Source organism: Notamacropus eugenii, chromosome 5, assembly GCF_028372415.1.
Source record: "Notamacropus eugenii isolate mMacEug1 chromosome 5, mMacEug1.pri_v2, whole genome shotgun sequence".
NCBI lineage: Eukaryota > Metazoa > Chordata > Mammalia > Diprotodontia > Macropodidae > Notamacropus > Notamacropus eugenii.
Genome location: NC_092876.1, coordinates 347,067,670 through 347,644,385, shown reverse-complemented (window position 1 = coordinate 347,644,385; position 576,716 = coordinate 347,067,670). Strand labels below are relative to the sequence as shown.

The following is a 576,716-nucleotide window of genomic DNA, read 5'->3' as shown; positions in this document are numbered from 1 at the left end:
GGTGACACATCACTCCAATGTTTCTCTTAAGTCCCCTAGGATCTTATGAAGTCCCATAGAAGACTGAATGATTATTCAGATCACCCTAGGTCCAACCATACCTAAGTGGAAGGGGATACATAGCAGGACACATCATTTTTGGGAAGTTGGAGATAAGAGAAGGAACGTATCTCATACTGGAAATACTTTTCCAGCCTTCTTATCTCTTACTCTTATACTTACATCTTCTTCAATTCACTGACCCCAGCCTCCTTTATATTCCACAAACTAACCAGTCCTCTCTCCTCCTGGCATTTTCTCTGGCTGGCCTCCATACCTGGAATACTCTCCCTTCTCCACTCCACCTGTAGATTTCCCTGGCTTCTTTTTAAGTTCCAACTAAAATTCCATATTTTACAAGAACTTTTTCCTAACCCCTCTTTATTCTACTCTCTCCTCTCTTTTAATTATTTCCTGTTTTCCTCACATACATATATATGTATATGTGTATATTCCCTGCTTTTTATATATGTGTTGGCACAATCCCTCCTTTCCTAGAGTGTAAACTTCTTGAGGGCAAGGACTGGGGGATTTTTTGCCTCTTTTGAACTCCCAGTGCTTAGCACGGTGCCTGGCATATGCTTAATAAATGTTTATTGGTTGATTATAATATTTATACTACCTGTTTCATGGAGTTCCTGTAGTTGTCAAGTGAGAATTTAATATAATGCTTTGGAAATATAAAGCACTATATGAATGAAAACCATTAAGAAGGTACATTATAAACCATGCAGCATTGACCGTAATAATAAATACCATCTATATTATTAATAATATAGAATTCTTAATACTATATCCTAAGTTTTATTAATAATAAGTATTGATAGTTAATAATGGCATATTAATAACAATAATATTTTATCTAGATAAGTGATTTCATTAGTATGAGGAATTCCTCGTGAAAAAATTCCCTCTATCAATACAAATTGTCATCTTCTTTGCAGCTTATTTTCTTAGAGAGAGTTGTGTAGGGCACTGAGAGGTCACAACTTCTCTGGAATCACACAGCCATTGTGTGTCAAATGTCACACTTTAACCTAGATCTTCCTGAAGCTACAGTCTGCTGTCTATGCCCTATGCTGCCACATTATTGATATTTGGGATTTATACCCTAGCTAGTTCCATTCATAATTGGAGGTTATTGATTAGAATGAAAGGAAAAAAAGACAAAGAGCTAGGGCCAAGGGCAGTAGGGTAAAAATAGGGAAGATAATGTAGGAAAGAGTTAAAAATCAATGAAGAGTCAAGGGAAAATGATATTGCAAGTAATCAAAAGAGCCATCTGTCACTATTCCTTATAGTGTCACTTATCCATACTTCCAGATTTACCCATCCACCATTGCTGCCTCTCAGAGTAAGGTTAGCAGGCAAAAGTCATCTGAGCCTGATGCTCCCAGCATGTAGAGAGGAGAATGTAGTACATATGAGTTTGGAATATACCTCTGTTACTTAATACTGTGTAACCCTGGGCAAGTCACTTAGCCTCCTTGGACCGCAGTTTTGTCATCTATAAAAAAGAAAACTAGAGTCCTAGAACAGAAAAATCTTTAAATTCTCTTCCAGCTCTAAATCACTTTTCCCATGACCCATTTGTGCACTATGGTCTCATTACCCCACCACCATAGATGTGATTTACTCTCCATGGCCCCATAGCCCAGACTGCCTGTCAGATCTAAAGCAATTTCATCAGCCTAATCTTCTATCCCACAACCCTCAGATTCCATGACCTTGTTGCTATTTCTCACCCCATAAGTGTTACAGCCCACACAGTGAGAATGACTACCATATGTTAACAGCCCTAACATTCCCTGCAAAATTCTTTTTCTGCAACATCATCCCATTCTCCAGAACATCTCCCCCTGGGATGGGAAGAGCTAACAGCTTCTGACGGCATGCCCTACGTAGGTTTCAAAAAGAAGAAAAGACAGAACAGTGAAGGCCCCATGATTGGAAGAGAGAAACCCACAGCTAAATAATATCAGCGCATGATGTCTCTGGAGGTTTGGCCCCACTAATCCCTCTGGAAATTTCATCTGTGTACATTGTCTTCACCTCATTAGCACTTCAGTTCACTTATTAAATATTGAAGACATCAAATGGTTCCCTTTGGTGATGAGGGGCTGGGTTCTTATTCTTGGACTGTGATGCTCTGTATCCTCCTGAGAAAGTCCGGCTAGCCATGCTAATTGCTAAAAGATTCTTCACACGTTGTCCTTTCTTCATCAACTCAGGAAAGCAGCCTTTTTGATGGTGTCAGTGGGACGGAGGTTGGTTGCTAGGAGTCTCAATGATAATGGCAATTAATTGTTCACACCATAAAAAGGACATTTAATGAGAGTCCCAGGAATACAACCCATTCCATTGACCTACTGCACAGTCTATAGAGTTGAAATAGTTGGGGAGGAAATATGAGAATCACAGAACTTTAACTGGTTACCTAGTACACCATTTTGTCTTTAGGAAAGACCAAGTCCCAATTCATAGTAGTATAGAACTGGAAATTATTTTGTCTACGGGTGCCAACCCATGACCCATGGCCCACAATAATGGACTACAAAGGTGTTGACTAATGGAGATATACTCTCAACAGAAAACTATGGCAATTATCTACACACTTTTTAGGAGTACATAGATATTTGAAAAATATTGACAGATTATCTGCAATATTGCTGAAAGAAGGGGCACATCTTTACAGTATGATGGCTTCTTTTTCCATGCTGGTTCTGCAGAACTGTTGCCCAAGGTTGCTTTTCTATGTCTTTATGTCTCAGACTTTTGCTGCTGTGAAATCCACATCAAATGATCCTATTGACATAGCCACAAAAATCATATTGTATATATATAATATACATACATGCGATTACTATATATATATTGTATAGTATACATATATAATATAGAGAAACAGATAGTAGATAGATAAATACATACTGGATATTAGTTGTTTATGGCATATTAATTTATATTAATGCTAAGGCTTGAAGATTTTAAAAATATTCATAGATTCTACTCTTTCTCCTTCCTGTTAGGTTTTAGAATAATTAATTGAGTTTAAGACACTAGAAGTTATATTTTTGGTTCCATGTTGGCATTTCCCATACAACATGTAAAACTGGAAATTTTGCACAAACTAAAATCTAATCTTTAGAGTCATTAGAATAGTGACCTACCAACACTTTTTCTGATTTTCACTAGGCTGCTCCAAAGTTGTAATTAATGAGCCTTGTTCAAGAACAGGAAGCACACAACCCCTCTCACACAATGAGTAGGGCAAATTTAGTTGAGATTTGAAATGGGAAAGCTCAGGGAGAGACCTCAAGATTTGAGACAAAGACTCTGGACTCCTATACTCCAGGGAAAAGATGGAGATCCTAATATATACAGGCTAGTCTCTTATGAAGAGACTAGCCAACTCAAGAAGCAAGGGGAGAGGGCATAACAGGCTATAGAGGAGCCTACATGGAATGTGGTTGCACACTTTGGCAGTACATGAGGTAGGAGGAAGGAAGAAAGTGCTTCTATCTAGTAGCTACCTATTTTAACTAATTATTTTTGCCAACTAAGTGGTAATCTGAGTTGTACTTATCTACTGAGGAAATACAAATAGCATTAGTACACTCTACATTTTCACCCTCATGCTGGGTACAGCTCCAGTACCATATTACAAAAAAAAATGATAACCAGCTCTAAGAAGCATTTGTCTACCTTGGGAAAGATCTGAAAATTGTATCTACTTGTTCCCTAAGTATGTCACCATCTACTGGAGGTTTGACCTTTCCCTCTAACAAATGCAATTTAATTTTTCACTAAATAAATATTTCTATTTCAAGGAGTAAAAAAAAGAAAAAAGAAATTGGTGTTACAGATATAAAAGTAGGGGAAAGAAGCTGGATTTAGATGCAAACAACCAGGGTTGAAATCCTCTCTCTACCACATCTTATCTGTGGGACTCAAAGCAAGAATGCTATAACATCTTAGTCTGAAATGGGTAGGGTCTCCCATTGCATCCTGGGCAGTCTCCAGTCATTCTGATGAATGTCTGGTCACTTTACCCAGATGACTCAGCAGAAGAAAGTGAGGTTGGTGACCTTGCACAGCCTTTTCTCACTCAAATCAAAGTCAACTGCAAGTCATGTCATCATCTTGATGTCATGGTCCTCTTCAAGAACAAAGGACAAATACAAAAACAACAGCAACCTGTGGGACTACAGCCAGGTCACTTAATCTGCTTGGGTCTCGGGTTCTTCACCTCCTGCATGATGGTTGTACCCTAAAGTCCTTTCTAGCTCTGTATCTGTGATATACAATTTTATGCATCCTCAAAAGTATAAATCTTTGGCCTCCCTTGCCAATCCCTGATATAACTCTGACTTTATATCTAATTCATCACCCTCTCTTTATACATGAAAAATGGAAACCCAGAGAATTTAAGGAACTTACCTTAGGTTACACAAATAGTTCGTAGAAGAACTGAAATTAGAATCAGGCATCCCAGTTCCCAGGTCAGTGTATTTTTTTCTATACTTATTAAAATACTAATTACAACAACAACTCATATGTATAAACCTAAACCTTCTCAAACAAATGTGAAATGGAAATACCAGACTTTCTTACCCTTCTCTTCCAAAACTATGCATCCCAAATGGTTTACCCCAATTTAGCTTTTAGGCCAATTTGACTTTCTATAAAGGGTGCCTCCTCTTGTGGTCAGAAAGTCAGGAAGATCTGTATGATAGAAAAGGCATAAATGTCCCCAGGTCTGGAATCCTCACCACGAAATAACTCCAGAACTATTCATCACCCTCTTCAAACTGGGCAGCAAAGTTGCTTCCCTAAACTGTGGAGATGCAGATGTCATTAGGTGAGAAACCATGAAATTGTGACTATAGAGTGTCATTCTGTAGGAAAGAAAGTTAGATGAGCAGAAGAGGGAACTGATGATCCTGTGGTCCTGTGCTGTGCTTTCCTCTGATCACATCTGGCATATTGAATCTAGTTCTGGGAGCCCATAGTGGAAAGCTGTAGAGAAACTGGAACCTGGAGTGGAGATTGGGATCAAGGGGACCAGCAAACAGAATGGCAAGGAGGCTTGAAACTATGTCATATGAAAACTTGCATAGGCATATGATCACTGCATTCAAATATCTGAAAGGTGGTCATATGCAAGGACACGTTCCTTGCAACACAGATAATCTGTTTCCAGGACGGCCTAGGAAGAATAGTGTAATAGACTTAGACCCAGAAGAAACATTAATGGCCATTAACTCCAGTTCCTTATTTTAAAAGATGAGTAAGGTGATACTGTCAAAAGTTAAGTGACTTGTCAAGGGTTACATCGCTAGTGTTTGAAGCAGGATTTGAATTCAGAGCTTTCTGACACCAAGTTCATCCCTCTAAACCTTTATCTCTTCTACTCAAAACCTTTCCAAAATGGTAAGAACTCTCAGAGGGCAGAACAAAGGTTAGTAGGTGGAGATTCAAGTAACTATTTTTTCTATTGTTGTTGTTAATAATAATAATAACTAGTAATTGATAATTTTTTAAGTTCTATGATGAATTTTACAAATATTATCTGATTTTATACTCACAACCCTGGGAGGTAACTACTACTGTTGTCCCCATTTTACAGATGAACAAACTGAGTCTGACAGAGAAACAGCTAGTAAGCGTCTGAGTCCAGATTTGAACTCAGGGCTTCCTGACTCCAGGTCCAATGTTCCTTCCACTGTACCACCATAAGTGAAATTGCACTTCAATCACTGGAGGTGTTCAAGCACAGCCTGGGTGGCTATTTAGGGCTATTATAGAGTGAATTCATGTTTCAGATAGGGGATAACCTTGACAACTTCTGAGGATGTCTGGGAATCAATTGTTCCAGTGATTCCAAATCAATGGAACTAGCCCTGGAGATAATGACAGTTAGAAAGAGGAGGTTTAAGATTTTGCCAGAGCAGGAAGAAAAGAGATCCTGTAATCACAGGACTATAGACTTGGAGCTATAAAGGACATTAGAGGTCATTTAGTCCAACCCTCTCCTTGTATAGATAAAGAATCTGAGGAACAAAAAGTTTAAATGTTTTATTCATGGTCATACAGGTAGTAAATGACAAAGGCAAGATTTGAACCCATGTCATTTGATTCCATAACCATTCCTTCCATTATACCTATCTAGAGTTAGAATCTAAAGAAGTTTGTGAGTTTGGAAGGCAAGAAAGGATAGCAGAGTGGTCCAATGATAACGGACTTGGCACTCTCCAGTAGAAGAAACCTTTGTCACAGAACTAAAAAGTTTAAGGAGTATAATTAAGTTGTACCTCACATTCCTATGGACATGCACACATGCATGTGTGCATGCATATGTTTGTATGTGTGCATGTGGGTATGTGTGTGTGTACACATGTGCATGTGCACCAATCTGCAGCATCTGGAGCTGTACAGAAGATCTATTGTTAGAGGAAAAGGGAAAGAGAAAAGGGAAGAGAAGGAGAAAATAGGAAGAGCAAAAGGAAAGAAGAAGAAGAGGGGGAAAGGAAAAAAGAAGAGGGGAGAAGGGGATGGGGGAAGGAATAGAGAAGGTGACAGGAAAGAGCAAAGAAAGAAGAAGGGATCAGGGAAGGTGAAATCCAGGTCCCAAATATATATACCTTGAAAAAAACTTCTTTCTTCCTTTCGTCCTAACAAATTTGTAGCAATGGTTTATACAGAAATGAGACTTTCCAGGAATGGGATGAGAGTCCTTCTTATCCTTCCTATTCACTAAATCACAGTTTTAAATCTTATTATGGCATGAAGGTGATTCTGGGTTATTAAAGGCTATACTAGTGACCAATGGAATGTAAACTCTGAGAGTTCCTACCATGTTGGAAAGGTTTTGAATAGAGGAGGCAAAAGTGTAGAGGGATGAAATCTGTGTCAGAAAGCTCTGAATTCAAATTCTATTTCAAACATTAGTGACACAACCCTGGACAAATCACTTAACCTTTGACAGTATCACTTTACTCATCTCCAAAATTAAAGAGTTGAAGGTAATTGCCCTTAATGTTCCTTCTGGCACTATGTCTATGATACTATGGTCCTACACAGTCCTGGAAACAGGTTGTCTGCTTTCCAACAACCTGTTTGAATATAAAAAAGCCCATTACCACTAGGTTGACCATTAGTCAATTAATTATTTGTCCATGGTAACTTATTAAATGAAGAAAAATATAAAAGAACTCTCAGCCCTGTGGGGTCCCTCTATAGCAACAGTAGCAGATGACAGTAAAGGAGGCAGGGAGTACTTATGATCACAACATTTTTATGCCATCTATATACTTTAACTTAACTCTTGCAGTAAACATGCAATCCTTGTCCAGTGACCAGTAAGTGGTCATACCATTAGAGAAAGTGAATTATATCATTCTGGATATCTTTGTTTTACATAAAAATAAAACACCAAAAAAACAGTTACAGGATAATGGATGGTTGAGCTCTTCTTGGAAAGGGAAAGAAAGAGGTTGACATGGTTAGTTTTGTCATGTGTCCAAAGACAAAAAAAACCCATCATTTTCTGGGTCATCTCATAGTAGTATTCTTATGATTAATGACTTAGTATTTCACATGTTTGATGATAGTTTTTCATCTCTTCTTCTGAAAGCTGTCCTCATCCTCTGAAAACTATTAGGAAGTGACTTTTAGTCATATATTTGCTTTAATTTCCTATATATCTTGACTAACAGAAACTTAGCACAGACATGTGATTAAAACTAATTTCTTAGCACAATGCCTGGTATTAGTAGGCACTTAATAAATGTGTTTTGATTGATTGATTCATGACAAGTATTTGCAAAACAACCATCTTGAAGATAATTTCAGCTTATGTGCTAAACTTTGTTGCAAGGAAGAAAAATTCTATGAAGTACTTTCTGAGAATTTTCAAATTAATTAAACATATGTAAATACTTGGTAACTTCAGTGCAAATGTAAACATATTGAAGGGATAGTGAAAAAAATGTGTTGGGAAACCTAGTTCAAGAGCAAAAAAAAAAAAAGAAGTCAAAGACTAGTAGGCTGTGTAAAAATCTCCCCCCATACATCATAAATATTTTCTTCAGGAAAAGGGTCAGGACCTAGAAACAATTAAGGAAAGAATCCCAGTGCTTGGTAAATACAACAGCACAAGCTCACATAGGGGGAAGAAATCGCTGTTCAATAAAAAATTGCTGGAAAAACAAGATAGCAACTCAGACAAAAAGACATAAACCATCAACTTAAAGCATATACCGCAATAAGTTCCAAATAATCAACTTTAATACAAAATGGAGCATCATTTACAAAAAAAAAAAAGAGAGAGAAGAGAAAAAAGAAAAAATCCAAATGGAAATAAGGAACATTTCACAAAAATGGCTAAGGAGAATTTTTTTTTACTAGATAAAGCATAAATGTGATTACAAAGGATAAAATCAATCAGCTATATAAAATTTAAAAGTTCTTGCATGAACAAAATCAATGCAGCTAGAATAATTGGAGAAACTGTCAAGGATGAAAGCACTATAGACTATCTACAAACATTAACTTAGCTCTTAGTGCTTAAAATGTGAAATCCTTGTCCAATGACCAAGAGATCATACTATTAAAGATACTGAATTCTATCAATCATGACATTCTTGTTATAAATAAAACCAAAATACCAAGGGAAGTTGCTGGCAAAGCAATTCTAAGCACTCTACTTTCTAAGGTTGTTGTAAAGAAATCTAAATAAAAGCAAGATATTACCACTTCTGAAGGCTCCTCAAAAGCAAAAAAATAGCATATGTAACAATCTTTAGTTCATCCTCAGAAAAATTTTAAAAAAGGACTCACAGGAACCCATAGACTGTCAAAAAAATCTCCGTTCTCTCTCTGTGGAGTCCTATTTTCCCCCCAAGGTTCTATTACCATTCTTAGGATTACTACAGTCAAACCATCTGACCTACATGGTCTTATTACCTCATAATAATGGAGGATAAAATTCAGTTTTGCTCCTCTACATCACATCTCCATTCTTATTGCTTCTTCAGCTCTGTAGGTCACATGATTACTCCTCTTCTCTCTAGGAAAGATTGGATCTAAGAACTCCACTACTGTCCAGTTGCTGCCACCTCAAGGATCATATGATTGCCCTCATTTACTGAGATAAAGTGGTTTTCCTTTGGTGAATTCTACATCTTTAAGCCAAGAGCTTCTACCATTGCTTCTTCACAGTTGATATATCTGGGACTGAGAGCTTTCCTGAGGAAGGTTTTTAGATAAATAGACTTCCCCTCCACCTGGGATTCAAGTCTTCTCTTAAGCTGTAGTTCCTGTCTCAGACTTGGCCTCTGTCCTTTCTTAGATTTGCTCTGTGCTCAGCTCTCCTTGTATGTGATCACAATTCTCATTCTGTTTCTCTGTTCTCTGGACTCACTTTTACAGACCAAATCCAAGGCTGAGGCATTCCCATTTGGTGTCAATGAGTAATCATTGTTATTCATCCTTCATACTTGAAGAGGACCAGTGACATCACAATGTTCGGGTCAAGGTATAATGTGTTTGTGGCTTAGTAAAATAATAAAATAGTGGTTGATGGGTGATAGATGACTTATGTATGGATTGGATTTAAGTGAGGCAGAGTTTTACAAAGTCATCATTCCCACTTTCTTCCAAAGTCATCAGAGTCCAGTGGCAGGACAAAAGTCAAGATGACTAGTGATAGTCCAAGATGCAGTGAATGTCTAAATACACTCTAAGCTCTCCACAGCACCTGCTCCCACCACCATCATGGCCTATCTGAACAAATTGCTCTCTTCCACCCATTCTGCTAGGGGAAGTCTTTGCATGCTTGGGCTAGATATCCCCCCAATTCACCGGTGGTTTGTGAGGTCTGTCAATTAACCTCAATCTGGTTTAGTTTGTTTGCTGAGACAGTTTTATTGGGGTGTGACTCCTATGCATGCTACAGCTTCTTGGAGTCACAGGTGAGAGCTGGGTGACAGATGGACATCAAAAGTGAATGAGCAGTCCTACACAGACCAATGATCTCCCCCACCCCACCCCACAACAGATATGACAACTGTCATTGATCTCAGTGCTATCAATAGAGACGTCTACATCAACCAGGACATATCTCCAAAATCCCAAACATGATATCAATGGAACTGTCCACTCCAGTGACGTAGGGCTCCTCACAGACACCTCACACTCCATGCTCATTCTTACTTCTCTGCATGGGCTCACACTCCCCAAGGGGTCTTCACAAGTCTTTTCTGTTATTAATACTAATAATAAACATTTTATAGCCCCTCGTAGTTTGGAAAGCACTGCACATATACTGTCTCACTTGAGCATCATAACAATACTGTGAGGCAAATAGTATTATTCTCTCTCCCCCCACATCATTTGATAGATAAGAAAACTGAGGCTGAGAATTTAAGTGACTTTTCCAAGATCAGGGTTTGAATTCAGGTCTTCCTGGGTCCAACACAAATATTTTATCTGCTACACCACGTAACTGTCTTATATTTATCCAAATCCTATCCATTCTACAGGATCCAGTTCCCAGACTACTTCCTTTATGAAACTCTTCAGGGAACATTTCAGTCTGTAGGGTTCTCTCCCACAGGACTTGGTTGTTTTGAGTTTTTTTTTTTTATTTTGTACATTTTAGTGCTTAGTCAAACAGTACCTCATAACTATTTCACATCTCAGACATTATTTACTCCTCAACAAAACTGAAGGATGTCTAAGGGCCAGGGCAGGGTCTGATACTTCTTCTTTGTCTCCCACAGCATTTCGAGTAGTGCCACGCACATAGTAAGGACTCACTAGATACCTGCTCTTGTCCTTGAGTCCTGGGAGAAAAGTCAGAAGATGAAATAACAGAGAATTAGTGAAGATCTTTTTAGTGCTCAGAATATTGGTTTTCATTTAGCTTGTTGTATATTGCAGTTCTTTGTTCAATAAAAAAGAAAAACAGAGATTATGAGTATAGTGGCAGCACATCCCTCACTGGAAGACATGAAATTTACCATACCCAGGACAGTGCTGGGCACTGAGTGAGTACAATAAATACTTTCTAAGTTAATTTGAGAGTGAGACTAAATCCCTGGTTCTAACTCTATGAATCCCTTAATAGCATTACAAATCTGGCACTGGATAGGACTTTAGAGGTCATCTTGTTGAAATCCCTCAATGTACACATGAGAACACAGAGGTGGAAAGAAGTTAAGTGACTTACCAAAGGTCATATAGGTAGTAAATTGTAGAGCTCTGATTTGAACCCAAATCCTCGAATATCAAATCCAGCCCTTCTCCTTAGTAATATGCTACTTTAGGTTTCTAGTATTGATGGAGTTATTCATTTGTTTTAGTTGTGTCTGACTCTTTGTGATCCCATTTAGGGTTTTCTTGGCAAAGATACTGGAGTGATTTCCTTCTCCAATTCATTTTGCAGATGAGGAAACTGAGGCAAACATAGTGACTTATGAAGTGACTTACCCAGAGTCACATAGTTAGTAAGTATCTGAGGCCAGATTGGAACTCAGGTCTTCCTAACTTCAGGCCCAGCATTCTATCCACTGAGCCACCTCACTGTCCTCAGTTTCCAATAGCAATATCTTTAAAGATGATGATTATCAACAATCTTCCATAGACTTAGTCCTTCTCAGCAATGCAAGGACCTAAAACATTCCCAAAGGACTCATGATGCAAAATGCCATCCACATCCAGAGAAAGAGCTATGGAGTCAGAACACAAAATGAAGTAGACTATTTTCTTTTGTTATGCTTTGCTTTGTTTTTCTCATGGTTTCTCCCATTCATTATAATTCTTCTATGCAAGATGACTAATGTGAAAATGTATTTAATAGGAATGCATGTGTTGAGCCTATATAAGATTACATGCCATGGTGGGGAAGGAGGGGGGAAAGAAGGAGAGAAAATTTAAAATTATGGAAGTGAATGCTCAAAACTGAAAACAAATAAATTAATAAATTTGGGGAAAAGAACACACATAAAAATAATAAAATATATTTTTTATTTGTTATATTTAAGGTTTTTTTGTTTTTTCAAACCCCATCTAGAGTTTTCTTGGCAAAGATAGTAGAGTGGTTTGCCATTTCCTTCTCCAGTTAATTTTACAGTTCACAGGAAACTGAGGCAAACAGGGTGACTTGCCCAGGGTCATACAGCTACTAAGTGTATGAGGCCAAATTTGAACTCATAAAGATGTCTTCCTGATTCCCAGCCCAGTGTTCTATCCAATGTGCCACCTAGTTGTCAGTAAAAAAAAAAGGAGGGGGGGGTGGGGCAGAGCCAAGATGGCTGAGCAGAAAGACATAGATACAGAGGCTCTCCCCACACAGCCCATAAAAAAACCTGTAGAGAGGGACTCTCAACAAATTCTGGAGCAGCAGAAGTGGAGAACAACAGAATGGAGGAGATTTCCAGCCCAGGGTGACCTGGGAGGCCCATGGGAAACGTCTGTTGCACTGGAGGTGGAGTGGAGCCCAGCCCAGCATTGGCTGGCTGGGTTGTGAACAGCCCTCTGGGACGGAATCTCCAGTCACAGAATCCCCAGTCCCAGTAGCAGCGGTTCCTAGATTCCTCAACCCACAGATGCCAAAGGTCAGTGACAGGGTTTTTTCAGCTGTCTGAGAAGGGAGAAGGGCCTTCCCATAGCTCTGGCAGCAGGCAGCTACCTCAGAGGCCACATTGCAGGTGCAGCAGCCAATCCATTGTTGGAAAGTAAAAACCCTGGGGGCACTGAGGAGCTCTAGCCTCCACCCTGTGTGGAGGGCCTGGGGGAGTTGGTCTTTGTCTCACAATGAATAGCGGCCCTGCCCATCCAGCTTATCTGAAAATCAGTCCCCAGTGCTGACTTGGCGGAACTGGAGGCCAGGTAGCTGTGGAGAGGAAACTCTGCTAAGATTCTGGGCACAAAAATTCCTCTCTGTGCCCAGACCAGTACACACTTGATTGTGCCACCTTGGAGGAACTGAAATCTTACAGATTCCCAGAGTACTCTTGACAAAGGACCCAAAAGTCAAGTAACTGGTTGGGGAAAATGCCCAAAAAAGGGAAAAAAAATAAGACTATAGAAGGTTACTTTCTTGGTGAACAGATATCTTCTCCCATCCTTTCAGATGAGAAAGAACAATGCTTACCATCAGGGAAAGACATAAAAGTCAAGGCTTCTGTATCCCAAACATCCAAAATAAATATTCAATAGGCTCAGGCCATGGAAGAGCTCAAAAAGGATTTTGAAAATCAAGTTAGAGAGGTGGAGGAAAAACTGGGAAGAGAAATGAGAGAGATGCAAGAAAACCATGAAAAGCAGGTCAACACCTTGCTAAAGGAGACCCAAAAAAATGCTGAAGAAAATAACACCTTGAAAAATAAGCTAACTCAATTGGCAAAAGAGGTTCAAAAAGCCAATGAGGAGAAAAATGCTTTAAAAGCAGAATTAGCCAAATGGAAAAGGAGGTTCAAAAGCTCACTGAAGAAAAATAGTTCTTTAAAAATTAGAATGGAACAGATGGAGGCTAATGACTTTATGAGAAACCAAGAAATCACAAAACAAAACCAAAAGAATGAAAAATGGAAGATAATGTGAAATATCTCACTGGAAAAACAACTGACCTGGAAAATAGATCCAGGAGAGACAATTTAAAAATTATTTAAAAATTATACCTGAAAGCCTTGATCAAAAAAAGAGCCTAGACATCATCTTTCATGAAATTATCAAGGAAAACTGCCCTGAGATTCTAGAACCAGGAGGCAAAATAAACATTGAAAGAGTCCACTGATCACCTCCTGAAAGAGATCCAGAAAGAGAAACTCCTAGGAACACTGTGGTCAAATTCCAGAGTTCCCTGGTCAAGGAGAAAATATTGCAAGCAGCTAGAAAGAAACAATTCAAGTATTGTGGAAATACAATCAGGATAACATAAGATCTAGCAGCTTCTACATTAAGGGATCAAAGGACGTGGAATAGGATATTCCAGAAGCCAAAGGCACTAGGACTAAAGCCAAGAATCACCTACCCAGCAAAACTGAGTATAATACTTCAGGGGAAAAAATAGTCTTTCAATGAAATCCAGGACTTTCAAGCATTCTTGATGAAAAGACCAGAACTGAAAAGAAAATTTGACTTTCAACCACAAGAATCAAGAGAAGCATGAAAAGGTAAACAGCAAAGAGAAGTCATAAGGGACTTACTAAAGTTGAACTATTTACATTCCTACAGGGAAGGACAATATTTGTAACTCTTGAAACTTTTTTCAGTATTTGGGTAGTTGATGGGATTACACAGAGAGAGAGAGAGAGAGAGCGCACAAGGTGAATTGAATAGGGTGGGATCATATCTTTAAATAATGAAATTAAGCAGTGAGAGAGAAATATATTGGGAGGAGAAAGGGAGAAATGGAATGCAGCAAATTATCTCTCATAAAAGAGGCAAGTAAAAGACTTTTCAGTGGAGGGAAAAAGGGTGGAGGTAAGAGAGAAAACATGAAGCTTATTCTCATCACATTTGACTAAAAGAAGGAATAAAATGCATACTCATTTTGGTATGAAAACCTATCTTATGATACAGGATAGTGGGCGAGAAAGGGATAAGCAGGGTGGGGGGGATAATGGAAGGGAGGACAGTGGGAGGAGGGAGCACTCTTGGGGAGGAATAGGATCAAAAGAGAGAATAGAAGAAACGTGGGGCAGGATAGGATGGAGGGAAATATAGTTAGTCTTAACACAACACGACTATTATGGAAGTCATTTGCAAAACTACACAGATATGGCCTGTATTGAATTACTTGCCTCCCCAAAGGGAATGGATGGGGAGGGAGCGATGAAGAGAAGTTCGAACTCGAAAGTTTTAGGAACAACTGTTGAGTATTGTTCTTGCAACTAGGAAATAAGAAATATATGTAATAGGGTATAAAAATTTATCTTATCCTACAGGACAAAAGAGAAGATGGGGATAAGGGAAGGGAGGGATGTTAGAAGAGAGGGCAGATTGTGATAGGGGTAATCAGAATGTTTGGCATTTAGGGGTGGGGGGAGGGGAGAAATGGGGAGAAAATTTGGAATCCAAAATTTTGTGGAAATGAATGTTGCAAACTTAAATAAATAAATTTAAATTTTGAAAACAAAAGAGCCAGAGAGGGATAAATGTAAATGAATTGATACAATAAACATGTTAGATGGGACTCAAAATAATACAGTGACCAAAAAAGTGACAATTTGATGCGGGGGAGGGGCAGCAAGAAAAAAGATGGATGGTGTTTCAGAAAAGAAAATGCTTTTTTCACAGACCTAAATATGACTTCAGTATGAGGAACACCCATTGTGGGAACCACTCTACCAATGCAGATAAATAATAAATCTATGACTTAACAGTTAAGTCCTAGGCAGTGACTGAGGCACACAGAGGTTAAAGGGTAGATTTGAACACAGGTCTCCCTAACCCCAAACCCAATATTCCATCTGCCAGACCACAGTACCTCTTATAAATATATAAAGGAATGGAAAATGTTCTAAAAATAGCAACAAAAATAACATTCAAATAATGAGGAAAAGAAAATTGTTAAGAGTCATTCAGTTATTTCATTAGGGATTAGAAACTAAAGGATCAATAAGTCAAAAATTTATTAAGTTCCTACTATATAATTAGATTGGCATCTAGGTGGCACAGACTGCCAGACCTGATGCCAGGAAGACTCATCTTTCTGAATTCAAATTTGACTCAAACAATCACTAACTATGTAACTTTGGGCAAGTCACTTAACCTTATTTGCCTCAGTTCCTCATCTGTAAAATGAGCTGAAGAAGGAAATGGCAAACCACTCCAATATCTTTGCCAAGGATGGGGTCACAAGGCTTGGATGCAACTAAAATAATTGAACAAAATATAATTAGATACCTGAAGACAAAAATCAGACAGTCTCTGCCTTCCAATAGTTTACACTGTATTGGGGAGACAATGTATATCTAGATAAATGTTAAACATGTACCAAGCAAAAAACCTGAAACCTTGTGAAGGGGGTGGACCCAAAAAAGCCTCACATGGAATTAGACACTTGAACAGTTTTCAAGGAAGACAGGAATTCCAAGAGGCAGCCACAAGGAGAGCAGTCTGAGACTAGCAGACAGACAGCGAAAAGGCAAGGAGACAGAAGGCTTATCATACACTCAGTGGGCCAATGTGGCTGGACCTTGGAATACATAGATGGGTGTACTCGGTAAGAACAGTAGAAAAGTAGGATGGGATCAAATTCTGAAGAGCTTTAAAAGTTAAACAGAAAAGAACCCCAATTACATTGTACTTACTTGTAGAAGTTGTTAACCTCAAAAAAAAAAAACCCAAAGAAACAAAAGCCATATGTTTATATGTAGCTTTTGTAGAAGTTATTAGCCTCAAAAATAAACCCAAAGAAACAAAAGCTGCATGCACATATATAAACAGATATACACATATATGGATAGTTTTTATTTTTATTTTCAAATCCAAATTCTCTCCCTTCCTTCTCCCTCCCTCATCAACAGAAGTGGCAAGAAATACAATCCCCATTATATATATGAAGTCATGCAAAACATACTCATATTTTTTTAATCACCAGAGTTATCTAACTCATTAGTGCTAGCACACAAACCTCCTGAAATGCCTTTGCCAAGAGGTCTCAAACATACATCCGGAGAGCTTAGGAAGCAAGCCCCCTTACTGTTGGAATAAGAAGTATGGCATATTTGGAAGGCTGCCTAGCAGCTATCACCCGTCATTTTGTTCTTGTTAGAATTCGTTATTTCATATCAAACTACTGATCCATCAGGGCTGATACTCTGCCTCCTGTGCCTGAATGCATTGGGGGGCAGGGTGGTTGGAAGAAGGGAGAAAGGGAGAAGGAACGACTTCAGTATGTTTCTGACCAAACACACAATGTCGTTTTTAAATAAAAATTTCGTGCTGGCTTTTCACTGCTCTACAAAGTATGACATTTGATCCCTTCACAACTGCTCTCACTCACCTATGACTACAAAAGAGTTGGTCAAAACAAACAGAATGAAATTTCACATGGATAAGGGCAGAGGAGTACATCTGTCAGGGAAAACACAATTGCACAGATACAATGTGATGAAGAATCAGTTTGGTGCAAAAATAGCCAAGAAAAGTAGTCAAGGAATCAGCCTGAGTAATAACAGGCTGGCTTTGAGACAGCAAGGTCCTTCTCTATAGTTTTAAAAGCCAGAAGAATATCTAGATGCAAATACAGAATCAAAAGGGAGAATAATCAACGCTGACATTCATATAATGCTTTGGACTTACAAAATTTGTTACATACATTCTCATTGGATCCTTGCAGCATCTTTGTGAGATGGGGAGTATAAATTTTATTAGTCTCATTTTTCATATGAGTAAATAAGGCTCAGAAAGATTAAGTATTACATGCCCCAAATCTCACAGCAAATAAGTGTCTCCAGGTAGGACTCAAATCCAGATGTTCTAACTCTACAGATGTAGATCCACCATACCATGTTACTCCTAGTGGAACCTCCCCAGTACACAGGCACACCTCATTTTTTGTGCTTTGCAGGAATTGTGTTTTTTGCACATTGAAGATTTGTAGCAAACCTGCATCAACCAAGTCTCTTGGGGTCATTTTTCCAACAGCATGTGCTCACTAGTAATTCTCACCATATTTCAGACTTTTTCGTTATTATTTTATCGGTTATGGTGATCTGGGATGTTACTATTGCGATTCATTTGGGGGGGCCACAAACTGCCCCCATATAAGATGGCAAAATTAATCGATAAATATTGTGTGTGTTCTGACTGTTCCACTGACTGGCCATTCCCCTACCTCTCTCCCTCTCACTGGGTCTCCATATTCCCTGAGACACCACAGTATTGAAATTAAGTCAGTTAATAACCCTACCATGGCCTCTAAATGTTCAAGTGAAAAGAAGAGTCAATTGTTGTGCAAACTTCACAGTTGTCTTATTTTACGAAATTGCCACAGTCACCCCAACATTCAGCAACCACCACCCTGATCAGTCAGCAGTTATCAGCATTGACATAAGACCCTCTACCAGCAAGAAGACAGACTATGATTCATGACAGGCTCAGATGGTGTTAGCATTTTTTAGCAAAAAAAGTATTTTTAATTATAATATGTACATTTTTAAGACAATACTATTGCAAACTTAATAGACTATAGTATATTATAAATATTATTTTTATATGCCCTGGGAAAGCAAAAAATTCATGTGATTGCTTTATTACAATATTCACTTTATTGTAGTAGTCTAAAACTGAATCTGCACTGTCTCCCAGGGATGCCTGTACTCATGTTAAGTAGGCGTACCTACCCCCAAGGTTTGGGGGGAACTATATCTCTCAGAGGTCTGTATGTTAGCTGGGTAGCTTTCAGTATTCCCTCCACCAGCTTCTTAAGAAGATACGAATCTTAATTTGGGTAGGATGAGGCTAAAAACCAAAGTAATAGAGATGGGACAAACAAAAGAAAATGGGGAGCTATCTCATCTATGCAAGTGCTAGTAGCAGGAGTCAACAGAAACGACCTCAGGATGCTTTCACCATCCTTGGCAGAAGATTAATGATATGGAGAGATACAGTTAGAAACTAAGAAAAAGACAAAGGACCTAGGAACAGGGGTGGGGAACCTGTGGCCTCAAGGCCAAGTGTGGGCCATCCATTTGGATTGAGTCAAAGGGTCACACTTGAGGACCTAGAGGGCCACACATGACCCCAAGGCCACACATTCCCCACCCCAGAGGTATTTGGAGCTCCATTGCCAGAGGGAAAATACATGTGCCCTTCTGCTGCTTCAAGACTGAGGGAATAGAGAAGTTTTGCTGATGCCACACCTTCTTACATACCAAAGCCCAAGGAGTGTCTGAAATTGTCAGAATCCTTCTCCCACTCTATTGAAGTCGTGGAGGAATGGGAAGGAGAATGGACTTGCAGTCTCCATCTTCTGGTGTCATAGAAACTGATAGCCTTGAGCAATGGGTGGTAAGAATGCTTGCTGCTCGGTTCCATTCCTTGCTCTTTTCCTCTCTATTTTTTTAATTAAGATTTTAATTAAACAATTTTAATTTTTTGCTTTACCCAGATGTCATATGTCTTATTCTGGCGAGGTCAGGGGAGATTCAGTGGAAACAGGGGCTCAGGACCTGTAGTTTGAGATAGCTAATCATCCCCTGACAGACATGGACCTGGGAGCAATTTTCAGCAGACCATGGAAAGAGGTCCAAGGGTCATACTCAGCTTGGGTCAGAAGTTTACTAAAAGACTAGATCTCACTGTAACCTGCATAAGGAGAACTTGGAGAGGGTTCCAAATGATTAAATAGTTGGAAGATCATAGAAATAGAGCTGGAACGAATTTTGGATGTCTTTGAGTCCTAATCCCTAACTTTATAGATAAGGAAACTGAAGCTGTGAGAAGTTGTATCAGTAAGCACCCCGACATACACGGGGGGCCTGTTATTACAGGCTCTTTGATCTGCTTTTCTAAAAGGAAAGGCAACTTTTGAGGGGTCAACAATCACTGTAATCAAGCACATACATCATTCACGTGGTTCAGGGGGAAAAAGTCAACATCCTGAACTTCAGAAAAAATACGGAGAATTCAAAATCAACAGACAAGCTTCCAACTATCTGACAGTAAGCAATACATACATCACACATCAACATACAGATAACTGTCTGACCATACATACATAGTCACCAGAGAAGGAAGCACCAACATCTGAGTTTTCAAAGCCAGGGGGCTTCTTAGCACTTCCCAGACTCTTGGCTGGCCAAACCAACACTTCCAATAAGTAAGCTCCAAAGTAAAATCTCACCTCAGAGTATTTATACATTTTTTAGAGCAGGAGGGCATAACAACCCTTGAGAACCAGTGCCTCATTAGAAACTTAACAAAAGGTATGGACTTTGCTACAAATCTTCCATAGTCAAACTCTCCTTGATAGGCAGGCCCATTAATGGATAGGGAAGATCTTTAATCACATTAAAATAATTAACAATACAAATACATATACTGTTTCTAGTTAGAGAAACTCTTGTTTCTGTACTTTACTCCTAGTAAAGATTCTTGGTTGACAAAGACAAGATTCAATCAGAGGTACTTGATTATACTAAAACAAAAACAACAAAAGATCCTACTTTGCTTGCCATCACAGAAGTAAGCTGACTTATCCAAGTCAGGCTGCAAGAGGTACAGTTGATGTCAGAATCTAGGGCCTGTAACTCCAATTCTTTTTTATTTTTTTTTATTTTCTTTTTTTTCTTCATTTTTTTTTTATTTAACTTTTAACATTCATTTTCACAAAATTTTGGGTTCCAAATTTTCTCCCCTTTTGTCTCCTCCCCCCACCCCAAACACCGAGCATTCTAATTGCCCCTGTCTGCCAATCTGCCCTCTCTCCCTCCCCACCCCTTCCCTTTGGAAGGCAAGCAATTCAACATAGGCCAAATCTGTGTAGTTTTGCAAATGACTTCCCTAATAGTAGTGTTGTGTGAGAACTAATTATATTTCCCTCCATCCTATCCTGTCCCCCATTACTTCTGTTCTCTCTTTTGATCTTGTCCCTCCCCATGAGTGTTGACTTCAAATTGCTCCCTCCTCCCCATGCTCTCCCTTCCATCATCCCCCCCCACCCTGCTTATCCCCTTATCCCCCACTTTCCTGTATTGTAAGATAGTTTTCATACCAAAATGAGTGTGCATTTTATTCCTTCCTTTAGTGGAGTGTGATGAGAGTAAACTTCATGTTTTTCTCTCACCTCCCCTCTTTATCCCTCCACTAATAAGTCTTTTGCTTGCCTCTTTTATGAGAGATAATTTGCCCCATTCCATTTCTCCCTTTCTCCTCCCAATATATTTCTCTCTCACTGCTTGATTTCATTTTTTTAAGATATGATCCCATCCCCTTCAATTCACTCTGTGCACTCTGTCTCTATGTGTGTGTGCGTGTGCGTGTGCATGTGTGTGTGTGTGTGTGTGTGTGTGTGTGTGTAATCCCACCCACTACCCAGATACTGAATAGTTTCAAGAGTTACAAATATTGTCTTTCCATGTAGGAATGTAAACAGTTCAACTTTAGTAAAGTCCCTTATGACTTCTCTTTGCTATTTACTTTTTCATGCTTCTCTTCATTCTTGTGTTTGAAAGTCAAATTTTCTTTTCAGCTCTGGTCTTTTCATTAAGAATGCTTGAAAGTCCTCTATTTCATTGAAAGACCAATTTTTCCCCTGAAATATTATACTCAGTTTTGCTGGGTAGGTGATTCTTGGTTTTAGTCCTAGTTCCTTTGACTTCTGGAATATCCTATTCCACGCCCTTTGATCCCTTAATGTGGAAGCTGCTAGATCTTGTGTTATCCTGATTGTATTTCCACAATACTTGAATTGTTTCTTTCTAGCTGCTTGCAATATTTTCTCCTTGACCTGGGAACTCTGGAATTTGGCCACAATGTTCCTAGGAGTTTCTCTTTTTGGATCTCTTTCAGGCGGTGATCTGTGGATTCCTTGAATACTTATTTTGCCCTCTGGTTCTAGAATCTCAGGGCAGTTTTCCTTGATAATTTCATGAAAGATGATGTCTAGGCTCTTTTTTTGATCATGGCTTTCAGGTAGGCCCATAATTTTCAAATTGTCTCTCCTGGATCTATTTTCCAGGTCAGTTGTTTTTCCAATGAGATATTTCACATTATCTTCCATTTTTTCATTCTTTTGGTTTTGTTTTGTGATTTCTTGGTTTCTCATAAAGTCATTAGACTCCATCTGTTCCATTCTAATTTTGAAAGAACTATTTTCTTCAGTGAGCTTTTGAATCTCCTTTTCCATTTGGCTAATTCTGCTTTTGAAAGCATTCTTCTCCTCATTGGCTTTTTGAACCTCTTTTGCCAATTGAGTTAGCCTATTTTTCAAGGTGTTATTTTCTTCAGCATTTTTTTGGGTCTCCTTTAGCAGGGTGTTTACTTGTTTTTCATGCTTTGCTTGCATGTCACTCAATTCTCTTCCCAGTTTTTCCTTCACCTCTCTAACCTGATTTTCAAAATCCTTTTTGAGCTCTTCCATGGCCTGAGCCCATTGGGTGGGCTGGGATACAGAAGCCTTCACTTCTGCATTTTTCCCTGATTGTAAGCATTGTTCTTCCTCATCAGAAAGGAAGGGAGGAAATGCCTGTTCACCAAGAAAGTAACCTTCTGTAGTCTTATTTTTTTTCCCTTTTCTGGGCATTTTCCCAGCCAGTGACTTGACTTCTGAGTGTCCTCTCCACCCCCACCTCGCCTCCAGATCCACCCAGCCAGCACTTGGGGTCTGAGATTCAACTGCTGCTTCCCAGCCTCAGGGCTTTGGGCGGGGGCAGGGCTGCTGTTCAGTGTGAGATTAAGTTCAGCTGCCCAGGTGGGGGTAGGGCCGCCTCACGGGCTCAGTTCCCTAAGGGGGTTTATGCAGAGACCTTCAACAATGGATCTGGGGTCCTGCCTGCTTGGGGAGCCCTGGTCTGCTCCAGCCTCCACTGCTGCCTCCCGAGGGGGCCTGAGTTATGGGGGCACCCCACTCCCCTCTCGACCACCAAAGAGACCCTCTCACCGACCCTTGTCACCTGTGGGTGGAGGGACCCGGCGGCTGCTGGAGATTCCGTCCCTGAAGCCTGCTCGGCGCTGAGGCAGGGTTGGGCTCTGCTCCAGGTCCAGGGTGTGAGGGACCCCCCACGAGAGGTTTTCAGGCTCTCTGGAGCAGAAATCTCGTCCTCTCCGCTCTGTGGCTTCTGCTCCTCCAGAATTCACCGGGGGTTCCTTTTTTTGTACAGGTATTTTATGGGCAGTGGGTTCGGAGGTAGCGTACATGCATCTTTCTACTCCGCCATCTTGGCTCCGCCTCTGTAACTCCAATTCTAAGGCTCATTCTACTACGTCATAATTTCTCTCAATAATATTGGGAAATAAATGTGAGGAAAGAATTAAGAGAGTGCGGCTATTTGGCACGAAATTAAAAATCCCATACGAGAATAGTGTTGGGGAATTTGATTACATATGGAATACATTTTTATTCATTTGAAACTCCTTCAATATTTTGTTTGGGGCAGCCAAACAAGAGTCGATATCCACATTGACTTCAGTAACATTGCCTCCTCTGTTTAAACAGGCTATTTCGGCTGAATTGTTGCCAGTTAAAGATGGCCTTGTTCCTGCTTACACATTTTCTGTGATTGCAGGAAAAAAGAAATTGGCATTTTCCTCTTCTCTTTTGCTTCTTTATGCATCAATACCTGGCCTTGAAAGCCCAGGATGCTTCTTCTCAGAAGCCCTTCCTAATTGATCAACACATATTTATTGCACTCCTACTAGGTGCCAAGCACTTTGCTAGTTGCCTCAAGGGATTAAAAAAAATAATAATAGAAGACCAAGAACCACAGGGCCTCCAGAGTAAGAAAGTACTTTCCTTTCTTTCTTCAGGCTATTCTCATTTTTTTCTGAAAATCTGTCACCCACTCAGATCTAACCCAGACCCAAGTGGGGGTGGGCGTGGTCAGTTATTATGAAGCTTGGACAGCATTAATAAGTATAGGAGAAAGGAATATTCCCTCAGGAAAAGAATCTCCTCTAGCTCAAGCCCTTCCTATAGAACACCAGAGCATTCAGGCCCGGCCAACTAACTCTCTCCAGGCCTCAGCTTTCCCTGTTGCAGCTTCTGCCACATACTCTCCTATACCTCTTTTATCATAGCTTTTCTAGTGCACTCCTGCTACATCCACTCTGGCTCCAGAAATATCCCACCCACTCAGAGCTGTCCCCTCCTGACCACCTTTAGAATGAGGTGAGGATGGGGGTGGGTGACAAAACTCTAAAGATTTCACCCCTTTGGCGTAAATCTGACTGGGGAATGTTCCAAAGCTTGATGTGATCTAATAACAAAAGCATTTGCCTTTTTTTAAGGGGAAATGGACAACTAAATCTGCATATTACCTCATAGGACTTTACCAGGGGCCTTAGAGTTCTTCTAATCCACTCTCTGCATTTTACAAATAAGGAAACAGGCCCACAGAGATTAAGTAGTGACTTTCCCAAGGTCACACAAGAGGTAAAGATCATGCCCAGATTTCAAATCCAGATCCTTTGACTGTATATATAAGATGCTTTACAATATATTTTTCTTCAGTCAATCCTTTTTGAAGCAGTAGGGGGATACCAAGAACATCTGGGAGTTTATGATTTCTCAGAGGAAATATCAATAAACCTGCAATGGTCTTAGATACCCTTGGCTACCCATTCACCTGGGTACCCCAGCTAGTGTAATCCCTGTGTCACCATGACACATCTATACCTTTTATTTCATGTAATGTGTAACAGTGCTACAGTATCTGCCCTCCTCGAGTTCCCAAGGTGCCACCTTGCAACACCAAACCAGCAGCCAGCAAAATAATTCACCAACCACTTATCTCCAAGAGCAAACCTGAAAGAATATACACTCAAACCCCAGTCCCAAGCCACTTTCTAAATGCATTACCCTCCATGAAAGTTGTCTCAATGGATAACAAAAGAGAAATGTTCTCATTGGATCATCAATCAACAAACATGTATTGAGCACTTCTGTGTGCCATACAGGTACTTTGATGGCATATAGTAGGTGGTAGCTCACCAAAGTCTTTTCCCTTCCCCACCCTCAAACACAGGTCTTCTATCTGAATCAGTCCTCAAATTGGGTCCAGAGATTTAGAAGGGTACCCCATTGTCTCTCTAGTTGCCAGTTCTCTTTAGGGAAGTTGAATGGGTTACTTAACCCCACTGTTTCCCAGAGTGTTTCTCAAAATACCTAGGAGAAGGGACCACACACCACTCTCTACAATCCTTACCAGCCCTTAAGGAGGTAACAGTTTTATTCCTTTCTACAAAGAGAAAAAATATTATTGCTTTGTCTTCTAGTAAGTCCCTTAAATTGAATTACATTTGAGAATGTTTGAATTTATAAAACATTACCAGTTTAACTATGAGCATTGCCACACCCAAAAAGGTATTAATTGTCTCTACAAAAAGCAATACACTGAGTGAAACAACATTACAGGGAGAGCTTAGCTCCACAGGAACGATATTATAAATGCAAAATATATTCCTAGGTCGTCAAAATTCAGACTATAAAAGTTTAAATTGGATTTTTACAGAGAACTGGGTCTGTATAAACTTAAGGTAATAGGTATTCCCTTGGCCACAAGGACCTGGCTCTACCCCTCCCCATCTCAGAGGCAAGAGAATCACATTGAGCAGGCAAGGTAGGTAGAGTTACCCTCTTTCTAACCCATGTACCCAATAGACAGGCTTCAGGCTTGGAGACTTATCAGTAATAGACATATTAGACATATCAGTGATATGTCCCCATATGCCAAGCCTACTTTCCTGAAATTTCTGAGTTCAACTCATTTCCAAGATCAACTCTATATTCTCAGTTATCCTTGCAAACACCACAAAAACAAGGTATGCAATATATTACAATGAATGTATAAAGGACTTGTAAATTTGAGACCATAAGCCATTAAAAAATCCATCCCTATGGTGAACTCCACCTTCACCATGGGCCAGACTTATGGCATCACACTTAGATTGACTCCCCTCAAATGGAGAAAGAACTCAGAGATGATGGAGAGTTAACAGCCCGTTCTACACCTGTGAAATTTTCATACCCCACAGAAACAAAAGGCAAGCTGGGATTTGCTCCTCTGTCAAATAGACAACTAGATGGTGCAGTGGATAGAATGCCAGGCCTGAAGTCAGGAAGACTCACCTTCTTGATGTCAAATCTGGCTTCAGACACTTACTAGATATGTAGCCCTGAAGAATTTACTTCACCCTGTTTGCCTCAGTTTCCTCATCTGTAAAAAGAGCTGGAGAAGGAAATGGCAAACCACTTCAGTGTCTTCACCAAGAAAACCCTAAATAGAGTTACAGAGAGTTGGACACAACTGAATAACAACAACATGGCTCTGTGATTCAGTGTGATCCAGGAACTCATTCACTTGGCCCCAGAACTCCATTTCTCTACCACTGTCACTGTACTATCGCCAGATTGAATTACCCCATTAGCCCAGGAACTTCTCACCTTGGCCCATGAACTCCTCACCTTGGCCCAGGAATCCCTTGCATCTCTGTCCAGCATCCACTGCCTCTTTAGCTATCATCTACTTCCTGATGGCCACTTCTGTTGCCACCTCTATCTCCATTCCCCATACACTCTCAAAACCTCCAAGCTTTACAGCTACTGCTATCACTTCATTGTTTAGTCATTTCAGTCAAGTCTGACTCTTTATGGTCCATTTGGGGTTTTCTTGACAAAGATACTGCAGTGATTTACCATTTCCTTCTACAGCTCCTGTTACAGATGAGGAAACTGAGGCAAACTGGATTAAGCGATTTGGTCAGGGTCACACAGTTAGTGTCTGAGGCAGGATTTAAACTCAAGCCTTCTTTGACTCCAGAAGCAACACTCTATCCACTGCTCCAACTAGCTTCTATAACTACTGTTATCATCACTACCCCCAAAAAATATCCTAGCTCTTTTAGAATCTTAAAGACAACTCATGTCAACATGCTTAAAGACTAGTCTCCACATTCTAGTGCCCTGGTTGCTCTGTCCTACAGCCCTGTGCACATGGTAAATAAAAAGGCCATGAAGGCAGTTGTGTAGACCTCCAAAGATCTGCTGGCTCACATTTCTCAATCAGAATTCCCCAGCCTTTTCTGCCAAGTACATTAGGTAGCTGAATTCCATTCACTTCTTCCTAGCATTGGGGTACATTGTTTGTACCCCAGGTGTGTGCTAATACCAGTTCAAATAGCCTTGCTGCAGTCATCTGTTAAATTTCAGTGTGACCATTTATGACTGAGAAATTGGCAATTGCTACAGATTAGGGCTTGATTTATTATTTTGTTTATTATAAAGACTTAAGAGAGAAATGGAGAAAATGTTAATGAAGACTAAGCTTTAACTCAAAGAGTCAGTTATGAAATTTTATCAGCACACCCCTGTCATGCCCCTTCTAAGGTCCTGCTGATTCTTTTTGAGGTTAGAAGAAAAAAGACTTCTACTCATCTTTATTTGATTTTTCCCCCTCGATTCTATCTCCAGTGATGAATACCAGATCAGGCAAATTGTCCTGAGTCTCAGATATGCTTCAAGATGATGTTAATGGCACTGAAGTGGGTAGGACAGAGATTACATCCACTGATAGTAATCCTGACACAATGGCAAATGCTCATGCTCCCATTACATTCTATCCTCATTTTTAAAAGAAAGTATAGTTCCTGAAAATTATACTAGATGCATATTGTACATACAAGTATACCAGCGTACCCAGGCTTCCTTGTGTTCCTCTGTACCTGCATTTCTCTGCATCAGGGCCCTACCCACCACTTGCCCAATATTTTTCACTGCATGTCCCAGACAGGTATCAAAGTCTTTCTCTCTAGATAAATAAACTTTCCTCGCTAAAGAGTAACCATAATTATCCATAGTTTCCCTCCTCTGGCTCTATTGCTTCATTGATGATTTGCCCCTCAGCCAAAGTCCATGATTCCCAGTGGTGATAGAGCTATCTTCCAGTGGAAAGGTGCTGGATTTGGAGTCAGAGGACCTGGGGTTTAATTTTAGCTCTGCCACTTACTACCTGTCTGACTTAATTCAGGTCATTTAACCTCCCTGGGCCCCAGTTTCTTCATCTATAAAATTAGGAGATTGAGTATCTAAGGTCCCTTCTATATCTACATATGATCATATGATCTTATGACCAATTCACAAAGAAAAGGACTTCTCACCCTCAGTAATCACACCAAACCTTCTACAAACTATCTTCCTTTCTCTATGAAGGGTTTCAACTCATTTAGCAAGCTCTGGTCAAATATAAGCTTATTAGGTAATTTACAAATACTCCTTTTTCCAAAGATCTCTCTATGGATTGAGAAAGCTCACAAAGTATCTTTCATCGTCTTCCTTCTTTGATATGGACCCAGTACTTTACATCTCTCCAAAGAGTCCACAAGAGAGTATAAATCTGGCACACACATTATAGTCCATGGGCATCCCCCAAACTGATGTTGCAATGATGGGTACTGATTTACCCCCAAAACAGAATTTATTTAAAGTACATGATAAAACCTTTGTTGTACTGACAGCCAATCTCCAGAGATACAAACTCCCTCTGTCCTCTGACTTCTGGTCTATTCAGGAAGTTTTACTGCTTCAGCCAGTCAGAAAATAGCAGCAGAGCAGATCCATGAGGATACATATCATCTATGCCTCTACAGTCATCCCTGCCTTGTTTTTTGCAGGTTTCTGCTTCCAATTAGTGCCATGTCAGTGCTACCAGGTTAATAGCACAATTCTGCAATTTTTGTGTTGTGGCTTAAATCAACAAGACATCCATCATGGGTCCTAGATCATCTATCCCCATCTAGTCTGTCCCCATCTCCCACAACCCAAAGAACAGCAATGCAACCTAGACCCCAAAAAATCAACATAACTTACTCATGCAAGGCTATGAATATAGATAGCCTTATATGTCCATACAATAAAAAGATCAAAACACCGACCAAAATGTAGTTGATTTATCAAATGAGAATGAATGGGCTGAGTTTGGTCTTGGGGTTATCAATAATTTTATATTCAAGGTGCTCCCATTTAGTCCTCAACCAGGTAATCAATCAGACTTAAACTCATTTCCAGAGTATTCAAGTCAATTCATCTACTAGCAACCAAGGCAAGCAATGGGGATTTTGGACATGAATATATTTGTTATAAAAGCAACTAAGGACATAAATTAGACTCAGTGCTAATAGCAAAGAACAAATATGCAACATCAATGGAGAAGTCCCTACAAAGTTGGAGCAACTGGAACTTCTTCTTCATGTCTAATCTTTTCCCAAAAGCCCCCGTGTATACAGACAACCCAACCAGGATACTATGGCTCCCATAGATCTTTGTCTAATTCAAGGATCCTCAGATACTAAGCTTCTGCTACTGCAGATATAATCATTCCAGCTTCTTCCTTGAAGATTCCAGCTCAGCTTCTGCCCTAGACACAGCTATCACCATTCTTCTGAAAATTCCTCTTTACCTTTCTCCTGCATTTCTTTATACTTCCAGTCACCCCTGTTAAGTGCTTTTTCCCGTGTACGTTAGATCCAAGAAATCTAGGTCTTTTATTTACCATCAAGAATCACATTCATGTCTGTGTCTACATGGTCCCAGGGTGTGGGACAAGATGGTTCTAGCCACATTTCATTACCAATGCCAGATACAACATCAAGTGTTTCCCCAAATACATACCATATCTTCATGGATAGAAGAAAAAGAAAGGGAGAAAAGGATAACAAAGGGGGATTAATAAGGCCTTCCTGTAGATGATAGAATTTTGTCTCCACTGAGACTTGCATGAAGACAAGGAAACCAAGAAGCACAGATAAGGGAGAGCATTCCAGGCATAGAAGACAGTCGCTATAAATGCCGGGAGTTGTAAGAAAGAGTCTCTTGTTCAAGGAATAATGAGGACAGTGTCACTGGATCACAGAGTACATAGTGGGAGGCAGGGATGGTGGGGGGGAGGGGAACCAGAGGGAGGTTAAGGCATAAGACACTTTCAAGGTCTCTCTCAAGAACTTTGGATTTGACTGTGCAACATGGGAGACACTGGCACAGGGCCACTCAGCATGGTGTGCCCACATAAGAAAAGGTGCTGTGCTCTTTGAGCAAAGCAGAATTGAGACAGCACATAGTAAATGCAGGTTGCACAAATTTGGGATATCCACCCCAAATATTCATAAGGACTATCTGTGCCCAACCTGTGGTAGAGCATTCCGAGCTCATATTGGTCTGATCAACCACAGTCAGACACACTGAATTTTCACTTTACAATGGTGATGGCATTTTGGTCCTCTTTGAAGACAAAGGACAACGACAAAGGCATAAGAAGATTAGAAAGGTGGGGGGGAAAGGAGGGGTAGATTATGAAGGACTTTGAACAGGGATTTATATCTGTTCCTCGAGGTGATAGGGAGCCACTGGAGTTTACTGAGTGCAGAGAATTCAATTTACTTGGCTCCAGGGAGCACAACCAAGACTGCAAAGGAATGGATTTTGGCTTTTCTGGAAAAACTTTCCTATTACAACTGTGCAAAAAAGGAATGAGCTGCCTCTGAGAGTAGTTATTTTTCCCTCCTTGGAGATCCTCAAGCAGAGGCTGGATAAGCACTTGTCAGGTCTGTGGAGTACTGGGGATTGCTTTCCAGCATAAATTGGATTACTCAGGGGTGCCCTTGAGGCTGCCCTTGAGGACCTAGAGGGCCACATGTGGCCTCAAGGTCACAGGTTCCCTACCCCTGGTAGTCTGTGAGGTCATTTCCTACTCTCCAAATTTTCTGATTCTGAAAATGGAATGGACTTTTGCTTTGGGAAATAGCCTGCATGAGAGAGAAAGGCTGCATGGCCCCATCACAACAGTCATATTGAGGGAAAACCTGTTCCAACCTGGAACAGATGAATTCTACTGTTCCCTCCAATTTTGAGGTTAGTATTCTGTCAAGATCTAGATATCCTTAACCAGAGCTAAGCAGATTCAAAAAGCCTGTAAATTCTACAGTTCAGCTCAAGGGAATCCATGAACTAACCCACCCACTTAACTTAGAGGGAACTGAGCTGGCTCATTCTGAGAACAAGACAGGTACCTGGCCAAAAGAAAAAGGGGAAAATACAACTAAGGAAAAACAAGGCTAATTTCTGACAAATGGGAAAGGTCAGGATTAAATGATAACCTTCATAATCTTTGTAATTTCCCTCACTTTTTAACTAGTTATTAGGAACCATATTTTCCAATTCCACCTCACAGTTCCCTGTGATTTCCTGCATTTTTCACCTGGGAAAAAGTTTCTTTCTCCATCTTTTACCCATTTACCCCAATTCTTTCATTTCACCAAAGCAATAGATTCTGATCCCCTTGAGGGACTTCCTAATGTATCGGTTTCTTTTATCTGGAAACTAGCAATCTCACCAAAGTGGAAGTCATTTTCCTTGCAAGACTCAGAAATAAATGGCTTTGAAGAGACTCTCCAAAGCAAGAGGGAATTAACTGTACAATTGTCAAGTCACATGACTCCTAAGAGTGATAATCTGCTCTCAGAACAGATTGGTGGAGAGGGTCTCTTGAGTCCCAGAATTTTCCATCCTCTCTTAACCCAACACACTCTTGCCATTCCAGCAAGTGAATGCATTTTCCTTGCCCTCCCCTTTCTGCACCCAGAACTGGTCAACCAACTGAATATACTTGATAAATGTTACTACTAACCAAAACATTTACTACTAAGAATCTTCGTCTGTTTTGTGACATGAATCCCTTTGGTGGTCAGACAAAGCCTAGGGGCCCCTTCTCTAAATAATGTTTTTAAATGGATAAAATAAAATACATAGAATTACAAAGGAAACCAACTATATTCAAACAGTTATCAAATATGTATGCATATATTGTGTATACATATACGTGCACATATGTATGTATACACATATATATTTACATTTGCCTTCATTGACCCCAGATTAAAAACCCCTGTAACTACAAATATGTTAACAGAATCAGCATGGTGTGGTGGAATGAGCTATTATCTTGGAGTCCCAGGAGCTGAGTTCAAATTCTGGTTCTACCACTTAGGCCCTGTGTGACCCTGTGTTAACCTCTCTGGGCCAAAGCTTTCTTATTTGAACAATAAGAGGGTTGGATTAGATGATCTCTGAGGCATCTTCCAGTTCTATAATCCCATGATTTTCTGTGTTCCCTGAAAGACCTCCTGGTTCCTTCATGGTTAAATATAAGAAACAAAACAAAAACCCTGGCTGGGCAAGTAGACTCTCTTGGCTGTAAAACCACTGAGTCATTTGTCATGCAGCTTAATTCTGCCATAAAATGCTAATCAGCCTTTCAGTCACGTTGCTCTTGCACCATATCTTTTTATGAGAACATTAACATGACTGTTAGGGAGAGGAGACCCTTATGGACACTCACACTTAGTGTGTGTGTGTGTGTGTGTGTGTGTGTGTGTGTGTGTGTGACAGAGATAGAAAGACAGAGAAAGGTGCGAGAAAGGCAGGCAGACAGAGACTTTTGCCACAAAATGAGTTCTTCAAGGGTCCCAGGCTTGCCTTTACCTAAGCCTTTGTGTTTTCCTCAGTAGCTGTATTGGCTTCCTCACATGAAGGATGACATCATGCTCATCAGGACAGTGGCATTACTCTTGGCTAGGCTGCTGTGGTGGGATGGGTTATACATCTTTCCTTCCTTTCTCTGCATGGGCTAGGCAAAGTTTCCTGTGTTGAGTCACATGAAACCACAGGCTCCACTTCTGTCAGCACTCTTTTATCAATCCCATTAAGTTTCAGTTTTCTAAAGGTCTACCCGTCGGAAGGCATTAGTTTCCCCAGGCCAATGTGATGCCCACACATGGGTGTCATGGCTGTATGTGGAAGCCTAATAACATTAACTGGGCCCTCATCCTCAGGATACAACATCAGCAGACTTCACAGATCAGGGCATTTGGCTTGTTGAGGTGGGGACAATGGTTTCATAAAAGCAACATCAGCCTCCCACATTCACAAGCAACACAGCATCCATCATCCCATTATTCACTTTGCTCTGATGATTCATGAGCCCAGCAGTCTTCAGTCCTTGCTGCCTATATCCAGAAACAAAAGTGTTACAATTGAGAATGATCAGTTTTCCATCTGGGATTGTATGATCAGAATCCAGTTGGAAAAGAGGCCAACCCATACCTATACAGAAGTACCTTGCCCAAACATGCCCAACCAGTGGGCATCCCGTTTATGCTTGAATACCTCCAGGGTGGAGAGAAGGAAAGAACAGTCTACTGTCTCCAGAGACAGCACATTTGGACAGCTTTAATTATTAGGAAGTTTTTTCTTATCGTCAGGCAATAGAGGCTTCTCTGGAACTTGCATTCATCACCCTTACCTCTATCCTCTAGGGCAGGCAGAATGAGCCTCATCTCTCTTCCATATGGCATCCCTTTAAAAACTCAAAACTTGCTCTTATATCTCAGCCTTCTCCAATTGCTCCACCCCCTCAGTCATATTCTTCATGCTAAACAGGTAACTGTGAAAGGGGAAGCAGGAAGTTGGCATATACCTAATGCTTATGATGTTTGTGATAATACCTTTCCTTCCTTCTTGATTCTGGCAAGGCAAGATCAGGTAAAACAGTCCAGACACATCTTCCTATCTCTCTAGCCAATCATTGTGCCCCTTAATATCAATATAGAAAGCTCTCAGCCCTACTTATATGACCCCCTGAAATTCTTCACTTTTCACACCTATGTTTAGCATCATACAGCGTTCCTAGGATCACGGATCATGGAAGGGAGCTTAGAAGCCATCAAGTCCAACTATCTCATTTTATAGATGAGGGAACTGAGACCTAGAGAGACTTCCTCTCAGTATTGATAGAAATTGAGAAAGATAGTTGATAGAAAGTCAACACTGATAGAAAGTGAGAGAGACAAGACTTGAACCCACATTGCCTGATCTCAGATCCAGTGCTCTTTACCAAACTGTCACTTTCAAAGGGCTAAGGTGGATAGAGGGCTGAATTTGGAGTGAAGAAGACCAGGAAGACTTGACTATGAATGTTTTTTTATGATCACTAGCTTTGTGATCCTGGGCAAGTTACTGAATCTCTCTTTTTCATTTCCTCATTTGTAAAATGCAAATAATAATATAGATAATACACTCATAAGTGAGTTTGCAAAAGATTCTCCTCACTAGTGGAGACTGATTACTCAATGCATGTGCACAAGAGACAGAGTTGGCCAGAGCTAGGGAGAAGAGGGATTCTGGTCCTCTGGCGTCAAGCTTTGAGAGAGAAGAAATGAGTTCCAAATTCTCTTTAAGAAGAGTGAGAGAAAAGACTCTGAGAAGAAGCCAATATGTAGAGGAGCCAGCATCTCAATTGATCATCTTGGCTTCTTCCCAGAGGCTTTCTCTCCTTTCAGGGAACTCTTCTTAAAAAGAACCTGGAATCCATGTGTTTTCTCTCAAAGCTCAAAGCCAGAAGACGAATTTTCTGTTCTCCCAAGTTCTGGCCAACCCTGCCCCTCATGCACATGGAACATTGTGATTGAGCCCCTAGTTATGAAGATAAAATATCCAAATGATTGGCTGAATGTTTGTATTCCTCATTTGGAAGCCCAGAGGTACTACAAACTCCACTAAAAAGTCAGTTCCTTTTAGAAACATCATGATCTTTACAAAGCAGAGATTCCCAACCAGTCAGCTACATTCCAGTGGTTGGTTACCAAGTTGTGAAGGTCAGGTTCTAATCTCTTTGACACATGATCCATTTCTCAATACAATTCCTCCTATGTCATGGTTCAGGGACAATTCCAAAGGAGAGGGAAAGAAGGGCACAGCTCTCCCACAAATAACTGGTAGCGACATGGATTTCTTTCCATTTAATGAACAATATCTCAGATCCCCTGCCTTAACTCATCAGGAATTATAGAATTTCATAGAAATCAGAATTAGCACTTTATCGAGAAATGATTGGCAACATCTGTCACAGAAAACACTCATCAAGAATCACCTAAAATGTACCATTTAGAAGGAACCTCCCTCATCAATAACATCATAAATTATAACAGTAAGGGAAAAGTTTCTTTCCATACACACACACACACACACACACACACACACACACACACACATACACACACCAGCAAATAGAAGAGCTATTATCCTTGTACAGAAAGTAAAAAAAAAAAAAAAAAAAGCATAATCCCACCCCTTCACTCTATCCTCCTACTCCAAAGCTCTTTACTTAGAGCAAGCTGGAATAGAAAATATTTCACTTATAATGTTTGAATGAATTTTTAAAATTCCTTTTTTATAAGCAATTCTCTTCTATTTCCTATTCACCATCTTTCTCTCTGTATGCAAACCCGAATTCTCCTTTTCTTCTCTCTGCTTCCCTTTTGTGAACACTCATTAACTCCTCACAAAGGGTGACACCTTGCAGATCGGGAGCTGGCATTATCTCCTGGTCTGACCTGTGTTCAGCAGAGGGCGATTAGCATCAGTAATAATAATGGCACGTGGATGCAGCAGACAGCTAGCACAGAGGGTCTAATAAGTACAGGTATGGAGAGCCAGTCTAGCAGGAAGGGACTCCTCCATTCCTCGAGGTTCTGCTTCAGAAAATGGGAGGCTTCTGTGGTAGGTCAGTATCTCCAGAACTAAACTCATCAAACAACCATTCATCCTTTTTATTGTTTCCTTGTGACAGAGCCACTATCTGTGTGAACTCTTAGAAATCTCAAAGTAAAATTTCTAGTATTTCCTTTTAGACAAGGGAGAAATACAATCCCAGATGGAAACTCTTCTTATTCTATTGCGGCAATTGTGTTTCTGGATACAGCAGTAACAAATAAAAGGAAATGATGAAACATTAACTAAATTTCAAGTTGAAAAAAATTCAATACAAGTTTGACCTAGCTCTGATTATATTTACTATGGTACAAGTAATATAATAACTAAACCAAATAAAAATGTTCAGGTGCACATGTACAAAAGTGAATTTTTAATTACAACATTTTTCATATCCAGGATGAGTGGAGGTTCATCTATCCATTCCTCGCAAAGGATACATCTCCCCCCAAAAATGTGGAGTTTTAGAATTCAGCTCAGGACAGCATACACTGAGTGTATGAGTGAAGAGGACAGATAGAAGAACGTAATAATGTGGAGTAGACAATAAAAAATTAACATAGCAATCAAGGATTGTAGGGTTGTGATCAGGTGGCTACTACAAACTAAATTGGACCTGCTCAAAGTATTAGGTATACTAGAAAAGGGTATGGGATTTAGAGTTATAGAATCTGAGTTCAAATTCCATCCCTGTCATTCAGCACTTCTTTGACCTGAGAAACCACTAAACCTCATTGGACCTCAGGTTCTTAATCTATAAATGAAGGAATTGAGTTATATGGCCTTGAACATCTCTCCTAGCCATAAATTTGCCATTCTATATTACATTGAAAATGTTATCATGTCACAAAGACCAGAGAGATCATCCCGCTCAAAGAGAGAAAAGAAATAAGTAGAAGTTGTTTAAATTGAAATCTCTCAAACTGTAGGAGGCTCAACACCAGTTCTCTTCATGGATAGCCTATCCAACCCCCTTCCTTTATTTGCATCTCCCCTTTACTCCTACCAGCCCAAGGTGTCTCAATGGATTGAATGCCAGACCTGGAATGAGAAAGACCTGAGTTCAAATCCAGTATCAGATACTACTGGTTGTGTGACCCTGGGCAAGTCACTTAAGCTGTGCCTACCTCAGTTGATCCTTCAATAGTAAAATGGGGAAAATAGCACCTCCCTCCTAGGGTTGTTGTGAGGAACTATTATTATCATTATTATCTATTATCTGATGGGAAGTGAAAATAATAGAGAAATGGGGAGAGGATTGTTATACAGGGTGAGTTGTCATGTACAACCTAATAGCCAATGGTGTGTTTTACTAAGATGATAAAACAGTGTGGCAGGTAGAGATTAATAACACAGTTATGCAGATAATTACATAATGGAATATTAAGAAAGTAATTGTAATTAAGTAATTAAGAGAGTAATAGACAAGCAGCCCAGTGACTTGGTGAAGAAAACACCAGATAAGGAGTCAGAAAACATGGATTCAGCTATCAGTCCCAATTCTTCTGTCCTCAGGAACCGCCCAAAGATGGACAAATGCCCTTTAGTGCTGGATTCAAGAGAGTCACTTAATTTCTCCGAGCCCCAGTTGTGTCATCTGTAAAATGTTATGATTATGTTCTTAGGACCTACCTCACAAGAGAAGAAATCACTCTGTAAACTTTAAAGTGATCTATAAATATGAATGTGTTTTAATTATACTTCAACATTTTCCAGAGCAGTGTTTTCATTCAGGAGGGTATTATTTCCCAAGGTGGATTTTAATCTACTCAGTGGTAAAACAATAATTAAATTTATTGTGTTTACTATGTGCCTAGCACTGTGCTAAATGCTTTACAAATATCATATCACCTGATCTTCACAACAACCCTATGAGTCTGGGGTTATTATTATCCTCATTTTTATAGTCAAGAAAACTGAGGCAGAGATTACATGACTAATGTCTAAAGTCACATTTGAACTCAGTTCCTTCTGATTCCAGTGTCTAGCATTCTATCTACTACATCATCTCTTTGCTTTTGTGAATTGCTTTACCCCCAGGGTTATTCATTACCTTACAGGCAGGTCATGAAGCTTTCTGATCCTAGTACAGGTGGTCTTCTCAGATGACCAAAATATGGTCTGTCATTGGATCAATCCTTCAAATCTTTCCAGATTGGCTGGATTTACCATAGATTATGCCCCACCTAATTTTATGCCTTAGAGAACCCAGAGACACCTCATACCAAGTTGAGGCATCAGAGCAGTCCTTCCATGGGTGACCATTATTCTTATTACAACAGGAGCTTAAGAAGTGCTTGCGGACTTGAATTGTTGGCATGTGGGTACAGAATCACTGGTGCCATATGCCCCCATCTGAAGGACTTAATCAACCTGTGTTAAGAAAGCCAGGCTGCTCAAAATGAAAGCTGCAAAGGTAGAATGATCAAGTTTGCCACCAAAGAAAAAATATGAGTGTCTTTGCCAAGGTGGGGACTATGGATCTAGAACACTATATATGTCAGACTATTTCTATATGTTGGTTAGTTTTATTGAATTATTGATGGTCTTTTCTCCTTTTGCATTTTTTTTATAAGGAATGACTCTAAGAGAGGGGGCCAAAAGAGAAATACACCAAGCAATGAAAGTAATTTTTTTTAAATGCTTTTTAAAAGGGTGCTAGGCTGGGTAAAAGGGGATAGCTACCAGTGAAGTCCAACTATATAGGCAGGAGTAAGCAGTCCAGGTTCAAACTAGACACTATGGAATAGGTGAAGAAAAGTTCAGGACAAGGAATCCTGGGACTTTCATTGTTCAATCCCCATTCCAGGTGTGTGGGTCAATACAGCATAGTAGCACAACTGGGGTGTGACCACTGATCTCAGAGGAGTTACTGTCTGCCCTTTGGACTGACAGGCATATACTACTACTCCCCAGAGCAAATTCTGTGCCCAGTGAATGCATCATGGGTAAAGAGCTAATGTCCCTGGGGTGTCCTCACAGTGTTAACTCATGTGAACAAGCTGCCTACAAGACTGACATTGCAAATTGACAGCGGTGACCCTGAGCTTCCAATCATGTGGATCAAGTCAACACTGGTGGAAGACCAGATAAGCCTGCTAATTGCCTGGAACAAAACTGCCCTTCCTTCATTACTCTTGGCATAAAGAGGATTTCCAAAATGCCACACAGTTCTTTCCTTTGGTACATCTCCTGGTTCATACAAAATTAGGTGATGCCCTTCCACGCTCTTCTCTCCACCTACCACCCTTCCCCCCAAAAAATAGGGGGTTTTTCCCTGTAATTTCTTTTATATGGTGCAGTAGAAAGGAGGATGAATATAGGATTAAAACGTGGGATTGAATCCAAGTTCTCAAACCACTTGTGTGACATTAAATATATAACCTAACCTTTCAAAGTCTTAGTTTCTTCACCTGTAAAATGAGGATAATATTTTCTTTCAGTGGGCACTAGGATAGAGTGTCCAGCCTGGAGTCAGGAAAACTCATCTTCCTGAGTTCAAATCTAGCCTCAGATACTTATTAGCTGTGTGGCCTGGGTAAACCACTTAACCCTGCTTGCCTCAGTTTCCTCATCTGTAAAATGAGCTGGAGAAGGAAATGGCAAATCACTTTGTCAAGAAAACCCCAAATGGGGTCATGGAGAGTCAGACGTGACTGAACATGTATTTTCAATGCCTACCTCACAAGTTGTAAGGAATTTAAAATTTTTATATATCACTGTAAACTATTATTATTTCATTTTTCTCATCTTTTTAATAGGGTTCAGATAGAAACAGTCCTGGGGCAGGTCACTATCCTGCCACCATTCTTTTATAGTTAGTGTTCTATGAACTACTGCACAGAGAGATGACAACTGATTTCTGTAGTTAATGTTATTATTGTTGTTCATAATAATAATAATAATAGAACTTACATAGCACTTTGAGGTTTTGTAAGGCACTTCACAAACATCTTATCTGATCCTCACTACAACCCTATGAGTTAGGTGCAATGAATATCCTCATTTTACAGATGAGGAATGTGAGCCTGAGAGAAATTCAATGACAAGTCACACAGCTAGCTAGTAAGTGTCAGAGGCAGAATTACAAGCAAAAGTCTTCAGACTCCAGCTCCAGTCTTTTATCCACTGTGCCACCTAGCTGCCACTATTATTAGTATTGGGATATAAGTCCAGTCTCTGTAAATTTAACAACAATAGCATTTCTGTAGCGCCTACTGTGCACTTTACAAATATCTTAGTTGATCTTCACAACAATCTTGGGTAGTCGGTGTTTTATTATCCCCATTTTACAACTGAGAAAACTAAGGCCAACAGAGGCTAAGTGACTTGCCCAGGGTCATACGGTCAGTCTCTGAGGTCAGATTTGACTCCAGATTCAGCACTCTTTCCACCGAGCCACGAAACTTACTGAAAATATCCTTGGCACGACAATAAGGATGACATGCACACCATTCTTTCCCAATGATTCTTTTTTTTTTTTTTTAGCTTCTGTTAGATCTCTAGATTTTGCATTCCATTTAACATAGAGATAATGTGTATTTTCTACAACGTTATCTATTAAAAAACATTGTTCTCAAGTTTTTAATGGATCAATGTCATGTTTGGGTAATTGTGGGCAACAGTTTGGTCTGTGATAATGGTCTAGTTACAGGACAGGTTGTTGGATGAGTTTTCTAGGATATTTTGAGATCTGTATCTATAGTATGGGGATTTTGTGGTCTGTTTATGAAATATTGTGAGCTTCTGATGTGTAATTCTAGCCAGCAGATCATATCTTCTTAGGTATTGGGGAGGTACTAAATGTTTACAGCCTGCAGTGATAGGATGCACAATTTCTAACAGTTTCTTGCATGATTTGCATTGATCACTAAGTCTTGGTTCCATTAAAGAACTTATTTCTTTAATTGAACTTGCATAAATTTAGGTGCCAGTGACATGATCCTGAATCACTATTATCCACTCTTCCATTTTTACTAACAAATCCTTATGACTCATCCTCTGTTCAGTTCTTTGTCAATTTATTCTTTTCTCTGTTCATAGGACTGTCACCCCCATCAAAAGGAAGGCCTTTTCATTTCTTCCCTATTTCGTTGATACCATTCAAAAGTAAATCACTGTCAGTTACATACAACAAATCCAAAGGCAAGTGAGGATGATCAGCTTTAGTGAAGTGATGCCTGTTTGTTCCAAAAGCATTTCTCTAAGTTGATGATCTGAAGGTAGATCAACTGTCTTCCATCTTTTTTTTTTTGACAGTGTTAATCTTTTTAGAAATTTCTTAGGATTGTGGGCCCTGTGTTTCTTTAATATTTCATGGGTTTTTGTTAGGATACTTTCCCAATCTGTTATGGTCCATTTTATAATCCTGAGAGTTTGCCTGTCTTATCATCAGTGTACTAATACTGCTAACATTTGCATAGTACTTTAAGATACGCAGAGTGCTTCACATATATTATCTCATTTGATCCTCACAACAACCCTGGGAGGAAGATGGCATTATTATGATTATCCCCATTTTACAGATGAGAAAACTGAGGCTGGCTATGACTTTCCCAGAGTCCTAGTTATTAATCTTTGCTTCTGTAGAATTTACAGAGGTGCACTTCGAGTAACTAAGTGCTGGAGAAAAGGTTGAAGCACAGATCTTCTGACTCTCAAGTCCAAAATTCTTTTTCTTGTTGAAGAATTCATTTTTTTCTTTCTCCTCATTTAATGTTTTTTAGTTACAGTCACTTTCCTACATATTTTACAATGACCTCATTGAACCTTCCCCTGTAACAAAGAACAGCCGTTAAAACAAAACAGATCAAAATAGTAGTAGAGTTGGATAGCTTTAGGAGCAGGAAGTCCCCATCCCTCTACAGAGAGAAGGGGTTTGTATTTCATGTTTTGTCTTCCTAAACTAGGATGATTCATTGCATTTACTCTGTGTTTAGCTGTCTTGTTGTGTTTTCATTTATATTATGGTAGCCATTCAATGCTTTTTCCATTATAATTCTTATTTGTTTTTCTGTGGAGGTCCTGATACGTACCAGATTTGTTAGAGTGCCACGCAACTCAGAGTTCCTAGAGAAGTACAACCTTACAACCCCGGATGTACCATTTCCTTTGCAAACTCCCACTTTCCTCATAGGACGTGGCAAAGATTAATTAACAACTACATTAGCAACAACATTAATAACCAGGTCAAAGTGCCCCCATCATCCATGAAGGATGAGAAGGGGGAGGACGATGCGTAAGGGAAGGACATCCAAAGTGCAGCTGGGAGTTTGTGTACCCCAAAATTCTGTTCTTGTTGGGAGGTTTTTCATTTTTTTAAACTTAAATACACAATAAGAAAAGAAAAATAAATATATTATAAGCTTAAGTACTAAAACTTAAATAAGTAAAAAAAAAAAGGCATTGCCATATATAAGAGACAATCCAAAATATACAGCAATAAATTGCCATTTCAAGAAAGCCCATGTAATAAGTACTAGACATTGAATTTAGAGCTGTACATTTTTTTTGCTTCCATCTAAATTTTCTTTTGTTATTTGCTGTGCACTTTTTACTTTGTTCTTTTCTCCCCCTTCCTTCTCTCTCCCCAGAAGGCTATAATTAAGCATGGATACACACACACACACACACACACACACATACACACACACACACATACAGACACATATGCATACATATGTCTTTATATAAGTATGTATATGTGGGTATATGCAAACATACATATATCATATAGGTATACATATACATTCATATACACATATATGTATACACAAGCATATGTGCATATATATGTACATACATATACAAACATATACTTAGATAGCTATAATCATAATCATATATAAACATACATTCATATGCATCCATGTAAGACCATACTATACTTGTTTGTCCTCTGTTTGGACAATATCTTCCTTCACAGATCCAAGACCCTCCACACTTCTCTAAGTCCACCAACTCATTGGTTCCCACATCACCAGAATACTCTAACCCTAGAGTCTAGTTATCAGCAATATTGATTAATATGACTGACACATAGTGCAGTTTCCTCACTCCTCTCCTTCTAATAAAATCTGTTTTAACTTTAACTTTGTCTGAGATCATGATTCCTACCTTTTTTCCCTAATAAATTCTACTCCTGATTTTTATTTTATGTTTGTATGTATCTCTTATTTCCTATCCCTCCTGACTCCCCTACTTTACTTTTGCCCACTACCTTGCCCTCCTATTACTTAACCTCCTCCTCCACCAGAGGTCCCTCCCTTATCTTCTCCCCGCTCCCTATTCCCTATGCCTTTTATTTCTTTCTCAATTTAGAAGACTTTTACACCCTTCTAGGTAAGAGTAGGGTTCCAGAACTACCAGCCCTCTTCCCCCATCTAATTCCTCTGTCTTGGTTCTTCCTCTCTTACCTCATTTGTATAAGGTAATTACTCTTTTTACCTTTTCCTAAATGGTTTACTTTTCAATATCACATCATACTCAACTCTACCCCAATCATTCTTTGAAACTACCCAATTACTAATAACAACCTTACACATACAGTTTACATTCCCTCATATTAAAAAGTACATGGTCTGTCCTTGCTGAATCCCTTGCAATTAGTCTTTGATGTTTACCTTATATTTCTCTTGGCTCTTACATGTCAAATTTTCTATTTATTTCAAGTCTTTTTGCAATCCTGAAAGTCTGGCAATTCATTGAATATCCATGCTTTTCTTCATTCAGGATTATGCTTAACTTTTCAAGGTATGATATTTTCAGTCACAACCTCACTTCTTTTGCTCTTCCGTATATAATGTTCCAAGATGTCTATCCTTTTAGTGTAACCACTGCTAGGTCTTACGCGATTCTAAAGGTGGCTCCATCATATTTGAATTGGTTTTTTCTTGTTGCTTGTAATATTTTCTCCTTCAGTCATTTTATTCCTTAAGATTCTAGATATCCTTTTTAAGTTGGTTGACTTTCTTTTCGCAGTCTTCTTGTTTTTCTTGAATCGTTCTTAATTTTTAAAAATTTTTTCCTCAATCTATCTCATTTGATTTTTAAAGTCTTTTTAAAGTTCTTCTATGAGTTCTTTTGGGCAGATGACCATTTGATGTTACTATTTTTTTTTTTTTGCTTCAATATTCTCCTCTGAAGTTGAACCCTGGTCTTCTCTATTCCCATAGTAACTTTCTACTGTCGGGTTCTTTCTCCTTTGCCTGATCTTTTTATTATTATTATTATTTATAGCAGTTTGTTATTGTAATCACCTCTAGTCCTTGAGGTATGGGGGAGAGCGTCTCTGACCTCAAATCCTCCTTCAGTTGTCTCCTCTGACCTGGAACAGAAACCAAGAACTCTATACCCTCCTGTATGTGCCCACAGCCTTTCCATCCCACCCCCACTGCTTCTGAACTCACCAGGCAGGTTCCTTTTCACCCAGGGCCATGTCTCAGCAGCATAGCTCCAGCTGGCATCCCTCCTAAGAAGAAGTTCCCTCAATCTTCCACAGCTCAGATGCTCAAATTCCCATACTCTCTGGGAAAATTCCTGTGCCTGGGGTTAAGGCTACCTCCCAATCCAACTAGCCCCAGGGCTCACCATTTGCTATTTCAGTGGAACTAGCCTAGAGGAGACTAAACCTGAGTCCTAGAATTTTTCTTCTGATTGTCCCAGAAGGACTACTGTTTTGCCCCTACTCTTGTTTGTTTTTGCCCCTCTTTGCTTGCCCTGAAGTGCTGTTTTTTCTTGTTTGTGGAGCAAATCTGGAGAGCTTGGAATTTTCTGACCTATTTTGCCATTTTATCAGAATCCTCTGTACCTTGAGATTGTTCATGGAAGCTGTGAGGACCTGGCCAGAAACCTTAAAGATTGGCAAATTGGGTTCTAGTAACCCCATTGATTGGGTCACTCCATTCAGTGTGAGAGAGGGCAGATAGGTGGCACAATGGGTACATCACCAGACCTGGAGTCAGGAAGACCTGAATCTGGCCTCAGACACTTAACAAGTTATGTTACCCTGGGCAATCACTTAGCCCTCCTGTTTGCCTCAGTTTCCTCATGTGTAAAATGAGCTGGGGAAGGAAAGGACAAACCACTCTAGTACCTTTGCCAAGAAAATGCCAAATGTAGTCACAAAGAGTCAAACAGAACATAAACAACTGAACAACAATATCAATGTGATATAACTGCTCTGAAGAGTCAAAGAAATAGGGCAGTGAGGTGGTGCAGTAGATAGAGCACCAACCCTGGAGTCAAGAGTTCAAATCCAACCTCAGACACTTATTAGCTGTGATCCTTGGGGAGTTACTTAACCCCAAATGCCTCAAAAAAGAAAAAAGAAAGGCAAAGAAATAGTCTCACAAAATTGTAGATTGGCCCTACCCAAAGCCATCCTGATGACGATCACATAGAGATCAGTAGAACACAGAGAGTGACAGAAAGAGTGACACTCTTTGGTTGTGGTGTCAGAAGACATATCAGAACAAATCAGAAATGCCCAGTATAATGCCTCCTGTCCTGGAAATGCTTTTAGGGCAGATGACCCTAAGACATTTAGGTAACTTAGTATATAGGAAGCTAGATATGTAATCAGAAAGATCTGAATTCAAATCCTGCCTCACATACTTACTAGAACCTATAAGCCTAAGCATATGTAAAATAGGTATCTATTTAGTGGCATCATAGTGAGAGTTAAATGAGATAATGGGTGTGAAAGGCTTTGTAACCATAAAGTGCCACATAAGTGTGGATTCTTATCATTATCGCTATTATCATCATTTTCTGTTGAAGATTATGTCAAGGAGGTGCTTAAATGATTTTTTTTTTAAAAAGCATGCGTTTACACTGAGGTACCACATCACATCTATCAGACTGGTTAACATGACAAAACAGGAAAATGACAAATGTTGGAGAAGATGTGAGAGAGTTAGAACACTAATTCATTTTTGAAAGAGCTGATCCAACCATCCTGAGAGCAATTAGAATTATGCCAAAGGGCTATCAAAATGTGCATGCCCTTTGACCCAGCAATACCTCTTTTAGGGCTGTATCCCAAAGAGATCATAAAAATGGGAAATGGACCCACATGTACAAAAATATTTATAGCAGCTCTCTTTGTGGTGGCCAAGAACTGGAAATCCAGGAGATACCCATCATTTGGGGAATGGCTAAACCAGTTGTGGTATATGAATGTAATGAAATACTATTGTGCTGTAAGAAATGACAAACAGGCAGACTTCAGAAAAACTTGGAAATACTTACATGAACTGATGCTCAGTGAAGTGAGCAAAACCAGAACATTGTACGCAGTAATAGCCACAGTGTGCCTTGACTGTTTTTGATAGACTTAGCCCTTCATAGCAACATAAGGACCTAAAACATTTCCAAATTCTTGATTCAAAATGCCATCCACATCCAGAAGTCAGGGTCGGAACACAGAATGAAGTTATGTTTTGTTTTGTTTTTCTCAAGGTTTCTCCCATTCATTTTAATACTCCTATGCAATATGACTAATGTGAAAATGTGTTTAATAGGAATGTATTTGCATGTCATCTTGGGGAGACAAGAGGGAGGGAGGGGGAGAAAATTTGGAATTCATAGAAGTGATTGTTGAAAATTGAAAACAAATAAATTAATAAATCTGGAGAAAAAGGAAAAAAAGCCTGTGTTCTATAGACCTTAAAGGACTCATACAAATGCCAACTATTATGATCAAAGTGTATCTCTGCAAATATAGCAGCAGTAGACATTAATTTCCAAGAAATGATTCTTGAGTTTAAAGAGTTAAAAAGAAAAAAAATATATCCTTAGTAAAATGACATGACTGACATATTCCCAGCCTTATAAGGTAGAGGAAGGAGACAAGTGAATACTGAGGATAATGATTAAGAGATGCGAGTCTGAGACTAACTTAAGGAGAAAGGGACAGCATTTCAAAGTAATGTGAGAAGGGAGACCATGAAGCTAAGGAAATGTCTTTAAAGACCAGGCTAGAGGCTACTGAAAAGTGTAAGAGGGATCAAATGAACCATCTTTGTCAACATGTCCAGGACCGTCAGGATAGTGTTACACTCCTGGGATGGGGCTGAATTCATTATGAAATTCAGCATTCCTGCCACTCAGAAACAAAAAGGAGTCAGTTAGGGTTGCAACAAATTTGACAGTCTCCCCACAGGTCCCTGCCCTGAGTTTGGAAGGCCTAAACATACTGGTAGACATCAACTCCCAGAAGACAGCATGGAAGATTTTAATAGCCCCGCACAGCCAATAACCAGAAACACTATCCATCAGGGAACGTGGGGCAGATTGTAAGTATGTAAGCACAGACAAAGAAGTCAAAGGCTCACCTTGTCTGAGCTTAGAACACATCAGATCAGCAACATTAAGCCCAGTTAAGTAGCTGTGAATTTTTCTACTGCCATCCTAATTTGGTGTGTGTGTGTGTGGGTGTGTGTGTGGGTGTGGGTGTGGGGGGGTGTGTGGGTGGGTGTGGGTGTGGGTGGGTGTGTGGGTGTGTGTGTGTGGGTGTGTGTGAAACATAGAGACAGAGACAGACATGGAAACAGAGATATGGAGAGAATCTCTTTCTTTTGCATTTCTGAGCAGAACAAGTGGTCCAGTTGCCTGGCCATGAGGTGAGAGCCAGCACAGCGCCACCATCACTCAAATGAGTGCAAGTGCCCTAGCTCTACCTAGGGGCTGAATCTGAAGGCCCTAGAACCAATTGCCATGTATAAATATACACTCTTTCCCCATCATGCTTCACAAAATGATTTGAGATATGCAACAGTGCCAAGTCCCTAGTCTTTAGGCTTCTTGATGCTAGGACACCCATCTGGCTCCTCTCCTAGATATTAGATTGTTGTTGTCATTTCAGCCTCTTTGTCACTCCATTTGGGTTTTTCTTAGCAGAAATGGAGTGGTTTGCCATTTGCTTCTCCAACGCATTTGACAGATGAGGAAACTTGAGGAAAACAAGCTGAAGTGACTTGTTCAGGGTCATATAGCTAGTAAGTGTTTGAGGTCAAATTTGAACTCAGGTCTTACTGACTTGAGGTTCAGCACTCTTTCCCTTCACCACCTAGCTGTCCTAGACATTAAATTGATTACATGTCAAATGCATACTCCATGAGAAAGGTATCTTCTAGGTAGGCATCATCTCCCATCATTTTGTAATCAGGCAAAAGAATTGGTGTTAACTATAAGTGGTTAGGCCCTTGGGGACCCAAATGCTAAATCCTGAATCTTCACTGTTTCAACCCTTTTTCTATATGGTGTGAGAGAGTACACTATGACACCACCATTCATCGTCACCATTCCTTGGAGGCTAATATCTCCAGTTAATTGGAACTTCCCCCATCCTACAATTAGCATTGCATGGTCACCTCCTCCTCCTCTGATCACCGTGAACTGAAATAGAACTTCCTTCTATGATTTATCTCTACCCACTTAAGTCTTACCCCTCTCTAGTCCTTATTCTCCTCTGGTCTCACCATTCATCATCCATTGCCCCAGTGGAACCCCTTTTTATTGCTAAAATACTGTCATTTATCTTGGTTTACATTCATTCCATCTTCTTGGTTATGGGGGGTGGGGGGGGAGGTATTTTGTTTTGGTTAGATTTTTTTTGCCCGAACTTGTGAGTGAACTCCACAGTGAGAAAGTCATCCTACTGATTTAAATCAGTACATCCTCCACAACTTACACACTTTGAGTTGTGTGGGGAACCAAGATCTTAAGTTATTTGACCAAGGTCACATGTATGTGTTACAGATAGGATTTGAACCTAGGTCTTTTTGACTCCAAGGCAAGCTCTCTATCCATTGTGCCGACTACTTTCCTTCTTCTACTCATGGAAATGTAACTATCTTGAAAAGACAGTAAGACAGTGCATATGTGACTAACCTCTCTTTTATTCTTTTTGCCCTCCACCCAATACCCAAAAATAAATGGGCTTATCCTTTGGTGGCATCAGGACTTAGCACAGTGTCTGGCACATAGTAGATAATACTTAATAAATTATCATTGACTGAATGGTTGAATGACCTATTCTAGATCAGTCCATTGCTATGATTTCTTGGTAGCCTCTCCTTTGAAATTCACTCCATCTTTATCACTCAGTCTATAGTCATCCATCAGTCTCCAGGCCATTTTTCCTGTCCCTTTAATCAGATCTATGACTGGATGACAGTCTTCCTCTCTACCCCAACCCAAGCTATCCTATACATGTTAATATCCCTTCAAACAGCCTGGAGGCCAAATTCTTCAGTCTTCTCCACTCACATAATCTGCATCTCCTCTTCACACACTCTACCTTCCAGCCTAACCAGCTACTTGTTCTCCATAGATAAGACACTTCCAGTTCTTGTTTCCATCTCTTTGTAAAATGTTTCTCAAGAACATGTCTGAAAGTATCTCCTTCCTCAACTCCATCTACTTACTCTTTAGCTTCCTTCAAGACCCAGTTAAGATGCCAGCTCCTATATGAATTCCTTTTACTGCTCTACTCTTAGTTGTTAAGGCTCTTCTTAATGATGTTAGAGTTATGAGTTACGTACTCATCTCTCTACATGTTGCATTCCCCTCATAGAACATAATCTCCTTGAAGAAAAAGATTATTTTATTTTTGTCTTTATATTTCCAATGCCAGCCATGTATAACTGGTGCTTAGTAAAGGCTTATCAATTTTAATTGAACTGAATCTTCACCCCACTTCAGCCAGCCACAGGAGGAGTTATGTCTTAGATGACAAAGTGGATGGAGGACTTGGCCTGCCACGTAGACCCTTCCGAGCTTGTATTGGTCTGATGAGCCATGGTCAGACACACTGCAATTTGACTCCTGTTTAGTGATGTCATTTCAGTCCTTTTCGAGAACAAAAGACAACCACCAACCAACCAGCAGGCACTCAACAAATGTTTTGCTTACTTGATTACACCACACATTTAATGTTTCAGAGAAAAGTTCCTGATATTTCCTATGTCAATGAAACTTTTCATGGGCCTTTACTTTTAATAACTTTGAACAGACCAGGCCAAGGGAACAATTGTGTTTTCATAGAGTGAACTGCCCTGTGGAGATCGTTTCCATTGTTTTCATGGAGAAACGTCCCCACCTTCGAGGAACTAATAATCTCTGAGGAAAAAAATATGTACATAGAAAAGTACAGATATAGATATAAGTATAGATATGTAAATATAAATAGATCTGTAATTTTATTGGGGGCAATTAGGTGGTACAGTGGATAGAGCACCAGGTCTGCAGTCAGGAAGACTCATCTTCTTGAGTTCAGCTCTGGCTTCAAATGCTTATTAGTTGTGTGACCTTGGGCAAGTTACTTAATCCTGTTTGCCTCAGTTTCCTCTGTAAAATGAGCTGGAGAAGGAAATGGCAAACCACTTCAGTATCTTTGCCAAGAAAACTCTAAATGGGGTCACAAAGATTGAACATGACTGAACACGACTGAAAAAAAATGACTAAAGCAGGGATTTTTAACCCTTTTTGCATCATGGACCCCCAGTTAGCAGTCTGGTAAATCCTAAGAACTCTTTCTCAGGGTTTTATAGTGCATAAAATACATAGGATTACAAAGAAAACAAATTATTGAAATATAGTCATTTTTTTTTAAGTTCACAGACTCCAGATTAAGAACTCATGATCTAAGGAACTCCTGGGTGAGGGCACTTCTACCAATTCATGTCATGCTTTCTCTGATACTTATACATTTATATAGTGCATATGTATGGGTGTATATATAATTATATGTATATACATGTCATGTGTACACATGCTCATGTATGTACATGTAGAGTCATCTGTTTATGTATACATATATGTGTACACATATATGATCCTATGTGTATATAACTGTGTGTGTGCTCACATAAATACATACATATAGATGTTTCTTCCACGACTTGGAGAGACTTTTGGTCATCCTTGGCAGTCCAAAAGAGCCATTGACCATATTTATTCTCTCAGAAGGGCAAGAGACCAGGGAATATGTTGAGTCTTCACCTTCAGGAATATGAACCAGGATTAACTTTGAAATGGATCTTCCTTGGTAGAAGTTCTAGTTTTGTCACAAATTGGGTTGTGTGAGAATAGCCACAGACAAGTAAATGTATACCTGTATGTATCTACATGTATGTATGTATGTGTATACACATGCTTACACACAAAAAATTAACAAATATAAGATAATGGGGGGAGGAAACTAGCAACTGAGTCAGATCAGGAAAGTCTCTCGTAGAAGGTGACAGGAGAGCTGAGCTTTGAAGAAAAAGGAGGATTCTGGGAGACAGAGTTGAAGAGAGAGTGCATTCCACTCCATAGATACAGCCAGGGCTAACCTGAGGATGATGGCGAAAGAGTCATCATCATATGGGAGTCAGAAGAGCTAGCTCCATATCTCATCTTAGTCCCTTCCTGTATGTCTTTGGACAAGTCATATTATTTCTATTATCCTCATGATGCTCCTCTGTGAAATGGAGGTTGGACAAGACGACCTCTGTGACTCTTCCTAGACATCCTCTAGCCCTCACTCAGTTCAGAAGACTATTGGGTAGACCTACTAGACTCCCTCTTCTTTACTTTCTGCAAGACCTTGAAACTGAACGTCTTGAAGATTTTTGTTGTTGTTGTTGTTCAGTTGTCTTTAATTGTTCCTGATTCTTGGTAATTCCACTTGGAGTTTTCATGGAAAAGACAGCAGAGTGGTTTGCCATTTCCTTCTCCAGTTCATTTTACAGATGAGGAAACTGAGGCAAGACTTGCCAAGAGTCACCCAGCTAGTAAGTGCCTGAGGCCAGATTTGAACTCCTGAAAAGGAGTCTTCCTCGTACCAGATCTGGAACTCTATCCACCGTACCACCTACTTGCCTGTTCTGAGAGGATAGCATTATCTTTTTTGATGACCAATAGAAATTGTTCTGAGCCTTAGCTCTGTGGCCTACTGCAGCAATGCAGGGCAAATTCTGCTAAAGATGGAGCAATTAGGGGTCTGTGTATCGTCAGTGTGTGTGTGTGTGTGTGTGTGTGTGTGTTTGTGTGTGTGCGTGTTCAAAGTGTGAAGCAAACTCTTTGTGTTCAATAGGCCTCTCCTCGGATGTAGAAAAGATAGACAAGTCTGAACTAAGGGATGACAAATAGGTAAGAATTTCAGTCCTAGGGGTCAGCAAGTCTGGAGGAAATTAGGAATATGGGTTGAAACAATAAAGCTGCTGGTAAGACAGTCCAAAATATAAAAGCCCAAATCCACCAATCAGCAAGAGTTAAGATTCTGGGCTAACCAGAAAGATGTGATGTGAGTTCAGAAGCAAGGTTTAAAAGTCAAACAGAGCAGAGGGAGTGAGAAGGGGCTAGACGGATAATAGCTACTTAGAAGATGGTTAGAAGAAAAACAAAGAGGTAAATAATGTACTTTGAATAATGAAGACCTGCTTCATACCAAGAATCAGTGGAAGGCTCCATCGTATTATGTCCACACCCCCTCCTTCCGGTCCCTTCCCTCCCACACCCTCCCAACACACTCCAGGTACCTAGAAGCTGCACAGTTGTAGGCCCAGACTGTTCCTTCTCCCTGTCTTTGGAAGCTACCATGCTGGGGGAAAAAAAGACAAACAGCAGAGTCCTGCTCCTTGCCATTTATTTCAATTCCTGTATATTTGACATTTTTCACAACAGCTATTGCCAGAGAACCTAGATTTATTCCAAATTGTCATTTCTACCTAGTACAACATAAGTCAGCCTCTAGATCAAATGGTTCGACGTGACACCTCTAAAGAATGGATCACAAGAGCAGCAGCTCTGTATGACCCTCTGCTTTGCTCCCAATAATGGGCACCCAGTGAAGAGCAGGCATTATGTTTGAACAGTCACTAAGCAGCTCACCCCCTTTGACCCAGCAATACCACTACTGAGCAGAAACCCCAACAAGGCCAATGACAAAAAGAAAGGTCATTTATATGACAAAATAGTTATAGCATCTCTTTGTGGTAGCCAAAAAAAAAAGTGGAAATAAAATGGACACCCATTGATTGGAAAATGACTCAACAAATTATGATACACATATGAATGTGTAACCAGGCTTCTAGCTAAGCTTGGGGCATTTTGTGTGCAGCTGTGTGTACTGAAGGGGACATGACTCTGACTTGGCTCAACACTAAATATCTGCGTAAGGGATGGAGTTGGTTCAGAACTTCTTGGGAGAAAGATATGAATAAAGGATATTCCCAAGGAGTAGAAAGGAAAAAATTCTGGAAGTTGCAGACATGTAGAGGACACCAACTCCTCAATTTTTTCCTTTATTTCCATCTTGCCTCCCTAAAGACTTTGGAGACAGAACTGTTTGACTGAGATTGGGTCTCCTTGTTTGGTTTATGTTAAAAATTTTTCTTTTCTCACTCTCATCTAGATAACTCATTCACACTAGCACATTCTCCTTTTTCTGATTTCTGTTTGCTTGGATGAATGACTTATTCTTATTTGCTGTTTGGGATGGTCTTTTGTGTATCAAGAGTTTAATGAGAAGGAACCAAGCTGGTGAATATAAGTGAAGCACTAACCTTCTTCACAAGAATGACCTATGAAGTTACTTTTCTTCTGAATCCCTAGACCAGCAATCTTAGAGGGATCAGATAGATATAATACTAGTTCAGTATTCCTCTTGGATACAGGGATGAGGAAGAACAAATACCCAACTATAGCCCTTTTCCTGAGTCCCTCAAGCAGAAATTGCCATCTCTCTTGGAGGGATCAGACAGATTCCATCTCATGCTCTCCACAAGACATGTCTATGCATTTAGACAATTTGGGGTTATTGAAATGTATAGAAATGTATTAAATTTATTAAAATTGCATAATCACTCTACACACAGACACATATATATATTTGTGCATATATATATATACATATATATGCATATATATGGGTATATACCTTATATACATACATATATATATATATATATATATATATATATATATATATATATATACATACACACATATAGCAATCAAAGAAACACAAACTGTGGGAGTGATGGCAAGGGCTCACATTCTCCCCTCAATTGGTGCAATGTCATCAGTGTAAGGATGTGAAAAAAAATTGCAAATGGGCAAACACAATGATTTACTTCCTGTAATTTATTTATAAAATATAAATCTCTTTGAGTAAAGAAATAAAGAAATCTATTTGGCTGAAGAGATCCATCATGATCTTTGACCTCATGTATAAAATAGCAGTCAATCCATTGCTAAGCTCAGTCCAGCAATGGAAGATTTCAGTTCTAGAACTGAGAATTCTAGTTCAAGTGAAATCCCTAAGAAGGAACCAATGTGGGACTGAGAGAAAAGGTTTTTCCCCCATCCTCACCCCATATTGATCATGTCAACAGAGAGACTGGACTGAGAGAGGAAAAACACATCCAACTGGAAACAGTGAAAAAAAATCAGGTACACTATAGAAAAGTAGCTTCAGGACTCGAGTCAAGCAGAAGAACATCTAAGGGGAACTTCATGAAGACTCTGTAAGGAAGAAAAGGCTTTCCAGGAACCAGGAGCTACAAGGTTCCCATTTGGTCATATGAACTCCCTAAGTATGAATGCACTCTTTTCAAGGACAAAGTGTATATAGAAGAGCATGGCTGCGAGAGGTGCAGGTAATGGTATTTATGCAACAATAGTCCTCGCTATACCTGCTTAGTAATTCTTGTTGTTGTTCAGTAGTTTCAGTTGGGTTCCACTCTTCATGGCCCCATTTGGGTTTTCTTGGCAAAGATACTGGAGTGGTTTTCCATTTCCTTCTCCAGCTCATTTTAAATGACTTATCCACAACCACAAAGGCTGATTAATGTGAGGCTGGGGTCCAAACACATGTCCACTAACTCCAAATCCAGCATTCTTTCTACCATATCACACTAAAGCAAAATTAACCTCAAGCAAGATGCTTAGTAGGTGATATGGATGGAGCACAGAACCTGTGGTAAGCCAGACCCAAGTTCAAATTCTGCTCTTGGTAATTTGATCCTGAGAAGTCGCCCAGCTTCCACCTGCCTCAATTTTTCTCATTCATAAAATCAGGATAATAATAGCACATAGTTCTTAGGATCAAATTCATTTGAATGCTAAATAATGATGATAATAATAAATAACAATAACCATAGTATGACATTGGAAACTACACTAAAATAACTTCTCTTCCTCTGATATTTTTGTTCCTTAATGAAAAGGGAAGATAATTATTCAGACATCCATATTGGGCTTAGAATGAGAAAAAGTCTTTAAGTATTTGTTCATACCCAGGTGGTGGACTGCCAGGTATGTGGGAGAGAGGAATGGAGGGAGCGATGATGGAGGCTGTGGTTGAGAAGTACTATTTACACTGAGAGATTCCCTTCGATTCAATCCGAACATCTATTAAAGGCTTTCTATGTGCTCAGCCTGACACTAGTTATTGCAGATTGAGCAGGAGAAATGAAAGCTAAATTCTTCAAGGTGCTTTAAGTCTAATAGGAAGGAGATGTGGCATGTGTACACATATGCAGGGTACAAGGTAGAAAGGTAAAGGGCAAAGGAGACACAAGCGAAGAACTATGAGGAAAATGAAGGATTTGGGGAGGAAAAGATCAAGTACTTCTACTAAGGTAGAAAAAGGCAGCATTGAAGTTGGACTTGAATAGATGTGGACAGCAGAGCAGTTTGTCCCATGTATAGAGAAAAGCAGAGCGGTTTGTCTCAGGCACAGAAGAAAGAAACACAAGAACAGGGCCCAAAGAAATACACGATTTAACATGTTTACATGGAATATATAAAGGGGATCAATGTGAAACAAATGGGTAGATGGGTAGATCAGAGGCAGATCACGGAAGGCCCTGCATGATGGCCTGTAAAGTTTTGTCTCAGTTTTCGAGATGGATCAAACAACTTGAAAAAACAAAAATTCAGATCACAACTTCAGGACAACACGGCAGATTTGGAGGTATCTTGCTCCCTGGCTAAGTTGGTGGCAATTACCACAGATCACTTGCAGACAAGTTAATCAACAAGGCCCAGGGGAGTTAAATAGAAAAAACATAAAGAGAAGAAACAAGGGATTAAGGGATAAGAAAACTTATTGACTACTAACTTGCTTTTCGCTTCCTCCAATAGTCAGCAGCTGAGTGCCTCTTGCTGTTTCTTTAATTTAATCGTTACGTGGAGCAGTGGGCAGCTAGGGGATGAAGTGGATGAGTGCCCAGCCTGGAGTCAGGAACACTCATCTTCCTCAGTTCAAATCTGGCCTCAGACACTTACTATTTGACTCTGGGCAAGTCACAGTTTTCTCATCTGTAGAATGAGTTGGAGAAGGAAATGGCAAATCATTTCCATATCTTTGCCAAGAAAATCCCAACTGGGATCATGAAGAGTCAGATGTAACTAAAAAACAACTAAACAACCACAACAAAGGTGGAGTGGTGGCTAGCAAGCTGGCTCTGGAGTCAGGAAGAGAGGGGTTCGAATCCAGACTCAGACACTTGCTTAGCTGTGTGACCCTGGACAAGGCACTTAAACTCTGTTTGCCTCAATTTCCTTCTCTGTATAATGGGGATAGAGATAGTTCCTATATACCAGGTCTGTTGTAAGGATCAAAAGAAATAATAAGTGTAAACGGTGCCTGACACATAGTAAAAACTATAAAAATGTTAGCTATTATCATTAATCCTTTATCTGACTCACAAAGAACAAATTACATTCAACTTTACTGTAAATATTCCCTTAAGAAATAAGGGAAGTTTGATTTTCTTATTGTCTTGGTTTCCGATTTGCAAAACAAACAGAAAATGGTCATGGTTGAAAGTGATGCAGTAAAAAAATATTTTTCTTCTTTCTTTTCTCAGAATTCTGTATGGACTGCAGATAGTAGAAAGGAAGGAAATGTGAGGGATGAGTATATGAGGATAAATATAGTTGCTGAGAGAAAATTCATTTTTTAATGAAATCACCATGAGATTTGTAGACATGGCTCAGAAATCGATGTCTCAGATCAGATGACAGACCTGAAGATGTACCTTATGGGAACCATCAGAGAAACTTAAATGAACCTTTTCTGAAGAATAAACACTGAAAAGCCAAGGAATTTCAAATATATCCTCATTTTGACTACGTAAAGATGAAGATGAAATAACTGACTCTAAAAATTACCATTGTAATTTTGCAGCTTTCCCTTTCCTAGCAAGATCTAGGAGTATGATCTTTTCCCAGCTAATATTAACAAGCGGGTGCTGCTCATAGCCCATCCTATATTCAGGCCACGGTGGGGGAAAAGTGGCAGCAATAATGCTTTGTGCTCACTCCCCAGCTGTCCTTAACTCCATTTATTACTTGAAGTTCTAAAAAAGCATTTAAGTGTTTAAAAAGCCATAAAAATGAGGTTTAAAGGAAATCAGAAAGCAGAACTAAAAAAGCCTAGCATTAGGTCTAAATGCTAGAAAAAAGGCAGAAATCCATCACCACTCTTCTTGCTTTAATTTTTGTTGTTTTATTAGATTCTATTTCTTAATGGAGTTGGTATCCCAGGTGTCAAAATGGATCCCCAGCAGGAAGCGAGAACAGAGTGGTGTTCTGTAGCCTGTCCCACATGAGGTTTTCTTACCCTTCTCTCCTTAACCTGTACCACTTACATCATTCGTGAGAATAGACTCCAAAGCCTGAAATAATTTTAGTAATATTTTATTTTCCCCTAACTACATGTAAAAACAAGTTTTAAAATATCCATTGTTTTTTTAAAGTTTTGAGTTCCAAATTCTATCCCTCCCTTTCTCCTTATCTGAGACAGTAAGCAATCTGATATAGATTAAACATGCTCAATCATGTAAAACATTGCCATATTGCCTGAAATAATCTCTAAAAGAAGTTTATTTGGTCATTTGACAGAGGAGAACAATCTGGAAAGAATGAATGACTCCCTTTCCCCAAGTTCTGGAAGGTTTGCATTATATAGGATTTCGACAAAGGTATCCACACACAGATTACACATGAATCACATTTAATTCAGCTAAGCAATTTCACCGAAAGGGTAACTTAAAAACAAGGTAGAGATATAAAAATAAAATTTGGCAAATACACAAAGGGAATCCAAAACACAGGTTTAGGTGGACTCAAAGCAAGTCCTGGGTGTAAAACAATATTCTGGGTGGATTCAGGACCCATGAAAATTAAAGTCCTTGCTGGAGTTCCTAGAGAATCAAGCAACATTTTGGGAGCAAATAACCTCTAATCACATAAAGTTAAATTTAAACAGTATAATAATTATTATGTTTTATAAACAATAAAGTCTTTTTCCCACACTTGAAAACCCAAAATTGCTGAGGGATGAGGAGGGTGACAGCTCATTTGTTACCATCTACCACTGTCACCAATTCCCTGCCTGTTCTCAACACAGATAATTCCTTTGTTTCCCTTAGTACACCCAAAACAGAAGGTGGGTTTTGTTTTATTTTTCCAAAGACCTTTACTCATAAATAAAGGAAATACTTAGACCTTCATAGAGATGCCTATCGCATCAGTCCCTGCCCATCCATCCCGTATCACTCTTGTCCATGTTTTCCCAAATGTTCACCACAAGGAGTCCATCTAGTCTCACAGAGGACATCTTCACTTTCTCCCAACGCTGAAAGGATTCCAATGGAACATTTGCTGTCCAAGTTTCATGCCTTTCCCTTGTCACATGACCAGCCCATGTTCTTTTCTTGTCACACAATTCTGTGATTATCACTTTTACTCCTTTACACCTTCAGAGTTTGTCATATGTTGCAGCCAGCTCACATTCACCACCATGTATTTCTCCATTGCCTTCTGAGTGGTATTCATCTTCATTTCCTCAGAGGCCATGGGCTTTCTGCCTTATAGTAACACCAGTAAAATGTCAATGTTGAAAAAATGGGCCTTTACTTACATGGGAAGCTTAGGGGTGAGGATGGAGTGTAAAAAGAATTTTGCTCTTTTCAAAAAGGAAAGCATCCCACTTTCTTTCCCCCATTCAACCCTGGGCTCATCTCACAGTTCATCTCTACTGTGTGTCTTAAATAAACATATCGCTGGATAAGCTCTAAATGTGTGTTGGCAATCAACATGCATGAATAAATGAATGAATGAATGAATGATATATAAAATGGGGATAATCCCAGCTGTCATGAGAATAAAATGAGAGAATATTTGTAAAGTACTTTGCAAACTTCAAAGCTCTATCTTTATTATTAGTATTTATTATTAGTATTTCCTCCATCAGGACTTTCCTGTGTGACCGGACAGCCTAAATTCATTTCCGTTATCAGAGATCTCTTCCTGAAAGCACTACACCCTGCAGCTTGATGCAATCCCCATGATGTCATTCCCAAATGGGAGTATCCAAAGGACCCACCCTATCTACCCACAAACCCTCTTCAATATCAGCTCTGCTCTGGATCTCCTCCGTAGTCACAGAAAATATTTTTGACAAGTATATTTCTCTGTTTCATGCTTCGCTGGACATTTGTTTTTGAATCATTGAATGGGGTTATTTCTGTTTACACTTTCTAAGGAATCCTGGGTGACATGTATAGATGGGAGACACCAATTATAAAGGACTCTGTAAGGTGATATTTGGTTTTCAGTATGTTTGACCTGCCAAAATTTGTACCCTGAAGTGTACCCAAGGTCATATCATCTTACAATGATGAGTTATCAAAGCTAGACTCTAATAGAAGTAGAAATTTCTCAACTAGCTACAAATGGCCAACAAATTCCCGGCTCATACATTCTTGTTACTGTTATTGGTAGTCCGTCATTTCAGTTGTGTTCAATTCTTCGTGACCCCATTTAGGGTTTTCCTGGCAAAAATACTCAAGTGATTTGGCATTTCCTTCTCCAACTCATTTTACAGATGAGGTAAGAGAAGCAGGGTTAAGTAACTTAACCTGGGGTCATTCAGATAGTAAATGTCTAAGGCTGGATTTGAACTCAGGTCCTCCTGACTCCATGGCCAGTACTTTATCCTCTTCACTACCTAGCCAGTGTTCTAAACCCTCCCCCCCCCCCCCCCCCCATTTAACAGCCAAATGACTTCCTGCCAACATACTCCCCACACCTCCATGTGATCATTTTAGCTAAGGAGAAGCTTTTCTACATGCCTCCATAAGAAAACCACTGTGTCAGAATGTTCTACGATTTTTATCCTAACTGCTCAGTATTTGTTTGGATTGTTTGGAAGGAGAAATAGTTAACTCTTTGACTATTCATCTGAGAAAGGAACAACTCTATCCACTGCAGTGAGAAACTTACTGCTTGTTAAAGGTCCATCTATCATAAAGAGAGCTAAGAACTAAAGAACAAATGACTGGCAGGATGATTGTTAACCAAGGTAAACATTGATCCTGCTTGGAGAAATATAGTCCTTCAATACACAAGGCCATCATGTTTTTCTTCAGGAAGGATGAGTAACATATAATGGAAAGAACAAAAAATAGGAAACATGGGTTTGAATCCCACGTCTACCACTTAATAGTTTCAGCAAGTTATTCATTCTCAAAGCTTCTGTTTCCTCAAGATAATATAGTAATATTACTACCTCCTGGAGTTGTTGTAAAGAAAACTCTTTGAAAATTACCCCGGACTACAAAGTGCGAGCTATTATTACTATTACTTACACCATTTTCAACTATGAGGATTAAGGGGAGAATGAATAAAATAGCTAAGATCAGAATCATAGCAATTACTAGCCTACCCAAAAAGGGAATAGAGATGCACTTGAGGGAAAACTAAACTCTGTGACTCATTGGCCTGCTCTGCTAAGGAAAAGCAGCTAAATAATACTAAATAATAAATAAAGTTATGCTTTTCTGCAAAGATTTTTGTTGTACAAATCTCAGAAGTACCCCCACCCACCGTGAACATAGCCTTCAAAAGCCTCTGACTTTAAGGAAAAACTCAAAAAGAATTTGTAATTGAATTATTAAGTTATTTAGCAACTGGAAAAAAATTAGAATGAGTAGTAGTCATTAATGATAATGATACAAAAAAGAAAAAAGATTTAATGAAACATTTAAAAATATACAGGAAGAAAACAAAAAAGTTCAGAAAGAGATACATATAGGGAGATTTTGCGACTACCATATACACTTAAAAAGAACTTTATGAAAGTTAGAAAATCACAAAACCACGCTAACTGGGTCCACTACAAATTTATGTTGCATAGTCTCAACAGAGCCCTCACTGAGGCAAGATAATCTTTTTACTTCTCCCTAATTCTTTTTCCTAGAGGTCACTAGGTGGCACAATGGATAGAGTGCTGGGCCTGGAGTCAGGAAGACTAATTTTCCTGGGTTCAAATCTGGCCTCAGACACTTAATACCTGTGTAACCTTGAGCAAGTCACTTAATCCTGTTTGTCTGAGTTTCCTTATCTGTAAAATGAAGCTGGAGAAGGAAACAGCAAATCATCCTGGGATCTTTGCCAAGAAAACCCCACATGGGGTCACAAAGAGTCAGACTTGACTGAAAAATGGCTAAGCAGCAACAATTGCCTCACTATTCCACTTACCACAACACCTTTTACAAACTTTGTCACTTGCCCCTAACCTCCCTGGGATCCAGGAAATTGCCTTCTCTATCATCCACAATCTCATATATCTTCAGTCTCCCCCTATCTTCTGACTTCTTCCCTATTGCCTACTAACATACCTTTGTCTCCTCCATATTCAAAAAACCTTCGCTTGATCCCAACTAACTTTCATCCTATGTCTCTCCTCAAAGCTAAAGATGAGGCCGTCTACAATGGATGCTTCTGCTGACTTTTGTCTCATTTTCTCCTTCACTGTCTACAGTCTGTCTTTTGACCTCACAATTCAGTTGAAACTGCCATCTCCAAAGGCATCACTGATCCCTTAACTGCCCAATCCAAAGGCCTTTTCTCAGTCCTCATCCTTGACCTCTCTGTAGCCTTTGACACTGTTATCTAACTTCCCTTTGTACTCTCCTCTCTAGGTTTTTGGGACATTCTCCTCTATTGATTCTTTCTCCTCCTAACCTGTCAGACTACTTCTCAGCCTCTTTTGTCCTGGTCTTGCCCACTAAATATAGGTTTCACCAAAAGATGAGGTATTACCAAAGCTATCTGTTCCTCTCCAACAGGATCTCAAGGGGAAGGAAATAAGCATTTACATAGTACCTACTATGTGCCAGGTCCTGTGCCAAGTTCTTTTTACAAATACTATCTCATTTCATCCTCACAACAATCCTTTGAGGTAAATACTATTATCATCCCCATTTCCTAGTTGGGGGAGACCGAGGCAAACAGAGATTAAGTGACTCACCCAGGATCACACAGCTAGTTGGTGTCTAAGGTCTTCTAGACTCACCCTAGACCACTACCCATTGCCCTACCAGCTGACCTCAGGACTTGCAGCTGCCAATCTCCCCTTAACTGCACAGACTTCGAAGGGGCTGTTTCTTTTTTCTGTATACTGGTTTATTTGTATCTCTACCAATCAAAGCACTGAGTTCATTGCCCCCACCTGCTTAGGCACTGTTGTATCTTCACATTTTCCACTGAATCACCTCTATCAATGTTGTTATTTTAGGAAGGCATTGAATCAAAGTGGAAAAGTAATCATGAACATAATATCGAAGCAATAGTCACATCTACCACATGCTTTTAATTCCCACTACAAGCCCAGGAATCAAAGGAATAAAACTGAAAATACAGAGGAGAAAATGAAGAGAAGACACTCATGTGTATAAGGTTTGAGGAGCAAAAGAAAGACGAAAAGGAAATTCAGGTTATGACTTCAGTATTTTCAGTGAAGATTGTGGGTCAACTGCCCTGGATGTGGGAGTTGGAGGTAAGATTAGTGGAAGAAGAGGAAGGGATATTTACCATGGAGAAGGAAGTAATTAGGATAAAGGAGGATTCTTGAGAAGCAATGATCCAGTGAGGTTATATACTGTAAATGTACAGCAGATGATGGACATGGGGAGTGTGGGGTTAGATTTGGGGCAGTGGATGGAAGTTGGAATGAATCTGATTTTCAGCATCAGGTAATTTCCCAACCGTTGGACCTGTCTAAAAATAGGATGGAATGCTCCACAAGATAAGTTCCCATCAGAGCTATTCAAGCATAAACAAGTGATCATTAGATGGGAAGGTCGTAGAGGAAGAGGGCTCTTCAAGTAGACACTGGCCTTAATGACTCCGAGGTCACTTAAAACTCAGAGTTTCTGTGATACTGAGAAAACAACAGGAACACAGAACAAGGTGCACTGCACAGACCAGAAGGACAAGCCTGAAGAAAATTTGTGTTACTTCACTACTTGGAAACTGCATTGAGCCTTGTTGCCCAAAGTCAATGCTATTCCTATGGAAGCCCTGACTTCTGTAAGACCCTTCTTATGGCCCAGTGCTTAATTTCATGGCTGAGCAAACCAACTGAGCTCACCAGTGTGATCTGAGAGGAGGATCCCAGAGAGCTAATCAGAAAGGACTCTTGGCAAGGGACCATATGAAAGCGCCAGGAAAATTCACATTCACTGCGTTCTTGAGAAACTGAATACCCTGGTGAGAATTTATTGACTTTCCCTTAAGAATTTCTAATGGAATAAATTTTGCCTTCTTGATGCTTGCTAATTAGACAATTATTTAACTCTGTTGCTTTTTTTTTAACGACTCTCTGCTGTTGTTTGAAGACTTCTGTCTATTATTTGTAATAAAAACCTCTGTCACATTTTTGCCTCATTATCCTTAACAAATAGTGTATTTTCTCACCCCTCTCCCTTATTCCCTTCCTTCCCCCTCCCAAAGCCCCCTTCCCGTTTGGAGCTCCCAGAGTTTCAAAGACCAGCTGTTATCATTTTGTTGACTGAGAGCTTTTTAGAAACTTCTATCATAGGCCCAGGCCCAGCAGGGGGCTGTTGAATTAAATATCAGCTCTTCTAAAGGGAATTAGCACAGAGAACAAAAGCTGCAGGAAGGGAAGAGCTCGGAGTAGCATGGCAGTCCTCCCACTCAGCCACTGGAGAAAGTGCCCCCAGGAACGCCCAGGCTTTAGCAGGCAAACTTCCTTGGCTAGAACTGGGTGATGTGGCCCTCCTGCTCTGATGCCCCATTGGTGACTCTGGGCTACCCTGACCTTTGCACTCTGCCAGCACTATACAGTATCTTATCAGGTTGGCAAGGCTTCAAGCTTTGGCCCAATGACACCCGAGGTCCAGGGGAACTAAGCTTGGATAAGCTCATCACCCAAAATGTTGGCCCATGGACTCCATAAAAAAGAAGCTCATTAGTAGGGGATGAAGGAGTGTGATCTCCATCCTGGAAAGGCATGCCCACACACGTGAAATCATGTATCTTCTGAAACAGTCAAAGAAGTGACTCTCTCACACAGTTGGACACTTAATCAGATGCATCCTGTCCATCTGGCTTCTGTTGTGGAATAAGTATAGACAGAAAGAAGTATTGCTTCTTCCAGGCCCTACTCTAATAAACATAATGATAGCTGATGTCCATGTATCATTCTGATGTGTGCAAGGGAATTTACATATATTATGGAAACTGGTTCCCTGTTACCTCTAGGATCAGACTCAGACTCCTCTATTTGGCATTTAAAGACCTTTACAGCCTGGTTCCAACCTTCCTTTTCAAATTCATTATATATAACTCCCCTTCAGGAATTTGATCATCTAGACTCACTGTTCATCTTTTCTTCTTCACACTTGACATTCTCTCCCCTCTCTCTTTGCCTTTATACCGTCTGTCTCCCGTGCTTGGACTGCATTCCCATCTCACCTTCCCCTCTGAGTAGCCTGAATTTGCTTCAAAGCCCAGCAGAGGCATCATGTTCTCCAACAGGACTTCCTGGAATACCCCAGATATCCTCTAACAAAAAGAGAAAGAAAAAGCTCACGTGTGGTTTTTTTTGTACATACTCTACTTACATGTGTACATGTTTCCTCCCAAATACAATGTAAGCCTATTCAGGATAGGGATTTTGATCTCGTTTCCGTATCCACAGCACAGTACCTGGCACAAACACAGTTTTTTGCTTAATAAACTATGACTGTCAATGGCTGATTTATATTTCATTCACTCTTCACAGCAACCCTGTGAAGGGGGTCCTATTGTTGCCCCTATTTTAGGTCAGAACAGAGCTGGAAACAGGCTGAAAGATACTGTGACTTGTCTAGGGTGATACAACTAGAAGTGTCTCAGACAGGATTCAAACCCAGGTCTTCCTGGCACCAAGCCTACTCCCCCATGCTGCCTCTGTTCACTGCTACCACAAAGGCCTGACACAGTTGTTGATCTTCGATGCAGGTGAACTATTAATTAACCTGATTACAGCAGCTAAGGAGAGTTTTTATGATGAATAATTAACACCTCCACCTTCCATTTCCCATGGTAAGGGACAGTGGAATATCTAAGCACTTTAGGGAGGCTTTCAGAGCTGCCCTGGGTGCTCATTGCTATTAGGGAAAAGAGAATAACAAACGCAGAAAAATGTGTCCTTCAGGGAATACCAATTTCTGTTCCAGTGTCTAACTAATCAGCTATCTCCCCAATGTTCAGAAATGCAATTAGTGCCAAGGATCACTATTAGGCATTTTGTTATTATAACTCCAAGGCTTATTAAAGAAGCATTAACTGAAAGCTGGGAACTCTGCACAAAAGTCTTTTTTTCCTTTCAAAATGAATATTTGGGTCTGAATGAATAATGATGAAAAATAGCCAATATAAAGTAACACAGAGTCCTTTCCACTTGCTCACAGTAACAGGAGACAAACAGGGACTTCAGAACTGCACAGGCATGACATGCATGGGTGTAATGGGATAGACGTTGCACCAGCACAGTCCTTTGGGTACAAAAGGAGCATGATGTAGGAGACAGAGTGCTGGACCAGAAATCAGACACGTAGAAGCTCTGTGATGATGGGCAGGTTGTTATATAATTTGAGGCTTAGTTTTTCCATCTGTAAAATGGGGATAATGTAGTACCCACCTCTTGACAGGAATGAAATAGTATATGTAAATACATACATACATTATATATATTTGCGTGTGTCTGTGTATTTACAAATAATACAAATGAAATAGTATATGTAAAACACTTTGAAAGTCACTTCTGTATCTAAATCACTCTATATTAGGAGGGATGGTGGTAACATTTTTAAAAATTCTGAACTTAAAAAGCATGAAACACAATGAGCATTTCACAGTAGAAGAGAAAAAGAGTATCATGTATAAAACTTGCACAATTATTTTGCCAGCTTGCTTGTCTTTATAAATATGTAATAAATTTAATCTGCAATCTTCAGAACTATCCTGTTTATCTGTGATCTTTCTGTCTTGCTTTCTGTTCTTTTCTATGCATTTTTTGAATAGTTCCATGACTCTCTTCTGTTTATTATCTTTTTCTTTTTCTTTGTCTGCTGTATCCCTAACCTCCATCTTCTTCCTATTTCATCCCTAAAATTGGGTGTGAGCAGAAGAAAAGAAAAGCATACCCCTTATAACAAATATACATATTTAAGCAAAACAAATTCCCATGCTGGCTTCTCCCAAATGACCACACCAGAGAATGTATGCCTCATTCTGCATCGAGTCCATAATCTCTGTCCAAAGGTGGGTAGCGTGCTTCATCAGTCCACTGGAATCATGGTTGATCATTTTAAAACACCATGTACATGTCAATTATTGTAACTATTATTGTTGTTTATCTTTCATTTTCAGAGGACCAATGACATTGTGGGATGATGTCTTGACTCATGCCTGAATTGAATTTAAGTGATGCAGAGCTGTACAAAGTCATCAGCCTCACTATCTCTTCCAGGGGTCATCAAAGTCCAGTGGCAGGACAAAAGTCTGGACAACTGATGCTGTCCCAATATGCAATGAATAGTCTTGGCATCCTTGATGACTGACCAGATTCTAAGTGCTCCTCAGGGCCGGTATCAACCACTTTCATGGCTGCTGGAACAAACTATTCTTATCTGCCCATTCTACTGGGGGAAGTCTTCACAAGCTTGGGGTAGACATCCCCCTAACTCACTGATAGGTTGGAGGCCTGTCAGTCACCCTCAGCCTGGGTTAGCCTTTCTGCTGAGATGGCTACAGCTTATCATAATTATATAATTGATGGAGAGAAGTCAGGAATCCTGTTGCTATGTGACAAGGGAAAATGGAGAAGGATGTTCTAGGCATAGACTAAATTCCATATCATCACACAGTCACCCCCTGGTGGAATTCATTATCAACTGATACCTGAACTATTGAAATAGCCTTCTCCCTGCCCCAAGTCTCTCCCCATTTCAATCCATCCTCTAGTCAGCTATCAAAATGATGTCCTAAAGTTGAGGCCTAATCATGTCACCACCACCCTCATTCAATTAAGTCCAATGGCTCCCTATTACCTTTAGAATCAAGTATAAAATCTTGTTTGGCTTTAAAAGACCTTCCTAACCTGATTCCTTCCTATATTTCCAACTTCTTACATCTGATTCCCCTCCACAAGATCTTCCATACAGAGGCACTGGCCTCCTTATGCACAAGTGTAATGGCAAGTAAAGTAGGATCTTTTGGTGTTTTTGTTTTAGTATAATCAAATGCCTCTGATTGAATAACATGATTAAAGAAGATCTTCCTTCCCCTCCTCCCCCCATTAATAAGGCCTGGGAAAATTTGTAGGAAGACCCACACCTTTTGTTAATGAGGCAATAGTTCTCAAGGGTGTAATGCCCTCTGGCCTTGAAAAATGTATAAGTACTCTGAGGTGAGGTTTTACTTTAGGGCTTACTGACAAGTAACTTACTTAGTAACAGCCAGACAAGACTTTGGGCAGCCCCTAAGTTGCCCTGCCCCGGCTTTGAAAACCCTGATGTTGGTGCTTCTCTCTTTGGTAACTATGTATGTAAAGGTCAGACAGTTGTATCCGTCTGTTGATCTATGATGTCTATATTGCTTATGTCAGGCAGCTGCAAGCACTGCGTATTGATCTGTATTTCCTCTGTATTTTCTCTGAAGTTCAGGGTGCTGACATTTTCCCCTGAACTAAGTGAATGATACATGTGCTTGATTAAAGTGATTGTTGACTCCTCGAAAGTACCTTTCCATTTAGAAAAGCAGATCAAAGAACCTGTGATAGCAAGCCTTCTTATGTAGGTCCTTGCTTTTACAACGACACTCCATCTCTCAACCCCTTGCATTTTCACTGGCTTTCTCCCATGGCTGGACTGTTTTTCTTTCTCATCTCTTCCTCCTGGATTCCCTGATTTTCTTCAGGTCCCAGCAAAAATCTCATCTCCCATAAGAAATCTCTTCTAATCCCACTTAATGTTCTAAAATCATCTACAAATTTTTCTTTATATCTCGTTTGTACATAGTTGTTTGCATCTAGTCTCCTTCATCAGACAGTGAGTTCCTTGAGAACAGGAACCATTTTGTTTGCCTTTCTTTGTATCCCCAGAATTTAGCACAGTTCCTAGCCCATAAGAGATGTTATTAAATATTTACAGTACTAAGACAAACATTAGTAAGTGCTTGTTGACATTGATTTCTACTGTTGTCATTGAGTCATGTCAGTATGTCCAGCTCTCCATGACCTTATTTGAGTTTTCTTAGCAAACGTGTTCAAATGGTTGGCCATTTCCTTCTCTGGTTCCTTTTACAGATGAGGAAACTGAAGCAAATACGGTTAAGTGACTTGCCCAGGGTGACACAACTAGTATGTGTCTAAGGCTGGATTTGAACTCATAGATGAGCTTTCCTGATTCCAAGGGCAATACTCCATCCATTGCACCACCTAGCTGCCTATTGACTTCTAGCTTTAGTCATCTAATAATATAAATAACAGATAGGGAAAAGGACACAAAAGCCAAAATACATAAATATTTCTATGCCAACACTTTTTGTGTCTGTCATATCTGACTCTTTGTGACCCCATGAACCATGCTGTCTATGGGATATTCTTGGCAAAGATACTGGAGTGGTTTGCCATTTTCTTCTCCCATGGATTAAGGGAAATAGAGGTTAAGTGACTTACCCAGGGTCACAAGCTAGTAAATGTCTGAAGCTGGATTTGAACTCAGGTCTTCCTAACTTCAGCCCCAGCATTCTGCCCATGGAGGCACCTAGCTGCCTCCTATGCCAGTGCTCATAGCTTCTTGCTCTTGTCAACTGAATGAACAAGCAAATGCCAGTCATTTTCAATCAATCAGTGAAAAAAGCATTTATTGAATGCTTACTTGTGTCAGGCACTGTGCAGAGCACTTGAAATATAAATATAGTATATAGAAACAGTGATACCATCCCTGCCCTCAAGAAGCTTATATTCTAAAAGAGGGAGAACAATAGTATTGCATAACATTCATATATCACAACTTGTCTAACCATTCCCCAATTGATGGGCATCCCCTCAAATTCCAATTCTTGGCCACCACAAAAAGAGCTGCTATAAATATTCTTATGCATATTAGTCCTTTTCTCTTTTCATGATCTTTTTGGGATAGAGACCTAGTACTAGTATTGATGGATCAAAGGGTACGCAGTTTTATAGTCCTTTGGGCATAGTTCCAAATCGTTCTCCAGAATGGCTGGATCAGGTCACAACTCCACCAGCAGTGACTTAATGTTACAATTTTCCACATCTTCTCCAACATTTATCATTTTCCCTTTTTTGTCATATTAGCCAATCTGATAGTTTGAGGTGGTACCTCAGAATCATTTTAATTTGCATTTCTCTAATCAATAGTGATTTAGAACATCTCTTATATGACCATAATAGCTTTAATTTCTTCATCTGAAAACTGCCTGTTCATCTCCTTTGACCATTTATCAAATGGGAATAGCTTAAGAGGACTGGTGGTGAGTAAAGTCAGTAGGACCAAGAAAACATAGTAACAGAAACACTGTGCAATGACCAGTTTTGACAGACTTACCTCTTCTCAGCAATATAATGATCTGAGACAATTTCAAAAGACTCATCCACATCCAGAGAAAGAACTATAGAGTCTAAATGCAGATCAAAGCATACTATTTTCTTTTTTTTCTCTCGTGATTTTTCTCTTTTGTTCTGATTCTTCCTTCACAACATGACCAATGACTATCCATTCAATAGTAGTTACCTCCTTCAAGTGAGTACATGAAAAGGCCAAGTCTAAAAAGACCAAAGTCTCCCAGTGCATCCTGGGTCATCTCCAGTCATCCTGATGAATATCTGGTCACTGGATCCAAATGGCTCAGGAGGAGAAAGTGAGGCTGGTGACGTGCACAGCCCTCCCTCATTCAAAACAAAGTTAAGTGCAAGTCATGTCATCATTTCTCTGATGTCATGGTCTTCTTCGAAAATGAAGGATGAACACAATGTGGAAATATATCTAATAGGATTGTACATGTAGATCCTATATCAGATTGCATGGTGTCTTGGGGTTGGGGGAGGGAAGAGAAAAAATTTGGAACTCAAAATCTTATAAAAGTGAATATTGGAAACTATCTTTACATGTAATTGGAAAAACTAAAAATACCATTAAGTAGAAAAAATAAAATGAAATAAAATAATAACTTAACCATGCCCAGCTATTTGGGTAATATAGTGTTGTAATGGAAAACTTTCAATTGCATAAATAAAGCAGGCTAATGAATAAATGGGAAAAAATAAAAGAAGGAGACCATATATATAAGAAAGTGGTATCTGGGAAAGAGAATTTTAGTGTAGGGAGAAGGAAGGATGCCTAATTGATCCATAGGGTAATCATTTGCCAGGCTCATTCCAAACCTAAAAACAATGACATGCTGATTCAATCACAGTGCTCAGAGCAGGACTTGAAAAGTTTTGAGGAAGGGAGTAGGATTTGAATGGTGAGGATTTGCAAGCCACAGATAACAAGATGGCCTGAGTGGATGGCTAAATGGGATGTGAAGCATAGTCTAGTCTGACCTGGAACCTGCTAAAGACATCTGTAGTTGGTCAAGAAAGTTTACAATCACTTAACATGGTTAAGCGTAGAAAATAAGTTCCAAAGATGAGAAGATTAACTTCCCCAGGAACTGAAAGGTTTTGGTTTTTGCATGTCCAGTGAGCAAAGCACTGGTCTAAGTAGAGAAAAATTGGATTATGAATGAATGAAAAACATTTAAGTTCTGTTGCATTTGAGATTGTAACAAAAGGATAAATTGAGGTAGATCTATGAGCAAGACTAGCATTTATTAGTGAGGGCGTACTAATTGTCAATAAATGAGCCCATGGCTTACCTCCATTAATGCCAAAGACCCCAAGTAAGAGGACAGTTTCCCTTATATAGGTTTTGGGGAGTAAAGAACAGAATAGAATAGATGAAATTTTAGGATTAAAGCAACATAATCTGTTACAGACCAGAGGCACAGGGAATAACATGATTGGCTGGAAGTTTGATACCGGGGGTCTAGCAATGACACCGTCTCTTATTTTTTCATGAGACTAAGAAGTCCTCTTTGTTTGAGTCCAGGTGCAAGATAGTGGCCCAGACTTGTGGACAGCAAACCAGACACCCTTGAAGGGTAGCATGGTGGAATAAAGATGTCACTCCCAAACTCCTTTGTTTTCTTACACATTCTGCAAGGTCAGTTCAATTCCTTGAGGCAGAAAAGCTGAACGTTTACGTTTAAACCGTTCCTGACTTAAGCAGTTACAACACAAAATCAATTTCTGGTAAATAGGATTAATAAGAAAATTATACAAGATCAATTTTATTCTTCTTGGTTCTTATTATATACTCAGCACAGCAGATACAAAAACAAAAGCATGACAGTTCTTGTCCTCAAGAGTTTACATTCTAATAAGGGGAGACAAGACCTAGGGGAGTGGTGGGCAGCAGTATTTATCAGAGATGAAAGGAGAACTTAGAAGTCTAGATCTAGTTCCACGGTGCTGAAGCTCATAAGGATCCCTGCAGGTAGCTTGTTGACTTAGAAAACCACACGTTAACATTTTCTATGTTCTATTGTATTTTTGTTTGTTTCGTTAAGTATTTTTCAGGTACATTTTAATCTGGTTCAAGCTGCACTCAGTGTTGCTGGCCACTGATGCTAGGTTGACTTTATGTTTTGATATTTGTAATCTAGTTCACCCCCTTCACTTTACAGTTGAGGAAATCAAGTCTTAAAGAAGTTAAGAGATTTATGAAAGGTCACACAAATAATGAGTATGATAGGTAACAAGTGAGCCCAGCTCCCTTGACCCCAGAGTCACTGCTCTTTCCATGATGCCCTCCATACTATATCTAGTCTACCTCTGTTTTGAACATCTCCAGGGACACGTAGCTCACTATCTATCCAACAAGGGTCCATCAGAATATTGTTCACCAGTCACCTAAAATAAAATCATCGTATATAAAATTACCTTGGAAATGAGCTAGTCCAGCATCTGACCTAAAACAGGAATCACAGATCCAGAGTTAGAAGGGACCTGAGGGGACAACTACAACTCCCTTATTCCATAGATGAGGAAACTGAGGCCCAGAGAAGTTAAGTAACTTGCCCAAAGTTACAGAGATGGAAATGAAATAAGAGTTCAATTTAAACTCAGATCCTCTGAATCAATCCAGAGCTGACAGTATTTTTACTGCATTCCTGATAACCTCTGGTGTGACCAGCTAGCTCCAGGGTACTCACTAATGAACAAGGAAACCTGTTTCATGGACAAACAGTTAGGCAGCACAGTGGAGAGAGCACTGGACTGGAGTCAGAAAGACTCATCTTCCTAAATTCAAATCTGGCCTCAGATACTAGCTATGTGACCCTGGGCAAGTTACTTAAACCTGCTGTAAAATGAGCTGGAGAAGGAAATGGCAAGCCACTACTGCATCTTTCACAAGAAAGCATCAAATGGGGTCATGAAAACTCAAACATACCACCATCACCACCACCACCACCACAACAACAAAATTTTAGATAGTTGCCTCCCATATATTAAGCCAAAATTTGTCTCCCTATCATTTTCTTCCCATTGGCCTTAGTTCTAACCTCTGGATGTCCATTTGAATGGAAGATCTTTCAGGGAAGGGACTATGTTCATCATTGTATCCCCTGACACTTAGCACAATAAGCATTTAATAAATGACTGTTAATTGATAAATGTCTATATTCCCTTCCAAGTGAAAGACCTTCAAATTGTGTTTAAAAACAGCTTTAATTTCCCCTTTCCCTCCCAACGTATTCTCTTCACCAGCTTAATCATCTCTAGTTCCCTCAGGTAGTTTTCAAATCACATGCTCACCAGAACCTTCACAAGCTTTGCCGACTTCCTATGGACAATCAGTTTGTCAGTATCCTACATACAGCATGGCACCCAAAATGGAGCCCAGCTCCATCTCCTCAATTTAACAAGCTTGGTTCCTGAGCTTGGTCTCAGAGGGCACAGATCCTGCACCTTTTCTTTACAGTCACCACAGAAATAGGGTGTTTGGTCTGAAGCCCCATAAGGTGACTCTATCTAATTAAACTTGTGGCAACTGACCTGCACTGTTCCTCTTCATTTCCCCACCCCAAGGCTAATAAATTCACGACTTGTGAAGGATTATTACCTAAATCTACTGACGCTGCATTTTATTTCTGTTTATTCTATTTGCTTAAAGGCTTCATTTTGTTTGTGCGTGTGTGTTAAAGAAATTTCACTCCCCACAGGTATTGGCTGTGCTACCCCTCAGCATGGCTGAAGACTCAAGTAGAATCATACAGCCACCACCCCCTCCGCCGTTCTTACTCCCCTAAAAACAGAGCACACAGAAACTGTTTGGATCGGAGCTGTGCAGTTTTAGAGTCTGCATTATTTAACACTGGCTTTAGTTATCTGGAATGGAGAATAAACAGCGCTATAATAAAACCCATAAAATACACCAAATTGGATTTTTTTTCAGGGACAGCTCCAAGTACAGGGAGGTAATCAAAAGGGTTTTGGAAAGCCTGGTTAGCTAAGCTGAATTTACCCTGAATCTTAAGAATACCTTACCAACGCCCCACTAGCACATACTTTCCTGATCTTAGGCCTCTTTCACCTTATCAGAATGCTATAGATGGGGTAAAAGGTATTCTATCCTTATTGTTGGCTTTGTTGGTTTTTCCAAAGAAGTGACACTATGTACTGTAATTACAAAGAAGTGACACCACGTACCATAATTGCTCATGGACTTTGATGGAGGGGGGCACAGCATCATATGTCTCTTGCACAGTAGAGCCTTTCCTAACCTCAGCAACCATCTCCTCTTCTTTAGAGGACAGTCATCTTGTATCTTAAACATGTTTGTGGTTATTCAGTTGTTTTCAATCATGTCTGACTCTTCATGAACCCCTATTTGTGATTTTCTTGGCAGAGATACTAGAGTGGTTCGCCATTTCCTCCTCCAGCACATTTGACAGATGAGGAAACTCAGGCAAGCAGGGTTAAATGACTTGTCCAAGGTCACACAGTTTCTGTCTGAGGCCAGATTTGACCCTTAGGTCTTCCTGACTTCAGACCTAGTGCTCTATCCACTGCACCACCTAGCTGCCTACCTTAAACATGAACTATATCCAAAATCTTCAGTCCTGACCTTGCTGCTGTTCTTATCTGTTATATGAAACTAATATGACCTCTAAGCCTCTTTCCATTTCTGAGATATCATCATCATTATGGTTATCATATTCAGGGCTAGCCATGGTTCTGTTCTGGCACCCACTCCCCCTTGATTCACTGAAGAGCTGCAGCCCAGTGACTGAATATTACGGAATATAATAATGATATGGCCTCCATCTCCTCTAGCATCTCAGTCATGGTAGCACCAGTGCTGAAAGAGCCAAAGATGGTGAAGATGACCTTAGATAGTCTCTCTCACACACACACACACACACACACACACGCGAGCGCACATGCACATACACACACACTCACACTCACACTCTCACATGTATTCATGAATGCACACCCACATACCTCTCCTTAAACCTAAGGTCATCTCTAAAGCTACTTTCCTTATGAACTTGATATGGTTTCAGAGCCAATAGAACTTTCTCCTTTCTGTCTTTTTTCTTCTCCTCCAATTTCAATTTCCTCTTTGACCTCTTTCCCTCTCTGACTCTAACTCCTCTTTCCCTCTCTGACTCTAACTCCTATCATCCCCAATTTTTGCCTTTGTCTCATTTTCCCTGCCTCATTTTCCCTGCCTCAGGTTCCTCAAGGTGGGCTCTACTTTTTCTTTTTCCTATTCTTCCACTCCCTTTCTTCCCCCTCTATTTCTCTTTAGCTCCATGGGCTTCTTCTCCCTCTGTCTCCCTATAATTTTCTTCCCCATGGCCTTAGTTCTGCCCTCTGGATGTCCATTTGAATGGAAGCTCTTTCAGGGAAGGGACTATGTTTATCATTGTATCCCCTGACATTTAGCACAATAAACATTTAATAAATGATTGTTAATTGATTCATATCTATATTCCATTTCAATTGAAGGACCTTCAAATTATGTTTAGAAACAGCTTTAATTTCCCCTTTCCCTCCCAATGAATTCTCCCTCTGCCTCTCATGCTGTACACTTTTCCATCATCACTTCATTCCATCTTCATCCTTTCTCTACTATCCCTTACCCTACCACTCCTGTGGCCTTACATGGCCACTAATGGATATATCTTTTATTTTTCCTGTCTATGTATTAAGGTTTCATGTTTTCTGTTCTTAATTAACTTTTTATGCATCTGACTACTCTATTTGCTGTTGCCACATGCTTTAAACAATACATATACTTTGAAAGAGCTATGTGTAAATCAAATTTTTGTAAATGGAATCATACTTAAAGTGTACTAATAGAATTTACTATTTAAAGGAACTTTATGACAAATCTTTGACTAAAAATGAATTATTGCCCCACTCTATTGTATGGATCCAGGTTTTCATTGACTGAGTTGCTCAAATTGGGGTACACCAGTATGTAGAAAAAAAATGAATAAGTATTTCCAAAGACTACTAAGATTATGCTACTGGTGAATCATGTTGAAGAAACCCAAAGAATGCATAACATGGAAAAGGCCCCAAATCCGTCAACTAAACGTCTTACCCATATTGGTGGAAGAATTTCCATACGAGAAAAGATTCAAAAATTTAAGTCTTGGGTATAGCAAGATGAAGGATTGAGGTAAAAATGTCTGAAATTTGCAAAATCACAAAAGGTATAAAAAGAATGTTAGACCTGTTCTCCCTATCTTTGTATATTAGAATTGCTAAGGGACAGGCTTTGAAGCTTATAAAAGATAGTTTTAGGACAAATTTAAGGAAGTCTTATTTTATACATTAGCTAGTAAATTTATGGGCCACAGGAGTGATACAGGGTGATAACAAGAACTTGTATTTATATTATAGGGTTTGCAAAGCATTTTAGCTGCCCAGGGTCACACAGATAGTTAAGCATCCATAATAGGTTAGAAACTTGTCTTTACCTAACTCCAAGTCCAGGCTTCTATCAGAACAGGAGGTAGGCCTTAGGAGCAGAAAAACTAGAAGGGCATCAAGGTTTATCTTCCACACCTTTCTATGTCCCTCTTCTGCTCAGTGTAGTTCTCTACTTAGACATACCCTCCATGGACGTGTTCAATGCTCCAAAATGATCCTTCCTCTCTTTCTCAAGTCAGAACTTTCATTTTCTCTCCCTCAACCAGCTAATCTGATTAATTAATTTGCACCAAGGTATTAGTGGCTGTTGATGGCTTGATTTTTTACATTTTCCAAGGTAACACCAGCTAACTTCTTGGTTTCAGCTCTATCTTTATCATTCCCACCTCTCCTTATAAGAAAAGCTCATCACCATGGAGATTGCTTTAGCTTTGGTCTTCACACTTCATCAGTACCCACAGTTACCTCTGACCCTGACTGGAGACTTGAAAGGCAAAGCAAAAACCTCCTGAAGCCTCCCTTTAATGAGGTCCCAGAAACTCAGCCAATTCATTTCCCACCAGCTGACTGCTTGCTTTCAACACCACCCCCACCACCACCACTATCATCATCATCGTTCCTTGACCCCTGATACTCTCTACCCCATTCCTCACTTTTAAGCTTCCTCTGTTTGTGTGTTGCCTTCCTTCCCTCATTTGATTATAAGCACTTTGAAAACTGAGACCATCTTTTTAAATTTATGTATGTAAGGTATTCCTAGACTTTACACAGTGCCTCACACATAGTAGGTACCTAAAAAGTGTTTATTGTATGGTGCTGCGCTGTATTGTATTGTACTGTATTGTGCCACGTAAGATTCAATAAGTGTTTAGTTTGATGAAGGGAGTCTAGGTACACAGCAGAACTTATTAGAGGAAATTAGAGATTTGGGGAGTATGACCCTAAGCTGTACCAACTCTCTGTGTAGAAGAGCTTTGGCCTAAAACACCTTCCCTCTCATTCAATCTCCTTTCCTGCTATTTTCCCAAATTTTCCATATGGAAATGGAATACAAAAGATACTTGAGTTTCCCTCCTACTACCTATTAAGAACCAAATCAGTTTTTTTGATCACCTAAGGCATGATAAAGGACTGTATGATTGCATCCCTCATTCTCCAAGAACTAAAAATCCATATTAGGTTTGTGTTTCTGTATAAATTATTCATTGACATGTATAATGTGCAGATATTGAATTACCAAAATAATGCTGTTGCCTTAAAAGTTGTCATTACTTTTTTTCTTTCCTACAACACACATGCATGCTGGGAAACAGCAAGGAGGGGGAGGTGCACAGAGAGGAGAGACAAATAAAAGAAAATTATGTTCCGGTGACAGAAGGAAAGAAGGAAGGAAGGAAGAAAGAAAGAAAGGAAGGAAGGAAGGAAGGAAGGAAGGAAGGAAGGAAGGAAGGAAGGAAGGAAGGAAGGAAGGAAGGAAGGAAGGAAGGAAGGAAGGAAGGAAGGAAGGAAGGAAGGAAGGAAAGAAGGAAAGAAGGAAGGGAGGGAGGGAGGGAGGGAGGGAGGGAGGAAGGAAGGAAGGAAGGAAGGAAGGAAGGAAGGAAGGAAGGAAGGAAGGAAGGAAGGAAGGAAGGAAGGAAGGAAGGAAGGAAGGAAGGAAGGAAGGAAGGAAGGAAGGAAGGGAGAGAAAGAGGAAGAAACCCTCCATGTCGGGAATATTCTGTACAGGAAACTCCCACCAGCATGTTGTATTCAGCCAAGTCTTGACAGCTAATCTCTAGCACCTCTTTGTGATATCAGAAGTAGAAAAAAAGCAGATACAACTGCTGGAGGTCCTGCCCTTGACCCACACTGCTGGGTAGTAATAAATCGTGTAAGACAGAACCTAGACTAAAATGTCTAATTATGAGAAGATTCTAGAGTTCAGCCTAATCTGGATCTTACCCTTTAGACTTAGTATAACCTAGGAACACCAAATCCAGAGGGCAAAATCCTCTTAAATTATCATTAATGCCCTTCTTTCTCCTATCATGGAGGATAATCAAAGATTATTATACTCAAGATCCAGCTGATCCTTTTGTAAGAGACCAAATTGTATCCTTGTTTCTCCAACGATTAAAACCCAGATCAGTCCTTTGCCCTCTTTCTATCTCTTGTCTCAGATTAGGTCTCTAGCCTTTTCTTTTATGAAAAAAAGAATATGCCCATAAGATAGGGCTGTAAAGTCTCACTGGACTGCAATAAAGCTTATCTTATTTGAATTTAGATTAATGCTTACGTAGTAATATGAAATTTGATAATCAAGACTTTAGTTGAGATTTTACTCATTTTTTCTATTATAACATGACCAGAGATATACAGGATAGATATTCTATAGCTTATCTTCCCTAGAACAACATCAAAAAACCCAAAACTTTATGGAACAATTTGGATAGAACTCACAACAACAATAACAATGGTTTAAAGTGGTTGTTGTGTTTTTTAACCCATACCTTTCATTTTGGGGGTAATGGAGTAACTTCTCATGTTCCTGTTGTCTGGGGTCTTTGCAAAACAAACAATCTCTTTACATCTTTTTTTTTTTCATTGAATTCTTCAAATATCTCTCTTTTGTTGGATGTCCACCTTTTTTCATCGATGATTAGGTACAGGTTTGCAGAGTACATCACCCTGGATTGCATCTTGAGGTTTTTTGTTTTTTGGAATATATTGTTCCATACTTTTCTATAGTCTCTGGTAGTGCAGTATAGTTCTGTGTTGTTTTAATTTCTTTTCTTTTATATTTGAAGGTTGTTTTCTTCAATCAGTTATGCAATTTATTGTTCATCACTGACATTGTAAAATCTAAACACTACACTCATTGGAATTTGTAGCATAGTTTATTCTTGTGGCTGGTGGGATTTTCTGGAGGTGACCTGGAAACTCTTTCAGTTTGTACTACGTTTTCTGTATTCAAAAGTCCTGGGTAGTTTTCTTGTAATTTTTCTTGCATTCCATTGTTGAGGGGTTTTTATTTTTATTTTTTTATTTGTTTTGTTCTTCTGAAAGACCGATGACCCATAAGTTGTCTCTATACATCTTATCTTTGAGATCGATGTTTTACTTGTATAGATATCATTTCATTTTAATCCTACTACTTTTAAATATCCTCTACTTCTATATATTTTTATTTCCAATTAGTTGTTCTGTCTTCCACTTCATGAGACAGACTTAGACTCAAGTTTTCCTATGATATCAATTAGTTCTACTGTAGGAGCCATAAATTCTGCCTTCATTATTTTTATTTCTCTCTTGAACCATTCAGGAACATCCTGCTGTCATTCTGTGCTCTCTTGGGAATTCGTAGAGTCTTCTGACTCATCAGGTGTTATTTCAATGTCCTTTGACTTAAAATATTTATTTAGAAATGTTTGGAGTTATTTAGATGTCTCCATGATCACCTTCCCTTGTGTTTTAAGATCTTCCTTCTTGATTTACCTGCTTGTGCTCAAGATATTTAACTGAAGTTTCTTCCTCTTGAGACCTTTGGAAATTTCAATCTTTTTTCTCTATGTTCCCCTATTGCTCATTTTCTGACTCCTTCCACTTTGATGGTGACTCCTTCTAGAGTTATACAGCAAAACTGTCTCAGCGTCCCCCTACCTTAGGGAATTCCCTTTTTGTCAGCCTCAGTTCCTGCCCCATGGGAATTCTGGTCTGGTAGAACTGGCTCCAGCTGGATATCACTCCCTTCATAAAATATATGTGTGTGTGTATGTGTGTGTGTGTGTATGTGTGTGTGTGTGTGTGTGTGTCACACCTGAAGCATGTAGCACCATAAGCAGCATTCATTTCTCCTTTCTTATACCTCTCCTTCCCTTCATGGGGGCAGAAGGGGTGAGGAGAGTTGAAGTATGCTGCTTCTTGACACAGAATGGTGGAGTAAGGGCAGGAATAGGGTGTGCTAATAGAAATTGTAGCAGCAGCAAGGAAGTTGTTGAGTGAATCCCACCGCCCAAGTATTAGATAAATCATGCTGCTATGACAGAGTTTGGGGGCTACTGGGAGTTCTGAATGAGAACATTAGGAATTAACATTCTCTGTTGTTACTTTTGCTAGTTTACAAGACTTCTTTGTATTTTCGTCTCCAGAAGCAGCTGAGATTACTTTACAAATAATTCTTATTTGAAAGAATTTTAAGAGCTGGAGATAACTGGAGAAGATGTCTAGTCCTCCATCTTGTTGATAATATGATACAAAATGAATAATATATAAGGTATAAGGATTCAGGATTTTAAGTATTGGATATAATAGGAATTCAGTCAAGAATACTGATTAAAATATAATCAAATTAAGGTTACATGAAAGGCAACCAGAGAATAAACTCTAATATTAGAAGAATACTAAGATGTTATCTGTATGGATAAGATGGCCAGATAAAGTAATTTGTCTCTGAGTTTGTATGTATGCATATATATGTGGAGGGGGGGAGAATATATATAAATATATGTATATATGTGCATATGTGTGTGTATAAAAACTTCAAAGGAATTAATTGGCAAGAAATTATCTCAAGAAGTTGGCTGGTTATTCCTAGGTTATTATGTTTAAGATTCAGGTAGCTGCCACTAGGTAGATAATAGAATAAATTCAATGTTGTTGTTTGTCCTTCATTTTTGTAAAGGACCATGACATCAAGGAAATGATGACATGACTTGCACTTGACTTTGTTTTGAGTGAAGGAGTACTGTGCAAGGTCATCAGCCTAAACATCCAAAGAATGAACGCTTCAAATATGGCTAACAGACTGCTCAAAGCTTTAGCATAAACTTGCCATTTGTGTTTTTCTACAAAAATATTTAACTTTATTAAAATAGTGTAAGTATTGGTTAAACCCTATCCTAAGAGTAAACAAAAATATGATTTGAAGTAAGTTTTAAAGAAATGTAACACCTGGGCACTGATCAGTTGCTTCTCTCTTTAATCACACTTTTAATTACCACCTACCTCAATCCTACTTTTATTTTCTACTTCTCACATTGTGTATTGGATCAATTCAGAATTCCCTTCCTTGCTTCTAATATTGCTTTAACATCTAAGATATGGATCTAATATTGTCTTCCATATCCTTGCTTTAGTCACTTTTGACTATAAGATGACTTAGCAAAGCATCAAAACTTACCATTTGAGTATGGTGCACTCCAAGTAGAATGTTCCAACCTGCTTCAAATGCAAACACTTCAGATAACACCAAAAATTCTATTTGATTATCAGAGAGTAGGCCCCTCATAGCTAGCTCTAATTATCCAGCCTGGGAAGGGAAAACCTGCCTATGGCTTCTGACTTCCCAGTTGGCATTCCAAAAATGTTCTTTCAGCCTTGATCTTTCTGCTCCTATTAGAAGTCAAAATAAAAAAAATTTTTTAGGGGAAAAAAAATACCCAATCACTTTCTCTCCAGTCTTTGCAAGATGGTCCTTCAGTCCCAAGATTGTTCTCTCCAATTAGCATATGATTACCTGTAAGGCCAGGCTGTCAGTCACCCACCTACTCACTCTCATTCCTTTAAAGCTTACTTTCAGTGTGAGAACTCTTTTCATAGAATACTAATGATTAGTAATTAACTCAACTCTACATTACTGGGTGTGGTTTTTTTTTTTCCAAATCTAAGTTCTAAAAAAAATTTTGGCCTCTTTTCTGTGCATTTAAATACATTTTTAACAGAATTGTTTTTAAATACAACTATACCACAAAAATATAATGTCTTCATTATCTGAGTTACAGACAAAATAAATATCATATTGACACAGAGTGAACCCAGAGTTCACCCAAATACACTCTCAGGAAAAAAACAACAGGTAAAATATGACCAAAGCTTCAGGCCTAAAGCCACAAGTCTTGCTATGTCTGGATTGTAATATACCAGTCAAGAACTGTGGGTTTGCCTGTTTCCACAGGCTAGAAAAATATAAAGTTACTTGGGATTTCTCACACAAAATATAAAAGTGATACGATAGAATAAAATTTGAGATCCTTTACCTTGCCTGACTATCTTAGATATATAGTGATGCTAATAATTTGTAGGCATAATAGTCAGGAAGATTTGGGTTCAAGTATGTCTCTAATACATACTAGCTGTGTGGCTGTTGGTAAGTTTTTCATACCCTCAGGATTCCTAGGCAACTTATTGAAACTATAGTGTAAAGTAAAGATCAGTTGCCACTTTGTAATGGTGGAAGACATGGAATTCACAGTTCCCAACCAATAGTAGCTAACATTTCTATAACACTTTTTGGTTTTCAAAGTGTTTATAAATATCTCATTTCATCATCCAAACAGCCTTCTGAGGTAGATAGTATAGTCATTATTTCCATCCATTTTATGGATCAAAAAGCTGACAATCAGAGAAGATAGGGCATGGTCAAAGTTAAAAAACTCATAAGAGTTAGAGGCAGAATTCTCTAGACTACAAGTCCAAAACTTTCTCATGTTCCTTCTCAGGCTCATATACCAAAAGTCATATTAAAATCCGTTGAGGAGGATGTGAGGAAGCAGGGAGGGACAGTTCAATGGAAAATGTGTCAACACAAGAACTGTGAACTATTAGCAACGATATGAAAGGATGATCCAAATTGCCAATAATAAGAAAAAATGTATTTCAAAGCAATTCTGAGATTTCATGTGACATAATTGATAATAATAACAAAAGAATGAAAAACATTGGAGAAGTCATATATGTAGAGAGACAAACATACTAATATACTAATGGTAGAGTTGTTTTTTGGTTCAACCATGTAGGAAGGCAAATTGTAATTATGCTAAGAAAGTGAATAAAATATCTGTATTTTTTGGCTCGGAGATTCTTCTGCTAGGCATATACCCCCAAGATAGAGATAGAAAGAAGGGTTCACATACACCAAAATATTCGTGGTAGCAAAGAATTGGAAACCAAGTAAGTGTCCATCAATTGGAAAATGGCCAAACAAATGATAGAACAAGATATAATGGAATGCTACTACTCTGAAGAAAAACAAAACAATAAATCTAAAGAATCCAGAGAGGCATGAGAAGACATATGAACTGATGCAGAGAGAAGAAAGCAAAACCAAGACAACAATATTCATATCAACTATGACATTGTCCATGGGAAGAAAAAAAATGAACTTGAAAATGTATCTTAGACATACACACACACACACACACACACACACACACACACACATACACACACACACACTGCTGTCAGATAGTTGATGTAGCACTTATTGGTTTTACTATACTATATTTTCTTCCCTCTTTCCTTTTAATTATATATTACAATGGATATTTTGATAGGTAAGGGAGAAGGAGATTATATTCAGGGGTAAATCTGATATAAAATTAAAATATAAAAACATTTTTTTTTGCTTTTCCAAGAAAAGAAAATCAATGATATAGAAATTATGGAAATATACAGACAGGCCCAGGTCCCCTGCTAAGGAATTTAGTATATTCTCTTATCATTAAATGGTAAACCACTCATCATTCAATCTAATAAGTATCTCTTGTACTGAAGAAAAACATTAGAAAGGATAAAAAGTATATTGAGCAAAGAATGAAAAAATCCTTACTCTTAGAGGGAATATAACCTATGGTTGTCCAACTTTTGGCCAGATTCTGTCTTGGACCCAAAGCCAATTACATGCTTCCTAATGGCTAAGGTGACCCTGTCTGCAGAAGGATCTCCAGAATTTTAAAAGAGCCAAGAGGAAGCAACAACCAGAAATGGGTCAATTAAAAAGGAATTAGAAATCAAGCAAATTCAAGGACCTTGGACTGTGGGGAAATATCATAGGAAAAGGCATATGGCTTCTGTTCTAATGACAGTTACTCAAATTTCTGGGGAAGTGGCCAAAACTAAAGAATTGGCCTTAAAGACCATGAAATAGCTGCTTGAGCTTCTGTCATAGCTGAATAATATCATTCATTGGCAACCTAAATGGCTGTGCCATAAGGTGATTAGAAGTAGCTACAAATAAGGGTAAAAACCTATTAACAGATTCAAATAATATGATATTATACATGTGTTATATTTTTACTTATGCACTTTAAGTCTATTGTTTCCATGAATAAAATATGTAGGTTTAAATAAAAGGAACACATAGTACTGCTTAAAAAATTTGTGCACCAGGCCCCTTGCACATTACTTTGGACTTTCCCCCATTCTGAAAACCCTGACTATAATGTTGCACGGGAAGACAGGGAGCTGAGGACTGGCAGGGGTTTTCTTGTGAAGGTTATCTGAAGGCTAAGACTAGGACATTATTCTATCACCAAGAATTAAAGAATAGACATGTTGCATAAGATCACCCAGAGAGGATGCTGGCAATCACAAGGTAGGCTCTCTATTCAGAGATCACTGTGAACAGGATATAAGTAGGGTGTGCCCAGTTATGCTAGCACATCCTGGGTCAAGCAATCAGTCAGTAAACAGAGGAGGAACTTTCCCTTTGACCTCAGGCCTTCCATGTCATGCTGCCCTGTCCCATGAGGAAAGAAGAAAAGGTCAAGGAAAAGAAAGACTTCACTTCCCATCATCCTTCTTCTAGCTGTTTCTGAAACCTGGCTCCCCTGAGGAAACAGCCTTCCTAGCCACCCTTTTTAATGCCAGATGTACCACCACTCATTCTCCCTGACTCCTTGGTCAAGGCAAATGAGTTGGATTACCTCTTGCTCCCTATTGCCATTTCTCCCAATAGCCATCATCCAGTAAACTCTTCTTCTTTGAGATTCATGCGATTTATACCATCAAAATAAATCCTGGTATCTGTTGTCTATAGACCTCCTGGCCATTCTTCATCTTTCCCAAGAAGACTGTTACATGGCTCAAATTTTTCTCACCTCCCCAACACTTCATACTAAGAAACTTCAACATACATGATGACTCTCCCTAAAACACCCCATCCAGGTGTAACTTCCTTATCAACTCCCTATCTGACTCTCCATAATGGCTTTTCCAAAACCTTTTAACACTCTTCAAACTTTCCAAGACTCCCCCTCCCCTCATCCTCTCAGGTGAGAACCTTAACTCATACATTACAGAAAAAAATTAAGGCCATTGGATATGAGGTCCCTCTTACCCCTCTTCCTCTTTTCATATCCTCCTTTACCTCTTTCTCACATGATAAAATGATCTTACTTCTTACCAAGGCTAACTCCTCTACCTGCTCACTCAAGCCCATTCCATCCCATCTCCTCCAACAGATTGCCCCTTCTGTCATCCCCACTCTAGCACTTACTTTCAATCTCTCCCTGTCTACTGGCTTCTTCACTACTGCCTACAAATAAGCCTATAAGCCTCAAAAAATCCTCACCTGATCTTCACATCCCACTATGAAGCTCCAGCTCTTTCTGCACCTTATGGCTAAACTGTTTGAAAAGGTCATCTACAACAGGTGCCTCCACTTTCTCTCCCCTCACTCTCTTTTTAACACCTTACAATCCAATTTCTAATCTCATCATTCCACTAAAATTACTCTCTCCAAAATTACCAATGATTTGTTAATTGTTCAAATCCCTTTCTCAGTCCTCATTCTCTTCCACTTCTCTTCAGTCTTTGATACTGTTGATCACCCTTTCCTCCTTGATACTCTCTTTCCTCTAGGTTTTTAGGAAATGTTTCTCTCCTGGTTCTTCTCCTGCCTTTCTGACCACTCTGTCTTAGTCTACTTTGTTGGATCTTTGTCCAGGTCATGCCCACTAATGGTGAGTATCCCACAAGGTTCTGTCTTGGGTCCTTTTCTCTTCTTTCTCTATTCTGCTTCACTTGGTGATCTCATCAGTTCCCATTGATTTAGTTACCATCTCTATGTTTGTGATTCTCAGATCTGACGTAACTTCTCTGCTGACAACTAGACTCACAATTCCAACTACCTTTCAGATGTCTTAAACTGGATTCCAGTAGACATTTTAAACCCAACATATCTAAAACTGAACCCATTATCTTTCCCCCTAAATCCTCTCCCACTTTTCATCCTAAAAAAACCATCTTCTCAGTCCCTCATTCTCAAAACCTAGATCTCATCCTTGACTCCTCACCATCCTTCATCCCCTTTATCCAATCTTTTTCCAAGACCTGTTGATTTTACCTTTGCATTATCTCTCAAATGCATCCCCTTCTCTCCTCTGACACTCCCACTACTCTGGTGCAGGCCCTCATGGCCTCATACTTAGACTATTACAATAGCAAGCTGGTGGAGCTGCTTGCCCCAAGTCTCCATTCTTCATTCAGACACCAAAGTGATTTTCTTGAAGCACAGTTCCTAAAGGGACCTTCCCTAAAGAAAGAGCCATCCATGTTACTCCCCTACTCATAAACTCTGGTAGTTCCCTATTGCCAATGGAATAAGATATAAAGTCCTCAGTTCGACATTCAAAGCCCTTTATAAATAGTCTCTACTACCACCACCCTTCCAGTCTTCTTATACCCTATTCCCCACCATGTACTTTTTGATCTAGTGACACTGGCCTCCTCATTGTTCCATGAACAAAATGTTCCATCTCTCAGTTCCAGGCATCTTTACTGCCTGTTCCACTTACCTGAAATGTTCTTCCTTATCATCACTGATTCCTGGTTTTCCTGGCCTCCTTTAAGTCCTAACATTAGAGGAGAATGTAGAAGCAGCTGAAGGGGACCATGAAAGAAGGAGGTGCTTGAGTTGACTCTCAAAGAAAGCTAGACATTGCAAAATTTGGAGAAGAAGAGAGAGCAGTCTATACATGGAAGGGAAGTAGCCAGTGCAAAGTCACACAAATGGGAGATGGAGTTTCATGTGTGTGGAATAGCAAGTAAGCCAGTACAACTGGACCATACAGTTCAAGAAGAGAAATAATATGTTTAAAAAAATGAGAAATGTAGGAAGGAGATAGGCTGTAAAGATCTGTGAATGCCACAAAGACAAGTTTATATTTTATTCTAAAGGTAGTAAGGAACTATTGGGGTTTTTTTGAGTGGGACAGTGACATAGTCATTCCTGTCTTCTAAGAAAATCACTTTGGTAGCTGTGTAGAGAGTGAATTAAAGCAAAAAGAGTTTCGAGGCAAGGAGATCAAATAGAAAACTACTACAGTGGTTCAGGTGGGAACTGAGGAAGGCCTGAATTAGAGTAGAAGCTATGGGAGTAGAGAGAAGGCAACATGGATGAGAGATGTTGAAATAGAAATGACAAGATTTAGCAAGTCATTAGCCAGGTGAGATGAGTGAAAGTCAGCAACGAAGATGGGAAAGATGGTGGTTCCCTTAAAAGCAATGGGGAAGTTTCAGAAAAGTAGTGGGTTTAGGAGGAAATGTAGTAACTTCTGTTTTGAACATGTTGAATTTGAGATGCCTACCACTGGACATTCAGTTCAAAGTATAAAATAGGCAGTTCCTGATGTGGTCCTGAAGCTCAAGGTCTGGGTATATACATATATACATATGTGTGTATATGTGCATACATATATATGTGTATATGATCATTTGCAGAGAGGTGGCAATTCAACCAGGAGAAAGAGAGAGAGACAGAGACAGAGACAGAGAGACAGAGAGAGACAGAGAGAGAGAGAGAGCACATTTGTTAGGTGCTTATCCTGATAAGGTTCCAGGCACTGGGCTTAATGCTAAGGTTTTAGATACAGGTTAACAAGACTAGCCTTAATCTCAAAGATCCATTTCAATGAGGGAAGATCCCACACATAAAAAAGGAGCTGGAAACATGGAGGAAAGGAGAAAGGTTCCCATTGAGGAACAAGGTGGTTGGCAAGGGAGAGAAGTTCAGAGAGTAAATCAAGGCATAAGTGAGTCAAGGCATGGCCAGGGGCCCTCCTGAAATAGTGGTCCCAGTGAGAGAGCAGGACAACTGATAAAATCATTAACCAAGAAAATATTTAAAAGAAAGAGAAGTCCCAAGGCAGAGCTTTGGGGTAAACCCCCATTTAGTGGATGTGATATGGATGAAGATGCAGTAAAGGAGGAGTAAAGTAAGATATAAAATGCTGAGTGGAGGCAATACCCAGGAGGTAAAGGTGGTCAAGATTGTCAGATTCTACAGAAGGTTGAGAAGGATGAGAATGGAGAAAAAGTCATTAGATCTGGAAACCCAGAGATTATTGGAAACTTTGGAGAGGGTAGTTGGAGAGGGCAGTTTCAGCTGAAGGAAAAGGTCAGAACAAGCATTTAAGAGGATTTAGATATGAGAAGAAAGTAAAGGAAATAAGGTACTGGCAGCTTTTCTGAGTATGAGAAGGGGGACAGGAAGTGAACAAGCATTTATTAAGCACCTACTTTGTCAGGCACTGTGCTAAATGCTTTACCAATGTCATTTTATTTCACCCTTACATTAAGGAAGCAGATAGGGGAGAGATGTCACTTCTATCCCCATTTTACAGTGGAGGAAACCAAGGCACACAGAGATTAAGTGACTCACCCAAGGTCACACAGCTAAATAAAGAAAATGACAAAGTTAAGAAAATCTGTTCTGGATTCAGTTTGGGCAAGTGAGACCTCAAGTTTGTTTTGTACCTTCCCTGGGCTGAACGTGAGGAAATAAACCTGGAGTGAACTCTTGTTCTGGCAAGAGTCAAAGAATCCTTGTTTAATCTCTGCCTGATGAGAATTCTCTACGAAGTAGAAGTTGTTGACAATACTTATGGTCTGGGCATGTTTGGGAATGCTCTCCCAACAGGCTATGAATCCAAATCAAGAACTGATGCTGGGGAAAAATCGAGGTGAGAGACAAAAGAAAAGGAAGGACATTCAGTCAGCCAAAAAATTGAGGATTTTTTCAACTATTTACTGTATGCGGATTACAAGAGAGATTCTGAGATAGGCTTTGTGGTGGATATAATGAGTAAAACCCAATCGCTGGCAAATCAGCGTGTAAGGAACAGGGATCAGAAATACACATAACCAGCCATAATTCAAGGCAAAACAATGTGAGATAGAAAGTCACAAAATTTTAAAGATTCAGAGGAAGCCATCCCAAATTTTCAAAGGGATGCTACAAGGAAATAAACAAAGGGAGTTAGACATATGTCAACACAATTTTTGCCAAATACAGGAGTGGTCAGATATATCCTCATTAATACCAAAGACATCTGAACATAGCACCAGGAAGAAAGATGTATGAGGAGTTCTATTTTTATTGATTTTTAATCTCCTTTCTTGGTCTCTCTTATTCTACACTGGAGGTGGAAGCCACTCATTCCCTGTCCTCCTCAAGGCCCTATATAACGCGCGCGCACACACACACACACACACACACACACACACACACATCCACACATCCACACACACACACACACACACACACACACACACACAATGCTTTCCTTCTCTTATCTTATAAAATTCTTCTATGGTCCTCTCCAATTAAGTGTTATAAAGGTAAGCTCCAATTTCACAATTTTAGGCAAAGCAGATACATTTCTTTCCACATGCTCTGGCTTACTGTCCAGTGGCCAATATACTAACTGCAGGTGAAATTAAAGGAAATTTTTTAAGACCAGTAATTTTAAGGATGGATACCACAGAACATTAAAATTAATGCAACTGTATTTGGATGATAAGCAGATTTTGCCACCTGCATTTTTTGTTGCTGTTTGTCTGTTTCTGGCAATCCACTCCCGCCTAGAGTTTAGTATTTCAGATCAGGAATCTTGTTTTGCTTTTAGAGATTTTTGGACATTATTGAATATATCAGCTGGTTTTTTTCTGCAGGGACTGGGGGGGAGTAATTCAGAGAACAGAGTGTTGTACCGAGAGTCCAGAAGACCTAATTTCAAATATGGTCTCAGAGACTTACTAGCTACGTGACCCTGGGCAAGTCACTGAACCACTGTCTGATTCAGTTTCCTCATCTCTAAAATGGGGATGATAACAGCATCTCTCAGGGCTGTTGTGAGGATAAAATGGGATATTTGTAAAGTGCTTTGCCAATTATTTCATAAATGCTAGTTATTATTTATTATCATTTATCTTTTTTTGAACATGCTATGATCTCATTAGCATAAGGAAGCACCTACTGTGGAAACTCCCTTCACCAATGCAGATGAGCAGGTGCTCTACAACTCACAAGCTGAGGCAGTTGCCTAGGACACTGAAAGGTTAAGTAATTTTCCTAGAGACATACAGCCAGCATGTGTAAGAGGTGAACCTTGAACCTAGGACATTTCCATTCCAAAACTTGCTCTCCATCCATTGTGGCACATTATCTCACTGGTAGAACTATGTAACAAAGAAAGTGACCAAAATAATGTGTTCCTATGTACACATCTATACACAGAGACAGAGAGACACGCTAAATCTATTTCTCATCTTTGCCTTTTTTAGACCCGTTGGTTTCTGTGCTTTTCTTCTTAGGCAGGTAGGAAGATAATAATTTTTTGCTCTGCTAGTCACATTAGAAGCATTAAGATAGATGCATCACATCCATGCTTATTAAGAATTTTTTTTCTTTTATCTAAGGACTAAAAAGAACCTAATCTAATTGGAAGATACATAAAATAGGAATGCATTCTGAAACAGACTCCCTTCCTGCCACTGCTCTATCAAACACCTCATCTTTGTCCACACAGGGCTTAGATTATTCTGTATTTCCGAAAATACTTTCCATTGCCTTAGGAAGCCAAACTGTGCTCATCTTTAGTCTGCATGTTCCATTTACAGGTGCCTGTACTTACAGAAATTGTATCAGACACCCCCAGATAGAGAAAAAAGACACAAAATTGAAATTCTCAAAGTCAAATAATGATATGTATAGAATATGTTGTTTTGCAGAGAATTCAGGGAGGGAAGAGAACAGAACAAGGATTACAGATCGTAGAATCATAGGCAGAGAGTTGGAAGGACCTTTAAGGCAATCAATTTCAATCCTTCCAACCACTTCATTTTTAACAAATGAGAAAACCAAGACACAGAGAGGTTAAATAACTTACCTAGGATCACATAACATCATGTTTCCTCAGTACCTTCTCTCTCTCTCTCTCTCTCTCTCTCTCTCTCTCTCTCTCTCTCTCTCTCTCTCTCTCTCCCTCTCTCTCTGTCTTTCTCTCTCTCTCTCTCTCTCTCTCTCTCTCTCTCTCTCTCTCTCTCTCACACACACACACACACACACACACACACACACACACACACACACACACATTGATTGGATTTCTTAGAAACTATGTTAGGTTCAAGATAATCTATGGACTTGAATTCCTTCAACTATTATTAAAAGCCCCCCACCTTAGTCTAATCAGTCAGAGAACACAATTAGCTCAAGAAAAAAAGTATTTATTGAATTGGCATAGAAAGAACTGTAGTGTAAAAGTAGGAGACAGTTTAGATAATCACTCAACCCCACTTAAAGTAACTTACAAGTTTCTTAAAGTAACTACAAGCCTAAAATCTTTGTAAAGTCAGAACACAACTCGACAAAATCAATCAGCAGTATGAAATATGTTTGATGAAGGCCAGAATATTAACCAATTAATCAAAAAACATTTCAACTAGGTACCTGAGAAATTCTATTCAGATTGGTTGAGGAACTTGGTCATTCTCGATAGGTTTTCTGTAAAATAACAAACCAGTTCAGAACCCAAAAGATCTGAGAATGGGATGTGTGTGTTGGGGGGGGGGGGTGTTAGGTGGGCATATGAGTATGTGGAGAGAAAAAAACAAAGGAAAGAAGGAAGGAAGGAAGGAAGGAAGGAAGGAAGGAAGGAAGGAAGGAAGGAAGGAAGGAAGGAAGGAAGGAAGGAAGGAAGGAAAAAGAGAGACAGATGAGAGAGAGACAGAACTATCCCTGAGAAAGATCACTTGAGGGCAAGGAGAGTGCCTCACCCTCAGTCTTGCCTTTGATCTCCCTCTCCACCCCTTGCATGGAGGAGTAGCTAGTAGAACTCAATGAACCAAAGGATTTGTACTTTTTCATTTCCATCTGAGCAGGATCCCCAGGACAAGAACATCTAGCAACAATGACTGCATCAGGAAAGGAATGACAAGAAATTATGAGGAGAGGAAGATTCAAGGCTCTAAAAGGGGTCCAGCAGTAAAATTATTCTAGATCTATGAGGGACTTAAGGAATCCAGAAAAAAGAAAAACTTTCCTGTGAGTTATCCACGTGTGCTCTTCAAGCTTGAGCCCACTTTTTCCTGACCTCTGTATGATTTGTAGGAAAATATGTTACAGACTTTAGGATGGGAGGATAGAGAAGAGTTGTTTTGTATGAAACATATCACCATAGTATATTACTCCTTTCTAACAGCAAATTAAATCTGACTGCCTAACTGATGTTCAACTCATAATCATTCAGGGAAGCACACAAGTAGGGCTTATGCACTATATTACTTTATTTTTTTAAGTAGTTTATTTTCTTCCAATTACATGTAAAAGAAAAACTTTTAACCTTCATTTTTTTTAATTTTGAGTTCCAAATTCACTCCCTCCTTTCCTTCCTCATTGAGAAGGCAAGCAATTTGATAGAGATTATACATATGGAGCCATGTAAAACATTTCCTTATTAGTTATATTGTGAAAGAAAACATAGACTCCCCCCCAAAAAAACAACAAGAAAAATAAAGTTTCTTAAAGTGTGCTTTGATTGACTACCTCAATTCTTTCTCTGGAGCTGAACAGCATTTTTCATCATAATCCTTTGGAATTGTCTTAGACCATTTTATTGCTGAGAATAACTAAATTATTCACAGTTGATCATCATACAATATTGCTGAAATTGTGTAAAATGCTCTCCTGGTTCTGTTCACTTCACTTTGCATCAACTCATATAAGTCTTTCCTGGTTTTTCTGAGACAATCCTGCTCATCATTTCTTATAGCACAGGAGTATTCCATCACAATCATATACAACAGCTTGTTCATCCATTCCCCAACTTATTGGCATCCCTTCAATTTCCAGTTCTTTGCCACCACAAAAGAAGTGCTATAAATATTTTTGTACATTTGTACAAAATCTTTTTTAATCTCTTTAGAATGTAGACCTAGTGTACTACATTATTCTAAATGCTCCTTTTTTTCCTGAGAAAGCGCTGTAGGCACAAGATTTCTGGGGACCTACCCTATCAATGAGACCCTACCAATGGTTGGGAGAGCAGCTCCAAAGGATGAACTATGGTAGCAATAAAATATGTTCCCCCCCCCCCATAAAACTAGAACATACTCTCTCATCAATGCACACATCATAGTAGGAAGAATGGATGTGCATAAAGTTAACAAGTGGAGAGGCAAAAACATAAGAACAACATTGAAAAGATCAAGAATGAATGAATACAGAAAACATATTTCCTATGCACCACCCTCCATTCCTTGGTTAGGTAAGTGATTCCTGGTTCAGAATGTCACATATCCTGTCAGTTGTGATTGCTGCATCAGTTGGATTTGCTAAATTGTTTGCTTAAAAAGAAAGCTCACTGGGAAATGAAGAGTTTATCTGGAAATTACTGGAAGTTAGAGAAAAAAGAAAATACATTTCCTTTTTGTTCCCAGCAAAGCTGGGGTCATGTTCTATGGATGAGAGTATACAAGTGTGTTAAGGGGCAGCTAGTTGGTGCAGTGGATAAAGCACCAGTGCAGGATTCAGGAGGACCTGAGCTCAAATCTCACCTCAGACACTTGACACTCACTAGCTGTGTGACCTTAGGCAAGTCAATTAACCCCAATTGCCTCATCCTGGGTCATCTCCAGTCATCCTGATGAATATCAGGTCACTGGATTCGGATGGCTCTGGAGGAGAAGTGAGGCTGGTGACCTGCACAGCCCTCCCTCACTCAAAACAAAGTCAAGTGCAAGTCATGTCATCATTTCTCTGATGGCATGGTCTTCTTTGACAACAAAGGACGAACACACACAGAGACAAGTAAGTGACCACACAGAGCTGAGATGGGGGTTTGGGTAGCAGAAGGACAGAGGATCAGGCTCCCAGAGAGATAACCTTATGCCTCATGTAATAAAGTCCTGGATTTGGGATGTTACAGTAGAAGGGACAGAGAGGGCAGTGTTGTGATGGAGGAATGGACATGATTTGTAGATTTGTAGATTGATGGGATGTAAGAGGGTTAAGTCAAAAATGAATCTGAGGTTTCAAACCTGAGTGACTGAGAGAGTTATAGTGTCATTTCCACTTGATGAAAACCAACCAAGGGACTTGATTTATGGGGATGACAACACTTGAACTACCTTTTTTGACATCTTGGATGTCAAAGCACTTTCACTAAATTTCTACACAAAGGGTGGGGAACTTGCAGCCTTGAGGCCACCTGTGGCCCTCTAGGTCCTCAAGTATGGCCCTAAAGTAAGTGTTTGAGGCCAAATTTAAACCCAAGCTTCCTGACTCCAAGCCTAGCATCCTATCCACTGCACTACCTGGCTGCCCCCTATCACCTTAGGAAGGTTTTGAGTATAGGCCCAGTTATGTCTTCCTGTTGTTGTTGAACAAATCCAGCTAAATTAAGAGGTGCTTATCTCTGGGTTGGCCAAAGGGTGATAAATGTTCTGGCTACAGATCATCCTACTAAGTCATAGAAAAGTTGCATGATTGAAACTGTACAAACTTTGGACACCCAAGCAAAGATGTGATGGTGTGGAAGAAGTCAGAGGATCTGAGTTCAAATCCCACCTGACATATATTACTTCTGTGGCCTAGGACAAATTACTTAACATCTCTGGATTTCAGTTTACTCATCTGTAAAAATGATGAGGTCAGATTAGGTGGCCTCTGAACTAAGTCACTTTTAGCTCTAAATAGATGATCCTCTAATCCTAAGTGGGTAGCTAGGTGGTGCAGTGGATAGCACATGGGGCTGGAGTCAGGAAGACACCTTCCTGAGTTCAAATCCAGCCTTAGACACTTATTAGCGGTGTGACTTTGACCAAATCACTTAATCCTGTTTGCCTCAGTTTCCTCATCTATAAAATTAGGTGGAAAAGGAAATGGCAAACCATTCCAGTATCTTTGCCAAAAAAAAAAATCACAAAGAGTCAGAAGCAACTGAAATGACTGAACAACAACAAATCCTAAGTGTTCAGCAAACAGGAGAAGGTATGATTCAGGAGAGAATTAAAGCCTAGAGAGAGATTTGGATGTCATCTGCATAAAAATGAGAGAATTCAAGCAAAGTGATCTCCAAAGGAAAAAGTGTAAAGGGAGAAGAGCTGAGGACCAAATCCTGACTTTGGATGAAGCGATGGGACATGAGGAGAAAAGAGTCAATGAAATATAAAGGAACTTAGTCAAAGAAGTAAGAGAGAAACTGTGATGATAGAATGCCATAGAATCCAGGAAAGAAATGAATGTCAAGGAAGGTCAACATTGAAAAATGCTACAGAAATTCAGAGGAATAAATATGAAGAAAGATCAGTATATTTGGCATGAAGAACATGGCAACCTTCAAGACAGTAATTTCTGTTAAATGATGGCAAATTGCAGAATTTTAGGGAGAAATGGATGATAAGTTGGAGAAAATGTATTTACTATTCATTTGAGAAGTATGACAATGAAAGGAGAAAAACAGGCTAGAAAGAGTAATATTGGCAAATATAATCTTTTTCTTGGGACTGAGACCTCTAAGTATTTGAAGTCAGAGTGAGATACCATGAATTCATAGTGGCTAACGAGATCCTGCTGACTTTCTCCAGAAATGATTTTTTGAGGGGGGGGGGAAGAGGAGGAGAATGCTGCAAGCAGCAGCAATAGAAAATAAAAAATGAGAGTATTACAGGGACAGCTGGTATATTATATGTGATGAAAGGTCAAGAGGAAGGGACATCTAAAGTAGCTTGTCACAGAGCTCAGACTGGGTAGAGTCAAATATCACCAAAAAGAATTAGTTGTTATGAACACCTAGAGTAGGCAATAAGGTTGAAGAACAGGTTTAATAGTTATGACAGATGCAAAAAACAGGGAGATATGGTTGTTTAGGAGGAGCATTGAATAGGGAAAATCTTGTTTCTTAACCTAGGGAATTGAAGGGTGAAGGGCCAAGAATTCTGGAATTGCATGGGAGAAGAAGATGTAGACAGGAAGACAGGTGCTTGTACTCTAAGGGAGCTCGACTTAAGTCTTCTCAGTGGTATAGTAGGTAGGACCTTAAATAAGCATCTTCTGTGCTGCCTCTAGAATTCCTCACAACAATGGCTTCCTGATGGGTCCCCTTGGCCCAGCTAACGAAAAAAGAGACTATGTAGTTGATAAAAGGTACTGGAAGAACACAACTTCTCTGTCTATACTTTAACTCACTGCTCCATGTCTCCCACCCAGATGCTGGGTACCCATTTTACTCTGATTTGATATGATTCAATTCAATTTAATTCAAATTTATTAATTGGCTATGACAAGAAAGACACTATGCTAGGTGCTAGGGGTACAAAAATAGATGCTACTCCAACACTACCTTCAAGGAGCTCGCAGTGCAGTGGAAGGTTGGCATGTACACAAAAAACTATGGTCAAGAGGAGAGTGAAATAAGTGTGGAGAGTTTCAAGCAAAATGTTTGGAGAAAAATGATGAAGAAGAAACTATTTTCACTTAATAGCGCCAGGAAAGGATCTATGGTTGTGGTGACACCTGAGCAGAAGTCTGGAAGATAGAAAGGCCTTCAATTGATAGAGAAGAATGGCAAGTCTATTCCAGTAATGAGAAATGACATGAGAAAACCATGGAGGCAGGAGAGGGCAGGACAAGACAGAGGCTTGGAACATGAAGTACATGAAAGGGATTAGTGTGAAATGCAAGTGGCAAGATAGTCTGGCATTTGATTATGGAGGGTCCTGAATGTCAGGATCAGGACATTTTATAGAAGTTGAACTGAATTTTATGGATTTATTTATTGATCTATTACTTAGCATAATCTCCTGCTTGTATTTATAACTCAATGAATCCATGATCTCTCCTTTTACCATCTTTTTCAGCATTATGAATTTTGGTGAACATCAGTATAAGCATTTCCTTACAAAAAGAACAGAAAACAGGAGTGTACATGATAGTGTGATTATCTATTAAATAAAAATTTCAGGTTTACGTAAAGATGTACCCTTTTTTACTTTGGCAAGCTTGTAAGTAGAAAGGGGGAAAAACAAGGGACAAAGTGTCTGTCAACAGACATGACTCAGGACACAGACTGCCTCAATGCCTTTTCTTCCAGGTTTATTTGCATCAGACTAACAAGGGAACAGTAGAGTTAAAAAGATGAAAAACCAGAATTGATTGGTGATTGCTCTCACTAAATGACTCTAGGCTGATGAGTGCGAAGTGTACAGGATCATTACCACAGGTTGCATGGATGGAGAATCTGCATCCTCAAGGCCACATGTGGCCCTCAAGATGCTCAGGTGCAGCCTTTTGACTGAATCCAGACTTCACAGAACAAATCTCCTTTATAAAAGGATTTGTTCTATATTGTTCCATAGTTTGGATTCAGTCAAAAGGTCACACCCCAAGATCTAGAAGGCCACATGTGGCCTCAAGGCCACAGGTTCCCCATACCTGAAATTTCAGAGTGTTATCACTCTCACTGTGGGCATCAAGCCCTAAATCAGAACAGGTTGTCCATGAAAATCATAGACTACCTCTGCACTGTCACCTGCTACCTGATGGAGAAAAATAAAAGAAGAAGAGGTTGTATCTCTCTTCATTGCCACCAGTTGCCTGGGAGGTGAATAAAAAAGAAAGAGAGAGGCTATCCTTCACAGTACAGTCACCTACTACCCAGGAAATCCCCCCCAAAAACCCTCAAAGTCCAGCCCAGGTAGCAACTGATTCTTCTGACAATCCTAGGTTTAAAAGGATCTCTTCCCTTAATGAAAACAAAAAAAAACAACTCTATCTCAGCTGAGGGCATCCACTGAGATTGAAGTGGAAGATGGGACATGAGAAGACTATAGTTACCATCAAGGAACAAGCCCAGTGGAATGGAAGAACAGCCCAACCTAACCGAATAGTAGCCCAGCCAAGAGAGCCCAGCAAATCCATCAATGCATCTGAAACAATGTGCTCTCTGTGGAATTAGCCAAGACCAGCAGTAGAACAGCCAAGTCTAATAGCGGAACCACTTTCTCTCACAGATATCACCCCTAACTATTCAAAGGGGAAAAAATACATTGGGGAGGGGGGCAGGGAAAAGACATTGAAATTATGTACTTCCTGATTTGTGAATTGTCATACCAACAAGTGATTTCCACATTTATGCTGCATTATCATTTTTCTCAAGTTTGAGCCCACTCGTCCCCAAAGATACCATTTTGATGGAAAAGTGCCCCTCAGGTGTACGGAAGGAATGTTTTGTAACTATTGCTCTTCTTTAACTATTTGAGTAAAATGCTTTTGTTAAGAGAGTCTACTGGCTGAATATAAATGGGAGGAGTCACCTTGATGTAGCATTCAACTGTCTGGGGGGGGGGGGAGTCTAATCTGCAAATTATAAAGGGAAAGTGGACCAATAGAGAGTACCGCATAAATATTAAATGTAACTTGGTACTTGCCTTCCTTGTTCATACTCCCTTCCGAAATTCTTTCTGTTTCTTCTGTGTATTTTTAAAAATTTCTTAAGTGGAACTCTTTTTTTTCTTTACTTCCTTTTGTGTTATCCCTATCAATGGCCTCCCCACTATCTCTCATAACGTCTTCCCCAAATAAAAGCTCTCTCTTAAAAAAAAAAAAAAAAGGACAGTTAAGCTAAACAATTGGCCATGTCTGAAAATATATTTCTCATTCCATAATTCATATATATGATACATGCATGTATATACATACATATATGTGTGCGTATATAGTGTATACATGTATATATGTGCTTATACTTCGTGTGTATATATATTATTATATGTATCATATATTGTGTATATACCCACAGCTAACTTTGCATGGATGCACAAAAGATAACAACCTGTCCTTACTAAAGAAATATCTCAAAAGGTGTGTCTGCACTAGGGAAGGAGCAATCGAGAAAGACTAACCTATACTGTTATGAGATATAGAGTATTATAGATAGAAGGGACATAAGATAAAATCCAGGCGAACCTCCAATTTTTACAGAGGAAAAATTCAAGCTCAAGATAGGTGGAATGACTTGCCCAGGATCACCATTGCTAGTAAAAGCAGAGTCAGGAACAGAGCCAAGTATTCTGCCTCCTTGTCCGGTGCTCTTTCCATTGATCCAAGACTAGCACACTGTACATCTTCATTGAATATGTATTGATTCTGATTACGTTTATGGTCTTTGACTATTCTTCAAATATGTCTTTTTTTCATTCAAGCTGAGCAAAATCAATTTGCTGATAAATTTTCATAGAACATTTCATTAAGCACAAATATTGAAATACATATATATCAATAGCACTTTTTTTGTTTTCCTTTTTTTTTCTCAATGGTTCTTTTTGTTAGATTCCATTTAGGTGGATATTGTGGAGAAAGAAGACTCTCTCTCTCTCTCTCTCTCTCTCTCTCTCTCTCTCTCTCTCTCTCTCTATGTACATATATATACACACACACACACACACACACACACACACACACACACACACATATATACAATGGCTCCTATAGACCCAAATACAAAAGACAACAAGCCTCTAGAAGAAAGCCAGAACTAAGTAGAGAAAGAAGGGAATAAGCACTTATTAAGCACCTACTATATGCCGGGCACTGTGCTAAGCACTTAAAAAATTAATCTAACAAAAGTCAAAGAAGAAATAGATTTTGGAATTAACATAAAACTATAAGATAATAGAAATGACATTAGATGCTAACATAATCACCCCACCCAGCATAGAACTTCTTAGACAAAGCGTCATTGGAGAAGAAAATTTTCCCAGGGTATCCACCCCTAAGAAAAAAGTCTTCTCACTTGAGTGACCATATGATTGCTAGACTACAGAAAAAAATGAAAAAACTATGTCCTCTCCGTCTGTCCTTTGACTTGGTCTTCACTGCCTCCTCAGATGCTTCAGTGTCTGTGCTATTTCAATTCAATTCAACAAACTTTTAAGTGCCAACTATAAAAAGCATCGGACTATGAATTAATAGTGTAAACTGTGACCTCTCCTACCATCCCCCACCAGGCTCTGGGCCTTCATAGATTAAGTTCAAGTTTGGGAAAAACACTGACACCAACACTACCCCTCCCACTTCCAAATCCTAACTCTGGCTTCTTTTGCCTCCACTTAGAAATCCCTCCAGGAAATCTCAGGATGTAGCTCAGATAGAACTCTTGTCTAGGTCTCCACAGAAATATGTAGAAGAGACCCTAGTTCTCATGTGAGTACTTAAGGTAACAATGCATATATCAAGCAAGGATAGATTTTCATTTATTCCCACAGAAAATGCACAAAGTACTAACAGTTGCCTTCAAACAATTAATACAATTTTTCTCCCTCTCCAGTGAACCCTATCTTCTCTCCTGACACACACCCCTTCCCAGGGCCCTAAGTCACCTAGACTTACAGAAACACCCTCTGGTCTGGATTCTTAGAAAAGCAACCACTTACTACTGTAAAAAAATATTTCAGAGTCTGACTTTTGCTCTAGGGATGCATACAGTGCTCTAGCTTTATGATATTACACAATGAACCTGGATTCCTCTCCCCTCCCCCCCAAAAAAGGAAATAAATGAGTGCCACAGAGACTACTCCCTTCACATAAAACCTGCACAATCAAAATAACTCATGGGCATAGCAATAGACAAAATCTGGGTCTTTCGTTTTTATATAATGACATTTCCTTTGCTATTCTTCCAGATCTAGGAAACACATGGATGATCAACCTCTCTCTCTCTCTGTCTCTCCCTCCCTCCCTCTCTCCCTCCCCCTTCCAGGAGACCGGAAATATAGAGGAATCTCTCCCCTTCTTCCTAGAAAGAAAATCTTCAAATTTGGAGTTTTTGGAAGGGGCAACTCAAGATTAACACTGCCCACAAATTCTTCTTTCTCTTTCTACAAATCTAGTTCTAAGATTCTTTTCTTTCCTACAGTCTAGGGCTACCCAGGACCTCTTCCTTGTCTCCATTGAAGACTTAATTCTCAGTCTTTCCAGGAAACTCAGTTTTGCCTGATGAATTGCCTCTCCTCCATCCAGGAATTTAGTGTTCAAGAACTCTGGCCACTCAGTCATTTTTTGAGAGATTGGTTATAGTACTTCCTCTCTATAGCTAGAGCCAAGAAGTCAGAGTCCCTATGGTGAGAACACATGCACCTGCAGCTACTACATGGAAGGATATACCTGTGCAAGTTTTCACTTCAGTCTCTCAAAACCCAGGTTACTTCTCAGCTCAGCTCTCTGGTCTGTATTCAGCTTGTTCAGGATCTCCTCTAGAGCCAGCTTTGTAACTGATGTCTTTTCTCCCCCATAGGTCCAGCAGAAAATGGTTCTGATTCCCAACCAATTGGTCTGAGCCAACCAATCCATCTTCTCTCCATTCAATACAACTCAAGATAATCAATTAATCTCTAATAAATGTGATTTAAGGAAATATCCTCTTCTTCATGAAGTATTGCTTCATATGCTGATAGTAATAATCCAAAGCGCTTTTATGATTCCCTGAAAACTATTTATGGACCAAAAACCTATGGTGCATCACAACTACTCAGTGCTGATGGAGCCACATTGATTAGTGATAGGGACACGAACCTAGAGAGATGGGCTGAACACTTCCATAATGTTCTCAACAGACCGTCATCAATCAATGCTGAGGCCATTGACTATTTATCTCAGGTTGAAGTCAATCCCTCCTTAGCTGAAGTTCCAACTGAAGAAGAGGTTTTGAGGGCTATTAGGCTCCTTTCATGTGGCAAAGCACCTGGTGCTGATTCTATTCCAGCTGAGATTTATAAGGTAAGGGGACCATTACTCATACAAAAGCTGACTGAAATTTTCCAGGTTATATGGCAAGAGGAGGTTATCCCTCAGGAGTTCAAGGATGCCTCCATTGTCCATCCTTATAAAAGTAAAGGGAATAGATTGTCCAGCGACAGTCACAGGGGGGTCTCTCTCTTAGTCATTGCTGGCAAAATTCTTGCTAGAGTCCTCCCTAATAGGCTGCTCCTTCACCTGGAAGATGGTCATCTACCTGAGAGCCAGCCTGGCTTCAGAAAGGGCCAAGGAATAGTTGATATGGTGTTTGCTGCCCAACAACTCCAGGAGAAATGCCAGGAGCAGAACATAGGTCTGTACACAATGTTTGTACATCTGACCAAGGCCTTTGACACTGTTAGTCATGAGGAAAACTATGTCAAAATTTGACTTCCCAGAGAAGTTCATCAGTATTGTATGTCAATTTCATAAAGGCATGTTTGCCTGGGCTTCCTAGTCGCCAATGGAGTGAAACAGGGGTGTGTGCTCGCTCCCATGCTTTTTAACATGGTGTTTTCAGCCATGTTGTCAAATGCTTTCAATCAAGATGAACATGGCATCAAGGTCAGCTACTATACTGATGGTAAGTTCTTCAATTTCAAAAGGCTACAAGCCAAGACCAGAGTGGAGGGAGTGTTGGAGTGTGATTTTCTGTTTGCAGATGATTGTGCACTCAATGCAGCCTCTGAAGCTGAGATGCAACAAAGTATGGATCAATTCTCTGCTGCCTGTGCTAATTTTGACCTAATAATTAACACCAAGAAAACATAGGTGCTCCATCAGTCACCACCACACCATCCATATGTGGAACCATCAGTAACAAGTGGAGAAGTTTTGAATGCTGTGGATAAGTTCACTTACCTTGGTAGTGTACTTTCCAGGGATGTACACATTGACAATGAAGTTGATGCACAAATTGCCAGAGCTAGTTGAGTGTTTGGGAGGCTCTGAAGAAAAGTTTGGGAGAGAAGAGCTATTAGACTGAGTACCAGACTGAAGGTCTACAGAGTCATTGTGCTGACCTCATTGTTTTATGCCTGTGAAACATGGACAGTTTACCAGAACCACGCCAGGAAACTGAATCACTTCTACTTGAACTGTCTTAGGAAGATTCTGAGGTTCGTCGAGCTGAATTGCCAAGCATTTGAACTATACTTCAGAGAGCGCAATTCTAATGGACTGGCCACCTTGTTCGAATGCAAAATATACACTTGCCAAAAAAGACTGTTTTACGGAGAACTTAAACTGGGCAGGCCATCACATGGTGGTCAGAAGAAGCAATACAAGGACACTCTCTAGGTCTCTCTGAAGAACTTTGGATATGACTGTGCAACATGGGAGACACTGGCACAGGACCACTCAGCATGGTGTGCCCACATCAGAAAGGGTGCTGTGCTCTATGAGCAAAGCAGAATTGAGACAGCACAAAGTAAACATAGGATGCACAAATTTGGAGTATCCACCCAAAAAATTCATACGGACTATCTGTGCCCAACCTGTGGTAGAGCATTCCGAGCTTGTATTGGTCTGATCAGCCACAGTCAGACACACTGAAAATTCACTTTATCATGGTGATGTCATTTTGGTCCTCTTCATAAACGAAGGACAACGATCAATACCAATTTCTTGATTTAACCCAAAAGTGCTCCCTAATCTTCTCAAGTATGTTCACACCCTCCATCAGAAGATACAATTAAATTTCCAAATATTTTTCTTCAAGCTTATCAAATGGAACAAGGAACTTTCCTGATCAACTCCTTAAATGAAAAAAGGCATGATAAGGTTTTACTATCACCTTTATAGAATATCTCTTATCACCATTTTTCTTTTCTCTCTGATTTTATACATGCTATTTTTAAAAAGAAATAACTTTTTATTGATATGTTTTGTTTTTCTATTATCTACATTTCCCAATGTATCCCTCCCTCTATCCTCTCTCAGCAAGTCATCCCTTATAACAAAGAAATAAAAATGAGGGACGTGATTTGGAGAACGATTCAGAAAAATTAACTAATCAATACATCAAAAATGTCTGCCATTATACCTAGTGTTCCACACTCATAGACCCCCACCTTGGTAAATAAGAAGAAGGGATAGATGCTTCCTCATATCTCTTCTTTGGGGCCAAGTTTGGTCATCATGATTTCAAAGAATATAGCTTTCATTGTTTTGTTTTCCTTCTTTCTATTTACATTATTTTAGGCACTTTGTATGATTGTTTGCTTCCCTTTGCTTCACTTGGTTTATACATCTTCCCAAGCCTCTCTATATACATCGCATTTATTACCTCTAAGCACATAGTAATGTTCCATTAAATTCAAACACCTGAATTTGTTTGACCATTCCCCAGTTGATGGGCATCTTTGTTTCCTCTATTATTGCTGGGGGGGAGGGGAGAAATATACTACTATTTTGGTGTATATGGTGCCTTTCTTTTTATCATTGATGATTTCAAATACTTTAAAACAACTTTCTTAAAGCTAATTTAGTTTCCCTGGTACATTGATATGGGAATAGGGAGCCTGAAATGAATGACCGGAACCAATTACATGATCTGTTTTCCATTATAAAATAATGAATTTTTGTTCTGATTTAAAAATTGGTTTCCTTTGAGTTTGGTTAACATGAGACAGTTGTCCTAGGATTTGGATTTGATCATCCCTGAATGAATCAGTAATTGAGTTTCTGGACCAGCAAAGCTGAGTTACTAGACTCTGGAACAGAGATAGCCAATTTCTCACCTTTCCTAATAATTAATGTCATTAAATCATTCTGAATTAACAACAAAAAAAAAACTTGAATCCCAAGTATTAGAATATTCTCTCACTTAATTTAAGGACATTAAAAGGGAGACAAAAATTCCTTAGCAGTAAAGAATATGTATATATTTACCAAACAGAATCTGAAACTGGGAAGTTTCTTTTACTAACACTTTATAGATTTTTTTTGTCTTCTGAGAATGGATTTCTCTGTGTCACACCTGTGTGGGGAAATACAGCAGCCATTCACCAGACATTGTGACCCCAGTGCTGATCAACATGGAAGTTTTAACAGGTTCCATTTTTTTTCACTTGTGCTTGTCATCCTTAGGCAACATGTTGGCCCTCCACTCCAGAGGTTCACCATAATAAGTGCCCAATTTAGTGCTTAATTTCTACTGCAGCTAACAACTCCCAAATTCAGACTAAGAGACTCAACCTCTCCTAATAACAGGGATTGCAGATGTGAGTCCCCATGCCCAGCTTGGGTTTAAATTCTCCAGCACATAGAAGAAATGATGAGCAGGCAGACTTCAGAAAAACATGCAAAGACTTATATGAATTTATGCTGAGTGAAATGAGCAGAACCAAGAAAACATTGTACACAGTAAGAACCACACTGTGTGACTGACTTTGATAGACTTAGCTCTTCCAGCAGTGAAAGGATTGAAGACAACTCCAAAAGACTCATAGTGGAAAATGCTATCCATTCCGGTTCTTTCCAGAGAAAGAACTTTGGAGTCTGAACGTGGATGGAAGCACACTATTTGCTCTCTTTTTCTTTTATTGTTTTGTTTTGTTTCTTCCATCATGACTAATGTGAAAGTATGTTTAATATGAATGCATAAACAGAGCCAATATCAGATTGCATGCCATCTTGAGGAGTAGGGAGGAGTAAGAGGGGAAGAAAATTTGAAACTCAAAATTTTATGGAAGTGAATGTTGAAAGCCTAAAATAAGTTAATTTTTAAAAATATATAAATAAATGAACTTTCCAGCACAGAACTCAGGCAATAGCTTATTTCTTCTAAGGCAAAAGTGGTTAAAGTATAGTTAGTGGAACCCTTCAGGAAGTCATGAAGATAAAACTATTTAGATAATAATACTAATCTATTTTTACCTATTAAAATACTTCTCCCTCTTACTATTATGTATCTGGAAGAAGCCAGATTTTCTTTACATACTTCGATCAATGCAACACACTGCAACAGAATAAATGCAGAGTAGATTTGAGAATCCAGCTGTTTTCCATTGCCAAACATTAAAGAAATTTGCAAAAATACATAGAACAATATCACTCCTCACTTTTTTTGGTTTCAGAAAATATAGTTATTGTTCATAAAAATTATGTTATTAATGTTAACATCAATAGGTTTATTAAATTTTTAAATAAACTAATAAATATTTTGACATTTTATCAATGTCAGCTTTTAATATTGATAGACATAACCCAGGTAAACAAAAGCTCTTTGGAGTGTAATGAGGTCCTAAAACCAAAAAGTTTGAGAACTGCTGCTTTCAAGTATTTTGTCCATAATTAGGATATGCTGCCACCAGGTGGAGGGTGAACTTCAGGTATGATTTTATGGTATGAAAAACATGCCATCTATGGACATGGTACCTACAAAAATGTAGCACACACTTGCATGAAATTATGGATTTTGCTTTGATTGGGAGGGGGGATGAGGTGAGGGTTTTAATTTTTAAACAAAAATTTGGATTCTATTTTTAAATTGAGAGCAAGATTTAAAGAAATATTACTTAACTAAACAATGGTTTTATTTTGGTTTGAGAATACTGTTTTCAACTCACCCTTAATTCTTTTTCTTTCATTCCAGTCTTCTCATACAAAATGACTAATATGAAAATATGTTACGTGATTGTATATGTATAACCTATATCTGATTGCTCACCATCTCAAAGAACAGAGGAAGGGAGAGAGGGATAAAATTTGGAACTCAAAACTTTTTTTAAAAAACTTTTTAAAACTGTTTTAACATGTAATTGGGGGAAATTTATATATATATATATATATATATATACACACACATACATACGTGTGTGTATGTGTGTGTATATACATATATACTGAGAAAATCTAATTCAAAGTTTTAGAACTTTTAAAACTTTGGTGTCTGTGACACCATGACCAAGTTAATTTGAGAAAAGAAGAAGAGGAAGAAGAAGGAGAAGAAGAAAAGAAGAAGAAGAAGAAGAAGAAGGAGAAGAAGAAGAAGAAGACTAGGCAAAGTCCTCCAACATGTTGAAAAGACTGTCAATGGAGGATTAGTGAAAAGACAGACAAAAGTAGCACAGGATGAGAAAATGTGAATGAGCTACAATTTGCATCATTGGAGGGATCATCTACCTAGATGAGATCACAGATCCATGGAAGTAGCATGAATGAGCAAGGCACAGCAAGGGAACAAGCGGTAACATGTGCCTGACATGTCAAACCACCACTACCTTGACCACAATCTCCACTCAGATTCCAATAAAGACATGCCAGGACCTGAAACCCAAGAGTCTTGGGAATAGTTATGCTTCCAGTATGGTGCCCTCAGCCATCAATCACCCTGAAAAGCAAACCCTTTTCAAACTGCCTAAGAGACTCAGCCTCTCCTAATAACAGGGATTACAGATGTGAATCCCCATGTCCAGTTTGAATTTAAACTGTCCAGCAAATATAAGAAATGATGAGCAAGTGGACTTCAGAAAAACATGGAAAGTGGAGGTGTAGCCTGGCAACTGCTGCGGCAGGTGCTATAGCCACAGGTATCCAAGACCCAGAAAAGAAAGTTCTTGCCACCAAAGTCTTTGGCACAATCAAATAGTTCCACATCAGAAGTTGATAACGATTTTTATCAGTGTAAATTACATTAATGAAGAGACATTATTATCTATTTTGCCTCTATATCTTAAAGACCATAGAACCTTTCCATCGAATTTGTAGCTGAAACCTGCCTAAATCGTCTCCCCCATTATGTGTGTGCTCATGGACAGCAGAAACTGGCTTAATTTTCTATTTGATTCTCCAGTCTTTAGCAGAGTGCTTTGTACGTAGTAAGTACTCAAATGTCTTTTTAATTCATTCAAATATGGGCCAAAGTAGGATAAACTGATCATAGCAATATATACCCTATTTTTATCATTGTTAAGATACATGATTTTCCTTTCAAATTAAAAGAAATCCTTCTGGCTAATTTGTTCCAGGTTTCTCCCTCTTACAAGATACCTAGTCATTAGGCTTTACTGATTAATTTCCATTGTACTTATATAAAAATGGACAACAGTTTTGGAGGTATGAGATGGGAAGAAAGGAAAGGGGCAAAAGTGGAAGCTCCTTGAAGGTTCAGCATCATTATCAAAATAGTCTTTTGGGTTTACTGATAAAGTCATTACTATTTTGCTTGTTTGTTTTATTTCATAAATTTTATTCAAAAGAGGAAACATGTAAAGCAATGTTACACATTGAAGTTCAGGAGATTGAAAAAGAGAGAAAAAGGGGAAAAGGACAGTGCTCACAATTAGAGCAAAAATCTTCACTTGGAATTTGTAACTCCAAAAACTTTGGACTTTCTTCCTAACAAAAAGTGAAAAAAAAAAATATTGGCTACACAAACAGACTTGATAAAAGAGGAAGGAAAGGACTGCCTATAACAGAATATTACATAAAAATCAAGCAGTTGGAGCATGAGTAGGATGGATTTAACCACAAACTTTTGTGCCTTCTCAGATCTCAGGATGTCATTGCAGACCCTTCAACCCTGAGAACTGAAAATATCACAATCAACTGCGTAAGTACATATGGTGATTAGAATTCAAGTAGGTGACAATTGGAGAATTGCATATGTTACTTTTTAATCTTCTCCTATTTTAGTAAAAATCTGCTGAATGGTGTGGTGTGTTCATGCTTCAAGTGGGTTTTCAATGTCTCCTACTCAAGATTTGTTTAGTGAAATTTCATCTTTTAAAAAAAAGAGTTGCTTTTTTTCCCTTGATTCATGTTGGCCTTGAGTTGAGACTAGAACGAAGGAGATGCTCAGTGAAAGGGGAAGTGGAGAACAATCAACCAGTATTTATTAAATGCCTTAATATGTGTCAGGCACTGTACTAAGTAATGGAAATACAAATACAAGCAGAAAGAAAGAAAAAGATAGTCCCTGCCCTCAAGGAACCTATACTCTAATGATGGAAGGCATCACATAAATGGGGAGCTGAACAGCAGAGGAGCAAGTATGGGAAAAGGCACCCACTCCAGGGCTTGGTAGCAAAATTCAGAGGACGAGGGATGGTCTGCACCCCCCTTCAAAACGGAGATTTCCAGAACTAATCAGTGGAAGGAGTCCCACAGTGAAGAAGAAGGCCACTGAGTCATAATGATAAAGTCCAGAGAATAAGAAATAGTTTGTCTGGGCCATTCTTTAGAATGGAAGGGGTGCCAAGAGAGAGCTGGTCAGGAGATGGTGGGAGCTAGCACTGGACAAAATTAAAAGAAATCCCTCAGAACATAAAAACAGCAGGGAAAAGCTCTTTCCAGTTCTCCTTTCCCCACTCAACATTTCCTGTTTACTTTGAGGGACTAAAAGACATTCTCAGTGCTTAATGAAGGTGTCATTGTATTGGTGTACTCCCTCTGTTGACACACATCACTGGATCTCTATGACTTAGTATACAATCTTCACAAGTTGTAGACCAAAAATTAATCATCTGGAGGCCAAGCCTCTGTTAATAAGCCACTCAACATTAGGAAAAACTGGCCCTCAGATTATGTAAATATATATATGTTCTATATATAATATAGTAACATGTAAATATATACACATACATATATATGTGTGTGTATGTGTATGTATATTATATATTAATAAATATATATGTGTGTATGCACATATATGTGTGTGTATATGTATATGTGTATGTGTATATACATGTGTGTGTATACATGTAATCCATTGCCAGGCCCATACCCAAAACCTCTACAGCTTGCCATGACCTGCCAAACCTTCAGAGACATGATTAGATGGTAGTTGTCATGAAAGAGACCTGAGAGCTTTACAGGACTGTATGTTTTTCTTTATCTGTAAAGTGAGAGTAACAGTATTTGCACTACATACCCCAAAGGTTTGTTATGAGGAAAGTATTTTATAAACTTTGGAGTATTATGTAAACGTGTATCGTCAGGTTGGGTTTGCGGTTTTACTTTTGGTTTGGTTTTTTGGGATTTTTGCTTGTTCTGTAGGTTTGCTTTTGTCTAGATCTGTGATGTCACTGAAATAGAAAATTCTCGATTGGGAAAACTCACTCTACCAATGCAGATAAATAACTATACTGCAATTTATAGTTCTGGAACGCTGACTAAGGCATTAAGAGACTGACTTGCCCAGGGTCACACAACCAGTGGTGTGTCAAGAGCAGAACTTAAATCCATCTTTCCCATTCCAAGGACAGCTCTTTATTCACTCTAGGCTCTGCTGTCTCTCTGGTTATTATTGTTTCTCCTGTTATACACATTTTATTTTATTTAAAACTTTTTAATTTTGGTAGAGTTACAAGTGTTTATAGAAATCACTTCTAAATTTTTCTGAAGTAGTTTGTATCTGATTAGATACTCTACGTGTGTGTGTGTGTGTGTGTGTGTGTGTGTGTGTGTGTGTGTGTGTAGCATGCTTGGGTACACTTATGTGCACATTTGTGTGAACTGGTTGCTAGGGACAACCTCAACTAAAGAGAAAAAGTTATTGTCTGCCAATCGAGAGTAGCCCATAGAAGCTGGCAATGCTTGTCGGGTAGAAGAAAAGTGGGAAGGGCACTTTCTTTTTTTAAGAAGAAAGTAGAAAAATGTTTGTCTTCTAACTAGAAGAGATTATTCTCACTAGAAGGAAGTCTGGCAGATGAGGAAAACTACCTGAAAGGGCATTTGATGCCAAGTTGGTCTGAAGTAGAAAACAATGAAGGTTTTTGATTCTGAGTTTAGAAAATGAGTCAGTCCAGTGGTGACTCAGAGACAAATTCCAATTCCACTCTATATTTGCTATGTGATCCCAGGCCTGTCACTTAAGCTTTCTAAGCTTTGGTTTTCTCATCTTCAAAATGGGGACAATAATAATTACAGCACTTATATCACAGAGCTATTGTGAGGATAACATGAGATATTGAATGTAAATATACATTAAAAGTAAAAGAATCTGTCCACGAGGAACCCCTTCCTTGAGGAGCTGATATGGGGATCTTGGTGGAACAGGAATAATGGAATATAGCCATTACTAAGAATTCCCCAATTTTCATAGCTTTTGAAGAACTTTGGAAAGCTTTGGAAAGAACTTACACTGAGAAGTCACATGGAAAATGGAGGACTAGGAGGATTGTGAGCCATGCCAAGTCAGCAGGGAACTGTGGAATTGTATTTCTGTAACGGAAAGTAAGTGGATCTTAGAATTCATAATTCCTGGAGAAAGCAGAAAGATGGGAAAAGATGAGATCACATGGGCCAGTTCCAGCAGAGCAAGTCTGGTTAGATAGATGAAATTCAGTACAGTATGTATCTTTCTCCTGATTCCCTAGATGATTTCCTGATTCCCCTCTGATTTCCTGATTCCCCACTTCCTAGGGGAAGCTCCAGTTTCTCTTAATCCATCCAGTCATTCCATTTTCCATTTTACCTCTGATTAGTGGGAGGAGTTCTAGGAAGAGGAAATATTCAATTTCCTCATCTGTATCCATTATAACTTACACATGGAAGCCTGTTTCATTAAATGTATATTTTCATTCTATATTATTTGTAATTGCTAGTAAAGTGTATGTCACTTACAATGACTTTAGTTCATGGCAATAAATACACTGTTTAAGATTAAGAGAGAAGATGTTAACACAAAAAGAAAAGAGGATTTTCTTCAGCTGAAGTTGATGTGGGGGTGAACAAATTACAAAAGGTCTTTCAGTAATCCCTGACATACCCACACACCAGACTATCTGTGCACCTACAGAAAAACTTAATGAGAAAATAAGCCAGTAGTCTTGAAACACAGAAGTTAATGTGTTCGGTTTATCACACACGCTGCACACATTATCCAGTCAAAGTTCTATCTGGCTATAAACATAAGTTGGTATTATTTAAAAATTCAGTTATCTAGGTAAATCTTTTTTCTAAAGTTTTCAAGTAAGCATAATCACATAATAGTTGTGTCTTACCTACACCCCTACCTCTGGACTCTGAACCTTTTTACTGGCTCTTCCCCATTGCTGGAATGTTTCCTTTCTCCATCACTGCCTCCTAGCTTTCCTGGCTTGCTTCAGGTCTCAGTCAACATTTCACCTTCTCCAAGAAGCATTTCCCAGTCTCCCTTAATCTTTAGTGCCTTTCCTCTGAGATTACCCCCAATTTGTGCTGTATGTATATGTATATGGATATATGTATAAATATATGTGTGTGTGTGTGTGTGTATATATATATATGTATATATATATCTTGTTGGTGCATTTTACATAGCTATTTATATGTTGCATCCCCTATTAGACTATGACTTCCTTGAGAGTAAGGACTCTACTTGAGAAGAGGGTTTCTCCCCCTTTCTTTGTAATTGCCAGTCCTTAGCCCAGTGCCTTAACTACATGAGGCATTTGATAAATGCTAGTTAATTGACTGGCTGCTAGCTAGTGAACCAAGTACTGTCACCAACAACCACCACTGTTGGGATTGGAAGCTCAATTCCGTGTGGACAGTCTCAGGCGGGTGAAGGTGGGAGCTTCTGGATCTTGGAGCTCTCGAGAGACCCTCCCAGGAAACGGCAGGGAATAGAGGTGAACCGAGCTATCTCGAGTAATTCCGCCTCTTCCCGTGAGAAGCGTGATGGGACAGAGATCTCCCCGCCCTCGAGATGGTCCTGGATCTGGGCACACTATTGTTATCTAACAGCATGGTATTGAGATGCAAACTGTGTGGCTGAAGGTTAAGTAGGATTGAGGAAGCCTGAAAGCTCTCTTAGCACGTGAGGAGCCAAGAGGACAGTAGGCTCCACTTTTCTTCTTTCCTCTCTCCCCTCCCCCTCTCTCCCCGCTTGTACTTCTACTTCCAATCCCTTAAGATCTTAGCCTCCTTAGGAAATCTCCCCCTCTTCCTCCTAAGGAAGACCTCCGAGCACTTGTAACCGTGACCCTGAAATAAAGCTCAACCCTTGTTCGACTCTGGAACCTCCTTTCTCTCATATGTGCATCCGGCGTGGCCAGCTGAAGACCTCGGAGGTGAGGTAAGAAGACTCGGGTAGCCCACACAGGCCTCTAGGCCTGGCACACCACTATTGAGAAAAACAGAGGAGGCTGACTTTTTCCATGGAGCAGCAGAGAAAGGCCAATGGGGCTTCTCAGTGAAATGTCACTCTCTCATGGACACAGTTTGAAGGGGGTACTCACAGAGACTGAGTGGTAGTGGTCAAAGCAAAAATGAGATTAGAAGAAAGCTAAGAGTAATGGGAAGTAGCATCATGGCAGGGCTGAAGCCCTAGCCCTGGTGAGAGAGGTGAAGGAAAGAAGGAGAAGTGTTCATGAGACTGGATATCTACGCATTCTGTTACATTGAAATCAATCTTCCAAGTCAAATGGGGGAAATGTAACTAATAAGAAGGCAGGATAGTTTCATGAATGAGTACTGGACTTGGCACACTGAGTGTGAATCAGGGCTATCACTCCCTAGCAATATGACCTTAGGCAAACTATAAATGAATAAATTTGCTTTCTGGAATAAATTATTCCCTCATGAGTTTGGGTGACATGACCCAGTTTCCTCAGAGTTTTATCCCCTTGAGATGAGGAGATCATCAAAGTTTCCAGCCTACTGAATTAGGCTAGAACCTAATCCTCCATTAACCCTACAAGGTATGATGTGGTGTCTTCTAAAGTCAGTCACAGAGTAGGAGAAAGAGTACTAGATTTCTCTTTGGAGGAGCTGAGTCCAAATTCCATTCTGTTATTTATTTCCTGCCCAAGTCCCTGAGTCTCAGTTTCCTTATCAGAAGGAAAGATTGGATTTAACATCCTCTAAGTTTCTTTCCTGTTCTAAATCCTATAAATAAATTTATCTTCCCCCTCTCTCATAACTGTGAATGCTGTCCTCAGAGAACAAATGGGTTTGTCCATCTGGTCATGCATTGAAGCTAGCTGGTCTCATGCAGAATGGCCTCCGCTTGGCTAATCTTGGACAAACAGTGCTTATCCTTTCCTCTTTTGGTAAAAATGACTGGGCTTGTATAAGCTATCTTTGACAGCTAACTTGCCTTCTAAACCCCAACTTGCAATACCCCTATTCAGTTTGACAAACTCAAAAGTGGCAGACGGGGATTTCTGCTTCAACCATTTGCCTAAACTGTGATACCCATCCACATGCAAAATGCCTCAGGCTTCCACTCAATCAAGAAATTGCAGTTAATGCCCTTAGGGGGGAAATGGTCTTTGATGAGTCTCCGTGTTAGCAGCCAATCCAAATCCATTACCTTCCACATCTGGAAATAAGGTGAGCAGTAAAAATGAGTCTGATGGCCTCAATCTATTTCTCATTTATCAGCATCACAATAACCTGGCTCAAACACACACAATTCAGAATGATTGGCTGAATTTGCCAAAAGACTGCAACAGTATGTGGAAGGTTGAAGGACAAGGCTTAGAGGCATTGGCAGAATTATTTCAAAGGGTCACCTCTGGAGTTGGGGAGGTCAAAATGAAAGTAAGTACATTGGAGGAACACTTTAGAAACTGAAATTCGGAAGAAATATGAAGGCATTTTGTAGAGCAGGATAAATGACAGCGCTACTGTGCAGGATTTAAACCCCAAACTGTCAATGGCATGTCTCCCTTACTTAAAATAATGGTTATAATAGTAATTCTTGTTATCCTAATACCTTACATAAGTCACTTTACATATAATATCCTGAGGCAAGCAGGTGGTACAGAGGACAGGGAGCTGCAGCTGGAATAAGGAAAACTGGAGGGAGTTATACCACGCCTCAAACACAAGGTTATTGTGGGACTCACATGAGATAATACATGTAAAGCATTTTGTAAAATCTAAAGTGCTATCTAAATGTTAATTATCATTGTTACCATTTGACCCTTATGAAAATCCCTGGAGGCAGATAGGCCAGGTATAGTTATTCCCATTTTGCAAATGAGGAAACTGAGATGGAGAAAAGTTGACATACGTTTAGGGAAGGATTTCAATAGCTGAGCTTTAACTGTAACACTGTTACCGTAAATGAAATCACAACAATCAGCGGGATCCTCGGCTTTTTCCATCTTTTTTATAGCAACATGAGAAACAAAGGAATAGATTTTAAAGAATTATCTAGTAATCTCAGACATTTTATTTTTTATTTTATCTTGTTTTTTCAATGAACAAAAATCTATTTTCTCTCTTTCACACCCCCCCTCCCCATTGGAAAAGAAAAAAAATTTTTGTAACAGATAAGTAATTAAGCAAAATGAATTTCACATTGCCCATGTTCAAAAAATGTGTCTCAATCCACACCCTGAGCTTGGCCTCATACTCTGCCAAGAGGTGAATAGTCTATTTCACAAGTCTTTTGGAATCGAGGTTGGTCATTTCTTTTCATCAGAGTTCTTAAGTCTTTCAAAGTTGTCTGTCTTTAAAATTTTGCTGTTATGATGTCAGCTGACCTCCTGATTCTATTCATGTCACTCTGCACCAGTTTACACAAGTCTTCCCAAGTTTCTCTAAAACCACCCCCTCCATTTTTATAGTACAATAATTTCCCATTATAATCACATTCTATCATTCGTTCAGCCATTGCCCAATTGATGAACATCCTTTAGTTTACAGTTCTTTGCCACTATAAGAGTATAAGTATTTCTTAAGTATGAGTTCTTTTCCTCTTTCTCTGATGTCTCAGTCTCTTTAATGAGAGAGAGGCTAAGATAACAGATAGACACTATAGCCAGGTCATCTTTAGAAGGACTTAAACTATAGGTACAAGTATTTGGTTTTTTAATACCCAAAATATATAAATAAGAAAAAAGAATGGATTACTATAAATAGGAAATGAAGTTAAAGAGTCTCCCTTTAAAGCCATAAGAAAGGGAAATGTTAAGATTCACAACAGTCAAAAGGGAATGAGCATGTTACCTAACTGCATATCAGTGGTCTTATTTCTTTAAATTTTCCTCCAACTGTGGGTAATTTTTATAAATATAATGAAGAGTAACTTTTATAAATATAATGATGGACAAATATGTATTTATATCTAGTTAAAATATGTACCGGTAAAGTAATTGCATTTAACAAGCGCATATTAAGTGCCTCCTATGGGCCAGGCACTATGCTGGGGTAAGGGGAGCAAAGGGGGAAGGAATGCGGACAAAAATGAGAAATCATTGCACTCAAGAGTTTATATTCTACTGGTAAAATGTAAAGGCATAATTGAGTGAGAAAACACACTGTATTCTTTCAAACACAATTCAGTATATCTGTGAGAAGTCTATGTGTAATAGCATAGGTACCACTGTACCATGATCCCACGTCTACCAGGTAACATAAATAAATTTCTTGCAAATCCAGAGAAGGCAAATAAAAGCAAACATTTCAGAGAGCCATGGATAGGAAAAGCCATTTAACTGAGCTGTGCAACTCCATCACTTGTTTAGGACAAAGTAAAGAGGCAGAAAAAGATTAAAAATTAAAAGGCACCATTTAGTAAAAACAATTCCCTTTTAACTACTGAAAGCTTGCCAATGCTGAAGGCCCTTCTTCCTTTAAGGAAATAAAGGACTCCACATTAGCTTCTCTCCTTTCAAAAAGTTGGAGGGGGTGAAGGGAAGGAGGAGAAGTATTAATGAAACTCCCCCTCCTCCACCTCTAAACTTCAATGTTTTCCCTTCGTCTTCCTGCTCTCAATTCCTCTCACCATCCATGGAGAGAGAGCCCATGCTGAGAACTCTGCATGAAACCATCAACAGCAGCTGTTAATGGGAAGCCTAATGGCCCTTTAATGGGACTAGTAAAGCTAATAGATTTGTAAAGATAATATTTATTATAATAAAAGGAACTATGTTCCTGAGGAGAGGGCCAAACTAGCCTGGTTGGACCTCACTGAACATAGTAAAGTGAAGGGCTAGTCCACTTAGAGGAATCAATTTTCCAAATAGATCCATCATTCTTCTGAAAAGTTCCATAACACCCATTACAAGTGACCAACACCAGGAATAATGATCGACCATCGCATCACAGTGTTATGTCTTAAAGGTGGATTTCTATCAGAACACCTGTTCTAAATAACGAACAGTGGCCAGAGGCGTCAGATTTCCCTTTCTTGTACGCTTATGGAGTATGAAATGAGGTTCCTCTATTTAGAGTTGGCAGGGACCTCCCCTCAGAACTCATCAAGTCCAACTTTTTCATTTTACAGATGAGAAATAACCTGGCTGGGACTCAAAACATGCAATTAGTTCAACTCACAGGCAGCCATCCCTTCACAGTGAGAGAATGGCAAGACTGGTATTTTCTCAGGTCCTCCACTGTGAATCAGACAAACAGTAGATTTCCAGCCCATTAAGTATGGTTGCCCCTAGAAAGATGTGGTCTGTCTTAGACTGAATTCCCTACCCCCACCTCATCTTCCAACCTGAAAAGTCTAGAATGTACAAGTTGGTGCCACATTATATGCATCCAGAAAAGAGCAACTAAAAGAGTAAAGGGCATTAAGTCTGTGCCTTTTGAGGATAGGTTAAAAGAATTTGGAATATTTAGCCCAGAGAAGAAAAGACTCGGGAGATATGATAGTCAGCTAATGGAATTGGGCATATGGAATAGAGCAATGGACGTTATTTCTGAAAGATATGATTTTTGAATATCCTTCCTCAGATGTTTATCTGTGTGACCCTGAGCAAGTCACAGCATCTCTCAGAATTCAGTTTTCTCATCTGTATAATAAAGATAATAATAATATCTACCTCACAAGTCTGTTGAGGGGGTCAAATAAGATAACATGTAAGCCTTTTGCAAACCTTGAAGCATTAGATAACAGCTAGCTGTAATTATTAGTGTGAGAGCTGACTTTAAGTATTTGAAAGGATGTCACATGGAGAAGGGATGAATTTTTGTTTATCCCCTAAAGGCAGAGAGCTAAAAGCATGGGAGAGAAGCTCCAAAGAGACAAATTTAGGCTTGATATCAGGAAAAATTCCCTAACAATCAGGGCTGTATAAAAATAAAATGGGCTGCCTTGAGCAGTGATCAATTCTCCTCACTGGAGGTCTTCAGTCAGTCGACCAACTTGGTTACGGTTCAGGCATGTACAAATCTTTGTGACCCCTTTTGAAGTTCTCTAAAGATACTGGTTTGCCATTTCCTTCTGCAGCTCATTTTACAGATGAGAAAACTGAGGCAAACAAAGTTAAGTGACTTGTTCAGAGCCACATAGCTAGTCAGTGTCTAAGGCCAGATTTGAACCCAGGTCTTCCTAATTCCAGGTACTGTACTCTATCCTACGCCACCAAGCTGCCCCTAGTCAACCAACTAACATTTATTAAATGTCTACCATGTGTCAGGTGCTGTTCCAAATCTTGTGGATAAAAAAGAAAGACAAAAGACAATCCCTACTCTTGAGAAGCTCTCAGTCTAACAGGCAATTCAAATAGAGGCTGGACAGCCATGTGTAATGTATGTCACAGTAGAGATTTCTTTCCAGTATGAGTTGAACTGAGATCCTTTCCACATCAGAAATTCTGTGATTCTGTAATATTTGCTTGCTAAGGAAAGTGAAAGGCCACTGACAAAATCCCAAGGCATGCAGTAACAACAGAAGCAGAGCTATCTAGTCCAGGGGTGGGGAACCTGTGGCCTCTAAGATACATGTGGCCCTCTAGGTCTTCTAGCTAGGCCCTTTGACTGATTCTAAACTTCACTGAACAAATTCCCATCATAAAAGGATTTGTTCTATAAAACTTGATTTCAGTTAAATAGCCACACCTAAGGACTAGAGGGCGGCACACTGGTTCCCCACCCCTGATAGTCCTTCCTATGGATAGCTCCCTTGCTTACTTTTACTTTGAATGTATCTCAGCACAAGAAGAAAATGGACATGAAACATTAGGAACTTGAGTTTGATGTAATACTATAGGGGGGGAAACTTAGAATCAACTTTGAACTTAGAATTAAGAGATCTGGCCTCATCGACCAGCTTGAACATTTACTAGCTGTATAACCACAGACAAATCATGGGATCTATCTGAACCTAAGTTTCCTCATCTGCATTCAAATAACATTTTGCTCTACCAACTATTCTTGCCCTTAAATACGTTTTCAGTTGTGCATGACTTTCATGAGTTCTTTTGGGGTTTTCTTGGCAAAGATATTACAGTGGTTTGCCATTTCCATCTCCGACTCATTTTACAGATGAAGAAACTGAGGCAACCTGGGTTAAGTAATGCCCAAGGTCACATATCCAGTAAGTGCCCAAGGCCAGATTTGAACTCAGGAAGATGTCTTTATGATTTGCTGTCCAGGGGTTTATCCACTGCTCCACCTAGCTGCCCATCTAACTACTACTATACAAAGGGTATTGTTGTAAAGAAAACATTACTGAAATGGGAATCATTATCTTTTCTGAGAGTGTTGTTAAGCGGTAGAATAGATATCTGGGGGAAGCCAGCATACAGGGATAACACAGATTGTTAGATGACTCTTTGAGATCTCTTCGGTCCTCTATCCTTCATGTTACTATATAAAAAGAAATATGATATTTCCACTGCCAAGTATTCTTCTGCCTCTCTCTATTTCTTTATATGGTATGATTTAATTTAAGATAAAAGTGTTGCAGTTAAAAATATGGCAGAGAGAAGAAAAGAGAAACAAAGAGAGGAAACAGAGGGGGAAAAAAGGAGCCAGACCTTCTGACCTCCAGCTTTCCACTTCTTGCTGTCCCCTGAAAGAAGGTGACAAGTCAGGTAGACTTCCCTCTGCTCCTACCTCTTGTTGCACCCACCTGATCTCCAGCCTCAGGTGAAGAACCAGAACTTCCTCTGACCCCCAGCCTTCCTATTTGACTTCCTCCTATCTGACTGCTCCTCAGTCCCTTTTATTAACATTCGATCCTCATTCAGATCCTTTCCTCTGACCACAGTGTCCCACAGGTTTCTGGGGTCCTGGGCCCTTCTCTTCTCCCTCTATCCTCCCTCCCTAGGTGATCTCTTTTGCTCCCATGGATTTCACTGCCATCTCTATGCTAATGATTTTTAGATTCACCTATCCTGCCCTAACCTCTCTGCTGACCTCTGCTTTACATCTCCATATTTTTCTTGGAGGTTTTGGATGTAGGAGCTTTGAATTTGTTTCTTCTTCTGGTTGTATGTTTTGATCTTTGTCACCAAACTGAGATTCTGTAGTCTGAGTTTTTTGACACTGTCTGCTCTTTTCAAACATTTGACTTTCTAACTTTTTGTCAATGTAGGACTTTGCTTCCAGTGGGGAAGGGGCAGTGAACTGTCCCAAACTTCAGGGGCTTTGTGCAGCCATTTTCAGAGCCACTTCTAGAGGCCTGTAAATTTTCAGTTCTTCCAAGGTGGTATGATCAAAGGAGAGGTGTTTGCTCCTTTCCTGACCTGTGCTCTGGTCTGTGAGTGATCACAAGCACTCTTTTCTGCCTTGGGACTGTGAGGAGGATTTCCTCTCCATCGCACCACCAGATCCATTACCCTAGAACTGCTACCTAGGACTTGGTCCCCAATCCAAGCAAGGCAAAGCTAGAGAATACTGCCTCAGTGCTAGCAAAGGGATCCTGGTAATCTCCCTTTAGCTCAATCCCCACATAGTCTGTCAGCTGGGAGCTCTGGAAGCAGCTGCTGCTGCCTGGGGCCAGACAGAGTCCCTCCCCCACTCATGCCTGACAGAGTTTTCCCACTGACCTTCTATGTGGCCTTTGGCTTTTGTGGAGAAACCCCCACACCTACCAGTGATTCGGTCCCCTGAAGCCTGCTCCAGCCCTGTCTATGCTGCCTCAGCCCACACTGGACTGCATCCCACTCCCAGCCCAGTGTGATAGAACCTTCCTGTCAACCTTCCAGGCCATCTTGGGCTGGAGACTTGATTCAGTCTGTCATTTTGTGGGTTCTGCAGCTCTAGAATTTGTTTGAAGTCATTTTACGGGTATTTGGAGAGGTTTGGGGGAAAGCTTAAGCAAGTCTCTGCTTTTACTCTGCCATATTGGCCCCACCTCTCTAGTTTTACATCATCAATTGCCTTTCAGACATCTCAAACTAGATGTCCATTGGATATCTTAAACACAACATGTTCAAAACAGGATTCATTATATTTTCTTCTAAACTCTACCCCCACCCCCACTCCACCACCTTTCCTATTACTATCAAGGACCACACCACCCTCCTAGTCCTTCAGATTTGCAAGCTATGTATAATATTCAACACCTAACAATTTCTCACCTCCATATCCAATCTGTTGTCACAGTCTATTTCACCTTTGCAATAACTCTCATATATGTCCCCTTCTCTCCTCAGACACTGCCCCCACTCTGGTGTGAACCATCATGACCTCACAACTGGATTATTGCAAAAACCTTCCTTAAGTCTCTTTCTACTTCAATACATTCTCCATTCAACTCCTAAAGTGATTTTCCTAACATGACCATATCACTCTCCCACTCCTATCCAATAACCATCACTGGTTTCTTTTTTTCTCTAGGATCAAAAACAAAATCATTTGTTTGGTGTGTAAAATCTTTCAAAACCTAGCCCCACTCCATCCACCAACTTTCCAGTATTCCTTATTCTCCACTCTATACTCTTTGATCCAATGACACTGGTTTCCTTGTTGTCTTTCTAACAAGACACTCTGTCTGCCCCAGTATTTTCTCTAGGCTATTCCCCATGCCTGGAATATTCTCCTTCCCTAACCATGCCTACTGACTTACTTGGCTTCCTTTAACTACAGCTTAAATCTCCTCTTTTACAGGAAGTCTGTCCCAGTTCCTCCTAACTCTAAGTGCCTTTTTTAGGTTAATTATTTCCTATTCATCCTGTATATAGCTTAGATGTACATTATTATCTGCTTGCTGTACCTCTCACTAGATGAGGAGCTCCTTGAAGGCAGGGCTCAGGACCTCTCTTTGACCTCTTTTTATATTCCAAATGTCTAACATGGTGCTTGGCACATAGCAGGTGCTTAATAAATATTTAGTGACTTACAGAGAGAGAGAGAGAGAGAGAGCAGTTCTGTGTCCAGGCTAAACCCTTCTGGGGTCATCTGAGTTCCAGGGCTATTGCTCAGGATTGTAGGCTTTGTAGGAATTCAGTAATGTTGAGTATTTACCTTCTGAAAGTGGCAAAGGCTATAAATGAGGTCTTTCATGTATTGTCTTATTAATTGCCTAGATTTAAGAAAGTGAGGGAGAAAATGTTAATAATTCATATTAAACTTAAAAGTCTAGCCCCACTAGAGTTGCTAAGAGCCTAAGGGACTGAGTCTCATAAAACTGATGAATGAACCAGAATGCCAATTCATTAATTTACAACGGGAACCAGAACTACTGAGTGGACTTTGATCTTTCTATCAGCCAATCAGTAGAACACTTACCCTTTCTGGTAAAAGAATCTAGTTAACCAACTTGTTTGATAATTGGAAGAGGGATGGTGATCTGGAATCAAAGGAAAGAGAATTGGGTGATCTGATTGGATATTGTCATCAATTCATGAAGAATGCTGGTGTCGGAGCACATGGTTCAAATCTTGCGTCTGCCCCTTACTACTTATAGGGTTGGCAACCTGATCTGCAGAAAGATGTTGGATTTGTAGTTAGAAAATCTAGGTTTAACTCTTTAGTCTGTTAACTTACTATATTTGTGATCTTGGACGAGTTATGTCTCTAGACCTATGTTTCCTCATTTATAAATGAGGGAGTTGGACTTAATGACCTCTGAGTTCCTGACCAAATCTAGATCTACGATTCCATGACCCTATGATGACACAGAAATCTCCATCACATGAATTTATCTACCAAATAGAATGCTCACATTGATCGGTCACAGGACCCCCTCCTCTGAATCAAACTGGAGATATGCTGACAAATGCTCATATTGGCACCTTCCTTTATCTAGAATACAAGCACACCACCAACTGAACATGCTACAATTAATGAGGAGGCAAATCTTTTTAAATTAGTTACAATTAGATTGGTGTTTTCTTCTTGAAGTTTTAAGGAATACCTCTGCTCTTGTCACCAACCATCTGGTGTAGGAGAAAGATTGATGTACTAGAAGTCAGAGGTCCTGCATTCAATTCCTATGATTATAAGGTATAAAAATGGCCAAGTCACTTAACTTCTCTGTCTCATTTCCTTACCTATTAAAGAGTAAACTCCATAGTCTCTATATTGCAACTTCCTGGTCTAAATCTAGGATCTTCTACCAACCCACTTCTACCACACAGAATTTCAATTTCATAGATTTGGAGAGTTGGAAAAAAACCTCAGGGACATCTATCAGTAATGTGCTGGTAAATGTTCAACAACCAACTCTTCGAAAACCCACAGCACACTTTTAAGCTTAATATACATTGTTAACATTTGCTCCATCACTTTCTTAAGTCTAGGAGATCAACAAAACAACAAATCAAGACCTGATTTGTACTTTACTATTTTCAGAAGCAAAATTCTCAAAATGAACATTTAAACAATTGACTCTCATTGGTCAATTAGAGGTGATTCCTGTACACCTCTGCACCTGGTCCAACCTATACATGACAAGAACCCCTACAGAGTTTTAGGCATATTAATCAGTGAGGACTGAGTATAGGCAGGTTATCATCATCCCCAGGAGGCCAAGCAGCTGGCATGGAAGCAGGACAGGACAGAAGGTAAGACAGTAGTGAGAATGAGCACTGAGGCTAGTCTCATGATATGGAAATCCCATGCAGTCTCAAGGTGGTGTCATCTCAGGGCTCATAGTACAGTTTAGCAGGGAAGGAGGAAAAAAGGGTGGAAAGAAAAGCTAGCAGAGAGGAAATGTAGCATGTTGTGGGAAGGCTGATGAAATGGCTAATTTCTGTATGGTTCTCCAATCAGGGCGAGTATCAAGTAGAGTAATGTGGAGAAAGTGCTTCACAAAACTCTGAAGCACTACATATATGTGAGCCCTTATTATCATTAAGTATAGTAGAGGTATTTAAATTATTTATTACCAAAGAAAACACTTATTACAAAGTGGGTGAAGGGTACACAAACAAAACAAATGTAGCCAAAATTAGAAGGAAAGCATGAAATTGGGAGAAAAATTGTAGCAATTTTCTCTGATAAAGGCTTCATTACTTAAATACAACACAGGAAACTAAACCAAAATTATAAATATAAGAGCCATTCCCCAAGTGATAAATAGTCAAAGGATACGAACAGACAGTTTTCAGAAGAAGAAATCAAAGCTATGTCTAGTCGTGAAAAAATGCTCTATATCACTAATAGCTAGAGAAATTCCCATTAACACAACTCAAGGTAACACCACACCTATCAGACTGGTTAACATGACAGAAAGGGAAAATAACAAATGCTGGAGGGAATGTGGAAAAATAGTACATCAATACACTCTTGGTGGAGCTGTGAACTGATCCAACCATTCTGGAGAACAATGTGAAACTATGCCCAAATGGCTATGAAACTGTTCATACCCTTTGATTCAGCAGTACTGCTGCTAGATCTGTATTCCAAAGAGGTCAAACAAAAAATATTGATATTTACAAAAAATATTTGTAGAAGCTCTTTCAGGAGTGGTAAAGAACTGAAAATTGTGAAGGGATGCCCATAAACTGAGGAATGACTAGTCAAGCTGTGGCATATGTTTGTGATGGAATACTATTGTGCTGTAAGAATGAGGAAGGGGATGGCTTCTGAAAAATCTCAGAAAATGTGTGTGAGCTGATATCAGCAAATGAAATAAAAAGAACTAGTTGTACACAGTAACAGTAATATTGTGACAATGATCAACTGTGAAAGACTTAGCGACTCTGATCAATACACAATGATCCCTGACAATTCCAAAGGATTCATGATGAAAACTGTTATCCACCTCCAGAAGGAGAAATGATGAACTCTGCATGCAGAGTAAAGAATATTTTTTTTACTTTCTTTACCTTTCTCACTTATTTTTTTACATCATGTGTAATATTAAAATGCTTTGCATGATTTCATATATATAATGGGTATCATATTTCTTGCCTTCTCAATGGGTGGGAGAAGAGTGGAGGAAGAAAGGATTTAGAGCTCAAAACAATTTTTTAAAATAAAAAATAGGCTATCACTTGTATTGACATACATATAATTTACATTTCAGTTGACCCTCCAAGGAAAGGCAATACTAAAACAGATATATTTGGCTCATATTCTAAATAGTCTAAGATGTGCCAATTACCTGAAATCACCTGACCAGACTGAGGGGACAGGGGCAACCAGAGAAAGAGAAAGCAAAATTAATTGTAGGTGTCCATCCACACATCCCTAGGAAATCAATTGCATCTAGTTGGTATAGTATACAGTGTTGGACTGGGTGTCAGGAAAACCTAAATTCAAATCCTGCCTCAAACGCTTCCTAGCTCTACGACCTTGTACAAGTTCCCGAACCTTTCTCTACCTCAGTTTCCTCATCTATACCTACCTTGTGGTGACAAAATGAGATAACATATGTAAAGTGCTTTGCAAACATTAAATCTTTATATAAATTGAGCCATTATTATTATTGATTATATTATTAGTATATTATTTTATTCCTCCATCAAAACACCTTGATCCCCCCAAATTGTCATGTAGTCATAATAATAATTCCCATGTATATAACAATTTAAAGTTTAAAAGTTATATTCTTCACAAGCATTATCATCCCCATTTTATAGTTACTTTCCCAGAGTTACACAACAAAGTGTAGGAGTGAGAATAAGAGAACCCAGGTCTTGCCGTTGTAGCATCAGTGCACTTTCCTTTCCCCACATAGATGGCCAGACTTTCCATATTTTCAGAAACATTACTCAGTCCTCATCTACTTGCCCTGGTGGAAAACCTTTCCAGTTTTAGCCACTGACCTCATCTCCTCCTGGTTCTTGTTGGGATGATGATGATGATGATGATGATGATGATGATGATGATGATGATATATTTATATATGGTGTATTATATATATATGTATTATATATGCATACATATTATATAGCTTTTATATAGTGTTTTAAAGTTTACAAAGCACTTTCACAAATGCTATCTTACTGGCTCATCACAACAGCTCTGTGAAGAAGAAGAAGAAGAAGAATATTCCCATTTATAAGTGAGGAAACTGAGCCTGAGAGTGGTTAAATGACTTGCCCAGAGTCACAGAGCTAAGGGTCTAGAATGTGATTTGAACTTAGATCTATCTATGATATCACCTAGAAATCACTGAACATGATATTCTTGGTGATCATCAGTAGATTTAGAGTTGAAAGTTTATAGATGAGGAAATTGAAACTCAGATGTAAAGTTACTTGCCCAGGGACATGTGGAAAAATCATGTTAGAGCCAAGGCTGGAAATCATGCCTCCTGACTTCCTGTCTAGGATGTTATGGTTGTGGTGGTTTTCCTGACATGTCATGTTGCCTTCATTAAGTTCCCTATTAGTTCAAATGTCCAAGGTGAGCCCGGATGACCAACTGCCAGGGATGTTGTAAAAGAAGGATTCATGCTTCAGATAAGGGTTAGTCCTACCTGGAACAAGGCATTCTTATGCCCCGGGCAAGATTTGAAAACTATGTCCCTCATGGGGTACTACTCACCAGAGACTTTAATCCCTTACTGTAACATGTGCAATTTAATGTACAAAATTAGAATCTGTTGGAGAGAGCAAATATTTTTAGCATGAAAATATTTGCATTAGTAAAAAGTCATATTTTAAAATGTCCCTTGTTACATTTTCTTGGGGCTTCCTCCTTAAGCAGCTGTCTACCATGTCAAAGCCATTGTCCTGGCTCTAGTTTTGACAGAGGGACTTTTAAAGTCCCTTCTGAATCTTGGACTCTATTAGTGTACATCTATTCTAGCACTACCGTAAATTAGCCACTTTATAGTAAGTACAGTAATCAGATCAGAGAGTGTCTTTGTTTTTTCTGTTCAGTAAGAGGGAGGGAGGGAGGGAGGGAGGAAGGAGGGAAGGAAGGAAGGAAGGAAGGAAGGAAGGAAGGAAGGAAGGAAGGAAGGAAGGAAGGAAGGAAGGAAGGAAGGAAGGAAGGAAGGAAGGAAGGAAGGAAAAGAAAGGAGTAAAGAAGGAAGGGAAGAAGAGAGGGAGAGTGGAAGAAAAGGAGGGAGGAAAGGGAGAGAAAAAAGAAAAAAGAGAGGGAGATAGGAAAGGAGGGAGGAGGGAAGGGAGATGGGATGGAAGGAAGGGAAGAAGGGAGAGAAAAAGAGAGGGAAGGAGGAAAAGAGGAAGTGGAAAGGAAGGGAAGTGTTTTCATTCATTCATTTATTCATTCATTCTCCCCTACTGGAGAAAATTATCAATTTTTTTATTCAGGACTCCTCTCCCTAGACTCTATCTGCTCCTGAGCATGTACTTCCTATTCTTGTCTATTATTCCCATTGCAGAATATTTTCATATCAGATTGTAATTTCCACATTATCCAATTTTTTAAAAACAGTTACACAGTGGACTGGCTGCTTCCTGGCCGTATAAGCTGAGGCAAGTGTCAAAAATCTCATCAAATCATAGATTTACAGCTAGGAGGGACCTCAGAACCATTAAGTTCAACTCCCTTATTTTATAGATGAGGAGACAGCCCCAGAGAGAATAAGTAGCTTGGCTATATCATGCAAGATGTCTGAGGCAGGATTTGGGCCCAGGCCTTCTTGACTCCAATTCCAGTGTTATCCTTTATACTGTATTGCCAACTACACACCACTCTTTTTGCAAAATGGGGCAAGGGATTTATATTATTAAATGCACTACAGACAGGAAGACCATTTCAGTTCAATTCAATAAGCATTTCTTAAGCTGTGTATTAGTTGCTGCAGAGGCCCCATGATGTATTGGATAGATCACTGGTCTCTGAGCCAGGAAGATTTGAGTTCAAGTCTTGCCTTTGGCAAATACCTGGTTTGTCATCCTGCGCAAGTCTCTTAACCTATAATTAATCTAAGCACTAAGGGAACAAGCTGCAAGAAAGGTCCTGTCCCAAACTGGTAAAGGAAAGTTTATAATCTGGGTATTCCCCAGGTGAATTAGAAACACCAGTCCAATTTCGATCCCTTTTTCATTTGCTAGACACTTTGCTAGGAGCTGGAGATACAAAGACCAAGATCCAAAGCCCAATCCCTGCCCTCCAAGGAAACTGGGAGAAGGTGTAAAGACCACAAGTGTGAAGAGCCCTCTCCTCTAGGGAATTTCTTCCAACTATTCACTCTGAGTATCTAACTGTATCACCCCTTGACCTGGCCCCAGTGAATCAGTTAACAGCTATCACTTAATCACTTGTAAGTTACTTAGCTATTCCCCAAATAGGTCAGATTGATCCTGCACAATCTGGCCTTGTTATCTGGACATTTCTTATACATAATAGTGAAGCTAATTTGGGGGTGAATAGACATTAAGGCCAAACAAGGGACTACAAGTTTCCCCAAGAGCAGATTGTTAAACTCAGTGGCATCCAGAAGCCTGTAACCTTCCAAAAAAGTTCCAGGAAGGGACTGACAACCCCATCTGTTCTCTGTGAAAAAGAGCTCAGAAATGACACCATTTAACAGAAGCCTCTTCTCACTTCCATTCTTGCATCCAAACAGAAAAGTTCTAAAGAATGGTCTTTCTGCTGAAGCCCACACAGACCTTGCCCCGTTCTGTCAGATTTTATGGAGATAAGGAAAGAAGAAGGGAAGGAAGGGGGGATAGATAGATAGATAAATAGATAGACAGACAGACAGATATAGGTAGATAAGAAGGGGGTTGGGAGGGAGGGAGGAAGGAAGGAAGGAAAGAAGAGAGGGAGAAAGGAAGGAAAGGAGAAAGGAAGGAAGGGAGAAAGAAAGAGAGAGAAAGAAAGAGAGAGAAGGAAGGAAAGAAACACAGAAAGACAGAAAGAAAAAAGAAAGACAGAAAGACAGACAGATAGAAAGAAAGAAAGAAAAACAGAAAGACTGAAAAACAAAGACAGAAAGAAAGAAAAACAGACAGAAAGAAAGACAGAAAGGAAAACAGAAAGAAAGAAAGAAAGAAAGAAAGAAAGAAAGAAAGAAAGGAAGGAAGGAAGGAAGGAAGGAAGGAAGGAAGGAAGGAAGGAAGGAAGGAAGGAAGGAAGGAAGAAAGAAAGAAAGAAAGAAAGAGAGAGAGAGAGAAAGAAAGAAAGAAAGAAAAAACCAAGTGCCTAGTAGGTTTCAGGTACTGTGCTAGGAACGGGATGAATAGATTAACTCACTCATGGAGGCAAGAATGATTTCTGGAACTCTGGTCCAGACAGTGCCATTTTAGTTCTAGAGAGTGCTTGGTGATAATAGAAAGATAGATGACAGGATATGGGGGTAAAGGGAGCTGTCAAGGAGGAAAACTCATAACTTCAGAGCAGGGAAGTATTTAGTTCTGGTAAGACTTGACTTTCTCTTCCTTCACAATGGTATGAAACTCCTGCCTGTGAAGGATGGAGAGAGAGAGACAGAGAGAGCGAGAGAGAGAAGGAAGGAGGGAGGGAGGGAAGGAGAGAGAGAGAGAGAAGGAAGGAGGGAGGGAGGGAAGGAGAGAGGGAGAGACAGACAGACAGAGACAGAGACAGAGGGAGAGAAAGAGATGGATAGATGGATAGAGAATGCACTTATTAAGTACTTGCTACATTCCAGGCACTAAATTCTGAGGATAAAAATATGAAAAATTAGAAAAAGACAACCGTGGCCCTTAAAGAGTTTACATTCTTATGGACTGGAAGAAAACAAATAAAAAATAGCTGGAAAGTTGACAGCATCCTCCTGAAACAACCACCTGGGTTAGGGAGGCACAAATCAGGAAAGGCAGGGCCTTATGACCTTCATCTTCAATTACATGTGTATTGTAATTGTACTCTAGTATTTTTACCTGTAAATAAGAACTGTGATAAATACATACATACAAAAATGCATATATATATACATGTATATCCACACATATAATGCATTTTCAATTTTGTGGTTAAAGGATTGGCTGGCAGATTAGAATTTAATTGGATTGATAAGGACTGACTAAGATAAGTAGCACCACAGCAAACTTCACCTCTGGCGGTTCTCTATTGCTGACCAAAAGAAACATAAATTCCTCATCCTGGCCTTATACATATGCCACAGTCTGCCTCTAATGTTCATCCTTGTCCCACAGATCCCTCTTCACATAACAGGTTTCTTCCAAACTGTACTACTATTACTCTGTCCCTAGTTCTCTCATTCAGCCATGTCCCATTTCTCCACCTTTCTTCACACTCTGCATCTTGCCTGCAATGACCTTTTCTCAATTTTTCAATTAAAAAATGTTATTAAATTTCTACTGTGTGCTAAGTACTGAGAATACCAAAACAAAGAATGAAACAATCTACCCTCTTAATAAGTTTACATTCAAAATTCTTTCCTCCATCAATCAACAAGCATTTTTAAACTCTTGCTGCGTGTCACAACTGATCTATCCCATAATCCTCAAGGAGCTCACATTTTAATGGCAGACATAACATGCTAAGTCCTAGGGACACACACACAAAAACGCAAAAACATTGTCCCTGACCTTAAGGAGTTCACTCTGATGGAGAAGACAACCTACAAACAACTATGTAGAAAAAAAGATATACAAAGGAGGGGGTGGATGGCAGTCTCAGAAGAAAGACACTGACATTAAGGGAGGAACCCAGAAAGACTCCCTACAAAAGGTGGGATTTTAGCTGAGACTTGAAGAAAACCAGAAGGCAGAGGTGAGGAGGGAGAGCTTTCTTGATCTCCCCTCACCAATCCGTTGAATTTATTTATTTCAACGTCCAACGTGGATACCATTCCTTCCATGAAGCTTTCCCTGACACCAATATCTCTTTACCAGTGTGACCTGCATACATATGCCCAGAGATTTCTGAGAGTAGTGTATAGTAGTATACAATAGTTTTTGCTCTGATAGCTGTGGGAAGTTTTAAAGTATGAGTCGATGTAAAAGCATAGATTTACATGTGACTTTTCAGAAACTCATTTCTTGTGTATCATACAGTGTACCTCTACGGAAATAGAAACAAGTCATTCCCACAAACAACTCCCACCCCCAAGCTGGAAAACTGAAGAAAAGCTAAATAGAACATAAGGCAGCCAAGATGAAGAAAGAGAGACGAGAGAGAGAGAGAGGGAGGGAGGGAGGGGGAGAGAGAGAGAGAGAGAGAGAGAGAGAGAGAGAGAGAGAGAGAGAGAGAGAGAGAGAGAGAGAGGGAGGGAGGGGGAGACAGAGCAATGATGCCTGCGGTATGATGAGAAATCTAGTAGTAAGTATTACAGTTGATCCTCGGCAGTGATGGGAATGGCCCATTAAGGATTTCTAGGAGGTAGGAAAGAAAGTCTGTCACTCCCAAACAGAAAGAGAAATGCATTTGGAAAGGAGCCAAGAAACAGGTTAACCATGCTTTCTAATGTCTGACCACATGACCAAGTAGATGCTGAAGCCTTTTCTGTTCCCCTTAAAGATCATTCCCAAATGCATAACTCTTTATTCGTTTAAAAAATTGTTTGCATCTAAGTGGAAGTGGATAGAGCACCAGGTCTGGAATCAGGAGGACCTTGAATTCAAATCTTGCCTCTTGCACTTACTAGCTTTGTGACCCAAAGTGAGCCACTTAACCCTGTTTTCCTCAGTTTCCTCATCTGTAAAATCAACTAGAGAAGAAAATGGCAAACCACTCCAAGAAAATCTCAAATGTCCAATGAAGAGTTGGACGCAAATGAAAAAACTGAACCGTGCTGACCTGCCTATCGATCAGTGTCCACATTCCTGACTGTCTGACCCTGCACAGTTTAGTCTCCACTTGGCATTAAGAATCCTGTCCATACTTGTTCAAAAACAATCCTTTTTGGAGCTCAGACTTTAATAGTAATAATGATGATGATGGCAATAGCTCATACTTGTCAGAAGCGGGGTAGCACAATGGAAAGAATGATGGGTTTTTAGTAAGAGAACCTGGGTTCATATCTCAGCTCTGCTACCTATGACCTAATGTGACCTTAGGAAAATTCCTCAACTTCTCTGTACTTCAGATTCCTCATCTATAAAATGAGAGAGCTGAACTCAATGACTTCTCAGGTCCCTTCCACATCTAAAGGAATGAATTGAGTGCTTCAGGGGTTACACAGTGTTTTTTCTCACAACAACCCTATGGAGTATACTGCCAAGTATTAATTTTCCCGTTTGAGGCTCAGAGATATAAGTGATTTGCCCACAGAGGCACTAAGAATGTCAAGTGTGGTCATACCCCACCCTACTTACCTCCTTATGAAGAACAATTCCTCCATCTGAATGTTCAAAACTTAGGAATTTTTTCCACTTCTTATGTGCAGTTCAAATGAATGAAATCTTGGCCATTCATTCATTAAACAAATATTTACTGATGACTCACTATCCCATTTCAATGTGATATGCATTTTTTCTAATTTAATATTTGATTTTTCCCCAATTACATGTAAATCATAATTCTTAACATTCATTTAAAAAAACTAGTTCCAAATTCTCTCTCTCCTTCCCTTCCTCCACCTTTATTGAGAAGGCCAGCTATTTGATATAGATTATACATGTGTAGTCATGCAAAACACATTTCCATGTTAGTTCTGTTGTAGAAGAAAACACAGACAAAAAACTAGAAAAAAATAAAGGAAGTAACAAAACAAAATATGCTTCAATCTGCATTTTCAGATGCCATCAGTTCATTCTCTAGAGATGGGGAGCATTTCTCATCATAAGTCTTTTAGAGTTGTGTTGTATCATTGTGTTGCTTAGAAAAGCTAAGTCATTTACAGTTGATCATAACACAATATTGATGCTACTACATACAATGTTCTCCTGGTTTTACTCATCTAACTTTGCATCAGTTCATGTAAGTCCTTCTGAGTTTTTTCTGAGAGCATCCTGCTCATCATTTCTTACAGCATAATAGTATGCCATCACAATCATATACAACAATTTGTTCAGTCATTCCCCAATTGATGGGCATCCCCTCAATGTTTTTGTACATATATAGGTCCTTTTCCTCTGTCTTTTTTTTCTTTGAGATACAGACCTAGTAGTGGTATTGCTTGGTCAAAGGGTAGACATGATTTTATAGTCCTTTGGGCACAGATCGGCATGCTGTACAGAATGGCTGAACAATTTCACAACTTCGCCAACAGTGCATTAGTGTGTCAATTTTCCCACTTTCCCTCCAACATTTGTCATTTTCCTTTTTTGTCATATTAGCCTATCTGTTAGGTGTGGGGTGTGTGATATGCATTTATTAAGTACAAGCTAGGTATTAGGCACTGTGCTAAGTTCTGGGAGCAAAAAGACAAATTTTTAAAACATTCCCTGACTTCACAAAGGTTAAATCCTCCTGGGGAAATACAAAGTGAAAAAAAAGTATGTGTATGCTTATTTAAGGAGGGCTAGGTAAGGTACTGTGCAGTCATAAAGTTACATGGAAAAATGTCTAGGCTAGAGAATTTCTTCTTGTAATTCAAACTATAAATTCTCTACACAACAGGGTATAAATTTCAAACCATGTGATCAATCAGATGGTGGAGTGATAACATTCTACAGATCTCTTCAACCAAAGGATTTGTGTATCAGATGCAGAATAATTACAGCTAAATTCACAAGAGAAGAAGACAGAAACTACTAGGTAGGTAAGAATTTAGGAATTCACATTGGAACACTTTTATACCTTGAGGTCTCCCTCAGCACATCTTGCTCACCTACCACCATATGCCAGAGGCAGTGAGAAGAAGTAAATAAATGTAAAGGCTTTTGCCTAGAAGTTTGACTCAAGGACAGACAGACAGAAAGACACACACACACACACACACACACACACACACACACACACACACACACACACACACACCACCACCACCACCACCACCACCACCACCACCACCACCACCAATGGAATGAGTGACTCTGTCCAAACATCCCCTCATATACTTCTCCCCTCTAAGAAACTCCAGATCTGATCCTGCACATTTATGGAAAGGAAAGGAAAACTAAAAACATGCCAATCCAGGCAGCTCCCTTAGGCTTGATAGAAAAAGAAGTGGAATCCCCTCTTGGATCAATCTTATCCTCCAAGGCTGGTATACCATTTAGTGATCCCCTTATCACTCAACTCAAGGAGGTTGAGGCAGTCCCACAATTCTGCCTTGGAGTATCTATGCACTTGTGAAAAGGGAAGGAAGAGAAAGTAGATATCAAGGAAAACAAGAAAAAAAGGCTGAATAACCATAACATGCAGAGAAAAAAACCAAGTAAAATACCAAGCAGATGAATCAAGAGAGAAGGGGAGAAAATCAGTAAAACTTCAAAGAAAAACCAAAGTTGGCTTGAAGTGAACTAGTGGTACCTGATAAAAGGCAGAGTTCTCTGCACTTTCCACAGATGGATGAAACAAAGGGGAAGTATCCAGGTGTGTCAGCATTTCAGTGGTGTTAATCATTCATATTTTTCTTTCTTTATTATAGCTTTGGAGTTTTTAAAAATAATTTTTTATCTCATTCATCAGAAAGATAAGCTACAACTTTCTTAAGGCCAATCTTGCTCATCAAATGTCTTTAACCTTTCTGAACCGTGACTTCTTCATCTGCTAAATGAAGGGGTCAAAATAAAGACCTCTAAGATCACAGAACTCAGAGTGGGCTGTTTTGTCCATCCCCTTCCTGAACAAGAGCCCCCTCTACATCATGCCTGATAAATATTCTTTAGCCTTTGTTCGAAGGCCTCCAGTAAGAGGAAAGTCGCTGAATCTTCCCCTCCCACTTTGGGATAGTCCTTCCTTATCCTGCCATCACACTTAAATTGCCCTTTTACAACTTCCATATATAGTTTTACTATCTGGGACCAAGAAGAACAAGTTTAATCTTTCTTTCTCTTAACAGCCCAACAGATACTAAAAGAAAGGTCTAATGTTGCTCAGAGTTTTCTCTTTTCCAGGCAAAACATCCCCAGTTCCTTCAATAGAACCTCATATAGCATAGACCCAAGACCATTCATCCATCTGATTGCCCTCCTATACGCACTCTTTAATTTATCAGTGTCCTTCCTAAAATACACCCCTTGGAACTGAGTTCAGTACTACTACAGATGTGGTCTGATGAGGGAAGAGTATAGAAGAATGGTCATTCCTTATCCATAGATTCATTCTCATTCTTTCTCTCTCTCTGTCTCTCTCCTCTCTCTCCTTCTCTCTCTTTTTCTCTCTCTTTCTTTCTCTCTCCTTCTCTCCTCTCTGTCACTCTCCTTCTCTCTCTCTCCTTCTCACCGTCTCTTTCTCCTCTCTCCTTCTCTCTCCTTCTCTCTCTCTCTCTCTCTCTCTCTCTCTCTCTCTCTCTCTCTCTCTCTCTCTCTCAGAATGAATGAGCTTCTCAGCTGCCATAACATTTCTATTCAACTTTCAAACCTCTAAAGCTGTTATTTCTTTTTCAAATGAATTGCACTCTAACAATTTTCATAACTGACATCTTATAGCACTTAGAAGTTTACAGAGCTACTTTATACATGTTATATCATTTGACACTCAGAAAAGCCCTATGAGGTAACTATTATAAGGTTCTGTAGTCCCATTTTGCAGCTGAAAAAATTAAACTATAAAAGAGTTAAGTGACTGCCCTCCATCTTGCACTTGTGAAATTCATTTTTTGAACCCTAATGTAAAACTTTACATTTAGCCTCCTTACACTTAATTTCATGCTGTTCTGCTCAATAGTCTAGCATGTCAAAATCCTGATTCCGCCCTCCAGTGTATGCCTATAGCTCCAATTTTTATGTCATCTGCTAATTTGAAAAGCATGTCCTCTTAGTCTTTATCCAAACCATTGACAAAAATGTTAAATAGCTAAGGGCAGCATGTTAGTGCAGTGAGCAGAATATTGGAGCTGGAGTTAGAAAGACCTGAATTCAAATCTAGCCTTGGTTATCTACTAGCTGTGTGATCCTGGGCAAGCCTCTTAACTTCTGTTCTCCTTGATTTTCTCAATATAAAGTGAGGATAAAAATAGAACCTACCTCCCAAGATTTATTGTGAAGATCAAATGAGATGATATTTGTAAAGGTCCTTGGCACATAATAATAAATCACCAACATATAATAAAAGCCCACAATTACATATATGATAAATACTTGTTTCCTTCCTTCCAAACAGAGCTCTGTGGGGCACATTCAACTCTAAGGGCCAGTACAGTTCCAATAAACAAGTCAAATATAAGCCTATAAGACCTAAGACAAGTGAACTAGCATACATAGAATCAGAAAAAGAGGGCCATGGCCTCCATGATCCAGCTGCTCTATGTCCTCACCTTATGTTGTCTACTTTACATGAACACTCACACTCATGGGTTTATAGGTGTGTATGTGAGGCCAAGGAGAGGCGGAATTCTAAACATCCAGGGTACTTGATTCCATAAGAGTCAGAGTCAGAAGAGTGTTTTTACACATAATCCTTAGGGTTGAAGGGGAAAAAATGATGAGTCTGCCAGATACGGTTCTTAATAAACACCTTCCAGTTAGCAATTAACCTCAGGACCCCACATAATCCTTCACTAAGCAATGAACTTTCTCACCCCTGGGTAGACCAAATTCTGGTAATGGTCTAAACTTAGATATTCTTCCCTTGAAAGGCTTTAAGCCTCTGCCACTTCTCCTGCATTCCCTTTGGACTGGTTCGGATCAGGGCCAGAGCCCTCAAACATAGAAGAACAAAGGAGGAAGTTTTGTCAGCATCATGAGGTCAGTGAAAATCAAGAATAAAGCAGCAGAGCTTTCCACATCTAGCAAACTGAGAGACATGACAGTACTTAGGAAAAATGTTAAATAGTCATTTTAAAGAATTGCTTAAATTTGGTTTTCTTTTTGTACTTAGAAATAAATCTGCCTGCAATTCACAGGAATTTATCTAAAATGCAAACAGAAGGTGTATTAGGCAGAGTGACAGGTTCTAACAGCTGCCTGATCTGGATACAAAATATTAAGGAAAGAAAAATACTCATTATTCTGGAGGCTCGACAGCATTTTCAGTTCATTCCAGCACTAACAGGTCCCCCTGTGGCCTTGTAAAAGTCACTGAATTGGAATAAAGGTAGGTAAGCAACAGTTTCATCTTCACAAGTGCCATGTAAAATATACACATTAACAAGCAGTTTGGTGTGATTTTTCTTTCTTTTGTCTGTTCTCGTGGTTCCTTTTGCTCTGGTTCCTGGCCTTGGCCTCTGCCATGTCTTTGATAGAAAGATAACTAGGATTGCCCGGTGTCCATTTGCCATCCCTAGAGATCCACTGGAATAAGGTCATGGTGCTTGTGAGGGATAGAGCTGGCTCAAAGTGTAGTTTCCTGGTCTCCAGGGGGCTGGAGGTCTAGCTATAAAACACCCATAATCCAAAGGACAGAAAAACAAGCAAGGAAGGGGGAGGATGCTGGGCTTCAGGGTCATTTTCCAATGGGCACAAAACCAAAGTGAGCCTCCCAGACTAATACAGTGTCATAAAAAGAGCATTGGATTTGGAATCAGGAAGCTTGGGTTGGTCTCAGCCATGATATTTACTAGCTGTGTTATATTACACAAGCCATTCAATAGCTATAGGCCTCAGTTTCCTCTTCTGTAAGAGGAGAAACCAAGAAATAGATTTCTGTCTATTCCAGCTGAATATGTCTATGATTCTATGCTGCTACCACAAAGGTGAGACTGAGCCCTTCAGTCTTCCACAGGCATTATTAGCTCCCCTAGGATGGTACTTACCATTTTTTCATAAATTCCCAAGACTTCTGATTTCCTATATTCTTAGAACTATGATAACTCATCTTCTCCCTTCCCTTTCTTTCTCCCTTTTCTGTCTTCCCTCTTGTTCTTCCCCCTCCTGTCTTTCCTTCCCTTCTTTATCCTCCCCTCCTTCTTCCTTATGAAGGGAACTCCAGTGAAGAGTCTCCTTTTATCAAAGCAGATCAGCACTTAGTCTATAACTTAAAGTCTTAAGAAGTTCAATGGGCTTTGAGAGGTTAAGTGATGTGCCCAGGGCCACATAGCTTGCGTATATCAGACAAAACTTGAGTCTATCCACCTATTTCTGACTCAGAGCCCAGTTATCTAGATATAGTAACAGACTGCCTCTCTTTCTGCTCACATGAGCACTAAAATCTACCAGGTTTGACTTAATGGTGCCTAAGCCAACTATCTGCTTAAGTCACAGTCAGAAAATGGGCTGACCTGGGACATTCTAGGCATTTTCATCTTAGCACCTGAATCTGAAAATAATCACCAAATGGCTGATTCCTGGGCAAGATAGGTTTTAATGAAAGGATGAAGGTCTTTAGCTGTGCAAGACTTCAGAGGTTTGTGGTTATTATTTTTTTTAACTGCTATCCGTCCCCATAATACAGAATTCAAGCTGATCACCAGCCGAGGTCAAGATGAATGCTTTCCCTAGGAACAGCAGTGCACAATTGGGTAGGTGCATTTGGCAGCAGAATAGAATGAACAACATGCTGAAAGGGAATCAAGAGGCCAACATTCACTGTCACCTTGGCCAAGACATTTGCCATTTTCACCTTTGATTTGAAATAGTAGCCCCTCCTACATCTGACCTCAAAGAGCTTTTTATTTCCCCTACACACACACACACACACACACACACACACACTTATTGTATTCTGCTTTCTATTCTAGTTATTTCTCTCTTCTCCTCCACTCCCATTTAGATTGTAAGCTACTTGAAGGCAGGGACCCACATTGCACAGGACATCCAAAAAATCTTAGTGTAGTTTTAAGAGACACTAAGTTTTAAAATGCACTAAGACTCTTGGGATGCCCTGAATATCTATGTATTTCCTCCAGCACCATTTACAGTAAATTATACATAGTAGGGCTTAATAAGAATTTATTAACACTTCCCAGTGCAAAAAATTACAACCAATGAACAACTGGCTGATGAAGAAGGAATGATAAGGCCTTAGCAGAAAGTGTTCATTTCACCTTAAAGTTTATAATAGCAAAGAAAAGAATGTTGAAGCATTATCAGACAAGTATGTTAGACTTTAGGAATTCAGCAGGTAGATTTGATCCCTTGGCCAGAGATGTTGAAAGAGGATATGGCTCTAGAGGGATCAGAAGTTCTCAAAATGGATCATCACAATTTTAGTGAGAAGGATAGCCACATCTTAGAATATTAATGTGGTGACATGGAAAGCTCTTCTGAGCTCAGATTTTAAAAGGACGTAGATGAAAGATGGAAGGAGAGGCACATAACTAAAGAAGGATAACAGATTACACTGATATTCTAAAATAGCAAGATGCTTTAAAGCCGAGGATGAGCCAAGTCTTATGAAAAGTGCTAAATACAACAAAAAGGGGCTTTAAGTCCATCGCTTGAGACAGATGGAATAATATTAACAACTGACAAAAAAAAGACAAAATTCAGCTCTTGTTTTGTTTTTGTCTTTTTCTTCAAAGATAAAGTCCTTCTAAGTGGAACAAGCCAAGGAAAGTTCAGAATCCTCTTTACATTTTAATCCCAAGGAATGTGAGAAGATAATAAGCTTTTTGCATCTGTCTTAACATGAGTTCAAGTCTTGGACCCAGAAATATTATACCCCAGAAGGCTAAAAGCAAAACAGAAGTGAGAGATTCTAGAAGGTAGGCAAATGCTGCCCATTTTTTAAGATGGATTTTTTTTCAAAAGGTTTTTTTTTTTTTCCAAAAGATTTCATGTCAACTCCTAACAAAATTCTGGAATTGGTTGTTCTTTATTTTTTTGTGTTTTTTTAATTAATTTATTTACTTTTAGATTCCAACTTTCATTTCCACAAAATTTTGAGCTCCAATTTTTCTCCCTATCTCTCCCTTCCCACCACCCCATAATACTTTGGATTCTGATTACCCCTTCCCTTAATGTACCCTCCCTTCTATCACACCTCACCCTTCCCTTATCCCCATCTTCTCCTTTCTTGTGGGGCAAGATAAATTTCTATACCCCATTACCTGTGTTTTTTATTTCCCAGTTTTATGCAATAATAATTCTCAACATTTGTTTCTAATATTTTTAATTCCAATTTCTCTCCCTCCCTACCCATCCCCACTGAGAATGCAAGCAATTCATTACTGGCTATATATGTATTGTTTTGCAAAACACTTCCATAATAATCATGTTGTGTAATACTAACTATATTGCCCTCTATCCTACCCTGTCCCCCTCCACTTTTTTTATTCTCTCATTTGACCTTGTCTCTTCCCAAAAGTGTTTATTTCTAGTTACTCCCTTCTCCCATTTGCCCCCCCTTCTATTATCCCCCTCACCCCACTTGTCCCCTCCTCCCCTACTTTCCTGTAGGGTGAGATAGATTTTCATACCAAATTTAGTGAGCATGTTATTCCCTCCTTAAGCCATATGTGAAGAGAGTAAGCTTCACTTTTCCCCTCTCATCTTCTCCCTTTTTTTATCTCTTTTATGAGTTATAGTCTGCCCATTCCATTTCTCCCTTTCTCCTCTCAGTATTTTCCTCCCTCACCCCTTAATTTTTATTTTATTATTTTTTTATAGATATCATCTCTTCTGATTCAACTCAACCTGTACTCTCTGTCTATGTGTGTGTGTATGTGTGCGTGTGCGCACATGTGTGTGTAATCCCTCCACCTACCCAAATACTGAGAAAAATCTCAAAAGTTACAAATATTATCTTTCCATGTAGGAATGTAAACAGTTCAGTTTTAGAAAGTCTTTTATGATCTCTCTTTCCTGTTTATTTTCATGCTTCTCTTGATTCTTGGGTTTGAAAGTCATATTTTCTATTCAGTTCTGGTCTTTTCATCATGAATGCTTGAAAGTCCTCTATATCATCGAATGACCATTTATTCCCTTGAAGTATTATACTCAGTTTTTCTGGGTAGGTGATTCTTGGTTTTAATCCCAGTTCCTTTGACTTCTGGAATATCCTATTCCAAGCCCTTTGCTTCCTTAATGTAGAAGCTGCCAGATCCTGTGTAATCGTGATTGTATTTCCACAATACTCAAATTGTTTCTTTCTAGCTGCTTGCAGTATTTTCTCCTTGACCTGGCAACTCTGAAATTTGGCCACAATATTTCTAGGGGTTTCTCTTTTTGAGTCTCTTTCAGGAGGTGATTGGTGGATTCTTTCAATATTTATTTTGTCCTCTGGTTCTAGAATATCAGGGCAGTTTTCCTTGATAATTTCATGGAAGATAATGTCTAGTCTCTTTTTTTGATCATGGCTTTCAGGTACTCCCATAATTTTTAAATTGTCTCTCCTGGATCTATTTTCCAGGTCAGTTGTTTTTCCAGTTAGATGTTTCACATTATCTTCTATTTTTTAAAACTTTTGGTTTTGTTTTCTAACTGCTTGGTTTATCTCATAGTCATTAGCTTCTATGAACTTGATTCTGTCTTTTAAAGAACTATTTTGTTCAGTGAGCTTTTGAACATTGTTTTCCATCTGGCTAGTTCTGCTTTTTAAGGCCTCCTTCTCCTCATTGGCTCTTTGGACTTCTTTTTCCAATTGAGTTAGCCTCTTTTTAAAGGTGTTATTTTCCTCAGCATTTTTTGATTCTCCTTTAGCAGGCTGCTGACACATTTTTCAAGATCTTCTGTGGCCTGAGCCCATTCCATATTCATTTTGGGGGTATTGGAGGCAGAGGCCTTGATTTCCTCTGACAGTATGCCTTGTTCTTCCTCCTCTGAAAGGATAAAAGAAGACACCTGTTCACCAAGAAAGTAACATTCTATATTTTCCCAGCAAGTTATTTGACTTCTGAATCCTTTGTCAAGAGGAGGGTCCTAGTGCTTCTCCTCTCCCAGTACAAGACTGAGATTCAAATCAGCTGCTCAATTTCCCCAGGCTTTAGGTGGGGGTGAGGCCTCCACTGAGGGCTAAGGTTCAAATCAGCTGTTCAATTCTGCCAGAGGCTTTAAGTTGAGCTGCCTGGACAATGGACCAAGGCTGCTTCCTCAGCCACCGTAGCTGCCCACCATAGCTGCCTGCTGCTGCCACTGCCTGGAGCTAGTTCTGGGGGAACCTTGTTCCCCTCTCTCCCAACTGGGAAAGCTCTCCTTTGAATCTGACCTTTGAAACTTCCTTTGTCGCTTGTGGGTGGAGGGATCTGGATCCCCCCTGCTGGGAATTCTGCCCCAGAGGTCTGTTCAGGTCCTGTTCCTCCCAGTGCCACATGGCCAGGGCTGGGTTCCATTCCACTCAGTATCCTGTGAGATAGACCTTTCTGTTGGCCTTCCTTCCAGGTTACCCTTGGCTGGAAACCTCTTTCACTCTATTGTTCTGTGGCTTCTGCTGCTCTAGAATTTGTTGAGAGTCATTTTTCACAGGTGTTTTGTGGGCTGTGGGGGAATTGCTAAAGTATATGAGTCTTTCTACTCCGCCATCTTGGCTCCCTAGAATTGGTTGTTAAATAGACAGTATACCAGTATTTAGAATAAGAATTATAATCACTAAAAGCCAAGATGAAATCATGACAAACTGCTCAGGGGAATATACAAATATAGAGGTACATGAATTAGGTGGGACACCATAAAATATCAAATTAATTTATATATAATAAACTTTATACACTTTTGGAAAAGTTTAAATATGCAGCATGTCCCTTTGCTGCAGTTATTTGTTGTACTTGATTTGGCATTGAATTCATCATATTTTGGCACATATCCTTTAATACTTCATTATAAAACTATACTTTATCACATTGGATGAACAGTCCTTTTTTTCCCCAATCTAGCTTGTTAGTTTTCTTTTTTTTTAACACAAGAGAAAATATTCTGCTTCATTCTGTGTTCCAATTCCATATTTCTTTCTCTGGATGTGGATGACATTTTGCCTCAAGAGTCCTCTGGGAATGCTTTAGGTCCTTGCATTGCTGTGAAGGGCTAAGTCTACCAGAAAAAATGCCTCACACACTGTGGTTGTTACTGTGTCCAGTGATCTCCTGGTTCTGCTCCTTTCACTCAACATCAGTTCATATAAGTCCTTCCAGGCTTCTCTGAAGACTTTCTATCTATCATTTCTTATAGCACAATAGTATTCCATTACATTCATTTACCACAACTTGTTCAGTCATTCCCCAATTGATGGGCATTCCCTCAATTTCCAGTTCTTGACCACCACAAAGAGAAATGCTATAAATATTTTTGTACACATGAGACCCTTTCCCATTTTTATGATTTCTTTGGGATACAGTCCTAGAAGCAGTGTGTGTGTGTGTGTGTGTGTGTATGTGTGTGTGTGTGTGTTCGTCCTTTGTTGTCGAAGAAGACCATGCCATCAGAGAAATGATGACATGACTTGCACTTGACTTTGTTTTGAGTGAGGGAGAGCTGTGCAGGTCACCAGCCTCGTTTCTCCTCCAGAGCCATCTGAACCCAGTGACCAGATATTCATCAGAATGACTGGAGATGACCCAGGATGAGTAATTGGGATTAAGTGACTTGCCCAAGGTCACACAGCTAGTGAGTGTCAAGTGTCTGAGGTGAGATTGGAACTCAGGTCCTCCTGACTCCTGGTGCTCCATCCACTGCACCACCTAGCTGCCCCTAAGGGAGTAACCTATGGATCATTTAAGGTAGATAAAACCAGTTTTCCTGGTTCTCTTCCTTTCACTCAGCATCAGATCATACAAGTCTTTCCAGGCCTCTCTGAAGTCTTCCTGTTCATCATTTCTTATAACACAATAGTATTCCATTACATTCATATTCCATAATTCATTCAGCCATTCCTCAATTGATAGGCATCCCCTTGATTTCCAGTTTTTGGCCACCACAAAGAGAGCTGCTATAAATATTTTTGTACATGTGGGACCCTTTCCCATTTTTATGATCTCTTGAGGATACAGTCCTAGAAGCAATATTGCTGGATCAAAAGGTATGCACTTTTTTGTAGCCCTTTGGGCATAGTTACAAATTGCTCTCCAGAATGGTTGGATTGCCAGAGCTTGTTGGTTTTCAATGAGGTTTAAATCAGACAGTTGGTCAAGCCATTGAAGCATGTTTGTTTTTATCTCTCAGATACATTTTTTAACCTTTAAGGATTCATGGCATGGTCCCAGGTCATGCTGTAGTGCTTCATCTCCATTTGGGAATTTCTATAAACGAGAAGCAATTCTGATTTTAGTACATTAATATATTTGCCGAAGTTCATCATTCCATCAATGTGTACAATACATTCAAGTCTGCCCTAGCCTTCCTGAGTTAAGAAATCTACACTACAGAGTAGAGGGATCAATAACAACTTCTCCAGCTGCCAGGTCCATCTGAAAGTCTGTACTTATTTTCCGGAGACTAATTGGACTGGTTTATGTGAATGCTTGGTGCTCTTTTCCACTTTCAATTACATTTTCCTTTGAGCTTCAGTGAGACTGATCTTGTGTGAGCTTGATGGATCCCTCAAAGACTTCTCTACGTAAACCAACAGACACTGCAATATCTCTAACAGTCCTTGAAGTGTGGTAAGAAACACAACTTTTGAAGATTTCTTTGGAGGAATAGTTACAGAATTAAAAACACAACAAAAAGGAACAATGAGCCAGATGTGTGTACAGCACGAAATCCAGGACTCAAATGACAGGCCACTAACTAAAGATGGGAAAACCAGCTTAACATGGCTTCATCTAGTCCAAGTCAGGCAACCTGAGTCAGCCTAATGTCAGGAGAAGTTCTCACACACATGAGCATTGCAGTCACAAAGTGAAACTACATCAAAATTATTGCTTTTCCAAAAAAATTTGCACACTACTGTAGACATAGTCTGTCTTGATTTCAGCAAGGCATTTGACAAAGTCTCACATAGTACCCTTAAAGTTAAGATGGTGAAATATAAGCTGGGCAATAATATCCCCAGGTAGATTCAAAGCTATTTCAACAGCCCTACCAAAAAAGTGTTGATTAATGGTTCAGTGTCAATGTGTAAGAAGATCTCTAGTGAAATATCCTTGGCCCTGTCTGGTCTAATACTTTTATCAATGATTCACATGAAGATATAGAAGGCATGCTTATCAGATTTTTCGATAACACAGAGCGAGGAGGGTCAGCTAATACTGTAGTTGATAGAATTGGGATTCAAAATGATCTTGACAGGCTAGAACACTAGGCCAAAACCAACAAAATTAAATTTAACAGAGAGAAGTGTTAAGTTCCTATACTGATGTTCAGAAAAAGCAGAGACATTGCTGCAGTTTGGAGAAGAACTGATCTGACAGAAGTTCACATGGGAAATACCTAAGGGTTTTAGGTGACCATGGGGCAGCTAGGTGGCACAGTGGATACAGTGCCAGGCCTGGCACTTTATCCTGAGATGAAGACTCAACTTCATGAGTTCATATTTGGCCTCAGACACTTACTAGCTATATGACTCTGGGAAAGTCACAGAACTCTGTTTGCTTCAGTTTCCTTATTTGTAAAATGAGCTGGAAAAGGAAATGGCAAACCACTCCAGTATCTTGGCAAAGAATACCCCAGAGAAGGTCATGAAGAGTCAGACATGACTGAAACAAATGAACAACAACAGCCAAGCTTAATGTGAGATGTGATAAAGTTACTCAAAAAGGTAGCCGAATCTTAAGCTATGTCAACAGATGTGTGGAATCCAGATAGAGGAAAATTATCTTCCAGATATGTCCTGTAGCATTACATTCAATTCAGAAGTGCCACATTTTAAAGAGAGGTCTTAACACCACAACACTTCTAGAAAAGGGCTTCCAAAAGGGTGACGGGTCTGAGAGATCTGCACAATACAATGACTGTTTAAAGAATTGAAGGTTTTCTCCTGGTTATCAGATAGTCAATAAGAAAAATCAATTCTCAGTGGTGGAAGGGATCTCAAATCATCTGGTCCAACCTCTACCTGTTCAGGAATACCTTCCAAAACATTTCTGGGCAAGCGGTCATCTCACCTTCTGTTGAATACCTCCAGTGATGAAAAACTTATTTCCCACCTGGATTTTCCATTCTACTTTTTGATTGCTCTAAATTTGGGGAAGGTTTTCCTCATATGAAGATGAAAGTTGTCTCTCTTTGATCTCCACCCAATCCATGGGATTATAAATTTATAGCTGAAAGGCTCCATAGGAGCCATGGAGTCCCACCTCATCATTCTATAGATATTGAAATTGAGGCACAGAGAGGTTAAGGAACTTTATCCCATCTATATCTTATTTGTACATCGTTACTTACATGTTTTTTCTCCCATTAGATTGTGAGCTCCTTGAGGACAAGGAATATCTTTTTTTCTTTTTTTTTCCTCTTTCGAATTAATTCATTTAATTTTAGTTTTCAGCATTCACTTCCATAAGCTTTTGAATTTTAAATTTTCTCCTCCTCCCCTCCCCCATACTCAAGATGGCATGCAATCTGATAAAAGCTGTATATATACATTCTTATTAAATATATTTTCACATTAGTCATGTTGTAAAGAAAAATTAGAATGAAAGGAAGAAATAAACAAAACAACAAAAAACAGAGAAAGAACAAATCATCTGCTTCGATCTGCACTCAGACTCCATAATTCTTTCTCTGGAGGTGGGTGGCATTTTCCATCATGAGTCTGTGGGAGTTGTCTTAGACCTTTGCATTGTTGAGCACAGCTAAGTCTATCAAAGACAGTCATCACACAATGTGGCTACTACACTGTTCTCTTGCTTCTTCTCATTTCACTCAGCATCAGTTCACAGAAGAATTTCCAGATTTTTCTGAAGTCCGCCTGCCCATCATTTCTTACAGCACAACAATATTCCATTATATTCATATGTGATGACTTGTTCAGCCATTGTCCTATTGAGTAGCATCAGGGAATATTTTCTGCCCTATTTTTGTATCCCCATCACTTAGGATAGTGCTAACTTATGTATCTATTAATGTATTACTATATCTAGCCATTTATTCAAGTGCCCAGGCACAGTAAGCACTTAATAATGATTATGGATTGATGGTTGGTTGCCTAGAATCCCAAGACTAATAGTGTCTGAGGCAAGATTCAAACTCAGGTCTTCCTGTCTCCAGGTGTGTCACGCGTCCACTGTGCCACCAATATGGCTTAGGTGAAATTCTTCTTAAACTGTGGGTTACAATCCATATTGGGTCATGAAAAATTTGGCAACAGTAAAAAGTTTCTGAATGCACAATGAAAAGAATTAATTCAAAAGCAAATGCATAATGAATCGGAGGTGTTTCTGGAAGCACTTGCCTGCCTTCACTGCAGCCTTGATTCTGAACACAAAGCATGCACACTTTGCACTGAGCATGCCCTCAGGCCATGCAACACCAACCAATGCTGGGGAACTGTGAAAAGAGGCCATGAGAAGAAAAGGTTTAAGAAGCCCTGGCCAGAAGACTGAGAATTCAAATGACTTTCCCAAAGACAAACAGCCAGGATGTGTCATAGGCTAGACCTGAACCTAGTCTGAAAGAAAGAACCCTAATCAGCTCCATAATGGAACCTTGCTGTCTTCAGGGATGCTGAGGACGTCACTGGATGTGTTCAAGTAGAGACTGTATAATTCTCTGTCACAGTTATTGCAGAGAAGTTCCAGCACCCAGCAGGAGCTTGTACAACACAGCCTCCTAGGTCCTTCTGACTCAAAGATTCTCCTGTCCCATAGTCCTGAAAAGCCCAGTGGGACCAGGACAGGAGCAGCACCTACCTGGCTAGCTGCTTGGCCAACCACTTGTGTTATTCTTTGTTTCCTTCTTGTGTGCTGCTATTCAATTCAATTTTATCATGCCCATATGTAAGCTTTTTCTATGTATATCATTCAAACTCCTCAGTCTCGTTGAAAATCTCCTAAGCTCAGTGTCGGAGTGACCTGATTTGTAAAGTGGGAAAATGGAGCATATTGCTATTCCAGGAGACTCTTTGAGACACCAAGGGGAAAAGAGTGTTAAAGAGGAAAAAAATGCCTTCAGAAATACAGGTATTTAGTCATCTATTCCCAATTCTAAGTGGTACCACCCAAAGGGGGCAATTAAAAACTGGCTGAGCTGTCAACAGTGAACTGAGCCTATGCAAAGTTAGGGATGGGCACTGGAGAGGGCCTGGGCTTTCACTGGTATTGGTAGTAAGTTTCCTCACCTGCTATTCCCAGATGAGGAAACTCCCCTTACCCACCCTGACTATTCCCTTCCCTACAACCAACAGACTTAGAAAATTCCTAGAAGGGGAGGGAAGGAGATGAACATTAAGTGCCTACTATGTGCAGGGCACTATGCTTTACAATATTATCTCATTTGATTCCTAGAGCTAGGAGAAACTAAGGTGACTTGTTCAGGATCCCAGAGCCAGTACACTTATCCCTGCCACATCATGCCTTTCCTCATAATAGTTTTGATATATCATGGGTGGGCATAAGAAATGAAATCGGAATTTGGGGGGCATTCTGCAGAAGCCCCAGATGGCACATGAAAACCAGCAGAGACACAGAGCTTATGACCAAATATTTAAGCCAAATTTTACAATAAGGTACTATAAACAATCCCATAAAAGGAAAAGAAAATATTCAGATTTCTTCCCTGGTACAAAGCGAGGGCCAAAATTTTTTCAGATTACTGAGAAGGGGAGCCCAACATCCTTAATCCCTGCAATGGGAAAGGGATAACTGTACATGTCACAGGCACACCTTGAATCTAAGTTCCTGACTTGGAAGGCAGATCCCTTCCCTATGTCAGGTTACCTCTTGTAATTATTAATTACTAATATCAGTACATTATATTTTGTGCAACATGCACTTTCAAATCTGTTATCTCATTTAATTATCACAGTACTAGTGCCTGACATCTGAGATGATCGCCAACTTATCATATATATCTCTCGTTTATACATAGCTGTTTGTTGTCTCTCCCATTAGAAAATGTGCTGCTAAGAACAAGAACCATGTTTTTTGCCTTTTTTTGTAACACCAGTGCTTAACACAGTGCCTGGTACACAAGATGCAATAATTAATGCTTACCAACCTGACTTACAAAATCATCTAGGTAGAAAGGCAGCTATTATCAGAACCGTTGTGTAGATGAGGAAACTGAGGTTCATAGAGGTTAAATGTTCATACAGTTAGTAAGAGACATAGCCAGATTTGAACCTAACTAGGGCTCCTGACTTTCTACTCTTATTTTCACAAAATGCATTCCTGAAACAAGCAAAATCAAATAAAATTCAAATGTAATCTTTGAACTACAGGGCTAAATCAACAAAGATGAATCCACCAATTTTGTATAATTTTTGCCCTCCCCAAAAAAATTGAGAATGAGGAGAGAAATGTTTAGTGTATGAAGTTTTAGCAGCCATGGAATCACCAATAATGCTGTTTTTGTTAGGTAGTAGATTGTTGTTTTTTTCTCCATTTGAAAGTCATTTGTGTGTTGCTATATAGACACAGCCTTAAAAAAGCTTCAGAACTGTTCCTACCTAACTGAATTTTAGGGGGATGTATGTGTGTGTCTGTGTAAAATAGTGGGTATTGACAATACTCATTTGTTACTCCTCATAAATTATTGTACATCTCCAAGAAAAAAACATTTTTTTTAGTGGTAAATCAGTGGAATAGATTAGATACACAATGCATTGTAGTAAATGACCGTAGTAATTTAGAGTTTGATAAATGCAAAGATCCAAGCTTTTGGAACAAAAATTCATTACTTGACAAAAACTGCTGGAAATATACTAGAAAACAGTATGGCGGAAACTAGGTAGAGAACATCTCACACTGTATACCAAGACAAGGTCAAAATGGGTACATAATTTAGATATTTAGATACCACAAGCAAATTAAAAGATCATAGACTGCCTTATCTGTCAGGTTTATGTCTAAGGGAAGAATTTAGGACCAAACAAGAAACAGAGAGCATTACAAAATGAAAAATGGATAATTTTGATTATATTAAACTAAAAAGTATTTCTACAAATAAGGACAAATGCAACTAAAATTAGAAGGAAAGGAGAAAATAGTTGGGAGAGGATTTTTTTTACAGCAAGTGTCTTGAATAAAGACCTCATTTCTCTGATATATAGAGAACTGAGTCAAATTTATAAGAATACAAGTCATTCCCAATTGATAAATGGTCAAAGAATATGAACAGGCAGTTTTTAGACAGAGAAATCAAAGCTATCTATAGTCAAAGAAAAAATGCTCTAAATCACTATCGATTAGAGAAATGCAAATTAAAAACAACTATGAGGTACCAACTCATAGCTATTAGATTGGTTAATATGACAGAAAAGGGAAATGATAAATGTTGGAGGGAATGTGGGGAAACTGTGACACTAAGTCACTACTAGTGGAGTTGTGAACTGACCAACTATCCCAGAGAGTAAATTAGAACTATGTCCAAAGGGATATAAAACTGTACATACCCTTTGACCCAGTAATACCACCACTAAGATCTGTATCTCAAAGAGATTTTTAAAAAGGGAAAAGAACCTACATGTACAAAAAAATATTTGTAGCAGCTCTTTGGTTGTATGGTGGCTAAAAATTGGAAATTGAGGAGATGCCCATCAACTGGGGAATTGCTGAGCAAGTTGTGGTACATAATTGTAATGGAATATTACAGTGTTATAAGAAATGACAAACAGAATGGTTTCAGAAAAATCTAGAAAGATTTATATTAACTGATGAAGAATGAATTGGGGAGAACTAGGAGAACACTGTACACAGTAACAGCATTATAGGATGAACAACTGTGAATGGCTTAGCTATTCTCCACAATACAGTGACCAAAGGCAGTCGCAAAGGACTCACTATGAAAAAGGCTATCTACCTCCAGAGAAAGAACTGATGACACTTGAATAAGAACGAAACATACTGTTTTCCACTTTCTTCCTTTCTTTCCTTTCCTTCCTTCCTTCTTCTTCTTCTTCTTCCTCTTCTTCTTCTTCCTCTTCCTCTTCTTCTTCCTCTTCTTCTTCTTCTTCCTCTTCTTCTTCTTCCTCTTCCTCTTCTTCTTCCTCTTCTTCTTCTTCCTCTTCCTCTTCCTCTTCCTCTTCTTCCTCTTCCTCTTCTTCTTCTTCTTCCTCTTCTTCTTCTTCTTCTTCTTCTTCTTCTCCTCCTTCTCCTTCTCCTTCTTCTTCTTCTTCCCCCCCTCTCTTTTTCCTTCTTTTTGAGTTTTCTTACACAAAATGACTGATATGGAAATGTTTACATTGCACAGTATAACATATATCAGATTATTTACCATCTGAGGAAGGGGGGAAGGGAGAGAAGCAGGTATAGAATTTGGAACTAACAACTTTAAAAAAAAATGAGTGTTAAAAATTGTAAGTAATTGGGGGGAAAATAAAATACTATTTTAAAAAAGAAAAGAAAAAGCATTTTTATAATTTTTTCATCTCACAAGCCCTTTTTCTCAGTGTCAGCCCTCAAAAGACACAGTAGAAAAGCACACAATTCATCTTCCAGTGACCTCATATTCTCATCTTTCATTCACTATTCAGAGGTAGCTCTCCTACAGAAGGAAATTGAATGCAAAGAAAATAAAGAGTAACTCACCCCATTGATATATGTTGAAATTTTTTGGTTCACCAGCCAACAGCTGTTTAGATGGCTATGGTTTTGGTCTGGAGTCTCTTCAAACAGCAGAGCTTCTCTAGAAATTCTGACTCCTGGACTGAGACAGAATAGTAGAGAAACTTAATTGTAGTCAACATAGGTTTTTGTATGGAGATTCACAAATTTCTATTCAGGGATAAGTTGAATTAATTGACTTTTGATGCCCTTTCTAGCACTAGAATTCTGTGATTCTTTGCCATTTATGTATATGGGAATAACCTATATTTCACTACCCTTACTAGAGGTATGCTTTAAATACCTCTGGAAGCAAAGCACACACACCAAAATTTCCTGGTTTTTTTTTTTAATGTATACACAATTTAAAGTTGAAACTGCATTATTAACATTGTTCTCTATAGCTTTCTTAAATCTAGACAATCAACAAAACAATAAATCAGTCCCTGATTTGTAGCATTAGCTGACTTTCAAGGTGTAAAAGTTCACACTGAAAATTTAATCTGCTCTCTGAGCAAGTCCAGGCTGACTCCAGCACACCCCGCCCTTCATCCCATTTTGTTTCAAACATCATCAAGGACATAAAGGTAGAAAGGTGCAAGAGAAAGAACACTGAGGTACTACAGAAGATATTGGGACTGGATCTATAATTTCATTGCTATAGCGAACTTCCAGGTGAGGAAAGCCATTCTTCCAATGCAAGTCACACCTTCCCTGCAACTTAGTCTTAGAAGGTATCTAGAGGTTCCTTAGAGGTGGCCTATAGGTTACTTAGAAAGTTGTCTAGAGACAAGGGGATGTTAAGGGAATTGCTAAGGGTCAAACAGCCAGCATATGTCAGAAACAAGACTTCTACCCGTGTCTTTTTGGCTTCAGAGTCAACTCTTTCTATTTACTAAGTCACAGTGCCTCATGTCCTGCCATAAATATGGAAATAATCCATATTTCACTGCATTGTCCCATTTTAATTCATGAGTTGCATAAGAAAAAGAACACTGAGTCACCATAGTGTCACAGAAAAAGCATTGGATAGGAAGTCAGAGATTGTGTTGTTATTCAGTCATTTCAGAGGCATCCAACTCTTCTTGACCCCATTTGGGCTTTTCTTGGCAATGATACTGAAATGGTTTGCCATTTCTTTCTCTTGCTCATTTTATAGATGAGGAAACTGAAGTAAACAGGAATAAGTGATTTGCCCAGGATCACACAGCTAATAAATGTCTGAGGCTGGATTTGAACTCAGGTCTTCCTGACTCCAGGTCTGACACTCTCTCCATTGCACCACCTACCTGCCCAGGGGAAGTCAGAGGCACTGACTGTGTGTCCTCAGGCAAGTCTATTAATTTACAAAGGTCTCATCGTCTTCATCTGCAAATGAGAGAACTGGACTAGATGACCCCTGAGGTTCCTTCTAGCTTAAATTCTAGGCTCTTATGATCCTGTATAGATGATAAGAAAAGGTGATGGGGCCAGACACAGGCCAAGTGAGCAATAAGCTTCAGTCTTCTGACCAAAAGAAACATGAGAAGGATAGTTTCTCCTGGTTGGATAGCTCCTCTGCGGAGGATTTCTGAAAAGGCATAGACAAGAATCCCAGAGGAAGGAAAAACATGGATGAACTGGGAATCTACCCCAGTGGAGCGGTACCTCCATTAATGAGATGATAGAGTCATTGAAACACAGGAGCTCAAGTAGGGACATGTGAGCTGATGTGCACACACACACACACACACACACACACACACACACCATCATGTCATGTATTCTTAGGACTTACCTCTGCTAACCCCAATAATAATGCTACCATACGACATTTGTGACATCATGAGTAAGCATGACATAGTAGATAGAGCCAGGAGGATCTGGGTTTAAGTCCTACATCTGCCACAGATGAGCCTTGGCAAAGACCCTTGGCAATCATTTAACCTCTAAGCCCTCCAGGCAACTCACCAGGATTATAAGTTTCAGAGAAGGTGCCAGTGTCAATTGGTTCATGATATTGACTCAGCTCCCTATATCCGAGTTCTCTATATCCATATATATGAAATCACAGGTCTCATTGGTACCCCTACCCATTTATCATTTATCTGGAACTTTAAAGTTTTTGATCAAATGCTTTCCCGTGCATCATTGTATCTGCATCCTCTCAATAGTGGAAGCAAGAAGACCAGACCTTGTTTGTTGCAGTCACGTCCAACTCTTCATGACTCCCTTTTAGGCTTTTCTTGACAAAGATAATGGAGTGGTTTGCCATTTCCTTTTTCAGATTATTTTACAGACAAAGAAACTGAAGCAAACAGAGTTAAATGATTTGCCCAGGGTCACACAGCCAGTAAGTGTCTCAGACCGGATTTGAATTCATGAAGTAGAATCTTCCTGACTTCAGGCCTGCCACTCTATCCACTACACCACCTAGCTGACTCCAAGATGAGTCATTCCCATTCCCATATTATAAATGAATAAACTAAGACAAAGGAGAGCTATGATATAGAATAACAGTATGTTAGAACTTAAGGGACTTTAGAGATCTAGTGTTAGTTTAAGTCCAAATCCTCCTTTAATAGTCACGGAAACTGAGGCCCACATAAAATGACTTATCCAAGATCACACACCTTGTTTGTGTCCTAGGCAGGAGTGATACCCAGGTCTTGTGTCTACCTGTCCAAATGTCTTTTGGAATCATCCCAGAGACTCCTTGGCATCTGAATTTTAAAATAAAATACAATAAAACTTCCATCTTGGACACTGTGACCCCAGAATATATTGTAGCTGACAGTAAATCTTAATCATAAATTAATAATGAATTAACTTTGAAATTAATACAATTTTTGATGCAGAAGGGTGAAGATCTTTTCATGGGTACATTACCACCACCTTGTGGTGAAGCAAAGAAAGAAACTGTCAAATACTACACATGTACAGAGGATAAGCAATTCCATCTGTAACAATAGATTGGAAGGGGAAAGACATGAAGGGGAACTAGCACAGACCCCTCAGTTTCTTCATCTGCGAAATGACTTTCCCAAAGTCACATAGGCAAGAGTCTTAAAATGAAGGGTCATGATACAGAATTATCAAGTGAGCTTACCTATTGTAACTTGATAGCTATTTGGAGGCTTCCTATAGGACTCACTTTATCCCAGGTGTGGGATCAGCGTGTCCTAACTCACAAAAACCAATTGTTAAATTTTCAGCATGAGCATTTACACCACAGAAATGGGCAAATGCAGCAAATTAAATCTCAAGTTGCTGTTTTGTTAATTGTCTACAGCTAAGAAGATAATGGAGACAATGTTAATAATGCAAATTAAACTTAAAATTGCATCCTGTGTACATTTTTTTCCAGAGAGCCAGTAGTTAAACATTTACCAGCATACCAGAGTTGAGATGTTCTGTCCAGATTCTGATTCTTCTTATATCTCTCAAGACTAAGAAATCCTAAAGCAAAAGTAGTATTATTTGAAATATGAAGCTTCCCAAGATGGCCAGAAAGGAGTTAACAGGTCTGAAAAGCTTACCTGATACTATTGTAAAAAAAGATAAGAGGGCCAGAAAAATCAAAAAGCCAGGAGCAAGATCCAGGCAAGAAATACTTTCAGATGTCAGTCTAGGTAGTTCACCTTGAAATTTACTATAAAAAGGTTGAGAGTCACAGGGAACTCACCTTTCTTTTAGGATCAGAAAACAAAATGTACAAGACCTTGGCACTGCCTGACCTCACAGATAGGTCTTTGAGGAAATTATCAGTAGAATATGATGCCTGCATTGGCGCCCACCACCAAATGTCCATGTGATGCCAATAGTGTCACAAGAGCTGGACAAAATGCCTCTGTGGTCACTTGAACTTGCTTTAGTGATTCTAATGTGATGTCAGCCCCTTTAAACTGTGAACTCTGAGAGCAGGGCAGCTAGCTGGTGCAGTGGATAGAGCACCAGTACAGGAGTCAGGAGGACCCGAGTTCAAATCTCACCTCAGACACCTGCCACTCACTAGCTGTGTGACCTTGGGCAAGTCACTTAACCCCAATTGCCTCATCCTGGGTCATCTCCAGCCATCCTGATGAATATCTTGTCACTGCATTCAGATGGCTCTGGAGGAGAAGTGAGACTGGTGATCTGCATAGCCCTCCCTTCCTCAAAACAAAGTCAAGCGCAAGTCATGTCACCATTTCTCTGATGGCATGGCCTTCTTCGGCAACGAAGGACGAATGCACACTTTGAGAGCAAGGACTTGTCTTCCTTTGTATTCTCAGAAGTTAATAATGTCAGTGCTTAATAAATGCTTGTTGATTGATTGACAGCAAGCTCAGAAAAGACTGCAAGGATTCCTTGGGGCCACCAAGCAGCAATCTGTCCCAGTACAGATGAAAGACAAGTTTAATGTCTATCAGGAGAAAAATTTACCCACAAGGAACTAAAAGGGCCTCCATTAGCAGGGAGTATAGATTTAAAACTAAAAAGGACCTTAAATGCTGTCTAACCCAAATTCTTCATTTTACAGGTAAAGAAGCTAAGACCAAAAAGTTAAGTGACTTGCCCAAGGTCACATAATTGGTAAGTGGCAAAAGTCTGGATTTGAACTCAAGTATTCTGATTCTGAATTTAGCATACTTTCCATGCCACATCTCAAGTGTAACACCAGGTCCATCTTCCCACTGGTCACAGAGTGTCATGAACCAGTATGCATTTATTCCTTTTCTGTTCCTTTTTCCTTTTTAGCTTTTCCCTTTATGCCAGCTTCCTCAGGACTGGAATGATCCAATGTCTCATGTTCAAAGGGTTGGCACTCCTTTCCCATGTCCTGAGAAGTCTTCCAAGGCACTGTCTTCTCTTTAATCATTTTGCAAACTTGCTTACCTCTCAGAGCTGACAAATGGTGATCTCATTGATCCCCAAACTCTCTTCATGTCCATTAAGTGAGGTGCACTCCAATAAATCTATCAGTTCCAAAAAGCCGTGAAAAGCCTCAGAAGCACATCAGAGCCTAGCATTGGACAGTTTATCGTAACTGACAATGTTCAGGAAACAAAAGAGAACAGACATCTGGATGGAGTTGTTGGGAAGCCCCCGGTATGCACAGCTTCTGATGACCTTGAATTTCAGAGATAGGCCAGTGGCTGGCAATCAGGGGCAGGTTCTGCCAGCATCCTCCCATAAAGAGTTATGCACAGGTCCTGAATATGGACAAATGCATGCAATACCTTACATTTTAAAGGACTTTACAATTTGCCAAAAACCTTTACTACATTATTTCACTCTATTCTCACAAGCCTGTGAGATAGGCAGGCAGGCAGGCATTACTTCAACTTAATGGAGCCTCAGACAAGTGAATTACCCTGTAAAGATGAGCAAGGAGGTGGGGGGAGGGGCTTGGACTAGAAGGTCAGTCCAGCGTTCTTTCCAGTATCCTGCCATCATACTTTCAGATTCAGTGAAATGTCGTTTCATAATTAGCTTGTAATAAAGTTTAGAATTTCCTAGCTTAAACAACAGATCTGTTAGAGTGCTTTACTGTAAATGGCTTTCTTCTAAGGATACCCACGTGCTTTTTATTATTAAAAACCATTCCAATAAAAGATATGGTGAAAATTCATTGTAATTTCTACTAATTAAAAACTAATTAAGTCATTTGCTGAATAATGCATGTACTTTACTTGTATTATCTATGAGCATTCTCCTCACTTACAAATATTTGTCTCCATTTTATTAAGGTAATTAAACTCTTCTAAGGATGGTTATTTTCATAAGCACTTTATAGCCAACTCTCAGTTTTCCATAAGAAATGGTGAGAGAGTCTAGCTGAAATGTTGAAAACTGAATTTCAAGTACTTCAGAACCTCCTTTTGGTTTTTAGCATTGGACTTCTCCAACCAAATGTTACTAAACAGAAACACAACAAATTTAACTTTCATCTTCTCTCTCTTCCTTCACCTCATTCGCTGGTGGAGGTACAGTTTGTCCTACACATAAAATTTAGATCCATTGACAGTATCCGTTGTCATTACATCCTCCTTTCCCTCTAGCCCCCTGTGCTTGAAACTTGCATTCTGTTGCTCACCTGGAACTGGGTTTAGGGGAGGCAAAGATGGAGAGAAAGGAAAATTAATTGTGTGAGCATCTGCATCCTTGTCTGCTGACATCCTAAATACTCTTCCATAATCTTAGACTCTTAGCCCCTCAAAGCTGGTAAAGACTCTATCTAGTTTGACTTTTACCAGTGGGACACAATCCTGTCCACAATATTCCCAACAAGTCAAGTAACTTCAAAGACCTCCACTAATGCCAATCTCACCAGTTCCCAAAGTAACCCATTACACTTTGGAATAACTGTTTTTTAACATTGTTTTCTTTTTACATTTTGAGTTCCAGATTCTCTCGCTCCCTCTCACCCCACCTCCACCAACTGAGAAAATAAGCAATAGCACATCAATTATACATGTGAAATCATGCAAAACATATTTCCGTATTAGCCAGATCACCAAGGAGGGGGGAAATAAATAAATAATAAATGAAGTGAGAAGAGTATACTCCAGTTTTCACTCAATTTATCAGTTCTTTCTCTGGAGGTAGACAGCATTTTTTCAACATGAATACTTCAGAATTGTCTTGGATCACCGCACTCATCAGAATAGCCAAGGCTTTCACAGTTGATCATCATTACAACATGGCTGTTACAGTGTACAATAATTTCCCAGTTCTTCTTACTTCCCTTTGCATCAGTTTATATAGTTCTCGCTGTTTTTTTCTGAAACAAATTCCTCATCATTTCGTACACCACAATAGTATTCTCTTACAATCATATGCCACAACTTGTTCAGCTCTTCCCCAACTAATTCCCTCAATTTCCAATTCTTTGCTACCACAAAAAGAGTTGCTATAAATATTTTTGTACGTATAGGTACCTTTCCTTTTTCTTTGATTTTCTTAGAGTATGGACTCAGTAGTCGTATTGCTGGATCAAAGAGTATGCACAGTTTTATAGCCCTTGAGGTACAGTTCTAGATTTTATTCCAGAATGATTGGATCAGTTCACTACACCATCATTGATGTACCCATTTTCCCTCATTCCCTCAAGCATTTGTCATTTCTGATAGGTGTAAGGTGATACCTCAGAGTTGTGTTAATTTGCCTTTCTCTAATAGAGTATTTTTCATATGACTGTAAGGTAGCTTTAATTTCTTCTTCAGAAAACTGCATGTTCATATCCTTTGACCATTTGTCAACTAGGGAATAGCTTTTAATTATTTTTTACAAATTTGACTCAGTTCTCTATATATTTAAGAAATAAGCCCTTTAAAAAAGAAGCTTACAATAAAAAAATTTTTATATTAAATGTAGTTTCCCTGATTATCTCTTTCAATTAGGTCTAATTTTGCTTTTGTATTGTCTGAGGTCATGATGACCACACCTATGCTCTTCACTTCAGTTGAAGCATAAGAGACCTTGACCTACCCCATCATTTCAAATCTGTATCTTTCTGTCCCGAGTTTGTCTCTGGTACACAATATATTATTGGATTCTGGTTTCCAATCCATTATGGTATCCACTTCTAATCTATTGATTAGCTCATCTCCTTCACATTCAGTTATGATCACTCACTGTACTTTTCCCTCCATCCCATTTTTCTCTGTTTATATTTCTCTCTCTTTATCATGACCCTCTTCAAAAGTCTGTCTTCTGAACATTTCCTCCCCCAATCTACCCTTCCCCTTATGATCTCACACACACACACACACACACACACACACACACACACACACACACCTCTTATCCTCTTCCTCTCCTTTCTCCCTATTGGGCAAGATAGATTTCTATAACCAAGTGAGTGTATACATATATATACATTATATATATATATATATGTATATTCTTCCTTCTTTGAACTAATTCCATTAAGACTGTTTCCAGCATTGCCCACCACCTCCTCATTCCCTCATCCACTATAAAATTCTTCCTTGCACACCTCCTATATGTGAGAAAATTTGCCCCATTCTACTTTTCCCATTCCCTTTCCCCCAGTGCATCCCTCTTTCTCATTCCACATCTCATCTCAACATAATTGACTTACATCCATGCCCTCTGTCTATCCAGGTTCCTTCTAACTGCCATAATAACATAAAGTTCTTAGGAGTTACATATGTCCTCCTCTGATAGAGGAATATGAACTGTTTAACTCCATTGAATCCCTTATGATTACTCTTTGATGTTCACCTTTTTATGTTTATCTTAAATCTTCTGTTTGAATGTCAAATTTTCCATTCCACTCTTGTCTTTTCATCAGGAATGCTTGAAAGTCCTCCATTTCATTAAATGTCCATTTTCCCCACACACACCCCAAAGGATTATAATCAATTATGCTGGGTAAGTGATTCTTGGTTATAATTCTAGTTCCCTTGCCCTTCTGAGTATCATCTTCCAATCCTTTCACTTCTTTAAAGTGGAAGCTGCTATATCTTCTGTAATCATGACTGTTGCTTCATGATATTTGAAATGTTTCTTTTTGACTATTTGCAATATTTTCTCCAGAGAGCTCTGGGATTTGGATTTTAGACTCTCTTACAGGACATGTCCAGTGGATTCTTTCAATTTCTAGCTGACCCTCAGAATCTACGATAATGGGAATTTTCTTTTATAATGTCTTGAAATAGGATGCATAGACTCTTTTTTATTGGATCTTTCTTACAATTTTGTAAGAATTACTTACAATTACTATTGTGTCTTTCTTCAATAATTCTTAAATTATCTTTCTTCAATCTATTTTCCAGATCAGTTATTTTTTAATAAGCTATTTCATGTTTTCTTCTATTTTTTCATTGTTTTGATTTTATTTTATTGTTTTGTGAAGTCTCATGGAGGAATTGGCTTCCACTGGCCCAATTTTAGTTTTTAAGGAATTATCTTCTTCAATGAACTTTTGTGCCTCTTTTTTAATTTGGTCAATTCCATTTTTTAAGGTGATATTTTCTTCAGTATTTTTTGTGCCTCTTTTACCAAGCCATCCTCTTTTTATAATTGCATCACTCTCTTTTCTTTTACCAATTTTTCCTCTATTACTCTTAGCTCTTTCTTTAACTCTTTCAGGAATTCTTTTGGATCTTCATTCTAATTAACATTTTTCTCTGAGGCTTTGTAGTTATTTTCACATTGTTGTCTCCTTCAAAGTTTATGTCATGGTCTTCCCTGCTACTATAATAACTTTATATCATCAAATTCTTTTTGTTGTTGTTGTTTGCCCATTTTTCAAGCCTATTTCTTCACTTTGAACTTTATGTTAAAGGTGGGCTTTGCTCACAATGGAGGCACTGTGCCAAGCTTCATGCTTTTTTCCATGCTGATGTTTTCAGAGCTAGTTCTGGGAGTCTATAAATTTCTGTTGTTTCTAAGATGGTGTTATCCTGGGAGAGGTGTGGTCACTGCTCCCCTGGTCTACACTCTGGTCTTTTCTCAGGAAGGGTCCCTGCTCCCCTGAAGTCTCAAGTATCAGTGCTCCTCTTAGCCCTGGAATGTCATATGACCAGGTCCTGCTCCCTAGTGACTGATCACAAGCATTCCATGCCATCATGGAACTGTGACCCAGAACTGCTTATGGGCAATAGAACTCCCAATCAGCACCTGCTACACCCAGTGCTAGCAAAGGGTCCCCTAGAATCTCTTTCTGAACAGCTGTCTAATCTCCTCACTGTCTCTAGGCTGAGAGCTCCTAAAGCTACTGCTGCTCCACTGCGATGGCAATGGCATTGGCACCCTCTAAGCCCACTGTTCGTGCTAATGTTGCCCTCCTGCCATGCTCTGGGATGGTGCCTAACCTGGTTTTACAGATCTCTCCTGCAGACCTTCTAAGTTATCTCAACCTCGAAAAATACCTCCTTCTGACCCTTTATTGACTCTGCTGCTCTAAAATTTGACTTGAAGCATTATTTTAAAGTTGTTTCAAGAAGAATGTTGAGAAATTCATCTGGGTTCTAGCCTGTACTTTGCCCTTTTCTAGGTCTTTTTTATTAGGAAGGGTTTTTGGGGGGTTTTTGTTACTTATATTGAACTGAAATCTGCGTTCCTGCAAATGCTACCTATCTAACTCCTTGTTTTTTGGTTTTTGGTTTTTTCCTCTCTTCTCCAGATTAAAAATCCCTAGTTTCTTCAATTAATGGTTTTTGAGACCCTTCCTCATGCTGGAACTCAAAAGTCATCTGCTGCCTCCTAAGGTAATCATTCACTAGTTGGTCAATGTCCTTCCAAAAATGTGTACAAAGAAAGAAAGTGGTAACAAAAAATTAGAAATGAACTTGATGCCCATTGGTGAGGGAACAGTCAAACAAAATGGGACACATTAATGTGGTATATTAACTTTAACTGTGAGGCAGCTAGGAGGCACAGTGAGACAGCAAGACCTGAGTTCAAATCCAGACTCAGACAAATACTAGCTGTGTGACCCTGGACAAGTCACTGGACACTCAGACTCTATCTGACCAAGTCTCTTCAACTATACAATGGGGATGATAATAGTATCTATCTTCCAAGGTTGTTATGAGGATCAAATGAGATAATGTTTGAAAAGCACTTAACATAGTACCTGGCACATGAATACATGTTTATTAATGGAATTGCTCTTGAATATGGGGAATATAGAGAAACATGGGAGGCTTGTATGAACTGACACATAGTGAAACAAGTAGACCTGAGACAATAATATACACAATGACTATGACAGAAAGGTAAACAACCCTAGTGGCTTGCTAAAATCAGCTTAATTACAATGACCAATCTTGCAATAATCTTGAAAAGAGATGATGAAATATAGTTCTCTTCTCCAAAATTCTTTGGAGACCTTAAATCCACTTGACAGAGGAGCAGGGACTCACTTAATATTGCACGGTAGGCAATGCCATTGTTAATCCAAATATGGATCACCAAATACTTCTTTCCTTTCTCCCCAACAATTACAATCCCTTGGGTCCCTGGGGGGATAAAACCTGCTGCTTAGAACCAAAATGCTTTATGCCAGAAAGGAAAACAGACTGTGTGAAGGCACCCATGTATCTGCTTCACAGCTCAAGTCGCCGTTTCTCCCCCAAAAAAAAATTACAAGAAAGAATTATGTAGGGAAAAGCTTTTTTTTTTAAATTTTCTTCTCAAAATCAAGTGGTAGTTATTTGAGGGACAAAAAGACACCATGAAGATATTATATATGTTGAGTTTTTCCATTTGCATGTGCTAAATAGGAGAATGAAATATATTAAAAACTAGTTTTCAAGCCAAAATCTTACTATCTATTTAAATATTTTAAGATCACAGATTTCGAATTTGAGAAGCTTAGAGATTATATCATCAAAACTATCTGCCTCATTTTACAGATGATAAAAATGAGGCCTAAAGAGGTAAAAAAGTGGCCCACCCTATGGTCCACAGGTAGTTAGTGAAAGATGTGAATCCACCTTTCTGGGGCATGTTGCTGTATAAAATATTTATTTTGTCAGAGGACAACAAAAGAGAGTTCCCTTCCTTCCAACTTCTTAACATCAGCTTTTGCCCTGAATGCGTGGAATAATGGATCTTGGCAAATATTAGAGAGATACGGGAGGAGATGGAGGGAAGAAAAGAGAATTGAAGCAACTGGACTGGGAGCAGGGTGCTTAAAAGAAAGAGCATTTTACTCACTCAAATTATTGAGCCTATAGCCAGAGGTGCATTGAGTAGGTTTTAGAAAGAGCCTCTGGCAGCTGATAGACAATGGACAAGCAACATCAGCTTCAGGGGAGCCACAAACAAAAAACATCCAGATATGTTGGCAAGTCTTTGGAAAAATATTGTTAGTGTCAACAAGCAATAACAACTGCACAAAACTTCCCTGAAAACTAGGTTTATTACAAAAGAAATGAACATGCATGTGAAACCCAAAAAGTTCACAATTCAAACAGAAGTTTACATATTTAGGACAACAGGACAAGGAAGGAGAAGATATCAGAATCTCCACCTAAAGGGCGTGGCATGGCAGGGAAAAGAGAAGTAAAGATAGGAAAAGGACAAAATCCCACCCAAAGGGGAGGAGCAAGATGATTTCAAAAACCACTTTCTTTTCCCTTGGGAACTATTAGACCATGAAAATAGGATGGTCTTCTTATCTATAAAGGTCCCAGCAGCACAAGTCTAGTATGGACTGGCTGGAGCCTATCTTGACTCCTAAGGAAATCCAGCTTGGACTGCAGACAATAAATTATGTCAACTGGGGGCCAAGGGGGATCCTCCATCCTTGACACACTCAGGACCTCCTGCAAGCTCTGGGCCTGGTGTTTCTGGAAAAAGACAAGTTCAGGGGACCCCTTAGTAGCTCATAACATCAATCAATCAGTCAGCCAACAAATCTGTTTATATTCCAAGCACTGTGCTAAGTTGAAGAGACACTAAGTACTGGGGACACCAAAACAAGAAGAGCTAAAACATGATTTCCGTCCTTGAGGAGATCATATCGTAATGAGGGAGAGAGCATGCAAATAACTATGTATATACAAGACATATACAATAAGCTAACACAGGAAGAGAAGAACTGGTAAACACTCCAGTATCTTTGCAAAGAAAACCCCAGATGGGGTCACAGAGAATCAGACATGATTGAAACCACTCAACAATATAGATGGGTGTGGGAAGGTAGGCTTAAATTGAATCTCGAAGGATGACCAGGAAACTAGAAGAAAGAGCTGAGAAGGAAGCACATATATAGGCGAAGGGAAGGGAAGGGAAGGGAAGGGAAGGGAAGGGAAGGGAAGGGAAGGGAAGGGAAGGGAAGGGAAGGGAAAGGGAAAGGGAAGGGAAGGGAAGGGAAAGGGAAGGGAAGGGAAAGGGAAGGGAAGGGAAGGGAAGGGAAGGGAAGGGAAAGGGAAGGGAAGGGAAGGGAAGGGAAGGGAAGGGAAGGGAAGGGAAGGGAAGGGAAGGGAAGGGAAGGGAAGGGAAGGGAAGGGAAGGGAAGGGAAAGGGAAAGGAAGGGAAGGGAAGGGAAGGGAAGGGAAGGGAAGGGAAGGGAAGGGAAGGGAAGGGAAGGGAAGGGAAGGGAAGGGGAAGGGAAGGGAAGGGAAGGGAAAGGGAAGGGAAGGGAAGGGAAGGGAAAGGGAAAGGGAGAAGGAGAGGGAGAAGGTGAGGGAAAGGGAGAAGAAGAGGGAAACAGAAAGGGGAAAGGAAAGCAGATTAGCCCTAATTAACTTCATAGGTGTAACCCTCAGGCACAGTCCCCAAAATGTGCAAGAGTTTCAGAACAGAATTGCCTTTAGGCCTCCACCTGTTATAGGACACTTCTTTCATTCTATCCTCTCCCCCTTCTTTTAGTTTTATTGAATTTTAATCAGAGATATGTAAAGAAGCATGCCGGCCCTTAGCTGAGAACAGAACATGGAACTCAACTAAGTGAGAAGGGAGGCCACAAAGATACCTAATTGAACATAAAACAGAATTTAAAAGTAATAAAATGGCCAGTAGCTGTATTCACTCTCTCCCAGACAGAGGAGTGTCTCGAGGAGAAGGAAGGGATCAGAGACTGAGAATTTCATTCAGCATGGCTTTGACAAATGTAGGGCTTGCTGGGAGGAGCAGGAAAGGAGAAGCAAGATAAGCACAGAATAAAGTCAGAACCAGACCTGACAAGAGCTCCAAAAGCTTAGTAGCATGGACACAGCTACAATCTAACATGGCAGCTAGGTGTCCCAGTGAATGTAAAGAGATAGGAAGACCTAAGTTCAAATGGCCTCAGATACTTCCTAGTGGTGTCATCTTGGGAAAGTCACTTAACCCTGTCTGCCTCAGTTTCCTCATCTGTAAAATGAATTGGAGAAGGAAATGGCAAACCACTCCAGTGCCTCCACTGAGAAAATTCTAAATGAGGTCACAGGCAGTCAGAAATGATTGAATTGAACCCAATATGTGTGTATACATACACGTATGTTCATTTATTTGTCCATTTATTTATTTGTTTGCTTGCTTATAAGAGATAGGGACTGCACCTATGATTTCACTGATGTAGGTAACTTAAGGAGGAGGAAATTGCCTCTAGCAATACAGGTTGTTAGTAATTTCTCTGTGACTTATGGTCTAAGAGAGTTACCTAGAGCAGAGGTGCCAAACTGCAGCTGGTTGTCCCCAAAACTCCAGAGCATGGCCCTCACCAGGTTAAAAGGTAATTGGGAAATGTTTAACAAAAATAAATAAAAAATACAATTAAACATAGACAACGTTAATTTGTGGTTTTCTAAGTCAGTGTGAAGCCCACGGAGATCTGTTTCTATTTGAGTTTGACATTCCTAGAGAACTGTAAATGTAAGTCCCTTGCCCAGGGTCACATAACCAGTATGTGGGTAGGACTTGAACTCAGGTCTTCCTGGTTCCAGGACCAACTCTCCATCACTGCTAAGCAGTTTGTTGAATTGCATGAGGGTGTATATGTGTATATATGTGTGAATGTATATGCACACATACATTCATGTTGTATATATGCGTGTTCATACATATGTGCATGTCTTTGTGTGCATGGTACACATATGTGTTATATATGTGTTGCATATGCTCATACATATATGTTCATGTGTATGTGTGTCTGCACAATATATGTGTGCATTATATACATGTGTGTTGTGTGTATATGCACTCATATGTATGTATTGTATATGTGTGTGCTTATACATGTGTGGTATGTCATGTATGTATATGTGGGTGCATACATGTATGTCATTTATTTATATGCTTGTGTATGTGTGCATCCATATATGCGTAATGGTTACATAAGTCAGTATTATATCTATATACACTATATTACAGTCAGTACACTTTCCATCCCATGTATATTCAATTCTAAAATTCAGTGACTGTAATATGAATACTCACTCATAATTTAGTTGCTTTGTAAACTCCGATTTCTGGTCCCCAGAAGATTCCCATTCTAACATCTAGCTCAGTACAATCAGGACCTTCTCATATCCCACCAAGAGCCTCATCCTGACACAGTGGACGTGGACACAAAAATCCTATCTGAAAGATAAATCCTGTATGACTTTCACAAGGTAAATTTTAATTGGGGGCAAAGGGGTCAAGAACAGATCAGAGCATGGGGCACGGAGGGGAGGGGGATGAGGAGAGCGCAGAGGACAAAATTCCCACTTCACAAATGTGCTGAGTTATCAGCCCTCGCTGTGTCCCACAGAAAACATGAAGAGCAGAAATGAACCCTGATCTGGACAGCTGGAAAAACAGGGATGGATTAAGTAATCTAAATTTTAACGCCTTCTCCCCTAGAGTTTATATCCTCAGAGAAGTGCTATTTGTCTTTGCTGGCTGTTGGCCTAAATATCATCTTTAAATCTTTACTGTGGGTTTTAGATAATTTGGCTTCTAATGACAATAATAGCTAACATTTCTAGAGCACCTACTATGAGTCAGGCACTGAGGTTTACAAATATTATCTCACTCCTCACAACAATCCTTGGAAGTAAATGCTTTTGTCATTATTTTCCTATTTTTATAGATGAGATAATGAAGCCAAAGAGCAGTTAAGTGACTTGCCCAAGGTCACACAGTTAACACGTATCTGAGAACAGAGTAGAACTCTGAGCCCCACATTCCATCCACCACACACCAGCTACCCCAAATCAGTATTTCCTAAGCACCCACCCAGAGTTAGACACTATGCTAGGTGCTGGAAACAATCCTTCCTCAAAATTCCATTTTAAAATTGTAATTTGAAAACATTTGAAAGCACCAAGTGCATGTGACTCTTCATAGAAAAAAATCTCACTTTAGGAATCCCTATATCCTTCACCATTTCCATAATAGTGGGCCTCCTAAAGTGTGCTGCCCTTAAATGCACTAGACATCAAGGTAGAAGACATCTGCCCCATGTCTTGGAGGTATTGAGGTCCCTCCTCCTCTCCCCTTCTGATCCTCTGGACTTGAATGCCATGCTCTCCAGCAGCAACAATCAGAACCTTTTCAACTCCAATCTGGACATTGTCTTCCTCTGTTAGGATGTATGTAAGCTCCTCTAGGTAAGGACTACCTTTCCTCTTTGTTTGCATTTATATCTCCAGCACTTATCCCAAAGTGTGGCCTACAATAAGCTTATAATAAATATAATAACATTTATAAATATTAATAAATTAATCTAGTAAGCCTATAATAAGTGTTTATTGTCTCCTGGTGTACTGAGAAAGTGAATTCCCCTTACATGGATGGGTAATGGAATAATCACTTATAAGAGTATAACCCAGGTATGAAATTCCATGTTACCAGCTTGCTCCAGGTATAACTGACCTAGATATCGGACACATTTGGGATAGAAAGGCCAGGAAGAACTGATGAGTCAGAGTGAATACACACTTGCTCAGGAACTGTGCTAAGCACTAGGGATACAAAAAGAGGCAAAGACAGTCCCTGCTCTCAAGGAGCTCGCAATCTAATTGAGGAGACAACAAGCAAATACATATTTAACAGAAAAGGAATTAGGAGAACCTATGAAGAGTTAGGATTCACAATGTGGTCTCTGGATTGAATTGGCGTGTACGTGAGCATTGAACACACATTGGTTTTACACAAAGATGAAAAGATACAATCACAAAAACACTTTATTGGTAGTTTTATGCAATGCTCCAGGAGATTGTAAGTATTTTTGTTCGTATTAATATATTGATACATGAATAAATAACAATCGTGCCTGAAAATAGGAAACTGGATGTTTTTATGGGAATTGTTTAAAATATTTAATAAAGTGCCAATTAAAATAACCAAAAGTGACTTAAGAACAAATAGGATAAATCATTCATTATTCCCCAGTTCTTATGTAACATTTCATATTTCCGTGGTAATTATATTTATACACATCAATAGTAGTGAACATGTCTGGGGCAAGGAAAGAATTCCTGGTCCTGAAAAGAAGCCGAACAGGACCTCATTTCAAGTTCAGCAAACATTACTGAGTGCCCACTGTGCATGGAGTGAAAGAGAGCGGTTAGAGGACCTGCAAGGAGACAAGAAGATCCAGTTTAAGCTCTGCCTCTGATGTTATACTACATCTGGAACCCTGAGTCAAGTCATTTAATCTTTCCATGACCGGGCATCTGTCTAACAGTTGTTGTTCAGTCTTGTTTGACTCTTTGTGACCCCATCTGGGGTTTTCTTGGCAAAGATACTGCAGTGGTTTTACAAACAAGGAACTGAGGCAAACAGGGTTAAGTGACTTGCCCAGGGTCACACAGCTAATAAATGTCTGAGACCAGATTTGAACTCAGGAAGATGAGTCTTCCTGACTCCAGGCCTGGTGCCCTGTGTGCTATGGCACTGCCTAGAAGCCCAGGTCTGTCTAACACACTAAGTTGCAAATCTGGTTGCTGGTCTGCAACAGATACAGGGAGTTTCCATAACGATGGTTCCCCACATCTATAAAATTACAGATAGGAATCCCTTCACCTACCTACCTCCCACCAAAGAAATTTACTGAACATTCTGTAAGGTGATGGGAAAGATACAATAATAAGTTATTGTAAAATAACAGCAATATTTTAGAACTTATTATTTCATTGGTTGAGTACTGTCTTCAATAATGAGTTGACTATATGGTTCAGTAGGTAAGAGCATTCATTGGAGTCAGGAAGACCTGAGTTCAAATCCTGCTTCAGACACTTACTACTACTGCCTCAGACTACTACTACTACTACTTGTGTGATCCTGGGCCAGTCACTTAACAGAGCTCTTCTTGCCTATTTTACCATCTGTAAAACAGGGTTAATAATAGCACCGATTCTCACCAGGTTATCATGAGGATTAAATAAGATAACATGTAAAGTGCTTCCTAAACTTTAAATCTCTATTGATATCAACCAGAAGAACAGGACAAGACAACTTATTGGGACAGATAGGATGGTGTAGCTATGGCAAAACTACTCAACTTCTGTTTTCTCTAATAAGGACAGCTATCAGAGAAAGTAACCATTTGGCTTATTTTATAAGCTTCTCTGGACTAAAAATGGTTACTAGAAAATCAAAACCCAAGATAACAAATGGATAAAATCCTAGTTGTACTCATTACTGTATTGCAGAGGGCTAATATATCTGGCAAATATGATTCACCGAGGCGGATAGGTCATACAGTAGGTAAAGTCAAAAGCAGTTGAGTTCAAATTCTACCTTAGACACTTTCTCATCTGTGATTGATAACCCTGGCCTTCTTGCAACCTCTCTAACCACTTCACCAGGCCATATTATACATGTTGTTGTTCAGTTGTTTCAGTAAGGTCTGATTCTTCATGACCCCATTAGGGGTTTTCTTGACACTGATACTAGAATGGTTTGCCATTTTCTTCTCCAATTCATTTTACAGATAAGGAAATTGAGACAAGCAAGGTTAAGTGACTTGCTCATAAGTGACTGAGGCTAGATTTGAACTCATGTAGATGAGTCTCCCTGATTCCAGACCCGACAATCTATCACTGTGCCACCCAGCTGCCCACTCTGTACATAGTGGACACAATAATATTTGCTGAACTTGAGTATGAATTACTGTTAAACTCATTTTCAGTACCAAGTCACCTAGCCAGACCTTTCTGGCCTTCCCAACTCCCACATGCTCAACATCTCAGCCAGACATACCCGCAGCAAATGGATAGCATGTAATCTCCATACCTAGACTATATTCTCATGAGACATCACAAGATATTCATCTATACATTATGAATTCACTTTCCCAGTGCACCAGGGGCAGACAGGTTAAGTCACTTAACCTCTCTTATTGTCTTAATTTCTTCATTGGTAAAACGGTGATAATAACAACAGCTACTTCAAAGATCAGTAATAATGAGATTTTATATATACATATATAACTACATATATATATGTATGTATGTATGTATGTATAAAGTACTTTGCAAACCGCGAAGCATTACATAAATGCTAGTTATTAGCTAGTTCTGAGTTGTTTGTGACCTTCAAAAAAATCAGATAGAATTGGTGAAAAGTTACAGAACTAAAAACTGGACAAAAGATAGTGTAAGGCTTTGACGAGGACTTTGCTGACATACATCTGTGCAGCATTTCCCTGATCTACCATTCTAGCAACCTAATGAAAAAAGGAAATGAGGTTAATCTGGTCTGACCTATTCTTGATGAAGCTATGGTCTCTTTTTCAAAGCTCCTCATAGAGCTCATCATCATGGCCATTTCCCTTTCTAAATGTTCACAAATCACTCCTTTATGTTCCAGTGCTCCAGTTTTCAAAGAATGGAAATGGGACAAGTGTTTAAACTATAGGCCAGTGAGCTTGACTTCATTTCCTGGAAGAAATTCTCAACCACATTACCAAAGGCATAACTTGCTGGGTTTTAGATTACTAATAATTATTATCAATAATGATTATTATTAAAGGTTGTTGATAATAAATTAGTAATAAAAACTCAAAATAAATAAAGCTTAATCACTACTTACTATAACTTATTCGCTATTAAAGTGACTTAAAAATCACAACAGATGCTATGCAGAGCTATGGGCAAAAAACAATAGCTCCGTCAGGAAGAGGTCATGCCAAACAAATCGAATTTCCTTTTCTGACACGGTCGCTAGGCTGCTTGATCAAGAAAAAGAAGCAGATGAGATTATGTATATTTCTGCAAAGTGTTCGACAAGGTATCTCATAGTCTCTTTGTAGAAATGAAGAACCCTCTGCTCAAAGACAAAAATGGGGTTGGTGAACTCAGAATCGGTTGAATGACAAGATTAAAAGGGTCCTTAACCTCTTTGAACCCAAGTTTTCTCATCACTAAAATCAGGATTAAAGACAAAAACTAAACTATGTCCAGTCTTCTTCACAACACCGTCATTTATTAGCAAATACAAATGTAAATGGTGATCTCTAGTGGGCTACCCCATGGATCTATGCTGTTTGATAGTTTTGACACTTAGATAGAGCATAGGTGACTTGCTTATCAAACTTTCACATGACACAAAACCTGGAGGGGTAACTAAAGCATTGGATGACAGCATCAGGGGACTCAAGGAACTTGGAAGGCTCGTAAAAAGGTGGTATAAACAGGAGAAGTTTACATTTAATAAAGTCCCACCCTTGGCCTGAGAAAAATCAACTTTATTATAAGTATAGAATTGGAGAGATAAGACCAAATGATAGGCAAAATGATCTTTACCTCAGATTTCACATTGAATTTTGCTTGTATATCTCATTCATCATGTATTATTTTGCATAATAGTTTTGTGTGTATGTGTCTTGTCCTCTACTAGACTGTAAGTTCCTTGAGGTATATGGGGTGTTCAGGGAGGGCTAGCACCTCTGGTGTGAGAGCTTGCTGAGCCCTTTTGAGGGATGCTCATCCACCTTGGGTGTCCACCTTTACCCAGCTCTCATCTATGGTTCCAAGAGATTGTAGCATGTGCAGCAGCCATACCTGTGTAAAGCTGTCTCAGCAGATGGGCTAAACCAAGTTGAGGGTAACCAATGGGCCTCAGACCTATCAGTGAGTTAGGAAGATGTCTGCCCCAAGCATGTGAAGATTTCTCCTGGAAGAAAGGGCAGATGAGAATAATTTGTTCCAATGACTATAAAGGCAGCTGAAGCAGGCAAGGTGGAGTGGTTAGAGCCTGGTCAGACATTGAAGACACCAAGGTCATGTATTGCAACCCAGGCCATCACTGGTCATCTTTCCACTGGACTTTGATGACTCTTGGAGATAGAGTGAGGCTAATGACTGTGTAACTCTGCCTCACTTAAAACCATTTCATGTGCAAGTCAAAACATCCCTCCATGACATCACTGGTCTTCTTCAAAAATGAAGGATGCACAACAAAACATTCCATGAGGGCAGGGACCACTTTTTAATCTAAAATTTGTATTTCAGTCAGGGACTACTCGGTGCATAGTAGGCACTTATTAAGTGCAGCATTTACTGAATTTGAATAGTATAAATTATTTGCATAAACTTTATGTGTACATATAGATACATGCCATGTGTGTATATGCACACATATATGTATGTGTATATATAGATATGTGCATTTGTATGGGAGAGAAAGAAAGGAAGAAGGGAAGGAAAGTAAGAAGGAAGGAAGGAAGGAAGGAAGGAAGGAAGGAAGGAAGGAAGGAAGGAAGGAAGGAAGGAAGGAAGGAAGGAAGGAAGGGAGGGAGGGAGGAAGAAAGGAAGGAAGGAAGGAAAGAAGGAAGGAAGGAAGGAAGGAAGGAAGGAAGGAAGGAAGGAAGGAAGGAAGGAAGGAAGGAAGGAAGGAAGGATGAATCTGGTGTTCCAAAAGTCTTAGGGCAGTTTTATGTTATTAAAAACTTAAAAATGTGCTAAGAATTTGGGGATTCTCTGTACATTAGATAATTAATTCAGATTCACTCTTGTTTGGCTTGAGAAAAGGAAGGCAGAAAGATAGATACACATACTCATAAAATTTTAGATCATGAAGGGACTTTAGATAACATCTACCCCAACCCTTATTTCACAGATGAGCAAATTTAAGTATGAGAAGGATTAAGAGATTCGCCCAACCAACATCACACTACCAGGTTGCCAGGTATTTCTGAGTGGTGTGCCAGCGTTCTCACCTCTATACCACACTGCTTCCCCAATACATTCAACACATTAAAACGATACAAGCAATTTCTACCCACCAAAAGAGAAAGGCAATTTCATCCAAATAGGTATTTAGTAAATATTGGTTGTATAAAAGGATGAATAAATGAATGACAGAATTGTAGAATGGAAAAGAAACTCAGTGGCTATTGGGTCCAAACCAATGAAATAGTGATTTGCCTCTGGGTGATCAAATCCAATGAATGAAGGCTCTAGCTCCAAAGTATAATGGAATTTCTATAATTTTAAGTATATTTCCAGGTGAAAAAAAATCCAAATATTTGAATCCCTCCAAATGTTTGCATTCAAAACCAATGAATCTGGTTTCCAGGCATGTAGAGAATAGGTTCAGATTTTTCCTTCAGGGATTTGGACTAAATATCTAAACCCACCAGACCTTTTGATAAGCACCACCCTTGTTCTGGTCATTGAATGAAAGTAAGGGAGGCAGGATTGAATTTTTACCAACTCAGAGAAGGAAACATCAAAAAGAAAGGAGAACACTTTTGGAAGAAGGAAGGAAAAGTTATATGAAGGTCAGAAACTGGATGAGGAAACTTTCTTCCGGAGTTTGGAACATACTTTAGTATATCTCTATGTGTAAGAGAATAATTTCTTTGTGTTGCTTAGGATTTGAGTCCAATCCATTGTTTTAAAAAGTCGCCTGATTTTCAGGGAACTCTATACTTCACTATGCAGCTTTAAATCTCATTATGAAGAAAGAGAAAGCTTGAAATTAAACATAAATGATAAAACTAAAATTTTCAAGTCAAATTTCATTAACTGATAAAAGTCCACCCAGAGCCCAGGGCAAGGGCAGTGAGAGAAATTCGGTTAATTTGTAAGATTAAAGGCATTTTGAATTATTGAGGCTGAATTAGAGTGAGAATCTGTAGATTGAATGTCATTCCAAGGTCAGAAGACTAAACAGCTAAGTTTTCTTATTCAAATAACCAAGTTAAACTAAGGAAAATGCATTAAACCAATCATAGCCTTGCACCTCAATGACTGATAAACAAGCAACAGACAACATTCCACTGGGTAATCTTACCTACGCAAATTTATCTTTCTTTGATTAAGGAACCTGACCAGTCAAATCTTGAATATTTTAAGCTATTATGGATAAGGTAATATGTTATCTTGACAGTTTATTAGCAATAAAGTCAAGAAGGTTAAACTTGGAGAATCTTCTACCATAGAGTGTCCTTGGCTCCTCAGCAGAACCCCAAACCCTTCTGCATTCTACCATGGGAATACAAGGTCCTTCTGGAACAGGACTGTTTTTGTCCTTTTAGCCCCAGCACCCTTTTAGCCCCAGCCACAACACTTTCTATAAAATGAGTGCCTTATGAATGTTCGTTGTACTGAATTAGCAGTTATAGAAAAAGTGTCGTCAGGTTGAGTTAAAGAAAAGATACCTGGGGTAGTGTCAATCTGAATCCCAAGGATTAGCACAATGCTGATATACAAGTTTAAGAGATGCCATTATCCTGTCATTCTCCTTCTAACTAAGGGTGGACCTTAGATATTGATAAAAAATAAAAACATGAACCAATTACAAAAAGTTGTAGAATACCCTATCTTCAAGATTTGTGATTTTTACAAGAATGCAAAATTCATAATAAAAATACCAAATTCAACATGTAAACAAAAGTGTTTTCCTTTTAAAGAATAACATATTAACAGAAAAAAACTTATATTAATAGAAAAAAATCTAGGAATCTAATTTGAAAAGAGATAGTATGTAGAGTAGAAAAACAAAGCTATAACTAAGATGGGGCAACCATGATTTTACATATGCACTAACATTGGAGGAAGCACTTCCCTTTTGCAATGGTCTAGAGAATGCTATACCTATGCTTTAAAGTATTGCACTAGCCTGCGTCCTCAAAGCAGGTGAGTAAGAAGGTAAGTTCCAGAAGAAGGCAAGATCACAGGTCACTGAAGGTTGTGGGGAGGGTAAAGTACTCCTTCCCGTAACAAATTACACTCCTGGTCAGATCATCTCTACTAAAGCCTGCTTGAATCATTAACCCCACCTCCCCAACTGAATTTGCTTCAGGTAACAGGATTTCTAGTTACATCTTTGGGAAAGAGCTCTTGATTTAAAGGCAAAAGACCCATATTCCAATCTTGACTCTGCTACTTATTAACTACATGACCCTGGGTATATTACTTCACCTTTCTGGGCTTAAGTTTACCCATATGTAAAATGAGGGGTCAAAATAGAAGACTTCCACGTGCCCTTTCGATCTAACATTCCATGAAACTGGCTTTTGTTCAAGCTAGCAAATTTCATTCTATTAGTTTTTAATAGAATATAAGAGTGACCTGAAGATCTCTCCCTTTTGCAAGGTGTGGACATCCCCATTGAGAAGACTGATGACATATCCTTGATGAGTGTGACCAAGTGTACCTTGAAAACCATTCCCAATACAATAATAAAAAGATATAGGCATGCTGGTCAAAAATTATTATAAACCTGAAAGTAATTGATATTGCTTTGCAAGGCCAAGAAATATATTTATTCCAAACATAGTATATCAGAAACAGATGCTTCCAGGCTAGTCATTTAATCAATGGCAGTTATTGAATGGCTTGATATTGTAGACCAGACACTGTGGGAAGTCAGGCATGGTTTCTACTCTCAGGGAGTTTAAAATATAATAGGGAATATAGAATATGGTGGTTCCTTTGGGTCAGTGCTCCCTTCTCCCATCTCTTAAATTTTTGCTGCCTTCTGTGTATTTGTGTAGGTATGTTAAGTAGGCACATAAGGGATACCTCTCTCCAGTTTTCCCAGGGGAGGCAAGGGGGCTTGGTTTTAATGAGAAATAACAAGCATGCAGGCTATAGGGATAGAGAAGGATAGTTAGAAGGGGAAAAAAGAGGGAACAAGCAGGCTAGCATGGCAGGCAGCATACGGTAGAAGAAAGAGTGGGTTTACATCCCAGCTTTACCTAAATCACTTCACTTGACTGTGCCCCAGGTACCTCCTTTGTAAAATGTGAGTGTTGGCCAAGGAACATAGATATAGAGCTGTAAAGGAACTTAGAGGTCATCCAGTACAAACTTCCTATTTTCAAATGAAGAAACTAAGGCCCAGTAAGGGTAAAGGATTTGCCTAAGGTAACATCAGTGGTAAATGGCAGAGCTGAGATTCTAACTCAAATCTTACAACTGCAAATCTAGAACTCTTTCCATTCTCCCATGGTTTCTAGATATAACATTCTATGAATCTATGATTCTGGTTGGTTGCTGTCCTTCATTCTCGAAGAGGACCAAAATGACATCACTATGCTAGAGTCAAGTTTCAGTGTCTCCGACTGCGGCTGATCAGACCAACAGGAGCTCAGAATGCTCTATCACAGGTCAGGCACAAATAGTCCACATGAACATTTGGGGCAGATATTCCAAATTTGCACTTCCTGCATTTCCTTTGAACTGTTTCAATTCTGGTTTGTGCATAGAGCATAGCACCCTTTCTGATAATGGGCATGCCATACTGAGTGGTCCTGTGCCAGTGTCTCCTATGCCACACAATCAATTCCAAAGTTCTTAGGAGACACCTTGAGAGTGTCATTATATTGCTTCTTTTGACCACCATTCTTGCCCTGTGTGTGTTCTCCATAAAACAGTCTTTTAGGCAAGCATATGTTTTGCGTTCGAACAATGTGGCCAGCCCATCGGAGTTGTGCTCTCTGAAGCATAGTTTGAATGCTTGGTAGTTCAGCTCGAGCAAGGACTTTAGTGTCTGGTACCTTATCCTGCTAGGTGATCTTCAGAATCTTCCTAAGACAGTTCAAATGGAAACAACTCAGTTTCCTGGCATGGTGCTGGTAGACTGTCCAGGTTTCACAGACAGACAGTAATGAAGTCAGCACAATGGCTCGGTAGACCTTCAGTGGGGTAGTCAGTCTGATTGCTCTTTTCTCCCATGCTTTACTTTGGAGCCTCCAAAAAACAGAACTAACTTTGGCAATGCATGTGTCAACCTCATTATCAATGTGTACATCCCTAGAAAGTACACTACTAAGGTACGTGAACTTATCCAGAGCATTCAAAACTTCTTCATTTACTGTAATGGATAGTTCCACATATGGATGGTGTGCTGGTGGCTGATGAAGCACCTGTATTTTCTTGGTGTTAATTATTAGGCCAAAATTAGCACAAGCATAAGAGAATCAATCCATACTTTGTTGAATCTCAGCTTCAGAGGCTGCATTGAGTGCACAATCATCTGCAAACAGAAAATCATATACTAACATTCCCTCCACTTTGATTCTGAGTGTAGATGGCTCAAGGGATCAAGCAAAATGGATAGCTATTATTAATAAAAGTTTCCAGCTTAGTTGGAAAGGACTAAACTACATCAAGATGTTGTGACTCAGTAATAACTGTCTCTAAAGTGTCTCCAATTGGTCCATGTCCTTACTGCCCTCGACGGTCATTTCTGCCACATTTGGGAAGACTGATCCAACGCTCTCTGGCTCAGGATAACCTACCATGAAAATGGGTACAAGAATAAAGGGAAGGTTACCTGCCTGAGTCTTCAGTCTGGTGATGGAAAGGCAAAGAGCTATACCGGACAGCCAGGGGGTAATGTCTGCAGGGCAATGGATAGAATGCCAGGCCTGGAGTTAGGAAAATTCCTCTTCTTGAGTTCATATTTAACCTCAGACACTTACTAGATATGTAACCCTGGGCAGTTGACTTAACCCTGTTTGCCACAGTTTCCTTATCTGTAAAATGAATTAGAGAAGAAAATGGCAAACCACTCTAGTATATTTGCCAAGAAAACTCTAAATGAGGCCACAAAGAATCAGCATGACTGAAAAATGACTGATCAACAAATCTTTGAGCATCTTTATAAACAAGGGGAAGGTTTTGGGTGGGGAGAATACAAGGTGAGGAAATGCCCTTACATGATAATGTAGGGAAAAGAAAAGAGAGAGTAGAGTATATCTAGTAGGTCTGAATAAGCATGGGAAACAATGCCAAAAATGGTGGCACCCGCCTATATTCCCAGCTATCAGGGAACTGAGACTAGTAGATCTCTTGAATTGGAAGTTCTGAGTTGCAGTGGTGCTAAGATAACTGAAAGTCCACATGCTAATAGACATGAAGGTAATGCAGAGATAGAGAGAGAGAAGGAAGCTGCAGCTCACACCAGTGAGGGCCTATGAAGAGGGAGCCAGCCTTAGCGGAAGCATCCCCAGCAATGGAAAGGAGTCAAGAAGCTGATTCAGTGCCTGATCTCCCTGTACCATCAAGCCTCCTCCTAGGGAATTAAAAGGAAGAACCCAATGGTTTTGAATGACAACAACTCAGCACATTCTAAGCTCAAGCACAGCCATCAGTGTTCCCCAGGGCATGTCCACAGCTCCTCCATACACAACTTCTTCCCTGGTCTAATTGGAAAACGTCAGGCTCTAAAGAACAAGGTGGCTATTTGTAGGGGGGAAGCAAGGGAAGAGAAGAAATTGATGCTTACTGATCTGTACTCATGAATGAAGGCATCCATCAATCACAGTTAAGCTCAAAACTTGTTTATTAATATTAATAAATCCTCTGGAATATATATATATACATACACACACACGCACACACACATACACACACACACACACACACACACGCACACACACACACATATTTAAGAAGTATCTTAGCATAGTGTTTAAAGAGCCACTTTATAGTCAGAAAGACCTGGATTCAAGACCCACTTCTGACATATACTTGGTAAGTTATTAAAACTTCCAGCATTCTAGGCAACTCTTCAAGGCCACAGAGAAGGGCCAGCCTGCAGAGAGAGTGTCTCCACTGGGACTTCTTTGTATTCATGAACTCCCCTCTAAATGGGGGGACTGGGAGGAAGGAAAGAAGGAAGAAAGAAGGGAGGAAGGGAGAAAAGAGGGAGGAGGGAAGAAAGGAAGGAAGGAAGAAAAAGAAGGGGAAGGAGAGAGGAAGGAAGGAGGATAAGAAGACAGATAAATAGACAAAATAAAATAAAAGACATTATCAAGGATGCATATGACAAGAAAAGAACGATCATAAAACAAGAGACAACAGATAAACAGCCCATATGGTAGCCCCTACCTTATTAAAAGTATCTCAAAGAACTGAAGGATTGCTTCTAATATATTCAGTAGATCCTATAAAGAGAATTTATGGAAAAACATGGAAAAGACCTCACAGACTAAGGTATAAAATTATAAGAATAAGCATGTACTCAAAGATGAATTGGGAAAAGTTACCTCTTCCACTCCTTTGTAGAGGTGGGAGGTCCAAGGGTGTGAAACATTGCACACATTTTCAAACTTTCTCAATGTATTGATCAGTTTTGCTGATCTTTTTTTCTATTCTTTCTCTTTTTTATTTTCTTTTTTTACTTTAAAATATTCTTTGTTAGGTGGGATGGCCCCCTAGGAGGGAGAAAAGGAGAAATGCTAAGATAAAGGTGAAATTTTATTTTAAAATATAAATAAATTTTTTAAAACCTTTTTAAAAAAAAATCTCAGACTATGAAGGCATGAAGGGAATACAGTTCAAATTACTGGAGAGAATTTCACACAGACAAAAATCAAGAATCCATTGAAGTACCAAAGGATGCACACAGAAACTGGGACCCAGCATAGATTACCGAAACAGAAAATGATAGGATCTAAGCAACTCTTGGGAAAAACTGATTCTATTTCTGTAATCAGAATTGATTGAAGACAGAGAAACTAACAGGCACACTGATGGAGCCTCTATTACCTCCTACCTCTCTGACCACTTCTTCTCTGGATCCTTCATTGGCTGCTCAACCCTTCTCCAGCCATAAATGTTGATGTTCCAAAAGGTTTAATGCTAAATTTTGTATATTTTTCTCTATACAGTCTCTCTCTTAGATATTTCTGCCTATTACCTCAGTGCCAACCAACTGCCTCTCTATAGATGGTCCCCAAATTTAAATTTGTAGCTCTAACTTCTCTGTTTCCACATCTCCTCCACTTCCTAATCATTTCTACTTAAAATTCTACCTATCACTTCAAACTCATGATGTCTAAAACAGAATTCATCTTCTTCCCAAATGCCTACATATCCTCATGACTTCCCTGTCTCTGTCAATGGTACCACCATTCCTTTCACAGTGTGACCTGAATCTGCCCTGATTATTAAAGGAGTATGGAGTGAGAATTGTTTGTTATTCTGAATTATATATGACAGGTATTCTTGTCTTATTATGAAACTTGAAGTCTTGAAAACAGCCTTCTGGTTGAAGTCTCTGAACCCTGGGGATCAGAGGTGGGTGAACCAAGAAGAAAAGCTAGCAGAAATCATCTGTTATTAACTTCATCTCCCATGTCCAGGTCTTTCCACTGCCCATTTCTGATGACTGAAATTCACTCCCTCCTCACCTGTCCCTCATAGAATATCTAATTTCCTTCGAGCTTCAGCTCAAGCATCACTTTCTATGTGAAGATGCTCCTGACCCATTACCCAGCTGCTAGCACCCTCCCCATGTGCTACTTTGAATTTAACTGTCTCATAATTGTTCCATTTTATATCTTTTCTCTATATGCTTAGATATGTACATATGTCTCCCCTAATAGATATAATCTCCTTGAAAGCAGGAACTGTACCAATTTTCGTCTTTATATTCCCAGCATTTCCAGAAAAGTTACACTCCCTGAAGACTTCAAGCAGAGACTGCATGACCACTTGTTAGGGATGCTAAAGAGGGAAATAAGGCTTTGGAAGACAAGGAGGCTAAAGGACCTCCAAGGCCCCTCCAGCTTTAAGACTGATGATTCTATGATCCTAGAATCAAAGTTCAGAAAACACAGGACAATCTGTGAGTAATCTGAAATCCTGAACTCAAAGATCTCAAACTCTAATGTGTATGCTCATTTTTTGTCAGTTTATCTAGTCTTGATCAGACAAGACCTACTAAGCACCAGTCCTGAGCCTGATTATAATACAGAAACCTCAGAAAAGATTTGCCTGAGGGTACAATAGCAACAAACCAATCAATATATGGAATAACTACTTTGATAAAGGGTCTAGAGTTCAAAGGTTAGGTCTGTTAGGATCCTTATGAGCAGCGTCCCCAATCAATCCTTGAGGATGAGAAGTATAACAAGGAAGATTGCCATTCTTTGAGCCCACAAAGGCTCCAGATACCCTAAACTATTGGAGAAACGGGAATGTAATAGAGGGGAAATCCTAATGAGACACACAAAGGTTAGAAAGCACTTGGGAATGGCTGACCAAGCTGTGCTACATGAATGTAACGGAATACTATTGTGCTATAAGAAATGATGAGCAGGCGGATTTCAGAAAAACTTGGAAAGACTCACATGAACTGATGCTGAATAAAGTGAGGAGAACCAAGAGAACACTGGACACAGTAACAGCAGCATTGTGCGATGATCATCTTTGATGGACTTAGCTCTTCTCAGCAATGCGATGATCCAAGACAATTCCCAAAGATTGGTGATGGAAAACGCTGACTACGTCCAGAGAAAGAACTAGGAAGTCTGAATGTAGATCTTTTTTGTTTTTCTTTCTCATGGTTATTCCCTTTGGTTCGGATTCTTCTTTCACAACATGACTAATGTGGAAATATGTCTAATATGATTGTACATATACAACCTATATCAGATTGCTTTTTGTCTTAGAGAGAGGGAAAGGGGGGTAGGGGGAAAAAACTGGAATTCAAATTCTTATAAAAGTAAATGTTGACAACTATCTTTACATGTAATTGGAAAATACTATTGCATGGGGAGTAAAGTGCGACCATCAATAAACAAGGAAGAAAAAAAGAGATAGAAAGAAAGAAAGAAAGAAAGAAAGAAAGAAAGAAAGAAAGAAAGAAAGAAAGAAAGAAAGAAAGAAAGAAAGAAAGAAAAAAGGAAGAAGAAAGAAAAAAGAAAGAAAAGAAAGAAAGAAAGAAGGAAAGAAAAAAGGAAAAAAGAAGAAGGAAAGAAAGAAGGAAAGAAGGAAAAAAGAAGGAAAGAAAAAAGAAAGAAAGAAAGAAAGAAAGAGAGAGAAAGAAAGCCCTCCTTTTTCTAGCTTCAGGGTTTAGAAGACAAGAATCCTATCTAATCTAAAACTACAATTCTCCTAACACTTAGATATAGAGCTCTGTACGTGGTGTTTAAAACATATTTATTCTGTCTGTCTGTCTGTGTTCGGCCTTCATTTTTGAAGGAGACCATGACATCAGAGAAATGATGACATGACTTGAACTTGACTTTGTTTTGAGGGAGGGAGGGCTGTGCAGGTCACCAGACTCACTTTCTCCTGAGTCATCCGAGTCCACATTAAATTGAACTGAAGCTCTGGAACAAAACTATTTTAAATAGTAGGAATGATTCTCTGCGCATGAAAGAGAAGATCAGGAACTATCTCTCTTGCATTTCTTTGTTCTTTCATTCAGGGAATGATTCTTGGAAACAGAAGGAGCAACGAGGGACCTTCCCAGGCCCAGGCCATCATGCACTGAGTCATGCACTGAGTTCAGCTTCATCAACTTTGAGAGGAGAGGATAAAGGAACAAGGAATAGGAGGGTCTCCCAACAAGTCACACCTTAGAAAAAGGGACCATAATCTTTCCCCTCAACCCCCTCCTGAAATTCCCTTTCTTTCAAAGGCAACACCAACCTTCCAGTCATCTGATTTTACAACTTGGCATCATTCTCAACTCTTCACTCTCTCACATCCCATGTCCCTAATCAGTCACCAAATTTTGTCTTTTTTACATGCACATTTCCCCTTCTCTCAATTCACAGTGATCACACTGGTTCAAACCCTCATCCCTTCTTGCTGGGCCATTTGCAATGGCCTCCCAATGGGTCTCCTGACTTCTCTCTATTCTGTCCTCCGCACAGCTGCCAATGTGATTTTCAGTGCAGAGCTAATCATGTGACTCTTTTCAATAAATTCCCTATTACCTCTAGGAGTATACATAAATTCCTCTGTTTACTTTCAATGCCTTTCATAACTTGGTCTCCAATCTACCTATATTATACCTTAATTACTTTAATTAATCTCTTTTATTTATTATACCTTACTTTATTAATGACTTTATTATACCTTACTCCCCTTCCCCTACTCTAATGTCCAGCTCAACTAATCTTCTTGATGTTCCCATATACAATATGCCATCTCCTCTCTCCATATCTTTGCAATGGCTGTACCAGATGCCTGGAAATTCATTCCCACCTCCTCCTTACCTGCTGGAATCCTTTGCTTCCTTCAAAATTCTGGTGAAATGATAACTTTTACACAAATCTTTTCTTGAACTCCTCTGCTGTTAGTGTATATACACACACACACACACACACACACACACACACACACACACACCCCTTATATGTATTTATATGCCTGTTGTCTCTCTGACAGTATGCAAACTCCTTGAGGGTACAGACTGTTTCATTTTTGTCTTTCATCTCCAGGCCTAGCACAAAGAATAGCACAGAGTATTCATTTAATTAATGCTTTTTAATTCATTGATTGGCTGAAAGATAGGGCTATAGGTGAGAACAATTTGAGAAAAAGGCACTTGACCAAAATCAGCTGGTAAAGAAGCTTTAATGCCCATCCATCCCACTATTCCTTCAGCCTTCACAGATTTAGCACCCCAATAAGGAAGAAAAATTTTATCTGTGTCTTTATAAGGTCATGACTGGCTTGGAAAAGGAAAGACATGGGAAAGTTCCCCATCACTAGCCTCATTCAAAAGGCATCTGTGGCAGTATAGAAACAGTTCTGGATTTAGCATCAAAGGACCTGGTTCTGATACTTACTCTGTGTGATCCTGCTCAACCTTCTTTATGTCTCTAGGCTATCTATAACATGAGTGATCTCTAAGGTAATCTTGGTGACCTTTAAGGTTCCTTCCACCTGCAATTATTAGGACTCTGATTCTGACTCTGAACTACAGTTATCACACAAGTGGAAAGTTTGTGGTTGGAGATGGGGCAGAGGGTCGCTGTGGAACCATGGTAGTAAGACATGTAAATGATTCTCAACCATCCCTTACCAGGCCTTAGTACTCTGTGATTCCTTCCTCCTGCAACAGAGGCTAATTCAGTAGCAGTCATTTTCACTATAGTGAGAGTAAAAGGTAGAGCTGCAGGTGGCTTTAAAACAAATGAGTCTCAACTTGAAATTCCAGAGGCTACATAGTCCCAGGAGTTCCAGTTGGAAAAATAACATCTATATTTGAAATATATATATTTGTAACTTTATGTCATGTACAACCCCCATTAGAATAATTAGTTCATTTTAAGCCTAACGGTTAGTACAATGTCCCCTAAGATTCACTTGGCTCCACCTTTTTTATCTTTAAAGAATTTATTTTAGATTAAAAGTTCTGAACTGAGTCACAGTTGCCCCAAACCCCAAGTTAGGAAAATTACTAACACCTAGGCAGAAGCTGACCTCTTTGCCTAGATAGATAGATAGACAGATAGATAGATAGACAGATAGATAGATAGATAGATAGATAGATAGATAGATAGATAGACAGATAGATAGACAGATAGATAGATAGACAGATAGATAGATAGATTGATTCACACCCATATATACATATATGCATATACATATATGTATTTGCATACATATATGTATACATACGTGTGTGTTTTCCTCCTCCCTGGCCTTTTCACGATTGAAGCAAAATTCAGTTGAGGGAAACATTTGTGTAATAGAACAGGAGATCATATTATAGCATCTGTGCATAAACAGGCATCAGAAGAGAAGCTGGAGAAAGAGACAACCCTTTCTTGGGACTTCCCTCAGCGTGGGAAGTTCCTCTCCAGATGTCTGTAGAGGCAAAACCTCCTCACAACCTCCCTTCCCTCCTACAGTTCAGTCCTCCCTTTGCTTTACGCCTGCTCCAATCCCTTGAATCCAGACGCCCAGATTTTCTTCCCTCCCCCTATTCTGAGAGATCATCACCCTTACATACAGATGACTTAAAAGTCTCTCCTACAAGGCTTTGCTTGATTAAAGGAGGTTGTGTAAGTCCTGTTCACACTCTGTTCTGATTTTATATTTAATCAAAGTGTTCTCACCTAGTCAAGGCACCAGAGGCAAAAGGGATGACTTCAGTGCCACCCTCACACTTGTTTTCTACTTTATAAAAATATTTTTTTAATGTGCATTATTTCAGATACATTGATTTAAATGAGTTTTTTGAGATTCTTCTGGGAACTGTATCCCATTTGACCACAGCCTCTCTGAATAATGGAGAGAGAAAAGAATGATAATAGAGTCCAGTGATTTTCAAACTTTGATTATAACCCTGCCAAGGGGAATCACGGCACAGTGAACGTTTAAGGTGGAGAGTCAGAACCCCTGCACACTTCACCTTCACAGACTCCCTTCAACAAGAGTAGCCATTTTATTGCTTTTTCATACATTTAAGGTCTGACATCATGAGGCTAGTGCCTCTGTGTAAAAGACAAGTTATAGGCAGTACAGTGGATAGAGCGCCGGTCTGGGAGTCAGGAAGACCTGAGATGAAATCTGGCCTCAGACACTTACCAGGTGTGTGACCCTGGGCAAGTCACTTAATCCCTGTTTGCCTCAGTTTCCTCATCTGTAAAGTGAGCTGGAGAAGGAAACAGCAAACCACTGCAGTACCTTGGCCAAGAAAACTCCAGGTGGAGTAATAAAGAGTTGGGCATGACTGAACAAGAAGTTATTTTGTAAATTCTCAATTTACCTTCCACATAGTCTGAGTGAGCAAATTTATATTAAACAATATTATTTATAATTTTTATCTGCAACTTAATTTTACTTCTAAAATTTTATAGCATGTCTAGTAAGCCTTTGAGAAACATTTGTCTAACCCAACCTCATCATTTAAAAAAAAATTATTTATTTTTAGTTTTCAACATTCACTTCCTCAAGATTTTGAGTTCGAAATTTTCTCCCCATCTCTCCCCTCCACCCACCCCAAGACAGTGTGTATTCTGATTACCCCTTCCCCCAATCTGCCCTCCCTTCTATCATTCCCTCCTCTCCTCCCCCCTCAATTCCTGTCAAATAAGATAGGTTTCCATACCCAATTGAATGTGTGTGTTATTCCTTCCTTAAGCCAAATTCAGTGAGACTAAGGTTCACTCACTCCCTCTCTCTTCCCCCCTCTTCCCCTCCACTGTAAGAGCTTTTTTTTGCCTGTTATGTAAGATAATTTATCCCATTCTGCCTGTCCCTTTCTCTTTCTCCCACTACACTCCTCTCTAACCCCTTAATTTTATTTTTTTAGATATCATCCTTCAATGTCCCTGTGATCTGCTGCTTGATCCCTCCTCCCCCCCAACCTGCCCCCATCTGTGAGCTGAGAGTTCCAGAAGCAGCTGACACTGCCACTGCTGCCACTACCTCCACTACCACCCCAGGGGCTGGACTGGACCATGCTCCTCTTTCATGCAGGTTGAACAAACCTTTCCTACTGACTTTCTCGGTTGTCTTTATGGGTCGAGAATTCTGGAAACCACCACAGTTGCTAATGATTCAGTTCCCTGAGGCCTGCTCCAGGTTCTCTGAGGCCAGTCTGTGCTAGTACATTTTGCACTGGACTGCTGCATGGGCTCTTCTCCCAGCCCAGTGCAACAGACCTTTCCTGTCAATTTCCAAGATGCCTTGGGCTGGACATTTGTTTTACTCTGTCATTTTGTGGGTTCTGCTGCTCTAGAATTTGAGTCATTTTTACAGGTATTTGGAGGGGTTTGGGGGAGAGCTCAAGCAAGTCCCTGCTTTTACTCCACCATCATGGCTACACTCCACCCCACAACCTCATCATTTCTGAGATGAAGTAACTGAGTTTTGGAACAGTCAGCTGACATTCTTAAAGACACATGACTAGTTGTAATATTGTTTCTTTAGGAAACTAAGTTTTTTTTAAAAACTGGCTTAAAATTGAATTTCTTAGATACATTTTGTTTATAACTTGGGTACTGCCTCCATGGGCAAATAGAGAGAGATATTTAGGAAGAGATCTAGGAAGCTAGGGACATACATAGAAATGGAAAAATTTATTACAACTTGTTACTAACTTGCAAGTAACAAAGGGGAAAAGTCCCTCAGATAGGAGTACTTAAATATTTGATGACTAATAAATTAAATGTTAATTAAATACTACAGTGATTTTCTTCCCCAGACAGCATACAATTAACATTTAATTTGTTATAAAATATTTAAAATTATGAAATATCCTATGGCAACTAAAATGTCTCTACTGCCAAACTGTCTTGGGACAATGCGTCAAGGGGACAAAAGGTTAGACTGGTATTTAAAACTTAGGGGGTGATACTTATAAAATTCCTTTTGGGATGTTTGAATAGTAAGAAATTGGTAATGAGATCCAGGGGTCTCATTCACTAGCTGAATTCAGCCCAGTTATTTATAACCAAATGTTGCTGAGGAGCAAAAGATGAGAATAGAGTAGAAATAGGAATAAATTGGTGTCATTAAAGTCCCTGAAAAATGTAATGCCACCAGATTGGGTGGGAAATAAGGAGACTGACTTTGACTGCTTTAATGATATTAGGCAGTGAAATATTCACTTAGTATGGCTCAATTAGCCTTCAAACTTTGTCTGGGCAGAGTAGATGGTTCCCTGGATGTGACTGATTTCAGGAGTATTGCCATAAAGCCATCTTTCCCACAGGTTTACCTGAAATTCCCACCATGAGAAATTTTGCAAAGGGAAGTTTTAACTGCAAGGTAGACAAGCAGAATAGTCTATGTCAAGAACTTCTCTTCCTTGTCTCCCACATCCTCCATTGCCTGCTACTCTCACGTACTAGCCCAGGTAAACGACATTCAGGGACTGAGTTGCTTAATGGAAAGTACGAGAGTTCCTTGGCTGAGGTAAAGGTCAATCAAGATCATCTTACTACTGGTGTCTTGAATTTGTTAACCTCCTTGTTTTGTCCTGCCCTTTCAAGCCCTACGAACGTCACTTGACGTCAAGGATGACAGGACCTTGAACCAAATAGGTACCGCATAAATATTTTTTGGATAGATGGGTGGATGAATTTTGCCCAGCCTTTAGCTCTCTTGGCTTATTCTATCTAATTCTGACTAATCAGCTTGGTTCCTGGTGGTCTGCTTATCCTGTCCTTAACTGTTCATACATAGTATGACTTTAAATTGCCTTCCTAAACCTGTGCCATTATTTTGTTAAAACATCAGACACCTTCAGGATCTCGTATGCCTTGCTTTAGTCACTTTTCAGTCATGCCTGACTCTTTGTGACCCCATTTGGAGTTTTCTTGGCAAAGATATTGGAGTGGTTTTCCATTTCCTTCTCCAGCTCATTTTACAGAAGAGGAAAAGGCAAAACAGGGGTAAGTGACTAGCCTAGGGTCACACAGCTCTTATAACTCAAGCTCACTCAAAATTCGTGACCATCTATTACCCAAGCCCTAATGTGATAGCCTGAATGCTCTTAGAAATATACCCAGCAAAACAGAGAATAAAACCCAATATTATAGAATGAGCCAGTCTATAAATGACAGCTGATAAAGACAAAAGGCAGATTCTCAATGGAGACACCAAAGTAGTTACCAAATGGTATTAGAGGAAAACAGTGTTATGGATCATCTCAGGATGTGTACAGATGTGCTTGAGAAGCATAAAGTGCTCTAAAGATGTAAGATATATGATATATTTAAGAACCTCAACTCAGACAGAAAAAAAATGGTGAATAGTTGCCAAGATGGTTGAAAAAGGGAGGAGAGAGACAGAAAGACAGATAGAGACAGAGCTAGAGAGGTACAGAGAATATAGCCTGAGAAGTCCTTTAGATTTAAATACCTGAGCTTAGCCTAATCATTTGAGACCCTGCAGACAGGAATGTGGGTCCAGGGAAAGTGCCATAACTAGCTCATCCTTAAATTTACTTAGCTATTATTCTAAAAATCAAATCAGTGCTTACCAGCTGTCACCTTGGAGAAGTCATTTTAATTTACTGAGTCAATGGTCTCCTCTGTAAAATGACTGGATTAGATTAGATGATCCTCAGTTCCTTAGAGCCCAAAAATTCACTGAGCTGGTAAAAAAGGACAAAATCAAAACATCTAGATTACATAAAAGATATCAAGATATTATTCCTAGCTCAGCCATTAACCAGTAGTGTGGTACAGTTGAAAGAGGCTGAATTTGGAGGTAGAATCCCAGTTTTGCCTAGGACAGGTTGCAAACTTTCTGGATCCCAGTTTCCTCATCTTTAAATAACATGGGGAGTGGGGTAGACAGAATGACCTCTAAGGTCTCTTCCAGCTCTAAATCTAGAATCCTAAATCATGTTAAGTTCTCCAGGCCTCAGTTTCCTTATCTATAAATGGAGGAAGCTAGAATAATCAATGTCTATGGTCCCTTCCAATGGTGACATTTTATGACTGGTCTCTTAAGAACCTTGTTGGAGATGAGCTGACAGCAGGCCGAACAGTCAGTCACACCCAGTTGGCTTCGGACTTCATTTCTCATGATGCTTTCATGCCACATCAGCTTTGCTGGGGGCTGGAGTTTTTTGACAGCATAAGAAGGGCCTCTCTGGATTGAAGAAATTTCAGCCATGCCATTTACCTCTCTGGTGGGTCCAGGACAGTGGTGAGGCTTTTTGGATTCCCAGAATGGCATGGTACATCAGTGTCACACCTAATTACCCTCCTGGAGTAGTGAGCCCATTAACAACCTGAGCTGGAACCAGACTGGCATGCTAATTACAGAGTTGCCTGCTAGGATATTAATTAGGGGTGACACTTTCAGGGCAAGTTCTGTTTTTCCTCCTCAGATCCCATTTGAGGCATAGGTTGAATGCGAGAAAAATACAGATTGGAATGAGAAAGGAATAAGGACAGTAAAAGATAGAGTGGAAGAATAGGGAAACAGAGCCAAGACTATGAAGAAAAATCAAGAGGACTACCAATCTCTTCAGAACCAATCAATCAATAAACGTTATTAGGAGCCTACTATGTGTCAGGCACTGTGCTAAGTGTTATTAACCATGCTAAGCATAGGGAACACAGGAAAAAAAATACTCAGTAATTTATAGTTAAGGGATTCAGGTATAGCTTCTAATATCAAAACCCAGAAAATCCAAAGATCAAGCATTAATCACCGAATTTCAACATCCTTATGCCACAGCACCTTTAACCAGAACCGTTCACAAACAATAAGGTCTGCCCTCAGAATAAGAAGCGATTAGCTGGTTCTCATATTCCTGCTTCCTAGGTGGTATAGTGGGTAGAGCTCTGAACCTAAAGGCAGGAACACCTAAGCCCAAACCCTGCCTCAGAAATGCACCAGCTCTGTGTAACAGCAAGGACCCCAGCATATACAGGAGGGTCTGCAAGACAGGTTCTTTGATCTGTTTTTCTAAAAGGAAAGCAACTTTTGAGGGGCCAGTAATCACTTTAATCAAACACATATATCATTCACTTAGTTCTGGGGGGAAACTCAGCACCCTGAACTAGAGAAAATACAGAGAAATAGAGATCAACAGGGCTCCCAACTGTCTGACCATACATGCATAGTTACATACACAGAGCAAGATCGTTTGCATTCAGGGGTATGCTGATTATTAAACTTTCAGTGTGAGTGTTTAGAGCACAGATATCAGCCAATGCTATAAACTGGGGCTTGATTTACTATTTTGTTGATTGTGTACTCTTAAGAAAGTGATGGAGAAAATAATAAGAGTGCAAATTAAATAAATTTCGAATTAAATTATTAAGTACAATATATCATGATAAATTTTTTTTCTGGAGAGATAGTTTTTAAACATTTGCCAGCATATCCTTGATTGCATATCATCATGGCAGTTTATCAGAGATGATTAGGACTGTCCCACCAAACATGGAGAGAAATTTCCAGAGTCTTGTGGTGTAGCTGTAGAGCCCAAGCATGGTAGTTATCAGTTGCAGGTCTTTCTTCTGTGATGCAGTTATTCTGGAATCTCCAGCAGAATGCAACCCCATCTGGTTGAGTGACCACAACTCACACAGCGATGCATCCTCCAGAGGGACTATAAAGTCTAGTGAGATGTGCTGCCAGAGGTGAGCTGCCAGTCCAGTCATATCCTATATCGCAAGGTTACATTGCCCAGCTATCTCAGGGGTGATACACATATGGCATTCTCTTTCACCTAAGGCCATATGGCCTTCCTTATTTAGAGCCAGTAGGTACAGCATGATCAGAATCTTTGTGCTCCTTAATCAAGGTCTGAAACGAACATCCCCTGTATATTACTATCCAAGTATGAGCTTTATTATGAATGAAGTTATCACCATATAAATGCACATGTGCCACAAATGGTAGAACACCCTAGCAGTAATAATAAGTGCAGAGGCAGCTTGGTGTAAGGATTAGACTAGACCACAAGGACAGAAAGACTTGGTTCAAGGTTCTTCTATGCTAGATACTGGCCATAAGAGTGGTGAGGCATTTAACCTCTCTTGGTACTTATCTAAGACTACAGAGAAGATGCTGACCTGTGTTGCTAGAAGTTTAATAAGATCAGTGGCTATCCCTATCCCTATCTAATAATGGACGTACTTACAGGAAAATAGGAAGAGTCACTTGCTGTGATGTTGAATTCACTATCCACTCCCCCCTGGTCTTTTCTCTAATCCCAAGATAGTTTTTTTTGTTCATGTGAGTATGTTAGGTTTGGGATTTCAAGGAACAGAGACACAGCCACATCCACCTCAACAGAACTACAAGGTTTATTGAATAATATATAAACCACAGGACTAAAGTGCTAGACGTGGAGTCTGGAAAGTCTGTGTTAAAACCCCACTTCTGAGATTTACTAGTTGTCTGGCCCATGTGGTCATATGTAAATTGATAGGGCTGGACTCAATGACATCTTACATCCTTTTTGGTTCAAAATCCATCATCCTCTGTGATTTCTGAGATGAGGATAATGAGATCTGCATTTGTAGTACCTCCCACAAGAAGGAATGACCATCAGATCATAGATCTAGAATTGGAAGGAAGGAAGGAAGCTGATTTCTATCCCCATCTTACTGGTGAGGAAACTGAGGCCCAGGAAGGTAAGTGACTGGAGCAAGGTCATATAAGAGAGTAAGCCTTAGGAATGGGATTTGAACCAAGGATCTCTGAATCCATAGCCAGTGTTCTTTTCACTGCATATCCCAGGTTCAAATGAGTTGAGTATGTACGGTGCTTTAGAAACATTAAAGTGATGCATAAATGTTAGTTCTTATTATTATTTGGGGCAGCTGGGTGGCACAGTGGATAGAGCAGTGGACTTGTAATTGAGAAGACTCATCTTCGTGAGCTCAAATCCAGTCTCAGACATTTAATAGTTGTGTGGTCTGGGCAAGTCATTTAACTTTATTTGCCTCGGTTTCCACACCTGTAAAATGAGCTGGAGAAGGAAATGGCAAACCACCTCAGTATCTTTGCCATGAAAACTCCAGATGGGGTCATGAAGAATCAGATACAACTCAAACAATTGAACAATAACAAATTATCATCATTATCATTAACTTTACAAGTACAAGAATGGGGAGGCATAGCTAGACAACTGATTTTATGGAAAAAGTCCTTGGAGCCTTAGCAGACAAAGAACCCTAAAAATCTAATGCCATCTTAGCCCATCTTAATAGTATAAAATACTGTACACAGAGAGGATCATGCCATGCCATAGACAAACTACATATGGCATGTTTCATCTGGCTCTGGGCATCATATTTTAGAAGGGAATTTGACAATTCTGTTTGTTCAGAAGAGTAAAATTAGGATAGCAAGTAGCCTTGAGGGCATGTCATATATGGATAAGTTGAACGATCTAGGGATAGAAAGCCTGGAACAGAGAATGATGACTATCCTCAACTATCTGAAGAATGGTCATGTGGAAGAGGAATTATTTTACTTGGCCCTAGAAGGCAGAACTAATACCAGTGGGGGTGTATCATAGGGAGAATAATTTCATCTCAGAATAAGGAAAACTTCCTAATAAGTAGAACTGACCAAAAGACAGCATAGGATGCTTTTAAGAATGATGAATCTGCAGGGCAGCTAGGTGGTGCAGTGGATAGTGCACTGCTCCTGAAGTCAAAAGGACCTGAGTTCAACTCTAGCCTCAGACACTTACTAGGTATGTGACCCTGGGCAAGCCACTTAACCCTGATTGCTTCCCACAAAAAGGAAGGGGAGAAAAGTACAATGAATTCCCTATTATTGGAAATCTTCAAGTGGATATTGTAGGGGATGCAGTAGATAATGCTTATGCTTAAAGTGTGGTTAAAACTAGATGGTCCCTTAGATCTTTTCTAAATACACATTTCTTTAGTTCTATACTCACTCATACAAGTACACAAGAAAACACCTGTGCAGCTGTTTCACTCTCACCTACTGGCTCATGATCTTTAACCCAGAGGAAATCTCACAGCAAACATAAGTGCTCCTTGGAAGTCAGTTCCTTTTTTTTTATTTTTTTAATTAATTTTATTTATTTTCAGTGTTCTACAATCACTATCATATAACTTAGATTTTTCTTTCACCTCCCTTTCCCCTACCTCCCCCCTCCCTCCCTGAGACAGCATACAACTTTATATAGGTTCCTATTAAATACATACATTCCTATTAAATACATTTTCACAATAGTCATGCTGTGTAGAAGAATTAAAATGAATGGAAGAAATCATATAACAAACCAAAACGTAATACAAAAGAAAATAATCTGCCACATTCTGCGATTGAATTCCAAAGTTCTTTCTCTGGGTATGGAAGGCATTTTGCCTTAAAAGACCACTGGGAATTTTTTTAAGTCCTTGTATTGTAATGAAGTTCCAAGTCTACCAGAAAAAAAAACTCTCCTGCGCTGTGGTGGTTGCTGTGTGCAAAGTTCTCCTGGTTTTGCTCCTTTCACTGAGCATCAGATCATATAAGTCCTTCCAGGCCTCTCTGAAGTCTTCTTGTTCATCATTCTTATAGCACAATAGTATTCCATTACATTCATATACCATAATTTATTCAGCCATTCCCCAATTGATGGGCATCCCTTTAATTCCAGTTTTTGGCCACCACAAAGAGTGCTGCTATAAATATTTTTGTACATGTGGGACCCTTTGCCATTTTTATGATTTCTTGGGAATACAGTCCTAGAAGTAATATTGCTAGGTCAAAGGGTATGCACATTTTTGTAGCCCCTTGGGCATAGTTCCAAATTGCTCTCCAGAATGGTTGGATCAGCTGACAACTCCACCAATAATGACTTAGTGTTCCAACTCTCCCATATCCTTGCCAACATTCATCATCTTCCTGTTCTGTCATGTTAGCCATGATAGGTGTGAGGAAGTCAGTTCTATCCATACCGTAGCCTGGCCATCAGACAACCTACACATTTTTAGGGGCTATACATTTTATACGAAGATTAACAAAAGAATCTGGATATTTCTATCTAGAACCCCTCTATCCTGTAAGCAGAGAGCTTTGGAGTCAGCATACCCATGAGGACAGCTGTCTATTTGTGTGCCTTGCCTTCTATCAGCAAAAGTACCTGATCTCAAAACATTGCAACAGTAACGTATGTAAGGGAGCTGAGGAACAGCGGAAAGAAGATGGAAAAGAAACAGTTGGGCATAGTGGCTAGAGAACTGATCTAAGAGTCAGAAAATAAATTCAGATCCTGCCTCTGACACATATTGGCTGGGTGACTCCGGGCAAGTCACTTAGCCTCTCCTAGCCTGTTTCCTCATCTGTAAAATGGGATGATGACAGCACCTACTTCCCAGGGTTGTTGTGGGAATCAACTGAGATAATAATAGTGAAACCTTTAATATAATGCCTGGCATATAATAAGGGCTATGTAAATGTTAGTTACTATTATTAGCTATTACACTGATTAGTCACAGAAGTTTCATATATATACGTGTCTATACTCACATACGTATTCCCCTAATTATATTTTAAAATAATTAAAATTAAAAATAAATAAAAATAAATTTTAAAAACCATTTTTAACATTTTTTTAAAGTTTTATGTTCCAGATTCAATCCCTCCTTCCCCCTCCCTGAGACAGTAAGCAATCAGATATAGGTTATACACGTGCAGTCATGTAAAACATTTCCATATTAGTAATTTTGTACAAAAAGACTCAAAAGAAAAAGAATGAAATAAAGTGAAAAATAGCATTCTTCCACCTGTATTCAAACAATATCAGTTCTTTTTCTGGAGGCAGATAGTATGCTTCATCATTAGTCCTTTGGGATTGCCTTGGATCATTGTATCGCTGAGAACAGCCAAGTCATTCACAGCTCTTTATCCAACAGGATTGCTATTACTGTGTCTAACGTTCTGTTCACTTCACTTTGTGTCAGTTCATGTAAGTCTTTCCAGGTTTTTCTAAAATCATTCCACTTTGTCATTTCTCTAACACAATAATATTCCATCACATCATATACCACAGCTTGTTTAGCCATTCCCTAATGGATGGGCATCCCTCCAATTTCCAGTTCTTAGCCAACACAAAAAGAACTGCTGTAAATATTTTTGTACAAAGAGGTCTTTTTTCCTTTTTTTGGATGTCTTTGGAATATAGACCTAGCACTGACATTGCTGGATCGAAGGATAATGCACAGTTTTATGGCCCTTTGAGCATAATTCCAAATTGCCCTCAAAAATGGTCACGTCCATTCACTCCACCAATAGTGCATGAGTATCCCAGTTTTACCACATCCCCTCCAATATCCATAATTTTCCTTTTTTGTCATTTTAGCCAATACAGGTATGTTTTTAAATGAAGAAGAAAGAAAAAGAAAAGAACATGGAGCTGGAAGTTATATACCACAGGTCTAAGTGCTGCCAACTCTGTCACTAACCAGCTATGTAACTTTTAGCAATTCCTGTACCTTCTCTAGCCTTCTCCAATCTTCTCTAGTGAAGCTTCCCAAAAGAATTCCACAGAACAGGAAGAATGAAAAAACAAATAATGTTTGTATAACACTTTAAGATTTGGAAAGTACTTTATATATATCTCATTCTATATATATCTCATTCGATCTTCCCAACAAGACTGTGAGATTAGTGCTAGCTACTATGATTCCCATTTTACAGATGAGAAAACAGACTGTTAGAACTCAAGTCTTTTTGCTTAAAATGCAACACTCTCCCTGTTCTCCAATGTAGCTGACTCCAAGGGAAACAGATAAATACAAATATAAGTTTCTATCCTAACACGGGTTTAACCTAAAACACTTCATTACGATGTAGTAAAATGGTATCTATACTCTAGATGTTCTCTGTATGCCTTTAGGTGCTCAGCTACAGTGCCCTACCCAGCCTAGCCAATCTCTCTCACCATCAAAACTTACCTCTGCCATTCCCTCAGAGTTTTAGAAGTGATGATTTGACCACTGATTAATTAAAAAATTAATTAATGTTAACAGGTTGGTACTATGCTAGACCATGATAGCAGCCAGGAATCTTCTTCTGATCAGTACCTGACTGTTCAGAACCACAAAAGGATCACTGGGATGCTTTTCCCATTATCCTCTGTGAAAAGAACTACTGTCTTAAAGGGGTATGTCCTTCATTCCTAAAGATCAGAATTTGCATGCTCAACATCCATCTTATGACTGGCTACAAAAGATTGACATCATTCTCTAGACTTCAGTACCATGATTCACCTGCCTCCTTTCTCCCATCAGTTCCCCTCTCCTGACACTTTCCCCATTGAGGAGCTCTTCCTGAAACCTCCTTTGTGAACAATGGCCCCGACTATCCATCCTTCATTCTCAGGACTGCCCCACCATACCTTAGTGCATATTCGTCCCTCATTTCAGCTCCCCTTTAAGTGCTGTCTCCTTCATTAAAACTTAAGCTACTTGAGGTCAGAATCTGTTTTTCTTTTTCCTTATATTTTTATTCCCAGCACTTTGAACAGTGTCTGGCACATAGTAAGTGCTTAATAAATGCTTCTTGACTGACTAACATAAGCAATCATGCCCTAAATGTTAACCAGTGGTTGAATACAACATAATAATCATGTTGTATTATGGATCACACAAGCCATTTGATTGGCTAGTAAATGCTAATCATTATAATTTCTTTATCATTTTAAAATATTGTTCTGTTTAAAAATGACTTATTGAGATTGTTCTTTGTAATACTCTTTCCTCTTTATTTTTGATCTATATAGCAACCTAAACTGAGCTCACCTCCCTCATCAGCTTTTCCCCAAATATTTTACCTTCCACTCACATATTCAAGCCAATAATTTTGATTTGTGATCCCACCTGCTTTGTGTCTATGTCTCATCCCAGCTTTCCTTTTGCCCTCATCTTACAGGTCAGATTTACTTTAATTCCAGGTACTATTTCCATCTTGTTCGTATCTTTACTTCTCTATACAATACCATTCAGGCATAACTATTTCCCAAGAGGTGCATGCAGGGGGATGTCCCGGAGCTGTTCACACCTGAAGTTCTTTACAAGAGCAAGAAGGCAGGCTTAGAACCAAACATTCAGCTTTAAAAGCACTCAGCTATGCTCACCTTGCTGAACATGACAAATTGTGCATGAGCTCTCTCTGCTCAAGCTCAGACCTCAATGGGCGTTAGTTTCTTTGAACTCTAGCCTGACCTCCTGTCTGTCAGGAGATCTTGCTGAAGCTTCAGTGCCAGTCCTTGAAACACACCTCGAGCCCCTCAGGCTCTGTTTGCCTTGCATTTTGTTCTCCATATGCTGAAAAGGCTAAACTATGATGTCCAACAAAGTCTGGATTTGAGCAAAGAGAGTTTGTGTAGCACTTTAATGGTACGAATTACAACTCCAAGAATCCAGCTTTTGCTTTGGGAATCTTAGAAACTGCCATGTCACTTGGGTCAACTTTCTCACACAGCAGAATGTGACCACACTGGCCTCACGTCGTGCAAGACCTCAGCTAATACCATGGAGGACTGCTGGTTACTTGCCCTGCCCCAGGGCTCGCTCTGGGTAAGAGCCTAGAAGAAGACAGCATTTGCATTTACCTGTCCATAAGCCATCCTGGATCTGCCACTAGCTAGTTACATGAAAAAGAATTCATCTGGGCTTTGAGTGCATGGTGGTACAAGTGCATCTAGGTTCAGACAGCCCCTTCTGCCTGCCCCAGAGTATTCTGGAGGTGTGAGAATGGAGAGCTCTCCTGGTTTTTTGCCTTTGAATGTTTTTAGAAAGTAGCATGATATACACACACACACACACACATGCATCCATATACTTATATATACACATATATACATATATGTGTATATATATGCATATATGGATGCATGTGTGTGTGTGTGTGTGTGTGTGTGTGTGTGTGTGTGTGTATGAAGAGCACTGGCTCTGCAGGAAAGCCTCCTTCTTATGAATAACACTAGCGCAACTTAAGTGTACCAGTGTTCAGGGAGTCCTAACCTCTCTGGTGGGATGGCTTGCTGAGCTCTTTTCAGGGCTGCTCATCCACCTTGGGTGTCCACCTTCATCTAACACTCACCTGTGGCTCCAAGAAGCTGTAGTCTTGGAAGTGGCCATATCCTGGTATAAACCATCTTGGCAGGTGAGCTAAACTCGATTGAGGATAACCAATGGGCCTCATACCTGTCAGTGAGTTAGGGTGATGCCTTCTCCAAACATGTGAAGATGTCCCCAGCAAGGTCAATGAGAATAATTTCTTCCAATAGCCATGAAGGTGGTTGAAACAGGTACCGTGGAGTACTTAGATTTTGGTCAGACCTTGAAGATGCTAAGGTAGTACACTGCATCCCGGGCCCTCACTAGTCATGTTAGCTTTTGTCCTGCCCTGGATTTTGATGACTCAGGAAGAGAGAATGAGGCTGATGATTTTGTGCAACCCTGCCTTATTTAAGTCCAATTCACACTCAAGCCAAGACATCATCCTCTTCAAAACTGAAAACCAAACGATGGCAGCACAACCTTAGGTAAGTCATCTGAACCTCTCTGAGCCTCAGTCTCTCCGTCTATAAATTCAAGAGATAGTACTAGATGGCCTCGAGTCCCTTCCAGTTCAATTGTCTTATGTGTAATTTAGCCTTTGTGAGCCTTAGATTTCTTCTTTTACATTATTTATACCTTACTCCTTTCTACATAGTCTGCTATCCAGTGTCACTAGCCTTCTTGGTGTTCCTCACACATATCCTTCCATCTCCCAACTCCAGACATTTTCAAAGGTTATCCCAAATTCATGGAATCCCTCTCCCCATTTCCATCTCTTTGCTTAATTGAATTCCTTTAGGTCCTACCTAAAATTCTGTCTTCTGCAAGAAACCTTTCCAGAGCCCCTCAATGCTAGCATCTTCCCTCTGTTGAGTATCTCCAATTTAAACTGTATAAATCCCGTTTGTACATGTTCATATATTGCCTCCCCCATTAAACTGTGAGCTTCTTGAGACCAGGATTGGTTTTGGTTTGGGTGGGTTTGGTTTGGGGGGTGGGTGTGGGGATTGCCTTTCTTTGTATTCCCAGTGCTTGATAGTGCCTGACATACGGTATGCATTTAATAAATGTTTGTTGATTTAACTCATTTGTCAAATTAAGGGGTTAAACTAAATATTGTCTAAGATCCCATCAACACCAGAATTCTCTGACTAGGCTATACTTGAGTCAGTATACTGTTTGATTGACTAACCAACCTTCTGGAAAGGTTAGATCATCAGTAGTATCAGTAGTGGGACTTGTGACTGCAAGTATCACATAGCTGTCATTGGGTGGCAATATAGCCTGGTTAGAAATAAAAACTAATATCCTTTGAATGTTGAAATATTTTTGTTTTGAGGATTATTAAATTTACAATAAAAATTGTATATTATCAAAAAGAAGATTTTTTAAAATTCAACATTGTGATAATTTTTTTTGGAAAATCTTGGAATTGGAAGGGACTGCCAAAGTCAATCTATAGAAGACCAAGAATTTCCTTTACCTCAACCTATAGAAGACCAAGAATATCTTTTTTCATGCCCAACAATAGCTCATCCAGTCTGGACTTGAAGACTTCTAATAAGGAGGAACCAGTTAACTCCTGCTGCATCTAATTCTACTTTGGGATAGCTCCAGTTATCAGGAAGTTCTCCCTCATCACGCTGAAATCTGATTTTGCAAAAAATATATATATATATGTGTGTGTGTGTGTGTGTGTGTGTGTGTGTGTGTGTGTGTGTGCGCGTATATGTATATACACACACATATACATATATATATACACATATTCATATTTTCTCCTTCACAGAAAACCTCCTGGAAAAAAGCCAACTATACCCATTGCCTCCATCTACTCACTTTCTACGCATTTCTCAACCTTTTGTAAATGAAGTACAGTTCTGCATTGGCAAGGGAAATCCTTTCCTTGGATCGCCCTACACCAATGAAAACATAGACCAACACAAAAATCAAGACAGCAAAAGTATGAGAAGATGTTTAGGGCAAAGAGAAGCTTGCTAATGATGGAGCATAGCAGTCCATGGCACATGTGGAAGGTGAAGCCAGAATTGAGACTGGAAGGGCTAGGGTTAAGGTGAAAGGAAATTCAAGAACAGGTGATACTAGTAGAGGAAGAAGATTTTGATTCAAAATTATAGCAACTCTGAATCACAAGACTTAGGAGAAATAGAAGTGAGTTTTTTCAAGTCACAGGATTATTGCTACCAATTGGCTGACATTCCAACCTTCTGGGAATTTGTGATGATGGAAAATGCAGAATTAGAAAGTAAGAAGAGAACTCAACCTTCATATAGATTAATGAATCCCCATTATATGTGAAAAGTGTTCACTCAGCCTCTGTCTTAAGACCTCTGAGGAGAGAAAATTCATCATTTCATTTTTGAACAATTCTAATTATTAGGATTTTTTTCCTGACATCAGTCCTAAACCAGCCTCTTTGCAATTTCTACCCATTGTTCCAGGTTCTGCCCTGGAGGTCCTAACAGAAGAATCTTAAACATTCTCCACATGATGGCCCTTTAAATACTTGAAGTCAGCCATCATGTCCACCCCATCTCCATCTTTCTTTTTCCCAGGATAAACATGTTCATTTCCTTCCACCAGTCTTCCCGTGCTGTAGACTCAAGGCCCTTCACCGTTCTGATTGTTCTCCTCTAAACATTTTCCAGGACATCAATATGTTTCCATAACTATTGTTCCCAGAACCACACACAATGCTTCAGATGACTTCTGATGAGAGCAGAATACAATGGGACTCTCATCTCTCTATTCCTGGAGTCTATGTCTTTTTTGAAGCAGCCCCAAATCACATTAGCTTTTTTGGCTACCACATCACACTGGTGACTCATATTCAGCTTGCTGTCCACTAACGCCACCTCTCGATTTTTTTTCCAGAACTTCTAACTATGCATCTTGTATTTGTGAAGTTGTTTTTTTTTTGTACCCAAGTGCAAGACTTTACATTTATTCCATTTCATTTCATATCATTAAATTCAGCATAAAGCTCTAGCTCGTCTAAAGTCTCTTCTATCCTGATTCATCCAGTGTTTAGCTATTCCGGCCAGTTTGTTTTAGCTATCTCTCCCATTTGTGCAGTTATCTAAGTCACTGATAAAAATGTTAAAAGAACAGCCAAACCCAGATCTCTGGAATTCTTCCCTGGAGACCTCCAGCCAGATGGACATTGAACTATTAACAACTACTCTTTCAATTCCCACCACCCATATGGTTTTGGATCCATCTGATTGGATTAATATCTAATCAATATGCCTCCATCTTCTCACCAAAAATTTTGCTAAAATCTAGATAATGTATATCCAAAACATATTTCCTTATTGCTAGTTTAGTAATCCTGTCTAAAATCAAAATGAGGTTGGTGAGGCATGGTCTGTTCTTGATGAAGCCATGCTGACTCTTCGTAGTCACTGTGTCCCTATATAGAAATTCACCAATTATCTCTTTAATGATCCATTCTAGAAACTTCCCAGGAGTCAAAGTCAAGCTCACTAGCCTACAGTTTGTATATTAGAAACCAGGACATTTGCTCTTCTCCAGTCCTGTGGTACTTCTCCCATTTTCTTTCCATATGATCTTTCAAATATCCCTGAAAAGAGCTCAGGAATCATATCTGCCAGTTCCTTCAGGATCCAAGGATATAATTTATCAGGGACAAATGTCTAGGATTCACCAAGAGTAGCCAGATGCTCTCTTACTATATCCTTCTTAACTTAAATATCAACTCCCTGGTAGTGATTTTTCTCCCAGTTATTTCCAGAATAAAGGTCATTCTTCTTTGCAGAAAAAGCAGAAATGGAATAAAAATTGAGCAACTCGGGCTTCTTTAGTTAGTTGTCACTGTCTCATATTCCCCAGGCAAAGGCCCTAACCCTTCCTGGATTCTCCTTTTTCTCACAGAATAGTAAAAAAAGTTTTTGTCAACTTCAGCTTCTTCCTCAGCCTCAACTCATTCTGAGCTTTGGTTTTCTTGACACTATATTTATAGAAGTGCCACACATATATTCATCCTCTGCTACCTGGCTTTACTTATCTTCTGTACATTTTTTTTTTAATCTGTGTTATTTGAGAAGTTTCTGGTGCAGCCACATTACTCTTTTGAAGACAAATTCCATTGCTCCTCTTCGGTGGAATTGTCTCCCTTTATTATCTCTAGAATTTTTTTCTTGAGCATCTCCCATCATAACTAGATATCTTCAATCTGCACCCTCTGAAACACCAAAGAAGATGGAGGCAGACTGGGTGTCTGGATCCAAATGGGATGATTGACTCTCCAGGGGCCTGACTAAACTCCTCCTCAAAACCAGTTCCTTTCCTTTACATGAAGATAAAGAGTAATGATGTATATACAGCATTCAGGCTCCTGCCCCCAGAGTCCCAAAGCTCTTGCAGAGGATTTCATGTCTGAGGCTCTTGTCCTGGATGGAATCCTAGCAGCACTGAGTTCTCAGAAAGAGAAAGGAAAGGAGGGAGAGCAGAGGAATAGATGAGTTTTTTGTGAAGTCTTTCCTGACCATTTTTCTAGTGATTTGGTTAATTACTAACTGTTAATTCAGCCCTGACCCAGACACTGTTCTAAAAAGTAAGAACATAGAGAAAGGTAAAAACTGTCCCTGCCCTCAAAGAACTCACATTCCAATGGAGACAACATACAAATAACTATGTGCATAAAGACAAATATAGCATCATGGGACCTTATAAGGTCAACTATTTAATGTCATTATTCCCATTTTATACGGAGGAAACTGAGGCTCAGGCATGGGAAGTAGTTTTTCCAGGGTCACACAGTTAGGAAAGCATCCAAGCTACGATCTGAGTCAAGGCCTTCTTCCTGTGAGGTCAGTGCTTTTTCCATTACACTGCTGAGCTCCTCTTTGAATAGCCAACACGCACCCGTGTGTTCAGATCCCTGACCAATGTGCAAGCCTGGGGGACTTCCTGCACATCATGGCCTGATCAAGGTTGTCAGAACCCCAGTTCTGCCCAATTCAGCCCTCTGAGCTCTCTCCCCATTGAACTCCTAAGCAATTATTATCTACATAGCTCACTTGGTATTTTAACAACAATATTAGATAGTGTTTATCTTTTTCATAGCTATAAGCTCCTCAAGGGCAGCAGCTATATCTCTCAGAGTAGTCAACATTTTATTGTGCAGTTACGGGTATATGAGCTGTTCAAGGAGAACTAGCACTGCTATCTAGTATGAGGGCTAGCCAAGCCCTTTCCAGGGCTGCTCCTCCACCTCTGGAGTCTATCTCCACCCAATTCTTACTGGTGGCTCCTAGAAGCTATAGTGTGGGCAGCAGCCACATCCAGTTGTAATGTTAATATAAGGTTAATGGTAGGTGGGTGGAAGAGTTAAAGATCTTCCCCATCCATTAATTGGCCTTAATACTTTTTGCTAATTTCTAACATATACAACAGGTAAGGTTTTACTTTGAGGCTTATTTTTTGGAAGAGGGTTGATGTCCCAGATGAGACTATGGAAAATCGCTAAGGAACTCCCCTGGCTTTGAAAACCCAGATGTTGGTGCTTCTGTCTTTGGTAACGATGGAGGTATTGTCTGTGGTCAGACAGTTGGAAGCCCTATCTGTTGGTCCTTCTGTTTGTAATTTCTGCTTGTAGTTTCTGTTTGTATTTTCTCTGAAGTTCAGGGTGCTGACTTTTTCCCCTGAACTAAGTGAATGATATATGTGTTTGATTAAAATGGATTGTTGATCCCTCAAAAGTTACTTTCCTTCTAGAAAAGCAGATCTAAGAACCTGCACATCGGGTTCTCTTGTGTTTGCTGGTACACCAGTACATTTTCTCAGTGCATGGGCTAAACCAAGATGTGCATAAAAGACAGGTTTCAAGCCTATCAGTGAGTTAGGGGGATGTCTGGCCCAAGCACGTGAAGATTTTCCCTGAAGGAGAACAATTTTTCTCTGCAGCCACAAAGGCGGCTGTTTAGTGTGGAGTGTTTAGATCTTGGTCAGACATCAAAGATGCCAAAGTCATGCACTGCATTTGAGGCCATCATCAGTCTTAACTTTTGTCCTGCCACTGGACTTTGATGACTCAGGAAGAGACAACGAGGCTGATGATTTTGCACAACTGTCTCAATTAAAACCATGCAAGTCATATGCAAGTCAAGACATCATCCATACCCCAACAGCATGATATCATTGGTTCTTTTTGAAAATGAAGGACAAACAATATTGTACACTTACGTAGGCATTAAATATATGTTTATTAAATTGTTCAACTTTCAGAAGCATATCTATTGAATAGGGGAAAAAAAAGTTTGTGGCCATAAAGTCATAACACTGAACTACTTGTGACAGAATTACACTAAATTACACCAAAAATACCCACTTTTAATACAGAAACGTAGCTGATACAATTCTTAATGTTTGCAGCAGGTGTCACCCTAGAGCTACTGAAGAGACAAGAAATGTGATTTAAATCTTTTCAGGAGAATCAGCATGTAATCTAACATAAAATTGGTCAGATACACACACATATTAGCCTAGATAACACAACTTATTAGCAACTGGCTTTTTAAAAATATTTATTTGCATCTTTAGTTTTAATATCAATTTCATTTTCAAATATATCCTTTTTCCTACCTCTCCCCAGAGGACCATCTTTTGAAACAGAGAGGGAGAGAAAGAGAAAAAAAGAGAGAGAGAGAGAGAGAGAGAGAGTGAGAGAGAGAGAGTGAGAGAGAGAGAGAGAGAGAGAGAGAGAGAGAGAATCAGTTCAGCAAAACTAGCCAACATATTGACTGAGTCTGACAGTATATATAATGTCATACACCCATAGTCCTCTACTTTTGCAAAGAAGGGAAGAAATATTTCTATTCTCTTCTTCAGGTCCAAGCTTGAACATTATAAATACAAAATGTCAGTTTCTTTTTTAGTCATTTTGTATATTTTTTTTCCTGACTTGGATTATATCACTGCGTATCAGTTCATGGAATTCTTCCATGCTTCTCTTCATTCTTCATATTCATCATTTTGTACAGCATGATAATTATTCCATTACATTCATATTCTATAGTTTGTCTATAAGCGATGGACATCTACTTTGTCTGCAGCTCTTTGTTACAACAAAAAGTGCCATTATAAATATTTTGGTCTATATGTATGCTTTCTTTCAGTCTTTAATCTCCCTCAAGTATATGCCAGTAGGGAAATCTCTGTGTCAAAGGGTAAGGACATTTTGGTCACTTTCTTAACATGAGTCCAAATTGCATTCTAGAGTAGTTCATAGCTCCACCAACAGGACATTACTATTTTGTCTTTCCACTACCCCTTCAACATGGACTATTCCCATATTTTGTCATCTTTGCCAGTTTGCTGGGCATGAAGGGAAGCAGTTGTTTTCATTTGAATATCTCTCATGATTCATGATTTGAAGCTATCTTTTTTATGACTGTTTTCACCTTGCGATTCTTCTTTTGAAAACTGTTCATACCTTTTGACCACTTATCCTTTGAGGAATAGTTCTTGATCTTATGCACAGGGTGTTCCAAAAGTCTTAGTGCAGCTTTAAGGTACTGGAGTTTAAAGCTGCAATAAGACTTTTATTCATTCCAGATCATCATCATTCTCAATTTCCATCAGCAGCTCTGCTTGGTTTCCACTCCATGGAAAATCATACCTCTTCAGTGATAAGCTGATCATCTGAAATCTCATCACTATGCTGATTAACTCAGTTTTTGAGACACAGTCCTTTATCTCCCTTAACTGCCTCTCCCCTCTGGTTGAAAGACTGAAGTGTGGAGCAGTAAGATCCTCCCAAAGACTTGCTCTATAGAGGGCTCAGAACTTTGCAGGTAATTCCCCATTTCTTATCAGCAGTTCTACTTGGTTTCCACTCTATGGTACATCATGCCCCTCCCCCAGGCTGGGTACCCTCTGTGGGCCCCCTTCCTCAAACCCTCTCCCCCTTTTCAGCTTGTTTTTCTATGCTATCTTCCCCAATCAGACTGTAAACTCCTTGAAAATAGAGATTATGCTTCTTTTTCTTATTTGTATGTTTAATGTTCAGCACAGTGCCTGGCACTTAGTAGATTCTTAATAGTGGTTTATTGAGTTGACTTGATGAACTTCCAGGAGGGTTGTTTTGACTGTCTATGGGCTCAGGTGTGAGCCTTTTGCATTAAGCATATATTTTTTTTGGTAGGATGAAATTAAACCTGTTCTGTATTTAATTATCAACCTGTATAGTTGGAATAGAACTCTTGGCCCTAGGTGTTCCTGACTCTAAGACCAGATCTCTATGCACTATGCCATAGTATGAATGAATGAATGAATGAATGAATGAATGAATGAATGAATATGAATGAAGAATTTATTAGGCACTTACATTGCACAAAGAACTATGCTAAGTGCTGGGGTTATAAATAGAAAAGTAAGATAGTCTCTGCTGTCAAGGAGCTCACATTTGAATGGTCTAGACAATACATACCAGTATACACTATGTGCTCTTTAGACATGTAAAACAAACTGCTAAGAGAGGTTGAGGGGAAGAGAGGGGCAGTATTCGTTACTGGGAATGAGGAACATGAAAGCTGAGGAACCTGTTGTTTGGAGCTTGCCTTAGGACTTTCACTTATTTATTTATTTTATTAAGAGATTAACAATTTAGTATTGAATATCAATACAACTAATCAAACTTCCCTAGCAACTATTTACATTTAAATTAATTTACAATGTCATGGCAACTTTTCAGTAACTCCATTTAAGCCCCCATCAGCACTGTTAATCTATTCCTTTTCATTCATTTGCCCTCTTATATTCCGCCCTCCATTCTTCTGAGTGTGGTTTTTGTACTTCATCTTATTTCCAAAAATATTCCAAATATTTTATATTCCTCATATTTTCTGGTCTTAATTGTATTATGATATTCCATTATACTAATGTATATTTAAGTAGGGGAAGTAATAGATCAGCTCAGTGACTCCTACCCACCCTTACACTTAATCTCAGAGCCTACGCTACATACATAATTTAACCATTCCCTAATTTAGGGTATGTAGGTTTTTCTAGTTCGGGCTGTGCTGTGTTTTTTTTAAGTGCACGGAATCTTGCTTTGAAAAACTGTTTGGATGGCTATATTTTATTTTTTAAGAATACTTTTAGTATGCACATGTGCACATGCACGCACACACACACACACACACACACACACACACACTCCTAATAATTAGAACTGTCCAAACATAGAATGGATTTCCTCAAAAGTTAGTTCTTCTTTCTTGGCAGAGTTAAGCGAAAGTTTTAAAATAATCTTACCTCTTGACCAAATAATTCCATTGTTGGACACACATATGCACATACATATACACTATAGAAGATGTATGAGATATATGTATATCTACATATATGTGTGTCTGATATATATGTACATAAATATACAAATATGTGTGTATGAAATATCCCAACAGTGGAATTATTTGGACAAGAGGTATGATTATTTTTAAACTTTTACTTTATTCTGCCAAGGTGGAGGAACTCACTCTTGAGGAAACCCATCCCAACTTTCGACAGCTCTAATTATTAGGAAGTTTTTCATGACATCAAGAACAAATCGATCTCTTTCTAAGTTCCACCCATTGCTTCTGGTTTTCCCCCTAGAAGTAAACAACAAATCAAATCACTCTTCAATATGACAGACTTTCAAATACTTGATGACAGATATCATGTATGCATCTTCAGGCTGTGTGCCCAATTCCTTTAACAGGTTGTCTTTATGTCATGGACTCAGGGTCTTTCACCATCCAGATTGCCTTCCTCTGGGCACTCTCTAGCTTCTTAAATGGTAAGGCACAGAACTGAACATACTACTCCAGGGGAAATATTAATAATGGAAGGGAATAGTGGGCCTAAAACCTCTGCACATATATGGTAACTACCTACTATGTGCCAGGAACTATGCATGCTTGGTGTTGGAATCGTGGAAGCTATGCCAATTTTAATGCAACCCAAAATTTCATTAGATTTTTTGCAGATGCCACATCACATTGCATATATACATGCATACATACATATATGCATGCAAAAGGATTTTGAAAATCAAGTAAGAGAGATGGAGGAAAAATTGGGAAGAAAAATGAGAGCAATGCAAGAAAATCATGAAAAGTGAGTTAGCAGCCTGCTAAAGCAGACCCAAAAAAAATGCTTAATAAAATAACACCTTGAAAAATAGGCTAACTCAATTGGCAAAAGAGGTCCAAAAAGCCAATGAGGAGAAGAATGCTTTCAAAAGCAGAACTAGCCAAATGGAAAAGGAAGTTCAAAAGTTCATTGAAGAAAATAGCTCTTTAAAAATTAGAATGGAGCAAATGCAAGCTAAAGACTTTATGAAAAACCAAGAAATTACAAAACAAAACCAAAAGAATGAAAAAATAGAAGATAATGTGAAATATCACACTGGAAAAACAATTGACCTGGAAAATAAATCCAGGAGAGACAATTTAAAAATTATGGGACTACCTGAAAGCCATGATCAAAAAAAGAGCCCAGATATCATCTTTCATGAAATTATCAAGGAATTGCCCTGATAGTCTAGAACCAGAAGGCAAAATAAATATTGAAAGAATTCACCAATCACCTCCTGAAAGAGATCCAAAAAGAGAAACTCCTAGGAATATTGTAGCCAAATTCCAGAGTTCTCAGGTCAAGAAGAAAATATTGTGAGCAGCTAAAAAGAAACAATTTGATTGTGGAAATATAATCAGGATAACACAAGATCTAGCAGCTTCCACGTTAAGGGATCGAAGGGCTTGGAATATGATATTCCAGAGATCAAAGGAACTGGGATCAAAACCAAGAATCACTTACCCAGCAAAACTGAGTATAATACTTCAGGGGGAAAAATGGTCATTCAATGAAATAGAGGACTTTCAAGCACTCTTGATGAAAAGACTAGAACTGAATAGAAAATTTACTTTCAAACATAAGAATCAAGAGAAGCATGAAAAGGTAAACAGGAAAGAAAAATCATAAGGGACTTACTAAAGTTGAACTGTTTATACTCCTGCATGGAAAGATAATATTTACAGAAAACACAAGATGAGTTGAATAGGAAGGGATGAAATCTACAAAAATAAAATAAAGGGGTGAGAGAGGAATATATTGGGAGGAGAAAGGGAGAAATGGAATGGGGCAAATTATCTCTCATAAAAGAGTCAAGGAAAAGCTTTTTCAACAGAGGGTAAAAAGGAGGAGATGAGAGGGGAAAAGTGAAGCTTACTCTCATCACATTTAGCTTAAGGAAGGAATAACATGAACACTAAATTTGGTATGAAAATCTATCTTACACTACAGGAAAGTGGGGGAGAAGGGGATAAGTGGGTGGTGGAGGGATAATAGAAGGGAAAGCAAATGGGAGGAGGGAGCAACTAGCGTAAACACTTTTGGGGAAGGACAAGGTCAAAAGAGAGAATAGAATAAATGGGGGGCAGGATAGGATGGAGGAAAATACAGTTAGTCTTACACAACATGATTATTAAGGAAGTTGTTTGCAAAACTACACATGTATGGCCTGTGTTGAATTGCTTACCTTCTCAGTGGGGATGAGTGGGGAGGGAGGAGGGGAGAGAAGTTGGAACTCAAAGTTTTAGGAATGAATGTTGAGAATTGTTTTTGCAACTGGGAAATATGAAATACAGGTAATGGGGTATAGAAATTTATCTTGCTGTACAAGACAAGAGAGAAGATGGGGATAAGGGAAGGGAGGGGTGTGATAGAAGGGAGGGCATAGTGAGGGAAGGGGTAATCAGAATGCATGGCATTTTGGGGTGGGCAGAGGGGAGAGATGGGGAGAAAATTTGGAACTCAAAATTTTGTGGAAATGAATGTTGAAATCTAAAAATAAATAAACATTTTTTAAAAAATTAATCTCCCTCAGTCTCAGTTTCTTTATCTGTAATTCAATTAGACTAAATGGCCTCTGGGGTCCCTTATATCTGTATATCTATGATCCTATGAACCTTTTCATTTTACATATGATAAAACTAAAGTTCAATAAAATAAGGTAACTTCCCCAAGGGTATATAGCCAAAAAGGAAAGATATTTGGAAACATACTTTCCAAAACACTCCACTCCAAAATCTCAATTACCTGCAGAATAAAGCTCAATTAAAGAATGGCATTTAAAGACTTCACCATCTCCACCCAATCTATATTTTTTACCTGGGATAACTCTCTCACATGGCTTAACTGAAGGAGGATAACTCACTCCAAATGGCTCAAATGAGCTAAAAAGAGACCTTCCCACTAAGTTCCCAGCACCAGGACAAAATGACTCTCAAAAAGGCAGCTATAATCAACAGGCAGGGGGCTAGCTTGTAGAGTCAGAAAACACAAGGATCCTCTGGAAGCTGTGCCCTAAAGATGGTATCATGAGTTTTTCTCCAGGGAACATCAGAGAACTAATTTCAAGAAACTAAAATGAAAACAGCCTTTACTGCTTATAGATGTTTGAATTCTTTGAATACAGGACTGAAAAATATTTGTTATTCCATTTGTCAAGAGCTGGTTACAAAGATCCAGGCTTTGTTAATAAAGAGCTTGATCTGGCTCAGAGAATTCGAGTCTGTCTTTTGAAGTCCTCTCACAAGCTACTTCTAAAGGGATCAAAGACTATTCAGCTGCAGCACTGCACAGGCACCATCTCGTGGCCAGTCATCCATATTGCAGCCACAATACTAGGAAGGCAAGAGAAATAGCAGAGATACAGGTGAGCTGGGTACCAAATAGCCTCGATGCCATCCCACCCCCCACCCTCCAACCCAAGCACACTCAGATCCTTCCTACTCACACTGCCTCCTTTGCTTAGGATGCTCTCCCTCCTTCCTTCTGCCTACTCAAGGCAGCTTTTGAAAATCCAGCTCAAGAAATCCAAATCATGATGATGAAGATGGCGATAATAATAACTAGCATTTATATAGCACTTAAAGGTTTGCAAATCAATTAACATATAGTATCTCATTTGATCCTTACATCAACACTGTGATTTACTCTAAACTGCCAACAGAGTCCCTGATATACACACATGAATTTAAGAACTCTTCTCAAATGTAGGTTTTATTATTATCCTCATTTTACAGGTGAGGAAACTGAGGCAAAGAGAGGTTAAGTGACTTACCCAGGCTCACACAGCTAAGTGTCAAAATTTGAATTTAGGCAAGGATTAGGTGATAGTCTTCCTGACTCCACCACTCTATGCCCTGCACCACCCACCTGACAGATAGGACTTTTTGAAATTGAAGAAAGCAAAAGCAAATTGCAACCCTGTGTATCCCAGTTTTCTTGAGTACAATTTAATTAATTCAGATTCAATATTCCACCATGACCACATGAAGTAGAAAGAGCTCTCGGACGGATGTCAGGAGACTTGTGCCATGCCATTATCTAGCTGTGGAAGCTTGGACAAATGGTGATCTCTTTGGGTCCATTTTTCCAAATGTAAATTGAGGAAATTGGACTTTCTCTAAGTTACCTTGCATCTCTAAACTTATATAACTGTAAAAAATTGTAACAACTTTGTTTTCTAAGGCAGGGGTTCTTAACTTCAGGACACATACACACACACACAATTAAGAACCCTACTGTAACGCATTCTTATAAGCCCATTGCTTCATTCACTGTCACATCAGGAATATTCATCTTTGACTTGAATAGATGTTTCAGCCTCCTGGCCTTGTGAGTAAAGGAAATCATCTTATCATAAGTGGGTGGGGTCTACCTTAGGGTTGTCTTCTGTTTTCTCTGCAAGAATACCCTGGTCTTATCCTCCAGGGGTCTCTCACTTTCAAACTTTTCCTCACACCTTCCTGGAAAGAGGGAAAGGTTGTCAAGTATGGGGGTGAAAGGAAGAATAAAGAAGAAGACTCTACTGTGGCATTGGAGTCAGAGGATCTGGGTTTGAATCCTGGCTCTGTCACCTGCTGCCTCTGTGACCTTAGGCAAGTCATTTAACCTCTATGAGCCCTCTGCATCTGTAAAAGGAAGTTATACCCTAGGACCTCTAAGAACCCTCTCTGTCCCCAAACTCAGAACTCTAAATCAAAGATCCTACAATCCTACGGACCAGCTTCCAGACTGTTCCCCCAGTCCTCCTCTCTCTGCACCAATATAATGTTCCTTCACTCAAGCTAGTAAAGAGCAGAAAAGTTCTAGAGAGTTTTCTGAGGCATAAAAAGGTTAAGTGACTTAGCCAAGGTCATAGAACTAATAAATGTAACAAACTGAACTTGAATATGGATTAGACCTTCCTGATTCCAAGCCAGGTACAGTAAGATGCCTCCACTCAGAGGCCACTGGTGGCCCTTAGAAAAAATTGAATATTATGAGATTTAGCCCTTCTTTGGTGCAAGCGGTAGGGGAAAGGTCTGTATTTGGAATCAGAGAACCTGGAATGTAAACTAGCTGCTTGCCACCTGTGAGGCCTCTAGTAAGGTATTTCACCTCTATGAGACACAGTTTCCTCCCCCTAAAAATGTTAGTATTGAATCAAATGTTTTCAGAGTCCATTAGAGGTCTAAATCTATAACCCTCTGATCCTTGAGAGGAGAGTAAGGCCAAGTCCTTCCCCATCCTTCCAAGCAAAATATCTCCAGTAAACTGTTCATCTCTTTGCTTGGTATATCATTATTGTTTTCCCAGTGTAAGACTAAACTGACAAATTAGTTCATTTTTTTTCAGTCACGATGAGGGATTTTTCTTTTTCAGGCATGTAGAATAAAGTAATCAGAGCTGTAGCAATGTGAAAGAGTTACCCTCTCCCATGCTCTATCAACTGAGAAGAAACTCTTTACTTCCTGATCATTCTTCATCCTGAAATTTAACATTTCCCTGAGTGTGAGGATGAAAACAAAGTATTAGTAATAACACATCCTAAATATCTGAATATGCCTTGTACCAACCTAAATGTTCATTACTTCTCAGTGCTTGGCATTCTAACTGGCATTCTAACCAAAAGAAATCTTTCCCTGAATAAATAACTTTTTAAAAAAAGAAAGAAAAGTGAAGGATGTAAAAGAAAAAGCTGCAAGCATTAGTAATGCTGTTCTTCTTTGGTGAAAGTGCCATCACAAATCCAAGCATTGTTAATGAAGAATTCTCCTCTCCTAGCCTGCAGAGTTATGTGTAGACTTACTTACTCATTATAGTTGTCAGGGGCAAAATTTCTTACAATGAGAACTTTCATACCCAGTCACTTCAAAAGTTCTCTGGAAAAAGAGCCTTGTGAGAAAACCAAGTTCCCAACCCCACCCCCAAACCCCAGGCTTCCAAAAATAAATCTGATTCCTGTAAACTGATGGGGTGAGGGGGTGGAAGCAATACTGACCCAGGCTTTTCAGATCTCCCTCTGAATTTCAAAACTTTCAGTGGGATTTTAACTCTTTTCCTTACTGCAGAAGCATGAGCATTAGGGCAACCTATCTGGTCATGCTGAGTAAGTTATTCAGCTCATTAAGAAGTCCATCAGTCAATCAACAAGCATTTATTAAGCTCTTACTATGTGCTAAGCAGTGACCTGGGACTCAAGATATAAATACAAGCAAAAAAAGTCCCTGTCTTCAATGACCTGACATTCTAATAGGGGAAGGCAGCAAATAAAAGCGTATGGAAAAGCTCACTGGGGGAAGCTAGGGGATGCATGGGGAGGAAAGGAATTTGCCCCCCATGGGGACATGGTGATAAAATCCAGAGTCAGAAGCAGAGCTGGGAGGAGGCAGAGTAGCATGCCTCAGAAAGAAGATTCTGTGAGGAACTCACTAATGGGAGAAAGAAATTAGCCTCAGGATGGAGGGATTTTCCAGGGTGAGAAAGCACAGAGAATGAAGGGACTTCCAAGGCACTATTTATATACTATTTAAGATTGCTGTAGTCATTGCTGTCCTTGGATGGGGGCTAGGATGGAACTGGGACGGGATAAGACACTGCCTCTGATCCTTATTACCTATGTGACCTTGGGACAAGTCACTTAACCACCCTGAGCCTCAGGTTTCTCATCTGTAATAAGAGGAGAGATTAGACTAGATGGTCTCTGACGTCCCTAAAAGCTTCCGATCTATGTTCCTATGACATTTGCAAAGCAGAGGTAAAGGGTTTGGATGAGGGGGTAGGGGCCAGAATGGAAATGGCCTGATCAAAAGAGGAATGTTCAAAGAAAAGTGATTCTCTTAAAGGTAGAAGCTAAAGGTGGACTTTCAGGGACAGAAACACAAGGACTCTCAAAAAGCTAGGACCTACGGAGGCTAGTACTGAAAATTACAATCCAACTCTGAGGGAGTCTCAAAAACTAGTTTCCTTAGAAAGGAAATGCACTGAATGTGCACAGAACCTTTTGAATGTTTCTGAAAATATTTATGAAGTATTCATTATTAAGTTACAGCTCTTGTCACTGCCAAGTTACAGTCGGGCTAGGGTAGAGTGTTCACATAGGAGAGTGGTGAGAAGTAAGAAAAGGAAGGTAATTTAGGACCAAAATTTTAAAAACCTCAAAGGCCAGGCTGGTGATTGAGGCCCACAACCAGCACCACACAGTATCTAGAGCAAACAACTGGGGACTGGAGAGGCTGGGAACAAGTCAAGAAGAGACTTAAGAGACAGACCTCTCATGAGCAGAATACTCCAGGTCCATTGCTACTACTGATGAGAGTTCAAGTACTGTCAGCTACTGAGCCCTGAGCCCTGCCCTAGTTACCACTCTGGTGTCTAGACTTTACTGTTTAAGTGCTGGAAAGCCATTCAAGGTTTCCAAGCAGGAACATAATGAAATGAAAATAATATTTCAGTAAGAGTTATCTGGGGCTAGCAAAGCCAACCCTATGGGACTAATAAATCTAGAGATTATTACAGGTAACTCAAAGAGCCCAGGACAAATGACACAGTGCAGCTACTTCTTACACTTCCCCCACCCCCAAGCCCCCCCAAATAAAACCTTTCATAAAAGTTACATCAGATTAAAATGAACAAGTATGAAAGGGGAAGGTGAGTCACAAAAGGATAACATGTGTCTTGCCTTGGTGAAAGTATGTATAAAGGTTAATTGTATATTCACGGATGATATAGGCTTACATTAAAACTACCCTTACACTTTCATCTTCAGTCTGTCTTTCTTTCCAGTGCTATGGTGTTAGGCTCCAAACTGCTGAAGTCTGCTTAGACCTTAACTGCCAGCTTGATCACAGTCCTTCAGGAGCAAAGAGCTGCTGAGTGCACCAACCTAGAAGCACCAGAACTATAGGATTTGAACTGCTGGTACTGAGGGAGAACAGGCTCTGGGCTGCCTATGGTGGTCCAGAGAACTGAGGAACAGAGGAAATCAAACAGGTCACCAGGACATTACACCATGCATGTGGGGGACTGTGCAGCACTCTGTACCGGTAGTGATAACCAGCAGCTGCTGTGAAGGTGTGAGGCCAATAACACCAGCACAGAGAAGGGCTGCTAACACAGGTTCTTGATCTGCTTTTCTAAAGGAAACACAGTGTCAAATCTTACCTTAATTAAACAACGAAGAAAGATAAAGATATATAAGTAGAGAGAAACGAGTATCCAAGAAAGAATCCGATAGACAGGGCTCCAACTGTCAAAGCGAAGCAAAGGTACATACATCACCAGACCAGGGAGCACCAATATCTGGGTTTACATTTACTTTTATAGCTGGGAGGGGAGCGGGGCGGGGGGGGAGGGAGGGGGGCAGCTTACAATGGCTACCCAGAATCTCTCCTGGAAATCACAAAGTCCTCAAGTGAAACATTTTGCTGATGAGTGAACCCCAAAACAAAATAGCAACCTCCCAGAATATATAACAAAGACTCGGCCCTTGATTAGCTGAAAAGCTTGAAAGCCTCAGCACCTGATGAGCTCTGTGCCAGGGCTCTATGTGACTCAGAATCTATCACAGCTGTGAAACGGACCAGAGTTCAAAGCAGCGAGACATCTGTGATTGAAATGCCTATGTGCCTTTAGACTGGGAACACAACCCCTGTTCCAAGTTAAAAAGGGAACACATGTGGTCACAAAGGCCTATAAATGGACAGGGATGATCTTATATTCCCTTAACCCTTCATACTCCACCAAACCTGAAAGAAAAACAGCATCTAGTTGGGGCCAATTTGATCACCCAAAAGTCAGATGGTACAGAAAACAAGGCTGGAGAACCATGAATTTCCCAGTATGAGGGGAAGTTCAAATGCTTTGAGAGCCAGCATCTAAGGAAACCAAAATTAGAGGGAAATTGGTCAGGAAATGAGTGATAAGGAAAATAAGGAGGGAAAGAAAGAATTGAAATACCAAAGATTTTAGGAAGAACTCTCAAAAGTCCTTGAACGTGAACAGATAAATAAACAGAAAAAAAAACTGTAACAACAAAAGAAAAACATGGTCTCCAGATTTAGTAAATGAGTTCAGGCATCTAATGCATGAATTATTATGCAAAATAAAGGAAAATGACCAAGCAGACAAAGGACCCTAAGGAATCTGAAGAGAATGTGGAACCACAATATGCTGTTTCTGAATGATTTAAAAGAGAAATAAGAATCATGAAAGCAGAATTTATGTTCTACACAGCAAAAATAATGAACAAAATTGAAAAACTTGAGTCTGCAATGACAAGCCTCAGCAAAGAAATAAAAGAGAAAATAACAGACCAGGAATGCAAATATACAGAAGTGAAGGACAATCTAGAAGAAGAGAAGGAATAAACAATGACATTAAAAGAAAATATCCTCCCCATTTAAGCATACTGAACTCAAAGAGAAGATGTACAAAAACAACCTAAGGATTATAGGTCTCCCAGAAGAATATGACAGAACAAAACATCTCAACAGCATCATAAAGAAACTAATAGAAGAGAATTGACCAGAACTTCAAACACAAAAAATGAAATTCCAATTGAAAGAACTCTCAGATTGTCTCCAAAAACAAAAATAAAAACCCAAGGCTGCAAATTTCAAGACACATAGTAGTTAAATTTAACAATTCAAGTTCTGCAAGTCATCAGGGGAAAGACCAACAAATACACAGGAAAGGATATTGGAATAACAGAAGACTATTCTATACCCACTAGAAAAATGAGGGAATGGAATAATGTGTTCTGGATAGCAATGGAGTTCAGGATGCAGTCTAGATTAGGACAGTCTACAAAAAGTCTATAGTATTAACTATAAAGGACAAAAGATAGATGTTCAATAATAAAGAAGAGTTTGAAATATTTCAGAAAGAAGACCAGAAATGAAGAGATTATTTACTTCTCAAACATTCCAAACAACAGAAATGTAGGAGGAGTGAATAAATGTAGCAAGATGGGACTGTAAAGGGAACAGAGTGACAACAGAGAACAGTAAGAAACTTCTTTCTAAATGTACACAAGGAGAAAGGTGAAGGCAGAAATATAGTAGAGATGACAGTGAGGAAGGAGACAGGGATGTTATGCATAGATCCCAGATACCCTGCCTTCAGGTGAACCAATGCTTTTTTTTTGTAGGACTACAGTACAGAGAGACAGTCAGTGAAGGGAGATGAGCATCTTACCTTGGATGAGGTCTGGGGGATTTAGTGCTTGAAAAATCAACTTATCTTGGGAGATGAAGAGTTGGAACCTCTAAGGGTAAATGACATTTGGAGGAGTGGGACAGCATGGACACAAGGAGACTTCCAGGCAAATGTAGGAAAAAAATAAAGATCAATAAGAAAGGGTATAGTTCAGTGGTAGGCAGTATAATCAAGAATTCAGGAGGGGAAAAGGGAAAAGATCCCTACCATGGGGGCAGTGTCCTCTCTGACACCTACAGTAATTGGCACTGTCCTGGAAGTGTAATGATGGAAAAGGGAAATCAATGGGGCAAGCTCTAGGAAGTGGCAGAAAGTGTCCAGAGAGGAGAGCCAAGAATGGATACCTTAGAAGTTTTGACTGCATGAAGAATACAGAGAAAAGAGATCAGATAATTTTAGGAGTCATGAATCAGAGACTGAAAGTCTATTGTAAACAGACAGAAAAGATGGATAATGAAAGAGTGAGAAAACTCCTTTTTCGAAAAGGGGCACAAAAATGAAATTTGAAAACTAAGGAAGAGAATTAGCTGAAGGGGAGAAGAGGAAGGGGAAATATATCAAACAAGAAGAGGAAAGCAGAATTGAGATGAAGAGAGCCAGTGGGAGCAGGGCCATCTAAAAAAAGGGAAAAAAAGATTAAAGTAACTGAAGGAACATAATACTGTGTTTACCACAGAAGAGGTAACTTGAAAATGAAAAGCTTCTGCAAAGACAATATTAATGCAGAAAGGGAAATGGTCAAATAGGGGGAAAAAATCTGTGCTATCAAATTTCTCTGACAAAGGTTTGGTATCTAAGATACAAAAACAATTAATAATTATACATATGGCTAATAGCCACTCCCCAATAAATAAATGGTCAAAGGATATGTACAGACAGTTCTTAAAGAATTGCAAAGTATTTACAGTCACATAAAAAAAATGCCCCAAATCACTAATAATAGGAGAAATGCACATGGAAATGAACCTGAGGAGAAAGGCACACTAATACATTATTGGTGGAACTGTGAAATAGTCCAACCACTTTGGAAAGCAATTTGGAATTATGTAAAGTTACTAAAATGTCTATACCCACTGGGTCAGAGATTCCATTACTGGACTTGTACCTCAAGAAATCCATGGAAAAAAAGTCCCTACATACTCCAAACTGCACTTTTTGTAATAACTAAGAATTAGAAACAAAGCACGTGCCTATCAGTTGGGGAATGGCTAAAAAAAAAAATGTAGCACATGAGTATGATAGAATATCACTGTGCTCTAAGAAATGATGTATGTGATGAATATAAGAAGCATGAAAAAATATGGTGAGTGAAGTAAGCAGAGCCAAGAAAACAATATGCACATAACTATAACAATGTAAACGGAAAAAATAACAACACACAAAAAATCAAAAGTAAATGAAACAAAATTATAAAGATTAAGTGGGACTCAAATGAAGACATATGAGAAGATATCTCCAGCCTGCCCCTTTGTGGAAGTGGATTATAAATTGCACAAATGTTACAAATTGCATATATTTTTTAACTTTTTCAATGTATCAGTCAGTTGTGCTTTTTTCCTTTTTCCTTTTCTTGTCCAAAAAATATGCTATTTGTCATAGGAAACAGTTCTCTGGGAAAAGAAGAGGGAAGGACTCATAGAATACTATAGGAATGTAAGAAACAGAAAACATCAATAAAAACTTATTTTTTAAAAAAAGAAATGATGAAGGGAACAGTTTCAGAGAAACCTGCAGAATGACATGAAGAAAATCAGGAGAAGTTAGTTAAACAACTTTGAACGAATTAGTAACCGTAGAGAACATTATGAATTGCAAAATAGATAAGTCTGATTACATTAAATTGAAAAGTTTTTGCACAAACATAGCCAATGCAACCAAGATTAGACAGGAAGCAGAACAGAATTTTTACAAAAAAAAAGTAGGGAAAGGATTTTTACAAGTATCTGTGATAAAGGCCTCATTTCTATAATATGTGGAGAACTGAGTCAAATGTACAAGAATACAAGTCATTCCCCAATTGAAAAATGGTCAAAGGAAATGAAGGCAGTTTTCAGAGGAAGAAAATAAAGTTATCTATAGTCATAGGAAAAAATGCTCTAAGTCACTATTGATTAGAGAGACACATATCAAAACAACTCTGAGGTACCACATCACACTTGTCAGACTGGCTAACATGACAAAACAGAAAAAATGATAAATGTTAGAGAAGATGTGGGGAAGTTGAAACACTAATTCATTGTTGGTGTAGCTGTGAGCTAATCCAACCATTCTGGAGAGCAATTTGGAAAATTGCCCAAAGGGCTGCAAAAATATGCATACTCTTTGACCCAGCAATATTGCTTCTAAGATCATAAAAATGGGAAAGGGTCCTACATGTACAAAAATATTTATAACAGGTCTTTGTGATAGCCAAGAACTGGAAATCAAGGGGATACCCATCAATTGGGGAATGGCTGAATAAGTTATGGTATATGAATGTAATGGAATACTACTGTGCTATAAGAAATGATGAACAGGAGGACTTCAGAAAAACCTGGAAAGACTTATATGAACTGATGCTGAGTGAAGTGAGCAGAACCAGGAGATCACTGTACATAGTAAGAGCCACAGTGCATGATGACTGCTCAGCAATGCAAGGATCTAAAACAATTCCAAAGGACTCATGATCGAAAATGCCATCCACATTCAGATAAAGAACTATGGAGTCTGAATGCAGAGCTAAGCAATTTTCTTTTTTGTTTTGTTTTGTTTCTCGTGGTTTCTCTCATTCCTTATAATTCTTCCATGCAACATGACTAATGTGAAAATGTGTTTAATAGGAATTTATGTATAGAGCTCATATCAGATTGTATGCCATCTTGTGGAGGGGGGGGGAGAGAGAGAAAATTTAAAACTTATGGAAGTGAATGTTGAAAACTAAAACTTAATAAATGAACTCAAAAAAAAGAATTAGGGACTGATAATTATAATGACCAATCATCCTGATTCTAGAGGACTAATGATTAAACATGATATCTATCTATTTCCTGGTAGAGAGATGAAGGACTTAAAGTACAAAATGAGACACTTTTTGTACATGGCCAAAGTGCAAATTTGTTTTGCTCAACTTTTCATGTTTATAACTGAGGTTTTGTTTGTCTTTCATTTTCAATTGATTGGAGTAGGGGTAAAGGAAAAATTGAATTTTTGTGATTAAAAATTTTTTTTGATATTTTGATAACTGCATTTCATTATCTAAAAATGATTATTTGGGTCTGATATAATATTATCTAACAAAACTTATGTCAGAACTTACCAGAAATGTAGTGCTTACAAAGTCAAAAAGACTAGAATTGTAGCTGTAGTGCTAAAGATGGCCCTGCCGGCGGTTGGGAAGTCAGTACAGAATCATAAACATACTAAGTTATTGATTCAATTCAATATATTAATTCACTTACAATGTCAAAGACCCCATGCTAGATGTTGAAAATAAAAAAGACAAAAAATTAAACAGGTCTTATGTATATAGGTCTTATATCCTCTCAAGTGGCTTGTATTACACTGAAGGATACAATATGTACACTGATGAGTACAATACATAATGAGAAAAAAATAAGGCAAGGAAAAACTCAAAATATTCTATGAAGAATTTGAGGAGGGGGTATACTAACAACTAGGGGAATCAAGGACTGATAGGAAAGGATTTAAAATTTTATATTTGGAAAGATTATAGGCTCATCGATTTAGAGCTGAAAGAGCCAACAGTAATCATCTAGTCCAACCCCTTCATTTTATACATGAGGAAACCAAGTCCCAGAAAGACTTATCGCAAGTCACTGAGCTAGTCTTTAGAAGACCTGGAACTAAAACCAAAGTGTCCTGACTTCCAGTGCTCCTTCTGGCACCAGGCTGCCTCATTCCGAGACAGAGACCTCTTTATAAATGTGTGGCTAAAGGGACAATGGTTTGGGGTAAGAACAGGAGGTGCAAGATGAGCCCACAATCCTGGAAAAGAGTAGACTATAATTTTTCCAGTGATGAGAAGAACCAAAATATATTTAGGCAGTTGAATGTTTGGCCCTAAGTATATGACTTTACATTTATCCCAATTAAATTCCATTTTTTGAAAATATTTTGGAGGAGAAAAGAAATAAACAAAGAATGACTATTAGGAAACCTAAGATGCTTTGCCTTTGTCACAGTGAATCTGAGGTAGCTGCACAAGACAACAATGCTTTAAAGCAATTAAAATCTGATGATCACAAAAAGTAAATGTTGAATTTTTTAATATGCTGGAAACAGAAAAAACAAATAGGGCCACAGTCTGTCAGTCATTCTACAAACATTTATTAAGCACCAGGTACTGTGCAAAAGACCCAGAGATAGGATATATTTTCTCTATATTTACTCTTTAATAGTCTTTTGCCCCTAAAATGCTGCTGTACATGAATCCTGCATTCAACAAACTTCATTTTATTAAAGAATTTAGTCATAGTACTTAGTTACAGTTGAGATACTGATAAGTGTATAAAACTGAAAACATGACCTAAAGTAAATTAGGGTTAGCAACAGTCTGATAAATTTGAGCAGTTAAGGTGGAAAGTACAGAAAATTCAAAGTGAACTATTTTCCCTTAACAATCCAATTTGGTACTTTAGACTGCCCTCCACCCCCAATTCATTACTCTTCACTTAGAGATAGCATGGGATAGTATGAATAAATGAACGAAAAATCATTCATTAAACACTATGTGCCAACGGGAGACGAACAGCAAAGGAAGACAATCTCTGCTTTCAAGGCCTTCACATTCTAAGTTGGAGAGGTAACACTGCAAGGTGGGTGGAAGGGCCTCATGGTCTTAAGAAAGCATATAAAGACTCAAGGGTCTTTATTGACAAAAGCAGATTATATGACTGTGATTGAGAGTCTAGAGGGCATAATAGCAGGGCAGATGGTAAGGAATTTCCATCCTCCTTGCTGGACACTGACCCTGACTCCCTGTCCCTAAAATGGCAGGAAAGCAGGGAGTAAGGGGAAGGACAGCCTCTTAACTAGCTCTGCTGGGTATAGAAAGAGGACTGGTTTGGGGAATTGGCAAAAAATAACTTTTACCAACAGTGTGAAGAGTAGGCAAGTGAATTCACTTTTCTTAAATCACAGTTTCTTCACTTGTAAAATGGGGCTAATAACAATGACACTACCCGCCTCGCAGTGCAATGCCATAAGGAAAGAAAATAAACATTTACATAGTGCTAATATGTGCCAGGCACTATACTAAGCTCTTTTCACAAATATTATCTTATTTATAAACACACTGTCAACCTTAAAACATCAGCAAAATTACTTAAATATTTCATTTACATAGCATACATATGGAAATATATGTATATAGTTACCTATAAATAAAATGATACAGAAGTTTTTATTATTAGCTCAACGCCTGAGGACACAACAGCCCCCTAATACTTATTGATTTAAGACTGAACCTAACCTTGTTCCTTCGAATAAGAAGTTATATTCGCCACACCATAGCTTTCTCATCTGCAAAATAAGGGAAATCATACCTATTTCACAGAAGAGTTGTGAGGAATAGTTATAAATAGCCACATTGTTGAATTTACAAGGCACCTTTTTCCTCTGAAGGTTGTATTTATCATCTCAGACTTTTTGTGAAATAGGAAGAGGCAGGTATTTAGTTCACTTAACACAGGCTAAGTGACTTGTCCAATGTGATGCTGTTGGAAAGCCCTACATCTCCCACCTCCCATTTCAGGAGTCTCTCTCTGGAGTGATTACTTATAATAGCATCTGTGGTTGCACAAAATATTCCTTGTCAGCTGTGACTTCCAAAGAACTGATGTTTTGGAAGAATGTGTCCCACTCCTGGTAATGGGTGGGAGACAGCAGTTGCTGAACAAGGTAAATGCTTTCCAACGTGCCCAATGTGCTAAATTAATTTTGTTTCACTATACTTAGTTGTTACAAGGGACAATTATATTGTGGGGGGAGGGAGGTCATTGGAAAATTCAAGTGATGTAAAAAAATAAGCAGGAATAGTATGGGGCAGCTAGGTGGCACAGTGGGGAGAGAGAGTCAGGCCTAGAGTCGGGAATCCATCGTAAGTTCAAATTCAGCTTGAGATACTTATTGGCTGTGCGATGGTGGACAAGTCACTTAACCTCTGTTTTGTCATCTGTAAAATGGGGATAATAATTACACCTACCTTCCAGGGTTGTTATGAGGATCAAATGAGATTATAATTGTAAAAGTGCCTGGCACGTAGCAAGCACTACTTAAGTAACTATTATTCTTATTCTTATTATGGACAGCTGGATTTGGGATCAGAGGAAATGGGTTCAAATTCTATTTTTGTCACATAGTAGCTATTAATTATTAGGCCACAATCATGCTGAACCTCAGTTCCTCATCTGTAAAATAAGGGACTCAGACTGAACTTCCTCTAAGGTCCTTTCTAGCTCTAAGTCTGTGATCTGTACACTGAGATCCTGTGAAAAGAACATCAATAAAACACATTTTTGAAAGAAATAAAACATGCTTCATAAATAATGCAGCATTCACATTCAGAACACCACCTCTAGGGTACAGCATATCTAAGGACCAGGTTCTGTATTCCTTGGTATTATGCTGGGGCCAAACCTCAAAATCCCCAAACACCCCAACAAGCCATCCAAGTAATCCAGCCTGACGTTGCTTGTGCCTTCAGGAGTGCCTGGGCTCACTCTCTCTTTCTTCCTTTCTGTCTCTCTCTCTCACTCCAATGTTCAAAGCTATTTTGACCAAACTGATTTTGTTTAATTCAACAAGTATTTATCGGGAGCCTATTATTTTCAAGGCAGTTGGCTAGCTGATGTGGGGTCTGGTTTCTAGGTGTTTACAATCCAGTAAAGATCTATGTGTACATGAATACCATGACTAATAGGGACAGTAAGTGTAATTAGAATTCAGATCCCAAAAGGTCACTTCTAGCTATATTTATCAGGGAAGGCATCATAAAATTAAGCCTTTAATGACAGCTAGGTGGGCCAGTGGATAGAGTTCTGGGCCTGGAGTCAGAAAGACCACAGTTCAAATTTGGTCTCAAACACTTACTAGCTGTGTGACCCTGGGCAAGTCACTTAACCCTGTTTGCCTCAGTATCATCTGTAAATGAGTTGGAGAAGGAAACAGCAAAGCACTCCAGTATCTGCCAAGAAAACACCTCAGACATAACTAAAGATGACTAAACCACAGACAACAGAAAAATGAGCTGGGGGGAGGGAGGTAGAGAGTGAAGGATTTTCAATCAAAACAGCTCCCATCCATGGGCCCTTGATAATTCTACCACACTGAATACTTTACTCTCCCTTCTCTGAACTTTTGCACTGATTTCTCTCTACCTAGAATGCTCTTCCTCCTCATTCTCTGCCTCTCAGCATCTCCGGCTTCCTTCAAGGCTCAACTCAGACATTACCTTCGGCACAAGGCTTTGCCTGGTACACTTAGCTGGTGAGTCTTCCTTTCTAAGGTCACATACCTCTTTATTTACATACTCTCTCTCTTTCACATTAGAATCTAACTAACTCCTTGAGAGAAAGCACTGTTTTTGCCCAAGTTTTTTATTCCTTGAATTTAGTGTGGTACCCAACAGACAGAAAGTGCTTAATAAATGTTTCTTGACTATCTATTCATCCAATTTGATTGGTGTGTAAAGTTATTACAGGAGAAAAGGGCTAAAAGGTTGGAATATGGAGGGCCTTGGCAAAGGAAGGTACATTTTATTGTGTGGTCAATGGGTAGTCTGAAAAACATTTTTGAGTTGTGAAGAGGCAAGAGAATAAGTTTCTTAACAGTGAAGATAGCTTTTAAAAAATAATGACAATAACATTACTAGGTCTGTATCACAAAGTGATAAGAAAAACAAAGAGGAAAAGAACCTTACAGGCATAAAAATATTTATAGTGGTGGCAAAGAATTGGAAACTGAAGGGATGTCCATCAATTTGGGAATGGCAGAACAAATTGTTGTATATGATTTTGATGTAACGTTGTGCTACAAGAAATAAGTAGGATGCTGAAATGAGCGGAACTTTAACAATAATACCGTATGGTGATCTATGGTGATTGACTTAGCTATTCTCTGCAATACAATGGTCCAGGACAATTCTGAAAGGACTTAAGATGAAAGGTGGTTTCTATCTCCAGAGAAAGAGCTCGTGGAGACTGAATGCAGATCCAAGATACTTTTTCTTTATTTTTCTTGGGGTTGCTTTTTGTTTTTATTTTCTTTCACAGCATGACTTACAGGGAAATGTGTTTTGCATGACTCCACATATGTAAGCTATGACAAAGTGCTTGCTTTCCCATGCGGGGTGGGGAAAGAAGGGAGAGAGAGAGAATGTGAAACTCAAAATTTGAAAAAAGTACTTTAAAATTGTTTTGGCATGGAATTGGGAAAAATAAAACATTAATTTTTTTAAGTAATGACACTTGTTGTATATGAATAAAACTTTTATTGAATTTTAGACAATTAGAAAGAATAAAGAAATACAAGAGAAGATTCTCTCTACAGAATGACCGATACAGCTTCCTGAATAACAACTGACAGTGCCTCCTTTACAACGTCAGAATTTTCCATTTACTTTATAAAAGTATAAGTATTCATTTCTTTAATTTAGATTTTTACAAAGCCAAGAGCAGTCAAATGGAATAATAAGTAGTACACAAAAGCAAATCCAAGTCCATATTGATACTGGAATATCTGAGAGGATGAGGTTTGGAGTCTGGCCTTCTTAAAAATTATCTGGTGAAGAGAGGAATTTTTTTCTTCTTTTTGTGCAAGGAAGGCACAACATCATGTCAAATCATGGCCCAGAAGACCATATCCAAAGATGACTATGCTGATCAAAAAAGATGGGTGTGGTAGGGAGGGCAGGAAAGGTTAGTGGAAAGGGAGGGAAAGAGACATCCTGGAAGAACTTGCTTTAAAATGAATTATGGGTCCAGTATTCTGGATAAGCTACATAGTAAGTATCATATGCCAAAACCAGCTGCTTGTGCTTTTAGCAGTCTGGTTTGATTAAGGCTCTACAGTTACCAAACATGTTACCTGTGGGCAGGTCTACACAGCACAAAATGATGTGGAAAGTTGGCAATTTTCTCAGTGAATCTGGACTGTGTAGAGACCCAAGCTGGTTCATTCTGGAGAAAAGGAATATTTTTACAGAAGTGTGAGATGCCTTTGGGTAAACCCCTGTGCAAAATGGCAACCCTGAGCTGTCACAGAGATTGGGCAGGCCTTACTTACTGTGAGCAGGAGCATATCACAACCTGGAAAAACATCACAACCACTCCATCTTCCCATTTGTCTCTGTCTTTTCTCTTTGCCAAAAAATATATTTTTTTCTTTAAAAAACAAATTAACTTCACCCTCTCTTTCCAATTGTCTAGTAACATCTATCTGTCAAATGAGAATTAAGTTATGTGCCTCAATGCAAGAGGTATTGTGCGCTGCTCTCCTAGTGTGATAACAAGGGAGACCCACAGACAGCCCTATACAGAGAAAGTGCCCTATAATGCTACAGCCCTGGAAGGTTGCCTTCCCTGAATTGTATGAACCACAAAATAAAACATAAAACAGCTCTTGGGTGATAAAAATGTTACCTAACTCACTAAGCATAAACATTGATTCTCAAGTCTCTATTTCTTCTTGCTCAGCCTCACACCCTCCTATCCCAAAATAGTCGTCTTTCCAAAATATTGTCTTCCCCGGGAAATAATGAATAAACAAACAGCTGTGGTGGCCATGGGCATAAAGCCGATCCTAGAAAGAAAAAGCAGTCATTGATCGTAACTATTACAGAAATGGTCTAAATGTGAGATGGTTCAAGAGAAAAGATAAATAAATAGGAAGGGAAATCTTGACGGAGCTACCTTCTTTTCTCTCTGCTTCTCAGTAAGTGTTGCTCTTTGTGTGTGCTTTTGTCACTGAGACTTTGGAGGGGAGAGGGTCAATATGAACCATTTCTGCCCCACCCCCTTCCCATAGGGATGGTTGGAACATCACTTCTCCATAGGAACCTTTCTTCCAAAGTGGTTTTCAATTTCCAAATACTACCTGGCACTTTAGTCCTTTTTTAAAAGAAAGAAAAAAGTAAGTTAGGTATAGATTAGAAAATAAGTCCCTCTGGACTGGAATTTGGGTTTTACCTGACTTCTTTACTCTCTCCCTGGGCTTGGCACATCTATGAGATTCGACTTTGTAGTAAGAACCCAATGGATTCACAGGGTAGAGTGGAATCGTCATACTGGAGGGTCTTGCAAATCTCAAGATGGAGCGATGCAGAGCTCTGCCCACTGCATTGTTTTTAAACTGATGTGAGGATGAGGAAAACAATCTCCTTTCCAGCATTCTACCCCTTCTATAGTGAGATCTTCTTCTCCTGGACTATCTCAGCTCTATACGAGTGAACCTGCTCTACTCTGGGCTGGCACCATGACGGGCACTGCACCAATTCGCTCTAGAGTGGTCTGGCTCACGGCATAGGAGCGTGTGTGCTGTGACCGAGGTTTCCGGCTGATGGAGCCATTGCTCCTGGACGTGACCTGTGGTGATGGTGCTTTGTTGGCAGTGACAACCAGAGTTTTCACTGAAGGTGGAACCAGATGGCTTCCATTGGCATAGATAGATGGTATATTGGCACTGCCTGAATGGAGAGAGAAGGACTGATGCAAGTCTCCCAGGTGGCCATAAGACTCCATGGTATGATGAACTTTGGGGTTGTTATTCCAGTAGCGACTATTGTAAGTATTAGAAGAGGTCAGTGTGTTATTCTCTGAAGATGAGACCTCGGCATGGAAAGCTTTGGCAGATGAAGTACATTTTGGTGGAAGGTCATCTTCCCTGGAAAGAAACAAGGATATGATTTAGAATTTAATCAAGACTTATTTTCTATCATTACCCACAGGCTCAGCTTACTCATGACAAGGCTAAAACCATCTGTGTAACACAAATCCTCTTCCTCTAGCTTCCACAGTTTAATAAGGACATTGAAATGCTAGGGAGTGACCAGAGTAGAGTAAGTAGGATGGTAAAAGGTTTGAAGAATCTATGTCATATGAGGACTAGTTAAAGAAAACTGAGTATGAATAGCATAGAGAAATAAAAACTCAGAAAGGTCACACGTAGCATTCATTCATTCATTCGTTCATGACAGCCATCTTCAAGTATTTGCAGCATTAAATGGTAACTATTACTTGAAGGATTGTCATGTGGAAAAGGGTTTAGATTTATTCCTCTCAGCCCTAGAGGGAAGAAAGAAGAGCAACAAGTAAAATTTACAAAGTGATAAATTTAGGCTTGATGTCAGAAAAAACCTCCAATCCATCTGAGCTTTCCCAAAGTGGAATGGGCTAACTGAGAGAGGTGGTGAGTTCCCCCTCCTTGGAGGTTTTCATCCACACATAATTTATGTTATATTGATGAATTCCTTTCATACAGAGTTGGGACTAGATGGTTGCCACAGTTCCTTCAAACTCTCAAATTCTGTGAATCTGGTTCAGTCTTCTATGACATTTTAAACTCAAAACAGAATGCTCGACAAGGAGTCAGAAGATCTGGGTCCTACAAAGAGATCAAATCAGAAGAAAAGGACCCCCATATGTACAAAAATATAGCAGCTCTTTTTGTGGTGTCAAAGAACTGGAAACTGGGAGGATGCTCATCAAGTGGAGGATGGCTGAACAAGTTATGGTATATGAATGTTATCGAATAATACTGTGTTATAAGATAAAATGAGAGAGTTTCAGAAAGATCTGGGAAGATCTGTATGAACTGAAGCAAAGTGAAGAGAGCAGAAACAGGAGAACAATTGTCAATATCAACAGTACTATAAAGGCAATCAACATGGAAGGCTTAGGAACTCTAACCTTCACAATGACCAGCCACAATACCAGAGCATTCATCATGAAACCAACTATTTATCTCCTGACAGACGTGATGGACTTCAGACTGCAAACTGAACAATGCAGTTTTTTGCAGTGGAATAGTCTGCCTGAGAGGTGGTGGATTCTCCCTTCTTGGCAATTTTTTTAATTACTCATTATTTGTTACAGTGGGGATTTCTTTCATGTAGGAGTTAAACTTAAGTGGCTGTCACACATCAAAAAATTAATGACCAATGCAAAAAAATTGGTTTTGCTTGACATATATGAGTGTAATGGAAGTTTTGTTTTTCTTGCTTTCTCAACTGAAAGGAAGTAGGAGAGGGAAAGGAGATAGGGAGGAGAGAAAGCTAATCTCCATCTGAAAAAAAAAATTTAAAAAAAATACCTGGGTTCCAGACTCAGTTGTAATACTTACTCATGCCCTCTATCTTCCAGCTTGAGTGGCCTAGATTCCATTTTCCACCTTGGTGCTTCTTCAGACACTATTGCCCCTATACCTGGAATGCACTTCTCACCAGTGCCTTTTAGAATACTTGGTTTCCCCCAAGGTTTATTAACACATGACACCTCCTACGGGAAGCTTTTCCACTACCTCCTAGGTACTGTCTCCTTCCTCACTTAGTCATGTTTTATTCTGTTTACATACTCTAACTCCCAGTAGGATATAAGTTCGTTAAGGGCAAAGGTTGTTCCTGTTTTGTTTTATTTTATCTTTGTCTCTCCAGAACCTAACACGGTGCCCTGAACATAGTAGGTACTTAATAAATACTTGTTAGATCGAGTTGGATTGGACTTAAAGAAATAACCTAAATAATACTTTAACTTGTGATCACAGACTTAGAGCTGGAAGAGACCCTAGAGGTCTGTAAAAGTCAAGAGTGATCTTTTATTAAGCAAGTACAAACATGACCATGTGGAGAAGTCAGTTTAATGCCAACGTAGCTCAATGCGGGGAAAGCAAGGAGGACATTTATATAATTTTCAGTCAATGGAAGATGGGCTGATCCAGGGAGGGAAGTAGGTACCTTACATATATAAACTGAGGCACAAGGGGTTGGAGAGTTACAGGAACAGGGGAACTGAGTTCTCAGTACACTGAGATAAGCATGATGACTCAGACAGTCCAAGGTTCGAGTACAGACAACAGGAAAAGCAGGATGTTTAGAAAGTCATTTTACAGGGGAAAAAATGTGGTTCATTGTAGTAAAGTGACATGCCTAAGGTCACACAAGTAGTAAGATGATAAGTCATTCAAGTCCAAGACCCAGCACTCCAAATCTACCATCACCAATGTCAACACGACCCTGGGCAAATGACTTCATCTTTCTAAGCCCAGCTTCCTCATTTGGGGATGGACTAGATGATCTAGAAAGTCCCTTCTCAGTTTAAACCCCATGTTCTTCTTTTCCCCTGTAAAGGAGGTATATGAATTTCCAGAGTTGTCCAGGATCTCTCCCAACATCTCCAATATTTCAATGTACCTTGTGTAAGAATAGAAGAAAGGAATCTGTTGGACATCCCCTATTCCAGGAGCACCAGCTAAGAAGTGATTAACTTATTCTCTGGCTATGGTCAAGTGGACCTGCGGGTGGTTAATTAGATCAGGTGGGGTATGAGGATTTATCAAGGGAAAGAACTCTGGATTAAAAGTCATAGGACTTGGGCTTCAATTCTGACCATTCTTCTTACTATCTGTGTGACCTTGAGCGAGTTAGTAACTTCTCTGGGCTTGGGTTTCCTGATTTTTAAAAGAAGGGGCTGTTCCAGAAAACATCTAGATCCCTTCCACATTTAAATCTCTAATCCTCTGTGTCATACAAGGAAGTAACCAGACCTGAGAACAATAAGAAGAGCACGTTAAGGTCTGCAAAGCATTTTACATATAAAGGTCTGCAAAGTATTTTACACGTGTCATCTTGTTTGATCAAGAACCTAACTGGTCTTACTAACCTATTCTGATTCTTCATTGCAAACTGTCTTGCCAACTAAATAGAACCACAGTTCTCCCAGAACAATGACCTCAGCGTAGGACCCACTCCTGGAGCACTAAAGGGATAATCAAATCATTTCAATTTGCCAGTGATAATAATTATTGTAATACCTTCCATCTGTACAGCACTTTATAGATGCAAATTACTTCCACACCCATACTCTAATTTGCCATTTATATTCCGCTAAATTTAAAAAAACATTCATTAAGTGGCCACTCTGTGCAAAGCCCCATGCTAGGTGCTGGGGATACAAAGATAAAAATTAACAACAGATCCTGCCCTCAAGGAGCATGCATTCAGGTGGGACATAAAATGTGCCAAAATATAAACAGATTCAAAATGATTTGAGGCAGGAAAGAGCACTAACATCCAGGGAGGTTCCATGAGATAATGATATGAAGGCACTCTGGAAAGTAAAAAGTCTTTTTAAAAGGTAGTTGTTATGATAATGAAGATGATGATGATGATGAAGATGAAGATGATGATGATGATAACTAATCTCCCAGAACCACAACATCTGTGGTATATGCAGAGCAGATATTTTACAAATAAGGAAAGTGGGGTTTTAAACTACAAAGTCACTGATCTTGAGCTACATGGCTAATAAGTACCGGAAAGGCTGTTCAGTTCAAAGTCCCGTGTGCTCTTCACTCTAATTCATTAAAAACTTTTTACACTTTCCTCAGTGTGCTGTCTTTCACTCCTGACTTAGGCTGGTGGCTTTGGCACAGCTCTGCAAGATCTAAGACAGTCCTTGAGCATTCTGTTTAGACCTTTTTTGGCTCCTATGAGCACAGTGACCTGAGTGCTCGGGTGTTGGACAGGGGCCACTTTATTGCCATTAGAATAAGCAAACATTTATATAATAAAGCTTAAAGGTCAGCACAGCATGGTAGCTAACTCCGTATTATCTTATTTGGTACTCACAACAACCCTATAAGGTAGGAACTATTATTATCCTCACTTCAAAGATAAGGAAACAGGATAAGACAAAGTAACTTTTTTAGGATTATAAAACTAGCAAGTGTCTGCGGCAGGATTCAAACTTGGGTCTTTTTGGCAGCTAGGTGGACCTTGGAATCAGGAAGACCTCAGTTCAAATCCTGCCTCAGATAACTGTGTGACCCTAGACGTGTCCTTATACCTCCCTCAGCCTCCGTTACCTCATCTGTATAAAGGAGATAACAACAGCACACACCTCACAAGGCGATAGTGTGAATCAAATGAGATAACACCTACTAACTAGAGCCCAGAGATGTGAACAACTTGCCTAAGGTCATACAGGTAGTAAGAAGAATGATCACAATTAAAGCCCAAGTCCAGTGACTTCTCATCTAGGGATTTTTCCATTGAACAATATGACAAATAAGTCATCCAATCTCTGATTAAAGACCTCTTGCAAGTGGAACATTTATTGGATGTTGTGAAATCATCCCATTTCACTCTTTTCCAATTCTAGGATTCTAAGTCCATAGACTTCTTTTGATTAAAACTGAAATAATTTAGCATAGTGAATCAGCTAAGTTTGGGGCACTGAGTTTTTAAAGCCGTGCATATCTGCTGTAAGAAATGATGAGCTGGGTGATTTTAGAAAAACATGGAAAGACTTGAATGGAAAAATGAAAAGTGAAATGAGCAGAGCCAAGAGAATATCTCAGAATAATTACAAAGGACCTATAAAAGAAAATGCTATCCACCTCCAGATGAAAGAACTGATAAACAGAAGCATGCATAGTATGGTTTACATAGATTTATAAATCTATATCAAATGGTAGACTTCTCTAGTCTGGAGTGGGGAGGGAGGAAGGGAAGCAGTTTGGAACTTAAAATGTAACAAAAATTAATTAAATTAAATTAAAATATGTGCATTGTTACAGGGAAATCCATCAAGAAATTAGCAAACTAAACCTTTGCTGATACTTCTGTCCTCAACATAATGGTATAGTTATTTGACAAATTATTGCTGTCCTCATTAAAGCCCCTTACTATATCAAAAGAGTACAAAAATAACTAGTCTTAGGAACAAAAGAGTAAACACAAACAGAATTTCACCTTTTACCAGGCTCCATCTTTGTAGGGGCTAAATCAGAGGAACAATCATCAGTTAAATGAAAAACTGAAAAGAGAGAGGTGAATGTAGGCCCCACTTGCTAAATGTATGATCACTGAGGGCCTCCAGTTTTAACATCTTCACAGGTGAAATGCATAGTTAAATGTGAGCTATCCCACTAACACAAATATTCAAAACACCATTACTGAAGAAATAATATGTGGCCTACACTGTCAAGATTTGTTAACTATAGATTGAACTTCAATTTACCTGTGAAATAAATATGCTCCTGGAAAATCATCTGCAAGTGAAGATTTGTTATTATAAAATAAGATTTTCCCCATTAACTTTCAACATAATGAGTTTCCAAAAGATAAGGGGAATGGGGGAGGGAGAGGAATGACTCCAGAGTATAATAAGAATTATACTTAAGAAATCTAACATTCACTCTGAGAAAGATACTGTCATTATTGGGTTATGGTCTATATTGCACTTAATTGTTCTACACAACCCCAGTAAGAAATTTCATTCAAATGGACAATTAATTCATTTGACCTCAACACATTCATTAAACACACAAGGTTTAAAATATGCCACTTGCTTAATTTCCATTTCCCTGTGAGTTCTCAAGGATAATAATATGACATTTTTCTTTCTTTCACCATACTGCATCTGACTTAAAATTTGTAGAGCCCAGTATTCTGTCTCCCATTGTATCATTGAGGAATAATTTGTTGGACAGATGATATAAACCTCAAAAATTGAAGAATATATCCCCAAATCACATCTTGTTTCCCTTAACTTATGACTCTACTATCCACAAATCTGTACAGATCTTCCCTGAGTCCAATTATGTTTTCAATCTAAACTACCTGATAGGGAACATGAATATTAATATTAATCCCACCTGGGAAGACCATCACGTGAAAGATCTAGATATTATTCTTCATCTCATACATAAATTTATTTCATCACATATGAAACTTCCTTTGAATAGTGATTACTGTTCTCTCCAATGTCTCATCTGTGGAATGCACCACACTCCATGGCAAGCCCTACAACACTGCCCCTACTAGCATGAAGACTAAGAGTCTGGCCAAGAGCTACCATGTATAAATTCTTCCTCTTCCCACACAAGCATCTCTGAAGCTACTGACACAACAATAATCGTAACAACTCAGTTATATTTGGCGTTTTAAGGTCTACAAAGTTCCTTACAAATTGACAGTGCATAATATCTTCTGGGCTCTTCCTGCTGTTTAACTGTCCTACCAGCTACTTCCAGTGACTCTCTAGTTCATTCTCCACACCAACTATTCTAAACTTTTTCTTCTTTTCTCAAGTCCCCAAATTTCCAGCTGGGTGAAAGAACATCACTTACCTTACCACCCATTCCCTGACACTTACAGTAAATGATTTAGCCTTCTATTTCACTGAGAAAGCTGAGATCATTCAAAGGGACACCCCAATTTCCCCTCCTCCAAAAGTCTCTACTCCTTCCATCTGGACACAGACATATTTTTAAGGCTAATTTCTTTACCTCAGGAGAATCTAGTTTGTTTTTTTTTTTATGTTATGGACCCCTTTGGTTGGTGAAATCTGTGGCTCCACTTCTAAGAATAATAGTCTTAAATGTACAAACTAAAACACATAGGATTACAGAGTAAATCAATTGTGCTAAAATATAGTTATCAAAATGCTAAAAAAAAAAATTACAAGTTCAAGAACCCTAGGTTAAGAACCTGTGTTCCACCCACACCCAGGACCTCTTCCCTTCTGCCTTCTTCACAAGCTCACTCCAGCAATTATTCTTTTTCTCCTACTTATCTTCAATTTCTCTCTCTCTATTGGCTCCTTCCCATCTCTCCTGAATCCTTAAAAAAGCCCTCCCTTGACCCTTCTACCCACCCTAGACATAGCCCTATATCTCTCCTCTTTAAATACCAATTTTTTAAGTTATGCAAATATGATGTAAACATCCACTTTCTCAATACATACAATCCCTTAACAATCTGGCTCCCCCTTCTCCCCCACCTCCATCATGTGTTGAAAATTTCTCTCATAGTTTCAAGAATTGCTCACAACCTGAGAAATGGTAGGTGGGTATTAGTCACTGTTGTAATCTTAAAAACCATGGTTGAAAAACCAGTGAGGAAATTTTCATTACTAAGGTGAACAAATACAAACGGAGATAGCCAACAAACCTTATCTCATTAGGGATCTCTTCCTCCTCTTCCTCTTTATTTCTGTTCCTCCAGTAAAAGAACGCCACGAGCATCAAGATAAGACAGAGGATGACGACCACTGCGGCACTGCTAACAACCCCCGCAATGACACCGATGCTCCTGGGCTGGGCTGTGATATTCATTGAAAAAAAGAAAGAACAAGAGCATTGGCTCAACGCTGAGTAAGCCCAAGAGATGCTACCAAGGAAGCATCTAATACTCAGCATGTACAACTGTCCAGTCTGGTTCACTCATAAACAATAAAGCTTCAATTGACTGGAATGTCCATTAACAAACTGTCTAGGATTTCCATTCCACCTTTATAAAAGACATAAATGATAACACAGATTATATCACAGTTTACCCCTCAAAAAAACCAATTTCTAGGATTCATAATATGAGTAGCTACATGGTGCAGTGAATAGAGTGTTAGGCCTGAAGTCAAAAAGATTCATCTTCATGAGATCAAATCTGGCCTCTGTTTCCCAATCTATAAAGTAGAGGAGTTGGACTAGATAACCACTGAGGTCCCTCCTAGCTCAAAAATCTATGACTCCTTTAAGCTTCAGTTTCCTCATCTGTAAAATGAGAGAACTGAACTAAAATAACCTCTAAGATCCTTTAAAATTCTAAAGCTATGAGTCTACAGTGCTATATCCATACCAATGAAACCATCTGGTGTTGTTCACTTGTTTTCAGTCATGACCAACTCTCTGTGACCCCATTTGGGGTTTTCCTGGCAAAGATAATGAAGTGATTTGCCCTCTCCTTGTCCAGCTCATTATACAGATGAGGAAACTGAGGCAAACCGAGTTAAGTGACTTGCTCAGATTCCTGACTCCAGGCTCAGCATTCTAGTCACTGTTCCATCTAGCTGCCCATATGATGAATCCTAGAAACTGTTTTTCTGAGAGGTCTGAGGTCAGATTTGAACTCAGGAAAGAACTGAACTGATGACTCCTATCTCATCAATACCTCTGGAGATAACTACAGGCCTGGCTCTTTATTCATTCTACCATGCAGACTTTTAATGACCCATGGACCATACGGTCCTTGAGTTTTTTTGTCAAAGATACCGGACTGGTTTGCTATTTCCTTCTCCAGCAGATTAAAGCAAATAGAGGCTAAGTAACTTGGCCAGGGTCACACTGTTAGTGTGTGTCTGAGGCCAGATATGAATTCAGGTACTCCTAACTCCAAACCCAGCATTCTATCCACTGAGTCACATAGCTGCCTAATGAAATCATGTATCAGAAGAATTTTCAAGGACAATTGGCAGAAAGAAGGGTTAAGTAATCATCAATTAATTAGTTCCACTAGATTATGAGCTCCTTGAAGGCAGGGACTCTCTTGTCTCTTTTTGTTTCCTCCAGAGCTTAGTATTGCTATGTATGCTGCCTAGTACATCCTAGATAACTAATAAATGTTTACTGACTGACTAATCAGAATACCCCATTCCTCAAGATATCTGCTTGAATCCATGCTTTTTTGTTCTAGAACCAGGAAGCACTAACATTGGCCTTGGATAGACTCACGTGAAATGACCTGAAGATCCAAGAGACAAGTACTGGTCCCAATGGCGTTAGAAGCCACACACTGGTATAAGCCAGAAGAGACAGAGCTGATATTACGGAGGGTAACTGTTCCCTGGATTTGGTCTGTAAGGATAGTAACAAAAAGAGTATTTAGAGGTGGAAAAGAAAAAAAGAATTTTTTTTAAAAATTAGCTTTGATAAGAATTTCTAGTCAAAAGAAATCTAGCTGAATAAGGCAAACATCTATTAAGTACATGCTATGTGCAAAGGCACTGTGGTGAGAGCTGGGGATACAAAGATGAAAAAAATTAAACAGGCCCTCTCCTCATGGAGTTCACACTCTACAGGAGAGATGCAACATGTACACAAGTTAGTAAATGGTAATACACATACAGAACTGATACAAAGTTATTTCAAAACTTCACATCAGGAAAGGTTTCATGTAGGAGGATTCTACTACACGAAAAATGAAGTAGAATTTGGCACAAGAAACCAGCTGTGGCATGTCACATACTTCTGCCTCATCTTTCACATCCATCCCTTTCAATCTACTTACATGGCTCCTATGGCTCCTACCCTAGTTCAGGTCCTCATCACCTCTCCCCTGGACTATTTATTGCAATAATTGCCCAACAGCTCTCTTTGGCTTCTCTGCCTCAAGCCTATCCCCACCCCCATCCATCCCCTACACACCTAAATATTCCTGAAGTATAGGTCTGACCATGTCATTCACACAATTAACAAATTCTAGTAGTTTCTGGTCACCTTTTGGCTTAATTATAAACTCCTGAGTTTGTCATTTTAACCTCTTCACACCTGCTCCCAGCCAACTTTTCCAGCCTCCTTATACACACTCCGTTATCTAGCCATACCGTCCTCCTTGCTGTTCATGGCATCCAACCTCTTTGCCTGTCTGTCTCTTTGCCTTTGCTGTGGTTGTCCCTTCGACGTCTAGAAGGTTCTCCCTCCTCACTACCATCTCCAGGAAGCCTTGGTTTCCTTTAAGATTCACCTGAAGTACCATTTTCTGTATCAAATTTTTCTCAGTTCTCCCCAGTTGCTAGTGTCTCCCCATCCAAGATTATCTCACATCTACTTTAAAATAAAATGTAGACTCTATCCCTCTGATTGGCTTTTAGAGTCCATCACAACTTGATTACAACGTTTTTCTACCTGACTATATATTACTCTCCTTGGAATCTATTCTTGCCAAACTGTACTTTCTGTTCCTAACTCACAGAACTCTATCCCTTATCTCCATGTCTTTGCACTGGCTGGGATGTACTCTTTTTTTCCTCCCTCTCCCAGTATCTCTCCCTTCCTTCAAGACTCAGCTCAAACATCACCTTCTACATAATGGCTTTTCTAATCCTCCAACTGCTACTTACTTCACATTCACATAAGTGCATGCTGTTTCTCCTGACTAAAAGAAAGTTCCTTAAGAGAGCAAGACTTGCTTCAATTTTGTCTTCATATCTCCCGGTACCAAGCACAGTACCTAACACGTCACATGCTCTTAAACAGATTCTTCTCGATGGATTTGACTGAAATGCTAATTATATGAGAAGTAACATGAAATAAGACTAGAGAGGTAAGCAGGCAACAGGTTGTGAAGGGTTTTAAATGCCAGTTTGAGATAATGTTTTAAAGGAGCATGTGAGTTACACTTTCCTTCTTTTTCAGTTGAACTTTTGGAAAATGAAAGCCAAGGACTAATACAAATACTATCACGAAACACCCATACTGAAGTTCTGAAAAGCACGATGGCACAAACAAACAAATAAATGATCTTAAGATCTGTACCTAATAAGGAAACCCCTTGAGAACAACCAGTTTCTGCCTGAGAACTTTCATACCTCCTTGCTACCTTTCTTAAGGAAGCTCATTCCACTCTTTAACTGCTTCAAATGTTAGGAATTTCAGTACCTCAAGCCAAAATCTGCCCACCATCTACACTCACTGCTCCTCGTTTTGCCCTCCAAGGGCAAGCAAAGTAAGTGAACCTCTGCTCCCCAAAGAGCCTAGCCATATCTCAATCCACCATTATGTATATCAACTTGGTACTTTCCTCTTCATTTCCATCCTATCCTTTCCTTCCCCAGTTTTTACAAGGTTAGTATAAACACTTCTGTGATTGATGTTCTTAAGCTATAATATAGAGCTTTACGCTTATTCCTATCAAATCTCGTATCATTAGATTTGAGCCATCATTACAGTCAATTTAAATCTTTTATGGTCCCTATTCTGTGATCTGGCATATCAGACATCCCTCCCGGTTTCACGTCACTCACAAATTTTGTAAGCACACCACCTCTGACTTCATCCATAGATTTAAAAAAAAAAAATGTTGAACTGGACAGAACGAAGGATAGCATCCTGGGACTTTCCACTAGACCCCTCTCTCCAAAATGTCTCTGGATCAAGTCATTCAACTATATCTAAATCTATATGAAATTCTCTTTCACATGTAGAAAAACAGCATTGAGTCAGAGGGATGTATTCAAATACCACTTCTGACACTTATCACCTGTGAAAACTTGAGTTAGTCACTTAAGCTAAATGGTCTCAGATTCCTCATTTGTTAAAATAAATAAAAAGATGGAACAGGACTACATGGCTTCTGAGGTCCCATCCTCTTCTTTTTCTATGGTTCTATGACCTGCTGAAACCAAGATGTACTACATCCACAATATATACATAATTAGTCAGTATTGTAAGATTATAAACAAGGGAGGAGGGAAGAAGAGGTTAAGTCCAAAAGTAACATATATGATGAGAAAAAAATGGCATTTCATGAATAAGGCACTGTTGGTCTCCGACTAAAAAAATACAGTAATGGCAAATTTCATTTATTAGCTAAGTAGGGAATAAGTAGAATCAATTATAACAAGCTTCACCTGAGACATCACTGCACAAACTGGTGTTCTAGAATTCAGGATGTTACTGTGTACTTCCATACTACTATTACAGTACAAATGCTTCAGTGATGCAACATTTCTGCAAATCATCACTATTTGCATAGTTATTAAGTCTCCCCAGTGACTGTAATGGAAATAATTTCTTATCCACAGGTCAGAGCTTCAATTAATTCAGTTATCTGAAGTCACCACAAACCTGGAAGCTAATTAAAAAAAAAAACAAACCTCAAGAATGAGCATTCATGAAAACAGAAGACACAAAGCCCAAGCATTTTATAAAATGCCTAAGAAAGAAGTGAGGTAATGTTCTTATATTTCAATGGATCTGAAATCTTATCCATGTTGCTATCCCATAGATCTAGTTAAGTCAAGTGATCGATAAGCATTTACTAAGTGCCTAAGCCGTAAAAATAGAAATAAAAGCAAAAAGACAGTTCCTGCCCTCAACGAGCTTACATTCTAATGGGGGAACACAACATATAAAAGGGAGCTGAAAAGTACATGCAACATGTCAAAGTCCAAAGAGTTGGAAGTAAGGAATGAAGGACAACTGGCCACTTCTTCCACAAGGGGCCCACACACTGGCAGGAGCCTTCCTTTAGAAATCTTACCATCTTGTGGATATCAGTAGATGGAAACAAAGGACATTGATCAGTTTTCCCTCATTTTCATCACATAACCAACCCATCTCCTTTTTCAGTCATAAAGCTTCTTGATAACATCCTTTACACTTTATTCTCTTACACAATTTGTGACTGGCAATGTCTTACAGATTATCCATGTCCCTCTCTACTGCTCCTTGAGTGAGCCACAACTTTAATCCTTTGGAGATCATGGTATTCAATGATTTGAAACTATACAGTATCAGTAGGAAAATGCTCTGATGGAGTTCACTAGTAATCCAGTTTCTACCCAACAGCTATTTATGATTCATGAAACAATCTTCTCCCTTAGTTAAAAGTAATTTTACATACAAAACTAAGGCTTGATTATCAGGCTTCCCCTGGCAACCTTCGGTTCTCTTTTTAAAAAAAATCTTATTTATTTTATTTTTAATTCATGAAATAAAGCAAGTATTTCAATTACATGCAATAATAAAAAAGATGATTGCACATGAAATTGTAAATATTATGTACAACTTGATATTCCTCTTAAATATATAATAGTTATTGTGTAAATTTCTTTTTTTCTTCCCCTTCCACCTTAGAGATGGCTACCATCAGATACAAATATGTATACACACATATAAAATCATTCTATACATATTTTGATTTATCAGTTTTTTTCTCTGGATGCAGATAACATAGATGGGTATTTAGAATAATCAAAATGACTTATTCACTCAAAGTTGTTCTTAAAACTATTACTGTTACTGTATACAACATTCTCTTCTTTCTGCTCTTTTTGCTTTTCATTATTCATGCAAGTCCCGTGTTTTTCTAAGATCATCAAGCTCATCATTTCTTGTAGCACAATAATATTCCATCACAATCATATATCACAGCTTGTTTAGACATTCCCCATTTGAGGGGCATCCCCACAATTCCCAATTCTTCACCACTACAAAGAGAGTTGCTTTAAATATTTTACAACATATAGGTTTCTTTCCTTTTTCCCTAATCATCTTTGGAAACAGATATAGTAGTGGTATTGCTGGGTCAAAGGGTATAAGCAGTTTAATATTATTCTTTAGGCATAATTCCAGATTGCTTTCCAAAATGGCTGAATCGGTCCACAATTCCACCAACAATTAATTAGTGTCCCAATTTTTCTACATCTCCTCTAACACTTGTCCCTTTTCCCTTCAATCATTTTAGCCAATCTGATGGATATAAAATGATTATCTCAAGGTTGTTTTAATTTGCATTTCTCTCATCATAATGATTTAGACTATTTTTTCATATCTTTAACCTTCAGTTCCCTCCTGAGCTATAAATAGGAAGTGGGAGACAAAAAGTAGAGGCTAGAGACAGCAGACTGGAAGGTAAGGGGTCAGTGAAAAATAGATTATTGAATCTAACAAACAGAGGTAGATATGGGGAAAGAAACTAAATAAACACCAAGTTGGAAAGTAGAGTAGTGAGGGAATTCAAGGAAAGGGCAAAGTGAGTACTAAATAACTCCAAAGACCCTTGAGGATATCTATAATGATGACCCAGAGTCATCAAGAAAAGGTTAAATTGTGCTTACTAAAGCAAGGGAAAAGTTAAAGTTTGGACATGTAAAAAGTTAGGTTTTGATTAGATTGCAAATTCATTTACCCAGAATACCCCATTCTCCAAGAATGCCTGACAAATAAAGCCTTGCTCTACGTTGGAAACATTGGCTAGATGATGCATTTTTTTGCTCTTGATTAGACAATGTTTTTGCTTTTTTTTTTGTTTAAGGTAGGGTCCAAATGATATCCTGTTCCTGAGACTGAGGGCCCTCCCTTTCCCAAGAAGGAACTGAAGCAATGGCTGTCTTTACTGGACTATTACAATGGCCTCCTGACTGGTATCCCTGTCTGAAGCCTCTTCCCACTCTAATCTATCCTCCACAAAGATGACAAAGTAGTTTTCCTAAAATAAAGATCTGACCACCTTACTCTCTTATTCAATAAACTCAGGTGATTTCCTAATATTTCAAGGATTAATTATAAACTCTATAGTTTATAACTATATGTTAATTATAATTATATATTAATTATAAACTCTATCGTTTCCCAATCAAACATCAGCCTACCTTTCCAGCCTTATTACATTTTTTTCCCTTCACCTACACTATAGTCTACTCAAATTGGACTGATATACAACACTCAATCTCTCATCTCTACAACTTTGCACAAGCTATCCAGTCCTACCCCTACCCCCACATCTCCACCTCCACCTTCTCACGCCAAGAGTTCAACATTCCTCCAAAGTCACTAGTTTTCACTAAGGCTCAGTTCAAGTGCCAACCTTTACTTGAAGCCTTTCCTGATTCTCCCAGCTACTGTGCCTATTTCCCACTCCAGCCACATACCTATGTATGAAAAGCATATATTGCCTCCCCTAGATAGACTGTGAGCTCCTCATCAGCAGTAATTATTTCCCTTGTCTTTGTATCCCACGAATAAACTCTACCGGACCCTCTTCCTCCATGCCATTGCAGCAAGTACCCTTCTCTCTCCCTCCCTTCCCCCTATTTGTTGTCTTCTCTCATGAGAATGTAAGCTCCCAGAGGGTTGGGGCTGTCCTTGTTGATGTCTATATCCCCAGTGCTTAGTACAGTGCCTGATACATAGCTCTTGTTCTCCTTCTCTCATTCTCTCATTCTCTCTCTCTCTCTCTCTCTCTCTCTCTCTCTCTCTCTCTCTCTCTCTCTCTCTCTCTCCTTTCCTTCCCCTCTTCCTTTCTCTGCCCACCCTCCCAATACCTAGCACCATAGTACCTGCCACAGAAACAAATGTTTATTAATTGACTAAATAAGAAATTCCCCAGAGCCTTAAGTAGCCTTCTCAATTCCATTTCCCACGATTAATCATCTCATGGAAAGGAGACAGACCTAGGGAGTCTCTACCAGATGACATGTCATTGTCTCCTGAACCAGAAGAGATCCTTTAAGACCAGTCCAGCAGAGCTATGCCCAACAACCCTTCAAAAAGCCTCAGCTGACAACAAGTCACTGCTGGTAGACTTGTGAACACAGATGTTATCAACCCACTGCCTCATCTTCCTCCTTTTCCTCTTCCTTCTCCTCCTCTTCTTCCTCATTATCAACATGTATTCATTAAGCACTTAGTAAGGATCAGGCTTGGGATAAAAAGAAAGACAAAAGCAGTATCTACTGAGTTTGAATTCATATAGCGGAGACAGCATGCAAACAACTACACACATACCAGATATACACAGAATATAAATGAGAGGTGATGTCAGAGGGAAGCATTAGCACTGAGGGGCACTAGAAAAGGCCTCTTGGAGAAAGTAGAATTTGATTTGAGTCTTGAAGGAAAACCAGGAGGTGGAAGCAAGGAGAGAGAACATTCCAAACGTAGGGTACGGCCAGTGAAAATGCACTCAGGAAACAGTGTCAGGTTTGAGGAAGGGCATGAAGGCCAGGCTGCTGTATTATAAGAGTATGCAGGTGGTGTAAGAGGACTAGGTAGGTATCAAGGGCTGGACTACGAAGGGATTTAAAAGCTGAACAGGGATTTTAGATTTAATCCCAGAGGTAACGGGGTTTGAGTAGAGTTGGCTGAGTGGGGTGAGGGAGGGGATCTGTGTGACATGGTCGGACCTATGGTTTAGGAAGTGGCAGACAGAACAGCAGGGAAAGAAAAGAAGCAGAGAGACCAATCAGGATGCTACTGCAATAGTCCAGGTGGGAAAAGGCAGGAGACACGTAGCAGGGTGGTACCTGCTTGAGTAGTATGAAGAGGATATATTTAACGGATGCTGTGAAGGCAGAGATAAGACAGCTACAAAATGGATATATTGGGTGATTCTGATCGATATGGGATGACTGTTAGATTGTGCCTCCTCTGGCACCAAAGATGGTGGCATTCTTAACAGGGTCAGCAAAGTTCAGAAGAGAGTAGGGTTTGGGAAGTAAGATGATGAGTGAGTTCAGTTTGAGTTTGAGATGTCTACAGAACATCCAGTTCAGGGTATCCAACTAGAGAGCAGGAGAGAGGTTAGGGCTGGAAAAGAAAAATCTGACAATCATCTGTATAGAGAAGATCACTGAATGCATGGGATCTGATCAGCACCTTCTCAAGTCCCTCAGCTTCTTCTCCCCTCTGACTGGAGGGCCAGAGGATAGAGCACTAAGGTTTCCTATCTTATACCAGGCTGGGAAAGGAACTTTTCAGCTGACTGTCCACTTTCTATCAGTAGCTATGCTTGGTTTGGAATTCATGAAGCATGATGTTTCCCTCACCTGGTTCTGTTCTCTCCCTTTCCTGCCCCGTCCCCCCCACCCCCCAGGTAACTCTCCTTTCTCCACCCCACTGCCTGCTGCTTTCCAGCTTCCTTTTGTCTGCTGTCTTCACCCATTAGATTATAAGCTCCCTGGGGTCAGGGAATGCCTTTAATTTCTTATTTATATCCCCAATGCTCAGTATGGTGCCTGGCACATAGGAGATTTTTAATAAATGTTTACTGAATTTATTGAATTGAACTGGAATTTGATGACAACATCAAGTTTGTAAGGTTATTCCTCCCTCAATATCTTTGACATTTCCATTGTTAGAGTCTGTCACACTATGAATGAATAAATTAAAAATTTACAATGTACCAGGAATTGTGATAAGAACTGGTGATACAACTACAAGCAAGCAAGACACGCTTACCTTTGAGGAACTTACATTCTAATGGGAGAATACAACCCATAAGTTTGAAGGGTGAAGGGGGGTGGCCAGGAAGTGACTATAGAGGCCTGGTACCAGGCAAGATGACGTGAAAGCTCCATCTATAAAAGCCCAGCATTCAAGGGATAGGGTCTGAGATTCTTGCGGAAGGGAGATGACAATCGCCTGTTTTAAGTCTGAGTGCTTCCAAATCTAACGCCTAACTTTAACCCCTGGGACAACGTTTGGTTCCACAAACTAAATAAAACTTCAAAGGCTAGGGAAATATTAGTCATTACTACAATTGTTTTTAACACTATCACCAACCATGTAAAACAGTGTAGCTCCATGCCATCCACGTTCTCAATTCTTAGTCCTAAATACTGCTAAGCAAAATCATGCTATGATGCTACTATAAATTTATGCTACTTAACTTCAATTTGGCCCTTACTGCTGCTTAACAATCCCTCTATTCATTTCTGATAGACTCACAGAACTATAAAATGTTTGGGCCAAAATGTGCCTCAGAGACTGTCTAGACCAAGGTGTCCTAACCTGGTGGTTATGAATTTACTTTTGATAAATTTTTCTGATGACTGCATTTCAATCTAACTAGTTTCCTTTGTAAGCCTATGCATTGTATTTTTTGCATTTTAAAATATTATTCTGAATAGTCTACAGGTTTCGCCAAACTTCCAAAGAGATCCCAAGCACCAAAGGAAGAAAAAAAGGGTAAAAACCTCTGGTCCAGTCCAACACACTCATGTTACAGGTACAGAACTGGGGCCCAGAAAAGTAAGGTGACTTATCCTAGGTCATGTGGTTAGTTAGTGAGAATCAAGACATGAATCCAGGTATTCTAATTCCATTACAACATACTTCCTCCCGATAGCAGCTGGTTCAAATTTTCTCCTTTAAGATCCAAAGCCCACCCCCAACTCCTTCCCTCTGCAAATGATAGCTTTATTCTTCCCTAAGAGTGAAGCCATCTTTCTCTCCCTCCTCCTTGACAAGTTGAACCCCATCAGTGATCCAGTGATCCTCAGCCTTCTCATGTCCTTCCTGGACCACAGATGGCCCATAATCTTTCCCTCATCTTAGATCTCTCTACAGGTCTTCTCTTCTCTCTAAACACTCTCTCCCTTGGAGATCTGATCACCTCCCACACCTTGAATTACTATTACTATGCATATGATTCCCAAATGGGAATCTATAAGCCCAACACACACCCCAGCACAATCACCGAGGCTGAGCAGCTGATCTTTGGAGATAGGAAGCAGCAGTGTGGCTGACCATGGCATTCATTGACCTTCCCCTCTGAGGCTTCCTTTAGCCATCAGACAAGATCTCTGAGTTAGTGTTTTGTTGTATAGTCTGGGACACTAACTGCAAAGGCTATTACTAAAAGGAGGGAAGGAAAAGAAGAAAGCTAAGACAAATTTCTTCCAAAGCAGCAAATATCTGGATTTCCTGGATGGTTTTCCCTATGTCTGGGTCTATGCTCCAGATATCTTTGAGGAAATTTTGTATGTCAAAATTTGCTGCAAGTTGCCTAAGGTTTTATTTGTAGAGAACACTGAAATGTCAGGCAATGTTGATTCTGTTTCAGGTTCAGTGACAAATGCATCCTTGAGCATTTTGAGCCCTTACCTACTCTCTTGGGTGTTATCTAGTCAGAGGCTCAGGACCCTGACACTGATTTGAGAGTAAGAATGAAGTACGTTTCCCACATTTCCAATAGTTTGTGGGATATCTATTCCTAGATGCCCAGCAGCACTTCAAACTGCATCAATCCAAACTGAACTCATCATGTTTCCCCAGACAGCTTGCTTCTCTTGCTTCCTGATTTGTACTGACAACATTACTATCCCCTACATCACTTGAGAAGATTTCTACAACATTTTCTATTATTCTCTCTCCCCTATCACTCATTTAAAATAAAATACCAAGTATTTTTTTACTCTCTGGACTTCTCCAACATCCAACCAGCCTTCTCACCTAATAAATTTCCTCTACCTCTATGGTCTTCTTGAAATGGAATTTCATTCCACTCCTGTAGCTCTATCCTCTCATGAATTCTTTCTGGAACATTTTGAGGAAGTTCCCAGGCCAGTATTATAATCACTTCTTGACTCCTCTCAATCAATCAACACTTATTAAGTGCCTACTGTGTGTCAAGCTTCTCCTCCATGTCCTCACACTTCCCTCTTGTGGGAAAAATACTTTACTACAATTTATTAATATTGTTTGAACTTAGCTTTAAGTGGCAAGATAATTTTTAATCCCAGAATGTCACACTGACCTCAGAGATCCTCCAGGGAAGCTGAAAACTGCTGCAAGAAATATTTAGATGCCACCCAGGTTTTATCTTGGGTCCAACCAAGATGCTTGTGTTTTACGTTTACCCAACAGTTTTTGGCTTGGCCCAAATTTTATTGAATGTTTATATTCATCAGGCAATAAACATCTCAGCAATCTTTTCTACATTCCGGCCACCTAGCTGCTTGTCCTTACACCCCTGTTTGAACTCTATATTCTGTAAATTTCACAGAAACTCAAGAGAAATCACACTTTTTTCTGGTTCTGTCCTCTGCTGAACTGTATTGTTAATGTATTTTTGCTTAATTTGAAGGGGAAGTAGTGAGAGAAGTTAGGGCTGAACGAGGAGAGGACACAGGCAAGCAGGCACAGTTAGGCTTGTGAGTGTTTGCTTGTAGGAAGGCTTGGGAATGGCTATGTCCCCTGCAATGCTAATGTGTATTGACTTCTTGGCTACTATGACAGAATTTGCTTTCTGGTGTTGGGATTTGGGTTTCTGGTGTGTGAATAAATGTTTTACTTCTATCTTCTATATGGAGAGCCTGTTATATTTTGTGATTCAGAACTACACTGGCATATTCAAAGTCACCCTTGGTGCTCTGAATACTGCCTTGGCAATACATGAACTAATTTAATAATGTTATTTCTAAAACTCTTTTAGGTTCTGGGATTTGTTCTCAACCAACAATTTAGTGTCAAAAGTGGGATTCCTGATGGAATACTTGAGTAAATGTGAAGGTTCTCTGAGACCATGGTAGCTGGGTAAGTCTCTATTACACTCTGGATAAAGTAAGGGCAGACCAAACAATATGGAATCAAATTGGGCACAGGAAGAATTTGATGGACACCCAGACAAGCACGTGGGTGGTTTGTAAACTAGAATGACTGCCCTTATCCTCAAATTAATAGTTCTCTGTGAGAACCTTGAAGTTCAGGCCAAAACACAGTCAAGAAAAGCTAAGGGGTTATGTTTAGACTTGGCCCAGGGACTGGTGCAGGTTTGAAGTAGCCAAGCTGCCCTGATGCACAACTTAGTAATCCCCTTGGTTGGATCATTCAAGGGCTAGATGCGCAGTGCTACAATTGGTTAAAAATTTGGCTAGTCCTTGAAAAAATCCTCTAAATCACTATTGATTAGAGAAATGCAAATCAAAACAACTCTGAGGTACCATATCACAGCTGCCAGATTGGCTAACATGACAAAACAGGAAGATGATAAATGCTGGAGAAGATGTGGGAGAGTTGGAATAGTGTTCATTCATTGTTGGTGGAGCTGTGAGTTAATCCAACCTTTCTGGAGAGCAATTTGGAACTATGCCCAAATGACAACAAAAATGTGCATACTCTTTGACCCAGCAATATCGCTTCTAGGACTGTATCGCCAAAGAAATCATAAAAATGGGAAAAGGTCACACATGTACAAAAATATTTATAGCAGTTCTCTTTGTGGTGGCCAAGAACTGGAAATCGAGAGGATGCCCATCAATTGGGGAATGGCTGAATAAGTTGTGGTACACGAATGTAATGGAATATTAATGTGTTATAAGAAATGATGACCAGGAAGACTTCAGAGTGACCTGGAAAGACTTATATGAACTGATGCTGAGTGAAAGGAGCAGAACCGGGAGAATTTTGTACACAGTAACACCCATAGTGCGCAAGGAATTTTTTCTGGTAGACTTAGCTATTCACATCAATGCAAGGACCTAAAACATTCCCAAAAGACTCTTCAGGCAAAATGCCCTCCTCATCCAGAGAAGAACTATGGAACTGGCATGCAGAATGAAGAAGAATATTTTCTCTCGTGTTTTGTTTTGTTTTTTCTCATGATTTCCCCCATTCATTCTAGCCCTTCTGTGCAACATGACTAATATGAAAATGCTTAATAAGAACATATGTATAGAAACCATATAAAATTGCATGACGTCTTGGGGAGAGAGAAGGAAAAATGTAAGACTTATGGACGTGACTGTAGAAAACTGAAAACAAATTAATTTTAAAAAATTGGCCAGTCCTTCAAAAGAGCTTTCTCTCTTTTTGTCTTCTTGTATTTCTCCCCTCAACCCTCCCATGATATCTAGTCAGAGACTGGTCAGTAGTCAGCCCAATATCCTGGTGAACAAGGTGCTGTGATCTAGGACTCAAAAGTAAGGACCACCAGTGGTTAAACCTCATGACCTGTTGGGAAGCAACCATATTTATCAGACATCTGTGTAGCTGACTGAGCAACTTTGATGAACTGGTCAAACTGGTGACCGACACACTACTTCAGACTTTCCAGCTCTCTTTTATGCATTTTCTTCCCCAATTGGAATGTAATCTCCTTGAGAGAAGAAACTGTCTTTTTTTGGGGGGGGGGGGGGCCTATATTTGTATTCCTGGTGGTTAGTGCAGTGTTTGGCATATGGGAAGCCCTTAATAAATGCTTGTTGATGCTTGTTGACCATCTCCACTTTCTTCCCTCCCTTTCTACTCCTATGAGTGCCACCCTGGCCCTTATTTCAACTGCCCCTACTATTGTAATAGATTCCTAAATGATCTCTGATTCTAAACCTTCAGGTAATACATAGGTCTTATTATCTCACTCCCTTTTTGAAAGATCTTGAAAGGTCTCCTGCTTATCAAATAAAAAGAAATTTAGGATCATGAAATGAAATTTAATTATATTCCCAGAATTTTAGAGAAAATCTGTCATTTTATGATTCAGGAGCTCTGAACACATTATTTTCTCTATTACATAACTAGAATCAGGCCCAAGGAAATAGTAAAGAGAAGGTGTAGGGAGAGTCAATCATAGAACAGGATGATAGATCACAGATCTAGGGTTGGAAGAGTCCTCAAAGGTCATCAAATCCAACCCCTTCATTTTACAGATGAGGAAAGGGAGGACTTAAGCAAAGACACAGGGGTATTAAGCATCAGAGTCATAATTTATAGCCATGCCCTTTGACTCCGGAGTCAATGCTCTTTCCACTGTGGCATATCATAACCCACATAACTCAAGCCTCTATGACTCCTACCAGAATGGGCAGAGATTGGAGATAGGTAGGCGTTTGCCATACTTATGCTGGCATCCCAACTCACAAATAAGTAGTGTTATAAAAGTTTCTTTCTAAAACAATTGTATAGAACTTGGAAAGCATTTTCAAAGAGTAATATAACAAATGTCCAATGATTAGCAAAAAGCTCAACAGACTGTGGTACTTGAACATAACTGTAAAGCTATTGAGCTTTAAGGATTGGTAGGTGTGAAAACAGTGAGAGAGAGGAAGACAGAAGCTAATGCAAAGTGAAGTTAGCAGAATCAAGAAAACAATAAAAATAATAACCATAATAATATAAATTGGAAATGCAGCGCCAACAAAAAACCATGAAACTGAATGCTGTACAATTATAATGACTATGAAGGAGAAATGAGAAAATGCACCTCTCTCACTTCTTCACAGAGGTGGAAAACTGGGTTTGAAACACAATGTACTGTTAGACTCATGTAATTGATTTTGCTGAACTACTTTTCCTTTTCTCTTTCTTTTTGATTTTTGTAACAAAGGACTGATCTCTGGGTGGTTGAGGGGCAGAAAAGTATTAGAAAATAAAAGTGAAATCAAAATTTAGAAATTGTAGAAAAAAATAATATTAGTTTGGGCTGTCTCTAGAATTACCTTCAAAGTTTAGTGAATATGCAATTCTACTGAAAATACTGAAAATGTGCAACTAAAAACAGCAGGAAACAATAACATTTTAGTGCAATACATCTAAGAAATAGAATAAGTATTCTGAACAAGATTTTTTTTAATGCTGAGGCTTAAAGAAAACAAATTTAGAAAAGGAGAAAAAGGAAGTAAAACATAATAGACTGAACATATTCTGAAGGAAACTTCTGAGTATCTTTTAGGGTTTAGACATTGCCTTATTGGTTCTAGACGTCTAATTTCATAATACACTTAGTGCTTCGCATTTTACTGAAGCAGGCATATCCCTAGCACTGCTTTTATACTTATTGGCCACGTTAAGGTTTTCTTTCTGACTCAGAAATGAAATGAAGGGAGCTTCCCAAGGTAACATGGCAAAAATCTTAAAATGGAGGAAGGATAAAGGAGATTTAAAAGGATGGGTTAATGTACTCATAAGAAAGTCTATGCAGGGTACAATTTTTTAAGTTATGAGCATTAAAAGAGGACTATAAGCAGAAAAGATTTTCTTAGAGAGGAAGAAAGGAGGTGGTAAGGGAAGAGAAATTGAGAAAGTTTTCTCAAGCCACCAGGTGGCACCATTGGCCCAGGACAACTTGTCTGCTACATGAAGCAGCTTTAGAGGTGGTTGGGCTAATGTGAAAAGCAGGCTAAGTAAGTTTAATTCAGAGAGTGCTTGAAAATATTTTATGAAACATATAATTATGACAGTGAAACAGCACAGAAAATTAAATGGAAGACAGGCTCCTAATAAACATTTTGGTTTTATTTCACTCTAAAGTATCTTTGATATATTCTAGATAAAATGAATTTAATTATCAATATTAAATTTCACTTTGTCTTCACCTATCTCTCTGCCTTGTCGTAAACTAAAGAGATCTCCCTTCCGTCTCTTCCACTTATCCATCTCCATCTGCTGCATCCTTCAAGGTTTGGCTCAGGTTCTGCCTTATCTATGAACCACCCCACCCATCCCCAGTTAAAAGTGATTTACTCCTCCCTCAAATCTCTCATAGCATATATTTATACTTCTTTTCACTTGAGTATATTACAAATTATTTTTTTCATTATCTCTGCCCACATCTTAGTTTGCCATGAGCATCTTCACTCCTTGGGACAGATACTGTTTTATTTCATCTTTATAACTCCTCCTTCGATTAGATGCATCTTTCACATGGTAGGCATGTAATATTTGTTTGAATTTAAACATTACAATGGGTAATTTAGGGCAAACTCTTACCTAAACCTAATCCTCAAGTACTCTAAATTATTGGCAATGGCTAACTCAACAATTCATCTTCCCTAGGTGAGTCACCAACCTCCACTTCCTTTTATGCTGTATCTGCCTGACCTGAGTTTCATACACTAAACATTCTATGTACTGGGGAAGATACAAGCAGGACTGCTAAATCTTCTCTTCCCAAAGTGACAGATTCCATCCATAATTCTGGTAAATTTTCTTTTATTTCCATTTCGTTAATGAAATGTAATTTTTTTCTAAAATATCAAATTAAAGTTTCTAGTTTTAGCAGAAGAATCGCATCTACCCTATTCATTCCTACCCATTTTCATTTCAGTAAATACCTGAGCCTCCACTTTCAACATTCGACAGACCCTTTCTTATTGTTAAACTTTCTCTTTCTGGATTATAAGCCTTATGAGGGCAAGAACCGGTATCTCATCTGAATGTTATATCACCCCCAGAGCCCAAAACAATGCAGGGTCTGATCACTGTCTTCTGAATTCCATATACTTGTCCTTCGTGTAATAAAAATTTGTGCCGAGAGATTCAACCCCTTGCCACGCTCCTCAAACAACATAATGAAGGTCAGCTGTAAATTTTCACTTCCACTGAAAGGAGAAAATAGGATAGTATTATAGTTGTCATCCTCATGCCTCTAGAAGGCAAATCTTTGGGCAAATCTTCATTGTAATTATGGGTCTTAAGACAACTCTGAATGCTGTCTTAATGTTGTCACCAATGAATATACATGATCATTTCCTAAGTAAGGCATATGTAGAGACACAAAGAATGCAGTTCTGTTAATATAAAAGGTCAAGCATATAGAGAACAATAATAAAGTCAGCATCTCTGTGAACTCAACACAGTATTATTTTTCAAAAACTACATAGCAAAACCCGTAACAACTGAACATTATTATGATAAACTTGGTAACATTTGTGCTTATAGCAACAACACAGGCTGTGTCTACAAATACCTTGTGTAGCAGTTGGAGGTAGCCTGGGGATATTATCCAGTTTTTCCCAGAGATAGGTTGGCCGGGGAATGCCTTCTTCTGAACTACAGATCAGTATGACATCACTACCTATGTCCTGGGATCCTTGGATGCGACAGAGTGGGACAGAAGGGGGAACTGCAAAAGGAAAAATATATGTATTACATATATTAAGTATCCTCTAACTCACAGCAAAGTGATTACCATGAAATATCTTCTAATTAAGGCTATGCACAGGAACTTCATGGTAACATTCCTTGTCCCCATACTATAGAAATGATCAGCTTCCAGATAAGACTGCCTTACAACAATGAGCAGGAAGGAACCTCAGACGCCAAGTAGTCCCACCCCTCATCTGACAGACCTCCATCTGTAACAGAAATCCAAGGAAGTTTAATTGGGCAGCTAGAGCTACGTAGAGGTACGTAGAACACTGGGCCTAGAGTCAAGAAGACCTGAGTTCAAATCCAGCCTCAGACATATTTAGTAGTTGTGTGACCCTGGGCAAGTCAATTAACTGCTGTTTGCCTCAGTTTGCCATCAGTAAAACGGGGGTAATAATCTACCTCTCAGGTTTGCTGTGAGGATCCAATGAGATCATATATATTTATGAAGCACTTAGCACAACGCATGGCACACAGTAAGTGTTATGAAAATGTTAGCTATCATCATCATCATTAGACTTGCTCAAAGTCACACAGGCAGTGGGCATCAGAGGTGGTTTATGAATCCATTTCCTCCGACTTTAGAATTACTTAGTGCTCCTTTCCAAAGTACTGAAACGCCTCCTTGTGGTACTTTCAAAATTAAACCCTCCTGCATGGGGGTATAAAGTGCCTTATAATTAATTCTTCCCAGACTAGTTAACAGTATTATAATCAGAACCTAGTATATTAGTTTGCTACCAACAATATGCTAGGTATATTTTATGAACATCAAGACAAAAATTTTAAGCTAAAGGTTTTCAATCTAACTTAATTAACACAGTACAGGTGACACAAAGAAAAACAAAAGAAAACATTATAGAGAGGCAAGAAATGACAACCATGGAATAGGGATATCAGATTTATTTCCAAAGTCACAGAGAGCAGGGTAATACTGTTCCAAGTCCAATTAATGATTACATAGCTCAGGGCAACTAGGTGGCACAGTGAATAGAGCCTTGGCCCTGGAGTTAGGAGGACCTGAGTTCAAATCCAGCCTCAGACATCTCACACTTACTAGCTGTGTGACCTTGGCCAGGTTTCACTTAACCCTGATTGCCTCTCCTCTCCCCTCCAAAAAAAAAAATGATCACATAGCTCCATTGGCTTTTCAACAATTCTTGTTGCCTCTTTTTTCAAGCATCAAGTGTTCTCCTATTCTTCATCTGCCAAGTTTGTGTTCCTGGTCTTATGGAAGACTAAGGAAGTGTGTAACTAACTGGGCACAACTCAACACCATTAATAGAAAAACAACCCCAAGCACAAATGTACTGCCTATGTCACCTTAATAGATGGAGGATGACATGTAACAATAATAGTTCACATGAGAGCTGCCATATTTCATTTATTTCCCCATGTCTTAGAGGTAAGGGAAAAGAGGACGTTGGGAGGTTGGGTTGAAGAGGGAGAGAGTTAGATAAATTCTAGTTCAGAGATGGGGTCAGTGACATGACTTTAAAGCATGTAATAATTTTGAATTTCATAAGTATTTGGTTAATTTGGGCAGAGCCCCCATAATTCTACTTAAGGATTGAGGGGGAAGCAGAATAGGGTAGAGGAAGGAACACTGGATTTTGAAGTCAGAGAACCTTGGGTAAAGTCACTTAATCTCCTGAAACTCTAACTTCCTCATTTGTAAAAGGAGAGACAGGATTGAACCAAATGATCTCTCAAACACCTTCCAACTCAAGATCCTACAATCCTAAATGATATTCCCACTCCAAAGAGGGAAGACAGGACATGGCCTAAGTACTGGGGAAAGGGCACAGCAATGGAAAAGTACCTGACTTAAAGAAACAGTAAGTATCCAAATTCTGGTTTAGTAGCATCACTCAAGAGTAGAAGAAAAAGGAGAGTTGAGAAGAGTATAGATTACAGGGAGAAGGATGTGAATAGTCAACAAATATCTAGCTTAATCAAGTTAAGAGAGCAGAGAATCTGTTAGAAGCTCTCTACTCTTATATTTGCTATCCCTTACTTTGAAGGGCTTTAAAGTTTACTGAGCACTTTCACCTATGTGATCTTAATTGACCTCATTTGAAACTCACGGGGATAGGTATCACCACCTTCAGTCTCTACAATTAGAGAATATCCTACAGGAATCCCCCCAATCTCACCAAGACTCAGAGGGCTCTCCCTCCTCAGCCCCACTATCACCTTGAGTCAACCAGTGAGATGGAAACCTCTTCCATAATAACCAGCTTGGGGCAATGTTTTATGTTGAATGCAGGGAAAACAAAAGACTGAAGTACAACTTCAGGGAAATCACCCTAGTGATGCTAGTGATGGCTGCAATCCCAGAAAAAGACTTGTCCTTTGTTGGTGATATTTAATCAAATATCCTTCCTATCCTTCTCTTTATCCCCTAACCAGGGAACTTACTTTCCTTATCAGAAAAGTCAACTTTGGTCTAGGAAGAACACAACTAAGTGATAAGTTTCAGAGAGGCACTTGGGAAATAACATGGCAGAGAATACAGGTGTATGGAAACACATGGGAAATGCCTTAGAGATGATAATGAGAAAAGAAGAGACATGGGGTAACCAAGGGAAGCAACAGTCAGGAACAATAACTAGACTTATATGTAAAGACAAAAACCACCTTAATCTGTTTTTAAAACCCACCTAAAACGGTAAGCCCAGTGACCCCAATGTTCCTGCCACCTCTGTCTGGGAGGTTATTGACTAAGCACTGGTATGTGCCTGTGTCCATCAACTGGGTGTTATTGATGAAGATTGAGACATTAGTGGCTGGCATCGTGCCTGTAAATCCTACCCTACCATGGAACCGTGGGGCACCATCAAACATCTGTCCACCCTGATACAAAATGACCTGCAATAAAAAAAGAGAGAGAGAGAAAGAAATTAAATTACCAATTGAACCTTCTTCTGTACTATGACAGAAGTTGCTTGGGTGACTGTAGGTATTAGTACATGTTAGAGACTTAATTCCTTAGTCTGATCACAAATTCTGTTATTTAGTTCCTTTAGGCCAATGATTCTCATCAACTTTTTGATCTCATGACTCCTTTACACTTTTAAAAATTATTGAATGTGGACATGGCCAATGTGGAAATTTATTTTGCTTGACTATCTATCCTTGCTTATAAGGAGGGTTTCATTATTCTTTCTTTTTCAATAGAGAGGGAAGGAAGGAGGAAAGATATTTCCTCCTAACTGAAAAACTAAAATTAAATCTTAAAAAATATTGAAGAATGCAAAAAGCTTTTATGTGGAATATACATGTACAGATCTTTGTTGTATTAGAAATGAAAACTAAATTTTAAAGAAGTATTAATTCATTTAAGAATAAAATAGTAAACTATTTTGTTAACATAAATGTTAACATGTTAACATAAATCACATATTTTTACAAAAATAAATTCATTTTCTAAAACAAAAAAAAAAGAGTGGCCCTATTTTACATAGTTTTATAAAACTCTATTTTTGTCTGATTTAATGTGTTTGTCCTTCATTCTCAAAAAGGACCATGACGTCAAGATTACGACATGACTTGCAGTTGACTTCGATTTGAGTGAAGGGGGTTGTGCAAGTTCACCAACCTCACTTTCTTCTCCTGAGCCATCTGGGTCCAGTGGCCTGATATTTATCAGGATGACTGGAGATGGCCCAGGATGCAATGTGAGACCCTGGGCCTTTCAGGCTAAGTCTTATCACCTCACTTTGAGTGAGAAACACTCATTCAATAAAAAGGCAATAGAGGACAGCTGGAGTCTCATATCTGCTTCTGCATTCAATCTTGTTTCGATTTTTTTTTTTGTTTCAAGTATATGAAGACCTCAAACCAATATAGAGTTGAAAAAGGAAGGGCATTTTAATAGACAAATAATATCTTAGACTGTTATGAGAAGGGTTTTGACCTCAAGGAACACCTGAAAGGGTTTTGAGGATTCCTCAAGTCCTTAGAACACACTTTTGGTGATCACTGCTCTAAGTGCTAAACACTCATCTATCAAATGGAGATAACTTTTTCTGCAGCTTCCACAAGGAGAAAGATAGTATTCATATGTTAACCTTGAGTATAGTTTCTAGAAATGTTTTTAACAGTTCAGAAAATCCACACTATCCTTCCCTTGATTATTGTACCACAGTATCATGACTGTAGTTAAGAGACTGAATGCAGACTAATAGCCATAGCAAGGAAGAACAATTAATAAATTTATGACTTCTGTCTAGTTCTAATTTTGTCACCAAAAAAACCTGTTCCAGTAATGTCTTTAACAAATGATAATCATTTGTACTTCATAAGCATGTCTGAATTTAATAGCACAGACAGGTTCATCAAATACTTTAATGTTATAACGTGTCTGAGTGAGATAAAAGATCTTACTAAAAGCAATAATTATCTGTAAGTACAGAATTGTATACAAAAGCACAATTCATTAATTTGCTACTTTTTTTTTACTGTGACAAACATTAAACACTGTGGAGCTTTAGCTAAGAATAGATACATCTAGCAGTAATGAGCATTAGTAACTTCAGCAAGTAAAATATTAATTTAGTGAGTCATAGTTTCAATTTTTACTTGCATATACCTTTTTTAAAGACCCTGTCATTTCTCTCAGACCATAATTCTAGCTAATTTTCTTGAGTGCTCTCATGATCTTTTGAGAACTTTAGAAGAAATCTGTTCAGTAAATTTAAGTGGTATTATTATTACATCATTCCTTTATTAGTACTGATATGACTAGCAATCTTGCACTAAAATCTGACTCTGATACCACATTCTGGTTTGGGAATAATACTGTTTTCTTGAAGGTCCATACCCATGGAGAACCAGTTCTGGCAAGATCTCACAAAACTGGACAAGCTTTGACTACAAGGCAAATGACTGTAGTTCTATTGACCAAAAACCAGATAAGCCAGAATGACTTATCACCATAGGGTTGGAAAACAAAACTTTTCAGCAACAGTAACTCACAAATAACATGACAGAATTTCAGTCCCCATCAGTGGATAGTATGACCCACAGCAATGAAATCATAGTTCCTTATGTATCACAGTTATAACTTGTCTAGCTTCATTAACAGACTCCTTGAAAACAAAATGTTGAAGTGACATAACATAGGTCAAGGTTGAGGGGGGCAGGTGGAGAGAGTAGGGAGGGCGGCAGTTCAGGGAAGGAGGCAACCAGCTCCAAAGCAGCAATGTTATAAATGTTACAAATAGAAAACCAGTCAAAAAGCATTACAGTGATGGTACCATAAGGTAAAGTTTGGTTATAATGTATTAGCAACATATTGAGGAAGGACATTAGTTGAGGGCTACATCATTTAGAGCACACTTGTATTAAAATACAAAGGTTTCTTATTCATCCGTGCTTACTGGCACTATCATTACTAAATACTTTACTTTTCTTCAGTGCTCATGGTTGTTACCGATTCAAAGGGGATATGAGCATTAAAAACTACAGAACGGATACTTTTACCCTAGGGTAATTTCAAAGTTGATATCCAGAAGAATGGGTCTAACAAAGATGAGGTGACTCAGGTCACACACAAATATATTATTACACTTAACAACAGTACCTGTTCAGGTTGGTTGGCGTTGGAGAGTGGGATGACCATCCAAATGACATTGAGGTTAATGAGGGCAGCACTAGTGGTGAATGTACAAGGCAGCACTGCTGTCTGGCCCCGAGCTACTTGGATACTTCCTGGACTCTCTGAAACATCTAGAGATGATGCTATCCCTACAAAACAAGAAACACAAGAGTCAGCTGCTTGTTTCAGTTCCACCAACTTCAAAATGAATTTTATTAATGATGCAATGGAGACAACAACAAAAGAAAGAGAAGATAATTTCAATTACATGAAAATGAAAAAGTTTTTGCACAAAATTAACATACCTGTAGGGAAGCAATCAATAGGGGGAAAAGTATTTGTATTACATTTGTTACATACAAATATTGGTTTGATATCCAAGATATATAGACAACTAACAGAAAGCTATAAGACTAAATACCATTCCCCAATAGATTAGTGGTCAAAGGAAATGAATAAGCAATTCCCAAAAGAAGTATCACAAGCTATTAGCAGCCATATGCTCCAAATCACCAGTAGTAGGAGAAATATCAATCAAAACTACTCTGAGATTTCACCTCCTACTCTCAGCTAACTGACAAAGATAACAAAAGACAAGAATGGTCACTGTTGGAAGGGTTATGGGAAGACAGACACACTAATGGTATTGCAATGGTGGAACTGCAGGTTGCTACAACCCTTCTGGAAAGCAATTTGGAATTATACAAAGTAATTAAAATGCCCACACCCTTTGACCCAGAGATCACTGCTAGGTATATACTTGAAGGAGGTTTCTGACAAAAAGAAAGTCTCCATATACACAAATAAATATTTATAGCAAAGCTTTTCATGGTAGAAAAATCTGAAAACAAAAGGGATGCCATTGATTAGGGAACAGCTAAACTAACTGTGGTATGTGAATGTGCTGAGAAATAACAAACATGATGACTTCAGAGAAGTATGGAAAAAGTCTTATATGAACTGACACAGAGTGAAGTAAGCAGATCCAGGAAAATAACACACACAGAGTAACTACAATGACCATAAAACAAGTAAAACTAAATGTTGTACAATTATATAAAGTATAAGGTTGGCCCCAAGGAAAAGCTATGAGAAGACACTGTCCTTTTGCAGAGGTGAGATCCATGCATGCGTCTATAACAAGTATGGGGGGAGGGGGAGTCAAATACAGGGAGAAATATAGGCAATGTAAAAACTAAAGACATAGGAAAATAAAAAATGTGAATAGTCTGAATGACAGTCCTACTAAGTCACTGAAGACTCAAAGCATAAAATAATAATGAAAACTTTGAAAGGTTATTAAATCTATCCTATCATCTTCTAGAAAAAAAAAGCCATCTCTATCTGTCTGTAAGGACTGAATTTGGCCTTTACTCTTAACATAAAATCTTCTATTTCAGAAGTTAGTTAAGTTGCCTTACTGCTTCATCAAGTAAAACATTAAGTGCTTTTATGAATAGTCAAATTGGGAGGAAAGAATAGGATAACATTAAGTGCAAGATTAAAACAAAACAAAATGTTAAAATATCTAAGACCATGAAGTTACAGCATACCCAGTTCACCCTCTTCATTTCTCCCTCATTTGTTGAGATAGAATATACAGACATTTATTAAGCACCTACTCTATGTCAGGTACTGTCCTAAGTGCTGTGAAAAAGAAAGACAATCCTTGCCTTCAAGAAGCTTATTTTCTAATAGGGGAAGATAACACCCAAAAGGAAACTGAGAAGGAAGGGGTGGGATGGAGAGAAGAGACAGTATGACAGAGAAGTCCAAGGAGTGCAGTCAGGTGGAAAAGCTCCCATGGATTCAATTATCTCTATATAAATGACTCTAAGACTCATTTTTCTAGCCCTAACCTCTCTCTCCTGTTATCTATGATATCATAGATAACAAACTTCCTATTATATACATATATGTTCCTACACATCTATATAACTGGATATATTTCTTAAACTCAACATGTCCAAAAAACAATTATATCCCCCCCTCCCCATACTGTAAACACTCCCCTCTTTTGGACTTACTTATTACTTTCCAGGGTACCACCATCATCCCAGTCACCCAGGCTTGTAACCTAGGTGTCATCCTCAGCCCTGCTAGTGCACTCTCCTCACATACCTAACTAATCTATTGCTAAGTCCTGTTATTCCTACCTTTACAACACCTCTCACATACATCCACTTCTCCCCTCTGACAATGACACTACCCCAGTGCAGGATCTCATCATGTCATACCCAGACTGTTGAAATGTCCTAGACTTCCCCACTGTAGTCCATCCTCCATTCAGCTGCCAAAGCAATCTTCCTAAAGTTCAGGTTTGACTACATCATACATCCCTACCCTTATTAAATAACTCCAGTGGCTCTCTATTACGTCCAGGATCAAATATTAAAATCTTGTTTGGCTTTTAAAATCCTTCACAATCTGGCTGCTTCTTATCTTTCCAGTTTTCTTACGACTGACTCTCTTTTACCTACTCTATCATCCAGCCACACCAGTCTTCTTACTGTTTCTCAAATAGGACACTCCATTTCTTAACTCTTTGCCTTTCCATTGACTGTCCTCAAAGCCCAGAATGCTCTCTCTCTCTCTCTCCCCTCACATCTACCTCCTGGCTTCCCTGATTTCTTTCAAGCTCAGATTAAAATCCCATGTGCCCCAAGAAGCCTTCTCTATTCTCTCCTCCCCCTGTTATCCATACCTTCTCTCTCAGATAACCTCCAGTTTTATCCTGTATATTTCTTGTTATGTACACATTTGTTTGCATGTTGCCTCCCCCATGAGAATGTTAGTTCTTTGAAGGAAGGAAGGTACTGATTTTGCCTGTCTTTTTATTCCCAGCACTTAGCACCATACCTGGAACATGTTAAGAGTAAGTCATTTTTAAGCTACATCCAACTCTCTGTGACTCTATTCAGTGCTTTCTTGGCAGAGATACTGGAGGAGCTAGCCATGTCCTTCTCCAGCTCATTTTACAGATGAGGAACTGAGGTATACAGGGTTAAATGACTTGCCCAGGGTCATACAGCAAGGGTCTGAGGCCAGATTTAAATTCAGGGAAATAAACGAGCCTTCCTGACTCCAGGACTGGTACTCTTTAGATTAGATTATCTCTAAGGTCCTTCCAAGTCTAAATATATGATTCTAGGACTCCACTCTGAAGCCTCTCTAGCACTCATCTGTAAGTTTCCCAACACTCATTCTAATGAGATAAGGGGCTCCAACTGCGGCTGCCACCACCACAACACTTAGCAAAGACAGGATAGCAACCTCCCTCTCTCCATGGTTACATCCTCCTGAACAAATTCCACCTCTCCTGAGTTCCAGAGACAGATGAATTAATTTTAGTAAAAATTTGAAAAAGAGATTAAAGTAACAGAAGGGGGAAAAATTCCCCAAAGGAAGTCTAGCTTTCTGAATTTCTATGGATGCAAAACAAATGTAATCTAAACTGTATATTTAGGTAAATTTGGTCTCTGTTTTCAGATCTGGCAGACTCATCAATCTATCCAAGAAATTACCTAAAAGGTTCTTGACTGATGAAGGAAAATGAACTGAGGTGTAAATATAAAATCATCTATGCTTTTTATGTTTGTAGATGTGGGAGGCAGGGTGGATTGGAAACGGTCCTCTGTGTTTTATTTCTTTGGACAGACATAAAGAGAGTGCACTGAACTCACGTGCATTTTAAACTAAGTAAAGAAAATGTAAAATATTATGTTCAATATACTTTTATCTAAGAAATAATATATGTAGGTTCCACATTACAGTCAGTTACCAGAGAGGAAGTGAAAGGAAAGGATTAAAAAAAAGTAGAAATAGGAGAAGAGAATGAAAAACGTTTAGAGAAGCTTGTGGAAGTTGGGAATATGATAAAGGCAGAGAGAATAAAAAAGGGTTTATTTTCAAGGCAACAGTACAGTGACTAAAGCAATGTCTCCTACGATACATCTATAAACAAGCTGGTTCCTACATCTGAGAGGCAATCTTTTTAACCTCTGTTCTTCTTAAGAATCTCTAGTTCCAAAAAAAATTTAAAAAAAAATCTCTAGTTCCCTTAAAGGCTATACTCAGATGTTCCCTCCTTCTGGAAGCTTTCTCTGCTCTTGTCAGTTATTGGTGCTTTTAACTTCCTGAAATGACACTTTGCTATGTATATCTCTAAAAGAATATAAACTCTAGAAGAGAGAATTCTCTTCATTTTTTTTTACATCTCTACTACCTAAGATAGTGCTGCTATACACAAAATAAAGACTTGATAAATGACAATTTATTCAAAATTATCAGAGTTGGGGGCAGAGCCAAGATGGCAAAGTGAAGCAAGCATTTTTGCTGAGCTCTCCCAACACACCCCTCTAAACTTAAAAAAGCATGGCAAATTAAACTCTGAGTGGGATAATCAATAACAAGTTGAGAGCAGTGATCAAAACTATCTTCAGATCAAACCATTTTGGAAACTCCAAACTCCAAAACTAGCTGTGAAAGCAGTAGGACACAAAAGTCAGACAATCAGGCTAGATATCAACCCCCCACCCCCAGGGATGAGGGGAATGCTACTCTAACATAAAGTCCAAAGTAAAAAAAAAAAAGGCTGGAAAAATAAGCAAACAACAATAACAAACAAACCTTGATTATAAAAAGTTACTATGGTGAAAGGAAAGCTTTACACACAATTCAGATGAAGACGACAATTTAAAAATATCTACAAACAAAGCCTCAAAGTAAAATGAAGATTAGAAGTGAGCCAACAAGAATTCCTAGAAGTTAAAGAAAGTAATTTTTAAAAGAACAAAAATTAAAATTTAAAAATCAATAAGACTAATAGTAGGAAAAGGGGGAAAGAAACAACCTAAGAAAATTATGAAACGAGGATTAACAGCTTGGTAAAAGAGGAACAGAAGCACAAAAGTAAGAGGCAAAAAAAAGTAGAAATAAGAAAAGAGAATGAAAGGACGTTTATAAAAGCTTGTGGAAGCTGAGGGCAGGCGATAAATATGGGTCACAGGAGAGGGCTAGAGAAAGGAAAAAGGGTTTATTCTCTGGGCAGCAGTACTGTAATTGGAGTAGTATCTCTAGCCACATAGGAGAAAATAATTATTTATAATATTTAAGAATTGACCAAATGTTTTCTTTTTTGAAAAAGGTATAAAACTTCACTGAAGAAAGTAACTCTTTAAAAATTGGAATTGGTCAAGTGGAAGCTAATAACTCCATGAAGTATCAAAATACAATAAAAGAAAATCAAAAGACTGAAAAAATAGAAGAAAATGTGAAATATCTCAGAGGGAAAAAATTATCTGCAAAACAGATAAAGGGGAGAAGATTTGAGAATTGTTGAACTATCTGAAAGCCATATTTTAAAAAGAGCCTAAACATCATATTTCAAGAGTAATCAAGGAAGACTGCCCAGATACCACAGAATCAGAGGGCTAAATAGAAACTATTTTAAAGACCTCTCTGTAGAATTCACTTTAATTGTTCTGATTATTTTCTATATATCAAACTAAAATATGACTTTCTGCCACCTCCACAATGTCGAATGTACAACTGGGTAGGGTGTGGAAAAAAAACATGCCTTGTACCAGGAAACAATGTGTGTTATTTTGCAAAAGATTTTTAAAAAGACACTGAATAGCTTTTAAAGCATACAAAACTTCAAAATTTTCCATTATATATTTCAAAACAATTCACTTAAAAGAATAATACTCAATAACGTTCCCAGATGTTTTTGCAATAAACCCAAACACAAGGAAATAGAGAGCTAGACTCTGAGCCAGGTAGCCAAGAATTCAAATCTAACCTCAGTCACTAAGCAGTTGTATGATCCTGGGCAAATCACTTAACCATTGCCTGTCTCAGTTTCCTTATCTGTAAAATGGGGATAATATTAGCACCTACCTTCTAGGTTTGTCAGGATAAAATGAGAAAATATTTGTAAAGTATTAATAAATACTAGCTATTATAATACTTCATGTAAATTTGCACATTAGTGTCAAAAGGCCTTAATTTTCAGTGTGGAAAATAAAATTAGTTTGGTTCACTGTTATTTTTTCTCATTTAATTTTTTTATTTTTTTTCTCCATTACATGTATACAAAATTTTTAACACTTGGTTTTTAAAATTTTGAGTTCTAAATTCTCTCCTTGCTTTCCCTTCTCCCTCCACCTCAGGCAAGCAATTTCAATAGATTACACATGTGAAGTCATAGCATATACTATTACAGAGAAAAAGTGGAAACAAAGGAGCTCCTCTTGGGGAATAGTTAAACAAACTGTGGTGTATGAATGCAATGGAATATTATTGTAACAAAAGAAATGATGAAATGGACACTTTCAGAGGAAACATGGAAAGTGTCTATGAAGTGATGCAGAATGAAGAAAGAAGAGGTAGGAGAACAATTTAAATAATGACAGCAGCTTAAAAGTAACAACCTTGAAAGAACTCTGATCTAGGTAATGACCAATGACATTTTCAAAAACCTCATAATGAAACATGTCGCTAGCATCCTGCCAGAGAACCACTGGAATTAAAATGCAGAATGAGGCACTCATCTTTGATTATGTCCAATACAGGAATTTGTTTTGATGCATTACACATATTTCTGTGATTTTCTTTTTAAAAATTTATTTATGCAGGGGCAGTGGGAGGAAGACATAATAAATACTTATAAAATAAATCAGGAAATAAGTTTTTAAAATAAACGATGTTTTTCAAGTAAAAAAAATATAACTGTTTTAAACGTAGCTCTTCTTTCCCCTGCTTTGCTAGAATAGTGGTGCCAAATTCAAACAGAAATAGGAAGCCACTAAACCACAGGACCCCCATGAGCCACATATTGACATAATTTTAAGATGTAATACTATGTTTCATTATATTTTTATTTATTTTGTTAAATACTTTCCTGTTACATTTTGCTCTTTTTCAGTCCACATTTTTCAGGAGTGTTGTGGGCTGCATGTCTGACACCTCTCTTCTAGAGCATAGAGGTCACTCTGGCTATAAGGTCATAATCAACCCAGATGTAACATTCAATTATTTTGTATTCTGTTACTATGTTCACACAACAAGGATCACAAACTTGGAGTTGAAAGGAACATTAAGGGTCTTCTATTCCAACCCTCCCATTTTACAGATGAGGAAACTGAGGTCCAAAAAGGCTAAGTGGCTTGACTAGCTTTACACAAGTAGTAAGCGGCTGAAATGGGAATTGATTTCCTACCTTTGAATTCACCACTTTTTCCACTATGATACACACACACACACACACACACACACACATAATAGAGGGAGCTAGATAGTACGGTGCTAGGCCTGGGGTCAAGAAGACATAAATTCAAATCCTACCCCACATCAGATACTTACTAGCTGTATGACCTTAGAAAAGTCACTTAACCTCTGTTTGCCTCCACTTCCTCATCTGTAAAATAGGGATAAAATAGCACCTATCTCTCAAAGTTGTTGAGTGGATCAAATAAGAGAATATTTATAAAGCACTTAGCCCAGTGCCTGGAATATAGCAGGTGCTTAATAATTTTTCCCTCCTATCCTTCCTTCCTCTCTAAAGCAATATTCTAGCAATGTCAAATATAAAATACCTAAGTATTCTGTTAAGTAATTTGAATAAGCACTAGATCAAGGAAAGGGAAATGCAGATGCCCAGCATTAGGAACCATGAGAGAAATGTAGTCAGAAACATAAAAAGGGATGACTATAGGAAAACACACAGATGAGGCAGGTAGATGAAAGCTGAAGGCCAGAATTTAAATTCTGTCCCTGTACTTTACCCCTGTGTGACAAGCAAGTAACCAAACTCTGTTGTGCCTCAGTTTTTAACCCTACAAAATGAGATGGGCATCAGGATTCCTTCCTAACCTAAATCCAATGACAAGGAACTTTCTTTTATCCCCAGCTCCTATTTTCTACATATACCTTCACCTTACAGTTACCTCTCTATAAGGATCCAAACAGGCCACAAATTCAATAACCATCCCCTGAGTAACTTATCAGTTTGGTCTACTTTTTAATCTCTTTTTCAAAAATAATATTTTATTTTTCTCCAATTACATGTTAAAATGATTTTTAACATTTGCATTGTTAAGCTTTGAGTTCCACATTCTATCTCTTCCTCCCCTTAAATGCTAAGCAATCTAAATAGGTTACCATATAAAACATTTCCATATTAGTCATTTTGTATAAAAAGACTCAGACAACAGAGAGAGAGAGAGAGAGAGAGAGAGAGAGAGAGAGAGAGAGAGAGAGAGAGAGAGAGAGAGAGAGAGGAGGAAGGGAGGGAAAAATGGCATGCTTTAGTCTGTATTCAGACAATATCAGCTATTTCTACTTTTTAATCTCTAATCCTCTCCATTCAATAAACATTTATTGAGCACCTACTATGTGCCAGGCTCATGATAAGTGATAGTAGAACAGAATAAAACTTAGAATCACTGACAATTAGAGTTGGAATGGACCTTAGTGCTCAAAAGGGTGCTAGGTTTGGAGTCAAAAGGATGTGGATTCCACTTCCACCTCTACTGCTTTCTACCTATAAGACACTGAACAAATTCCCATAATGTCTCTGGACTCCACTTTCCTGATCTCTAATGTCCTTTCCACTTCTGAATGTGTGATCCTGTAAACTAGACTATTCCTTCATCTTGCAGATAATTAAACTGAGGTCCTGGGATGTCATATGACCTGTCCAAAGTTACCCAGCTAATTCATAGTATTAGAGATTTAGAGATGAAATGGAATTTTATTCCAACCCTCCTCATTTTATAGATGAGGAAACTGAAGGCTCCTCCCTACCTCCTGAAATCATAAGTACATCCATAGCTGGAAAAACTTCAAAGGCCGTCTGCCTGGTCTGGCCTATACAGTGATTTGCCCAGAGTCAAACACAGCTAACAAGTGAAAGAAGCAGAATCTGAACTCAAGCTATTCCTACTGTGCCACCCCTTCCCCCACCCCAAAAGCTCATATTCTTTCTCCTGTGCCAGGAGAACTAGAAAGCAGCTCTCAGAATTGTGAATGCAATGCTCTTTCTAGTGCCTCTACAGGTTGTTAAAAAAAAACAAACTTAAAACCAAAACAAACAAAATATAAAAACAACCACCTATGCTTAAAAGTGCACTAAGAATTTTGGGACACCCTGTATAAAGCAGCATTTCAGAGGTACACAAAGTAATCCCTGTGACTTGCTGCTCATTAAAAAAAAAAAAATAGGATCTTTAAGGAGGAAATAAAAGGACCTTAAAGCAAGGGTCCTTAAAATGTGGCCCATAGATCCTCAATGGGCCCATGGACAGATTTGAGATCATCTATAAACTCGGGCAGGAAAACAAATTACCTCTTTATATCAACATAATTGGTTTCCTTTGTAATAGGCTTCACCAGACTGCCAGAGGGGGTCCATAACACAAAAAAGTTAAGAGCCATTACTCTGTAGAAAAGTATAAGGAGCTAACAAAACCCTAAAGACAAGTATTCTAAGAAAAGCTGGTATTCCAACTGATAGCAGAATTGGTGTTTGATACTTTCTTTTAGAGCAGAAAAATGAACAAGAAGAGATCTTCAAAAGAATATCAGCAAAAAGGTGCCTCTTTGCAAACCAGTGCCAAGTGAGGGTTAGCTGTATGTAAACAGTACAGAGTCTCCTGCCGAGATGGACAGAATAACTCTTCACCCACAAGACAGTGCCTCTGAAGTTAATCTCAGCAGTTATTTCTGCTAGAGGAGCCAGCCCCTGGGACTATGTAACAGTATCAGAGACACTAGGGATTGTCTATTGGAAGTCAGGGAGTTCTTACAAAGGCACTCATGAAAAATACATTTAGTAAAAAGCAGAAGCACAGTTCGTTTTACTGTAAAGTAACATCTCCATTTTTAAGAACAAGTGATACAATAATAAGCCATTCATCTGGATTATGACTTGTAAGAGTGTTTGAGAAATGTCAACATGAATGTCAAAGTCCCCTGGGATAAGGGCAAGAGTTGGGATAGTGGGGAACAGAACTTACTGAGAAATGACGGAGAGTGACCTGCAATTGTTGTAGATAACAACAACAAAGGAACAGGGGCTGTTGAGGATCAGAAGTCCTGTTCTAGAACTGGGGAATTCTCCCTGATAAATGTATGAACATACTCTTTGTTGGCACAACACCACCACATTCTGGCTGACTGAGTCATGAAAGAATTGACTAAGTCAAGGCCAGCCATATACCTGTACCCAACCCTAAGACACCAAATAGGTTCTCAAATTGTGGTCCTAGGACCCCCCTGAGGTCTACAAGACCCTTTTAAGGAGTCCTTAAGGTCAAAACTATTTCCATAATAATAAGTGATACTTTTTGCCTAGTAAAATACATCTCCCTTTTCCAAATGCGTATCTGTGTGATACCATATTTTCTTAACATACTTTGATCAAAATAACAACACATTGAACACAGAAGCAGATTCAAGACTACCTGTTTTCTTTTAAAGCAGACATTAATAAAGAGATTTGCAAAAAGCATGCCAAAAAAATCCTACTTTTCTATTTTTTGTTTTGGAAAATGATTTATTGTTTTACAGATTGTCTAGATTTCAGAAAGTAATGGAAAAAAACGTAAATACAGATTAAACTTAAAAGTGCGTCCTGTGTACATTTTGGAGGGAAAGTGAATTATTATACATTTGCCAGCATAGTTCTGGATATAACTCCCACAAATGAAAGTTCTTTGGGGTTCACAATAATTTTTAAGAGTATAAGACATCCTGAAACCAAATAGTTTGAGAAATATTGCCCTAAGTTATGACTTCAATAAGGGAAAGCTGACACAGAAGAGAGGAATGGAGAGGACCAAATCTAAGAGATTACAGAAAGAAGGACTACAAATACCCTGAGCTCACATTGTACTTTTCTTGCAAAGAATTCAAAATTCTTCACATTAAGTCAACAGTTATCAAGTGCCCCCTATGTGCTAGCACTGGGACTACAAAAGTATAAAGGGAACAGTCCCTCCCAAAGAGTACACATTCTGCTGGGGAATGTGACGTGTGTATGTAAGTAAAAGAGACTATTTGAGAGGAGAAAGAAAGTACTATAGCTGGGCAGGATCAAAGAAACTTTCAGAAAGGACTGACCCCTGGCTAGGCCCTGAAGTAAAACCAGTCATTCTAAGAAGCAAGGATAAGGAGGAAACACATTTCAGGCACATGGGGCAGCCAATAAAAAAGAACAGAATTGGGAGGGGGTGCGGGGGGGCACAGAGAGTTCACGGAACAATTAAAGGAAAAATTTGGCTAGAACATAGAATTCATGAGGGAGTGTACTATGTACTATGAGGTGGGCATGGTAACACACACACATCTGTACTCCCTACTCCAGGGGAGGCTGAGGCTAATGAATTGCTTGATTTTTTTCTTAAGTCCAGAACTAATAGGGTGAACTTCTAGGCAGGGGATTAGCAGATTGTCAAAGGAGGGACAAAGTAGGTCAGGTGGGAGAAACGGAGCAAAGGCTGAAGCTTCTAAGCTGAGAGAGAAAGGAGGCGGGGGAGGCAGAGGAACAGGGAGGGGGTAAGCTGAGAGGAAAGGAGGGGAAAGAGAGGGGAGAGGGAGGGGGAGAGAGAGAGAGAGAGAGAGAGAGAGAGAGAGAGAGAGAGAGAGAGAGAGAGAGAGAGAGAGAGAGAGAGAGAGAGAGAGAGAGAGAGAGAGAGAGAGGGAGAGAGAGAAAGAGACAGAGAGAGAGAGGGAGAGAAAGAGACAGAGACAGAGAAAGACAGAGAGAGACAGAGAGAGAGAGAGAAATGTCATTGTCAAACCTGAGCCACTGAAAGATTCTTCTGGCAGCTACATAGAGGACAGCTTAGAGAAAGAAGAGACTGGAAAGCAGGGAGACCAATTAGAAGACTATTACAGCAGATCAGAGACGTGATAATGAGGGCCTGAATGCAGGCCCAGTGAGTGGAGTATTATTACTTCAATTGCTTTGAACAACATCCTTGGGAATTAGAATTTTTAAAATAAAATTTCAGACAACAGAAAATTAATGAAATGGAAAGTTCTTTAAACTGTATATAAATCGTCAAGAGTTCAGCCAGCATCTCTCAGATGCCATCTCATTTGGTCCTAACAACCAATCTATGGGTAGTTAGTTCAGGTGTTATTATTTCCATTTTTATGCAAGGAAAATGAAGTTCATCAGTAAACTATTTGCCCAGGGTCACATACCTAGTAAGAGGAGGAAGAGAGACCTAAGTCCAGTTCTCTTTCAAATGAGATAATATTTGGAAAGGGATGAGCCCTGTGCGTAGTACACAGGAGGTGCCATAGAAAAGTTTATTCCTTTACCTTTTCTTCCCCTTCTTTCCACTCTGCTTTGCTGCAGTTCACAGGATCACAGAATATGGAGCTGGAAGGAAAGCTTAGATAACATGTAGACCAATACTCCCATTTTATAGATGAGGAAACAGGCCTTATGAGAGGGAGGTGACTTGCCCAAGGTTAAAAGCTGCCATGTTAAAGGAATTGGCATACTATCAGAGAGAAGAGAAACGGAAGAGAAGATGGAGTCAAATCAAATTAGGGCACGTAAGAAGTTGGTGTTGAAACCTTTCAAGCAATGATTATGATGAAAATGGCATTGTGGGTGTGTGTAAGAGCAGATCTGAGGGCAAAATTACCAACAATAAGATCTTCAGCTGAATACCTAGCCCCTATTAATGACTAGTGACAAAAAATTCCCTGTAGCATTAAAAAAAATACACAACATGAACCAAAATAAGGTAGGATCTAAAAATAAATTATCTGAAAATTATTATTATTATTAAAATTATTATTATAAATTATCACAAATGGAAAGATAAGATATGGAAAACAGACCTCACCATCTTTCCAAGGTCAAATCCAATCTTGTCTCAAGAAACAAAGTATCCCTGAAAAGTTGTTGTCAAAATCTGGAAACATTCATAGGGGAAACTGCCATGACTCAGAAAAACAACAAAGGTGATCATTTCTTAGAAGACTGGTGGAGGAAGACGGGAGGAGAGAACATTTTTTAGTAAGAAAGCAAGCGCATAGTGGCATGAATCTAGAATGAACATGGCTCTTCTTCACAAAGAAATGTCATACAGCAGCTGCCTTGCCTCCAACACCTCATTTAGATAGAAGCATTTTATATGAAAAATTGGGGAAAATCCTCAAGTATAAACCAAATTTCCTTGGGGATAGAGGAAGAGAAATAGATGCTTTTGTATTTCATATGCTTGAGGAAAAAAAGGCCAAAAACCAAAACAAAACACCAGCTTACCGAAGACAACTAAAAACTCTGTTCCTTTTAGAATAAAATTCACTCCCTAAAATTCAAGGCAAGAGTTTAAACTTTAATGCTAAATAGTGGATAAAAAATTCATTGAAAATATCTTACAATTTGCAATATTTACATGTAAAATGAATAATTTAAGACCTCAGACTGGTGGCATTCTGCAGGCTTGAATATTTTCTTAGTACTTTCTTCCCTAGAAAATTAAGTCAGCTCATGAACACTGAATGACCCTTGGCATTAAATGAAAAAGACAGAAAAAAGTAAACTGCCATATTCTCTCTAAAGAGTTAGAACTATAACAAGCATTATACTGTTCTCATTTCTTCTATCAATTGTTCCCAAGGCTTAAAGCAGGGAGAAATTTATAGAATCTCAGATCAAGAGACCCATGTTGGAGGGTAAGAAATGGAAATGATCAAATGAATGAATAAGCACTTATTTTTTATTTGTAAAGCAAACTTTATTTTGTTTTTATTTTTTAATGTTTTTATTTTAAGTCTTGAGTTCCAAATTCTATTCCTCCCTCTCTCCCCTCCCCTCCTGAGAGGGTAAACAAAAGATACAGGTTATACATGTATAATCATGTAAAACATTTCTATATTACTCATTTTGTATAAGAAGATTTGAATAAAAGAAAAAATGAAAGAAAATAAATAGCATGCTTCAGTCTGTATTCAAACAACATCAATGTGGTGGAGAGAAGAAAATCTATTCAGTTTTAGATATGCTGAGTTCGATATACTTATATGGTATCCACTTCAATGTCTCTTAAGCAGTTAGTGGTGTGGGACTAGGTTTAGAAAAGAGTGAGAGAAGAGAAGCAAAGAAAATGAGCATGGACAGCTTTTTTCAAAAAATTTGGCAGAAAAAGATTGGGAAAATGTAGGACTAAAGCTTTTGAGGACAGTAAGGTATAATGAAAATTTAGGATGGGTGAGGATTATTTGCAGGCATCAAGGCATCAGTGGAGAAAGAGAGAGACTGAAGATGAGAGAGATTCAGAGACAAAGAGAAACAGATGATAATAAAGACACTAAAGATACCCTGCTAGAGATTTATGTGGGTGAGATCAAGGGCACATGTACTGGGGTTGGTCTTGACAAGAAACGATACTTCTTTATCAAAGACTGAAGTAAAAGAAAAGAGAATAAGGAATGATGTCAAGGAATTGTGAGATGAGGAGAAGGGGAGGAGGAAGTTCATGGAATGACTTCTGTTTTCAATAAAGAAGCAAAGTCTTCAGGTTGTGATGGTTGGGGAAGGGAGTAGTATGGGAATTTTCAGGATACAAGAGAAAGTTTGAAACAGCTGATATGGGAAGTGGAACAGAATCAATTAGGAAGAAGTAATAGGATTTCTTTGCTGCAATTATGACACAGCTGAGATAACAAAAATTTATATTGGACTCAATTAGCAGAGTTTTCAGACTTTTTGCAATCCATTCTGCAACATTTTAGGATTAACATGATTAGGAGTATAAGAACCTGGATGGTGATAATAATCAGGGTTAGGGTTTGGCAAGGTATGAGCAGAGATAGGACAAGGAAGCAAGAAATTCAAGAACAGAGAGGAGTATAGAGTTGATCTGGTCAACGAAAGGATTGAGAATGGGAGAAGAGTAATGTAAAGCCAGAGCAGGGGTGATGGCCTAGGAAAGGACTGAGAAGTGGCAGGACTGGAATTTTACAAAGAATAAGGCATAAGGAAAGGCAGAATGATATAATGTGATGACTGGATGAAGGAATGTCAGAGTTCTTGATCATAGAAGTGGAACTCTTGTGGTTAATGGCAAGGTCAAGGATATGACCACCTCCGTATAAGTGAAGTGGAGAGTTAAGTCATAAGAGTTAAGCAGAATGAAGAACTGGGCATAAAAGTGTTTGAGGGAATTTTAACAAGTCCCCTAGTATAAAGGCATGAATTTAGGTGGTGAGGAACTGTATACCCTTTGAGAAAGGAGAGAAAATTACCTGAGGATCAGTAAATAACTCAGATCTGGACTGGATAATAAATTTAGACAGAATGAACTTCAAAAGAAGAAAGTGATGAGAAATTAGAGGCACTGTGCTAGAACTGAGGAATTCTTCTTGATGGGAGTGAGAAGTCCCTTGTTGGAGCAATACCACCAAATTTAAGCTGAGTCATGGAATAATTAAGTTAGCCATGCTCCCATGCCAAACATTATGATACAGCCTTAACAAAGAGAAAGCAAACACAGAACAGAGAGATGAAGAGTAACAAATCTGAGAGACCATAAGGAGGAGAAAGATAACAAAGATTCCGATTTGATTCCCAGGAAGGGAAGTCTGAATATCGGCAAAGTCCTTTCAGGGAACCATATAGCCACAGAGATGTCAGTGACTGTAGACAAAGTTGGAGTAATATGTAGAGTTACTGGACAATCTAAAATTCCTGGACCAAGCCTCCTGGAGAAAAGAGAAATTCTTCTTGTATAACACTGAGTTATAGAACCAAGCAAGAACTGGGACTGAGTGAGGAAAGGAGCTACAATGTGGGGAGTAAATTTGTGTTTTTCCCTTTATAGATACTATGATTTATGTCAACTGTGCAGGTCCAGAAAAAAGGATTGGCTCTAGTCAAGTATTTTTCCCTTTTGGAGGAACTCAACTCTAGGGTGGCATCCTAAATCTGAAGCACTAAGTCCCTGGTAGAGGTGGGACTTGATGAAAAGGGGGTAAAATTGTCTCATTTGCTTATGGACTCAGGTGTAAGCCCTTTACATTTGATTTTACATGGGGGGAAAAGTCTTGATTTTTCTTTGTTGTACTCTAAGTCCTGGTGTTTCATAGAACTGAAGGCCCTTTTTACCTTTTCTGTTGAGCTCCAGATACTAATTTGCAGTGATCCACTGCTGGAACAGAGACTTCAAGGAAAAATCGAACGGATTTATGATGCAAGCCAACAGGCTCTTTATCTGTATCATTTAATTCATGAGGCAAAGTATGTGGCTTGCCTGGAGGTACCTAAATCCCAAGTTCCCTCTGAAAGGCATTAGGTGAAGGAGAGGGATGGAGAGAGAGGGAAATGACCAGCAACTGGGAGAAGAGAGGGTAGAGAAGGGCTGGTTACAGCCCAAGGCAAGAGTATACAACAGACAGAGTCTGGATTGGGATTTGGGGACTGGCACAGAAGGGAGGAGACCACAATGGTGACACAAGAGGCTCTCCTTGGAACTTATCTTACTGTTACACCAAGCTCTTGTTACCACTCCACTTGACACTACTCTGTGCATGGAAGAGCAACATAATGCTAAAGATGATCAGGTGTTTTAGAAGAAGGAAAAGGGACATCTGATTGTTTTTTCATCTGCCATAAGCAGGGTGCCAATTCACAAGAGGGATTACTTGGAAGATAGAAATTTATAATATGGAAAGGTCTTAGCAAATGCCTGAAAAGGTATCAAGGAGAAGTAGTCTGTCCATCTATCTATCTATGTATCTGGCAAAAAAAGCCTCATGAAGAAAAGACTAGGCCTGAAAAAACAAAGGATTTTCCACACTACAATAGAACTACATTTTGATGTTCTCCAGGAAGACTGTCAGTTGGGGCACAGAACAATGTCATTGACTCACACAATCCTCCAAACTTAAACTCAGTCTGTGTAAACTCAGAGCTGCAGTCATGGCCTATGCATAGCAACTTAGTGTCTTGTGCATGATGCTTGTGGACAAGAGGTCAGAGGAAAAGGATCGCTAGATTTTCAGGGAAGTTTAAAATATTTTTTCATCTTATTTTTGCTGGTGGTATTTTTCTACTTTATTTTAATTAGTTATTTGTGTTTTTAATTTTTCTTTCTGTTCTGTCGCTGTGGTTTAGGGGCCTGAAAGCTTTCAGCATCAGCAATCCCTGAGTGTAGACAGCAGCCTTGCAAACACCAAGATAAACCTGAGTCTGGCTGAGCACAGCATGCCTGGGCTGTGGACATTAGCAGCCAGTCATATGGAAGGTCTAGACCTTTACGATGGATTGTAGATGTTAGGAATGCCCATGAACTGTGACAAGGATGCCATTAAAAATATGTTGGGCTGCTATGGACTCTTTAAGAAGGGTGTAAGATGCTGGGGAAACTATTCAGGAAAGAAGACAATGCACCTACTATAAAGAGCCATTTACTCTGGAGCCTTCCCAAGTCCCCAGGGAGATAGGGATAAAGGCCAATGTAACCAAAAGATACCTTGATATAGTTTTCTGGGAGTCACCAGACTTTTCCCAGGCTACATCCTCTTAACTTAAAAACCTATAAACTTTAAAAACAGGAGCTTGACAAACAAGATAACTACACCCTAACTCAAACAGATCTATGAGAGGTCCCAACACAAATTCTTATGTGGAAAGTAACGCCAACTACATATACATCTGGGTAGTGGGGATTACTTGTCATGTCTGTTCAAAACACAGCCTTCACTTCTCTTTACAGTTAGTCATCAACCAACAGGCGGTGAGAGCTTTTTCTACAGTGTCACATTAATACTGTCATTTAAAATTTTATTTAGTGTATTCTTTTGATCACATAAATACTAACAGAATTTAAAAGTGATTTTTTTTTTAACATGTAGGGAAAAAACACAAGAAGACACACTTGGCTTTGTACTTCTCCCTTGCAAATTTAAATTATTCAGATTTACCTTCTCCGACAAATAAGATAAAATGGAATTTGGTTCATCTGCTTGAAAAGAAGATAAGACTTAAGGTTTTCTCAGGAGATATGATACCAATTATTTTCAAATTTGGTTTGGTATCTGGCCCTGGACAGATGACAGTTTGCCAAGAAAGCAATGTTTCCTTGGTGGAGAGGTTTTGTTGAATGAAAGCAAGAAGCCAGTAAAGAGTCTTCAACACTCAAAGACAAAACATTCAAGTTAGAAAAAAATTAATTGATTTTTTGAAAAAGAAAATCTTTTGCAATGAAATATCAAAGGAGTCCCCCTTTAAAAAATAAGTGCTTATTAGTTAAAAGTTCACTTGTGAAGGCTCTTATTTAATTGCTTTTCAAACTGGGGCTGGCAAGAAACTGTTCTAACAATAATAAAATCAAAGTTAAGAAATCAGTCAATATCTGGCCTTGTTCCATATCTTATAGTCATACTGTTATGGACAAAAAAAAAATGGTGATTAAGGAGGGCAGTAATCATGCTAATGATCTTCAATTTTAACAATATTTATTATTATACATATATTGCATAACATACACAAACATGTTTATGTATATTACATATCCCTACAATTTTAACTGTCAAAGGTACAGAATGTAGGTATTCCAGAGGTCTACAGCCCAGTCTGGATTAATAAACAATAATGGAAAACACTGGTAACAAGAAGAGAGGAAGAGAAGTGTCCAAAAGGCACTCTCTACCTACTTCTTGATTCTTTGGTTGAGATTTCAAAATTATGGGATATAATGGGGAGGAAGGCAGGAGAGTGGTAGGATCAACTCAAGGTTCAGTTTGACTGCCAGAGGATTTCCTTTACAGCAGAGGTATCAAATACACAGCCTGGCGATAACATTCCCAAGTGCGCCTGAACCAGATTAAAATGTAATTGGGAAATACTCAACAAAATTAATAAAAATACAACAAAAACATATGTGATATTAATATGTGGTTTTCTAAGTCAATATTCAGCCTACAGAGATCACTATGTATGGTTTGGTGACCCCCATTTCTATTTGAGTTTGACATCACTGCCTTAGAGAATTCAACCAGTTCTAGGCATTTAAAAGACCCCATGGTACCTCAGGAACTATATCTTTCCTTTATTCTAATAGAGAGGTTACTAAGATGCTTGCTGGTTAACAGCGTTCCTTTATTATCATTATTTCAAGTTAAGAGACTTGGACTACTTCCCTGAATATGAAGAATGTTATTTAAAATGAAACTAACCTATGTGAAATCTGTCTTATCCTCAAACACCTGACTACGATGGGTTTCAAATGACAGAACTTCATAATCCATCCCCTATTTGCTGGCAGACCTTCATATGAGAATGGAAAGAGATAATATTCTAATGTATAAAATTTCAAAACAAACCACTTTTCTATTTCTACTCATTTTTAAAAGGTAAAAATCACTAACCATAAACTCTAACATTATCTGACTTTAAAAAAAACTTGAACATTATCTTAGGAAGGAATTAAAATGATGACTATTCAATTACATATTAAAGAGGATTTTGCCTGGGTTTAAAGAACACAAGAAGATGAAGTGAAGATATAGCAATTACCTGGTTAATTTGAGTAATGTATCACTGGGAAATGATTATCATGTCCATGAATCAGATTAGCAGACATACGCCAAAGTTCTATTTCACTTAGTGTATATAGACAATTGTGTGTGTGTATGTGTGTGTGTGTATATATATATATATATGCATGTATGTGTGTATATATATATATATATACATACAGATATAGAAAGATATATATGCACATATATAAATACTCACACACAGTTGGCAAATATATTCAGACCATCATAAAATTAAACTCTCCTGTCTGTAGTGCCAAACTAGCTCTTCATTATACATCTGACCTTTGATTTCCGTTCACTGTCTTATTCTGATTGTTCATCGATTTTTGTAAAGGTTGCATCAGGACCTTTTGTGGTAGATAACTTTTCCCCAATTAACTATGAATACATTCTACAAGAGGGATTTCTGTTGCTTTCATAAAACAGGGGCAAATATGAACTACAATGACATAAAAACAACACAGTAACAGTATTTTACAAACTAAAGGTAAAATGACGAAGGAGAGACTCCATGACTCCAAGGTCCCTTCCAACTCTAAATCTATGATCCAAGGATTCAGAATGGTCATGTAACTAAGGGACATTATACTGTTCTGCTTTCTTTTTAACTGAACATAAAATTCTTGGAAATGGAGGGCTTTTCTTTTTCTTTTTTTGTCTTTGTATCTCCAAGATGTAGCAGTTCTTGATGAGTAAAAGGCGCTTAATTGATATATTGATTTCTTCCCCTTTTTACTACCTAAATCTGTGAGCATCAAATGACATGAAAAATAATATTTTTTCTTTACCATTCATTGGTCAATTAATCTTATTCTTCCACATTAATCCTCTTATATGGCTACCTTATGATGTTACTCAAATTTTCATATGTTTATGTCTCCTTATCCTCCTAACTAAAATGTAATTTCCTTGGAGGCAGGGGCTGTGTCTTATGTTTACTCGTATCTGACAGTGAAGTCTTGAATTAAGATAACCATGATATGTATGGAAATAAGGACACAAGTGTGAGAAATGTTGGGGAGGTAGAGTCTCAGCAGAGAGGTGAAGTCTGGATAAGGTAAACATCTCTATCTGCATAGAGATGCTAGTTGAACTCATGAGAACTGATGAGCTCACTGAAGGAAAATACATAGAGACAGAGCTTTAGTCATCCCACAAAGCAAGCAGGACATGGATGAAGATCCTGCAAAAAAGTCTAAGAAAGCTTGTCAGAGAAATAGTAGGAAAACCATAACAGAAAAATTTCACACATCTGTCCCAATGTAGCAAAATCCAATTCCTAGTCCTCTACAGGGGCCAATAAGGGAAGGGAGGCAGGTTTCCAGGGTCTCCCTTTTTATCCTGTACCAATATGAATACCTACCCTGCTAGTCAGCAGCCATATCAGCTAGTACTCTTATTAAATAAATAAATCTCACTCACCCCAAATGCCTTCTCCCTGAGTAATCCTTACCCTACTACTTCCAGTCTTCCCTCTCTCACAATCAAGTCACAGAAGAGGTTTAATAAAGGCTCATTCATCCCAGTGCAAAGGATAAAATCTGCAAGTGATATCGAGAGTTGAGAGTGCAAAAGATTATCAAAAATCAAGCCTGCCTCTGCATGAAACAGAGATAGCCAAGATTTCTAACCATAATCTATGAGTAGGTAGCTGACTTCATATTTACTGACAATGCTAAACTAATCCAGCCCTTTCTTGATATGAAAAGGATTCTAGCTGTGTGGAGGGGAGAGTAGGTCAAATAGATAAGCAGTCAAAAAAAAAAAGGAAAAGTCAGAAAAATATGCTGACTATAGCTCATGGGTTGGATCCTCTACCAAGCATGGCACAGAATGGGTCAGTCCTATGGCATTTTCTTCACACACCCATATCAGATATCATAAGACATTGCCCAAGAATATTTGACAAATATCTAATTATCTGATTTATAACATCATAAAGTCTTAACACTACCTGTAATTTTATCCACTAAAAAATACATTATTTTGTCCTAATCCCCTCTGTACAAAACCCCTACCTACTATCTGAAAGAGCCCTGAGATCTCAGTAGGACATCCAGCATATACCCAACTGTCAGATGTCTTTGCCTCACCGCTAGATGGGCATACACTAAATGGCTGGAAACAACACAAAGGATAATTAGTGAGCATTTCTCAGGGCCCCAGGCCTTGTCACATAGGAGTGCTCAAGTGGAAATGTTAAAATTTTGCACAGTGAGTTGTTCTGGGTTTGAAATGGCAGGAAGACCCCTAGGGTGCACTGTACTCTGATTGGTTGGTGAACACAAACAAGACAGATCAATCAGCTAAATCTGCACAGTTCAGCTGAAAAGTATTTAAAACAAGTATGTAATGTCAACTTTAGATTCCTTTGGAGAAAAGAGAATCCTAGAATAGAGTTGTATGGGACACAGCATAAAGACAGAATTCCAATGACACAAGAGATTTACTTTATAATAAATCACTTTTTTACCCAGCCTTACATTACAGATTCTTGCTGTTTAAGCAAGCCTGTTTAAAAAAAAAAAGGTCGATTTCCTACACACCTTTCATTCTTTTTTTTTCTATACTTACTATACATAGCAATGTTGCTTTGGAGGGCAATGAACTTTGAAGAAATGCTGGGGGAGGTAAATGTCTGAGGCAAATGTGCAGCTACCAGTTCAATATTCCCTCTAAGGTCTGGGGCTACAAAGGACCAACCCTGAAGTCCCAAGCGTGAGGCTCTGGAGGTTCAATTTAATAAAATGTTATTAGGGGTCCCTGAGGTACTATGAGGGTCCCCCTAAAGTGCTGCATTTGCAGTTATGTTTACTTTGGATAAGTCCTGTAAACTTATAATAGTTCTAAAGATCACAGTTATTCAAACCTGTTGAGTATTCATTTCTCCATGGCTCTGTGAAAGGAGAAAATGCAAGAGGCAATGGAAAAGAAATCTTTCTCAACTTCTCTCAGTGTCTGACACTAGCGAACAACTCCCTCCTTCTAGATCCTGTCTCTCCTCCCTGGGTTTTTGTGGCCCTGGTCTATTATGCTTCTGCTATCTATCTATCTGACAGCATAATGAGGCAAAAGTTTAATACATTTATCAAGGCTAAAAGTGAGAAAATAGAATCTCCAATATGCCCTCTCATACTACATTTCCCCTCGTCACTAAAGGAGCTTTGGGAATTTTCTGAAGGCTCCCCCACTGACTCTCAGAACTTCCACCTCGTCCCTTGTAGCCTTACCCCATCTCCCCTTTGCTGCCCAGTTTCCCTGTAGGTTCTGTCTTCCCCTGGTGGAATACAAACTCCAGTTTAAGAACAAGTAAAACCTATCCTTTGCTGCTTGTATATGTATTCTCACTGTTTAGTGCAGAGCCCATAGCACTTAATAAATGCTTTATCTCTCTATCAAAAGAGAAGATGGAAGAAGCAACATGGAATTAAAGTGTACACAGAGAAGATCCTTGCAAGGAGAAAACACATTTTTGAGGAGTATTAAAAGTATCTGAATTCACAAGGTATCTGAAGGAAAACAACAAATGTCAGACCACAATTAAAACACACACACACACGTGCGCGTGTGTGCACACACACAAAAGGGTGAGCAAGAGAATATTACCAGCTACTTATATGCCTACATTCTCATCTATACACAGTTTTATGAGAATAACATGGACACATATTGATGGTATCTTCAAAGAGGGCACAGTAGAGACCAGGAAGTCTTTTGCAAGCAATATTCCATAGACTATGTTTTCACTATCAGCAAAATGAATGAAAGAAGAAAAGAAGTGCTATGTAAAGGTAGCATTTCAGGAAACAGACCCAGTATATTCAGCATAAGGATCTAAATCTGGAAAAGACCCTAGGGATTATCTAGTCGAAGCCTAAACACAACGGATAGAGAGCTGGGGCTGGAGTCAGAAAGACCAGTTTTAAAAGATTGATATCTAGCCTCTGACGTTTACTAGCTGTGTGGTCTTGGCCAACTCACTCACTCATCCTTCGTGTACCTCAGTTTCCTCAATTATAAAATGAAGATAATAACAGTACCTTCCTCCCAGAGTTGTTGTGAGGATCAAATGATGTAATATTTATAAAATGCTTAGCACAGCATCTGATACACAGTAGGCACTTTAATAAATGCTCGTCTTCTTCCTTTTCCTCTCTGTGTATGGTATGAGAGGTTGGTACGCAGGAGAGCTAAAATTTGAACCTAGTTCTTACACCAAATCTGGTGACCTTTCCACCAAATCACAAGGCCTGTTGTGATTTTTTAAAGAGAGTTCTGACCACATTTACTTGAAATCTTTTTTTTAAATTTTCCAATGTGTCATCTTTTAAACGTATAATTTACTTTGCTCAATGTAAAAAAAAGTCCATCTTTTGGCATGCGTTTTACTATAAATACATATGGATTGGCACAGCACCAAAAAGCAAATGGGCTAAATTTTTCAGCAGGAAAAAATGTGACAAGGGAGGCAGGAAATGGTACAAATGAACTGTGAGGGAGACACCTGAAGAAGGATGAATAAACAATACATTGTTAAGAAATTGAAACAGAGCTCAAAATGAAAGAGATAGAAGATAGTACAGTAGGAAATGGCAAGTAAAAATGAGGGGAGATTTGGGGAGAAGCAAAAGGAGAGAAGAAGGGACAGTATTGTTGACAACATCTGATCTACCGATTAATGTATTTCTAAGCAGATTAACCAAATCCCAACTGTTCTATGTCAGGTCCTTCCACTAAGCTTCTCCTCCTTCATATCAGCAAATAAAAAATAAATACAATTTGTAAACACACACATGAAACTGATAAAAGGAAAAAAAAACACCCACACAATACAGAATTAATTTCCTGGGCTGACTGTTCACCCAAATATGCTTTATTCTTCTCGTCCAATCTGTGCCTATGCTCTAGTCATCAAATGTATGAGGGAGAAAGAAGGAAACTTGATCCTCCATGTAATTTTTCTTAAACCTAGCATCAAGCTCTCCTCCCCTCAGCAGCATGCATTAGGTTATTGAAGATCATATATCAGCATGAGGGTGAGGGGCGTAAAAATGAGTTGGCGAGGGAAGGGTGGTTATTTCTGTCCCAGATGCAGAACTTTTTCAACCTTGTTATGCTTTTCTTATCATAACCTTCTCCATAGCAACACAGACAATACAGTGCCCAGGACAGAGAAAAGGAATATCTCTCTCTCTCTCTCTCTCTCTCTCTCTCTCTCTCTCTCTCTCTCTCTCTCTCTCTCTCACACACACACACACACACACACACATACATACACACACACACACACACACACTTACTTTTTTACTTCAAATGAGTCATGATTTCATTAGTGTGAGTCTTCCTTCTACTCATATAGACTATTTTGTCTCTGTTTCTCTCTATCTCTGTCTCTCTCTCTCCTTCCTTTCCTTCCTCTGTCTCTCTCCTCTTTGTCTCTCTCTCTTTTCCTTTTTCTCTCTCACTCACACACACTCTTACAACCCTCTAACACTCACTCTCTCACACATACATACCCTCTCTCAAACACACAAACTCTCACCATCCCCGCCCACCCCTCTCACACACATTCTCTCTTTCTCATTTTAAATGAGCTACGGAGAGAATAGGTTTAGAGGAAAGACCCTAGGCCTGAATTGTAGCTCTACAGTGGGCAATCCCTTCCCTGTTGTGAGGTTCACTTTCTTCATCTGTAAAATGCAAAGGTTGCATTACATCCTATCTAAGGTCTCTTCCAGGTATAGACACCAAAATCTTGTCCTCATGCCCAAATTTTACAAAAAATCTTCCACAAAACATGCAACACTTGCATTTATGATACAGGGATTTTTTTTTATCTTAAAAAGAAAAAAACATGTATTTGAAAAATTTAGAGACAAGCAGCAAGGCAACCAGAATTAATTCACTGTCTCAAAAGTTCAGACAATTAGTTGGATTTAAGGAAGTCACAAGACTTCTATGGGATCTTAAAAGGTCAATTTCTATATTGTCCTGTCAACAGGCAATGCCACATTTATATAATCCCAGACAGCAAAGAGGGCATTCTGACATTAATGACCCCCCTCCCCAAAAGAAAAACTGCAAAGTAATTGAAACTACTGCTACAACAAATGAATTCAACAACTGAACATGTAATCAATTAGCAAGGCACTGCAATAGGCCAGGTGATGCAAAAAACACCATACCTACCCTCAATAAATTTACAATGTGATAAAAGAAATGACAAGTTTAATTCTGGTAAGCAAACATTCACTAAGTGCCTGCTGTATGCAAGGCACTATACTATGCATTCCCCCAAGGCTCCTACCATCTACTAGAAAAGATATGACCCGTACACAAATAAATGCAAAAGTAGAACATGGCACACAGAGACAAAGTCCTGTCATAAACCTGAGGAAAGTTGGGGGAAAGCACGGAAGGCTTCTGAGAGGAGTTAGCACACCTAGAGAATACATTCTGGGCAAGGGATATGGTATGAGGAGGCTATGGCTTTTCACCAACAGAGAACTGCATAGAAGAAATAGTGTAAAGGACTTTTCACAAATTTGTTACTATAAAAAGAAGTAGATTAACCATGCATTGAGAACAAGGGATAACAAGGAGTAGGCTGTGTGTTTAGCTGGAATCCATGCAACATCAAGAGATCTGGAGAAGGACGCTCCCCCACATAGGCTGGATCGTTGGCAGAGGATTTATGGAAAGACATGGGCAAGGACTGCACAAGATGGGAAGCTAGAGATGAGTTAGAATCTGTCTTGTTAGAAAGAGTATCCACATTGGAGAGATCAGAAATTCATCAAAGGATCAGATTGAGATATGAATTGTGTGAGAGAGGAGATTGGAAGACATAATATGGATCAATTAGGCTTCAAACGTTGTAGTGTTAAGAGCAATGGATTTTAGGACCAAGAGGAACTGGGTCAGAATCTCAGCTTGACAACATATGACCTTTATGACCAGGGTGAGTTATTCAGTCAACCAGCATTTACTTAGCACCTGATATGTACCAGATACTCTACTACACACTGAGAATAAGACAGGAAGGAAGGTCAAAAAAGGAGAGGGGGGAGAAAGTCCTTGCTCTCTAGGAGTTCATGGTCTAATAGAAGGGACAACAAACAAACAACAAGACAAGCAAAACTGGAAAAACTAGAGAAAATCAGCTGGGGAAGGTGCTAGTATTAAGTGGGATTAGAAAAGGCCCTTAGGTTCAGTTTTCTCAATTGCAAGGAAAAACTGATTTCTAGGGTCACTTCCAGCCCTAGATTCTATCATCTTTTCTGACCTATGATGGGAGGTAGGCACATTGTTATCCCCATTTTACAAATGAGAAAACTGAGGCTGGTTTGCCCAGAGTCACCAGCTGAGAAGTATCTGAGGCAGTATTTGAACTCTGGTCTTCCTGACTCCAAGTCCAGGATTCTTACCAATTATGCCACCTAGTTTCCTCTTCCAAATGCATATGGTGGATGGACAGTGAGGGCCATCCAAAGTTGGGTATTACCATGGAACCAATAATTAATACTGAAAAGGAAAAAAAAGAAAGAAGGAAAGAAGGACTAGCACTAAAGGGTTTCTCATAATTTAATTCCATGGAACATGCCCCACTATGTGCCAGGTTATATTCTACGTGCTGAGATATAAAAACAAAAACTAAACAATTTCAGTCATTGAGGAGCTTAAATTTTATCGTATGGACATATACAGATAATTAACTCTAAGAAATATATAAATAAATACAAAATTATTTCAGTAGAGAGAGCTTTAACAACTGGAGAATATCAGGAAAGGTCTTTCATGGGAAGTAATCCTTCCCAACTAGAGCCTTGAAGGCAGCAAGGGCCCTCCAATTTTCTAATGTACTGGTTACCTACCTCATAAAATTATGTAATTTTTAAAGCTAGAAGGAGCATTAGAGATTATAATCCATTCCCCTCATATTAGAAATAAGGAAACTGAGGCAAAGACTGGCAAACTGACTTACCCAAAGTCACAAAGATAAATGATGAGCTAGAATTGAAACCCAGGTTCTCTGACTCCAAAAATGCCATTATCATACACCATTCATACACCTAGAGCTGAAAGCACCCCCTGAGGTCATCTAGTCAATCTCCGTGATTTTCCATACAAAGAAACTGAGACTCAAGGCTTACCCAAAGCCACAGAAGTAATAAGTATCAGAGACCAGCTTTAGTCCCTTGACTCTAGGGTCAGTGATTTCTCCATTGTACTCTGTATGGTGCAGCTTTCATAATCAATACCCTGAATGTCTTAACTATAAACAACAGAATACGAGCTTTCTGTCAGTAAGGGCTGTTTCATTCTTTGTGCTTATATCCCTGGCCAAACACAGTGCCAGGGACAGAGGAGGCAGTACATGCTGACTGACTGGTTGGTCTTTGTTGCTTCTTCTGTTAAAACATGAGGTATGTATTTCTTTTTTTTTTTTTTTTTTTTGGAGGGGGGAAAGCAAGGCAATTAGGGTTAAGTGACTTGCCCAAGATCACACAGCTAGTAAGTGTGTCAAGTGTCTGAATGAACTCAGGTCCTCCTGACTCCAGGGCCAGTGCTCTACTCACTGCACCACCTAGCTGCCCCTAATTATCTCTACAAATTGAGGTACAATAGAGGACTGTCCAGATTGTCCAACAACGGGTAAAAACGGGTAAAAACACCCTGAATCATTGATATAGCAAGGGCCAACAGCTAGGGGACAGAAGGGAGAGGAGAAAGGCAACTGTAACATCCATACTCCTGATGTTTTCATCAGTCTCTCCTTTCTTTCTCTTCCTCCCCACCTCTACCTCCTAAACTATAAAATGAGAGAACTGACCTAAACAATACATAGGGTTCCTTCCAGTTCAGAGTCTTCTGACCCTAAGAAAAAAAGTCACTAAAATGCAAGGGTCTAGTATTCGTAAATCTGGCCCCCTTAATGAATAACAACCTTTTCTGACCTACTTAGGTTCATGACAACAGATTTGTTCAGTTATAGTGGGCACTTTCCTTAATTAGAAAAGCAGGGAGAAACTGAACATTAAGGTTAATTCACAGAGACTGTTCACAGAGACAGTGAGGTTGCTGCTAGAGCTGCCTTCAGAGTGGAACAACTCAACTCTTCCAGAAAATGTCAAGCTTTTGAAGCTAGAGAAAATCCATCAGGAAGCCAGGCTGGTTTATGTATGCCTATAATAATTCCTGCTATCTGGGAATCTCAGGATGGTGAATCTCTTGAGCTCGGAAGTTCTGAGCTAAGTAGGCTAAGTCAACTGGTTTCCCAAACTAAATGCAGCATTAATATGGTGAGCCCCAAGAAACAAGGGACTATCAGGGTCCCTAAGGGGACAACTCAAGTAGGAAAACAGAGCAGATCAAATCTCCTGTGCTGACCAAACGTGAGACCAGGCCCATGAGTGGCCCCTTTAGCTCCAGCCTGCACAAAGTACTGAAACCCAGTCTTTAAAAAAAAAAATCAATAGGGAGTCAATGATAGGAAAGAAATTAGTGAACTGAGCATTGGATATGGACTCAGAAAATCCCAATGTGAATTCTGACAATGTCATTTGTTACTCATATGAACATGTACAAGTTACTTCTCTCTAGGCACTGACAAAATCATAATGTTGGAGTAGGATTCAGCTCTGAATCCTATTATCCTGGGAGCCTATCCCCTAAAATTAGCTAGTAACCCCTTTCTTCATTATCAGAAGAAATATCTATATCTGCATTTCAGATAATTTGTGCCATTTCCAATCTTCCAAAGGGGTACGTACTACCCCAACGAAGACACTGGGCAGGTTAGACTATGGTCTTTTCTTATACTTAAGCGTCCAGAGGCAACAGGGAGATCTCTTTTCCTCAACAAAAAGACAGTGTTACATACTACCCATACACACCCTACCCTGGATCCAATGTATGAGGGAATTTAAAGTCTAAGACTCGAGAAAAACGTACACATCCTGGTAAGACCATCAGAGTATTTTGGAGCTCATAGATTATAAGTTTCTTTAGAGTGGGGGCAACTCCATTTGTTGAACCTCTGCAACTCACTAACTGACCACTGAATGGCTTTGAGTCCAGCATATACTGCTCTCCTTCTCCCTTTACCTGGTATGACAACGGGCTAGAGACAGTCCCCAGAGGCAGCACATCAGGAAGCTTCAAGGACAGGACTGGAGACTGTATCCCAAAGAGATCATAAAAATGGGAAAGGGTCCCACATGTACAAAAATATTTATAGCAGCTTTCTGTATGGTGGCCAAAAACTTGAAATCAAGTGGATGTCCATCAATTGGGGAATGGTTGAACAAGTTGTGGTATATGAATGTAATGAAATACTATTGTGCTATAAGAAATGATGAACAGGAAGACTTGAGTAAGGCTTGGAAAGACTTATATAAACTGATGCTGGTTGAAAGAAGCAGAACCAGGAGAACTTTGTACACAGCAATAATCATAGCATGCAAGGAATTTTTCTGGTAGACTTAGTGCTTCACAGCAATGCAAGGACCTAAAAAATTCCCAATGGACTTGAGGCAAAACGCCTTCCACATCCAGAGAAAGAACTATGGAACTGAAATGCAGAATGAAGCAGACCATTTTCTCTTGTGTTATGTTTTGTTTTGTTTTATGGTTTCTCCCATTCATTTTAATTCTTCTATACAACGACTAAGTTGAAAATGTATTTAGTAGGAATGTATGTGTAGAATCTATACAAGATTGTATGTCATCTTGGGGAGGGAGGGGGAGGGAGGGGAAAAAAATCTAAAATATATGGAAGTGACTGTAGAAAACTGAAAACAAATAAAATAATTTATTTAAAAGATGACAGTAAAAGGCCCAAAAACTTAAAAAAATAGGCCTGGAGAGGAGTGCAGACATCTCAGTAACTTAGAATTTTAGAGTTAGTAGAAGATAAGCTTTTCTCTATAGCATAGGCTGTTTGATTTTGTGTATATTTGTCTTTTCATCAACAGATGTATAATGAATGTTCTTTTTAAGGTGCATTGAATCCTTCTGTCTCTACTAGACACCAAAGGGTCAAGGTAAGGAGGAGCCAAGTGGATGAGCAAGGGGAGGTAATATTTTCCTCATGTCTTGGAGACAGTGGCATCAGCTGAGTGCCAAGACAGTAGGAGCCTGGTCCTGTATTATTGTCCAGTTTCTCTACCCCTGCCTGAGTTTTCCAACTTTTGTTAGAGTATAGAATTTATCAATCTAGTAAGAGGAGCGAGGCAGGTGGACATTTATCTTGTCCTTAGTGGGGTGTGAACGGATATTTTCTTTGGCATCAGCAATACTGGCCTGGGAAAACTGCAGACCCTCTATGGAACAACCAGCATTGCTGTGGTTTTTCTAAAATAGCTCAATTACTCCCTATGCGTGCTGGCTGACAGCCTGGGAATAGGGCTGGTATTCAGTAGCCTTCCTCCTTCTCATAAAAAGATTATGTATTACCAGAAGATATCTAAGGTTCAGCATCCCTTCAATTTTGCAAATACTTCACTGGAATCCTCCTCACCTCTGATTCCGTACCACCTTGCTAGCTAGAAGCAGTGACAGTTGTGGTTACCAGAAGCAACTTCTTTGCAGAAAGAGAGAGGGAGGGAGGGAGAGAGAGAGAGAGAGATTTATGCTTTCAGGACTGGACTGAGTCCAGAGCATACCACTGTCCTATTCCCTTCCCCCATGCCCATGTCTGCCCCTGTGCCTATGGGCCAGGGCTAGTCCCAGTCCAAATTCTCAGGGAGAAGTTATAGATACAACAAGGCATCAGTGAATGGTTTTAAAGAAGAGACTCAACATTTTTTGTGTCAAAGACCCCTTCTCAGTATAATGTTTTGAAATGCATAAAATATAACATATAAGACTGCAAAGGAAACCAATTATATTGAAATACAATGATCAAAATTTTAAAAATTCAAATTCGCAGACCCCAGGTTAAGAATCTCTGTTTTGGAGTGATGTCTGGCCTGTACCCACACTCACCCAGCGATGACTAGGTGAGGAAGAAGCCAGGTAAATTCAGTTTACAACGTTAGAAATAAGGGAAAGATGTAATCAACACAATATGATGAACCTACTGAAAGGAAAGTGTTCCTATTTGGAAAAGAAGAGAATATGAAAGAAGAATGCTTCCAGAAAGGGAGAGGAGTGAAGTTTGAGCTGAAGTTTAGTGAGGGAAGAGACACCACCAGGGAGTGATTCTGTTTTTACTCAAAGGATAATGTATATATTTTACTGTGTATCTGGGGAATTCAGGTGAGTTTTTTAGGTAGGGATGAATAGATGTTATATGCTCATAGGCATACACACAACCCTTTTTGCTGGTTTCCTCATCTGCTGAATGGAGTTTCCTCCTCATCAGAAGAAGTTCTGTTGGCTCACCAGAGAGGCTCCTTCCACTCCTAACCCATAAGGAACACTTCTTGGAAGCCTCTCCAATTCCAAAATGCACTATCATTATTACTTCTCTCACGGGTCAAGGGCAGTGCAGTGAACAGGTAAAGAGGACTAGTCCAGACTCTGAGGCATACAAGTTGCATAACCCAGAGCAAAGTTCTTAAATCTAAGTCTCAATTCCTTTATCTGTAAACTGGAGATAATAATTCAGTACTTAACTTCACACAGTTATTGTGAGGGAAACACTTTGTAAATCTTGTAAGTGCTACATAAATGAAAGCCAACACTTATGATCCTGGGCTGCTATTCACCTAACCGGCTCACACTGAGCTTCTGGTAGAGACACAGAGAGAAAGAAGGGGGAAGATAATGATCCAAGGGCCTAGGAAATCCATAAACTGGATAATCAGCTTCTGAATAATTAAATTATAATTATAGTCACTCTATAAACGTAACAATGATGAACATTCTTTAGGCTCTGGGAATTTTTCCGAGAAGCATAAATTTGATGGAAACAATTGAACTCTTAAAGTCCCAAAAAGATCAACTGTAGGAGACAAACAACTGAGTTTAAAATTAAATAGAATTTTTTTTTCACTTTTCCCCTCTCTGCCCTCAAGTCAGGAATTGAATATGTACTAATTAGGTTCTTTATCTTTCCGCTTTCCCTGAAGGCATGACATTAAGGTCCTTGAACCATGAGCCCCAAATCCCCTACCATCTGAGCAGGCTTTGTAATAGATGTGGGAGATTGGGGGAGAAGGCAGAAAAAGGCTCAGTCCACAGCACTGGCAGTGATGAAAACAAAAGCGACCCACCCCCAGCCCAACTCCAGTGGTAAAGAAATGTTCTGAAGGGGATATTTCCAGCATGCAGACCATCCAAAAAAATAAAAAAGCTAGCAACTAAATTAATTATTCAATTCACTATCCAAAATACTGCAGACAAAGATTTGCAAATCTAACCTGATCTTTACCGTTCATTTACAAAGTGCATGGTACTTCCTATTCATAAGAGTATCAATTATCCTCCTCTGTTCAGAAAACCAGCCCAGTGACCAAATGGCACATGGTCTCAAGGCTCTTTCTGTCTGCTTTCATTAACTGGGGACACATCAATTTGCTCCTAAAACACATTTATTTTGGATGTTTCTTCAAACCACTTCTAGATTTAAACAACTTTCCCTGACTTAGCAAGAACTCCACAAAGGTCTTAGCAATTTAAGGCCCCTAGGACTGAACTTGGTCTCAACAGTTTTGTTCTTTTTTTTATCCTTCCATTAGCTGCCTGATACACAACCCGATATGTTCTTAAATAAACAGTGCTTAACCTCAGGGGATGATTATTTTGGGTGCGAATTATTCAGTCCTTTTCCTTCTTCCCCCTTCCAATCTGTTCCCTATTTCATTTCATTGCTCATTTACACATCCACCAAAAGGGAAAGGAGAAAATGAAAGGAAAGTCAGTAAATTTTGTTTCTTGTTAGCAAATCCAGTAAAATAAAGATACAGGAAAGAGGTTAGAATTCTAGGGGAGAAACTACATCAAGCAATTATTTGTGGATTTCACTTACCCATACCATTTATCTTAGTGCTGGAGTTTTAAAGATAAAAAGCTGCATCCTGATGATATGGTCTTATGCTTAAGAAGTTGTGGAGCACGATATGACATAAACATAAATAAATCTAAGGTACATGATAATGTGGGAAAAGAAGAAATCCAGGAGAGCAATCTAGGAAAATCTGAGGTAGAAGAGAATATTTTTATCCAGGGGGGATGGCAAAGGGCACAAAAATCAAGGAAGGTTTCATGAAGGTCACACTTAAGCTTAGAATTTAAGCAAGAAAAACATTCACATCAGGAGGATAAGAAATAAAATTCAATTATATGCAGGGATGGCCTGTGCAAATGTAATCAGGTGGAAGATGTCCTGCTGCATTTGAAAAACAGGAAGTAGTTCCTTTTGGCTGGATGTGAGGCTGGAAAAGAATCACACTGTCGAGGCCCCTTAATGCCAGGCTGGAGATGCCTTCTTTTATCCTTGAGGCAATCAGGACTCACAAGAAGGCTCATGGGCAGGGTACTTTTTCTCTTTTCCATTTTCCATCCTCACTAGTGTAATATGCACCTCATGGTGACATAAACATTCACCAAATTGAACAAATGAACATTGTCATTAATGTTGCAGCATCTGTTCACTTGTATTGACGAGTGCTTTCAAACTGAACTTTGTCACATGAAGTTTAGCTTTTGAGACTGAAACAGTCTGGGTGTCTTTTGGGAACTCTGACTGACTATAGATTTGCTTCCACTTAAAGAAAACCTCATTACACTATGTGAAAAAAAACCCAGATTTGCCAAATGTAAGGTAAGGCAGTTATTCAAGATAAGTGGTCATTCTTCATTGTACAGCAGCGTTTTCAACTAGTGGTCCCTTTAAATAGTTACCTCCCCATATCATCTAAAATCCATTGACTTACAAAAGTCAAATTTATACTCAATTTTTCAAGACTATAGCTCTTACAGCAAACAAAATGTCTAAAATACAACTCAAGTGTTATCTCCTTCAGGACATCCTCTCTGAATCAACCATCAGAAATTATCTTTCCCACCAAAGAATTCTCACGATACATTGCACATCTTTTCACCAGTGGAGAAAGTTCTAGAGTTACATGCAAATCCTGCCCCAGACACTTCCTGGCTAGAAGACTGTGGCAAATCTCGTAATCTCTCAGAGCCCTAGTTTCCTTGTCTATAAAATGGAGATCATATTTGCACTGACTAAAAACATACACACACACACTCACACACTCACACTCACATTCACCGACTACCTGGCACAGTTGTTGAGAAAGAAGTGTTGTATAAAGTTCCAAGCACTAAATAAATGCGAATTATTATTATTAATGTGCTTGATATGTACTCCATTTTACACTACAGCTACCCATGCCTGTGTGAAATCTCCATGATAGCAAGTTCCCATTCTTATTCCTCTTCATGTTATCCAGTGCTTAGTCAGAGATATGTCCTGAACATGTATAAAAAATATATTTATTTAATTAAAGGTGGGTTTGTATTTGCTTCCTAGATAATCCTACCTGGAAAATACACATTTATTAAGCACATATTGTGTACGAGACATCATGGTAAGAAGAGTAGATATGCATACAGCATACATATAAATACAGTTCAAGGATCTGTGGTTTTACTAATGTAGATAACTCTTTCCACTGTGCAGAACACAACCCCACTTGTGTTTGTCCCTCATTGCCAAAGAAGAGCATGTCATTGGAGAAATGATGAGATAACTTGCATTTGACTTTGTTTTGAGTGAGGGAAGGGCTGCGCAAGGTCACCAGCCTCACTTCTCCTCTGGGGGCATCTGGATCCAGTGACCAGATATTCATTAGGATGACTGGAGATGGCCAAGGATGCAATGGGAGATCTTGGCCCTTTAGGCCAAGACCAATTCAGGTACACCCTTCAGGTGAGGTAACACCCATTCAGTGAATAGGCCTGTTTAAGAAGTAGTCAGAGGAGGGGGAGGAGCCAAGATGGCAGAGTAGAAAGATACACATATGCTAGCTCCCAACCCACAGCCTATAAAATATCTGTAAAGAAAAATTCCCAACAAATTCTGGAGCAGCGGAAGTTACAGAACAATGGAGTGGAGGAGATTTCTGTTCCAGAGAGCCCTGAAAAACAGACACCAAAGGTCCATCGCGCACCGGACCCAGAGCAGAGTCCAGCCCTGCCTTGGCTGCACTGCACCGAGAGGAGCAGATCCGAGCAGGCTTCAGAGACAGAATCTCCAGTGGCCACACAGGTCCCTCCACCCACAGGCGCCAGGTGTGAGTGAGACAGTCTTTTTGGCTCGCCGGGAAGGGAGCAGGGTGTCTCCATGGCTCGGGCCCCCTCAGGAGGCGACAGTGGAGGCAGCAGTGGACAAGGGCTCCCCAAGCAGGCAAGAGCCCAGATCCACTGTTGAAGGTCTCCACATAAACCCCCTGAGGGAACTGACCCCATGTGGCAGCCCTGCCCCCACCCAAGCACCTGAACTTAATCTCACACTGAATACCAGCCCTGCCCCTGCCAAAAGCCCTGAGGCTGGAAAGCAGCATTTGGCTGGGCAGATCTGGAGGTGAGGTGGGTGTGGAGAGGACACTCAGAAGTCAAGTCACTGGCTGGGAAAATGCCCAGAAAAGGGAAAAAAATAAGACCATAGAAGGTTACTTTCTTGGTGAACAGATATCTCCTCCCTTCCTTTCTGATGAGGAAGAACAAGGCTTACCATCAGGGAAAGACACAGAAGTCAAGGCTTCTGTATCCCACACATCCAGAATAAATATTCAATGGGCTCAGGCCATGGAAGAGTTCAAAAAGGATTTTGAAAATCAAGTTAGAGAGGTGGAGGAAAAACTGGGAAGAGAAATGAGAGAGATGCAAAAAAAAGCATGAAAAGCAGGTCAACACCTTCCTAAAGGAGGCCCAAAAAAATGCTGAAGAAAATAACACCTTGAAAAATAGGCTAACTCAATTGGCAAAAGAGGTTCAAAAAGCCAATGAGGAGAAGAATGCTTTCAAAAGCAGAATTAGCCAAATGGAAAAGGAGGTTCAAAAGCTCACTGAAGAAAATAGTTCTTTCAAAATTAGAATGGAACAGATGGAGGCTAACGACTTTAGGAGAAACCAAGAAATCACAAAACAAAACCAAAACAATCAAAAAACGGAAGATAATGTGAAATATCTCATTGGAAAAACAACTGACCTGGAAAATAGATCCAGGAGAGACAATTTAAAAATTATGGGCCTACCTGAAAGCCAAGATCAAAAAAAGAGCCTAGACATCATCTTTCATGAAATTATCAAGGAAAACTGCCCTGACATTCTAGAACCAGAGGGCAAAATAAGTATTCAAGGAATCCATCGATCACCGCCTGAAAGAGATCCAAAAAGAGAAACTCCTAGGAAAATTGTGGCCAAATTCCAGAGTTCCCAGGTCAAGGAGAAAATATTGCAAGCAGCTAGAAAGAAACAATTCAAGTATTGTGGAAATACAATCAGGATAACACAAGATCTAGCAGCTTCTACATTAAGGGATCGAAGGGCATGGAATATCATATTCCAGAAGTCAAAGAAACTAGGACTAAAACCAAGAATCACCTACCCAGCAAAACTGAGTATAATACTTCAGGGGAAAAATGGTATTTAAATGAAATAGAGGACTTTCAAGCATTCTTCATGAAAAGAAAATTTGAGCTTCAAACACAAGAATGAAGAGAAGCATGAAAAGGCAAACAGCAAAGAGAAGTCATAAGGGACTTACTAAAGTTGAACTCTTTACATTCCTACATGGAAAGACAATATTTGTAACTCTTGAAACTTTTCAGTGTCTGGATAGTTGGTGGGATTACCCACACACACGCACGCACACACGCACACAGGCACGCACACACAGAGATAAAGAACACAGAGTGAATTGAATAGGATGGGATCATATCTTAAAAAAATGAAATTAAGGGGTGAGAGAGAAATATATTGGGAGAAGAAAGGGAGAAATGGAATGGGGCAAATTATCTCATAAAAGAGGCAAGTGAAAGACTTTTCAGTGGAGGGAAAAAGGGGGGAGGTGAGAGAAAAACATGAAGTTTACTTTCATCACATTTGATTAAAGAAGGAATAAAATGCGCACTCATTTTGGTATAAAAACCTATCTTACAATACAGGAAAGTGGGGGATAAGGGGATAAGCAGGGTGGGGGGGGTGATGGAAGGGAGGGCATGGGGAGGATGGAGCAATTTGAGGTTGACACTCATGGGGAGGGACAGGATCAAAAGAGAGAATAGAAGTAATGGGGGACAGGATAGGATGGAGGGAAATATAGTTAGTCTTATACAACATGACTATTATGGAAGTCATTTGCAAAACTACACAGATATGGCCTATGTTGAATTGCTTGCCTTCCCAAAGGGAATGGGTGGGGAGGGAGGGAGGAAAAGATGTTGGAACTCAAAGTTGTAGGAACAAGTGTCAAGTACTGTTCTTGCTAGGAAATAAGAAATACAGGCAATGGGGTATAGAAAGTTATCTGACCCTACAGAAAAAAAAAAGAGAAGATAGGGACAAGGGAAGGGAGGGATGATAGAAGAGAGGGCAGATTGGTGATAGTGGCAATTAGAATGCTTGGTGTTTTGGGGTGGGGGGAGGGGACAAATGGGGAGAAAATTCAGAACCCAAAATTTTGTGAAAATGAATGTTAAATGTTAAATAAATAAATTTTAAAAAAAAAGTAGTCAGGGGATATCCCTTTTAATGAGGCAAAGAAAAATAACTAAGTCAGGCTGGGAGGGAAACAGTAACAGTTATTATTGATAATCACCCTTAAGCCATGAGGATCCAGAAAACAGCCCTTAAGTGGAGCTTGGGCAGAGGCCTAGTGTGGTACAATCTATGGGCTTCAGAGTGCAGTAGGTTTAAGGTTTTGGAAAAGGAAACCCTCACTATAACTTAGAGAATAATCTGATGGGTAGCTATGACCAAAAAAAATTTCTTTTTAATCATTATTCTGAAGCCAATCTAAGAATAGGCCTGTCTTGGACATCAGAGAGATAGCTCAACATTAGGCCCAAACTCAAAGTCCTTCCAGCTTAGTAGGAGGACCTCTCATGACTTGTGATCCATTGAAATGGCCTTTGAAAAGTCATGTGAGCCAGAGCACATGCAGCACAGCCTAGGAAGCAAAGAGCTCACTCAGCACAGCCCAGGAATTATGGAACGCAGCCTGATGTGGCAGGGACAGGACCCTGAACAGACTTCAGGAAGCCACCAGCAGCACCAGCTCCCAGATCGCTCAACCCACATACAGCTTTAAGGGTCAGTGGGAGGGCCCCTTAACCCAGGAGAGGGGAGCTTGGTCTGGACCGCTAGCAGCAGCAGCTTCCATTTTTGGAGCCCTCCACCTTGCCCATACTGGAATTGAACAGCTGATCTGAATCTCAAGTCTGAGTGGCAGTCCTGGGAGACCTCCACCTAAAGCCCCTGGGGGAATTGTGCCACTGATCTGAATCTTAGCCCTGAACTCAGCCCTGACAAAGAACTCAAAAGTCAAGGAACTGGCTGGGGAAATGCCCAAAAAAGGGAAAAAGAATAAAACAACAGAAGGTTACTTTCTTGCTGAACAGGTATTTCCTTCCATCCTTTCAGATGAGGAGGAACAATTTAGATCTTCAGAGGAAGACCTAAAAGTCAAGGCTTCTGCAGGTAAAACCTGCAAAATAAATATGCAATGGTCTCAGGCCATGGAAGACCTCAAAAAGGATTTTGAGAATCAAGTAAGGGAGGTAGAGGAAAAATTGGGAAGAGAAATGAGAGCACTGCAAGAAAACAGTGAAAAACAAGTCAACAGCTTGCTAAAGGAGACCCAAAAAAATGCTGAAGAAATTAACATCTTAAAAAATAGACTAACTCAATTGGCAAAAGAGGTTCAAAAAGCCAATGAGGAAAAGAATTCTTTAAAGAGAAGAATTCGTCAAATGGAAAAGAAGGTTCAAAAGCTCACTGAAGAAAATAGTTCTTTCAAAATTAGAATGGAACAGACAGAAGCTAACGACTACATGAGAAACCAAGAAATTACAAAACCAAATTAAAAGAATGAAAAAATGGAAGATAATTTGAAATATCTCATTGGAAAAACAACTGACCTAGAAAATAGATCCAGGAGAGACAATTTAAAAATTATGGGACTACCTGAAAGCAAGGATCAAAAAAAAGAGCCTAGACATCATCTTTCATGAAATTATTAAGGAAAATTGCCCTGATATTCTAGAGCTAGAGGGTAAAATAAATACTGAAAGAATCCACCAATCACTTCCTGAAAGAGATCCAAAAAGAGAAACTCCTAGGAATATTGTAGCCAAATTCCAGAGTTCCCAGGTCAAGGAGAAAATATTGCAAGCAGCTAGAAATAAACAATTCAAGTACTGTGGAAATACAATCAGGATAAGACAGGATCTGGCAGCTTCTACATTAAGGGATTGAAAGGCTTGGAATGTGACATTCCAGAAGTCAAAGGAACTAGGATTAAAATCAAGAATCACCTACTCAGCAAAACTGAGTATAATACTTCAGGGGGAAAAATAGTTATTGAATAAAATAGAGGACTTTTAAGCATTCTTGATGAAAAGACCAGAACTGAAAAGAAAGTTTGATTTTCAAACACAAGAATCAAGAGAAGCATGAAAAGGCAAACAGGAAACAGAAATCATAAAGGACTTTCTAAAAGTTGAACTGTTTACATTCCTACATGGAAAGATAATATTTGTAACTCTTGAGACTTTTCTCAGTATTTGGGTAGGTGGAGGGGTTACACACACACACACACACACAGAGTACAAATTGAGTTGAATCAGAAGAGATGATATCCATAAAAAATAAAATTAAGGGGTAAGAGAGGAATATATTGGGAGGAGAAAGGGAGAAATGGAATGGGGAAAATTATCTCTCATAAAAGAGGCAATAATAATAAGCTTATTCAATGGAGGAGAAAAGGGAGGAGGTGAAAGGGAAAAAGTGAAGCTTACTCTCTTCACATTTAGTTTAAAGAGGGAATAACTCAATTTGGTATGAAAATCTATCTTATCTATCTTATACTACAGGAAAGTAGGAGAGAAGGAGACAAGTGGGGTGAGGAGGATGATAGAAGGGAGGGCAAATGGGAGAAGAGAGTAATTAGAAGCAAACACTTATGGGGAGGGACAAGGTCAAAAGAGAGAACAAAATAAATGGGGGGCAGGATAGGATGGAGAGAAATATAGTTAGTCTTGCACAACATGACTGTTATGGAAGTCATTTGCAAGACTACACATATATAGCCTATACTGAATTGCTTGCCTTCTCAGGGGGGATGGGTGGGGAGGGAGGAAGGGAGAAAAGTTGGAGTTCAAAGTATTAGGAACAAATGTTGAGAAAAATTTTTGCATACAACTGGAAAATAAGAAATACATGTAATGGGGTATAGAAATCTATCTTGCTGTACAAGATAAGAGAGAAGATGGGGATAAGGGAAGAAAGGGGTGTGATACTTCTAGGGCATATTGAGGGAATGGATAATCAGAACGGGGGTGAGAAGGGAGAGATGGAGAAAAATTTGGAACTCAAAATTTTGTGGAAATGAATGCTGAAAACTAAAAATTAATAAATAAACATTTAAAATTTTAAAAAAAGAATGCCTTTTCCCCTTCTCGGCCTTCTGCCTCCAGCAAACCCTCTGAGCCTCAGGGATGAGAGGCCTAGTGAAAACCAAGAGCTTGGGTCCAGGGTCAAACATGTCTGTTTCTGCATTTCTAAGTAAAATCAGTTTGGTGTTAAAAAAAAAAAAAAGCCATGTGAGCATCTCTATGCCACAAAAAGAAAGAGGTAAAGAGGAAATATTGAGTTAGATCCTCTACTTCAGTTTTCACATTAGTTCAAATCCTAACTCTGTGTCACACTACCTGTGGGATAATGGGCAAATCACCCTCTCTTGGGCTCAGTTTCCTCATTTGTAAAATGAAAGGGTTACACTAAATCAGAGGTTGGGAACCTGTGGCCCTGAGGTCACATGTGGCTTTCTAGGTCCTCAAGTGCAGCCCTCTGTCTGAATCCAAACTTCACAGAACAAATCCCCTTAATAAAAGGATTTGTTCCATAAAACTTGGACTCAGTCAAAAGGCTACACCCAAGGACCTAGAAGACTACATGTGGCCTCAAGGTCACAGGTTGCCCACCCCTTGACTAAATGATTTCCAAGAACATTAAACTCTGGCAAGAGTACACTTGCCAAAAACACTATTTTATGGAGAACTCACATGGGGCAGGCGATCACATGGCGGTCAGAAGAAGCAATACAAGGACACTCTCAAGGTCTCTCTCAAGAACTTTGTATTTGACTGTGCAACATGGGAGACACTGGCACAGGACTGCTCAGCATGGGGTGCCCACATCAGAAAGAGTGCTGTGCTCTAGGAGCAAAGCAGAATTGAGACTGCACAAGTAAATGTTGGATGCACAAATTTGGAGTATCCACCCCAAATATTCACACGGACTATATTTGCCCAACCTGTGGTAGAGCATTCTGAGTTTGTATTGGTCTGATCAGCCACAGTTGGACAACTGAAATTTCACTTTATCATGATGATGTCATATGATTTGGTCCTCTTTGAGAATGAAGAACAACAACCAAGCAACTATGATTCAATGACTTTAGTAAGATACATTACATGAAAACATATCTAAGGAGAGCTTTTCTGGATGTCTGCTCATTCCCATAAAACTTAAGTCCAGAGCCGATCTTTCTATCTTGGGCATGGGTTCACGAACACATAGTACAGAAATACCTCAGAGGCAAGAGTTTTAAAAGGAGACTTGAGGAAGCCAACGGAAAAAAAGGAAAGAAAGGGGCAGGAAATAGCTGCTGAACTCAGGGGTTTCCTTTTGGCCATGGTTGTTAACCACTAAGGTGTTGCCTTCCCCGTGCTTGAGGACATCAGACTTTGGAACTGGATAAAGTCTTATACTGTTGACCATTAGCTTAGAAACAGTGTCTGCTCTCATCAGAAGTATTCTTTTTGTAAATACTATTTGTAAATATTATTTGCAAACTCTTGGGGCAAGGAGCAGAAATCATGGTCATTGTGGGGCAATTAATTAATTTACTATGTTCCATTCAACTAGGGGAGGCAACAGGCTGATAACAATGGTAAAACTGAATTTCAATCAATCAAAAAGAATTTATTAAGTACATATTATATGTCAGGCACTGAGAATACAAATATCAAGATGAAACAATCCCTACTTCCAAGGAGCTTACACTCTAATAACTTATAACCTTCCCATCCTAGTGGGAGGTGGTTTGATTTGGGGACCAAGGGTGTTGAGAACATTTGCTGTCATCCCTTCTACTTATTTACTGCTACAGAATAATGTTCCTGTCTTTTGCCTCTTTTTGTTCCCCTAGCTTTTAGCCCAGTACCAGGCATATAGTAGTTGCTTATCCTGGGCCATCTCCAGTCATCCTGATGAATATCTGGTCACTGGATCCAGATGGCTCAGGAGGAGAAAGTGAGGCTGGTGACCTTGCACAGCCCTCCCTCACTCAAAACAAAGTCAACTGCAAGTCATGTCATCATTTCTCTGATGTCATGGTCTTCTTCTAAAACAAAGGACAAATACAACAACAATTAAATGATTACTGACTAACTGATATTAAACAGCAGCCAGCACCAGGGAAAAATTCTGAGGGAATCTAGGTTCAAAGCATTAATTCAAGTACATATGAACTCAAAACCAGGTTCTGGGACTTAGATATTATAAATTTATGTCATTCTTGACATGAGCAACTCCATTTTGAATTTGCAATGAATATGCATATGCTAGTTAGTCAGCATAACTTACACAGGAAGATTATGAAAACACATAGACATCCTGTTTGTATAGTTATGGTAAATATGTGTTGTTTATGCTGATCAAGACAACTTAGCTGGTTTGATATTACTTGTCTGCTGAATACATGATGGTCACCTTGAGGTTGTGATGCCAATGTAGTAATATTGGCATAAACCAATCTTCTCCAATGATTAGACAATAGTTACATCAGTCAAAAGCTGAATGGCTGCATCCACTATAAAATCAGGCCAGGCTGAGTCAAAGCCACCACTTCAGATCACAACCACCTATCCTGGTACCACAGTACAGACTGAGGACTCACACCTGATGCACCTCATGAAGCCTTCAAACATCACTGCTCACAGCCCAGACCTCTCTCACTGGTCACTTACTACTTTGTGCCTTGTATTATAGCTATCTGTTTACAGGTCTGATCTTTCTTACCATATTTGTAACTTCCTTAAGGTTAGGGATCAGGTATTATAGTTTTTATGTGTTGCACTGTGCATTGTTTGGTGCCTTACATTCAATGGATGTCCAATAAATGTTTGTTAGATATAATCATTCAAAAACTGAAACAGAAGTACTGCTCCTACTTCACTCCTTAATTTCCAATTTGTTATGTTACTTACATGTCAAGCTTGTGATAGTAAAAATGACCTGTGGACTAGGAGAATAAAGAACAGTATAAGAAAACAGAAGATCTGTTACCCAGTTCTGCTTCTATCAGTAACTAGCTACTTAATCAAGTTATAAGCACTCCCTGTACCTCAGTTTCCCTTCACTGTAAAACAATAACATCAGGATTACCATGAGGATCAGATAGCACAGACGACATAAAAGCATTTTAAAAGGTACAAAGCTTCATACAAACACATATTATCAGTAGTATGATCATCATGACAGACACAGGGTAGCAGGATGGATAGGAAACTGGATTCTGAGTCATAAAGACCTTAATTCAGCCTCTGTCTTTGATATGTACTAGTTGTGTGACTCTGGGCAAATCATTTAACCTCTCAATGACCCAGATAATTCTCTAAAAGTCTTTAATTCTCCATAAATCCCAGAACAGTCTCTAATGAGCATTAGTAGAAAGCATCCTCAACTGAAAGTTCCTTCTACCATTGAAATCAAAGACTCTCTCAAAAGAAAAAAATAATCAAGTAGCTATGGTACTAGATGACTAAAAAATTAGGAAGGGCATGTCTACACTTAGCAGAAAACGTACAAGAAGCTCAGTATCCAATTAAAACACAGAAATTTCTGACAGTATCTATCAACATCAGTTTCACCCAAGATTTTGTATATAAAACACTAACACTGCTAAAGCAAACATCTTATTGGATGAGGTTGAGATGTTGCTATGGTGATTCAGAATGGGGAAATCACTCCTAAATAGTATCACAAGCATATAATAATGGGAAATCTAGTTAATTATAGGTGGAAAATACACGTTATGAGTAATGAAGCCACCACATGTGCAACTAGAGGATGGACCACCTTGGCTGTTGTAGATATTAGGAAATAGAATAGAACCTCAATTGTCACTAAAAAAATGAACAAACAAAAACCACACTGCCATGGTTCCTTCCTTAAGCAACCTGGAATATTTCCTAAACAGGCAGTAAATCATCATCATCATCATCATCATCATCATCATCATCATCACCATCATCATCATCATCATCATCATCATCACTATCTCAATTGATGACAAATCAACAGCCACTGGATCTACTAGCAACAAGGCAAATAGCAGAGAAAAGCCCAAGACCAGAAAATTACTGTGCTACTTTGTGACTGGCCAGTTCACGAATTACAGGGAAAAGAGAATTCAGACTGGTGAACAGTGCCTGCAAATAACAAGCCTTTCCCCCACAAAAGACAGGAAGCACAAGTAAAGCCACAGGAAGAGATAAGAGATAAGAATGAGAAGAGAGAACAAGGCAAAAAGAAGTGGAAGGGAAAGAGTGAGGGAGATTAGAAGCAACTAAGATTAGAAGTGTTGACAAGGGAGCAGGCAACAGGCATTCTTTGACAGTAGAGAAGACAGTCAGTCTTGAGACAAAGACCAGAAGATAGGGGGTATCAGACAACTACATCTACCTCAAATGTGCCTGAAGGTACAAATGGGCAAAAGCTGAAATTACTCTAACCCAGACCTGCACAACTTTTGGGCCCTTGCATCACATCAAAGAATTTGCTGTACCTACAAAGGAAGTTCTCCTCTCCATTTTTTGCAAGCCACCTGAAAACCTTTGGTGGGCAGTAAGCAGCCCTTGTGGCCTTCAAGTTGTGCAGGCCTCCTCTGACCAGTAGAGGACAACAGGCATACCCTACCAAGCTCTTTAGTAGAACCTGTATAACCGAATATACAAGGGATACAACAGAGCAACAACTGCACCACAGAAGTGATCCTACACCCTGGTTTCTAAACTTCTGATGAAAGAGCAAAAGCAGTGGTGTAAGAAAATCATACTAATATTTAAAAGAGAGTAGACATCTTTAGAAGATTTGAAAAGGGCAAGCACAGGAGAAGGTGAACCTGTGGTTCATTTACTATGACATCAAAGCTCATAACAGTGATTTGTTCAAATTCTTTAAAGATTATAAGTCACCTAAATCTATTTAGCAGCACTGTCATTCATGATCACTTAATTAAGGCATCCAGGACAAGTTTTGCATGCATGACTTTCAGTTAAAAAAAATCTGGGAAATCTCTGGCTCAATACTAACTGGAAAGGCAAAAAGGTTCTTTATTTTCATAAGTAAATGCAGTTTATTGGGCAATACACAGTTTTGAAATGATGGCCTTAGGATCTCAAAAAATACATGGTGTGATCTGACTATACTGTAATGGAAAAGTTTAAAAAACCAACTCATGATACCCCATCAAAGTTTTATTCCAATACCTATCAATGCAGAGATGAATCCCGGGTTCTAAAATACCAGTGGAGCACAGGTTCTATTAATGCTAGAAAAATTCCCAATATGACCCCAAAAACAAGACAATCTATTTTCCAAGGTCCAGCTGAACTAATCATGGAGAGGCATGTCACTCATAGGATAGCTACTTATTGATGGAACTTTTGGCCATGGAAACCCATGAAACAGAAAAAAAAATTATGACCCTCAGTTCTCTGTGTTTCTGTAGTGATGGTGGCAGAGCATACTAGGGTTATAGTTTCTACGTCATCAAAAAATTTAAATTTGACTGTTGGCATTATAAATATGAGCTCTTCACAGAATGATCAAGAAGTCATGTTGCCAGAAGGGATGAATCACATCAATCCACAGAAGAAAGAAGGCAACTGTAGTTAAATAGAAGATAGCTCACCATTTCTTCTGAGAGAAGTAAAGAAAAGACTTAGGGGAATGTGTTTTATCATATGCCTAAAAGCTACATGAAATTGTGCGATCTAGTCATCACATATTGATGTTCTAATAAGAAGCAGTATAAAAAGTCCACCATGAAAATAGTTGCATTAAGCACCAACTTTGCCTAAGACAAAGTGGTAGAGAAATCCTACAAAGAATTTTATATGATCCTCAAAATAAAATAACATACAATTTGATAACTTCATGACAATTGTCCAAGCACAGTAAAATCATCAACTTGTCAGAGTTAAGATCAAATTTTACAATAAAATAGTGATGAGAAAAAATACAGTTTGTAATTAAGAAGATTTAATCCTGAATTATTTAAACAAGCTATTGAAAAATCAAAAATGGAAAACAGAAAACAGAAATAACTTTAACACTGACTAAAATAATTTCATCCAAAGTCAAACCAGTCTTCCCTAGCTCTAATAGGTGAGCTTTTGTCTCATCTTTTCCTGGAACCATGTTTTCCATATCACTTCAAGAATATCTCCAAACTATATCTAATCAAGAGTAAAAACAGAGAGAGCACTATGAACAAAAAATGGAAAAGATTTGCAAAAGTTATTACAACAAACTATTTTCCCCATCAAGGATAGAGGAACAAGTACATTTAGATCCTAACATCACAGTCCTTGAGGTGCTTACAGATTAATAGTAGTAAACAAAAATGGCACTTAAGAAAATAGCAGCTAAACTAGCTCAAATTTATATAGAGGAAATCTGTATTCAAGGTGATACGATTGTGAGAGCACGAAAGGATTTTACAATTTATAAAGAAAATAATAAAAGTGCAGAAAAAAATCTTGGACTATACTGACCCTAAATAAAGGTGACTGAGCAAACTACTGGCCTATATATCTATGCTTCCATATAAACATCACTATGGAATTAATAAGCATATCAATTAACAACACCCTCAATGAGATGACTGATAAGAAATAAGCAACCTTTCACAAATAATATGCAAAAACAGATCACATTTATACAAGCTCCCATAAATCCCAGTGTGGTAATTGTTAGTTGGTTACCAAAAAAAGCATTAAACCCTGTAGGAAAAGATGCCACATTATAGTCTCTTTCATAAGAAGTTCTCTCCCATCTATATGTTAAGATAATTCCATAGAATTACTCCACAGGCGATCTCACTACAGAAAGCAAGCCTGTTCAGTGACTCACCAATAAAAAGCATCAGGCAAGACATAAAACAAGGGGATATATTCCAGCCAGGAGTATTCACCACTGCGTTGGAGAAGTTTCAACACAGAGTTCATACTGATGGATTCTCTTTGGATGGTAAAGTCCTTCGGATTCTCCTGTTTGGTGAATGATTTTATGTTAACAGCATCAAGCTCTAAGACATTGTGGAGTCTCCTGTAAGAGATCTGTGATCATTCAAAGGAGTTTTGACATCAACATAGAAAAAAGACCAAATAGATTTTTAAAATGCCTAATGCCTAGATTTCAGAATGTATCCAAATCAAGGATTCTTTACTTGGAATCCATGAATGTGGATATTTCAATTATTCCAAATATTCCATTCATTGTATTTAAATATAACTGGTTTTCTTTGTAATGTACTTTATTTTATGCATTTGAATACTTAATTCTAAGACAGGGTCCAGAGGCTCCAAGGGGTCTATGAAACAAGAAACATTATGAATCCCTACTCTAGAAGGACTCCTGTAGAGCTTGTCCAGCACTAAGCATATCTAGGACACTTAATACACATAGATACAGAGCTGAAAAGGAAAGAGGGGGTGGGGAAGAGAGAGAGGAGGGAGATGGGAGAAGAGAGAGCACTGGATTGTTTTCAGGAAACTAAAAAGCATCTTTACTGACCTCAAGTTTCCTACAATAGCAAAAGTCCATTATTTCAATACAAAGATTTTACCAATTTTGCTATATTGCTACATAGCAATGAGACCTGGAATACCACTGCCTTCAAAGAAATAAAGAATGGGCATTACACAGAGGGCAATGGAAAGGCACGTGGTTGGAGGTGAGCAGGTTGCAATATACAACCAAGAAAGAACCTTTAAGAATAGTAGTAAAGGATGTCATCAAAAAAATTGTATGACAGAAAAAAGAAGATGGGGGGAGGGAAGGAAACACATGGTGAGAGGGAGAAAGGAATTCAAGATGAACAACCAGTGCTCCACTGGTGATGTTAGGAGAAAGCAAGGAAAGTCTCCAGCACCTTGGGTGAACTCTTAGTACGAGGACCTTATGTGAGGACATTGAGAAGAATTATAAAGGATGGGCAGGCATGCCTGGGTTTCAGCCTCCATTTTTAGAGGAAACACCTGAATTAAAATCACAGGTCCATTTGAGTATCTGAGATGGCACAAAATAATTCTGTGGCTTTTTCAGAGAACTCACTTTTTAGCACTCTGAACAGTTTTGCAGGGCTGATGAAATGGGACAGGTGCAGGTGAATCCAGGGTCCCCAAATTTAATCAGACAAGGAATAGCCTGACTGGATTCCATGTCTTCATGCTGCTACAGCAATCTTATAAAATAGAATCCAGGCTTTTAGTTGCATTGTAGGTGTATTTGTTGCTTACAGGAGCAGCACAAGTCAATTTTTTTTATCAACTTTTGTACCTTCAATGAAAACAGATAGCAAAACAATCCTACTGAAAGACAGATGTAAAGAAACAGCATTAGTCTACTGACATTTTTATTATTTTTCTACCTGCTAATATAACAAATGCCTTAACTGTGACAGGAAATATTATTATAGAAAAAAACACAGCTGACACCATATAGGACTCTCAACCCTGTTGTAACACTGAAGATGCAACATTTGATATTTCTTGTCTCTGGAATTTAGTTAAAATTCAGAGAACAGGGAAAAACTGAAGAAAACAGTGGCCCAGCACCCAATCTACATGGATGCCACCTTTTCTGAATGAAGAAATCTGCACGTGGTATGAGACACTCTTCCTTGGTACTCCACGAAAAAAAAATTAAGGCAGCATATCATAAAGCATCTATGAAGCATTGTGCTGTATGTGACAGGAAGGGGACCACAGGTATTTCTGAATGCATATTATTCACATAGTACTGGGAATACAAAGAAAGGCAAAAACATGGTACTTTCTCTCAACAAGGAGCTTACATTCTAAAAGGAGAAACAATATGCGGATAACTATCTACACACAAGATATATACATTATAAATAGAAGGTAATCCCCTACTGGGGGAGTGGGAGGAGGATGAGATGGAGAAAGGCCACTTGCAGAAAATAATATTTCAACTGACTCTTCAAACAGACCAAAGAAGCCATGAGGTATAAGTGAGAGAGAGATCAAACATCGACCGTGCCTGATGGCTCTTTCTATCCCCTCCTTCCAAGGACGTATAATTAGCCAAGTGATGATATCATAATCTAGGAATCAATCTCTTCCAAGTTCAAAGGTAATTTAGAAGCAGTGGTATGAGGCTTCCAACTTGAATGGAGTCCATGGGTAAGGTCTTTGGAACCTTTGATTAAAGACTGATCAGAAAGTTTGGCCACCATCCAGTCTGGGTCAGTTCATATACACTTCTAATGACTAGACAGAGCATACAGTGATGATGGCAGTGACAACAAAAGAAGAAAAAAGCTCAGGTGGGGAAGATCTCTAAACTCAAGACGCCAAACAGACTTATGGATCAAAAAAGGGTCAGGAGACTTGGTACCTCAAGCTGATGGTTCAGTGAATAGAAAAGGTTTAGAAATTTGTGAAATGTGAAAGTCCAAGGGTCAAAAAACAAGTGACACCTGAATTAATTCTAAGAGGGAGCTGGGATCCCCAACCAGTGGATTCAGGTCATCCCAGAGAAGGATTTCTCAAAGGATAAGCAAGAAGCATAGGTATGAGCTGTTGAATACAAAGGTGTTTGTGAGTTCCCTGAATTAGAGATGTACATATAATGTTTTGAATACTACTTATAAATCAGTGAGTAGTCTGAGGATTCTCTTCCAGAGGACAACACAAACGATTGGGGAAAAGTTTCTTTTGTTGTTGTTTTTTAATTCATTAATTAATTTACAGAAAAACAGCCATGCTATACTGCCCAGGCAATTTTATAGCTGCACATCCTTCCTGAGAAAGAGGCAAAGAACCAAAAAAGCAAGCAGCAACAAGGTTTTTTTCCCCAGAAACCAAGGTCCAGGACTGCATGAGTTAATACCCATTGCACTTTATGTCCTACACCAGATCTAGTACCCTATATGCAGTGGAGATGAGATAAATACTTGTTGAATCAAATCCATCTGTATCTACATAGTATCTCCACAGCATGGTAATTAAAGAGGCATTGTTTCGCTGAGGGTAGGGTAATGGGCATGGAAGCAAGAAGACCTGAGTTCATATTCTGCTTCTGAAACTTCCTAATTGTGTGACCCTAGACAAGTCATTTCATTTCTCTGTGCCCTAGACAACTCCACAGGACTTATCTCCTAGTCATAGCACAGTTGGGTATAATTTGTTCCCCTATGACGATAAATCACAGATCTTTCAAGTACTTCAAAATAGCTCATGCTTATGCCATTGACCAATGACCTTGAATCATCATGAAAATGTTAGACAGTGTCTTGTGGACATAAAGGTTGGCAAATACACAATACATTTATTAAAGATATCCTTCAAAAGAAGTAACATTAAAATTCTAGACAATTTCATACTCAATACATGAAGAATTTTCCATTTCTCCCCTAAAGAAAGGCAAAAATCAGAACTCTAAGAAAATCATGCTAACATTAAAAGAGAGAAAAAGCATCTGGAGTTACACTTAGCACAGTGCCTGGTGCTGTGAAATTAATTATTGATCACTGATTGATTGGTAGTTAAGAGTTTTATCAATCACAGTAATAACCACTGTGACCACTTTCTAAATGCTTATATTTAGAACTATTTTGTATAGGCCTTGGTAGTATGAAACTTGATAGAAAACTATGCATATCACTTTGAGAAAACCTGCCTCTTAAAGGAGATAAAGAGGACAAATGAAAAATGATTCAACCTGGTCATGGGATGTTTTCCCCAGCATTGGGTTTCCTTTAGTACAGGAGACTATGGGGAGGGGGACTTCCCAAGAATGTTGAATAATTCTGTGTCCCTCTTACCATGGGCTATGGAAGATCCCTTTTGCAAATCAGTGTAACTACGGACCAATCACAGTTTTAGTTTAGCTGACACAAGGTGACATTATATAATGAATTTATATAACTAGACTATGTAAAAGGGTGCTCTGACTGTAAGGGTGGGTCTTTGATTACAGAGGGGTCACTGATCTCTGCTGGTAAATGCTAACCTTACTAATAGATTATGGTTAGTCTTTTGTGCCTCAGCTTCCCTTAACTGCAGATTTACTGAGACAGAATATAGTAGGTGCTAAACAAATGTTTACTGATTGACTGATTGACCTGTAAAACAGTAAGCATAGGAAAATGTGATGGAATCCTTTAACACTGGTTCCCTTGTCATTATATCAAGGCTCAGAATAACCAAGTATTTGAATTCTACAGTCTCAGTGGACTGTAAGTTATCTAAAGTTGTTTAAGAGTAACATCATTTACAATAGCTTTACGAAGACATTTTGTATGATGTATGGCCATAATCAAGGCAGTTTCAATCCCTCTACACTCTCTGGAGTTGCTGTAGCCAAAATACATTAATTACTTACAATCAGGGCGGAGCCAAGATGGCGGAGTAGAAAGACATACACAAGCTCTTTCCACTATACCATACTGATATGGCTAAAAGATGGGTAGACATTCAATCTGTTAATTTAATAAGGAAGTGTGCTCATTAATCTCGTTATCAACTAGGTGGCACAGCAAACAGAGCCCTGGACCTGAAGTCAGGAAGACCTGAGTTCCAATCCATCCTCAGATACTTGCTAGCTGTGTGACCTTAGGCCAGTCACTTCCCCTCTCTCAGCCTCAGTTTCTTCATCTGTAACATGGGGATGACAGTAGCATCTATCTCACAGGGTTGTAGTAAGGATAAAATGAGATAATGTTTATAAAAAGAATCTGTACAAACCTTAATAAACTACATAAATGCTAGTCATTATTGCTATTATTATTCCACTTGGTAGAAATATTGCAAAATCTCTGTGAAGGTGCTCCCATTCCTCCAGTAGTACAATTCTCAGGCACTAAGAAAAATCTTTGGGGTAGAATATTATAATAAGGATAGAGTTTTCTGGTACAGCTGCTATATAGCCCACATGGGTCAGGGTCAGGACCATCCTTAAACAAAAATATCAAAGAGGTAAAGGTTATCTTTGGCTACATCTTGCCTTCCCATTTTATGTTATATTCAAGTCATGTTCTTCCTAATTAGACCCACTACCTTCACTAGTGTACCTCCATCTTGTGCAATGATCTACTCCTTGATCTAATCTCTCTTTTTCTACCTTCACTAATGTAGAGTTAATGGAATATAAAATCTTCATCATCCATTAATAGGCCTACGTGACCATATGTGTCCCTGTTTCCCCAGAACAAGAGCCATATTCCCAAGTCTAAAGATATATAGGCATTTTAATCACAAATGTCTTGCTGCTTTGAACTTCAGCTCAGTTCACAGCTGTTATACATTCTGAGTCACATAGAGCTCTGGCAGGTAGTGAATCAATTAGGCAGTAAACATATGGGCTTTCAAGTTTTTTGGCCAATCGGGGCCGAGTCTTTGTTACATATTCTGGGAGGTTGGCATTTTGCTTTGGGGACCACTCATGGGAAGAATGGTCTTTATGATTTCCAGACAAGACTTTGGGAAGTCGTTGTTAAGATCGATATAAATGTAAATATGGACCCAGATGTTGGTGCCTCCTGGTTTAGAGATTATGTATCTATTCCTTTGTTGAGACAATTGGAGCCCTGTCTATTGGATTCTCACTTCTCTCTATTTATATCTCTTTATCTTTCTGCATTGCTTAATTAAAGGAAGATTATTAACACCTTTGAAACTGTCTTTCCTCTAGAAAAGCAGATCAAGAACCTGTGTTAGCAGCCCTCCTGTATGCTGGTGTTATTGGTCTTATATACTTCCACAACAGCCACTAGTATCATCACCAATACGACTAATAAGTTACCTGGCTTTTACATTACGTCACTTAGAAATATGTAGAGCTGCCAGCTGGCTAATCTTTGATAAATTCATCCACTGGAAATATGCTGATGGATAATAACGGCTAGATGCATCACCATTTCAAGGACTGTTTTAAAAAATTACTAGAAACAATACAGTTTATAGTTTAAAAGAATATTGCTAGAAACAATACCTTTACCAAAATGTCTGATTTCCATTTGTTGGATATATTATGGTGGGGATTCCTTTCCAATATGGGTTGAACTACATCACTAATAGGTTCTCTTCCAAATCTAAAATTCTTTCACTCTGAGAAATTTTAATTACCGGAGCAGGGGTCTGGGAAAGAGGTTTGAGAGCAAATGAACATTGGCCCCTCAAGTCAATGAGCAATTCTTCACCTAAGATCAGCCATACTTAGGGCCACAACTTCATCCTTTGTCAAGGAAAGCAATATTACAGCCCCAAATGGCTTTTCAATGACAAATTGGCAAGAAGTAAAGTCAATAGAGTTCATGGTGACCTTTGAGATCTTCCAGTCCCACTCCACCATTTTAGGGATGAGTGATTGAGACTAGGCCCAAAGAGATGAAGTTATCTGCCCAACATCAAGTGAGATCTAGTTAGTACTTAAAATAATACCAAAAACCCTGTGTCCTGACCCACAGAACCAATGAATGCTCTTTTCATTATGCCAGTTTCTGGGGAAGTACAATAACCTGCAACATGAATTGCCATCTTACAATCAGGAACAAACATTATAAAAAAACAACAAAGGCAACTTGGGTAGGATATTTTCTATAAATTAAGTACAAATAAAAAACTGTTCTAAACTAGATCAGATTTTCTCATTGTTGTGCTTTCTTCACACTTTAAAAAAAATTTTTGTTTACTCCTTTTTAAAGACAGACACTAGTTAAAAAGCACATATAAAAACTAAGCCTTAAATCTGATAGAACTACTCATATATTCTTGTTGGGTCATTTTCTATTTCTTGCCAGCATCAAGGAAATCCCCAAGCTTGGAAAGATGTGCTCAAAGGTGCGCTGAAATCAGCTAAGATGGGCTCTCCAGCCAATTATTAAATTTTCAGTGTGAGTATTTATACCTCAGAACTGGTAAATGCTACATATCAGAGCTTGATTGATTGTTTGGTTCATTTGTCTAGATTTACAAAAGTGATGGGAAAAATCCTAATTAGTTGTCTAATTCTTCCTGACCTTTTTTCTTGGCAAAGACAGTGGAGTGCTTTGCCATTTCCTTCTCCATCTCACTTTACACATCAAGAAACTAAGGTGCTCCTCCTCTTCCTTCTTGTGTTTCTTCCTTCTCCTTGTCTTCCTCCTCCTTCTCCTGTTCCTCCTTCTTCTCCTCCTCTTCCTCACCATCATCACCATCATCTTTCTCCTTCTCCTCCTCTTCCTCCTCCTCCTCCTGACACTGCTGCTTCTCTCCTCCATTCCCTTGGAACGGACCATCCTGGTGCCTCCTTTGTGAAGTAGCAGCTGAGGACCCTCCCCACCAGACTCACCGACAAAAAGCCAAAGGAGTCAAGACTGAAAACTACAACCACATTAATTTGAAGGTGGCAGGGCAACATGGTTCGATGGTGCAATTTGAGATTAAGAGGCACACCACATAGTAAACTAATGAAAGTCTATTGTGAATGACAGAGATTGTCAATGAGGCAGATCAGATTCCAATTTGATGGGCAACCAATCAATGAAACAGACACACCTACATAGTTGGAAATGGAGGATGAAGATATAATTGATTATTCCAGCAGCAGGCAGGAGGCACTTACTAAAAAGAATATCTACAACTCCACACCAGAGCTGTGCTCTCACAGAAAACAACACATTCACAATCAGAAATACCAAGATTTGGTTCATCTACATCCTGACTACTGCAGTATAGTTTTCTCTCTTCTTTGATTCCTTTCCCCATTCCTTTATTATACATAAAGTAACTGGTGTATGTGCACAGGCATAATGCATTGCTTTTTGTTTTTTAGACTAAATAGCCTATGGTATGTTTTGATCAACATCAAGTAGAGATAGGGAGAGGAAAAAACTGATTCTATGAAAATATCCTTTTCCTCCACTAGTGGCATGCTCATTCAACTTTTATCTTTATGTTCCAATAAGTATTTGCTCCCACTGTTTAACAACAACAAAAACCAAAAAATACTTTCTTACCTTGTTTGATTAGATAATTTCAATGTTTTTTAATCATTATGAAACCAAGGATGATTTAGAACTTTTTTATACATAGTTGTTACATGTAGGGCAATATCGGTCTCTCAGTAGGGATAAATTTCTATAAAGAAATTAATCCTAGACAGTTTTCCCTTCAAGTCAAATACCTTATTGTTTAAATGATCTTCTTGTTTAAAATTTAAAAAAAAGAAACTAAGGCAAACAGGGTCAAGTGACTTATCACACAGATAAATCAGTATGTGAGGTCATATTTGACCACATTTGACTTTAGGAAGATGGATCTTCCTGATTTCAGACCCAGTGATCTATCCACTGTGCTATCTAGCTGCCTCCAAAATACTAATAATACAGATTAAATTTAAAAGTGTGTCGTGGACTTTTTTTTTCAGAGAACAGATTGTTTAAACATTTACCATAATATTCCTGGATGCACCTATAAACAAAAACTGGGTAAGAGAGAGAAGACAACTCTACTGTTTGTCTTCTGTCATTTGTTTATTAATAAGCCACCATGTATGTAGTGAAAAGAGCAATAAACTAACCTGTTTTAGTTCTGGTCCTGCCACTAACTACTTTGAGACCTTAAGCAAGTCACTTAACTCTGTGAACTTCCTCCTAAATATACTCCTTTGTAAATTAAGAGGTTTGGGCTAAATGATCTCTAGAGTAATTTATAGTTCTCAATTTGATAATTTCTTCCAGTTCCAATATTTTCTGAATCTAAGGCACATACTGAAGTATGAATACTAACATAAGTATTAAATTAAATGTGTTCAGGATAAAGATCTGACTTAGAAAGAAGTAATCTAGGATGAATGGAGATCTACAGCAAAGATTAATGCTTAAACCCATGACTACATCAAGCTACAAGAGAGATTTGTGTCTCAATCTGAGATTGTCAAGCCACTTTTTCTTGTGACAATATCCTCAAGTTGTCTCCCTACAAAGATAGCTCACTTCTTCCTATCTCTTTAATCCTTATCCACATCACTCCAGTTCTAGTTCATGATTTTATCCTAAGATGGTTTCCCCTCCTACGGAAGACTTGGGACAGCAGTGGCTTTTTTGTCCAAATCTGCTGCTCCAGGGACTGGCTCATCTTGGTAACTCTCCATCATGCTCCACTGCCAATCTTTTGCTTAATGAGCCATCCCACAAAGGTGATGCTGTTCCTCCCGGGAATACTAAGCTCCAACAGGCAACATATTTTCTATGTCAAGGGTGCAACACATGGATTTCAAAACAATTTGTACTAATTCCTAACCACTGTTTTAACAGTAAAGACCCTTATACAAATGGTATTTCCAGGCATGAATAAGGGCATTGCTCAAGAGGAGCATACAAAGCAGATTGGGACACAGTAGATTTTGACACAGTAGTATCAGATGTCAGTTACAACAGTTGCTTGCCTCAGCAATTCCAAATTTTCATAAAGGCATTACTAATGATCCTACAACTTACCCTAGACGAAAGTGGTTCTCCATGACTCGCTGATCCTACCACAAGCATGCATGACTGCAAACCTCTGCAAGAGATTTTCTCCAGTCCTTTTCATTTGCTAGATATAGCCTTCCCTCTGAGATGATGTTCCATCTACTCTGTAATATCTTGTATGCACAATTATTTACGTTTCCTACGTTAGAATGTGAGCTAAAGGCAGAGAATGCATTTTGGACTTTCCTTATATTCCCAATGCCTAGCACTGTGTAGGAGTTTAATAAATGCTTGTTGAATAGATGACCTAAGAAAATAGAAAGATCATGCAAAGACCTGGACAGACTTGTCACAGTACCAACATAGAACAAGCTAGATGTCATACGAAATCTTGCAACATAAGCAGAGAAAGCCCATATAATGAAGTTGAGTGTTACTCCACTATACCATTCCAAACACTTTCACAAGTATTTTCTCTTTTGTATTTCTTCCAAGTAACCAAGTATAGGTATCATTAGAGCTTCCCTTTTATATAAGGAGAAAGTTAGGAATAGATGTTGGGCAGTTTTCCTACAGGCAGATTTTACCTATTCCCTTTAATTAGTTCCACAAAAATAACAATGTTGGATGAAAAAACTTCACTGGAAGCAGTTAATTAGACCATCTGATTGGCAGCTTGTGAAGTCAGCTGAATTAAGTTACATTGAGCATTTTACAAGGGTGGCTTTGATTATAATGCGATAATGATGATTCTTACACTTCGTAGCTGTGTGGCCCCTGAGCAAGTCATTCTTATTCTATGAACTACAGTTTCTTCATCTATAAAATGAGGACAATAAGACACAATACATGGAAAATTCTCTTTAAACTTGAAGCACTATGTAAATATCATGTGTTATAAAATGATATTGGCTGGTTCAACGTCACTCAAGGTAAGAAGACTACAGTATAGGACTAACAAACCCCCATCACATGATATTCAATGATCTTTCTACCAAAACACATGACTATAAGGGATCTTCAAAAACAGGATCAAATAAAATGAATTCATCCATAAACCAAAACGTCTATGGATACTTCACTTTTAGAAAAGTAATGCCTTTTTTTTAATCTGTGTCAAATAACTGAAATTTAGTTCAATCATAGAAACTGGACTCAGTTCCCCAGGCCAAGACTTAGAATTAATTAGCTGATGCCTAAGAAAAAAAGTCATTCTGTAGCCAACTTTAAATTTTAACTAAAAAAATTGAAAGTATAACCCACAGCAGTGACATAATATTCATCCATTCCAATGATGAAAATAAAAGTTTTTCTAGGGCAAATGGACCACCACCAGCACCAGCACCACCACCACCTATCCTGAAGGCACAAATATTTAACTGAAGGATAAGCAATATAATTATAGTACTTGATGGGACCACGACTGCTCTTCTCTGCCATCTGCTGCTAGCTTCATATATGGAAAGTAAGTTTGTCTCATCTCTATCTCTGTCTCTCTCTCTCTGTCTCTTTCTCTCCTCTCTCTCTCACACACACACACTTGGCAGCCTTCTTTTCTCCTATAATCAGAGAACATAAGTGTGAACTATGTCAGGAACAGCCAGAGTTGCAAGTCTGTCTATTCATCACCCAGGTGGCCTTATGTGACCTAATCTGTGTCCTCACTCCTTCTAGTCAATCAAGCTCCTAGGTAGACTTTAGCAATGAAGTCCAACCAGCATCCTCCTCTGGTCACCACTATTCACTACCTCCAGATGCAATTTAGATGCATGCAGACACCAGTAACACACAGTTCTAAAGGTACTGCCTTTAGAGGGAGGAAATCGCAATAAGGTTTTCCAAAAGTGGGGCTAGTGTGTTTTTCCTTATGAGTACAGCAATTTTGTTCTATAGTGTCTTTTCCAATTTATATTGGATAAAAAAGAAAGAGATTCACAAGCTAGCCTAAATGTCTCCTTCTTGGCCAAATCAAGAAATCAGCCAATCATCAGAGTCATAACTAGGGCAAGGTGAACAGGGCTCTGTCAGAGCTGGCACTCTGATAGCAGCTCCTACTCCTACCACTGTGGAGAAACAACTGAGCTTAGCACCTAGTTAGCAAAAATAATTGGTTAAAATAGGAAGCTACCAAATGTCTCCCCTATGCCCCAGTCATCTTTCCCCAACAGCAGCCTTAGTTTTAAAGTATCAAGTTCTATACCCACAGAGGCCAGTGTTTGGCTCCCAAAATGAGGTAGTGTCATGGGCCCCAAATAAATCTGCCTCTTAAAGTTGTTTTAAGAGAATGTTTTGTAATAATTTTCTCCAAGCTTCAAAATTGCCAGTTATAGCAACGTCAGTAACATCAGAGGTCTCAACTATGTCAAAGGCTTAGAGGAAAACAGAAACCCTCTGTCAAAACCTCTGTTTAATTATTCCCTGAAACCAACATAACCCTGGTGCCAGGGAGTTAGGAAGCTGCTCCCAGGGAGTGGAACAGCAATATGGCACTATTAGAAGTCTGTGGTCTCTGAAAGTGAGAGGTTAAGCAGAGTAAATCTCAGCCCCCATCTGTTGGCACACACTAGTCACATCAAGGCATGCTTATAGGACTGGGCCATTCCCTGACCCTATATTACAACTCGTTGTGTATGGCAACATATCAGACTGACAGGTAGCAAGCGCTTCAAAGAATGAATATTCTCACTGAAGTGGGGATTCCCTCCAACATTGCAGATTGTAATCCATACGTGCCTTCCTATGCAATTGAAAGCACAGTGCAGTAGGAAAAAAAAAAAAAAACCACTGGCTCTGGAGTCAAGAGGACTCAAGCTCAAAGCCAACTCTGTCACTACTTATATGCCTTGCACAAATCACCCTCACAGGCTGGTCTAGATTACCTATGATCCAACGATCATTTCATAAGACATTAGGGATCTTCCCAATATGCATCCTTTGACTTCATAAATATTTTGTAGACAGTGGTACATCCATCCCTCATTCTCAGCAAAAGACTGGTCCAGAGAGCCAACACAACGTAGGGGATAGGGCATTGGACTAGGAGTCAGGAGAACATGAATTCAAATTCTGCCTTATACACTTACCATCTGGGTGACTTTAGGCAGGTCACCTGGCATCTCTCTGACTCAGAAGGTTCTTTGCATCTCTGAATCTATGATCTTATGATCTCCTCTTCCAGCTACACATCCCTGATGATGTCTTCTCCAAAAAGGATTTTCTGCATACAAATCATTCATAATATGCTATTGCCTATTATACCCATCATGTATCTTCCTGTAATTTTTATTCTCCTGAGAACATGATGTTTCATGAATTGCGGCCCTGTAACATCTCTGGGAAAACAATGTTGTTGTTATTGTTGTTACCAAAATAGGCTTGGGTGGTAAGATCACTGAAAGAAATACACAATTTCCTAAATATTATCCAGGCCAATCTCATTCTTCCATTCAACTCTGGGTCAACTTTACACCATCTAGTAAAAACAGCTAATCAAAACATATACAGTTAAAGACTAATTCAATGGGCTGCCAATTAACACCAATGAAAATTTTAGAGACCTTGTGATTTTTTTACCTATTTCCAAACTAAATTATTTATTACCAATTTACCCCACTTTGTAGCTCCTCATTTACTGATGTCAGCGGAGCGGGCAACCAGTCCACGGAGTGTGCATAGTATACTAAAACTGGGCACTCATTAGACAGTCCCCTTTTACACATACAAAATATGAAAAGACTTTTTTTCTTAAGATTCTCCTTATAAATCCTTCATACTGGCAAAAACAACACATTCACATATTTTAAAACCTGTCTCTTTTTTGCATATTATGTCTATTACAGTATGTCCATTCTTCAAGACATTACAAACATGCATAAACATATTTAATCATTTTTTAATGTTTTCTCCACATGGTGACCATATCTCACTCTAGTCCCATGTCTTTGTTTGTTTGTTTCTTTCTTTCTTTTTCTTCTCTAAATCAGGAACAGCTTTACATGGCAAAGCTTTATCTTTACCAGGACAGACAAATGGTTAAATGCACAAGTACCAGATGGAGGAAATTTGTATAACAGAATCTTAACACTGGTAGGAACCTCAGAGGTTCATCTAGTTCAACCCTTACCTCTACAACATACCTGACCAACAGTCATCTCACCTTGTCATGTGAAAGAGATGGAGGGGTTTAATCAACTGGAACCTCAATGTGAGTCAAGAACAAAAAATATCTATATAAAAAGTCAATGGAATCTTAGGCTGCATTAAAATAAGCCCATAACAACAGAGATGAAAGCTCCATTCTGGAGCATATTTTGCTCAATACTACATGCCAAACTTTGAGGGACACTGGCATCCAGAAGCCTGCCCTAGATAACTAGGATGGTTAAGGGTCTCAAAGACATATCATATGAAAAATTGTTAAAGGAACTGGACAAGTTAATCTGGTAGAAAAAAAAGATTTCAGGGATACCAGCTGTCTCCAAATATCTGAAGCTTTGTCATGTGGAAAAGAGATCAGACTGTTTTGGGCTACAATAGAAAGAGCCAAGTAATTAAGCCTAAAACTTAAGTTCAAGTTCAAATTCCACCATTTACTAATTATTTAACTTTGGGCAAATGATTTTTTGATTTTCTCTGTTTCAATTTTCTTATCTATAAAATAACATTATTATCTTACCTAACAGGGTTCTAAAATAAACTAAAATATTATATGCAATCAGGTGCTTTGTAAACAATAATATATGATCTATCTATTTCTTTACTGAAAGACTTGTAATTTTGTTGGCTAGGAAACTCCTAATGAAGAAACTCATTCTTATCAATGCAGAGTGACAAGTCTTAGCACTTGAGGGTATTTAACTGGATTCTTTATGTGGATCTTTGGACCCCTCAGAGGGATTTCAGGAGGTCCAGGAACTTGGATGGGAAAAAAAATTACATCTTTATTTTCACTAGCTTCAAACTAAAATGCAGTATTTCTTCCAATTATTTAAAAACATTACTCTGAGGGGCAGCTAGGTGGTGCAGTGGTTAGAGCATCAGCCCTGGAGTCAGGAGGACCTGAGTTCAAAATCTGACTTCAGATACTTATTAGCTGTTTGACTTTGGGCAAGTCACTTAATCCTGAATGCCTCAAAAAAAACTACTCTGTTTTCTGGTAGACTGAGCCCTTCACAGCAATACAAGGACCTAAAAAATTTCCAGTGAACTCCTGAGGCACAATGGCTTCCACATTCAGAGAAAGAACTATGGAACTGAATCACAGAATGAAGCAGACTGTTTTCTCTTGTGTTTTGGTTTGGTTTGGTTTGGTTTTTCTCATGGCTTCTTCCATTCATTTTAATTCTTCTCTGCAACATGACTAAAGTGAAAATGTATTTAGTAAGAATGTAGGTGTAGAACACATATAAGATTGTATGCCGTCTCGAGGAGGGAGGGAGAAGGGAAGGAGAATGAAGGGGGAGGGAGATAGAGAAAATCTAAGATTTATGGAAGTGATTGTAGAAAACTGAAAACAAATAATTAATTTAAAAAATTACTCTGAGAAGTTCACAGACTTAATAACTGCTAAGAGTCCAAGACACAAAAAGATTAAAAACACTCGTCTTAGTGATCTAGGGCACTGAGATGTCAAAGTCAGACTGCATCAGAGATGGACTTAAACCTGTTTTTTTCTGACTCTAAGGCTAGCGTTGTCTCCACTCTCCCATGCTGCCTTATAACATATTACACACATGTAAACAATGTTATCATTATCACTATCATTATCTGTGTAGCACTAGAAAACAGAACAGGGACCAAAGAATGGGAGTTCAAGAGAAGCAGATTTGTGCTCAAAAATAATAATAATAATTTGAAATAATGTACCATAACATGGTGGCTCCATAAAGCTGTGAGTTCCCTGCCACTTGCAGTATTCAACTGGAAACTGAAAAAGCAGAGGTCAAGGATTTTGTAAAAGAGATTCCTAAACTGGGTGAAAACTCAAACTCTAAGGTCACTTTTATGATTCTACAACTCTAAAGCAGCAACTCTCTACTGGCCATTGTCTATAAAAGAAGAAAATAAGTCAGCTCCCCTAGCCCTGACCTAGTTCTACTTACTTCATTTTTCCTACATGCCTTGAGCTAGAATATTGGTCCCTCTTAATTCTCCAATACACCTCCCACCCTAAAGGGGAGATCAGTGTAGTACCTCCTAGGAGATGCATAAGAGTAGAAGATGCCTCCATCAGGTATCTCTCCACCAAGGAGGTATTTATTCCAGTAATGGGGGGGAGAGGTTAGGGCTGTGGCCATCTCTCAGATCTCCTATCTCCTTCTTTGCCCTTAGCTTCCTTCAAAAACACCTCTTCTTCCCAAACTGTAAACCTAAAAGGGAAAAAATAAATCTGACACAAACACTTCTCTTCAATCATTCACAAATCATCTTTCTGAAGCTCTCTTTAGTCTTTTCCCTCTATGTAGTTTCCTTTTTTCAGGAACAGCTGAAGCAAGAAAGAAGTGTTAAGAGAGCCAGACATCAAGTATCTGTATATGCAAGAATGACAACCCCAAAAATTCACAAGGAAGGTTTCCAAGGGTGGCAACAGACCTTGCCCAGATAGATAATTCCCTAGTACATTCCTAACTATTTTTAAGAGTAAAAATGAGGGAGAAGAGAAAAGGGGAATGAGAAGGGGAAGAGGGGAAGGCAAGGAGACAGGAGAAGAGAGGAAGAGGGAGAAGTGAAGGAGTGAGGAAAGGGGAGAAGGAATGAACAGAAGGAGAAGAGAAATTTAGTAGTGAGCAAACATTGAGAGATGAATGACATATACCCATGAAGTAACCTCCATGAGTATAAACATTCTATAGTTAATACTATATCCTTGACTTTTGAATTGGAAAAAAAAATCTCAAATTGTACTGAGCAAAAAATGAAGATAATCACAAGGCTAGTAGGAAGCACAAAGAATAAGAAGTGTATTTTATACTTGGTGCTCCTCAACATTTGATCAGAATGTATGACTGCAATAATATAATGAAAAAGATGCAAAGACATTCATTCCATCAAGGACCATTTACTATATCAAGGGCTGTTCTATTCTTAGCACTGCAGTGAATGGGCACTGAGAGGGATATAAAAAGGGTACCGATTTTCTACACTGAAGGACTCATCATTCCTTATTTCAAATATTTCCTTTGCCAAGTCATGATATCTACCCTAGTGATATCTACCCTAGCAATAGCTTCATTTTTTTCTGAGCCTCCATGGGGTACAGTGCCACTTGCAAAGGTAATTCATGGGGGGAAGGGAGAGCAGTTCACTTGCAATGATGAAATAATGCTAATTCTATATACTTAAGTCCCTAGAAGATGAGAGGAGGAGAAGGGGAAAAAGGAAGGCAGAGGAGGCTGCTTAATGACTGCTATAAAAGTGATACTTTTTTCTTCCTTTTTCTTTAAAAAAAAAAAAACAACAACAAAACTAGGTCTTCCTACTCACCAGGGAGAGAATTGCAGTGGACCCCTACAAATATGATCCCATACTAAATGGTATAAAACCTTTAACCTGTTCCATTTTCCAACCCCACTCTTAGGTAGTTAGGTGGTCATGTTGATAGAGCACCAAGCCTAGAGTCATAAAGACCTGAGTCCAAATTCAGCCTCAGACATTTACTAGCTGTGTGACCCCAGGAAAGTCCCTTAACCTGTGTTTGATTCACTTTCCTCGACTGTAAAATGAGGATAGTAATAGCACCTATCTCTCAAGGTTGTTTTGAAGATCAAACGACATAATATCTATAACGCCTGGCACATAGTAGGTGCTTATTAAATGTCTGCTCCCTTCCCATCCCCACCCCTCCTTGGGTAGCCTGGTAACCCTCTGCTCCAGTGGGCTCTCCATATTAATACTGGACTTAATGCAAACACCAATCAGCTTCAGCCAACTTGCAGCTCTAAATTCAAGTGATCTATCTATCACAGCCTACCCCAGCAGCAAGGGTTATAGACATTTACTGACAATCCCAGGTCTCCCAAGTGATATTCTTAAAGCACAGACGTGATCCTATCATTCTACTACTCACGAAATTCCAGTGGCTTCCTAATGTGTCTAGGATCAAATATCAAATCTTGTTTGGCATTTAATAAGCCCTGAACAAACTGCTTCCCATCTATCTTTGCAGCTTTGTTAATAAATTAGTCTCCTTCACACACTCTGCATTCCAGGCAGATCTGCCTTTCCCCAAAAGCAATATTCCATGTCCCTGTTCTACATAACTGTTCCCTATTCATGTTTTCTCAGCATCCTCACCTCTTACATGAGGCCTTTTGTTGGTGTTCTCTACCCCAAAAAATTATCTTGTATTAATTTCACACATATTTGGAATATACAAAGAGATAGTATGGAACAGTGGATAGAGAGCTATAGTCAGAAAGAGGTACATTGAAGTTCCACCTCTGACACACAGAGACTCTGCAAATGATCCTTCTGGGGCTTCTTCAACTCACTCACACTGGGATGCTAAATCTCTCAAGGATAGCTAATTACTTCTCTCAGGCTTCTAAGGACGGTTCTAAGTGTTCAGGATTTCTCGTACTGTGGTTCACAAGCCCTCACCAGTGTCTTTCTCCATTAATTATCACTGAACTGAATTAGCTTTATCAAGGATATTTACTAAAATGATAGGACAAGGAAAATCGGTACAAGAACAACACAGACAACCACCTTACCCCCCCAAACCAGGGACACATTCCTCCCCTGGCACATACAAAATTCCTTAGGAGAATGGGCTCAAACTTAGAAAGCACATGTAGCCAAAAAGCAAAGCCACAATCCACAGCTACAGTGTCCATGAAGTTTCTTGTAAATGTGGCCTTCTATTGGGCTGAAAGGGTTCATGCTCTTTTAGAGTCATGAAGGTACCTTTTCTCAGTGTGTCCAATACGATTTCAGTGTAAAGCAGATGCTGTCTCCGTTACTACTATTCTAGAAACACTGCTACTAGGCTGGGCCTGGAGTCAGGAAGATGTGAATTCAAATCTGACCTCAGCTGCTTACTTGCTGTGTTATCCTGGGCAAGTCACTTTTCTTTGTCTATTTCCTGGACAGTAAACTGAAGATTATAACAGCACCTACTTCACAGGGTTGTGGTGAAGATCAAATGAGGTAATATTTGTAAAAAAGACTTGGTCCAAGTGCCAAGCACAGAGTAGGTACTACATAAATACTTATTCCCTTCTTCCCCACCCCCCCACCTTGTTTCAGTTTTCTAGCGGACACTGTTACCAAAGTAGCCCTAGGAAATCGAGATCTTCTAACTTTTTAAAGTTCACAAGGTGAACTAGTCAATAGAGAGGGAAGTAGGAGAGAAAACAGGCCCTCTTCTTTACCCCTCCACCAGGGCATTCCTCCTGAGGACTCCTTCACCACTGGATTCAACTACTACTCTACTGTGTGGCATGACTTGTATTTAACCAATGATCAAAGCATGTTATTCCCACAAATTAAGGAACTCTTCACCTCTAGTTTGTAATTTGATTTACTGATCCAATCTAGGGTCTGCCCCTCTATGATTACATTAATTGTAGAGAGGGTAGAAGTACCCACACTTACATTTGTATATTCACCCATGCTGTGTACCACAACAAAAAGGAAAGGAACTGCTTCCTTTATTTGTATCCCTAGTCCTAACACAAATCAAGAGCTTAATTAATTCATAATTGTTAAATACCAGAAGGCTTTCTACTTAAACTTTCCATGGGATATGAGTGAATAAGTTCCTCTTTGGGGATTCAAATGCCCCCTGGAAGCATGAGGCCCATCCTCATTTGTACTACATTCTTTATTAGAAATTGTATTTGATCACTGTTTCTCCAGAGCACAGTTCTAATGAACACCAAAATTTCCCATCCAACAAAAGCAGGTCACTCAACAGCCACCTGACAGCCTCAGAGACTGGGGCTTTGATTGGGATAGTAGGAGATATAGGAGAAGGAGGGAGTAACTTTAGAACACAGAATCAAGTATAATCTTTGTGAAATGTAGCAAGAAGTTCAGCCTGAAAAGTGTGGGGATTCATGTTTTACAGTAGTTTCCCATTTACAATGGGAAATTAAGTGATAACAGCAAAGACGTCAGATTCAGAGGGAGAAGTAATGGATTTGAAGTCCTGGGTGATTCCCAGATCGGCCACTTACCAACTATATGACCCTGGACAAATCAGTTCTCCTCCCGGGGCCTAAGTTTCTATAAAATGAAATTACCTGAGGTGTTCTCTATGGCAATGGTATCAAAGTCAAAAAGAACCGTACCACCAAGTTGTACATAAGGATCACTGCAGGTTGCAAACTGACTTACAAAACCACATACTAATATTTTTTTTATTTTGTTAAATATTTCTCAATAGTTCTAGCTGTACTCAGGAGCTTTGAGAATGTTTGTTATCTCTAACCCCTCCCCAATATATCTGCCATACCTCTATTCCAAGGCACCTTGCAGTTCTAATACTCTCTGATTCCTGATATTTGTGGTACAGGCAAAAGAATACTGAACTAGGAGCCAGAAAACGGGTTCTAGGCCTCCAACACATGCTTCACAGATCAATGTGGTAAAAGCTATATGTAATGGAGCAGTAATTGGAAAATTCATTTTGGGGTCAGATTCCCTATGGGCAAAACGCTGCAGAGCATAAATCAGGCTCATTTTAAGAGTGTAGCTGCTCCTACCCTTCAATGTCCCTGCCGACAACATATAGAACTGAAGGGTTTTTCAATGTGCTTTCAATAGACGACAAGAAGAAAGTTATAGAATCCTGAGAGAAGCTGTATTGGTAGACATAATATAAAGATCCTTCAGGGCAGGAATTGTTTCATTCTTTACTTTGTACCTCCACTCGGTAGCACAGTGCTAGGCCCTTAGACAGTACTGAATAAACGCTTGTTAAATGATTAATTGATGACCTATTTAAAAAGTAGGAATAGAAAATACCCTTTGCCAGATCTTGTGATTTCAGCCCCTGCTTAAAGTTCAGTCTATTCCTGCTTGAATGTAAACTTTCCACATTTTTTATCGTCTTCACAAGCTGCAAATTTCTGATGGCACATTTTAAAAGAGGTAGAACCAGATATAGATCAGGAAAATGTTTTAAAAGGGGAGATCTCTCTCAGCTCATTCTCTTTGCAAAGTCCTAGAAATGACCCAAAGGCTAATATATACGTAAAATGGCTGTCAGACTCCCCTTGGTTTATGTAATCTTAGAAGCCACAAAGAGCTTCAGGGCTCTCTGTAAGAGATATCAGGGTAAGAAATATCAGCGTAACCTTGGTGGGGAGTACTGAATATGTAACAACCGAGAATGAAACCAAAGCCTAAAAAAAGTCCAGCAGATGGACTGGTACAAATCTCAAGCAGAGCTTCTGGGCTTCAATCAATTCTGGTTTGGTTTTGTTTGGTTTTCCCCCTGCTTTGAACAAAGAGGCCAGTCAAGGAACAATTTTTAAAACACTGCTCTGCATATTCATTATGGACCTGTATGAGTGTAACAGCTATCAAGGTTTGGACTAGATGCCAGGGGAAGGAGCCTAAATGGCTAAAGAACATGGATTCCTTCCCGGCTGAGGAAGAAAGGCAGCCATTGCAAGAAAGAGAGACAGAGACAGTGATAGAGCAACAGAGATAGGGAGAGAATGTCAGTGAAAAACACAGAAAGATAGACAAAAAAAGAAACCGAGAGATGGAAACAGAAAAAGACAAAAACAGAGACAGAGAGACAGGGACACACAGAAAGAGACAGAGACAAGTACAGAGAGAAAGAGAATGGGAAGGGGAAGAGATAGTCCTGGGGGTAGAAGAGGGAGTAGCTACAGATGGAGGGGACACTTTCCAGGGGACTGACACTAAGACTACAGTGGTTTTTTCTTTCCTTGAAATCCCCTAAAGAGTGACTGAATTCTGCCTTCTCAAAGAAATTACTGGAACAATGTCCAGTAGACCATGAGCTTCTTGAAAGCAAGAACTGTTTTTTTTGCCTTTCATTGCATCCCCAAAGCTTAGCAAGCACCTGGTACACAGTAGGTATTTAATTAAACATTAGTCGACTGACTTCTAGTTGACTGACAACTATGAATTTCCTCTGCTTTCTGTTTTTCCCTTTTACTGATGCACCCAATGGGAAGCTAGATTCATTACTGAGCATTTCTTTGCTATTTTAAATTCTGCTCACTAAGTTATTTACTTTTCACATCATTTACTAGATAAAGATAATTGTAATTGCTCCTTATTTTATGCAAAAAATAGGTTCATATAAAAGTTTACAAAGTAATATTTTGTACATTAAACAATATCTTAGATATATTAGAGGGACTCTCTAATGAAATTCTAAAATGAATCCTTTTGTGAACCAAATTCAGGCAATCTCTCTCTAATTTATCTGCTCTATAAATGTGAATTTTCATATATCAGGTCCAAGGCATAGTTCTATTATCTCCAAGTGCTACATAATTAAATGTACTCTCATACTTTATCTTTGGACCTTAACACATATTAAACTTTCAACTGCCTTTTGGTAGCTGTTATAAAAAGAAAAAAAAGAAAAATCATTTAAACAAAATAATTTTATTTTTTAAAATGTAATCTGTTCATAAGATTTTTTTTTTGTTTTAATAAAATCTTTGACTAATCTATCTTGAAACTCACCAGGTTGTAACCTTCCTCTGGATCCATCTTTTTTTACATTATTGTACAAGAAATCTCACTATTTTAAGCAAAATTGACATGAAAAGCCAATGTGAATTATGGAAGATTTTTACCAAAAAAAAAGTTCAATTGCATTCAAGTACATACAGTAATAACACAAAGTAAGGTAACATACTTCATATTTTTTATCCAAATATTACCTAGCAGTGGTCCTTGGGGATTTACTTTAATAAACAGAAAAAAAATACTTTTTAACTAGCATAAGTTTAAAATATCATAAGAATAAGAAGAGAAGCTGATGAATGTCCCCTGAACTTGTCATTTTGAGTTGCCATATTCTATGACCATAGTTTTTAAGACAACAAAACGATAAATATGTAAATGGATTCTGAGAGAATAAACTCTTTTATTTTATATTAGATTATTATTTTACTAACCAAAACAAAAACATTTCTTATTCAAGGGTTTTATGTGTGGCTCCAAGAATTAGAAGGGAAAATTTTAAAAATAGAAAATTTAGTCTCATAATCAGAAAGACCTAAAAAGTCCTGCCTCTGACAGATACCGGCATGGCATATAACCCTTGGCCAGTCACATAACATCTTGGGACTTCTTCAGGAAACAGTCTAAAACTCTAAACTGCAGTGCATATACCAATCTGCGATGATAGAGGGAGTTTCCATACTGAAATCATAGATCCAACACCCTCCATCCTCCAAACTGGAGAAAATGATACTGTATTTTGAAAATCTGCTTATCAGTATTTTTAGTGTTATTAAATTTAATAACAATTTTTAAAATCACAAGAAATAATTTATTCTCTTAGGGGATATAACTAGTATTTCTGCAGTCTTCAAACTGTGAATGAGTTTTATGAAGAAAGGGCTATGTAAAGGTTAAGCCTCAGCCAAATAACTGTTGCAAATTCCAAATCAATGGAATTCAAATCAGCTTTTCCTTCGTTCAAGGCTATATTCAGTACACATACACTGACTTGTAACAGAAATAGGTTTACCTCATATAAGCCTTGAGATTGTTTAAATTTTTAATTTACTGACATTTAATTAACTCCCATCCTCTATATTTGAATAACACTTCTGAGTAAGATCAAATTTTCAAGACTTTAACTCCAAAAGTATTACAGTTTAGTGTCTCAAATGAACAACATTAAAAATAAGAACTAATATTCCTGAATAACTCCCAAGTTACCCATAATACTATGTAAACACCTGTGCTTGCAACTTCATAGTAGAAATCTAAGTACTGTGCACAACAAATTCTGGTGATGTTTTCTGATATTTGTCATCCAGAGAGTTATTTGGAAACATAAACTTGATCAATTAAAAATGTGATCTTTGCTTGGCACTCAAGGGCCATGTCAATCACTAAGATGGCAATTATACAACTATAGGCATTAGGTGTTATTTTGTGCGAATCACCTGGTACAATTTGCATTAAATTAAATGGTACATTTTTAGTGTTCTCTAAAATTACTTTGAGACTGAATTATTATAGGACACAAAATGGGGGAGAGGTGTCTTGTCTTGAACTGTTTCAGTTTAAAGTTTCTAGTAGAAAAGAGATTTAATTCAAGGATGGTCAGTTTGCGGGCCTTTCCTGATGCCTAGTTCCTGAAATCACTTAGCATTTTTATAGTTTGTATACATTTCTGTACATGCTCATCTATGTATATGTGCTATCTTCCCAGTAAAATGAACCTCCTTTGTGTAAGGGCTGTCTTTTTGTCTTTGTCTCCTTACTACCCATCTTCTACCAACAACCATTGCTGACCAACTGGCAAATAAACACAAAAAACCCTGGGAAGTAGCAGCACTCCCCCCCAAACCACTTATGAAGACAGTTCTGACAGGGAAAAGGGGTAGGAAATAAGCATTTATTAAGTACCTACTATGTGTCCAGCACTTTACAAATATTATTTCATTTGATCCTCACAACCCTATGATGTAAGTGCTATTATAATCCTCATTTTACAGATGAGGAAGTTGAGGCAGACAGAGGTTAAATGATTTTCCCAGGACCATGTAGCTAGTGAGTATCTGATGCCAGATTTGACCTGAGGTCTTCCTGACTCCAGGCTCAGAACTCTATCTATTGTACCACTTAGCTGCCATCATCACAGTCATGTTCCAGGGAAGCAACTTAGAGAGAAAGGACCAGTCATCCCCACCAACTGCCCACTGACTGCCACTCAGTGTAGGCAAGCCAGCCCAGCTGAAATAGTAAGCTACCCTGAGGAAAAGACAAAAGTCAGCATGTGCCTGGCAAGTCAGACCACTACTATTACCCTTGACCATCACCTTCCTTTAGACAGCCCCCAAAAGAAAGTTCTTGCCACCAAAGTCCTTAGCACTGTCGAATGGTTCAACATCAGAAGCTGAAGGGATTGTCCGTATGTGTCACATTTCCCTAACAGATTACAACCCTAACTTTGTATCTCCCCTAGTATTTGGCATAGTGCTATGCACAGAAATAGGTATATAATAAATATGTAATGAAATTACTGAATTGAACCTGGATAAAACTAGGTCAGGGTCCAACAAGAATGCTTAGAATATCAGATTAATGGAATTCCCCAGGAAGGGCAAAGAAGGTTATTTCAAGGGCAGTGCCTCATTCATCTAGTGAGTCAAGAGAGCTGGGGGTAAAATTTCTAAGAAGCCAGAGCCAAAGAAATTTGAAAAGGGAGAAGAAACTGCATACAAAATCAATCAAGATGAGCCGCAAGAAAGAACTGGAGTAGAGCCAAATAGAGAAAAGCATAAAGGTTCCAAAGGGAGTCCTATCCCTAGAGATAAATCTCACAAGTAGACGCTAAAAGGGCTGTTGTTGTTGCTATTGTTGTCCAGTCATTTTTCAGGCACATCTGACTCTCTATGAGCCCATTTGGGATTTTCTTGGCAAAAACACTAGCGTGGTTTGCCACTCCCTTCTCCAGCTCATTTTACAGATGAGAAAACTGAGGCAAACAGGATTAAGTGGCTTGCCCAGGGTCACGAAGATATTAAGCCTCTGAGGCTAGATTTGAATGCAGGAAGATGAGTCTTTCTAACTTCGGGTCCAGCATTCTACCCACTGAACAACCTAGCTGCAACATCTCTGTTGCCTCAGATCAATATTGGGGAAAGAGCTCCAACCCACATAGAATTGGTGGCAGGCCAGCTCTAGGGACAAAAAAAAGAGTAAGTCAATAAAATTCCTGGCACTGTCAATAGGTAAATGATCTTATACAACTTCACTTTTGAGTCTCAGTTTTCTCATCTGTAAAATCAAAGGACTGTACTAGATGATCTCTAAGGGATGTTCTGACTTTTTCATGAGACTGACAATTAGACCTACTAAACTCCAAAAATTATTACAATGTCATTTAGCAATTTGTAGTAACTGCCATTTTTTTCTATTGCTTACCATTTAAATGCCTGCTACTAGTAGTAAAATCCTTAAATTTACAAGGATCCTTGACAGTTTTTTTATGTCATAGATCCCTTTGTCTGGTAAAGCCTAGAGACCCCTTTGTTGAATAATGTTTTTAAATGCACAAATTAAAATATACAAAATTACAAAGGAAAGCAATCATAATGTAATACAATTATCAAACTACTTTAAAAAAAAAAAAAGAATTCAGGGACTTCTGGTTAAGAATTGCAGTCCAAGGAGAAACTGAAGAATGGGCATGTGCTTATTTCAGAGATAGTCGGGTGGGAAGATATTAGAACAATGAAGATCAATGTTCCCCTAGGGGCGGGGGGGGGGGGGGGGGGGGGGGGGGGAGGGAAAGAGGAGAAGGGAAATTCAAAGGGCCACACTCCTCCCCCTCCCTACCTCAGGAGGAAAAATAGCCAGGTAAATAGCTGGGTAAAACCAGATGAGTGACCCTATGTTCTAAACAGAAAAAACTGAGTACTTACCATGCCTGAATCTGCAAAAAGTCAATAAGGAACTTGGAAATCACTTAGCTCAGCTCCTTTACTTTACAAATGTGGGAATCGAGACTCTAACAGGGGAAGTGATTTGCCCAAGATCCAATCACAACCAACTAAGTGGTAGAACTAGGACATGAACCTTCTGAGACTAAGTAAAGAGCTCTTTGTACCAGTCCAGGTTCCTTAGCACTGATCTCGTTGAGATTCATGCAGACATTAGGAGCCCTCAATGGGACATGGAATAATAAGGAATACTGAGGCCAGACTTGTCATGATCTACTTTTACTTATTCTCCCCAGGAGTAACAGCATTAGGACAAGTTCCAATGAGCAACAGAGTTCTTGCATTTAAAAGGGACCTGGTCAGCTGACAAAACTAAATTTCTACCAGTTGTGTAGCTTTCACTGACATTTATTAAAAGGATACACCAAAATCCTTAAAAAGAGAACAACAGAAGTATAAAGGGGGGCACCTCCAAACTAAGTTGTCAGCACCCCAGCACTGTCCTCATTTCCATCCCACAGGAACTCTGGTCTTTGCCTCTAGAATGCTGGGCTCTGATTGCATGGGGCTGGAGGAGCACGCAGCACACAGCGCACAGGCTGTACCAGCACATCCCTGCCACAGCAGGGCCAAGCAGGAAGACGCTGTCAGTCTGAGGCAGCAGCCATACTGTGGAATCCCAGATATATCAGCCCAGGATGGGAGTCCAGCAGAACCAAGCAAGTGAGAGCTATGGAGCCCTAGGTATCTGAAGTGGCAGGTCCTAAGACTATCAGGTCACAGATTAAATGTCTGTAAGTCACCTACTTGAACTTCTGGAAGCCAAGATGACAGAGTGATCGGTAAATGCTCTCCCCCTCCCCTGTTGACCTTGAAAGACTCATAAAATATTTTCCCAGAAAAATCTGGAACAATGGGATCAGCTGAAGGGGCAAACTGTCTCTTAGTACGTGAGGCTAGAAAAATCTCTAATGAGGGTCCCTCTTGCTGTGATTGAAAGGGACCAGTACAGGACCAGAGCTGTCCCAGACAGCCCCACCTCAGTGAACTGGGAGGAGATCCTGAGCCCCAGGAGGGTGGAGCCCACAACTGCCAACACCAGGACCCAAGGCATGCCTCAGAATCCCAGGGAAATCGCAAAGACGGGATCACCAACCACTGAGTTTGCCTATGCTCTAGTTCAGCAGAGGAGACCTACTGTAGTCAGATCACCCCTCCCCCACACTTAACACAACTAGCTCCAGGACAACTCCCAGGGAAACCCAGAAAGACTTTACCTGGCCTCTGCTTTCTCACACCGGCCAGCTCAACATCAGCTTCTAGCTGAAAAAACCAGAGGCCACAACACACAAAACCTCAAGTTCTAGGCACAAGAACTGTGGGACAGAGCCCCTTGTGCCTTAGAAGCACTTTAAAAAGTATTTTAAAAGCCAGGAAAAGGGTGATCATCATGAATAAGAAGCAAAGCAGAAAAGAAAAGACCATAGAATCTTTCTATGGGGACAAGGACCAAAACACGAATACCAGAGGTCAGCATTGAGACTGTACTCCCATCTGAAACTTCAAAGGGGAATATGAACTGGTCACAAGCACAAAGAGCACTCTTGGAGGAGCTGAAGAAGGATTTTAAAAGCCAAATTAGAGAAATAAAAGAAAAACTGGCCAATGATTTTAAAAATATGAAAAAAGAATTCACTGAAGAGAATAGTTCCTTAAGAAGGAAAATTGGACAAATGGAAAAGGAAGAACAAAACCTAACTGGGAAAACTGGACAAATGGAAAAGGAAGCACAAAAACTAACTGGAGAAAATAACTCCTTAAAAGGAACAACTGGACAGATGAAAAACAAGATGCAAAAGTTAACTGAAGAAAACAATTTGATAAAAATTAGAATTGGTCAAGTAGAAGCTAATGATTCTATGAGACATCAAGAATCAGTCAAACAGAATCTAAAGAATGAAAAGACAGAAGAAAATGTAAAATATCTAAACTGACCATCTGATGAACAACTGACCCTGGAAAATACATCCAGGAGAGAAAAATCTAAGAATTATTGGTCTGCCAGAAAGCCATGATGAAAAAAAAAGCCTGGACATTATCTTCCAAGAAATCATCAAGGAAAACTGGCCAGAAGTCCTAGATCCAGAGAGCGAAATAGTCATTGAAAGAATCCACCATTCACCTCCTGTAAGGGATCCCAAGGTAAAAACACTAAGGAATATCATTGCCAAATTCCATAACTATCAAGTGAAGGAGAAAATACTACAGGCAGCTAGAAAGAAACCATTCAAATGTCATGGAGCTACAGTCAGGATCACACAAGACCCTCAACTTCTACATTAAAAGATGGAAAGAACTGGAATATGATATTCCATAAGGCAAAGGAGCTGGGATTACAACCAAGGATCAATTACGCAGCAAAGTTAAGCATAATATTTCAGGCAAGGAGATGGAAATTCAATAAAATAAGGGTTTTCCAGACCTTCCTGATGAAAAGGCCAGAGCTCAATAGAAAATTTGATCTTCAAATACAAGTCTCAAGAGAATCATAAAAAGGTAAACAATGGGAAAAAACTTGTCATTCAATATGGGCATACTGTTTACATCCCTATAAGTGAAGATGATACTTGTTAATCTTCAGAATTATATATTTATCATGATATATAAAAAGGATACATATAGCTAGAGGGAGCAGGTATAAAGTAAATGATGTGATGATAAAAATGTGATTTAAGGGTGCAAAGGGACTGTAACAGATGTGAAAAGGAGGAGGCAGAAAATAGTAAATTACATCACAGGAAGAGGCACAAAATTATATTACAGTAGAAGGAAAGAGGGGAGGGAGAGGAGCATTGTTTGACATTTACTCTCATCTGATTTGGTTCAATGAGGGAACAACAAACTCTGTTAAGTATAGAAATCCAACTTGCTCTATAGGCAGTAGGAGGGGAAGGGGAAAAGAAAAGGGAGGGGAGGCTAAAAGGGAAGGAAGAAGTAATAAGAGTAAAGGGGAGTAAAAGGGAAGGGGGCTGAAAGAAGGAAGGAAAGACTGAGGGAGGCAGTGGTCAAAAAAAATACAATGCTGAGCTCCCATAAGTGACCCCCGCAATCACTTCTTGTCTATAAGAATATCATTCTCCCCACCTCATAACTTCCCTTTATGTATAGCTTTCCCCATTCAAAGGTAAACTCCTCCAAGGGAGTGATAGTCTTGATTACTTGTATCTGTAGACCAAAGCGTAGCACAGTATCTGGCACATATAAATACTTAATAAATGTTTTATCATTCATTCATTCATTAAGTGGGGGGAAGTTGTTTCTGGGTTTTAATGGAAGTAATAACTGTTAAATTCAAAAACCTTCAGAACCTCACATTTATTTCTTCTAAATACACTTGGTAAACAACTAGGATTGAGTTGGTTGTGAGTTCTCCATGAAGAAGAATATATTTCAGTTAAGTCACATGCTTTTCTTTGGGGAAGCTGTTGTTTTAATTAATATTCCAGTAATTGATATTGACTTTAATTGACTGATGATGGTCTTATGATAAGTCATTCCCTGCCAAATTCTGTTTATCTGGATGCCTGAAGGCTACGAGCACCAAATCCTATTAAATGAACTCTCTTCTTGTTTTTTTTCTGCCCTCTTCCCTGTACCACCCATTTTGATTTCATAGTATTCTGAAACCAGAGAGGTCCTTGAGAGGTCATTGAATTCAGCCTTGTAAATCATTTTCTAAGACTCTTGGGTCATAAACCCATAATTATCCTGCTCAATTTGCCTTAGCCTTCCACACATTTAGTTTCTCCTTTTAGTTTTTTTTCACTTTATTTTTCTAATTCATAGGCCACTCCTTCTCAACCAGAACAAAACACTGTGGGGAAATTGTGAAATTCTTTACCCATTTTTGACTAAGGTGAGAAGATCACCACCATAGAGAATGAAGCTGAAAGATAGAGGCTAAGACATATACATATATATATATATATATATATATATGAAGGTATCTATATCAATATAAACCTATGTCCTGAGGGTCCAGTTCTCCTGAGTGGGGAATACCTGCTGGAAATGATTTCCTGCAGATGTCAAGCAATGCTCCATCCCACTTCTGACTCCGCCACATTTTACAATTCAGGAAAATAGTTTTCAAGAAGCTGTGACTTGTCAAGAGATACATAACTAGTATGTGTATGAGACAGAATGTGGACCCAGGTCTTCTGACCCCCAAACCCCCACTCTTTTTCTTATACCACATCTTCACTGTGGTGAACACTAATAGTGCAATATAAATCATTCCTTCTCAAAAGCAAAATCACCACCAAAGTGCTTATTTGGGAAAAATCACCATTATTTCCAGTATTATATAATTTGGAGTTATAATGAGTGGAATAATCCTATTTCCTTCTCCACATTTTGATATGCCTAAGGCAATCATAGAAAGGAATAAAGGGAATGTGAGGAAACAGATAAAAGAGAGAGCACCATGGAACACCTAAAGATGTTACCAGGGCAGGAAAACAGGTAGGAAAAGAAATAATCAGAAGGGAGAACAGAGACTAGAGAGAGTGCTGGAAGGTAACAGTCAATTGCTTATGACTAATAGACTCAAGTTATATTAATTCATCTTTCAGGCTTTATTACAGGAAAAGGAGGGTCTTCACCCAAAGGCTGAATGCACTCTTAGATATTTATCTGACCAGAGGAGTGATGTTGCTCTGGTTACCTCCAGAGGCCTAGAGAATGATCTCTCCCCTGGGGGCTGTAGAGTTGACCCTTTAGAACAAGAAGAGCAGAAGAGCTTCTAACAGTAGTTAATCATCTAATTAGCATTTCAAAGAGAAATGATAAGAGGTGTTAACCCTGGGAAACTCAAAGCCCAAGCGAACTGGCAGAAGCCCAAAGATCCTTCCAGCTGGTCGGCAGCCCAAGAAGTCCAGAGGGAGGGCCAATTCCCAGAGCATCCAAGGGGATAACACTACATATATTCTTGCATTCTTCTCCATCCTGCCCTATCTCAGCATTTTAAAATAGTCAACCAAGCTTAAATATCATTTATTCATTCAACATTCATTTATTGTTTTTGATATTTCTTAAGTTTCTAATAAAAGAATTTAAAAACAAGCATTTATTCAGCACCTACTGTCTGCCAGGCATTGTGCCAAGGTACTTAAAAAATAGCAAAAAAGCAAATTTTGCCCTCAAGCATCCTAAGGGGAGAGTGAGAGGGGTAGTAGTTTCAAGGACTATATGAACTTAGCTATCTGAATGCAGAATATGAGCAAAGGAAGTGTAAAAGGAAGAAAGAACTAAAAGTTAGTAGGATCATGAAAGGGCTCTGCCTGGAATAAAGGTAAAGATTCTAAGAAGTAAGAAAAGGAGGGAGTGCATTCCAGGCTTTATCACCCAAAATCATCAGGATCAAAGATTTAGAGTTGGAAGAGACCTTAGGGGTCATTTAATCCAAACCCTTCTCTCATAAAGAAACTGAGGCCCAGAGACTTGCCCAAGGTCACATAGGTAATCAGTGGCAAGGATGAGACTTGAAAATTGGGAGTTAAAGAGCTAGATTCCCAAGGCTCTTTGCCTGGCTACTGCAGTAGCCGACTGGTCTACCTACCTCAAGTCTTTCCCCCATACCAACATATTTTACATACAATTGTCAGGTCAATCTTCTTAAAGCATAGGCCTGACCATGTCACATAGATACCCCCCATTCAATAAACTTAAGTGGGTTACCTACAGGTATTAGCTCTAGATACTAACTCTAGGATCAAATATAAAATGCTCTGGCATTCAAAGTCCTTCACAACCTAATCCCATCCTACTTTGTACTCTTTTACTTTATACCATGACCCCTTTCCCACCATGTACTCTGCAATCCAGTGACACTAGCCTTTTTACTAATTCTTGAACAACACTACATATCCCCACTCCTAGAAGCATTTTCACTGGTTATCCCCCATATGTGGAATTTTCTCCCTCCTCAGCTGTCCGCTGACTACGCTAAAATCTCACTTAATGCAAAAAGTCCTTCCCAATCCTCCTTAATCTTAGTGTCTTCTCTCTAAGACTACCTCCAATTATCCTGTATATAGCTTGTTGGTACATAGTTGTATGCAGGTTTTCTTCCCCATCAGATCGAGAATACCTTGAAAGCAAGTACCAGTTTTACCTTTCTTTGTAACCCCAGTGCTTAGCACAGTGTCTAGTATAAATGCCCGTTGACTGATGGATTGTTCTTTGGATCCAGGATTTGGGACAATTTTGAAAGAAAAAAGGAATCACAAAAAGGCAACTGGTGACTTAAGGAGGAAGTAAGAATAAGAGACCGTCCTACCTTAGCAATGGAGGAGTGCTGGAGCTGAAGTGCATATATGAACTTCTGGAGCTGTTTGTTCTGTTTTTAAACTCTGGTCTACTTTTGGCGGGGGAGTATCTTTGATAGTCTGATAGGGACTATGGAACCCTTCTCAAAATGTTTTTAAATGTACAAAATAACCTACAAAGTATTACAAAAGAAACCCATTATACTGAAATACAATATCAACTAAATTAAAGGTTACACATTTTTTAAAAATTTATTTGACCCAAGGTTAAGATCCCTGAGACGGATAGTGAAGTTCTCTAAACATTCCCATTTAATATTGAGCTCATGACACAAAACTCCTAAATATCTTACAATGGTAGTTCTTAATCTGGGGGTACAGAGATGTATTTCAGGGGACCCATAAACCAGAATGGCAAACCCCACCAAAATTGCATCTTTATTTTCACTAACTTCTAAATGAAATTTAGCATTTCTTTCCATTATGAATTGTTTAGAGAAACATCTCTGAAAAAAGGTCCACAGACTTCACCAGATTGCCAAAAGGGTCCATGAAGGTAAAGAAGGTAAAGAAACACTTCTGTGGAGCATCCTAATGAGATATACATGGGTCACCAGTTTAAGAAACACTGAAGGTGTCACTAGTGGAAAAAGTTTTAGAAGTTTAGAGTATGACACCCAGCTGGACTGACAGCCCACTGAGTTATTCCACCAGTATCTCTATCTTAACCAGGCACAGCAAGACGAGTGAGGTCTAGAAATGACTAGGACAACATGTTGGGAAACTGTGTAGTGGTCAGACAACTCGGCATGCTTGCTGGTGTCAAAATATAAATTACAGACAAGAGTCTCCCAGTGAAGCTATGTGACTACAAATCATGGACTTCCATGATTTTGGAATTTTGTGGGGGATTAAAAGGCTAATCAAATGACATACCATGAGTAACAGCAGACAACCTATTACAAATGATGATTTGAATGTAAGAAGTGATATAAAATGCATAGCACTGAATCAGGCTCATGGAGCTGGAAGGAACCTCAGAATTCTCAATGGTGGAGAAACCTCTCTACAAGATTCCCAACATATGGGGATCTAACAGAGGCCTCCAAGTGAGAGGGAACACACTGGCTATCTTCTGCAGTGGCCCATTTTATACTTGGCCTGGTCTAATTGGCACTGACTACTTTTCGCAGGATAAAAATTCTTTCCTTCTTTGACAATGAGAGCATTTGCTCTTCTCCAGTCCTCTCTCTCATTCTCCATGGTCTTTAGCAGTTCAGTAGTTCAGGAATCCTGTCTTTCAGTATCTTAGGATACTGGGTCTGGTGGCCTAAACTCAGCAAGCCAGTCAGTTGTTTTCTCAATATCTCCCCTACTTATTTTGGGTATCTACTCTTTGCTATTTTTCCAATCAAAAAATTATTCTTCTTGGCAAAGAAAACAGAAGCAAAGTAAAAACTAAGCAGCTCTATGACACGCCGTCTCAGATCAGTTCTCATCACGCCATCCTCCCCAAACATCCTTTCCTTCTTTGACTCTTCTTTTCATCAATATGCATTTTAAAAAGCAGCCATTAACTATGACTTTTTTGTTGTCCATAACTTTTCTCACAAAATGAGCTCTACTCTCACATTGTTTTTTATTGTAGCTATGCTTCTGTATTCATCATCCATTATGTACATTTTGGTTTGTCTCCTATAAATGTCTCTTCTAAAATCTAATTTGATAATGAGTCCCCTGTGCGTGGTTATCAGTCTTCCTTTTCTTCTTCATCATAATTATTTCTCTTTGTGTCCTCAAAATATACCCCTGCCTAATTTCAGTACATGGAATTCCACCTATCCATTCTCTGAACATTTTTAAATCTTCTCATCAAAAATCTTAGATTTATGTCAAATTATACCTGGCTTTCCTGCTGTTCTCTATCATGAATTCAGAGATGAAGTGGTCACTTCCCTCACAAGGTTTCCATAATTACTAAGTCAGCAACCAGTCTCTCTTTATCAGTGACAATCAGATTCAAAAGAAAAGCATATTCTAATCTATCTTAGCTCCTCCAACTCTCAAAGGATGAAATTATCATTAGAATAAATTAATAACTCTTTGAAACAAAGAGTTCCTGCAGATATTCTAATAAATGGTGATCCTCCTCCCAGATCACTATTATATGATGCCTCCACTGATTTTCACCCAAATGTTCTCTGCCATGATTCCCTCTTTTTGTTCCTGGTTTGTCTCATCCAAGTACACAGTCTTAATATATAATGTTATTTGCTCTCTCTCCTGCCCCCTCCACTTCTCTCTCTCTCTCTCTCTCTCCCTTCCTCCCTCCCTCCCTCTCTCTCTCTTTTTTAATAAGGCACAGCACATGCTATTTCAGAGTTATATTCTGATCATGGGTTTCATTCCACCAAGTTTCAGTGATACTTATAAAGTTTCATCTGATTTGCTGAATTATGACCTATAGCTCACTATGCATATTATCCATACTTTCTGCATTTGTTCATAGACATCTGAAGCAATGGGTTTTATCGCTGAAACCTTTCTTGGATTTTCTGTCCTGTAAGTTACCAAGTGTCATCACTGCCATTCTTAGTCCTAAATTGTAGCAACTTCCACTGATCTAATCTGTTAGTTGTAGTTTTCTCCATCTCCATCTCTTTTCAGTTGAAAACTGAAGCCCTCATTAGATGTACTCTATCCCTAGACAAGAGATCACCACCCCTATATTTTAAGCCATGGTCCAGAAATCCAAATTCCTTTCTCCTATGCCATCTTAACTAGTTGATCACTTTCTGAATTAATCTCTCTTCAAAAGCCTCTGTCTTCAGTATGCACCAAGAATGAAAATGTCATCTGTATTCTTAAAGACTTTCTTTCCTTGTCCCAAATTTTGCACTCTCTAGCAATGACTACTTAGAGCTAAACCACTCAGCTCCATCTCCCCGTATCATCATCTCCCTATATATATTTTTGCCTTTCTGCATGACACCTCTCCACTAGTCAAACCTGGATGACCAGAGACCATGCCAGGCAGGAGTTAAGCTACTTGGCTGTGCATATCTTGGAACCACTCATCTTCATCTGGCCCATTTTATACCACTTCTTTTCACATCTTGCTCTGAGAAGTGTGATGGGTGAAATCTGAAATAACTGAGGAAACAAAGGTTTGAGCTTCTGAGCAAAGTGATTTATTAAGTAATGCATGCCAACTGCATAATAAATTGGGATCAGGTCCCCTCAGTTTGGCACTGGACCCCAAATACAGGGGGAGACAGAATTTTATGCATTAAAAGAAAACAATTAACAGGATATACACTAGGATACAAGATTAGGTGATATGATTTCTAACTGAAGAAAAGATTAAAGGCTTTATGAGTTGAGAAAGGGATAAGTAAGTTTTGAGAGTTGGAAGGAAGGGAGAATGAGCAGGTAGACCTTTCTGATGTTAAACAGGATGTCATTCAATTCCCATGAATACCAGGCAGGTAGAATTTACAGGAAAATGAAACTTGGGTCTCAAAGTGGAGTCAGTTTTACAAGATAGAGTCAGTTTGGTTCATACAATTCTCATAATTCTCTCTCAGAATTGTAATCAAGTCAACATTCTGAAAATGGTGTTAGCTGACTACCCTACTGTTGGACTAATCATCTTTGTGACTTCAAAGACCTTAACTCCCTTCCTAGCCACATTCCCCTATCTGCACAGCCTCCCCCGTTAGAACTTGAGCTTTTTGAGTGCAGATTTTCATTTGTATTTGTACCCCCAAGTACTTAGCAAACTGTCATACAGTAAGTGTTTAATGAATTATTTTCATTCTTTTTCACTCAATAGCAACATTATTTGTGCTCACACAAATCACCAAAAGTGGGTAGTAGACTCAATGATCACTGAGTCTGAAAAGCTCATCCACCCATTATTGTTATCCATTACAGTATCCGTAATTCTGTGACTCTATGAAGTGCTTATGATGTGTCAGGTACTGTGCTGACAGTTGGGAATACAAAGGCAACACCCTCCCTTAAAGAACGTACACTCTAACAAGGGAAACAATATGAATATAGGAGTATACATGCTATGTAAGTATATGCACAACATGTACAAAATCAATATGATGTAGATTTGAGAGAAACAGCACTAGCACTTGTGTGGATCAGGAAAAGCTTCATGTAGAAGTTAATGTTTGAGCTGAGTCCTGGGGAAATCTGGGATTCCAAGACAAATGGGAGAGCACATGCATTCTAGGCATGCAAAAGCATAGAAGTGGGAGATGGGAGGCTCACCAAGAAAAGAGTGGGCAGAACAGTATGGCTGGATTGTTGAGTTGGGAGGAGGCGAGGAAAGACAGAGAGGCCTGGTTGTAAAAAGACATCAGTGTCAAATGGAAGAGTTTGTATTTTATCCTGGAGGTGACAGAAAGTCCCTGGAATTTATGGGGAAGGGTAGAGATTGGGGGACAGATTGCTGTTGTTGTTTGTCCTTCATTTTCAAAGAGAGCCATGATACCTGAAAGATGATGCCACGACTTGCAATGGAATTGGATATAAGTGAGGAAGGCTGTGCAAAGTCACTAGCCTCGCTTACTCCTCTGGAGCCATCTGGGTCCAATGGCCAGATATAGATCAGGAAAACTAGAGATGGACACAGATGTAGTGGGGACCTTGACCTTTTCAAGCTAAGGTCTTTCGGAGTTCTCACTTTGACTGAGGCAATATCCTTTGGGAGAAAAGGAGGAAATGATATGATCAGAACTGAGATTTAGGAAAATCACTCGTTTCCTGTTACATACATATTCTAGGAAGACAGGAGACCAATTTAATGCTATCATTAGGTCAACAAACAGCTGCTTAAGTGCTTCTTCAACAGGAAGTCACCAACTACCACTACTATGTTCTTCCTCCAACCCTTACTGGATAATCTTTCTCCCAACAGTAGCTTAGCTCCAAATGTTCAGTGGTCTTTTTTCCTTTTTTCCTGAGTCACACATTCTTCTACTCTCTAATCTGCTAACACAAATTAAGTTTCCCTTCTGTTTCTTGAGACTCTTTTTTATTTATTTTTCTCTTGTTCCAGGTCGTCTTTCCTTCATTCTCTGTAAGCCTTTCTCCTACTTTTTTTTTTTAAAGAAACACTCCTCCTGATAAACTGGAAAGGCATTTCTCAAACTCTTTAACGTTCTATTTCTTCTAAGAGAATGCTACCACAATGACAATTTTCTGAGCAATCATAATTTTTTTTAAGCTTATGGTTCTCCACTTTGTGGTCTTTAACCTCTGGTGATTTATGCATTATTTTGTCAAAATATTTAGTGACTCATTCAATTACTATTTGTTTAAATATTAGAATTTATGGAACATTCTGATGGCTATGGGAACAAATCAGCCAACAAGCATTTAATAAGTGACTACGTGCCAGGTACTGTGAAGAGTAGAATGTTTGAAATTTGGACTCTCCCAGAAAATCTGGATGGCACAACCACACAGCCCCCACCTGAAGAATTTACTATCACTCCTTTTCTCAATGTGTCCAGTCTAGCAGAGATGTGTTACAGAAAGTCTCATAGTGAGTAGACTGGCCATGTTCCAGGTTCCTATTAGCTATGCTGCCTTGCCATTTAATGTTAAGTATGGCTCACTGAGGACACTGAAACTGTTTAAAAGGTCAAATGTAACAATAGCACATTCAGATCTCACAGCTTTAAAAATCTGCAAGCTATTTGAGGACATGGATCTTATTCGTCTTTGTAACCTCCCTCCTCTTCTCCCAGTCCCCCAGAAGAGCAGAGGTACTCAATAAATATTTATAAAATCATAGAATTTTGGTACTAAGATGAACCTTAGTTATCATTAGGTCCAACTCCTCCTCCCTTATTTTACAGATGAGAAAATTAAAGTTCCTTATGTCTTTTATACAAGTATTACTTTTTACTTTTTATTTTGCACTAGTTATCTCTGTCGGTGTCTTAGACCTTCATAAGGGGCTAAGCTACATGGCACGGTGGATTAGAATATTGGGCCTGGAGCAAGAAAGACCTGAGCTCGAATTTGGCCTCACACACTTACTTATTGTATGACACCAGACAAATCCTTTCACTTTTGTTTACCTCAGTTTCCTCAACTATAAAATGGCAATATTAACAGTACACTACCTCTCAGGTTGTGAGGATAAAATAGCACAGGCCTGGCACACAGTAAGTGCTTAATAGATGCTTATTTTCCTTCCTTCCTAGATGACAAATTCCACAAGGACTGGGATTTATACTTTGTTAACTTCCCCAGGGCACAAAAGAAGGCATTTGTTTATTTGAAATGAATTAGTGCACAAACAAATGAATATAAAAGGTTATATGCTATACAATGTTGTGAAGTCCAGGTCGCTACCATGTTGATTTCAAAGCTTTGGTTGGGTCAACAACTTACCATACTAAAATAAAATGTAAAAGGTTCTTTTTCAGATTCCAAGTCACCACAGGCTTCCTAATTCTTTTTCTATTTCCTTGACACTGGATAATGGACAATGAACTACCTCAATAGAAAAACTCAGTAAAAGCTTTCAGCTCTATTTCATCTATGAATTTTGGAGCACTATAGAATTTTCCAGGTACAAACTAGTTCATGAAGCAAGAATTGCAATCATTATTTAGGTGACTATAGGCAAATGAAGTCAGATTAAACCACCGAGGTTCAGAATCAGTTTTGAAAGGGTCAGATGAAACTGTATTTTATCTCTGTCATCAATTTTTTTCTCTTATAAGCAAAACCACTTCTTCTAACCTATGCACATTCACCAAGCATCCTCCCTTTGTCCAATGTATCTATAATATATTTTTAATGCTAAGGACTCATTTTACAGGGGGACATACAGCAAGACCATTCTTTCTAATGGACCAGAGATTCTTAATCTTTTTTTGGTGCTATGGATCTCTGTGACAGTCTATGAAGTCTATGGTCCCCTGTGGTAGCAACCACACTAGCACAAAGGGTGGGCTGCTAGCATGGGTTCTTTGATCTGCTTTTCTAAAGGAGATAGCTTTAAAGGGGTCCACAATCTTTAATTAAACACCAAGGAAGAATCCAATAGACAGATAAATAGAAAGGAGTATCCAAGAAGGAATTCAATAGACAGGGCTCCAACTGTCTAAACAGAGTACTAGATAACTAATCACCACACCAGGAAGCACCAGCATCTGAGTTCATAAAGCCAGGGGTCCCCTTAACAATGGCTACCCAGAGTTTCATCTGGCCAAATCACAAAGAAAGATTCTTCCCATGAGTGAGCCCCAAAGTAAAGCACCAACCTCCCAGTATATATAGTTTCCAACTAATAGGCTCAGAGTCAGAAGGCATCACAATCCATGTGACTGAGTGCCTAATTTGCTCAGTACCAAAAGGTGTGAAAACCTTCCTATAAACAAGTCTCCCTGGAAGCAAGCTTCCCCTTAGGCAAGTCTCTTCCCCAAGGCAATATTAATCTCCCTGAATCACATGATGGGCTCTCTGTGATTCAGGATGTGTCACAGCTGTAAACTGAGCAGAAGTTCAAAGCAGCAATACATCTGTGATTGAAATACCTGTATACCTTTAGACCTGGTATATCAGTAAGCACCCCAACATACACAGGGGGGACTACTACAACAGGTTCTTAGATCTGCATTCATAAAAGGAAAGATAACTTGAGGGATTAACAATCACTTTAATCAAGCACATGTATCATTCCTTTAATCAAGTACATATATCATTCAGCTAGTTCAGGGAGTCAGCATCTTGAATTCAAAGAAAATACAGAGAAATCAAAAGATCAACAGACATGGCTTCCTTGGCCTGAATTCAACAGACAATTGGACCCCAACTGTCTGACCATTGTTACCAGAGAGGGAAGCACAACATCAGGGTTCTCAAAGCTGGGGGGGAGGGTCAGCTCCTTAGCAGCTTCCCAGAGTTCTCATCTGGCAGTCAAGCCTTCTTGCAAAAGTAAAACCTCAACTCAGAGTATTTATACCTTTTTTAGTCAGTCACAACCCTTTCACCCAGTGCCTCAACAGAAAAAACCAAAGGTACTTGGGACCCTCCTACAAAACAACTCCCCTAATCAAGCTTCCCACAATGGGCAGGCCCATCAATGAGTGGAAAAAATCTTTAATCACATTAAAATAATCAACAATATAAATATATACATTGTTTCTAGTTAAAGAAACTCTTGTTTCTGTACTTTACTCCTTGTAAAGACTCTTGATTGATAAAGACAAGATTCAATTAGAGACACTTGATTATACTAAAACAAAAACAGCTCAAGATCCTATTTTGATTGCTATCACACATGTGAACACAGCTCTTGTTCCAAGGGAAAAGAGAGCACATGTGGTCACATAGGTCTGTTAATGGATGGGGAAGATCTTATATGTCATTAACCCTACAACCTCTTCTCAGGATTGTATTTTTAAATGCATAAAATGTGATACACAGGATTATAAAGGAAACTAATTATACTGGAAAACAGTGGAAAATTTCTTTGAAATTCCTGGACCCTGGGTTAAGATCTCTTTTCTGTCCACTTTCTGTAACTTTATCAAAAAGAGTTAAGAGCAAAAGAAGAAAGAAAATAAAAAGGAAACAGAATTTAAAGAGAATTTAAAAGGGCTAATCTAATAATTCAGGACATCCTTATTATGGGCAAGGTACTGTATAGTTCCTGCATGTAAGAAGATTTTTAAAAACTTGAATAGGGTAGATATGATGCATATACTACTTATCATAATAAAAAGCAGAATGTGGTAGAGGCAAAGGAGAAATCCATACTCCGTTCTCTTAAAAAAAAAAAAACTGAGTTAGAAATCACTTTTAACTGGGCAGATCAGGAAAGTTTTTGTGAAGGAGAAGCCACTAGGGCAGGATACTGAAGGAAGATTAAACATTTTAACAGGAAAAGATAACAGGGCACATGTCCCAAGAATGGTGGGAATAGGGAGAAGACATCATTTGTGAGTAATATGAAATAAAGCTAGAAAGGTAGGCTTCCAGCACCTTAAACGCCAGGTCATGGCATTTACGTTTTATTCAAAGACAAAAGGAAGCCACTGAAGGGTTTTGGTTGGGGTTTGGGGGAGTTGGGGGAGGGGTGAGTAGGAAGTTAGGAAGACTATTTTGACAACCTAATATGGCAACTAGAGAGAGACCAGAGAAGGCAATAAAATCAGGCAGAAGTTTTTTGGCAGTAGTTTTAAGTAAGATGTGATGACCTAATCTAGGGGAGTAAAAAGGACCTTTTTTCCTAATTTTCTAAAGTATTAGCATACACTATTAAATTATATATACCAAATAAATTTTTTAAGTAGACAAAAAGGAAGAATAGGAATTATGAAACAAAGGCAAGGAATTCACCAAGGAACTAGGAGAAAGTCCACTCATATTATCCTAAAGAGAGAATGCAGAGCTTATAAATGCTACCAATTTCTGATAAGCTTGTAGTTTGAACCTGACTTTCACACTTACAAATTCCTGATTTAATTTTAAGAAAACTTCCAGATGTCTATCTTGTCACAGCTTGCTGACTACGTAACATCTCTGAATCACCATGTAAACCATAAAGAGATGTTTATTAGTATACAAGATATTTTCTTGTCTATATTTCTGGAATTATTATACTTTGCACAAAATTTGAACATAACTTTACTAATCCACCATAAGGGCAGCTTGGTGGCACAATGGATTGAGTACCAGGCCCAGAGTCAGGAAGACCTGAGTTCAAATCCAGCCTTAGACACTTACTGGCTGTGTGACCCTGAACAAGTCACTGAACACTATTGGCCTCAGTTTCCTCATCTGTAAAATGAGCTGGAGAAGGCAATGGCAAACCACTCTGGCGTCTTTGCCAAGAAAACAATAACAACAACAAATGGGGTCACTAAGAGTCAGACACAACTGAAACAACAAAAACACAATTAATGATAAACACTGCTCAGCGCTCCATCTTTCCACAAGCTACACCGTTTCCAGTACTCCTGCTATGGACCCAACTAAGCATAAGAACTATTTTTTTAATAAAGCAAACAGCATGCCACTAGAAATGAAGAGATCGTCAACAATGTGTGGAATCATCCCTATTCACAGACAGCTGAATCCACTAATGAAGGAATTCTTAACCTGGGGTCCATTAACTTTCTTATCATATATAGTGATAACTGTATTTCAATATAATTGGTAATTATTCTGTAGTCCTGGATATTTTATTTTATGTATTCAAAAATACTACTCTAGCGGGGGGGGGGGGGGGGGGGGGGGTGTCTGTCCATAGCCTTCACCAGAGTCCAAGATACACAAAAAAAGTGAAGAACTTCTGCCCTGGTAAGTCAGGGTCTATTCATCATTTGGATACATATGCTGGAGCCTAACATGGCAAATTATATACAGTGGATGCCTAATAAATGTTTGTTGAATGAATAAACACCTTTAAACACTGTGTCCATAGTGTACATTGGAATGAGCCAGGGCCTCTTCTGACAAAAGAATCCTTTCCCTCAGAAAAAAATAAGTGAACAAACTATACTGGACCCTCACTATAAGACTGGGCCTCTGTAATCTATACTGTGGGGTAAAGTTGTAAGTGAAATATTATCAGAACCCAATCTTTTGGGTACCTCTCGTAATAGAGTCCAATACAGGCTGCCTTGGACCAAAGGTAGAAGTTCTATAGTGTTATGGGTTTACAAAACAATTTACTCAAAACAAGTAGTATAATAACTATTCTACCCACTTTATAGGTGAGGAAACTAAGGCTTAGATAGGTTAAAATGTAAAACTCACTGCAATTAGGAACTGTTTGATTTACTGTATCCCCCGGTGCTTAGCACAGCACCTGGCCTTAGTAGGTACTTGCTAAAATACTTGCTGATAGTGAATTTATACATTCATTCACTAAGAATTGCCCTCAGTTAAAGAGCAAATATGTATTGAAGAGCCAGGACTCAGAATAAAAGTCTGGGTCCAAGTCATGAGGCTGCTGGGTATTTCACAATTACAGGTTGTTTTATATTGCTTTATATGTAGTCAGTTATATGTTGATTTAAAAGAAACACCAGAAGACATAGTTCTTAGGAAAAAAAGATCAATGATATGTATTATTAACTAGGAGTCAATGTCCTACTTCTACAAGAAAAGGCTTTGTTGTTTTCCTGGGGGAGGAAAAGCTGACTCAAGGGAATCAGGGCGGGAGGCAGAATAAAAACTCTATGTGTTAGCTGCCTGGCAAACTTTCTGCTGCTTCCTTCCGCCTATCTTTTCTCCATCTTGCAGCCAGGTTGTCTGTCTCAGGGGTGGGGGAGAGGGGAGCGGGGTGTGGATGTGTGTGTGTAATTTTCTCAGTCTCTCTCCATTTCTGTCACTGTCACTTTCTATATGTCCCTCTCATTTTCTTCTTTCCCTCTATCTGTCTGTCTCAGTTTCTCTGTCTCACCCTCCCTCTCTGTCTCTGTTTCTTCAAGTGCATTCCTTTTTTTGAGGGGGGGAGTACCTTGGACAGGTTGTTTCTGTACTCCCTCACAACCCCTCGCCAAGAGATGGGGTACAAGAAGAAAGGAGCTTAGCTTCTACAGAGTAGGCTCAGAATACTGGGATCTGGAATTCACAGGATTCTCTTGAACTTCTAAGTGTAAAAAAAAACAGGTTTCACTAAAGGTCAACACGTTTCAATAATTAGTTAATAACTGTAAGCAAGTATATCAAGTTTAACAAGACAGCCTCTCTCTTTAGCCCTTTCATAACCTGGAAGATCATTTGGCCAAAAGGCAGGTGTTGGTCCTATGACTCCTGCCACCTAATGCCAGCATTTATAAAGGAATTCAGCTGCATTAAGAAACACTCAAGACTTTTCTTAGCCACTATTTTAAAAGCATGTTATAAATGAGCCCCATCAAGGTGGCTAAAAATAGAACAAATCAACTGTTTTCATTTGGGGACAGACAAGCACAGTAATATGGCCACTCCATCTCTGTCCTTAGTTATGAGTCAGTAGAGAGGAACTGGGGATTCCACCCCAAACCCCACCCCTTTTCATCCCCCATTCTCACAAAGTCAATCAAGCGTATTTCCTGGGCACTGCCTTAACCTGTGACCTGGACCGTCCTTGTGAAGGCTACAATGAAGGCAAACACACCTCTTGCTTACAGGGCAGCTGGGAAACCCAGCTAACATCATCAAATAGTTGGAGCAATAAATGTATATAACCAAGTTTTAAGTGGTAGTGAATCAGAGGTATTTCAAAGAAAGTAGGTGCTCAAGAGTGCTCAAGGAGAAGTTGTGTGTTCTTGTTGTGTGCCATCAGAGAAATAACGACATGACTTGCACTTGACTTTGTTTTGAGTGAGGGAGGGTTGTGCAGGTCACCAGCCTCACTTCTGCTCCAGAGTCATCTGAATCTAGTGACCAGATATTCATCAGTTTGACAGGATATGACCCAAGATGCACTGGGAGACCTTGGCCCCTTTAGGCCAAGGTCTATGCAGGTACTCACTTAGAGTGAGGTAACACCCATTCATTGAATAGGACTGTTTAAGAAGCAGCCAGGGTATAGCCCCTTTAATGAGGTCAAGACAAAGAAAGACATCAAGACGGGAGAGAAAGGAAAAGGAAAAGGAAAGGAAAAGAGAGAGGGGAGGGGAGGAGAAAAGAAAGGAGAGGAGAGGGAAGGGGAGAGGAGGAGAGAGCAGAGAAAAAAGAAAGGAAAGTAGAAGAGTGGAGAAAAGAAAGGAGAGGAGAGGAGAGGAAAGGAATCTAGGCAGTAAAATCCAAGTCAACTGGGCATCTTCTGGTCATCCAAATTAACTTTCCTTTAGGGGCCAACCAAGTAGGATGAGCAAAGGTGTGGGGGCACAGATGGTAAATTCAACATAGGTGACAATGAGGAGATAGATACACCAAGAACACTGACTTCTTGTTGGGGACTGGTGGGAAATAGATGAGGTGGCATCAGATGAGAGAGAATCTTGAAAACCACTTAGGTGAGCTTAAACTGGATACAGCAAGACAATTTGGCACCATTACAGATTCTCCATCAGGCAGATGATAAAACAAAAGCAGTTTAAGATTAGTTATATGGGAATGGGAAGAGATTTAGAGGTAGAGACATAGGCAGTAATTCAGGCCATTCAGAAAAGAGCTTTGTAATGATAAGGCAGTAAGGGTACCAAATTTGGACTAAGGAGGAAGCAGAATTTAAAGCCTGCCTCCTCCATTTAATAACTGTATGGTTATAGGCAGATCACTTTACCTCTAATCCTCAGTTTCCTCACCTGTACAATGGACATAATCATACCTGTAGTGCCCATCTCAGAATTCTTGAGGGAATCAAATGCTGTGTACCTGTAGAGCTTTGAAAGACTTGAAGCCTCAATGGTAAGTAACCATGGAATAGACAATAAGTAATGAATTTAAGGAAGCATTTTTAGAGAATAATCAGTGAGACTTGGTGCCTAAAATGGAATGTGAAAAGGAACAAGAAAGCAAAGATCATTCTAAAGTCTCAAGCCTAAGAAAATGCAATAATTAGTGAGAGGCACAAGAAAGTTGGGGAAAGCATTGGTTCAGTGGTTAAGAAAAGGGATAATATGGGGGAGAAGCCAAGATGGCAGAGTAGAAAGATACACATATGCTAGCTCCAAACCCACAGCCCATAAAATACCTATAAAGAAGAACTTCCAAGAAATTCTGGAGCAGCAGAAGCCACAGAACAACAGATTGGAGATTTCTGTTCCAGAGAGCCCTGAAAAACCGACGAGAAAGGTCCGTCGTGCTCAGAGAAGCAGAGCCCAGCTCTGCCTTCACCTAGCAGCACCAAGAGGAGCAGATCCAAACAGGCTTCAGGGACAGAATCTCCAGCAGCTGCGCAGGTCCCTCCACCCACAAGGCCAAAGGTCAGTGAGAGGGTCTCTTTGGCTGGCCGAGAGGGGAGGGGGGTGTCCCCCATAACTCAGGCCCCCTCTAGAGGCAGCAGCGGAGGCGGCAGCAGACAAGGGCTCCCAAAGCAGGCAGAAGCTAGGATCCATTGTTGAAGGTCTCTGCATAAACCCCCTGAGGGAACTGAACCCTGTGTGGTGGCCCTGCCCCCACCCCAGCACCTGAACTTAATCTCACACTGAATAGCAGCCCCGCCCCCACCAAAAGCCCTGAGGCTGGGGAGCAGCATTTGAATCTCAGACCCCAAGCGCTGGTTGGGCAGATCTGGAGGTGAGGTGGGTGTGGAGAGGAAACTCAGAAATCAAGTCACTTGGCTGGGAAAATGCCCAGAAAAGGGAAAAAAAATAAGACCATAGAAGGTTACTTTCTTGGTGACCAGATATCTCCTCCCTTCCTTTCAGATGAGGAAGAACAATGCTTACCATCAGGGAAAGACATAGAAATCAAGGCTTCTGTATCCCAAACATCCAAAATAAATATTCAATGGGCTCAGGTCATGGAAGAGCTCAAAAAGGATTTGAAAATCAAGTAAGACAGGTGGAGGAAAAACTGGGAAAAGAAATGAGAGACATGCAAGAAAAGCATGAAAAGCAGGTCAACACCTTGCTAAAAGAGACCCCAAAAAAAATGCTGAAGAAAATAACACCTTGAAAAATAGGCTAAATCAATTGGCAAAAGAGGTTCAAAAAGCCAATGAGGAAAAGAATGCTTTCAAAAGCAGAATTAGCCAAATGGAAAAGGAGGTTCAAAAGCTCACTGAAGAAAATTGTTCTTTCAAAATTAGAATGGAACAGATGGAGGCTAATGAATTCATGAGAAACCAAGAAATCACAAAACAAAACCAAAAGAATGAAAAAATGGAAGATAATGTGAAATATCTCATTGGAAAAACAACTGACCTGGAAAATAGATCCAGGAGAGACAATTTAAAAATTATGGGACTACCTGAAAGCCATGATCAAAAAAAAGAGCCTAGACATCATCTTTCATGAAATTATCAAGGAAAACTGCCCTAACATTCTAGAACCAGAGGGCAAAATAAGTATTCAAGGAATCCACCGATTACCACCTGAAAGAGATCCAAAAAGAGAAACTCCTAGGAACATTGTGGCCAAATTCCAGAGTTCCCAGGACAAGGAGAAAATATTGAAACAGCTAGAAAGAAACAATTCAAGTATTGTGGAAATACAATCAGGATAAAGCAAGATCTAGAAGCTTCTGCATTAAGGGAATCGAAGGGTGTGGAATAGGATATCCCAGAAGTCAAAGGAACTAGGATTAAAACCAAGAATCAACTACCCAGCGAAACTGAGTATAATACTTCAGGGGAAAAAATGGTCTTTCAATGAAATAGAGGACTTTCAAGCACTCTTGATGAAAAGACCAGAGCTGAAAAGAAAATTTGACTTTCAAACTCAAGAATGAAGAGAAGCATGAAAAGGTAAAGAGCAAAGAGAAGTCATAAGGGACTTTACTAAAGTTGAACTGTTTACATTCCTACATGGAAAGACAATATTTGTAACTCTTAAAATTTTCAGTATCTGGGTAGTTGGTGGGATTACATATACACACACATACACACACACACACACACACACACAGAGCAGAGAGTGAATGGAAAAGGATGGGATCATATTTTAAAATGAAATTAAGGGGTGAGAGAGAAATATATTGGAAGGAGAAAGCGAAAAATGGAATGGGGCAAATTATCTCTCATAAAAGAGGCAAGCAAAAGACTTTTTAGTGGAGGGATAAAGAGGGGAGGTGAAAGAAAAACATGAAGTTTACTCTCATCATATTCCACTAAAGGAAGGAATAAAATGCACACTCATTTTGGTATGAAAACCTATCTTACAATACAGGAAAGTGGGGGAGAAGGGGATAAGCAGGGTGGAGGGGACGATGGAAGGGAGGGCAATGGGAGGAGGGAGCAATTTGAAGTCAAAACTCTTGGGAAGGGACAGGATCAAAAGAGAGAATAGAAGCAATAGGGGGCAGGATAGGATGGGGGGAAATACAGTTAACCTTACACAACACGTTATTATGGAAGTCATTTGCAAAACTACACAGATATGGCCTATATTGAATTGCTTGCCTTCCCAAAGGGACTGGGTGGGGAGGGAGGGATGAAGAGAAGTTGGAACTCAAAGTTTTAGGAACAACTGTTGAGTACTGCTCTTGCTACTGGGAAATAAGAAATACAGGTAATGGGGTATAGAAAGTTATCTGGCCCTACAGGACAAAAAAGAAGATGGGAACAAGGGAAGGGAGGGATGATAGAAGAGAAGGCAGATTGGTAATAGGGGCAATCAGAATGTCCGGTGTTTTGGGGTGGGGGGAGGGGACATCTGGGGAGAAAATTTGGAACCCAAAATTTTGTGAAAATGAATGTTAAAAGTTAAATAAATAAATTAGAAAAAAAGGGGGGGGGTAATATGATGAAGTTGGTTTTGGACATAATGAATCCAAAATGAGAAAAGTACAATCAGATAGCTGAATATGTAAGATTGGAGCCCTGCTCCTGGTTAGTATTAGTGAATAATTTCCCCATAAATATATTCATTATTACACTTATTTTCAAACATTATTATGTCTTCTAGGAAGATTTCCCAATAAATACAAGAGTTAAAACAAGGATATCCTACTCTCTTCACTATTATTTGATAGGATTCTAGAAATGCTAGTAATAGCAATAAAAGAAAGAAATCAAAGATATAAAGATAGAAGAAAAGAAAGAAAGCTACCTCTATCTGCAGATGAAATGATGGCTTACTGATAAAATCCTAGGTAATCAGAAAAGAAACTAACTAATAGGACAATTTCAGCAAATCGAAGACTACAAAAGCTACAAATATAATCCATATTTCTATATGATAACAACAAAATCCAAGAAGCAATAATAGAGAGAGTAATCACATTCACAAAAGCTGTAAAATACATAGAACATCTGGGAGTCAATCTATCAAAACACACAAAATACTGTCCTTAAACAGATTCAATCATGAAGCATTCCTGGCATAATACTCAGTGCCAGATAAGTATAATAAAGGTGGCAATATTACCAGTACTACTGAAAATTAATTTACACTTCTAAGGCTATACCAATCATACTGTCAAAAAGGTATTTTACAGAATTCACTAAAATAGTAACAAATTCATTTGAAAGAAGAAATATCTAGAATGTCAAGGGGAATGAAGGAAAAGGGTAGGCCTGAAGAGAAAATAGCACCTCCAGACTTATATTATAGAGCATCAGTCTGCAAAATCATTTAATATTGGTTTAAAAATGGAGGTGGAGAAAGAGAAATAAAAGCACTCTATAATCCTGTGTCTGATAAATCTCAAAAAATAAATTACGTAGGAAAGAACTGTCTATTTAATAAGAATCCTGGGAAAACTTGAAAGCAGTCTAGTAGACATTAGGCTTAGAACAATATCTTACACCCAATTCCCCCAATAAATTCAAAATTAATGCACAAAAGAAGTATATCATATAACTTCATAGCTACCAAACACAGGAGAGAGACTTACAAAATATAAAATAGTTTTTCTTACATGAAGTTGAAAAGCTTTTGCACAAACAAGAGCATCTAGGCTGAAAAAAAATTGAATGGGAAATCACCATTGAATCAAATTTCTTCGATAAGGATTTGGGATGCAAGATAGACAACTGACTGAAAAAAATTGGTCATTTTTCAAAAGATATGTGGTCAAAGGATATGAACAACTGGTTCTCAAAAGAAGAAATGCAAATTATTAAAAATATGAAAGAATACTCCAAATCACTAATAATAGAGATATGCACGTCAAAACTACTCTGAGATTTTACCAATTGGCAATGAAAACACAAGGTGACAGTAATCAATATGAGCAGGGTTGCAGACAAATAGGCATACATTAGTGCATCGTTCATGGAGCTGTAATGATATAACCATTCTAGAAAGCAATTCAGAATTATGCAAATAAAGTGACTAAAATAGCCATAGTCTTTCACTTAGAAATTCCACTACTTGGTACATACTCCAAGGAGGTGATAATAAAAAAGAAAGGCACTTTTTTGTGGTAGCAAAAACTTCAGGGAAAGTATAAGTCCATTATGTTATAATAAGTGACAAATATGATAAATATATAGAAGCATGAAAAGATTTACATGAACTGATGCATGATAAAGAAAAAACAATCTACACAATGACAACAATATATAAATGGAAAGAATCACCACAGGACAAGTGAAAATGACTGCTGCAAAACTACAAAGAACCAGCATACTCCCAGAAAAGAGATATGAGAAGGCATCCTCTCCCCAATTTTTTGCAGAACTGAGTTGTCCTGAGACACAGAACATTACATATATTGCCAGATTTTTTCAATGTTTTGACTGAACATATGTGAATATGTGTGTGTGTCTGTGTATATATGTGTATATATATATATATATATATATACACACACATATATACGTGTATACACACATACACACACACACACACACACACACACACATATTTGTTCTTCTTCCTGTACCTTTTACTCTTCTAAAAAAATTCTTGGCTATGTGAGATGACTCTCTGGAAGGGAGGAGAGCAAGGCATATGGGAGCAAGCAACTAAGGCAATGTTAAAAAAAAAACAGATACGATAACATTTGCTTTTTTAAATGTCCTCCAGGTCAGATTTTACAATTACAACAGGATTCTTCTAGGTCAGAAAATACAAATTTACAATGTACAACAGTTATAATTTCATATCCCAAAAGAAGTAACTCATAATTTTTTAACAACACTGAAGATAAAATTTTAAAGCATTAGAGTGTTCATGAACCCTTTTGGCAATCTGATGAAACCTATGGACCCCTTTTTTTAAATATACACGATAAAATGCACAGAATGACAAAGGAAACCAATTATATTAAAATAGTTATCAGATATTTTTTAAAAACAAGTTCACATTCCCTAGACTAAAAACCCCTTGCAATCAAATATATTCCTAAATTTCTAACTTCCTACAGAAACCTTACACAAAGCAAGGTGATCAATACCGGTACTCTATGAATTCTGAGAAAGAACTATCAGATCAAAAAGAAGCCAAGAATAATAAAAAACAGACTCCTGAGGCTAGCTAGACAGGTAGAAGGAGCAATGATAAACCTGACAACAATGAGCCTCTGAGCTTTATTTAACAGACACCCAACCTAATTCTGGAGGGGAATCAGATTCTTGATCTGTCCTAGAACTAAAAGCAGACAGCCCACAACAGTGCACTGCTTGCCCAGATTATAATTCAAAGAGCTCTGAAGAAAAGTGAATTACAGTCCTTAAGGGCAACAAGGCAGAAAGGACAGAGCATGGGCCTGGAGTCAGGAAGACCTAGGTTTAATCCTTACTTCTGACACATATTGGCTGCATAACCCCATGGAAATGGAATTTTTCATTGCCCAAGACAATTCTCTAAGAAGTTTTCATCTTCACTGGTGAAAAGGGTCCTCACTTGGAGATTCCTACAGTGATGAAACTGAAGATCCAATCTCAAAAAAACAGGGGATGAGGAGGACATGAAGAGTCTACCACTAAAAACAATTAAGTAGAGGATAGAACTCATTTTTTTCAAGTCCTTAGGTGGCTGAGTGGAGAGATATTTTTACTTTACTATCAGATCTATATAGTCAAATAAGTAAGTTGCTGTCTCCTTCAAGAAACTAAAAATCAGATGAAAAAATATGCCTAAAGATAGACTTAAGCAAAAGAAAGGAAAAAAAGAAGGCATAAGGGAGATTTGAGACATCATAATTCAGAACTGGTGCACTCAGAATTTAGGATTACACTAAACCACATAGTTTTTTTACCCTTTATTCTGAGCTCTGCTTCCTCACTGAAATCTTTTTAGTTTTATTAAAAATAATAGAAGGAAACACTGGTCTTCAAGTCAAGGGTTCTGGGTTCTAGTCCTAGATCTACTACTAACATGCTGTATAACTTTCAACAAGACAGTTGCCCCTCTTGGCCTCTATTTTCTCATCTGGAAAATGACAAGTCAACTGGATGTTCTCTAAGTCTCTTCCACCTAGGAACCTATTAACTAGAGGTAGAAAGGCATGGACATTTTTAAAAATAACTTTTCCCCTGAGTTGCTTACTTTTCTAAAATTCTGGTTTATGTGATGGTTTAAAATGGTTTACATGGTTTAGAATGATGAACAAAATCTGTTTTATGGGTCACCACAGCCAAAAAATTTACCAAGTTTGTGGTGTTGAATCTCTTGATACTGGGCTGAAATGCCTAGGTAGCAAGCATTCCTTTGAAAGCACCCAAAGGAGTCAAATAGCCCTTTCTTTCTCTCTGCTGTTTCCTGAACAAAGTGTGAATTTCCCTTGTCCAAGGTGGTCCTGGGTCCTCTTGCTCCACTGACACGTGGATAAATCCTTTCTAAGGTGGCTGACTGTATAACACATTTGTTGTTGTTCAGTGATTTTTCAGCTGTGTTTCACTCAGTGTCCCCATTTAGGGTTTTCCTGGCAATTTCCTTTCCCAGCTTATTTTACAGATGAGGACACTGAAGTAAACAGGGTTAAGTAACTAGCCCAGGGTCACACAGCTATTAAGTGTCGGAGGCCAGATTTGAACTCAGGAAAATGAGTCTTCCTGACTTCAGGTGCAGTGCTCTATCCACTGCACTACCTAGCTGCCAAATAAGCTATAGCTATTGATTGAGAGAAGCCCCCAAAGTGAAACTGATCTGTCATGTGAGATGTTGAGGCTCAAGTGAGGCAGAGGCCTCTCTAGGATAAATTGTTTATACTCCAACAAAACAAATTCATTAGTACAGAGCATTTCCCCAAGTGAAAAATCACTCCAACAATGCAGATAAGCATTTACTCTTTAATTCATAGTCTTAGAGAGTTATCTGGGATGCACAAAGATTTTATGTTCAAGGTCACAAAGTCAGTATTTGTCAAAGGCAGGACTCAAGGCTAGTGACGTTTCCATGTTGCTTCTCTACACATAATCTTTACTCCTCCCAAAATGATTTATAAAAACTATGTAACAGAAAAATGTTTATGCAAAGAGTATCTACATTATTACAGTTTATAATCACTTACACTGAAGAAAAGCAGACCAACTCTCAAATGGAAGCACAAGCTACATTTCTACCTTTAAGAGACTCATTTTGACAAAAGAAGAAATCATCCCTTGCCTTCTTTACTTGTAGCTGTCTTCTTGTGCAACTTTCAAACTAATGGCTGATAGGGACTTGACCAAGACTTCAAAGACCTCAAGTAAATGGACATACTCCAGTGGAGAACAGTGAAAATATGTTTGTTTCTCTACATAGTCAAAAAGTTCAGAGCATAGAGGAGTAGAGGTAGAAGTCAAAACCCGATTTATCATAGCTGTAATTTTGACGGCCACCATCCTTTTAATGGAAAGGTTAAGAGGTAAAATTTGTCTGACTTCCATATACACGTTAACTACATTCTTTTATTTTCAAAACTGATTCATTTCATAATTGAATTCCTACATATGTGATGCTTTTTGACAAAACTAACCTTGAGCCATGAAGTAAAGTTTGTAAAACTAGAAAGCTCTTTATATTCCACTCACCTAAGTCACAGGTCAATAGCTAAAAGACAATCTGGCCCAACCATCTCACTTTTGGGATGAGGAGACTGAGACCCAGGGAGTTTATATCTTGTCCAAGGTCTCACAAATCATACATGACAGAACCATGATTTGATCTCAGATCCTATAACTCCATCTGCATGTGTCTGTCATCTATATTGCTGAATAATTTATTGCTCTAATGCAAGTTGGGCCCAAGTAAAGTTTTATACTAGAAATGATGCCCTTAAAAGAAAACATAAGTTTGTTCCTAAACTTCTATCTCTTCAAGAGACTAGTAAGAGCTAAGAGAGGCTAGATTCCTTCAAGTCAAGCAGGCTTTATTCCTCTGTGGCAAAAAAGCAAACATATTTAAGAGAAAATCTGTAGGCTGGTAGTACTGTAGATTAGAACTAGAAGGAATGTTAAAGATCTCCTAGTGATTCAGGTCCAACCTTTTCACTTTACCCATGAAGAAACTGAGGCCCAGAGAGGTTTAGTGGCCAGCCCATGTCACACAAGTCGTAAATTCAATTGGTGAATCCAGTGATGCTTTGGAAAAAAATGTATATTTTAAATTTAAATTTTAAATACTAGGTGTGATTTGTATAAGCAAAATACATTATATATGTTTGTATATTCTTAAATGGATATCAAATCTGTAAAAGATGCTAAAAATTGCTACATATATTCCAATTGTTCCCCAACTCTCCATTTCCTTTTTCCCTCATCTTAACTTAAAAAAAATTTCTTTTATAAAAAGCAGTTAACCCTCACCTACCCTCCAATGGCTTCTACCCTCAACCATTTTATATTTCTAGAAAGAATTATATTCCATTTAAATTGACAACCAGTTAATAGTATCTGAAAAAGAGACCTGGAGAAACAAGAAAAAACTGTTGTCCCTTTCTCTAAAAGGTTTCTTTTCTACTATGATCAGTCAGTTGCCCCTACATTTGATTAAACATCTCATCCTCTCTTTTCTCTTTACTTACATATATTTGTCTATCTCTGTTCCTTCTCCTCCTCTTCTTTCTCCTTCCTTCCCCCCTCCTCACTTTTATTTTCCTCTCCTTCTCTCCTCTTTTTCCTTCCCTTTTTTTCTCCCCTCCATCTCTTCTCTCCTATTCACCCTCCTATCCCTGTTCACCTCAAAGCCTGTCTCAGAGTCATATGCAGACAAGTCAGGCTCTTACAACCTAATGACCATGTGCCAGGCTCAGCAATAACCTGGCAAACAGATTTTTGAATCCTGATGTGGATAGAATCTAGAACGGATATACCCCAAGAATTAACTCTTTCATGACTACTTCATTTGGTCTGCATTCAGAAAGCAAATGAAAGTGGCAATAATCTCAGCAAAAGCAAAGAGAATTTTTTTTCTCTTTCAAGATACTGTGCCTGTTGCTACAGAGAGAATGAATTCTAACACAACATTAAGTGTTTTTTAATATAATAAGAAACAAATCTTATCCAAGAATCAATGCAGTACAGTGGAAAGAGCACTCCCTTTTGAGGAAAAAGTCCCAAGGCCAACATTCAGTCCCAGGTATATCCCAACAAGGTCATGAAGGAAGTGTCTAAAAAAAACCAAAAAATATGAAGGAAGTGTCTACCAGGGAAGAAGGGAAGTCATCCTAGCCCCTAGCTCTTCTAGAACACCCATTCTGTGGTGTTACCTCCCAGCACCCCTTAAAGATTTCTATATTTCCACCTCTACCATTGTCTCTCCTGAGCCTGCCTACATATATGGGTACTCTACCCCCTTTCCATCACCCATCCCCCAGGGATGCTGATAACCTATTATCATAAGATAATGAATTGATAACTCAATCTTCAATGACAACAAACCCTCTAGCAAACCCAAATGATGTAATACTACAATTATCCTTCCCACTGCTTCCCCAAATGGTCATCCAAATAACCCAAACCCTTTTCAGAGTTCAATACAAATGTCCTCCTCCTCCTTCCTCACCCTAAGGAGCCACTCTAATTGGATAAAGAATATAGTGAGATGCAGACAGCAGATGGCTAAGGATTAAACCTCCTTCAAAGACTTTCTTACTTTATCTCATTCTTAGTTAGAAAATTTATACCCTGAAACCACCCCCCGAAAAGAGGTAAATTTTAATTATTTTACTGCACAAAACTTCAATTCTGTGATATCCCATTTTTGCTACTTATTTCAATTAATGTTTTCTTTAAAATATCCTGCTTACAATAAAAATACTGCTACAATGTAAATGAAGACACAACATAACACAGAGGAAAGAGATATTTACTAGTTGTGTGACTCTGGGCACTTACTCTTTCCACCAGACTTCTTTTGTTGTTTAGTCATTTTTCAGTCATGTCTGACACTTTGTAACCCCATTTGGGGTTTTCTTGGCAAAAATACTGGAATGGTTAGCCATTTCCTTCTCCAGCTTATTTTAGAGTTGAGGAAGCTGAGGCCAACAGAGTTAAGTGACTTACTCAGGGTCACACAACTAGTATCTGATGCAAGATTTGAACCCAGGAAGAGGAATCACCCTGATTTCAGGAAGTGACACCCAGCTACTCAGTTCACCATAAGTAAAATGAAGGTGTTGGAGAAAAATGCCTCCAAGGTTCCTTCTGGCTAAAACATCTATGATCTTATAAATATACAAGAGAGAAACTAGATTCTTTGTACTATAATGATTGAGTTTGGCCCCAAAGAAGAATGAAGAAAATTCACCTTTCTCACTTCACTACACAGAGTGAGGGGATCTTTACACTTTTCTATCTGTTTCAGCAGTGATTAGCAAAATACTTGGCACATGGTAAAATCTTAATAAATTCTTTCTTCATTCATCCATTCATTCATCTATCTATACATTCATCCATTTTTCTGTACTTGCTTAGTTATAAGGAATGTCAAGGAGGAAGGTTATATATTTGAAATTGAAGTTAATATAAAAATAGAAGTATCAATAATTTTTAATATCTTATCTAATGGGAAAACAGCATTTAGTCACTTCTTGCTCATTTAATTTAATTTTAGGCTTTTATATATTTGATATAAATGCACATACATCTCTTTTATTTTACTCCCTTTGTGTTCACTCTTGGTACAGTTCAACTAATGTCTCATAATATACAAGTATTTTCCAAGATACTAGCACCCTCTTTCTTACATATAAGTGTTTAGGGATAGGCAATAGCAGTTAGGTATCTCACAGAAAAGAAAATGTTCAAAAGAAGTTGTCTGTAGTGAAGATAGCCTAGATGGGAAGTCAGGAGAACTAAATTTTATTTTTAATTCTGCCTCTTTACTTACTCTGTGACCTTGTGAAAATAACTTCCTCCTTTTTAGGCTTATTTTCCTCATGAGTAAAACAAGGGAGTCGGGGGTTGCATAATCTCCCTAAGGTCCCTTCCAGCTCATAAAATTCTATTAATCTATAAAATAAATGCAAAGTGAATCAAACGTTCACTTGACATTTGTTATTATGTAACAAGTATTATATAATTTGTAATCTTTATTATACAAATTTGTTATAATTTTAGCAAATATTCATTTGCTAGAATTTTTAAATATTTGTTATAATTTTAAACATTTTTCCATGATTAAATTTTTGAATGAGCAAAAATGTATTGCTTGCTTCCAAAAGACCCTGAATAAGGAGAGACTATCAAGTCTTAACACCATCAAATATGGATCTCCAAATCCTACCTCCCTTCCAAAACTCCAGCCAAAAACTGCCTTCAGAATATAAAAATATCTGGAATTAGATCCATCAGACATTTGAGATATCATCTATTTCAGTTCCCTCATTTTACAGATGAGGAAACGAGTCACGGTTAACATTACAGAGTTTACAAATAGCAGAGCCAAGATTTAAACCAGAATCCTCTGACTCCAAAACCAGTGCTCTTTCTTCTGCCTCCTGCTGGTCCCTTCACTAAGCAGGTCTACTATCACATCCCTTATCTAAAAATCAATATATCCAAGGGGAAATGAGTCACAGTGATTACCTTGCCAACCACAATGTAGTAGAAAAAAAGCAAGAAAGTTCCAATTCCATATTACTAGCTGGTAGATGTTCAGTACTGTACTGCTGCAGGCATCTCAAACTCAACACACTGAAAACAGAACTAATCATGTTTTCCCAAAGTCCATTCCATCTTATGAAATTCCTTGTTTCTGTTGAGACACCATCATCATGATGCAGCAGAAAGAGCATAGATTTTGAGAATCCTAGGACCTGAGTTCAAAGCCCAGTTTTACCACTGGGTATTTGTAAGCATAAGCAAAGTGGGATTTTTTTTTCTGGAGTTCAGTTTCTTAAACTCAGGCTAAATTGTAAACATCTGAAGGATTAATCTCCTTTAAACCCTGATAATTCACAGCTATGCTGATTCACATAGGTGTTGCGCCTTCTGGCTCTGAGTCAATCAGGATCCAAGTCTTTGTTACATATTCTGGCAGGTTGGCATTTTGCCTTGGGGACTCGCTCATGAGAAGGACCTTTTGATTCCCTGGATGGGACTCTGAGTACCATTTGTTAAGAGCCTCTCCACCCTCTACTACTTAGATGCTGGTGCTCTCCTGGTCTGGTGGTGTATGTAGGTGGTTGTATTACTTTGTTTAGACAGTTGGAGTTCTGTATGTTGAATCTCTGTGCTAATTTCTCTGCTTGTATTTTCTATACTCACTTCATTCCACTTGTCTGTAATTAAAGGAAGATTGTTGGTCCCTTTGAAGCTGTCTTTCCTTTAGAAAAGCAGATCAAAGAACCTGTTCTAGCAAGCCATCCTGGGTGTGCTAGGGTGCTTGCTACTACAGCGACTACCCCAGTTCTATCATCCGTGTGACTTGGGCAAGTTGTACCTCTCTGGGTCTCAGTTTCTTCATCTGTAAAATGAGGAGGTGCCTCTGACGCCTGTGATGAAGCCTATGATTGATGATTCTTCCAATCACTAAGTTAACAACTTTGGAGTTATCCTCAACTCCTCATTCTCCCTCATCTCCCATATCCAATCAGTTACCAAATCTTGCTTACATCTTTCCTATCCATCTTTTTTTCCTTACTCATAAGACCACAACCCTATTTCAGGCACTCATCACCTCTTACCTACCCACTACTACAATACTTTCCCATATGGTCATCTACCCCAAAACATCATACCATTTCTCCCAGCCCCTGACCTAGCATTTCAGCTCACCTGGAATGGTACCCTCCAAAGTAGGCATCCAGAAGTTTTCTCCTTCACTCTATGGACAGCTAATCCACTCAACTTTATAATTTCTTCTCTAGGGTTGAGCGATCTTGATTGGTCATCCTTGTACTCCTGCCATCAATCACAAGTGTTCCACCCCAAAATTCTTTTATCTGATCAAAATCTTCTACCAGTTTCCTTTTCCCTCTGCCTTACAGACCTTAATCATACTCACTGGGAACATCAGTTTCTCTGTCCCTCCATTCTTTCCCAGACCATCAACCTGCACTGACTATAATTTCTTCCCTTCCCTATCTCTACCCCTGGGTGAAGTAGTTTAATTCTACAGTATCTTCTACACTAGGGTCCTCTCCTCCCTTTAATCATGGACCATGCCTTGCTAAGCTCCCACCCTGAATTTTTCCTACCATCTATAATGGTAATTTAAATGGGAAGATCTTCCCCATTCATTAAAAGGCCCATGCGACCTTCCTGGGTCACATGGAAGCTTGAGTCACATGGAGCATGTGGTAGAAGAAGTTTGCTGAATGGGTAGAACAGGAAGGGGTGGATCAGGAAGAGGTGGGGCAGGAAGGGTAGAACAGAAAGATGTAGAGCTAGAGCAGAGCTGAGGGAAAAATTAATGAGAGAGCAGTGAGAACTGAAGGAGCCAAGCTCAAAGCTGGCTGTAAGAGAAGGGCATTTTGTTTAAGGGAGCCTGTTTGTGATTTGTTTAAGGGAACTACACCATCCTTTGTCTCTTCCCCTATTCCTGTGCTACAGAACAGAGCTGAAAAAAATTACATAACTCTGCTGACTGGGTTTACTACAAATATATGCTACATGAACTCAACTGAGATGTTATTTCAGCAAAGCATTACTTTTATATGTTCCTAATCAGTTCACCACAGAGGTATTTTTATCCCTCCTCAAACCTCCCATGGTTCCCCTCCCCCTACCTTCTCAGAGGAGAAGCTTGTCTCATATTTCACTGAAAAAATCAAGGTCATTTGCCAAGAGCTTTCTCTAGATATCACAATTGCCTTATTTCACAACATTTCCAAAAGACTGTATGACTGAGTAAGTCTGCAGCTAGTTAGACTGAATGTTATTTCAAAGGGTCCTTGAATCCTTATGCATCCTAAACATTATCACTTGGCTTTAATGAGTTTAATTAACGGTGATGAATCACTAACTCCACACACAAATATGTGGATTTGTCAACTTTTTTAAATTAAAAAGAAGGGATTCAACAAGATGCTAAAGTTTGAGCTTCAATCAATGAACAAGCATTTCCCTAAGCTCCTTCTATGAACTAGGCACTGGGTATACAGATAGGAAGAATGAGATGTCTGCTCTCAAGGAGCTCCCATCAATGACCTAAAGGGGATCAGCTGTACCTGATCTTCAATGTCCACTTCGCCAACATATGCCACTGGCTACATGGGCTCAGGGAAAAGTACAGGCAAATATCCATTACTATTGCTGTAAACAGGCAATGGAGTAGATCAGAACTTTGGACTTGGAATCAAGAAGGCCTGAATTCAAATCCCACTTGAGATATTTATTAGCTGTGTGACTCTGAACAGGTCACTTCACTTCTATACACCTCAATTTCCTTCTGAAAAAAATGGGGATAATAAGAGCACCCACCTCAAAGGGTATTGAAAGGACAAAATTAAATAATATGTATAAATTGCTTTGCAAACCTTAAAGCACTATATAAAACGGTAGCTATTATTAGTCAATAAAATGTATGTCCTCCTAACAATGTTTCAGTGCTGATATCTATCGATGTCTCTTCCTCTATTCTAATGGAGAGACAGATAGACAAGACAGAGAGAGAGAGAGGTTCCCTCCCCCACCACCATGGTAAAAGAGCTCTTCCATGCTCTCAGTCCAGAAGACTGTACCTAAGATATAGAGTTATCTAATATAAGAAAGAGAGCAATGAACTTAGAGTCAGAAGACCTAGATTCTAGTCCTGGCTCTACAACTTAAGTAACCTTGAGAAGGATATGTCACCTTTTGGAGACTCAATTTCCTCACCTGTAAAATGAGAGTGTAGAGAATGTCTAAGATTTCTTCCAAATCTAACACTCTACGACTCTGAGGGATCATCACATATCTAACAGGTGTTAAGATGTCTCCCCTTCTCTACAGAAAGGTCATGAGAGTTAGCCCTTCCAAACAGCCCCAACTTCCCAGTCTTCACCACACACACACATACACACACGCACACACACACACACACACACACACACACACAAATAGGGGGGTGGAGGGCAGAGAGGGAGAGAGAGAGAGAAAGTCTAATGAAGGCCATAATGGCATAAGAGCTGGGGAATTAGGACAGTAAATAAGGACATAAACTAAGGGCAAACTAAGGAAGATTAGAGCTTGCCACCCTGGGAAGTCTAACTTTTGCAAATCTCAGGAATGTGTTTTCCCTTCCCTTTGGAGGTAAACCAATCCTGATAAAGTCTGTGTATTAACATACTAAAACAAAATGTTTGTAATTTATCATTCAGAGAGTTAAAAATTTTACAATTCAAGGACACCTTATCAAGAGTATCCTTGAAGCCTCAACAGCCTTGAAAAAAAAACACAGGGTAAAATGTAGCAACTCAAGGGTCAACTGACTTGCTGGTCCTGGCCAGCAGCCTTCTTTTGGTGTGCAGGAGTTTACGGACCAAGAATTATTTTCATAGTCTATGCTTCCAGAGGCCAGAAGGGCATGCACCAAGTAATACCAAATCAGTTCTTCCACCAAAAAATTCAGAAGTTTCAGAAGCAAACCTAATAATGAGATATTCTTGGGAAGGGTGTGGTATAAGTTAGTGCAGACATAACTGAGATTTAATAATTGTTTAAACCCTAGAATATGCTGCTATAATATACTGACTTGGAGAAGGGCAAGGGGAGTTGGGAAACAGATGCAAAAATGTCAAAAATGGGCAAGGCAGGTGGCAGTGTAGATAAGACTTAAGTGACCCTAAACGAGTCAACTTAACAACTGTCTGCTTCAGTTCCTTCATCTATAAAAATGTAAAGAATGGAACTAGAGAAAATATACAATTAATGCATATTAATCATACTTAATTTTATATGTGATTATATGACATAACTTCATAATTATCAGATAATATATAATTATGCAAATGTATTATAGGTGATATAGTATATATTTTAAAATACATACATAGTATATTATATATGTGTATATATGGATATATTGTCTACATTAGTTTTACTATCTAGCACATAGAACACTGAACAAAACTCTGAAGCAAACACTGTGAACTGACAAAGTAGAGAAAAACCCATGAGCTAAATGGAATACTGGAATGTCAGAGCATACAGTGGGTCAGGTAGCAATGTGGATGGAAAGGACAGGACAGTTCTTGGTCAGGGTCCACACCCTAAAAGATGCTCATGGAACTCCCAGAGTGGATATAGATTCAACAGGTCTAAGAAAGACAATGGAAAGAATATAGGGCAAATAACAGGGAGGACATACAGACTCTTCTAGACACTAGGAGTTAATGAAGAGAAAAGAGCAGAAACTAAGAGTGAAAATAGTTCAGGAAGTCTCTAATTTGCTCAAGAGGGGTAGGCAAGGAGAGGGTAAGAGAACATATATAGCAATTTGAGTTCTAGTCTCCAGCTACAAACAAATTATATTCCAGAGAACCCAAGGACTTTGAGCCACTCAGACTGGGTTAAGTGGATGGATGCCTATGATGACTGGGGTTACTACAAATTTATATTTGTATATTTTAGGTCAAATTATACATATAGCAAGGTAGTACTTACCACTAACCTCTTAACTGCTAAATCTTGTGGCCTTTAACTAGACCTTTTCCTTCCTTCTCTCTCCTCTTGCTCACACTCTCCCTCTCCCCTGATTCTCCTCCTCCATATATGGCCACTCCTTTTCAGTCTCCACATCAGACAGTATAACCAGATGTATCCCAAGGTTACATCCTTGGTCCTCATCCTTTCACATTCCCTCATTTGGTGCTCTCATAAACACCCACAGGTTTACTTATGATCTCTATGATGATGTCCCAGATCTATATATGCATCCCCACATCTCGTTTCTCAGTCATTTCAGTCATGTCCAACTCCTGATGACACCATCTGGGGTCTTCTTGGTGAAGACACTAAAGAGGTTTGCCATTTCCTTCTCCAGCTCATTTTACAAATGAGGAACTGAGGCAAACAGGGTTAAATGCCTTGCCTCAGGTCATCAAACTAGTAAGTGTTTGAGGCCAGATTTGAACTCAGAAAGATTCTTAATTGGAGGACCAGTCCACTGAGTCACTGTCCCACATCACCAACTACCTATTGTAAATTTCCAACTGAATGCCTCAAAGACATCTCAAGTAACAGGTTCAAAACAGAACTCATTCTTTTTCCTTTCATTATCATTTTCATCTTATTTTTTATGTTTATATTAATTTATTTATGTACATAATGTCTCCCCTGAATAAAATCAATCAACAAACATTTATTGAGCATCTAGTATGTGACACAGTATTGGCAAGTGTAGGAACTGTTTCACTTTTATCTTTGTTATCCTCAGCACCCATAAACCATAGTACATGTTTATAAATGACTGATTTCCCCCCAAAACCTCCCTTTCTTCCAAACTTCTCTCTGTCACAGGCATCACCACCCTTATAGTTTTCCAGGTTTATAATCCTGTAATTATTTTTGACTCCTCACTTTCTCACAACTCAGACATCTAATCAGTTGTCAAATCTTACTCTTTCTGGCTCCACATATCATGAATCTGTCCTTTTCTCTCTACTCACATAGTCACCACCCGAAATCAGGCGTCTCTTGCCTGGACTATTACAATGGCCTCCTAAATGGTCTCCCTGCTTCAAATATTTCCCTCCTCCAATCCATCTTCTATAAAGCTGACAAAATGATCTTCCTTAAGTAGATGTCTAACATATCACTTCCCTCTTCAAACTCCAGTAACCCCCACTGCCTCTAAGATCAAATATAAATTCTGTCTTTTAAATCTCTTCATGACCTGGTTCCAGTCTACTTTTCTTGCCTCATTATACATTTATAGCCCATATTTCCGTACTCCAAGGTCTACCCAAATAGACACTCCTGATGTTCCTCACACATGGCACTCCATCTCCTATCACCATGCTTTTGGATTGACTGTACCTTGCCATTTGTACCTCAGAAAATCCTTTACTTAAAGATTCAACTCAAATACTATTTTCTAAATGAAGTTTGTCCTGATCTTTACTACCATGCCCCTATCCCTAAACCACTTTGTATTGTGTATATCCACATGTGCATTTAGATATACATATGTGGAAATACACATATGTGTGCCCATATATGCATGTGTAGATGGACAGATAGGAAGAAACATATGGATATGCACTGTCCAGAATGTTTTTCTTTTGTCTTTGTATCCCTAGCACCTAGCAGTACCAGGCATATAACAGGTACTTAATAACTACTTGTTGATTGGCTGATTGATCATTAGGAAGGACATTAATCATGCTGTGTTTTGTAACAATAAAGAGATGACCTCAAGGGCAATTGATTTTTATAAAATTAATTTATCCAAATAATAAATAGCTCCAGACTGCTTTGCTTTTTATATTCCTCTATCTGCTTTGTTTTAAAAAAATGCTTTGTCTTCTTGATGTTGTCAGAGCTTCTCCGAATGAATCTCAAGCAGAAAGGGAAACACTAGATTAAGCAAGGTGTTGTTTTGACTGCTGGGCCTCCTGGGAATCTCCTGCTGGACCCCACCCTGGCTCACTCCCCAGAAGAAATGGATTACTACATGTAGAGATACTTATCTCCATCTGGAAAGGGAAATCTGCCTGCCTGAACTTTAAACTTTGCCTTTGGTTGTCCCTGAAGATATTGTGCTTCATTTTTCCTCACTTTGATCTGAATGAGACTTCTGCAAACCTGGACAACTTCTATTTTACCTCTTTTTGTCTACTTTCTCTCCCTTCAGGTAAACTGCTCTAGTAACCTCAGAAGCTGAGGTGAGAAAGACGTCAAAAAGCCAGTGAATCTGGCCCACACATAACCAAAAATCACCTCTACAATATCCTCAACAAGAGGTGATACAGCTTTCATCTGAAAACTTCCAGTGAGGGAGAAACCTCCTCCCTCCTAAGGCAAACTGTTCCACTTTAGGATGTTTGGAAGTCATTTCTTTACAAGTGATTAAATGCTTCTCTGCACTTCCATCCATTGCTCCTCATCTTCTCCTTCCAGAGCCAAGCAAAAGTGGTGTCATATCAATCAATCCATCAACAAGTATACCTACTGTGTGCCAGACACTAGAACAATTACTGGGGGCTAAATACAAAGAACCCATCGTAGATTTAAATACCATTTCTATGCTGACAATTCTGAAAATCTACTTTTGCTGCCCCAATCTCTCTGCTGAACTCCAATCTCGCATCTTCAGCTGCCTTTCAGATATCTCAAACTGGACTTTCAGTAAACTCAGCATGCCCAAAACAGAACTCATTACCTTTCCCCCAGTCCCTTCTAACTTCTCTATTCCTGTAAAGTGTAATACCATGATCCCAGTCCCTCAGGTTCACAACCTAGGAGTCATCCTGGATTCCTCACTATCTCTCACTCCCCACCTCCCATATCCAACCTTTTGCCAAGGTCTCTCAATTTCACCTTTGCAACATCTCTGGAATATACTACCTTCTCTCCTCTGATACTGCTACCACTTTAGTGCAAGCCCTCCTTACCTCACACCTTGATTATTCCAACAGCTTGCTGGTGGGCCTGCCAGTCTCAGATCTATTCCCGCTTCAATCCATCCTCCATTTAGCTACCAAAGTGATTTTCCTAAAGTGTAGGTCTGATCATGTCACCACCACTCCCTACTCAATAAACTCCAGGAGCTTCCTATAGTTTCCATAATCAAATACAAAAATCCTCTGTTTGGCTTTCAAAACCCTTCCTAACCAACCTCCCACCCCCACCTTTCCATTATTCTTACACCTAGCTGCCTACCACATGCTACTCTTTGATCTAGCGACACAAGCCTCCTGGCTGCTCTATCTTTTTATTCCCATATAGAGGAGCTTGTTTGTACATATTTGTTTACCGTCTTCCCCCAGTGTTAGTATGATTCCTGGCACACAACAGATGCTTAATAATGTTTGTCGAATGACTGAATGCAAAAATCCCTACTCATAAGAAGACAACAGATACATATATGAGTATATAGAACATAAAGTTACTAAGTGCAAATATATACAAGGTACAATAAAAGGTCATTTGGGAAGGAAGGAATTGGAAGTTGGGAGGATAAGGAAAGGCTTCATGCAAAAGATGATGTCTGAGTTGCATCTTATGGGAAGAATAGGAATAGCACTGGCTCTAGTCAAAGGACCCAATTCAAATCCCACTATTGATTCTTGCCTCTTTATGATGTTGAGCAATCCAAAGCAAGTCAACAAGAATTTATTAAGTAAGCACTTACTGTGTGCCAGGCACTCTGCTCAGTGGTGGGGATACATGCTGAAGATATGATGAAAGGTAAAAACAAGTCAGAAGCCTTTTTGAGCCTTACTTTCTTCATCTGTAAAATAAGGGGATTATAACAGATAACCTCTTAGGTCCCTTTCAGCCCTTTATCTATGACTTTTTCCAGCCTTGTTCTCCTCCAAGCACTAGGTATCCACTGACCTGCCAGAATTATCTCTATATGTCAGATTAAAAGAGCATCCCCTATATTCATTAGCAACAATGTCATGAGCTTTGAAAAATCTGAACTAATAACCTACATGTAAAACAAACCAGATCCAGCCATAGTTAGTGCTATAAACCGAAAACACAGATACATGACTTTGTGAAGATTCTTTGGGTTTTTTTTTTTTTTGGTCCATTTCTGTGATTACATTGGTGCAGGAAATTCTAACAAAGGAAACTCCTTTTAGCAATGCAGGATGGCAAATATCTACAACTTACACTTGCCCCAGGTCACATAGCCAATATGCAGGCCTTAGAGGAGGGACTCCAGTCCTCATCTCCTACTCCAGTAACTCATTATTACAGGACATTGATGCAGAAGGTCCTATCAACCCAAAGAGATAGTCTTCAAGTGCAGAGTGCAGAATTAAGCAATCCATCAACCACAAGTACTTATTAAGCACCTTTTGTGTACCAGATCCCAACTTCATATTAGGGATATAAGCACAATGGATGACACAATCCTCCCTAACTCCCAACTCCACTCCCACTCCCCCACTCCCCACCTTGGCAAGAAGCTTATGCTCTTACAACAAACTGTATATCTGTTGTCCAAGGACTAGTCTAGCCAAGTTTTGGAGAAGGGCATCATCATCAGGTTGTCTAGAAGCTGATTAATTTTTCAGGCCATGGTAACTTCCAGACTGTCTATTAAAGTCTAGATAGTTGTAGCCTGAAACTATGAAAATACTTACACTGAAGAAACCATCAAAGATACATAAAGAATTATTGTATAGATTTACAGATACAATGTGCCCACCTGAAGCATACAGATTTACAGATAAAATCTACCCACCTAAAGCATATATATTTCCAGCTACAATGTGACCACCTGAAATATATAGATTTACAGATACAATGCACCCACGTGAAGCAATGTGACTGGTCCCACAAGTCAAGTAACAAAAAGAACAATATACTACATATTATTTTGCTGCTTCATAAAGATCAAAAGTGCTAACAGGAAAGAGAACACTGGTTCATATCTGTGTGTAGGTCCTAGAATAAGGCAGCATTACCCCTTTAGGAAACAGAAGGGAACACTGCCACTGCCTGAGCATATGGTGAGTGGGACAGACAGTCAGCGATAGTTCTCAGCTCAAGGCTCCACATGGTTTCCCTGGTTACTGACCATTCTGGCTCTTCCTATTCTGATGTCTGTCTGTCTGTGTCTCACTCTCTCTCTCTCTCTCTCGTCTCTCTGAGTCTCTGTGTCTCTGCATTCTCTGGATCTGCCTGCCATCCAATTAATTCTGATCTCATCAGAATTTAACTTTCCAACTTCAATTCTACTAGCTCTGATAAAACATTAACTCCCACTCGCCTCCTGTTTCTCAGGTTTTGAGCTTATCTCCAAGTAGGACCACTATACTCCTAACTTCATTCCTCTTTCTGGAATCCAAATTTCCTCCTTATGTAATACATAGCTGCACCATACTGCCAACGATCAATCAATCAACAAGAATTTCTTGAAGACCTACTATGTGCCAGGCATTGTGATAGGCGTTAGGAATATATAGACAAAAATGAAATAAATTCCTGCTTACATGCTTACATTTCATCAGGGGAGATAATGTTTACATATAGAAGTACATGTAAAATAAAACACAGAGGTGAAAGACTGAAGAGTATTGAATGAAATATATATGCCTTTTTTTCTTTCGAACATGGACAGTGTGTATATGTGTTTTGTTTTGACCATGAAAGTTTGTAACACAAGTTTTGTTTTTCTTTTGTTCTCAATTGGGAAGGCAAACAGAAGGTTCTTGCTGACAAAAAGATTTTAATTTAAAAACATTAAATTAGAAGAAGAAAAAATCAAATAAATACAAATTTATATCAATGCTTCTTTCCTCTGTGTATGGCACAAATGTACCCAACAGGCTTTAACTTCTAATGAGCTAAGAGTACATGACACCACATAGTAGGCACTTAATGAATGTCTGTTGAATTGAATTAGACGTTTGGAAAAAATGCAGCAAGTGGTTTGAGAAGAGGCAGAAACAAAGCTCAATGCTGTTCTACCCCCACCCTCCTGGCACCCTTTATAACTCAAACATGTGTGTACAATGGATCCTCTTTCTAACATTGCCACTAGAGGACAAGACAAATACCCCATGTCGCCATCTACTTGTGTTTTATCAGGCTTTTAAAATAAGCAGTTGTCCTGCTTTGGAGACATGATTTGACTATAGTATATAATGAGCTAAGTTATAATGGGCTTTTACTGTACTTCAGCCATGCACTGGATAAATGGCCTCTTTTGTCATTTTTGATCAGCTATACCATTTCAATTTTTTAAAATCCCTATAACTACTTCTAAGCAAACCAAGAAAATCAGAAGTTTATTAATGATCTAGTACAGTTGATCAATGAAATCAACCAGTCAGCATAAGCTAGACTTTTAAAAAACTTTCTTGTCCTCTGAAACAAGTGATTACTGCCTGAATGATACACATAGGTCTACTTCACACATCAATTCATTCTATAAAGATAAGGCATTGCATGAAGTGATGGTACAGGGCCAGTTAGTGCTACAAGAACAATGCTATAAATGAAATTTTGGCCAAATGAAATGATTTGAATAATGGTTTGAATACTTTACGGTAGGATTTAGTCATGATATCATTATATTATTAGTGGGAACAGCCTTGTGCAAAGTATGCCTGTAACAGCTTCAACCCTCCACTTCATTTTCTTAAATAAGAGGCACAAAATAAAGTTCTGGACATGAGTTTGAATCCTAGCAGTGAAACTAACTAAATATAAATAGGTCACTTAAGCTACCAGTCTCAGTTTTAACTTCCATAAAATGAGGATGGTCGCACCTTTGGTACCTACCTCTTGAAGCGCCTGTGAGGCTTAAAGGAGATAATATAAGTAAAGAACTTTGCACACTTTGAATAGTTATGCAAATGTCAACTATTTACCATGCAGACACATCACACTGTCTACAAGCTTATGTAACAGTATTATTAAGGTTTAAGATAAGTATACTCAAACACCCAAAAATAAAGAGGAAATTTAAAAATCTTCCAGTAGTAATTATTGCCATTTCTGATTTAAATTAACTAATTAATCAATATTTGCTGAGCACACATGTGCATAGTAGTATATGAAGATATACAAAGATCCATAAAAGTCCAGAGAAGATAACAAACATTGTTTAATATTAGTAAAATCTGGAGGTGAGGAGAGGAGAAGCTCTCTTGGTTCAAAATCAGAACCCTCCAAAAGTTCAATACAATGCCCTGGCATGGAAAATGATGAATAAGCTTCATTGATAATAGTGTGACTACGTCATGGCTGGCTGAACATTCAGTCCACAAACAGAAGGCTTCTTGTTTTCTGCACTCAACTATGGGGAAGTTATAGCAGAAAGACTGAAGCATTCAAATGGAAATTAGGACTCTGCACTGAGAATGGACAATTAGCAATTTCTCAAACTGGCACGAAGAGATTTTTTTTATCGGGAAAATGGAAAAAGTAGGAAAAAAATTTAGCAAGGTCCCCAAAATAGTTACAAACTGCTTACACCCCATAAGTGGATACCCAAAATGATCTGTTAATGGTTTGAAAAATTTATCAGGCAATCCTTAAACTATGTCTTTCTTTTATTGGTATCACTTCCCAGCCCCTCCCCAAAAAAAGACTTTCAGTTATTCATTTACAGAAGCTAATTCTCTTACAAACTTACCCAAATTCTTCTTCTAAAAAAAACTTCAACTGTATTTAAGTTTAAACTTCAAGCCTAGCTTTTGCCAGAAACACCACATGGATACTTTCCTGGAATATTTAGCAAATAAGAAATGGACTATTTATACATGATTTCAATCTGGACAAAACAATCCTTTATAAACCAGATCAGTGTCTTTTGCTTCACGAGCCAACCATGTGGCAAAATACCACTGGGAGGACGGTAGAGCAAATGGTGCCCTGGCTGCCCCACAGCCATAGACTGACTGATGGTCTAGTTCCCAGGCTGGCTCTAGATCTGGAGTGGTTACTGAGTCTGGTACAACCTGGTCCTAGGTCATCCCCACATCAGAGGATCTGAAATGGGCCAGATTGGCCTCAGGGTCACTTGGGGAGTGAGCAAATTGAAGACACATTGGGTCAAGAGCCTGGACTCCACCAGATTTCAATTCAATAAGCATTCTTATATACCAGCATTTATTGTATAACTAAGTGGTAAAGTAGATAAAGTGCTGGGCCTACAGTCATAAGGACTTGAGTTCAAGTTCAGCTTCAAACACTAAGTGGCTGTGTGACCCTGGGCAAGTCATTTAAAAACAGCTGTTTGCCTCAGTTCCCCCATCCATAAAATGGGGATAATAACAGCCTCTACCTCCCAGAGTTTACGTGAGGATCAAATGAAATAACTGAAGTACTTAGCACAGTACCTGGCACACAGTAAGCACTACATAAATGTTAGCTATTGCTCTTTGGCCATTACCTAATATTTGCATAAGCACTATGCTTGGGAGACTGAGGGACAGACAGAAAAAAGAATGTATTTAGAACTGAAATGTATCCTCAGAGACATGTAGTTCAAAACTCTCTTCTGCAGAAGAGGAAACTAAGATCATGACAGGTTAAGTGATTTGGCCAAAGATATGCTGGTAGTAAATGATGAAGCCAAGTTTCAAACTCACATCTTCCACTTCTACATTCAGTATATCTGACATAATCCTTTTCCTCAGGACACTTACAGTCTAGGGATCATAGAGGAATGCCAATAATAGAGAAAAGAACATGCCAAGTACAAAAGATGGATTTTAAGTGCCATGAGTCCATGATGTTAGCACTTCTTTCAAACTGCTTTTATATTCCCTCAGTTGCCCCCTTTACTTCCTGATATCAATCAAGACTGGCTAATTATGCCCTAGAACTAACAGGACTCCCTTGGAAGGTTTCCAGGCAGGCATGTGAACAGACCTCTACATGTAGCCGCACTGACCTCCTTGGCCATCTCAGTCTATACCTGTGCCTCAGCAGCTGGCCCAAAATTGAACTGGTTTTTATGGACAGGGATATAGGTGACTACTGAACACTAAGTTTAGATACTACTGTCCACATTGGTCAAACCCTCTAAAATTATAAGAACTGTCCAGGAGGATGCAATGACTAAGGTAATAAATGCAGGCATAGCTTCAAAAATACAAGTGTGTGAACAAAAATGTTGCCAACCTTCTATTACAGTAACCATGCAGTGCAATACAGAAACAGTACTAATATATATACACAGAAATTAGGTTATTCAGGAACGTATGTATTCTTTCAACACGGCCAATGAGAGCATTTACTGCCTGACTATGCATATTTGTTACAAGGAATCTCTTTCTCTTTTCTTTTTTCCAATGGGGTGAGGAGAAAGAGGTGAGGAGAGAAAACAGATATCAGTTGATTCAAAAATTTACTCTTAAAAATCTTAAATACTTAATGCTTTAATGATGAATCACTACCTTGAGTACTGACTCCCTATCTGTACCCCTTACTATGTTGTTCTTTGACTCTGTTCCCAAAACTATGTAATTCACTGTTTCAGAACTAAACCAAACAGTTATCTGAGGCAAAGGAGGCTAAGAATATCCTGGATAATCATGAACTAAGTTAATAAAGCTTAGAGCAAGCTCAGCGTCTTAGGAAAGATTAAAGTACACGCTATGGACTGATACTCAGTATACAAGACACAATTATATTATCCTGGGCCAACTCTGCCTTAGGATTCCAGATACATTGGTATGTAGTGATTGATCCAGTACAGGGTTCGAGGGGGGGCATCTTTACTAGAAGCCATTTGACAGCAAAATCTACTTTGAACTGCTTTCAAATCACTAGGTCACCCCTCCCTCCCCTGCCTTGATATCTTGACATCAATCACTATTTTCTGAATGCTTTTGCTGTCAACTAATAACATCTTTTCTGGAGGCTGCAGAGGGGGCATCCAGAGCAAATGCAACAGTGTGCCAGTGTACTCGAGGCAGATAGTTGGCTCAATGGACAGAGCATTGGGCATGGAAACAGAAAGACCTGAGTCCAAATCTGGCCTCAGACACTTATTGTGTGACCTTTTGCCTCAATTTCCTCATCTGTAAAATGAGCTGGAGAAGGAATGGCAAACCACCCTGGTATCTTTGACAAGAAATCTCCAAATGGAGTCACAAGTCGAACATAATTGAAACAACTGAACAACAAAGTGGAGATAATAATACCTACTTCCTAGAATTGTTCTAAGGATAAAATGAGATAACATTTGTAAAGTGTTTTGTAGTTGAATAATTGCTAATTATTATTATTACCATCACTATAGTAATAAGCAATATTCTTTAACTATTTTAGCCCTTAGCACACAGCAATGGAAAGTCTTGTCACAATAGTATACAAATACTACTATCCCCAAAGAGTCTTGCCTTGAAATCTCTGACACCATGGGAATACAACACATTACAAAGGCTGTGGCATCCAAAGACTTTGAAAGGACAACAATTTCACGCTTGAAGAGGGAAGAAACCAATATAAGATGGTGAATAGAGAACTGAACTCAGAGACAGGAAAACCTGGGTTCAAATCCTGCCTCTGATCTTTACTAGGTATAAGGTCATGGAACAGTCATTTAACTTCTCTTAGACTCAATTTCTTCATATTTAAAATAAAAGGGGCTGGAGGAGACAGCTACTAAAAATAAATTCCATGAGCAAATGGTCCATAACTGCTATATCTCTACTTCCTCATCTCCAACTTTCTCCTTAACTTCCTGCAATCTGGTGCTGTCTCTCCTGCTCTACTGAAATAGTCCTCTGGAAGATCACCAAACCACTAAAACCAGAGATATGTTGAGCCAGGAAGGACCTTCAAAACTGTCTACTCCAACTTCTTACCTAACAAGGTTTTTGTGAGGATCAAATAAGATAGTATTTGTGAAAGGGCTTACTTAGCACAGGGGTTGGCATGTAGTATGCCCTTAATAATTGCTTGTTTCCTTCCCTCTCAACGCAGTATTTTTAAAAGTGACACTCTGAGAGGTTGTGATTTAATTAAAGTCAGATATAATCAGTGACAAACCTGGGGTCTCCTGACACTTTAGTCTATTACTCTTTTCACTATACTTAACAGCTTCAGGAAATGAAAGTTTTTTGATAATGAAAGGGAAAAAAAGCCTATTTCTATTCTACCCATCCTCTGAAGCACCGTCATTCCAGCTAGAAGGGATCTCTCTGGCTATATTTGAACTCAGGGCTTCCTGAGCCCAAGTCCACAGCTAGGCCAGTTTGGATAGAAGATAAGATGGAGGATGGTTAAAATGTAATCAATCTGGAAAAGAAGGCTAGGTCCAAACTGCAGAATCACAGAAGGAACCTAAGTGGACAGGAAGATAGGATGACTATGTGGGTTCAGAGGTAATTAATAAGCAGCCAAATCCAGTGTTTTGGTTAATGTCAATCTGAAGGAAGTCTTCAATGGTATGCTGCAAATGCCTGAATTTTAGAGACATTTTGTTTAACATATTCAACAAGAATCCGAATGAAGATATAGCTGATATATCTATAAAATTTACAAATTACATAAAACTGAGATGGATATCTATCATGAGATAATCGACTTAAAGTTGGAAAGTACTTTATCGAGCACAACTCCCTTATTTATAAATGTGGGTTTCTGTTCTTGTTCAGTTATTTTTCAGTCATGGACAACACTTCATGATACCATTTGGTGTTTTCTTGGCAAACACACTATGGTTTGCCATTTCCTTCTCCAGTTCATTTTGCAGATGAGGAAACTGAGGCAAACAGGGTTAAGTGATGTGCCCAGGGTCACACAGCTACTAAGTATCTGAAGCCAGATTTGAACTTGTAAAGATGAGTCTTCCTGACTCCATACCTGGTATTCTATCCACTGCTCCACCTAGCTGCCCTAAAAAATGAGAAAACTAAAGCAAAAAAAGTAAGTTACTTCCCCAGGGTTAAACAGCTAGTGACTGTCTGATACAAGGTCTTCCTGACTCCAGGTCCAGAGCTCTTTACCTGCCTCTTAAAATCCAAAAAAGATCTTGAATTTGGGTCCAAGAATCAATAGATTAAGTTTAATAGGAATGACTATGTCAGGTATCTGAGTCCACAAAATCAAAGTACAAGATGGTGTAGATGTGGTTAGAAAATATTTCATGTCAAATATGCCTGGAAGTTTTATTGAGCTCCCATTACAAATGGATCAACAGTCTGATGTAACAACCAAAAAAAGTGAATGTGCTCTTAGGTACATTAAAGGAAGTATATAATCCAACCTGCAGGTGTTCTATCCAAAAGAATGTAAATTTTGATAGCTGAAAGCCACAAGATACCTATCTCAGGGTTTATGGGCTAGATTTCTTCATTTAACGGCTGTACCTTAAACCCAAATCACTTTGGTTCTCATTGATTAGCCAACAATAGGTCCGGGCCCAAGTCTCTTTTGGTCATTGTTTGGGTTCCTATGGTTCAGAGTGTAAACAGCAATTGTTTCCATTTTGGCCAGAAACCCTAAGGATCTTACCCTTCTGGACTGATTTTTTTTTTGACTAGGCAAAAGAGGTCATTCTTTGCCTTATTTCTTACCTAACCTTAATCACTGAATGGGCATTGCCTCAGACAAACTGAGACCTGGGAAAGATCTTAGCTTAAAAAGACCAAGATCTCCCACTACGCAAGGGTCATCTCCAGTCATCCTGATCTATATCTTGCCACTGGACCTAGATGGCTCCTGAGGAGAAAGTAAGGCTGGTTACTCTGCACAGACCTCCTTCACTTAAATCCAATTCACTTTCCAAGTAATGGCATCACCTTCATGGTCCTCTTTGAGAACAAGGGACAAACAACAATAATACCAATAACAATAATTCAGAATGAGAACTGCTATAATTTCACTATACTCTGCCCTGATCAGACCACATGATAGACACAGTCCTTCTCTCAAAATTACAATCTAGAACTGGAATGCAGCCTGGAACCCAGAGTTCTCTGTCCAGATTCTGCATACCATATATTAGATAGGAACTGAGGAAGTAGAATCCATCCAGAGGAGGGTATCCAGAATGGTAAGGAGATTGGAGGTCATGTACCTGAAGAAGCTGAGGATGCATGCTTAGCCTGGAGAAAAAACTTGGGAAAGAGAGGAGGGGAGACGATCACTGTGAAATATGTGAAGGACTGTCATGACAAAGGATTAGATTTTGGCTCCAGAATGCAGAGCTATGACTACTAGACTGCAGTTACAAATTAAATGTAGGAAAATTTCAGCTCAGAATATGAAAATTTTTTTCTTACAATTGAAGCTATTGGAATGTTCTAGGAAGTAATGAGTTCCTTGTCTCTCAATATCTTCAAAGGCTAGAAAACATTTTGTCACAGATATTATAAAAGGATTTTATCTTTCATAATAATTTCATAACATAGTCATCCCTTCCACATAGTGGGAGTTAGGGGTACAGCATCCTCAAGATCTGGAAAATCCACGTAAAAATTTTTTGGCCTTCCCTTTGTACCGAAGAAGTTTGAATTTTTTATTTTTCTTTTATGGGGTATTTACAGTACTTTACTGTAAAATTTGGGTCAAGTATTTTTCTGCATCATCTGCTGGCTTTGCATGTCATCTCAAAACTCCCAAAAAATTTCCATTTAATTTCTTATGGTGACCTACAATATATTGAAACCACCATGGGGAAAATCAAAATGTAGAAGGGATAACGGTATATCTTTCATGCAGTTTGGTTTAGGAATGCTACTATACTGTTGGATTTGATGACCACTAAGGTCATTCCAAATTTGAAAGGTTGGGGAGAGGTGGAACACAAGAGTCATCTTTGGAAATATAAAGGGCTGTCAGAGGGAAGAAGGATTACATTTCTTCTATTTGACCCCAGAGGGCAGAACTAGAAGGAATGAATGGTAATTACATTAAGGTAATTTAGACTTGATCTTAGAAAAAACTTCCTAACAATTATAGCTACCTAGAAGTAGAATAGACTAGTTCCCTTCACTAGAGCCCTTCAGTCAAAGATGGATAATCATGCCTTGGGCATGCTACACAGGCACTTTGATTCCTACTCAGGTATGGAACCAGATGACTTTTGAGGTGCTTTTCACTCTGAGACTTAATGATTCTGTGAATATGAGATGGAAAGGTTCTGTGAGAGGTATAGCCCCATCAGCCTCCTTCTGACTGAGAAAGCTTTATAGACACCCCCAACAAATGTCTTCAAACCACCATTTGAAGACCTCCAATGAGGAGAAACCTATTTCACTCTTGAATAGCTCTTGTAAGGGAATCTCTCCTTACTTTAAGCTTCAGTTTGTCTCTTTTGCAATAGCTATCATATGAAAAAATTGCTGAGGCCAAGGAAGGGAGGAATTTAATCCTTCTCCTTTTCACTTGCTTGAAAGAAATAAGCTTGTGTCCCCTCAAGTCTCCTTTTCTCCAGACTAAACAGGACCAATTTGGTCAATCATCCTCCTACGGCCTGTTCTCTGAGTTTCTCACCAGTTTCTCACCATATTGTTCATTTTCTTATGATGGTGTTCCAGCTTCAATCAATCTATCCATAAAACATTTAGTAAGTGTCTACCATGTGCCAGGGACTGTGCTAAGCATTGGGAATGCAAAAAGAGGCAAAAGATAGTCCCTGCCCTCAAGGAACTTACAATCTAATAGGGGAGAAAATATACAAATATATTCAAAGCAAGTTACATAGGATAAATAGGAAATAATTAAAGAAGGGAATGTGCTGGAATTAAGAGTGATTGGGAAAGGCTTTCTGTAGAGGGTGGGATTTTAGTTGGGACTTAAAGGAAGTCAGGGAGGTCAGTAGTTGCAATAGAAGAAAGAAAGCATTTCAGTCATAGAAGACAGTTCTAGAAAATGCCAGAGCCAAGATGGAGTATATTATTTGTGGAACAACCAGGAAGCCGTTGTCACTGGATTGAAGAGTATATATTGAGGGAGTGAGGTATTAGTAGACTAGAAATATAGGATGAGGCTAGGCTGTGAAGGGCTTGTGTTGTGATTTTCCTAAAATGTGGTATCTATAACAGAACACAACAGAAATAGCCCTAACCAGGGCTATTATCTCCCTCATTTATCTCCCTCTATTAATGTACCCTCATATGGCACTCCCTTTTTTGGATTCTATGTCAGACTGCTGACACATACTAATCTTGAAATTCACTGTAATCCGCAGATCTCTTTCACTACCACTATTTCCTAGCCAGTGTCCACCATTCTCTACTTTTGAAGAATTTTTTTTTAGCACAAATGTAAAATTGATTTCAATTCAACAAATGGTTATTAAGTACCTACTACATAACAAGGAATGAGGGGATGTGACCATATACATAATGAAATACAAACAATCAGGAGAGCAAGGGCACTAAGTACTGAGCAGGGAACTAGAAAAGTTTCCCCTAGGAGATGATACCTGGGCTGAACCCTAAAATATACTAAGATTATGAGATGTAGAGGTCAGGAAAGAGTGGCATTTTAGGTGGGGGGAGGGGCAGAAATTTCATTTCATTCAATTTGACCCATCATTCTATGTGTCAAGACTTTTTAGGATTCTGATTCTATCAGCTACGGTGTTAGTGATCTCTCTTGACTTTGTACCATCTGCAAATCTGAATAGGATATCATCTATGCCTTTACCCCAGTCACTGATAAAAACATTGAACTCACATGGCCTTTGCTATTTACAGATTTTTGTGTACCCATCTCATTTCTCCTGATAGACTATCAATATCTTGAGAATGTTTTATCTTCGTATTCTCCACAGCACATAAGTGAGTATTCAAAACAAATCATTTAACTGAATAAAGGAACCTACTAATTTCATTGCAATATTAAGTACCCTTGCCTTACTTCCATAAGTAGGGACATAACTAAACCGATGGCAGCTGCTATGCAACATGCCATCTATTTGGCAACACAGAAAAATCCCTTGTCTTCTGACTCCCAATACCCCCAAAATACCTCTGCTCTAATCTTAAAGTAAAAATTAGGGGATGGTGCTATAAGGACACAGTGATATATGAAAACAAACCTACTATTCCAAAACAGTCCTAACCTACATAATATATGCAGACCTGAAATCTTTGGCCATCCAGAAGCTAATGAAGCACCATCTGATCAGAGATGAACCAAGTCAAAAAGAGTAGTGAAGAATGACAACTCTCCAATCCAGTCATAGTCTTTACAATGGTAGAACCCCACCATGAGCAATTTGTATATCTCCAATTACTTAGTCTTTTTATTTCTGGACTATTTATAGTTTTGTAAAATAAAAAGCTGGTAAGTTGACTCCTGAATATTTTATATAATCTATAGTTATTTTAAATGGAATTTCCCTTTCTATCATTTGCAGATAGGATCTGTTGATAATATATAGAAAAACTGATGATATATCCTATTTTGCTGAGTTATTGTTTGAATTGTTAGTTGAATCTCTACAGTTCTCTAAGCAGACTATAATAGTATCTGTAAAAAGTGATCATTTTGTTTTGTTTTTGCCTATGCTTCTTTCCTAAATTTTTTTAATTGACTTCAGCATTCCTAGAGCTATAATGAACAACAATGATAATGATAACCATCCTTTCTTTACCTATGATCTTATTGGAAAGACCTCTAATATTTTTTACCTATATCTAATGTTTGCTCAGAGTTAGATAAATACTTTTTACTAGATTAAGGAAAGATTAATTTATTCCTCTGCTCTTCAATTTTTTAAACAAAAATGAATTATTTATTTTTCATATGCTTTTTCTGTATCTATAATATGAAATATAATTTTTACTATTTTCATTATTAATATAATACATTTTGATTACAGCTTTCCTAATATTGAAGTAACCCTGCATTCCTGTTACAAATAAACTTGGTCATAATATAGAAGCTTTTACTATACTAGTAGAGCCGCTTTCCTAATGTTTTTTAAATATTTTGCATCAATATTCACTAAGGAAATTGGACTATAGTTTTCTTTCTCAATTTTGTCTCTAACCACTTTAGATAGATAATATATCTGTCATGAATGGAATTTGTTAGGATATCATCTTTTCTAATTTTTTTAGAAAGAGTTTATATAATATAAAAATTAACCGTTCTCTGAATGTTTTGATAGAACTCACTTTTAAATCCATCTGGTCCTGGAGGTTGTTATCACCCTTCCAAAGTTGTAGTATTATTGTTCGCTTTTTTTAATGGCTTGTTTAATTTCTTTTTCTGAGATGAGTTATTAAATTCACTATTCCGTGATGTTAATATGGATATTTTGCTTTTTCTATTTATCCATTTCACTTAAGCTCTCACAGTCTATTGACATATAATCATTTCTAATAATTTCCTTTTACTTCCTCTTTATTTGCCGTGAATTCTTTATCTTTACTTTTAGCATTTTGGTTTTCCTTTCTTTTAAAATCACATTAGATAATCATTTACATATTTTGTTGGGTTTTTTAAACCACCTCTAGATTTATTTATCAACTAAATCGGTCTTTTTTGCTTTCAATTTTGATAATGTCTTCTTTGATTTTCAAAATTTCTCTTCTGTTGTTTGAGTTTTTTCATTTGCTAATTTTCTAATTTTCTTGTTTTTTCAAGTTGTTTCAAGTCTGTTTCTTGCAAAAAAAATATATTGATGGGTTCTCCTTTCTAATTTATTCTACTATCCTCTTGATTTGGGGGGGGGGGGGGGAGCAGGTTAAATTAATGCCTTTCACATTTATGATCCATCATATCCTTTTACATTTTTTCCTCTCTTCATTTTCTACCACCTCTTTACAAAGAAGGTAGTGAAAGTGAAAGAATGCCATCAATACATAACAGAATATTCTATAATTGAAATGATTTCCTATTCTCCTCACTCAGACCATGATCACTAGTTCTTAATCCTTCTTTCCTTTTGGCCTTCCCTTCCCATTTTAACTTTGTTTTATTTATGACTATTCCTTCTCCAATGCTACCCTCCCTCTTAATCTTCTTCTTCTCCTTCTCTGTACCCCTGCCAATTTCTCTGTTGAGTATTGCACATGTGTATGTTTGTGTGTGACAATGCAAGTTTAACTTTCATTTGTATAGTTCAAGTAAGTGTAAGGTTTATGAGATGGTTGGCCCTCTAGTCCTTTCCTCCATGTTGGTATAGTCTTACTCTTATTCTTCTTGAACATTTCAATTATGAGAAATAGTGTTACTCCCTTCTTTATTTCTTAAATATTGTAGTCCATTTCTTCTCTTAAGACCATCAAAACAGAACAAAACCACCCCTACACCCTCTATGACATTTGAATATCAGAGTTCTGAAGGGATTCTTGTCCATTCTATTGGAATGTACATACTTCATCATAAGTTAACAATGTAATTACCTTTCTAGGTTGATTCATGTGCTTGGATTTCAATGTATCTACTCATCTCTAATCTTTACATCAGTACTTCTTGAAAACCTTCTATTCCATTACAAATCCATTTTTTCCCTGTGGGATCATATTCAGTTTTTCAGGTTAAGTTATTCATGGTTATAAACCTTTATATTTTGCCTATTGGAATATTATAGTCCAATATTTTCTCTCTTTTATAGTTATAGCTGCCAAGTCCTGTGTGATTCTTACTGAAGTACTTTAACTATTACTTTGGGAGTGCTTGCAGTATATCTTAGACCTAGAAATTCTGCATTTGGAATATGATATTCCTAGGAGTCTTCACTTTGAAATTTCTTTCTGGAGGTGACAGGCAGATTCTATTTTCACTTTTCCTTCTAGATCTAACAGATCTTGGCAGTTTTCATTTACTATTTCTTGAAATATGGTGTCCAGGTTTTTTATATGTTCATGATTTTCAAGCAATCTAATAGTTCTTCAATTATCTTTCCTTGACCTATTTTCTGGATTGGTTGTGTTTGATAGAATCCAGATCAGATCTTTGACAGTTCTACTACCAAAAATATTTTTCTTCTATTTTTTAATCTTTTTATTTTGTCCTACTATTTCTTCTTATCTCTCTTTGCTCTATTCTAATTTTCCGGAAATTTGTTACTTTGGGAAGGTTTTCCTCCTTCTAATGTGAACTATTTTCCTTCCACTTCTTTCTTCCATAGCTTTTATTTGTCTCATAAATTCACTTCTTATCTCTTGCTTCATTTCTTCTACTTACTGTTATAGTTCTTGCGATCACAATATTTTTATTATGCTTTTTTTGTAATTCTTGTGGTATTACTCTCTTCTTCTTCATGTAGTTCTTTGACTTGTCTTAAACCATAATACTTCTTCAGAGTGATTTGTATCTTCTTCTGTTACTCATATCACCAGCTTCAGTGACTAATTGGAGATCAAGGCCAAACTCCACCTCACTCCTGCCCTCTTGGAAGGGATAGCCAGGTTCTGTTTGGTTCTGAGATCAATTACCTGGACTTATATTGATAAGTTTTACCTCCCCTAATAGGTCTGTGCTCATAGTCCTGGCAAGTGTCAAGCCCCACTGGATGATTCAAGTACAGAATAATGCAGTTCTAAGGGCCCTCTGAATTATCTCAATTCAAAATGTCCTGGCCTTCTGGTTCTTCTGGGTTATATCCTGACAGCACCAGAATGCTATCGGATCTCAGCCCCACATTTATGGTCAAAAAGCTGTGGTTTCCAACCTTCCCTCTTTTCAAGATAGATAAGGCTAAAAATGGAGACATGGACTACATTTGAAGTTGGTAGATTATGGAAATATAGCTCAGCAATACCTATGCATAGTCTCACTGGAAAAATGAGAAAAAGAAAACCTGACTTCTTACTAACATCTACCACACATGCAGGATTACACTAAACTGTCATGTTAATAAATCATGTTCACAAGACCAACTTTTAAGACTAATCAATGTAAAGTTTTATTTGGTATAAAATAATGAACTGAAATAGGGAAGAGGAAGCTATAACAATAGCAGTTTACAGGAAGGAAGAAGGCCTAGGCTTTTGCTGACTTAAAGTTTAAAAAGTTATGATATGGCTGCTTAAAAGGCCAATTTGATGTTAGGCCACATTTTAAGAACACTGACCAACTAGATTATGTATGAGTGCCATATTTTAAGAAGAGTACTGATCAACTAAATTCTATAAAAGAGAAGAAAACCAATTTTCTCAGTGCACTAAAAACTATGCCATATAAAGTTCTATTGAAGGAACCAGGATAGAGACTTAGAAGGGCATGAGTAGTGTCTACAAATATTTGAAGGATTATTAACACACAGTATTTTGTTTTGCAATTCAGTAACAGTCACTGTATGATATTGTGTGTTATAACTATCTGTTGTCTGCCTCTGCGAAATTTGTAAAGTATGTGAGAACAAGAACTGTGTCTTATCTAAACTGTATTACTTCCCAGTGCTCTCATAGTAGGCATTTTAAATGTTTGTTGAATTAATAAACGACAAGTGACATGTTCTTCATGGCACTAGGAAGCAGAACTAGGAGGAGCACATAGCAATTACAAGAAGGAAGATTCTGGTTCAATATAATAGAAAACCTCCTAACAATTAGCACTGCATAAAAAATGTAATTGGCTTACTCAGGCCACAGTAAATTCTCCATCACTGGCTATCTTCAAGCAGAAGCTTGGATAACTACTTGTTAAAGATGTTTCATGGGGTTAATATGGAAATGTATTCTGCATGACTTTACATCTATAATTGATAGGGAGGGAGAGAATTGGGAATGCAAAAAGGTTTTAAATGAATGATTTTTTAAAAGTAAATTTTTAAATTTTTAAAATAAGTAAAAGGATGTTGCAAGGGGAAAGGATCATGCTTCAGATTGGGTTGGGCTAGATGTTAGATAACTTGTCAGGTCTCTTCCAACTCAAAGATTCTGTGAGTATACTTTATTTCATAACTAAATACTACCTAAGGTACTTGGAACACTGATTTGACAAAAGGTTGCCCGCAAAACATCCTTCATTTAAGCAGGTATACAAACTTTAGATCACTTGCTAAGGGTTAAGCAAATGGTGCTACTGCTCCTTAGTTTCTAGGGTGTATTACCTCTTTATCCCAGAACAATAGGGTAGGGGCAGTTTGAGAATACACACATGTCAGCTCTAAACAAAAATAATCAAACCTGACACCTGAGTTTGTCAGAGAGCTTCTCTGAGGGTTGCCCCGATGGAGCTGCGATGACTCCAAGTCAAACTCAGAAAAAATGAAATTGCAGTGGATTGGAATACCCAGAATTGCTGATAAGAAGGCACAGGAATGGAAGCAACTACATATTGTCATTAAGATATACTGACCAAGACATCTCCCCAGACCTTTCTGAGAAGCTTTCTAATAACTTCTCAAACTATGAAAATAAGTGGCATAGTCAGTTTTTCCTCCAGTTTACATGGTTCACTGAAGCTAAAAATTATCTCTTATTGTGGTTCCTAGATCACTAATTCTCCAACAACATCGTGGAAAAAGTAGAGACAGACAACCGGATTTTAGTCTCACTCTATTGCTAACAACCTTTCAGGAGTTCAGTTTTCTTTGCTTATAAAACAATGAAGCCCATATTCATTCATTTCATCTCTCACCTATTTCCTCTCCCCTTCCTCATTATGAGAGGAAAATAAAGGAAAATGTTTTTGTCACATCACTTCTCATATGCTTTTTTCTTCCACTTTGAAACGGTAACTATAATTGTTTATTAAAAAAAATTAAATTAAACCAGTCCTACATATTTGACTCACATTTATGAGAACTCTTATTCTAACCTTGGTACGTAGCAAAATAACAGTTGTTAGGGAGATCTTCTTCACATCTCAGTCAACTACCTTGAGATGAAAGAAAGGAATGTGCTTCTTCAAAATCTTTTTCCTTTAGCAAATTCAATTTTTACTTTAGACAAAAATCACATTACAACAAACATCATCACAAAATAGTTTCTGTGTGGCCCCTAGGCATCACAGCAGATAGCTTCATGAAGATGTTGGATCCAGAGGTGTGAGACTGCAGCCTCAAGGCAACACGCCCCAGACCACTGAAGGTCTTGCAGCTCTAGATCAATGATCACAAGCCCTCCATGACAAGTCACTCAACAAGCCTTTAGTAAGCATCTGTTATATGCTAGATACAGAGAATACAAAGATAAATATGAAATAATACCTACCCTAAAGAAGTTTACATTCTACTAGTAGAAACAACACATGCAAAGATAAGTTAATGCAAAATGTATACAAAGTAATAGGGGAAGAGGGAGAGGCTAAGAATTAGAATAAATAGGAAAGGGTTCTTATAGGAGAACCTGAAACCTGAACTGAAGCAGGAAGGGTTCAAATGGATGGAGATGGAAGATGGGATATCACATATGGAGAGCAACAAGGAGCTCAAACAAAGAGTATATCAGGAGTTTTGCAAAATCAACTACAAGGATGACTTAATTCCTAATTGTGAAGGGCTCTAAATGCCCAACAGAGGAGTCTGTATTCTAGCCTAAAGGCAACAGGAAGCCACTGAAACTTCTTGAACAGGGAAAACATAGGGACAGTCCCATTTTTAGGAATATCAATTTGATAACTATGTGGAAGAAGGTTTGGAAAGAGGAAAAGAAAGATGCAGGGAGAGCCTTAGAAATCTTCAGAATAGGACTTCAGTAGAGGCAATATTAGTAATTCTATACAGTTAGCATTGCCTCTGACCCCTATGCATATGACAGCACTCTCTATAAAAGGAATGAATGAATGAAAAAACATTTATAATGCACTTAATGCCTGCAAAACACTGTGATATCCAATAGGTTTTTGCTATTCTATAACCTCAGGATAAATAATTTAAAAATTGTGCCACTGGGAAACATAGGAGAATATTAGAAATATTGGTTAAATGTGGTGCCATAGGATATTCAAGGTTCTATTACTGTAGCAAATTCAATATAGGTTACTGATGGTGATTTCCTAGGGAAATTGGAAAGTGATAATAACATTATTTAATACTTTAAGGTTTGCAAAATATTTTCCATACATTAGTTCATTCAAGTCTCACAGATAAGCACTTATAGATATTACTATCCCCATTTTACAGATGACTAAATTGAAGATCAGAAATGGTAAGTGACTTGCCCAGGGTCACACAGCTAGTAAGTGATGGAGGGAGGATTCAAACCCACAGAATCACAGAGTTTGAGAGCTGGAAGGAAACTGGCCATCCCTTCAGACAGAAAAAGTTCATTACCTCTTGAGGCAGCCCATTCCATTGTTGTGCAGCTCTAGTTATTAGGAAATTTTTCTTGACCTCAAACCTAAACTTGCCTGATTAGAACTTCCATCTATTGCTCCTGGTACTATTCTCTGGGGTCAAACAGAATCAGTTGAGAAGTGCTTATTAAGCACCTACTATGTGCCAAGCATAGGGCTAAGTGCTGGGAATACAAGTACAAAGAAGGAAGCAATCTGTACTCACAAAGTATTTACAGTCTAATGGGAAGAAGATAATAAATACATACAAAAAGGTATACAACGTAAATATAAAGTGAATAAATAAAAATATACAGAAGTACAATACGAAGTAGTGTGGGAGGGAAGGCACAATTAGCTGGGGGAAGATGAAAGCTATACAGAATATATTACTTGAGCTGTGACTTAAAGGAAGAGAAGAACTCGAAGAGGTGGAAGTAAGGAGGGAGGATATTTCAGGAATGTAAGACAACCAGAGCAAAAGCATGGAGAGAAAAAACAAAACAAGTCTAATCTGTCCTCCATATGATAACCCTTCAAGTACTTGCAGACAGCTATCACGTCCTCCTCAGTCTTCATATGACTGAAGGTCTTTCACCACCCTGGTCATCTTCCCCTCTGGGTACTCTCCAGACTGTGAATGTCTTTCTTAAACTGGGTTTGAAATGAACACAATAATCCAGACAAGGTCTAACAAGGACAGACTGCAGAGGCCACCATCATCTTCCCGCTCTTGGAAGCTTACACATCCTTTAATACAGCCCAAGATCCCATGTGCTCCTGATTCCAAGTCCAGCACCCTATTGTGACACCCTTCTGCAGAGCACCAATTTCCCACAGTAGTAGTCTTCACTTAACCCACCACGCCCCTTGCTGACAGCCAGACTGGACAGCTGTGTTCTATAATTTGAGTGTGTGCCATTTGTATCACAGACTGACAGAGGAAGAAAACATTGGAGCCACAACTGGACAATTTACAGCTATTTAGTCCTTGCTGTGACAGGGACATCAAGCAACAAACTCCCCTTTAACCCTTTACCAGGTCAAAACATCAAAGCTACTCATCCACCAAAACTCCCAAACTGCTCACTAACATCAAAACAAATCAAGACAAAAACTAACAACATATTAAAATATCCTCAGGTTTAGAAAAAGAAAGGATCAAGGATAAAAATGTATATATAGCAATCTACATTTACTAAATAAAAACAGGGTAGATCCTCTAGATCGTAGAGACTGGAAATGTTTTCTATCTAGCAACATATTCATTTTAATGAAATTCTATACCAAAAGAAAAATTACGAGACTCATTACAGTGGATAATGCCAGTAAAAATAAACAAGTATGTTTGTTTCTATGTTTCCATGCTGTTTCCCTACATCATTTCCACAAGCATGTACTTTGTCTCCCCAATCAGATTTGTAAAGATTGGCTTCTCTTTTTTTTTTCTGTGCCCTCCAAGGCTTTTAGAAAGGTATTCTACACCCAGTGGGTGCATAATAAATGTTAACTGACAACTCAAGCGAGATGGCTTAAGGAACACATCTATTAAATGAAGGAATTTTAAATAACACAGTATTAAGGTTGCTTATATTTAACATATGATCCCACTCATACTCATTTTTTTAAAATACCATTTAGGGGGGAAATAACTTGAGTTTCCATTTGGAGAAAGAATAAGCATGGCATAAAGGAAAATTTAAAACGAATGAAATAATAAACATACAGCAGTGGGAGCTGAGATTCATCTGTCAGCAAATGACATCTATTTGCACTCGTTAGCACTGCCTGGCATGTGCTACACCACCCCCTCGGGTAATTTACATTTTTTTTTTAAAGCACGTATTTCTATATTTAGGAGGTTAGGATAATCAGGGTGGAAAAGCCCATCTGTTTGACGCTCATTCCAGCTGCTGTGGATACTGAAATGAAATTTGCGTATTTTTTTTCCCCTTGCCTATTTCATCTCGCTGTGTTTGGAACTCTAGGACATGACAGAAACATAACAGTAGCTGTGGGCAGAAAATCTTATATGCATTTTATGTATAGTAGACCTTCATTATGCCATAACATACCCCCACTATAGGAGAACATACTACAGAGATATAGAGTTATATAGGTATGTTTACTTACATGAATACTGACATATATTCTAAGATTCTGTGACCCCATTATTTTGAGATACATGTACATACAAAATATGCATAATATACATAAATATGCACACATTAAGAGATCTAAACTCATTTGGCGACTCTTTGCCTTCAAGGCATATGGCACCATTATGTACTTGGGACTAGGATAAATAAAAGATCTTATTTCTAAAGAGATTTCAATTGGTTCTGACAAGAAAGACCAACAAAAAAACAATCAAAACAAACTAGCAGTATTATTCTCACCAGCATGCAAGAGCACCGGTCTGGAAATCAGAATTTCAGTTCCATGTCTACCACTAACAAGTCTTGTAATCTTGCACAGATGAAAACCTCTTCAAGCCTCAGTTTCCTCATCTGTAAAATGAGGGCATTAGATCTGATGGTCTCTGAAATCTCTTCTACATCTAACAATGATTTCTACATAAGCCTTCATGAGAGATCATCCACTGATAAGAGTAAAAATTAACAAAAGTTCATTTTCAACCTATTGAATAAAAATCAAATGAAAAAATGGGTCTCAAATTTATATTTCAAGTTTTCCTCTTCTTAAAGAGATAGTATGTCTCAGTTTAAAATGATGACAAAGTGATTCACCAGCATCTTTGTCAACAGATATCTTTTCATGAAAGTTTGTTTGGGAGAGAAACCATTACTGGTTGCCTATTCATTGTCCTCATTTGTCTGAACCAAACAAACTCTTAGGGACAGGGCAGATCACAGCTTTCCAAGCTTGGTACCTGTTCATTCCCACTGCAACACACCAACTGCAATGAGCATGTCATGCTTTGAGGCAGACATGACAAACATTAGGATCAAAACCATCTGACCCAACCTCCTCATTTTATGGATGAGGAAACTGAGGACCAGAGAAGTTAATTTAGAAAAGCTAGTAGCAGAACCTGAAGCCAAGTCCTTTGATCCCAAATCCAGCATGCTTTTGCAATCCACTGGCATGCCTCCCATACTAAATGATGATGACAAAAATTAGAAGAAACTAAGACAATGTGAAAAGTCCAACAAACTTAAGATCTTTATTCCAGTATTTCCATCACAATGATGGTTTTTATTTTTTTGGAGTGGAATGTTATTTCACTGGTATAGGGAAAGCTCAGTGAGGAAAAGACAATGCAGTTCGGCACCTGTTCTTATTTTTGCATATAAATGTCAGTGGCAAGATCTTCTCTGTATCCTTCAGCACCTTACAGTCAATCAATCATTAAACATTTGTCAAAGCCTCTACTGTGTGCCAGGCACTGTGCTAAGCACTGGTGATACAAAAAGAGGCGAAAGATAGTCCTTGACTTCAAGAAGCTTAAAATGTAATGTACAGAGTAAATGTTAAATATTTGATATTTAAATATTTGAATGTATTATTTATTAAAGGATAATAAAGGAAAAGAGTTAATAGAGCGTAACAGTAATGAGGGAGCAACAGAAACCATCATACCAGGAAGAAAGAGAATTAGAAAGCCCTAAGGAAAGGCCAAGCTGAGAAATAAGGAAACCTTTGGTATTAGAAAGGAGCAGGAACAGGAAAGAAAGGAGTCAGGCTAGAAAATCATTAAAGAAATCAATTTGAGAAGGCTGCAAAAAAACCTAATAAGTGGCCCTTGGAAAGGGCTAAGGTTGAACAAAGAAGTAGGACTGGACAGAACAAGAAGACAATAAAACAAGAGTCTATATGGGCAAAGAGTCAGGCAAAATGGGCATGGAGTTACACCAGCTGTAAAGCAGCAAAAAGAACTCAAGTCTGGTCAGTGAGTTCAGTCTAGATCAAGAAGCTCTAAGATCTCAGCTAAAGACAACAGGGCCACCCAGGTTGAGCTAAGGACAATGGGCCAACTCAGGTTTGGGGTCTGGCCAAAGAAGGGAGATAAATGTATTTGTTGCTAGGTTTGCAATTTCCCTCACATAGAAACTGGATGAAAAGTAAAGGCAGTGTCTCACATGTACCAAAATATTTATGGCAGCTCTCTTTGTGGTGGCCAAAAACTGAAAATCAAGGGGATGCCCATCAATTGAGGAATGGTTGAATAAATTATGGAATACTATTGCACTATAAGAAATGATGAACAGGCAGACTTCAGAGAGGCCTGGAAAGACTTATACGATATGATGCTGAGTGAAAGGAGCAGAACCAGGAGAACTTTATGCATAGCAAAGACCCCATTGCGCAAGAGTTTTTTCTGGTAGACTTGGAACTTCACTGCAATGCAAGGACTTAAATTCTCAATGGTCTTTTAAGGCAAAATGCCTTCCATACCCAGAGAAAGAACTATGGAATTCAATTGCAGAATGTAGCAGATCATTTTCTTTTGTATTACATTTTGGTTTGTTATATGATTTCTCCCATTCATTTTAATTCTTCTACACAGCATGATTATAGTGAAAATGTATTTAATAGGAATGTATGTGTAGAACCTATATAAAATTGTATGCCATCTGGGGGAGGGAGGGGGGAGTAAGGAGGGAGGCAGGGGGAAAAAAAATCTAAGTTACATGGTAGTGATTATATAACACTGACAATAAATAAAATTAATTTTAAAAAAGCAAAGGCAGTGTAATACAGGGGAAAGAGCACTGGATCACTAGATTTGAAGTCAGAATAATAGTACTTATAATAATAATAGCTCGCACTCATAATAGCACTTTAAGGCTTGCAAAGTGTTTTACAAATATCTAATTTGATCCTCACAACCCTAGAGGAAAGGGAGGGGGCACTATTAATATCCCCATTTTACAGATGAGGAAATTGAGACAGAGGTTAAATAACTTGCCCAGGATAACAAAGCTCAGAAGAACCTGAGGCTATATTTGAACTCAGGTCTTCCTGACTCCAGGTTCAGCTCTGTATACACTGTGTCACCTAGATGCCTATGTTCAAATCTTAGATACTTAATAGCTGTATGACCTTGGGCATGTCATTTAAATTGTCTTTTCTCATTTAGGAAACAATAATACTATGAGGATCAAATGAGACAAGAAATATAAACACTTTATAAATTTCAACTATGTATTTTACATACAAAAATATCGACAGGTCATGATACTAAGTGAATAAATGATAGAGATGATTTGGAATAATGCATTTGTTAGCCTCTGATACTAAAAATTTATTTTAAAAATCTATTTTTAGAAATGAGGAGGAAAGCTCCAATATTTAGCCTTCAGAAGATGATACTTTAAAGACAAACTTACAGTGAACTTTTTTTTTTACATTTTGGTAACTGTATTTCAGGATAATTGGTTTTCTTTGTAACCATATGTATTTTATTTTATGCACTTAAAAAGATCATTCTGAGAAGAGATCCACTGCTTTTACCAAACTGCTAAAGGGGCCCAAGATACACACAAAAAATTTTAAAATGCCTGAGTAATGACTTTTGAATACTGAAATGTCACTAGTTCAACAAGTACAGATAATATGCATAAAAAGGCAATGAATACACTGCCACAGCTATGAAGGGACAATTCATTTTGAGAAATCAAAGGGAAAAACAGTGCTAGAGAGTCTAAGAAGAGTAGAAACCACACACATGAAGAATGCCTGCCAAAAAGTACTGGCTCCCTACAACTGCCCAAATACCACCTCTTGGGGTCAGGGATTTTCATGCCCCCTTTTTTTCTACCTCTCCAAATTCCATCCACCCTTCAAGGTCCAGATCCAGCTTTGCCCCAATGACAACAATCACTTTCCAATGCAAGTAAATCTTATTTCAATACCAAGACTGATGTCATTCAAGCGTTAGACTACCTTTTAGGCACTGTTAACATTCAAAGATTCTAACACAACACAAGGCACACTGCGTACTCAATAATAACTTGTTGAATTAGATACATGTTAATTGCCATAAGATGTGATTCTTTTTATTCTGGAAATTATCACTCGCTGAATTCAATGACACACAAAATCTCTAAAATGTGTATTTGTTTAATAGAAACAAGATTTTTTTTTCTTTTTCTTTTTTAACTAAGAAAGCCAACCATACCCAGAGTGTTTCCCTAATCCTTCCCCAATAAGCCTCCTAGAACATGGACCAGACAACCAGAGTGCCAAAGAAAGTTAAAGGAGAATTAAAAAATTCTTGAATCAGAGAATGTAAGAGCTTGAAGGAATGAGTAAATGAATGAATGAAAAAAGAGTCATCAAACCTATTAAATGCTTATAATGTGCCAAGCACATAGGGCCAGCATTAGGTGTACAGACAGAAAAAACAAGGTAGCCCAGCCCTCAAGAAGCTTGGACTCTACTGATAAAGATAACACATAAAAAAAATTCAATGCTACAGACGAAATAAAGGCCCTAAATACTAAGGATGCAGCTGTGGTGTGAAAAGTAGGGCCCAGAAGAAGCTGAAGGTGCTCCAGCAGGTCCAGTCCAGAAGGTACAGTGGCAGAGCATAGGATATGGTCCAAAAGCCTTTACAATGCATTTTCTACGGGAAGCCTTCCCCAATCCCTGTTAATTCTGGTAGCTTCCATCTCTTTACTTTCTATTTATTCCAAAAATAGCTTGAATGTATGCATGTTTGCTTGCTGTCTCCCCCATTAGACTGTAGGGGTAGGGATTATCTTTTGACTCTTTTTGCATCCCCAGTGCTTAGCACACAGCCTGACACATGTTAATGTTATTGTTCTCTCATTTTTCAATCTTGTCCAACTCTTCATTACCCACTTGGGGTTTTCTTGACAAAGATATTGGAGTGGTTTGCCATTTCCTTCTCCAGCTCATTTTACAGATGAAGAAACAGGAAAACAAAGTTAAGTGACTTACCCAGGGTCACACAGCTAGTAAATGTCTGAGGCCAGATTTGAACTTAGGTCTTCCTTACTCCAGGTCAGGCACTCTATCCACTGTACTACTTAGCCACCTGGCACATAGTAGGTGCTTAATAAATGCTTATTAACTGACTTACTGACAGCAACAGAGCAGTGATTCTCCATCTCACTGGAAGGCTTATAGCTGGTGACTTCCAGATCATTCAAATGTTGAAAACAGCCATGTTACCTTCCAGCCTGGCCATACCATGAGATCTAGGTGACCCAGGGATTTCTCGGGGGTGGGGAAAAAGGGAAGACATGGAATAAGGATGTTGGAAATTATCTAAACCAACCCCCTCATTTTATAAATGAGAGAGGTCCAAAGAAGGGAAGTCCCTTGCTTAAGGTCACAAGGATAGTTAGGGGCAGAAGAAGGACCAGAATCTGTATCCTTATTTCCCAATTCATGATCCTTCCTACCACATCTCACTGCTTCTGTACCCACTCAGTAAAGCCCTATTCAAGTAGCAGAGTAAAAGAAGGGGATCAGGTATGAGATTTCTTCTTGTCACCTCTATACACATTCAAAAATCCTTTAAAAAAGTCTTCAGTTTGAAGATGTATAAAACTATACCCAGAGGAAGGAGTAACCAATTGTTGAAAAGGAGCTGTGACAACTCGCAAGGGAACTAACAGCCTGAGAGGTAACAATGAGTGGAGCCTTGTCAGAGGCTGGATTGCTTGGCAAGATGATCTGGCTTGCTACCCTCTGGCACAGGTACCAGGAGTCCTTTCTCCATTCACCTCTGGTGAGACAATGAAACAACTTCTGGAATATCACATAATCAGTTCATTGTGGGTGCCTTAGGACCAGCAAAATTTCTGCCAACACCCTCTAAGGAACTAAGTGAATGAACAGATTTTCTTATGAGGAAGATCATTTATCAAAGGTTAAAGTAAACCTTCATCTACTGCTAACACTTTTGTAAGTACAGTACCAGGAATCAGTTCTCTTAATTTCTAGTCAACTAGCATTTATTAAGCACTTATTATGAGCTAAGTACCAAGGATACAAAAAAAGGGGGAAAAAATCCAATCCCCACTCTCTCAATCTCACGGTGGGAAACTAAGTACAAACAATTATAATCAAGCAAAATACCTGCAGGATAAACTGGGAATTGTCTCAGAGGAAAAATACTAAGAGTATCAAGAAAAGGATTTTTCTGTTTGCTAAAAGGGAGAAACCAGCACCCAAGGCCAAGCTGAGAACACATTCTAAGATAGATTTCTGGGATAGGAAGGCATTTAAACTTGGTTTAATTCAGTTGGACCATTATTTATGCAAGTACCAGTTATATTTAGAATGCTGTCATAAGCTTCAATGGAAGATATAAAAATAAATAAACCTCCTGGCTTCATGGAGGTTACCCTCTAGGCCAGATTGAGCACTGAATGAGTTACCATTATAGTGATAATGATACCAAAAAGAAAGGAAAAAAGCATCAATTAAACACTTTAAAAATATACAAAAAAGAACAGAAGGAATTCCAGAAGGAGATACAGATAAGCAGCAGAGTGTTGGAACTCCCAAGTTATATTTTTTTTTAAAGCTGTACATAATGAAAATTCAGGGGGTCATACAGAAGTTGTCCTTTCCTGTTCTTTACATAAGGAAATTTTCCCATTTGTTGATGTTTTTAAATTTCATAAGGATAATTTTGAAAAAGACATCATTCCCAGCATGAGACCAGCCCTGTCCTTTCTGTCCAACAGTTATACCCTCTGTGCAGTGTTAAATAACCCAACGACTTCAGGTCCAACCATGTCTTTATGTTTTTAATCCTGCACAATAATATCTAACAGTAGTATCATACTTACTTCTTCTTGTCCACAACGAATTGGAGTTCAATCCGAAAATCATAGCTTTAGGGTGGAAGGAAACCGAGGATCCATTTAATCCAATCCCCCCTGGAATGAGGATGAGTAAAGTGAGACCCACTAAGGTTAAGTGAGTTGGCCATGGAACTCCAGGTACAGAGAATACAAATATCACAGAGGTGAATAAGGACACTCCACAGTGGCCCTAAAATGTCTGTCTGGGTATATATATAATCTAACTCTTGGCAGTGATGGGCCAGTTAACATTAAAGGCACAATCTGTGGTCATGAACCAGTGTTTCCCCCCACTGCCAAGATAACGTGGACCAAACCCACAATTTTGGCCTTCTTAATCAATCAACAACTATTTATTACTTGCCTGTCATATACCATGAATTGTTCTAGGACTACAAATGCAAAAATGAAACTGACCCTAAAAGAGGCTTACCTTCAAATTTGAGAAGACAAGCACATTAAAATGTATGTGTACATATATACACATGTATGTTATATGTATCTTATATATGTATATACATATATGTGTGGATATGTGTATACATATACATCTATATCCATACATATGTGGGTATGATAACAACATTTGTTTTTTTGGACTAGATCAGTGATTTCATCAGTATGGGGACTATCCAAGGAGGCGCTTCCTCTTTCAAGGCAGATGGAATCCTACTTCACAACTTCCAGTCTTAAAGAGTTGCCTGAGGCATTGAAAGGTGAATTAATTTGCCAAAGTCTCTCAGACAGTAGGAGTCAGAGGTAGGTCTTTTGTGACCCAAGTCTTCTTTATTCAGAGGTCAGTTCTCTCTTCTTACGATGCCATGCTGCCTCTCCTATATACAAAATAAATATAGAAAGAAATGGAAGGGAGGGGGCACATCCTTAATACAAGATGTGAAATAACTTATCTACTCTCTGAGTGCATAATTAACAAAGTCAAAATCAGAGAGGACAGAACAAGCTAAGGAGTTTGGACTATATCTCTAGTCTTGGAGAACCACTTTAGGATTATGAGCAGGTGCACAAGATGAAAACAGAATTTTATGAAAATTCATCTGACAGTGATGCACCACACTGGTGGAGAGAGGCTAAAGGCAGGTGACCAAGTTATGAAACTGCTGCAAACATAATAGGTTGCAATGGAAATAAAAGGAAAGGGACAGAATCAAGAGAATTGAGAGAGAAGAATGAACAGTGACTGATCAAATGTTGAGACTGAGGGTATTCACAAGTAACTGAGGTTTCCAGCCAGGAAACTAGCCAGGTCTTCTCACACACAGAGGGATTCTATGATCACAGTGAGGAGGAAGTTCATTCCAGGTATAGAGATTAGCTGGTGCAAAGGCACAAAAATGGAAGATGGAATGTCTTGTGTAAGAGAGGAGGCCAGTGTGTCTGGACCATAACAGTACAGGAAATAAGTTTAGAAAGACAGATTGGATACCAAGTTGTAAAGGACTTTAAATATGAACAGATATTTTCTACTACATGTAATAGTGAGCCAGTAAAATTTATTGAGTGAAAAGGAATAACACAGTCAGATTTGCATTTAATGAATTTCACAAGTTTTGACAAATGTGTAGAAGATTTATTAGAGGTTTGGAGAGGACCTTGAGCAAGGGAAACCAAAGAGAAGGCCATTGCAGTAATCTAGGCCAGATAAAATAATACACTGTCAGTGGGGTTATAAAATGGCCTAGACATTCTGAAAAGGAATTTAGAAGTTTTCCCCTAAAGTCACTAAATTATGCATACCCTCTGACCTAGTAATACTATTAATAGGCCTATAGACAAAGAGATCAAAGAAAGAGGAAAAGGACCCACGTGTATGAAAATACTTATAATAGCTCTTTCCATGGCAGCAAAGAATTGGAAACTGAGGGGGTACCCATCAACTGGGGAACAGCTAAACCAACTATATGAATGTAATGAAACACAACTGTGCCACAAGAAATGACAAAAGGGACAATTTCAGAGAAACCTGGGAAGATTTGTGTGACCTGATGCAAAGTAAAGTGAGCAGTCAGAAAAAAAAAAATTTATACAACAGCAATAAATAACTAAACTTAAGAACTCTGCTCAATACAATAACTAATCATGATTCCAGAGGATTCAGGAAGAAATATGCTACCTACTCCTAAAAGAGAGGTGGTGGACTCAAGATGCAGAAAGAGAAGAACATTTTTTGACATGACCAAAATTTTTATTTGGGAATTTTATATAAGTTTTGTTTTTCTTTTTTTCAAGGGGAGAGAGAAGTAGGAGGGAGAGGGAACAAATGCTTGTTAAATGAGAAAAAATAAAATTCAAAATTTAAAAACAATAAATCTAGGCTATAGATAATAAGGGACTGAACTAAGGTAGTAGCTGTGTGAACAGAAAGACTTGTAAGCAAGAAATATTGTAGAGGCAAAAGCAGCAAGATTTGGCAATTATGTGGATATGAAGGATAAGAAAGAGTGAGAAATCAAGGCTAATGCCAAAGGATACAAATGTCGGGGCCAGGAAGAAGGATGGCACCTTCCACAGATATAATGAAGTCTGTTAGAGGGATGGGGCAGGGCGGGGAGGAATAGCTTTTGTTTCAGACATGTTGCCTTTGAGATGTTTTGGGAGGAGACAGTTTTCAATTTTGTGAGAATGAGGTTCAGATAAGCTTCTAAACCAAATATAGTACTCTCTCTACTATCCCAATGCTGCCTCACCTCAGAAGAAAAAAAAACTCATTTAAAACAATGGGAAACAGCAAATAGTAGCTACTAAAAATGGACAGAACTATCACTGTTATAGCCAACATCATCCTCATCATCATCATCATCATTGTCATCATCGCTAGCTTTTACATAGCGGCTAATTCTAAGGTTTGTAAAGCACTTTACATTTATTCTTGCATTTGCTCACAACAACCTTGTGAGGAGGTGCTATTATTATTCCCATTTTACAAATGAGAAAATTGAGGCAGACAGAAGTTAAGTAACTTGCCCAAGGTCATACATATATACATAATATATATGATGCATGTAGGTATAAATATGTGCTTAAATTAAAATATCATATATATGAAATGTAATGGAAAGACATTTGTGAGACAAAGATGACAGAGAAATAAGATATTTGTCATAGCCATGCATGGCTTTCATTTCAACCAATCTCAATCTAGACCACAAATGATACAACTCTGACACTGCATAAGAAACTACATAAGGAGAAGCAATGTGGTATGGTAGAAAAAAACTGAATTTTCAGTCAGCAGACCTATGTTCAAATCCTCATTCTTCCATGTAATAACTGTTATGACTTTGGGCAAGTCATTTAACTTCTCCAAATCTCAGTTTCCTCTTCTGTAAAAGAAGGAAACTGGACATTATGACCTCTTAGTTCCCTTCCAGGTCCAAAACTATAATCTTAAGGCCCTAAAAAATAAAGACAAGTGACAAAGTCTACATGCAATGTGTTATACAGTGAATCGTAACAGTCTTCTCAATAAGAGATTTTTCAAAGTTAAGCTTCTAATTAAAAATTTATAAAATATAAACTAACTTATCAATGACATGTTTTAAATTTAAAAGCAGCATGGAGTAAGACTAACTACTCCTAATTTGTTATTATTTGGGACAATAACATTTTTAGAGAAGTTTTATCAGTAGGTCAAGATCTATACTTGCTCAAACTTTCCTCCCCAGTATTCTCAATCCTTGATACCACAGACAATGCTTAACTGCTGCAGAACTGACTATGCCATAAATAAACTGCAATTATTCCTCTATGTCAGCTATAATAATTGTCCCAGTAAGGGTAAACATACATATACTTATATATATTCACACATGTTTATAAATATAATTTGATTAAAATTTTAAAGTAACACAAAAGAATTGGTAAAAGTCACTTAAGCACAAGGATTAAGTTAAACTAATGAATATATTATTTTCATAATATTAAGGACTTTGAGAGATGAGAATGTTTTCTTATGACCCCCCTTAATGCTAGTGCCTTTGCACCATTATATACATCCAATTTATTCTGTATAACCCTTTGGACATAGTTATTTGCATAGGGTTTGGGGTTTTTTTTTGTGGTGATAGTGGCTGCTTTTGGCCTTTCTTTATATCCCCAGAACTCAACACAGTGCCTGGCCCATAGGAGGCGCTTAACAAATGCTCACTAATTTGATTTGATTCAACTTCTTCTCTTTAGACTGATTTATGAGAAATTATTTGACAACTGAAAAATTTCTTGCAATCCCTGAGACTGCACCTTTCATTTCTAATTTGTAAATTAAGGGTTCAGCAATGTAAAGACTTGAGTTAACTGCACAAGCCTATTTTAAGTTTTCCCACACTATCCTAAGCAAAATAGTCCCTTTAATTTTTTATGTGTTTTTAAGCACTTCACTTAACTAAAACAACTAAAAGATTCAAAAATGCAGAGGTTCAGAAAGTTATTTTATGTTCTGAGGTTGAAAAAAAATTCAGAATACATAAACGTATTATTTTAGCTAAATAATTTAAGTACTTGCTTTTAAAAAATAATAATGATAGCTGCCCTCCTAATAGAAAGTAGTGGCATCTCTTGTACGTACCCAGGATTAAGCTGTTAAAATGGAAATGGTTTGCCTCCCAAAGATTTCACAAGAATGTACTTCAATTGCTTTATTAACAAAATGTCAAATGACATTTCTTTCTTGACCTTAATAATACCCTGTCTAGTTCCCTGCTCTTGATCCTGCCTATTCTACAATATCCTGATTGTATATTTATTGTGTGAGGGTGGGGGAAGGGGAGTTTGGTATGGCAGAAAGAGCACTGAATTTGGGAGTCATGAGAATTTGAACTCTACCCCCAGCACTTAGTAGCTAGCTCTGAGCAAATCATCTATGTTCTCTGAACCTCCGCTTCCTCATCTATAAAACAGTGATAATGACCCAAACATCCCAACTTTATAAGGCTGTTGGGAAGATCAATAAGAATGTATAGAGTACTTTGTAATCCTGAAAGCATTATATGGATGTAGCTCTTATTGGGATTGGAAGCGCTCCAAGTTTGTACATGCTGTCATCATCTCCCCTTGCTAGAGTAGGAGCTCCACAAAGGCGTGGACCAATGTCTTAATTTATTTTTATGCCCCATCAGTGCCTAGCACAAGGATTTTCCCCTTGGGAGAGGGATGAGGGAGAATCCCTAGTTTCATCAGTGTGATGAACTATAGATGTAGAAAACAACTCTCTGTGATTTACAGTCTTTGGAAACTGTACAGACCTGAGAGGTGGTCATGGTCACAGTAGCAGCATTAGTGGCAGAACTGGTACCCAGATCTTCCAAGTTCACTCCTTTTTATAGATACCAACAGCTGCCTCTCTGCTTCGAGAAGGAAAGATGAATAACACCTCCTTTGACACTATTTGACCCTGTAACCTCTAAGTTTCCCCTGTTTTTCTCAGTTCCTTAATGGCTCTCTAAAGTACTTTGGAATCAACTGTACGATGTGGGAGACAATGGCAAAAGAATGCCTAGCCTGGTGTGCCTGCATCAAAGAAGGTGCAGTGCTCTGTGAAGCAGAATTGCAGTAGCTCAAAAGAAACATGAGATGACCACATTTAGATATCTCCACCCCAACTGTTCATATGGACTATTCGTACCTGACCTAGGATAGAGCATTCCAAGCTCATACTGGTCTGATCAGCCACAATCAAACAAACTGTACCTTGATTCCAATATGGTAAAGTCATTTTGGTCCTCTTCAAGAATGAAGGATAGCAGTCAATCAACCAACCTCCAAATTATCTTTTATACATATATATATATCTTATTTGTACATAGTTGTTCACATACTGTCTCTCTCATTAGAATGTGAACTCTTTGAGGGCAGAGACTGTGGTTTTGCCTTTCTTTGTGAACCTAATGCTTAGAATAGTATCTGGCACACACCTGACTACTGACAGAATGAGAAGAAAAGGTTTAGTGGAGCCATGACATCTGTCTCCAAGTATATGAATGGCTATCATGACTATCAAAAGACCAGTCCTCAGAACTAGGAGAAATAAGGGTAGAATTTATGGAGAGACAGATTAAAGTTTGATATAAGGAAAGTACTTCCTAACAATTAGAGGAGTCTAAAGCAGAATAGGCTTACTAGGAAAAGTCATTTGATGTCCTTAAGGGGAAGCTGGATTAATGAAAAGTACTTATTAAAAGCACTTTAAGTGGGGCACTAGGTGGCAAAGAGTACCAGGCCTGGAGTCAGGATGACTCATCTTCCTGAGTTCCTATCTGGCCTCAGACACTTACTAGCTGTGTGACCCTGGGCAAGTCACTAATCCTGTTTAATCTCAGTTTCCTCATTTGTAAAATGAGCTGGAGAAGGAAATGGCAAACCACTCCAGTATTATTGCCAAGAAAACCCCATATGAGGTCATGGAAAGTCAGAAAAGACTGGGGAAAAAAAGACTGAAAAAATGATTTATTAAAAGCACTGTGCTAAGCACTGAGGACACAAGCACAAAAGCGAAAATTATCCCTGTACCACAGAACTTACATTGTACTGGGGTAGACAACACACGTGGGAGCATCTGGGGCTGGAAATCTGCGGAGGTGACGAGTGGAGCCAGCGCTCCTCTGACACACTGTTTCCAGTAGCAAAGGCAGTAATGATTGGACTGAGGTTCCAAATGGAAAGAGAGGTGATAAGGTGGTTGTCAAGAAGAGGGAAGTGAAGCATGGCTAGAGTCAAGTTAGATATAGTGGGTCACAAGAGGCAATCACCAATCAGGATGATTGGGTGCCAGGACAGGTATTTTGGAGTTGAAAGGGTTAAGAATTATATGACCCCCTTGTCAGGAGGGGCTCTAGAAGGGATTTCCATTCAGGTACAGCTGCACTAGATGACCATTCAGGTCCCTTCTAACTATGACATTATTTGATCCTGTGACCTCTAAGTTTCCTCTGAGTGTGAAACAAATTATGAGAATGTGCAAGTGAGACCATTTTTAAGTTTAGCAAACTTTTGAGTATATACGTGAAACTGCAGGTGGCATCAGGCATATAGGTGTGGTTAGTCATATGATAAGACCTGTGACATTGTCTGCAGATCTGAAAATTCTAACACCTTCCACAAGAAAATTTCAGTTGTGCTTCAAAATGTTACTGTGTACATCCCTGCAGTCTTCCAAGCAGAACGCTATTTCAATGGTACACCAACATTGCCATATTTTATTTAACCCCTGTTAACAATGGAAACCTAGTGGAACATATGGTTATTAAATTTATTATATCAAATATGTGGCTAATTAATTATAATATAATTTAATTATTAGATTGAGAAAATGGCTATTTAATTTATATAAATTGCCATGTACACTATAAATAGCATCAAAGGGAAGGGGAAAAGGTATTGAAAAAGGTTCCTAGGAGCATGAATATTGCTGTATCTATAATAATTCTTCAACTGGAACCACATCTTACTGCAAGATAAAATAAACTCAATAAAATCAAAATTCTCCAAAATGTGCCAGTGATTTGGATCTGTAGGGATGTTGATTGGAAGGGGATGGGAATAAGAGAAAAGGTATTTCCTGTGGACCTGAAGCACTGTAGGCAGCAATGGTGCCACTGTCCCAAAACTGGACCCCAAAGCACTTTTAAGAAAAGGGGATGTCAAAGGGGTACCAGAGCAAAATAGATGTGTGGAAGTGTGTTAAAAGCTGGATAACAAATGGTAGAGACTAGATAATTAGGCAGTTCAGGGTAAAGATCATTGGAGGGCAGGCAGATCCAGGACTGCAAGGCATCTCAGAGGTCTTCTAATCCAACACACACACACACACACACACACACACACACACACAGACACACACACACACAGACACACACACACACACACACACACACACACACACACACACACACACACACACACACACACACACACACACACACACACCCCTGCTATCAGGAAGTTACATGTCATTAAGGGAACCCAAAAATGTTTCAAAGCTCAGCTTTCTGGTAAGCTTTAAGAAAGAGCAGTGGTCACGGTTCTTCTATGGTTTTTCCAATGTACAAATGGTAGAGAAATATGGTAAGAAGAGTTGTTCAACCATTTCTATTTGTCTTTTCCTCATCCTACTACTGACTCATTTGCCTTGATGCAGTTTCTTGCTCTGTTCAAGAAGGTTGTATCAAAGAATCTGTAATCTTCTTTACCTTTTTTTTTATTCTTACTTTTTAGGTCCATGCTCCCAGTCAAAGAAAATGCTTCTGGCAAAACACCCCAATCTACCTCAATCTTTATCTACCTTTCTGTCTTCTTTGGAGATGCTTCCCCACTCAAATGCTTGCTCCCAGTGACACTCCAGATTGAGCTCCAAGTCTGTTTTTTCCTTTTTTACAGAGGTCAATCCAATCTCTTTAGTCATTTCCCCTGTGAAGTCATCTTCCTTGTACCCTGTACATATCTTGTACTTTTCTACTTACTTATATGTTATTTCTTCCACTGGAATGTAAGCTCCCTGGCGGCCGCAACTGTTTTTGTGTCACTACTTTTCTTTGACTCCTGAGTGCTTAGAATATAGCTTAATATATAAACTTCTGGACAGAATGAAGTGCAGATTAGCAAATGTGAGAGATAAACATTATTTATAAAGACAAAATAAATCTTTAAAATGGAGAAAGTTAAACAGACTGCCCCAGCACCCAGAGGTAAAGATTTCAGATTCCCATAAAGGGAATAGGAAATACATAGAATAGATGAAAGGGTAGAAAGGAGAGTTTTTCATGCAAGATCATCCAGGCACAGCTCTCTATAGCACCATGTGGCTTCTTGTGGCCTCATCTTCTCCAGTTCCATGAGTCTTCTGGTTTTATCAAGAATTAGGTACTTCTTCAGCCTTGAATTCTGTTTGGATTGACTTTTAAAGGTCATCAGTCTATCTGATGTTCATCCTATAATGAATCTCTCATATTCACTCAAAGGATCTGTTCCCACTTCATAAAGTGATAAGCTAACAATGTCTCATCTTCACAACTGGTTTCACCTCTCATGATAAGCTCCCTTTTTCTGTGATTAGGACCTAGGCTTTCAAGAACCAACTCCTTTGCACTATTTGCCACTGTTCCAAGGGGAGTAATAACCTTAAAACCTTCTCTAACTATGATTCCCTTTCCCAAATCACAGTGATCAAGTCTGAAGATAAAATTCTACTGAAACCTTTAGCCATAACAGAAGAAATAGTCATTCAAAAAAAAAAAAAGAAAGAAAAGCAAATAATTCCCATTCCTAATCCAACATGGGTGGGAGAAGGAGGTGTTAGAAAATCTATTAAGAAAACACGTATTAGACTTGAAATCATTCAGATTCTTACTAGCTATGTGACCCTGAGTAAGTCACAAGCTGTGGTTAACTACAGCAGCTTCCTCACTGTAAAATGGGCACACCTACTTCTGAGAGGTACTGGGAGACACTAATGATATATACAGTTCTTTGCAAATCTAACGTACTATATCAAGCAAGCAGACTTCCAGGTCACATAAGGAAGTTTGCTCCAGCAGGGACAGACAGCAAAGCAGTCTTTCAGAAGCAAAAGCCTAATGAGGGGCCACAACCCCAAAGCACCAGTGCTGCAAAACTCTGAAATGCTGGTGCTGGGGACAACAACCCCATAACAACAGCACAGTAGAACTCTGAACTGCTAGTGCTGGGCCAGAAAACCGTGGAACAGAAGAAGCAAGACAGGACAGCACGTTGGGGCACTGTGCAGCATTTCACTAAGCCTGAGGAAAAGAGTATAGCATCCAACTGAGTCCAGCTCTGACCACCCAAAAGTCACTTGGGACAGAAACTTAGGCTAGTGAACAGTGAAATTCCAAGTTATGAGAGGAGGCTGAGACATTTTAAGATTAAAACTGCCAGGAAACCACAATCAGAGGGGACAGTGGCAAAAAAGGAACAAGGGAAAATCAGGGCAGGGGGAAGACTGAAATTACCAAGGACAGGAGGAAGAAGAAAACTCAAAGGCCTTGAACATACATAGATAAAAAGAAAAAGAAAAACACAGCAGAAGGAAAAGTGGTCTCCAGATCTAACAGACAAGTTCAGGTATCTATGAATAAATAATGAAAAACAATGGAAAGCTATCTAATACTTGATTAGTAGAGGATCTTATAGAATGTGAGGAAAACAGAACCACAACACACTGTTCCTAAGTTGTTCAAAAGAGAAGTAAGAATCAAAAGTACGGAAATTATGGCCCAGACATGCAAAAATAATGGACAGAATAAAAAAAACTGGAATTTGTGCTGGCAAGTCTCACCAAAGATGCAAAAGAGAGAAACTTGGATTCAGAATACAAATATACAGAAGTAAAGGACAATCTGAAAGAAGAAAAGTAAAAAACAACAACATTAGAAGAAAACATGCTCATTAAGCAAACAAAACTTATTTATCTTGAAGATAAGATGCAAAGAGACACTTTAAAGATCATAGGTCACCTCAAAAAGCACAACAGGAGAAAAAATTTTAACACCATAATGAAGGAAAGAATAGAACTGCTGAGAACTTCTGAACACAAAAAATGAAATATGAATTGAAAGAATTTCTAAATCATATTCACTAAAAAAAAAAAAAGTTATAAACTCCAAGAGAATACAGGTTAAATTTAACAACTCAGTTCAGAGATAAGTTCTACAACTGAATAGGAGAAAGATCTTTGAATACAAAGGAAAGGAAATTTGTACAGTGCAAGACTATTCTGTAACAACCTTAAAACACAGGAGGGAATGGAACAATGTGTTCTGAAGAGCAATGGAGCTCAGGATACATCTCAGGATGATCTATACAAATGTGAATCTGAGTTTAACTACAAATGAAAAAAGATGCATATTCAATAATAAAGAGACATATGAAACATTTTTAGGGGGAAAAAACAGAACTAAAGAGGTTATTTGCATCTCAAATACCCCAAACAACAGAAACACAGGGAGAGTGAATAAATGCAACAGGCAAGAACAGTAACAGCAATAGAACAGTCTCTCTAGACCAGCCAGAAACATATTTCTAAATGTACACTAGAAGACAGGGGCAAAGGCAGAACTCTTATGGCTGTAACAGCGAAAAGGGCATTACGGACAGAATCTGGGGACATCCTGTTTTGGTCTCTTTTTTTGTGTGCATGTGTGGGACTACATTACAACTTGGGAAGCTACATGAAGTGTGGGCAAGGAGAAACAGAGAGTGCCAGCGTCAAATCTAGGACTAGCAATGAGGGAAAGCTGACCCTCTAGTAACAGAGAAATTCCTACAAGAGAGTGGATAAAAAGAGGGAAAGGATTAAAGGGGGGAAGGAAAGAAGCTTTGCTTTGGTGGTAAGAAGGGGCTCCACTGATAAAAGCTCCTATAATTGAAGAGAAATGGTCTGTGAAGGGAGTTAGGGACCTTACAATGGGTGAAGCCTAGAGGATTTGATAATTAAAAAGTCAACTTGTCCTACCTTGGGAGAGGAGGATTGGAATTCCTGGGGACAACTAGCATCTAGGAGAGTTGGAGGGCATAGACTCAGAGAACTAATTTTGAAGCAAATGAGGAAAAAAGGGTAAATGGGGAGGGTAGAGATCAATGAAGGAATGAACAATCTGGGATATGGTAGTGGGGAGGATCCCTACTGTGAAGCAGTACTCTCTCTGACACCTAACAAAATTAACACTGTGATGGGAGTGAGGCAATATGAAAATGAGGAATTCATGATAAGAAACTAATAAAGCAAAGTACCAAAAGAAAAAAGTAACAAACTAAAGAAAAGGATAAGGGGAAGAGAGCCAGTGTGAACTGGGACACCTCAAAAAAAGAGTAAAGTAAAATAACTGAAGGAACATAGTACTGTATTTACAGCAGAAGAGGGAAAAATCACAATTTGAAAAAAATTAAAAAAGAGAAAAACATTAACCTCTTAAAACTTTAAATGTGAATGAATTAAACAATCCAATAAACTTAAAAGAGTGACAAATGGATAAGAAAACAAACTCCTAAAATCTGTTGCTTACAAGAAACATATTTAAATAACAAAGACGTACACAAAATAAAACTGAGAGAATGGGGGGGAAATTACCATGCATAAAGTGAAAGTAAAAATGCATGAGCAGCCATAGTGCCATCTGACAAGGAAAACACAAACATTCAAAAAATAAAAAGGTAATGATTAAACAAGAAAACTATTTTATGCTGAAAAGAACCATAGGCAACAAACCAATATCATTAATAAACCTATACTCTCCAAATGCCTTAGCATTCAAATTCATAAAGGAAACATTATCTGAGCTACAAAAAGATATAGACAGTAACACAATAGTGACAGGAAACTTCAGTATCCCTCTTTCAATTTTAGATAAGTTTGATGGAAAGATAAACAAAAGGAAAAATATGGAACTAAACAAATTCCAAGAAAAACTAGAGGAAAAACAGACCAAATTTAAAAAACAACAAATATGTCAAAGTTTTCCCATCCAATAAACTTGACTAAGGATCAAGTTGCAGCTGGGCCTGCAGGTAACAAGCTGTCCAGAGATGTGAGGGTGTCCTCCTTTGCTATTCATTAGCCCATGAGCTCTACAGAAGGTCACTCCAACCCCCATTATTCTAACTCACATACTCTCTGAACTCCTGCTGCCCATTTAACCCCCTGTCCAGCTAGCAGAGCAGCCTAACCAGGGACTCTCATTCGTGTTGCTTTAAGTATTAAATTTTATTTGTGGGGAAATGGAAATGAACCACCTCCCCCTCAATAAAATGAAAGTATAAGGGAAAATTAAGACCTTGGAGTATAAATTCTGAGTTTCCTCAAGGTATTAAAATAAATTCCTAAAACCCAATTCCATTGTTTCAAACCCTTCAGAGATCTCCGTGGGAGGAGGGGGGGGGCGTGGAATTTTTATTTCAAAAATAAACTTAGAAGCTATTTGAGGATACCAGAGCAACTTAGTGCCATCCATGAAAGAGAGCAAAAAGTCTCTAAGTATTGCATTTTAAAATAAACTTTTGGAGAGCTCATCAGCATCTGAATGGATTGTGATAGCTGAGTATAAGACAGTTTTAAGTACACTGGCTGAAACTAAAACACTAGCATCAGAAACTTGGGAGGCATTTTTGAAAATTATTTTCATTTCTCCTGAAAGGAGAAAAACAAATTATTTTCAGGCTATTTGCCAGAATTCTTCTGGGTTTGTTCCCAAACAAAAACCCCACCACAGTAGAACTGTTTCAATGCTGTACCATTAATTTAATGTCACAATGTTAGAAATGTCCCTAGTACTTTGGTGCCAGATGGAACTAGCCACATCCTCTCCATCTCATCAACCTATCATCCTTTGACTTCACAGTCTCAGCTCTTTAGGCTTTCCTCCCCAACAACTGTCTGCAGCCCAGGAATTTTTCTGAAACCAGTGCTTCTGAGTTCTCAATGGTGTTGCTGTCCATGATCTATCAAAAAAAAGCTTGTGCCTTATAAGTGTATCATGTGATCAGATAGCTTAGAGAGACACTTCTGACTTCATGTTGTATTGGTTCTTTTCATTTAATAGATCCTATCATAGGCACAGAAAAACAGTCTTAGTATGAGCCAAGTACCAGTATAAGAAAATTGTCCCACTTTACAGAAGTGACCATTTTAATAACATGCACTAAAACAAGATCCTACCAGAAGTATGGAAAAGACCAGGGGCCACAGTGTATAGTGTATCTAACATGACGTCACAGTGTCTGATGATCTCAGGTGAGGAAAGCCTTGGCTCAAATCCCAGTGGGGCTACTTACTATCAGTATTACCTTAGGAAAGGAAGGTCGCTGAACCTTTCTAGGCTCATCTGTGAAATGAGGGTTGGTCTGGATGACCTCTAGGGTCCTTTGTAGTTCTATAACCACATTCTTATGGCACAAAACTTGCAATCCACTTAGGGCTCAATCTACACATCTTTAAAATGAGGGTTCCATTACATTAGCTTATCAAAACTGGTGTAACTTGCCATTTCTGTGACTCGTAGGGATTATTAATGCAAAAAGTGACTTATTTAGTAACAACTGGGAGAGGGAACTAGTTATCCAAAAATTCATGGAAAGGGAGAAAACATTTCTCCAATACAGTGAGATAAGCGAAATTAAAAAGTTAATGAATTCACATTCCACTTTTGGGACCATTATCTACTGAAAACTGATGAATTTTGAATATACATATGAGCTCATAACCTCCTAAGCCTGTGGCTCTCAAACTATGACCCAGAAATCTTTACTGGGCCTCCAGATTTGGATGGGGGTGGGGAGAGGAGGAGAAGAGGCTGGTTCCAAATGCAAAAGTGAGATATAGTGGTGTCTGGATGAGTTTCCTTTCCAGCTCAGGGAGAAGGGACAGGAAGGGTGGAGACTTTTATTCTAGGTGACTGTGATGCTGGAAATTCACCAACTACAGATTTAGAGCATCAGTCAAGACTTGCAGGAGAGAACTGAGGCCATATTTGCAAAGGCTGGGATTATTAGGGAAAACTGTACAGGGACCATATGCAAACCTGGCCCCAACTAACCAGTGCTGTCCTTGTTTTCATATACCTCAACTGCATAATCTTATGCACTAGCACGTCACCTTATTTGACACCAAATCACACGGGTGAAGTATGAAGATTCAAAAGAGAATTTTCAGTATAGATGTTTCCACTATCAAAGTGTGATAACACATTTGAAAATCTGCCACATACTGTTACCAAGGGGGAAAAAAACGTCAAAACAAGTGCCCTTTATCATTGCATCATTGCCTCCTGTCTGACAGTAATACCAGTAATACAAGTATCATGTTTTAAGAAACCTGTGGAGAAAAAGTTTTGTGGCATATATACATTGCTCATGATGTAAGATTATATATAAAGCTCCAATTTCTTAAAATTTCCACCCAAATTTGGTAGGCTGGATATGGCCCAAATTCAAAGCCCTTAACAGAAAGTACTACATTCCAAAATTGATACTTAATGAATCTAGAAGTGAAATTTACATTAAAATGCACAGAATTCCTTCCCATTTAGGTTTATGACTTTTCCTCATTTGTATTCATAAGTAAGATACCCCACCCCATCCCAGCACACTGACCAGACCTGCTGTGGTGCACTCATGGGAGAGCATGGGTTAGAATCAGGTGAGGATGGATGGCAATATATATCTTCGGAGGGAAATCAAATTGATGAAGTCTCATTATATGAACATTATATGACTACTATTTTTCTCTGCACGTATGATGCAAAGAAAAAAGCTTGGTAAAAGGAAAAAAGCAGTAGATTTGGAGTCAGAGGGCTGGGTTCTAATCCCAGCTGCACTGCTTGCTAAGAGTAGGATCTCTCTACCTTTTCTATAGAATGAGGGATTTAGACTAAATGATCTTGAAGTCTCCTTTCAATATGAACTCTGCTAAATTCTTTACTGTTTCTGAACCTATGTCATGGAGTTCTATAGGCATGGATTTTTCTCTTAAAGTTTTAAGTGAGGCCACAGAATCAAGAGAAGCCCTCTAGGGATGGAAGTTTAACTAAATCTGATTTTCTAAAGATGAATTTTCCTTTGCTGATAATATTTCTTTCATTTCATTACTGAGGCAATATTACATATTTCAAATTTCACGTGTCATTATCTACCATATTTGGAGTTCATTATGATATAATTCTGTGTCAGTCATATCAAGATTCATTACAGCAACTGCTTTTTTTTTTTAATTTCTCATGCCTGGCATCAGGTGCTCCCCCCCCCCCACTAGAATATTCTCAGTTTGGAGCTTCATCACTAAAATAAGAAGATATAAAAATGTAAATAGGAGAACCATAAATATGATGAGGTCAGTCAATAAGCATTTACTAAATATGTACTATGTGCCAGGCTCTGGGTTAAATCCTAGGGATACAAAGAAAGTAAAAAATGGTCTCCATTCACCAGGAGTTCACAGTTCAATGGGGGAAACAACATACAAATAAATATGTACATATATATACATACATGTGCATTATATACTTGTACACATGCATATATGCATAGGATAAATTGAAAATAATCAACAAAAGGAAGGTATAAATCTTCTATAAAAAGAGTCAGGAACTGAGGTTATTTAGTCCAGAATAAAAACAGCTAAAGGTAAACATGGTGAGGGCTGAAGGTTATTAGATTAGAGAGACTAAATGAAAATTTCAACTAAAAATTGGGCCAAAAATATAATACAGAAACCTACTGGATATATTCACTCAAGTATACCCACAGTACTTCTAACCTATCTTTCCAGTCTTATGTCCCACTACTCAGTTACAAATGACCTCCACTTCATGGAAACAGAACTGCTCTCCATTCCCAAATACACCGTCCTGACTTTGTGACTTTGTCATTTTCTCTGCCCAGACTATCTTTTCCCCATCCTATAGTCCATCTATTGAAAATTCTCTTCTTCCTTCTAGGCTCAACTCAAAATCCAAATCCCCTACCTGATAGAGAGTTCTCCCTCATCCGAATCTCCAGAGTATTTGGAGTATTATTTTTTCCTCTCTAACCACAAACAACACATTCAACCTTAAATTGCAGTGATTCCTCTACAGGTCTCTTACCTAGTAAATGGAAAATGTCTTGAAGTTAGCGACCCTTATTCATCCCTGTATTCTCACAGTGTAATGAACCCACAGTGTCCTAGGACTCAGCCCAGGCTCACTAAATACATGCTGGATGAATCAGTTTTAGCGAAGTAGTGAAGGGGAGTACTGAGAATGGGTTAACACCAGCAAGGCTTTAAAATGGGATAACTTCTCATTAGATTGATAGTCCTAAATACTAAGGTCCCTTTACAAGGCAGCAAGGTGTCACAGTGGATTGAGTGCCTGACCTGAAGTAAGGAAGACCCGAGTTCAAATTCAGCCTCAGACACTTACTACTCATGTGACCCTGGGCAAGTCACTTCACCCTGTTTGCCTCAGTTTCCTCATCTGTAAAATGAGTTGCAGAAAAAAATGACAAACCACTCCAGTATATTTACCAACAAAACTCCAAATGGGGTTATGAAGAGTCAGAAACAACAACAGTCGAATCACTGAATCATTTCAGTTCTTAAGAAATATTCCAAACCAAAATGCACAAGCGAAGTATACTGCATTGTATCACTTATTTGGTATAATAAATTTGGTCAGTTACTGACCAAAACCTTAGGCTAGTGGTGAAAATAACAGCAACAAAAATAATAATAGCTAACATTTATACAGCGCTTGCTATTTACAATCATTAACTCATTTGATCGTCACAACCACCCTAGGAGGTAGGTACTATTATGCTCATTTTAGAGACTAAAGAAAATGAGACAGAGTTTACAAGATTTGCCCAGGACCACACAATTAGCAACTGTCTGAGGCTAAATCTGAACTCAGATCTTCCTGCCTAGTATAGCAAGTACCACCTAGCTGCCCCTACAATCAAATCTCCCACGGTCCTTCAGATGTCAGTTTATAGTAATGTTGGTTAGTTGGAGAGGCTAAAGCAAAAGCCCACTCACTCTTCAGGATATAACACATAAAGGATGTAAGAAAGGAAAAGTAACCAACAGAAGAGCTGCAGTCTACCACACATGGAGAGGAATTGCAGCCTACTCACTTGAGCCATCTGGGAACACAACCAAATCTAGTTTAAAGACACAATATGAAAGAGATATAGATACACACAGACATATATATACACATATATATGTATATACATATATATGTGTACATATACATATATATTCACAAAATCATTACCAAACCTAGTCTGAAGACACAATATGATACATATGTATACTATACTCACAAAATCACTCTTTGTTTATAATTACTGATTTACACATGGGGACTGCCAGAAAAGTGCTCTGTAGATATTTATGCCTTCACCAGTTTCTGTGAGAAAAGGGACTTCATCAAGTGTTTTCTTCTTCCCTACTAAACGAACCAATCACTCCCAAGGTTGTAACAACTCAAGAGTTGGTTCCCAGTCGGTTCCCAGTCTGAAGCCAAATTAGCAAAGCAATTACAATATAAAATTGGACAAACCTCAAGTTTCCCAGAAAAGGAAGCAAAGTTAATTAAAACTTTTTAAAGATGAATTTTCAAAACCAATCTCTTTAAATCTTCATTACTGATTGAATCAGAACACATATTCTACCCAAGGTGAAGCAGCAGAGAAAGAGGATGGATGAAAAGAGGCTTCCTTGAAGAAAACCAGTGCCAAAACTATGAAAGCATCTTAGCTGAAAACAAGACACATAGGGTGTAAGAAAGAAAATTCAATTAAGGAAGACTTTAAAAGAAATGGGGGGGAGGGGAGGCATGTACTTATTCTGATCATAAATACCATAGAGCACTTACATGTTTGTGGAATTTTTAACAAATTTTTCTTCTGAACTTAACAAGCTTCACATAAAAGGGGCGCTTTCACAAACCCTGTGGAGCAGACGCAGGGCACTACTTAAAACCGACTCTAAGCCTGGGGGCAGCTCGCTTCTCATTTTAAGCACAAACTGCACTCACGGAGTCAATCTCAAAGCTGACCCGCTCGCAGAACTCCCATTTCCATCTATAATACAGATCAATGAACGTGTCGGCGTCTGCACTACATTTTTAAGAGACGGGTAGAAGCCCATACACCAAGTTTGATGAATCCGTTTAAAAGCTCATCCTTGGCCCTAGGAAGCTGGCTCCAAATGCCGTCCCAAGCTGGCTGCAGAAGGGTCTGTGTTTCCAGACAGCCGGGAGACTTGGGTGGGGTGGGGTGGGGTGAGAGGCGGAATCTGGGGGAGCGCGATGATCGATCTTCAGGCAGAACAGAGGACGGCACGGGGGTGGAAGGTGCCGCGGATCAATCGGGTCGCCGGGGCAGGGGGCAGAGATGCGCCCTCGAACCACCGTGGGCACTACTGGAGGCACCAGGCTGGCCCTGGATAAGCAGATGGGCAGCAAGACGGCCCCAGCAAAAGTTGGGCTTTCCCGACCCGCTGGAGCCCAAACCACCTGGGAGGGAGGGGAGTGGGGGGGTCCTACCTTGGAGAGAGAGGAGCAGCAGGGGCGCCAGAGGGGAGCCCCTCGGAGTCATTCCGGGGGCTGCCAGGCGCCCGCCTCCCTCGCCCCCTCCCCGGCTCCGCGTCGCGGCACTGCGGGGGGCTTCGGGGTCCTCGCTCGCTGCCCCCGCGGACCACCCGGCTTGGCCCCGGCCACTGCCTGCCTTCCGCAGGTCCTGAGCGCGCGCCCCGGGGCGCTCGGAGCCAGCCGCCGCCGCCGCCGCCTCCGGACGGGCGCACCAGTGCGAGCAGCAGCAGCGCCGCCGCCTCGCGCTGCCCCGGGAGCCGCCGCGCGGGCCCCTCGCGCTGCCCCGGGAGCCACACCCCCCCGGCCCCGCCGCTCCCTCCCGCCCCTCTGCCCCAGCCACCCCGCAAGCCTTCCCCCAAAGCGCACCCCCGCACTGTCGCCCCGGCAACCGCGGAGACGCGACTCCAGCGCGACGCCTAGCGGCCCACCCGCAGGGCCGAGCGCGCATCCCCAGGCTCGCGACCACCTGTGGCACTCGAGCTCCGCCCCCTTCCCCAAGGGCACCAATCAGCGCGGGGAATCCCAGAGGGGCGTGGTCCAGCCCCCAACCTCCAGGCAGAGCTGTTCCGCTACTTTCCCGGACTGAGGACGAGGGTCCGGGGCATTCCTGAAAGTGCTCAGCCTGGTGTGAGTTCAAAGTCACGGTGGTACTGAGCGCCAAAGAGGTAGGTCCAGCAAAAGTTAGATACGGAGACCCGTGAGCTCCTTCAGGACAAGGACTGCCTTCTAGAGGCGGCTGGGTAATGCACTGGATAGACTTCTGAGTCTAGAGTCAGGAAGACCTGTAGGACCCTAGACAAGTCACTTTAACTTCAGTTTTAAAAACTATAAAACGTGGGAAACGCTACCTGCCACACAGGGTGTTGTAAGGATCCAAAGAGGTGAGATTTGCGATAGTGAGATAATAAATTAATAGGCTTATTAATGAAACAGTAGGACTAAGAAGTGTTTATTGACTGAACTTTTTTAAAGCATACTTTATTAACTCTCAGTATAATTGGCTTCCTTTGTCATCCTATGCGTGTTATTTTATGCAATTAAAAGAATTTTCCGAGAAAAGGTCTATAAGTTTCAGGCTGCCAAAGGGGTCCCTGACGCAAAAAAAAATGTTAAGAATTCCTGCTTTGGGGTCGTGTCCAGCTCTAGATCCATGAATTTTTGTGCCCTGAAGGGTTAAGCAGTGTTTCACGCAAGAAGCTATTTGGCTTTAATCAGATTATTCTCCTTCTGTGGTTTTCCAACCAATGTCTTCTTTTGGGTCCTACTTAATTCCTTTGGATATCTGAAAATAGGTTGTTTTTTTCCTTCAAGTTTAGTTTCTCTGGGCAAAACAATTAAAAAAACTTTGGCAAAATTGATAAATAGGTTAAGTTCGTCTTCACCAAGGAGAAGATCTTAGCATCATCCTGAAAGAACAACAAGCTTTTATCCTTTGGAACCTACCTCTACACAACTGAGTAAAGAGAACCTTATCCTAGCTCTGATGTCCTTCATAGCACTCAGACATTAGTCTTGTGCAGAGTGGTACAGTAGAAAGTGTGCTTAATTTGGAGGAAGAGGACCTGGATTCAAATACCGATTCTGCTTTGTGTTCTTAGATGTCACCCCTCTGGGACCTCAGTTTCCTTGTCTTTTAAATGAAAGGGCTAGACTAATTGGCCTCTAAGGTCCATTCAGGAAGACTCATCTTCCTGAGTTCAAATCTGGCCTCACCTAGATACTTACTAGCTGTGTGACCCTGGGCAAGTCACTTAGCCCTGTTTGCCTCAGTTTCTTCATCTGTAAAATGAGCTGGAGAAGGAAATGGCAAACCACTCCAGAATCTTTACCAAGAAACCCTAAATGGGGTTACAAAGAGTTGGACAATACTGAAAACTAATGAGCAACAGCAAAGATCTATTCTAACTCTAAATATAGAATCTTTCCCAAAGTATACTCTCTATGAATCCAAGGGCTAATAAAGTACTTGATTGTTCTCAATTACTTTTGTTAAGTCATTGGGAGGGATTATTTGAATTTTTAATAATGTCAAAAGGCCAGGGAGACTATGCCTTGAGCAGTTACTAAATTATGAATGAGAGTAATGATTAAAAAAATCTGAAAGTCATGAAGACCTAGGTTCAAGTCTCACCTCTGAAACGAACTGGCTATATAATTCTGGGCAAGTCTCTTAACCCCTTTCAATGTCTCACATAGCTTTCTAAAACTATTTTTTAAAAGAACAGCACAGTTGCTCTTCTGCATCAGAACCCTGTTATATCACAGGGGTAATATAAGTCCAGATCACTCCACTACCAAAAAAATTTTTTTAAAGCACGCATTCTTGTACAGTGTCTTATTCAGGTTAGGTGGTAAGAGGTGTTTGCTGAACTGAAATGAATCAAATTGAATCCAATCAAATTGACTTGAGGAACCCACGGTTTTTCCAAACCAACTTGAAAAGAGAAATAAATAGAAATAGCAAAAAAGACTTAGACTGTTAAGGAAACTTTCCAGATAGTAGGGTCATCTAAAAGTAAAATGCATTGCCTTAGAAGATAATGGGCTTCTCCTCACTTGAGCCTGGATGACCACTTGCTGTGGGTATTACAAATGGCATTCCCAGGCAGCTCTTTATCCACTACACTAAGTGGCAACATCACACTGCAGAATGATAGGTAATTTTAATTTTAGTAGTGCTTGATTTTTTTCTGCTAAGACTAGTGGTATGTTAAATTCTATTTTAGAAAAAATATTTACAAGCTAGAGGGCATTCTGGAGGAAGATGACCAAGATGGTGAAGGGACTCAAAATCACCAAAAGCAAAGGTAAACGTCAATAAAATTTCCACCAGTGTATTCCCATAGTGATTCTAGGAGGAACCAACCAATCAAAATGAAAGTCCCAAGAGGGTACTTCCAATGCAAGAGAGCCTGAGGCAAAGAGAGTGAGGTTCCCAAGTGAAGAGGCTTCTAGGGCCTTGTAGAGAAAGTCCAGGACAGTTAGGACTGTACCCTGGAAAGGAATGAAGTGCTAATCTTATTCAGTAGACCTACAGTCTGATCACTTCAATTGAAATGCGTGGAAATGTTAGGACACGACATCTTCCACATTTATTACTGTGATGAGTAAGGCCAGGGGTGACAAAATCTCATTCTTCCTTGCCTTCTTCCTTTCACATGAGAAAAGGGCTGGGACAACAAAAGGTCAGTCTGTTTCTTCTTCTCCTTCTTCTCCTTTTCTTCTTCTTTTCTCCTCCTCCTCCTCCTTCTTCTTCCAATTGCAGTTATTCCTGTGCCAATGTATTTTACCACTTAAGCTACAGTTGACAGTACCATGCAACAACTCCAGCTCTCATGTGATAAGGAAGTTATATGTGAAACAGAAATTGTAATTAGCATTAATGAAATGAACTTTGCTTTAAAAAAAAGATATGCATTCAGACATTTAGATTGCTAGTTGGTTAAATACTACCTGATTAGTCAGTCAACAAGCATTTATGAAGCGCTTACTATGTGCCAGCCTCTGGGCTGAATGTTGAGTATACAAAGAAAAGCAAAAACACTGTCCTCATTCTGAAGAAGCTCACATTCCGCATAGGAGAAACAACATGTAAATGATATGATTATTATTGCGGGTGCTATTGTTGTTATTTTTCAGTCATTTCAGGTGTGTCCAAATCTTTGTGACCCCATTTGGCAAAGAAACTGAGTGATTTGCCATTGTCTTCTACTCATTTTACAGAAAAGGAAACTGAGGCAAGCAGGGTTAAGTGACTTGCTGAAGGTCACACTGTAAGTATCTGAGGCTAGACTTGAACTCTGGTCCTCCTGACTCCGCTGTGTTCTACACACTATGCCAACCAGCTGCCCAAATATATAATATACATAGAGTATTTTGTATATGTATATATGTGTATATGACATACATAATACATAATATACATAGAGTATTTTATATATACATATAATATACATAGAGTATTTATTTATATATATGTAAGACAGATAAACACTAGCACACAGGGGGCTGCTAGCACAGGTTCACTCTTAATCTCGTCAGACAGGAAAGACACTAAGACAGCTTCGAAGGGGTTAGTAATCTTCCTTTATTCTAGTCTAGACTTCTCAGAAGGGTCGATGATAATGGGAGCACCAACTCCTACAGGATTCCATAATAACCCTTCTCACAGGGGCTAGTAAAAAGTAGGCGGGTAACTACCCCTATGTCTCAGTGGGGTCAATTGAGGTCAACTATTTGGAGTAGTGTTCCAGTGAATGGCACAACGTTAAGGATAAGTATGGACAGACAGACAGCAGCATTAAGAGAAGAAACGCATTCAACCTTCCTCACCCCCACCATCTGTGTATGAGGCAGTATACAAGGTAGTAGCCTAGATACCTGGGATACTCTGGTCAAAGGCCTAGAGTCACTATGGACTCAGGGTTACATAGGTCTACATAGGGTTTTCACTGGTGGGTCAATGGGGTCAGGGTACATGAATGAGTAGCAAAGGGAGTTCTCTATATATTATCATAGAAAAACCTACTCGAGATGAGAAAAATGGAATTATAACTGTACTGCATCAGTAAGCTTGGAGCAGAGTTTCAGCAGCCTGTTCTAAAGAGAACTGGGTGTTAAACCTTAATACTGGCATTGTCTAACAGGAGCCAGGTCTGGGGGAATGGGGACATAGAACAAGACTACTCACATCTGGCCCTCCAGAGACAAACACAAGAACAATAAATTTAGAGTGATCAGGGAGAACCACAAAATCATATCCACAAATGGCTAATAAGTAAATAGATATAATTTTAAACCAAATACCCCTCTTAAAGATAGAAGATCAAAGGAATAACTATTTTGACTATACTTCTACTGCTCACAAAAGTGGAAAACTAGCTTCTTGGAGACATGAGACTGAGCCTCCCCATTTCTATGTATCCATGTATAAGTAGGGAAAGAATCTAACTTAATTAGTTTTGCTAATATGTGTGTATCTATCTATCTAGATAAATAGATAGATACACACATATACATACACACACGCATATGTGAACATACATGTATGTGCATGTACATATATGCATGTGTGTGCATTTGTATGTGTGTATATACACACTAGAGAAACCACTGCTGAGCTCACATAGGATAGGAGTCCCAGAGGATATATACTCATTCCCTGTTCTATACCTAGGCATGTGATCTAAACTAAGAACTAAGGATACTGACCTTCAATGAGGGAGCTAATCTCCTTGTTTTCACAATGTTTGGCTTATTAACCCCAGCCCTCCTCCTACTCCCTGGCATGCCAGGGACAATTTTACTTATGGTTCATGTCTAGTTTTTTCCCAAGAAGGAGGAGTAAAAAAAATACTCAATGTACAATATTATTCTGGTATGGGACAAGTAATTTATTCCTACACACAAAAGAAATGTTAAGCATAAATTTGTATTTGATTAAAACAAATTTAAAAGAGATGCAGTAACTTAGCATAACTACTATTATAATCTGCTAGGATACGGATACTTAAACCTCATGAAAAGATAAAGCAATTTACAAAACAACTAATTATGTGATTTACATTTCACTTAGGTTTGGCATTTTCCAAACAGTTCCTAGTACATGATTTCTGGTCAAATAGCCAAGCTTGGACCAATCCTCTTATCAATAGCTGTCTTCTCCAAAACTGCTGAAAGTGTTGCTGGAAATTCTTCTCCTGTGTCCAAAATATGTATACATATACATAGATAAATATATACACATACACACACTATACACACACATATATACACATACATATATACATACATGTACAAATATGTGTGTGTGTATGTATACACACATATGTATATATTCACTCAAAGTGAAGTCAACTTAACCTTTGTCTGCCTCAGTTTCTTTAATTGTGCCCTGGGTCACACAACTAGTTAAGTGTCTAAAACCAGATTTGAATTCAGGTCTTCCCAACTCTAGACTCAATGCTCTATCCTAGTTGCCTCTAGACAATTTAAGGTAATATTCATAGGAATTCAGAAGAAAAATGTCATCATATGCTAAAATACAGTTTGGAGTGAATATTCCATAACAACAATTTCTAACAAAAATTACTAATTTTTCAGTTAGAATCACTCATGTGCTTCTTCTGATTGGTCAATTCTTCCTGAAATGTCCATTTTTCAGGAAAGTGCTCAGTTCAGCCATGCTCACTCCTTTATTCAACTCTTGACTCCTGATTCTTCAGGCTTCTTTCTTACTCTCAACCCAACACAAGCACTTTTCTCCCCTTTCCCTCTCCCTTTAGCTTCCTTTTATGTGTTGTTTCTTACCATTAGGATGTTAGCTCCTTGAGGTGGACTGTCTTTCTTTTTTGCCACTTGGCTACCTACTTGCATTTTATGGGTGAGTTCACCTCATTCACATTCACAGTTATAATTACTAACTGTGAATTTCTCTCCATCCTACTTCCCCCATCCCCATTTATCCTTCTCTGTCTCCTTACTTCCTTTTTCCCTTTCTTTCTTCAAAAGTATTTTGTTTCGAACCATAACCTCCCCTAATCTACTCTCCCTTTTATCAAACCCAACCCCTTCTCTTATATCTCTCATCTCCTGCTTCCTTGTAGGATAAGATAGATTTCTATGCCCAACTGAATGTGTATGGATTCCCTCTATTTCATTGATTATCTATTTTTTCCTCTGAATTTTCTTGGATAGGTGATTCTCAGTTGTAATCCCAGCTCATTTGCCCTCTGGAATGGTATATTCCATGCCCTCTGATCTTTAACATAGAAGCTGCTAAATCTCATGCTATCCTCACTGTGGCTCCATGATATTTGAATTGTTTCTTTCTGGCTTCTTGTACTTGTTTGTTTTTAAGTTGTTATTTTCTCCACTATTTTTTGTGCCTCCTTTACCAAGCTGTTGACTCTTTTTTTCATAATTTTCTTGCACCACTGTCATTTCTTTTTTCAGTTTCTCCTCTACCTCTCTTATTTGATTCTTACATCTTACAGGAATTCTTTTTTCCCTCCTGAGAGTAATTCACATTTGTCTTTGAGGCTTTGCATGTAGCTGTTTTGACATGTTGTCTTCTTCTGAATTTGTGTTTTGATCTTCCCTGTCATCACTGTAACTTTCTGTGTCCAGGTTATTTTTGTTGCTGTTGTTTGCTCATTTTTCTGGCCTATTTCTTGACTTTTAATTTTATGTTAAAGTTGGGCTCTGCTCCCAGGGTGGAGGGGCACTGTCTCAAACTTTAAGTTTTCCATGTTGCTGTTTTCAAAGATGGTTCTGGGGGTCTAGAAGTTTTTAGTTCTTCCAAGGTGGTATGATTTAAGGAGAGGTGTGATCACTGCTCTCCTGACCAGTGCTCCTGTCTATGAACCACCACAAGTACAATTTTCCAGCCTGTAACTGTGTCCAGGATCCCCACTCCTGCTCCTCCTTGCCCTGGGGCTGTGACCTGGACCTGTGTATGGGCAATGCAACTGAATCTTGCTTCCAGTGCCAGCAAAGAGTCCCCTGTAATCTCTTTCTGACAAGTTGCCCTACCCCCTCACCATCTGTGGACTGAGAAGTCTGAAAGAGGTCAGTTACCTCCAAGGCCTGCTGCTAGCTTGCTAGGGCATAGCCAATACTAGACTGCAATCCAGTCTCACCCCAGTGAGACTGACTTTTTTCCTGCCTACCTTCTAAGTTGTCTTGTACTAGAAAATTGTTTCACCCTGTCCTTTTGTTAATTCTGCTACTTCAGAATTTGTTTTGAAGCATTGTTTTTATGTTGTTTGGAGGGAAATCTGAGAGAGTTCAGGTGAATCCCTGCCTTTACTCTGGCATCTTGACTCTGCCCCCAGGACATATGCTTTAGAGACTCATGGCTACCATGAAGCTGGAGGTAGAAGACAGAACTAGTCTCTTTTCCCCATCCCCCTTCTTGGGAAGCAGCTGGGAACAGTCCTGACAGGATTCATAGATGGAAAGGAAGAACTACAAGTAGATTAATCCATTTTGTACATCCACTGAGTCATCAGCTCTTCAAGATCTTCATCATCTCTACATGCACAACCTTGGGTGACAAATCCCACATGGTCAAAAGCAGACCCCTCCAAAATCTGCACTTGGACATAGAGCAAGGAATAGAAACTCTCAGCATGCTCCATGAAGTAACCCTTGCTATCTACATTTGTCCCCCATGACTTGAATTCTCTCCCTCTTTATCTCTATCTTCTGCCCTCCCTGGCTTCTTTCAAACCCCAGCTAACATCCCACCTTCTTCAAAAAGCATGGAAGACAGCCAGTGAAAATGCTCTGTGTTGGGATTTAGGGTATCTTGTGAGAACAGAAGGGAGGCCTGTATCACTGAATTGCAGGATATATGAAGGGAGAAGAAGGTGCAAGAAATCTCTAAAGGTAGGAGGAGAACAGGTTATAAGGACTTTGAACACTAAACAGGATTTTGTATGTTATCTTGGAGGTTACAGTAAAACACTGAAGCTTATTGAATGGGGAGAGGTGTGGTGACATGTTCAGATCTGTGATTAAGGAAGATCAATTTTATAGCTGAGAGGAGGATGGACTGGAAAAGGGAGACACTTGAGGCAGGGAGATCAACTGTCATGCTATTGCAGTATTCCAGATGTGAATCAATAAGGCCTGCAATGAGCATGGGGGGAAAGAAGGGAAGAGGCAGAATGTCAGGAGAGAAGGGGTTATATACTGTATTTATCCCAAAGGGGAGATATACAAAGCATTAAACTTAATAGTTTAAAGTTTCACTAACATTTTGGGGACACCATGAATAAAAATTGCTGTGAAGGCAGAATTGACAGACCTTGGCAACAGATTGGATATTGGGGGTGAGAGAGAGAAAGAGAGAGAGAGAGAGAGAGAGAGAGAGAGAGAGAGGGAGGGAGGGAAGAGAGAGAGAGGGAGGGAGGGAAGAGAGAGAGAGGGAGGGAGGGAGGGAGGGAGAGAGGGAGAGAGAGAGAGAGAGAGAGAGAGAGAGAGAGAGAGAGAGAGAGAGAGAGAGGAGTTGAGGATGACACCTACATTGTGGACCTTTGCTGACTGAGAGGATGGTGGCACCCTCAACAGGAAGAAAGAAAGACTTGGAATATGACAAGACCAGACACAATTTCTATCCTCCCACCTACAACATGGAGAAACTTTACCTAAAAGAGGACAAAGCTGCCCAGTGACCTGATCAGCCTATGTGATTGACTTTCCAATGCAGCTTCCTTCCCTATCTTCCCTCTCCCTTCCCCACAACCAACATGGGGTAAGTCTAGGACAAAGACCTAAAACAGTGTCTATCCCTGGGACTTGACTGGCCCTGGCTTCCCCGATGGAGGTTCCTAGTCATCTAATGGCAAACAAAATCCCAGTCACGTGGAATTTAGTGTCCTCAGACATGATGGATTTCTGAGGGTCACACAAGTAACCTTATCACGTCCTGACAACCAGTTTCCAAATGGAGATGAGGGAGGCCATGTCCAGGGGAATCTCAGTGTCATTGTATTCCTGTTGCAGATCTTTCCTATGTTAGGGCAAAGTAAACCTCCTTGTTTTAATATGTTCAATGACTCAAGAGTACCTCATTTCATTCCAACATTCAATCTGAACTAACAGAATTCTGACATTAACCATGGAGATGGGGGGAAGATGAGTTCATTGTTGAATATACTAAATTTAAGATGTCTCCATGACATTCAGTTCAGAGGCCCATTAGGCAGCTGGAGATGGGAGACGAGAGGTCAGAGTAGAGAGGTTAAAGTTATCTGAAGTGAGTTTTGAAAGAAGGTGGAGATTCTAAGGGATAGAGGAAGGGGTACATTCTAGGTACCAAGATAGTTTGTATAACAGCAGAGGTCAGTTTAACTGGAAAATACAAGTGCATGAAAAAGTATCATATATGATAAGTCTGAACAGGTAAGTTAGGCAAAGATTCTTAAACATTTTCCACTCACAACCCCTTTTTGCATTTCTGCAGCATTCATTGGTGTTACATGGCTGTGACAGCAAGCACAGTGCAAAGTGTGGATGCTTTGTGTTCAGAACCAAGGCTGCAGTGAAGTTGCATGATGAAACATGGGCCTCAGATTCACTACATTTGATTTTTAATTAATTATAATTATTATAATTATAATTATTAATTATTAATAATACTCAGAAACCTTTTACTGTTGCCAAATTTTTCACAGTCCTATATGGGGTTGTCACCCCATAGAAGCACTGGGCTAGAGTCAAACTTTGAAAGGTGTTGAATGCCAAACAAATGACTTTGTATTTTATAGGGAGTCACTAGAATTTTTTGAGCTAAAAAATGGCATGGTCAGAGCTGCAGAATAGCATGGTCAGATAAGGGCTTTAAATCCAAAATGTCCTGTGTAGCTATCATTATTTGATCTACTACTTCCAATCTGTCAGCTTCAAAACACAATTTAGGAGGAAATCTTCATAAGACCTTTTTATGGTGAAGGTCTAATTTCTATAGCTAAATTGGGTTTTTGTTCATCTCTTTCTCAATTAGAGAAGAGGTCATTCATTGATTTAAATGATACTAGATTATATAATTAGATACTTCACTAAAAGTGAAATTAATTTGAAAAAAAAGTATTTCATATCTTCAAAGTGATTAAATAAAACCCAGCTTATAAATGCTGTTTATTTATATTCCAATACAACCAAAAATAACTTTAAAATTAGGACTCAAAATAAAATCTTTGAGAGAAGTCATGTTTCTATGGTAACGCAATGAGAAACAATTACATAGCCTGAAAGATCTGTTAATACTGATAAATTGGGACACTATACTAATAACATTCATGGCATATTCCTAATAAATCTTTGTGGCCTATCATCATACTCATTTTGATATTTGAAAGATCTATGATTTCACCTCTGTGGGTACTCCCACTACCAATGGAGATCAAAAGCCCACTTTTCTTTAATAGACATTCTTCTAGAATTGCTACGGCCCCAAAAACTTTATCACTTTGTGACCAACCTCTTAGTGATGAATCTTTACAAACTTAACCAGACTGATATTCAAACAACATCCATCACTGTCCCACACTTAAAGACTTTCTTTGCCAGAGCTGGTGATCAGCCAACGTAGTATTTGAAAAACCATGATGAAGGGAAACAATGCAAAAAAAAAATTTGAAGGAAGGTGGTCTAGTTGTATCAGATCTCAAACTGTATTACAAAGCGGTAATCATCAAAACAATCTGGTACTGGCTAAGAAATAGAGTGGTGAATCAGTGGCATAAATTAGGTATGTAACACACAATAGTAAATGACCATCATAATCTGCTATTTCACAAGCCCAAAGATCAAAGATTTTGAGACAAGAAATCACTCCAAACTGAAAAGCAGTTTGACAGAAACTAGATATATACACCAATATCTCATACTATGTACCAAAATAAAGAAAAATGGGTACATGATTTAGACATAAAGGGTGATATTATAAACAAATTAGAAGAGTTTGGAATAGTTTACCTGTCAGATCTTTGGATAAGGGAAGGATTTATGACCAAACAAGAGACAAAGAGCATTATGGAATGTAAAGTCTATAATTCTGATTACATTAAGTGAAAAAATATTTTGCACAAACAAAACCAATGCAGCCAAGAGTAGAAATTAGCAGAAAACTAGGGGGGAAATGTTTTTATAGCAGATTTCTTTGATAAAGGCCTAATTTCTCAAATATATGCAAAACTGAGTCAAATTTATAAGAATACAAGTCATTTCCCAATTGATAAACTATCAAAGGACATGAACAGGCAGTATTCAAAAGAAGAAATCAAAGTTATCTATAGTCATATGAAACAATGCTCTAAATCACTATTAATTAGAGAAATACAAATGAAAACAACTCCAAGGTACCATCTCACACCTATCATATTGGCTAATGTGACAGAAAAGGAAAATGACAAGTGTTGGAGGGGATACAAAAAAATAGGGACGTTAATGCACTAGTAGAGTTGATCTAATCCAAATGACCCAACCATTCTGGAGTAATTTTGAACTATGCCCAGAGGGCTATAAAACTGTGCATACCCTTTGACCCAGCAATACCATGTCTAGGTGTATATCCCCAAGACATTTTCAAAAATGAAAAAAGGACCTATTTCATAAAAATATTTTATGGCAGAGCTTTTTGTGGTGGCAAAGAATTGGAAATTGAAGGATGTCCATCATCTGGGGAAGGCTGAAAATGTTGCAGCATATAATGGAATACTATTATGCCATAAGAAATGATGTGCAGCAAACAAAGCCAATGCAACCAAGATTAGAAGAGAAGCAGAAAGCTAGGAAACAATTTTTACAACCAGTATCTCCAATAAAGGCCTCCTTTCTGAAATACATAGAGAACTGAGTCAAATTTATAAGAATACAAGTTATTCCCCAACTGATAAATGGTCAAAGGATTTGAACAAGCAGTTTTCAGAGGAAGAAACTAAAGCTATCTATAGTTACATGAAAAAATTCTCTAAATCATTATTAATTACAGAAATGCAAATCAAAGCAATTCTAAGGTACCACATCATACCTATCATATTGGTTAACATGACAAAACAGGAAAATGATAAATGCTGGAGAAGATGTGGGAAAATTGGATCACTAATGCATTGTTGGTGGAGTTCTGAACTGATCCAACCATTCTGGAGAGCAATTTGGAACTATGTCATAGTTCCACAACCTTTGACCCAGCAATAGCACTTCTAGTTCTGTATCCCAAAAAGATCATAAAAATGGGAAAAGGACCCACATGTACAAAAATATTTATAGCAGCTCTTTCTGTGGTGGCAAAGAATTGGAAATTGAGGGAGGTGCCCATCAATTGAAGAAGTTGTGGTATATGAATGTAATGGAATACTATTGTTTCATAAGAAATGATGAGCACGCAGACTTCAGGAAAACCTTCGAAAGATTTACATGAACTGATGCTGAGTGAAGTGAGCAGAATCAGGAGAACACTGTACATGGTAACAGCAACCTTGTGTGAAGACTAACTTTGATAGAGTTAGCTCTTCTCAGGAATTCAGAGATCTAAGACAACTCCAAAAATCTCATGATGGAAAATGCTATCCATATCCAGAGAAAGAATTATGGAGTCTGAATGCAGATCGAAGTATACTATTTGCTCTCTTTTTTTGTTTGTTTCTTCTTTCTCTTCCCACTGATTCTAATTGTTCTTTACAATTTGATTAATGTGAAAATATGTTTAATATCAATGTATATGCAGAGCCTATACCAGAGGGAGAAGGAGGAGGAAGGGAGGGAGGGAAGGAGGGAGGGGGAGGGGGAGAAAATTTAGAACCTAAAATCTTATGGAAGTGAATGTTGAAGACTAAAAATTAATTAATTTTTAAAAAAGAAATGATGTGTATAGGATGCTTTCAGAAAAACCTGGGAAGACTTAAATAAACTGATGCAAAGTGAAGTGAGCAGAACCATAAGAATACTATGCACAGTAATAGCAATATGGTACGATGATCACCTATGAATGACTTGGCCATTCTCAGCAATACAATGATCCTAGACAATTCCAAAAGACTTATGATGAAAAATGCCTTCCACTTCCAGAGAAAAAACTGATGGTGTATGAATGAAGATTGAAGCCTACTTTTTTTAATTTTCTCTATTATTCTTGGCTTTTTATCTGTTTTATTTTGCAACATGACTAATATGGAAATATGCGTTGCATAACTTATATATATATAATTTATATCAAAGTACTTGTCTTCTCAATGCAGGGAGAGAGAAAGAAGGGAGAGAATTTGGACCTCAAATTTTTAAACAATGAATACTAAAAATTTTTATTTACATGTGACTGAGAAAAAATTAAAATTACATAAACTAAAAACCATGATGCATCTATGTAAAGTAAAATGGGGCAAGTAGGTGGTACAGTGATAGAGAAACAGGCCTGGAGTCAAAAAGACTCATTTTTCTGGGTTCAAATCCTGCCTCAGATACTATCTAGGTTTGGGACTCTGGGCAACTCATTTAACCCTGTTTGCCTCTGTTCCTCATCTGTAAAATGATCTGGAGAAGGAAATGGCAAAACACTTCAGTGTCTTTGCCAAGAAAACCCTAAATGGGATCATGAAGAGTTGGACACAACTGGAAAGTGACTCAACAACCACAACATCAACATCAACAAAACAAAATGAAATTAATTGGTATCACAACTGTGCTAGTATTCGAATCAAATATGAAAGTTGCCCCTGACACTGAAGTATTCACAAATGCTTAACAAATGCTAATCAGCTGATTGACAGGCATGCACTTGACTACTTTCAAGTCGTATCCAAACTCTGGGTCAGTTGAATTTTCCCTTTTTGCTTTCTTCCTAACCCAAGACTTTTGTCTCAGTCAGACAGCTCATATTTCACAGTTCCATTATTACTGTTCCCTAGATGCTAAAATGACTATGTGGAGATAAGAAGTGGGAACTGGAATGTAGAACCTCAGGTTGCATATGGTTTCAAGGCTTCATGCACCAGCTTCTACCAGCTTCCAGGTCCAGTGCTTCAATGCTCCTGCAAATACAAGGTCAAGCTCCTGACTTTAGAGAATGCCAAACATCCACAATGGCTCCATACTCACTCTCCTCACCTTCAGTCACTCTTCCTCATAAAAGGACATTGTCATCCTGATTATGAACTCTCTTAACTCTTGTTTGAATCTAATTACCCAAGAAACAGTCCAACCTGGTCACAACCAATCCAAGATCAAATCTCCTACTGCTCTGACAAATAATAATGAGGAGCATCAAAAGAACGCTTTTTTTCTGCCCCTCTCCTTCTTACAATCCACCTTTTGACTCTTCTAATCATTAGTAAGTTTTTCCTTATGTCAAATGGAAATTTGTTGTTGTGTCTTTTTTCCCTGTTATTTCTAGTTCCACCCTTTGATGTAACTGTGCTGTTGGCAGAGGTCTGCTAAGGGGACCCAGAGAGGTCATTTCTTTTGTTTTCTTTTTAAAGCTAGTCAATTAATTTTAATGTCAGTTTTTTCAATCAGAAAAATCTACCTTTTCTCCTTCCTACCCTCCCTACTCCCCATTGAGACCAAAAGAAAAGCAAAACTCCTGTTATAAATGTATACAGTCAAACAAAATTTTTAAAAATTCTATATTGGCCATGTCCAAAAGGGGGATACACACACACACACACACACACACACACACATGCACAATGTATATTTCCACATATGTAAGTGTATTTATATATGAATTTAAATACCTATATAAATATGTATGTGTGTATCATTCGATACTCTGAGTCTTTCCTCTATCCAGAAGTTTCATTATTAACCTTCTGGAATTATGGCTGATCATTAAACTGATCAGAGTTCCCAATTCTTTTAGAGTTGTTTGTCTTTACCATATTGTTGTCATTGTATAATTTTTTCCTGGGTCCATTCACTTTACTTTGCTTCATTCATATGAGTTTTCCCAGGCTTCTCTAAAGTCATCTCCATCATATCTTAAAGCACATTAGTATTCCATTACATTTCTGTATCATAACTTATTCAGCACTTCCCCAATTTATGGGTACCCTCTCAAATACCCATTCTTTGACACCTCAAAAGGAGTTATAAATATATTTGTATATTCTTAGAGTTTATTTTGCTTAGAACTAATGCCTCCCTTAATCTCCTTTTCCTCTTCCTCCTATTTTCATCTTGAGTGAAATATGTTTCTGCATCCAACCTTGTGAGTTTGGGTGTGTGTGTTGACCAGTTCAGACAAAAGTGAGGTTCAAGTATCAATCACTCACCCCTTAACTCCCACCATTGTTTGTATAGACTTCTGCTTCAACACCCTACAACACCTTACGTAATCGTAAGATATTTCCCCTAAGCATCCTTTTCTTTTCTTCTGTTTTCCTTCTTCTCTTAAGATCATCATAACATAACAGAATAATTCTGAGATATTATCCAATGAGACTCCCTCTATACTCCTATGATGAAGATAGAGTTCAGAAGGGACATATATATCATCTCCCTATATAAAAAATGTTAGCAGTTCATCTGTTTAGTCCTTTATCATTGTTCATTAGTTTATCTCTTTATGTTTCTCGTAACTCTTATGTTTGAACTTCTAAGTTTCAATACAGCTTTGGTCTTTTTAGCAGGAATGCTTGGAAGTGCTCTATTCATTAAAGATCTATATCTTTTCTTCATATGTTGGGGTGTAGGGTGTGTTCAGGGAGGACCAGTACCTTTGGTGTGTTGGCTCCTGAGCCTTTTTCGGGGCTCTTTCCACCTTTGGTGTCCACCTGTTCCATGTAACTCTCACCTGCACAGCATGCGCAGTGGCCACACTTTAATAAACCATTTTGGCAGATGGGCCAAACCAGGTTGAGGGTAATCAAGGGGTCTCAAATCCATTGGTGAGTTAGGGGGGTGTCTACCCCAAGCATGTAAAGACTTCCTCTGGTGGAATGGGCGGATGAGGGCAATTTGTTCTTACGGCCATGAAGGCAGATGAAGCAGGTGATATGGAGTGCTTAAAGCTTGGTTAGACACTGAAGATGCCAAGGTCATCCACTGCATCCTAAGTCATTGCCAGCCATCTTGACTCTGTCCTGCCACTGGACTATGATGACTAGGCTGACGACTTCATGCAACTCTGCCTCACTTAAATCCGATTTACACACAAATTAAAACACATCACCATTTCACTATTATGCCTCAAAGTCCTGTGGCTTCAGGCAAGTGATGAAGCAGCAGGTATGGATACACTCGGAGCTGTAGTCACAACCCTCCACATAGGCGGCCCAAAACATAGGGTCATTTCCCACTGGAAGCAGCAGTGGAACTCGGCAGCCCTGTGAGTGTCTGAGCAGCCTTTTAAGATCACACTGCTCACCTCCTGGTGTGAGGAAGGGGGCTAGAAAAAGGGTCCTAAACATTGTCTGCTTCCCCAACCCTGTTCTGATTACCACAGCAGGCAGGGAATCCCAATATGCAGTAGAAACACACACAAAAAAATGTACAAAATGTATGAAAATATCTGCAAAGATGATTCCACTCACCATTGGCACAGGGAATGTGTGCACACTAATAGACAACACAAAATCCAGTAGACCTGAAAGAAGAATTGCTCTTGTTGCAAGAGAACTCAATAGGTATTGCATCCAGATAGCAGGCCTGAGTGAAACAAAGTTGGCAAATGAAAGTCAGCTTGGAGTTGAATACACCTTTTTCTGGAGTGGGTGCAGTGAAGGGGAGCACGTGAAGCTGGCATGGTTTTGCAATCAAAACTAATCTAATCAGCAAGCTGGTATGCCTGCCAAAAGGAGTGAATGACAAGCTCATGATGATGCAATTGCCACTTGCAGGAAAACAACATGCCACCATCATCAGTGCCTATGCTCCCACCATGACAAATCGTGATGAAGACAAAGAAAAATTTTATGAAGACCTAGAGACCCTTATCGTCAATGTACCAAAAGAGGACAAGCTTATAATTCTGGACAACTTTAATGCTAGAGTAGGCTCAGACTACCAGACTTGGCAGGGAGTCCTAGGGAGGAATGGAGTTGGAAACAGCAATAGCAGTGGTCATTTACTGCTGAAGATTTGTGCATCACATGACCTTCTCATCACCAACACTGTCTTCCATTTACCTAAATGCAATAAAACTTCATGTTTTCCCTCGCAGCAAACATTAGTATCTAATAGATTATGTGATTATAAGGAGAAGAGACAGACAAGATGTGAGAGTGACAAAGGCAATTTATGGTGCAGAGTGCTGAACTGATCATAGACTTATGCTTTCCAAACTAAATATTTGCATTCATCAAAAGTTCTGCTCCCAAGGCAAAATGACTACCAGAAGAATTAATGTCAACAAATTAAAGCTCTTCTCTGAGTGTGAAGAGTTTGCTGCTGATTTGGTGGGAAAGTTGAGCCAACATACAGCTGGCAACAGTGGAGCAGAAAAGGAGTGGGCAGCTTTCACAGATCTGGTGTACAGCACTGCATTTGCTCCTCTGGGTCAGAACACTCGCAAACATCAAGATTGGTTTGATGAAGATGATGGGGAAATTCAGAAGCTGCTAAATGAAAAATGAGAACTCCACAGGATTTACCAGCAGGGCAGTTCATCCACCTCTAAGAAGGTAGCATTTAATTCCATCAAAACCAAAGTTCAAACAAAGCTTAGAAAGATGCAGGATGCCTGGCTCAGTAAGAAGGAAGATGAAATTCAGTTTTATGCTGATAGTTACAATCCAAAGTGTTTTTATTATTCCCTGAAAGCTACTTATGGAACTATGGTGCATCATAACTACTCAGTGCTGATGGAGCCACATTGATTAGTGATAAGGACATGATCTTAGAGAGATGGGCTGAACAGTTCCATAGTGCTCTCAACAGACCATCATCAATCAGTTCTGAGACCATTGACTGTTAACCTCAGATTGAAGTCAGTTTCTCCTTAGTTGAACTTCCAACTGAAGAAGAAGTTTGGAGGGCCACTAGGCTCCTTTCATGTGGCAAAGTACATGGTGCTGATTCTATTCCAGCTGAGATTTACAAAGTAGGGGGACCATTGCCCATACAACAGCTGACTGAAATTTTTCAGGTTATATGGGAAGAGGAAGTTATCCCCCAGGAGTTCAAGGATGCCTCCATTGTCGATCTCTATAAGGGTAAAGGGAATAGATTGTCCTGCAACAATCACAGCAGGATCTCTCTCTTAGTCACTGCTGGCAAAGTTCTTGCTAGAGTCCTCATTAATAGGCTGATCCTTCACCTGGAAGATGGTCATATACCTGAGAGCCAGTGGCTTCAGAAAGGGCCAAGGAACAGTCAGTATGGTGTTTGCTGCCCGACAACTCCAGGAGAAATGCCAGGAGCAGAACAGAGGTCTGTACACAAGGTTTGTAGATCTGACCAAAGCCTTTGAAACTCTTCGTCATGAGGGCTTATGGAAAATTATGTCAAAATTTGGTTTCCTGGAGAAGTTCATCAATATTGCATGCCAATTTCATGATGGCATGTTTGCCTGGGTTCTGGATAATGGACAATGTTCATGTGCCTTCCCAGTCACCAATGGAGTGAAACAGGGCTGTGTGCTTGCTCCCATGCTTTTTAGCATGATGTTTTCAGCCATGTTGACAAATGCTTTCAATGAGGATGAACATGGTATCAAGGTCAACTGCAAGTTCTTCGATTTGAAAAGGCTACAAGCCAAGACCAAAGTGGAGGGAGTGTTGGTGCATGATTTTCTGTTTGCAGATAATTGTGCACTCAATGCAGCCTCTGAAGCTGAGATGCAACAAAGTATGGATTGATTATCTGGACCCATACCATACTACTTCATGTAGGATTTAGGACATCTTTATTGCCAACTCTCCTGTTCTAGGTCACAGATCCAGAGTGGACTGAGGAGGGCACCTGTGTCCAGCAGTGGTGGTCCAGAGTAAGGAGTGGCTGCTTGCGAGCAATGTATGATGAGAAACAAACAGTAGTGGAAAAGGCCCAAGATGCCGATAGCAGAGCACGTCTCAGTTTCAGCTTATAATCCAGTCTGAAGCCTGCAGAAGAATAACCACAGCAGGAATCCCAGACCAAAAGGGAGTTTGTTTCAGCACTTTGAACCAGCAGAGCTTCTGAGTTAGATGATTATGACTTAGTACAGCAGTAGTCTACTACTACTCACATACAAACTCAGATGAGGAACTTGTAGAACTCAGAGCAAGGTCCCTAGACAATGATTAGACTTTGCTCTGGATTAGACCACTTAGGGATCATTGAAAGCTTTCAGATTCCTAGCTTGAGCTGTCCTTGAGGTCTTGGTACAAGAGGATACTCTATACCCCAAGAAGGCAGCAGAAGGACCAATCCAGACTTTCCCTCTGGAAGTATACAGAGCTCAGGCCTAAAAATAATTCAGAAGTCTTGGAGTAAGGTCAGAAGAATGAGCAAACAAAGATAAATAATCTCATCATAAAAAGCTATTAGAATGGTGGGAAGCTCCAGATACAAATGTAGAAGAAGTAAAAATCTCTAAATAAAATATCTATAAGCAAAGGCTCAAAGAGTTTAAAAAAGAGTCTATTTTTTGTCAATGAAATGAGAGAGTTAGAGGAAAAAATTAGAAGAGAAATGAGAACTATGGAAGAAAGAATTGGAAAGGGAATTAACTGCCTGACCTAAGAAATAATAATAATAATAAAACCTTGTTCAAGCAACAAAGTCTCTGAATATTAAAATGAGCCATATAGTAGCCAATGACTTCATGAGACAGTAAGAAATATTAAAGTCAAAAGACCAAAAAAAAAAAAAACAGAAGAAAATGTAATATATCTTATGTAAGAACAAATGACCTGAAAAACAAAGTAAGGAGGAAAAAAATAAGAATCACAGGCCTATCTGAATGACATGACCAAAACAAGAGCCTAGATATCATATTTCAATAATCAGCCCATTCCTCTTAGATTCAGAGGGCAAAGTGGAAATAGAAAGAAATCATCAGTTACCTCCTAAAAGAAACTCTCAAATGAAAACTCCCAGGAAAATTACAGTCAAAATCCAGAGGCTCCAGGTCAAAGGAAAAATACGACAAGCAGCTCCAAGGAAGGCACAAAGGAGCCACAGTTAGGATCACATTTAAGGTTTGGTAGTTACCACTATGGCAGCCAGGTGGCACAGTGGATAGAGTGCCTGGCCTGGTGTCAGAAACACTCATCTTGCATCAGACACTTACTAGCTATATAACCCTCACAAATCACTTAACCCTGTTTGCCTCAGTTTCTCATCTGCAAATGAGCTAGAGAAGAAAATGGCAACCCATTCTGGTACCTTCGTTATGAAAAATCCCAAATGGGGACATGAAGATTTGAACACTGAACAACAACAGAAGCTACTACTGTAAAGGAGTGGACCATTTGTGATACAATATTCCATAAGAGGAAGGATGCAGGCTTATAGCCAAGAATACCTTTCCAGAAAAGCTGAATATAATCCTACACATGAAAAAAAGATAGGGTTGGTTGTTGTCCTTTGTCTTCAAAGTGGACCACAGTGACATCACTATGATAAAGTGAAGTTTCGGTGTGTCTGACTGTGGCTGATCAGACCAATATGAGCTCCGAATGATCCACCACAGGTAGGGCAGAGATAGTTCATGTGAATATTTGGGGTGGATATCCCAAATTTGCACATCCTACATTTGTCTCAATTCTGCTTTGCTCAAAGTGCACAGCACCCCCTTCCTGATGTGGGCACGTCATGCTAAGCGGTCCTGTGCCAGTGTCTCCCATGCTGCACAGTCAATTCCAAAGTTCTTGAGAGAGACCTTGAGAGTGTCCTTGTATCGCTTCTTCTGACCACCATGCCCTGCTGCACATCCTCTTCTAGCCAGACCGATCCCATCCCCAGTGTCCAGTGACTTTTCTGTCTATGTTGATCTAGGCTAGAAAAATGACTCACTGTGGGTTTCTTTTTTTGGGTTTCCCCATCAGGATTTGGTCTAGTACACTTTCTAGATCTATTTAGAGGAGATAGAGGTTTTTTTGGGGTGGGGGAATCTTACTTTATTTCTTGCTACTTTGCCATGTTGGTTCTGCCCTCCAAGAGAATATTTTATTTTATCTTATTTTTATTTTTTTTGGAGGGGGGAAGGCAAGACAATTGCGGTTAAGTGACTTGCCCAAGGTCACACAGCTAATAAGTGTCAGGTGCCTGAAGTGGAATTTGAACTCAGATCCTCCTGACTTCAGGGCTGGTGCTCCATTCACTGGGCCACCTAGCTGTCCCCCAAGAAATATTTTAATGCTTGTTCACATCCTGGGAGGTAACTGCATATAAATGCCTGAACACTGTATGCCTTCTTCCTCCTTGACTCTAACAGTACCAGACATAATATACATAGAATGCAATATGAAAAACATATACTGAATAATTTTTTCTCAGGTATATCCAATGGTCTTTCTCAACTCATTCCCTATAATATCTTATCTGATCCATCAAATGATAGAAAGTTTGCAGAAAGCAGGTCATCACAAATAATGTAAAGCAATGCATTAATTGCATAGTTATTTTTCCTTTTAATTTTTGATTTAATGAAGTTATTTCACTATTTTATCCAAAAACTACTTTCGAATTGTATTATCCTTTTAAAGCAGGGTTTCTTAACCTGGGGCCCACAAACTTGGTTTTTTTTAAAGTATTTTAATAACTGCATTTCAACATAATTGGTTTCTTTTGTAATCCCATGTATCTTATTTTATGCATCAAAAAATTTTTTTTAAAAAAATGGGTCTCACCAGACTTCCAAAAGGATCCACAACATAAAAATGTTAAGAACCTTGTTTTAAAGGTTGTCAAATGAACGTCCTCAAGAAATGTTCACCAGTTATTACTTAATTCTCTGAGTTGATTAGTCTTGCCTCTATGTGATAGTGTATCCCTTCCAAACAGATGGCCTAAGTAGCTGAAAGACAGTATTAATAGTTTTGTAACCAGCGCAAGAGGCAAGTACTTACCTATAGCTCAAGTAGTCTATACTTTACAAGTGTGCAAAAAAAATAGGGCATTCTACTGGAAGTGTTCATTTTGCCATTAACAACGAGCAATAGGTACCCTTCTGGGATTTTTACTTGAATGCCCGGAAATTAAACATATGTAGCTGATTCAAGAATTCTTCAAGGATCTGTGTTTTCTTTAGCATTGGGTATGGCCTCTTGTAACAACACTGATCATAACCATGCTATGACATAAATTAAACCCTCAGAAGCTGCTTGAGGCTCAGAAGGGTTAAGTGCTTTGCCTAGGGCCCTAGAGCTAGTGAGTGCTTAAGACATGATTTGAACCCAGGCCCTCCTAACTCGGAGCCTAGAATTCTATCCACTATACATGGCTGCCTACATGTGCACTAATAAGATGCCCAATTTTCAGTTTTGTAAGGTGGTCTCCTCCTTCAGAGAGGAAGGTACCATGTTTGACTTCCAAGATGGGGAAAGAAATAGTCCTCATTTTTTATTACCATGACTACAGAAACATAAAAGTGAAAACTTTCCTCCTGACACAGTGAGTAACTGTTAACAAGTAGCACCTTTTTAATTGGTGGCAAATGTGTGATTTCTTTCCTTCTTCCTCCCCCTCCATTTTAACCAGTTTCTTCTTTTCTGATTGTCTGCTCTATAAGAATTCAGAAGAGAAACTGATTATTGATTTTCCACTTACTGTGAAATTTGCAACAATAGTACCTGGTAATTTCATATCAGAGCCTACAAATTGCTGTGCCCCAGATGAGATGTGAGACACTTAAAGTTTTACTATGATCTGAAAACTGCCACTTTCTTAATCAATATATGCATTTGTAGCATCTTCAAATCACATCTGCTCACTTTATTGATGGCAAGCACAGAATCATGGGTCCAGCAGGATGTCTTAGTCAATCCCCCTACCTCTAGCTGGGACTTCATTCAAACCATTCCAGCTATTTCTGGTTTTTTTTTTAAGTTATTTTTTCTCTATTCTTTAAAGTCTCCGAGGAAAGAGACTCTGAAATGTCCTTTAGTAATATATGTCAATGTCTTCCAACTGTGACTATTGGTAAGTCTCTCATAGTAGACATCTCAGCCTACTGGAATTTAAGCCTGACACCTATTAGCTTGTCCTCAGAGGAAAACTACTATGTCTCAAATTGTCCAGAAAACCAGGAGCTAATATTTATATGGTGCTTACTTTTTTCCTGGCACTATGCTAAGCTCTTCACTGCAACCATCTCATTTGATCCTTACAACAACCTTGGGAGGTAGGTGCTATTTATCCCTATTTACACACAAGAAAACTGAGCCAGAGGTTAAGTGACTTGCCCAGGGTCACATAGCTAGTAAGCTTCTGAGACTGGATTTGAACTTGGCTGTTCCTGACTCCAGGCCTGACAATCTTTCCACTGAGTCACATAGCTGGGTTAGTACCTCAGACAGATGCTATAGCAGAAGTGAACTGTCAGCTGTATCAGCAAAATTTAATCATCACAGATTTGCTTAATCCCAGAAGGCTGATCCCCACCCTCAACCAGTAAAGACAAAGACTGGCTATAGTAGAAGATGGGGGTGAGGGGAGGAAAAGGGAAAGATGGATACACACAGTTCCCTTGGAAGCCTTCCAAGAAGCAATAGAAACTCTGGGGAATCTTAATGCAGCCATGTTGTTCCTAAAAATTCGGGACTTACCTAGGTCTGATTCACTTTCCAAAAACAACTGAATCTTTCATGCAATCAAAAAAATAATGTCTTTATTAAGTTCCCACTATATGCCAAAGACTCTGGGGATATAAGTTAAAAAATTTCATAATCCCTACTCTCAAGGAATTTACACCCGAATGGGAAAGGCAAGTACATATATAAATATAGGTCGCATGACTACATAGAAGGTGGTTCTTGAACAGGCTGGGCTACCACACTTATAATCCCGATTATGGACAGGCTGAGAGGCTATGGGATCCCTCCGAAGTTCTGAGGTGCAGTAGGGCTAAAGTTGATCAGATGTCCCCACTGAAACATCCCATATTGGGTATCCCCAATAAATCCAGCACCAATGTAGTGAGTTTAAGGAGGGGGCAAACCTGCCCACCTTAGAAACAGAGCAGGTCAAAGCTTCTGTGCTGGATCAGCAGTGGGATCAGGCCCATGCTGCCCTCCTGGCCTGAATGAGATAGGGAGAGGCAGTCTCAAAAGAGAGACAGACAGAGATGATTTCAATGTATTTGCCATAAGGCTCCACAATGGTGACTAAAAGTCCCCTTCTTTGGCAGTAAGTTCATTAATCTTCCTCATCTTCAAATCTTCCACTAAATGTCATCCATATATGCCCAATATGGAGATACAAAGAAAGTTCTCTGCTTTCGTATTGTCTACTGACCCTGATCATGGTGTTGATACAAAGCAAATAACAACTCCTTGGTGTTGCTGAGTATGTATCTACATATCACTGGAATTACATATGGCTCTTTCCTCATTTTCCCCTGCATCCCTTCCCAATGCACATGCCTGTTCTCTCCTTCTAGGATCTGTGATGTACTAGATTGGGTATTCCATCCACCAGTAGTAGATCACAATCCATCTGTGCCATCTCTTCCTGAGCTGGTCCTTCTATAAGTAATCCAGAAAGGATATGCCGAATGCTTTGAAGGCCTTCCTCTGCTTCTATTTATTCAGTCATTTTTCAGTTGTGTTGAACTCTTTGTGACTTCATTTGTGGCTTTCTTGGCAAAGATACTTTTCAAACATTAATTTCCTTTTTCCAGTTCATTTTACAGATGAGGAAGCTAAGCCAAATGGGGTTAAGTGATCTGCCCAGCATTACATAGCTAGTAATATCTGAGGTCATATTTGGACTCAGGAAGATAAGTGTTCCTGACTCCAGGCCTAGGGCTCGATCCATGGTGCCACTGACTACCCTCTGGAGATACTGGGGCTCCTTAGATTATCCATCTGTTATCCTTTACTGGCTCCATGGCCATCCTACTCCCTTTTCCAGTCATATGTATCTTTATTGTGACTTTTATTCCACTTCCTAAATGTAAATCATCCCCATTTTTATCATTTTGTCTTTATACTGCAATCTATTTACAAGAGTTTGCACTGCCCTTGAGTAACCTTCACTTAGAGGGTCTTCTGAGAGTATCGTGTTCTATAATCCATGACCACATGCTAACAGTAGGAAAATATCATTGCTACAAAAGATCAGCTTTCTTATCAATAAGCAATTTGGTATCATTGTAAAAACTACAAAATTTCCAAAATAAAATCCAACCCAATCTCTTCCTAATACTCAATTTTGGACTATTACCTAGCATACATTGGTACTGCCTATCAAACTGACAGATGAATTCAATGGGCTGCCCAAGATGATGTCATGACCTGAGCAAGATATCTTTTCATCTACCTTGTTTTTTCTGTGTCGATGACAGGCCAATCTCTTTTGAATGATTACAGGTCTGCTTCCAGGGAGCAGTGAACAGTGGGTGAGTGGGTGCTAAGTGAGAGTTATTTGGAGATTTGTACTTTCCTGTTGTTAGTTCATCAAGTTTTTACCTCATTTTGGTTCATAGTATCCTAGGTAGCTGACACTGCTTTAACTCTGGAGAATAATTCCTATTCTGGAGAGGTCTGAAAGGTTTTGAGGATCCAAGAAATTGTCCAGTCTTCCATCTTGTTAGTCACATGATCTGAAAATAATCTATAAGCTTCTATTCATTCTTCTTTCTGCTTTTATGAGCCTCTCTGGTGATTATCTTTGTGAGCTCGGTTTTTACTCATATTTTCTCCCTTAGTCTTGTGGTTTTTCTCTTAATTCCCAGGCACTTGTTGCTGGTTCCTCTACAGTCTCTGTTCTGTCCCCTTTCCACTTCTGCAAAGGTCCCTGAAGCTAGGTATCCCCCAGCCCACTCAAATTGAGGGTGGAGATACAAGGGCCTGACTCAGGTCTTTGCCCAGAGTAAATTCTTGGGGGAAGAGGACTAGCCTCAGCTGGGCTTCCAATCCTCTTTCCTTTAGGCCACATGTGGCCCTCTAGGTCCTCAAGTGCAGCCCTTTGACTGAATCCAAATTTCACATTCCTTAGGTTCCCCAAACCTGGAAAAGCCTTTTACCTTTGATTAATTCTGCACTACACCTTCTGCCTTTTCTCCATTTGTTCTTGCTTTCCTCCAGGTGACTGGGCAGAATCAATGTCTACCACCTGTTGTGGGGTGAGGAGAGATTTCAGGCTGAGTCACTGCTGTGGGGGGCGGACCCAGCAGGGACCCCACAGCCAAACCCTAAAGCACAAGCCAGTGAGATTGCTTATACTCACTCTACTCCATACTTAGAATAGGACTGTGGGCAGCAGTGCTGAGTAGGAACTTCTAAAACTACAAATTCTCCAAAGTTGTTTCATGGATTTTTCCTTTTCCCCGTGTCTCTGTTTCCAATCTTAAGGATTCAACTTTGATTACTCTATGTTTGCACAAAATGCCTTTTTTAGGGGTGGGAGGTGTTTCTAGGAAAACAACTACTCTGCTCTCTTGCTAGTTATGTGATCTTTTATTTTTTAAAAAGAAACATCACAAATTTCATTTTTGTGATATTTGCTGCATTCTGTGTCTAGCACATTCTAACCCTTTTTTGAAGAAAATATTCGTGATATACAGGTATGAGGATTTTGACTAACCCATTAGCCTTTGATCCCCTTCATTTCATAATCCTCAATCATACTTTTCATTATGTTCTCTTTCCCATCCTATCCTGTATCCACTCTCCAGCGAGGCTGCTGAGTATCAAGACCTACGTTGATTTGACTTGGCAGATCTTATCAAGTTATTCATTGGCTTTCTCTGCTTCTTTTTTTTTTTTAATAACATCCTTTAGATAACTCCTGAATGAATCAGTCTCTCAAAGCCCTCACAATTTTGTCACCTCCAGCACATATCACCTCTGAGGTATATTTGATATGCTCTGGCTGATTTTCCCATTTGTTTGTTCCCATTTTGTATCTCTTCTATAAGAATACTCAACATTGACTTTAAAGTTGCAGTGTGAAGGCTCTACTGCCTTCAATGGTTAAAACACTTTGCTATAAACATCTTTGCAAGAGGAACCCCCCCTGCCCATTCAGCCTAGCTCCTCTCACAATTCCAACAATAATCTACCAGCTCTGAATTGAGATTGGGAAACTGAAGGAGAAACTACAGTGGATCGTGTCTCCAGGCCATGATCACAAATTCACCCAATAGGCAAATGACCACCACAGGAACTGTGGAACAGGAATGGGCCAGAATTGTGGATCCAGCCCAGAACTTTGAGCACATTCAGTGGCATGGCATAGCTCCCAAACCCAGAGGTTAAGAACACAGACTCAAAGCCCAGAGCTCTGAGCTAAGTCAGCAGCCTAGGATTCAGAATTGGTTGCAGATTGAACCTCTGATTCAGGCCAGAAATATGAGGTGTCTCAGTGGCACCCAGAACACAGTGTCAGTGCTGGTTTGCCCAGAGTAGTGACTAAATGTGAAAAGATAAAAGTTATGATGTGAGGAATACCCAAGACACAAACCCAGAAATGTAAAATAATTTCAAAATGCCTAAAAGCAAAGCTTCAAACAAAAGTAGTTTGCTCACAAGATCAAATATAATTCCTAGAAAGAAATGAAGCAATATTTTAAAATTATTTTAAAATAACATAAATTAAATGATAGCAAGAGATGAAAGAATTGAAAAAGAAATGAAAGTTATTTAGGAGAGAAAAAAGAAAGATTACAGCTTAGCACAAGCTAAACTTTGCCTGAAGTAACAGACTCCAAACATTAAGATCAAACAGAAGTTAAATGACTCCAAAAAACAACAAGAAATATTAAAACAAAGTCAAAAGAATGAAAAAGGAAAAGAAAATATAAGGTACCTTATAGCCAAAACAGCTGACCTGGAAAACAGATCAAGGAAAGATCATTTGAGAACCACTGAAAGTCACAACCTTAGATATATCATATTTCAAGAAATCTCAAAAGGAAATTGGATCTCTTAGAACCATAGAGCAAGGTGGAAATGGAAAAAAAAAATCCATTGGTTGCCTCCTGAAAAAAAAAATTATCGAAATGAAAACTCCCAGGATAAGTGAAATCCAGAGCTTTAATCCAGATTAAAGAAAAAAATACTGCAAGCAGCCAGAAAGACCAAGGAACTACAATCAGATTACATATGATTTAGCAGAAATCACTATGAAAGAATGGAGCATTTGGAGTATGATATTCCAGAAGGCAAAGGGTATGGGTTTATAACTTAGAACAACTTACCCATAAATACCTGGTATAATTCTACAGGGAGAAAATAGAACTTAAATGAAATAAAGGAATTTCAAGTATTCCTAGTGAAAAGACTAGTATAAAAGACTTAGTAGAAATTTTGAAGAACAAATGTGGGAGTAAAGAGAAACATAAAAAGGTAAGCACAAGTAATGGAATACTATTGTGCTATAAGAAATGAGCAGGAAGACTTCAGAGAGCCCTGGAAAGACTTATATGAACTGATGCTGAGTGAAAGGAGCAGAACCAGGAGAACTGTGTACACAGCAACAACCACAGTGTGCAAGGAATTTTTCTGGTAGACTTAGTACTTCATTGCAATGCAAGGACTTTAAAAATTCCCAATGGACTCAAGGCAAAATGCCTTCCCCATCCAGAGAAAGAACTATGGAACTGGATCGCAGTATGAAGCAGATAATTTTCTTTTGTATTATGTTTTGTTCTGTTTTGTTTTATGGTTTCTCCCTTTCATTTTAATTCTTCTATTCAACATGACTAAGGTGAAAATGTATTTAATAAGAAAGTATGTGTAGAACTGATTCAAGATTGCAAGCCGTCTTAGGGAGGGAGTGAGGATGAAAGGAGAAGGGAGGGGGAGGAAGGGTAAAAATCTAAGATATATAGAAATGATTATAGAACACTGAAAACGTTTTTAAAAAGGTAAGCATAAGCAAGCAATCCAAAAATATTTTATAATGATAAAATGCCTACATTCTAATGGAGAGGTTTTGGGGATAATATAAGCATTCCCTGAGACATAATATCATCAGGGACCATAGAGTCAAGTAAGATGGAAGACTTGGGAGTAATTTTTGCCTTTCGATAATCTAAAAAGGAGAGAGGAAAGGCAGGGAGAAATGGATACAGTAGGAAAGAAAAGAAAAGGAATGGGGAGATATCTTATCTCACATAATTAAGAGATACAAATAGAAGGCTAAATAAATGAGGAAGGGGTAGAAGCAGTTAGTGTCATTTAAACATCACTTTGAACTGACAGAGAAGTGAGCAGAATCAGGAGAAAAAAAATATACAATAACAAAAACAAGGTAAAAATGAACAACTTTGAAAGACTTGAGAACCATGGTCAGTATTGTCCACATCCTAACAAAGATGACGAACTAGATGTGTGTTGGTCCTTCGTTGCTGAAGAAGACCATGCCATCAGAGAAACAATGACATGACTTGCACTTGACTTTGTTTTGAGGGAGGGAGGGCTGGACAGGTCACCAGCCTCACTTCTCCTCCAGAGCCATCTGAATCCAGTGACCAGATATTCATCAGGATGACTTGAGATGACCCAGGGTGAGGCAATTGGGGTAAGGTGACTTGCCCAACGTCACACAGCTAGTGAGTGTCAAGTGTCTGAGGTGAGATTTGAACTCAGGTCCTCCTGACTCCTGCACTGGTGCTCTATCCACCACGCCACCTAGCTGCCCTTGATGGTCTAGATATGCAGGGTGAGACAGGTGTTTTGGGAAATGATCAATGTAGGTATTTATTTTCTTGACAATGTGTATTAGTTGGGTTTTCTTTTTTCTTTTCCCAGTAAGGAGTAGAGATGGAGGATGTGATAGAGGGGAGAGATTCTTGTTAATCAAAAAAGTTTTTAAAAATATATAAAAACAACATTCTACAGTCTTCTATCTTTCTTCCATTTATTGTTTTTCCTCTTTTATCCTTAAAGCTCCTTGAAATAATTTTGCTTACTTGGGTCTCTCATCGACTTTTTGTAAACCTGTGTTTGCTTCCCCTCTATTGCTTCCCCATTGCTCAGTCTTCCATAACTTTTCACTGCCAGACTTCATAAACAAGTTTGTAGGAACTGTTGCTGCTTTAGGTAGCCAACTCTCTGCTTGACAATTAAGTCAAGTATTTGCTAAGGTACTCCTTTGATCTTATTCTGGCAACGGATTTATATTAACTAAACTTCAGTATAAAGCTATAATAATCAGTGCTGATTTTCTTTCCACCATCTATTATCCATTTTTATTGTTAATAACTTTTATGACTGTCAAAATTTAGTTTTCTTCAATTTCATGCCATATCTTTTTTCTCATTATCCTCCTTTATAGCTGATGATGTTTGCTTGGATAATTTAGCGGTCTGACAGGAATCACTTTCACTAAAACAAGTCTTCTCCTGAACGTTAAAATATAATTAAGTTCCTTGCTCACTATATCTAACACTTAATTATTCTTTTCTCAAAGAAAGTATTCATGATCTAAAGACATAAGGTTTGAATGGTCTGTAAATCTGACCTCTCTCATGACTTATTAATCACCCATATGTTCCAATATGTTTCTCACTAGACTAATCTATTCCCATATTTACACTGAAGTCACCAAGAATCACAGCATATTTTGATTTTATTAGGAAACTTATACCAAATTCTTCATAGAATTTCTCTAAGTCTTAAAATTCTGCAACCTGTAATGGTACATCAGCGACAATTATTTTCTTGATCATCTTTTTGCAAGTACTTATTATGAACCCAGCTAAAACATGATGCCCAAATATCTCATTAAATCGTATTTCTTTTTGGCATATGATATAACAAATCCTGCCAATTCCTTTCTTTGTCTCTCCAAGAAGTACTCTTGACAGTAACAGGGAAATTAGGAAAATGGGAGCGTTTAGGGGAAAAGATAAGTTCAATTTTGAACATCTTGAGTTTATGAGACATCTAGTTGGAGATGTCCGTTAGGCAACTAGACATATTAGACTGGAGGTTAGTAGAAAAGTTAGGGCTAGAGGAATAGATCTGAGGATCATCAGCATAAAGAGGATAATTAAATCTATGAGAGTTTATTAAATCACCAAGTGAAATAGTCTAAGTTCTAAGTCCCAGAGAGAAGAGGTTGCAGGACAGAGCTCTGTGGGACCTACATGGGTGCCACTTAGATGAAGATTCAACAAACATTAAACATTCAAATACTAAATTCTTAAGTGGTTTGCTATTTTATACAATAACCCACAAAACATTTATTCTTTTAATGCCTCTGATTGGTTGATAGATGAGTTGTCACCTAATAAAGGTATCAGAGCTAGAGTATTTTGTTAGGTGCTGTAAGAAAGATGGGGTGATTGGTTCAATTGACCCCCATACTCACACTAGTATGCTAAAAAACTACCAGAGCTTATTTATACTCCAATAGCATAGCTTTGGAGAACACAGAGTCACCACCACACCACAATGAGACATCAGAGTAGTACATAATTAGAGTAGTGTCACATTTACGTATCAATATGAATTGAACATATGTGCATACATGTGTATATTTTATAGAAACTAAACATATCACTTACTATAAAAATTAAGCTGATTATATTAGCAAAGAATTATAACATTTATACGAAATTATACTTATGTAAATGTAATACCTTCAAAAGTCCTTCTCTGATATTTCATTGTGGTGTGAGTGACTGTGTTCTCAAAAGCTATGCTAGTGGAGTAAAATAAACCCTGGTATTTTTTAGCATACTAATGTGAATGTGGGCGTTAAATGAGCCAATCAATCAATTGCCCCATCTTAAAGGGCCTAACCTCCCCCCCAAAAAATATATGTACATATTATACACACACACACACACACACACACATATAAACACACACACATGTTCACTTTCTATAAAAATTAACCTGATCATATTAACATATATAAAATATATTATGTATCTCTATATAAATATATATAAAAATAGGTATATATGAGTTAACCATTGGTAAAGAATTACCTATTCTTTAGTTATCCATGCCAGTTGGTGACTTTTCTCCATCAACCATGTTGCTATAGCCTAGGAACTATCATTTTAAGATGGTTGCCCAAATTGTAGGCATAATGTCTAGGATGAAATAAACTGCTTCATACATCACTTTAGACGTTTGACTTTTCAAGGCTAGCAAGATCATAAATCATAGAACTTTAGAGCTAAGGTCCCTTCCCATCTCTAAAGTTCTGTGATCTAAGATCTATTATCTGTGCTAGCCTTGAAAATTCAAACTCATAAAGTAATAGCAAACGTCCCAGGTCCATTTTCAAATGATCATTTTTGTTGCTTTCCACTACAACTTCAATATGTCTTTCAAACTGATTTCATATATATTGCTAACAAATTCAACAAGTATTTATACAGTGCCTACTATGTGCCACAAAGAATAAAAAATGTTTACAAAGCAAACTGCATTTTAAATGTTAAGTGAATGTGAAACAATAGGAAAAGTAATTTATGAACATACATAGGAAATAGTAGTGAGTGTCATGGGAGCAGTTAACAATAAGTTTATATAGTATTGCTTTTTATAATTAGTATGTTGACATTTGATATGGGGAAATGATGAGAAATAAGAAAAGGAAAATTTAGACTGGAAATTTGATGACAGAGGCAGGGAGAGGAAGAGTATTCAAATCTTTTAGAAGATGAGACCTACTTGGCAAGGGGAACTTCCTAGGGGAGTAACTTAATTTACATCTCTTGGAATATTCAAGAGATAAAGACAGTGAGCATATGGTAAACAGCCATCCCATGATGCCTCTTGGTGACTAACTTAACCATATTTTTTCCATTTATTAATTTTTATGACTCCTGCAGATATAGAATAAGGAAGCCTAAGAATTTGCTCTAATTCTGGTTCTATAAAGTCGTATCATAGAAATTTCTATCTTCTTGTTTTCCACACTAAAATATTGATGAATATAAACTTTATTAAATAGAACATCTCTTTAGAAGCAGTATGGAGCAGTGGAATGAATGAATGAATGAAAAGCATGTATTAAGTGTATTCTATGTGTACTAAGTGTTGGGCATCTGGAGAGTGGTAATTCTCTGAGCAATCCTTAAAGAGTACATACTAACATCTTTCCCATTTTCTTGATCCATTCCTACTTCTTCAGTCATTCCCAGTTCTATTCTATTCATTTCAACAAACATTTATTAAGTATGTTAAGCCTGCTAGCTGCTAGGGATATCAGTACAAATATAAAATAGTCTTTGACTTCAAGGGGCTTACATTCATACTCAGAGGACATATACAAGCAATGGGTAGTGTCAAGAAGATCTGAGTTCAAATCTGTACTCAGTCACTAGCTGTGTGATCCTGGGCAAGTCATTCTGCCTCAGTTTTCTCATCTATAAAATAGGGGTAATAATAACACTTACCTCCTAGGGTTATTGTAAGGATCAAATGACATAATATTTATAAAAGTGCTTAGCAAAGTGTGTGGAACAGAGTAGCCACACATATATAAATGCTAGCTGTCATCATCATCATTGTTATTAGTGAAATGAATGGATACACAAAGCATAAGAGCTGTTGGGAGTAAAGAAGGACCCAGTCCTTGATCACTCTGATGCTATTATAGGGAGGTAGGTGTCTTAGTTTGGGATTTTGATTTTATCCCTTATGAAGGGTATGGACATGCTCTTTCGACCAATTCTCAACTGATTATCTCATTCACATGACCTGAGGAGAGAGACTTGGACCCTGAGGCCTGGAATCCAGCCCTCCTTAGAGAGAAGGGCAAATCCCTGAGTAATATAATCCTTGAGGTTGTCTCTCTAGCAACCCCAAGGTTGAGAATTTGGGGATCCACTTTCCTGGTAAAGGAAGACAGAGTTCCTGAGCACTTTTTATTGGAAGGAGAAAAGAATCCCGGCATGCAGCCTCACTGCAAAAGAAGAGGAGATTTCCTGGGGATTTCAACCTCTTGAGGAAAAAAGTATTGTATATATGTTCTCACAGCAAGAAAAGCATTTAGGAACAAAACCATAAAATGAGGGAGTAATAGACCTGAATTTTGTCCTTCACTATGAGAGAAATTGTTATTTCTCTCATATTAATAACCAATTATTAAATTAGGATTTAAAATTATATATATACATATATATATAAAATGTATATTATAAATTAGGATTAAGGTTTCTCCTTTCTATTTCCTCATTCAGAAACCAACCCCTGTAGGTTATTCAGTAAGTCTCAGAAGGACTTTGCTGATGGATAAGATTACGCAGATTCTCAGGGTACATGTTTTTTTTTTATCTTGGATGGGACCCCACTCAACTAGAAGACCTTACAAAGAAAAACTTAACTAGGAGAAATTCTTACCCTGTCATTATTCATTGTTCATTGACTGGGTAGAGCCTTTGTCCATCTGAAAGCAGCTGAATCTCACTGTCCACAGCAGATGGAGCTGAAGATTTTCAGCCCACTTCCTTTTCTATCCCCTCACTAATTGTTAACCAATCAGAGAAGGTTTCTACCCTCAGGTACATCCCCTTTTCCAAAGACTTTTTAAGCATTCGTTGTTGCCCAAGGTTCCTTTTTGGTTTCTGAGAGTGCTAGCCATAATTAATAAATCGATTATTAATTACCCAGAAACTATGTCTCTCGTACTTTCCATTCATCACAACTATTACTGTCAGTTATTTGGATCATGCAGGTCTAATGGGAAGAGAATTCAGATAGCTTCTTTAGCAACCCTTATGACCCAGTCAACTAGGTTTACCTGAATCACATTCAATCTTAGGGAAAGTCCCAAAAAATCACTCTTTCTTTCAGCTTATTCTGGCTCCCTGCAGAGTTGTTCCTGGGAAATTTCTAGTTATAACAGTAAACTCTAATCTTCACAGATGTGGGAGAAAGGACCCACGACTCCATGCAAGCATTCAAATTAACAATGCATGTAACAAGAATAGAATAGTATTTATTTCCATTCCACATAAAACACATAAAAGACTCAAAGCAACTCAAAAATAATCAATAAAATTCTCTTCCTTCTCCACTCTGGATTCCCTGAGCTTATGCATTCATCCAGACCTCCTCTGTGGTTTTGAACTTCCCTCAGAAGTGAAATGAGTAGAGAGTGTTAGAAAAGCAACCATGGCAGAAATGATGCCCAAGGAGTAATCACTCCTCAGGCAACCAGCTCTGCTTCCAGTCCAATCCCTGAAGCTGTTGTCCAGGGGAACAATCCTTTTATAGCTGAAACCTGGCAAATTCCTCTACAGGCATTGCAGTCCCCATCTCTGTGGCAGTCTTCAGGCCCAGAAAAGAAAGATGTCACCACCAAGGTCCTTGGCATAGTCAAACAGCTCAGCATCTGAAACAGTATGGTTTCATTAATAAAAATACCACTAGAGAAGGTATGTTACCATCTGCCTTGCCACTGAATCCTAAGGATCTATGATGCAATCAAACTATGCTTCTCTCTGTTCCTCTCCTTAATTCTATACAGTCTGGCTTCCAATCTCATCATTCAACCTACACTGTCCTCTCCAAAGTTACCAATGATCTCCTGCTCAATCTAATGGCCTTTTCTCACTCCTCATCCTCCTCTTCTTCTCTCTACAGCCTTCGACCCTGTCAATCAGTGTCTCCCCTCCTTGATCCTCTCTTCCAATTCGAATTTCCTACCTTGTTCTCCATTGGCTAGATGAAGCCTCCTGAGCATCTCATTTCATGCTTTCCTCTCTGATAGGCTCTTACTCAAACAGCCTGGCTAGCCTACACACAAGCTTCTGACCTTTCACCCTATCAGAAGCCTGTGTCTGCTAGGTCACAACTCTAACTGGAACTAGCCACCTCTGATTTACATTCTGCTATCACTCAAAGGTGGGAGGAGTTTTAATCCTGTGGAAACAGAATTCCTTCTTTTGTTTTCCATATCATGGATTAGGACATGTGGTTATTCTCAAATCTCCTTGTCCAACTCTCCCCTCTCTTCTGACCTCCAGTCTTGTATCTCCAGTTGCTTATTGGACATTTCCAACTGGATGTCTCATAGACATCTTAAAAACTCAACATGTCCAAAACCAAACTTATCTTTTCCCCAAAAACCCTCCCTTCTCCCTAATTTCCTATTAAGGTACCACCATCTTCCCAGCACCAACGCCCACAAATTAGTTGTCATCTTTGATTCCTTACTTTCTCTTACCCTGCCCCCATATCTAATCTCTGGCCAAATATTGTCAATTTTACCTCTGTAACATCTCTTGTATATACCTCCTTCTCTCCTTTGCCAGATCCTATAAGCGTCTCCCCACTCCAGTCCATTCTCCACTCTGTTGTCAAAGTGATCTTCTTAAAGTAGAGGCCTGGCCATGTCACCCATCTATTCAATAAATGCCATTGGCTCAGCATCACCTCCAGGATCAAATTTTACATCTGTCTAGCATTCAGACTTCATAACCAACCCTCCCATATTTCCAGTCTTCTTATACTTTACTAAATACACACACACACACACACACACACACACGACATTGGCCTCCTTACTATTCCTTGAATAAGAAATCTCACAACTTTAGGCATTTTACATCCATTCCTAGAATTCTGTCCCTTCTTGCTACTCTGGTTTCCTTCAAGTCCCAGCTAAAATTCTACCTACAGGAAACCTTTCCCAATTCCTCTTAATTCTAGTGCCTTCTTTCTGTTGGCTATTTCCAATATATCCTATATATAGTGTGATTGTACTTAGTTGCTTGTATGTTGTTTCCCCATTAAACTGAAAAATCTTTGAGAAAAGGGATCATCTTTGGCCTTTCTTTGTATTCCTAGCACTTAACACAGTGCCTTACATACAGTAGGTACTTAATAAATGTTTATTTACTGACTGTCAGATCAGACTTAGACTGACACTTGCTCTCAGAAATATCTTATAATAGTCCTGCTCCTTTGTATGTTGTATGAGTTCCTACCTAAAATTTACAGCCATATTTTTGATTCATCCTTCAAGCAGAAGAAAATTTCCTGAGACATATCTCTGTGAGGTTGGAACCTCTCCCAACACATAGCGACTTTTGATAATCTACTCACTGTGGAGGTTAAGGTAGAGATAAAACACTCAAAGTCATGCTGGGATGATCCTAAAGGTAGGGTGAAACATCCTCGCCACTCATTATTTGTTCTGAACTGATATGGGACAGGGATTGAGAAGAATGAAGGGAATCATAGAATCACAAACACTTAAAATTGTAAGGGACCTTCAAGATTATCTAGTCCAATATACTTATGTTACAGACAAAGAGACTGAGGCCCAGAGAAGTGACACACACAAGGCCATAGGGCTAGTGTGAATACTAATGAGTAAAGAGCTGATATCTCAATCAAAGACTCCTGACTCTTTCCACACCAGAGCTACCTCTGACATTCATCCCTTACCTCCCTCTCTACCTCTACCCCCAAGCACCAAGCTCTATTTTGTCCTGGTCTGTTCCAGATTTTCTGTGTGTGAGCAAGCTGTGAATTCACTGAGGGTAGGCCAGCAAGCTTCCATCATCCTGTTCCTCAACAGTGAAAGGAGAAGAGACAGAATGGTCAGGAGGAAAGGAAAGAGAGGCATTGAACCCAAGGCAGTCCTCCTGGTCTTTGTCCATAGGCTCTACAGATTCCTGACCCTGTTAGCCCTCTTTTGCACTGGTAAATTCCTTGAGTGCCTCCACTTTAAGGACAAGTCTAGGCTAATCTTGCTTCACTCTCCTCCCGGTTGTGCTTTTGACTCTCTAGACTTCACCACCGTGCCCCTATGCAGATACCTCCTGTATCTTCCCCCATTAGAATGTTAGCTCCTTGACAGTAGAGACTGTTTTTCTTCGTATACTCAGTGCCTACTACACAGCCTGGTAGCTTTTCCCCTATTCTCTTCCTCTCCCTTCCACCCGGCACCAAGTTCTAATCTGTCCTATTCTGTTGTAGATTTCCCATGAATGAGTCCTATCTCCCTAAATAAACCGTGAGGTTAATCAGTCAGGTCTCCCTTATCCTATCCCCCCACAGTAAAAGGAGAAGAGGTGGCATGGGAAGCAAAGAGGACCACTGAACCCAAGTAGCCTTTCTGGTCCCTGATCAGAAATCTTGTATCACCTTCCATCCCCTGGCTGCATTCTTTTTTACTCTTCAAGAACAGGGGGGAAAAAAAGGGAAAAATTCTAGAAAATCAGAACATTCACTCTCTCCTAGGCTGAACAATTAGGCCACTAAAGTTCTCACTTATCCTTTGCCAACCTCATTTCAACCACCATTAACAAACTGAGTCCTGAGAGTGGAAGTGTCTTGCCTCAAGTCCCACAGGTAGTGAAAGACTTAAGGCGGATCTCAAATCTCCTGATTCCCAGTCCAGTGAGATATGAACCTGCCTATAGATGCTGACATCAAAATTAAATTAATTAATTAAAATAGCCACCACCTGCAAGCTTCTTAACGTTTACGGAGTTCTTGGTCTACCCTCTCCTATGACCATTATCTCAAATATGATAGCTGAAAGATCATTCAGTCAGTTTTAGAGTGTCCTTAAGCCCATCACTGGATTTTAGAGGAAGAAGTAACACAGAATAGTGGACAGAAGGCTAAACTTGGAATCCATGGAGACCTGAGTATAAATCTCACCTCTGACACTTTCTACCTTTGGAACCCTGGACAAAACAGTAAAGTCTCAGTCCCCTAATAATTATAATCATAGATAGCATTTATATAGCATTTTAAGGTCTGCAAAGTTCTTTACAAATATTATCTCATTTGGTCCTCACAACAACTCTGGGAAATGGGTGCTATTATTATTCCCATTTCACAGATGAGGAAACTGAAGCAGACAGAGTGCTTTGCCCAGAGTCACACAACTAATATGTGTCTAGGGCTTGATTGGAAGTCAGGTCTTCCCAACAGATCTAGCACTACATCCATTGCACAGCCTCCCTGCCAAATCTACTTCACAGGGTTGTTGTGAAGATAATAAATAAATTTCTTTGTAACTTTAAAGTACCATATAAATTTTAGCTATTATCATTCTTTTTTGTCTTTTGATGCGTGCATAAATTGGATTTAAGCGAGGCAGAGTTGCACAAAGTCATCAGCCTCACTCTCCCCTTCAGAGTCATCATAGTTCAGTGGCAGGACAGAGTCAAGATGGCTGGCCATGGCTCAGGATGCAGTGGATGACCTTGGTGTCTTTGGTGTCTAACCAAGCTCTAAGCGGTCCACATTGCCTGCTTCATCTGCCTTCATGGCCATTGGAACAAATTGCTCTCATCTGCCCATTCCACCAGAGGAAGTCTTCACATGCTTGGGGTAGACACCCCCCCATAACTAACCAATGGGTTTGAGAACCCTTGGTTACCCTCAACCGGATTTGGCCCATCTGTCAAAACGATTTACCAGGGTGCGGTCATTGCACATGCTGCAGCTTCTTAGAGTCACAGGTGAAAGTTAGGTGGAACAGGGGAACACCAAAGGTGGAGAGAGCCCCAAAAAGGGCTCGGCAGCCATCACATCAAAGGTTCTGGTCCTCCCTGAACACACCCTACACCCCGGCTATTATTATCATTGTACTTACGGAACCTGACAAGATTGTAAAGAGAACTAAGTGAAATAATGCTGGTAGAAGTATTTTTCAAAACTAAGTGAAATAATTCTGATAAAAGTATTTTTCAAACCTATATAAAGGCTAATTATTATTATTATAAAGGAGAGACAGCTCTGGGGGTGAGGTTGTTTGGAAATGGTTTCTAATATAAGATAGGTCTTGAGTTGGCTTTGAGGAAATGTTATATTTGGGTTAATAAGAGGAATGAAGAGAAATATAATAAGGATGGCATTTCAGGTAAAGGGAATGGGATAAGCAAAAACACAAGAGGTGGAAAATGAGATGGTGTTTGGGGGAGGGAGGGGATAAGGAGTCTGGCCTAACTGCAAGTCCATTATTGTGAAAAAATAGTTAATCATTAACCCTTAGAATCATAATGTGACTTCAGGCCTTACAGCAGTATGCCATACATGAACTCCACAGCACAAGATATAGAAGCGTATTGCTCTCCTGTATTTACCTCATATACAAATTGTTGATCATTATCCACAATCTCTGGAAGGAGAGGCCCATGTTCTCTGGGTGCTGGTAAATAACTTTGTCTATTTTGAGAAAATTAAACAGGATTCCAAGAATAATTCATGATAAGGTAGTTGATCATGCCAGAGCAGATGGTGCCCTGTTCATTCCATTACCCAGTACCCATAGAGATGGGGCAGAGTTGCCTACTCATAATAAGTCCCATCTTATTCAACCTATTTTACACAGTCACATTCAAGGGTACAATATATTTCTTATCTTCTAAGAAACTCTTTTATTAACATACGCAAAAGTTCTCTAGAAAGTCCATCTCCATCTATCGATTACTTTACTTTCAAAGTGTAAATATAGGAAGATATGATCAAGGGAACTGATTGGTGTGCAGGGTCAGTGCAGAGTTATGGATTAATGATAAACCTACATGTGGAGGTCATATGCCAGCTAGTAGCTAAGAAATCTTTCACACAGCTAAAGGTTTCCATTGGTAATGCAAAGAACTGACTTTTGCTAGCTTAGCAGCCCACTATTCCATGACACATGTCACGCTGCCTTCCTAGCTGAGTGCTGATGTGACTGCTGAGCCCCTGACTGTTACATGATAAACAGTAGGGATACAGCAGGCCCTAGAGCAAAAGTCCAGTTTTCAAAATTATGGAAAGAGAAAAACAATCAGTTTTGTCTGTGCTTACCTATGTGCATCTTGTGCCCCACATATTTAAACTCTCTCAGGGCAGAGACTATCTCATTTTTGTCTTTATATCCCCAGTACCCAGTATAATGCCTGGCACAGAGTAAGTACTTAATAAACACTTGCTGATTGATTGATTAGTAGAAGCTAAAATTATAGGCCAGTGAACTTGAACTTGATGATTGGGAATATTCCAGGGGATGATGGGAAAAAGAATTTACTAAGTCCTTAATATGTGCTATGTACCATGCTAAGCATTTCACAATAATTTCATTTGACCCATACAACAACCTTGGCAAATAGGAGCTACTATTATCCCCATTTTACAGAGGAGAAAATTGAGGCAGATAGAGATTAAGTGACTTGCCCTGGGTCCCACAACTAATAAGTATCTGAGGCTGGATTTGCACTCAAATCTTCCAGATTCTGAACCCAGTGTTCTACCCACTGCACCACCTAACTGATCTAGAACAGATGAATACGGGCAGTGTGATAAGGGGAAAAAGCCCTGGCCTAGAAGTTTGAAAGCCTGGATTCAGATGCTACCTCTGTCATTTATTCTATGTGTCTTTAGATAAGTCACTTAACCTTTTTGGTCTCAGTTTACTCGTCTGTAAAATGAGGCATTTAGCACAAATCACCTCTAAGGTCCCTTCTGACTCTACATAGATGATCCTAGTGGGCATTAAGAAAAGGAATTGGTAATTACAGAAAGCCAGATTAACTTCATTAAGAACAGGTCATAATAAACTAATCTTCTATTTCCTTTCTTGTCAGGGTTACTAAACTGGCAGATGAGAGGAATCCTGTAGACGCTGTTCACCTGGATTTTAGCATTGCACCGTATAAAATATCTCTTTCTGTTCTTGTAGAAAACATGGAGATATATGAACTAAACAACAACACAATTTAATAAATTAAGGATTGAACTGAGTCCACTTGATAGGTCTACATTGGAATGACCCAGGAATCATGTGCCTTTTGACATTTCTATCACTGACTCAGATAAATGAATAGGTGACAGTTTAGGAAGTTTGCAGAGGATACAAAACGGGGAGGGGCTAGAGAATGGTCAGAATGCAAAACTATCCTGGCTGGTTAGCCTACAGAGGTAGGGAACCTGCAGTCTTGAGGTCACATGTGGCCCTGTAGGTTCTCAAGTGTGGCCATTTGACTGAATCCAAACTTCACAGAACAAATGTGGCCTCAAGGCTGCAGGTTTCCCACCCCTGGCTAGAGCAGTGGGTTGACTCTTATCAGTTGAAATTCAATAGCAATAAATGGAAAAAGCCTCACATTTTGGGTTCAAAAATCAGCTAAATAATTATAAGATGAGGAAGGCCTGGTTAGAAAGCATTTTGTCTGAAAAGGACTAGTGGGACAGGCTGGTCGACATTAAGCTCAATAGGAATTCAGCAGTATGATGTGGCAGCCAACACAGCTGATGTGAACTTGGGATTCCCCAACAGAGGGGCAGAGATACCAGGAAGAAGGAAGTGGGAGACCATCAGTACTCTGTCACTGCTACACTGCCCTTGGCCTACTGTGTCCAGGCTTAGGTGCCACGGGCTAAGAAGGACGTTAATATACAGAGAGCATTCAGAGAAGGGCAATCAGAATGTGGAAAGTGCTTGAGTTCATGTCATGGGAAGAGGGGCTGAAGAACCTAGAGATGCTTTGCCTGGAGAAGAGAAGACTTGGGAGATCCATGATGGTCCTTTTCAAGTATGTGGAGGATTGTCATGTGGAAGAAAGACTGGATTTGTTCTTCTTGGGTCCAGAAGATAGCAATAGAAGTAACGGGGAGGTAGTTGCAAAAAGGTAGATTTAAATTTGATATCAGGAAAAAATTCCTAATAATTTTCACACAGTCAAGAGAGTGCAGGACCTGGAGTCAAGAAGATTCATCTTCATGAGTTCAAATCTGGCCTCAGACATTTATTAGCTGTGTGACCCTGAGCAAGTCACTTAACCCTGTTTGCTTCAGTTTCCCCATCTGTAAAATGAACTGGAGAAGGAAATGGCAAACCACTCCAGTGTCTTTGCCAAGAAAACTCCAAATGGAGTCATGGAAAGTTGGACATAACAGAAACAACTCACAGCAGCAAAAGCGAAATGAAAAGCCCTGTAACAGAGGTGTCAAATATGCTGCTAATACAGTGGAAACAAATTAAAATGTAATTGAAAAATATTCAACAAAATAAATAAAAATACAATAGGATGTAGAAAATGTGGTTTCTATGTGGCTTCTAAATCAATACGTAGCCTATAAGGATCGTATGGTTTAGTAGCACTGGTTTCTGTTTGAGTTTGACACTGCTACCTCAGTTAGGTTGTGAGTTACTCTTCTATCGGATTACAGATCAAATGATCATAGACTTAGAGCTGAAAGCGACCTCAGAGACCATCAAATCCAATTCCCTTATTTCACAGATAAAAATCTGGGGCACACAGAGACTGAGTGACTTGTCCTGGGTCATACACCTAGTCAGTGTCTGAAGTAAGATTCAAAATCAGGTCTTGATAACTTCAAATCCAGCAATCTATCCACCATGCAGCAGCTAACTGGCTTTTGTTAAGGGTATTTTAGTGAGGGTTCCTTTTTCAGAGATGATTTTGTCTATCTGGCCACTGGGGCCCTTCCAACACTAAAATTCTGTTATTCTGTGAAATATGTGCTAGTTAATCAGCCTTGGAGCTATTTTCTATCCCAAGCTAGTTTTCTATGTGACTTACCTCATCAGCTCCCATGTGTTAATTATCTCTACACAGATGATTTCCAGAGCTATGTAGCTAGCCCTAGTTTCTCTCCAGAATTGCAGCATCACCAATTGCATATTGAACATTTGGAGATGGATGTCCTGTAGGCATATCAAACTCAACATGCCCAAAACAGAACTCATTAGTCTTCCCACCAAACTCTCTCTTCATCTGAACTTCCCTGTTATTGTTGAGGGCGCAACTTTCCAGTCACTCAGGTTCACAACCTCATTTGTCACCTTTGACATCTCATTCTCTCACCCCACATATCCAATCAATTGTTAAACATTGCCATTTCTGCTTAATAACAATAATTAGAATTTATATAGGCATTTAAGTTTTTCAAAGAGCTTGTAATATCTTAGCTCATTTTATCCTCACAAACATTCTTAGAGGGAAGTGCTATAATTATCATCCCCATTTTACAGATGAAGAAACTGAGGCAGATAGTGGTTAAGTGACTTGTCTAGGGTCATATAATCAATAAGTGTCTGAGGTGGATTTGAACTCAGGTCTTTCTGACTCCAGGTCAGAACATCTTTTTTATATGTCCCCTTTTCCCTACTTCAGACAGATATTACCCTAGCTTAGGTCCTTATCACCTCTTGGCTAGACTGTTGCAATGGCCTCTGTATTGGTATCCCTGACTCAGATCTTTCTCCACTCCAATTCATCTTCTATGGAGGCCAAATTTATCTTCCTGAAGTGTAGGTCTCATCAAATAACCTCCTCCCTCTGCCTTCTTTGCAATAAACTCCATTGATTTCCTATTACCTTTAGGATTAACTATAAAGTCCTCTGCTTAGCATTTTTAAAAAATATTAATTTTTAATATATGAATAAAACAAGCATTTCCATAACACATACAATAAAAAGGATGCTTGCATATGAAACCGCAAATTCACCATATACAACTTGCTGTCCATTTTACAACAGTTACCATATGAATTCCCTTTTTTCTCTCCCAACAGAGATGACTACCTTGAGACACAAATAGGTGTATGTATATGGGTGTGTGTGTGTATATATATATATACCCATATATATGTGTGTGTATGTGTATGTATATATATGTATTGCATATATACATATATACACACGTACACATATATATGTAAATTTATTCTATACATACTTCTATTTATCAGTTATTTCTCTGAATGCAGATAGTTTCTTTCTTCATATGTCCTAAAGGGCATTTAAAGCATTTAAAGCATCAATGGAACCCCTTCCAACATGTCTAGTTTTACCTATTATTCCCTTCCACACAGTCTATGGTTCAACTATACTGGCTTACTTATCATCTCTTACACAGGACACTCCATCTCCTATCTGTCCTCTATGGAGGAATACTTTCCCTCTTTCCCTCTGTCTCTTAAAATCCTTGACTTCCTTTAAGCCCCAGCTCAAATGCCACTTTTTCTCTGGGGCCTTTCCCAATCCTCCCAGCTGCTAGAGCTTTCCTAAAGAAGGTGAGTTTGCAACTACTTTGTATATTATATTGTATCTAACTATTTATATATATGCTGTCCCCTCCATTCAACTGTGAGTGTAGGTTGTCCTTTTTACTGTATTTTTGTATCACTAGTATCCAGTCCGGTACCACGGTAAATGTTTAATAAATAAGTGTCAATTGATTAAATAGATGAGTTGTGACCCCCCCACCTTGTTCCCACAAGACAAAGGAATCAGGATAGACCATACCTGTTTTCCCTCAACACAAATTGCCTGGGTGAGAACCCTGGGCTCCAAGTCCTATAGAAGGAAATCTCAGGGAATGATGAGCATTCGTTCACATATGGGAGGAGAGGATGATGGAATCCCAAGACCACAACGGCCAGGATAGGAGCTTCTCAAATCACTCCAGCTTTTCCTGAACTAAGCAGGCTGGTCTGATCATCACCAGCATTGGACCTACCTCTGATGGTGTAAGTTAGCAAACAATTAGTAACAGCTGCTTTACAGTGACTAAATGGCCAGCCCCTGGCACACCTGCATTCTGATGTCTGCCCTTCCACATGTCCCCATGTATAGTTGCTGTTATCGGTCTGTCTCCTACTCTACCATACATCAGGGTATTACTTTCTTCATGGTTTTCCTATGAAAGGAAAGACTACTCACAGACTTCTGAATCACTTACTCCCCATATCTTCTGTCCTTCTTGAGGACTTACTCCCCTTTCATTATTCTCATCATTCTCTTTCCTCTTCTCAACCTCCCCTCTATGTTATGTAGCCTCTTATCCATTGCTATGTTCAGCCTTTATTCACTTAGTTCCTACTCTTCAGGACCTCATTTGGGGTTTTCTTAGCTAAGATACTGGAATGGTTTGCCATTTCCTTCTCCAACTCATTTTATAGATGAGGAAAATGAGGCAATTGGGGTTAAATGACTTACCTAGGGTCACACAGCTGGTAAGTGTCAGATTTTAACTCAGGAAGATGAGTCTTCCTAACTCAAGGTATGGCACTCTATCCACTGTGCAACCTAGATACCCCTCTCCAATGCTAATAGTCCACTGATTAACAAATGCCCCATAATTATAGCTAGCATAAGAGCTTAGCCTGCAGCCAGGAGTATAGAAGTGCCCTGTCTGTATACATATGTGTGTAAGTGGAGAGGAAGAGAGAGACAAAGAGAGAGAAAGAGAGAGAGAGAGAGATAATGAATGAATGAATGAATGAATATTAGTTCCTTGCATACAGAAGAGGATTAATCAATGTTTGTGAAAGGAACTGAATAAATTTGTCACCTGCCAATAGGCATAGACTGACAAAAAATGAAGCATAGTAGAGTGGAAAGAACCCCATGGTCTTAGAATCAGAAGATTGAGTGACTCTGGGCAAGTTACTTAATCTTTATGAATCTCAGTTTCCTCATCTGTAAAATGAGAATACCTACACTATATGCCTCACAGATTTGTTGTAAGGGTTTATTATACATCAAAAGTCCTTTGTAAATAAAAGCTATCTAACTATCTACAAACTATAGGGACACCCTGCTGCCAAAATACTCTTGGGATGGTAAGGCATAGATAGGCATGGGGTAGGGGTGGACAGGCTGGAGATCTTTATCAACAAAGCCAATCTACCTGGGTGGATAAAATCATAGTTCCACTGACAGACTTCTGTAAGGTAATTTCCAAAATCCACTGTCAATATCCCTCAAATAGCTATTCTCCCTGAAACTGGAAAAATTACTCAGGCCTATAGGAGACCCATAGTTTATTTTGAGTTGGAGTCTACCACATGAGTGCAGTCTAGGTTAAAGTTGTTGCTAGAGGTCTTCTCAAGACACTCAGATTCTGAGACGTGAAAATACCTTATACCCAGAATGCCCATTTCATGTTTTTAACTGATTTATGGGTCATCATGGCCAAAGGATTCATCCCCCTAGGGGCTGACCTCCTGATGATGGGGATTTCCAAACATAACTAGGCTTGTCTTGAGAGAGTAGGTATAGTCTGTGGATCCCAAAATATTTTCCTAATTGGTTAAACTTGACACAGACATTTTCACATCACAATGAGGTATTTGAAAAGAACTGGCAGCTAGGTGGCAAAGTGTACAGAATGCTGGGCCTGAAGTTAGGAAGACCTGAGTTCAAATCTGACCTCAGACACATACTAACTATGTGACTCTGAGCAAGTCACTTAACCCTGTTTGCCTCAGTTTCCCAATCTGCAAAATGAACTAGAGAAGAAATGGCAAATAGTTCTGATACCTTTGCCAAATAAAACCCCAAATGGAGTCACAAAGAGTCAGACATGACTGAAACATGCCTTGGAAGGGAGAATTCTATATTCCTTGACTGTCTAGCAAACATGGAAATGCCTTCTGTCTTCAGATATCTAAAGCAGGTTCTCTGAAATAAATATGGGTCTCAAATTATCTTACTCTAAACCTAACCCCTTCATGTAGCCTCAGGAATCTTCAAGGTACATTGAAGCCTAGGATGTAGTCTGGAGGAACAAATCTTATAGCTCTCTAAAACCAATGGTATGCTGGACTTCATGGACACTCAGCAGCCCCTCTGAAATTCACTGGGGTCTCTGCTATGGCAAAAGGCAAAAAAAGGTGTCCGGTGCTGGTTATTCAAATGAATAATAGTCAATAAGCATTTATTGAGCATCTCCTGTATGCCAGGCACTGTGCTAAGCACTGGGGATACAAATTTTAAAAAGAAAGTCCATTCCCTCAAGATGCTTACAATCTAATAAGGGAATTTCATGGGTTATTTCAATCTAATGGACATGTATAGGTCAAGAAGATGAGCAAATCCTTTAGGGAGATGATGAACAGACTGTATTATAAGCATGCTGTCATCCTCCAGATACATCTACAGAACAACAGGACCACAGTGGTTGCTATTGACAGAGATAATGACTCCAATTTTTCCCATAGTAACCTTGAGACAGGTAACATCATCCCTATTTTACAGGTGAGAAAACTGAACCTTAGTAAGTCTAAGTGACTTGCCCCCAGTCATAGTGAGACAGGATCAGAACCAGAATGCAATTCAATTCAACAAACATTTATTAAGCTTCTGTTGCCCTACAAAGTTCTGGGCTGAGAGCTCAGGATTCAAAGACAAAAACAAACCAGTCACAGATCTCAAAGAAACTGCCTTCTATTTGTAGGTGGGGGTGGGAAGGGTGGGGATAGCATGTATACAGATAAGTAAAGGCAAGATAATTTGAGGGTAGAGAGAATACTAATAACTGGAAGGATCAGGAAAGTAGCATAGGAGGTGGCATATTTGCTGAGCTTTAAAAGAAGCTACGGATCCTAAAAGGCAAAAAGCAAGGAAGGTTCGTACAGGCATGGAGGACAGCTTGTGCAAAGGCAGGGAGATGGGAGATTATTCCTAATGATAAAAGTTCATTATTATTGCTTGTGTTCTTGACTTGGTTTTCTCTCCCTGTTAGACACCAGCTAATAGGCTATTCTGACTGGAATGTAATATGCACAAAGGGGAAAAATATGAAATAAGTCTGGAAAGGGAGGTAGCTGAGAGCCAGATTATGGAGCCCTTTAGTTCTCCCATGGGCAATAGGGAGCCACTGAAAACTTTTGAGGAGAGGCATTAAAAGTTCAGACTTGAGTTTTAGGGAGATTAATTTGGCAGCTGTGTAGAGGATGGATTGGAAGGGGAAAAGAGTGTGGATGCAGAGAGAACAATAAAAGTCTATTACAATAGCTCTGTTGAGACTTGATGATGATCAGAACAAGGGTAGTGGTCATGTGAGTGGAAAAAAAGGGATGGGATGAGAAAGTTGTCCACACTCATTCAGATCTTCTGATACTGAGTCCATCATAGTTTTTCTTAATGTCCTCCAGAATCAAGAATAAAGTGATCTGTTTGGTTTTTAAAGCCTTTCGTAACCTGGTCCCTTTTTGTCTTTCCAGTTTTCTTGTACCTTATTCCCCTCTATGTACCCTATAATCCAGTGACCCTGGACTGCTGCTCCTTACACATGATACTCCATCCCTCAACTCCACACATTTTTATTGGCTGCCCCTCATGCCTGGAACTTTCTCCTCCCTGATCCACATTCAAGCTTCCTTCAAGTCTCAGTTAAAATCCCACCTACTGCAAAAAAAACTTTTCTCCTTAATTCTAGTGCCTTCTATCTATGATCATCTCCAACTGACCTTATCTATATCTTGCTCATACATACTATTTTGCATGCTACCTCTCCCATTAGCCTGTGAGCACTGTTTTTGCCTTTCTTTGTATCCCCAGCATTTGGTGTAGTACCAGGCATACAGTAGTCAATTAATAAATGCTTATTGACCTGACTTTCTGTTGCACTACTGATTCCCAATCTACTGCAGTCTTCACATCTGACTTCCTGGTTAGTTTCCATCCGCCTTCTCCATAAGCCATACTTTACATGACATGAAATGGTATGTGAGACTGGCTATCTTGCTCCTGTCTCCCTGTATTTTATCTGCACCTTCTGTCCCTTGACCTTTGCCTGGCTTCAGTTGTGCTCAATGGTTCAAACCTTGAAACCATAGTGCCAAGGCTAGTGGGAGGAATGCTTCTTTATTCCTGCATTTCATGTTTCTATTAATACACTCCAGCATCATGTTGGCTTTTAATAACAGCACAATGTTGTAGTCCCCCTCTCCCTTCTGCACAGAATCATCGACATTTGCAAAACACAGCTTTCTACCAGCCAGTGTGACAGTGGGGGAAAAAATATCCACACCATCCACACAGTGTCAGGGGACCGACTTTTCTTCTTTCTTTCTCAGTCACAGTGGGAAGTCTTTCCCACTAACAAACAATTTTGCAGGGATAAAGCCTGAGAGAGGAGGGATAGAGGCCTGAAATGGTGTATTTTTAGCAATTTTGATTAAATTATGGAGATGTGAAGTTGATAATTTATTGAAGGGGAATAGGGAACTCTATGTAAATGTTTGTGAGATGAATAATTAATGTGACTTTCCAACATCAGTAGGCCTTTAATTAAAGCCCCTGCGAAACAAAGCGAGACCCAAAGAGCACAGTTATTACAGCAGCTAATTGCATCTTTCTCATGTGCAGCAACATTTGAGATTCCATGCTTAATTTGCATCTTTAAAGGCGGATGGGCCACACCTATGGTGACTGTTGCTTTTACCCTAGTTTTTAACTGCTTCTCTGAGGGCTAGAATTCTTCTGGGAATTAAATCCCTGAAGGAGAGAGAGGGGCAGTTGCTCAGTCCTGGATCCTGCCTTGTACAAACTGTGTTTTGGCTGTACCTACAATACTGCATTCTGTGTGCAGAACTCTTTGCCTTAAGAAAGCCCTAGTGAAACAGGCGAAATTTCATGGCGATGCTTCACTGTCATCCCTAACCTATGAGACAGATCCTGGACCACTGTATGAAGTATAGCTTCCATTACTTTGCTAACATGTTCCCGGACACAAATGATTGGCATTTGGCACAACTTTGCTTTTAAAGACGGTTAGAATGGATTCCTAGTCCAGCATTCTTCCTGCTACACCATGGTATAGGAAGTAGCAGGAAGAATACGTAGTGCCATCCATTTTAATAAGCACTGATTATTTATTTACCTTTTCAGCTATTCAGAAACTCCAAGGTATTGTTCCCTGTTGAAACTGAATATAACTGCTAGTGTTCAATGGAAGTTACACAAAAATAAGAGAGCCAATCACTAAACACACACCAACCAGAATGGAACATATACAGGTGTAGAACAGGAAAGGAGAAACAACAGGAGTCACATAACCTAAACATGTTTTCATAAACTGGTCACCTCATCCTCTTTGTCAAGACAGTAGCCTACACACTGACTAAGGATAGGGACTGTACCTATAATTTCACTGACATAGAGAACTCCTGAATGAGGAAACTCCCTTTATCAATGTGTGTACTAGTTCCCTCTGCAATTTATAGCCTTAGAGTTACCTAGAGTACTGAAAATTGGAGTGACTTGCCCTGGGGTAACACGGTATGTGCTGAGTTAGGACTTGATCTTTCTGTCTCCAAGATCAGCTCTCTTATCCCCTACTATTTATATGAAATTTCAAGGTTGTAAAGCACTTTATGCATATTATCTCATTTAAGCTTCACAATGTTCCCCGTGGCGTGGCTGCCCCACTAGTTGTAGTTGGCCCCATTTTACAGATGAGGAAACTAAGACTGAGAGAGTTTAAATGATTTGGCCAAGGTCACACAACTAATAAGTGTCTGAAGCAGAATTCAAACTCAGGTCTCCCTGTCTCTGTCTAGGACTCTATCCACTGGACTGCCTTTCTGGTGACAGGCACATCCTGATACTGAAGACCAGACCTGGCCACTTGACTTGGTTCACTTGAGTTATGCTACTACTAAGAGACATTGCTAACCCCACAAATGGCTTGCTCAGAGGACCAGGATAATAAGGACCCTCCTTATTTGCAAATCAACAAAGTTATTAATCACATACTATGTGCAAAATACCATTCTTAATACCATGGATACAAAAATGAAATAATAAATAGCTGACATTTATAAACCTTCCAGGTTTATGAAGTGCTATATGTATACTTTTTCATTTGATCCTGATAAAAAAAGCTAGATTTAAATTTAAACTAAATTCAAATTAAAAGCGATAACAAATGTAAAGTCCTTTGTCAACCTGAAGGTGCTATTTTTATTTCCATTTAACAGATGGCGAAACTGATGGTCTATGAGGTTAAGTGACTTTTCCATAGCTAGTATCAGAGATACAGATACAAAATAAAATACAGATTCTGCCCTTAAATAACTTACACTCTAATACAGTATATCAGATCAGTAATTATTGAGAGAGAAGCATGAGAACAGGATATTGAAGAAAGGGAGGGATTTTAACAAGTAGAGATAGAGAGTCTGTTGCAGAAATGGGGGAGAGTATTAGCAATGGCAGACTAAAGATGACAATACGTGAATGGGATTAATAGTCCAGATTGACTGGTATGTAGGATATAAAACAGAAAGTTATGGCAGAAGAATCAAACGATGGGTTTAAATCAAATTATGGAGGACTTTGAATGCCATGATAAAGGGTTTAAAATTTGATAGGTAATGGGGAGCCACTAAAGATTTTTGAACAGAGGGTGATGTGATCAGCCCAGTCACATTTAGTAAGATTACTCTGGCAACCCTGGGAAGGCTAGATTGGAAAGGAGACAGACTAAAAGCAGATTAGACGTGATTTCAATAGTCTAGGTTAAAGCTGATGAGGTGTTAAACTGTTTGTTGCAGAGATAATGGAAAGAAACCAGAGAGATATTGAAGAGATAAACTTAAGAGGACTTGGCAACTAATTGCAACCAGAGAGTAAAACAGAGGGATAGTCAAAAATGGCTTTAAGTTTTTGTGTCTTGGTGAATTGGAAATATAGTGGTGATACCAACAGAATTAGAAAGGTTAAGGAGAAAGAGATCACAGAGATTTGGAGAGGAAGATGACATGTTATGTTGGAGGTGCCAGTAGAGGTCTTGGGTGAAGATATTCATCAGGTATGTGTAGATGCAAGGCTGAATCTAAAATATAAAGTCAAAGGTGGAGATTTAAAAGCAAGAATTATCTGCACAGAAATCATAATTCAAGCCAATGGAATGAATGAGATTTCCAAGAGAGATGAGGATGAGACTCAAGGGCGAATCTCTAGGGCACACCCACATTAAAGGAATAGGAAAAAAAATCAGGAACCAGGAAAGTTAAAAGAAATGGTCAGACAGATGGGAGAGAAACTCTGAGAGTATAGATTATAGAAGGCAATGAAAATGAATATATTAAAAAAAAAAGACATTATCAGTGATGTTAAATGCTTCAGAAAGGGCAAGGAGAATAAAAATTAAATTGGATTTGGTAACAGTAGAATGGTTGGTCAGAAGTCTTGAGAAGAAACTGACCAGGAAGTAGAGGCAGCAAATACACACACACACACACACACACACACACACACACACACACACACACACACACTCTGTGAATGAGTATTCCAATGGTGGCTTTGTGGGAATTGAGTTAACCACATTGACTCCATCTTGGGACTTAAATTTTGGATCTACCTCAGTTCCGTTTCCATTTAATTATGGGAATTGTGAGGAAAAAAAATTACTACATTAGTTGAACCTAACCTTGCATGACTGGTAACTTGGACTACTGGTCTTAGACACCTTTAACTAAGGACCTGGGTTATACTGACCGGAAACCCAGTCACATCCGAAGATTGATCAAGTTTTCTCACAATTCTATACCTCAAGCAACCCATATATCTTATCTGAAAACTAGCCCTATGTTGGTCACTCAGTTACTTTTTCTTTGTTCCTTTGATTAAATACAGACACCTGGGGAGAGAGAATAAGATACCTTTTTCTGATTTCAGAGAATAACTCCTGTTCACTTACCCCTCTCCTCCAACTTGGAAAGCCCCTAATCTTTCCTTCAATTAGAATCAGACTGACCCAAACTTTTATACTGGTTTATATCCTGTTAATTGTTTTCTTTTCATGCATAGAAAGCAATCTCCCTCTGTATTTAGGGTCCAATGTCAAGGTGAGGAAGCCTGGTCCCAATTTGATATGCAATTGGTATGCATTGTTTAATAAACTGATATACTTGGAAGGTCAAACCTTTGTTTCCCCTGTTTTCTCAGATTTCACCCATCACACTATGCAGTGGTGAGGCTCATGTTTGTGTTGACATTTTGATAATCTCTGGTTTACTTGATGTGTGGGTACTCTCTCAAATGATGCAGATGGAAACCCATTGATAACTTCTCAGAAAACAGGTTTTCCTAAAACCCAATGAGTAAAAGTAACAGAAGTGTATATGTGAGCCTATTTCTAAAAACAGAACTAGGCGTAGGCAGCTACCTATAACACAGCACACTGTCTTTTAATGCTAGAAAAGTCTGATCCCTATAGAATATTGGTATCTATTTTGTAATAGCAAGTCATGAGTGTTAGTTGTGGCAAAGGCTCAAAGCCTCTAGTAAACAGAACGAATATGATTGATATCTTGCTTAGGCACACAAATGCCTTGCTATGACTCTGCCTATTAGTTCACAGCACTTCCAAAATTGAATTTTATTATTTGTATTTATTTTTACCAAACTGACAAGTGTGAGGGGGTATGTTATATATGTTTTAGCTTGCATTTCTATAGTTATCAGTGAGGTGATACATTTTTACGTTTATTTTGCCATTTGCGGCAGATGAAATTTCAAGACACAAAATCCCAGTATGATTGATTTTTTTAGTTATGCTAGCAATAACCAATAAATTGAGGTCATTGGTCTCTCAGGGTGACCAAAGACCCCAAGTGAGCATGTCATGATTCTTTAAATCCAAGTGTCTTCCTTCTGACAGTAAGTATATCATTGCAACTTTCCTGACAAACAAAGGCAATCCTGATGGGAGGGTGGATTGGCCTTCAAGTGTGGTTTATACCACTCCTCTCTGATACTCAAAGAATGCCAGTTGTTCCATGAGAGATAGCTGCCTCTTGCAGTCTTGGTTAGAAAAACAAGCCATCCCTATCAAGTTTTTAACTGACTTAATCTCTTTTTTTTTTAACCAGGTCACCTCAAACTTTGATTAGGAAAAGCAAGGACTTGAGTCATCCCACTGCCCTCCCCTTAGATAATGCTGGGGTAAACAAAAGTAAGGGTCCTGACCAGGCAAATGCCATAGCATATGGAACAAATTACATTCTTCAGCCAGCTGAGGCTGGGAGACATCTCTATTTTAGCCAGGCTAAAAGTTGAGGAAGGACAGATAGGTGGTGCAGTAGAGTACAGGGCCTGGAGTCAAGAAGGCTCATTTTTCTGAGTTCAAATATAGCCTTAGACACTTATCAGCTGTGTGACCTTGGGCAAATCACTTAATCATATTCACCTCAGCTTCCTCATCTGTAAAATCGAGCTGGAGAAGGAAATGGCAAACCACTTCAGTATCTTTGCCAAGGAAAACCCCAAATGTGGTCATGAAGAGTCAGACATGACTAAACAACAACAAAAAATGGGAGTTTTGTCAGAAAAGGGTATATCACATGTTAAAATTATTAATTTTCTCATATTCACATTTTCTCTTTTTTAAGTACTTGTTCATATTTTTTGACCATTTGTCCATTGAAGACTGATATTCACAAGCTGCTTACTGAAGTTTTTTGAAAATTCTAATGAAGCCACAATAATGTTTCTCAGTGACAGCTAAGGATTAGAGAAGCAGCCTATTGGGGCAGTACTTCTTTGAGGACTACATTGTTTTCTTCCTTTGAATTTCAACCAGGAGGCAACAATTCCCACCTACTTGAGACAGCTTCTACTTTTGTACTTGCATAATATGAAAACTTCAAGAATGAACAATTTATAAGATCAAATTCTACCCATTATCAAAGTGAGATTAAAAGAAACTTGATCCAGCAATATTAGGTAAAGTTGGTCTGGAATTCCCAGACTGCAATCTGACGGAGAATATTCCATAAAATGTTACCCCTCCACAGAAAGCACTTCTAGTCCTTGAGAAATATACCTAGTTGCTCTATAATGACCTTCTGTGCAGCTCTCTCACTTGTTAAGAATGCAGAAAAGAAACAAATGCTCTCAAGGACAAATTGAAACAGAAAAATAAGATAAAATAAACAACACTTCTAATATATTCTTATTTTGGGAAAATAAAAAGTACCAATGAGTTCTACATGTGCTACAATCTGAAAATATATATATATATGTATAATGTATAAATGTAATATACATACATATATTGGGTATTTGTTGGGCAGTGTCAATGATATCGAAATAAAACACATCACTAAATGTGTATATATCCATGTACATATTTATGTGTATATATATTATATATCATAAAATATATGTATGCATATTATACAATTACACTATTGTGATATTAAAGTATAGGCCTTATATTTATAGCATAATGTATAGAGATATTATATAATTGTATGTCAGATAATATTATGTATTATAATATTCATATGTATAGCTGGAGTTTGGGTAGTTGTTGGGGAGTATCTTGTGTCAAAACAAATACTACTAATATATGCATATATGTGTATATTTACATGTCTGTGTATAGATCAATACTAAAGAGTTTTTTTTCTTTTGCTTCTAGCCTTCCTTCACTTCTTTGCTGCTTCTTGTTTTGTAGAGAAATGGGTTGAGACTCTGTTTTTCTCTCTCCTTAAAAACCAGTGTGCAACTGGATTAACTGGACTTGTACTTTCTAAGAAAAAGGTGCATATTTGATCACTCTCTCTCTAAGTGTTCTCACTCTTTTTGAAGGCTGACAAGCTCCAAGACCCTTATCCCACTTTTTTTGCCTGACCCTGAACTTCAATTCACCCCAACAAGAAAGGTCCAACAAATACGCAGAAAAGTGTTTCCATTCTGTCCTGTCATCCTGGAGATATCTATCCTGGAAGTTGCAGCTACCACTTCTGCCTCCAGTATTGTACCTGTTTGTTTTTTCTCTCTTTCATGAACCTTGACCCCTTCTGAATATGTCCTCTCTGCCTGAATGTGGGTGTGGGGGTTCTTATTAGCAATTTTAAAAATTAAGTACTCTAATTCTGCTCATTCCCATTCTGGACAATGTTCTGCATACTTGTCTTTAAGCTCAATATTTTCCCCAATGTGATCAATGTAGATATTCATTCTGTAAGGTTAATTTTTCTATTTGCAAAGAAGAATCTATAAGAGTATGAGCCATCAACTTTTGTCAAAGCTAAAAAATTCCAAGTTCATGAAACTCTTACAACATGTGTGAGAGAAGCACATGTCCATGGAAGGAATATTTCTAACAATCCTTGTAAAGGACGCTGGCAGAAAGTTTAACTATGCCAGTTAATATTGTGGAAATTATTGTCAGTAAATTGTCAATGTCAAGCTTTAATCTGAGTCATCATTAAATTTTTTTCCCCAAACTGATGCTTTTCTTTTTATCTTGGTTTTATTGTTTTTCATTATAATTTTTTTTTTTGGTATAATGAAACCTATTAATATCATCCCTACTCACTTCCTCCACTGCCTTGATAGTTAATAATTTCTCTTCCCTTCATATTTGGGACAAGTGTACTGCCTCATTTTTTTAAACTTTAAATATGTATATGCACATATACATATAATTCTTATCTCTAACTGGTATTTGTTGTAGTATATGCTGAGAGACATAGGCTTAAATTTATTTTTCTCCAAACTGCCATCCAATTTTCCTAACAGTTTATTGGAAAATGATTCAGTTCCCCACTGTTTACAAAGGCATAGGAATAATACATTTTAAGAAATGTATTATTCAATACACAGATATGTTCATTCCAAGTGACTGCATTAAAGTTTTGGCAATTTAAGGTGAGCCAATAAAAAACTGATGTATGTGAACTCATTTTCAAACAATATCAGCTCAACAATGCATTAGGGTATATGATAAAGTGTGAAACTGAATACTATTTTCTGTACTTTTCAGGTAATAAAAGAAATGAGTAATTAGGAAGGGGAGTGATCAGTGCTTCCCGAAATTATTGGAGAAGGCTTTGTGCAACTGGTAAATTAAGACAGCATAAACTAGACTTGGAGTCAGGATGACCTGAGTTTGAATCCTCCCTCAAATACTTACTAGCTATGTGACTCTAGTCAAAGTCAATAAACCTTTGTCTGCCTCAGTTTCTTCATCTATGGATAATAATAGCTTCCATCTCATAGGGTTGTTCTGAGGATCAAATAACACATGTAAAGCATGTATATAAGTGAGATAGAGATAACTGAATTTTCCTTATCCTTCCTTTTTTCATAAAAATATAACCCTCTATTGAAATAACTGAAATACTTAAAAAGAACTAAGCACCTAACATAATTTAGCACCTTTTCCATTAATCTTCAATCACTAAGATTTTGAATCTTTGCCTTCATCACCTTTCATGGTGAAAAAATGCTTACCTGTTTTTCTCTCTCTCTCACTTTATTAGACACTAAAAATATTCCTTTGCCATACAGATTGCTTCTACGGCATCAAAGCTGTTTCAGTTTTTTTCAGCACTATGAGGTATGTATACTATCTTGATATCTCCTTCATGTTCATGCCCTAGAATTTTTGGATCCAGATTGACCCTATGTCTAGAGGGAGTTTAAAAAGAGCAGTTCGCTCAAGGCCACTTAGCAGGTGTCTATTGTTTTATTTAGGCATTCTGTTCTTGTTGTTATTTGTTCTTTGTACTAATAATTTTCTTACTGATATGCTGAGAAAAAAACCATCATTCAGGAATGTATGTCTGCTTCTGTGGAGAACTAACTCCATTGCACTAGAACTAAATGAAATACAGGCATTTCAAAAGGAAGTGGGATTTTATGATGGTTAATTTTGACTGGGTAGATGGACAAATCCCCACATCTCTTGGTAACAAGCCAACTTGAAGAGAGGCAGAACTAAGGGATAGAGTCTTGTAACCAGGGAGTACAGGGCACTTATTTAGCATTTCTGCCCAGTGAGCATGGCATTCCCTAGTGAATGCTTGTCACCATCACCTGGTGGTTAAAGAAAAATGTCAATTTCAAAGGAAAGGTGGTTGCTGAAGTATGCAAGCATCTGTGAGGAAGGAATAAAATGTCCAATGACTTCTCCTGTTTCATGGCAACATGAAAAAACGATCATGTAGTACTAGAAAAGGTAGCCCAGGATACAATGTTTTGTAAAAGGTCTTACCCCATCCCATCTCCAATGCAGAGACTATGAATCACAGGGATTTCTGTATCTCTCATAAACAACAATTTATTAACTTCTCTTCTAACCTCCAGACTTGCATGTCCAACTACTCATTGGATATCTGAAAATAGATATCCCAAAATCATATGTCCAATTCAGTATGTTCAAAACTTAACGTCCTCATTTTTGACTCAAGCCCTCCCACTTCCTAACTTCTCCATTACTGTTGAGGCCACCTCCATCTTCCCAGTCAGATACGCAATCTCAGGATCACCCCCAATTGTGTTACCCCCACCCCCACCATATCCAATTTGTTGTAATTTCTGCTTACTCTACTTTCATAACCTCTTTCATACAGACTGGCTCAAAAGTTTTGGGCTAAGACTTCTGGGACACCATGTATATGCCTCTTCTTTCCTCTGATACTGTCACCACCGTGGGGGTGGAGGGTGTGTTCAGAGAAGACTAGCACCTCTAATGTGAAGGCTGCTGAGCCCTTTTCAGTGCTGCTTCCCATCTTTGTTGTCCACCTGTTCCATCCAACTCTCACCTGGCTCCAAGAAGCTTCAGCATGTGCAGTGACCTCACGCTGGTAAACCATTTCAGCAGACAGGCTAAACTGGATTGAGGGTAACCAAGGGATCTCAAACCCACTGATGAGTTAGGGGTGGGGTACTTACCTCAAACATGTGTAGACTTCCCCTGGTGGAATGGGAGGATGAGAACAATCTGTTCCAATCTGCCATGAAGGCAGCTGAAGCAGGTGCCATAAAGTGCTGAGAGCTTGGTTAGACATCGAAGATGCCAAGGTCTTCCACTGCATCTTGAGTCATCACCAGTTGTCTTGATTCTGTCCTGTCACTGGACTGTGATGACCATGGAGGACAGAGTGAGACTTTGTGCAACTCTGCCTCACTTAAATCCAACTTATGCATGAATCAAAAGATATCATCCATACCATTTTTACTTATCTCAAAGTCCTGTGGCAACAGGCAAGTGACAAAGCAGCAGGCATGGATACACTGGGAGCTGTAGTCACTGGGAGCTGATCCTGCACACAGGTAACCCAAGCCACAGGGTCATCTTCTCACTGGAGTGGAATTTGACAGCCTCCTGGGTGTCTGAGCAGCTTTTTAAGGACTGCACTGCTCACCTCCTGGTGTGAGGAAAGGGGCTAAAAAAGGTACCCTAAAAATTGTCTGTTTACCCAAACATCAAGAAGGTTTGATGAAAATGATGGGGAAATTCAGAAACTAAGTGAAAAATGAGAACTCCACAGGGTTTACCAGTAGGTAAAAAGTTCATCATTTACCAGTAATTCATACATCTCTAAGAAGGAAGCATTTAATTCCAACAAAAGTACAAGCAAATCTTAGAGAGATGCAGGATTCTGGGCTCAGTAAGAAGCTAAATAAGATTCAGTTTTATGCTGATAGTAACAATACAAAGTACTTATATGATGCTGTATTGTTAATGTGTTTTTGCATAAAGGTAAAATCGTTCCCATAAATTAATAAGCCCATGTGATCTACCTGAGTCACATGAAAGTCTGAGTCTCATGAGTCTGTGGTGGGAGGAGCTTGCTGAATGCGTGGAGCAGAGCTGACAGGAAGTTGGTCACAGCTGTCAGAGTCGAGGGAAAGAGAGGAGAAGGCAGCAAGCTGTGAGTGTTCATTTGTCGGAAGGTCCCAACAGGGGGAAGGCTTGGGGATAGTGGTGCCCCCTGTATTGTTATTGTATATAGATTTCTTTGTTGCTATGATGGACTTTGACTTTCTGGTGTTGGGATTTGACTTTCTGGTGTTTAAATAAACGTTTTGGTTCTGTGTTCCATGTGGAGAGTCTGTCATATTTTGCAATTCAGAATTACTCTGGCATATTCATAGCCACCTAAGTGCTGTGAACACTGCATTGGCACTACAATTGGTGGTGAGGATGGGATTACAAAGTATCAGACCTCTACTGGAGGCAGAAGGACTTTAGAGAGAGAAACAGATATTTCAGGATGGGAGGATTTACCTTATTCCTCCCTAGCAAGAGAATGGGCTAAAAGCACAGGGCTCTATGAAAACTGGGAATCAAGGCTACAGAAGGGAGAACCTAGAGATTTGGAAAGATGTTTGCAAGGAATACCAAAAGAATAAGGGATAGAACTACCAAGGGTGTGTAAGAGGTGTTGGGCCTTCCTAACAAGTTATCACCTTATGTGTAAAAGCAAAGACAAACTCCTGGAAGAGAAAGGACAGATAGAAAAGGAGCTGGCTGGTTTGCATGGGAATCTTTTTGTGTCACAGCATTCAGGCTCTCCTTTAGAAGAACAAGCTAAAGGGTCTCAGGTAGTAGAAGAATATGCTGCTAATTCATTTAGCTCTCAAAAATAAGTGAAAAATTAACAAAAGGAATTTGCACAAGCTGGGCCCAACTGGGGCCCAGGCACCTGAGAGGAAGATGTGTGGGAAGAAAATGAAATAAAAATAGGTGAGGAGGCTCTTACAAGTGCAGACAGTTGCCCAATACTAAGAAGAAAGCAGGAGAACCAGGGGAGGTCACACAGTGTTTAGGGAAGTAATTGAGGATTTTACTCAGCAGGAGGTCACTGATATATTAAGTTGATTCACCCAAAGGATCATTAGTGTCTTCGATGATGAGAATCAGTGATGAAAGTGCCAAAGGAATATCAATAGATAATGTAGTTTGCTTGAAATTTATCGGTATTAGTCAGAATCCTTTTGTATAGCAGGCTTTTAGGGATTACCATATGCAAGGAGGTAATGATGTGGCAGACGGATGCAACAGGCATCCTACCAACTCTATGTGGCCTAATGGAGATATTTGCTGGTATTTGCTTAGAGACTATATGAAAAAGTTAAAGGAGGAGGTAATGACGATAGCAACAATGATGGGAGACGCCAAGGCTTATCATAGTACCCCCTCAGAAGTTTCTTATAGAAAAATCATAGTGAAGACTGCTCCTCCTGCTTACAAGCACCTAATTCTGACTCTATTAATTGGGGAAATAGGGCACTCTCTTTCAGAGGTGCTGGATAATATTTCAGTTAAGTAACTTAGGGGAATGGGGGAAAGATAAATTTCCTCTAAAGAGAAGAGTAAATAGCCAGAGGATTCAAAGTCTGAATAGACTGACAAAGAAAGAAGTGCTTACAGCTCTAATTGAGAGCAGGGGTAGATTTTGAAAGAATAGATGGTATTCCAACTAATGAACTATATAAAATATACTAAGAAAAGGGGCTTAATATTAGATGGAATAGGGAAGTAAGAACTGCCCCTACAGATCCTCTTGAAACATTGTATCCAAGTTCATCACACCTAAAGGGAGAACAAGAAATTGGCCAGGCCCCAGATCAGATTAAAGAAAGTACATATCTAGCCAGAATGATGACTCCAAATCTGCACATTAGAAAACAGCGGACAACTATGATATTGGCTTCATGGACTCCAGAAGCATGGCTGACTCTTCATCTACCCTGTTACTGTCCTTTTTGTTTGTTTGTTTGTTGTCTGTTAAACTTGTTTGCTAGCTTTGTTTCCTGCAGGCTTAGTACCCTCCACTTGCAGATGCCTGATCATTTAAGCCAGATGTCAAGCCCTGTCCATGACTGCGATGTGTTACCCCTGGACCTGGCGTTAACCAAGCTCCAGATGCCAGCTAAATAAGTGACCCCTCAAATGGGGCCCCTTGGGGCAGGGACAGCTCTATGTCCAATTTCAGCAAGAAGTAGCTATGGAAGAAAAGACGTTCACCCCTTACCCCAAGATTTTGAGCCCCATTCGTTCGAGTGGGGAATGATGATGCTTGTGTTCAAGTCCCACCCCGAGATATTATTTTATGTGCTTATTTGCTATCCCTGTTATATTGCTGTAAAGTTCTGTTGACACCCTATACTCCCATTAACCTATGTAATGGATACAAAAGATCTTGGAGCCAAATTTCTTTGTTGCTATGATGGATTTGGCTTTCTGGTGTTCGGATTCAGCTTTCCGGCATTTAAATAAATGTTCTAGTTTTGTCTTCCATGTGGAGAGTCTGTTAAGTTTTGCAATTCAGAATTATGCCAGCATATTCATAACCACCCATAGGTGCTATGAATATCACATTGGTGCTACAGATGCCCTAAAGACTATTTATGGGCCAAAGACTTATCCTGCATTTCAACTACTCAGTGCTGATGGAGCCACACTGATTAATGATAAGGACATGATCTTAGAGAAATGGGCTGAACACTTCCATAGTGTTCTCAACAGGCCACCATCAATCAATCAAAGGTCACTGACCATTTACCTCACATTGAAGTCAATCACTCCCTAACTGAAGTTCCAACTGAAAAAGAGGTATTTATGCCATTAGACTCCTTTTATGTGGCAAAGCACCTGGTGCTGATTCTATTCCAGCTGAGATTTACAAAGTAGGGGGTCCATTGCTCATACAAAAGCTGACTGAAATTTTTCAGGTTAGATGGCAGGAGGAGGTTATTCCCCAAGGGTTCAAGGAAGCCTCCACTATCCATCTCTATAAAGGTAAAGGAAATAGATTGTCCTGTGAAAATCACAGAGGAGTTTCTCTCTTAGTCATTGCTGGCAAGATTCTTGCCAGAGTCCTCCTTAATAGACTGATCTTTTACCTGGAAGATGGTCATCTACCTGAGAGCCAGTGTGGCTTCAGAAAGGGTCAAGGAACAGTCAGTGTTTGCTGAGCAACAACTCCAGGAGAAATGCCAGGAGTAGAACAGAGTACACAATATTTGTAGATCTGGCCAAGGCTTTTGACACTGTTAGTTGTGAGGGCTTATGGAAAATTATGTCAAAATTTGGTTGCCCAGAGAAGTTCATCAATATTGTATGCCAATTTCATGATGGCATGCTTTCCTGGGTTCTATATAATGGACAGTGCTCTTGTGCCTTCCCAATCACCTGGATATGGAGTGAAACAAGGCTGTGTGCTTGCTCCTATGCTTTTTAGCATGACATGTTCAGCCATGTTGTCAAATGTTTTCAATGAGAATAAACATGGCAGCAAGGTCAGCTACTGAACTGATGATAAATTCTTCAACTTAAAAAGGTTACAAGCCAAGACCAAAGTGAAGGGAGTGTTGGTGCATGATTTTCTGTTTGCAGATGATTGTGCACTCAATGCAGCCTCTGTAGCTGAGATGCAACAAAGTATGGATCAATTCTCTGCTGCTTGTGCTAATTTTGGCCTAACAATTAACACCAAGAAAACACAAGTGCTCCATCAGTCACCACCATACCATTCGTATGTGGAAACATTAGTTACAGCAAATGGAGAAATTCTGAATGTTATGAAAACGTTCACTTACCTTGGCAGTGTACTTTCCAGGGATGTACACATTGATAATGGGGTTGACACATGCATTGCCAGAGCTAGCTCAGCGTTTGGGAGGCTCCAAAAGAAAGTATGGGAGAGAAGAGGTATTAGACAGACTACCAAACTGAAGGTCTACTGAGCTGTTGTGCCGATCTTATTGTTGTATGGCTGTGAAACCTAGACAGTATAGCAGCGCCATGCCAGGAAACTGAATTGCTTCCATTTGAATTGTCTCAGGAAGATTCTAAAGAACACCTGGAAGAATAAAATACCAGACACTCAGGTCCTTATTCGAACTAAATTGCTAAGCATTCAAACTCTACCTCAGAGAGTGCAACTCCAATGGGCTGGCCACATTGTTTTAATGCAAAACCTAACGCTTGCCTAAAAGAATATTTTATGGAGAACTCACGAAAGGCAAGCATTCACATGGTAGTCAGAAGCAGTGATACAAGGACGCTCTCAAAGTCTTTCTTAAGAAGTTTGGAATTGATTGTGTGATATACTAAAATACAGTCTAACCATGTCACCTTCTTATTCAATCAAATCTAGCAGCTCACCTTCAAGATCAAATAGAAAATCTTCTGGCTCTCAAAACCATTCATAGCTTGGCCTCCTCCTGCCTTTCCAGTCTTCTTACAGCTCCCTCCTACATACACATATTCATTAACCAGTGACACCAGGCTCTTTAATGTTCCTTGTCTAAGACTCTTCAATTCCAGACTCCATACATTTTCACTGGCTATCCTCCATGCCTGGAACTCTCTCATCATCTCCACCTTCTGTCTTTCCTGACTTCCTCTAAGTCTCAGCTAAAATCTCACCTTCTACAAGAAAGTTTTCCTTTCTTTACGTTGATTATCTCAATTTACCCTGCATATATCTTGTTTGTACCTAGTAGTCTCCTCCATTAGACTGTGATGTCCTCAAGAGCAGGAATTGATTTCTTTTCATTTCTTTGTAGTCTCAGCTCTTAACACAGTACTTAACATGTTTTAGGTGCTTAATAAACGGGAAAAGGGGGAGTTAAATCAATCAGTGAACACCAGGTTGTGGTCCAAGCAATACACTTTGCTAGAGAACATAGTCATTCTAGAGCTCAAAGGATTATTGTTATGCCAAGCTCAGGGCCCAGCCTGTTTTCTGGGCCTTAGCTCTGAGAAACAGGGTACGTCCAAAATATTTTGAGAGAAGTCAGAATTGTGTGATGGGGAGGGAATTCTAAAATGCTAAAGTTTAGAGAATGGGCAGGAACAGGAATCAAAAACAGGCAACACACTGGGGTCATAACAGGTGGGTCAAAAACAGGTGACACACTGAGAGAAACAACTAAAAACAGAATAAGTCTAGTTAGGAAAAAATAGTATATACATCCATTAGTCAGTAGCCAAGATAATAATAAAAAGCATAGAACTGTTCATGGTGAAGATAATTTATCATGTGACACCACCAACCTATGGATTCCTTTATACAGAGAACTGGGCATGCTGACCATCTCTAGTATGGACAGGTGTATCTTACTTAAAAGGAACAAGGAAACACAAGGAGATCAGCAAAATTTGACACAGAGTGAAGTAAGCAGAACCAGAACAACATACAAAACAAATAATGTGAAAAATACCAATAGAGAGCCAAACCCCAACTGTAATGATCAACCCTGGTCTTTAGAGAACAGATAATAAAACACATTTCCCTCCTCTTGGCAAAAATGCGAGGATTACAGGCAAAACATTGTAAATACTGTCAGACTTAGTCTTCATATTAGTTGTTTTGTTTAACTGGCTTTTCTTCATTAGAGAGGATTTGGGTCTAGGAGGGGTGGGATGGCAGATGGGAGAATGTATCTCTATTCAGAAATAACTGATGTAAACATGAAAGAAATAAAACTCATTCTTCAAAATAAACAAAAAGAAACCAAATAGATGGAAAGTGATAATGGAGTAACATCATACGTTAAGACATATTCATGTGAGGAAATCCATTAACCAAGGGAGGGGTTGGCAGTGGGACATAGGTGTGAGCATTTGAATAAGAACTGATAGGAGAAGAAATAGAAGCACAGAGAAATAGATGAAGTGTTTGAAAAAAATTAAAAACTTGGAATAGACCTATGATAAATTAGGAATAGGGGACTTCATTAACCCAGATATCTGCTGGCATAGTCTTTCTCTGCTATGGGCAAAGCAACTGATAAATTCTTGGGCTGCCTTAAGAGTAATTTTATTCTTTAGAAGGTAGAGAAAGCAGTAAGTAGAGATGCTAATCTATTCCTAATTCTGAAGAACTATTTGTTGATGGGAACCTTGAGAGGAGGTGATAACTCAATCTTGGAATTTATGAGAAAGCATGAAAGAAAAGTCAAACATAATATGACAGACAGCCTAGATTTGGGGATGAATTTCAGAGTTCCCTAAAAAATAAGCAGTTCCAGAAAAATAGTTCCAGGAAAAATAGACTGTCTTGTATGGTCTACAATCTTGCAAGGAAAATCAATCTAAGAATGATGGAAAGTTCTCAAGAATGAAATTCAAATAAAACAACATAAGCAATTCTGAAAAGTAAGAAAAAGTAAAATTACCTCAAGGGACTGATTGTGAATGTGCAGGATCCACTAATCAACTTAGATGTTTAAAGTATGTGTAGTAAGGGCTGTTGCCATGCAAGTATCATGGGGGTGTTTTTGTATGGCTCAAAGGGAGGCAGAATAAACATCTCTAACCTCTTTTACCCTCACCCTTCTCCAAGGGAGACTTTGATTCCTGCCAAGAGAAGAAGCAGAAGGTTGGAGTCAAAAGCTTTCACTACTCTGTTCCTCTCAGAGAGAGGAGGTACCAGACTAGGATTTTATCTCTCTGATTATTTAATGATCATTAGTCTAGGAGATGTAGTTTTTAGGTTCAAGCTAAATCTCTGATTACTGTTTCACTGAGGAGAGCAGCACCCCAAGCTTTGTATTCAAGACTTGACCTCTTTCCCACAAACTACGAGTTCCACAATGAATTCACAAAGCAAGTAGTAAAGAAACATATTTATCCAAGTGAATAGTAAAAGAAAAATCAGAGAAAGTATGCATAAAAGAATATACACCAGAATAAAGGAGCTCCCTCACTGGGAGTGAGATAACAGCTCAACTGAGAGGGAAAGAGAGAGAGAGAGACAGAGAGAGAGAGAGTCCTAGATCTCACTCAAGGGGCAACTCACCGAAATCTCCACTGCAGGAAAGTGGGGATAGGCACCTGGTGATTTCCAGTTCCTCTCATGTCAGCTTTTCCCCAGTTATCTTTTTCTTGAACAACCAACCGAAAGAGAAGTTGGCATCTTCCGCCTTCTCTCCTGAAACTGGAAGCCAGAAGTGCCCAAAGCAACTGCACAGTTCAGAGACTTGAGACCCAAAGAAATTAAAAAGACTTGAAGTCACTGAAGAAACTAAAGAGACTCAAAGGGCCTGGAACTCTCTTGCCCTTATCAACTTGGCCCCAACCCTCACACAGGTACAAGGCATTAAGGAGAGACCTCCATCCTTTGGAACTGACATTACATTCTAGTATGGAAAATAGAAACAAGGGCAAGTAAAAGAGAATGAATACAAAAGAGTGGTACCATACCATGAGAATAATGTCAGTAATGCTAAAGGTCAGAAGGAGCTGAGATTTGAGAATTCTAATCTTACAAAGGCATCATGGAGCTAGAAAAGTGTTCTCAGTTCAAGATGACTCTTTTGGCTCCATGTTGGGAGAAAGTAACAGACACTGTAATTAATAAGCTAAAGCATCCCAGGGATTACTGTCCTTCCCATGGGAAATGCATTACCCCCATTTCTGATTATCCTTTATACAGTTTACTATTCTGACACTTTCCATGTGACCTGGGACAGTCCATGTATAAACATACTGAGCCTCAGTATCCCTAGCTATGAAAAGAAGGCATAATGCTCCCTCTATCTATTTCATAGGATTGTTGTAAGGAAAGTACTGTTTAGGCTATAAAATGCCACATAAATGTGAAGTATTATAATTCTACTCATTTGTATACCCCACAGCACTTAATACGGTATGGTACAGTATGTGTTCAATAAATTCTTTTTAAATAAATGAATGAACTTGAAAAGTGAGGTAAGAGGGTTTCTTTAGCATAAACACAGAGATCACACTACTCACTTTGCTGACCATATAAACTATTGCTATGGTTTTCCGGCCCAAGGTAGAAATTAGGCTCATTAAATAATAAAAATAATTCATGACACCTTTAATATGTGCTGTTTTGCGTTGGAAACTGGCTTCCAAAGCAAGCTCCCAAATAAGTTTTTAATCAACTGCAGGGAAAAATCATGACTCTGCTGCTCCCTAGTGGAATGAAGAGTGTGCTGCCTGTAACAATCACCACTACATTCTTTCATTTGCTTACTAGGAAAAAATACCGTACTTTTCCAAAACACATATTTTACAATATAGCTTACCTTACTCAGAATTTCAAATCATTTTTTTCTTAAATATGTGACTGAATGAAAATTGCAGTTTATATTGAAAAATAAATACTTCCCTAAGTAAACAAAGTTCCTCTATATGGTAACAATCTAAACTCTGTGGGAGATCAGATATTGCAAGCATGTTCTCTCCTTTTAGTTTGCACTGAATTGGAATAAATGCGCAACGATGAGTCCTGTGGAGATTATGACACGCTACACATAATGAATACTACTGAAGTGCAGCTTAATTTTCATGGGCAGCATATTTTGGAATAAGTCCTATTTCAAATTTTGTGGCAAATTTAGTGGTTTCCAACATTAGGATATGGCTCGTGTTAAGATAACTGAGGGAAAAGAGCTATTTTCTTAAGCTCCCAGTCAAACAAGGACTAGGGCATGTCTTTTAGTGAGGAGGGAGGCAAGTGGAAAGGTCTCTAACCATTTCCTCCATTAGCCACAGCCACAGCCTTGACCATGTTGGAGGTATTTAATAGTGAACAGAGTACATGCATATCTAATGTGGTGTAGTGAATGGAACACTGGACCTGTAGTAAGGAAGAGTTGAGTTCAAATCCTACCTCAGATACTTACTAGCCATGTGACAGTGAGCAGATCACTTACTCTAGCTATGACTCTGTTTCTTTATCTGTAAAGGGGGAATAATAAGAGCACCTCCCTTCCCAGACTGTTGTGAAGGAAAAAAATGAATTAATATTTTTAAAGTTCTTTGCAAACCTTAAGACACTATATTATATTATATTATATTATACTATGCTATACTATACTATATTATAAAACACTATTGTAGGGCTTATTATAAATAGGCTTATTAGGCACTCAGTTAATCTGGATCCCTCCTCTACACCAAAGACTTTCTTTTTTCTTGTATAGCCTGGAACACAGAAAAAAAAGCCTGGGAAACAGAACTGCATTTCTATTTTCCTCTTATACCCTTTCTTCCTGGGGATTAACTGAGTCAATAGGACTACTGGGGAAAGGACAACTGAGTGGTCACTACTCAGGATTGTGGGGTAGAATTAGAAGGGACATGCATTGACAAAAGTCGGTACTAAAAGAAAAACTGAAAAGTGCGTGCAGAGTCTATCTATTTGCAGATATTTTTTGGAAACCTCCTTGGAATGCAAAAAGATTCATTCCGTTCAACAAATATTTATTAAGTGCATACTAATATAAAGCATCATTTAGAGTCTTAAGTTGCAGAGAAGATGTTGCCTTGGAAGAGAAATTTCAACTAACCCCCCCATGCCATGAAGTCTCAAAAGTCGCTTGAAAATAAAAAAATACAAAGCACTATGCTAGGTATTGAAGATAAAAAGACAAAAATAAAATTGTCCCTGTCTCTATGCAGCTTCCTTCTGGTGGAATTAATTTATCACTCTGATTTCTTTCTTGTTCAATCAAAAGGTCTTATTCTTAGTTGTCAATGTAATCTTAATCCACCACTAGCCTGATAACTTCTCCAACAAACAACGATGTCCCAAGGGCGACAAGGTGTCCATCATCCTCAGTTTTTGAATGGAATCCTAAAAAAGTGAGGAAGATGGCAAAAGAAGCCTGGCAAATTCTGGCTAGACAGAACCCAACTCTCTTCACAGTAAGAAAATGTGTCAAATGAAGTAAAAGAACAACATTCTAAAGGGGAGAATGAAAAATAAATTTCTACAAGGTAATTCACACACAACTTATTTTTTAAAACCCCACAAACACAGCACGATCTGCTTCTTATTCCACATTAGTTCTCATGCCACTGGCTCTTTGTCTGTGCTCATGGTGACTACTGAATTTTTTAAAAACTGGAACCAATTGAGATGGAATCAATAAACACCAAGGACCCTTTATCAACCACTTCTGGAAAAGGAACACCTCGAATGTAATTTGGCCCCAGAATCATCCGCACCTCAAAAAGAACAAGCTGAAGAGTTAAGCCTTCACGGAAGGGGAAAAAAGAAACAACAAAGCAACTAAGAATGAAGAATGCCTTAAGAAATGACTGACCAGATGAAAATACCTAACAGGATAAAGAAATATTATGGGATAAGAGACTCTCAGAATCAAACTCCGTAAGAAGAAAATTATTCTGCACCTACTAGAAACAGAACACAGAAAAGAATATGGAATTGCCATAGGAGCTGTGAGAGAGGTTAGACGGTCCAATAAAAGAACTGAATAGAAAGATGAGTAGGATAAATATTTTAGAATGAATTGCTAAAAACCTTAGTTAAGCAGTGACGACCCTGAAAAGGAGGAAATAGAATTTTAAAATTATATTAAAAAGCACTAAGCTGTATCTGGCACATAGAAGGCACTATGTGTTAGTTATTATTACAGTAATATTAAATATTAGAATGGATTCAAAATAGAAAAATCAGAAACAATAACCAACATTTATATAGCGCTTTAAGTTTCACAAAGCATTTTACATATTTTATTTTATCCCCCCAACACCATCTTCCCACTCAGATTTCCATTTGGGTTCTCCTGACTCCAAGCCTGGCACTCTATCCCCTCTACCACGTGACTGATCCTCTGGCTTTCCTTGTTAGTGGGAAAGATTTGACCTCAAGCTTTGCTACCTACTCTCTATGCAGCTTTGGTCAACTCTACTAAGTCATAAGTGTATATACACTAGGTGTTTGCTATGTGCCAGGAGCTCCGCTTGCAGCTGAATGTTAAATTATCAGGGTGAGCACTTGCAACTTGGAATTTGACAAAAACTGCTCATCTGGAAAAGCATATAGGTGGTGCAGTGGAGAGGGTACTGGACTTGCAAGCAAGTCTCATTTCTGTGAGTTCAAATCTGGCCTCAGACACTTTGACAAGCTACGTGACCCTGGGCAAGTCACTTTTTATCCTGTTTGCCTCAGTTTTCTCATCTGTAAAATGAGCTGGAGAAGGAAATGTTCAATCACTCAAGTATCTTTACTCATTCCAGTATCTTTGCCAAGAAAACCTTAAATGGGGTCACAGAGAGTCAAACTTAACTGCAAAGTGACTGAACATATCAGAACTTGATGATTGTCTAGACATAAGATAATGATGGAGAAATTGGTAACGGTGCAGTTTAAACTTAAAAATGTATCACACGTACTTTTTTTTTTTTTGCTGGAGAGCCACATGTTAAACAATTAGAAGTACATCCCAGACACCTGTGTAGCACTGCAGAATCCAAACCTTCTATTAGTTGAAATTCTTTGTGAAATTCTAGATACAAAAAAAGAAAAAATTAACACCATTTGGCAAGCCTAATGTGTGTGTGTGTAAAACATAATAATTTTTATATTTCTATTTATGTTGCATTACAATCATATCATATCGCATTATACATTTTATCATATGGAATTCTATAAAATACAAAGCATTTCCCTCTATACTCCTGGTACACAGAACTTATTGAGAGGTCCCAAGAATACTGCCTACAAATCATGTGTATGACACCTTCTATCTTCTCTTGAGCACCAACTATTATTTACAGTATCAAAACTTACTACAATATTGTCTGGACTGTGTGTGTCCCCATCACACTTTATGCTGCCTCAGTAGGAAAACATATAAAGAAATAATGAAAACCGAAAAATTGAAAATTTTTAAAATTTCAAATTCCTATAATGGAAAATAATAAATGTCAAATTCTGAATTCTGAAATTTCAAATTTTGAATTTCAAATGTTAAATTGTCCATTTCAAAACAAAAATACAATTTGAATTACAATATTACAATGTCAAAGTTCCTTTTTTATTTCCTTTTACAAAAGTCAATTCAAAATTTAAAAGTTAAAATTTTAAAACTCAATTTCAAATTTCAAACCTTCAAATTTCATTTTCAGAATTTCAAATTTCCAATGTTTAATTTTCAAATGTTCAGAATTTAGAATTTTAAATTTCAAAATTACAAATCACAAATTTTCAAAAATGTAAAAATTCTACATTTAAAATTTTGAAATTGAAATTCTGTTTTTCAAATTTCAGATATTCAAAATTCTGAATTTTGAGTTTTGCGTTTTCAAAATTCAGAACCTCAAATTTCAAAATACCAAATTTTTATTTTTAAAATGCACAATTTCAAATTTGAAAATTTTACATTACATTTTTTTTAATTCCACAGCTGCAGCCTAATAAATGGGTAGTTGGTGGCTCAATAGATAGAGCACCAGGCTGGGAATCTGGAAGATTTAACTTCAAATCCGGCTGCTGACCTTCAAATCCGCTCCCTGACACTTAATACCTCTGTCACCCTGAATCAGGTTACCAAACAGATTTCCATCCCAAATCTTATGTCATTCTCTACATATATACATAATGAAAATAAATTTGATCTTTTTCATATATATGTTAGTTATAATGTCTCATGTGAAACAGTATTGAATAGTCATATATATTTACATATTTTAAAGGACTTTTCCTCTAGATTGCTGGTACAGGAGCTGCTGAAATTTCTCAGAATTACTGCATCCAAATCATAATTGTTATGGCACCTTCAATTTTCTTTTGAACTCAAAGCACTATCTCCCGTGTCAAATTTTACTAGCGTTTTGTCTAGATTATGTTCGTCTCCATCACACCTGATGCACCTCAATTAAAAAACAAATGAACACAAATTGAAAATTTAAGAAATCAAACATTTTAATCTAAAATATTAAAAATTCAAATTTAAAATTACTTTCAAATATTACAACTTCTAATTTCAAAATGAAAAACTTCAAACATCCAAACATTTCAAATGTTCTAATTAAAATATAAAATTCAACATTTTAAAATTACAAAAGTTTATATTTCTAACTTAAAATTCAAAAACTTAAATTTCAAATTTTAAGTCTGAAATTTAAAAATTACATTTTTCAGGTCCAAAGCTGTACTTTCAAATTTTGAGATTTAAACATTTAAAACACTAAGGAGTATTTTCAAATATTCAAAAATCAAATCTTCAAATTTCAAAATCCAAATTCCAGATTTTCAGAATTTAAACTAGACAATAGTTCAGTAAAAAGTAGCTTCAACCTAACTCTAATGGGCAATTGGTGGCTTACTACATTGAGTACCAAGCCAAGAATCAGGAAGATGAGTTCAAATCTGGTCCCTGATACTAGCTTTCTGGGTGACCCTGAGCAGGTTACTGCATCCAACTGCCCCGCCCCCCTCCCTGCCTGTGTGTATATATATATATGTGTGTGTATATATATATACATATATATATAAAACAAAAATAAGTTTGCTTTTTTATATGTATTATTGTTATATTAAGTTATACAGAATTATATACAGTATAATTTGGCCAGTCTGCTCTTTGAGTCTCTCAGAACTTAAGTGGGCTCCTTCTTGGATAATAGCTGAAGGAGATCCTCACTAAAGCATGTCTTTATATCTTGGAGTACCCAAGGCTGACTTCATGCTACAATGGGATACTGGAGGCTTCCCATGCAGGAATATTAGGACCATCAAAACATCTCTGATCCCAGCATAACTTTTAACTTTTCAATGTGTTTCTTTGTTATTATAAAATACTGTTATACTTTCTAATTCCCAATTTAGAGATGATGGAATCAAGGATTAGTAAAGTAAAGAATTATTCAAGTTCACATGGTCAGCTGGCAACAGAATCAGGACCAGAATTTACATTTTAAGACGGAATACCCAAGACACCATGTGGGCTGTCTGAAGAATACTTCCATAAAAAAGTGGCTTCAGCCTATCCCTAATAAGTAGCTGGATAGCTCATTATATGGAGCAGAAATCAGAAACGCCTAAGTTCAAATCAGTTACCCTGGGTAAGTTACTTCACCCTGATTATCTCAATATATATATATATATAAAACAAAAATAATTTTTACATTTATTTCATGTCATTACAAATTGTATCATATTGCATTATATATTTTGTCATTTAGAATTCTATACAACATAATCATATATAATATATTTATACATATGATGAACTTTTCTTTTATATTTCTGGTACACAGAAGCTGTCGAGGGGTTCCAAGAACACTGCCTTCAAATCATACATGCTATGACACTTTCAATCTTCCCTTCAGCACCAACTATTATCTACTACAGTAGATACTACATTATCAAAATTTACTAGAGTATTGTCTAAATGGTGTTTGTCTCCCTTCAAAACGTAAAACTTTATTTCAGTGTTTAAAATTCTAAAACTTTTAAACAATAACATTGTTAATAATAATTAAAACATCCACAGTTTTTCTGTTGTGAGAGATTCAACCTGGGGCATACTGGAGTCAACTATAAAATTTGAAAATTAAAATAAAAAATGAAAAATTTGTCATTTTCAGTAGTCTTGTTGATTTTATTTCCTTAACATCACTCACAACCCTCTCTTCTCCATTCAGAATATCACCACCATCATTCATAATCTGCATTCACTCTCTTTCTTTTCTTTGGATTTCAACTTTGATCACTTCCTGTTTCAAGTCAAAATTTAAATTTTAAAAATTAAAATGACAAATTTCAGATTTTAAAAATTCAGGCTTTTACTTTTTAAAATTTCACATTTTTTAATTCCAAGTTTTCAAAATTTCAAATAGGCAATGGTTCCATAAAAAAGTAGCTTCAGCCTAATGGAAAATTAAAGGCTTAGTAGATAAAGCATCAGGCTGGAAATTAGGAAGATCTGAATTCAAATATGGTCCCTATCACCATGAGTCAGGTCACTGAACCAACTGTCATCTCCACCTCTCTCTACATACATACATACAAAATAAATTTGATCTTTTTCATATACATTATTGCTATGTAGAATTACAATCAATTGAATCATATATATTTATAGATTTTAAAAGATTTTCCCTCTGGATTGGTCCTAACACAGAAGTCAGTGAAAATTCCCAGGATTACTGCATCTAAATCATATTTGATATGAAAACTTCAATCTTCTTTTGAACTCAAAGTACTATTTCCAGTGTCAAATTTTGCTAGTTTTATCTAGATTGCCTTCACTTCTATCACACTTGATGCTGCCTTGCTTAAAAGCCAAATGAATAAAAATTGAAAATATCATTTTTTATTTCAAATTTTAAAAATTAAAATTTAAAATATCTCTCAAATGTTAAAATCTCCCATTTCAAAATTAAAAATCTCATATTTCTAAATAATCATTTCAAATGCTGAAATTTAAAAGATGAAATTCAACATTTTAAAATTTATATTTTTCTAATTTTAAATTTCAAAATCTTAAATTTCAAATTTTCAGATTTAAATTCTGAAATTTAAAAATTACACTTTCCAGGTCTAAAATAACATTTCCAAATTAAGAATTTTGAAATTTAAATTTTTTAAATGCTAATCTCAAAATCCAAATTCCAAAATTTAACTAGACAATAGTTCAATAAAAAGTAGCTTTGACCTAACTCTAATGGGCAGTTGGTGGTTCAATACATTGAACACCAAGCCCAGAATCAGGAACATCTGAGTACAAATCCAGTCCCTGACACTTGCTTGCTGGGTGACTCTGAGCAGGTCACTGCACCCAAGTGCCCCCTCTCCATATATATAACAAAAATAAATTTTCTTTTGTATATATTATTGCTATATTAAATTGTATAGAATTATATAGTATATTATCATGTATAATTCAATTATAAGTGTTGTTTGTGTGTCTTTTAAAGGTCTTTTCCTATATATTGCTGGTAAATAGAAGTCATCAAGGGTTTCCAGGTATACTGCCTCCAAATAGCATATTCTATGAAGCCTTCTTCCTTGAGTTCAAAGTACTCTCTCCAGGCTCAAATTTTCCTGCAGCTTTGTCTAGATTCTTTTGTCCATAACACACTTGACTGATTTGATAAAAAAAGAATGAATTTGCAACTAGTGTCTGTGATAAAGGCCTCATTTCTAAAATATATAGAGAACCGAGTCAAATGTACAAGAATACAAGTCATTCCCCAAATGATAAATGGTCAGGGGATAAGGAACAGGCAGTTTTAAGAGGAAGAAATTAAGGCTATCCATAGTCATATGAAAAAATGCTATAAATCACTATTGATTAGAGAGATACAAATCTAAACAACTCTGAGATACCACATCACACCTATTAGATTGGCTAACATGACAAAACAGGAAGATGATAAATGTTGGAGAAGATGTGGATTCATTGTTGGTGGAGCTATGAGCTGATCCAACCATTCTGGAGAGCAATTTGGAACTATGCCCAAAGGGCTACAAAAATGTGCATACCCTTTGACTCAGCAATATTGCTTCTAGGACTGTATCCCAAAGAGATCGTAAAAATGGGAAAGGGTCCCACATGTACAAAAATATTTATAGCAGCTCTCTTTGTGGTGGCCAAAAACTGGAATTAAGGGAATGTTCATCAACTGGGGAATGGCTGAACAAGTTGTGGCATATGAATGCAATGGAATACTATTGTGCTATAAGAAATGATGAACAGGAAGTCTTCAGAAAGGCCTGGAAAGACTTACATCAACTGATGCTGAGTGAAAGAAGCAGAATCAGGAGAACTTTGTACATAGCAACAACCACAGTGTGTGAGGAATTTTTCTGGTAGATTTAGTCCTTCATAGCAATGCAAAGACCTAAAAAATTCCCAATGGACTTTTGAGGCAAAACACTTTCCACATCCAGAGAAAGAACTGTGGAATTGGATCACAGATTGAAGCAGACCATTTTCTTTTGTGTTATGCTTTGTTTTGTTTCATAGTTTCTCCCATTCATTTCAATTCTTCTATTCAACATGACTATGGTGAAATTGTATTTAATAGGAATGTATGTGTAGAAGCTATATAAGATTGCAAGCCATCCCAGGGAGGGAGTGGGGATGGAGGAGGATAGGAGGGGGAGAGAGGAAAAAAATCTAAGATATATGGAGGTGATTATAGAACACTAAAAACAAATAAAATAACTATTTTTAAAAAAAAAAAATAAAATAAATTTTTAAAAAAAATAAAAACTTTAAATGAATCAAAAATCTAAAATTTTAAATTTTAAATTTTAAAAATTCCAAATATAAAAAGTTCAATATTTAAAATTCCAAAACTTTTAAACAATAGCATTGTTAATTATACTTAAACTATCCACTATTTCTCTGATGTCAGAGATGCAATCTAGGGCATACTGGAGTCAACTACATAATTAGAAACTTTTGAATTAAAAATTAAAATGAAAAAACTTTCTGTCGTTTCCCATATATCAGTAGTCTTGTTGATTTTATTTCCTTAGCATCACTCACACCCTTCTGCTTCTTCCCACTTAGAATACTACCACCATCATTGAGATTCTCCATTCATTCACTTCTTTTTTTCTTCAGATTTCAACTTGAGTCCTCCTGACTCCAAGCCTGGTACAGCCATGTGACTGATGCTCAGGCTTTCCTTGTTAGTGGGAAAGGTTTGAACCCGAGCTCTGCTGCCTACTTTCTACTCAACTTTGGTCTACTCTCATAGCCAAACCTACTATGCTTTAAGTATATATTAGGTGCCTACTGTGTGCCAGGAGCTCTGCTTGCAGTCAAATTGTCAGAGTGAACACTTACAACTTGGAATTTGGCAAAAAGTGCCCATCTGGAAAAGCACATAGGTGGTACAGTGGAGAAGATGCTGAACTTGTGTAATGGCAAGCAAAGTAGGATCTTTTCCTGATTTTGTTTTAGTATAATCAAGAAGTATAATGTTTCTATTTGTTCCAGGATCCATGGCCATTTAGAGTATAAGATCAAGGATCCTGGAAAGGTGAACTATGATGGCAAGCAAAATAGGATCTTTTGCTGTTTTTGCTTTAATATAATCAAGCACCTCTGATTGAATAAGGTGATTAAAGAAGATCTTCCCTACCCATTAATGGGCCTGGGAAGATTTGTAGGAAGGCCCACACCTTTTGTTAATGAGGCACTGGTTCTCAAGGGTTGTGATGCCCTCTTGCTCTAAAAAGTGTATAAGGACTGAGGTGCGGTTTTCCTTTGAGGCTTAGTTTTTGGAAGAAGGCTCGTGTGCCAGATGACACTCTGAGAAGCCACTAAGCAGCCCCTTGGTTTTGAAAATCCAGATGTTGGTGCTTCTCTCTCTGGTAACTATGTATGTATGTTCAGGCAGTTGCATCTGCCAGTTGATTTGTAATGTATGTATTGCCTACTATCAGACAGTTTGGAAGTACTATCTGTTGATCTTTATTTCTCCATATTTTCTCTGAAGTTCACGGTGCTGACTTTTTCCCCTCAACTAAGTGAATGACACATGTGCTTGATTAAAATGATTGTTAACTCCTCAAAAGTTGCTTTCCTTTTAGAAATGCAGATCTAAGAACCTGTGACAGCATGCCCCCCTCACCCCGCTCTGTATATGTCAGGGTGCTTACTGATACAACTTGCAGTCAGCAAATCTCATTTCTGTGAGTTCAAATCTGGCCTCAGACACTTTGATTAGCTGTGTGACCCTGAGCAAGTCACTTTATCCTGTTTGCCTCAGTTTCCTCATCTGTTGGGATTGGAAGCTCAATTCCGTGTGGACGGTCTCGGGCGGGTAAAAGTGGGACTTCTAAATCTTAGAGTCTTACGAGGCCCTCCATGAACAGCGGGGATCCGAGAAGGTCAGACTGAGCTAGCTCGGCTAGCTCGAGTATTTCCGCCTCTCCCCGGGAGATACGTGATGGGTGGAGTCTCCCTGCCCTCGAGGTCGTCCCAGATCTGGGCACACTATTGTTATCTAACAGCACGGTATTTAGATGCAAACTGTGCGGCTGAAGGTTAAGTAGGATTGAGGAAGCCTGAAAGCTCTCTTAGCACGTGTGGAGCCAAGAGGACAGTAGGCTCCGCTTCTTTTCTTTCCTCTCTCCCCTCCCCCTCTCTCCCCGCTTGTACTTCTACTTCCAATCCCTTAAGCTTAGCCTCCTTAGGAAATCTCCCCCTCTTCCTCCTAAGGAAGACCCCCCTGCACTTGTAACTAGACCCTGAAATAAAGCTCAACCCTTGTTCGACTCTGGAACATCCTTTCTCTCATATGTGCATCCGGTTTTGGCCAGCCGAAGACCTCGGAGGTGAGGTAAGAAAGACTCGGGTAGCCCAATACAGGCCTCTAGGCCTGGCACTCATCTATAAAATGAACTGGAGAAGGAAATGCCCAATCACTCCAGTATCTTTGCCAAGAAAACCTTAAATGGGGTCACAGAGAGTCAGACATGACTACAAAGTGACTGAACATATCAGGACTTGATTTATTGTTAGGATGGGTGTCTACACATAAGAAAATGAAGGTGAAACTGTTCATGGTACAGTTTAAACTTAAAAGTGTATCACACATCCTTTTTTGCTGGAGAGTCACATGTCAAATAGTTAGAAGTACATTCCAGACACTACAGTATAGAACTGCAGATCCCAAACCTTTTATTAGGTGATATTCTTTGTGAAATCCAAGATCCAAAAAAATTTAATACCTGTTATCCTCATCCTTTGTCCTTTCAGTTCTTAACTGGGCTCCTTCCTGGATGATAACTGAATAGACCCTCACCAAAGCCTAGTCAGAGCTAGTTTTTCATTTGTATCGTCTTGGAGAACCCAAAACTATCTTCATACTACAATGAGATACTGGAGGAATCCAACAAAAGAATACTGAGAACATTAAAACACCTCTCATCCCAACATAATCTTTTTGTGCTTGTTAATGTGTCTCTAATACAGAGAGTTCCACTTAAAGTAAAGTGACTTTATTATTCCCATTTTAGAGATGAGAGAATATAGGATAGGGAAGGTAGAAAATGATGCAGGTTGACATGGTCACCTGACAACAGAGTTAGAATTGGAATTTGCATTTTTTGAGAGTGAACACTCAGACCCCCCAACGGGGCTGTCTGGACAATAATTATATGAAAAAAGTAGCTTCAGCCTAACCCCTGACAGAACTTGGAATCAGTCCAATACCAATGTAAACCTAGTAGCCTGAGTGGAAATTAACTAAGAAAAAGCAGTTTCAACATTTTTTTGGTCAGTAGGTTACATGATATATGCCACCACTCTAAACCCTCCTTTCCCTATGTGCTATCTGAAAGCAAGTCAATCAATCATATATGTACCCTGACGATGGAAAAAAAAAAAAAGGAGGAGGGGGTAAGAAAATAGTAGCCTGCACAGTAAAAAGAACACTGGTTTGGGACTTCAAATTCCACTTCTGCTACATGTTACCTATGTAAATGATTTGACGAAAGAGCTCCTTATTTGTAAAATGAGGATTGAACTAGAATGTTTCTAAATTTGTACCTTCCAGCCCTCTGTCTACCAACCAGGAACAGTCCTCTTTCCCTTCTTTGACCTTTATTCATTAATCATCAAGGGAAGTTACTCCAATAGTTCTAGGGGGGAAATGCATCTTTGTTCCCCTTTCCTCATATTCTTCAGTCTCTTACTCCTCAAATTGCCTAATACCGACCACGTAAACAGGATCTCTCCCTCCTCTAATTTCTCATAACCCCTTGGACCCTACCATAACTTATCAAGAATACCTGTCTGCAGCTGCTGAGCCAACCTGTTGACTCCGAGATTAACTGGTGGCAAACTAAGAGGCACAGCAGACAGAGAACTAGAGAGTCAGGAAGACCTGAATTTAAATGCAGTCTCCCTCTTTTAAGCTGTGTGACCCAACGCAAGTCACTGTGACCTCTCTGTTGCCTGTCTCCTCACTCATAAAAGAGCATCTTCTTCTTCCCAGGGTTTATGTGAGAATGAATATTTGTAAATGCTTTGGAAAACTTACAAGTGCTAGCTAAATGCCCTAAGGTCCTGGAAGGCAGGAGCTGCCAATCTCCATCTTTGCAGTCCCAATGCTTCTTAAATGTTTATAGTACATTCCGGGCCCATTTCCAGAGATGACCTTACGTTCAGGAGAGAAGCAGAAGGGCTGGGGTTGCTGTGCGTTTGTCCTTCATTCTCAGAGGACCATGCCATCGAGATGATGACAAGACTTGGAGTTAGTGAGGGCGGGCCGGGCCAGGTCAGCAGCCTCACCTCCTTCTCCTGAGTCATCTGGGTCCAGTGGCCAGATAGAGCTGGCCCAGGATGCACTGGGAGACCTTGGCCCGCTCAGGCCCAGGTCTTATCACACTCTCACTTGGAGCGAGATACACCCACTCAGTGAAAGGGCCCCTTTAATAAAAAAATAAAAAACCAAACTGGGAGGGGAAGTCCTTCCAGGTTCCCGAGTAAAAGAGAAACAATGGAGGTCGACGTACTCGCTCAATAAAATAGCAAAGCAAATATACCTCGCCTTGCTGACAACCACTACCAAGATGGGGTGCCTGGTTCTCGGGGGCACTGGCTCATCTCCGGGCTTCTCTGAGACTCTAGGAGAAGAGGGTGGGAAGCAGGAGCCTGCGCAGACAACAACAGCGCTCAGTGGAACCCTAGGCCCTAGAGAGTGGGCACTCAGGCAAGGACTGCGCATGCTCCGCCCTCCGCCTTGGGAGGCTCTCTTCCCAGCAGCGGCGGCTGCGAGTCTGACAGGGCAACAAAGACCACGTGACGTGACGCAAAGATGCGGCTAACAACCACGGCCCTCCAGGCACCTGGCTACGGTGTGCTCCGGGAGACAAACTAGCTCAGCTGCGTCCAGAGAGGGAGACATGAGTTTTGGGGTCGACAGAGAAAATGGAAGTGCCGTCAGACACACAGGTAGTCAGCCAAATCAAGCCTGAAGAACTATCAGAAATTGAGAAAAACAACATTGATTTTGGCAGCTTCAGCATCCAAGAAAATGAATTGGACAAGCTCAGCCAACACGACGGCAGTGTACCATCGAGCATCGCCTCCCAAATAGACTGCAAGGTAAGACTTCCGGAGGTGATGGCCCCGCCCACTTCCTTCCGGAAAGCTGCCGGGAGTGGGAGGAATGAAGCCCGATGTTTTGTTCCACGTGACCCACCATCTGACAGCCTCGTCCCCTCTCTTCCCCGCCCCCTCCAATCTGGGGTTGAAAAGGAGGGCAGAAGCTTCGGTGGGGGGGGGAGAAGGGGGGGGAGGGGAAGACGGGGGGGGGGGGAGGCGGGGTCCTTCGAGCTAGGTTGGTGGTATGTGAAGTTTGGGGAGTAGAAGAAAACAGAGATGGAGGGGTCTTCCAATTCTCTCCCCACCCCAGTTGATGCGTATTTCTTCTTACATTTTGAGGCAAAATAATTTTATTTCCAGGGTGCCACTGGGCAGTCTTGGGGGGACGAGGTTGGGGGGAGCCGAGCGAGCTAATACATATTTATCGGACGCTTTTTAGCTGTAATTCACTGCGCTTTTCCGGTCTTGAAGATGAGAAGCTGGGGGGTATATTGGAAAGAGTGTTGGGAGTAGAGGGACCTGGGTTTGAGTCCTGATGGCCAGGAAGAAGGGAGTGTATTAGCTCGATGCCCATAGTACCCAGCCGTACAACGCACACACACACACACACACGCACACACGCACACACGCACACACACACACACACACGCACACACGATTAAACTTGCTGTCAAATACCAAAAATAAGATCGTTTTATCCAGTGGCCTTACCCCACAAAAAGTTCTTCACCTAACTGAAGATGAGTTGGATCTCCCTTGAAAATGTAGGTTTTCAGCCACAAACATTTCATAATACAATATGATAGTAAATATTACTAGGCTTCCTCATGTGCTGCTTCCTATCCCTTTTAGATGTTCTTGCAGTTCGGAGATTTATTGAAGGGATTCTTTCTTAAACTTCCATTACAGGTAGGTGGTCTTCCACCTTCTTTACAAAATCTCACTTTGGGCACTGATGACATTTTCGAGTCAAGTGGCCAACAATCAAATGCTTCTTTGGCATCTCAGGATCCTTTTGAAAGAGCGGAGAAATACTTGGAAAGGCACAACATTATGCAAATATTCCAGGTGAATTTCTCCATATTCTTCATCAACTGACTTCCATACTAACTTAAATACAAGTTTTCACCTGGTGGGTCATACTGTGTCACCAATTTTAAGTAACAGTGGAGGGGAAATCTCATTAGAGTTATTGAACACCTATTGGTGTTAAAGGTACTGTGCTAGCCTGAGGATCCAGAGTATAATCCCTGCTATCAAGTCATGGTCTAATTGGGATAATTAATACTAGGTAGTAAATGAATGGGAGGTGGGTAATCTATAACCCCTATAGGCTGAGAAACTGGGAAGAACATTTAGGACTTAAGCTATACTTTGAATTGAAAGATGGATAGGATTTAATTTAAAAATTGTAGAGAAGGGGGAAGGGCATTCTGGACAGGGACAGTAGTACAGACAAATATATTATCAGTTAAATGACCACCCCTTAATCTATATTCTTTTGGATTAAAATGTGTTTAAAGGTTATGTTTTTGTTGAAATAATAAAATTGTTGACTTTGAGGGTATGGAGGCATCTTTAATGGTGACATTCTTTAAGGGGAGTTACAAGACTGGATTCTCAAGTTTATAAATACTTTGGATTTTTTCCTCAACTTCTTTGTGATTAGTACACTTTCTGTTAATGATACTAATGTATAACCTTTATTATGTACATGCAATGCCTTTTGTTTGAGGTCAGCATGGTTTCGTAAAACCCACTGAAAAAATAATATGGAGTAAAGAATTTACTATCCCAATTGATAAAAAGTATGAAAGGCTTTAAAATGTAACAAATAAGAGAGAAAATCTTTATCTTAGAAATCTTAGAATTAGTGGAATTTTCACTCCTGTTAGGAAAAACCAAATGAACTCTTCTTTAAAGTAGAATTCTCTTAGGTAGAATAGTCTTCCGAAGAACTCATCCCTATAGTGTTCCTCAGTGGCTTAGTGAAGAAAGTTTCCCTTTATGTTCTGGCAGACCTTTGCTCTTTGAATCTAAAGAGGAAGAATCTTATATTCATGACTAAATGTGGAGCACTTCAAAAATTTCTCAGAAGGTCCTACATAAATCCAAATTTTGATGATCTTTTTTCTAAAAGATGTCTCTTACATCATCTTCCAGAAGTGAATGATCATTTTCTTAGTTTGTGTAGTCTTTCCCACCAGGTTCCAGGTTCTAAGAAGTTAGTTCCTTTCAGGGAAGAAGTTGGTGATTAGAGTTTGGGGATAAGAGATTATGAGTTTTTGTGTCATGAGAAAGACCAGGAAGTGCTCCAGGAAACGAAGCAGAAAGGGGACTGACCAACAAAACCCAGGACAGATTTCCCCCCAGGGAGCCTCCCATTAATCCCTGAAAGCTTGCATAAGGGGCTGCATTGAAAAGACTTCTTTTTAGGAAATATTTTCACCCTCACCTCAGAAATTAGAAAGTATATGTACTTACTTAGAGGAAGTATATTGATTTTTTAAAATCTGTTTGGATATTTGTGGCTTAGTAAAAGAGAGAAGTAACCAAATGTACCCTGGCTCCATGAGCTTAGCTCAGAACTCTAACATCAAGCTTCTATGTTCTTTCTTTCTCTCTCTTAGCGCCTCACTGAAAACTTAATATATGAACAGCCTGAAGACCCTTTGTATTTTTTGCTGTGGCAGGTATGAATTAGACCAAAAGGAAAACAGAACTTTATTTTTAGAGCAGCTTCACATCAACCAAGGACCTTAGAACTGAGTATTGAGAGAAGAGAAGGGAAAGGGAAGATTTCATTAATGGAATCGAGTTTTTTAACTGAGGGTAAGTGTATTCAAATGGAAGTGATAGAACTAGGAAAACTTAAAACATGCAGTGAGGTGAAAAAATTGGAAGCGCCCTCTGAAGCAAGTTTATTTGCTGTCCTCAAAAAAAGTACTAACCTAGCTTCAGTGTGGAGTAGTGGAAAGAATAACGGATTAGGAATCAGGTAACCTACCAGGGGTGAGGAACCTGTGGCCTCGAGGCCACATGTGACTTTCTAAGTCTTCAAGTGTGGCCCTTTGACTGAATACAGACTTCACAGAATCAGTCCCCCTTAATAGAAGAATTTGTTCTGTGAAGTTTGGATTTAATCAAAAGGCCACACTTGAGAACCTAGAGGGCCACATGTTCCCTACCCCTGACTGACCTAAACTCTAGGGTCAGTTCTGTCACTGATTAGTTCTGTGACTGAGCAGGGCAGTTAACTTTTTTTGAGCTTCAGTTTCCTTAGCTGTAAAATGGAAGGGTTTGACTTTGGACAATAGTAGCCTTTTTTGGGGAAAAGATAATGAATTCAGCTTAGATGTTTTAAATGTGGGGTGATAGCAGAATATGTAAAATTCATGAAGTTAATAACTGGATCTCTTGAAAGAGAGCAGACTTGAGGTAGAACTCCTAGGAAAGGAGTGTGAAGAGAATATTCAGCTTTGTTGTTCAGTTATTTCAAACTCTCCATGACCCCATTTGGGTTTTTCTTGGCAAAGATACTGGAGTGGTTTGCCATTCCTTCTCCAGCTCATTTTCCAGGTGAGGAAACTGAGGCAAACAAGGTTAAGTGACTTGCCCAGGGTCACATAGCTAGTTAAGTATCTGAAGCCAAAGTTGAACTCAGGGAAAATTGATCTTCCTGACTTCAGGCCTTGGGTTATACCTATATTTAGAGCATGAGAATAGGACTTGGAGCCAGTAAAGAAAGAACCAAAATGGAGAACAGTATAAAATCATGAAAACCAAGGGGAGTACTCAAGACAGACTCAAGAAACTCTAATACACAAAAGGAAAGGTCAAGGGAAAACAGACTTGTGCTGAGATGAGAAGGAAAGATAGGATTAGTGTGAAGACACAGATGTTTTGAGGTAAAAGTGAGAAGGGAGTTAAGGACAATCTGGCAATATTTTGAGGCGTGTGTGTGTTTGTGTGTTTGTCTGTGTGTGTGTGAGTGTGATATATATATCTTCTAGACACTACTATGTCAACAGCAGATGAATGTAGAAAAATGAGCCATAGCTGGAATAGCCCTGTATAACCTGTATATATGTATCTGTATGAGGGTCGGAAATTTATGGGCCCTGGATTACTTCATACTTCTGCATAGTGATGGCACTCAACCTCTGCAGTAGGAACCAGCAGTCTACACCATCCTGAGTCACATGATCCAGGTTCAGTTTCCATGTTATAACCAACCTTTTACTCATAATCAGTACACAAGACCATACCAAAATGGCAGCAATGGTTCTCAAGATCAGAATGAACTTTTTTTAGCCTATGGTTATCAAATATGATATAGCAATCATATGCTTATAGATCTGGTACTGGAATTGGTGCAGGAATGGACCCTTCAAGGAAAAGTTCTAGCTCTTCTAGGACAGTTACATAAACTAAGGCCCAGAAGGGTTAAGTAACTTGTTCAAGGTCACATTGTTAATAATTGGCAGCAAAAGCCAGGATTTGACTACAGATCCAACCTTCTATACCCCACTATCTCAGAAAAGCTGGAGCTTCCCCATAAAGCAGACAAAAGAATTGTGTGAAAAATAGCCCTCAATTATATCCTTTATCTCTTCATGTTCTACTTCTAGTATTTCAGGGCATAGATACACCTGTGTACAGAAATAATCATTAAAACAGTCATAATCCAGTGGTAGTAATATGTTATGTAGTAATTACAAGTAGAAAAAGAAAAAAGAAACTTGTTTTTTTCCTTTTTATTCTCAGATTCAGGACATAATCAAAGAGAGGAATCAAAGCTAAAACGTGCAAATAAAGAACTTTTCCTCATTCTCAACCACCATCAGTCTCGGAGTCAAATTGACTTTTTTTATGTCAACACAGTTTGTCCATCTGGAAAATGAGTTTGGATAGCTAGCTACTGGCAGTTACTCTGTTTAAATGAATCCACAATTTTCACACTTGATATATAAAGGGCCTCTTTGTAGAATGAATTATCTGGTTATACCATTATCTAAGGATATCCTGTACTCAGTAGCACAAGCTTTTGAGATCATGCCTTTTTGTTCATGAGTTGCACCAGCCTAGAAAACCATCACCACATGGCCACCCTGCTAGTGAAGAGCTAGGCTGGTTCTCAGGCAGACACGGGATACATCTGCCTCTGGAACCAAGCAGTACTTAAAGCCTTTCTGCCTTGGCAGAACTGGCCAAAGTTTGTGCCCTATAGTCACAGACAAAAAAAAAAAAAGGTCACTTCCGTACCATGGTGAGGAGGATTTATTGGAGAATATGAACAAGAATCACATAGGATGAAAATAATAATAAATAACATTTAGATTGTGCCTGCTATGCTCCAGGCACTGTACCAATATTTACAATTATCTCTTTGATTCTCACGGTAGCCCCAGCAGATAGGTGTGCTATTATTATATCATTTGATAGATGAAACCAAGGCAAACGGGATTAAAGTGATTTGCCCGGGGTCACATAGCTGTGACTAAAGCTGGATTTGAAATTTGGTTTTTGACTCTAGGCCTGTGTTCCATCTGTTGTGCCACCTAGCTGCCCCAGAATTGAAAAGGCATGAGTGAGTTGGAACTTTAACCACTGGGGGGCGTATTCACATCACTGAGATCAAAGATCCAGTCAACCTTCAATTACTGTTATTTATCTCCAAAAGATCTGTGTAATAATACAGATATATATGTATAGACACATAAATATTTACATGCACACATGCATATATACACATACATACATATATCCCAGAGAGTCTAAGAAAAGGTCTGTGCACGCACACACGTCTAACATGTAGGTCATATGGAATTTTTTGGTCTGGACTTTTGATTTTATTGATGTAGGGAACTCCCATTATGGAAACTCCAATGACTTAATCTAAAACTTAAGTCTAGAGTGTTGCCTGGGGCCCTGAGACATTAAGTAACTTTCCTAGGACTCGGAGACTTGCCTTGTGCCCACTAGGCCACTCTTTCTCTAATGTGTTCGTTATATAGTAATAATAATGCTAACATTTATGTAGTGCTTTCAGTTTTGCAAAGCCCTTAGCAAATATTATCTTATTTGATCATCACAGCAAGTGTGGGAGCCAGGTGCTGTTATTATCCTTCTTTTACAGATGAGGACACTGAAGCAAACAGTGGTTAAGTGACTTGCCCAAGATCACACAAATAATAAGTGTGTGCAATCAAATTTGAGCTCAGGTCTTCCTGGTTCCAGATCTAGTACCCCATCCATTACCCCCCTCTCTCTCTCTCTCCTCTTCCTCCCCTCCACTGCTCCCAATAAGTGTATTTACACACACATTTTGGAACAGACTTGTGATTTGATAAGTGCAAGGAATTCCCCCATGAGGAAACTCCCTTCAATCAATGCAGATTGACACTTATTCTATAACATATGTAGTCATAGAAAATTGCCTGGAGCAGTTAGGTGACTTGCCCAGTGTCATACTACTAGTATACATCAAAGGCAAATATTGGATCTAAGCCTTCTTGACTCAGGCCAGCCTTTTCTCTACTGTTTCATACTCTGTGTATCTATGTGTATGTGTACATATTCTATGTTCCTGATGACTTTGACTTTGGTACACAGGACCAGCCTAGCTTATTTCAGAGAGGCTTACCACCAGGTTAGCCACAGGTAATGAATTTTTTGGCCAAGAAACTCTCAAAGTTCATGTACTAAAAATTGGTGTGAAGACTATCCACACCAATGAAATCATAGATTCTTAAAAGTATAAAGATTATATATCCCCAGACTTCACAATCCTATATATGCATATATGTATAATATATGTCAAGTACTATTAGTCACTTCTGTCTCCTAATGGAAGAATACTATCTCCATATTTCTCTAGGTCTTCCCCTTTAGCTGTGCAGGCTGTGGTAGTCTCAGATCATGATGACATCCATCCCTAGCAATCGTAGCCCTGATTCCATCCAACCCTAGCAATTTTAGCCTTCTAATTCTTAATGCTGTTGCAAAAGGCCAACTCTTTACACACCCAAGGGAGAGGCAGTGTCACCTCCTTTATCCCTTGAAGATCATGGTAGCCTGTGTGCAGTGTTGTAACCAGTTCAACTGGTATTTAAACGCAAAAAGTCTTCATTGGTATGAGACTGTGTGAGTATCTGTTCAGAAACCATGAATGATGATACTACTTCTGTGAGGTGAACCTTATTCTTCATTTCTCTCTGAACTTTAAGCAGACTTGGTTCTCAGCACTTCAGCTAATACCCTGGTAACACAACCTTTGAATGTGTCAAAATAAATGGTAGAGCTAGGTATTATGCTTCTTTCAGGTAAGCAACTTTTTAACATCTGGATTTTATTTTCAAAGGATTATATTTATACATTTAAAAAGCTTATTTAATTCATGACCATTAAGTTGCTTGCCTATAAAGTGAGAGTTTTAGAATAGCAAAAAGAACTGTAGTGACTTTGACAGTCTAGTGAAAGCTATGGACCCCTTCTCTGAATTATGTTCTAAATGCGTAAAATAAAATAAATAGAATTACAAAGGAAATCAATTATCTTGAAATTCAGCAAGCAAAATGTCCAAAAGAAGTTCATGATCTTCAGATTAAGAAGTTCTTATCTAGGCCATTCTATACCTAAAAAAGAATGTACCTAACAATGAATATTCAATATAATGTAACATTCTTTAGAACCAAAAAAAAGTGTTTTGTGGATCCATGAGTCTTAAAAAATAAAGATATGCGACCAGGGAGCCTGCTTGTTGCAGACATACATAATGGCAGCACAGGACATTTGAAGCTGCCCGGACTCTGTATACAGAGGACCAGGCTGCAAATCTGACTTCCAATGCTTGATATCTGCATGACCTTTGACAACTCACTTAAGTTCCTTTGGCCTCAGTTTCCTCATCTGTAAAATGGAGAAGTTGAACTAGATGGTATCTGAGGCCCCTTCAAGTTCTAGGTCTTTGATCTTATGTTCTATGAAAGCAAATAAATGACCAGAGAAGAATAGGAATAAAATTAAAGTGGTCCTATTGATTTATCAATGGATAGAGTGCCAGCCCTGGAGTCAGGAGAACCTGAGTTCAAATGTGGCCTCCAATACTCACTAGTCATGTGAACTTGGGCTAGTCACTTACCCCTGTTTGAGTCAGTTTAAATCACTCCCGTATCTTTACCAAGAAAACCCCAAATGGGGTCATGAAGGGTTGGATATGACTAATCAACTAAACAACAACAACATCCACGATTTTCCAGAGATATTGAAACCATCAGTCTTACTGGTGCATCAGTGATTAGGAAGAAAGTTTATTGTCTATTGAGAAAGAAATGTTAAGAGATCAACTTCCCCATTTCTTCCCACCCATCACTTTTCAGCTTTTTTGTGCTGTCTTTCTCCATTAGATTGTAAGCTTCTTGAGGACAGGACTTTCTGCTTGTATTCATGTTCTCACCTTAGCACAGGGCCTGGCACTTAACAAAAACTTAATGAGTGCTTGTTAACTGACTTCCAGCCATGATTACTTATAATTCAGTAGTTTATTAGTTTATATCAAGACTTTTCTAGTTCTCATTTCCCTATTACTGAACAAATTCAAGCAAACCCACACTGGTTCCTGTAGTGCCTCCATATACCATACTTGCTTCTTGACCAGTGCTGTCAACTACTTTGCCACGATACTCTAAGCCATTTTAACTACAGATGTCACAATAAAGATAGGATTCTATTGGCAGGGATCTCACTAGAAACCAAAGACCAAAAGTAGGATGTGACATAGGGAGCGATCTGACCAAGTAGCCTTGTTGGAGCCATCTTCTCAAATACAGAAGCTGCCCAGTCATGATAATATGAATAGCTCTCACTTGGGTAGTAGCACATACATTTTGGGGCACACTCAATTCCTATTCCTGTATTCAGAAAGCATCTGTCCTTCTGAGCTAGTTATTCTTAATCAGAGCACATGGAGTTATAAGAAAGGACTCAGGTCAGATGCCATTAGCAGTGTGCAGATAATGAAGAAAGATTGGTCCTTGTGGTATTTGTTGTCATTTGCTAGGTTTAGGGTTGTAAGGAGATTGTCCAGTTGCTCAGAGACCCTGCTGTGGATTTAACTGTCCTAGGGAGTGTTTGCCCAAGGGTCATCAGAGTCAACTCAAGTGAGCTTCACTGTCAGTGTGACAATGTCTATAGAGAGTGAAAGTTTGCCTTCAAATAGCCAATTTCAACCGGAGGAGTGCTACCAAAAACAGAAAAGAAAGATGTTTCCCTTTGAGGCACATGTTGGAAAAAGAGACACTGTTCCCAACCCCAAGCTGTTGATGAGTATATCATATGTCTTATGGAATCTATGTATGTTACTCGGGCAGTCAACAAGCATTGATTAAATAAATGCCTTCTATGTGCTAGGCAATGGCAATACAGAGACAAAAATGAAAGTCTTTTCCCTCAAGTGGTTTGCATTCTCTCTGAATATGATGATAACCAGGAGGTTGACTATTACAGTGATCTAGAGTGGAAGAGGATTCGAAGATGAATTTGAAGGGGTATTGCCTAGACATTCCTGAGCCTCTGGCAGGCCTATATTCTTGACTTCCTGCTTCTAAGGTTTCCTCTCTCCCATGCTTCAACCCCTATTAGGAAAGCAAAGATGGGATAACTTAGATTATCTTTCTTTCTCTTCCTATACCTCTCTTCCAATTAAAGATTATTTAAAAATTCAATGAATGTGTATATTTTTTTCTCACCTACTTGAAAATTCTTACCATTTGTATTATCCTATGAATGTGTTTTTGTGTTTTGTGTCTATGTGCATGAGAGTGGATGGCTGTATACATAGAACTTATGTCCTAAAGCAGTGCTGAATTCACATTTAATTAACATAGTTCATATTTTGAATGCTTCTCAATAATTATATCTTTGACAAGAAAACCAAACCAAATCAAAAAAACAAAACTCTATTACAGTTGGGCCTCAGAAGAGAAGAAAAAATGTATCTCCTTCTTTTCTTTAAGTAGCAACCCAGAGACAGAGGCCCTGTCACTAGTCTGTCCCCTACAGCCATTATTCTGGGAAACAACTGCAATGGAGATAGAGACCTACCATCATCCCTTCAAGGCAAATCAGCCAAGTGCTCTTAAGGAAGACAAGAATAAACAAAGAAAAAATTTTATTACTCTCTAATTAGTTTGCTGTTTAGCAATTTCCACTTACTAAGTGCCATTCAACACAAGGACTGTTCCAAAGGTTCTTGTTTCTCCTCAAACATCCCACAACAGCCCCTCCTTCCATCTACTCAACTGGGCATCTCAACTCTTATTTCCCTGGGAAAGCTGAGGACATTCACCAGGAGCTCCCTGTCTCTCCTCATCATCATCTACATTACTCAAATGCTTTCCATCACTATCTTCTCCTTCACCCCATCTCACATTAGAAAGTGCCCCTTGACATCCTGGATCTCATTCTCTCCTATCTCTAGTAAATTGCCCCCACAACCATCTCCACTCTCTCAAATATGCACATATTTTTCCCCATCCTTAAAAAAAGCTTCACTTCATCTAATTATCCCTACTAGCTATTATCCCACATCTCCAACCGTCTCCACAAAACCCTGAGGAAGTCACTAGGTATCTTCTCTTCTTGCCTTCTAACTCTCCTTTTCAATCTGAAATCCAATCTCATTAACTGAAACTGCTCTTTCCAAAGTTAACCAGTTATCTCCAGATTTCCAAATCTAACAGCCCTTTTTCAGTCCTCATCCTTCTTGAAGAGAGTTCAACCTTTGGATACTGTCCATCACTGCTTTTGGAAGGTTTCTGTGAAACTAATCTCTTCCAATTCCTGTAGCAGTCTCACTACTCCTTCTCAGTATCCTTTGATGGATCTTTATATTCAGGTCATATCTATTGACTGTAGATGTCTCTCAAGGCTCTACCTTGGGCCCTCTTTTCTTGTGCTTCTATACTACCTTTGTGATTTCATTAGCCCCCAGGGTTAAGTGACCTGCCCATGATCACACAGCTACTAAGTACCTGAGGCCAGCTTTGAACTCATAAAGATGAGTCCTCCTGATTCCAAGCCCAGTACTCTATCCACTGTGCTATCTAGCTGCCCTCAGGCAATAGGAATGAAATGCTACTGTGCTATTAGAAACAATGGATATGGAGGCCATATGGTACAGTAGAAAGGTTATAATTTTGGAGTTAGGAGATTGAATTCAAATACTGCCACTATCAGTACCTTCCTGTGTGACCTTAGACAAGTCATTCAATCTTTCTAGGCTTCTTTCCTCATCTATAAAATGAAGGGATTGAACTAAATGACCTTCTTTAAGATGATTGTAGAGGGGTAGAGCCAAGATGGCGGAGTAGAAAGACACAAAAATGCAGGCTCTCCCCACACAACCCATAAAATACCTGTAGAGAGGGACACTCAACAAATTTTGGAGCAGCAGAAGTGGAGAATAACAGAGTGGAGATTTCCAGCCCAGGGTGACCTGAAAGGCCCATGGGAAAAGTCTGTTGCACTGGACTTGGAGAGGAGCCTAGCCCAACCTTAGCAGAGGAGGCAGCTCGAGGACAGCCTTTGGGGGTGGAACGTCCAGTCACAAATCCCCAGTCCTAGCAGCAGCAGGTTCAAAGATCCCTCAACCCACAGGCAGCAAAGGTGAGTGATGGGGGTTTTTCAGCTGGCTGGGAAGGGAGAAGGGCCTTCCCATAGCTCCGGCCTCAGGCAGCAGCTGCAGAGGCCACATTGTCTTGCAGCAGAGGTTCCCACTTCAGCCCCTTCAGCAGCCTGAATCCATTGTTGGTTCGTAAAACCCCTGGGGGCACTGAGGAGTTAATTATTACCTCAGCCTTGTGTAGAGGCCCTAAGAGAGCTGGACTTGGTCTCACACTGAATGGTGTCTCTGCCCCCACAGCCTGACTGAATCCCACCTCCCCCACCCCCACCCCCAGTGCTAACTTGGTGGACATGGAGGCCAGGTGGCTGTGGAGAGGAAACTCTGTTAAGATTCTGGGCACAAAAATCTCTATCTGCTCCCAGACTAGTATACATGCTTGATTGTGCCACCTTGGAGGAACTGACATCTTACAGATTCCCAGAGTATACCCTACTCTTAACAAAGGACCAAAGTAAGTAAGTAACTGGTTGGGAAAATGCCCAAAAAAGGGGAAAAAATAAGACCATAGAAGGTTACTTTCTTGGTGAACAGATATCTCCTCCCATCCTTTCAGATGAGGAAGAACAATGCTTAACATCAGGGAAAGACATAAAAGTCAAGGCTTCTGTATCTCAAACATCCAAAATAAATATTTAATGATCTCAGACCATGGAAGAGCTCAAAAAGGATTTTGAAAATCAAGTAAGAGAGGTGGAGGAAAAACTGGGAAGAGAAATGAGAGAGATGCAAGAAAAGCATGAAAAGCAGGTCAACACCTTGCTAAAGGAGACCCAAAAAAATGCTGAAGAAAATAACACCTTGAAAAATAGGCTAACTCAAAAAGAGGGTCAAAAAGCCAATGAGGAGAAGAACGCTTTAAAAAGCAGAATTAGCCAAATGGAAAAGGAGATTCAAAAGCTCACTGAAGAAAAATAGTTCTTTCAAAATTAGAATGGAACAGATGGAGGCTAATGACTTTATGAGAAACCAAGAAAACACAAAACAAAACCAAAAGAATGAAAACATGGAAGATAATGTGAAATATCTCATTGGAAAAACAACTGACCTGGAAAATAGATCCAGGAGAGACAATTTAAAAATTATGGGCCTACCTGAAAGCCATGATCCAAAAAAGAGCCTAGACATCATCTTTCATGAAATTATCAAGGAAAACTGCCCTGATATTCTAGAACCAGGGGGCAAAATAAATATTGAAAGAATCCACTGATCACCTCCTGAAAGAGATCCAAAAAGAGAAACTCCTAGGAACATTGTGGCCAAATTCCAGAGTTCCCAGGCCAAGGAGAAAATATTGCAAGCAGCTAGAAAGAAACAATTCAAGTATTGTGGAAATACAATCAGGATAACACAAGATCTAGCAGCTTCTACATTAAGGGGTCAAAGGGCATGGAATATGATATTCCAGAAGTCAAAGGAACTAGGACTAAAACCAAGAATCACCTACCCAGCAAAACTGAGTATAATACTTCAGGGGGGGAAATGGTCTTTCAATGAAATCAAGGACTTTCAAGCATTCTTGATGAAAAGACCAGAGCTGAAAAGAAAATTTGACCTTCAAACACAAGAATCAAGAGAAGTATGAAAAGGTAAACAGCAAAGAGAAATCATAAGGGACTTACTAAAGTTGAACTGTTTACATTCCTACATGGAAAGACAATATTTGTAACTCTTGAAACTTTTTTCAGTATCTGGGTAGGTGGTGGGATTACACACACACACACACACACACACACACACACACACACACAGAGTACAGGGGGAATTGAATAAGATGGGATCATATCTTAAAAAAATGAAATTAAGCAGTGAGAGAGAAATATATTGGGAGGAGAAAGGGAGAGGTGGAATGGGGCAAATTATCTCTCATAAAAGAGGAAAGTAAAAGATTTTTCAGTGGAGGGAAAAAGAGGGGAGGTGAGAGAAAAAACATGAAGCTTACTCTCGTCACATTTGACTAAAGGAAGGAATAAAATGCACACTCATTTTGGTATGAAAACCTATCTTACAATACAGGAAAATGGGAGAGAAAGGGATAAGCAGGGTGGGGGGGATGGTGGAAGGGAGGGCAGTGGGAGGAGGGAGCAATTTGAAGTCAACACTTGGAGAGGGACAGAATCAAAAGAGAATAGAAGCAATGGGGGGGGCAGGATAGGATGAAGGGAAATACAGTTAATCTTACACAACACGACTATTATGGAAGTCATTTGCAAAACTACACAGATATGGCCTATATTGAATTGCTTGCCTTCCCAAAGGGAATGGGTGGGGAGGGTGGGGTAAAGAGAAGTTGGAACTCAAAGTTTTAGGAACAATTGCTGAGTACTGTTCTTGCAACTAGGAAATAAGAAATACAGGTAATGGGGTATAGAAAGTTATCTTGCCCTACAGGACAAAAGAGAAGATGGGGATAAGGGAAGGGAGGGATGTTAGAAGAGAGGGCAGATTGGTGATAGGGGCAATTAGAATGCTGGGTGTTTTGGGATGGGGGGAGGGGATAAATGGGGAGAAAATTTGGAACCCAAAATTTTGTGGAAATGAATGTTGAAAACCTAAATAAATAAATTTTTTTTAAAAAGATGATTGTAGGTCTCATATACATTTAAGTGTTCTGGGACTTGATGCAGGTAGTACAATGTGATCTACAAATAAAAGTATCTAGGATGCCTTGCCAGATATAGGAAATTCCTCTTCCTTTTAGACTCTATATTGGATATACACTATGATAATGGCAAACACCTTGGTCTGGAACATCCTGTTTTGTGGTTTGTATATTTTATATTGATAATCAAGGAATCATTAAACAAAATTTTTTCTGTTAAACTTTTCAAGAAACCATGTGTGATTTTGACAAATGCACTGGAGATACCTTATTCAGAAAAGAAGCTATAAGGTTGTGTTTTGCTCTTCTAAATCAAGTGGTTTTTTATAATGACAAAGAGTGAGTACAGTGGGTCTAGTATTTAGTATACCTTTCAGTAAATTGTTTGACTGTAAGGATGTGGTCTGCTGTAGAATATCACTGGAGATAGCTTTCTGGTTCCTCTCTCAAACCTTCATCAAGGATGTGTAGAATTTTCTTGTGAAAATTTTTGAGAGATGGAAAAGTAAGAATATGGGCCTGTCACTATTGATATTTTTTCAGTTGCTTTTGGGGAGGGAAGAGTGGGCCAGGTCAAGAGTCAGAATCAAGGCCAGAATCAAGATTTTTCCAAGCCTTTGGTACCCTCCTCTCCTTTAGATAACTATCTTTGTTTCATTAGCTCCCACGTCAAAAGAATTCATCACCAAATGACCAACCTACTTTCTAGGAGTCCCATTATACTTAGTTGGGCTGGGCAATGGAAAAACAACTTGGTCTGTTTCCAGGACCATAGGCAAAGCCTTCCTAATATGGTAGAACCTGCTAAAGCCTACATTCCTTTTGTCATAACATTGAAAATCAAGGATCACTGCCACTCTACAATCAGGGTAGATGTTTGTATATAATTTGATATTTAAAAAATAATTTGATATTTAAAAAATAATTTCCTCTTTCAGTCATAAAACAAGTTTTTTGTTGCTGTTTTCCTATGAATCAACACCATTTACTTATTGCATCATTATTTAATATTTGGTTTTGTTGAATTATGTTATCTAAGTGTACAGAGTCTCTGCTTTTCTATATTTCCTTGTACATTTGCACTAGGGCACGTGACTAAGTTTTACTTAAGATGCATGAATGTCTGGAAAAAGATATAATTTTTGCTTTTTTTATTGAGTTTTCTCTATTTTTATTAGCTCTATCTCTCTGTCTCTCGTTATTACTTTTTAAAATATATTTCTGACAATTTTATCTTATCAAATGTGCAGTGTGAAAATGTCCTGCTATTATAGCTATATCCTGATTAGTATGAATAATGAATTTCATGAAGTGGTTGTGTTTGAATTTTCATTGGATTTCCTTGAGCTATAACCTATTACCATATAGTACATATAATTACAACTTCAAGAAGTACAAATTCAAATAATGCAACCATTTCATGGGATTCATTGTTCACATTAATCAGGACCTAGTTATACCATTTTTTTCTTATTATAAGTCTGTGTGGGGTTTTCTTGTGTGGATTGTGCTGTACAATTATTATATGTGTATGTATTTTTAAAAGATATATTCTCATTTAGTGTAGAAACTTTTAGCATAATATAATGTCCTTTTTTGCCTCTTTAATGTTTTTTGGTCTAAATTCAACCTTATCTGAAACCATTAATGCCCCTATCACTTTTTCTGATTTGATAGGGGCATGATCAATTTGAGACCAGTTTTTTGCTTTCAGTCTCTTTATACTTCTTTGAATTGAAAGTGATTTAAACCAGATATTATTGGACTCTGCATTTTAATCTACCCTTTGACCTTTTCTCATTTAATGTTAAAATTGTTAGGTTTGTCTTTCCTTCAGTCATTCTATTTAAGGAAACCACATTTTCTTAGTTGTATAAGAAATATAGAATGTAAGCTTTTTAAATCAAGAACTATTTCAATTTTTTGGTCTTTCAATCCCTAGCACATAGCATGATGTTGGTACCTAAGCAGCATAAATAAAAGCTTGTTGAATTGAACTATTTCTATTATTAATCTAAATTTAACAGAACTGAATAAATTCAGTGTTCATCTGTCATGTATTACTAAAAATATAAAGGTTACCTTAAATTGAACAAGATCTCACTTTGAGATAAACAAGACCTCACTTTGAGATAAATTACTCAACCTCTCCTTTGGGTGTGAACTTTTGCTGCTCTTGTATTTTATTCCTTTTGTTTTTCTGGGGGAAACAAATCCTTCTAATGGCATTCTAGCCAATATAGAATTGGGAGAGTTATCACATGTAGCTAGCAATTGTTTTATCTTGCTATACAGAGTGTGAATTGTTTGAAATAATTATCTTTTCTGCTAGGGAAGGTGGCCAAGCCATACCAGATTTTAAATTGTTTTATAAAGCAGCAAAACACCAAAACTACTTGGTACTGGCTAAGAAATAGAGTGGTGGATCAGTGGAATAGGTTAGGTACACAAGGCACAGTAGTTAATAACTGTAGTAATCTACTGTTTGATAAACCCAAAGACTCTTGCTTCTGGGATAAGAACTCGCTATTTGACAAAAACTGCTGGGAAAACTGGAAAATAGTATGGCAGAAACTAGGCATAGAACAACATCTTACACTGTATAACAAAATAAAGTCAAAATGGGTACAGGATGTAGATATAAAGACTGATACTATATAAGCAGACTAGAAAAGTAAGGAGTAGTTTACCTGTCAGATTTATGGAGAATGGAAAAATTTATGACCAAACAAAAGATAGAGAACACTATGAAATAAAAAGTGGATAACTGTGATTACATTAAATTGAAAAGGTTTTGCATAAACAAAGCCAATGCAACCAATATTAGGAGGGAAGCAGAAAACTGGGAATTTTTACAACTAGTGTTTCTGATAAAGGCCTCATTTCTAAAATATATAGAGAACTGAGTCAAATTTATAAGAGTACAAATCATTTCCCAATTGATAAAGGGTCAAAGGATATGAACAAGCAGTTTTCAGAGGAAGAAATTAAAGCTATCTATAGACATATAAAACATGTTCTAAATTTCTATGGATTAGAGAAATTCAAATCAAAACAACTCTGATGTACCACATCACACCTATCAGATTCGTTAACATGACAAAACAGGAAAATGATAAATGCTAGAAGATGTGGGAAAATTGGAACATAAATGCATTGTTGGTGGAGTTGTGAACTGATCCAACCTTTCTGGAGAACAATTGGGAACTATGTCCAAAAAGGCATAAAAATGTATATACCCTTTGACCCAGCAATACCACTTCTAGGTTTGTATCCCAAAGAGATCATGCAAATGGGAAAGGACCCACATGTATAAAAATATTTGTAACAGCTCTTTTTGTGGTGACAAAGAGCTGGAAACTGAGGGGATACCCATCAGTTGGGGAATTGCTAACAAGATGCGGTATCTGAATGTAATGGAATATTATTGTACTATAAGAAATGATGAGCAGGTGGACTTCAGAAAAACCTAGAAAGACTTACATGAACAGATGCTGAGTAAAGAGAGCAGAACCAGGAGAATGTTGTACACAGTAATAGCAACAGTGTTTACTGACTAACTTTGATAGACTTTTCTCTTAACAATGCAAGGATCCAAGACAACTCCAAAAGACTCATGATTGAAAATGCTGTCGACATCCAAGAAAAAAATTATGGAGTCTGAATGCAGACTGAAGCATAATATTTGCTATCTCTCTCTCTCTCTCTCTCTCTCTTTTTTTTTTTTTTTTTTGGTTTGTTTCTTCATTCTCATGGTTCCTTTGATTGGTTCTAGTTCTTTACAACATGACTAATGTGAAAATAGGTTCAATATTAATGTATATGTAGAGCTTATATAAAATTACACATCATATTGGGATAGGGGAGACATGGAGAGAAAATTTAGAACTCAAATCTTATGGAAGCGAACATTGAAACATAAAAATAAATAAATGTTTTTTAAAAATTATCTTTTTTACTAGAAAGCTTCATTATTGTTTAAAGACTTCCTGGAAGTGGCCATATCTCCCTAAAGTCTGCCTTTTTTTTCTTTTATATATCTCCTGACTTCATATAACATACTGAGTTTTGCTAATTATACAACTCTAGGTTTAAGAGCCATACTTCAAAATTTCATAGATACTGTGTTCCATTTTCTGAAGTACAAGTTTTATTGATATATTTTGTTTTTGTACCACCTAATAGCTCCAATGTATCTTCTCTCCCCCTCCTGGAGGGTTATTCCTTATATCAACAAATAAAAAATAAAAGAAAATAGTCCAGCAAAACTAACCAGAATCAATCAATTCTGATTCTATATGCAATGTTTCTACACAGCCATGATTCAAGACAGCAATCATTTTGGAGGGGAGTTCACCTTCTTTGTCACCTTCAGCAACAACTATTGACCAACTGTCATCAGCAAAGAGCCATAGGAGTGGCAACACCTCCTAGACCACCCTTACAACCATCTTTGGAGGAAACACTGCCTTGTGTTGGCAAGGGGCCAGCCATCCCCATCAGCTGCTAATCAGCTGCCATACACAGGGCAGGCCAGCCAGACTAGCTGAAGGAACTGGGTACTCTGAGGGAGAGATAGGAGCCAGAATGTGCCAGGTGAGTCAAACCATCACCACTCCTCATTCTTTGACCACCATCTCCCCCTCAGATTCTAATGGAGACAGCCCAGTTGTCTGAACCCAAGAGCCTTGGTAATAGCCATCCTTCCAGCTCAGTGCCCTCAAACATCATCCTGGAAACAAGATTTGGAGAGATGCAGCCTGGCAACAACTCTTGCAGGTGCTTCAGTTAGCTACTGTTGACCAAGAAAAGAAAGTTTTTGCAGCCAGAGTCTTTGACACCATCGAAGTTTGACCTCAGAAACTAATCAATAGAAATGACATTAGAGAAGTTGCATTAACATCTACTTTGCCTCTGGACCCTAAGGTTCATGGGATCTTTCCATATGCCTTGTAGCTAGGGTCTTCCATATATGTTATCTCTTCCATTAGAATGTGAAATTCTTGACAGCAGGGACCATCTTATTTTTCTATTTGCATTTGTACAGTTTAGCCCTGTGCTTTGCACATAATAAGGATTTAACAAATACTTTACTTATTCATTTATTCTAGATCCATAGTCCTTCACCTCTGCAAAGAAGAGGAGGTGCTTCCCCCTATCTTCTTCATGGCTAAGCTTGGTTATTTTAATATCACAGTTTTGATTGTTTTGTTGTTCTTTCCATTTACATTGTTGTGGAGTTATGTATATTGTTTTCCTCCTTCTGGGTACTTCACTTTGCACCACTTAATACATGTCTATCTATGTTTATATTCATTATGTTTTCACTTTTTGTTCTAATATTCTGTTACATTCATGTTCCACAATTTCCTTAGGTATTCTCCTTTGTTTCTAGCTTTTTGCTACTACAAAAGTCCTGCTGTATTGATGTCTATGGAATCTTTCTTTTTACTATGGATCTCCTATATGCCTAGCAGTGGGATCTCTGGGACACAAGGTATGGGCAATGTAGATGCTTTCTTAGCTTAATTCCAAATTGATTTCCCAAGTGTTTGGTAACAACCTACACCCCTCAGACCTCACGTGGCATTGCCCTACACCTCCCTAATAAACTTACCATGTCATATTGCGTGTTATAATGATTTACTTATGTATCTTATTCCTCCTACAGAATTCTAAATTCCTTAGGGGTTAAAAAAAAACCCACAAAAACTATGTATTTGTAACTCTACCAGTACACTGATCCACACACAACAGAAATTTAAGATTTATAGATTTTTAAGCTAACCATGTGACCAATAAACATGTAATAAACACCATGCTTTTCTTGACACTGGGAATACAAATACAAAGAATTAAATAATCCTTACTCTTAGAAACTTAAGGTCTAATAGGGGAGTGCATGGGGAGGAGGGAGACTCGAAGTACATAAGTAAGAATCGACATGTAGCAGTACTCTGAACTTACTTCTTCAACCCACTTGTGCACTAGCAGATCAGGTCCCTGGAGGGCAGCTGTATCTCCCGCTCATGGTTCTGGGGTAAACCCTAAGGGATTATGGGATTTTCTAAAAGTCTATTGGCCCAAATTCCCATTCTAATATGTTGACCCCAACATCAGTTGCCAGTGGTTAATGCTCCAATATCATTTAATCCGTTTATATCAAGTAGCTTTCAGCAAAGTCATATTGACTAGAAAGATATAAAAAGAACAGAAGTACAAACAGGTCTTCCCAAACTGGAAGTATATCTTCCCTCTCTACCACCTCAGATCCTGGACAGAATGGGCTCAAATTTAAAGCAGTTTTTATCAAGTGTTTGTGCCACCAAATTCTCTTCTGAATGGAGCTTAGTCAATGGATAGAATTGCTCCCTGGCTTGCAAAACATGGTATCTTGGCTGCTATGTTGGGTTACTGCTAAGCTAAATCTTACAGGGCAATCCTCTGGGCTTTGGCTATTGGAAAACTCTGTTAGCTCTTCTGACCTTTCAAGGCTCATAATGTCATTCCATCTCCAGTCTTCCTTCACCTAAGAATCAGGAAATAAATGCATGCAACAGAGCCAGAAGCAACAACAGGGCCATCCATCCTCAGGCATATCATCCTGGTTGGGGAGAGTAGACTGCTGGCACTATCCCTCCCTCCCTTCCCCTACCAGAAACTTAGAACAAGTCTTTCCTTGATTACCAACAGAAGAAAGAGAGAAATGAGTCATCCTTTTGTATGAGCATTCAATTCTGCCTCAGAAGACAAATCAAAAGACTTGTCATCACCACCCAGTAATCAGACAGGAGGAGGTAGTCATAGGGTTAGGGTTAGTGTGCTCTCAAGTGGAGAGCTAGGTCCCTCTTTTGCATGTCATCACAGATCTTGGAAAACAGGAAGCATCCACAAAGACCCCTGCTAACGCTTCTAGGACTAGGCCCTCATTGACCAGTCCCTATTTTGTACAAAACTAATATAAAGAAATTAAAAGAAATACTAGGTAGCTAAATATATGGTACCTAGGGGTGGTGAGCACCAGCAGGAAAACCTTCATCTATAAGGCAATGCTTGAACTGTGCTTTAAAGGAACAGAAGGATTATATGAGGTGTGGGTAAGGATCAGGTATATTCTAGGCATGAGAGACAAAGCAAAGGAACAGAGATAGGAGTCTGGCGTGAGCCAACTTTCATTTATACATTAGAAATCAGCAAATGGTAGAAATCAGATTTTGTTGATTGTCTAGATGAGTGGTATCAAGCTCAAACAGAAATGCATCCCTGCCTACAAAAATTGACTTGAAAAACCACAAATTAACATTATATATGTTGTATTGTATGTTCTTTTTTTTTTCATTTTAATCTGGTTTGCATTGGGGAGTTTTGCAGATCACAACTGGCTATGAATTTGATATTTCTGGTCTAGACTTAGGAAAGTGATGGAGAAAAAATGTTAATAGCATAGATTAAATTTGAAAGTGTGTCAGCATACATTTTTTCTTCTGAGAGCCAGTTAAATGTTTATCAACACACACACCCCTGTGTGCAGAACAGAGAGTAGGCTACTTTGGCTTGATCTTAAGAGTGTGAGACAGGGAATAATGTATAAGGAAGTCAAGAAGATCAGCTTGTGATCTTCTTGTGGCCAGGTTGTGAAGGGCTTTAAAAGCTAAACAGAGAAGTCTGTATTTTGGGAGTTACTGGAATTTCTTGAGTCAAAGTGAAATGGTAAAATCTGTGAGAAAAAGAATCACTTCCACTTTATATGGACAATATACCTGAGTAAGGAAAATCAATTTTGTGGGCTGTTATGATAATCTAAGCAAGAAGTTTTGAGGGTCTGAGCTAAAGTGGTAACTGTGTGAGTAGAGAGAGAACCAATGCTAGAGATGTGGTAGAAAGAAAATGAGAATCTGATAAATGTATAAAACTAGCTTGGCAATGGCTCCAGACCTTCCTGCAGAGTCAGAAAGACTTAAAGGCCTGCTCCTGCCGCCTACGGTCTCTGTGATCCTGAACAAATCACTTAACCTCTTAGATAACTCTTTAAGACTGGAAATGGCAGAAGAGTTGTTGATCAGCATTGATAGAGAGAATTTCTTCACTGAGAGTTCCTTCTACCAATGAAATCACAGGTTTGAACTTACCCCTACACTACAAAGAAAGTGCATAAAGGAGTATAAAATTCTAAGAGATTGCAAATTGTTCATGAACCATCACCCAGGTCATTAACATCTGATTTTACATAGATCAGATTCAATTTTGGGTAATGGACCCCAAATCATATCACTTTGGTTCACTTTGTTCCTACCCATAGTTTTCTCTGGGTACCTTAGAAAATAAGTCATGACTAGGTATCTTATACTGAGGTAAGAGTCCTCATTTCCCATGTAAACTCTCCAAGTTACAATGCAGATGAGATATGACATAATGAGATATAAGACAACCTTGATCTCACCACACAGAAAATTCAAAATACCATAAAGGATTCACACTGTCACATACTGGCTGCAACAATTCTCTTTTTCTGTGAGTCTCATATCTCCCAAAACCAATGGATCTCTACAGTCCTCTAACCTTACAGAAGTAAATGCCTGGACCCTCCTCAGAAGTAAATGAACTTGAAGTTGCTAAAGAAGGACACCCCTTCACTCCATCCCTAGAATTTTGGTGAGTCTTTTATTCTTCCCAGAAGCCCATACAGGAAACCAGTTCTGTGGGTTTGAACTCACCTTGAAAGGGAATAATCTTGGGGTTGCTGGAGAGGCAACCCCCTTTTCCACCAGACCTGCACTGTCTGCATAACATATAAGGATAAAAGAATCAAGTTGATTTTGTGGGGGATTTTGTCTGCTTTATCATGGTTCAGTCCCTAACTGCTTGTAGCTCTCTGGCTGTGAGCAAGATCCTCATTCCAGTAACTAATGACACACCTTTAAAAGGCCAGGGGTCAGGAACTCTCATTATTGGGCCTTTGGTTCTTCCTTCCATAGCTGCCATCTCATGAAATAAAAGTTTGCATCACTGCTTTTCTGTAGCTAGGACGATGGATTTGTTCAGGACTTCTTCTGGAGCCATGTAAGCAAGAGGCCTTAATTACCATTACTCCTCCCAGTCACCTCTTGTACTGGAAAGGAGAGCATGTTCCTTATGGTACACTGGAAAAGGATTCGGGTTCAAATCTTGTCTCTGATGTTCACTACCTATTTGACCTTGGCCAAGCTACCTACCTGGCCCTCAATTTCCTCATCTGTAAAAAATGAGAGTTTGAACACCAGATGTCGTGGTACATACTTGTAATTGGGGCTACTGAGGGGGCCAAGATTAAAGGGTCTTTTGAACTGGGGAAGAGTGAGATGCAGTGGGCTCTACTGATCAGGAGTAGGAGCTGGGTGGGGCCACTAGATTGCCTGAAGAGGGGTGAACTAGCCAAGGTCAGAAATGGAGTGGGTCAAAGCTCCCATGGCAATCAGCCTCTGCAAGATGACAAGACACAGTCTTTAAAAAACAAAAGTTTCAAAAACTGAGGGAATTGGAATAGGAGGCCTCTGAAGTACCTTTCCACATGAGATCTATGATCCTATTACAGTTTCTATGAGTGACTCCAAGGGGATAATCAAATTTATGACTAGATTTTCTTCACCCTACTACCCAAGAAACACCCAGATCTCCTCTTATGACTAATTTCTGACCTATGCCCAACTTTCTGTCTCTGGACCTCTGCAATGAAGATTCCCTTTCACAGATGTAACACAAGTGAATGACTTTGGTTCATTCTAGCCATAGTCAATAAATTCTTCCCGAACAGCTGAGACTCACTTACTAGTCCTCAAGGTCCAAGAAATGTCCCTAATTCTCTCAAAGAGGTGTCATGGGGCATGACCATGCCCTCTGTAGGGAGATGCATCTTGCTATGGCATTGTCAAGTTGACCTGGGATCCATCATCATATACATATCTTGTACCTTCTGAACTATAAGCTCTTCAAGGGCAAAGTGTACACCTTATCATTTCTCCCCCAGCACCTAACTGAGTCAATCAATCAACAAGGAAGCATTTATTAGATGCCTACTATGTGCCAGGCATTATGCTAAGCACTTTGAATACAAGTACAAAAAGGCAATACAGTCCCTGCACTCAAGGAATTTATAGTCTAGTGGAGAAAGACAACACACAAAAGGAAGCTGTAAAGGTAACAGGAAAAGGGAGAGTGTCCAGTATAGGGGCATAATGAAGAAATCCAAAGGAGCACAGTGGGGTGCTTCTTTGCACGAACTAAATTCAATGAATACATCATCACATCAGTGTCATATATCAGTCCCCTACCTAATGAATTTTCGTGCCTTAAGTTAGTCATCCCATAGTGACTTACGTGTAATAGATATCCAGTAAATATATATTGAGTAACACCATATATTATTGCCCCCATGTTTGTTAAGCCCTATTCTCTCTCTGCTCTAAGAACCTCCTTTTGTTAGGGAGGAGGAGTCCCCCTCCCATTCTCCTCAGGATTTGCTTAAGAGGGAGATAAGCTTGAATGGTGCTCATCCCTTTGACCATGGCAGATTTCACTTACAGAGTGTAGACTAGAGGTCATCATTCAGAGAAGTAAAAGACAGATGGACATGCAGTCAGCCTGTTGTTGTTCAGTTGTATATGACTCTTCATGACCCCATTTGGGGTTTTCTTGGTAAAGATACTGGAGTGGTTTGCCATTTTCTTTTCCAGATGAGGAACTGAGGCAAACAGAGTGAAGTGACTTGCCCAGAGTCACACAGCTAGTAAGTGTCTGAGGCTGGATTTGAACTCAGGAAGATGAGTCTTCCTGACTCCTGGATCAGCACTCTATCCACTGTGCCACCCTGCTGCCCCATGTAGTCAGCCTAGGTTACAGCAAAAATGCACATTTCGGTGCTCTAAAACTGTTGAAGGAATAGAAAAAGGCAAAATAGCCGTGTTTGGACTGAAGTAAACTTGCTTCAGAAAATGAGAGCAGTCCAGAGCAAGGAGAGGAGAACTGTGCTAATGTGGAAGCACTTGGAACTGTCAGAATAACAGCATTCCATTGCAGTCAAAAATTTATTGGCTAAAAGTTTTCTTTTGCTTTCATCCTCATTTGAAACAAGTTCAGGCAGGAGCAGGTTCAGCCCATGTGAGATGCAGCCTACCAATCACTACCCACTACACCTCTGTGCCTCAGGACTTTAAAGAATCGCTGCAGGCTAGATTAAACCCCACAGGTGAACAGGCTCACAGGAAAGGACAAGAGGCATTCTTGGTGAGTAGAGGGCTAAATGTGCTATGAAATGATTATTTTTCAGTGAAAAAACTAGAAGGCGAGAGTATTCTTCTTGCATGAACAGTTTCTTAGTGGTACTAAATTAATGGATTAAAGGATTTATAAGCGTATTATTCTGTGTGGTTAAGGATAGACTTGTCTCCCGTTAACCTGAACTTTGCTTTTTAAAATGTGTTTCTTTTTAAAATCACCATCATCTCTGTGGTACTTGCCAAAGTAACTGTCTTCCTCCAGGGCCATTATTCAACTCTCTTGATTTCAGGGTCCCACTTGTTCAAGAGAAATTCTGATCTCCTAATGTCTTACTAAGTGAGTCCAAAGATTTGCTTAAACGTAGCCTGGGTCTCAGTTTTACCTTGACCCCATTTTATGACTTATGCAGAAAAGAATTTTCATTTTACAAAATGAAATAAATAAATTGGCTCAAATATAATCTCTGTAAAATAGTGCTGGTGATAAACTCAACTTTATCAATTGGGTATGTGACTTGTTTTTTCCTTACAAAGCTTCCTTTCACTCTTTACCAATTTGCTGATTTTCCATGATTCCTAATAGATCGCATGCATATTTTCAGCATATTTTGGATGAGAAAAAAAATTTTTAAGCCTCTCCCTGTCTGATATTCCTTAATTATCTTCTTTAAAATTAAAAGTTGTTTTTGTCTTGACTGCCAAGATTTACAGATATTCAGATACATCACAGATCATGGAATATGATATTCAATTCATATGAAAGAATATTTGTTGAATGAAACTTTATGGATATAAATGGATACATTTTCAGGTATTTGTTATGTTGCTAACTGTTAAGAATAGATTTGTAAATAAATACAAATAAAAAATCCCAGCCAACAAATTATTTTTTTCCTAATTCACATAGGTAGACTCCTTAGAATTAAACAGTTTTGGGAATGAAATAGACCATAGAGGCCATTTAATTTTTTAAAAGATCAGTGTTCTGTTCTCACCCAACTTCCATTTGTAAGTTCCCTTGGCAAACAGCCATTTTTTGAGAGTAAATGGACTGAACCAACCTTAATATAATTCCAGGAGCTCTGGAACCTCACCTAGTTCAAAGCTATCTGTGGTCAACCCCAATAGCACTGTTCCTCATCACAAAATAAATATAGAGCAGGGATACTAGGACAGTACCTGGCACATAGTAGGTACTATATAAATACCAGTTATTGTTATTATTATTATTATTAGTGCCAGGTAGGCTAGCAATGATCTTAATACTGCTCTGTAACCAAAATGATGTCCTCCCCCTTAGGTGATTTCCATTCCCAAGTACTTCACTTGGATGTGAGCATCTAACCCCATTGCTGGAAGTGAATGGGGGAATTCTAAGACACTCCTTGGTTCAGGGTTTACACCTCACAGCTATACAAACATCCAAACATCACTATTTCTCCTTGAGTATCAAGCCTGAAAGGGGAAGAATAATATATTCTAGATGATTCTTTCCCACCCTTTTCTTCTTGGGTTTTCCTCTCTCTAACCTGAAGTAGAAACTGAAGGTGTGGTTTGTGTGTTCTCTGGCACAACAGAACTAGGTGAGGAAAAAGAGTAATGAACCAGAAAAATGATCTCATGCCAGGTGGGTGAGTCTCACATATTTCTTCTACTCCCCCAATTAGCTTGTTTAGTGAGTAATTATTTTAGATTCATTCAATTCACTTATAAAAGTCAACACTTTGGGTTTGGATAAGTTTTTAAGAGACAGACTGAAGACAAGAATAGAAGAGGTTGAGAAATATAGCTTGGAGTACTCATTCTGAATTAGAGATTTAAGAATGAATTCCTTGTGTGTTGACGAGGTTGGGCAAATTGTAATGCCAGACTGCAAGAAGAACTATTTCAAAGGGATGGAAAAGAGACTTTCCAGGCTAATACTATCCATACAACATATTCTCTGTAAAATCTGTTCCGAAGTGAGCTACTTTCTAGATACTCAGGACATTTTCCCAGAGAAAATTGGTTTTGACTTGGGAGCTTGCTGTCCCATTTCACAATCACTTGCCAACTTTTTATGACCCTGTTCTACAGTTTTTCCTTCTTTCAACTTCTTTTATAGGTTGAATTAGGTTATAGAATTATCAGGTTATTTACACCTGATTCATAATGTTATTTTGAAATAACTCATAACCACTGCAAAAGATCTGGTCAATTTGTATTTATTACCTTTTGTTATCTCCTTTGTTTCCAAAGAGATCCCTTCCCTCCCCAGAGTCCTCCCTTGTAATAAAGAATTAAAAAAGAGAAAAGTACTTCAGCAAAATTAACCAACATATCAACCAAGACTAACAATATATGCTATGGTCCCCAATGGTCCCCCATCTCTGTAAAGAAAGGAGGAAGACACATTTCTCTTCTCTTTTTGAGAGGCCAGACTTGGTCATTAAAATTTCATCAGGTTCTGTTTTATAACTATTGTTGCTCTTTCCAACCTACATTATTGTGGTCATTGTATATATCATTTTCCCAGTGCTGTTTATTCCTCTTTGCATCAGTTCATATGTCATCCCATGCTTCTCTGTATTCTTCATATCCAATTTCATTTTACTTGGTTCAGTACAATGTTACTAGTCTATCAACCTCTTTTTGAAGCCATACCATCAACCATGTGTCAGATCTCTTTGGGTTATCTGCAAATTTGATAACCATGCCATCTATGCCTTTATCCAATTAATTGAAAATATGTTAAATAGCACAGAGTTAAACATAGATCCCTGCATACTCCACTAGAGACCATTTTCTAACTTGACATAGAACCATTAATAACCAACTATGTTTTGAATCTGGCCATTCAACCAATTCTGAAATCAACATATTATCATTTAGTCCACATTTTGCTCTCTTGCCCAATGCTTTGCTAAAATATAGGTATTTGTCAGTATGCTGTAGAAGAGATGTACTTTACATTCTCTCCATCTCTAATACTCTACTATTCTAAGTAATACATAGTGTCGCAGATAGTAGTTGCTCAGTAAATATGTTTCAATAAAAAAAAATTAGGTGAACTGTATCTACCACATTTTCCTAGTCTAGGAACCCTATCAAAAAATGAAATAGCTTGGCACAACCTGTTCTGAATGAAGCCATAATCTTCATAATCACAATGGTCATCTCTTCCTCTTTTAAATGTTTTGTTTCTAATAATATACTCTGGAATTTTAAAAGCAGTCAAAGTCAAGTTCACTGATCTATAGTTTGCTGATTCCATTTTGTTCTCTTTTTTAAAAATCAGGACATCTATCCTTTTCCAATCCTTTAGTATCTTCCCAGTTTTCGATTATCTTTTGCTTTCTTTTTCTTTATTTCCCTTCTTTCCTCTCTGTTTTCATTTCCTTTTTTTCAAGACTGAGTCTCCCTATCTCTCCTATGTTGGAAATGAAGTAGTCATTTACAGACCTGAGCCCATTTACATGGAAGCTTTGACCGGCTCTGCTTCCAACCTGCCTGTCCTACTAGGAAACCTGGTGGCCCTCTGTTCCCAGGGGTTCACTGTATTGTGGCTGGATTTAGTGTAGAGACCCTGTTTGCTTTATCCCTACTGCAGTTTAGGGGCAGCTAGGTGGTGCAGTGGATGGAGCACCAGTGCAGGAGTCAGGAGGACCTGAGTTCACATCTCATCTCAGACACTTGACATTCACTAGCTGTGTGACCTTGGGCAAGTCACCTTACCCAAACTGCCTCATCCTGGGTCATCTCCAGTCATCCTGAGGAATATCTGGTCACTGGATTCAGATGGCTCTGGAGGAGAAGTGAGGCCAGCCCTCCCTCACTCAAAACAAAGTCAAGTGCAAGTCATGTCATCATTTCTCTGATGGCATGGTCTTCTTAGGCAAAGAAGGACAAACACACTGCAGCTTAGAACTCCTGAGCTCAAGCAGGCACCTCACTAGTCTCAGCCTTCTAGATAGCAGGAATTATAAGTGTGCACGGCATTATGCCTGACTTCCATCATCTTTCAAAGGGCATTGTCATTGTTGACAATGTCTCAGCAATCACATCTGCCAAGTCTTTTAGCAGGCAAGGTGTAATTGATTTGACAGCATAATCTGAACCCATCCAGAGCAGCTTAGGTTTCTCTCGCTATTGCCTCACTTATCTTGGGCATTAATCTCAGTTAGCCATTTTTGTTTTGTTCTTTCTGGTTCTGGTCCAAAGGTTACTTTACTTGGCAGAAAAAAACAGGAAGCAAATTAAAATTTGAGCATCGTTGCTTCTTCCCTGAACTTCTTTAAGTCCCAGCTGAAATCCAGTCTTTTACAGGAAGCCTTTCCCAATCCCTCTTAAGTCTCATGCCTTTCCTCTCTTAATTACTTCTGATTATCCTGTACGTAGCTTAGTTACACATATTTGTTTGCTTGTCTTCTCCATTCAGTTGTGAGCTTCTTGAGGGTAAGGACTGTCTTTTGCCTCTTTTTGTATTCCCAGAACTTAACACAGTGCCTGGCACGTAGCAAGCATCTAGCAAATGTTTATTGATTTGACTGAGTAGCTGTCATTGGTTATCATCACCTCATCCACTTCTAGCTGCAGGCCTTATCCCTCCTTCCCTTTTTATAAACAGGCTAGGAAACTGGAACCCAAGGAGGTGGAGGGACCACCTGCAAGTCACTGTAAGTAGCAGATAAAATTTGAATCCTTCCAATAAAATTCATTCACAGTGAAGTACAAAAGAATTGATAAGGTTACCCTTTCCTGAGGACATTTGCATTTTAATAGAAGTGGCAAAGAAATGGATTCTTTTGATATCAGTGGGCTGGGTAGATAAAACTTTCTGCTGCTAAGAGGATAAGAATCCTCTCCAAGTTAAAACTTCAAAGAGAAGGGATCGGGCTACTTTTCAAGAGTTCATTTCTTTTAGTTGTAATAGGAGTGGATTGGGGAACTCCCACGGAGCTGGACTTACTCTGGCTTATTGCTAAGAGACGTGAGCTTTGCTGGGATGACACTGGGGACTCCTCTTTAGGTTCTAGTGTGTATGGCTGTCCCAAAATGTTTGTTAAGGGAGAGTCAAAAGGATGAACTCTTGTCAGGAGGAGATGTCCCTTCTGTGAGCAATAAAATAAAATAATCCCCGCTAATCTTATCTCCATGCTGCTAACTCAAGTCTTACCTGACACCATCTCCCTCAGTCTCATTTCCCCTCTGATTGGAGGGCTAAAGGGTTGCTAATTCTTCTCAACGCCTTCCTTTATTGAGGGCTGAAACTGGACTTCTGGACTCACTCCACTCTGCATCAGCTGCCCTGCCTGATTTTTTTTCAATTCCATGGAACAAAATACCTCAGTGTTGGGTGCTCCCTGGTGCTTCTCCCTACCTTTATGCCCCACTCTCTCTCTGCTTGGGGTTTGTTGTTTGGTTGTTTTTCAGTTATGTCCAACTTTTCGTGACCCTATTTGGGGTTTTCTTGGCCAGTGATTTGCCATTTCCTTCTCCAGTTCATTTTACAGGTGAGGAAACTGAGGCAAACAGGGTTAAGTGACTTGCCCAGGGTCACACAGCTATTAAGTGTCTGAGGCCAGATTTGAACTCAGGTCTTCTTGACTCCAAGTTCAGGGGTCCGTCCACTGTGCTGCCTAGTTACCCCCAGGGATTTGCCTGTTATCAAAGTGAAGCTTTCTAATCTTGAACAAAGACTGTCTATTCTTATCTCCTTCTTGTGGATTGTCATATCAGTATAACAGTATGCTTCTTCATTATGTATTGGGGTCAGTTACAATTAGGCAGAATTTCTTCAGACTCCTTAGGTTGATGATATCTGGACTTAGGGATTTATGCCTGGTTAACTGACATTATTTTTTCCCTGACTTTGATTTCAGTAGTTATGGGTTTCCCAGGAGTTCTAACTAAGGAACTTTCTTAACCAATGAAGATTAGCAGCTTCTCTGCAGCTTGTGATATCAGAGAGTTCTCTGAGGCACAGAAAAGTCAAGTGTGGTCCAGACAGGATGTGGTCCAGAGGGGACTCCTGACTCCAAGGACAGCTGTCTCTCCACTGTGTCACATTGACTCTAGAAATGTATATCTTTGCCATTTTTAAATCTTTATTACTTACAACCTTATGTTTCAAAAGACACTGTGGAGATGGTGACTTCCTTAAGTTCTTTTCCAGTAAAGACCTAGACATATACTTCATTTAAATAATGTCATCTTCTTTTCATTCTATCAAGCATTTATTAAGCACCAACTGTGTGCACGGCAGTGTATTAGGAACCATCCAGACCTTTCTACCTTCATTTACTAGGGGAGAAAAAAGGTGCACATAAATAAATTACTACAAGACATAGTGTTCATGGGATCCTCTAGCTAGGTTCACTTTTTTCAAGGCATAAAGGGCTCTTAGCTCTTTGGAGTATCTCACAAAAAAAGGGTTGCCTCAGGATGCAGTTCCCAGGTTGACACCCGAAGGAGGAGGCGAAGGTGTTTTTTTCACTTTTTACTTCTTAAAAGAGTAAGCATTCCCTGGAGCAAAGGGATGTATTTCCCATCACTACTTCTAAACTTGAAGTAAAGATTTGAAAGATCGTGAACTCTGTGCTGGCACCAAAATGCAGGACAGTAAGTTTTTAGGAATGTGGCTGGAATGCTACTGAGCTGGTCCTCCCATAAAGCAGTGCTGCTTTGTACCTGCCTCTGGCCCCACCCGTAGCCCAACTGGAGCTATATGTCAGCAACGTTGATTTTTTTCTTTCTCATTCTCCTTAGAAATGTGATCAGAAATCTAGGGAAATCACAACAGGATCTCTTCTCTATCTCACGTTTCCTCAACCTCCAAGGTAATTGGGAAGTCACAGGACACGAACCAGAGGTACTTAGGGCACAAGACTATCAAAAGCTCTGCTCTTACAGCCCCATGGTTAAGGAGGGCATGTGTAGAGCAACCATGACATTTCCCATGCCTGGACTACCTACAAGCACCCCTCTGAATTGTTCTTGGATCCAGAGTCCCCATTTGAATATGTAGCTATTTGGGGGATGCATTTTAGTCCTTTGAAAACCAACCAAATCTAGATTTTAGTCAAAATATCAAAGGAGCTATGAAAGATTTACAATAATATGCCTTTTAAAATGTTACAAATTATTATTAGGGGTGAGAAAGGGAGGGAACAGACCCCTTATTTCATTGGTGAAGGGAATCCGAGGTAAGGAAACTCCCTTCCTTACTGCTGATGGGCCTGTCCCTGGCAATTTAGAGTTTTAGAGAGTAGCCTGAAGCACTAAGAGATTAAATTATTTATTCAAGGTGACACTAACAATATGTGTCTGAAGTTGGGCTTTCTTGAACCCCAGTCTTCATGATTCCAAGGTTAGTACTATCTTCATTTTTGCATGAGACTTCTCTTAATTATCATTAGAAGGAATTCAGTAGAGTGAATAAAACACTAAACTGAAAATGAGGATGATCTGAGTCTGAAGCCTGGGTTCAAGAACTGCTTTTCCTTCCCATTTCCCATGCATTGGGGTAAACGACTTACCCAAGGTTTACACAGTAAGCGTCTCAGATCAGATTTGAACTCAGGTCCTCCTGACACCGGAGCCTGTGCTCTATCCACTTCACCATCTAGCTACCGCTCTTCATGCTATTTCTGTGGGTAACTACATTCTACTTGGGCAAATAATTTGACATCTCTAGGTACCAATGAAGGAGTGGAATTAAATGGTCCCTTCCAGCTCTAAGTCTACGTCCTATGAACCTACTTGTGATATTTACTAGCTATGTGACTAGTCAACAGACACAACCTGAATCTCAGTTCTCCTATCTATAGAATGGGAATAATAACAATACTTGTAGTACCTTTTTTAAAGAGTTATAATGAAGCACAAATGAGACAATGTATGTAAAGCAGTTTGCAAAATTTAAAATTTATTTAAATGTTAGCTGCCACCATCATCATCATCTTCTTCTCTTCCTCCTCCTTCTTCCTCTCCTCCTCTTCTTTCTCCTTCTCCTTCTTCTTCTTCTTCTTCTTCTTCTTCTTCTTCTTCTTTTCAAGGCTATGAAAATAAGAGGTAGGAGAGGAAGAAAATAAAAAATGTATTTGTATCTCCTGGCTTTCACTAAATGCTTCAGTCTAGTTTTATCTGAACATATGCAATGTCATCTAGTCTCATTACCCAAAAGAGTAAGAATACTTTTTCTGATATCTATTAAATTTTAAAAATTCGTTAATGCTTTAAACTTATTGTACTGAGACTAATACATTGTTTTGTTCAAAACGATAGCAGTGAATTAAGTGGTTTCTAAATCACCAAGTGATTATCAAAACAGGAGTTTTCAATAGTAGAGGAATCAAAAGGGAATAGGGGAATGCAGAGTAAAGAAAGACAAGACCTGACTGTTAGGACTCAAATGCATCTGTGATCTCATCCTCAATGTAGATGTTCCCTCCAATGAGACAGATTTCATGCCCACCCATCCTAAGGGACCCTCATGTATATCTTCTACCCTCTTTAGCTTTTTTCTCCACCCATGCAATTTTTTTCCTTTATTACTCATGATTTTGCCCCTTGCCCTTCTACTGTGTGCTGTTTTGTCCCACTCTGGTTGTAAACTTTTAGAAAGTAGGATCTGCTTTCTCTGTGTTCTGAAGCCCTAATCTACCCATGACAACAATTTGATACCTTAATGGCAGGTACTCAATAAATCATGATAGATTTACTCCCTCCAAGTGAAACATTACCTTTATTCCCTATAAGTCCACTATAGTAATCCTTCCCCCTCTTAGATGGTAATCCCCCTGATCAGGAAGAATGTCTTGTAGATGCTGATAATGAACTTAACCATGAGACAGGTCCTGCTAGATGAGTCAGGTACTCCCGGAGTAATTGGTGCATTAACTCCTTCAGCTCCTGGGTACTTTTAGGTGCAAAGTTGTACAATATTAATATTATTACAGCTATCTCTAAAGAACTGAACAAATGCATTTCCCTCCTTTCTTTGCAGAGGTGAAGAACTATGAGTGTGAAGTATTGCATATCCTATCAAACAGTTGATATGTTGTTTGATTTTCCTACACTTTTTTCACCTTTTTTATTCTTTGTTACAAAAGAAGGCTTTCTAGAAAGGGGAATAGGGAGGGACACATTAGATGTAAAAATAAAAGATATCAATAAAAAAGATTTAGTACCTCTAGTACTCGGAAATAATTAGTGTATTTCGGTACATTCCAAGATTACATAAAAAAAAAAAAATTTAACAGAGACCCAGAAACTGTCATGTAAAGAAAATATATAAAAGTGGCCATCTTTTTTTTGTTCTTCAGTTGTGTCCAACTCTTCCTGACCCTGTTTGGGGTTTTTTCAACAGAAGTTTGCCATTTCCTTCTCTATCTCATTTTATAGATGAGGACACTGAGGCAAACAGGGATAAATGATTTGCCCATGGTCATAATAAGTGTCTGAGAAAAGACTGAAATCAAGAAGGTAAGTCTTCCTGACTGCAGGCCTGGCACTCTATCCACTGTACCACCTAGAAATCACTTAGGGGTATTTTAAGACTAGAAACTACTGGAGAGAGTTTTGAAAGTTGTTAGATTAGATAGCAACAATGATTCTGAAGTCTGAAATTTAAGGAAAGCACAACAAAATCAAGTGGGCCAGGTTTCTTTTAATCCCTTACAGAATCATCAATTTCACTCAGATTGATCTATTTCCTAAATTATAATAACTGCCATTTTTATTCCACTTTAACCTTAACAAAGTACTTTACATATAGTATAGTATGTTCGATTTGATCCTCACAATAGCTCAAGGTAATACTTCAGGTATTATCCCCACTTTTTAAAGAGAGTAACTTGCCCTTGGTAATGTAACTCAAATATGTCAGGGGCAGAATTCGAACCTAAGTCTGGCCTCATTCCAGTTTCAGCACTTTACTGCATTGGGCTGCCTTTCAACATGCCTTATGCCTTACTATCCTTATGCCTCTGTTTATATTATTCCTTTCACCTAAAATGCCTTACCCAGTCCCATCTTCACTGCTCAAGTCAAATGCAATACTTAGAACCATAGATTTGAAGCTGGGGGTAGGGGAGACCCTAGTATTAAGAAGGTCATCCATCCAGTGAAAATCCTTTATTTTAGAGATGAAGGAAACAGGTCTAGAGAGTAAAGTCATATAGTTAATAAGTTATAGTCTTGAGATGTGAACCTGGGTTTCCTCACTCCAAATTCAGAACACTTTTCCACCATATAATGGAATAGCTAATCAGCTAGTTCCAGGTGACCTGTCTGCTCTCTGAACTCCTACAGCACTTTTACTGCTGGGTTACTGGGTTGTCTGTATAAATGTCTTATCCTTTTAGAGATCTTAAATTCCTGGAGGACAGAGACTGTGTCTTAGCCATCTTGGTATCTCCCAGAAGCACCTACTACAGTTCTTTGTACATAATTAAGTCAGCAAACAATTGTTAAATATTTGAATAAACGAATGCTCTTACAGAAAAAATAATACTGGGAAATATAGTCGGCTCTTCTCTTGCTATTTTAAGGGTAAGCATTTACTAAACTTGTGTTACCACTTTCCTGGAGGAGTGTCTGTTGGGCAGAAATTAAAGCAGGGATCACAAGTTTAACAGCCTAAAATCCCCTTCAGACACAAAATCTGGTCAAAAGCCCATCTCTGAGGGCAAAGGATCTTTTTTGTACTCCTTTGGCAGTCTGATGAAATCTACAGACCACCTTCTTAGGATAAAGTTTTTAAATGGATAAAATAAAATGAATAGGATTATAATCCAGATACTAACTTTATCATCCCACCAAAACTGTTCTCTCTAAAGTGACTAATGATACCTTTGTTGCCAGATCTGAGAGTCTTTTCTCAATCCTCATTCTCCTTCACTTCTCTGCAGCCTTGGACAATGTTGATCATTCTCTCCATCTTAATACTTTCTTTTCTCCAGGTTTTTAGGACATTTCTCTCTCCTGGTTCTTGCCCTACCTGTCTGACTATTCTTTCTTTGTCTCCTTTGCTAGATCTTCTTCCAGATCATACCCTTTAATAGGAGGTATACCTCAGGGTTCTCTCCTGGGGCTCTCTTCCCTGTCTCCCTCTATACTATTTCACTTGGCGATCTCATTAACTCCCATAGATTTAATTACCATCTCTAAGCTAAACTCTCCTACCCCAAACTTTCTGCTGACCTTCAATCTTGCATCTCCAAATGCCTTTCAGACATTTGGAACTGGATGTCCTGTACACATCTTAAACTCATTATGTCCAAAATGGAACTCATAATCTTTCCCCTTCAACCTCTCTCCCTGTTACTGTAGAGGGCAGCACCATCCTCCTAGTTCCTCAGGCTCAAAACCTAGTTAGTATTCATCCTAGATTCCTCACTACTTTTCACCATTATATCCAACATGTTTCCAAGGCCTGCCAATTTCACCTTTAAGCATCTCCTGAATACATCCCCTTCTCTCTTCTGACACTGCCCCAACTCTGGTAACGTCCTCATCACCTCACGCTCAAACTATTGTCTGTTGGAGGATCTGTCTGCCCCAAGTCTCTTTCCACTACAATCCATCCTCCAACCATTAAAGTGATTACCTTACAGCAAAGACCCAATCATGTCACTTCCCTACTTAATAAATTCCAGTGGCTTCCTATGACCTCTAGGATCAAATACAAAATGCTCTATTTGTCAAAGTCCTTCATAACCTAACTCCCCTCCTATCTTTTCAGTCTTCTTACACCTTAGTCTCCAACACACACTCTTTTCTTTGATCCAGTGACATTGACCTCCTAGCTATTCCAGGAACAAGACATTCCCTCTCTGGACATTTTCTCTGTCTCTTCCCCATGCCTGCAACACTCTCCCTCCTCCACTCTGACTGTTGACCTCCCTGGCTTCCTTTAAGTCCCAACTAAAATCCTACCTTGTAAAATGCCTTCCCTAACCCCTCTTAATTCTAGTGACTTCCCCCTGTTAATTATTTCCTATTTATCCTGTATATAGCTTACTTTACATATATTGGTTTACCTATTGTCTTTTCCATTATATTGCAAGCTCCCTGACATCAAGGCCCCAAGGACTGTCTTTTGCCTCTTTTTGTATCTCCAGCAATTAGCACAGTGCCAAGCACACAGTAGGCACTTAATAAAAGTTTAGTGATCTAGCAAAATGTCCAAGTTCATGGACCTCAGGTTAAGAACCCCTTGTCCGGGAAATCATCTTAGAATGACCAAGGATGAAAAAGGGTATTGCTAGGTATTTCAACATAAATCAGACAGTAGCTTCTGGAAATCCCCTGTGTCAAGACTGAAAATGTTCCAGAGATCTCTACCCTCTCTGAAGAGATTACGTCCACTGCTAGTGGAAGAACTCTGGTGAAACCATTTTGCTGTTGCCTTTATCAACATGCCATTTGCTAGCTTTCATCCAAGACTTTGGAGAAAGTTGATGCTGCTTAATCTGTGATTTAAGATATAAATAGCAGAGTGAACCAGTACTTCTTGAAATTTAGTCTGAAGGACCAGAAGAGAGAGAAAGAGAGGCTAACTACTTACACCCAGCTTCACTTGGGGGTGTTTGTATGGGAGTGGGGTCATCCTGGCTCCAGGGTCTCCTATCCAACTATGAAAGTTCAGGCATTTGATTTTCAGGTCACAGGGTGAAGAGTTTATCAAACTCCTGAGACTAATTGATAAGTTAGGGTTCATTGTTCAATCATGTCCAATTCTTCATGATCCCATTTGGGATTTTCTTGGCAAAGATAGTGGTTTGCTATTTCCTTCTCCAGCTCATTTCATAGATTAGGAAATTGAAGCAAACAGGGTTAAGTGACTTGCCTAGAGTCATACAGCTAGTATCTGTGACTGTATTTGAAATCAGGTCTCCCTGACTTCAGCCCAGCACTCTATCTACTGTGCCACCTAGCTGCCCTATAACTTAGGGTGCCAATTTATTAACTTATATTAAGAAGCATAGATGCCAAATAAATTGGAATATTCATTTTGGCTGATTCATCCATTCCCTTCCCAGTAGCAAATTAAATTAATATTAGTAAAGTTTCTTAGTGAGAAGAATCAGACCAGACAGAGCTGGATAATGTGAATGCTTTGATTGTGTCATAAGCCTGATGTTGCCATCTCTACCATAGTAATATGTTTCACTGCTAAATGTGATAGAATTGGTCAGAGTACCCTAGCCCTTGTACTGAATTGTTTAAAGAGTCATCAGTTCTTACAAAGTTAGGTTCTTTTTCCAAGTTTGTTTTTCTAAGTGGTCTGTAGAGACTACCACACCCTTTGGTTTTCATTTGTCCTTCACAACTTTCAACCTAGAAGATTACAGTTTTTATATAAACTAGAGATCACTCTAGGTCTTGGAGTCAAAAGATAAAGATTTGAAACCTAGTCCCCCACCTACTAGCCATTTGTAAAATGGGGATAATAATGTGTGGGTTAAAAGACCCTTACCCAAAATTTTAAATAAAGGAAGAAGTTCCTCCATAAGAACAGAAAGTGATTTATTCAGTTCTCACGAGAAAGGGGCATCCCTCTACCAGGACGGGACTGATGGAAGGAGGCAACTCACAAAGGATGAAACACTATTATATACCCTAACACAGAGAATCCCACCTCGTCATTATCCCACCTCTCCATTGACTGGAAGGCCAGCTTACAGTCTAAGTGCAAAAAACTTGACAAATCTCAGGAAATATTCACCTATCTCAACACACTTCCTCATTTATTACCTAACTGCTGATGTGGCTATTCTACAACTAAAGTAAAAAGGAGGGGAGGGGGAGAAGGGGGAGCTGGTAGTGTTGATGTGGCAGCAGCATAACAAACAAAGGAGAGATCTGAGTCACTTCCAAGTTTCAGCTACAGTCTATAGCACTACCACAAAGAGAAGGGAGGGGCCCCAATTGCCCAAAGTTCCGGACTCCTGGAAATCAGGTATCCAGAAAGAGAGACCTTATGGAAAAGAAATTTTATTTAGAAAATGCAATATTCCCCATATTTTTTTGTTATGAAAAGTCTTCACAATGTCCTTATTTCACTCAATAATGTTTATACTACCTAACTTATAGGACTGTTTGCAAAGAAAACATTTTGAAAACTTTATGTAAATACAAGTTATTAATAGTTGGAGACAAAGAGACCTTAGAGTGAATCCTGCCATAATGACCCAAGCTGACTGTGTTACACTGGGCAAATCATTTAAACTTCTCAATAGCCCATGCCATATGCACAGTCTATAAATTACAAATTAGTTGCTATCTGCATTAGTGAAAAGAGTTTCCACACACTACTTCCTATGAAAATCCCTGATCTAATCCAGGGGGGACAAAAGATTTATGATAGTAATTAACTTTTAAATTGCTATCTCCTTGATGGGAATTTGGGAGTGACTTTTGTCTCAACAACAGCCCTTCACAGACAATCTCTCAGGATAAGTTACATCTGCATTTGTACAGTTCCCTCAGTTTTATGGTAATTCTTATTAGCTTCAGTTTAAAGGGGACATTTTCTGAGCTTGTCTTCAAAATTCTGGGGATTTAGCCTGCATGGATCAGATAAACACTTGGGCACAGATGAGAATCTTATTTTTCTTTTATAATGAGCATGTAAGTTGAATTTCAACTATCGATATTTAAATTCAGCAGTACAAGGGCAGCCTTTGCCAAATGATTCCAAGAACTCAAATTATAGTCCTTTATAGCATGATAATAATTATAATAGTTAATAATTTATTAATATAACATATAATTCAAACATAAATATAAGTATATGAAATATTAATTTTATGTTAATGTAATTTATTAATAATTTATAGTATTGTAAGGTTTATAAAGCACTTTACAAATATCTCATTTTATCCTCACAACCACCCCAGGAGGTAAATGCTATTATTCCTCCATTTTGCAAATGAAAAAACTGAGGACGGCAGTCATTAAATGATTTCCCTGGGGTCACATAACTAATGAGTGTCTGAGGACAAATTTGAACTCAAGTCTCCCTAACTCTGGATCCAATGATCAATCTACTGTGCCACTTAAATAATATGTGCTCAAAGAATGTTCCAATTTTTAAAGAAATAATAGTTATATCTGTCAACTTCAATAATCAAATTATATTTTCTTCAACAGAGTCTTCAGCTTGTAGGACATACTAAGGATGGCCAAAGGTGACTCCTCTGTGCGCTGCTTCCAAGGCCTATTAATTTTTGGAAATGTGATTATTGGAGTAAGTAATAAGAAATTTTCAGAAACTTAAAATTATTTGAGTGAACAAAATCTATGTCGCTAAGACAGGAAGGAAAGTCATCAGTTTGTGAAAAAAAATCTTTGCATCAATTATCTTTGAGACAGATATATAAGGATATATCTAGATATATAAGGAATATATCCAATATATATTATATATATATATTATATATAAGGAATATATATATAAGGATATATATCCAAGATATATAAGGAATTTATACTAATATATAAGATCAATAGTTGTTCCCCAGTGGATAAGTAGTCAAAATACATTAACAGTTCTCAAAGAAATTATAAGCTATTAACAACCATATGAAAGACTGGTCCAAAGCATTAAAAATAAAAGAGATTGAAATCAAAACAAGTGAGTTTCACTTTATAGCCAGCAAATTGGTAAAGATACCAGAAGCTGGAAAGAGTCAATGTTGATGGTACTGTGGGAAGAAAGGCACACTGTTGGTAGAACTCTGAATTTGTCCAAACATTCTTAAAGAAACTTGGAATTATAATATGTAATTATAATTTAATAGTGATGGATTTTTTAAAAAAGTAACTAAAATGTTCATACCCTATACCCAGAGACCCTGCTGTTAGGCATGTTATTTCCCACATACACATGCACACACATGTGTATATATACATACATATATACACATATGTACAATACACATATCTACCTATAGACACGTGCAGATGTGTGTATGTATATGTTTGTATATATGTGTGTGTACATATATACATATGTATATATACACTTCAAGAAAAGTTCCATATATACCAAAACATTTATAATAGCCCTTTTTATTGGGGGAAGAGTAAGCAGTTAGCAAAGAACAGAAAACCAAATATGTAGTCATTCATTTGGAAAAAACTGTATCACATAAATGTAATGGGTTATCACTGTCCTGTAAGAAAAGATGAATATGAAGAAACTGTTGAAACATGGAAAGACTGAAATGAACTGATACATACTGAAGTAAGTCAAATCTGGAAAGCAAGATACACAATAACTACAATAATGTAAATCAAAAGAAAAAAACTGATTTAAATGCTTATCATCATAATCACCAAGCATGGCCTAAAGGAACTGAGAAAATGTAAATGTACTTTGAAAAGTACATTTCTTCTTCATTGAAGCGGGTGAGGATTATGGGTATGGAATATTGCAACTGTTCAGTTTGGGCAAATGTTTTGCTTGGTTTTCTTCCCCTTTTTACTTTTTAAATCTTTGTTCAAACAGAAAGTCCAGAGTCAACAACTTGGAAAAGGAAGGACAAAAATTGACTGAAGAAAGTAAGAAATACAACTGGCCTAATGGGAAAAAAAATCCACTGAAGGAAACAAGTTCTTAAAAAGTAGAATTAGCCTCCTAATTTGTATTAGGAGATACAAAAGCTAACTGAAGAAAATAATTCCTTAAAAATTAGAATTGGGCAAGTGAAAGCTAATGACTCTGAGACATCAAGAATCAGCCAAACAAAATCAAAAAAATGAAAAAAATAGAAGTGTAAAATACCTCACTGGAAAAATAACTGACCTGGAAAATAGATCCAGAAGAGATCATTTAAGAATTATTGGACCACCTGAAAGCCATGATCAAAAAGAAGAGACTGGAGAGCATCTCTCAAAAAATGATAAAAAAAACCCAAACCCTCGCTGATATCCTAGAACTAGACGGTAAAATAGTCATTGAAAAAATCCACAAATGACCTCTTGAAAGGGATCCCAAAATCAAAGACAAAGTACATTATCTATAGAAAGTGGTATGCTAGAGTTGGCTCATACTCATAAGAGCTGATTGTTAAATTTTCAGTCTTCCAATGTTACAAATTAGGGCTTAATTTATTGCTTTATTGATTGTCTAGACGTAAGAATGTGGTGGAGAAAAATGTTAATAATGCAGCTCAAACTTAAAAATATGTTGGGCCAGCTTTTTTTTTTTTTGAGAACTAGTTGTTAAATATTTATGAACCTATAGCCAAATATTCAAAATGAACATGATATACAAACAAAAAAGCATCAATTAAAAAAAATTTTTAATTTAAATTTAAAAAAAAATTTTAAATCAATTTTTAAAAATCTTTTCTGCCCTTAAGGATTATATAGGAAGTTTTGCTTCTCAAGGGAGCAATAGCTAAATCGCTTAGACAGATCCACGGTTGAATCCCAAGGTCAAAGGGAAATAATGGTGTAATTAGCTTTCTTTCATCTGATCTTCATTTTAAAGCCTTCTTTAACTATGTGAACTAGGATTAAGGAATAATCTTACATGAATCACTATGATACATTGAAAGTTTATGGTTGGAAAAGGGTGAGTAATGTTTTTTCTCTCCTCCCTAAAGTAGTGACCCATCCCAGCAAGAGATGAAGAAATGCCAAGGGGGCTGAAAACAGCTTTCACTGCTGAACCCTAAACCCTGTTCCTATAAGTCTCTTCTTCCTCTACCCTGCTGCTAATGAGCCTGCCCTGGGTCCCTAAGAGAGTTGGAATGTTCCACCTAATGGTCTGACATGGTTGACAACAAACTCTCTCTGATTCAACTCTGAGTTAGTGTTCTCTCTTTCAGAAATATCATTTAATTGCTTATTTTTGCATTAGAGAGAAAGGCATTGGGTGTAGCAGATAGACTATTGGACCTGAAGCAAGCAAGACCTGATTTTAGATCATACCTCAGATCCTAACTGGGTGATTCTGGCAAGTCATTTAACTTCTTTGGGCCCCAATTTCCTCGTCTGTAAAATGGAAGGGCTGACTTGTGTGAAAATTAATTATTGATAGTGTATTTTATAATTGATTTCACTCTCATTGATTCTATTATGTTACCTTATTCTGTATTCTGTGTAACAAACCTAAACCTTTTCTTTGTTTGAGTGAAGCTCATGAGTTCAGGAGTTCTGTCTTCCTCTCTCACAGTTAGATGCCAAAGGGTACTTACTGTCTCTATTGATTACTTTTAGTAAAAGAAAAGCTCTGAGCTAAATTTAGAAGTCAGTACTCTCATAAAACTCTAATTCTAAGGGAACTCTTATCCTTACATCACCTGCAAATCATTTTGTGCCAAGGAAGCTTTTTTCATCTCTGGAGAAACTTCATGACATTTGTATGCTGTCCCTGAGAGCATACAAGCTGGCCTGGCCTGATCTTAGGCCTTCATTGTCCAAATAAAGGTGGTCTTAGCTCAGACCCAGGAACTACTATCCCTGGTCCATTATCAATAGCCTTGGGATGCAGCTGGGTCTTATAAATCCATAAAGGATTCCTCTAAGACAAAGAGGGGTCCTAGTCCTACTTCCGTGTGTATGGGTAAGCTCCTTCCCTTAATGTAACCAAGTCTGATCCCTCACCCCCATGTTATTGCCAACCCTATAACCAACCAGTGGTATGAATTCTGCACCTACTCTGTGCTTTTAAAAGGAGTTGCATCTTCAGTTCCTTGTCTTTGGTTAAACAGAGGCAATCCATTAGACTTGCTTCATTAACAGGTAGTGTCTACTAATAAGCCATCATATAGCCTCAGTCTACCTTTTGTTGAATTTTACTCACAATATCTCTATGGTCTCTTCCAATTCTAAATCTATATGTTTGTCTCAGATTGGGCCAGCAATTTGAGGACTTAGTGAAAAATTCACAAAAGAAGTCAATAATAATAAACAATAAAAAAGGAATAGGCCTTTTTAAAAATTGGATATTAATTCATATGAGAAAAAGTCCAAAGCTTCAGATAAAATACCCAGTTACCAAAGCATTTGGGACAAGGGCAATCAAAGATGCAACTGGATAGGTAACAGAAACCTCTGGTGTGTTTGTCTCCATGGCACAGCAAGGAGAGGGGAAAGTTAGCAGTGGTCTTACAACAGACCACCCATGGACTTGACACACCAAGTTCTCATCCTAGTTGATGTATGGGACACCTGATTCCTTCATTTTCTTCATACCAGAGCAACTCACCAACACATTTGAGGGTCCTTGGCTTCAGAGGGTAGGGGCAGATTTTTGCTTAGGAACACTTAATTGGTTTCAAAAGCAATAGAATACTAGTGTTGGAATCTGAAGGAATTGAGTGCAAATCCAGCTTCAGACACTTTCTAGCTGTGTATCTCTGGGCAAATCACTTAACCCTGTTTGCCTCAGTTTTCTCAACTGTAAAATGGAGGTAATAACCTCCACCTCTCAGAGTTGTTCTGAGGGTCAAATGAGATAATATTTGTGAAGCACTTAATACGGTACCTGGGGGCAGTTAGGTGGCACAGTGAATAGGGTCAAGCCTGGGGTCAAGAAGACTCATCCCTCTGAGTTCAAATCTGGCTTCAGATATTTATTAGCTATGTATCTCTGGATAAGTTACTTAACCCTGTTTGCCTCAGTTTCCTCATTTGTAAAATGAGCTGGAGAAGAAAATAGCAAGCCACTCCAGTATCTCTGCCAAGAAGACTCAGAAGACTGTGAGGAGTCAGACATGACTGAAACAAATGAACAACAACAGTGCCTGACACATAATGGATGTTATATAATTTCTAGCTATTGTTGTTATTTTTGAATCTCTAAGGCAGGGAAAGGCTAGGCATAATAAATATAAGAACTGACATAGAGTAAAGGGAGCAGAATTAGGACAACTATTTGTTCAATAACAACACTGAAAATTAACAAATTCAGAAGACTTAAGAACTCAATCAACAGAAGGATCAACCATGGTTCCAATAATGCTGGCATCTATGGAGTAGCCTAAATTGGTATCTTTGTTAACATCTACCTCTTCTGCTTGTCCACCTTGGCAGGTATGCTTAGTAAAAGGGTGGGGAATGCAAGTTTCTAGAAAAGAGTGGGGCAGGGGTAGACAAGAGGAAGCAGGAGTATGCCTATCTTAAAGCCAAAGCAGCTCGTAAGAAAAAAGCTTTATGATACATGTGATAGAATACTATTGTATTGTAAGAAATGAAAGGAATGGTTTTAGAGAACCCCGAGAAGACTTGTATGAACTGATGAACATAAATTGAGAGTGAAGAGAGCAGAAACAGGATAAGTATTTATTCAATAACAACTCTAAAAATAAACAAATGTGAAAGTCTTAACAAGCTCTGGTCAACACAATGACCAACCATGATTCCAGAGAACCAGTGATGAAGGATGTTACTCATCTCCTGATACAGAACTGATGGACTCAATATGTAGAATAAGATATAGACCTTACTTCCCTCTACAGACTGTGGATCCAGAAATACTGTCTTTTTTTACGTTCCTTGAACATCCGACTCTCCATCTCCCTTTTTCATTGGCTATTTCCCATTTCTGAAATATTCTCCTTCCTTGTCTCTTCCTTGACTTTCTTCAAGTCTCAGCTTCTGCAAAAAGCCTTTTCTATTGTATCCCAAAGAGACCATAAAGATGGGAAAGTCCCACATGTACAAAAATATTTATAGTAGCTCTCTTTGTGGTGGCCAGAAACTGGAAATCAAGGGGATGCCCATCAATTGGGGAATGGCCGAACAAGTTGTGGTATATGAATGTAATGGAATACTATTGTGCTATAAGAAATGATGAACAGAAAGACTTCAGAGAGGCCTGGACGGACTTATATGAACTGATTCTTAGTGAAAGGAGCAGAACCAGGAGAACTTTGTACACAGCAACAACCACAGTGTGCGAGGAATTTTTCTGGTAGACATTTGTAATGTAAGGATCTAAAAAATTCCCAATGGACTCTTGGGCAAAATGCCTTCCACATCCAGAAAAAGAACTATGGAACTGAGTCACAGAATGAAACAGACCATTTTCTCTTGTGTTCTGTTCTGTTTTGTTTTGTTTTATGGGTTCTTCCATTCATTTTAATTCTTCCATGCAACATGACTAAGGTGAAAATGTATTTAATAAGAATGAATGTGTAGAACTTATACTGCATGCCAGCTCAGGGAGGGAGGGAGGAGGGAGGAGGGAAGGAGGAAGACGGAGGGGAAAAAACCTAAGCTATGTGGAAGTGATTATAGAAAACTGAAAACAAATAAAATAATTGTTTTTAAAAAGCCTTTCCTAGTTCCCCTTAATGCTAGTGCCTTCCCTTTGAGACAATCTCTACTTTTTTCTGTTTTATAACTCATTTAATACATAGCTGTTTGCTTGTTGTCTCTCCCACTAGACTGTGAGTTTCTTGAAGGTAAGAGCTATTTTTGTCTTTTTTTTTTGTAGCCTCAGGATTTAGCACAGTGCCCAACACATATTAAGCCCTAAATACATACTTGCTGACTTGACTTCTTGACTTTCAATCCCTCAGATGTGTGGCATTGCACTGACAGCAGAATGCATCTTCTTTGTATCGGACCAACATAGCCTTTACCCTTTACTAGAAGCTACTAATAATGATGATATCTACGGAGCGGCTTGGATTGGCATCTTTGTTGGCATCTGCCTCTTTTGCTTGTCTGTTCTTGGCATCGTGGGCATCATGAGGTCAAGTAGAAAAATACTTCTGGCGGTAAGATCTATACCACCCAAATTGTGTGTGTGTGTGTATGTGTGTGTGTGTTTTCATTGAGTACAACTGAGCAAGTGTAATCAGAAGAGCTTTGCAGTAAAGTATACTTACATAGATGAAATGCTGCATTTGACCACATACAAAGTCCTTTCAGGACACAAAGGAGATATGTCTGGGGAAAAGGTACTTTCCTAATATTCTTCAGAGCTTATTGATATAATATATATAGTCAGAGTGAAAGTTATTCTCTCCTTTTCCTGACTGATTAGATAGCAGATTAAAGGCAGATAAACCTTTATTCCAAGAAAATTTCAATTCTTTTACTTATAGAAGAGTTTGTCTCTCCTCCTCCCAGTATTTGTCTTTTCTCACTTAGAGGCTACACATCCTGAACTTCTCACAATTAGAGATTCATTCCTATGAAACTTAGGGTTTTATTTCAGGATAAGCTAGGGTTATTCTAAAAACTTGGTAAAATACAGATGCCATTGGGAGAAGGTAACTAAACACATTAGGGCAACAAGATAGTGCAGTGGATAGAGTGCCAGACCTAGAGTCAGGAAAACCTGAATTCAAATCTGGCCTCAGACACTTATTAGCTATGTTACCCTGGGCAAGTCACTTAACTCTGTTGGTCTAAGTTTCCTCATCTATAAAATGAGCTGGGGAGGGAAATGGCAAACCACTCTAGTATCCTTGCTAAGAAAATCCCAAGTGGGGTCACAAAGAGTCTGAAACAACCAAACAGCAACACATTAAGACACTAATACTTATGAAAATTACTGCGTCAGTTGCCTTTCCTTTTGCCTGGGAAGAACCATGAGTCCACTCAGAAAAGGAGAGAAAACATTTTACTCACCTAATCTTCTACCCAAACTTTGTGAAAGGGTGATTGTGAGAGGGGCAATGCAAATTAGTCAGTCTGGGTGTGTTTCATGTCCAGCTGGCCTCCTTTCTAGGAGTGTGATAGAGCCATCTCATAACTGCAGCTGATTGTTAAGTTTCCAGTGTAAGCATTTATACCTCAGGAATCAGCAAATGCTACAAGTTAGGGCTTAATTTATTGTTTTGTTGATTTCTAGGCTTAAGAAAGTGATGAAGAAAATGTTGATCATTCAGACTAAGCCTTAAAGAGTCTTGTGCTTAAATTTTTTTCAGAAAGCCAGTTGTTAAACATTCACCAGCAACCTACTGCTCCTTTCTCGAAGAAATACTAGCTGAACTCGATGCCAGTTCTCTATATAATCCAGACTTTTCAGGAATTCAGAAAGGGGTTTCCCCCAAATTATTCTGGATTAGTGCAGCTTTATTGTGCTATAAAATTCCTTCTTAGAACCCTGCACTGTGTTGTACTTGAGGATTAGGAGTCATGCCATGCCTTTGGTTTCTCTTCAAGTCTACAAAGCCTCTGCCTCCTCCTCTGTAAACAAAACAAGGAGCTTCCTGCCAGCTACTACAGTGGGTTATAGCCCCTTGGCTCTTTTTCTAGGCAATGGAAAAAACATAAGGAATCAAGCTAGAAAGCTGCTTAGCAATCTGGTACAGTGGAAAGAACGCTGCATGTGGCATTAGAAGACATGAGTTCAAATGTCGACTCATCCCCTAGTTATCTGTGCGGCCTTGGGCCACAGATGCTTCATCTGTAAAATGAAGTTGTGCTCCATCTCCTCCAAGGTGTCTTCCAGCTCTTAATCTATGATCCTGTGATCTATAAAATGAGAAATTTGAATCAAATGACCTCTAAATACCTAATGCAGAAAGAAGAATCTGGTCCTGTCCCTTAGAGCCTAGCAAAAAACTTCATATATAATATATTCAATAAGTATTTTAATGAATATAAACATTTTAAAAAATTAATCCATTCTAGAGAGATGAGTCTGTAGATGACACATAACTTTTGTATTTTGGTTCTTTTTCAGTATTTTATTCTGATGTTTATAGTATATGCCTTTGAAATGGCATCCAGTATCACAGCAGCTGTGCATCGAGATTTTGTAAGTATGGTCTCTAATGGGGGAGTCTGGGAAGCTACCTTGTAATGATCATTCTGATACAATCTGAGTTTGACACACGATTCTCTATTTCCATTCCCTCTGAGCCATAATCAAGAAAGAAGCAAACAGGGATTGTCCCCAGGATGCTGACATTCAAGGGGTACACTTTCTTCCCAAGGCCATCCTCCAGCTCAATATTCCTGGGTCTCAAGGTCCTCCACCATCTTTGTGCCACAGACCCCCTGCATCCATAGTAGTGTTACCCCTACTCCCTTTGACCAGCCCCCAGCTGCTATTTCCAAGAATCCCATCACCACTGCACACCTCTCCCCCGTGACAGTGCCCCATATCTGCCCACCTCTCCTTGCTTCTGTCCCCTTGATGGAGATTAAGGGGCATTAAGATCATTATCTACACCTGGGGGACTTTCTAGGGCATGGGCCCTGCCCCCTCCCCCAGCATGACTATATTCAATTGGGATGGATTATCTGTTACTACCCCTAACACCCACTGAGTTCACCACTCAACTCAAATTGCCCCAATAACATATTTGGCTAGTTATGGCTCTATTATCTCTTTTGCCTTCTTTCCTCTCCTTCCCCAGCCTAAACAAATTTAAAATTACTCTTTATTTCAGCCCAATTGGTGGCAGTCCCATACTGGTCCTGTCTTCTAGAAGTAGACTCACAGCCAATCTCCATCTAAACTAATTGAATACAATTTGGCTCCCAATGATGATAGAGAACCTGTTCTGTTAAATGTACTTTGGTGCTTCTAAGTTTCCAGCCTGAGAACTGTCAGGCTAATCCTACTGTATCTTTTCTTCTGGCAGTTCACTACCAACCTCTTCCTGAGGCAGATGCTGGAAAGGTACCAGAACAAAAGTCAGTCCAATAATGATGACATATGGAAAAACAGAGGAGTGACCAACACCTGGGACCGTCTCATGCTCCAGGTGAGAATATGGGAGCCTATGGCTGAGGCCCTTCCATGTATGAACAGGTCACTAGAGGGGTTAGGATTGAGGGGCTCAGAGGAGGGTCTTCTCCTACAGCGAGACTGTCAAAGAGCAGAGGCACTCCAGGTGCAGAGGAAGCATACATTTTTGGACATAGCCAAAGAGGAAATTTGTTTTAATTGACTATGCATTTTTATTACAAAGGTTTTTTTTTTTCAATTGGGGTGGTGAATTGAGACAGTAGCAATATCCCCTCCCAAAAAAGAAAAGAAGGTCATTGAAACATTTTTTAAATGGACAGAAAAGAATAGAAGGATGGCCAGGAAACACGAGCATGATAGCTTTTAAAGGTGCATGACAATTTTCTTATATATACGTATATAGAAGGAAAAAAAAGATAATCTGTACTTAAAAGATTCGTAGTTATATGTGCAATCTTCTTTTTCTTTCCTATATATTCATTTTATTGGGTGATTGTTCAGAATTAAAAAAAAATAAAGGAAAGGTAGGGTGGTATCTGACTATAAAAGGTCTTTGGACTAACATCATTTTCAAGCTTAACTAGAGACATTGAACTTTAAATTAAATTTTTTTAAAAGATGAAACTGTAATGGGGAAGCCATTGATGACTAAATGAAAAAACATTTTTAAAACTCTTACTATGTTCCAGTAACTGTACTAAATGTTGGAAATACAAATACAGGTAAGCAAGATAGTGTCTGTCCACAAGAAATATACATTTTAACAGGGGAAAGATCAGGGTGAGGTGAGGCTACTTGAAGAGAATTGGTCTGGAAATGTCCTGGTTCTGGGCAAAATTGTGATAGCAATCAAGTTAGGATCTTTTGCTATTTTTGGTTTACTAAAAGTACCTCTGATTGAATAATGTGATTAAAGATCTTCTCCACCCATTGATGGAAACTTGATTGGGGGAATTGTTTTGTAGGAGGGTCCTGAATACCTTTTGTTTTTTCTATTGAGGCACTGGGTCAGAGGGTTATGCCCTCTGGCTCTGAAAAGTGTAGAAATACTCTTGAGGTTGAGGTTTTACTTTGGAGCTTACTGACTAGAAGTGTTTGTTTGGCCAGAAGAGGACTCTTAGAAGTTGCTAAGGATCCCCTCCCAACCTCCCCTTCACCCCCCAAAAAACTCAGATGTTCCCTGTCTGGTAAAGATGGATGCATGATAACGGCCAGATATTTTGGAAGTATGTCTGTTGGCTTGATATCTCTTTTTTTCTCTGAAGTTCAGGGTGCTGACTTTTTCCCCTGAACTAACTGAATTATACATGTGCTTGATTAAAGTGATTATTAACCCCTCAAAAGTTGCCTTTCCTTTTAGATAAGCAGATCAAATAACCTGTGGTAGCAGGCCCCCCTGTGTATGTTGGGGTGCTTACTGTTAAAAAGATAAAGCCTATTAATTAATGACTAAATTCATTATCAGAGGCCAGGGTCCCAGGAACAGAGTACAACTTCTAGTGGGATGATAGTGGCTATAGGGGAATGAGTATGGTTTTAAAATGACTGAGCAGTATATGGTGGTAGGGGTTCTAGGCCAAATAAAGTCAAGGTTCATATATTAGCACCCCAATACCTGTGTGTGGGAGGGTGAGACCACTACTCAAATTGACTACTCAGAGGCATCTCAGAATAAAAACAGAAAGTCCTTTATTGGGTTCTTGCAAGAAGTAGGCATCAACCTTCCCCTAGGTAGTCTAGAGGAGGGAGGCACAGTACAGAAACAGAAACATGGTTATATAGCTAAAAACCACAAACCCACCCCACACCCTTACCGTTTTGGTCAAGAGACTGAGCAAGCAATATATTTTCAGAAATTTGCCCCAGATATAAGAAATAAGGAAATGGAAGTCAAGGGCCTGAGCAAGCAACTTATTTTCCAAAATTTGCCCCAGACACAAAGAATTGAGGAAGAAACTGAATAAACATCTCCCCTATTTGGCAAAAGGTCAAGATTGTACAATATGATTAGGAAATGGGTTAAGCAAATCTGGGGAGAGGGGCAACAGCTGATTTCACAACTTCAAGTTTCCCCATATCATATGATTTCTGAGAAATTGAAACTCAGACCCAGAGTCTGATCTACTTCAGATTTAAGTTCTTGAGAAGTTTTCACTAGCCATCACACTCACCTGGGACAAAGATCTATCCATCTGGGTATAATTTACTGAGATGATAGTCCTGTAAAGTTGGTTTGAGTAAGCATGGCCTAGAAAATGCCAAGATGTTACATAACAAAAATTCATATTCTTCCATTTACATTACAAAGAAATGTGAATAATTCCAAACACCTTGAATTTTAGAAAATTTGCAAACACCGGACTTCTGTACCTCCCTTATTATCCGGCATATTTATCTGTCACTTCTTGGGCCTACCGTGTATTAAAATGGAAGATGTTTGTTGAATTGAATCAATTTACCATTATAATGTGATCATCAGAAAGATATTTCTTAGCTGTCTTCACTTTAATTGACTAGATAAGTGGGAAAGAAGATGGGAAGCTTAAGTAGCAGAGATGATGATCATCAGAACTTCACTTTAGCTCCTTTCCTTATCACTAACTTCCCATTTGTCTTCCAATTCCCTGAGAGTTGCATAAGTTTTAATTGTTCAGTCAAATCTTGGTATACTATGAATAACTGAAATCTACAGATTGCACCCATCAAAAACCCTTGGAACTGTTGGAACCATTGAAAATGGAACCATTACAGTTATCTCCCTTAGGGGAAAGAAAAAGCAAACACATTTGACAGAATATTTAAGTTGTAGACATAAATCAAGACAAAACAACATGTTTTATAGACCCCAAATCCTTGCTTGAAGGACTTTTCACCCATGAGTATATTATGTACAAAACAGAGTCATCTTCTGGTTAAGTATGATATTGCAACCCATTCTAATAGATATCATACATACTGTGCCTAGACAAAGGGAGAAAGGAAAAGGAAAGCTAAAATATTGGAACCATAAGTATTTATTCAGAGGATTCCACGACCTGAAGGATTTTATGTACCTAGTAAGTGATGAGCCCGGCCTTATTAAAGCTTAAGCCTTAACCCTTCTTCAAGATTTTCAATTCAACACAATTAAATAGATATAAATAATGCATATATACTTATATACAAATACATATCCATATGCATGTGTACACATATATATAAGTGTACATGTATTTTCCATGTTAACATATCACCAGTTTTATTATGAAAGTCAGCAGGAAAAGAATTTGTTTGATAGAAACTTACTTTTGACTTATTATGTGTGCTTGAAAATATTTATTCCATAAATTGAGTAGCATCTATAATTTCATCTCTTCTCACCAGATATTTTAATGGAACTGGTAAAAGGGAGAAAATGTGTGTTTAGTATTTCATTTCCATTTCCCCACAGATGTCTACTGTTTGACTGAACTACTGAACAGAAATGAATTTTCTGAAAAGCAGGAGGAGAATAAAAGCTTTTGAAAAATCTGCAAATGGGATAATCAGAGCCTTAAATAAAATTGGCTATAATTGTGTCAAAAAGTTTAATATTCTACTGGGGCTCACTTGTTTTCTGTTTCAGCTATATTTGTACTAGATATTAATGTTCAGGGGAAAATATTCCAAAGTTTTAGTTACAATAAAATCAGTAAAGTTCAGAATAAAAATAACTAAAAATAGCTCATCTTATTTCTAATTTTAAACCTCTAAGTTTAGTTGAATCACTTCTTCTGCCATCCGAATACTTGCTGGTACATGAGTACTCATCTGAAGCAATAAAAACAACCTATTTTTTTCCCTTTAAGACATTTAAATCAAGATGGATCTTTTCTGTTTTTATTTTTGTTTCCCCATCATCTAGCTTAGTGTCTGGAACATAGTAGGCACTTAATAAATACTTGTTCATTAACTGATTATTTTCCCAGGATCCAAGAAGCTGGAATATCCTCAGAGTACTTTGGTTGCTACCTTACTCATCCTGAATTTATCACCACTCGTAATGATAGTTAATATTCATATGGAGCTATAAAGTTAGTTAAGTACTTTCCTGTTACCTCACCTGACTTTCATAACAACAACCTTGTGATGTCCTATTTTATAGGCAAGGAAAATGTTTTCTGCTGTTGAAATATATTGCGACTGAACAATCTAACCATTATTTTGGTCATACTTCAACAAAGAAAATGAGATTCAGAGAGGTTATGTGATTTTTTCTAGTTATACAGCTTAGAAGTGTTTTTGAGACAGGATTCAATCCCAGTTCTTCTTGACTTTGAGTCAAGTATCTGTCCATTATGACTCATTGTTTCTAAATAATAACTATAACTTTAATAGACATTTTATAACTCTTTATATATGTTATCTCACTTGAAACCTATGATATGTATTGCAAGCATGATTATCCCCATTTTACAGCTAAGAACACTGAGGCTTAGGGAAGCTTTCACTTGACTGTGTCATAGAGCTAGTACATGTCAGAGGCAGGACTCTAGGAGCTTATCCTTTCCATCCAATAGATATGGGGCAATCTTGGTCATTTAAGTCCTTCACAACCTGGCTACAACGTACCTTTCCTCTTTAGAGCAGCCAAAATGGCCTTATTGCTGTTTCTGCCACGGGATATTTCATCTTTTGTCTCCATGCCTTTGTACATCCTCCTCTGTGCCTCGGATCCCTTCAGATCTTAACTAAGATACTGTCTCCTACTCAAACGCTAGTGCTCCCTCCTCCCCAAAAGTTATCTTCTATTTATTTCATATACATTTATATGTGTATGTCTTGTCTCTCCTTAATAGAATGTAAATCCTTTTAAGGCAGACATTGTTTCATTTTGTCTAAGATGTCACTGCTAAGAAGTCACTAGAAGGGAACCCAACTCTTCCTACTTCAGCTCTAGTTTTCTTTGCACTGTGTCATAAGCCTGCTCATTTGCAAGTTGCCATCTGATTAACTAATGATGTTAGCCACAGAATATGCCAAATCAAAGAGCTTTTGGACTTTCTCAGGATTCTAGGCTTGTTGGGGTCAGAGCAAATTATAATTAGATGGCTCAGTAGCAGCACATTGCAACAGAGGAAAAACTCAATTCTCTGATCATATACGTAATCCTTTTTTTTCATATACATAATTCTAACCTCAGTAGTAATAATAGCTGACATTTGTACCACCCTTTCAAGTACAGGAAGCATTTTATATGTCTTACCTCATTTGAGCCTCACAACAACCCTATGAGGTAAGTATTATTGTTGTCTGCTTTTTACAGGTGAGGAAACTGAGATACAGGGTGACTTGCCTATGGCCACACTGCTAGCAAATATATGAGGCAAAATTTGAACTCAGATCTTCCTGACTCCAAGCCCAGAACTCTATCAGAGGTCTGATAATTGAATTATGGCTCAGAGAACTTACGTGATTTGCTCAGGGACATAGTTTTACATGAAGGATCCTAACCCAGGTCTTTAAGGCTACAAGTCCCATATTCTACCTGCTACACCATGCTCCTTTTCATGATATAAAAAGCACACATATCTTAGTGTCAGTTTCTCTTTATTACTGGAAAAAAATAGTTCCTAGGGAGCATTGTGCTGATATATCATTTAAAAAAAAATCAACAATACCCAGCATGCTTTAAGGTTTACAAATATCTCACTTTATCCTCACAACAAGCCTGGGATGTAGGTGCTATTACTATCCTCTTTTTACAGGTGAGGAAACTGAGGCACAGAGTGATTTGGCCATGATTACACAGCTAGCAGATATCTGAATCACCTAACTGCCACAAAATATTATGTTGGTGCCTTTCTTAAATATTGCTTTCTGATGAGTCCTTCACACCCTACTTCCACCCCACAGAGCTTTCCATTGTAACACTATTAAGTAATACACCTGAGCAAATGGCCACACACAATGGCCATATCTAACCATGTATACCTTATATATAGTCCACCACCTCTCTACCAAAAGGAAAGAGACATGCTTCACTGCGGCCCTCTGAAGTCTGTTGGTCATTAATCATTCTCATTAGTGAGAATTCTGATTCCTTTTCGTTTTATGTTCCTTTATATGTGGTCATTTCTACTTCATTTGTATCCCTAGCATTTAGTATAGTGCCTGACACATGGTAGACATCTAATAAATACTGGTTGAGTCCTTTGTTAATAGCAGCACTTTAAAAAAATAAATATTACAATACAGAGTACCGTTTGAATAAGTGACAATTCAGTGTGATTCAATGCAATTTATTATGCACTTACTATGGGTTTGCTACTGTGCAAGAGACCGGGGATACAAGGTTAAAAGGTTTTTGTGCAAAAATGATTTCTGCTCTCAAGGAGCTTAAATTCTTCTTGGAAAGAAAGGCAGGCAGGCAAGAATAAAAGAAAGAAGGAAGGAAGGAAGGAAGGAAGGAAGGAAGGAAGGAAGGAAGGAAGGAAGGAAGGAAGGAAGGAAGGAAGGAAGGAAGGAAGGAAGGAAGGAAGGAAAGAAGGAAGGAAGGAAGGAAGGAAGGAAGGAAGGAAGGAAGGAAGGAAGGAAGGAAGGAAGGATGAGTAGGTGTGGGCTCGTTCTTTCAGAATGAGAAGCTACATCTTTTTCAGCATCAAAAATAAATCATGTCTTTTTCTCTCTCTTATTTCCACAGGGAGAATCTAATAAGTTTTGAGAGGGTTTAAGTTATGTTGTAATATTTGATCTCTGTTTCCCCTTCAATTACTCATTTGTCCCAATGAGTCCTTTAGCAGCGATCATGAAAGGAAATATTGGCTTTATTTTCCTTGGACAGGAAAAGTGCTGTGGTGTCAATGGTCCATCAGATTGGCAAAAGTACACGTCGGCCTTCCGGGATGAGAATAATGATGCTGATTACCCCTGGCCTCATCAGTGCTGTGTCATGGACAGTCTCTATAAGCCACTCAATCTGGATGCTTGTAAACTTGGCGTGCCCGGTTATTATCACAGCAAGGTAAGAAGTCCCCTTTTCTCTAAAGACCTGGTAGACTGGTCCACACTTTAGGTAGAACATAGTACAAAGGAGGGTGATCAGGATGATGAAGGGGCTCCAGATCTTGCTTTATGATGATTATGGATATCTGTCTTTATGAAGAGAAGGTTTAGGAGGAAAAGTTATTAGTTAACTTGAAGAATTTGAAAGGCCAATGTATATGACAGTGTTAAAAGATGCCCAGCTTATGTCCTGCTTTCCACAGCAAACAAGGTTGTCACTTAGCTAGTTTAACAGAAGGCCAGTGCAAATACAATTTTTCCTAATAGGTTGGTCCTATGCTCAAGCCACCACCAGTCAAGTGGTTTCATCAGAAACAATCCCACGCACCTATACAGTCCTCTTTCCCCAGAACTGAACTTTCCTAGAGGTTGCAGTGCCCCTATTGCCCACCAGATGGTGCTCAGCCCTCACACTCAGACTATTACCCTCTTCTAGCAGTCTTCTAGTTAAAAAAACCAGCATTTTTTAAGCAGGGTTATCTCCACTCCTGATCTGTATCCGGCCACTGGACCTAGAGCTGTGGAGGTGAGAGTGAGGCAAATGACTTTGCACAGCCCTTCCTCACTTAAATCCAGTTCACTCACATTTCATGGCATCTCCTCCCTGATGTTCACGGTCCTGTTGGAGAACGGAGGACAGACAATGAACACCAGCATTTTTAAGCACCTACTGTGTGGCTACTGCTGTTGGGCCTTAGTTTTCAAAGACCAGTGACATCATGAGGGTGATGTCTTGGCTTGCATGTGAACTGGACTTAAGTGAGGCAGAGCTATAAAAAGTCATCAGCCTCACTCTCTCCTCCAGAATCATGGAACTCCAGTGCCAAGACAAAAGTCAAAAAGGACTGGGAATGACCCAGAGTGTACTGGATGACCTTGGCCTTTTAAATTAAGATCTTTCCCAGGTCTCAGTCCATCTGAGGCAACACCCACTCAGTGACCTATTTTGTAGTCACTGTGCTAAGCACCTGAAATGTAAAGCAAGAAACAGTTCCTGTTCTCAGGGAGTGTACAGTCTACTGGCCAAGGCATCAGACAAACAGCTATGTATAAAAAATATACATATAGGGTAAATCAAAGATAATCCCAGAGGGAAAGTAGTAAGATTAAATGAGACCAGGAAAGGCTCCTTGGGGAAGGTAAGATTTCTGCTGGGGCTTAAAGGAAGCCAGGAGGCAAAGGTAAACAGGGAGGGTTTCAGACATGGAAGACATCCAGTGAAAACAGTCAGAATTAGGACATGTATAAAAATAACAAAAGTAAAAGCAGATATGATGACTACATAAGAAAGCCGTAAGCAAAATGTTATGAGAGTTCAGAGGAGTGCACAAGAGGGTTTAATCTAAGATATATTTCTGTATCCTTCGGTTGTCAATACTGCTAGTTACAACTGAACTAATATTAACTTCTGAGTTCAACAGAACTTCTGGAGAGTGGAGAGAGATGGGAACCGAGCCAACCTATAATTAAATGTTTCTGGGAATTCCTAATAAAGACCCATGCAAATACTCAGCAACATTTGGTCTTCGAGTAAATTGCCTAGGGCATTGAGAGGATAAATGGGTTAGGTAGGGCCTCCTATGTCAGAGAAGGGAATTTAATCCAGTCCTCTGGATTTTGAAGCCAAACCTATTTTTGCTGTCTATCAACATAAGATATTCTGAATATCATCTGACATGCTTTTCAAATGTCATGGTGATTCAGGGAGGGGATGAGGCTGCTTGTGAATGAGCATTTCTCAGGAAAACTGATGATATAGAACTTCGCAAAGTTATTAGTGTGCAAAGTTATTTAGGGAGAAATAATGCAAACTGCATTTCGAAAATGAGGGCCTCTGCGCTTAGTTGCAGCCAAAGTAGGGGCCTTGGGAGTCGTTCTAGATGAGTCACTGAGAAAGTCCGTGCTATATACTGTTGAAGACAACAGATGATGCTCCTCCTGAAGAAAAGTATGAGAACAAAACAGAAAGCATTTCCCATCCTTGTATAAAATAAAGTTTGAGGCCCCCCAGAAGTCAACGGATAAGTGCATTGATGGGCGTGAGCAATGCACCGTGTTGTTGTTGTGTTCGTCCTTTATTTTCAAAGAGGACCATGGCATCAGGGAAATGATGACATGACTGGCAGTTGACTTTGACTTGAGGGAGGAGAGCTGTGCAAGGTCGCCAGCCTCACTTTCTCCTCGACAGCCATGAAGCAATGCATTACCAATAAGGAATTATACAGAAATCGTGGTGCAAAGAATATCATCTGAGAAATTTAATGACCTGAACAACAGATGGGCTGGTCATGTAGCAAACAGCACGGGATTACCAATGGACAGCTCTTAAACTCCACTGGTGTTCACACAGTATAAAATGAATGTGAAGAAGCTCCCTGAGTCAGGTGGGCATCTGTGACAAATCTATGGGAGTACACAGAGGGCAGTCTCCTTGGATGGGCGACTATAAATATATTATAATTTGCATCATTGGAGGGAATCCCCACATTAATGAGATTACAGATTTGGTCACTGTATCTTCTAGAAGGCACGAACAAAACACAGAAGGCTCAGAGAAGTGAAACTAAAGTGATAGTGATGAGGGAGGAGTAGGAGGCTTGTTGTGTGACAGTAGGTCAAGAAGTATTTAGAGTCTTTAGCCATGGTAGAGTAGGTCAGTGCCTACTATGTGCCAAACACTGTGCTAAGAGCTGGACCTGTCTGATGATCTATAAAACCATGAAAGGCCTACTTAATGGAAACATAGACTTATTCCCTAAATCCCCAAATGCAGGTATAATGGGCAGGCACCTTTTGAAATTTGAGTAAAGTAAGTTTAAGACAAATAAAACAGCCACTTCAAACAGTAAGTCATAACTTATGGAGAGATGTAGGGGTGTTCAAGAGAACCAGCACCTCCAATACGAGGGCGGATGAGTCCTTTTCAGGGCTGCTCATCCATGTTTGGTGTCCACCTATCACCATACTTTCACCTGTGGCTCCAAGAAGCTGTAGCAGCCACACCCTAGTAAACCATCTTGGCAGACAGGCTAAACCAGGTTGAGAGTAACAACAGACCTCCAACATGCCGGTGTGTTGGGGGTGTCTATCCCAAGCATGTGAAGATTTCCCCTGGGGGAATGAGCAGATGAGAACAGTTTGTTCCAAAGGCCATGAAGGTATCTGAAGCAGGTGGTGTGGAGCACTTGGAGCTTGGTCAGACGCTGAAGACACCAAGGTCAGCAATTCATTCTGGGCTATCACCAGTCATCTTTGACTTTTGTCCTGCAACTGGACTTTGATGACTCAGGAGGAGAAAGTGAGGCTGATGACTTTGTGTAGCTCTGCCTCACTTAAATCCAATGCATGAGCAAGTCAAGACATCATCCATGATGTTATTGGTCCTCTTCCAGAATGAAGGACTAACAGCAACAGTGACTTAGGGAACCCTTAGGGAATGCTGAAGGAGTTGGCATTGGTAGGAAATGTGAATGAGTTCAAAAAGGATTAGGATCAATTTCAAAAGACAGAAGTAAAATTGGCAACAAAGAATAAGCAGCTGAGATTTTTTCAAGAATCTCATGTTTAAGATTGATCTTGGTGGAGACAGGCATATGTGCCCTCTGACAGTGTACTTCTTGGACCTGTACAATACTAGACTGAAGCCTTTCAATGGTGCAGTGTAGTAGTTCCTATATTTTTATGTTTCATGAGCACTTTCAAAATTTACCTATAGCCAAGCTCTCTAGTCAGCTTTTCTTGAGCCATTTCAATTTACTACTACTTATGACCTGTTGGTTTTGCATTAGGATATTCTATTACATTAAAACTTACATAACATAAGCATGAACAGGCATATACACACACAGAGAGAGACATACACACATATGATTCTTATAGGACACTTTAAGGCTTACAAAGTTCTCTATATCTACTATCACATTTAGTCAACAAGTTGACAAGTATTTTTATCAAGTACCTACTCTGTGCCAGGTACTGTGGTAAATGCACAAGGCAGGATTTTATCTAAGAGTTGAAAGAGGCTGTGGAAGCCAGGAGGCAGAGACAAGGAGGAAGAGCATTCTGGGGATGAAGGGTGATGAAAAAGACCTGGAATCAGGAGATAGAACATCTTGTGCAAGGAATAGTGAGGAAGCCAGTGTTACTGGATATCAATATATGTGGAGGAGAATAAGGTGTAAGGAGACTGGAAAGGTAGGATGGGATCAAGTTATGAAGGGCTTCAAAAGCCAAACAGAATATTTTATATTTGATCTAGGAAGTAATAATAAAAATAACCCAATAAACAAGTTTATTGAAAGGGGAAGTGACATGGTCATAGGTAAACTTTAGGAAGATCATTTTGATAGATGAGTAAAAGATAGGCGGGAGTAGGAGGACACTTGAGGCAGGGAGATCAATTCAAAAGCTATCCCAGTAGTCCATGTGTGAGATGATGAGGGTCTGTACTAAGATGGTAGCAACATCAGAGATGAAAAAGAGATGTGTACGGGAAATGTTGTAAAAGTAAAATTGACAGGGCTTGGCAACAGATTGGTTAGGGGAGAGGGAGAGGGAAAGAAAAAAATGAGGAATCAAGGGTGAGACCTACATAGCAAGCTGGGAGAGTGGTGCTCTTGATAGTAATAAGGAAGTTAGGGAAAGGGGAGGGTTTGAAGGGAAAGGTAATGAGTTCACTTTTAGACATGCTTAATTTGAGATCTCTGTGGGACATCCAGTTCAAAATGTCCAATAGGAAGATGGAGATGCAATCCTGGAGGTCAGGAAAGAGGATAGGGCTGAATAAAAAGGTCTGAAAAACAACTGCATGGAGATGGTAATTTCTTAGATCACCAAGCAAAATAGCATAAGGGAAAGATAGAAGAGGACCCAGGACAGAGACTTGGGGGATACCTATGATTAGTAGGAGCAGTCAGGATAAAGATCCAGCAAAGAAGAGTGGGAGGAGCAGGCAGACAGGTAGGAGGAGAACCATTGTCATGCAAACCTACAAAGAGGTCAAAGAAAATAAGGATTGAGAAAAGGCGTTTTGATTTGGCCATTAAGAGATCATCTACCCATAGGTCACTGTGGCCAATTTTGTTTTGCAGTAATGTCAGTAATTCGCTGTACTAGGTCAGTAAGTCAATACATATTCCTTAAATATTTTCTAGATGCCAGGCACTGTGCCAAGTGCTGGGCATACAAAAGAAGGGTAGGACAAGGCTCAGGCTTCTCAAGGAACTCACATTGTAATGAGGGAGACAACATAGAAGGTACATAGAGTAGAGGGAAAGAAATCTTAAGGAAGTCATTCCACCCCATGATGTCATTTTCTCCCCACTGTGTTCTTTTGTGGAATTGACTGAGAACACTGAGTGAGTTATGATAATCCTTACATGGTTCTCTTGGTTAATGGTGATTACAAGTGTGGCTCTCCTCACACAGCTGTGAGTAAATTTGTTCCAAAATCTGTGATCCTCCTTAGAATCACTAACATGTTATAGGTGTTCTTCTGTTTTTGCTTTTGAGGCAGGTGACCAGTTTTAGTAATAATAATTTACCTTGTAGGAGCATTCAACTAAATGTATTGTACATGGAGCCCATATAAATTCTGGGGGTCCTTATTCTCACTTGTATTGGCTGGCCAGGACCCCAGAGCATGACTGGGTTATATCTTTCCCTGGTGGGTTCTGCACCAAATGGCAGATTCCTGTAATGCCATCACTTTGAGCCCTGATTCCAGTCTATTCACCCTCCATATCAATCACCAGTGATTACTCTTCCAATATTATTCGACAAGGCTGGTTAGTGTCTTTTCAACATCATTAATAAGCAATTAACACCAATTAGCCTTTACAAAGGAACTGTGAACTTAAGTACAAACACGTCTCCCTCCCCGCCTCAAACAAACCAACCAACCAAAAACAAACCAGGGCACACTCTCTCCCCTACCACCTTAGCCCATGAAGAATACACTCAGATTTAAGTGGCCGTCACTGACCATTGGCTCACCATCTTCCCTTCTGGACACAACCTAGATGCCAAATGAGTCACTCACTCCCTTGCTGCAGGACATGGCATCCAGACTGCCAGGCTGACCTCCAGGATCCCACAAGCTGTTCCTCATCAGGCTCAGCAGCTGGCAAACGCTAGTGTGGACTTCCAGCTCACATGGATGTAGGCTAGTCCACTCCATCTCAATCTTTATTTACCTAAGTATAAAAAGAATGAAACCAGGAGACGGAAAACCAACAGAGCCATGCGTTCAAGGCCACACAGCAGACTTAAACATTTATTAAGCACCTGCTGTGTTCCAGGCACTGTGGTAAACCCTGGGGATACAAAAGGCTTCTCTCCTCACCAGGCATTTAAAACATTCCCCCCTCACTCCTAACCTCTCCCACCACAGATACGGATTACCACAAAGAAAAAGGGAGCTCAATTTGGTGTTCTGTTTGCACGCTCAGTTTGGGCTAGTCAGCCTATAGAAAGGCTTTGCTTCACTGCCCAGCACAAGAACAGAAAATGGTCACAGAATACCCAGCAAGCTCTGAAATGGTGGGCAAGGCCCACAGGTGTGCCGGTAAATGTTTATCAGCCAGTTCTCTGAAGGCAGTTTACCAGTGACACACTTTAATTGAATCTGCATTATTTAACATTTTATCCATCACTTTCTTAAGTCAAGACAATCGATGAAACAAAATAACAAATAAAGACCTGATTTACGACTTGGTAATTTCGAGGTATAAATACGCACTGAAATTTTAAAAATCAGTTCTAAGATGTTTGAGTTGGCTCCAGCCCACCTCTGGCCAAGCACCTCCATTACAACGTCATCACTCACATCTAGAAGCCAGCTCACAAACCCCCCCCCCCAGGTGGCTTTGCAGCAAGAAGAGATGATTGTGTATATCGCCAGAACTGGGCCATCACTGGCCAATTCCCTATTACGTGTGTAAATACTGTAAGTGCCAAAACAGCATTTTCGTAAATAGATTGACTACTAAATAGAGAAGGACTTAAATGCACCAATTTCAAACTTCAATAAAAATGATTGTACCCCCACTTCCATAAAGCAGTGCTAAATAAATTGTGCTGTCTGAACTGATGCAAAGTGAAGTGAGCAGAACCAGCAGAGCAGTACACACAGTAATGGCAATCTTACATAGGATTAATACTGCATGAAGATCAGCTGTGAATGACTTAGCTCTTCTCAGCATTGCAATGATCCAAGACAATTCCAAAGGACTCATGATGAAAGATGCTCTCAGTCACCTCCAGAAAGAGAACAGATTGAGTCTAAATGCAGATTGCAGCACACTATTTTTCACTTTCTTTTTTTCATAGATTTTTTTTTTTGGTCTGTTTTCTTTCACGGCTTGATTAATATGCAAATGTTTTTCATGATTGCACATGTATAACATATAAAATTGTTTACTGTTTTGGGGAGGGAACAGGGGAGGGAGGGAGAGAATTTAGAACTCAAAATTTTTAAAAATGATTACTAAAAATTGTTTTTACATACAATTAGGAAAGGATAAAATATTATTTAAAAAATAAACTGAGTTGTCTGGTGGAACATGGATAACATATCAAGAGCTGGAAGACCTCAGAGACCATCTAGCTGAACCCTCTCATTTTATAGAATAACGAAACTGAAAGAAGCCCATGTAGGTTAAGTGACTTGCCCAAGGTCATGCAAGTATTAAGCATTCAAGGTGAAATTTTAACCCCTGTGTTCCCATTCTAGAGCCAGTGTGCTCTTTCCGCTCTACCATAGTACCTCAACGGAACAATAACCTTGTTATGTTCAGTGATGCTGCAGTCTCTCTGATATCAGCCCTTTCCTTCCACACCCTGCCAGAGAAAGATGATGCCACCCTAGCTGCTTCTTGCTTTCTTCCCCAGGGTTGTTATGAACTGATCTCTGGACCAATGAACCGACATGCCTGGGGTGTTGCATGGTTTGGATTTGCCATTCTCTGCTGGACTGTAAGTATTCCCTGGTGTGAGTTGTAATGATGAGAGGGTGACAGAAGCATAAAAGTTGCTATTAAGTCTCTGCATTCTAATTTCTAGCCTTAAGAAAGCAGTCCATGAAGCTGAAGGTTGGTTGGTATCCTTCCTTTGACCTCTCACAGTTTCACTTTTCCCAAAGGTCCCTTTTTCAAATATTCCTTTATAGATGGTGGTTATATACAGAATGCATAATTGGGACAGTAAGGAACACATAGTGGTGAGAAAGCTGCCCTTGTAATCAGCAAGAATTATGTCCAAATCCCACTTGTGACATGTACTAGTTGTGTGACCATGGGCTAGTCACTTACCTCTCTGAGCCTCAGTTTCCTCATCTGTATAGGACGCAAAAGTCAGGACTGGGGGTTTATGCTGAATCTCATGTCCTTTGATTCCCCCTTGGTCCTGGCTGACCTCATAAGCAGAGTCAGTATTAGGAGCCAACAGTCATTCCTACCTTCCTTTGAGTCTCCCTAATGCTTGTCCACAATCAATTCCTGAAGGTCTTAGAAAAGCTCTTTTACATGAACTTTGGAAACTGTAAAGCACAACTAAAACTTGATTGGGAAAGTCCACAAGCTTTGCAAGCTATAATTTGCAAAGGTCAATGATCATCACCCTTACTGGTGCTTTTTACCACTATTACAGAGAGGAACTGTGACATAGGGGAGAGAGGGAGGAGCTCAGAGTCAGGAGGATCTGAATTCAAAGTCCTGCCACTGCTACATACTGGCTGTGTGACCTGGGCTAGTCGCTTAACTTCTTAAGGACCCAATGCAATCACCTGCCTATAAGTTGAAGAACAGCTGTTGATTTACATCGATAGAGACGATTTCCTCACCTAAAGTTCCCCATGTCAATGAAACCACAGGACCAGACCAAATGTGTATATGTGTACGTGTGTGCGTGTAATTATTATTATAATAAATAAAAAATAAGAAAGGGAGGCTGTCCTTTAGGGAAACAAGTAAAGCAGCAATAACAAGAGCCCAAGTTAGGAACTGATCCACAGAGAAGGTAGAATCCATGAATTTGGCACCATTTTTATCATCAAAGGAAGGGTGTGTTCCCAAGGGAACTGATTCAGAAATGAGAATGCGAACAGGAAAGGCTGTCTAATGTATCAGGAGATACTAGGGTGGAGATATTTGGGGGCCATTAAATAGGAGTTTATAAATAAAATCTTTTCTATACCAATGTCCTAGTAGTGGTTTTTAGGAGAATCTGCCTCTTAAATTTGAAGGTCGTGTAAACCTGATTGTTACCCTCTCTTAAATATGAGAGGTGCTTCTAATGTAATGACTTCTTAATTTTTTTCTAGTTCTGTGTTCTCCTGGGCACCATGTTCTATTGGAGTAGAATTGAATACTGAAAGTAAGAGTGGCACCATCATTCTTCATTCCTCCCAAATCTCTCCAGTTGGTGCATGGACCCATTCTTTGCTCTCCAGATGCTATTCCTTTTGTGTTCCAGAGTTACGGAAGCATTTTCTACTCATCAAACTGTCTGGTCTGATACTGCCAAGGAAGCACACTGTTCACTTCTCTTTTTCCTGGACCCCGTAGCTCTCTTGACTAGGGTGTAGCACTATCTTCTCTTACTGTAATGCTCCCACAGATTACACAGAATAAATACAAGATCCCAAAAGGATTTGGGTAGTAAATGTTCATCTGCTCATTGTTCACTTTTGAATCTTGAGACACTGAAAAAGCCTCTAATTCCCAATACTCCTGTCAGCAGGCCTGGTCTATTTTGTTTGGACAGACTCGTTGTAGCCAGTTGGTGCTTTTCTAGAGAATCAAATCCACCAGAAGGTGGTGAATAGGTGCCCTGTCCCATACATACTTGGAGGGGTGAAGGGACAAAGGAGAAGGTATTGATTACCACTGCAGCATACCTTCTCTTTAGCTCCTCTGTGTCTAACATCTGTGGAAGTACTCTGTGTTCCTTTCGTTGCTCTTGGGTCAATTACTTACTTCGATTTAGCTAACCACAAAGGCTGAAATCATGTGTCTTCTCTTCAGTGGCCCCAGTTCTACTCCTGCTTTGAAGCTGTGGGAGTCAATTCCATGGGTTCCTATAGGCATGAATCAGGTTTGTGTACCTAATAAATCTTGGTCTTATATGTTTTCAAGCAAGTGAAGGGGAGGGAAGTAGGGAAGTACAGAAGAATGGAGCTCATCTATATTTTGTGTTGGGGTGCAGTTTGTGGGAATTTGGGGGTGGAGGGTGGTCAGAATATCTCTCTTTTGTTTCATTTTCATATCATTTTCCTATATCGGAGGGAGTTTCCTTAGGGTTGCAATTTTTTCTAAACATTTCTATTAATAAAATTGATTTGAGAAATTTTCATTTTTCTTTTCTTTCTAATCATTCATTTATGCAACACATTTAATAAGCACCTGCTTTTCTCAGAGAACTATGGGATCAAAGTATCATGGATTTGGAGGTGAAAGAGACCTTTGATGGCATCTAGTCTGATCCCCTTCATTTGAAAGATGAGGAACTTGAGACCCAGGCTAGTTAAATACCTTGCCAAGCTCATACAGTTAGCAAATGAACCCAGGTCTTCTGAATCCAAATCCCGCCATGTTCCCACTACAACAAATGATGGAGGAAATAAAAAACTTAGATGTTTTTGCTGCTGCCTTTATGGAACTTGTATTCTATTGAGGGGTGACAAAAACATAATCATATTAAATGCAAAATAGAAAATATTAAATGCAAAGTGCATTAGAAAGTTCATTTCAAAGAACATTTAATAGGTGTGCAAAAATGATGCTAGTCACTAGGAATGGACAGCTGGGTGGCTCAGTGCATAGAGTGCTGGGCTTGGAGCCAGGAAGACTTGAATCAGATATTCACTAGCTGTGCGCCAGTGGGCAAGTCCCTTAACCCCATTTGCCTCAGTTTCCTCATCTGTCAAATGAGCTGGAGAAGAAAATGGCAAACCACTTCATCTCTGCCGAGAAAACCCCAAGTGGGATCATGAAGAGTTGAACTGAAAAAAATCATCTACAGCATCACTAGGAAAACAAAGAAAAAAGCCCTCCAGGGGATGCCAAAGGCACACAGTTAAGGATGAGGCAGGGAATAGGGAAGAGGGCAAGGAGACATCAGAAAGCTTGCTGCAGAAATGTGAGAAGGGAGAACACTAACAGCGAGGGAAGATCAGTGAAGGCTTCACGGAGGAGATGGCACTTGAGCTGGGCCTTGACGGATAAGACTTCTGGAAAGAAAAAGCAAAGAGAAAATGTATTCTAGCCTGTACACATACAAATTATAGGAGATGGCATTTTAAGTTTGGGGAATAGCCAATCATACAGTTTGGCTGGAATCTATATAGTACATGAAAAGGAATATTGTGAAATGAGGTTAGAAATGTGGATTGGAACCAAGTTATGGGAGTCTTGAATGTCAGAAACAATTTGTATCAAAGTCAAAAGGAGCTGCTGAAGATTATTGAGTGGGGGCAGACCTGTGCCTTGGGAAATTTATTGTGGAAGTTTAGGATGAAGAAAGGAGTAGAGAGAAGAGTGAGACATAATGGGAGCCTGTAGTACGATGATGGTGGTATGAAGGGAAAAAAAGAGACAGATAAAAAAGATGTCAAGGAAGTATCAACCAGACTTGGGAACTGATTGGTACTACAGGATGAAAGATGCAAAGATGACTCCAGAGTAGTGAATCTGGATAACCAGGAGGATGGTAGAGTTCACCATGATGTTGAGAGGAGTGATGGGGCTTGAATGGGGAAGGGAAATAATTAATTCACTTTTGAACATGTTGAGTTTGAGATGCTGATGGGATAGACATTCAGGTGGAGATATTCAACCAGGAATTAAAGACATAGGACTGTAGTTCAAGAGAGATGAGACCTGGATAAACAGATGTAACCATCCACACAGATAATGACTGAACCCATGAGAGCAAATGTGATCACCAAAGAAAAGAATATAGAATATAGAGAAAAAAAGAGGTCCTAGGGCAGTGAATTTGAGAAGCAGCAACATTTAAAGGGCAAGTGATGGGTAATGATTTAGTCAAGAAGACTAAAGGGCAGTTAAATGGCACACTGGATAGAATGCCAGATCTGAAGTCAAGAAGACTCAACTTCTTGAGTTCGAACCTGGCCTCAGACACTTACTAGCTATATGACTCTGGACAAGTCACTTAACTCTGTTTCCCTCAGTTCCTCAACTGTAAAATGAGCTGGAGAAAGAAGTGGCAAACCAGTTTAGTATCTCTACCAAAAAAAAAATCCCAAATAGGGTCAGGAAGAGTTGGGTAGGACTGGAAACTAAAGACAGGAACAAACAGGGGAATAGAAAGGTGGGAGGAGAACCATGAAAGTATCGCCCCCATTCCTCCCCAGCCCCATTCCAAGGAAGTAAATAATATCCAGAAGAAGAGCGGCTGCAGCAGTCATCAGATTTAACGATTAACAGTTAGTTATTAACTATTTAATGAACAAGCTTTGGGACAGCAGTTTCAGGCAAGGGGCGAGTTAGAAAGCAGATTACATGGGATTGAGAAATAACTGAATATATTTTACTCAGTGATACCACTACTAGAATTTATAACCCAAGGAAGTCAAAGATGGAGTGAAAAGCACCTTATATTCCAAAATATTTATAGCAGAACTTTTTATAATAATAAAGAAATGGAATGAAAGTAGTTGTCCATTGATCAGTGAATGGTTGAAAAAACTGGTATATGAATGTGATGAAAAATTATAATGCCAGTAGAAAATGACATATATGAAGAACTGAGAGATTTGGGAAGACTTGTAGGAACTGTTTTAGAGAAAAATAAACAGAACCAGAAGAACAGTTTGCACAATGACCACCATAACATATGACAAAGGGATGCTGAAAAATTGGCAGTTAGGCATGATTGCCACCTGCCCTTTCTTCCCTGCCCCCTTCTCATCCCACTCCCATCCCTGTCCCCTCATTCTACAAAGAGTTCATTGACTATAGGTGCAGAACAAGGAAAATATTTTCAGACATGGCCAATGTATTCATTTATTTTGCTGAACTGTACTTCTTTGTTACAAGGTGGGGGGAGAGGGTGATTCTATAGAGGAGGAAGAAAGAGCAAATTGGAAATGACACTAATATAAAAGAAAACTTATTAAATTATTTTAAAAGAAAAAATAATTTAAGATTTTAAAATAAGTGATCTGAAAGGAAGTGGAGACAGTCAAGTACATTCCATCTGGAAGTTTGATAGTAAAAGGGAGGAGGGGACAGTAGGGTCAAATGAAGGCAAAGGGACAGGGGTCAAGACCCCAAGCATATTTGTTAACAGACAAGAGAGAGTTTGTGGATAAGGGTATGATCAATAAATGAGCTCTAGGAGATGAGAGGGATAGGATCAAGGATACAAGTGGAGATGGGTCCAAAAGATATTCTTTTCTCAATTCTTGCCTTAGCGAGAAGGACCACTCATCTTCTGAGACTGAAGCAGAGGACAATGCCTGGCATATAGTAGGTGCTTAATAAATGGGATTGAATTGAGTAAGGTAAATGGAGAAGTTGTTGTTTGATGGGCAAATATAAAGGCATTAAGATGCCTCTCACACATCCACTGTTAAGCCAGATGTATGTATGTATGTGTGTGTGTATATATATATGTATATATATATATATATAATATATATTTAAAAATAGCTTCAGTTTCCTCAGTAAACTAGGCAGGGAAGACATCTACTGAGGGGGTAAGGTTGAGAATGGCTTTAGGGACTTGTGGAAGCAGAAGGCTTAGAATAGTTGCTACAGGAAGCATGATAGAGAATTCATCAAAGAATAGTCAAAAAGAAGGCCTTGTAGTAGTGAAGGCCCAGTTGCAATTAGATAATATGAATTTAGAGTCAATCTCATTCGTCTTGTTATTTGAGTTTCTCCAGAGCTCAAGAAAAGGAGTGGAGCAGGCAGGTGATCCAGAGTTGAACAGTGACCAAGTGTGAATAGACATAAAATTTGGGGAAGAGAGCAAAAGATTCAAGGGAGTGAACAATACATCACTGAGCTGCTTAGCTATAGAGACAGCTAAGTGTCACAGTGGATAAAGTATTGGGCTTGGAGGAAGGAAGACCTGATTTTGAATGCTGCCTCAGATATTTATTTGTATAAGCTGGGCAGTGCAGTGGATAGAGTACTGGGTCTGGAATCAGAAAGACCTGAGTTCAAATTTGTCCTCAAACACTTAGCACCTTGTGACCATGGGCGAATCATTTCATCCCAATTTCCTCATCTGGAAAATGGAGATAATAATAGCACCTACCACCCAGGATGTTGTGAGGATCAAGAGACACTAACTGTAAAGTATTTACCACAGTTCCTGGCACACAGTGTTATGTAAATATTAGCTATTTTTATTATTTAACCTGGACAAGTTACTTATCTTCTTTCACCCTCAGTTTCCTTATTTGTAAAATGGGGACAGCAATAGCATCTACCTCCCAGGATTGTTGTGAGGATCAAAAAAGATATTTGTAAACCCAGTTATCGTCATTATTTATTTTTATTTGTTTATTCATTCATCCATTTATTTATCTGTTAGAAGATATTCTGTCAAAGGGCCATAGTTGAGGACCTAGAGGGCTATATGTGGCCTCAGGGTCACAGGTTCTCCAATCCTGGTTCAGACCATGTGATATAGACAATAGAATGAACCTCAAAGGAAGAATGATACTGAATGATGATGGCAAAGGGAGCTTCTATGAGTGGCATCAGGGAACAAGAAGTATGCTCTTGGCCAAGTTGGTTATAGGCCATGAAAATATTAAAAACCAGCACTGAAGAATATCAGTTATCAGGGGCAGGTGTGTGGTGTAGTAGATAGAGCATGGGCTCTGGAATCAGGAGGACCTGAGTTCAAATCCAGCCTCAGACACATAGTAGCTGTGTGATCCTGGACA

General features: G+C 38.9%; 3 protein-coding genes and 3 long non-coding RNA genes across 14 annotated transcripts; 4 read left to right on the top strand and 2 right to left on the bottom strand.

Annotated features, from left to right (window-relative positions):
• Positions 1-227,930: 227,930 nt before the first annotated feature.
• On the bottom strand, positions 227,931-422,155 carry IGSF11 (immunoglobulin superfamily member 11). Of its 2 annotated transcripts, none has more exons than XM_072613941.1 (7): positions 422,054-422,155; positions 259,588-259,751; positions 256,664-256,871; positions 253,819-253,974; positions 237,363-237,485; positions 235,807-235,957; positions 227,931-228,518 (listed from the first exon to the last, which is right to left on the bottom strand). In XM_072613941.1, the coding sequence occupies exons 1-7, from the start codon at positions 422,133-422,135 to the stop codon at positions 228,074-228,076; spliced, it is 1,329 nt and encodes a 442-aa protein (XP_072470042.1). In that variant the 5' UTR covers positions 422,136-422,155; the 3' UTR covers positions 227,931-228,073. The 2 variants fall into 2 exon arrangements, with proteins under 2 accessions (XP_072470042.1, XP_072470043.1); XM_072613942.1 differs by lacking the exon at positions 422,054-422,155 and adding an exon at positions 421,643-421,934.
• Positions 422,156-422,250: 95 nt separating this feature from the next.
• On the top strand, positions 422,251-465,237 carry LOC140506597 (uncharacterized). Of its 2 annotated transcripts, XR_011967990.1 has the most exons (3): positions 422,264-422,352; positions 424,414-424,494; positions 463,785-463,937. It is a non-coding gene; the product is annotated as an uncharacterized lncRNA (long non-coding RNA). The 2 variants fall into 2 exon arrangements; XR_011967992.1 differs by lacking the exon at positions 424,414-424,494 and having other exon boundaries at positions 422,251-422,352; positions 463,785-465,237.
• A 13,186-nt stretch (positions 465,238-478,423) lies between these two features.
• LOC140506598 (uncharacterized) lies at positions 478,424-482,802 on the top strand. Its single transcript, XR_011967993.1, has 3 exons — positions 478,424-478,511; positions 480,267-480,315; positions 481,331-482,802. It is a non-coding gene; the product is annotated as an uncharacterized lncRNA (long non-coding RNA).
• Positions 482,803-495,295: 12,493 nt separating this feature from the next.
• LOC140506595 (uncharacterized) lies at positions 495,296-504,099 on the bottom strand. The gene is made up of 2 exons (XR_011967989.1): positions 504,014-504,099; positions 495,296-495,369 (listed from the first exon to the last, which is right to left on the bottom strand). It is a non-coding gene; the product is annotated as an uncharacterized lncRNA (long non-coding RNA).
• Positions 504,100-504,216: 117 nt separating this feature from the next.
• TEX55 (testis expressed 55) lies at positions 504,217-509,418 on the top strand. 4 transcript variants are annotated; one of them, XM_072613939.1, is made up of 4 exons: positions 504,217-504,575; positions 505,485-505,643; positions 507,206-507,268; positions 509,343-509,418. In XM_072613939.1, exons 1-4 carry the CDS (start codon positions 504,399-504,401, stop codon positions 509,376-509,378), a joined length of 435 nt encoding a protein of 144 aa, XP_072470040.1. In that variant the 5' UTR covers positions 504,217-504,398; the 3' UTR covers positions 509,379-509,418. The 4 variants fall into 4 exon arrangements, 3 of the variants coding, with proteins under 3 accessions (XP_072470040.1, XP_072470041.1, XP_072470039.1); XM_072613940.1 differs by lacking the exon at positions 505,485-505,643 and adding an exon at positions 505,428-505,484 and having other exon boundaries at positions 504,308-504,575; XM_072613938.1 differs by having other exon boundaries at positions 504,308-504,575; positions 505,428-505,643.
• A 20,534-nt stretch (positions 509,419-529,952) lies between these two features.
• UPK1B (uroplakin 1B) lies at positions 529,953-572,143 on the top strand. Of its 4 annotated transcripts, none has more exons than XM_072613935.1 (9): positions 529,953-530,119; positions 539,497-539,577; positions 545,251-545,347; positions 551,637-551,837; positions 553,757-553,831; positions 554,664-554,786; positions 561,573-561,752; positions 569,684-569,767; positions 571,113-572,143. In XM_072613935.1, exons 3-9 carry the CDS (start codon positions 545,279-545,281, stop codon positions 571,161-571,163), a joined length of 783 nt encoding a protein of 260 aa, XP_072470036.1. In that variant the 5' UTR covers positions 529,953-530,119; positions 539,497-539,577; positions 545,251-545,278; the 3' UTR covers positions 571,164-572,143. The 4 variants fall into 4 exon arrangements, with proteins under 4 accessions (XP_072470036.1, XP_072470035.1, XP_072470037.1 ...); XM_072613936.1 differs by lacking the exon at positions 539,497-539,577 and adding an exon at positions 536,860-536,930 and having other exon boundaries at positions 530,046-530,119; XM_072613937.1 differs by lacking the exon at positions 539,497-539,577 and adding an exon at positions 534,719-534,767 and having other exon boundaries at positions 530,072-530,119.
• Positions 572,144-576,716: the final 4,573 nt, after the last annotated feature.

Bases quoted from the DNA above. Each gene is read 5' to 3' on its own strand.
- IGSF11 (XM_072613941.1), bottom strand. From the start codon at position 422,135: ATGCGCGCTCGGCCCTGCGGGTGGGCCGCTAGGCGTCGCGCTGGAGTC. The intron at 253,975-256,663 runs GTGGGTTTTAAA...TTCCTTTTGCAG, and splicing joins CACTGGGCTTACCGTTTTAG to TTCCCCCTTCTGTCCCACTC. The intron at 235,958-237,362 runs GTGAGTCTATCC...TGAATATCACAG, and splicing joins GGATCTTCAGGTCATTTCAC to CCCAGCCCAGGAGCATCGGT.
- TEX55 (XM_072613938.1), top strand. From the start codon at position 504,399: ATGGAAGTGCCGTCAGACACACAGGTAGTCAGCCAAATCAAGCCTGAA. The intron at 504,576-505,427 runs GTAAGACTTCCG...TATCCCTTTTAG, and splicing joins CCTCCCAAATAGACTGCAAG to ATGTTCTTGCAGTTCGGAGA. The intron at 505,644-507,205 runs GTGAATTTCTCC...TCTCTCTCTTAG, and splicing joins ACATTATGCAAATATTCCAG to CGCCTCACTGAAAACTTAAT.
- UPK1B (XM_072613935.1), top strand. From the start codon at position 545,279: ATGGCCAAAGGTGACTCCTCTGTGCGCTGCTTCCAAGGCCTATTAATT. The intron at 551,838-553,756 runs GTAAGATCTATA...GTTCTTTTTCAG, and splicing joins GTAGAAAAATACTTCTGGCG to TATTTTATTCTGATGTTTAT. The intron at 554,787-561,572 runs GTGAGAATATGG...TTCCTTGGACAG, and splicing joins GGGACCGTCTCATGCTCCAG to GAAAAGTGCTGTGGTGTCAA.